The sequence below is a fragment of the Equus caballus genome, chromosome 11 (assembly GCF_041296265.1).
Source record: "Equus caballus isolate H_3958 breed thoroughbred chromosome 11, TB-T2T, whole genome shotgun sequence".
Classification (NCBI taxonomy): Eukaryota; Metazoa; Chordata; class Mammalia; order Perissodactyla; family Equidae; genus Equus; species Equus caballus.
The window spans coordinates 50,279,173-50,815,486 of NC_091694.1; the positions used below are offsets into that span (position 1 = coordinate 50,279,173).

Genomic DNA, 536,314 nt, shown 5'->3' on the forward strand with positions numbered 1-536,314 from the left:
GATGTAAATTAGACGTTCTGGAGATCTAACGTGTGTCAGGCAGAGTTTTCAGGGCCTGTTCTATTTCCCCAAGGAAGAAATCCCTGTGTGGATACTGGGAGGAGTGGAGTGGGGACTGACCCAGCCCGGGGAAAGTCTCAAAGCCCAGGGGGGTCTGTGAATTGAAGAGGCTGTGATTGGCTGCCGCTGGCTGCCCCTGACACCACGCAAACCTCTTGTTATCCGCGCACAGGGTGGGTCTTTTCCCTTTCATTGCCCTCACTTCTGAACAGAGCTCCTCTTGTCTGCCACAGATCTCCTTTGCCCGTGCCCGTACTTCAATGTCATTTCCTCGGCAAAGCCTTCTCCTGCCTCTCCCCTACTTTCAAAGCGTTTCATGTCCTGGGCAGCTCTCTTCCTAAGGTTCCTTCTCCATCCCATTCAGACAAATAGCTTCACCCAGCTTTATCTACCTCTGTCTCAAGCTCTGGTCATCTCTCTCTTTCTTTTTGTTTTTTTTTTTTTCCCTTCTTCTTCTTCTCCCCAAAGCCCTCCCAGCCCAGTACATAGCTGTATATTTTAGCTGTGGATCCTTCCAGTTGTGGCATGTGGGACACCTCCTCAGCATGGCTTGATGTGCAGTGCTAGGTCTGCACCCAGGATCCGAACCTGTGAAACCCTGGGCCACTGAAGCAGAGCACAGGAACTTAACCACTCAGCCACGGAGCCAGCCCTCATCTCTCTCTTTCTCGATTCACAACCAGAAGTCTCTTTCAGTGGGACTGATCCAGTTTAGAGCACATGTGTGAGTCTGATACCTCCTGCCCAACTTGAAGGGTGTGGCGGCAGGTCCTGGCCTGGAGGGAGGTCACATCTGGGTAGACCTACAGAGAGGTGAGGGCAAGGCCTTGGGCATCTAGTCGATCAGCTGCCTAGGAGGCACATCCTGATTTATGGGTTGTGAGCTTACCCCTCCTGGACCCAGGGATCTGGGAGGTGGAGTTGGTGCCAAAGGCTCAAGTGCAGGTGTTTCATGACAGTGGCCAATGAGAGCTGAGAGCAGTAAGCAGCAGGGTCAGGTCAAATTGGAGCCCAAGCTCCGTGATACACAAAGCCAGGCTGTTCTTAGGTTGCTTGTGGTTTCTCGGTTGTTTCTCAGTTGTCCTTGAAGAGAGTTGATTTATCCCCTGAGTATGCAGGGCGTAGGGCTAAAAGTTTTCCAAGTGCTTACAGAAATGTTACAGACCTGAAAAAGTTTATTGCCTCCAAAATACAAAAAGAAAACTAAAAATCTAAAATAATGAATGTGTAAATAAATATCTGCAAAACATAATATTAGTCAATCAACTTCTTGGTTAAATTTCATATTCCTAAAATTTCATTACATTGGAAAACAATTGTACATTAATTTTCCTCACTTCCAAGAATTTCCTAAATATTCATGATGATTGCTGAGAAATCAGAGCTAATCGTAGATTCAATTAGTTCCTCATAGTCAAATAATTCTAAAAAAAATCTTCTCAAAAATCTGAACAGCAAACATTGTATTTAGTGTGGAATATGAGCATATTTTAATACATTCAATATTGAGAGATAATACAGCATGATGATAGGAACACAGACTGTGGAACCAGACCGCCTGGATTTGAATTCTGGCTTTGCCACTTACCAGCTATGTGACCTAGAACAAATCATTTAGCCTACCTGTGCAATGGTTCCCTCATCCATAAAACATATGGTGATAAAATAGCACCTACTTCTGAGGAAAAAAAGATGATGATAATAGCACCTTGTTACTATTAGCACAACTTCTTAGGTGGTGTCGCGAGGAATAAGTTAATATTTGTAAAGTGTTTAGAACAATTCCTAGAAAGAAGTAAGCACTATTTAAATGTTCGTTCGCCTAAATAGATAAGTAAATGTAGGAGAGATTTTGATCACTGAGTGTTGGCTTACATCTTTAAGGAAGTTCCATCCCCAGTTCACCTGGGCTCATGAACCTAAGGTGAGGGTTGTGTGCAGCCTTAGGCCACAGCCGTGAGAGAAACCATATACACTTGGGCCTTCAGGATGGAGACAGAGCGAAAAGGACCCCAAGGAGAAGCGAAAGCTCAGACCAGAGAGTTGCTGCCCAGTTTTCATGCTTCTCCTACCTGGGCTAACCCCTGGAGTTTCCAGTTTGGTTTTATTAAGGAAGCTGTCTTCCTAACTCCTCCTCAATCTAATCATCCATTTTGGCACTGACCTGCTGGACTCTTGGGCAGCCTTTGTCTCTGCTGACCACCCCTACCCTACGCAACATGTACACTTCCTTGACTCTACAGGTTACCCCTCCAGTCTCTGATGGTCTCTCTCACTTTCCCTTTTGTCTTTATCTCCAATTACGGGTCCAACTTCCCATAATGCCGTCCTGTATTGGGGATGGTGATGAGAAGTGGGAGTGCCCAGAAAGCTCAGTGAATGGCAGTTCCCAGTTATATCAGTCCCAGAAGCAAGGGAAGATCGTGTTGGCTGAGTCGTGAGCCCTTCAGGAGAGCATCAGCAATGTGTTCATTGGCACCACAAACCATCTCTATTAGTTATGATGTTTCTGGCCATAAGAAACAAAAGAACCCAACTCAACTTGGCTTAAACAGTAAGAACATATATTATTTCATCTATCAATAAAACTAGAGTTAGGAGTATCCAAGGCCAGCTAATCATGGCTCAACAATATCATCAAGGAATCAGGCTCTCCCCATATTTTCAGTCTGTTGCCTTCAGTGTTTTAGCTTTTTCCTCTTTAGGTTGCAACATTGCTGCAGCAGATTCAGATATGGCATCCGGGCATACAATGTGCAGAGGACAATGAGCACATCTCTTTCAGTGTGTCCCCCTTAGCAGTAAGGAAATCTTTTCCTACAACCCCCAGAAGACAGCCCTTCATCCGTGGCCGGAATTGTATCCTATGTCCATGATTAAACCAGCCACTGACAAGGGGGATGGGACCACCATGATTGACTACCTTTGGGAATGGGCTGGAGCCAGACACGCCTGAAACACGTGACTGTATGGCGTAGGGTGGATTCCTAAACACCACTCAGGGTCAATTAGGAAGGAGGAAAAAGTTAGAATCAATGTTGGGTACGAAACCAAGAGAGTTGGCTAAACCATCTACAAACTTTCCCTTCGTGCCCGAAGGGATTTGAGGAGGTTAGAAAACCAAAGATTACTCTGGAAGGGTCCATTTCTGGGACTCTGGTGTCTTTTCACTTGTTAGTTACCATTAATGTGATTTGTTCCCTCTGATTTTTACCACAAACTCTTCTCTCCTTCACCACATATGCACACAAGGAGCAGGACGAAACACCTACACTATTTGTAAAGAACCTGACATGTTGTTTGGTGTGAAATGGACACCAATATAGCAGCAATAAATAAATGCATGTCTCTCCTCCCCCAGGCTAGATGACAGCACCCATGTCCTAATTGGTCTCCCTCCCTCCAGTTGGCCCCAGCAATTAATTTACTGCACTGCAGCACAGTGATTTTTTTTCAAAATTCAAATCTCATCTACCCACAAAGGCTCCCCACTGCCCTCAGGACAAAGCCCAGACTCCTTAGACGGGAGCAGAAGGCCCTTTATCATTTGAACCCAGTCTGAAAACCACATCCCCAGTAGCCTCAGCTTCAGCATGAATAGGCCTAGCATGGTTAAAAACTGACGCAGCATCACACCAGTAAATTCTGAGGAGGCATTGGGTGAGCTTCAGCAGCTGTTTTCTAATTTTAAAAAATTCTAAGTAAAATAGGAATATAAGAAAACTTCTTAATAAACGTGATTTCTCAAAAAAGGCAAATATTCTAAACAGAAAATCATTAAATCTATTTCATTAAAAAGAGTAACCAAGCAGAAAAAGACAAATACTGTATGATTTCACTTATATGTGGAATCTAAAAAAAACCAAACTCATAAATAAGATGGTGATTATTAGAGGCAGCAGATAGCGGGGGATTAAAATGGGTGAAGGTGGTCAAAAGGTACAAACTTCCAAGTAAAAGATAAATAAGTCCTGGGGATGTAATGTTCAGCATGGTGACTATAATTAACAATACTGTATTGTATATTTGAAACTTGCTAAGAGAATACATCTTTTTTTTTTAAAGATTGGCACCTGAGCTAACAACTGTTGCCAATCTTTTTTTTCCTGCTTTTTCTCCCCAAATCCCCCCCAGTACATAATTGTACATTTTAGTTGTGTGTACGTAGTTGTAGTTGTATGTACATAGTTGTGGGTCCTTCTAGTTGTGGCATGGATGCCACCTCAGCATAGCCTGATGAGTGGTGCCATGTCCGTGCCCAGGATCTGAACCAGCGAAACGCTGGGCCACAAAGCAGAGCGCGCGAACTCAACCACTCGGCCACAGGACTGGCCCCGAGAATACATCGTGAAAGAAAATAGTTCTCATCACAAGAAAAAAAATTTGTAACTGTGTGGTGATGGACGTTAACTAAACTTGTGGTAAGCGGTTCACAATATGTACACCTGAAACTAATACAGTGTTAATGTGTCAATTATATCTCAATTTATAAAAAAAAGTAAGCAGGGATACCCATTGTCACTGTTACTCAAAAATGCCCAGAGGTTCTAGCAAGTGCAAAAAACAAAGTACATATTGATAAGACTGAATACTTAAAAAGACTCAAGAGGCTCTAGCATAAAAATTATCAGAATTAATAAGAAAATTTGGCAAGGTGGATGGATACAAAATATATAAATGTAAAATGATAGCTTTAAGTTCTTTTTCTAGCAATAGGGCAGTTAAACATCCTGAAACCCTCTCGCTATAAGACACCTAAACAGGCTGGCTAAAAAAGAAAAATTTCCTTTTAAGTAATGGCTTAGCAAGAAGGAAAATAAGGGAGATTCTTAGAGCTGAAGAGGTAAGCAAGGGCTAAAGCAGAGAGCAACCTGAAGTGCTGAAGAGAGTAATAGGGAGCTTCAAACTGAAGGCCCACGTGGGTGGCAGGCAACGAAGCCTTGGCCCACGTGAGGTGGGGAGTCAGATAATAACAGCAGCCTCAGGAAGAACCACAAAAAACACAAGAAGGAAGCTGGTCTGTCTTGGCCTCGGCTCTGGGTTGAGAAGAAAAGACGACTCCCATAGAACTTAATAATCACAAGCTTGCCCTCAAGCAGGATCAGGGCACAAATACACACCGCATTTGAGGTTCCAGAAATGCCCAGCTGAGCATTTTCTTTAAATCAGTCCCACATGGGAAGGCCCTCAGGCACCTGGCAGAAGCAAACACAAATCTTCTCTGGAGGAATATACCATCGACCAGACCTGAAAGAATTTTGGGAGACAAAGTTCCAAAAACTAAGAGTTCATCATTTCAAAAAAAAATCACAAAACACAAAAGAAAATGGGGCTTCAGGAATGAAAGTCCACAGAAACAAAACAGCAGAATTAGACCTGTGTGGAGTTTAGATGTTGGAATTATTGGGAAAATACAAAATAAATACAATATGTTTAAATAAATAGAAGCGAGTTCAAAAATATGAATAAGAAAAAAGAAACTATCAAAGTCACTAGAGAGATTTCCAGTGAGGGGGTGGTCACAGCTGTTGCTGCCATTTCAGGCACAATAGTGAGGCTGAGACCTGAGCTGGTCCACTGCACGGTGGCTGGTGGGGCTGCGCATGGTCGTGGCGTCTCAGCACGTTGGTGCAGAGATGGCCAAGGTGCTACTTCCACTCAGAGAAGCAGAGTAGCTGGATTGAGTCCCCTCAGATTCCAAACAGAAGATCAGGAGTTGATTCACTGCCCTCTTTACTGGAGTTCTAAGAAATGTACTTTTGGATGCTATAGTGTTGATAGAACCAGCTTCCAGGGCCAGGCAGGAAAGTGCAATGGTTCTCAGGCAGGACGAGCCAGAGGATGTGTGACCAAGCCTCTCTTTGACTTTAATGAGTGCGATGGCAACCCCTTGGCAGAGTGGTTAAGTTCACTGGGCTCTGCTTTGGTGGCCCTGGATCACCAGTTCGGATCCTGGGCATGGACCTACACACCACTCATCAAGCCTTACTGTGGCAGCATCCCACATAGAGGAACTAGAATAACCTACAACTAGGATATAGGCTTTGGGGAGGGGAAAAAAAAAGAGGATGATTGGCAACAGATGTTAGCTCCGGGCCAAGCTTAAAAAAAGAAGAAGAAAGAAGAAACGACACACCCTGAGAATCCAGGAAAAGCCTGAAAAGAAGTGGTGAAATGAGGACAGCAAAGGCAAGAGGGGGTTAATCTCCATCCCCTATGTTGAGAAACATAAACCTGCCTCCATCTCAGGATTGGCTCCAATTGGTGGTCAGTGAACTGCTAAGGTCTCAGGATTAACGTGTGTGGTCAGATGACAGAGGCGTGTAATGAAAACGAGTCCACTTCCCATTCAGTCTTGTGCTTCTGCTGGATCAACAGAACCCAGTGAGGATTCAGAGTACAGCTCAACCAATAGTTTTGCTGACAGAAGGGAACAACCTTTTGTAGTTTTTTGCGACTGCCATCTAGACAATTTCTTACAGATGTCAAAGGCAGTCTATATAAGCATTCTGTTCCTTGTGACCTTCTGAGACAGAGTTACTCCATTCCTAGTTGAAGTTCACCATGCTTAAGTTATGAAACTGGAGAGTTTCTGTGTTAGCTTCTGGACTGGCTAATTTTAGGTGGTGGTGGCTGTGCCCTTATTCTCAGGCAGTGCAAATCAACCTGTGGGCAACTGATGGAGTTAGGAGGGTTGTGCACTGCTTATCCTGATTTATTTGATGGTTTCCTTTTCTCATTCTGAAACCATTCTATCAAACGGCAATAGACTGTCCCATCCACCCCCATGAAGGAATCATGCACGACGTGATAATACACAATGGGGTTGCTTTTTCACTTTACAACATGACCGGTTATGACTCATTCTGACATTTTAAATCCTAATAATTCTGGGGGCATGGCTAGAGGCATTCATCTTCCTTTCTAGCCAATGATTCATATATTTTCTTCAGGTTCTTGTCTTTCTTTTTTCCCAAAGCTACAAGTAGGTTAACTCTAAGAGGAGTGTGTATTTTCATTCCAGATGAGAAGCGGGATGTGCAGAGTATGAAGGTGGTACTGGACCCAGCTCTCTGTCTTCCTCCAAGGTGTCATAGTAGGTTTATACTGCCATGGCGGTTAAAAGGCCAGTTACTCTTGGCTTTCCCTTCATAGTCATGAGGCAGCTGCCACTGCACCAAACATCATGTCCTCAACAGGGAAACATCCAAAGCAGGAAGTAGCAAGCAGGGTTCCTCCCTTAGACATCTTTCTTTTTTCATCAGGGAAGAAAATTTTTTACAGAAGCTTCAGCAGGTTTCCAGATCCTCAAGTGTCATTGGTCAGAACTGAGTCACATGTCTACCCCTAAACCAATCACCTACAAAAGAGAGTGGGTGTACCCTAATAGGCTCAAACCAATCATAATTCAGCCCTTGGTAGTGAAGGGTGGAAGGATCTACCCTGGACCCGTTGCTGCCCAGGACCTGCTATCTAACAAAGGAAGGAGGGGAAATGCCCACAGGGAGTGTTTGCCAAAGAGGCAGAGAATGATGGTCTGCAGAGAGAAAGAGGAATAAAGCAGATGGCGAAGGAAGACCAGAGACCCTCAGAGTTCCACTTCCCCTTTCCAATCCATCTCAGAGCTTCAGCCACTTCCCTGCCCTTGGGGTTGCTTCTTCATTTCCTAGGACTGCCTTAACAGAGTACCACAAAAACTACAGAAATGTATTGTCTCACAGTTCTGGAGGCTAGAAGTCTGAGATCAAGGAGTAGGCAGGACCACACTCCCTCTGAACCCTGCAGGGGAGAGCCCTTCCTTGCGTCTTCCTAGCTTCTGGTGGTTGCAGGCAATCCTTGACATTTCTTGGCTTGGAGTTGCAGCACTTCAATCTCTGCCTTGCTGGTCACATGGCTTTCTCCTCTGTGTCTGTGTCTCTTCTCTCCTAATGTACACACCACTCATATTGGGTTAAAGGCCCACCTTACTCTAATATGACCTCATCTTAACTGATAACGTCTGTAATCGTTCTATTTCCACATAAGGTCACGGTCACAGGTACTGGGGGTTCAACAGAGCAGAGAGGATCTGAGCTTTGCTTCTCAGATGAAGGGCTGGCCAAAGACCTCAGGGAGAAGCCCTCACACCAGCAGGCCCTGCTCAGAAGGTAGAAATGGCAGCTGGTGTGTGTGGGCAAAGGGAGCCAGAGACAAACACTGAATCTCCATCAAGAGAGTTATCCAAAGATTCCTTGGAGGAATGTGCCAGAAGCCAAGAGTGAGCCAGCAGACCCAGAAGCGGGGAGATTCAGGGCAGGGAAAATATGGCGTAGTCCCTGTGGGTTAGGACCCTGAAGAACAGAGAGGAGTGTGTACGCCTCCACAGAGGAAGAAGGAGAAGGAGAAGCAGACGGCTGTGAGGGAAATGGAAAGCCCGACTCCAACAAGAGAGGTCAACCCTGGGACAAATAGAAGAAGAGGGAAGGGAGAGAATCCAGAATTGACCAAGTCTGAAACGGACGGACAATCCAGAAGTGACTGAGTTATTCAGAATTGGCAAGGTGGTGTTCAGTCATTAGCGAGAATGTGTCCTCCAGCACATTGCTAGGATCGGTTAGAGAGAACTAAGTAAAATTCCATTTTAGACATCTGATTCCTGTGACTGTCAAATATCATGTCTACTCCTTGGGAAACCTCCTTCCTCTTCCCTCCATCCTGTCCCAGTTTCTGAGACTACACCACTGAGGGGCAGGTGTGCACCCTCCCTGCTGGGGCTCTGCCCATGAGGTGGGACAGCCATTTGAACTAGTAATTACAGGAACGCAGAGTCATAGAAGGATTTAAACTGGGGGAGAGGGGGATTCCTTATTCTACAGGGGATGGGGCAACCTACCCTGAAGACGTGATGTTTAAACTGAGATGGGGGATGAGTAGATTTTAAACAAGGGAAGGAGGAGGATGACAAAGATGGCTAGAAAGGCCAGTGGAGCAGAATTCAGGTCTGGGATAAAGAACTGAATGTCAGACCATGAGGGGCAAAGCTAAGCAGAGAGAGCAAGCCACAGGAGCACAGGGCTCACTCACTTCAAGTTTGTCTTACAGTCTGATCCATCCACTCGTGTTCACTGAGGCCCATCCAGGCATATATGCTGCCTTTGAAGTTCTGGACAAATATCTGGGGACACTATGGGTAGTCTTGACTCCTCTCCACCCCACCCATCCCCCTAGACTCAGGTGCTCTTGGACTGGGGCTCCCACCTGCTCATCCCCAGAGTTTATGGAGACCAGGTGGGCACTCTTCAGCTGGCAGTAATTCTCAGCCTCAAGCCAAGATGTCTCAAAGTGGGACAACCAGTAGCAGCGGCTTTGTTTCCACCCAGCTTGTGGGCAGCAGGTCCTTTCAGAGCCCGATGGACAGAGGCAGCATGGAAGAGCTGAGGTGCCTCTGTGGAGGAGGATGACATGATAGGAAGCAGCAGCCCTCCCTCCCCATGGCTCTTGAGAGCAGCCACAAGTAGGAAGTGCAGATCACTCAACAGCTGCTGGACTTGGAGAAACATAGTCATCCATCCTGTGACACACACTGATGGGCAGTGGAGGTCAGTGAGGATCCTGGGAGGTCAGATATCCCTCATCCCACGCCCTTGCCTTGCCCTGGGAGCACTTATGTCCTCCCACACACAGTATCCAAGGGTAGTTTCTGACCTGCTTTGAGTTTCTGATCCTATTTCTCCAGCTCGTTCTCTACTGCCAGCATCATCTGGCTCATCATATAACTTACATGCTGCTCCCACTACCACTTTTGTCCTGGGGTCCCCACCAGACACTGCCACACACACTCCTGCGAGGTCCCTCACCTTCTTGCAGTTCTTGATCATTGCCCCAGACCTTGGTTTTCAGAGCAGTTATCTTTCCTTGCAAGCTTCCACCTGGGAGACAGGAGAACTCAGTCCCCAAAAGTCAGTTCCTGTCTACTCCTCAACCCAACCTCACCCAAACCAAGAGCTCAGCACCACCCAAGCCAGGCTCACCCTGGGAATTCAGTGCCTGGGCCTCAGCCATATTGCTTGATGTGACATTGCTGAAGACTCTTCAGGGCCAACAGGTCCCTCTGATGTGGGGCACCTGAGCAGGTAGGGAATGTGTTTGGGACAATCAGAGCTAAGACTTAATCAGGTCCTCTCTCTGTGCCAGTGCTGAGGAGGGCACTTGACATGCATTGTCTCATTTAGTCCTCACAGGGACCCAACATGGGGGGTACTATTATGGTTCTAATGGTACAGAGGATGAAACGAAGGCTTAGAGAGGTGAAATAATTTGTCCACATTACACAACTAGTAACTAAAAGAATCAGGATTCAAGACCCTAGTGTGTCCAGAACACTCCAGTGGTCTTTATCATGATCGAACACTGTCCCCATCGCTGCCCTTGTGATGGCCCAACTACTCCTTTGTCACTGCCAAATACTGCCCTCATGTCTGTCCCATAAGTACCACACAACTCACCCAAAACTGCCCTCATCACTGTCCCCAGCACTCTGCCATTGCCCCAAAACTTTTCCAAGATTTCTTCCTTATCTCAACACTTTTCTTCTAAACCATCCATCATTAACCTCATGACTCCACCATCACTGCCCTGTCACTGTATCTCACTATTGCCCCCATCCATGCCCACCCTGTGACCCTCACTTTGGGATCCGATCACACAGACACTGACCAGCAGTATGAGGCTGAGGCCCAGGAAGAGCAGGAGGAGGCAGGAGCTGGAGCAGAGTGGCTGCCGGAAGGGCTAGAGGGGAGGCAGCCCTGTAAGAGGAGAGAGGGTGTCAAGACAAGGAGGGTCCAGGACATGAGAGAGACAGGGGAGGAGGAGAGGGCCTCAGGGCCTGTCAGGAATCAAGACTGGTGCATGTAATGCTGGGGGAAGGCTACACAAGGAGGATTGTGGGATGAGGGGTGCCCAGGCCTCTGACCTCTCATGGACCAGCACAAGTCCCCAGCCACACAGGCCCCTCATACCCCTGGGGACACATGTACACAAGGACACACAGGTGGGGGGTGATGGCAATATGTAAGGCCATATCATCAGAGCTGGAGGAAGTGGCAGGAGGACCCAGGGAGTTTGGGACAGCCAGGCCCTCAGCAGGTTCACACTCTTCAGTGAAAGCAGGGTATCAAATGGGTTTCCCTTCCAAGACTATCCTAAAGAACCTGGACAACTTTTCCTGTCCCTGTGTTGCAGAAGACCCCAACTCCCCTTCAGACCCCCTCAGAGAGGGGACCCCCTACAAGCACAATCAGAGTCACAGAAATGGGCAAAACCAGGACTCCTGGGGATACAGCCCAGTGGAGACACAACACCAGAAACCCTTCATGCACCTAGGGAGAGACGTTGTGTTGAGAGCAGGATGGTCCTCAGACTCCCGCAGTCAGAACCCTTGGGCTTCACATGTTAGAGGGCCCTTGCCGGCCCTCCTCCAACTCCATCCCTTCCCATGGAAGAAGAAATCTGAAGGACCGAGGGGATGAGCCTGCCCTTCTAGAAGACCCTCCGATGCCTGGGAGCCTGATCACTCATCCGAGATGCCTTCAGCTTGTTTCAGGGGCCTGTGTGAATCTGCTTCCTGGGCCCATTCTCTGGGGCCAACCACACTGCTGGTATGCGCACCCTGAGCCCCTGTGGGGCAGCAGTCAGGTGGTGAGTGGGGGGTGGCCTGTGCGCTGGGAGTGTCCTCACGTGTGCCACCAGGCCCCTTGAGGGGCAAGACTGAGCCAGGGCAGGGGAGCGAAAGGGGGTAACCTCAAGGAGAAGTAGCTTAGACTCTGTAAACTTCGGGGATGGGCCTATCTCCACTTGTCTTCCAACCTTTCTAAACCCCTGTTCATTCTCACTGTCTGAGCACTGAGGTCTTCACTTCATTGACATCCTTGGGCCACAGTGGTCTCTGAGGCAGTTGGGGCTGAGATGGAAGCAGAAAGGGGCTGGCTGGGGCTGGCTGGGGCAGGCGTTGGGGCCCCTTTGGGAAGAGGCTGGGATGAGTGCTGCAGGTGGGTCTAGGGCTACTGTGGAGGTAGAAAATGAGGTCAGGTGGACACTGAGCCTGGCCTTGGGACTAGGAGTGGGGCTGGAGCTGGGTTCACAGCTGAGGTTGAAACAGGGATCAGGATGGGGGTTGGATTGGGGTTGAGATGAGGTTGGGGTTGAAGTTAGAATTAAGATGAGGTTAGGATTAGGTCTGGTGTTCAAAGGTAAAAGTGAAATTGGGTGTCTGGCTAAAATTGCACAGAAAGCTCATGTTGGGTCTGGGACTGAGTTTGGAGCTGAGTTTGGAGATGGGGCCAGGCTGGAGCTGCATTTGGGACTGAGCTTGACTTTAGTGATGAATTTAGAGCCAAGGTTGTGACTGAAATTGGGCCTAGGCTGCTGAGCCTGAAGCTGGAGTTGGAGAAGTGATGGTGCTGATTCAGGAAGGTCTAACCCAGTCTAGAAGTCAGTGGAGAGATGGACTCAATCTCCTCCAGTTAGTGGTTCAATCTGTGATCTATACTCCTATTTATTTCCACCTAAAACACAAAGTCACACTCCTCTACCTTCCCTCTTAGCCTCTCTGCCTCCCTAATGCACTTACCTGCAGGAAGTTGGAGAACGTGATTCCTGGTCTCCTCAGGCAGCCCAGGTACCAGGGTCAGGACATTCTGCATGGAGAGCCGTAAGGTTGAGAGAGTCCACACAGGTGGTGGGATTCTTCCAGTCTGTGTGTGTGATTCTTCCTGTCCTGCCCAGCATCCTGTACCCTGAGATCTCCTAGCCCCCGACTTTGGACAGTAAATCAGAAGGGGGTTGGAACACAGGCAAAGGGTCTACGTAGGTGGCAGTGGGGACTGAGCACCACTTGGCACCCCTCCTCCAGGATATTTCCTCTCCTTTCCCCTTCTTTCCATCTCCCTGACTTCCTCGTTTTTACCATTTGGGAGGGGGAGCACAATCAGGAGGGATCAGGGGTGCAGTTTGTTGTTTCTCCTCTGCCACATCCTTTTTCACTTCCTGCCTCAGAATTCCCCAGAACTGTTGCTGCCTCCAGATATTTTTGACTTGGTTCTAGAGAAATCCTTTTCTCTTCTCTTGCCCAGTGCAGACCTGGCCTCCTAGAATCTGAGCCCCTGACCCAGCTTCGTCAGGCAGCTCAGCCATCAGACTCTCCCAGCTCTGGCCTTCCTCCATCCAGAAGTAAAAGTCAACCAAGGACTCAGACAATGGGAGAAGGGAGTGGGTGTTGGAGAATAAGACTTCCTGCCTGGAAGAGGACAGGAGGAGATGGGGACAGGAGCAAACTTCGACTGAGCATCAAATCTGTGATGGGGATTGTGTCAGACACTTGCCTTACATTAACCATTCAATTCCCACAAGAACCTTGGGAGGCAGTTTGGGTGATGGACTGAGGCTCATTGTGTGATATGCTCAAACTCTCATAAGGGGGAGAGCCAGGACTTATGCCCAGTGCTGCCCAATACCCTGCCCTGGGCTCTCTGCACACACACTGTCTTCACAAAAGGGATTTAACTTCCACCAATGAGCCCTGTAAATCCCCCTAAGAGGGCAGCTCTGGGTCCATGCACACATGCCTTTCAATGGGAAGGAACTTTAGTGTCTGGAGAGGTGGAGGAAAGCAAATACATTGTAGCTCATGTATTACGTGTCAAGAGGATCATCTTCTGCAGCTTCCCTCTGTAAAATCAACGATACAGCATAAACTTCCCTCTATATCAGAAATAAAGATCTATTCCACTCATTTTAGCATCTGTATATTGCCTTATTTATTCTCCGTCAGGCAGAGAGATGACTGTTGTGTTCAGGGACCTCGAGGAGGTGAGTGTGGCTGGGTGCAGTGAGCACGGGGAAAGGAGCAGCAGATGAGTTTGCAGGGCCAAGGAGTGTGAAGTAACTGGGCCTTAGAGGCTCCTGTAAAGGACTTGTCTTTACTCTCAGTCCGACAGGAAGACTTTGGGAAGTTTTGACAGGATGTCCGGGATATCAAGGCTCACATGATTAGGCTCAAGTTTTAACAGGATCGTTCTGCCTGTGGAGTTGAGTCAGGGGAAGGGCAGCAAGGACAGCAGCAGGAAGACCAGGTGGGGCCATTGCCGTATTCCAGGTGATAGGCAATGATGGCTTGACCAAGGTGGTAGGAGTGGAGTGGGGAAAAGCATTCACATCCTGGATGTATTTTAAAGGTAGAGCTTTCAGGATTTGCTAATGGGTTGGACGAGGGGTTTGAAAGAGCGAGAGAGTCAAGGATAATTCCAGGCTTGGGGTTTGAGAAACTAGAAGACTGGAGTTCCAGTTAATTACGATGGGGAAGATTGTGAGAGAAGCCGGTTCCGTGGGTGGGGTGGGAGATAAGATTTGGACATGTTGAATTTGAGAAGCCTCTTGACTTCCAAATGGAGACTTCTTCTTTTTTTTCTGTGTCTTTTGGTAAACATTCACAATTTCTTCTAAATGCTTTGTCAGTCCCAGCAAGATGCCGATGGCAACACAAAAAGATTTCACTGAAAAGAGGTTAATGAAGGAACATTTACAGAGTTTGGGCAGGAATGAGAACAAAGGTGAGTGAAGCCTTCAGGAGTGGTGGGGAGCCATTACCACCCCTAGGAGGAAAGCAGAAGAGGAAGGAACATGATACGAGAGCCCTGAGACGATTCAGAGCAGGGACAAGGGCCACCTGGCAGGAACACTGGAGCGCAGTTCCACCAGAGCCATAGCAACCAGGGGGGAGCAGGAAAACCAACCCACAACAGTTCTCTCTTACTGCCGAGTTCCGACCAGTGCCTCCAGCTGGAAGGATCAAAAAAGGAGGTCATATGGCAGAGGATTCACCATGATGCAGTCCACAGCCATCGGCTTCCTGGAGCACAACAGGGCAGAGACGAGTGGAGAATGTTTCTGGAGGGAGACTCAAAGAATAACCAGTACAGTCCCCTACTTTCATCCCTCAGCGTTCATTCTTGTCCTTCGCTTGGATGAAGACATTCACACCCCTAATGACAGAGGCTAAACACAAATGATTTGTGTACCATCAAGGGGTGATGATTATTCAGTCATACTTTCAGCTGGAACGTCAATGCAATGTTAGCCTTGATGAGCACATTTCGTATAAGTTGGCAGGGGAAAGGGGAAATTAATTAACATGAAATACAGTTCTACTGTGTCTTTCAGTAGCTGGTCACGAGGTATAAAATGGTGCAGAGAACTTCTTTCTTCCATTGTCTTTTCCGTGATCTGTTTATTTTCTGCTAGAACCTCAGTTTATTGGATTGTTTTTCACCTGGTGGGCTGGCCAAACTTTCATTCTTGCACAATGTGAGCCCTTAGAGTTTCTGTCTTGCCTCGGTTGCCACTGACCATTATTACAGGTCATAGAAATACTAAAGCCACTCCAGTATCTCCTCTGGGTTTCAGACATAGTCCTCCTTGCCCCCATGATGTAACAGCCTCCCATTTTCCCCTTGCTCATTGGGATCAATCCCTTTGATCAGAATAAGAACTCTTTTCTCTGCCTGTTGGTTCAGTGACATCAGGAGCCCAAAACGAACAGGAGTTGTTCTTAAGTGTGAATTTAATGGAACAATGACTACTTTCCTCATGGGAACATTCTTTCTTTGGGCACTAAGATCTCCAAACCCACTGAGACCCAGATTGTGAGATAGGAAGGGAAAAATTCCATTAAGTGGAGTATTAGGTATGTTAGTGAGAGGCCACACTCCCCCCTCCGTACCTTGGTTCGCAGATTTGTACACTGTCTCTGTGAGGGATATGGCGTCATATACCACGTAAGGCATATACCATATACTATAGGAAAGCCTCATAAGGTATTGTCTCCCAACTGATGCTGTAACTGAACCTTTGAAAAACTATCCCCCCACTCAATCCAGTTATCTACATCTGAGTGCTAGACGCAAGGTAATACCATGAGTATCAGTCTACTGCTGCACTGCCTTCATTATAAACTGAGTTCCTCAGCTGGAGGTGATAGCGTGAGGGATAATATGGTCCAATTTAAGTCCATGAATGGAGGTGCTGGCAGAAGCATTGTGGAAAGGATGTCATCCGTATTCAGAATATGTGCTTATTCCTCCAAGGACCATATTGCTGCTCCCATCATGTTGCAAGGGGTCCAATGAAATTAACCTGCCATAAGGTAAATGGGTAGTCCCCCTGAGTAATGACATCATATCAGGGCTCAGTGTTGGTCTCTGTGTTGGGCAGGTTGGGCACTCAGCAGTAGCAATAGCCATGTCACCCTTGGAAAAGAACATCTGTGTTGTTGAGCTACTGCATAGCCTTCGTCCCTGCTGCTATGGTAACTTTCTCCATGGGCCAACTGAGTAAGCTCCAGGGTGGCTGGATAAAGTTGACTGGCATTCAGAAAACAGGTCATCTTATCCACCTGATTACTGAGAGCCTTTTCCTCTGTGGCTGTCCTTTCGTGGGCATTTACATGGGATACAAAAATCTTCACCCTCTATGCCCATTCTGAGATGTTCAGCCACATATCTCTCCCCCGAAACAACTTGTTAACAATTTTCCAATCTTATTCTTCTCAAGGCACTGACCAGCTATTGAACTCATTAAACCACCACCTATAATCAGTGTAGATCCGTACTCAGGCCGTATCTCCTTCTACCTAAAATGGACAACCAGATGTACTGCCCAAAGATCTGCCTATTGACAGGAATTCTCTTCACCCTTGCCTTTCAGGGCACCCCCTAAGTAAGGCTATACCACAGCAGCATACACTTGTGCATAGTTACTAGCACAACTTGAAAAGCCATCTTCAAATCAGGGCTATGGTTTTACTCTTCTGTTAACTGATTATATGGAATTCCCTTGAGATCCTAGGTATGAACTAAAGAAGCAGCAGCAAAGCTCTAGGAACAGGTACCACGGGGATATGAGCCACCTACCAATGCAATAGTGCTCTCTGGACTCCTCTTGTATGAAACCTTTCTATTTGACAATTCATTGCAACCCATGTCTAAATTCTATGGTTTTGATTACCAAATAAAATCTACATCATGATGGGCATTTTGGGTTGTATAGTTACTTAAAGTCTAGTAGCTAGATATTGAATCTCTACCAAGCCCTCGGAACAAGCCCAGGAACTGCTTTTCAAACAGAGAATAGTGGTCAACAAAAGAGGGAGTAATCTTATTCCAAAATCCTAGGGGTCTACACTGTGATTCTCATGCTGGGATTTGTCAGAGGCTCAATACAGTACCCCTACTTGCCCTAGACATTTCCAATACCATTGGGTGTGCTCAATTATGAGGCCTAAATAGTAGAAAATCTAACCTTGCAGCCTGGATCTGACACAAAGCCTTCTCTTGCCCTGGGCCTATTGTAAAACTGGTAGCCTTATAGGTTACTCAGTAAATGGGTCAGAGCAACAACCCATGTGTGCTATATATTTTCTCCCAAATTCAGAAACGTTCAAAGCATTTTGCCTCTTTCCTCTTGATAGGCAGTGCAAGGTGTGGCACCTTGGCTCTAACTTTTGAAGGGCCGCCTGACATACCTCAACTCACTGAAGTGTCAGCAGAGTTATCCCACTCCTCCAGCATGCATGTGCCTTGCAAAGACATCGAAAGTGCTTGCTACTTCCTCCTCATCTGGTCAAATTAGTATAATATTATCATAAAAATATTACTATGATATTTTGTACAACAGTAAGTTGACAAAAGTCCCAGATGCCCTCCAGACTGTATCGTGATGGAGAACAGTAGAGTTGGCATAGAGTTGACAGTGGAGTTGACGTAGCCGGTATGTTATAATACAGAACAGTAGTCTTGACATAGATAAGACAATGAATGTGCACTGCTGTCCTTGTCACATAAAGGCAAATTGTTTCTGATTATCTTTGTGGATAGAAATTTAAAAGAAAGCATTTCCTCCGTGAATAACTGCATATTAGGTGCCAGTGAATGTGCTGAACTGCTTCAGTAATGATAATTCATCTTGGACCTTATCTACAATTGTGTCACAACTTAAGTTTTATAGTGCTCACAGTCATTCTCAAAGACCTGTCTGAATTTTGCAGTGGCCAAATAGGCAACTTAATTGGAGATGGGGCAGGAATCACCATTCCTGCATTTTCCCAAGTCTTTTTTTTTTTGAGCTTTGGTTTTTATTTTTCAATGAGATGTAATTGACGTCTAACACTGTGTTAATTTTAGGTGTACAACATAATGATTTGACATACGTATGTACTGTGAAATTATTACCACAATAAGTTTAGCTAATATCTATCATTACATGGTTGTAATTTTTTCCTTGTGATGAGAAAACTTTTAAGATCTACTCTTTTAGCAACTTTCAAATGTACAGTACAGTATTGTTAACTATAATCATCATGCTGAACATCACATCCCCAGGACTTATTTCTCTTATAACTGGAAGTGTGTACCTTTTGGCCACCTTCACCCACTTCACCCACCCACCACCCCTTGCCTCTGGCAACCATCAATGGGTTCTCTGTATCTATGAGTTCAGGTGTTTTTCAGATTCCACGTGGAAGTGAGATCATATAGTATTTGCTTTCTCTGACTTATTTCACTTAGCATAATAATATTGAGGTCCACCCATGTCACAATGGCAGGATTTCCTTCTTTCTCACAGCTGAGTAATAGTCCATTGTATATATGTATATACCACATCTTCTTTATCCATCATGTCCATCCATTGATGGACACTTAGGTTGTTTCCATGTCTTGGCTATTCCATAATGCTGCTATGAACATGGGGGTGCAGAAATAACTTCAAGATAGAGATTTTATTTCCTTCAGATATATGCCCAGAAATAGAATTGCTGGGCCATATGGTAGTTCTATTTTTAATTTTCTGAGGAATCTCTATATTGCTTTCCAGAGTGGCTGCACCAATTTACATTCCCACCAACAGCGCATAAGTGTTCCCTTTTCTCCACATCCTCACCAACACTTGTTATTTCTTGTCTGTTTCATAATAGCCATTCTAACAGGTGTGAGGTGATATCTCATTGTGGTTTTGATTTGCAGTTCCCTAATGATTAGTGATACTGAGCACCTTTTCATGTTCTTGTTGGCCATTTGTATGTCTTCCTTGGAAAACTGCTTATTCAGATCCTCTGCCCATTTTTTAATTGAATTTTTTCTATTGAGTTATGTGAGTTCTTTATATATTTTGGATAGTAACACCTTATCAAAGACAGGACTTGCAAATATTTTCTCCCATTCATAGATTGCCTTTTCATTTTGTTGATGGTTTCCTTTGCTGTGCACCTTTTTTAATTTTTTTTGAGGAAGGTTAGCCCTGAGCTAACATCTGCTGCCAATCCCCCTATTTTAGCTAAGGAACATTGGCCCTGAGCTAACGTCTGTGCCCATCTTCCTCTGTTTTATATGTGGGACGCCTGCCACAGCATGGCTTGATAAGTAATGCCTGGGTCCACACCCAGGATCCGAACCAGCAAACCCCGGGCCACCAAAGCGGAATGTGCACACTTAAGCACTGCGCCCCCGGGCTGGCCCTCCTTTGCTGTGCAGAAGCTTTAGTTTGGTGTAGTCCCACTTGCTTACTTTTTGCTTTTGTTGCCTTTGTTTTTGGTGTCAAACCTAAAAACTCATCACCAAGACTGACGTTAAGGAGCTTACCCCCTATGTTCTCTTCTGGGAGTTTTATGGTTTCGGGTCTTACATTTAAGTCTTTAACCCATTTTGAGTTTATTTTTGTGTATGGCATTAGATAGTGGTCCAATTTCGTTCTTTTGCATATGGCTGTCAAGTTCTCCCAACACTATTTACTGAAGAGGTTGTTCTTTCCCCACTGTATATTCTCAGCTCCTTTGTCATAAATTAATTGACCATATGCGCATGGGTTTATTTCTGGGATCTCTCTTCTGTCCCATTGATCGATGTGTCTGTTTTTATGCCAATACCATACTGTTTTGATTACTTTAGCTTTGTAGTATAGTTTGAAATCAGAGAGTGTGATGCTTCCAGCTTTGTTCTTCTTTTTCAAGATTGCTTTAGCTACTTGGGGTCTTTTGTGGTTCCTAAGGCTTTTAATATTATTACGTCCTTCAGGGGTGTGGTATTGCTTTGGTCTAATATCTTGGTACTTCCAAGGCCTCCCACTTGACTCTTCTTCCCACAATGTGAAGTAGACTTAACCAAGTAGTGGCTGTCATTTCAGCTGCTGTGCTGGATGTGCATCATTGCCACAGCAGATTCATAAGCCCTCGGCTGCATGGTGTGTGGCCACTGATTTGGTGAATGCATTCTTTTCCATTCCAATTAGAAAAGAGGATCAAAAATAGTTCGTATTCATGAGACAGACAATATTCGCTTATAGTTTTGCCTCAGGGCTATTTAACTCTCCCACCCTCTATCTTAATCTAGTCCAAAAAGATCTGGATCTCCTGGACATTCCGCAGACATCACGCTGATCCGTTACATGGATGACATCATGCTGATTAGAGCAAAAGGTAGCCAGTACGTTGGAGGCCTCAGTAAGGCACATGCCCTCTACAGGGTATAGGGAGATACACTCTATAAAAATTCAGGGATTAACCGCTTCAATGAAGTTGTTAGGGTTCTTGCAGTTAGGGGATTTCTGGGATATCCCCTCCAGAATAAAAGATAAATGCTGCTGTTTGCATTCCCTCCACCAGCACAAAAAAGAAAGCACAGTGCCTGGTGGGCCTCTTTGGGTTCTGGAGGCAGCACATTCTGCACCTAGGAATATCATTCTGGCCCATATACCAGGTGACACAGGAGACTGCCAGCTTTGAATGGGATCCAGCGCAGGAACAGGCACTGCAGCAGGTCAAGGTTGCAATGCAGTCAGCCCTGCTGTTTGGGCCGTATAACCCACAGACTCTAGGTTGTGGAGGTGGCAGATGCAGAACAGAGCTTACGGAAAGCTCCAGGAGGAGAATCACAGCAGAAGCCTCTGGGATTCTGGAGTAAGACCACGCCATGGGCAGCAGAGAATTAGATGCCCCTTGAGAAATAGTTCTTCACATGTTACTGGACCCTGGAAGAGATGGACAATGGATAGCAACAGTCCATTATCAGATGGAAATTGAATCAAGCCTAAGCAGGACCAGATCAAAGGGTACCAGTGGGCTATATGAGCAAGTGGCCCACACCCACATATCACCCATCAAGTTTGCGTCAGTCCCCTTCCCTACTTTTCATTTGAAGGAAGAGAAAAGGCCCAAGCTTGGTTTATGGATGCATCAGCTTGATGCTTAGGTACAAGCTGAAAATGGACAGTGGCTGTGTTACAGCTGCATTGAGGGGTGGTTCTAAGAGACAGTTGAGAAGGAAAATCTTCCCAATGGACATAGCTATAAGCAGTGCAACTGGTCATTCACTTCGTGTGTAAAGGCCTGAGGTAAGAAAATTTACAGATCCTTGGGCAGTAGCCAATGGCCTGACTATCTGGTTGGAGGTCTGGATGGAAAAGACTTGAAGATCAGAGACAAGGAGATATGGGGTAGAGGCATGTGGATGAACATACTGGAATGAGCACAAAGTATATCACATCCTAATGCCTACTAAAAAGCATCATCAGGGAAGAGGTACTGGACAACCAAGTAGACAAAATGCCTCATCCAGTTGCCTTTAGCCAGCCTTCATCATTGGCCACCCCAGAATTGGCAAGATAGGCACAGGAACAGAGTGGCTACATAAGGGTCAAACATAATGACTCCCATTTCCCAAGGCTGATCTAGCTACTGGTACATCTGAAAATCCGACTTGTCAGAAACAGAAACCAATATTCAGCCCCCAATATGGTCCAATATCTCAAGAAAAACAACTAGAAATCAAAGGATAAAATCTTTATGACCTTAGATTCAGCAAAGATTTCTTAGATATGACACCAAAAGCATAATCTATGAAAGAAAAAGACATAAATTGGACTTTATCAAAATAAAAACTTTCATTCTGGATAAATCAATTGTGTAATCAAGATCAAGCATGGAACGTCATATTTGAGAGAGTGATTCTTATTTGATCAGATATGATAAACCCACTGTGAAGGGTCAAGAGTGGGGCTTCCTATGTGGACCCAATGCCCACAAAGTTTTCCCAGACCTTGGTAGTTGCTTAACACCACGTGGATCTAGACTCACTGACCACACTGCAGGAGGTTTAATATGTGTTTATTACCACTTTGTGCTGCACCTAGATAAATGAATCAGGACAAATGCCAGCCTTTTTTAGTGGTCAAGAAAAACGTTTCAAGTTATTTATGATCACAACAAGGGACTTTTTAGAAAAAAATATCCAAAACTTAAAGATAGGCAAAACAGCAAATGCATGTCTTTAATTGTTATACTAAAATATTGTCTAGGAGACTTACTGGAGAATTATCTTTTTTCTTTCTTTTCTTTTCTTTTTTTTGTTTTTGGTGAGGAAGAGTGGCCCTGAGCTAACATCCATGGTAATCGTCCTCTATTTTGTATGTGGGATGCTGCCACAACATGGCTTGATGAGCAGTGCATAGATTTGCAGTGGGGATCCAAACCCGCAAACCCCGGGCCTCCAAAGCAGAGCACATGAACTTAACCACTACACCACTGGGCCGGCCCCAAGAATTATCTAACTGTTGAGGGAAGTATATCTTTGTTTGATTTACTATGTAATGTTGGGTAGTATATTTTAAAACTCTGTAGAAAAGCTGATAGCAAGGAAATGATTCTTCTCCAATAGCAATACAAATGAATTCTGTCTGGTAGAAGAAAATACCCAAAGATTTCTGTTTTATTGTCCTGTAGGGCAAATAAGTTTTGCGTATAATTTAGCAATCTTATCCCAGCAATCTTTCTTCCCGTTACTATCAATATTTCTGTCTCCTTATACTCCTCTTAACTAGCTTTGCCATCCTATTGACTCCCTCATTAATGAGTTAAATAATTAACTAATTAAATAATTTTAAGTGACTTCAATTAGAAAATTGAATATTTGCAGGAAAATACAAAATAAAATGTGGAGAAGAAAAGACATAATTTTCTCTAATTGTTGATGTTATGGTTGACACCTTAAAAATCCAAGAAGCATTTCACCATAAGAATCTAAGTCCCCATGATCAAATTGGTTTAATTGTTTTGGCTTAAATGCTGCCATATGTCTTTTCTCTAATTTGATCAATGTGGAATATAATATAAGCGTTTAAGATTTGAAAAAAATTATTCAACTAAATTGGATTATAATTATGAAAAAACTTTTTTATGTCGAAAGTGATTCAATTTTTATGGTGTGTCAACATAACCATAATTTTCAAGATCCCTAGTTAACATTAAGACCTTAATCAAACTAATTAGTAGACAATATTTGGATACCTGGATAATTTCTAAATAAGATAAAATATAAAAACATTGATCACCAAACATTGTTTATATATATATATATATATATATATATATATATATATATATATAAACAGTACATATATATATATATACTTTTTTTTGTTATTTGTATCAGTTGTACAGGAATTGTATCTTTAGGCTCTTAGAAGAAAATTCTCCATGGGTCTCCCGCGTTTGTGCACATCTTGTGTGCAGAGACGCTGTCTGTGTTCAAGACTGTCTTTTCAAGAGTATTTGTATAGCAAACAGCCTTGGAAAATAGAAATAGTGTCTGCCTCCAGAGCAAAGAGTGAATTTGTTTACTGTCTAGTATAATAAAAATAAGATCTCCCTCCAGGGCAAAGGACAGGCAAGCTAACTGCCTAGGATAACAGATTCAAGTTCCCTAGCCATGAGCTTTGTTGGATTTCTAGATCCTGGTGTGTGACAAACAGTCCTCAATTACCTACCTCCAAGACTCGTGTGTGAAAGAGGAATTTATTACCTTGATTAACAGCTACAATTAATCAAAGTGCTTGAGTCTATGCTGAAAGAATGTTGGCAAAGAAATAAGAATATCTACGCAAGGAAGTATGTGATATTTTTATTTACTGAGGAAAAAGAAAGCAGTTTTTTCCCTAATGTGTTCTGTTGTTCTAAATTTTGAAGGCTGAGGGTGAATGACAAAGCCTGGATGGATATAGAAAGCTGTAGAAGGTTTGCAGAAATGAAATGTGTTTTCCTTGGACTATATATAATACCTGTGAAAAAAAGAAGGAATGAAATGTATTAAAACTCTGGCAACATTGCTCTAATTTTGATGAGTTTATTAACATTTTTTTTAAAGCTTGAGAATCCTTTCCTGCCAATTATTACGTTAATGCAAGACTAAAATTGTGTTCTCTCTGTTAAAATAATAAATTGGTTTTGGAGTGTTCAGTCTGCTCTAAACCAGAAATATTAAAAGTTATTCTTTATCACTTATAAAGTCTGCCCAGAGAGAATAGATTCTGTATCTTATCATAATAACTTTTTGTGCTTTATTCTGAATTTGTTACATCCTTGATTATTGCAACAAACTAGCAAAAGTTCCTCACTGCTGACAGTGTTAAGATTTCTTACAATTGTGTTACTTTCTACTGTTTTTATTTTTTAAATATTGTACTGTCACTCTTATACAAGCTACAATGCTTCTTTCTGGCATTCATGCTACTGTCCTAATCAAATGATCAATTTCTCTGATAACTTTTAGTTTTGCCTTTTCAAGATCAGACCCTAAATTCAGAAAAATAAAATTTTGAAGATGTCTCTTACCCTAAACTAGTTTTAGGGGTTCCCAGAAGACCATTGGACAACAACAAAGATTTTTTTTCTTTTACTTTAGAGGAAAAGGAATGCTAAAAAAAAAAAAAAAAAAAAAAAAAGAGGCCTATTTTGTGTACTCCATATTCTTAATTATCTCAACACTATTTTGAGAGCTGTCCAATCAAAAGAGGAATTCAGCTTCCCTAGGTTAATTACGTATTGACAAGATGCTAATAATATAAACACGTTTCAGAGATGGTACACTCTACACAATAGATTGGAAAGTGCTGGAGATGTGTCAATGCCCTCCTTGTCCATAAAATGTTCTTACTTTTTGGGAAACATCCCTCAAATCCTCACAAAATAGTTCTGTACTACTCTTCAATAGATAACATTACCCTTCTCCATTATGATATTGCTGGTTATCAAAATAAATGAGCTGTACCATTCAACCTTATCAATATGTAAGGTTTCTCTTTCTTTCCATGCTTGCCTACAGCCCCTGTTATAAGCTATGTGAAAAAAAAACATTATCTTCAACAAAGCCTGGTGAAAGGCATATACCAAGTATTTTTAAATACTATTATTTCAAGAAACAGACTTATGAATATGAGCTTCTGAGCAGATATTGCTTAGACAACTGTCAGTTCTATCATCAGACTGAGTCAGGATTTCCAGCACTATTCTAGTCCAGATGCAGAGAACTTCATGAAACCTGAGTGTTGACCCGACATCCAGCAACAAGAATTCTGTAGGACCGCACACGCTGATGAGGGAATAAACTTGCAGTGACTGGTTTGCAATATTATTGGTATTGTTTTAATATTCTATTTTTGACAGTTTTATAATAAAGCCCTTTTTCTTTTCACCGTGCTCTCTAATTTAGTAAAATCTTTAAACATTTATGTTCTCACTGATCTGTCAGTGTTCAGGGGAAAATACTCTTACTAAATCTCTTTACTTTTAACGGCAATGTAATTATTTGCGTAGATTCAATGAGATTATGCCCTGCTTTTTACCAGGATATAGTTTGAAAATTCACTCGTGCCACAAAATTCTTTGAGTTTTCTGGAGTATCACATTTGAAAATGTATGTTATTTAATCAGATATTTTAAGTCCATCATTAAGGATCAAGGTGTTTACAAAGCCCACCTAGGAAGTCAATCTGGTACCTGTTCCACGAAAAGAAGACCATTTCCTGATGGACCAGGAACCTTAGCAGATTTGGAGGACCTTGGGAAAGTAGAATTCCCCCACATTTATAGGTACAACAGGCAAAGCTGATGGAAATAAATTTCTTTGTTTTGGTTTCATAACCTTAGAATAGAAGAGCAGTAATTTGTTTTGAATCTCTGAACTGATAGAGGCTATTGAAATTAAATAAAATTTAATTTAAATTAAATATATGTAAGTAGAATATACATGAATGAATCAGAGCAAAACACAAGGAGACAAGGATGGGTTGATTGGTTGGTTAGTTGGTTGGTTTTGGTGATGAAGAACAATCACTGTAAATTCTTTATCCTCACAAAGTGGGGCTGATAAGAAAACCTTGGAGAAGACCAGAAAGATGGCTGCATATCCTTTTCAGTTGTCCTGCTGGACATTGTCTCACAGGCCCACCCAAGGATTATCTAATTCTGTAAGGACGTGTACCTTCATTTGACTTACTATTTATTCTTGAATGGGATATTTTTTTTTAATTCTAAAGGAAAACATTTAGCCAAGCAAATGATTCTTGTCTGACAGCAAATGCAAGTGGATTTTGTCCAATAGACAACAAGTGATTTCTACATAATAGAACAGAGAACCATAAATGTTCGATTTTGTTGGCTGTAGGACATTGACTGGTTTTGCCTCTAATTTAGCGCTCTTGTTCCTGCATCCTTTATTTTGATAACTAAAAATACTTGTGTCTCAGGGGCCGGCTGAGTGTTACAGTGGTTAAGTTCGCGTGCTCTGCTTCAGTGCCCTGGGGTTTTCAGGTTCGGATCCCAGGTGCAGACTGAGCACTGCTTGTCAAGCCACACTGTGTTGGTGTCCCACATAAAGTAGAAGAAGGTCAGCATGGATGTTAGCTAAGCGACAATCTTCCTCAAGCAAAAAGAGAAGGATTGGCAACAGATGTTAGCTCAAGCCGAATCTAAAAAAAAAAAAAAAAAAAAATCCTTGTGTCTCTCCTATACACCTCTGAACAAGCTTTACTGTTCTACTGGTTCCCTCATCAATGAGTTACATAAATCTTAAACTCACTGTGAAAAGCACAGTGCATAAGGTAGAAAATTAAAGGAGAAAGATACGAAATAATAATACCCAGGAGATAATATTTGGAGCACTAAATTGAGGTATCTTTTCCCCCATCATCAAATCTCTGAGTACCTACTACCCTTCCCCACCTTGCAGGCAGCAGTGATGGTCTCTCTGATGGTGGGCCCCATGCTATGCTCACTAGCGCCCACTGCCCACTTTAAACAGCCAACGAGAGCACCTGTACCCTGAGGGGCACAGCCTAAGCAGTGGCATCTACTCCTGGTGTGTTGGCTCCCCATCACTTGACGACATCACGTGTCCAGGCTGGAAAGCTTCCCTGATATTCTTCCTTCTCTTTACAAACCCTCAGCCCAACTCTAACCACAGATAACTGACTGGATTCTGTCATGGTGCCAGTGACAGACCTGGGGCCACCTGAGGACTCGTGGACATGTGCACTCGGCTGCACTGGGTTCCAATATTTGGTGCCCACAGAACCAGCCACATGTCACTGCTCTCTTCTGGGATCTCTTGCACATGGGGCAGTGCCCTCCTGACCCCATCAGTTTTGGGTCCCCTCTGAGCACTTCCACCCAAGACCTTTCTCTGCTCCAGCCTGATGATTTTCATGTGATGCTGGTGGACAGGGAGAAGTAAAAGGGTGCTGCCTCCTGGGGGCTAAATTTTGTCCTTCTCATACCTTCCTTCTGACACTGTCCTCTTTATTTTTGATTAGCACTAATTGATTCCCTCCTATATGCCAGGCAGTGGTCTGGATGCAAATAATGCAGCAATGAACAGGTCCTGCCCTCTATTAATAAGCACTCTCAGCTATGGGCTGCTTCCTTATAACTGAGATGCTTCCCCTGGTATGCTCGATTGATTGAAAAAATAGCAATCTCCACCACTCCCTATATCCATCCTCTACACAATGGGACTTTTTAGTTCCTCCCATCCAAAGGTGGATTTTATTTCCCCACTCCTCGAATCTCGGATGCCTTCTGACCTACTTGAGCCAATAGGATGCAGCAGAAATGGTGCTTCAGTTCCAAAACTAAGACTCCAGAGTCCTTGCATGTTTCCAGTTACTCTCTTGGAACCCTGCCCTGACACCATGGGAACAAGCCCAGGCTAGCCTAGTATGGCCCAGTCATCCCCGTTGTCCCAGCCCATAGCCAGCCATGGGAGGGAGACCATCCTAGACCAGCCAGCTCCCAGCCAACACCCCCAGCTGACCACAAATGCATGAATGAGCCCAGCTAAGATGAACCAGGCCCGGCCAGACCAAAAAAGCACCCAGCTGACTTAGAGACTCATGAGCTACAATCAATACTTATTGTTTTAAGCCTCTAAACTTTGGGATGGTTTGTTACACAGCAATAGCTAACAAATACATTTGTGGATCTTATCTACTTTTCCCAATGACTCTGGGAGCTTCAAAGAAATTAAGGAGTTGCCTTTCCTTATCACACTAAGTTTATAAGCTTCTAAGAGACAGAAAAGGGTCCCAACCTACGTCATAGTGGTTAAGTTCAGCAAACTCTGCTTCAACAGCCTGGCTTCAGGGGTTTGGATCCTAGGTGTGGACCTACACCACTCGTGGCAGCAACTCACATATAAAAAGTGGAGTAAGTTTGACACAGATGTTAGCTCAGGGTTAATCTTCCTCAAGCAAAAAAGAAAAAAAGAAAAGAGGAAGATTGGCAACAGAGGTTGAGAGCTAATCTTCCTCAGGAAAAAAAAAGACAGAAAAGATTTGAACTCAAATCTATATGAAAAGAAAATGCTCTTTTCACAATAACATAGCACTTTCCAAGGCCTCACCTACCTTCATCATTCTGCCATTTCAAGGTTGCTAAAAATCAGGCAACACAAAATACATAAGCTTTCACAAAAGAGTACATACTGTGTGATTTCATTTATGTGAAATTCTAGAATAGGCAAAACTAATTTGTCATGAAAGAAAGCAGATAATTAGCTACCTGGGGGCCAAGGGCAGGGACCACAGAGGGGCAAAGGGAAGCTTTGGGGTGATGAAAGTGTCCTGTGTCTTGATTGTAGAGGTACGTGCCTCGATATTCATGTTTGTCAAAAGTCATCTCTACTCTAAATGGGCACATTTTATTGTGAAAGAATTATACCCAAATAAAGTTGATTTTTAAGGTTAAAAAACCTTAGAACATGGAGAAAAGCGAACCCATGTGCACTGTTGGTGGGAATGTAATTGGTGAGGCCACAATGGAAAACAGTATGGAAGTTCCTCAGAAAATTAAAAATAGAACTACCATGTGATCCAGCAATCCCACTTCTGGGTTTATACTCATCGGAAATGAAAAGAGGAGATTCAAGAGATATCTGCAACCCCAGGTTCCCTGCAGCCTTGTTCAGAACAGCCAAGATATTGAGACCACCTGTGTCCATCAACAGATGACTGGGTGAAGGAGATGTGGGGCACATACGTACAATGGAATGCTATTCAGCCGTGAGAAAGAAGGAAATCTTGCCTGTTGCAACAACATGATGGAGCTTGAGGGCATTAAGGTAAGTGAGATGAGCCAGAGAGACAAAAACAATAGTGCATGGTATCCCTTATACATGGAATCGAAAATAAATTAATAAATAAGGCAAAGTGGGTGAAACAGAGAGTAGAAAAGTGGTGGCCAGGGGCTGGGGGGAGGGGAAATGGGGAGAGGTTGGTCAAAGGGCACAAACTTTCAGCAATGAGATGAACAAGGTCTGAGGATCGAACGTATCACATGGTGACTACAGTTGATAACACTGTATTGAATAACTGAAATTTACGAAGAGAGTAGAACTTAAATGTCCTCACCAAAAAGAAAACAAAGATAACTAGGTGAGGTGATGGCTGTGTTAACTACCGAGATGGGGGGAGTCTTTTCACAATGTATCTATCAATGTGTGTATCAATGTATATGTCAAATCACCACAAAGTAAGCCTTAAACATCTTACGATTTTCTATGTCAATAATGCCTCAACGAAGCTGAAATTTTTAAAAAAAAACCTTAGGACCTTTATATAGTCTTTTGACAGTTGAGGAGAATACAATTCAGGCTGAGGGCAGTGCTCCCATCTCACAGGGCTTGTTCCTCTCCCACAGAGGTCTCGTTAGGCATCTCTGGAGAAGGGCCCCTCTCCCCTGATCCCATTTCTAAATGCAGCTGGGTGGTGTACAGGAAGCAGCTCTGAGACTCAACTAGCTGGCCCTGTCCATCTTGGTCTCACAGACCCACTGGAGGGGCGCCTGGCAGACAATGTCATTCCATTGGCCATTGGAGTGGAAGTGGGCACAGTCCTCGCCTCCGCCCAGCCCATGTCCGTCCCAGTCATCTGGCTGGCCTGGACTCCAGTTCCTGAGGGGAGAGGACAACAGCAACTAGAAAGGTCAGGTGGCACAGAATCTAAGTCTGAGAAGGGGGTGTGGGTCAGATCTGAGGAGCAGAGCTGAAGGAGGAGGTAGGACACGGAAAGCCAGGGTGTACTCACTGGAAGTTGGTCTTGTAGTCTGTCCCATCCACCCATTTCCAGACTCCTTCAGGATCACTGAGCCCCATCCAGGTGAATGAGGAGCCTGTATGTTCCTGGACAAAATCCTGGGACAATGAAGGGCAATGGTGACTTCTCCCCATCTCCTTGGACTAGCAGTTCTAACCTTTACCTGTTCGTTAAAGCAGTTGAGGAGATTTGGGACGTTTATGAAAGTGCCCAGGCCCATTGGGTCTCTGAGGGTGGGGCTCAGAGGGCAGTGGTTTTAAAGTTCCCCAGGTGACTGCAAGGTGGGGCCAAGTGTGGGAACCATTTCCTTAAAGGGGACACGTGTTGGGAGCTGAGCACCAGGGGCCCTCACCTGCTCCTCTCTGGAGTTGATGACCACGAGGTGGGCGTTCTGCAGCTGGCACTGCTTCTCAGCCTCGGGCCAGGGCTTCTTCGAGCGAGAGAACCAGTAGCAGCTGCCTTCATGCTCCAGCCAGTTAAGGGGGCAGCAGGCCCTGGCAGAGCCTAGGGGGCCGGGAGAGGTGGGGGGTGCTGAGTTGCTGCCCAGTGGGACTGTGGCAGCAAAGGAGTCAGGCACACCCCCAACACCCCTCACCATTGCTCTTGAGGGCAGCCGCCTGGCAAGTCAGGGCTGTCAGGTCTTTGGCCAGCTGCTGGACTAGGAGGCGTATTTCAGCATAATCTGGGACACACACAGGGGGGCAGTGGGGACAGTGCCCTGGGTGTGGACTCTGCTCCCTGAGTCCAGGAGGCCAGATTTCACTGCACGGGCCCCGCCTCGGAACCTCCCTGCCCTCCCCACGCGGCATGCCCAGGTGATGGGAGCAGGGGCCTGACCTGCTTTGAGTGTCTGCTGCTCCTCCTCCAGCTTCTTCTCCAGGGAAAACACCTTGTCGTTCATGCTACGGGCTGGACGGGAGGGCGCTCAGCACCTCGAGGGGCTCCCCCACCTTGTCCTGGGGCCAGCCCTGCCCTCCCACACACTCCTGCAGAGTCTCACCTGCTTGCAGTTCCTGCCTGAGATTCCCCACCCCTGCTTTCAGAGGTGTTATCGTCTTTTGCAAACTGTCGCCTGGAGGACATGGGGACTCAGTGCTGCAGAGTCAGCTCGCACCCCCTCCTCCACCACACCCCACCCCAGTCCAGAGCCCCTTCCACACCAGCCTCACCCTGGGATATCAGGGCCTTGACCTGAAGCTCAGTTTGTGATGTGGAGTTGTTCAGGGTCACCAGGTCCCTCTGAAACGTGGAATCTGACGAGGCGAATGGGACAATCAGGGTGAAGATTATCAGGCCCCCTCTGTGCAACACTGAGCAGGCACTTGACACACACTGTCTCCTTGGTTCCTCACAACAAGCCCCACAAAGGGACAGATACTGTTGTTCTCCAGTATTGCCGATGGGCAAACCAAGGACTAGAGAGGTTCCGTAATCTGACCACATCACCCAGCTAATAAGTGACAGAGCCAGCAGCCAGCCTTATCCATCTCTAACTCCGTCCCTGCCCCCACCAATGCAGCCCTTATTTCTCTCTTCCCTGCCCACCCTGTGACCCTCACTTTGGAATCCGATCACACAGACGCCGACCAGCAGCATGAGGCTGAGGCCCAGGGAGAGCAGCAGGAGGCGGGAGCTGGAACAGAGTGTCTGCAGGAAGGGAGGAAGGAGGGGAGGCAGCCCTGCAAGAGGAGAGAGGGCGTCAGGACAAGGAGGGTCCCAGAGAGACCCAGAGAGACAGGGGAGGAGGAGAGGGCCTCAGAGCCTGTCAGGGATCAAGACTGGCACCTTAATGCTCAGCCTGAAAGGGGGCTGCACAAGGAGGATTGTGGGATGGGGTATGCCCAGGCATCTGACCCAGCATGGACCAGCACAAGTACCCAGCCACACAGGCCCCTCATACCACTGGGGACAAATGTACACAAGGAAACATGGTCTCAAGATAATGGTGATGTGTAAAGTCCTATCATCAGAGCTGGCAGAGGTGGCAGGAGGACCCAGCAAGTTTGGGGCTGCCAGGCCCACAGCACCTCACGCTCATCTCTACTACCTGGGTAGCAAATGGCCTTCCCTTCCAAACCCAATCACTCATTCCCACACCAGGGCCAACCCAGAGCACAGAAGCCAGGCCCGCTGTGGTCTTCCCTGTGCTTGTCTTGCTGAGGACCCTGAATCCTCTTCATACTGTGGCTTCCGGTGGCTGGGGCCCCACCACCTCAGATTTGGGGACCCAACAGTGCACATGGTAGAGGCACAGACATCACATCACAGCAGAAATCCTTCTAAACGTATTAAGGAGGTATTTTAGGAGAGACCATTTCTCCTTTCCTCTTACCAATTCTAAGCCCCGGGCTTTGGTTCTCACTCTCCGAGTGCTGAAAGTTTTCATAATTCACTGGCATGCTGGCACCAACACGACCACCGAGGCTGTCAGAGCTGAAATGGAGGCAGGGCCAGTGGCCAGGCTGGGGCAGGAGCTGGGGCAAAGGGGCAGGCTGGGACTACGTTGGAGCTGAGGTCAGGGCCAGAGCTGAGGTAAGAGATGGGCTTGGGCTTGAGAAGGAGTCCAGGGTCAGGGCCTGCAATGGGAAGGGGCCTGGCCTTGCAGCTGAGGTTGAAGGTGGGGTCAGGAGCAGGCCTTGGGCTGGGGTTGGGTTGATCTTGGGATTAAGGCGGAGGGAAGGTTGGAGCTAAATATATCGCTAGGACAGGGCCTAACAGCGGGGCTGCAGGGCAGGTTGTGTGTCTTCCTAGGATTGGGGTCAGTACTCCTGTGGGAGCCACGGATGGAGCTGGGCCTAAGCTTGGTGCTGAAGTTGGGAATACAATGTGACTGAAAGTAAACCTTGTGTTGAGGCTGGAGTTAAAATTGAAATTTACTCTGGGGTTGAAGCTGTGGTTGGGTTTAAAGAAGGGGCTAGGATTTGCATGGGGGTGGGGCTGCGTCTGGGGCTATTGCTGAGGACAGGGCTGGAACTGGGCTAGACATGGGGCTGAGTTTGAGTCTCAGTTTGTGACTGAGGTTTGGCTGCCATACTTGATTCTGAATCCAGGGGAGGGAAGAGAATAAGATCCTCGCTTGGTCATTATCCGCATGCTGCCCCTTTCTATTTTTCCCATTCAGTCCCACCTAGGACCCACAGTCCCCCTCCTGGCTTTCTCTAACATCCTCCCTGTCCCCTTGGTCTCAACTGTGTCCCCAGCCCCGTTACCTGTGGAAAGCCTGCAGGCTGGGATCCTTGGGTTCTTGGTTCAATGATGACCAGAGCTGGAAAAAACTAAATCCTGGAGAGTTGGGGGTAGAGGTGGCCAAAGGATGAGTCACATATGTGAGCAGAGTCCTGCTGGTCTTCGTGTCTGAAAGCCCAGGGGTCTATGAGCTGGGATCTTCTGTTTCCTCGACTTGGGGAAGTCAATAATAAGGAGAAGGAATTAAAATCGGAACACGGGCAGCGATTGTGTGTGTGGAGGAGTTGGACGTGCGGCCAGCTTGGCTCTCCTCCTCCAGAGTGTGTCTACTCCTTTCTGCTTCTTTTAAGTTCCCCTGACTTCCTCAATTTTACCATTTGGGAGAGGGGAGTCAGACCAGAAGGGACCAGAAGGAAACCCAATGTGTTGTTTCTCCTTTGGCCCTCACTCCCTTTCACTTCCTGCCTCAGGATTTCCCAGAATTTTTGGTGTCAAATCATTGCACACTGAAATCCAGAGCAGCCCATTTCTCTGGTCTTGCTCCATCTTGACCCAAGTTCCTGGCATCTGAGCTTCCTCTGGGTCTCAGCCATTAAGCTTCCCAGCTTGGCCGAGCTCCCTCACCCAACCCAGGAGGGAAGAGGATGATGGAGAGTAGGATTCCCGGTCTGAACGGAAGAGGAGGAGCCATGCAAAGGAGGAAAATTTGTGGAGCATCGAATCTGTGACGGAGACTGCACAGATATTGACCACACTCTAACCATTCACTCCCATGAGAAACTCAGGAGGCATTTTGGGTGATGGACTCAGGCTCAGGGCCACTGTGTCACTTGCCCAAGATCACACACCTGGTAAGAGAAAGAGCCCGAATTCCAGCCCAGTGCTGCCCACCACCCTAGCCTGGCCTGACTCTCTCCCCGTGCACTGTCTTCACGAAAGGGATTCGATTCAATCCAGTAAACCCTGGAAATCCCCCTAAGGGGGCTGCCCTGAATTCCTACACACATCCTTTTTCTAGGAGGAAACTTTGTGTCTTAAAGGGGGAAGAAGGAGAGCAAACACGTTTTAGATTACATTTTCTAATTAAATGGGATTGTCTTCTGCTACTTACTTTTTTCATTCAGTTAATGCATCAGGAACATTTCTTCACATCAGTTCATAAAATGTCCTTTATTCGTTTCCTATCTTTATCTCATTCCATGCGTGCCATAATTTACCTAAGTATTTCCCTATTGATAGACATTTAGGTTGTTTCCAGTTTTGTTTTGCTTGCTGTCATTTATGTTGATTAGCATTTGTCACAGGCTGGGTTTTTGGAAGCCAACACTTAGACTGTATTTTGGGGGCAAGCTATGTATGAGGGACCAGCCCCTGCTAAGGAAGGGGGAAGAAGGAGGAGAGGGCAGAGGGAGAAGTTAAACAGCGGTGGAGACCTCACAGAGCTTCAGCCAGTCCACCAGGGGGTTCTGGGAGTTCAAACAGCATAGCCTGTGGGAGCTGTCCAGCACGAGGCTGAACCAGGCCTTTATCACCCACCGTGGCTCAGTCACCAGATGCCGGCCACCCCAGCAGGGGCAGAACCTCAGGGGACGTGGCTGTCTGCACAGGTCACATTCCCCACAGCGGGGCACCAAGTCCTTCCTGAAAAGGGGATTCTGGGTAGCTCATCACTGCGTCTACCTCAGTATTGCATCGGATTGATACATTAATTTCGGAATAATCAACACTTTTGCATGTTAAATCTTTCCCACAGAGAACATGGTGTGCATCTCCATTTACCCAGCAGAACAAAATTAAAAGCAAAAGTTACGTAGGACCACATAAACTGATGGGGGAAATAAACCTGCTGTAACGGGTTTGCAATATTATTGGTGTTGCTTTAATATTCTATTTTTGACAGTTTTATAATAAATCCCTTTCTCGTTCCTCTCCAGTCTTTAATCCAGTAAAATATCCTTTCAATATTTATGTTCTCACTGATCCTTAAATATTCAGGGGAAAATACACTTACTAAATCTTTTTACTTTTAACGGCAATGGGATTCTTTGCATACACTCGATGAGATTATGCCCTGCTTTTTACCAGAATGTAGTTTGAAAATTCAATCGTGCCATAAAATTCTTTGAGTTTGCTGAAGTCTCACATCACAAAATACATGTTATTCAGTCACGAATTTTAAGTCCATCATTAAGGACAAAGGTGCCTACAAAGCACACCTAGGAAGGCAGTCTGGTACCTGTTCCCTGGAAAAGAGACCATTTCCTGATGGACCAGAAACTTTAGCAGATTTGGAGGACCTTGGGAAAGTAGACTTCACCCACATTTACAGGTACCACAGGCAAAAGCTGCTGGAAATAAATTCCTCGGTGTGCTTTTATAGCCTTAGTATAGAAGACCTGTAATCTTTCTTAAATCTCTGAAGTGATAGAGTCCTTGAAATAAAATACATGTAAATAGAATACACATGAATGAATCAGAGCAAAACACAAGGAGACAAGGATGGGTGGGTTGGTTGGTTTGTTGGTTAGTTGGTTGGTTTTGGTGATGAAGAACAATCGTTGTAAGTTCTTTATCCTCACAAAGTGGGGCTGATAAGAAAACCTTGGAGAAGAACAAAAAGATTGATACCAACCCTCATATCAGTTTCCCACATTAAACCCAGCATATATGGGGTGAAAACCAAAACACTCATTCCCTGCTTAATCTCTGCCTTCCTGGCTCCACAATCCACTATCCCGCATGGAGACAGACACCATCAAGGACAAGCACCTGGGTTCATTATCTCCTCCCCGCAAAGAGATACAGGCTGGTGGGAAAGTTGCTGACCAGCAAGGTCACAGGCTCCCTCCTCTCTGCACATAGTCTCAAGGCCAAAGACAGGCTGGTGGGAAAGCTCCGACCAGCAAGGCCATATTCTCCCCCTCCGCTACCTAAAACCCGAAATAAAACCCTTCCTTTTAGCTTTTCCGGGAGTTTGGGATTTCAGTGTTAGCTGCCCTCTCTCCTTGCTCAGCGCTGTGTGATAATAAAATTCCTACTTTCTTCCACTACCGCCGGTGTCTGAGATTGGCTTGCTGAGCAATGAGTGAGTGAACTCACTTCTGGTTCGATATCAATTTGGCCACCCAGATGGGACAATGTCCCAAGTGGACGTCTCGCCTGTGGCACACTGGCCTCTGGCTAAAGGCCTCTCTTGGAAGCTGTCCTGCAGCTGCCTGAGCCCCTTGTCTCAGGGACAGCCCCAAGAAACTGGCTGCCAACCAGATGTCGTGGCACACGGCACTTTTGCTTTGGTGGTGGAAGAAACTAGGTTTAGGACTTAGGAAGACATCTCTTGTAAGTAGCTGGTAGTTTTTGTTTTTGTCTTTGTGTTAACCTTTTCCAAAAGGACCGGCCGGAAAGAATGGGTACCTTGGCAGCCCTCTGGGCTCCGTTTGTTTTGAAGCAGCGACGCCCTGGCCAAATTTTGTTAAGTCCCCCAGGTGTGCACAACCGAGGTCCCTTGTCCTTGCTCATTTGGGAAGATCTCCTTAGCGGATCTTCATTTTTTGGGCAACTGCCGAGTGTAGGACACGGACTAAGCTGGGACTGGAAGCACTTTGGTTTTTGGTTTTGGTCTTTGTTTTGGCCTCTGTTTGTGGCCGAGGGTTTTTGGGAAAGCACGCTTGTTTGGTATTTGCTGTTGTTTGTCTGTTCGTCTTTCCTTTTAAAAGTGTTAACATGGGAGGTGCTCCATCTATTCCACCTAAGAGCCCCTTGGGAAAAACTTTGGCTGATGGTCGACCTATAACTATAAGCCAATGTCTAAAGACGGAAGATTTTCTTTTGTAACACCATGTGGCCACAATATTCTTTAGACTGCGGAGAAAAAAAAAATGTCCAAATAATGGATCCTTAAGTTGAGAAACTTTTTAAAGAGCTGCAATTTTTCTTAAATCTCTGAAGTGATAGAGACCTTGAAATAAAATATATATAAATAGAATACACATGAATGAATCAGAACAAAACACAAGGAGACAAGGATGGGTTGGTTGGTTGGTTGGATAGTTGGTTGGTTTTGGTGATGATAAACAGCTGTTTAATTGGTACCTATGAAAAGACCAAATTAAAAGAAAACTATAATGACTAGTCTTAAGAAGTTAATCAAACTTGGGGTCTCAGCTTCTCCTAGTCTTACAGATGCTAATGCAAATATTAAGTTAACATAATGAAATCAGAAAGGGAAGAGTCATAGAACTCATCCCAATGGGATAAAAATCTTTAGCTAGTTCTTGAAAGAAAACTGGGATAAATGGAACAGATATAAATGAAGTTAAAACAAAGGTTTTAATAAAACACTGCCTAAGGTTGGATGGGCTAAAGGGACCTCCATATTGGCTCCCCAACGTTAACGGACATCACACAAACCTGTTCCATTTACCCCAGTTTGAAAAATTTAAAAGGTCAGGAGGCAAAAATCAGAGTGAAAAACCTGACCAACAATTGTTTGGGGCAACAGTTAGGCTACTAAGGTTAATAAGACTATAAAGATTAAAGTGTTTAAGCTAACGTTATATGAAGAAGTTATGTCAACTTTGCCTGGATATTTGCTTTGGAAATAAATGTTATGTCTAACTGAGAATGCTTCCCCTACACTATGTTGTAATACCAAAAACTTGTTAATGGAATTCTAATATAAGTTCTAACTAAAAGTATAAGGGTTAGTAAAACTAAGATAAAGTTTTGTAAAAACTGATATACTTAAATGGGCCAATTTCAGTTCACCCAAACTGATGTATGCCATTGGAAAAGCCAGCTGCAACAACGGGGAGCCAGTTTTAATCTTTTGAGGCTTCTAAATAAAATTAGAAATACTTTACTGCTTCTTTAATAAAAGATAATTAAATAATTAAACTTGCCAGCATCTGAACCCAAATCTGCTGCTCTTGTCTCCTCTGTCGCTAAGCTTCCCAGCGAGCTTCGCTTCGCTTCAACTCCCCCAAAATTCCTGATCTAAAATTGAAGGAGTGAAAATAAGTAAACTTTTGAGATAATTTGGAATTGTAATAGCTATTCTGGGAAACCTGTTTCAGAAGAGGATTCAAAATCTCTCATAATGGAATGCAATCTTTAATTAATATGCAAAAACTTCTAAGAGACAAAGTTATTTAACCTATCAAATGATCTTTGATGAATGAAAGCCTGTTTAAGTTTTCTGGTTTGATTTAAAATAAACATGTTCTCAAAATTATCAGCATTGGCTATGATGCAGACATACAGCCTGGGTTTACTGGTCAAATGAGCTCATGTCATCTCTGCTACAAAATTTATCAGCAAAACTCATAACTCAGTAGAATAGCTGATTTTGTTTAATGTCTCATGAGGTTTTTGTAGATGATCTAAATATAATTGCTAATAACAGGTAAACTAAATCAATGTAAAAAATAAAAGTTTTTGGAAAAACTTTTTAACAATAATTATATGTATATAATTATAATGTGTGTAGTTAAAACAACTAAAGATGATAGTTAACTGCTGTAATGTCACATGAAGTTTTTAAGAGTGATTGTTAAAACTGGATAAGAGTTTTAAGTTCAATAATTATGTTTTATAGTCTGCATACTTAAAAAACAGCTTCCAAAATCTTTTTGGAAACTTAAACTTTATAGTTTTACTAAGTTAAGTTAAATAGTAACAGTTTATTGGGTATCTAGGTCATTTCCACACAAGATACAATATTAAAGGTTAACTATTAAGCATATATTTGTCTGCCTTTGGTTTCTTATATCAAAGAAACTGAAAAGTGCTTAGCTTTATTGATAAACATGTTTTGTGTATGCTCGGAAATTTTCTATGAGAAAATACATATTTCTAAAAGGTCTGTATACAAGGAAAATAAAATATATGTTTTCAATAAAAAGCTATAAAGAATAAAAATATTTTTATTTCTTGAGTTGAAGATAAATTGATCCTAAAGTACTGGGACAAATTCTGAATGTAAAAAAAAAACTAAAGTTTTGTAAAAATAAAGCCCTAAAGAGTTTTATGTACAGTCAAGTTGGCTAAGATTAAAGTAAATCCAATTAAGTAAAGAAGTTTTGATGTCAAAAGTAAACTGGTATAAAATTATAACTTGGTCTCCTCTTTCTTTTTTTTTTATTGAGTTAATGATAGGTTACAATCTTGTGACATTTCAGTTGTACATTATTGTTTGCCAGTCGTGTTGTAGGTGCACCACTTCACCCTTTGTGCCCACCCCCCACCCCACCTTTCCCCTGGTAACCACTAATCTGTTCTCTTTGTCTACATTTTTAAATTCCTCATGTGAGTGGAGTCATACAGAGATTGTCCTTCTCTAACTGCCTTATTTCAGTTAACATAATTCCCTCAAGATACATCCATCTTGTTGCAAATGGGACGGTTTTGTTCTGTTTTACAGCTGAGTAGTATTCCATTGTATATATGTACCACATCGTCTTTATCCAATCGTCTGTTGATGGGCACTTAGGTTGCTTCCATGTCTTGGCTATTGTAAACAATGCTGCAATAAACATTGGGGTGCATAGAACTTTTGGAATTGCTGACTTCAAGCTCTTTGGGTAGATACCCAGTAGTGGGATAGCTGGATCGTATGGTAGTTCTATTTTTAATTTTTTGAGGAATCTCCATACTGTTTTCCATAGTGGCTGCACCAGTTTGCATTCCCACCAGCAGTGTATGAGGGTTCCTTTTTCTCCGCAACCTCTCCAACATTTGTTACTATTAGTTTTAGATATTTTTGTCATTCTAGTGGGTGTAAGGTGATATCTTAGTGTAGTTTTGATTTGCATTTCCCTGATGATCAGTGATGATGAACATCTTTTCATGTGCCTGTTGGCCATCTGTATATCTTCTTTGGACAAATGTCTTTTCATGTCTCCAGCCCATTTTTTGATCGGGTTGTTTGATTTTTTGTTGTTGAGTTCTGTGAGTTCTTTATATATTATGGATATTAAGCCTTTGTCAGATATATGACTTGCAAATATTTTTTCCCAGTTAGTGGGTTGTTTTTTTGTTTCAATTCTGTTTTCAGTTGCCTTGAAGAAGCTCTTTAGTCTGATGAAGTCCCATTTGTTTATTCTTTCTATTGTTTCCCTTCTCTGAGAAGACACGGTGTCCAAAAAGATCCTTTTAATACTGATGCCAAAGAGTGTACTGCCTACGTTTTCTTCCAGAAGCCTTATGGTTTCAGGTCTCACCTTTAGGTCTTTGCTCCATTTTGAGTTTCTTTTGGTGAATGGTGAGAAAGAATGGTCAATTTTCATTGTTTTACATATGGGTTTCCAGTTTTCCCAGCAACATTTGTTGAAAAGACTTTCTTTTCTCCATTGTATGCCCTCAGCTCCTTTGTGGAGGATAAGCTGTCCATAGATGTGTGATTTTATTTCTGGGCTTTCAATTCTGTTCCATTGATCTGTGCACCTGTTTTTGTGCCAGTACCATGCTGTTTTGATTACTGTAGCTTTGTAGTATGTTTTGAAGTCAGGGATTGTGATGCCTCCTGTTTTGTTCTTTTTCCTCAGGATTGCATCAGCAATTCAGGGTCTTTTGTTGCCCCATATGAATTTTAGGATTTTTTGTTCTAATGCTGTAAAGAATGTCATTGGGATTCTGATTGGGATAGCATTGAATCTGTAGATTGCTTTAAGCAGAACGGATCCTCTTTCTTAAATGGATAATTTTCCTAAACTTTTAATCTGCTCTTGATAAAAAGATTGTAAAAAGGTTTTTTGACTATTTTAACTCTGTTTGCCCTTGACTGTTTCTGTTGTCAGTTTGAATAGATACCTGAACATGGTTTCGCCATGAGCTTTGTTTCCTATCTGAACATATGTTTTAAAGCTTGTAATATTTTTGACAAGCTTTCCCCCACACACAAATATTCAAGTCCTGCATAAAAGCTTTCTTTTGACCTGGAAGAGGAGGGAGAGTTTCTCCGGGGATTTTCAGAGGGCTCCTGGGACTTCTCAGAGAGATTTGCTCTCTTCCTCTAAAAAAAAAATGCTAAAGTAATCAGGTTTGTTTGGTATGTTAAATTACATGAGAAGGGTTGTCAAATAAATAATGATAAACTTTCTTAAATGATATTATGTGAGTTGATGTTATTGATATAAACATTTAAAAAATTATCCAAAATTCTGATCTGTTCTGATTGTCAGCCATAATTCTGATTATTATCTCAAAATACTATATGTCACAAGGATGATCAAGTGTCTCTGTCAATTACCATTTTTGAATGTTTTATTATTTACAGACAGTTGCTGTTATACTTTGGTGTTCTTGCAAATATGTTTCATCTTCAGAGATATTCATGGAAAGCACTCTGGTGCTTACTCTAGAGTACAGGTTCTGATAAACATTCAGATTATAAAACTAAACTGGGTAAAAATTACAGAACTCTAACAGAGAAACTGATGACCTCACAAACTGCTGACAGAAGATTAAGATCAAGAACCAATTACACAAAACAGAATAAACTGATAGGGATAATTATAACTTTTATGGCTTTTTACTTAAGATATTACTGAGTTTTGAGGTTTTCTTTTTTTCATATTTAAGAAAACCTTTTTCTCTATTCTCTTAAGGAACTATCATTTATAGTAAATGTAAACAAAATTGAAACATTCATTTTTTTCTCCCTATCTGAGCCCTCCAAAACGTAAAAACTCCTAATGAGTAAGTATTCTTATTCTCATGGCAATATGGTTGTTTGAATAAGTCCAATAAGGATCTGTTCTTCTTATAACAGGACACAATTGGAAACACTGGTTATATTACCGAGGCTTTGACTGGAACATCATATTTGAAAAAGCATACGGGCTTGGATATAACAAGATGGCTTTTGAAGAACGGAGGTGGACATTCTGGAATAAAGCCACTTTGAAATATTGGCCTGGTACCTTACTTATGGGTTCAGTGACCTGGTAAGGTTGAGAAGAGAATGTTGCTCCCTGTGGCAGACGCAAGAAACCTGGATATTTTCGGGAACCTCACAAAGAGAGGGATTCATCCAAATCTGTAGGTACTGTAGGCAGAATCTGATGACAGGTCCTTTGCTTGGCTTTCCTTGAGAGGCCTTTAAAGTTCAACCTGAGATTTCTTATAAGGTTCCAGCAAAGCAGATTTAAAAGAGCCTATATAATCAATTACTATTCTTGCTGTACTTCTGTAAATAATTATGCCAAATGTATTAAAACTAGACTTATTTTGCAAACCAGTTAGTCTTAATTTAACTAGGCCTAGTGAAATTGAGGGCGATTTTAGAGAAAAAGATTATGTTTCAATAGAAACTATAATACACATTTGTGGATACTAGATTTTGGTTCTGTCAATTGTCTTTAAGATTTTTATTACATCTGTTAACTAGACTGGATCCTGAATTCTTTTAGTCTCCTGAAATATCTGGCTACAAACCTCCAAATTAACATTTTCATGGTTTTTCTCCCCATCATTTTCATTTTGAGGCACTGAAAACTAAATCTGCCCTTTTTCTTGAAGCCTTGCAAACTGAAGCTGGAAGACCTAATATAAAATTAAGAGAGATTCGTGTCTACTGTTGTGTAAGCCACTCAAGAAGTTACCTGAGTGCCCAATGACACCATCAGAAACCTTTCAAACTGCAAAAGATGCTTTGACCCTGACTTCTAGGAATCTTGATTGGCTGCCCCCTGGGCTCAGAAACTGGTTTATAATTTGCTCCAACCATTAACCTTGTTTTTCTCTTTTTGTTTCTCTAGAAAAACTTTTTATTAAATACCTGGTTACTTACTTACCTGATACAGGCCTAACTTCAGGAGCCCACCTGCCTCACCACCTTATTAAAAAATTGGTTCAATGAGATGAAACAATCTACGCCTCATTTCAGCAGGACGTAGCTAGATCAGTCGCCGCACCAAGTCCCTCAAGATTGAGGGATGAACATAAGAAAGGGGGGAGTTGATACTGACCCTGATATCAGTTTCCCCACATTAAACCCAGCATATATGGGCTTAAAACCAAAACACTCATTCCCTGCTTAATCTCTGTCTTCCTGGCTCCAGAATCCACTATCCCCCATGGAGACAGACACCATCAAGGACAAGCACCTGGGTTCATTATCTCCTCCCCGCAAAGAGATACAGGCTGGTGGGAGAGCTGCTGACCAGCAAGGTCACAGGCTCCCTCCTCTCTGCACGTAGTCTCAAAACCAAAGACAGGCTGGTGGGAAAGCTCTGACCAGCAAGGCCATATTCTCCCCCTCCCCTACCTAAAACCCCAAATAAAAACCCTTCCTTTTAGCATTTCAGGGAGTTTAGGATTTCAGCGCTAGCTGCCCTCTCTCCTTGCTCAGCGCTGTGCAATAATAAAGTTCCTACTTTCTTCCACTACCCCTGATGTCAGAGATTGGCTTGCTGTGCAACGGGTCAGCAAACTCACTTCAGGTTCGATATCAAGATGGCTGCATATCCTTTTCAGTTGTCCTGCTGGACGTTGTCTCATAGGCCCACCCAAGGATTATCTAATTCTGTAGGCACACGTACCTTCATTTAATGTACTATTTATTCTAAATAAGATAATTTTTTTAATTCTAAAGGAACACATTTAGCCAAGCAAATGATTCTTGTCTGACAGCAAGTGCAAATGGATTTTGTCCAATAGACATCAAGTTATTTCTATGCAGTAGAAAAGAACCGCAAATGTTCAATTTTATTGGCTGTACAACATTGACCGGTTTGCTTCTAAGATAGCACTCTGATCCCTGCCTCCTTTATTTCGATAACTAAAAATCCTTGTGTCTCTCTTACACTCCTCTGAACACGCTTTACTGTTCTACTGGTTCCCTAGTTAATGAGTTACATAAATCTTAACCTCACTTTGAAAAGCACAGGGCATGAGGTAGAAAATTAAAGGAGAAAGATGCAAAATAATAATACCCAGGAGATAATATGTGGAGGACTAAATTGAGGTATCTCTTCTCCCATCATCAAATCTCTGGGTACCCACTACCCTTCCCCACCTCATGGGCAGCAGTGATGGTCTCTCTGTTGGCGGACCCCATGCTATGCTCACTAGTGCCCACTACCCACTTTAAAGAGCCAACGAGAGCACCTGTACCCTTAGGGGCACAGCCTAAGCAGCAGCATCTGCTCCTGGAGTATTGGCTCCCCATGGTCACCAGATGACCTCAGGTCTTCAGGCTGGGAACTTTTCATAACATTCTTCCTTCTCTTTACAAACCCTCGGCCAAACTCAGAGCACAGATAACTGACTGGATTCTGTTGAGGTGCCAGTGACAGAACTTGGGCCACCTGAGGACTTGTGGATGTGTGCACTCGGCTGCACTGGGTTCCAATATTTGGTGCCCACAGAACCAGCCACATGCCACTGCTCTCTTATGGGATCTCTTGCACATGGGGCAGTGCCCTCCTGATCCCATCAGTCTCGGATCCGCTCTGAGCACTTCCACCCAAGACCTTTCTCTGCTCCAGCCTGATGATTTTCATGTGATGCTGGTGGGGGAAGAGAAGTAAAAGGGTGCCTCCTCCTGGGGGCTAGATGTTGTCCTTCTCATACCTTCCCTCTGACATGTTTTATTTTTAATTAGCACTAATTGATTCCCTCCTATATGCCAGGCAGTGGTCTGGATGCAAGTAATGCAGCAATGAACGGTTCCTTCCCTCTCTTAATAAGCACTCAGATCTATTGGCTGTTTCCTTAAAACTGAGATGCTTCCCCTAGTAAGCTCGATTGATTGAAAAAATAGCAATCTCCACCCCTCCCTATATCCATCCTCTACACAAAGGGACTTTCTAGTTCCTCCCATCCAAAGGTGGATTTTATTTCCCCACTCCTTGAATCTCGGATGCCTTCTGACCTACTTGGGCCAATAGGATGCAGCAGAAATGGTGCTTCAGTTCCAAAACTAAGACTCCAGAGTCTTTGCTCACTTCCAATTACTGTCTTGAAACCCTGCCCTGACACTACGGGAACAAGCCCAGGCTAGCCTAGTATGGCCCAGTCATCCCCATTGTCCCAGCTCATAGCCAGCCCAATGTCAGCCATGGGAGGGACACGATCCTAGACCCAGTGGCTCCCACTCAACACCCCCAGCTGACCACAAATGCATGAATGAGCCCAGCTAAGATGAACCGAGGCTGGCCAGATCAAAAAACCACCCAGCTGACTTAGAGACTCATGAGCTACAATCGATACTTATTGTTTCAAGCCCCTGATCCTTGAGGTGGTTTCTTACAGAGCAATAGCTAACCAGTCCACTTGAGATCTTATCTACTTTTCCTAACGACCCTGGGATCTTCAAAGAAATTAAATAATTGACCAGTTTTGCCTCTAATTTAGCACTCTTATTCCTGCATCCTTTATTGGTTTGGGTGATGAAGAACAATCGTTGTAAATTCTTTATCATCACAAAGTGGGGCTGATAAGAAAACCTTGGAGAACAGAAAGATGGCTGTCACCCTAAGTTTACAAAGCTTTTAAGAGACAGAAAAGATTTGAACTCAAATCTCTATGAAAAGAAAATGCTCTTTTCCTAGTAACATAGGATTTTCCAAGACCTCGCCTACCTGCTTCATTCTGCCATTTTAAGGTTGCTAAAAATCAGGCAACACAAAATGCGTAAGGTTTCACAAGAGTATATACTGTGTGATTTCATTTACGTGAAATTCTAGAAAGGCAGAACTAATCAATCATGGAAGAAAGTGGATCATTAGCTGCCAGGGTCCAAGCAAGGGGTCTGGACCACAAATGGGCATAAGCGAAGCTTTGGGGTGATGGGAATGTCCTATTTCTTGATTGTAGTGGTAGTGGACCAGATATTCATGTTTGACAAAAGTCATCTCTACTCGAAATGGCTGAATTTCTTGTGTAGGAATTATACCCAAATAAAGTTGCTTTTTATGGTTAACACAACTCAGGATGTGGAGAAAAGGGAACCCGTCTGCATTGTTGGTGGGAATGTAATTGCTGTGGCCACTATGGAAAACAGTATGGAGGCTTCTCAAAAAATTACAGATAGAACTACCATGTGATCCAGCAAGCTCAATTCTGGGTTTATGCTCATAGGAAATGGAAACAGGAGATTCAAGATATAGCTGCACCCCCAAAGTCCCTGCAGCCTTGTTCAGAACAGCCAAGATATTGAGACCACCTGTGTCCATCAACAGATGACTGGGTGAAGGAGATGTGGGGCATATACATACAATGGAATGCTATTCAGCCGTGAAAAAGAAGGAAATCTTGCCTGTTGCAAAACACGATGGAGCTTGAGGGCATTATGGTAAGTGAGATGAGCCAGAGAGACAAAAACAATAGTGCATGGTATCCCTTATACATGGAATCGAAAATAAATTAATAAATAAGGCAAAGTGGGTGAAACAGAGAGTAGAAAAGTGGTGGCCAGGGGCTGGGGGGAGGGGAAATGGGGAGAGGTTGGTCAAAGGGCACAAACTTTCAGCAATGAGATGAACAAGGTCTGAGGATCGAACGTATCACATGGTGACTACAGTTGATAACACTGTATTGAATAATTGAAATTTACGAAGAGAGTAGAACTTAAATGTCCTCACCAAAATGAAAACAAAGATAACTAGGTGAGGTGATGGCTGTGTTAACTACCAAGATGGGGGGAGTCTTTTCACAATGTATCTATCAATGTGTGTATCAACGTATATGTCAAATCACCAGAAAGTAAGCCTTAAACATCTTACGATTTTCTATGTCAATAATGCCTCAACGAAGCTGAAATTTTTAAAAAAAAACCTTAGGACCTTTATATAGTCTTTTGACAGTTGAGAGGAACACAATTCAGGCTGAGGGCAGTGCTCCCATCTCACAGGGCTTGTTCCTCTCCCACAGAGGTCTCGTTAGGCGTCTCTGGAGAAGGGCCCCTCTCCCCTGATCCCATTTCTGCAGCTGGGTGGTCTACAGGGAGCCCCTCTGACACTCTGCTAGCTGGCCTTGTCCATCTTGGTCTCACAGACCCAGTGGAATGGCCTCTGGCAGGCATTGTCATTCCACGTGCCATCCGGGTTGAAGTGGACACAGTCCTCACCTGGGCCCAGCCCATGTCCGTCCCAGTCATCTGGCTGGCCTGGACTCCAGTTCCTGAGGGGAGAGGACAACAGCAACTAGAAAGGTCAGGTGGCACAGAATCTAAGTCTGAGAAGGGGGTGTGGGTCAGATCTGAGGAGCAGAGCTGAAGGAGGAGGTAGTACACAGAAAGCCAGGATGTACTCACTGGAAGTTGGTCTTGTAGTCTGTCCCATCCACCCATTTCCAGACTCCTGTAGGATCACTGAGCCCCATCCAGGTGTCTGAGGAGCCTATATGTTCCTGGACAAAATCCTGGGACAATGAAGGGCAATGGTGACTTCTCCCCATCTCCTTGGACTAGCAGTTCTAACCTTTAGCTGTTCGTTAAAGCAGTTGAGATTTGGGACGTTTATGACAGTGCCCAGGCCCATTGGGTCTCTGAGAGTGGGGCTCAGAGGGCAGTGGTTTTAAAGCTCCCCAGGTGACTGCAATGTGCAGCCAAGTGTGGTAACCATTTTCTTACAGGGGACACGTCCTGGGGGCTGAGCACCAGGGGCCCTCACCTGCTCCTCTCTGGAGTTGATGACCACGAGGTGGGCGTTCTGCAGCTGGCACTGCTTCTCAGCCTCGGGCCAGGGCTTCTTCGAGCGAGAGAACCAGTAGCAGCTGCCTTCATGCTCCAGCCAGTTAAGGGGGCAGCAGGCCCTGGCAGAGCCTAGGGGGCCGGGAGAGGTGGGGGGGGGGCTGAGATGCTGCCCAGTGGGACTCTGGCAGCAAAGGAGTCAGGCACACCCCCAACACCCCTCACCATTGCTCTTGAGGGCAGCCGCCTGGCAAGTCAGGGCTGTCAGGTCTTTGGCCAGCTGCTGGACTAGGAGGCGTATTTCAGCATAATCTGGGACACACACAGGGGGGCAGTGGGGACAGTGCCCTGGGTGTGGACTCTGCTCCCTGAGTCCAGGAGGCCAGATTTCACTGCACGGGCCCCGCCTCGGAACCTCCCTGCCCTCCCCACGCGGCATGCCCAGGTGATGGGAGCAGGGGCCTGACCTGCTTTGAGTGTCTGCTGCTCCTCCTCCAGCTTCTTCTCCAGGGAAAACACCTTGTCGTTCATGCTACGGGCTGGACGGGAGGGCGCTCAGCACCTCGAGGGGCTCCCCCACCTTGTCCTGGGGCCAGCCCTGCCCTCCCACACACTCCTGCAGAGTCTCACCTGCTTGCAGTTCCTGCCTGAGATTCCCCACCCCTGCTTTCAGAGGTGTTATCGTCTTTTGCAAACTGTCGCCTGGAGGACATGGGGACTCAGTGCTGCAGAGTCAGCTCGCACCCCCTCCTCCACCGCACCCCACCCCAGTCCAGAGCCCCTTCCACGCCAGCCTCACCCTGGGATATCAGGGACTTGACCTGAAGCTCAGTTTGTGATGTGGAGTTGTTCAGGGTCACCAGGTCCCTCTGAAACGTGGAATCTGACGAGGTGGATGGGACAATCAGGGCGAAGATTATCAGGCCTGCTCTGTGCCACACTGAGCAGGCACTTGACACACTTTGTCTCCTTGGTTCCTCGCGACAAGCCCCACAAAGGGACAGACACTGTTGTTCTCCAGTATTGCCGATGGGCAAACCAAGGACTAGAGAGGTTCCGTAATCTGACCACATCACCCAGCTAATAAGTGACAGAGCCAGCAGCCAGCCTTATCCATCTCTAACTCCGTCCCTGCCCCCACCAATGCAGCCCTTATTTCTCTCTTCCCTGCCCACCCTGTGACCCTCACTTTGGAATCCGATCACACAGACGCCGACCAGCAGCATGAGGCTGAGGCCCAGGGAGAGCAGCAGGAGGCGGGAGCTGGAACAGACTGGCTGCAGGAAGGGCTGGAGGGGAGGCAGCCCTGCAAGAGGAGAGAGGGCGTCAGGACAAGGAGGGTCCCAGAGAGACCCAGAGAGACAGGGGAGGAGGAGAGGGCCTCAGGGCCTGTCAGGGATCAAGGCTGGAGCCTTAATGCTCAGCCTGAAAGGGGGCTGCACAAGGAGGATTGTGGGATGGGGTATGCCCAGGCATCTGACCCAGCATGGACCAGCACAAGTACCCAGCCACACAGGCCCCTCATACCACTGGGGACAAATGTACACAAGGACACAGGGTCTCAAGATGATGGTGATGTGTAAAGTCCTAGCATCAGAGCTGGCAGAGGTGGCAGGAGGACCCAGGGAGTTTGGGGCTGCCAGGCCCACAGCACCTCACGCTCATCTCTACTACCCAAGTAGCAAATGGCCTTCCCTTCCAAACCCAATCACTCATTCCCACACCAGGGCCAACCCAGAGCACAGAAGCCAGGCCCGCTGTGGTCTTCCCTGTGCTTGTCTTGCTGAGGACCCTGAATCCTCTTCATACTGTGGCTTCCGGTGGCTGGGGCCCCACCACCTCAGATTTGGGGACCCAACAGTGCACATGGTAGAGGCACAGACATCACATCACAGCAGAAATCCTTCTAAACGTATTAAGGAGGTATTTTAGGAGAGACCATTTCTCCTTTCCTCTTACCAATTCTAAGCCCCGGGCTTTGGTTCTCACTCTCCGAGTGCTGAAAGTTTTCATAATTCACTGGCATGCTGGCGCCAACACGACCACTGAGGCTGTCAGAGCTGAAATGGAGGCAGGGCCAGTGGCCAGGCTGGGGCAGGAGCTGGGGCAAAGGGGCAGGCTGGGACTACGTTGGAGCTGAGGTCAGGGCCAGAGCTGAGGTAAGAGATGAGCTTGGGCTTGAGAAGGAGTCCAGGGTCAGGGCCTGCAATGGGAAGGGGCCTGGCCTTGCAGCTGAGGTTGAAGGTGGGGTCAGGAGCAGGCCTTGGGCTGGGGTTGGGTTGAATTTGGGATTAAGGCGGAGGGAAGGTTGGAGCTAAATATATCGCTAGGACAGGGCCTAACAGCGGGGCTGCAGGGCAGGTTGTGTGTCTTCCTAGGATTGGGGTCAGTACTCCTGTGGGAGCCACGGATGGAGCTGGGCCTAAGCTTGGTGCTGAAGTTGGGAATACAATGTGACTGAAAGTAAACCTTGTGTTGAGGCTGGAGTTAAAATTGAAATTTACTCTGGGGTTGAAGCTGTGGTTGGGTTTAAAGAAGGGGCTAGGATTTGCATGGGGGTGGGGCTGCGTCTGGGGCTATTGCTGAGGACAGGGCTGGAACTGGGCTAGACATGGGGCTGAGTTTGAGTCTCAGTTTGTGACTGAGGTTTGGCTGCCATACTTGATTCTGAATCCAGGGGAGGGAAGAGAATAAGATCCTCGCTTGGTCATTATCCGCATGCTGCCCCTTTCTATTTTTCCCATTCAGTCCCACCTAGGACCCACAGTCCCCCTCCTGGCTTTCTCTAACATCCTCCCTGTCCCCTTGGTCTCAACTGTGTCCCCAGCCCCGTTACCTGTGGAAAGCCTGCAGGCTGGGATCCTTGGGTTCTTGGTTCAATGATGACCAGAGCTGGAAAAAACTAAATCCTGGAGAGTTGGGGGTAGAGGTGGCCAAAGGATGAGTCACATATGTGAGCAGAGTCCTGCTGGTCTTCGTGTCTGAAAGCCCAGGGGTCTATGAGCTGGGATCTTCTGTTTCCTCGACTTGGGGAAGTCAATAATAAGGAGAAGGAATTAAAATCGGAACACGGGCAGCGATTGTGTGTGTGGAGGAGTTGGACGTGCGGCCAGCTTGGCTCTCCTCCTCCAGAGTGTGTCTACTCCTTTCTGCTTCTTTTAAGTTCCCCTGACTTCCTCAATTTTACCATTTGGGAGAGGGGAGTCAGACCAGAAGGGACCAGAAGGAAACCCAATGTGTTGTTTCTCCTTTGGCCCTCACTCCCTTTCACTTCCTGCCTCAGGATTTCCCAGAATTTTTGGTGTCAAATCATTGCACACTGAAATCCAGAGCAGCCCATTTCTCTGGTCTTGCTCCATCTTGACCCAAGTTCCTGGCATCTGAGCTTCCTCTGGGTCTCAGCCATTAAGCTTCCCAGCTTGGCCGAGCTCCCTCACCCAACCCAGGAGGGAAGAGGATGATGGAGAGTAGGATTCCCGGTCTGAACGGAAGAGGAGGAGCCATGCAAAGGAGGAAAATTTGTGGAGCATCGAATCTGTGACGGAGACTGCACAGATACTGACCACACTCTAACCATTCACTCCCATGAGAAACTCAGGAGGCATTTTGGGTGATGGACTCAGGCTCAGGGCCATTGTGTGACTTGCCCAAGATCACACACCTGGTAAGAGAAAGAGCCCGAATTCCAGCCCAGTGCTGCCCACCACCCTAGCCTGGCCTGACTCTCTCCCCGTGCACTGTCTTCACGAAAGGGATTCGATTCAATCCAGTAAACCCTGGAAATCCCCCTAAGGGGGCTGCCCTGAATTCCTACACACATCCTTTTTCTAGGAGGAAACTTTGTGTCTTAAAGGGGGAAGAAGGAGAGCAAACACGTTTTAGATTACATTTTCTAATTAAATGGGATTGTCTTCTGCTACTTACTTTTTTCATTCAGTTAATGCATCAGGAACATTTCTTCACATCAGTTCATAAAATGTCCTTTATTCGTTTCCTATCTTTATCTCATTCCATGCGTGCCATAATTTACCTAAGTATTTCCCTATTGATAGACATTTAGGTTGTTTCCAGTTTTGTTTTGCTTGCTGTCATTTATGTTGATTAGCATTTGTCACAGGCTGGGTTTTTGGAAGCCAACACTTAGACTGTATTTTGGGGGCAAGCTATGTATGAGGGACCAGCCCCTGCTAAGGAAGGGGGAAGAAGGAGGAGAGGGCAGAGGGAGAAGTTAAACAGCGGTGGAGACCTCACAGAGCTTCAGCCAGTCCACCAGGGGGTTCTGGGAGTTCAAACAGCATAGCCTGCGGGAGCTGTCCAGCACGGGACCGAACCAGGCCTTTATAAGCCCCCATGGCTCAGTCACCAGATGCCGGTCTCACCAGCAGGGGCAGAACCTCAGGTGGGGTGGCTGTCCACACAGGTCACACTCCCCACAGCGGGGCACCAAGTTCTTCCCGGAAAGGCGGGTCTGAGTAGCTTATCTCTGTGTTTATCTCAGTATTGCATTGGATTCATGCATCAATTTGGGGATGATCAACATTTTTGCATTGTTGAATCTTTTTCACAAAGAACATGGCATGTTTCTCCATTCCTTCATACATGCATTTATTCATCCACACAACAAGTACTTATTGGATGTCTACAATATGCCAGGCCCTCTCCTTCAGCAGAGGCACACTTCAGAAGCGAACCAACAGAGAAAAAAGGCCCTGCCCTCATAGAGCTTACATTCCAATGGATACAGATAAACAAAATAAATGAGTAAAATACATATAACGTCACACGGCGACAAGTTCTATGGAGAAAAATATAGCAGGGAACTGAGATAGGGTCAATTTTTAGTAGGCCATCAAGAAAGGCCTAACTGGGAGGGTTAGATCTGAGCAGAAGTCTGAAGGAGGTGAGAGAGCAAGTCACAAGGAGCTCTGGGAGAAAGAGTGTTCCAGACAGCATACAGCAAGTGCAAAGGCCCTGGGTTGGGAGAATGTCTAGTGTGTACAAGGGTCATTTTCCAGAGATGCCAGAGAGTTTATAAAGAAGTGAGATAGAGAGAAGAGGAATAGATGAGTCACGGAGGGAAAACATCAAGTGCCAGTTCGTCAGGGCCTTGTAGGCTATTGTTAAGGATTTGAGAGGCAGACTTTGGAGGGGTTGGAGCAGAGGAGTGACTAACCCAACTTATATGTGAACTGTAACAATGTGATTATTGTGTTGTGAATTCCAAGAAAAGGGACAAGGGTGGAAACTGAGGGTCCAGGTAAGGAGACATTGTAATACGTGAGAGGTGATGTTGGGATATGCACGGAGATGGTGAGAAGCGTTCCGATTCTGGATCTATTATGAAGGTAGAGTCAACAGGATTTTGCTGATAAATTGCATGTGGGTTTCACAAAAAAATAGTTCTCCTTCTAGTCCCCAAAATAATTGAACTTTGAGCATTTCCCATAAATTGCTGACTTCCGGGGAAAAACAGCTATATCCCTGACTTTTGTAACTCTGGTAGCTAAAGATATATCATGACCTTGTGTGAATACAGTAACCATGTGAGAGAAGTGCTGTTTGCCATCATGAGCAGACTGATTAACAACTCGTTGACGCTGGTAATCTTGCAAAATTTTCTGTTGACTACCTGTTGTGGTTTTCTTTAGTGAGCTTGTTCTCCAAAGTCTGATTCCCTTGCAACTTCTTTGCAAGTAAACTTATTCTTTCCTTTCCTAAATGCTTTTGTCTCTGAGACGTCTTTAACGGTTGACAATCATTGCTTCCTTCTTCCACCGTCTTTTCCATGATCCCTTACCCTCTCCCAGTACCTCAGCTGGTCAGGATTCTTCTACCTGGTGGGGTGACCCAAAACTTTATTTCCACAGCATCCAAGTCCTTAGTGGTCCTGTCTTTACTGGGTCACCACAATTCGCCACTGACCACTGTATGCTTGGACATAGGAGTGCTATGTGGCACGCCAGAGAGTCTCCTGGATTGCAGGCTCAGTCCTTTCCCTCATTGTGAAGCAGCAGACCCATTTCCTTTCTTAATCAGAATCAATCACCCCCAAAAGTACAATTATTCCCATCCCCTACCTAGTGGTATTATGAGGAGCCCAAACCAGCCAGGACTCAGTCTCATCTTCAAATTTAAACAGAACCAAGGCTGTCTTCCCTGGTGGGTGGGTCCTTTCACCAGGCACTAGAACTTCCAAAATCCAACAATCCCAGATGGTGCAGATGAAGAGCAACAATTCCCTGTGAGAGGAGATGCCACCCTCCCCTGTCCCTTGATTGCACATGTGGCTGTGGGGGAGATGGCACCATATTGGCCAGTGATTTGGGATGTATACCCACCGATAGCTTGGGCATGAGAAGTGAGGGAAAGGGAGTAAAATAAGAAATTTACCCCCTCTCCAGTCCCCAAGCCCAGATATAGCAATTTGATGTGTATCTTTTCAGATATATTTCTGTGCATAGTTATATACCTGTAAGCATATACACACGTATGTAATGGGTGTGTTTTTACACAAATTTTTCTCTGTAACGTGCTTCTGCCTAAAAACAAGTCTTGAGGGTTTTCCCATGTCGCTGCCCACCTCCTCTTGAAAGGCTGCATTCTGTCTCAGAGCATAGAATGCCAGACTTCCTTCATGATGTATTTTTGAGATGCTTGCTTCTTTTGCTTTTATAAATAATGCTGAAGTGAATAGGCTCCTATATGCCTGTCTGTGCTAAGAAGCAAGGATTTCGCTCGGTTAGATATCTAGAAGTAGAATTGCTCAGTAGAAACAAATTGTTTAGACACTGCTAAATTGCTCTGAAAAGACGTTAGCAATTTACCTTCCCTCCAATTATGTATAAGGATACTCATTGATCCACAATGTCACCTACAAACCTGTAAATGCTCGCCAATATGATGTTCGAGAAACATCTTCCATCTCATTATTTCAATCACTACTTAACTGATTACTGGATTGGAAAAAAAAGTTTTGCATTATGTTTTAGGTCTAGAAACTGTCAGAAGCTCTTTTACTTAATTAAAGTTGATTATGAACAACCGCTGCTGGAAGACAGAGATGTATACCAGCTATTTCAAAACAGCAGACATCCCTCAGCCACTGAACTGAGCTTTCAGAGTGTGTGAAGCCAGGGATTGCACTTCAAGTGCTTAAAGGAAAGTTTTTTCAAAGTGAATTCATTTATAAATTCAGTTATATGCACAGGGATTAACAATAAGTACGCTTTAACAAAATTACTGCTTCCCACATTAGCAACATTATCACTTCCCATCATTATCTAAATATTACTCGCAAACCTTGATGTTCATACAAACGGGAAGGTTTACATTTCATACGGGAAAAGGCAGGCTCCCGAGTGAGATGATTTGACGAGAGAATCTTTCTCTCTTTACATCAAATGGCTGAAAAATGGCAAAGAAATCTATCACTTACAGTAGAATGCAAGGTAGAGTTGAATTTGATAGCACTTGGCAACTTTGGCCCTGACCTGAATTTTCACAAATGATTGGTTTGTTTGTTTGTCTGTTTGTTTGCTTAGCTCACGAGGTGGTAAATATCCGGGTTCTCGGAGTAAAGCCCCTGGAGAATAGCATTGGTGGTTTAAGTCCCAGTGATTCGCTTTCTAGTTCACCTTTAATTCAAGTGATTCTCTTCGTAAAGGAAGACCTCTATTTCTGGTTTCAGATTCTCCTTTCTCAAAGATGGGGCTTATGTCATTCTGTTTCCATTAAGAGGTGAGTTCCTCTTAACGAATTGTGACTTTGTCAATTTCTCGGTATAGTTCCATAAACTTTTGTTCTGTATAAGTTAGATCCACTCCTTTAAACACACAATTATCCATGACTCATTTTAGGTGCATTTTACCTTTTATCCATATGTGTACCCACCTTGGCCCCTTTTAATGCTTTTCTGAAAGTCTCTTTTGTCAGAGAATGTTTCACTTGCTCTAATTTTTATTAGCATTTGTCTTGGATATATTTTCCTTCCTTTAGTGTTTCTGAAGCTTTGTTTTTTAAATATATAACCATAGCTTATAAGCAGCATATAACTGGATTTTTTTTCTTACTCGATCTAAGAGTTTCTGTTATTTATTAGTATAATTAAACCTATTCACATTTATTATCATTATTGATATGTTTGGATTTATTCCTGCCATATAATTTCATGTTTTCAACCTACCATATTTTCTTGCCTTTTTTTCTTTCCTGGCTTTTCACAGATTTATTGTTGTTTTCTTTCTTCTAACGATTTAGAAGTTATGCATCTTGTTTCTGTTTTTTCAGTGATTACCGTCAAATTTTTCTCTCTGGAAATCTTTTATTATGTTGTTTCCCTACATAATGCTCTGAAATTCATAGAATGAGACTAGGTATGGGCCTTTTTTGATCCACTCTGCAGAGAATTTGCTGGGCTTTTTCCATTTGAGATCTATGTCATTCAGCTCTGGGGAATTCTCTTCTGTTATTTCTTTTTTGTTTTTTTTAATTATCAAAGCATATACACATAAAAACATAAAGGGAAAATAAAAAATATTATAACCAAAATGAATGACTTCGTAGAAGAACTGGAAGATAAAATTTGAAGAAATTTCCCAGAAGTAGAGTAAAAAGAAGCATTTCCTTAAAGCTAGGAACAAGATAACAGATGTCGTGGTTGCCAATTCTTTGTGAGGCTGTACTAGACAGTGCAGAAAGACAAGAGAAATAAACAAAACATAGGAAGATTGAAAGAAAAAGAAAGCTGTCACTATAGGTAGATGATAGGACTGTCTACTTAAAAAATCCCAGAGAATCAGCATGCAAACGATTAAATCTTTAAAATGCTAAGGTTTATTTTCAAATCTCCACTTTACAAAGTTTATGTCAAATGTTTGAAAACCTTTCGAGTGTGGATGTTGCTGGAGTAACTCTGGCTGTTTGTAATGGTGGTGACTTTGTTCATTTCATCGAGCTCTAGAAAAGAGAGGTTGAGGCGTTGTGCCTCACTTTGCCTTATGCCCCAGGAAGTCCCAGCGGGATATTATGAGCATGATGTCTTTTGGTAGGCATCCCCCTCACCCCATTTTTATGTAATCACAAAAGATTGCCATTTCTATCATGTCTTCTGGATTTCCAGTCTTGCTTAGAAAAAGCTCCTCATCCCAATTTTATACATTCTACTAAATTTCTTTCCAATGTTTTTTAATGATTAATGCTTACATTTAAATAATTAATCCATTTGGAGTTTATTATTTCTGTATAGGGTATAACAGTCTGGATTTGTTTTATTCTAAATGAATAACTGATCTACAAAATATATTGTGTTCTATGTTTTCTTCCAATGAATTGAAATAAGGCTTTTGTCACATATTAACTTCATAACTATATTTGTATCTATTTCTGGACTTGTAGTCTGTCCCACTGATTTAATTTCTTTTCTTGGGCTAATGTCATACTGATTTGATTTCAAATTTCTTGGCCATAAAATTATATATGTACTTAGACTTTTATCCTTCTATCTGAACATTAAAGTTATTTTACCCTGTTCCAAAAAAAGTTTGTTGGCATTCAGATCAAAATTGCATTATCTTTACATATAATTGGTAGAAAGATTGACATATTTGTTATATCTTCCTAACCAGAAAGACAATGTGACTTACCACATCATCAGATCTAACTGATGTTTCCAAAGGTCTGACAGATAGTAATCTTCGAGATTCAGGAGCAAGAAATCAGAATTCCAGGAAATCTCAGGAATTACTAAAATCACGTTACTTTGAATTTTTCATAATGCTTTGTGTACATGATTGAAGTGATAATGAGTAACTCTGCTAATACACAGAGAATCTTCTTTGTTGCTAGAGTAATGCTAAACATTTCAGAAGTTTAATAAAACAAAAATACACAATAACAGATACATGGTCTGTTATTATCATGAACCAATATATTATGACAAGATTATACATTTCAAAAACATATAAAAGTTCTCCAAAAACTCTACTGTTGAAAATAAAAGACAAAGAAAAGATCTTGAAAGCACCCCCTATAGGGGAAGAATGATTCAAATACCAGCTGATTTCTCATCAGAAACCGTGAGGCCAAGGAAGTGGCTCATTTTCAAGTGATGGAAGATAAGAACTGTCAACCAGAATTCTATGTCCAGTGAAAATATCCTTCAGGAAATAAGGTGAAATAAAGACATTCTCAGAGGAAGGAAAGCTAAGAAAATGTGATGCCAGCAGCTCTTCTCTAAAAGAACGACTAAAGAAAGTGACTCAGCGTGGAGGGAAATGACACCAGGAAAAAACATGGAGCACCAGGAACCAAGAGCAACAGAAATGGTAAATGTCTGGGGAAAACAAGGGACTTCTGATCTCTTTGTGAGATATTGAAAATATTTTTGACGATTAAAATTTTTAAAAAGTAACCTTGCCTACTGGCATTTTCAATTTATGTAGGTGTAAAATATGACAACATAATATATATTATATATAGTTACATATATGTTACATATAATATATTATATATATAGCTATTATATGTAATATATAACTATATATATTTTTTTTTAAGCTTGGCACCTGTGCTAACATCTGTTGCCAATCTTTTTTTTCTTCTCCCCAAAGCCCTCCAGTACATGGTTGTACATTCTAGTTGTACATTCTAGTTCTGCTGTGTGGGATGCTGCCTCAGCATAGCTTGATGAGTGGTGCTAGGTCCGCACCCAGGATCCGAATCAATAAAACCCTGGGCCACCAAAGCAGAGCACACGAACTTAACCACTCAGCCACAGGCCAGCCCCCCAGAGCAATTATTTTTAAAAACTACGCAAAGAGATGTGGTCAAACTCACAATAGAGAAATTAAAGTGGAGTGCTAAAAAATATTTAAATAACCCAAAAGTAGGCAGGAAATGGGAAACAGAGGAATTAAAAACACAAGGAAGAAACAGAAAACAAATAATGTTAGACCTAAATCCAAACATATCAACAATGACATTAAATGTAAATGGTAAAAACACATCAATTTAAACACAGAGACTCTCAGAATAGACTTTAAAAATGACCCAAATATATGCTGTCTACAAGAAACTCACTTCAAAATATAATAATATAAATAGATTAAAAGTAAAAATTTGGGAAAAGATAAGTAGGCAAACACTAATCAAAAGAAAGCTGGAATGGCTATCTTAAGATCAAAGTAAAATTCAGAACAAATACAGTTACTGGGGATAAAGATGGACATTACATAATGATAAAAGGGTTAATCCACCAATAAGACATAATAATCCTAAATGTCTATGCACTTAATAGCTGTATTTCAAAATTCATGATGCAAAAACTGACAGAAGTGAAAGAAGAAATAGACAAATTCACCATTATGGTTGAAATCTCCAACACTCCTTTCTTAGTAATAGAACATGTAGACATAAAAATGCAGAACTTAAACATGCCATCAACAAACTAGATCTAATGGACGTCTCCAGACCAGTCCTCCCAACAACAGCGGAGTACACATGATTTTCAAGTGCACATTGAGGTATACCATATCATGGATCACAAAACAAACTTAAACAAATCAAAATTTTACAACGTATGTCCTCAAATCAAAATGGAATTTAACTGGAAATCAATAACAAAAAGATAATCTAAAAACTCCAAAATCCAAAAATTAAACATCACATTTCTAAACAATGCATGGGTCAAAGAGGAAGTCTCAAGAGAAATTAGAACCTGTTTTGAACTGAACTATAATTAAAATACAACATACCAGGGCCCACCCCATGTCCAAGTGGTTAAGTTTGTGTGCTCTGCTTCGGCAGCCCAGGGTTTTGCCGGTTTGGATCCTGGGCACAGGCATGGCAACGCTTGCCAGGCCACGCTGAGGTGACGTCCCACGTGCCACAACTAGAAGCACCTACAACTAAAATATACGACTATGTGCTGGGGGGACTTGGGGAGAAAAAAGCAGGAAAAAAATACAACATATCAAAATTTGTGGGATGCAGCTAAATAAATGCTTAGAGAGAAATTTATAACATTAAAGGTTTATATTAAATAGAAGAAAGGTCTTAGGTCAACAATCTAAGCTCCCACCTTAAGAAATTATAAAAAGAACAAAACAAACACAAAGCAAGCAGAAGAAAGGAAATGAAGATAAGAGCATAAATCAATACAATTGAAAACAGAAAAAAAAATAGAGAAAATCAGTGAAACCAAAAGTTTGTTCTTTGCAAAGATCAACACAATTGATAAACCTCCAGCAAGACTGACAAAGAGAAAAACGGAAAAAATACAAATTACTAATATCAGGAATAAAAGAGGATGTCACAACAGACTCTGAAGAAATTAAAAGGGTAACAAAGAAACATTAAGAATAATTCTATGCACAAAATTTTAACAGCTTACATAAAATGGAACAATTCTCCCCAAACCACAAATTATAGAAACTTAAGATAAAACAAACAAACTGGATAATTCTATTACTATTAAAGAAATTGAATTCATGGTTTAAAACCTTCCAAAAAAGAAATCTCCAGGCCTAGATGGGTTAACTAGAGAATTCTACCAAATATTTAAAGAAGAAATAACATGAATTCTACATAATCTCTTCCAGGAAAATAGAAGAAGAGGAAACATTTCCAACTCATTTTATTAGGCTTGCATTTTCCCTGTTACTGGAACTAGACAACGATCATACAAGAAAGCTACGGGTCAATATCTCTCAGGGCCATAGATATAAAAATCCTCAACAAAATGTTAGCAATTTGAATCTAGCAAAACAATACACTATGACCAAGTGAGGTCTGTCCCAGGACTGCAAGTTTGGCTCAATACTCAGGAATCAATCAATGTAATCTACCATATTAACAATTTTAGAAGAAAATTCATATAATTGTATCAATTCACTGAGAATAGGCACAAGACAAAAATTCAATACCCATTCATGATTTAAAAAAAAAAAACTCTCAGCAAACTAGGAATAGAAGGGAACGGCCTCAACCTGATAAAGGGCATCATATGCTAATATGTCATTCCATCATTATTAAATAGATTTCCTTGGATTTTTCTTCACCATATATAGGAAAGGCTATAAAGTCAGTCTTAACTTCAGGTCTCAAAAGTCCAGTCTAGGCTAAAGTAAAACTTTACTCTCATGTCCAATCAAAGCTTTACGCAACACCACCTCAGGGTCTGCAATGGACTGGGCTGTAGCAGACGCGGTCAGGGCTTCGCTCAGATCCCCTCCCTCTTTTCATGCACGCTAGTTCCTAGTGTGAGTTTATTCTTAACAACCAGCACCTGTGTCTCTTTGTCAGCGGACTGCCCTCAAGCTGCTGAACTTGCTTTATGTGGACACACAGTAAGCAGGAAGTATCTTAGAATTTATGTTCTTGCCAACCACAGGCAGCCCTTAAGCAATGACTGTGGGTGCAAGGATATAAATACTCCAGATCCCTTGTTCCTGATTGGGGCATCTCTGAGATGTGACCTTTTTGTCTCCATTGCTCCCATATGGGATTGAGCTAGATACACCACCACCACCGCAGGACTTTGCTTTATATTGCCTAAAAACACTTCCTCATGAAGCACTTTCATAAAAATCCTCATCTCATGGTCAATTTCTATTGCTCTCTTGCTTGATCTCCTTCCCTTCCTCATCCTGCTTCCCCATTTCTCGACCAATTTTCCCTAGGGAAATGAATCACTTCCACAAGTATCCACATCCCGGGGTCTGCTTCTGAAGAATCTAGGGCAGCAGTCATGAACTCTTCTGTTCTTTCTTTTCTCTTCTCCTCTTTGATCCTCAATGGTTGGGGCAAAAAAGAGGAGGATTCAAGGAAAATAGGTCCATCATCTGATGCTATTGTGGCACCAAGATGCTCTTCACAGCAGGAACACACACTGGCCTTTTATGGAGTCTATTGGTGGTGCCTCAGAGACCCCCATGGGATCCTCTGCACCATATCTGTCCCTCACAAGGATGAGGAACTCTCTGGCTATCCTCTGTGATGATCACCATCAGTTCCCGCCCCAGACTGCAGCTGTACACCCACAGCCTCTTTCAGCCTCATTCTGCCACGTAGTCCTCTTGGGCAGGGTCTTTCTTAGATGGTTCAAGCCTGATACCCATGGAGTCCACTAGGCTCACAGATTCTCTGACAGACAACCAAGTGCAGAATGAGCAACTGATAAATGGGTTAGCTCCAGCTCAGGTTTTTGCCTTCAGACTTCTCCTGTCAAGGATGAGTCTATTTCTTCACGATTGCCCCCAAACTCCTGAAGACACATCCACAGCCTCCCCTAACATTCTTCTTGCCCCTCTCAAATACCACTCCACAGTGGGTCCAACAGTATCTGCAGCTCAACTACCATCTGTCCTGTTAGTGAGATGCCTGTCTTACACCCTTGAAGACAACCTTAGTTTCTACAGTGGTTCCCTTCGGACTCCATCATCTGGTTCATGGGATGTGGAGAAGGATTCCCCCTTCACCACGTGAAGAGAAAAAGAGTTGACTCTCCCTACGTCTAAGAATTCCCTTGAACTAATCTCCTTAACTACCTACTCTTCTCTTACAGAGGCTGAGAAGAGTGGTGGTTGTTTGTTTTGCCACCTCTAAATCCTAACTAGATGTGTCCAGCACCTCTGGGATTTCTTCGAGCTTTATTGAGATATAATTGACACATAACATTGCATAAATATAGGGTGTACAATGTGTTGATTTGACACATTTATATATTGCAGCATGATTGTTGTCATAGTATTAGCTATCACCTCCATCCCGTCACATAGTTACCATTTCTTTTTTGTGGTGAGAACATTTAAGATCTACTCTCCTTAGCCACATTCAAGTATGTGATACAGTATCGTTAGCTAAAATCCCCAAGCTCTACATTGGACCCCCAAACTTGTTAATCTTCTAACTGGAAGTTTGTACCCTTTGACCAACATCTCCCAATTTCCCCCACCCCTCAGCTCCTCTCTGTTTTAAATGTATAGGTACCTATCAACAATCATTCTCAGTTTTGGGAATCCATCCAAATTTCTACGGAAATAGGAAGTGTCATTTAACCTATTTTATGTGGTCACGTCACTTTTCTCAGTTCCTTAATTGGGCTTGCCCCAAATAGTATTTTTGGAAATGGGCTTTTGTTAACAGGATAGAAAGACAAGCTGCAGATTTGGAGAAAATATTTGCAAACTGCATATCCAGCCAAAGCCTAGCACTAGAAAATATAAAAAATTCCCAAAACTCGACAGTAAAAAAATATCCAGTTAGAAAATTGGCAAAAGACATGAAGAAACATTTTGTCAAAAGGATATACACCAAAGAACATGAAAACACGAATGCATAAAGATACATGCACCCCTGTGTTCATCACAGCATTGTTCACAATAACCAAGACTTGGAAACAACCTACATGCCCATCAAGGGACGAATGCATAAAGAAGATGTGGTATATATACACAATGGACTACTACTCAGCCATAAGAAATGATGAAATCCGGCCATTTGTGACAACATGGATGGACCTTGACGGTATTATGCTGAGTGAAATAAGTCAGAGGGAGAAAGTCAAATACCATCTCACTCGTAAGTAGAAGATAAAAATGACAAACAAATACATAGCAACAGAGATTGGATTGGTGGTTACCAGAGGGGAACGAGGGAGGGAGGAGGGAGAAAGGGGTAATTAGGCACATGTGTGTAGGGATGGATGGTAATTAGTCTTTGGGTGATGAACATAATGTAATCTACAACGAAATTGAAATATATAACGATGTACACCTGAAACTTATGTAATTTTATAAACCACTGTTACTGCAATAAAAAATTAATTTTTTTTAAAAAGGGTATACAGATGGAAAATGAGCACATGAAAAGATGCCAACATCATTATCCATCAGGGAAATGCAAACTAAAGCCACAGTAATATATCACTACACACCTACATGGTTAAAACAACTTTTAAAAAAATGGTGACAGCAACCAAATGCAGGTGAGGATGTGGACAACACTGGGCCATTCATACATTGCTGGTGGGACTATAAAATGATAAAACTATTCTGGAAAACAGCATGGCAGTTTCTTGTAAAAGTAACCATGCAATCACTACGTGACCCAGCAACCGTACTCGTGGGCATTTATCCCAGAGAAAAGAAAATCTATGTTCACAGAAAAACTTACACATGAAAGTTCATAGCAGCTTTATTTGTAATAGCCAAAAACTGGAAACAATTGTGCTGCCCTCCTATAGCCACAGCCACCTCCATCCCCTGTCCTACCCCACATCCAGTTCCTAAGCCTTGACAACCACTAATCTGTCCTCTAATTCTGTAATTTGTGGTGATGGAAATGTTCTGTAACTGGACTGGATCAATGTCAATATTGATAGTGATACTGGTTGTGATATTATACAATAGTTGTCCAAGATGTTACTATTGGGGGAAACTGCATAAATGCTACATGAGATCTCTCTGTATTATTTCATACAACTGCATTTGAGTCTCCAATTACCTAAAAATAGAAAGTTTAATTTTTTAAATGGGTTTTACTTTTACTCATTCTACCAATTTTTGGAATCTTCTAATATTCTATCTTTATTAATTCTCTCTTGCTGCTACACTTTGGGTGATTTTGTAGGTGATTTTTCTTAATTTTAAGTTAAACACTGGCTTATTTGTTTTCAGTCTTCAGTTTTAAGTTATAAAAACATGAGGCTGTACATTTTCCTCTGAGTCCAGCTTTAGCTGTATCCCACGGGTTTTGATATATTTCGTTCTTTTCTAGATAGTTTTCACTGTGAATCGTGGTGAGATGGAAGAGTATTTCTTCATTTACAAATAGCTAAGACATTTTGGTTCCTCTTTTTATTACTTATATATGACTTTAATTGTATATAATAAGAGAATGAGACCTTAAAAATCTCTCCTTTCTGGCATTTATTAAGGTCTTTCTTTGATAGCTTGCTGAGGAAACATTACTCCTAAAAGCACTGTACAAAGAGCTTTTGTTTTTATTTATTATTATTATAGGAAGCTATCGGCTCCCACAATTTGTTCATCTTCCAAAGGCAATTTTACTTTATCAGATGTTCTGTTTCCAACCACAGAATGTGCTTAAGTTTAGTCCCTCCTACAGTGAGTCATTCCAATAACTCAAAAGAACAGAAAATTATATTTATTGTAATTTTCATTTTATTCTTCCCTTGCTTTTTTTCTCTTCTTGCATTAGTGGCACATTCACTACAACTGATGAGCCAATATTGGCACATTATCAGTAACCAACGTCCGTAGTTTACATTGGTTCACTCTTGGTGTTGTGCGTTCTATGGATTTTGACAAATGTGTAATGACATGGATGCCCTTTTACAGTATCATACAGAGCAGTGTCACTGTCCTGAAAATCCCCGGTGACCCACCTGTTCATCCATCCCTTTCTCCCCCTGAGCCCTTGACAACCACTGACCTTTTTACTGTCTCCATAGTTTTACCTTTACCAGAATGTCATACACTTGGAATCGTATAGAATGTAGCCTTTTCAGATTGACTTCTTTTACTTAGCCATGCCCAGAACTTACTTTTAATGTAATAATTTAAAAGTTGTATTTTCAGGGCTGGCCCTGTTTGCGTGCTCCGCTGCATGCGGCCCAGTGTTTTGTCAGTTCGAATCCTGGATGCGGACATGGCACTGCTCATCAAACCATGCTGAGGCGGCGTCCCACATCCCACAACTAGAAGGACCCACAACTAAGAACATACAACTATGTACCAGGGGGCTTTGGGGAGAAAAAGGAAAAAAACAAAATCTTTAAAAAAAATTTGTATTTTCAATTCAGAATATGGATCAGTAGTTGAAAGAGTAAGTTTGGAGCAAAAAGCCTAACATCTAAGATTTGGAGGAAAATACTGAACAACAGTGTGATGTCACTGTTTCGTGTCACACGGGAGTCTCCTGGGGTTTTCCCTAAGAACCCAGGATACTGAACAGGGGCGAAGATGGCACCCGACACAGCCAGCAGATTTCGAGCAAGTAGCAGCAGAATCCTCACTGTGGCCCAAAGACCAACCACCTGGGTCTCAGCTGCTTCTCCTCCATCATCTCCATCCCAGATTTAAAAAGCCTGGTGAGAGCTGGTATAACTACTGAGAGGCCCCCGCCAGGGGACATCGGTGGTAATTTTCAGACACCCATTATGGGGAACATCCTAAAGAGAGGGAAATGTTCACCTACAAAGGGTCAGGCCTAGAGGAGGGTCAGACCTCTCAACAAGATGTTGAAAGCTAGAAACATAGAGTGAGGCCTACGAAACAGTGAAGGGAGGTTATTTTCACTCTAGAATTCTACATTCCCACAAATGATCAATCTATCGAAAAATGTCTCTCCCCTACACACTTTTTCAGAAAGCTACTGGAGGACATGCTTCAACAAAACAAAGAAATAAACCAAGAAAGAAGAAGACAGGGATCCAGGGAAGAGAGGATCCAACCCAGGGGAAAGAGAAAGGTCAGATTTTCTAGGATGCCACAGGCTGAGAGAGCAACCTCAGCCAGTGGGAGCTGAGAGCACAAGACTGGCAGGTGTCGGGGGGGGGGGGGAAGGGTAGGGGGGTACTTGAGTAGATTGGGAGCCAAAGGGAACTTGAGCTCAAGGGCCCTACATGGGTCCCTTACAGGCCCCCAAGGGCCCTAGCAACATCTTCACATGATTATAAGTTTTCATAAATTGTGAAAAGAAGTTATTTTAACTATAATCAGTTAAGATGACCCCTGTCACTTACTTTCCACACCTACGGTCCCGTTCCACACTTCCCTCGGTGTCAGGTGGCTTTTTTCATCCAACTAAGAAGTTAGGTTGGAAATACGTTTGGCTTGAGTCAAGAGGGACATGGATACGTGGTTTGTAGTCACACTGTGGATCCATGCGGTTGGCCCACCAGCGCGGGAATGGCCTTCAGGTACTTCTGCCACCCACTGTGCAGACTCACTCGGGAGGTGATGTGAAGGTGGGACATGAGCACCCTGAAGCACTTGGCCTCAGTAACAAAGAAGAAACGTGCAAGGGGAGACTCTCAATTATCTTTTTCTTCTCTATGGAAAGTCACTTTACAATGTTTTTGTCATATGCAGAAGTCAGCGATGAGTATGCAGCAAAAAAGTATAGGGAAGTGGACTTTCAAGGTGTGTTGGAAGATTATTAAAAATATATTATTTTTCTGGATTTTGTGATGTTTATGGTCGCTTTCAGTTTCTTAATTTGTGGGGGTTTTCTAACTTAAGTAAATATTACCTTTTATGTTTAATTTTGCATTTTTTCCTAAGTAGGGCTCCCCAAAATTGTGTACACTTCAGGTCCCATAAAACTTGGATTCGCTTCTGTGGCTCTAGGAAAAAAGTTGAACTGAAATGCTGGTTATGTGACCAGTTTGCATGTGTGGAAAATTATACTGTTAGGGGTTTTTACAGTTAAGGAAGATTTCACAATAGGTTCAAAGAATCTGAAGCAAATTTTTAAATGAAATAATTATTAACTTCAGAAGAAACAAAAGTTGTGCAAGAAAGGAAATGTAATCAGATTATACTACGTGGCTCAGCAGTTAACAATACTGACACAGACTTAACTGATCCAGATTCTGAACTAGGATTTAAATAAAAATTGTGGTAGACTAAATTGGAAGATTGTACCCATCTACTTGACAAAGAGTGATGGAATAATGTCAACAATTGATAAATAAAGAGATACTCGCTTACGTGTATTATTTAGAAGTTCAGATGTCAATACCAGAAGAAACAGCCAAAATACTGAAGATGATTTCTCTGAAAAGCAGGAGTGGCTGCTTCTAGCCCTACAAGACTTTAAATTGCGTGTATTATTACCTTCATAATTTTTTAATTTAATGCCAATCATATACATTTTGAAGGAGAAATCCTAGAAAACGTTACAACTAAGAATCGGAAAGTCATGACCTAGTACAAGCTTAGAAGCAAAAATTGCTTGCAATATCGTGCATGAAAACAAACAAAAATGACCACCGCCTGTCCACCACAGAGAATGAATACATAAGATACGGCATATCCATACTTGGAACTCTCTACCTCTGCTAAATTCAATGAGGTCAAACCCGTCAGGGAATAGCATAGTGTGGATCAATGTCCACGGCACACTGTAAAGTGAAAAAGGCAAGCCGCATAATGATGTCGTGTTGCATTTATGCACGTCTGCAGGAGACATCCTGACAGGAAACCTGTAATGGTTAATTTCATGTGTCAACTTGACTGGGTCACAGGGCGCCCAAATATTTGGTCAAACGTTATGCTGGGTGTGTCTGCACAGGTGCTTTCGGATGAGATGACCACTTGAATCGGTAAAGCAGACCATCCTCCCTAGTGTGAGTGGGCCTCATCCAACCAGGTGAAGCCCTGAGGAGAACAAGAAGGCTGACCCTCCAGTGAGTAAGAGAGTTCCTCCTGCCCAACCCTTTTCAAACTGGGACATCAGCTTTTTTCCTGCTTTTGGACTTGAACAGAAGCATCGGCTCTTCCTGGGTCTTGAGCCTGCTGCCTTCATATGAAACGATACCATCAGCTCTCCCCGTTCTCAGACCTTTGGATTGAGACTGGAACGTGCATCATCAGCCGTCCTGGGTCTCTGGCTCGCCGACTCGCCTGCAGAACCTGGGACGTGTCAGCCTCCATCATTACATGAGCCGATTCCTTATAACAAATATCTTTCGATAGACAATAGATAGATAGGTAGATAGATAGATAGATAGATGCTTTCTATTGATTTCTTTGGAAAACTATGACTAATATAATATCCATGAAATTGTTAGCTCCGGGGAGCAGTGGGAGGGATGAGGGAAGGACACTCCCTGTGTGTATGAGATGTGTGTGTATATTTGAAACATTTTTTCCTAATAATATATTTTACTTTTGTAATAAGAGTAAAACGAAAAATCAAATGCTTTAAGACCCTTTTAAGGTCGGATTCAGAATGATCTTGGCAGGTGAACTTTACCCACTGCGGAAATTGTTGGTGACCCCATGTACTGGAGCTATGTCTAGATCTGTTTGGGATCAAAAAGAGACGGCCACGTGGAAACCCTCCCTCTCTTGGCAAACCCTCCCCACTGGCCTTCGCCAGCCCAGTCCACAGCTCCCAGGCTGCGAGTGGAGCAGGGGTGCTCCCTGCAGCTCTCCAGGAGGAGATCCCACCTGCAGGGAGAGCTCTTCCTTTGGGAACCCCTCAGGATGCAGGCAGGCCCTCCCTCCCTCCAACCCCCAGTGCCTGCCACTGACCTGTGTCCCTCGGGATTGCGTGTCCAGGGCAGCTGTCTAGGACTTAAACTTTCTCTCTTCGAGACCCTCTCCCCTCCCTCTTCTTCGCACCCTACATTTCCCAGTTCCAAATAACCAGTCCACGCAGAGTTTCAAGTATTTGGTTCTTCTTTTCCTACTCCATTGAGGAGGCTGAAAATTATAATAATTACTGTGACTTGCAGGATGTGGGATCTCAGTCTTCCCAGGGTCTGAGAGTCTTAAACCACCTCCTTCTCTCTTTCCTCAACCCCTCCCCATGGCTCTCTTTTCTTCTTCCTTTCTTCAAAATCCCCAATAGAGAGGCTGGGGGCAGCAGGGGTCGGGGACAGGCTAGAGATCTGCGGGGCTCGGGGCTCCTAGGTGGTGATGTTCTGCTTCATCTCACACACCCAGCGATACACCTGCTGGCAGAAGTCGTCGTTCCAGCGGCCATCAGGCCGGACTTCGGCACAGTCTTCGCCTCCACCCTGCTCGTGCCCATGCCAGTTATCTGGCTGAGTGACAGCCCAGTTCCTAGGAAGGCAGGACAGAGATCCAGCTCTGAGCCCCTCCTCCATCCCAGCAACTCTCACCCCCACCTCAGAAAAGCTCAGCCTTAGAGGGGTTCAGGGAGCAGAAGCTACAGCTTTGGAGGTTGGGAGTCTGGGGAATTTGGTCCCTGAGGGCTGGGTGGGAGTGTATTGGGGCAAAAGACCAAGACCAGAACGGGAGGCAGACGCAGCACTTACTTGTAACTATACCTATAGTCTGTGCCATCCACCCATCTCCAGAAGCCATCACTGTCAGTGAGACCTATCCAGATATGAAAGGGGCTCGTGTGCTGTACAATGAATTTCTGGAAAACAGACAGGAGGGAAGTTTCTAGTCCCTGTGCCTCCATGAAGGCATGAGCTGGGCTTCCCTCAGCCTTCCCCAGTCTGATCTGGCCCCAGGCAGACCCATCAGCCCCACACAACTAGCTCCTTGCCTTTTCTTCTGTAAAGGTGCTGGGCTAGATCTCATCCTAAGTGCTTTACAAGGATTACCTTATTTAATTCTCTTAAAGCCCTCTAATTTGGGCACCCAGATGATTCACACTTCACGCATGGGCTTAAGGAGCTCGAGGTAGTTGGTAGAGCCCAGAAAGTCAGTCCAGTGCCTGAGTTTGTGAACACCGCCCCATGACCTGGCCTCCCACTTCATTCCCAACTCGTGGCTGCTACCCTACTCTAGTCCTCTGCTTGTCTTCTGCCCACAACCTCAAACTCTTGGAATCCTGACTCTCACCCCTGCCCCTGGCATCCCCATGGACCCCAGCACCCAATAAGGATCTCAGTTTCACTCGTCTCTCAGGCACATCTGCCTCTGCTCCTGCTTCTATGTGTAGCTGTCATTTCTGGAGGTTTGCCAAGCCCTGGAGCTTCCAAGCTTGGACCCGCTGCCCAGAGCCCCATTTTGACTTGCCTACATGAGGTCTGGCAGTCTGTGCTGAAAATAGGAGGCTGCCCTGGGTGTGAGGGGAAGCCCCGTCACCCAGTTGGCAGGGGTTAGGGTGAAACTGGTCTCTGAGATAGTTCCCCAGGACTCATGCACACCCCCTAAGACAACAGACCCTCAAGTGACCTTCTCATGTATATGGCTCTTCCTGGGGGACTTAAGTCCCATGGTTTAGGAGGGTAGCAGGGGAGGGGGAAGGATGGGGTGACCAACATGCACACCTAGCAGTTCCCTTTGACAGCATGCGAAGGGTCTCCAACTGCGATTGGAGGAAAACTTCCTGATTCCCCTCTCACTTCTTAGAGACACAACTAAGCTTGCAGTTAGTCTCCTCATCTGAGGGCAGATACTACAGCATCTTTGACTTCTAGAATCCTGCAAATAGGACACTGTCCTGTGCATGAAGGGGCAGCCCTCAGAGGCTGGTAGGGCTGCTCCCCAAATTCACAGGAGTCAACAGAGCTGGAAGGAAAGCGCCTGGAGGACAAGATATTCTATTTACTGCTGTCTGCTGCCGCAGTCCCTTCTTCCTGTCACCACAAGAAGCTGAATAACCGAACAAAGAATACAAATCGTCAATATCCAGGCCTCTGTGTTGAAGATGGAGGGGAGGAATCAAGGAGTGCCAGATGATGAGAGAACCTGGCCCAGGAGCACTGATCTCCCCTATTCGCGGGTAAACAACAGGCAAGAAAGAAGTGTGCCCATTCATAAAAGCAGCAGAAGGGGAACATTATGGCGGAAATTACGCAAAAATAGTGAGGATCAAGAGGAAGAGAGGAGGAAGAAACAACTGTGACATCAAAAAGAGAGGTGAAAGCAAACTTTGAAAACAAGGCATGTTTCAGAACATAAGGGGATGTTGGGGAACAGCTTCTTTACACCCTCAAAAAAAATTAAAGAGGAGATGAATGACATAAAATATGAAAGAAGATGTCAAAGAAGAAAGATAACACAGTGATAAGTAAAGAAATTGAAGAGAAAAATTTTGAGCTATCTCAAAAACGAGCAACTCAGCAGAAAACTAAGTCTGAGATATGAAAGATGAGCCTGAGAAAAGGACCCAGAATGCAGAGGAAAGGAGAGAAAGAGGGAAGTAAATAGCAAGAAGGTGTCGGCTGTGGGGCGCAGACAATGGAGATATTTCTGGATGACAGGCTCCAGAGGAAAAGAGAACAAATAGACAAGAAAAAAAATTCAAACATAATATGACTTAAAAAAATCTTCCCAAATGTTAGAAAACCTGACTTTATGTATTAAAAGGACTCTCCTGGCCTCAGAGCAAAAATACAGTGAGAATGAGCAACACCGAGATATATCTGAATGAGGTTAACGAAATTCAAAGATAGAAAAGATTCCAACTATTCACGCAAAACACTTAAGGAATCTAGGAGAGAAAAAAATGAGGCATTATAAACTTCAAAGTTGCTAAAAGACTAGGTCTTAATTGTTCTCAACACAGAAAAGAAATGATAATTAGTTGACATAATAAAGGTGTTAGCTAACACTACTGCAATCATCATATTACAATACATCGAAGTATCAAACCAACACGTCATGCACCTTAAACTTACACAATGCTATATGTCAATTAAATCCCAATTTAAAAAAATTAAAGAATGAGGCATGTGAAGAAGAATAAGTGTGCTGGGTTACTCTTCTTTCATATGGAAGGTTATATAAACTCTTATTTTTTGAAGCCAATAAGTTTCAGCCCATCATTCAAAGCCATGAAACTGACCACTAGTATAACTAAAAATATGCTACATGCTGTCCAAAATACCCTAGAGGAGAAAACAAAAAGAATACAGCTCACATAGCAAATGTGAGAAAACAAAAGAAGTACATAAAACAGGAAAAAAGACAGGATTAAAATTAAAGATATCTAGTTAAAAATAAATGTAAATGAGATATGTTCACCTATTTTATAAAAAAAAAAGCTTTGAGCCAGCCCTGATGGCCTAGTGGTTAAAGTTCAGCACACTCCACTTCGGGGGCCTAGATTCAGTTCTCGGGTGTGAAACCACACCACTTGCCTGTCCGTAGCCATGCTGTGGCAGTGGCTGGCAGAGAAGAACTAGAAGGGCTTACAACTGAAATACGCAACTACGTACTGGGCTTTGAGGAGGAAAAAAAGAGAGAAAGATTAGCAACAGATGTTAGCTCAGACTGAATCTTTCCCAGAAAAAAAAAAAAAGAGAGAGAGAGAGAAAGAAAGAAAAAAATTTTATTTCAATTTCTTTTTGATTGAATTCAATTTCAATTGAAAAATTTCCATTTTTAAAAATCAAAAATAAAACTTACACACAACCTATAGGAGAAATACCTTAAGTTTGGCTGCACCGTAGCATCACTTGGGGGAACTTTTAAAAATCTCAATGCCCAGGATGAATCCAAGATTAATTAAATCAGAATCTTTGAGTGTGAGACCAGGTGTCAATAATTTTTTAACTCAAGAGCTTACAATATACAGCCAAGGCTAAGAATCACTACGAGATTCAAAAACATTGGAAATGAGAGGATGGATAGAGAGACATTAAGCAAATGCAAGAGAAAAGAAATCAAGGACCATCCTATAAAGATGAATTCAGGGCCAGCCCGGTGGCACAAGCAGTTAAGTGTCCACTTTCCATTTCAGTGGCCCGGGCTTCGCCAGTTTGGATCCCAGGTGCAGACATGGCACCGCTTGGCACGCCATGCTGTGGTAGGCATCCCACATATAAAGTAGAGGAAGATGGGCACAGATGCTAGCTCAGGGCCAGTCTTCCTCAGCAAAAAGAGGAGGATTGGCAGCAGATGTTAGCTCAGGGCTAATCTTCCTCAGAAAAAAAAAAGATGAATTCAAGGCAAAAAGCACTGAACGGATGAAGGTACAATCCGATCCACCATGAAGTCGTAGCTGTCATGAACGTGTGGCCAAATCACGAAGCACTGAGGTCTTAGGTCGACCCACATGAAACTGATATTTTTATAGGTCAAAATTGATTAAGTATTGGCAATTTCAACCTGGTCAATAAAGCAAAAATACGTTTGTGACCATTCCACCATTTATAATTATAAATATTTATATTTGATATAAGTATATTATTAAATAAATTATATATAAACATATAAATTAAATATATTACATAAATATATATGTATTCGATTGTTCTGGCAGCATGCAGTAGTTGAAAACACTGGCAAAGGAGGCACAGTGGCTCTGAATTCCAGCTCCGTTCTGACTTGCTGGCTGTGCGGTAAGTTACTTGGTTCCCCATCTCTCCCTCCCTCCAAGTGGGGATAATGAGTGCCCGCCCCATAGGCTGTGAGGATTAGAGAAGTGAATAAATGAAAGTGCCTGGTAGGAAGTAAGGACTTGGCAAATGTTACGTTAATTTCCTCCTTTTCCAAAAAATGCCCCACCTCTTCTAACGGGTAGGTTCTTCCCTGTGAACTTCAGTGTTCGGGGTTGTGGTCTGGTGGCAACCGTGGGCAGGGGGCCCTGGGGTGCTTTGGAGAGACGCAGTAACCCATGGCAGGTGTGTCACTGGGAATCCTGCCCGCTCTGCTCCTTTCACCCAAGTGACCACACAGCCTACGGCCAGCACACAGCAAGTGGGGACTCATGCCTCCACTGTCTTCTCCATCCGAGTCCTGGCCCCGTTCATCCTGCCTCGCATTCTGTCTCCTGACCTGCTCCTCATCACCTGGTCACCCATGCCCCTTCGCCCAGGATCCTGGCTGTGATCTCCCACCTCTAAGAATCAACAGCTACTCCACTGTGAACCTCTCAGAGCTCTGCCAGAGACGTCTGCTTCTGGACTCTTCCTTAGGTTAAAAAATAATAATAAAGCAAGCCTGATCCAGCCTCTCCGAGTTTGCCTCCCCGAGGTTTCCTCCTGCCTTTGGGAAGGGTATGGGCTCACCTGCTCCTCTCTGGAGTTGATGACCACCAGGTGGGCGTTCTCCAGCTGGCAGTACTTCTCAGCCTCGGACCATGTCTTCCCAGAGTGAGAGAACCAGTAGCAGCTGCCTTCATGCTCCACCCAGTTAACGGGGCAGCATTCTGTGCCTGAGGGGATTAGGGGGCAGAGGGAGATGAGATTCAGCGGCGGTGGGGGGACAGGCGCAGAGGGACTGGAGACGCCCCTTGTGCCTACCGTTGCTCTGGAGGAATGCCAGCTGACAAGCTAGGATGCGCAGATCCACTGGGAAGTGCTTCAGATGAAGGAGCAAGGTGGCATGATCTAGGGGGACAGAGCGATGGACGATGGTATAGGCAGTGGGGGTGTCCCACCCACTAGGACCCAGCACAGGACTCCAGCCCTTGGCTGGAGAAACACAACACCCACAACACCCTACACACATGCACACTCACACACACACACTCAAGGGAGGGTCTCTGACCTGCTTTCAGCTCCTGCTGCTGTTTCGCCAGCTTGGCTTCCAGAGATGTCACCTTGTCACCAGCGTTGCCTCCTGAAAAAGAGGAAAGCTAAACCGTTTTCCCTCTGTTCTGCCTCCTTAACATCCATCCATCCTCACATCACTGGGGCACCAGTCCAGGCCACCATCACCTTGACCTGGGACATGGTACCCTCTGCCCCGTGGCCTGTCTGACTCCGCCCAGGCTCCCTCGCTGCCACAGAGGCTTTCTGAGGCACAGAGCTGCTCAGTTCTCACTCCTGCTTAAACCCCTTCAATAGGTCCCACTTTCGCAGAACTAGGGTTCACCAGCTCACTGCTCTAGCACGGCCTGGCCCCAACTCACCTAGCTCCCGCCACACCAGAAGTGTTTATGGTCCCCAGATGTGCAATGGTCTTCCTCACCCCCGGCCCTCGCAGATTCTGTTCTCTCTACCTGGCACTAACCCCATCCTCTTCACCTGTCTAATCCCTATTCATCCTTCAGGGTCCCTCAGTTCAGGGGTCAGCGCCCCCTGGGAGCCTTGCCCAGCTTCTCGGGCTACGTTATCTGCCCCAGTCTGCACCCCCACAGCACCCCAAACACTCCCTATTGCAGACTCAGCACTGGGGCCCAGCAAGGAGCCCAGCAAATCCCTGCTGACAAACAGGGGCCTCCACCAGCCGGCCACCCCGGCCCCTCCCCTCAGGGGAGCACCTGCTCACCGTGGGAGCTGAGAGCCTGGATCTCCATCAGGGTGCTTGAGGAGAAATTGCTGAAAGTTTCTTTTAGGGTCCACAGTTCCACTTGCAGCTGTGTTCCTTGTCAGGAGACAATAGGGACAGAACTAAGAGGAGGGCCTGTGTCCCATATGACAGCGCCCATCACCGTCCATGTGACTGCCTCCTCACCACCCCAGCACTGCCCCGATGCCTCCATCCCTTCCCCTATCAGAGCTCTCGTTGCCCCCAGTACTGCCCCTGTCTCCGCTCCCATCATCACCCCATGCCTGCTGGCCCCAGCAACCCTCACTTTGGGACCCAATCACACAGATGGCCACCAGCAGCAGGACATTGATGCCCAGGATGAGCAGGCTGAGGCGGAGCCTGGAGCAGAGACGCTGCAGCAGCACGGGTTGCGGAGGAGGTGTCCCTGCAAGAGAAGGGGTGTCAGGACCCAGGCGTCAGGGAGGGGAGCCAGAGACTGAAGGTAAGGGGGAGCATCCAAGGCAACAGTATCTGGGGGGTGTTGGAGGGGTCAGGCGGCTTTAACCCCAGTGTCCAGACATTGCTCGCACGCCCATTTGCACACTCGCACCTACATGAACACGTGCAAACATGCACACACCTACACAGATTCACACAACACACATGCACATGGCACATGTTATCACATTGTCTTTGTGGAAGCCCCATCTTGGACCCGGGCGACAGGGAGACACAGAAGGGGTATGGGACAGACCTGGCCTTATTAGGCACACATCCTGAGAAATGAGATCCATGAGTGGGTTTCCCCTTCTGCGCAACCACTAGCAGAGGGCTCGCGTCACCTCTGGCTTCTGAGCCTCAGCTCCTCTAAGTCCCTTGTTCCCTCAGCCTGGGGTCCCCTGTGCTGAGGCCGAGCCCTGTGCTCTTCCCAAAACCCCAGCCCAGGCCCCTGAGACAAACCCAAAACTGGAACAGCTGCCCCATGACCCCAAATTCCACTGGGATCCTTAAGTCCAGGTCCTTCCACTACAGACCACTCCCCAAGGGCCGCCCTCCAGGCCCCATGCTCCCTCCTCATCTCCCATTTCCCTCTGCCCTCGCTGCCCCAGAAGCCCTTGTTCTGCTGTAAACCCCCTGCCCTCGGCCCTCAGTCATCTCACAGACACCTCTCCCTCCCCTTGATCAGGCTGAACTCTGACCACAAAAACTCTCACACACGCATTTTTCATTTCACTCACAAACACACTCATTAACATACACTCACACTCACACACACATTAACATGCACACTCTCATATACACCCTCTCATATGCTGTAGCACACATTCACATACATATATACCCTGACACACACCTTCTCACGCACGCGCACCCGCGTCTTCACACGCGCTGAGCTGGCCTCGCCCCTCCTGCTGGCTCTCCGCGCCTGGAGCTCTGGCTCTCCTCCCAGCCCTGAGCTCCTGCTTTCTTTCCACCTTCTGTGCCTCAGACCCTCACCTTCCCTCTCTCCTTGTTGCTGTCACACCCAGGAACCCCACAGCCTGGGAGGCTCAGTCAGGACCCAGGATCTTCCTCCCAGTTCATCTCCTGCCACTATCCTGAGTTGGACACTGTGCCTGAGAGTGACCACCTCGAACTCTTGACCTCCTCACACCAATGACTGTCACCTTCCTCCACGTCAGCCACACTCAGGGCCTCATCTTGACCCAGAGAGGCCATGTCTCCAACACCTCCCTCTCAGCACAGCCTCCCCCTTGCCTCTCACTCTCCCCCACATGTCTTCCCTGATCCCCTGCATTTCTCTCCATCCAGAAGCTCTCCCTAGTGGCATTGGTGAGCATAGCTGCCTTCCAGAAGCTCTCCCTGAACACAGCCTCTCCAACCCAGGTGGGACTCCATTGCCAAGCTCCTGACTGCTCTCTCCAGTACTGTCCACTGAGCAGGCCCTTGTCCTGTTTCCCAATCTGACCTATGACTATAAACCCCCAACTCTGGGTCAGCTCAGCAATGTGTCTCTGCACCTCTACCCTGAAACCGCCCGCAGTGGAATCCAGCTATGCCACCAAGTAGCTCTGAGATCGTGGCTGAGTCCCTCAGCCTCTCGGTGCCTCAGTTTTCTCATGTCCACTCATAAAGGGAATCTGGAAGAGTCATGTTCACGGAAGCAGAGTACAACGGTGGTTGCCACGGGCTGAGGAGGGGAAATGGGGAGTTGCTTTTCAATGGGTATAAAGTTTCAGTCACGCAAGATGAATACGTTCTAGAGATCTGCTGAACAACATTGCTCCTATAGTTAACAATGAGCTATTGTGCATTTAAACACCTGGTAAGAGGGGAGATCCCCTATCAAGTGTTCTCACCACAATAAAAAAAAAATGGGGGAAAGAACAGTGGCCATCTGATTGGGTTGTTCTGAGAACGAAATGAGTTAAAACATGAAAAGTGCTGCTTACGCAAGTTTGAAAGTGAAAGAAAGGGTCTGCACACCATGGAATAGTAGGGACAAGATTTACCCTCCTCCCAGAGACAACCACAACAAAAAACAGGCAACGCTAAGAAACAACCATTTTCAAAGCATTGGGCATCTGGCAGCAAAGCGCAATGATCCCTGAGAGACAAGAAGCAAACAAGATGAGCGCCACAATCGCCCTAGCCTGGTGCTGGGAGAAAGTTTCCAGGCCACGGGGCAGGGAGGGGAAATCCAGGCGGAACCCAGCAGACTCCCCGAGTTGAGGAGATGGAGCTGAGTGTCGGAGGAGACCACGGTGGTTAGACTTCACAGGACAGAGAATGAGAGGAGAGGGCTGCATGCAGAGTCCCGGCGGCCCACAAGGGTTCCCTTGAGCCGTCAGCTGAGTACCCGTCAGCACATGTGTGTAAGGAGAAGTCCCCAAGGGCAGGAGAAAAGCAATCTGACACGATTAGGGAACAGTGCCTGGCACTCACACCTGGCCAGGAATAGTGCCTATTCTCACAGACAGACTGGAAAACTCATAACCCACAGGGCAGTGGGTAGAAGACCCAAGAAAGTCTTGCCTCTCTGGTGCTCCAGACCTACCTAAAAAGTCATAAATGCATGAGCCAAAAGGATCAAGTTGACTTCAAGTTACTTAACTGCATCCCAGAGCAAGGCTCAAGAATCTTTAGAAGAATACAAACGTATGCAGCTCCCAGCAAGGTAAAAGGCACAATGTCTGGCAGCCAATCAAAGATTACCAGGTATCGAAAGAAGCAGGAAAACACAGCTCAAAATAAGGAGACTAATAAATCTATCAAAATGGACCCAGAACTGACACAGATGTTAGAATTAACAGACAAGGACATTAAAACAGATATTATGACTCTATTCCATATGTTCCAAAAATTAAGTAAAATATCAAGGAAGATATATCAAGTCCCAGGTTGAACTTCTGGAGATAAAAACTATGACTGAAGTGAAAAATATACTGGGTAGAATTAATGGAAGATTAGACATGCATAAGAAAAGATTAGTGAGCTTAGCGACACAGCAACAACAACTATATAAACAGAAACACCAAGAGAAAAGAATTTTTAAAAACCTAGAAAGAGCATCAATGAGCTGTGAGACACTAATATGTGCATAATTGTAGTCCTCGAAGGAAAGGGGGGGCAGCAGAAAAAATATTTGAGGAAACAATAGCCAAAACATTTCCAGATTTGCTAAGAACTGTAGGCATATCAAGTGCCAGGAAGAATGGAAGATGGTCCCCGGTAAGCAGGTGATTGGCGTCAGCTCACATGAAGGCAGCAGGGGCTGCTGGAGAGAAACACACTGATGGTTGCATTGCCTCAGACTTGCCCTGCCGTGTTGTTCATCAGCCCTTTTGGGTGAACACTCTCTGCCATGAAATCCAAACCCTCTGGACTCTTTCCAAGCCTCCTGCTTAAACTCTGAATCTTCTCACCCTCAGAAGATTCCACAATATCCAAAGTCATTTTTGAGTCTCGCTAAGTACCAGGCATCACGTGGGCACTGAGGATGCAGAGGGAGGGATGCAGAGGTCTGGCCTGCCTACGGCCTGCCAGCCCACTACCCCCGGAAGGGAGAGCTGTGGCTGAGAATGCCTGTCCTTCCCGCTGTTCCTGCCCTGCCCAGCACCCACCCTCATCTGCAACAGCACCAGCTCTCCCTCCATCTGCCAGCCTCAGGAATGAGGGGTCCCTCCTCCCAGCCCAGGCTAACCAGTCTGCCTTCCTGAGCTCCGAGCCCCAAGCCCTCCTGTTTCCAGAGAGCCTCGCTCCATCACCAGCACCCACACGCCTGATACCCAACCCCCACCCCTGGCTTCTGCCCTTCAGCCTTAAACCACTCAGATCTCTCTCGCCTTAAACCTTTTCCCAGACACTTGAGGGCTTCAGTCAAGATTTGCTAGACAAGGATCCAGGCAGGAGGGTTGGGAGGAGCAAGAATCTTCCAGGATCCCTCTGTGCCAGTTCCCCTACCTATCCATCCCCACACCCCCCACTTGCACACATACACACTCTCCTGGCTGAACGTGCTTCCCATGCATACACACATGCACACACTGCTCAGGTCTGAAGGAAGAAGGGAGGAAGTCGTCTCCAGCTTCCAGTTATTGCCTCACTTCTGGGCACACACAACTTCCTGGGGTCCTGGGGGTGGAGAGGAAGGTGAGGTCAGGGGGCAAGCAGAGGTGTCAGGCACCTCATACCTGGAGGGGCCCCACCCCTAGTCACAGAGTGAATGTGACAGACCTTAGAGAGACAGAGAGTGATCAGAAGCTAGACAGACTTGGGGCCAAGCCCCAGACGCTGGACACTTGCCTTTCCAGAATGGATCTTCTGTCCTGGAATGGCGCCCCTGAGAGCCTGGCCCCTCTCCTCTACCGAGCTGGTGGTCATTTTCCTCAGAGTCCAACTGCTGGATGTCTTGAAAGTCCTTTGCCATTCTGGGTCCAGGGCTGGAGCTGGATCTGGGGTTAGGTTGAGGCTGCTCTTGGGGCTGGGGCTGAGTTCAGGCTGATGCTTGTGCTCCGATGCTAATTCAGGTGGAGGATGAGGTTGAATGTAGGGTCTGAGCAGGTCGGAGCGACGGCTTGGGTTGGGTCTGAGGTTGGAGGTGAGTTTGGGGCTGAAATACAGTTGGGTCCCATCCCTTCTCAGGAGATTGCTTGGACCTTGACATGGCCAGGAGCCTTCCCACCACGCTCTCATGGACCAAACCACCCCACATCTTCCCATCCAGCCCCCTCTGTCCCTGAACTAGGGTCGCCTTAATCCCAAACATCCCCAATTCCACCTGCCTCCCCAACCTTGGTTACCTGTTGGAGGTATGGAGGGCGGACTGCTGGGTCCCTCAGGCAGCCTAGGCCCCAGGTCAAAGGAGGGGCTGGAGACAGGAGAACGGGGGCAGGTGGTACTAGATGAGAAGAAGAGAGGAACGGAGTGGGTCATCCAGGCCAGGGCCCTGAGCCCGTGTGTCTGAGTGTCCCAGTGATTCTAAGCTGGCATCTCCTGCCCCAGGGACTTTGGACAGTAAATAGAAGTGAAAACAGAGTTGGAACTCAGGCAAAGCGTAGTGGGGGTGGGGGACAGGACTGGCTCTGTTCTTCCCAGAGAAGGGGGTGTCTTGGTCTGTCCCTCTCCCTCCCCGCATGCCAGTCACCTCACTCATCGCGCAGTTCGTGAGGGGGCCAGGCCAGGAAGGGCAGGGGTGCAGTTCACTGTTTCCCCTCTGCCCCTCCCGCTTTCACTTCCTGCCTCTAAATTGCCCAGAATTGTTGGTGTCTCCAAATATCCCTGATTGAGATCAGAGGGGCCGGTTCTCTGCTCTTGCCCAATGTGGCATCTGAGTCTAGGCCCCAGCTCCCTGCGGGCTCCACCACTCAGCTTCCCAGCTCTGGGCCAACTGGCTTCATTCTCCTCAGAGGAAAGTCCCTCAAGAACTGGAAGCATAGGGAGAGGAGGGAAAGGCGGCCCTCACAGGCAGGAGGGATTCGACCTCAATAAGCCCCTTCCATGGCCCTGGCCACACACACCTTTGTCCTCGTGCCCAGACACTCTTCCCCATGGTCTACCGACATTTTCTCATGTAACCCTCGCAACACAACACCCCTGGACAGGGGTACTTTGGTTGCTCCACAGGGGAGGAAAACAGAGCCTCAGGGAGATGAAGTGACTTGCCCCTGGTGGAGGGGCCGGAGGGTAGGGAAATTGCCCCTCAGAGAGGGGTCTTCACAGTCCTATGAGGAAGGCGGGGCTCCCTGAACAGAGGACTGTGGTGAGCTAACCACCTACACCCACTGACAACTTGGGAAAGAAAACACAGTTTTCTTCCCTGATTTTCTGACCCTCCAAACTTGGGCTGCTGGCTATGGGCGGAGTTTCTCTTATGAAGCTGCCTATGTCTGCCCCGGTGCCAAAAAGGGATTGGAACAGAGGCCGTGCTTTGCTTGTGGTAACTTTCCAACACACACAGGAGGCAGCCACAAACTCCCGGATCCTGACATTCGTAAGAAGCCGCTATTGCTAAGGCAGTGGTGGCTGCTTTGTGTTTTGACCGTAACCCAGTGTAAGAGTGTTACAATGTGATCCTGAACGCCCACGCATGCACCTGCACCCAAACACTCACATTTGTACGTTTTACTTTCTTCTGAATTTCCAGTGCCTGGCCCACAGTAGAAGCTCAACAAGTATTTATTGAATGAAGGAGTGATGGAATGAATGAATGAATTTGTAGATAGATTATTGACATGAAAGGGTCATGAAACAATGTTTACCTTACTACTTGGATTCTATTTCATGACCAACTCAGTTGAGGTTCCCAATCCACTAATGGGTCACAATTCAAAGTTGGAAAACACTGCCAGGAAGCCCCAGTCTTGCGGGGTATGTGGGTTTAGTTCCAAGATACAGGCAAGAGCTTAACAAATGGATTATCTGCTGCCTGTCAAGGTTTACCAACTGCCATCCGGGTCATGGGGATTCTCACCGGCCGCCGACCTCGACTGAACTGACTGCATGTTTCAGGGTACAGCCCTGCTCCTGGCGCTGGTAAGAAAGCCGGAGAAAATGAGACACATCCTCTGCATCTTTCCCTTTCTCCCTCTTTGAAAGTCATCACTTTAACCTACCGAAAGTTGGCATATACTTGGACTATTTCTGAAGTTTTCATATTGTCTTGTTACTTTTTTGGTGGGCTTTTCCTGATTTTGATTATGGAATCCTGTTTTATTTGGTTGATTTTGGGTTTTGGGTTTTTTGTACCTCAGGCACGGAAGGTAAGTTAGCTGTATTCCGAGTTTGTGACACCCAGTCTTCCTCAGGGGTCTGAGCAAGACCTTTCTCTTGTCTTACTACTTTCCCTCCTCCACCCTGTTCCCCCACACCAATTCCTCTACTCTCCACAGGCAGCCAAAATGGCGTGTTTGCTACATGTGATAGTCTCCAAAGATGGCCGCCACCAACTTCCCTCGTTGTACGGACAAGTCACACCACACGTCCAGAATTAGAGTCCGTTTCCCCTCCCTTTGAATCTGGCTGACCGTGTGACCTGCCTTGCCCAATAGAAAGTGCTAGAAGTGACACTGTCAGTTCTGGGTCTAGCCTTCAAGAGACCCGGAAGCTTCAGTTTTGCTATAAGGAAGTCCAGCTATCCTGCTAGAAAGAGAGACCTTGTGGGGAGCCTGGGGCGGGGGGTTAAGACACAATATGGAGACAGACAGACAGACAGAAACAGAGAGAGATCACAGAAAGGAGCTCTGAGAACGCCAGCATGTGAACAAAGCCTTCTAGGAGCTTTCAGCCCAGCCCAGCCAACAGCTGAATGCATCTGAGTGTGTAACGCTGGCTGATACCACATGGCCCACCTGGCCTAGCCCTGCCCAAATTTCGGACCCAGAGAATCTTGAGAAACAATAAATAGTTGTTTGTTTTAAGCCACTGAAGTTTTGTGTTGGTATGTTATGGATCTGGAGGTAACTGGAACAATATATGCTCTTAAATACGTATCCTTATAAAATATATGGTGTAGTTTGTGTGTCTGTTTTTTACATCCATAAATGGAACTTTTATAAATTGTATTTGTTCCTGACCTTTTTCACCCGAAAATAAATGTTTAGGATCTATCCTTGCTGCTATTTGTACGTCTGGTTTGTTGCTATGAACCGCTACAAGTATTCAGTGGCGTGTTATCCATCAGCTCTTATTTATCCAGTTCCCTAATAATGAACCCTAGGTTGTTGCCAACACCCAACTGCCTCCATCAACACCGTGATTAATGTTCTCCTCATACTCCCACATGGACTGAGGTGAGAATTTCTCTTGGAACTATATCCAAGAATGAAATTGCTAGGTCATAGAATATTCTACTACTTAATTTCGTGCGCGCACACATTTTTACGCTGCTGAGATCATATCCACAATACTCTTTTTCAGTACAGTTTTTGCTCCCTTTCTCTTTTTGTTTGCCTCATCCTCCCCCACCTTCTCTATCTCCTCACCACATCTTCCATCTCTGCCCCTTCTATGAAAATATTAATAACCTAGAAATTATCTTCCTGTTTTATCTCTGCTGTTAATGCTTCATCATGTTCCCAGGCGGATCTAGGCAAGAATTTCCCCGTGAAATCCATGCAGGAGCGAAATTGAGAGGTCGCAAAGTATTCTCGTGCTTGATTTCACTGAGTCCTGCCAGACTGTGCGTCTTCCCGAATGGCTGTGCCAGTTGACCCTCCCACCACCAGCGTTTGAGGGCACCCTCTTTTGGCTCATCCTTCCCAACACTCGATATTATTCAACTTCCAAAATGCTTCCAGTCTGAGGCTACCGCACTGTTCTCTTTATTTTGCATTTCCAGTTAACAGTGGGTTTGAACATTTCTTCATCCATTTGCTAGAGTTTCCCTTGTACGAACTGCCTTTCCATATCCTTTATCCACTTTTCTACTGGGTTTCCAGAATTCTGTTTGTTGATTAGCCAGAATTTCTTGCATATTCTAGATACTTGTTCAGAAAACAAGAAAGATCTATTGAAAATAAAAAAAGTTACTATTTAAAGCCAAAAAAATTTAATAGAAACTTTGGAAGATAAATTTAGGAAATCTTCCAGGAAAAAAAAAAAAGAACAAAAAGGCAAACAGATTTTTCAAAATTTTTCTAATAAGAAAACAGATAGCTAAATAAGGGGTATTTTTGCCCTGGCATCATGTTCCATGTATATTTCCCACTAGGAAAATTCTCTTGGCCTTTCTCCAGACCCCCCCCCCCCACTCCTCCCCAGGGGAGGAAGATTGACTCACTGAGCCTGCCTGGCTCAGCCCCGGGGAGCTCTCTCTTGTGTCTCCATGCCTATCTTGTAATCTACTTTCTGCCAGGCAGTGTTGAGCCCGTCCCTGCAGGGAAGGCCTACTTTTCCCAGCTCTGCCTGTGGCTAGGTAGATATGTCTGCCTAATTCTTGGATGAAATATTAACAAGTCATGTTGCTCTAAGGTTTTAAGCCAAATCTCCTTTTTCTGCTTATCAGCAATAAAGCTAACGTCTTGATATCCATTTATCTGTCTACTGTGTCTTAGTTCTCACTTGGTTTCAAATTTAAGAAGAGAAGAAAAGGCTCTTTCTTATTAGCCTCATAAAACCACCACAAGCAACTTAAAAGATCAACTTGGAGAACCAACATCCAACTAACAGGAGTTCTAAACGACAAAGCACACCATCGTGAAATTTCAGAATCCCAGCGATAAAGAGAAGATTCTAAAAGCTACTGGAGAGGAGAAAAAAAATCACCTATAAAGAAACAAGAATGAGAATGGATTCCACTTCTCAACCACTACATTGAACATGAGGAGACAACAGGATGATGCCTTCAAACTCAATGAATCCTGCTTCTATAAAACAAGAGCAGGAAGTCACAAATAAAGAACAACTGATAACAGAAAAACAATTTTGGAGGAGTAACATGATGATTGATAATTTCAAAACACAATGGAAGATGTGAAGAACCAATTGGTAATAGCAGGAAACTGAATCAGTGATTTACAAGACAGAAATGGTAAATTTTCCCAAAACTTAGAACCAAAGCAAAGAGATTTATGCACCCATGTTCACAGCAGCAGGATTCACAAAAGCCAGAGGCAGAAGTAACCCAAGTGTCCGTCGACAGGTGAATGGATAGACAAAATGTGGTGCGTGTGTGTGTATATCTGTATACAGATGGGGATATTATTCAGCCTTAAAAAGAAGGAAATTCTGATACATGCTACAACACGGATGAAGCTTGGGGACATTATGCTAAGTGAAATAAGCCAGCCACAGAAAGACAGGTACCATACGATTCCACTTCCTTTAGGTCCCTAGAGTGGTCAAATTCAGAGACGGAAAGTAGAATGGTGGTTGCCAGGCACTGGGGGGAGGTGGGTATGGCGAGTTATTATTTAATCGGTACAAAGTTTCAGGTTTGCAAGATGAAATAGTTCTGGAGATGGATGATGGTGATGATTACACAACAATATGTACTTAATGCCATCAAACTATACACTTAAAAATGGTTAAAATGGTAAAGTTAATGTTGTGTGTATTTTACAACAAAAGAGGGGGAGAAACGGAGAAAAGAACATCTTTTCTAAATTATCTAGAGTAATTTAAATCTTACTCTATCTCATCAAATATAAGATGCCATCAATTGTAAGATACTTCATTATTCATGTGCCACTCAGGAAAAACAATGAAAAAATAATGTCACTTAGAATTACCATGGTATACTTACTAGAAGGGCTTTTTTAGACTTAGTTTAACATATATTTTATCTTATATCACTCATGTGCGTACATAAACATAAGTAAAATAAATTAAACTATTCCTAAAACTTCTTTGTCTTCAGAGTCCAATTCTTCTGAATCACTGTAGACTCAGAATTGTCAGTGTCCATGTTTTCCCACAGAATGTTGTCCTCTCTGCCATCAACCATGTAGCTGATGCAGCCTTTCTTAAAAGAGTTCTCCATTATTATAGCCGGGATTTTCTTCCAAGCAGCTGACAGCCATTGCGCAAGCTTTCTTTTTCTTTCCAGAAGATGTCGATGGACGGTTCCCAGACAGGACTCAGGACTCACATTCTTTTCATAAATGATCCTGAAGTGGTTAATTGCCTGAACCATCGAGGCATTGCAGTGATCGCTCAAGCCTTCAGGAAGAACACCCAAGTTTGGACATGCATAGGCAATGACATCTGGGTCACAATTATCACCTGGGTGGAGGCAATTGTGAGATGCCATCAATTTTAAGACATCCTGATTTCAGAGATGTTTCAGAGATGTTAATGTGAAAAAATATACGTCATAGAAATGATGAAAATATAGTACAAGAGACATGTAAGGTAAAACCACTACATCCAAAATCCATTTAGGAATTACAGAAAAAGAGTAGAAAATATGGAGAAGAAATAACCTAAGAAATAAGAGAAAACATCTCCCCAAGTTGTACAAAGCCTTAGTCTCCTGTTCCAATGTATTCATCTAGAAACTGGTCCCTAGCTAGTTTCAGAAGCAAATGAATATTAATTTGCTTGTGTATTTAACCAGCAAGTATTAGGAGCTTACTGTGCTCCAAGAATTATAATAACTCAAAACACTTACTGTCCATATTCTGTCAGTGCCCCAAATAAAGCCAGTATACTTCTTTCTCTCTGATAATAAGATTTATGTAACTGCCTTTCCCTTTTCACTTTAGCTTCCAGGAATCTCAGCGTGAAACCAGAGACTAAATATCAACTGCTTTGTAGGTCCCTGTGGCCTGCATTCTTTCTGTTTGTCTTTTCCTCCATATCTTGACTTTCTATTTTTATTTCCTCTTCCCCGGTCCATATTCTTTATTTTCAGACATATTTTGACATCTTTTTATTCGGTATTTTTATTGAAAATCCTTCAAATGCTTCTGGAATGTATGCACGCCTCCCACCACCTGCAGCCAACCTGCTCCTCCGTGTGCTCTCCATGGAAAGCCCTGGACCAGTCTTGCCTCCTCTCTCCTGCCACATGCATGAATTACACATCCTGCCCATCCATCCTCCTCAATGTCTCTGCAACCCTTACTACAGCAGTCACAGCCCGAAGTTCAAAAACATCACTTTATTTTCCCATAAGCTGAATTTAAAGAGTATCTCAAGCCTTCTTTCTGCTTCACAGCAGGAATTTTCTTAGAACAGGATAAGGATGTAGTATTTACTTCTAACAATAACTTGAGATATGGAAAAAGAATTCTATTCACTTCCCCTTTGTGCCACTTCCCTCCTACCACACCACACCCACCCACCCACACACACACACACACACATACACACAAACACACAGAAGCAACAGCAAAGGACTAGATTACAAACTACCAGGTTCAATGAAGGCTGAGTGCAAATGGAAACAAGTGGGTTTTGTGAGTCAGAAAAAGTGGATATTCTTCTTTATAACAGAGAATGAGGTTTCAATACAAATGCAAACAAATGAAGAGTGGGCTGGAAGGAAGAAGGGAGTGCATGTAGAGAACACAGTTTCTGCAGGAGGGCGGCGCCTTATCCTCCCCTCTTCCCCACCCAGGAGGGAGAAGGAGCCCACTACTCAGTGATGTGGGGCTTCTAGGCAATCTCCCTCAGAAGCTTAGGGATGGATCCACAAATATGGTAACAGGGATGCGCTTCTGAGGACCAGAGACCACAGAGTTACTTTGCTCAAACAAAGTTTGAAAGAACCGCCCCCCAGCTAGGGTGAGGGGAGTCCCCCCTCAGCAACCCCACAGCTTTTGGAAGACTGGACAAGGCCTTCAAGAGTTCCTGTAACCCCGCAAGTGAAAGCGAACCATGGATGATGCTGGGGGACAAGTCAGTGGGCTACCACAGAAGTCATCTGGCTGAGCAAAAGGAACTTGCCCAGAAGGGAATGCAGTACAGACCGCCATGGGGACTAAGGAGAGATCGTGTCCCCTCATGGTGTCAGCATCATGACAAGTCAGACATCACATGGATGCCTAGCAGAGTTGGATGTTGCTCCGACTGAATAAATGGTAAAGAATTCTGCATTCACCCAACAAGTAAAGTGAAGGAAGGCAGTTGTAATCTTAGTGGTTGTGCACAATTTTATCTATTCAAATCTCATCCCCCAAAACTACGGGATATATTAAATGGAACCCAGGAAACTCAGGGAACCTCAGAACTCTGACCAACAAGAAGCATCAACCCAGTGACAGGGGATGGTAACACTTTTCCTTCAGGAAAGTGTGTTCCAAACCCAGGAAGATTTGAAACTAAATATATAAATGACAAAGTCAATCAAACTCATGGTATTAATACTTTTGCTTTAAATTTAAGAGCAATCTATATTATTGTAATGTGTACAGAAATTTAGCATACTAAAGAATTTGAAACTAGCCTTGTGATATCAAGTTAAAATATAAAATCAAGTACTTGATCTTAGACTTGTGGTTTCAGTCAAAAGGTACAAAATAATTTGGTGATATTTCTAAACAGCATTGGAATGTTTAAGAGACCTTGAGATTCGTTATGAATAATAAATTAACTTACTTGCTTAGTTTTTGCTTGCTAGGTCAGGCATTTTTAAATGCTTAGAAGAAAATACACTAAATGTATAAATTCAATTTACAATGTCTCTGAGCCTTTAACTGCATTGTGAAACGGATGGATTATTTAAGTTTTGGATCTTCAACTTGTGTTATGCAATAACTAATGAGAAAGTAAAATTAGTGGCTCTGGTTTTGCTCAATTTATAAAAAAAATAATCACACTGATAAACTGAACTTATAGGAAGCTTAAAGAAAATGAGTCTTAAAATGTATTTTAGGGGCTGGCCCCGTGGCCGAGTGGTTAAGTTCGCGCGCTCCGCTGCAGGCGGCCCAGTGTTCCATTGGTTCGAATCCTGGGCGCGGACATGGCACTGCTCATCGAATCACACTGAGGCAGCGTCCCACATGCCACAACTAGAAGGACCCACAACGAAGAATATACAACTATGTACCAGGGGGCTTTGGGGAGAAAAAGGAAAAAATTAAATCTTTTTAAAAAAATGTATTTTAACAAATTGACTATTAATTTTTTAAAAGCAAAATAACAGTAAATAGTCCTTTCTGTACACAAATACAACCACAAACATCAAAAGTTCACCTTGAGGGGCCAGCCCGGTGGCGCAGCGGTTAAGTGCACACGTTCCGCTTCTTGGCGGCCTGGGGTTTGCTGGTTCGGATCCCGGGTGCAGACATGGCACCGCTTGGCAAGCCATGCTGTGGTAGGCATCCCACATATAAAGTAGAGGAAGATGGGCACGATGTTAGCTCAGGGCCAGGCTTCCTCAGCAAAAAGAGGAGGACTGGCAGTAGTTAGCTCAGGGCTAATCTTCCTCAAAAAAAAAGAAAAGAAAAAGAAAAAGTTCACCTTGACATTAGGGTCCACGTGCCAAGGGGTTGGGGTCCAGGAAAAGCTGTCTAAGAGGATGCAGCATCCATGCCAAGAACACCACAGTGGAGCCCACCCTGACTCCACTCTTGCTGAGCAAATAGACTGGATGGAACATCCACAGCTCCACCAGTACCCGTCTCAGAGGCTGAGAAGGTGGGCATCCTGCCCTGGCCACCATGTTCCCACTGTTTCCATTGCCATCAACCTTCCCCTCCCCTCTTCCCTGCTCTCTTTTTCTCCATAACGCTTGTCACCATTTGACACATTATACATTTGGGGTATTTAGGTTACTATCCTTCTACACATGCTGGAACCCAGGCACAGTGAGAGCAGGGACTTCATCTCATTCAGTCCAAAATCCCCAAGTCTAGAACTGTACCTGCACATGGTCTGCTCCCAGTAAGCATGTGTTGCGTAAGAGAACGGATGGCCTTTGTTTCTCACTGCCTGTTTACATGTCTCTCTTCCTGTCTGGACTCCAGCTCTTTGAGCTCAGGAACCACTTTACTCCCTCCTCCATCTCCATGCTCAGCACCATGCTCAGAAAAAAGGCAAGGCTCCAACATATGTAAAAGTGACCTCCCCACCACCACCACCCCCCCGCCCCCGCTCCCGTCTGAAGGCAGTGTGGAGAAGACCATGGCCCTTGGAGTCAAACACAAGTTTGAATTCTGGTTCTGCCACTTGCCAGCCCTAAGAGAACCTTGAACAAGCTACTTAAGATCTCTGAAGTTCAGTTTCCTCAACTGGAAATGGGTATAATAATACCTGCCTTGTGTTGTTCTTATGGGAAAGAAATGGGTTAATGGAAGGAAAAGTGTCTAACACTGAACCTTTACACAAAGCCCATCTCACAGTGGGTGCTCAATAAAAATCTATTCCCTTACTCCTTATTGCCTCCTCGTATTGCTGCAGAGAAAGCTCTCCTCCTCCCCCTGAGCTTCAGGTGCTCCGTCTGCCTTTACTCCACTGGGGTAAATGCCATCACAAGAGTTAGGGAGCCTGGGCCCAGCTTCCTCTGGCTCAGATGGGAAGATGGGAGCAGAAAATGGGTCCCTGGCTGCGGATTTGGAGATGTCAATAATTTGGGGAACTTCAAGGGCAGGAAGTGAAAGAAGGCGTGGAGCAGAGGGGAAACAGCAACCTTCACCCCGACCCCTTCTAGAAAGATCCCCCAACACACACACTCCTATGTCACCAGAATGAGAAACCCAGGGGAGCCACAGGAAGGGACAAGGGGAGAATACTCGGCTCAGAGGAGGAGAGTCAACATGGCTCCATCCCTGACTCCCACCCCAGGCCAACCTCTGGCCCCATGCCAACCTCAGTCCCAGACCTGATCCTAAGCCCAATTCCAACGTGAAGAGCTGGGGCCCCGTGGGAATCGCGTGCACCCAAATCATGCCTGTCTCTCCCACGTGGGATCCCTTTCTGCCCCTCTGGCTTGTTCACTCATGTATTTTACAGAGATATTCGTTAAGCATCGATTTGGGGGGAGGTCCTGAGCCCCTTGGGGAGACCTCTTGGGGGAGACCAGAGATGTGAGTCATAGAATCATACAATATCCCAGACGGCGGGGACCTTAGGCTCAGCTGCCTCCATCCAAGGAGGGGAAACTGAGGCCCAAAGAGGAGAGGGTGTGTCCAGGGTCCAGCAGCCTGCAGTCCCACAGCCCATCCAGGATGATGAATCTGGACAAGATACTGAAGACAAGTGTGTGTGTTTGTTCACTAGGGCTGCCATAACAGTACTACAGACTGGCTTAAACCACAGAAATCTATTTCCTCATAGTCTAGGGGCTGGAAGTCCCAGACCAAGATGTTGGCAATTTCTCCCAAGGCCTCTCTCCTGCCAGACAGCTGGCAGCTTGCCGTCTCCTTGCTATGTCCTCACATGGCCTCTCCTGTGTGTGTCTGTGCCCTAATCTCTAAGGAAACCAGTCCTGTTGGAATAGGGCCCACCCCAGTGACCTCGTTTTGACGTAATTACCCCTTCAAACACCCTCTTTCCAAACTCGGTCACATTCCGAGGGACTGGGGGGTGAGGCTTCAGCATACGAATTTGGGGAAGACATCATTCAGCCAATGGCAGCGTGGAACAGAGAAATCTTGTCTGGGAGTGCACGTGTGTGTGTGTTCACATGTGTGTGTCACCTGCACCAGAGAAGGAGGGGTCAGAGGAGAGTTACTGTCTCCAAGTCCAGCTCGGCCTCCGGCCCAGGGGGCAGGGGCTAGGACAACTCTCCCAGCCACGCAGTTACTTTATGCAAAAACGTTCCGTCAGTGCCTTCTCTCTGCCAGACAGTGCTGTGGGCAGCTCTGCCCTCAGCCCCAGGCCATCGAGCCCACTCTTCAGGAGACCCCTCTGCGACCCTCCTCAAGCAACACTCCACCACAAAGGAGTCCATCAGGTCAGGGGCCATGCCCACCTGGGCCTTCTAGACTAGCCCTGGGAGCCCAGAACTCCCTGCCCACATACGGGGCCTGCGCAATTCTCTTTGCCAGATGGGTCTCCCCAAGGGCAGAATTCACCTCCGAGGGGCTCTGCTTGGAGGTAGCCAGAGGGCCTGTTTTTGGTGTGTGAGGATGCAGTGTGGTGGCACAGGCTGCCCTTTTGTCTACACCTCTGTGCTTGAGGTCCCTCAGTGAGGAGGAGTTGGGGGTGGGATAGGAAGGGAGAACGGGCCAAGGACTTCCATCTGGACTCCTGTCCTGGGCTCCATATTGGTGTGGACCCGGATTTAAGTGCTGGGAATAGTGATGAACAAAACAGACATGGCTCCTGTCCCCAGAGAACTTCCTCTCTAAAAGGGAGACAAATAATAGACAAGCATTAAATGGAAAATAAGTTTATTTCAGGGAGTAATTGAGAGCTTGAAGAAAAGAGTGATGGAGGGGGTATCTTCTTCAGAGGTGCAGCCAGACAATGAGCTGGAGGAAACAGCATGTGCAAAAGCCCTGGGGCAACAAAGAGCTGTGTGTGCTTGAGAAAGAGTGGAAGGCTCAAGTGAGAAAGGAAGAGGGCCAGAGGAACAGAAGTTAGAGAGGAAGGCAGGCGTTAGATTATGTGGGGACCTCAGGGACTTGAAAGGAGTTTGAGTTTTATCCTCCTCCTTGAAGTGGGAAGTTATTGATGAGGTTAAAGAAGGAAGGGACATAGTCTGATTTCCATTTTTAAAGGTCCCTCATGCTGCTATATGAGGACGGACCTTTAGGGGCCAGAGCAGAGGTTGGGGGATGGGGATTGGTCCACAAGTCCCAGGAGAGAGATGATGGTAGGTGGGACTAGGAGGTGGCAGTGACGACAGGGAGAAGAGGTCAGATTAAAAGGAGATCTTGGAGGAAGCAGCAGCGGCTCTGCCCTGGTCGGGGAGCGACCATGCGAAGGGTAGCGAGGCCTCAGGGACAATCCCTCGGCTGTAACAAAAAAGCATCCAACGTGGGACATGACCAGTGCGAGGTGCCCGTTAGACCCGAGGTGTAGATGTCAGGTGGGAAGTTGAATACACAATCCGGGCAGGGACACACGCACATACACACACTCACTCCAATCCCATGAGCCTATCTTCCTGAAGAGATACCGCTGCCCCTGCCCGGCTAGTCCCCACCCACTATCCGCGCAGGCCTCTCTTCCCGTCTCCTTCCCAAGCCAGGATCCCTTGGGGGCTGTGGGGGGACGCCGACGTCCCTGCATGGAGCACTGGGAAAGGGAGTCCGGGGACAGGAAACCCCATTAAAATCTCCAAAACAGCAGCTCAAACGCCAGAAAGTCCCCCAGTTGTTTGGTCTGTTGTTTCCTGTGAGTAACGACATCCCTGCCTGACCCACGGAGCCCACCAGAGGGAGCTGTGCAGAGGGGCCAGCCGGGTGTTAAACTCTGCACTGCTCCTTCTTTTGCTGTAAAGTCTTGTGCTCTCGCTCCTGGAAACCCCTGCTGATAGCCTGCCTCCCTTAACCTCTGGGTCTGCTCTTATCTGCATCCGCCTGTCTGCGGCCTGTTGATGGAGGCTTCCTTCTCCCTGCCTGGATTACAAAATTCACGTCACCTGGGACTTTTTGTGGGCGAACCACTAGGTTGAGGACACACGTGCTCCTAAAATGCCACAAGCTGCCCTGGGCGGCGGAATGGTTGGGATTGTCAACCACGTTTGGCGTATTAGAGACGTGAAATGTCAAAGAGGATGTGAGAAAGGCCCTCATCAGGAACCTTCCGCAGATTCTTTGAGCCACATTGCCTTCTGTCTCCTCAACATGATCACAAGACGTTATGAGGCCAATACAAGAAGAGGGTCCTGCTGGTGGGATCAGATGCCCGCGGTGTGCAGCTCAGGGCTGAGGCCACATCTGCAGGAATGGACAGGGACCCGTCCTCAAGCAGACCACAAACGAGAGGGAAACACGGATTCATAAGTGCACCAGCCCGGAGTGAAGGAGGGTGCTCAGGGAGGGGTTCAACTGCCCTCGGGGAACCTCCGCCCAGAGCCTCGCTCTCCAAACTGTCCCACCTCTGCTCACCTCATGTGGGAGGAGAGTGAACTCCGAGAGACCCACTGCTACACCAAACAGTCTTGATTTTAATATATTTGTGTTTGTTTTAATATAAAAATCATTCTAAATTAAAGATTATTGAGTCAAAATGGACTCTCCAGGGGGAAACAGAGCACTGACACATCGCCAACTGATGATACAGCAACACTAGTTTACCATTTACTGAGAACTTATGTGCCAGGCATCTGATGATGTGGGCTACCTCCATCATCTCAGGGAAGCCCACTAATAACAGCCTGTGGAGAAGGTGCCACTATCATCCCCATTTTACAGACGTAACTTCCCTAAAGTCACTCACAAGTAAGTGGCTGAGTCAGGATGCAGAGCCACGTCCATTTGACTGCAGAGCCAATACTCTCGCTACCAGGCCCCCCTGGGGAATCCCTTGCCTCACAGACACATCAGTTTGAGAAGCACAAGAATAAGAAAGGTCCAAACTCCTTGCCCCACCTTCGAGCTCCACCTGTCGTCATCTCTAGCCTCCAGACACTCTGACCTCTTATAAGCTGCAGGAAGCCATTTGGAGCCACCAGAACATGACAAGCTGTTTCATTTCTCTCTTTCTTTTCACAAGCTCCTTGCTTTCCTGGAATCCCAGCCCAGCCATCTGGCAACCTTCAGTTCATCCTCCAGGATATGACTTAAGAGTCTCCTCCACCAGGAGGCCTTCCCTGACTCACCAAGGGGAGCTCGCTAACACGCCCTCCTCGGCGGCCTCTCCGTGCCAGGCATATTCCGCTCCCATCGCTTTGGGTCACCGTCTGTCTCCCCTGCTGCACCAATACCCTCTGCGCCAGCCACCGCTTTTTCACCTCTGTGTCCCTACCACCCTGCAAAGAACCTGCCTACACTCCCCTCCTCCATTTTGCTGTGAGAGTCGAGATAGAGGAAAGCTAGTGTTTTGGTGCAAACACTGAAGAAGTCTGAGGAAACAGTTCATCAGAAAGTATGGAACAATGGGGTTCGTCTACCAGCTTTACAATCGTTTGCATTTTGTAACTCACTCAGCCCTGCTGGGACTGTGGAAGTTGCTGGTGGAGAAAGGGGAGGCTGACTGTCAGCCAGAGGCCCCCAAGAGACCGCTCGAACCTCATCTTGCCCTCAGCGCCTGCCGAACATGTTCCATTTACTGGATGACCCCACAGGATCCTTGAGATCCCAGGCTACAGAGAAGCAGGACCTTTGACAGTCTTGCTCAGTACTGTGTCCTTACCACTTAGAAAAGCACTTGACACATAGAAGGCCCTCAAGAAATGTTAGTTGATCTAACAACTTTTGTTTGAAGAAATGACGTTTTAGAATTATTGTGGTAGGAAAAATGTTGGTGAGGATATGGAGCAACCGGAACCCTCACAGAGGGCTCGTGGAAGCACACGATGGTACAACCATGTTGGAAACCTGTTTGCAGGCCTCTACTAAACCTGGGCACGTGACCAAGGAATTCCGATCCTAGGGGCGTACCCAACAGAAATACATCCATATTTTCACCAAAACGCATGTATGATGTTCATAGCAGCATGCTTCATAATAGCCAAAAATGAGAAACTACCCAAATGCCCATCAGAAGTAGAGTAATAAACAAATTGGGATCTATTCACACAATGGGGCGCCATAACGGGGAGTGAGCCGTCTACAACAACGGGCGACAATGCACATGGAGCTCACAGTCGACGATGAGTCAAAGAAGCCTGACTCAAATGAGTACATTCGGCGTGGCTCCTTCTACCGAAGTGCAAAAACAGGCGAGACTAACCTATTCTGTTAGAAGTCAGAGAGGGGCGCCAAGACTGGAAGGGGTCACGACGGGGCTCTGGGGGCTGATAATGTTTGTTCTGATTGCTCGTGCGTGTTCAGTTTGTGACGTTTGACCTACGCATGTGTGAGATCATAGAAAATATCTATATTGGTCTCTGCTCTGGTTCCTAGCACAGAGCTCCTAAAACCCTTGTAAATTCCTAACTGACAGAGCACTGGGAGCATCTTTTGCTCTAATGAAGCAACTCTGGGTGGGTCCTGGATGGGGCCTGGTCACCAGAAAGACCAAGCCATGATTAGAAACTTAGAACTTTCAGCCTCATTCCCCATCGCCCAGAGAGGAGAGAGGGACCAGAAATGGAGTTAGTAATTGATCATGCCTACATGAGGAAACCCCCAAAAAATCCCAATAGTGTGGGGTTCAGAGAGCTTCCGGGTTGGTGACCACATCCAGGCCAGGAGGGTGACACACCCCAACTGCACAGGGACCGAGGCTGCTGCGCTCAGGACCCTCCCAGACCTCGCTCTATGTATCTCTTCGTCTGGCTGCTCATCTCTCTCATATTCTTTAATAAACTAGTAAATGTAAGTGTTCCTCTGAGTTCTGTGAGCTGCCCTAGCAAATTAACGGAACCCAAGGTAGGGGTCTCTGGAACCTCCGATCCATAGCCACTGGTCAGAAGCACAAGCGATAACCTAGGTTTGTGACTGGTGTCTGAAGTGTATGTGTGTGGGAGTTGAGGGCAGTCTTGATTTTTTTGTTTTTTGTTTTTTGTTTTTTTGAGGAAGATTAGCTCTGAGCTAACTGCTGCCAATCCTCTTCTTTTTGCTGAGGAAGACTGGCCCTGAGCTAACATCCGTGCCCATCTTCCTCTATTTTATACGTGGGACGCCTACCACAGCATGGCTTACCAAGAGGTGCCATGTCTGCACCCGGGATCTGCGTGGCAGACACGAGGCCGCCGAGAAGCAAAATGTGCGAACTTAACCGCTGCGCCACTGGGTAGGCCCCTGGGGGGGCAGTCTTGTAGGGCTGAGCCCATCACCTGTGGGATCTGACACTGTCTCCAGGTAGACAGTGAATTGCTTGTTGTGGGGAAAAAACCTCCAGGCATTTGGTGACCAGAAGAGTCACACTGAAGTTTTTCTTATAAAAGTGAAGGGGACTCACAGGAAAGAAACACAGTAGGGAAGAACTGGGGTTTTCCCTACATAGGAAGGAAAAAACTGAGTTTTTCCATTTTAGCGTGTTTCTGTAATACTTTCAATTACTGCACTAGGCATTAAAAGTCACCTCAGGTTTAGGGGTTTACTCTTTCACCATTTGAGAAGCTGGCTTTTTCTTTTCTTTTGCGCTTCTGTTCCCAACATTCAGGAGGGCAGCGCCACCGTGTGGTCGCACCTGCACCATGCTCCAGTCTGCGAGGACGGAGACCCGGCTGCCCGCCATTCGAACACCGTGCCTCTCTCCAAATAGCCGAAGTCAAACATGAAATAGTAAAGAGATCATTTCATAGCTAAAAGTTTTCAACAAATCAACTCCTGAGAGCAATTTGGTAACTTTCGCCTCTGATCAATTTTTTTTTTAAGATTGTATTTTTTTCTTTTTCTCCCCAAATTCCCCGGGTACATAGTTGTGTGTTTTCAGTTGTGGGTCCTTCTAGTTGTGGCATGTCGGACGCCGCCTCAGCGTGGCCTGACGAGCAGTGCCATGTCGGGGCCCAGGACCCGAACCGGCGAAACCCTGGGCCGCAGAAGCGGAGAGCAGGAAACTAACCACTCGGTCACGGGGCCAGCCCCCTCATTTTTCTTTTATTAACTTTTATTAACTTATTCTAGCTCGAATCCCGTACTCTTTCTGGTTATCTGGTACTGATCTGTGAGTCAAAAAGGTTTGCAAAGCCCTTGAAGGGGTCAAGGCAGCATAGCATCAGAAGGTGGTCGTTTCCGTGTGATCCTCAGATACATGGAACTCAGGTTCAGAAACCAGGACGGGTGAGTTTATAAGTCCCAGGTTTACAAGAGCTCAGTCAAAGGGAACCTCTTGAGTTTTACTTTCCACCAAAGTACTTCATGCACTGACAGCTTCTACCACACCTTTGCCCCTTCTCTCTCTCGGTCAAATTAGGAAATGGCAGGTGGGGAGGGGGGCGGGGACGGGGGGGGGGGGGCGGGACTGGAGCCGGGGGTTACGGGTTGCACCTCCACTCTCACCCCATCTGGTTCTCCCGCACAGGAGAGAGAGTCCCCGTGGCTCCTGCTGGGGAAGACAGCCCCCACCCCTACCTCGAGGCAGGACCACCGGCAGCAGCTGCCCGGTGTCCCAGCCTCATCCTGCCGGCGCCCTGGCAGCCCCCGCACCTGCTGCACGAGCTGCCTCAGGGACCCCTGGGAACAGTTTCTATAAAGGTTAGGTGCAAGCATCCATCATACTTTTACAGCCTCACTTAGCAAATTTCTGAGGCGGAAGCTGGAACTGGTTTTATTGTATGCAAACCGACCTGAGGGTGGTGGGAGAGCCCGGCTGAGAAGGCCCTCGCGGTGGGCGGAAAGCAGGACCGGACGGCTTCGCCCACGTCGGGCCGCCAGCCCAGCGTCTACTCCCGGAGGTGGGCGATGCCCTTCCTGCTCGCTGCGCCCAGGAGTGGTGCAGGGCAGGGTAAGGACTGAGAGAGTGTTTATAAAATACCAGGCACCTAACGGACCCTCAGTGAATGAGTTTCCTCCTTCCTTTAAGACAGGCACCCTATCGTGTTTTAGAATCTCAATAGGGCCCAACATATAATTTAGCAGAGAGTACGTCCTCGTTGAAGGCTTATTGATTTGAGACCTGGATTCCCCTGTAAAGCAGCCCCTCAGGCTGGAACCAGATACCCCATAGACTTGAGGCCCAAAAGTAGTTGAGCATTAACAGAGTATGAGGTATTTTCGCTTGACTTTGCCCTTTTCTTGCCTGGAGGCCACACCCACATACTGGCTGTCCTGGACAACCTGGCTTCCTGCTTCGCCTGCCCAGTGTTGGCTGTGTGGCCACCAACCAGGCTGTTCTGTTGCTTCCTGCTACATCTTTGCTGCTTCTCATTAACACCTGTGCCAGGTGGAGGTCCGTGCACCCTCAGTCTCAGCACCTTACACCCACCCCATGGCACCCTGTTCCACCCTCAGGTCCTCCCTGGGCATGCCCAGTCTGCTTGCCGTCCTTGGCCTGGTCTTCTTCCCCAACAGCTGAACTGTCCAGAGTCTTTCAAAAGCCTTTTTTTTTCTAAGCTTCAAAATAAACTTGTTTAAATTTAAGATGCATGACTGTACTTGAATTCCTTCTATAAACCTCCGTAACATTTTCTCTCTCCTGTGAAATTTATGACATTCCGCCTCGGATTGGTTATCTGTGCATTTGTCTTAACCTTTTTGTTTTTTACTGAGGTACAATTGACATATAACATATTAGTTTCAGACATACAACACAATGATATGATATTTGTATATCTTGCAAAATGATCACCACACTGTCTGGTTAACATCTGTCACTGTACGTGGTTACAAATTTTTTTCTTGTGATGAGAACCTTTAAACCTACTCTCTTAGTAAGTTTCAAGTTGCAATCCAGGATTGTTGACTATAGTCACCATGCTGTACATTACATCCTCGTCACTTTTTTAGAAGTTTGTCCCTTTTGACTCCCTTCATTCATTTACCCCAACCCCCACCTCCCACCTCTGGCAACCACCAATCTGTTCTCTGCATCTATGAGCTTGGTTTTTTGGTTTTGTTTCTGTGTTTTTTGGATTCCACGTATAAGTAAAATCATACTGGATTTGTCTTTCTCTGTCTGACTTATTTCACTTAGGATAATGCCCTCAAGGTCCATCTATGTTGTCACCAATGGTAATATCAAAAGCCTTGATTTATTTGAGGAAATGACTTTTTCTTAAACGCACAGCTATGTACTTAATGAAAAACACAAACTTTCGCATTGGAAACCAACAGCTGTCTGTGTAGGTTGTACTTCTGATGCGGAATTACGTTTTAAGTGTTTATAACAGGTTAATTTGTTTTTAAATGTGCTTCCCAAACCCCCAAACTCAGAAACTGCTGATACTGAAGAGTTCATTTGTTCCTAAAACAAACCTAAGTTTTTATTCCACCAGTGGGAAACTGACCCTCTGTTTTATGATGTCCTTAAATGTTTGCAATAAAAATACAGTTAATCAGAGTACATAAATGACCTGTTTGTTTAAGGATTTAGCGCCTCCCTTGAACAACAAACCATATTGCTCAGTTGAGAAACACCCTCTTGTTAAGGGACATTGGAATATGTGTCTATGTGTCTAAACGGTATCCAAGGACAAGATCTCCAGTGTTAGATCAAAAAATGTTATTGTAAATTGCACTGAATTTTAAAGAACTGATTTTGTGTTTTAGGCTTGTGAGTTGTTCTCTTTTCCTCCAAAAAAGCAGAAAGCACAGCCCTGCTGTGGAGCCTGGCGGCAGGACAGCACGGTCACCCTGGCAATAAAGCCTTCAACCGCAGCACAGCGGGGAGGAGGGCCACGGCTCCAAACCAAAGTTAAAAGCTGCCTGTTGAACTTCTGCTCCTTTCACCCCAGGAATTTCTCTATAGCAAAACAAACCACTAAAAATACAAGGCAAGCTTGTTTGATGGCAAAGGGCCTCCTCCGCCTTCTGGCTGATGGAATGCGGATCGCTGTGAGGATGGGAGCTTAGATTGGAGGAAAGAAGGAATTTCCTCTGCTGTGTGGCCTAGAAACTGCAGGGGTGGGCCGGGGACAGTCCTGAAAGGAGTCCCGGGCTGACTTCATTGTTAACACTCTGAATGGTGTCGCTGTTCAGAGCACTGGTATCATCTAATACTGGCCTTCCTTGCTGGTGCTGACATATTGCAAATGAGGAATTTAATCGGTCAGATTGGAATCCCGAAGTGGCAACGCGTTAGTCCAAATCTTGCTGGATGCTTTCCTCACACTTGGGATTTTATTTCTTAATAATCCTCATTTGTATGGAGAGAAATTTTTATTGGTGGATTGGTTATTTTATGGCTTTACAGATCTTCAGCGGTGACCGTGTATTTGATTGACATGCATCCACGCAGGAAGCGAGCTGTCTTCCTTTGCTCAGGCTGCCGTAACAGCGCCGTAGACTGGAGAGGTTAAACAACAGAAATTTATTTTCTCACAGTCCTGGGGGCTAGAAGTCTGAGATCAATGTGTCATTGACAGGGCTGATTCCTTCGGAGGGCCGTGAGGGGAGGATGGGTTCCAGGCCTCTCGTTGACTTGTGGGTGGCCGTCTTCTCCCTGTGTCTTCACATTTCCCTTTCTCAGTCACACTGGATTAGGGCCTGCCCTAATAACCTCACTTTAACTTAACTATCTCTTTGGAGACCCTAACCCCAGATCCAGTCTCGTTCTGAGGTACTGGGGGTTAGGACTTCAACACGTAGATTTGGGGCGACACAAATCAGCCCATGACAAGAGTGTAATACAAAGTTCATGAACATAGGCTCTAATGGCCAACTTAAAGATTTGCTTTTTGGATAAGCAAAGCCTGCCATGTGGGGACTGTCTTTGCATTTGTACACAGGTGTAGGCTGGCCTCTACAAATAAATTGTCCTTTCTGTGCCTTTATTCCCCAAAGAACCTCCCTCCAAAAAACAGTGATTATACTCTCACTGATGGTTGTAATATTGACATTTGGTCTCTTGGGCCCAGGGAAGACAATCTCAATGTCTCCGGTCACAAATGTCCAGAGTGGGCCAAGAGAACACTGCAGTCCATGATAGTTGTCCCCACTCTCCCTGAGAGATGCATACCTGGCTGTCCTCCACCTGTCCAGGCCTCTCTTGGCATCCATGGTACACTCCTCCCACTGTGGAGGTCTGCCTATGGCTACCTTGAGGCGCTCTGGGGTGACCCACAGCCAAAGCAGCTCTGTGAAGCTGTCCCTGGTCTGATCAAGTTCGATTCCATGCTCACGATCTGATTAGGTTGCCCTTGACAATGTATATGAGACGTTAACCACTGTCCATTTCGAGCCACTGGGTTAGAGAGATAGACCTGCGTGCCACTTAGTTACTTTATTGATATGGGTGCACTTCCTAGAGATTCTGGATTCACTGGGTCAGTCAAAGTAAATGAATGCAGCTCTTGGTTGCTTGATTGAAATCTGGCCTCAATAGTGGTCTGTACTGGTTGACATTGAGGTGACACCAAAACTTCCCTGGTATAATGTAGAGTAAAGAATACAAAGGCTGGACCTTGAGGATGGGTATGGGAGAAGACCAATCAGGCACCCACCCAGTAGCAGTTCAGCAGGTTAATGGCATTGACATCATGGAGGGGGCAGCATATATATTCAGTCATTATTCAGCATAGAGATTTGCCTTCACTCCCTGCAGTGCCTCTGCCAGCAAGACCATCCATGCTTGGACTTTCAGAAAGCCTTATTCACTGTCATGGTATACACAACATACTGTACTCCTAAGCGAGCAACACGTTTTACAGCAAAGGAAGTATAGCACTGGCGTCAAACCCCTGGAATTCATTGATCTTTCTATGTGCCTCGTCGCCCGGAAACAGCCTGCCTGATATAACGGTGCAGTGACTTAGTCAACACTGCATAACTGTGCCAGCTGGGAGACAACACCCTGTAAGATTGGGATGCTATCCTACAGGATGCTTTATGGATTTTGAACAGTTCCTCCCATAGACAGAATTCACAGCTCCAGAAATCAAAAGGTTCCCCTCTCTATTACTTTTAACAACTTACTTGTGTTTGGCTTCTGTTCTACCACCTTTAGAGGCCTGATACCCAAGGGTGAAACCCTTCCATGAGGAAGCACGATTGGTTCTACTGAACTGGAAATTGAGACTTCCCCGCAGCCATTTTGGGCCCCTCCAGCTCCTGAGAGACAGACAAAGAGAGGTTACTATACTGTCTGGGAAGATTGATCCTGGTTGTCAAGGTGAAATAGGGTCACTCCTACACAATGGGGGCAGGGAGGAGCATATCTAGAACTCAGGGGCTTCATGGACACCCCTTCGTGCATCCATACCTTGTAGTTAAATTTAATGGAAGACTACAACAACCTAATATAGGCAGAAAAATCAGGGAATCAGACTCTATGGGAATGAAGGTCTTTTTGTTTCCCACCAGAAAAAGGCCTCTTCTCTGCTAAGGTGCTGGCTGAGGGCAGAGGAGATGTGGAACAGGTAGGGAAGAAGGAAGTTATGAATACAAACACAGCTCTGTAAATATGACAGAAATAAAGACTGTAACAGATATGCATGTCCTCTTCCTTACTTGTTACGGCTTTGTATACATTATCCAATTATTTCCTTTTCCCCTTTCCTTTTCCCCTCCTATTTCATATAAAGAATGTTGGTGGTGGTTAACTTTAAATTTTACTCTTCGGGTCACACAATATCCAGGTGCAGTTGTGACTGAGCTAGAGGAGAAATTAACATCACTCAGAGACAGATAAGGGGAATGATAGGACTTTTTGTCTCCTCTTTTTTGGGCATCTTCATTGGAATGAAAAATGGTTGTACTATGTGTGTACAAGTGTATACCACAAGTGTGTGTACAAGTTATATCAAGTGTTATATTGTTATTATTGTATGGAAATTAAGCATGGGTGGAATGGTGATAGTGATATTGAACCATCCTTGCATTTCCTAAATAAAATCCATTTGGTCATAATGGTCCCGATTCTTTTAATGTGCTGCTGGACTCCATGTGCTAATATATTGTTTAGGATTTTTGCATCAATATTTATAACTAAAATAAGTAATATTTGTATAATTTTTATTAAGCTTTGGAATTAATGATGTATTACCTTAGTTAAAATAATTTGGAGATTTCCCCTCTTTTTCTGTTCCCTGGAACCATATCCGAATAATCTCCGTAAAGATTTGTTAGAATTTTTTGTGAAACCATCTAAGTCTGATCCTTTGAGGGAAGCTAGTAGCTCTTTGAAAACTTTCTGAATTTCTTTTTTAGAAATATCTGTTCATATTTTCTCTCTTCTAGGACCCTCTTGATAAATAACATTTTCCTAGAAAATTACCCAGCTTTTCAAATCTGTTTTTTATGAACGATGAGTAGATTACATCCTCATCTTTCCTCCTTCCTTCTCTCAACTCTGCCACCAAATTTTTGTTTTATTCTTGGTTCTATGTTAAATATATTCAACATTCACTACGTTTCTTTTACTAAGATTCACTCAGTTATCCCTGGTTGACTCAAGTTCATCCTCTAGCAATTTCTTCAAGAAGAGCTCATGAGAACAGTATTTCCTCATATCACGCATGTTCAAAATTGTCTATGGTTTAGAGAATGAAAAGATAAGCCACAGACTTTGGAAGAAATATTTGCAAAACATGTGTCTGATAAAAGAATTTTATCCAAAAGTACAAAGAACTCTTAAAACTCAACAGTAAGGAAACAAATGACCCAATTAGAAAATGGGCAAAAGATCTGAACAGCCACTTCATGAAAGAAGACATACAGTGGCAAATAAGTGTACGAAAAGATGCTCGACATCATATGTCATTAGGGAATTTAAAATTAAAACAGTGGGATACCATTACACACTTATTAGATAGCTAAAAATCCAAAACACTGGCAAAAAATACTGGCAAAGATGTGGAACTACAGGAACTTTCACTCACTGCTGGTGAGAACACAAAATGGTACACCCATGTTGGAAAACAATTTGGCGGTTTCTTACAAAACTAGACGTAGGCTTACCATACAATCCAGCGGTTTCACTCCTAGGTATTTACATACCCAAGTGAGTTGAAAACTCATGTTCAGACAAAAACCTGCACATGAATGTCCATAGCAGCTTTATTCACAATTGCCAAAAATTAGAAGCAACCAAGACGTCCTTCAAAAAGTGAATGGATAAGCAAAATGTGGTGCTTCCACGCAATGGAATATTATTCAGGAATAAAAAGAAATGAGCTGTCAAGCCACGAAAAGACATGGAGGAAACTTAAACGCATATTGCTAAGTGAAAGAAGTCAGTCTGAAAAGGCTACATACTGTATGATTCCAACTATATGATATTTTGGAAACATAAAAACTATTGAGACAGTAAAAAGATCAGTGGTTGCCAGGAGGAGGGGGGAAGAAGGTGGGAAAACTGTCCGTGGCCTTTTTATAAAATCCTGACTCATGTTTCTGTTCCTTGAGTACCTCGCACCCTCTCTTCTGGCATTTGAAGTGGGTCTGTAGACATCCAAGATTAGCCTGATCTTTACCCCCTTGTAGGTGACTTGACCTTTTTCTTGGCTGCTCAAAAAATTCTTTTTATTTTTTTCAAGTGAAAGCTGGATTTATTAGACACAAAACAGGATTGCTCTAACAATGGTTTTGTTGCATCCTGACCTCTCTGATATCAGAGGTCATGTGCATATGTTGCATTTTACCTGCTAACACTTCTTTATTTGGGGCTGGGTTCCCAAGAATTCTCCAGTAGGCTTGATGGGATTATTATTAACACTAGGAGACCTATAGAAGGATCCTCTAACAGTATCACAAGAAAAATCTTTTGAAAATTCCCTAAAACTACCCTTATTGGGAATGTCAATTAGATAAACAGAGCCACTTGTGTGCTTTGGGGGGTATACAGCCAGGGCAAGAATCAAGGCTGGCTCTTTCTTTTCGATCAATTCGTTGCACACTAAAGTTCAAATTTCTCTCAAAGTTGCACAGAAGATCTCCCTTTGGGAAAAAAAAAAAAGGCTCCATAAAGTGTCCCTGAAAATATTTTTTTATTGTAAAACTAGTCCAATTTAAATGTGGTTCTCTGATTTAGATGTGGTTCTCAAACCTAAATTTGCCTCAGAATGACCCAGTAAATTTACAACAGTAAATCCTTTCTTTTTTTGTTGTTTTTGTGTTGTCTTGTTTTGTTTTTTGGGGGTGTTTTCTAAGCAATTTTATTGGGATTATAATAGTTTACAACATTATATAATTTTGGGTGTACATGATTGTTTATCAATTCCTGAATACATCAAAAAATTCTTTATTTTTAAAATTCAATAACTTGATCAGGTTTCCCTGGCATATAGCTTTCCAATATATAGATTCAAGTCTCTTTTATCTCAGGAAAACTTCCCTGAATTACATATTTAAATATATGTCCTATGAATTGTTTTGGGTCTCTTCCTCAGAGATTCTAACTATGTGTATATGGGATCTCCTTTGCATGTCATATATTATATATACATATATTATATATATTATATATATATAGTTTCTCTCCTATTCTTTTTAGCTCTACCTTCATTTCCACTTCATATATTCACTTTCTCATTTCTATCCTTTATGTCCTTTACAGTGTTTTTCACAGTGTCTCTTCTCCTTGATGCTCCTTCCAATTTCATTTTCATTTCTCTAAAGTTTGTGATGTTTTTCTTCCATTTCTCTCTGAAATTCAGCCACTCTCCTTTCGTCTGCTCCTGTTGTCCCAAGATCTCTTTTCTCAGCTCTTGCATTTCTGCCTTATTATCTTTCTTCATCAGGATGATTGCTTAATTAATTTTTTAATTCATAGCAAAGTGTTTAGTCACAGTTTTCAACTGGTCCATGGCAAATTTTTTTCTGGTGTGTATTCTTCATCTCTTAGTGGATTTTACTGCCGTTTTCCACATTTTTTTCTTTCGGTATATCTTAGTGCTGCACTAGTTACTTTTTTAGACTCATCATTGAGTGGGTTGGATTTTCCTGGGCCAACTGTCTGCACAGTTTTCTTCCCAGCAGCACAACCCAAAGGCTCTCTCCTCGGCTGCTTCTTCTAAATAAGGCTCAACCGTGAGATTCTTTGTGGAACCCCAACCCTTCTCCCTCCATGAACAGACAGTGAATAGAATAATGCCCCCAGCCCTGCTCCCTCCAGTTCCTGCTTCTTGTTATACCCCAAGGATATGCCAGGATGGTCCTATTGTTACTGCCTACAAACATAGATTCTTTACCAACCACACAAGAGGAGCCAGATAAAAACTGGAACACCCTGTGGCCAAGTGGTTAAGCTCACGCGCTCTGCTTCGGCAGCCCAGGGTTTCACCAGTTCTGATCCTGGGCGCAGACATGGCACCGCTCGTCAGGCCATGCTGAGACAGCATCCCACATGCCACAACTAGAAGGACACACAGCTAAAATATACAACTATGTACTGGGGAGATTTGGGGAGAAAAAGCAAAAAAAAAAAAATTTTTTTAATCAAACAGCTGTTTATGACGAGAGCTCCCTAAAAACTTTCCAACGTAAAGATCCATTGTTTGGCCATTTTTCTCTCTGGAGTTTAAAGAATATTGTGGCTATGCAGTATTACAAAAGAAAATTCTCTCTTTTTTTTTTTTCTGCTTTATCTCCCCAAACCCCCCATACGTAGTTGTATATCTTAGTTGTGGGTCCTTCTAGTTGTGGCATGTGGGAAGCTGCCTCAACGTGACCTGACGAGCAGCGCCATGTCCGCGCCCAGGATCCGAACCCTGGGCTGCCAGAGCAGAGCACGCAAACTTAACCTCTCAGCCACAGGGCCGGCCCCGAAAATTATCTCTTTTAAGCATTGGCTTATAACTATAATTAGACCATCTACTCAGAATCAACTCCACTGGGCTCTGCTTGGGGACAGACAGCATGTTTCCCATTCCAATACACAGAGACAGACAGACACGCAGATCCAGACTCAGGAAAGCCAGACATCAGTGAATCGATTCCAAGATTGAGGGTAGAAAGTCCTACAACTATTCCCACTCTGAATCTGCTCCCCAATGGCCCCTCTACGAATAGAAAGGACCCCAGATGGCCGCTCCATGAAGGAAAAGGACCCCAGATGGCCCTTCCGTGAAGGAAAAGGACCCCAGATAGCCCCTTGAGAAGGAAAAGGACCCCAGATGGCCCCTCCATGAAGGAAAAGGACCCCAGATGGCCCCTCCACGAAGGAAAAGGACCCCGTATGGCCCCCCCGTGAATGGAAAGGACCCCAGATGGCCCCTCCATGAAGGAAAGAGACCATAGATGGCCCCTCCGTGAATGGAAAGGACCCCAGATGGCCCCTCCGTGAATGGAAGGGACCCCAGAGGAAGGGAAGGAAGTTCATGGGGGTCCCCAAGGCGATTTACCCTATTTCAGAGTCCATTGACTCCTCAGAACGAACAACAAAGAAACAAACAAATCTAGAGCCTATTTCTTTGCCATAAGAAAATGTACCTATGGTCACGGTTCTGGGCCAGACAGAAACTACTGGGGACAGTCTCTAGGGCAAATCACCCAGGCAGCTGCTGGACTGCTTCCTGGGAAATTCCAGTGGGCCCAGGGCTGCGCAGCCACAGGCGAGAGCCTCCTGGCTGGCTCGCCAGATTGTTATCACCTACAGACATAGGTTCTTCACCTGCCACACAAGATGGGCCAGATAAAAACTGGAACGCCAGGCTTATTGCAATGAAAGGGTTTTTATTTTAGATGACATCAGCCGGGAGATGAGAGTGAGCCTTCAAACTTGTCTTGTTTCACCTCATCTCCCCAAAAGAGGGGAGGTGAGGGGTTTTAAAGGTTTGTGAGGAATGTGACTGCTTGTAGATGGGGGGGGAATCAGTGGCCTTGCTGGTTGGAGCTTTCCTACCAGCCTGCGTTGGGCCTTGGGAGGCTGTTTGCAGGAACGAGGAGGAGATGACAAGGAACCCAGGTGCTTGTCCTTGGCTGTGTCTGTCTCCGTGGTGGAAGTGGATTCTGGAACCAGGGAACCAGGGAGTGAGCAGGGAAACAGTGCTTTGGTTTTAACCCCACGTATGCTGGGTTTGATGTAGGGGAACTGATATCAGGGCCATTGTCACTATCACCTCCAGGAAGTGTTTCAGACTTTCAGAGGGCTGCAGCCCCATCACCCTCCTGCCATGTTTCCTACTTCCTTTCTTCTAATCACAGTTTCTACCTATTCACAGCTGGGATTTTGACGTTTCTTTGAACAGGGATTTTCCATGGTTTTTTCATTCTCTTTATTTCTTTTATGTGATTTTCAAGCAAAGAGTTTGAAACTGACTTATGCAGACATGTTTGCATTGGAAGTCCCTTTTGGAGATTTGAGGATGTTAAAACAGAATTGCCAGCAGCTGTGGTTATGTCCTCAGGGAGAAGTGGGTCTGAGAGAATGATGCCCACACGTAGAGAAAGACAGAGAGAGTCCTAACAGCATTTGCGTTGCTTCCAGGAGTCTCAAAGATCATCTCCACCCTTGTCCTTCACAAGGTTTTGGTTTTATGAGTCAATAAATTCTCCTTTTTGTTTCTGTCACTCCGAACAGGGAGTTCTGACTAGTACAGGAGGTGGCCATGCGCTCGGTAATCATCTCCTTGTGTGCTTGGTCTCTCCCGGTCCCACTGCCCCAGTCTGACACCTAATACAAAGTGGCTGTTGTCCCCCAGTAGGAGCAGAAAATAGGTCACCTACTATGGACTGGCATCACACATGCCAGGAGGTGAGAAACTGTCGGCATTTGAAGCCTCACATCCTTCATCTCACCCAGCACATCAAGTCCAACCTGCACACCACGTCCCCTTTTTCCCACCACGTTCTCTCTGCCCTGCATTCCTGTTCCACCTGGACCTCATTGCCAGGCCTGGCTGCTGCTCCCAAGCCTGCATCGAAGCTCTCAGAGCGGTCATTGGTCAGTGGTGCTGAACCCACAGAAAAAGCATTTTAGGGCTAGAAGGGCTTATTATGAAATGACAAGATTCAATCTCCTGGAAAATATAAAGATTGTAAAATTATATATATATATATTTTATATATATATAATATATTGACATATATAAAACCCTGCTCCTAGTAATTAAATTTCACACAGTCTACTCAAGCGTACCTGGAACATATACTAAATTGACCAAGTAACAGGCTGTAAGGCAAGTCTCAACAAATTTCAAGGAAGGAATATCATACAGATTGACTAAAATGCAGTTAGTAAGGTGCCATCAACAAGCAGAGAAATTTAAACATTCCTGTACATTTGGAAATTTAAATCCCAGATCTAACGTCTTACAGATCAAAGAAAAAAATCATAACAAAAATTTAAAATATGTAGAATTGAAGAATATTGCAAATATTACACATCAAAAATTACAGGATGCAGCAAAAGTAGAACATAAGAGAAAATTTATATTCTGACATCTTTATATTAGAAAAGCATAAAGACTAAAGTGCCTTCTTTAAAGGTTAGGAAAAAAACAGAATAACCAAAAAAAAGTGGAAAGTAGATAGGAAAGCTGAGAACTAAGATTAATTAAATAGAAAGCAAAGACACTATAGAGACTACCAACAAAGCCAAGAGTTGTATCTTTGAAATTGATGTTATCTGAAAACACTGATCAAGAAAAAAAATGGAGATAAAAACATAACGGAACTCCAGATACAGCAGAGATTAAAAAGTAAATAAAATACTGTAAACAACATTGGGCCAATATATTTGAAAATGTAAACAGAATGGACAAATTTCTAGAAAAAATATAACTTTCCAGAAGTTACTAAATAAGAAATAGAAATCCTGAATAATTTGTAACAGCAAAATTTTGAAAGCAACCTAAATGAGCGTCAGAAGGAAAACTGAGGCGCAGAGTTGGGGCCGGGGGTATGGTGGAGCCAAAGAACGGAGCACTGTTGTGGTTTTATTTGGAAGTGAAGATATATCTACACACATCAACATGGATAAATCTCACAAACAAAATGTTGGTGAATAAAAGCAATTTGTAGAATGATTTATAAGGAGGATATTATTTATTTTAAGTTCAGAGACACACAAAGTAATGCTAGCCATTGGTAATGGGCAACTACGTAAAAAATTAAAATACAAAAACTAGAGAACCACATTCATTAACTTCAGGGTGGTTGTTACCTAGGGAGAGAAAGGGACAGGGTGCAACTGGAGAGGGGTACAAGGGTGTCGTTAAGTATGTGTGTCTCTCTTTAAAAATACATACGGGGGCCAGCCCCATGGCCGAGTAGTTAAGTTCACACGCTCTGCTTCAGTGGCCCGGGGTTTCACCGGTTCAGATCCTGGGCACAAACATGGCACCGCTCATCAAGCCACGCTGAGGCGGCGTCCCACATGCCACAACTAGAAGGACCCACAACTAAAATACACAACTATGTACTGGGGGGCTTTGGGGAGAAGAAGGAAAAAGAATAGAGGAAGATTGGCACAGATGTTAGCTCAGGGCTAATCTTCAGAAAAAAAAGCAAACATATGGTCAAATAGTAAGATCTATGAAAGCTAGATGCTGGGTATAGAGGTCGTGAATTGTTGGGTTTTTAAAATCTTTTTCTCTACATTTTTCGGTAGATTTGAAATATCTCATAATATTAATTTTTTAATTAAACAAAAAAAAACAGGATATGAAGTCAGGAAGTGAAGACAATGCAAAGGGCATCTCTTAAAGAGTTTTGCTCTGAAAGGAGGCAGAGAAGCCAGGACGTCACAGAAGTCGTGCATGTCGGACAGAGTGGGCATCTAAGATGGTTCAGAAGGGACAGAGAACTCGTGTGTGCAGAGGAGAGGTAAGTGGGAATAAGTGCATGGGTGTAGGCTCCACGGCCTGTGACAGGAGCAGAGAGCAGGCCCCTGTAGCAGGATGGAAGGCGAGGTGTACGGGTGTAGATGGAAGCACGGTGGTTTGGTGTATCTGAAGGTGGGACAGTGAATGAGTCTACTTAGCTGCTGTGACACCAAATCTTTTTTTTTTTTTAAGATTGGCACCTGGGCTAACAACTGTTGCCAATCTTTTTTTGGTTTTTTTGGTGTTTTTTTTTTTCTGCTTTATCGCCCCAAGCCCCCCCTGTATGCAGTTGTATATCTTAGTTGCAGGTCCTTCTAGTTGTGGGATGACACCAAATCTTGGTGGTTTAACACCACAAAGTGTATTTCTCACTCACATCACAGTCCAATGCAGGACAAGTTTCTTCATGGAGTCACACAGGAGTCCAGGCTCCCTCCATCCCCAGCTCTGCTGTCCATCAGGGCCTCCTCAGAGACTTCCTCAGCATCCCTCCCACCTGGCTAGCTGAGGAGCAGAGAGAAAGAATGAGAAGGACCAGGTATGACACGTGATGGCCAGGCCGAGATGCACACTGCTTCAGAAGCAATGCAGGACAGACCCCAGTCCATTGCCCAACCCACCTGCAAAGGAGGCTGGGAAGTGAAGTCCCCACTTGTCCTCAGAGGAGATAGGGTTCGTGAACATCCAGGCGGCCTCCACCACGGAGCAAGAGGAGAGCTCTCATCAGATTGCTGCCATTTTCTCAGTGAAATGGGAAGGGAGGTCATGGGCTGAAAGTGAGGCACGATCAAGAGAGGAGAAGGTAAGGATTTCGGAGAGACGGGGAGAGGATTGATGACTAGAATCTGTAGGAATGCCGGGCAGTGCTGGGGCTTCCCTTGAAACTGGTCACAATTTTAAAGTCAGACAGACCATCATGTGGTGGCGTTTTGTTGTAACTGGTGTTGTTTCCTATGGCGTGGCCATCCTCAGCTGCTGACATACAGGAGTAGAGTAAGAGGGAAAAAGAATCTAACCAGGGTTGACGTTTTGCCTGGCGAGAAAGACAGGGAAACAGGGGCAAGGGAATTCATGGTATAAAAGTATTATAATTATAATTTTAATTATAATTACCTCGATTTTGCTGAGAAGGGCAGTGAGAACATGGCACTCACTGTCACGAAAGAGTGAAAGGGCCACAGGAGCCCCTGTGATGTCCTCGAGAGATGAGCTCGCCCAAATGGCAGTGTCCAGTCAAGGAAACCTTGAGGAAACTTTTGAACCACTGGACCTTGTAGAATTTGCTAGAAAGCAGTCATGTTCATGCAGGAAGCTGGGCCCTCTGCAGAAGAGTCCAGCGTGGCGGTCCCACCATTGGTGGGAGGTGTCCATGGTTGGCATGCGGGTTTCATTTTCCAGGAGGTTGGAGAGTTGGCTGCAATAGCTGTGGGAAGTAGATTATTTTTCTCCTTTAGTTTGTAAAGGAGAACATGCTGGGTGCATCAAAGGTTACTGGCAGTGAGTAGAGAAGGATCTGAAGGAAGCCGAGGAAAAGCTGAAAATCCCTGAGAGCAGCCAGATATCTACTGAAGTCAAAAGAAAAACTGAGCAGGTGGCATCATTCGTGCAGAAGAATGTTCCAGCGACCGGGGGGTTTTTCAGAGGCTTTCTGCTTGGTATGGCATCCTAAGGAGGACACTTCTACTTCCATTGTTCCCGAGTGGGTTTTTTCTCAACCCGTCTTTCATCAGAACATGTGGGTTGTTCCTTCTGACCAGGAGCCTCTCTGCTCCGTCATGAGACGTTGAGTGTCTCCCCCTCCTCTTCTCCCGAGCCTTCCTCCCCACAGTGGCGAAGCCGAATGGCTTTCCATAGGCACCTGTCGGTACGGGTTAGCTCACATGGCCCTGACGTGAGCTTGATGGTGATGGAAGAGACGACAGACGTTCAGTTCTTCTCCCAGGTTGCTCCTCACTTGGCTAATCTCCCCCTACATAAAATACTGAGCAAAACTGCTGCAAGACGGCTCACCGGGGGAGGCTGAGCAGATCCTGAAAGGCTGTCCCAAACTGCTGATTTGGAAAAGAAATAGCAAGTGCATAGACACCTGGTTGTTGCGTGCTGCATGGAGAGGAACAGAATGCATTTATTTGCCTTGAAGTATGAAATATTTTGGTATCTTGAGGTCTACTTTCCTTTTCAGGTGGTTTTAGATTATAGAAGGGGAGCTATTTATACCTGTTATTATTATCCTGACCAAAATGGCAACATAAGCACTATACTGAAAAGTCTGAATATAGCGTGCATTTATGCTACAGGTGTGTGCTGCTCTGAAGATCTTGTCTTTGGTGGAAGGTTTTTAGGGAAACCAACTGACAGCAATATACCATCTGATCGTCAGACTTAGTGAATCATTTAGGGGCATTAAGATGTTATCCACGGGGTGTTTTCCCCCAGACAGGTGGAATGCATTCCACGGTTATTCCAAAAGAGTTTATTTATGGTAAAACATGTGACTTCAGGGGAGGGAAGAAGCTCTTGGGTTTTTATTCCATAGAAAATGTTTTAAGCTTCGAAATTTGAAGTTTTTTTCACCTCTCTTCAAAACATTAGGGGCAGCCATAGCTCTTCTGTACCAATTCTACTATTTTTCATCCCGTTAGTATGAAATGTAACACTTGAACCCATTTTTGAGAAGTAGCATTCCAGGCATTCAGAATCGAGACGGATAGCACATAAGAAATAAACTATTCCATCGTCAAATTTTTTTTTAAGTGATGACGTCAGTGAACTGGATGGCAACAGTCCCACCACCATTTACTGCATCTTTTCTCCTCTGATTTGAAACTCCTCCTTAGTTGTTAAAAGAAAACTCCTTTCCTCTATTCACAACACTTCTGACACAGAACGTGTGGAGTTTTTTCCCATACCAACCAATTCTCCAACTTTGCACACACCAACAGGGTGTCCTACAATTCAATTAGGACACTAGTTACCTGGCGTTAGTGCAGACCCCACAGATTAAGGGCTCAGTGCCACAAAATTACCCCCCATTTCAGATGCCATTTCAAGTCCCAGATTGTCACCTGCACTTCTGACCAACCAGCTATAAACCTTGGGTTCCCACAACCCCTTCTCAAATTCAATAATTTGTCATAACGGCTCACAGAACTCGGGGAAATACTTAATTCATTTACTGGTTTATCATAAAGGATATGATAAGGGATACAGACAAACAGCCAGATGAAGAGATACATAAGGTGAGGTCTAGAAAGTTCCCAAGTGCAGGAGCTTCTGTCCCTGTGGAGTTGGGGTGACCACTCTCCTGCATGTGGATGTGTTTACCAACCCAGAAGCTCCCCGAATCCTGTAGTTTAGGGATTTTTATGGGGGCTTCACTATGTAGGCATGATCGATTATTAACTTAATCTCCACCCCCTCTCCCATCCATGGAAGATGGGGGGCGGGGCTGAAAGTTCCAAGCTTCTCATCAAGGCGTGGTCTCTCTGGTGACCAGCCCCGATCCTGAAGCTATCCAGAGCCCACCAAGAGTCACCTCATTAGAACAAAAGATGCTCTTCTCACAAGGAAATGCCAAAGGATTTAGGAGCTCTGTGTAAGACGCTCCTATGACCCCCATCACTCAGGAAATTACAAGGGTTTTAGGAGCTCTGTGTCAGGAACTGGGGACAGGGACCAATACATATATTTCTTATTATGTCACAACTATCTACCAAATTCCTATATGTACTTGGGTGCAATAGATATCTGTTGTTCCTATTGTATGGTTTGCCCACCCTCACCTCCAACCTCCAATCACCACACTTCTGTGAACTCTCTCCCTCCTTTCTATGTGGTCACCACAGCAGCCACCATGACATGACTCTGCCCTTGGCTCCAGTTTATTGGCACAGTGTTAGTCAGCTGACCCAAAGAAAGCCAATCAGTGTCTTCCCTGGGAGTCTAGGGGGAAAGAAATAAGGGGGATTAAGAACGTAAGCTATAAAATTCAGGAGTGTTGTAAGGATGTCAACTGAAGAGCAGAGAAGCCAGTCTGAGTAAGAAAGAAGAATGAGGCAGACGCTCTGAAAGAAGCAGAGGTGATACAGAGAGAACTTCCTGGGTCCCCTACAGAGTGCTAGTCGCCATTTTGATTCACGAGGCCCAGCCGCACCCCGGCCCAGAGATCCCACAAGATAGTCCACATCCCTTCTGATAAACTCCCTTCTTCGCTTAAGCTGGCTCCCATCGGATTTCTGTCACTTACAACCAAAACAGCCCCAACTAATTCCCTGGATCTGTTTCTGGAGTCTATTCTATGTCATTGATTCATCTGTCCATTCCTATGCCAGTGCCAAGTGTGTTTTACTTATTTGCTTTATAGTATATTTTAATATCTGAAAGGACAAGTTCCCTGATAGTCGTTGTTTTAAAATTTTTCTACTGGTTATTCTCACACTTATTCTTCCAAATCAATTTAGACTCATGTTGCCAAATTCAAAAAAAAAAAAACATTGCATAGAAATTTTGATTTGGATAACCTTGAATTTACGTTAATCTGGGAAAAACTGAAATCATTGCACTATTGGGGCTTGTTATTGAATCCAAACACACGTTTGTCTGCCCGCTGCATAGTAGGGCCAATAAAGAGAAAAACTGAAACAGCAGGATGTAGCAAGGAAAGAGGTTTACCATTATCGAATGGCAGCCAGACGACGAGATGGGAGTTGGAACTCAGACCCACCTCACTGAAGGGAAAAAAGTAGGGATTTTTATCTTGGGTTTCAGGTAAGGAAGGGGGACCATGTGCTGGGGTTTCAGGTAGGGGACGGGGAGCATGTGGCCTTGCTGGTTGGCACCTTCCCACCAGCCCGCGTTTGGCCTTGAAGACTGAATTTCTTTTCCTTTGACTGTCTGGACTTTTCTGGTTAGTTTTCACATGCAGCCTGCGTTTGGCCTTGTGAGGCTGAATCTTGACGCCCGGACCTCGACTTCCTGGAAACGACAGCTCACTCCTATGCTAAGGAGGGAGTGACAGACCTGGTCAGTTTTAAACAACAGTTGATTCTGCTGAATATGCACAGCTGCAGTTAACAAAGCTTATCTTGAAGTTTTTGTTCTCTTCCTCCAGCCCAGGGAAGACTTCTTAACCTCTTCATCCTCGGTTTCAGACTCCCTAGCCAAGAATGAGTTGGCTATGTTCAAGCCTTTGTATGAGCTTCATTAGAGTTTTACAGCTGTTTTCATACACATCTTGCACATTTCCTAAGTTCATGCCTAAGTGTTTTATGTATTGGTCGCTATTGTGCGTCTTCACTCTTCCTTGTGGAGTTTAGATTTGGGGCTTGTAGCAGACGTCTCTGGGGCCCCACATCACATGCCCTTGACCACCTCCAATTTCAGCCACAACAGAGGTGGACAGTGCTATGCGAGCTCAGACAGCTCCTCCTGCTGACAGCGTCCCACCTCAAGCACGAGCCATACCTTCTTCTCCAGCGTCTTCTCTAGCACCACTAGGAGCCAGCCCAGCCAGCACAAGTCCAGCCCGTAGGTACTGGGGAGTTAACTCCCACGGGGTATGAGAGCTATGGAGAAATGCTGCAGCCAGCCCTTTAGGTGACCTCCTTTAGAATGACCATTCTGTACACTTAGGAGATGCTGGCAAGCCCCCAAAGTGTGTGGCAACCTTGGCAATACATCCCTGCTGGTCTTTCCCTTTCCCCATCTCACTCCCGACTCCTTCACTCCGGCTTCCTAGAATCAGGTCTGGAGAAAACTCCCTCCCTCTCAAGCCTTTCTCTCAGGTGCTGCTTTTGGGAAATAAACTAAGACAGGCCTCCTGTGGGATTCTGACTCAGAGACCGCCGATTTTTATAGGAGAATCACTTGAGCCAATTGGTTTCCCTCCTGCCAAGAAACATCACACCCCCGCCACACGCCTGTCGAACAGAGCTGAGGCCAATCTGGCCTGTAGTCAAGAGCCATGCCCTGTGTCGCCTCACGGAGGCACACCCACACACACGTGTCAGGCTGTAACCCAAATATTCCTGAATTCTCCAGCCTTTGGCACCCTGCCCCTCCCTTAATACCTCTGACAAGCTTGTAACTCCTCCACCATACCACAGCCCTCCCGGGTCTGCCTCCCCCCAAATCCGGGCCATGGTCCCTCCTCTTATTGCCCAAAGCACAGTTAACTTGAGGCAATAAGGGAGAGAGGACAGTGGCTGGAGAGGTGCCAGGGGGTCAACTGGGGAATTTTGCTACAAAAGTCTTTAAACACGGAGAGAACTCATGGAGGGAGACAGGATGCATATACGAGAGAAAAGCAACATCACTGGTGTGAGTTAAGGAAACATGTAGCAATTGCGGGGGTGGGGCGCTACACGGATGGGACTGTATTGTATATATTAGTTTGCATCCTGAATTTTTTACTTAATTTCTTAAAGACCTTAAGCATGATACCCCCCCCCCCAACTATTTCCACAAATTTGCATCACACACTCCAGACTCAACATTCTGGGAGGGAGGGTCCAGTGGGCAACACCCCACCTCCAGGTGCACCAGGGAGGCAAGAGGACAACATAGTCCCTTTGGCTGCCTGTGGCCCAGGTATGCACATAGTGAGGGATTCCCTAAAACAGAGATGACAAATGTTTACTATCATCTCCTGTTTCTCCGTTGGATTGCTTCTTTTCTTGTTGTTTTATATATGTTCTTTGTATTCTGGGTATTAATTACTTGTTATAAATGTTGCAAATATTTCATCCAAGCCCGTTGCTTGTTTCTAATGTCTATGAAGTCAAATCTGTCAATCCCTCCTGTAGACACAAAATATCATTTCCCCATGTTGCACTTGTAAAAAATCTATTGTCTCCTGTATTTCCATTAAGTCATACCTTTAGGCCCTGCATTTTCTGGTTCAGCTCTAGCAAATAAAACATGTACAAAAGTTGAGAGAATAGTATGCCGAACGCCCACGTACCCTTCACTCGCTTCAACAACTATCAACACGTGACCAGGTTTTTTTCTTCTACTCCGTCCCACCTCCCCCACCACCCAGCTGGATTATCTCAGAGCAAATCTCAGACATAATTTTACCCGTAAATATTTCAGCAAGTATCTCTAAAATAGAGAGTCTTTTGTTTTTGACTTAACCACAATACTATTATCATACCAAAAATAATTGACAATAATGCCTTATCCGGTTAGTACTCAAATTTACCTGATTTTCCTATAATGTCTCTTTTTTTTTTTTTTTTGAGGAAGGTTGACTCTGAGCTAACATCCATGCCCATTTTCCTCTACTTTATATGTGGTACGCCTGCCACAGCGTGGCCAAGACAAGTGGTGCATAGGTCCGCACCGGCGAACCCTGGGCCGCCAAAGCTAAACATGCGAACTGAACCGCTGTGCCACTGGGCTGGCCCCTCCCATAATGTCTCTTCAGAACTGGTTTGTTCAAACCAGGATCCAAGGTCCCCACATTGAATGCACTAGAGGTGTCTCTTAAGATTCTTTTAATCCTTAGCAATTCCACCCCCATTTTTTTTTCATGTCATTTATTTGTTGAATAAACCAGAAATTGGCTCTGTAAAATCTTCCACCTTCTGGATTTGATGGAATGCACGCCTGTGTGCGTGGTCCCCGCTCCCCCTCCCCCACTGAATTTCCTATAAACTGGCTGTTAGCACAAGAAGCTTAAGCAGATTGAGGTTCAAGGTTCTCCGAGAAAACCCTTTCACAGATGATGCTGTGCAACCCCAATTGCATCAAAATAGGAGACACCTAAAGTCTGCACATTTTTAAAAAATTGACCTCCTCCTTTCTAATAATTTTATTCTTATTTCTCACTCTGGATCAACCTCCACACTAGTCCAGGGGATGATCCCCCTCCTTGCCTGGGCCCTGTCTCAGCGGCGCTGTGCCTCGTCTCTCCCCAGAAGGATCCTGGCAGTGTGGAGGTGGAGACGTACATGCACATTTTCCTGCTGGACCAGAGGTGAGGCTGGAGCCCCTCCCACTCCTCAGTTCAAGGCAGTCAAGGTTCTTCTCTCCTTTCGATGTTTCTCCTTCATCCTGATTGCACCTCCCATTCTCCCTTCCTTAAGCAGCCAGTTGAATGGGTGTGACACGTCCTTGAAAATGTAAGGATCCTTGAAATTTATGTAGTACTATTGTGTATGTAGGCTATTGATTTTTGTCAATGTTATTGTGTTCTAGTCTGCACTGTTTTGTGTGTGTGTGTGTAAGGAAGATTGGCCCTGAACTAACATCTGTGCCAATCTTCCTCTATTTTATACGGGACACCACCACAGTATGGCTTGACGAGCAGTGCTAGGTTCATGCCCCAGATCCAAACCCACAACCCCAGGCTGCCAAAGCAGAGCCCATGAACTTAACCACTATGCCCCCAGGCCAGCCCCATAGACTGCATTCTCTTTTCTACTTTTTCATTCAGTCTGACTTTAGGTCTCTCCATATTGCTGTGTGTACAAGTAGTCACTGATTTTTTTTCTGTGCAATACACTTTTTTTCCAACTTTACTGAGGCGTGATTGACAACTAAAACTTGTATATATTTAGGTTGTACAATACGATTTTTTTAAGGTCTACCACACGGTGATTTAATATATATATACACATTGTGAAATGATTCCAACGATCAAATCAATTAAGACATCCATCACCTCACACGGTTACCATTTTGTGCGTGTGGTGAGAACACTTAAGTTCTACTCTCTTTGGGGCCGGCCCTGTGGCCCAGTGGTTAAGTTCGCGCGCTCTGCTTTGGCCACCCAGGGTTTCGTCAGTTCGAATCCTGGGCGAGGACATGGCACAACTAGAAGGACCCACAACTAAAAATACACAACTATGTACCAGAGGCCTTTGGGAGAAAAAGGAAAAATAAAATCTTTAAAAAAAAGAAAAAAGATCTACTCTCTCAGCAAATTTCAAGTATATCATACAGTATTATCAACTATAATCACCATGCTGTTCCTTAGATCCCCAGAAATTACTCATCTTATAACTGAAACTTTGTACCCTTTGAGCAATATGTCCCACCCCCCAGCCCCTGGCAACCACCACTTTACTGTCTGGTTCTATGAGGCCAACTTTTTTAGATTCCACGTGTAAGTGAGATAAGGCAGTATTTGTCTTTCTCTGTTTGGCTTATTTCACTTAGCATAAAGGCCTCCCGGTTCATCCATGTTGTCGCAAATGGCAGGATTTCCTTCTTTCTCATGGCATTATACGTCTCCTGTATTACTCCATACAATGGAATAATATTCCGTTGTATATATGTACATACCACATTTTCTTTATCCATTCATTCATCAACGAACACTTAGGTTGTTTCCGTACCTTGGCCATTGTGAATAATGCTGCAATGAGCATGAGGGTGCAGCTCACTCTTCGAGATCCTGATTTTGTTTCCTTTGGATATACATCCAGAAGTGGGATTGCTGGATCATATGTTTTCATTTCTGAGGATCCTCCACACTGTTTTCTGTAGTGGCTGCACCATAGTCACTGCTTCTAAATGCTGGACAGTAGTCTATGAGGCACGTCCACTACATAAAGTTATCAGCAGGCACCTAGGTCGCCTCCAGTTCCCACTACCCAAACAGCACTGCCGTGAACATCTTTGAAGTGTCCCATAATGTGCCAGTGAAAGAATTTCCCCGGTATTTATTCCCAGAAGTGGGCGTGCAGGGATCATGGCATATATGCAGTCTTAACTCCACTAAATACCTTGCAGAATGGCTATCCCAATTTATACTCCCCTCAGCAGTGCATAAGGTTCTCAATCCCCCTACATCCTTGCCAGCACTGGACTTCTTGTCTAATTTTTGTCATTCGTATGGGTGTAAAGAGATGACTCAGTGATGTTTTAAATTGCTTTTGCCTCGTTACTAGTAATTAGAAGCATGTCTTCATACGCACATTAGACCCCAGGAGTTCCTCTTCAGGGAACTGTCTGTCTGTATCCTTTGCTTCTTCTCTAACAGATTTCCTGTCTGTTTCTTCATCTCTAGTCTCCTTCTGAGCTGGATGTCTTCCATTTTTCCCTCCACATCCAGTGGCCTTGGAGGCAGAGCTAGACGGCCATCAAATTGCTCCCTTGCCATCTGGCTTCCAGCACTAGCAGAAAATCAGAGGGAGGAAGAGCAGGGAGGCGAGGCTATCTACTCCCCCAGTCTCTCCCTGCAGGGTAGCTGTGGGACAGCTGCCTCCTGCAACAAAAGTCACAACAGACTGACAAAGTCACAGCTCTTAGAGGGGCCTCTCCACACAGCTTTCTCTCTCCTTGTGTTCCTGGAGGAGCTAGCAACTCCCCACTGCCGGGACACCTGTGCTCCTGCCCTGTTACTTCTGGCTTCCCTAATCCTGCTCACATCTTTGTAAACTGTCCCTTTATTAAAACATCCTCCAGAGCCAGCCCTGATGACCTAGTGGTTCAGCTTTGGCGCTCATCAATTTGGCAGCCGAGGTTCCCTTCCCCGTCACGGTTGTGAAACCACACCACCCATCTGTCAGTTGCCACGCCATGGCGGCAGCTCACATGAGGAACTAGAACAACTTAAAACTAGGATATGCCACTATGCCCTGGGGTTTTTTGGAAGGGAAAGAGTCATCCACCAATTACCCATTTCACGTATGCCATCTGTTTCTTGCTGGGAGCCTAACTAATACATTGTCATTGAGCTGAAATTTTTAATTTTCATGCAGTCAATTTCACTAAATGTTTTGGCTCTTTGGTATTTGCTTTGGAAGCTTTATTTATGAAATTCTTCTGCGCCCTTTGGTAGAAAGATTCTCTTTCCTTTTTTTTTTTCTATTACTTCTGTAATTTTACCTTTTGTATTTAGGTCTTAAATCGACTCAGTATCCACCTTTGGATGTGATGTTAGATATGGAATTTTTTCTTCCTATGGAAAGCCAGTTTTCCCAATAGTGTCTTTCCTCCACCAATTTGAGGCGACCCCTTTATTGTATATTAAGTTCCCATTTGCACATAGTTCTGGCTCTGAGTTCCCCATTCTATACCATTGGTCTACTTGTCTGTTCTTGTATCATCACCATTCTGTTTTTATGAATATGGGTTTGTAATATATTCTAATAAGTCCAGTTTCCTTTTCTTTCAATGTTTGTCCTTTTTTCCCCCAAATTGTCTTTTATCTTTCTATATAATTTTTTGGCAAAGATTGCTGAGCTGCTTTTTAAAAGCCAGCTGAAATTTTTACCTTTATTGCATTGAATTTATATATTAATTTGAAAAGAATTTTAATTTTTTTCTTGTATATTCTTTATACATTATCACGGTGATAGCTGACATATACCTGCAGAACCCTCTTAGTAGATGTAGCTGTTAACGGTGTCGATTTTCCACGTAGATGATCATATTGTTTTATCTCTTCCTTTCCAATCCTTACAACTCTGATGGCTTTTCCTGTCTTGTGCAGTTTGGCAAGGATGCCTAGGATGACGTTAAACAGAAGCGCAACAGCAGTATGGCAGAGACTTCTAATTGACCCCAATATCCATTCTCCCCTTTTCTCTATACAAGGGGTGGGCAAAAATTTTCTGTAAAAGACCAAATGGCAAATATTATAGGCTTTGCAGGCTTCATTGTAACTACCCAACTGTGCTTATAGCATGAAAGCAGTCGTAAACAATATGTAGACAAACGAGCATGGCTGTGTTCCAATAAAACTTTATTTACAAAAACAGGCGAGAGTCATAATTTGCTGGCTCCTGCTCTACATTAATAGAATCTACCGGTTTTTAGCTAAAATTGGACCGTCTAAAATAAAGAGCATACTTGTCAGCCACATTTGCAGCTAACTGTGGCCCTGAGCCTAGTTCTGATCAAAGAGATATAAACTAAAGTGCATACAGCTTCCAGAAGTGTCCTCACACAGAGAGAGAACACACCATTCTCCTCTCTTCTCTCCTTTCTGTTGCCTGGAATGTGTCTTGGCTGGAGTGGGGCTGACATCTTGGAACATGTGACAGACTCCACAAGTTGAGAATAGTAGAGCAACAAAATAGAAACAGTCAAGGTCCTAAAATATTTTATCATAAGTAGGTGTTGAACTTTGCCAAGTGCTTTTCCTGTATTTTGTAATTTTTTCTTTTGTATTCCATTAATTTAGTCTTCTGTACTCCCTAAGTCTATTTTATTAATAAATTTTTCTGATGTTAAACCACCTTTGAATTCCTGGTGTATATGCTGGTTGAACATATTATCTCTCCTAATACACCACTCGATTGGGTTAGCTAATATTTTATAAAGGAATTTTACATTTCTGGTCATTATAGTGAAAATTCTCTATTTGAAATTAGTTAAAACTTGTTCTATGGCTCAGTATTTGCTCAGTTTTTTAAAAACGTCACAGTGTGCTTGAAAAGAATAGGTATTGTCTAGTAGACGAGTGTAGCGTAGTAAATATGTCACTTGGATCATGATAGTTCAATCTGGGTTTCAAAACATTGTTTCCTTAGTGACTTTTTGTCTGCTTGACCCATCGTTTACTGAGAGAGATGTATTACAATCTACTATGAGTCTAGATTTGTCTCTTGTTCTTACATCTAAAATTTTTGTTTCATGTATTTTATGGCTATGTGATTCAATGCACATATATTTAACACTGGTGTATCTTCCTGTTTAATTAAGCCTTTCATCATTTGGAAGTGACCCTCTTTATCTCGAATAATACTTTTTGTTACAAAGTGTACTTTATATGATAATTATTTTGATTATAATTTGCCTAATATATCTTTTTAATACTTTTGCTTTCAACCACTCTGTTTTAGATGTGTCTCTTGGCGTATCGTGGTATTTTACTTTTTATTCTGTCTGGAAGCTCTTGTCTTTCAGCAAGATAATTTAGTCTTTTGCATTTAATCAGCAACATATTTGGATTCATAACTAACCTTTTATTTTGTGCTTTTTCTCATCTACCTGTTTTGTTTCTTTTTCTCTCCTTTCCTGCTGTCCTTAAAATTAGTATTTTTTTCTTCAATTTTCCCCCTCATAACTTTGGAATTACAAGCTCTAAGGGATTAACCTAAAAAATAATGGTAGGGAAAAAACTGTCTTTGCTGTCTCAAATCTGGAAGTGTTACATAATTATATCTTATATATCTGTATTTCTGGAACTTCTCTCCTTTCTAAAGTCAGATGTCTGTCTTTCCTTTTATTCTCCTTCATATTTGTTTATTTTATTCACCTTTTCCGAGAATCAGATTTTTCTTTTATGGATCTTATCTATGCTTTATATTCTAGTTTATTAATTTTGGCTTTTTTAAAAATAAATTCCTTCCTTCTATTCTGGGGGATTTATTTTGTTATTCTTTTTCAAGTTTCTTGAGTTAGCTTATTTCAATTCAGCCTTTCCTGCTTTTTAATAAATGCACTTAAGGCTATATACATTTCCTCCTGGGAATTGCTTTGAACCTTCCCACAATCTCAGGATGTAGCACTCTCCTTGTTCATTTCTAAATCACTTGACTTTATTTCGATTTTCTCTTAAACTCAAAGTTATCAGAAAGATGGTAAGAAATTTACATGACGTAGATCTTTTTCGGCTATACTTTTGTGCTCATTTCTGACTTGACTTTATTATGACCAGACCATTGCTCCTTTTTAGAATTAGATGTGGTCTTATTTGTGGAGTAATACATTGTTGATTTTTGTTGATTATCCCAAAAGTGTCTGTAAAGTCTTAATCTGTTTGTCCTGTTAACTCACATCCTGGCTTGTGGATTCTATTTATTTGGGGTCCTCTCTTCCGTGATACCGGTTTTCCTCAGTGGTTTGGTGATTCTTGATTGTGGACTTGGTTGTGGGAAAAGTTCCATCACTGTATTCGTTACCCATCTGTCACGCAGCAGACGCCAATGAGTTTCAGTCAAAGCTTTCGAAGCACTCAACACGTTGGGGTGATTCTGTTTCCAGGGGGATTGCTGGAGGCAGGACGGTCCCGGTAAAAATCCGATTTTATAGCTGAGACTTAGAGAGCAGAATAACTGCCTTCACTCCCCAGCCTGTAAAGAACGGAGCCAGGCCACCTGGCCCAAAGCCCATGCGGTGCCCCCTCGGCCCTGCTGCCTGCCCAGAGCCTCCTAGTGCCACCAGCCCAGTCCTGATCCCTTGTCCCCAATAACCAGACAACTCAGAATGTTTCATATATTTCTCTTCTTTTTACTCTAAAAAAGTTGACAATAATAACCAGCAAACTGCAGAAAGTGACATGGGTTCCAATCTCCCCGCCCCTCCAAACATCATTCTACATTCCTCAGACACTGCCCTTCCCCCTTCCCTTCAAATCCTAGAGGAAGATACTGGAGGAAGTGGAGGAGGCCCCCAGATAGGATGGTCCCCAACCCCAGCCCCTTTGGCAGGTAAAGGCACTGAGGAAATAAGTTAGGGGAGGGACGCTCCTAGCTGTCCCTGTTCAGCTCCGTCTCGCAGACCCAGCGGTAGGGCCTCTGGCAGACGTCGTCGTTCCAGCGGCCGTCCTCCGTGAAGTGGGCACAGTCCTCGCCTCCCCCAAGCCCGTGTCCATACCAGTCGTCCGGCTGCTCCGGCCTCCAGTTTCTGAAGGGACAAGCGGGATGTGGCCCAGGAGCCCCAGACCCCCAGGCAGGGAGGGCGGGGTGAGGTGCACACTCACTTGAAACCCGTCTCGTAGTCGGTTCCATCCACCCATTTCCAAGGCCCATTCTGGTCAGTGAGGCCCATCCAGGTGTGCACAGGGCCCATGTGGTGCTGGACAAATTTCTGGAGAGAGAGGAGGCAGGTGGTGACCTCTCCTTAGAACAGCCAGCCTCCCAGATGAGCCCTCTTGGGCCCTCACCTGCTCATCCCAGGAGCCCACCACCACCAGGTGGGCGTTCTCCAGCTGGCAGTACTTGTCGGCTTCGGGCCAGGGCTTCCCAGAGCGAGAGAACCAGTAGCAGCTGCCTTCATGCTCCAGCCAGTTAACCGGGCAGCAGGTCCTTTCAGAGCCTGGGGGTCAGGGGAGGGTAGAGGAGCTGAGATGCTGCCTGGAGGGAAATGGGCAGGAAAGCAGGGCTGGGTGCCTGCCTCCTCACCATTGCCCTGGAGGATGGCCATCTGACAGCTCAGGCTTCGAAGGTCAGACACAAACTGCTTCACGTGGAGCAGCAAGCTGGAGTGATCTGGGGAGACAGAGGGCGGGGCAGGGAGATGAGAGGGAAAGGAAAAGGAGGTCAGGATGAGCTCTGGGGGTTGGGAGGAGTCTGTCATCTGCATGCTGGGGCCCCAAGATCAATCACAGAGGCCCCTGCCGCAAGACCCCTAGGTTTGGCCTGAAGGACCCTCTGTATCCTACACACACACACACACACACAGATGCACACATGCGCATACTCCCTCTCTGACCTTCACTCAGCTCCTGCTGCTGTTTCTCCAGCTGGGACTCCAGGGACTTCATCTTTCTGCCCACACCTCCTCCTGGGGGAGAGACCTGCTCAGTGTCCCAACGTTGCCAGCCTTCCGCAGCCTCCGAACCCCAGCCCCAGCCCTCCTCACCCTGGATGCTCAGGGCCTTGACCTCAGCCTCCGTGCTCACTGTGAAGTTGCTGAACGTCTTTCTCAGAGCCTGCAGCTCCTCCTGCAACTTGGAGTCTGGGCAGGAGCCAGTGGGGATAGAACCAAATGAGGGGGCTGCATTCACCATCACAGCAACCAGCTCTCCTTCCACCACTGTCCCCCGCAACATTGCTCCCTTCCCAGCCCACCCCCGGGGCACCCACTCTGGGATCCGATCACACAGACAACCACCAGCAGCAGGAGGCTGAGGCCCAGGGAGAGCAGGAGGAGGCGGGTTCCAGAGCAGAGGCGTTGAAAGAGTGGCTGGGGAGGAGGTGGCCCTGCAAGAGGAGCAGGTGTCAGGGTCTCAAGGACAGACGGGAGACTGGAGCAGCTCTGGGATCCTAGGAGGAGAGCAGACTAAGGCTCTTCTAGTAGCCTAGGAGGAACCATATAGATTAAGAAATCTGGACAGTGGGTGACCCTGAGGGGCCAGAGGCAACTGGAGGCGGGAAAGGGAAGAGGGGTGGAAAGGGGTGCTATGCGTAGAGCTGCCCTAGCCCTACCCAGGCCCTGAGTCTTTGCTGACACCTAGTGGCCTAACTGTGTCACTGCAGCTGGCGAACCTCCTCAGAGCCTTGAGGACCCAGTCTGTGAACTGGAGGAGACTCATGGAGTGGGCGGCCAGCTGGGGAGTCAGCTCCCCCCTCAAAGGGGCAAGAGAAGGGGTTTTCTTTCTCTCCCCATGAATCCCACTCCTCTTTGGCTGGATGCAGAGAGAGAAGGCAGAGTAGCCAGACTTCAGGCCCCTCAAGTTGCTCCCACTCGGGGAGATGCATCCCTGTGAGCTAGGATGTGGGGGCGTCCCCTTCATTCTCTCCTCCCTTGTAGCCCCTTCCTCCATCAAAGGGCACTGCCCACTCCCATCACCCAGGAGCTTCATCCTTGCTCACATGAGAAAGAAGCGGGGCTTGTTTTTCTGTTTTGTTTTCTTTTTAAAGATTGGCACCTGAGCTAATATCTGTTGCCAATCTTCTTCTTCTTCTCCCCAAAGCCTCCCAACACACAGTTGTATATTCTAGTTGTAGGTCCTTCTGGTTGTGCTATGTGGGACACCATCTCAGCATGGCCTGATGAGCAGAACCACGTCTGTGCCCAGGATCCAAACCCGCCAAAGCCTGGGCCTCCGAAGCAGAGCGTGCAAACTTAACCGCTCGGCCACAGGGCTGGCCCGGCTTGTTTTTTGATGGACAGCCTCATCCCCCCTCGGATTGGAGATCGCTCAGCCTCTTCACAGAAACCTTACCCGCTTGACCAAACTGATTCCAGACACCCCATACACTCACACTCACACTCACACTCACACACATGACCAAGGCTCGCAGGCTGTTGGAAGAGGAAAGCAGGAGGGGGCCTAACTTCTTCCAGTTACTCCCACTGCCTGGGTCACCCCCTCCCCATGGTCCTGAGAAGTGAGCGACAAGGTGATTGTCAGGAGGGTCATGCAGAAGCCTTGGGCACCTGTCAGCAAGAAGGAGACTGCAGCTTCACACCCTGTACCTGCCCTGAGAGGGGCGGCTGAGACACCACGTTCTTGTGAGTGGGGCAGACCCAGAGAGAGAGTCAAGGGTCACAGAAAGAAGCTGAGGGTGAGGGGGCGATAGCCACCTAAGGCTGACCTTTCAGAAATGGGGGGCAGTGTCCCCTCACCTTTTCTGAGCTGATGGTCATTCTCCTCGTTGTCCAAATGCTGAAGATCTTGATACTCCCTTGTCATGGTAAGGCAGGCTGAACCTGGGACTAGGTCAAGGCCAGGGTTAGGGCTGAGGTTGGAGGTGAATGGAGTTGGGATGTGGGGTCTAGCCCCTTTCTAAGTGATCGGTGGCTACATGGAGACCTTTCTTCTTTCCCCTATTCCCTCCCTGGCCTAACATGCAAAACCCATCCTCTGAAGTTTTCCCACCCAGCCCCCAACCCTCATGACAGCATGTCCCCCCCTCCCCTCCCCCACCTCCCACAGTCAGTCCTCCTGCCTTTCTTCCCCTTTTACTTGCTGAAGGTCTCAAGGTTGACTCCTGGGTCCCTCAATGCTGTGCAGATCCCCGGCTAAGAAGGGAGCTGAAGCCTGGAGAATCGGGGTGCGCAGACAGCCCTGGATGGTGCAAGGGGAGGCGCAGGGTCCATACGAGGCCCCGAGCCCTGCGCCTCTGCGTGTCTGGGTGTCTGTGTACCTGCGCACACGAACTGGCATCCCCAGTGCCTGGGACTTTGGACGTAAACAGAAGTGGAAATGGACTGGGAACCCAGGGGACGTTTGGGGGTGGGAGCGGAGGATGGGTTGCTTCTGCTTTCCTTCCCAGAAAGGGGGAGTCTCCTGGTCTGTCCCCACACCCCCACATGCCGGTCACCGCTCTCATTGCGCCATTTGGGGTGGGGGGGCCAGGCCAGGAGGGGCTGGGATGCAGTTCACTGTTTCCCCTCTGCCCCTCCCCCTTTCACTTCCTGCCTCTAAATTTCCCAGAATTGTCGGTGTCTCCAAATTTCCCTGACCAGGATCAAAGGGACCGGTTCTCTGCTCTTGCCCAATCTGGTCCTATGACCCTGGCATCTGAGCCTAGGCCCCAGCTTCCTTGGGGGGTTCAGCCGCCAGGCTCCCCAGCTTGGAGCTAACTGGCTTCACTCTCACAGGGAGTGAACTCCTCCAAGCAGGAGGGGGTGTGGTGGGGGGAGAGGCACAGAGCAGGCTTTTCCCACCTCCACGGTGATTGGCGCCAGCAAACCTCCCTGGGCTCCCATCACGTGCCTGTGGCTGTTCATTCACCAATTCCTCTCATTTCCCCAGATTCACAGATGAGGAAACTGAGGCCCTGGAAGGGAAGAGCTTCCCCAGGGTCATGCTGCAAGGAAGCAGCTGAGTGAGCACTGGCATTTGGGCAGCCCGATTCCAAGACCCGTGCGCTGGCCCCAGAACCATACCCAGCCCCAGGGTCCCAGAGATGCTAAAACTTGGTCCCTCACAGCTCCATGGGCATTCAGAGAGGGTTGTGTTCAGAGAGGAGTGTGTGAATTTGAATTATGCTGTTAGAAATTGGGCAACATTAAAGATATTAACAAGTCTTGCTTTAGGCCTCACATGTGAAGTCACACAAAGCCCACGTTAGTTATTTCAGTGAGGAAACTAGTCTTGAGTTGGGACAGTTTTCCCACACGTGAGATATTCAGGAACGCATCCCTTGGGTAAAATGTGAAAGCCCTGGGTGCGCCCGTTTGTCTGTGTCTTGAAAACCCGCCTGTTGTTTGCATGCACTGGGACCATGGCCAGTAATTTTGGTGATTATTGGGCTGTTAATTTAGTATTCTCAGATATTCTCACTCACAATCTGGTTTATTCAGGCAAACAAACCTACGCTGTTTTGGTCAGAATAGTAGTTAGCCTTGCAGAAGCGGTGACTGGAAGGAAGCACGGGGGGCCCCTGAGGTGAGGGCAATGTCCAGCGTTTTGATCTGGACACTGGTTGCACAGGAGCCTTCGGTTTGCAAAACTGCAGAAAGCCGTGCATTTACGATCTGTGCATTCTTGCGTTTGCACGTTCTACTGGAACGAGATTGTTTTTGTTGTTGTTTTTGCTTGTTTGTTTCACTTTTTAAATTAATTTATTCCATTGCCCTCTTTTAGGAAGATTCACATTAGAAAGACAGGTGAATTATCAGCCACCTAGTCCACATCAATGAGAAATAGCTGTTTGCAGAGTATTGACAATATTAAGACCAGGAACTCCTTACACGTGTTTCCCAGGCCACCTGTGCCTGCCCCCTCTGTGAATGACAGCTCCTCCAGAGCGGGCTCGCCAGGAAGAAGCCGCTCTCACTGGGGACCCTTCTAACTCGAGAGAGGATGAAGCAGTGAGCTGGGGCTTTGGAAAATGCCTTGTCTGGTATTAAGGACCTTTTCCTCAACTGTTTTAGAGAAATGCTGCAACCTTGCCATGTGCCCATTGGGTAAAGAAGTATCTTCAACTGACCTCAAAGCAAGACATCAGCTCGAGACATGAGCCCTGCTCCGCGCCACCCCGCCATTCACACTCCAGTCATGGCAAGAACACTAGCACACGTCAAGTCCCGAGGCAGGGCCTGCGGTTTGACACCACCAGTTCTCCGTCTGTGAGCTTGAAGGTTACAAAATGCCGGGACAGGCGAGGGGCCACCTTCACACACACAGCACTTCCAGAGGCTCGGCAGGGAGGTGATTCCATATGATCCGCTCTGGAGCAAAGGGAGGCTGCTGTTATACCGCAGACCTGACGGGTACAAGGATGGTCACAGACGTGTAGATGTCAAAGCGAGCTAATACAGAGTATTCGGAACACAGAAAGGCACACTATAAATTCGGATTATTACACAAATAAAATTTAAAATAGTATCCTTAATTCTTTGTCCAGTCACAATGGACCTAGGATCGCATTCACGAATCGAATCTCAAGCTCGACAGCCACTAGTCAACGTGAAGCCCAGACATGTCGCTGTGGAAGAGGTCTACCCACGGGAGCAAATTCCTCACCCTGGCGAGTCCAGGAGTCAACAGAGCAAAAACCGCCGGAAAAAAGAGAGAACCAGTCACTGGACTCAGTAGCATCAGCTGTACAATGAAGTAACCCCTGGGACCACTCTCAAGAAACAACGAAAATATGGTTTAAATATTCTAATTTCAAAATATTGACATTCTCCTGTCCTAAGGCACTGTTAAGGGGCCCCACAGAAAAGTCGGTAACATTGGGGAATGTGCTTGGAAATTATGTCCGCCACTGGGGGACCCGTGAATGTGGGGAGGCGTCACTCCAAGGCAGCCAGCTGCTCAATGGCATAATGAACCTTCTTTGCAGTTTCTTCAAATTCTTTCTGGTTACTGTTGGTTTCCTTTGCAACTTTGTTCTTGGCTCTTTCTTTGTCCAGTTTCAAAAATTCACTGAGGGTTAATTCTTCAAACCGCTTCTTGACAGACAGGAAAGCACAGCCGGATGAATGCTTTTCATGCTCCTCTACGGGGTCCTCGTCTGGCTCCCAGCCTTGCAGCTCCTTAAAGCAGAAGAAACCCTGCGCGAAGTTGGGCTCATTCTCAGTGGGACAGTGGATGGAGCCGGCCACCGCCATCCACTCCGGGGTACAGGCGCAGCCCTCCAAGAAGGGCCAGTTCTTGAAGGTAGAGACGCGGTGGTCCTTGAGGGAGAGCTGCCAGGCCGGGGGCAACAACGGGGCACCCATCCCGCAGCCGCCAAGCGCTGCTGCCTGGAACAAGATGTGTTTGAAGTCTGGTTTCTACCTATACCCACGTTCCCAGACTCATTGCTGAGGGAGCAGTGCTTGGACCAGTGCTGAAGAACACCCTCCAAAGGCGGTCGCTTTAGAATGGGAGTCAGAGGTGACGAAACACTGTGAAGAAAGCCAGACACACCACATGACACACTGGGCCACCAGTTTCCAAGGAGGCCATCTGCAAAATACCAGCGATAATCCCAAGAAACTAAAAAGTAGCTAAAAACGAAACTATACCACAGGGTAGTAGATTTACGCACTCTGAGAACTCGTCCACCTTTTTATGTTTGTTCTTCTGAGAACCTATGCCTTGAATCATGCGAGGTCTTCAGGGACAAAGGCTCACGGATTCATCTTCTACTGCTGAGTACCACAAACCTAGTGGCTGAAAACAGCACCCGTTTACTAGCTCACAGTCCTGTAGCGCAGAAGGCCAACTGGGCTCTGTGCTCAGGGTCTCACAAAGCTGAGATCAAGGGGCTGGCAGGACGGTATTCATTTCCGGAGGCAAAGGAGGAAAGGAATCTGCTTCCACGCCGGTTCAGGTTGTTGACAGAATCCAGTTCCTTGCAGCTATAGGCCTGAGGTCCCCATTTCCTTGCTGGCTGTCAGCCAGGGGCTGTCCTCTGCTCCTACAGGCCACCTGCATTCCTCGTCACGTGGCTCCTCCATCCTCAAAGTCCGCAAAGTGCACGGAATCTTTCTCATGCTTCCAGTCTCTGACTTCTCTGCTTTTAAAGGGGCTCGTGTGATTAAATGTGGCCCACCTGGAAAATCTTCCTGTCCTGAGGTCAACTGTGTGTATAACACACATACATGGTCATCTATAAGGTCAACTATGTATAACAATGTAATTGTGAAAGTGGTAGCTCATCATAGTCACCGGTCCCAGGGACGACAGGGTGGAATCTTGGGGCCACTTTGAGGACTCTGCCAACATACTTCACGAACAACGCCCCCCTGCTCCGCCCACCGCCCACCCTCCACCCCCCGCACCCCCAGTACACTTCGCTGTGGGATGTGGAGCACATGCAGAGAGCAGTTCAGAGAGGCTGGGCTCCGAAGCTGGGGATCCCACCTTCAGGGCAATCGAGAAAGGCTCCCGAGAGGAGGTCAATAATGCTGGCCAGAAGAACAGGTAGGATTTTATCAGTGGTAATGAGCAAGTGACTCTTGGAAGAGGAAACCAGAAAGGTAGCTTGGACTACCCTGAAGAGGGCCTTGAATCTCAGGGTGAGGCGTTCTGAAGGTCATTCAGAAGCACAACGGTCTCCAAAGAGGGGACAGGCACCCCAGAGGGGTACAAGATCATCCATTAGGAGTATGGTAAGAAGACATCAGAACTTTATTTATGTACATTTTTATCCCATTTCTTTCTTTCTTTCTTTCTTTTTTTTTTTTTGGTGAGGAAGATTAGCCCTGAGCTAACATCTGCCACCAATCCTCCTCTTTTTGTTGAGGAAGATTGGCCCTGAGCTAATATCTGTGTCCATCTTTCTCTATTTTTTATATATGGGACGCCTGCCACAGCATGGCTGGATAAGTGGTGCGTAGCTGCACCCGGGATCCAAACCTGTGAATCCCGGGCCACCGAAGCGGAGCATGCAAACTTAACCACTACGCCACTGGGCTGGCAGCTATCCCGTTTCTTTAGATTTCTACTTGGGGATATGTTTTGTAACGTACATAATAGACTTGTACAGTGGTACATGTGTATTAGTGATCAATTACTGCAAAATGATCATCCCAACACTTAGCAACTTAAAACAAGGAGTATTGATCATCTCACTCAGTTTGAGGTCTCGCTCTGGCTCAGGGTCTCCCACGAGGTTGCCGTCAGCATGCCAGTCAGGGCTACCTGCATTTGAAGACTTGACCGAGGCTAGAGGACAAGCTTCCAAAGTGACTCACTTGCACGCCTGGCAGGTTAGTGCTGACCGTGGGCAGGAGGCCTCTCTCTCTCCACAGGGCTGCTTGAGTGTCCTCACAACATGGCAGCTGGTTTCCTTCAGAGGAAGTGATCCAAGAGCACAAGACGGACCTGGCCTCAGAAGTAATGCTCCATCATCTCCACAATATCCTCGCGGTTACACGGGTCAGCCCTACTCAGTGTGGAAGGAACCACACAAGGGGGTGAGTACTGGGGGGAAATAATCAGGGGCCATCTGGAAGGCTGGCTACCACAACACGTAGAGAATTATTAGATGAGAGAATATATATCGGGGGACACACAACCAAAGATATTTTACGATGGGGCTCTGAACAACAAAGTTAAAGATTGTGACTACATACTATGGAGCCCAGGAAGAGCTGCAGGCAGGGCAGTGGTGAGGTCAGATGTGTAAGTTGAACGCTGGCCTGACCTTGGGCTGAGTGATGGGGCAGAGGTGGGTTACTGAGAGGCAGGCAGCTCAGTTAGGCTGCTGGGTTGGTCCCGGTGAGAAACTGAAGGTTGAGACCAGAGAAGGAAGGTCACATGGGCAGAATTTTAGCAGAGGAATGGAGTGGAGTTGGAGGCTGCTGAACATGCAGTGAGGGAGGCGGTGGGGCCGGGGTGGGACGACAGCAGTGCGCCTGACCAGGATCCAGAAGGCTGCAAGAAATGGGTCTGGAGTCTGCAGAAATTTCTAGGCTGGAGACACTGAAGCAGAATCCTGGGTGTGGCCCAGGTGTGGCAGCGCCCTGTGATGAACCCCAGCCAGTGAGAAGGCACAGCGGAAACAAAGCAGCCCAGGACAGAGCCTGTGCTAACGGGAGAAGCAGAAGAAAAGTCCCAGGACCACCAGCTATCCAAGTGGGAAATGGGGGTGACCTTCAGGGCCAGATCTGGGGACCCCAAGTGCCAGGTTAAAGACAGCCAAGGAGAGAGGGGGATGGGCCTCCTATCAAGGTGAGTCAGGAAGAGGGAAGTGCTTTTCAGCCAGGGAGCCTGAGCAGTTGGTGAAGAGAAGGGGGCCTGGTAGGGAGAGAGCCTGCAGATGCTAGAAGTCCCCAGGATGTTCAGGGGGTGAAAAGGCCAGTGCGGCAGACAAAGCCTGAAGGCCACCATGAGACTGGTCTGAGTTCACCTCTCCCACCTCTGGAAAGTGGGTCTAAGGCCCATCTCAGAGAGTTAGGGTCAAGGTTAAATGAGATAATGAGGGGAAAGCATTTAGCACAGTGCCTGGCAAATACTGACTGCTCAGCACATACCAGCTGTTTCATTCTTCTTATCATCACTAGCAGCACAGCCAACAGTTGAGTTAGAATCCTAGGGCCTCTGAATGTGGAGCAAGAGGCGAAGGTTGGGGTCAGGATAGCAGAGGATGTCTCTCCCCACATCCCCGAGGATGGTTAGCAACTTCTCTGGGACAGAACTGGGGCCCTGGAGTGTCTCTTCTATGGAGAAGGAGACCTGGGTTCCAAGCTGCCTGTGCCCCTGCCCAGCCCTCTCTGAGCGCTATCAACCTCTCGTTGGGGATGGGCCTGCCTCGCTGTTCCCCAGACCCAGAGGGTGGGGCTGCACCTCATGCCTCTCGACACCCGGCAGACCTCAAGATGAGCTATCTGGACAAACAGGCAAAGGGGTGAAGACGAGGCTCAGGGGAGACTTTCCAGAGGGTGACCTATGGCACCCCAAATCTAGGAGAGGCTGAGCGGGGCTTGAGTGGAGTTGAAGCAGGAGAGGTTAAAGGAATGTGCTCGGGTGGAGGGCTCAGCACCAGGAGAAACAGGCCAAGGGCAGGGGGGCTCCCCGGGCCTGGAAGGGGGAAACGGCCACGGCCCACAAGTTTAGAATGTGGACGATAAAACCCACCCAAGCGCTTCAGCGTGCCCTCCCGCGGCTGGGCGAGCGCAGTCTCTGTAGGATCTTTCTCCATCCTGGTCTCTCCTCCCCAACTCCACTCTCCACCCCAGGCACACCCCAACTTTTCATTGTTGGGACAGCCAAGATTCTGTGACCCAGGACGCTCTCTACTCCTCCTTCCTACCTTTATTTAGAGGATGAACATTTTAGAGAATTTTAAAACTCCAAATGTTTCCAGGTTTTATTTAACTTCCAAGTTCACCCAGTAACTGAGAATAGACGAAGAGGCCAATAGCAATTATCGTTACCATTTTCTAGCCAGGCAGCGTGCCGAGGGCTTTCCGTGTATCATCTTCTTTGTTCCTCACAAGAATCCAGCAAGGTAGGGAGTTATTATTCCCATTTTACAGCTGAGGAAAACTGAGGCTCAGAGAAGTTAAGCTCTTGGCCCAGTTAAAGTGACGCCACAACCTGTCTCATCTTAACCTCACAACCACCTCCCAGCTGGCTCTCTACTGACCCCACACTTTCTCCATCAGCACTGGGGTACCCTGCCACTCCCTTCTTGCAGCTCTCCAACAGCTCTTTATGGCACTTTGAAAAAAGTCCATGCAAAGTCCTAGCATCAGGCTGTGCTCACCTCTCTGACCCCATCTCCTCTTTCCCTCTCTCCCTCCACCCCACTCCACCCTAGTCACCTCCTTCTGTCCTCCGACATTCCAAACTTCTTGCTACCTTGCCGTTCCTCTGTACCCGGGACACTCCCCTGCCCCAGGCTTCATCATCCTTCAGGTCTCAACCCAAAAGCTGCTCCAAGGAGAGGCCTCCCTGAGCGCCCCACCTCAACCAGCAAGGACACCTACCCAGCGGTCACTGTCTTTACAGCACCATCAGTATTTTAATCCTCTGCATTCCTGTACTTCCTCCTGCCTGTTGTTCCCACTGGATGGACCCAAGTTCCCTGAGGGCAGGATATTGCATTCCAGCATTCCAAACACTGCCCAGCACCAAGGAGGATCTTGATAAGTATTTGTTGAAAGAAACAGAGGGAGGTAAGAGGAGTCAGGATCGGAACCCCAACAGTTGGGAACCTGGGTGCGTGTATCCACTCAAGCACCTGGTCTCCTTAAGGACCAGGGAAGAGCTCCTTATAGATTTGGAAGGAAACATCCCAAATTGCTCCCGTGCTTCCCTCTGAGGAGGATGTGGAATGAGATGAGAACGGAACTTTTCTTTAAACGACATGTATTTCTACACTTATTTGAATTTTTGTAAGGTACATGTATTACCTTTGTAATCTAAAACATAACGCATGCAGAATTAGGTGATTCTACCCCTTCTCGGTGACCTTTCCTCAACCCCTTAGATCCAGACACATCACCTGCACGCACCTTCCTCCTCTCAGCTCTCTCCCTTCAGCCCATGGCAGATAACATCAGCACAGCCTCAAGCCATCTGCTCCTCCACAGAACAAGCTGAAGAACGGCTATCCGAAGAACATCCTGGGAAGCAGAGCTTCTCCACCAGCGAGATCTCAGCATCCCCTGGGAGGTCTCCTGAAATGCAGACCCCTGGGCCCCACCCCCATGATTCAGTGGGCTGGGTCTGTTAGATAAAATACTGTTAGATAAAACTGGAAAATTGTGCAGGGCAATCCACAGAGAGGACCACTGGTTTACGTGACACACCTCCAGGATCTCTGCCTGCATCCTTGGGTCAGTTTAGGTTGGGGCAGTCACACCCCTAACCCCCCCCACACACACCCCCAGAATCACTACCCCTGGGGTGGTCTTTTGCATCCAACGCTCCACTTCTGCCAGGGGTAGCAACAAAAACCGCCCTTTTGCACCGTTTCGTACTTAACCATCACACCTCTTCGTTTCGTACTTAACCATCACAACTCTTCATACCCTCCACCTCAGCCTTCCCCCCGGAGCACCGGAGTCAGAGGGAGAAAGGGGTAGTATCCTAGCTGGTGTCACCAATAGCTCATCCACACTGCAGCTGAGGCCCTCAAGGTGGGAACCTGTCAGGCACATGAACACTGGCGGAAGGAAAGCTGAGAACCACGACTCTACACAGAGCATCTGAGGAGCAGCAGTTAGGACTTAGGGCCAGGAAAATCTGAGAACTAGAATTCTTTCTCCTTTATAATAAAGAACTAGGTAAGGGACCTGTCTAGTAGGAAGCTCAGAGATCATATTTACCCTCATAGCAATGCGTCTGTTTCTCCTAGTTTTATCTTTCGTATCGAGGTTCTATTTTCCTACCTTTATTATTTGCAAAGCTGCTTCAAATCTTTCCTATAGAGATGGGGCATAAAGAAACCCAAAGAATAAATATTTACACAGCACTTCTTATCAGCAAACCTCTGTACAGGTCATCACCAGAGCTCAGCTCTGTCCACAACTCCATGAACACCAACGGAGAAAGTTTCCTCTCTATTTTCCTTTAGACAGTGTTGTGCTGCCCAGCGGATGGAGACAGCCCAGAGGAGTGGTCAGGGCTGGGCTAAGTTTGCAGGGACCTCTGCAAGGCCGGCCTCCTCTTTCTGAGTCTGTCAGTGACTTTGGAAAGAGCATCCAGCCCTTCCCAGGTCCATTCTTCACCACCAACTCTGCATCTTTGATTTCAGGTTCCCTCCAGAGCCCCTTTCAAGCCACTCTATCCTCTCTGGGTTGGGTTGAAGAAGGATCTGACTTTCCCAGACCCATCCCTAGGCTCCCACCCTGTCTCCCTCCTCACCCAGGTCCCAAATAATCAGGCCACACACTAGGTTTCAAGTATCTGTCTCTTCCTTTCACTCTCTCAAAAGAAAAAATAAATAAATTGCAGAAGGCGGCAGCATTTCCAGTCTTCCCCTGGCTCCCAGACACCCGACCCCCAACCCGTGCCCCCCCACCCTCCCTCCCACAATCCCACTCCCTAGACCCATCCCTCCCTTTTCCCAAAAAGAAAAAAAAAATCCCAGGAAAAAGAAAAAGCCACAGTTAGACCTTCCACTCATGCAAACCAGCAAAGAAAAAAGGTGGGGGCATGTGGAAGGCAGGGGGCCCATAGTGGAGTCCCCCCACTTATCCCCCCAAAAAACCACCTTTGAGAAGAAAAAAAATGGAAAAAATAAATGAGAAATCAAGGGACATGGGGAGTTATGATGGGGGCAGGGGTGACCCCAGACTCTGCCTCAGGAGAGGGTGGAGGCCTGTGGCCCTGCATCCCTGCAGCGGGGTGCTCCTTGAGGGGGGTCCTGACTTCTGGAATGTGTGTGGGAGAAGATGGGGAGGGCAGGTGGCCCCCGGTGGGTTTGTGTGTGCGTTGGGGGCGGGCAGGGGTCAGGGGTCCTAAGGAGCAAGGGCTCAGGACCAGGAGCCTGGCTCCCCCCCAGACCCCAGGTTCCTGGGGTTCAGGAGCCCAGGTCTGGGGTGTGGGGATACATGCAGAGGAGTGTCCCCGCTCCAATGGGCTGGATCCAGTTAGAAAGGAAATAAATAAGAAGGGGTGGGAGGGAGGCTGGGGGCGCGAAGGGCTTGGGCAATTCAGTCCAGACCAAGGGCCCGGGCGATGGAGGCAGGGCGAGTCCAGGCCAAGCCAGGGCAGGAATCAGAGTCTCTCTCGGGCTGGGACCCAGATGTAGGGGCCTGAGAGGTCCTCGATGACACGCTTCACTTTGTGGTAGATCTCCTCAAAGCTGTCGCCCTCCACGATGGCTGGGGGTGGGGTGGAGCAGGGAGTGAGGCAGGCTGTCCAGCCAAGGGGGTAGCACCAGCCCAGACTCAGAGACACCTTTTTCTAATTCTCTAAGCCATGAGCCATGGGGTTGCACCCACCCAAAGTGGGTACCTCTTTCTAAACCGGCCACCCAGTGGGGGTAGCTGTTCTGAATCTGAGCAAAAGTGCCTTGTGTGCTGGCAACGGGCTCGCTGCAGCCTCACCTGAGAAGCACTCTGTGAACTCCTGCTCCAGCTTGGTGGCTCTGTCGAAGGCTTTGCGGGCTTGCTCCTCTGTGATCCGCTTGTTAATCTCTCTGTGGAGAGTGAGAGACGCAGACCTGAGGGTGGGTCCTGCCTTTACCTCCTCCATCCAGGGATGTTAAATTGCAATCAGTATTTTCTTCTTTGGACCACGTAGCAAAAAATACAATTCCCGACATCCTCCAGGGTCACAGATGACCCTCCTCCACCCCCCAGCGCATCCCAACCGGGTGAGGTCACTCCAGGGACCTCTCCAGAGCCTCATCGTTCCAGCCTTCAGCCCCAGTGAAGGGATTCAGACTCTAACTCCCAACAGCCCCAGAGGCCTTTGCTTGCCCCAGCAGGTGTATGCCCCAGGGGCTGCTGGGAGTTGTAGTCCTGCCTAGCCCAAGGCAGGAGAGGAGGGCAGAGGCCTGGGATTCCCTGCATCCTCTGGGTTCCAGCTCTCTGTGCAGATCCCCATCAAGGGCTGCTGGAGCCGCTGTCCAGGGTTCTGAGGGGAAGTTCAACACAGAGGCCCTCTAAGGCCAGGACCACAGGTGCGGGGAACAGAGGGGAGGCCCCTAGGACCATACTCACAGCACATTCTCCAGGGAGCGGGGGCGGATGAAGATGGCGATAGGGTGCAGGTGGGCCGCCTGCAGCCGCCGCACGGCATTGGCCGAGACATCGAGGATGCAGTGCTTCCCCTGGGGGCAGGCAGGGTGGGCGGAGGGGGACAAGCAGGTGGCAGGAAAGGACAGACAGGTGCCAGGATAGGACACAGTACAAAGAAAGGTGGGGAACGGGAGGTTGGCCAAAAGGGAAGTGACATGGATGTCAAAAGACACGTGGGCAGAGAGAGTCAAGACAGGAAGTGGGTATGGACAGAGTGAAAGACAGAGAGAAAAAGGAAAAGGCAGATGGACAGCAAGGGAAGAGGCCAGCACAGGAGGAGGGAAATGGAGGGAAATGGAGGGAAATGGAGGGAATGGAGGGAGGGGTGAGGAACAGCCAAGGAGGGGACCCAACAGACGGGGCAGACCAAGGCAAGAGGGGCCGAGTGGGGTGGGGGTGTGGATGGCGGGAACGGGACAGGTGGAGTGAGAAAGCAAAGGAAAAGAAGGAAGGAAGTAGGATGGAGGGAGGAGGGAGGGGGGGACGGACAGAGGACAGACAGATGGAAGGAACAAGGAGAGACAGATGGGAGGGAGGAGAGGCAGATGGAGAAGGGAGCCGTGGAGGGAGAGAGGGCAGGGTGGGGGGCAGCAGGGCAAAGGAGGTGGCAGAGGAGTGGGAGATGGGAGTGGAGACCCCAGGAGCAGGCAAGGGGGAAGGAGAGCAGGGAGAGGGCGAAAGGGGAGCCAGGCAGAAGGGAGTGACCGAGTTAGGGGAGGCAAAGCCACCAACAGCAAAGCCACAGGAAGAGAGGAGAAATGGGGCAAGGAGGAGGGCAGCAGAGGAGAGAAGGGACAGATGGTGGTGAGAAGTTTGGGGTCAGGAAGTAAGGGAGGGAGGAGCAGGGAGCAGGGTACAAGAATGCAGGCATCAGACAGAGTTGCCCAAGAGGAGGAGAAGGGGGTGGAGGAGCGGAGTGGAGACCCAGCAGGGAAAGAGACAGAGAGAAAGAGAGTTAGAGAGAGCTGGAGAAAAGCCATGGGGTGGGGAGAGGGGAGGAGGAAGAGGACCAGGGTGCCCGCCGGGTCCTACCTGCTCTGCCACCTCTCGCACGGACTGGACGCTGGTTCCATATAGGTGGCTGTTGTACTGGCCGGCCTCAATAAACTTGTGCGCCTGAATGTCCTTCTCCATTTTCTCCCGGGACGACACAAAGTGGTAATCCCGACCATCTATCTCATACTCCCGCTTGGGCCGTGTCGTATCTGCCAGGAAGTCACCCCACCCCCTAAAGATCTAACCACCATCCCTCTAGCTTAAAACCTGCCTACAGCATCAAACCCCCAGAGTGCCCAGCTGGTCCTTCAGTGGAAGGGGGCTACTGAGGAGACCAAGACTGAGGAGGGACAGAACCACCTCTCCCAGCATCCTCTGGGTCCTCCAAGTCTCTGGCCTGGAATGGCTACCACGAAACAGGAGAGTGGCTGAGAAGCACCCCTGCTCTGAGAATCCCTGTGTCCTCCTGTACCCCAAAGCCCGAAAGTGGCTCTGCCTATAGCACATAGGAGCCCTGCCCCCACCTCCCACCTCCATCCAAGGCCCTGGCACTCACGGGGAACACAGGATCCAAATTTGTCGGGGAACTCAGAGAGAAGATCATCGTTGGCACGGTCCTTGGTGGGCCCAAGGATGATGATGGGGCGAGCATAGTGCACTAAGGAGAGAGAGCCGGTTCAGCAGAGAACAGAGCCAGGGAATAGGAGGGGCTGGGGCCAAGGCAGGCGCTGGGGCTCACCTTCCATCTGCGTCACCGTCTCATAGCTCAGAACTGAGTCTTCTCGACCTAGTGAGAGGCAAGGTGTCTGTGAGGGGCTCTGGGATAGGGGACTCCAGGCCCATGTCACCTTCCTGAGGACGTCAAGAGGAACTCAGGGTTCTTCTCACCCCAAACTCACCCTACCTACCCTGTGATCCTGAGCTGGAGCCCCAGTCCTAGGAAGAAAGAGCAGGCCATGTGGGTAGTCAGGAGTTTGGCCCCATGAGACCCCCACTCTCCCACCCAAGCTCAACCCCTCCTCTACCTACCTTGGCCTTTAACCTTGACCACTCCCGTCGCTCAACCCTGTGGGAAACATGGAAGGATGGGGGGTAGGGAAACGCCCAGCAAGGGGCCCTATGGCCCCCATCCCCTAGGCCAGCTGATAACCCCATCTCCCAGCAGCCCCTGGGCTCCTGTGCTCCTAAATGAGATGTCTGCCCCAAAGGCTCATGGGAATCATGGTGCCCAAGAGGGCGCGGGAGACAGACACCCAAGAAGTCAGAGTGCCCTACTGACCACCCATCCTTGGGACCTTGGGAACTTCAGTGCCCGTGGCAGGAAGGCCACAGGCCCTGGGAGCCTCACCGCCGTTTGCTGGGGATAAAGCCGATGTCATCGGTCTCGCTGTCAGAGTGGACCCGCCGTGCCTGCCACCACTCCTCATCACTGGCATCGATTACATGCAGCACATCCCCAAAGCGGAAGCTCAGGGCCTGGCTCAGGAAGCCGCAGTCCTTGGTCTTGTCGTAATCAAACAGGGCCCTAGAGGGCAAGGGGATCATTGGTCAGAGCCTGGCTGAGGACTCCGGACACACTGAGACCCAGCCCAAAGGTTCTGGACAAAGGGTCTACAGCAAAGCACGGGTTGCTGATGGCTTCCCACAGGTGCCACGGATTCTGAGGAACCCAAAAACTGTGTGGGGACCAAAAGCTCTACAATAACTCATCATCGCCACACTATTAACCATCATTCAGTCCATGCCATGTCAGGGATCAGACAGGCTATGGATTCAGTGCAATTTCTAGAGCAAGAGCTAGAACTCCACCCTCCTGAGAAAGCAGTCTGCTATACACGTGCACAACACAGTCACAGAGGGGCCTGGGATCTGCTGAAACTCATAAGAAAAAAAAAAATCACTCTGCAAACTCTGGTTACCCTTATCAGTATCAAGCTCCTGTCAATAAGTCACCACCCCTGGGGTCAGGACAAGGGAAGGAATGACCACTGAGACAGCAAGGATGCAGAGCAGAGCAATGGGACTGGAAAGGCGGAAAGAGACTCCGGGACCATCCAGCCTCATCTGGGGGTCAGCAGCAAACAGCTCTGGGAGCCAACTAGACCCCAACAGGGAGGGAAGGGCCAAGCGAGGCTCTGGTTTGAACCAGGTGTCTGGGTGTACAGTGGTGCCATTCAGTGGGAGAGGAAACACTGATTTGGCAAGACAGAGAGCACGAGACACACGAGAAAGAGAGGAGCTCAGTTTGGGATGTGGCGAGTGGAGAGAGATGCCTGGGGGACACCCTAGTGGACATGTCCAGAAAGCAGATGGCCAGAGCTGCAGCTCCGGACCTCCAGGAGGAGGTCAGGCCCGAGCTGACAGCTCTAAGAGACATCTGCAGGGCAGGGTAGGAAATGAGGCCGTGTGAGTGGACAGAAGCCCAGAGGGAAGGAAGAAAAGAAGGGGGAGGCAGACGCAGAAGACACAGTGCCTGGGAGCAAGAGAGCTGTGGTCCACTATGCCGGAAGGCCCACAGGGACATGCAGGCTGGGGCAATATTCCAAACAGCCGAGAGGCCCCCTGCTCTGCCAGGCATTAACCTCTTAGTTACCAAGCTGTGGGGCAGGCTGCAGAGCCTAGGGGAAGTGCAAGGGTAACCAGGGGCTAGAAGGTGGTAAGGACATGTGAGGCAGAGGCTATTTTCCAATCAACACGGGGAATTTCAAAATGCGAAGCCATACAGCCGAGCCCATGAACACCAGCCGAGTGTCAGGCCTGGGTGGGTTCAGGGGTAGGTTTAGCGGGGTCGGGGCAGGGCACAGAATGAAGAGGAGCCCAGCACGGGAAGCGTCCAACCTGATGTAGAAACCCCTTTTGGGGTTGCTCCGGAGGGAGGCAGTCCCTGAGCCCAGGCTGCTGTTCATGAGCTGTTCCCGAAGATCATGGATCTTGGCCTCGAATCGGCTGTACTCTGAGCAAGGACAAGAAGGTTCCTGAGTTCTAGCCCCATCCTACTGCCACCCTCCCTTGCCCCCGCTGAAGTGAGAGGGCAGAGTTCTCAGGACCACCTTAGCCCACGAGAGGGGGAGCTTCAGGCTGCTACCTTCTGGTTTATACTGAGCGATGATCGTGACTGTCTGACCCGCGTTCTTCAGGGCAATGGCAGCCTGCTCATGGCTGGCGTTGCGGAGGTCAACACCGTTAACCTAGAGAGAGGAGGAGAGGCTGAGTCGCTGGAGGTGGGGACCAGGCTCCAGCCCACCCAAGCCCCTGCCCAAGAGCTCTGGGCTCTGCCTTGAGGGGAGACAGTGGTGTGGGCAGGGGCTGGCCTTCCCTCACCGAGAGGATCTGGTCCCCCTTCCGCAGCTCCCCACTGAGGTCCGCAGGGCCCCCGGCCAGGATAAAGGAGATGAAGATGCCTTCACCGTCCTCGCCACCCACGATGTTGAAGCCGAGGCCTGTGGAGCCCCGATGGATCACAATCCGCCTCGGTTCTCGGGGAATGTCTTCCTCCCCAAGCAGGTCCTTGGCCACTGGGGAGTAGCGCCGAGGGGAAGTGGGGGTCATGGCTGTGGGGTAGTCGGTGCCCAGGTAGCTGCTGTGACTGATCTCATTGTCCAAGTGCTGGGAATAAGCTGAGGAAAGATGTGGGAGAAAGGACGCATGGAGGGAGACAGCACCCACCACCCACCCACCCCCCTTCTCCCTAGGAAACCAAAGAACCAGACTCAGGTGAAGGGGAAGTTATTCTGCCAGAGATACTGGGGTGGGGTGAGGGGGCATCACATCACAGCAACGTCAGGGGCAGGAATTCAAAGGTGCTATCAGGGGTGGGTTCTTCCAGAGGATAACTGATTTAAAGGTTACAGGTCCAAGGTCTGTCAGGACTGTGAAATCAAGGGGAATATTAATATCAGGCTTTTGGGGGTTTTCTTTTGGTTGCTGTGTCTCTCAAATCTCTTAATTTATAAAATTCCTCTTTTTTTTCCTCTCGGCCATTCGTTTGTTGAAAAAACTAGGTCATTTGTCTAACAAGATTTCCCACATCCTATTAGGGAACTTCGAACAGGGAGATCACTGCCTGCATCTGTGTGTGTGAGCAGGGGCCTCTGCCATGTTCCTCCCATAAACTGGTACTTCATCCTAGAGACTTAGTCAGACTCAAGTTCAGTTTTTCGGCACAAATACTTCATAGGTGGAGCTGTGTGCTTCCTACTGTGTCACAACAGGCTGCAGGAACGTCTGTTTGTCTTTGGTAAGATTAGTCAGTAGGTTCAGGTGTGAGCCTGATGCATCCAGCGCACAGCTCCCCAGCAGCCCTGGGCCGAGGAGTTCTAGCCACTGATGATCACCGCCTGGTTCCCATAGCTCACTGGGGACTGGAAAATGGCGATATCCTACTTTTTTTTTTGTTTTTAGGAAGGAGGAGCACTTACTAGTGGGACTTATTATTTTTTTTTAAAGATTGGCACCTGAGCTGACATCTCTTGCCAATCTTTTCAGTTTTTTTCTTCTTCTCCTCAAAGCCCCCCAGTACATAGCTGTATATTCTAGTTGTAGGTCCTTCCATCTCTGCTATGTGGGACGCCGCCTCAGCATGGCTCGATGAGTGGTGCTAGGTCCGCGCCCAAGATCCGAACGGGCAAAACCCCAGGCCACCGAAGCAGAGTGCGCAAACAACCACTTGGCTACCAAGCCAGCCCCGGGACTTCTTCTATAAAAAAGAACTTTCCCATATCAACCATTTGGTTACTCTGAGGTGCAGTCTGTAGAGGAAAGAGATCAAATGCTTCACTCTTTCCCTTTACTTGCCAGTTTTCAGAATGAATGGGTTCCCTAGCAAACTCCAAAGGTACCCAGTTATTCTTAAATATCACCATGATCTCACAGATTTTACTGTATTTTGTTTTGATTGAGCGGCCAGTAGGAGCCCCTCCTGTATCTCTAACATGACCCTAACAGTCTGGGACATCTTCCTTGCCTTCTAGTATGAAAGACGTTACAAGCTCATCTTGTACATTTGTTGCCCAAGATTCGGAATCAGCCCTTTCTACAAGGAGCCAAGGTTCCTTTTGGTAAGTTATGGTATTTAGAAATATTACCATGTGATTTTAACATGTTTTTAGAGTATGATTTCATATTTGGTAGAGACAGTCACACCTCATTATTCTTTTCCAAAAATTTCTTAGCTATTCTCCCAAATGTATTTTTCCAGTTGAACTTTAGAATCAACCTGCCAAGTTCCCAGTGGGGGGGAAAAAAACCTTAAAATTCCAATTAGGATTATATAAAATGTCTAGATTAATTTGGAGAAGGTTGAAATCTTTAGCATATTAAGTTTTTCCATCCAGAAACACAGTGTGACTCTCCATTTCTTCAAGTCTTTTATGTCCTTCAGTAAAGTGTTATCATTTTCTTCACATAAATTTTACAGACTTCTAGTCAAGCTTATATTTCTAAGAATTTTACAGAATACCACAAAAGGGATCTTTTTACCCACTACATTTTCTTATTGTTGGGAAGCTACTAATTCTTGTTATTTATCTTACATATGGCTACATTCTTAACCTTCCATACTATTTCTAAGTTTTTCAGTTAACTCAGATTTTAACCTAGACAGACAATAGTACAATTTACAAATAAGGATAAGTTTGTTTCTCACTTTTCAAATGTAACATCTATTTATTCTTCTTATCTGACTAACACTGCCTGAAATCTCTAAAGCAGTGATTCTCAAGCAGGAGACATATGGCAATGTCTAAAGACATTTCCGGTTGTTCTGACCGGTGGGGAGCAGTACCATTGTCATCTGATAGATAGAGGCAAGGGATGCTGTTAAATATCCTAGAATGCGGGGGCGGCCCGGTGGCGCAGCGGTTAAGTGCCCACGTTCCACTTTGGCGGCCTGGGGTCCACCAGTTCGGATCCTGGGTGCGGACATGGCACCGCTTGGCAAGCCATGCTGTGGTAGGCGTCCCACATATAAAGTGGAGGAAGATGGGCACAGATGTTAGTTCAGGGCCAGGCTTCCTCAGCAAAAAAAAGAGGAGGACGGGCAGTAGTTAGCTCAGGGCTAATCTTTCTCAAAAAAAAAAAAAAAAAAAATCCTAGAATGCACAGAACCCCCCACGACAAAGAATTCTCAGGTCCAAAAATGTCAATAGTACCAATGTTGAGAAACCCTGCTTTAAAGCAATGTAGAAGAACAGAGCAATCAGAGGCATCCTTGCCTGGTTCCTAACTTAATGGACACACACCTAGGATTTTATCGTTATGAAATGTCTGTCATTGGTTTCTGATAACTACTCTTCACCATGTTAAGGAAAAGTCTGTTCCTAGTTCTTTTCATCTGAAAATACATATTGAATTTCCTCAGATGCATTTTCCACATCTGTTTGAAATGATTTTATTTTTCTCCCTTAACTTTTAATACAGTGAATCATATTAAGAGGTTTCCTAACATTGAACCATCTTTAGTTTCCCGAAACAAATCCTACTTTGTGACAGTGTTAGTCCCTTAATACGCTGCTGGCTTTGGTTTGCTGCTACATTATTGCCAACTTCTGTACCTCCATTCAAAAGCAAAATTGGTCTATACTCTCCTTCTTTTACATTATCTTTGTGACCATTTGAATTGGCCTTATAAAATGAAACGTGAAACTTTTTATCTTTTCCTATACTCAGAAAGAGCATAAGAATTATCTATTCCTTGAGGATTTGATAAAATTAGCCATAAAACCACCTGGGCCTTGCGCCTTCTCGGGGAGAGACTGTTGACAATTTTTCCTAGTTCTTCTATTGTGACCGATTTCCATCTATTCTCAAACCACCGAAGTGACAGAGGTTGTGGCTGTTTCATGGGGAGTGTCTGAAGAGGAACAGTCCCCGGGGATGTCAGGAGGGTAACTGGGACGGGTCATGGGGAGCTTTGGGGTTTGGAGGACTCTCACAGGTTGTGATGTCTGGGGGAGCATAGCTGTCACTCAGGTAGGCATTGCTGGGCTTGGCCACCTTTAGGTATACAACATCATACGTGTTCTTCAGGGCTGCCACAGCGTCCTCATGCATGACATCCTCCAGCCCCACACTGTTGACCTGGCGTCAAGGGAAGCAGAAGTCAGACGGAGCCAGAAACAGCCTCAAGACAGATGACTGGGAGGGAGCTGATAAGGAAGCCTAGGCCTGCTCAGGGCCAGTAGGCAAGACCCAAGTGTGGGCTAGAAAAGTGATGGGGGTCCTCACCGCCAGGATCTTGTCTCCAATCTGCAACCTCCCGTCCTTGTGGGCAGCACCCCCTTCAATAATCTTGGTTACATAGATGCTATTATCTCCAGGGATGTGCTGGTTCCCTACACCCCCTGCGATGCTGAAGCCAAGACCTAGATGGAAGGCAGGACAGAGGTGGGTACCCAGGTACCTGGGAAGCAGGCCTTGGAGCAGATGATAGTTGGAATGGAGGTGGCAACATAACGGGATACTACCTTTAGGTCCCTTGATGAGCTTGATCTCCATGAGCTTCTCAGCCGGCGGCTTTCGGCGCATGACGTAGAGGCGGACGATGGAGCCTGCCTCTTTGAGGGCCTCCACCGCAGCTGAGTGGGTCACCTCCCGCACGTCCACTTCATTTACAAACAAGATGCTATCGTTGACCCTGAGGGCAGCAAGGTGGGCCTGAGCCAGGAGCTTCCTGCTGCCCTGGCCCTCCCTTTCGAGGGAACTGGCGTCCTAACCCCTGTCCCCTCTCCCCACCTGAGGCGGCCATCCTGGGCTGCAGCCCCACCGGGAATGATCTTGGTAATGAAAATGGATGGGTCGTCACCGATGTGTGGGTTGTCAGTGCCACCTGCGATGCTGAAGCCCAGACCTGAGTTACCCTGGGCAGAAGGAGAAGAGGGTCAATTCCCCTCACTGCCCACTCTTGGCAAAGTGACTGGGGAGGGGAACTGTGACCAGAGGAGGAAGGGACAGGGTTAAGAGGCTGGCCACCTAGAAAACATAAGCACAGAGAGAAGCACAGACAGGGAGCTTGGGAACCTCAGATGAAGGAGCCTGCTCACCCTTTCCAATGTGATCTCCTCGTATTCCATTTCCCCCTCGGTCCCGTTCACCTGCAACTCCAGCACGGGCCAGAAACACAACAACAGTGAGACAGACACTCCTACCTGAGAACCCACCCCTGCCCTGCTGCTGGGACCCAGCCCAGGCCCCCTTTCCTTCTGCAAAGGCCCCAAAATCTAAACAACTCACATATCCCGGGGCTTCTAGGGTGTCTGTGTTGACAATCACAGGGGGAGAATTGGCCTGTGAGGGGAAAAAGAAGATGAAAAGCTGCCTGAGTCTTGGCTCAAGAGGGAGCCCATAACCAAGAGTCCCTCAGCCTGGCTATCCTTTCAGCCTCTTAACCAAGCCCACTCTGCTACCCTTAGAGTCCCTCAAGGACCCAGCCTCAATCCATATTACATACACACACATGCACATGTGCGTGGACCTAACTCTGCCCAGCCCAGGTCCCCTGCATGTGGAGGGAGGTGTCTGAGAAGCAGGAAGGGAGAGACAGCCAGACGAGGGAGCAGCAGATGGTAAAGAGTGGGGAGGGGGAGGAGGCTGGGGGGGGGGGGGGGGGTAGCTTCTCACCGGATATAACACCACAGAGTGTTACATGCCTTATGTGCTACACATATTCACCCCAGGGCTTGTGTCCACGGGGTCCTGCCCCACTTCCTGCCCAACGCCTGCCCCTATCCGCCCACATACATCCAGATACCTTCATAACCCTCCCTCAGATGTGCCCCTCATCTTCACACACATTTGCCCTAAACGCTGGGCCCTGGGAATCTGGGGTTCCCCCAGATGCAGGGCCCTCCCTCCCTCTCGCCCACTCACCATCCAATCCACCCCTTCCTCTAGGGACCCTGTTGCCTAGCAACGGTATAAGCCCAGGCAAGGCCTGGGGAGACCCACCTCCTGGAGGCCCTGTCGTCAGGACAACGGGAGGGGGAGACGGGGAGTGGCCTAGGCCCGACCAGACACCGAACGCAGACGAGATCCACTAGACCCGCCTCTCCTGCCCTGGGCCCCGCCCCCCGTTAGCCAGGCCGAGAGAAGTCCAGGCTGGAGATGTTTGTGGGCGCAGCGCATCCTGAATAATCTCCCTTCCCCCACCCCTACGCCCCTCACCCTATGCAGTGCAAAGCACGTCAGGAAGGAGGAGTGGTGAAAAACATCCGGGTCCTATCCTCTCATCTACTACTCCCTCCCCACCACTTCATTCGGGAAAGGGTTAAAGTGGGGCGTGCCCAGGTCCCTGACGTCAGTCGCCTAGATGCAGCAGGGTCTCTAGACTCTGGGGTGGGGCCAGCTTTAGGCCGGTCCTAGGGGCTTCCCCAGTTGCCAAGGCAACTGAAGCCACGTCTCCATGGCAATGGAGGGAGGTGGCCAAGAGCCTCCTTCCAGGGTCCCAACGTATCTCCTCCTTAAACAAATACTTATTTGGAGCCTACCAAGCACGAGGCACTCATCACAGAATCCCCAGGCTCCTCATTCTTCCCCTCAAAGGGGTCCCTCCTCTCTCCTACTGCCATTTCTCAATACTGCACATTTCCATTTTCAAGCTCTATAATAGATTTCATACCCATAAATCTATTAACACCATCCTCCGATCCTTCAAATCTCAGCAAATGCTGTTGTCCAACCAATCGCCACTGACTGCCAAAATCTGATCTACATGTCCATCCCCCATCCCAAAGTCTATCCTCAATCCCCATCTCCATCATTGTCTTAGACCCTCCTTCTCCAGGCCCCATCCTTCATCCACTACCTTCATAACATTCCCATCTCTCTCTCGATCCCATCCCACATCCTCTACATCCCTGTCCCACTGTTCAATTTCCATCTTCCACCCCCAGCCTCCATTTTCCATCCACTGCCCTGTCCCTATCCCACCCTCCAGCCCCATCCCTATCAGTCTCCTGCTCTTATCCTCCATCCTAATTTCTGATTCCCCAGAGAGATCAGCACCACTCTCCCTCTTCTCATCCTCAGGCCCTCAAGATTCTATTGCCAAATCACACTCCTTCATTCTCAACCCACTCCCCATCTTCTCTGAAACTTGGGGCTTCTCCTGCCCCCTCAACTCAGGCCTTGTCCTGAGACTTTCCTCCCTCAAGTACAGCCTCCAGCACTCTCTCCTTCCACTTCCTTCTGCTCTTGAGCTCTGGTTCCAAAACTCCCTAGCACTGTACTAACTATGACCTCTCCAGCCTCCCTTCTCTCATCTTCGCCCTCCCCAGTGACTTAATTGCCCCATCTCCCAAAAAGCATCTCGAGTCTTCTTTCCTTCACTCCTTGCAGCCTTGAGTTTCACAGGAATACTCTGCACCATCTCCCCAGCTCCAGGGCCTTACTTTCCTTCTCTCAATCAGTTCAACCTGCTGCCCTGCTTTCACAGTCTCATCCCTGTCAGTCCCTGCCCCGGGACCTTTTACCCTTCTGCTGTCTCTTCATTTTGCTACATGCCAGAGAATGGTCTTTCTCTCCCTCTCCAACTCCTTTCCTGCCACCTCCTTCTCACCCCAGAACCTGCAGCTGCCCCTCCCTGCGTCCTCACCCCTAGGCTCAGAAACCTCATCCCCATCTTCTTGGTGAAATGTCAGCAACCTCCTTCCCCCTTCCCAGGGCATCCTACAAGATCCTGGGATCCCACCCCTAACCCCACAGTGTTCCCCTCAATCTCACAGCTTGCCTAGTGCTCTCTATTCCTCCCCATCCTGTGGGGAAGCGGAATAGAGAGGAAACTGAAAGGGAAGAAGACGGAAAGTGGCCTGGAGAATGGAAGGTCTTAGAAACAAGGTCTCCCCAGGACTGGAGAAGGGAAAACACACTGTGAGCACAGAGAAGAAGGAGAAGGGGAAACAGGTGGTGGTGAATAATAATGGGGGGTGGCAGATAGGGTGCAGAAAGATCTGGGTGGAAGTGAGAGCCCAAGAGTGTGAGAGACGGGAGGCATGAGAAGAAAAGAGAGAAGTGATGAGTAGGGAATGGGGTCACTAGGAGAGGGGGAGCTGGCTGACCAAGGAAAAGGACTGATCAGGTCCAGGAGGGCCTGAGCCAGGGATCAGGGAGAGGAGAAGGAGAGTGCGTGGGAGGAAGACAGAGACAGCATCAAGAACAGCCAGCCAGCAGGAAGGGTAAGGCAGCGAGGAGGGGAGGAAACACAGAAGGGGAGCAAAGGCTAGGCAGGGGATGGAGGCAGAAAGGCCCATGACTGGAAGTCTCAGGCCAGACAGATGGAAAGGGCTGGAGACTCGGGGAATAGAGAGAGCCAGGCCCAGAGGCCGGAAGTGGGGGAGGAGGCGGGGAAGGAACAAGAGCAAATGAGGGCAGCGGGAGCTCTGAACAGAGCTCTGGACACAGAAAACAGAAAAACGGAGGTGGGGGGTGTGAAGGAATGAAGAGGGCTGGGGGTGGGGAGGTACATATCCCAACACACCTGCTCACAGACAGGCAGATGCAGACGCAGACACACACAGACACACATCCTAGCTTTAAGTCCTACACCCACTCCCACTTGCCTGGCCTCCGTTTCTCCTCTGTGGGAACAAGGTGTTTCCACATTCCCAGACGTCCCCTCCCCCCTGGCCTCAAGAGCCCAAGCCCCAGTCCCCCAGTCCCAGCCGCCCTCCACCTACAGCTCTCGCCCTACCGGCCCTTTGAGGGTTGTAGCTCCGAGGCGAGGCTCCGAGGCCGCACTGGGAAGGGGGCCGCCTGAGTCTCCTACCTTGATGGGGGAGAAGTGGGTGTGGCCCACGACCCCATGGACGGCCTCGAGGTGGGACAAGTTCCTCTCCGCCACGTGCACCAGTTCGGGGGCGTTTACCTGGTTGGGGAGGTGGGCCGGGCTGTGCTCCAGAGGGGGCGTGTCTTCATCTTGGTAGCGGTATTTCTGGGGATGGGGACGCAGGCGTCACTGGGGCTGGCCCAGTGCCTCAGGCTCCAGGCTGCCCGCCTGGCGCCTCCTCTTTCCCCAAGCCAGTGCAGTGCGGAAGGCCCTGGGGCCTGACCAGCTCCTCCCCCTCCCTCTCCTCCAGCCCATTGGTTCCCCTCTCTCCAGCCTCCCCACAGCCCCCTCTCCCGCCAAGGGCTCAGCACCTCTCCTCTCTTACCAAATCCCAGCCCCATCCCCCAAGTCCTCCTCCTCCTCACATCCTAGGACCCCTGCGCCCCTCCCAGCACACTCCTTTTTGCAGCGTCCATTTCTTCACCCCTTTTCCAAGCCTTCATCTCCAAGTCCCTCTATCCTTTCAGAGCTCCAGCCCCTCTGACACATGTCCCTCCATTCGCTACATCCATCCCCAACTTCTTTGCTTCCCTCATCATCTCCGTCCCACTTCCCTCATTCCCTTAATCCCACTCCCCATGTTGTAACCTCCCTCTCCATACTGCGGTTGGTGCTTCCACTCTGCATTCCATCCCACCCACACCCCACTTCACTGCCTCAGTCTCCCCACTACTTAAGTGGCTCGCTCTCCAGCACCTTGTATGCCAAGGCAGGGAGCGCAGTCAGGCCCTTCCACTAGCAGGAGCTTAGGATCATCCCCCTAGGCAGGACAAAGCTAAACCCAGCCGGCTCTTCCTCCACTGTCCCTAACAGTTCCCAAGTGGTCAGCAAAGGGGCCACAGGAGTTTAGCCCCACCTCTACAAATGCCCACAGCTAATCGGATATACTAGAAGGGGATGGGGGAGGAAGGGGGAGGAACAGAGGCAGTGGGGCTCGGGAGAGGGGCAGGAATGGGTGCCAGGTTCCAGGTCCCCTGACTGGGGAAGGGATACATGGCTGAGACTTAGAGTGAATTCCTGGTCTCCCTCTGGCCTTTTGGAGCGAAAGACCCAACATGACCCCTGACTCTCTTCCAAACTGATCCCCTACCATCTCAAGGGCCTCCCGTGCTAGCTTAATAGGGACATCAGTAAATGAGATTAACTGGGGGCCAAAGAGAGAGGAAAAGGGCAGCTTGAGACAGCAGTGAAGGGCAGAAACCCTGCCTGGGTCCCCCCACATCTGCCTCTGCCCTCACGCCATTTCCCTCCTCAGGAGCCGTCCCCCACAAAAGCACACCTTCCCCAGCTCCAGGCTCAGCAGAGGAGGAAGTGGGTACCATACGCAGGGCTCCCTCAGGGACTGGAGAAGACAGAATACACTCCCCAGTACACATGTGTAAAAAGAGAAAGCAGGATTTCCCTCTCAAGAAAGTGTCTGAGAAGCTGAGACTACCCCAACATCTGGAGGGCAACAGTTGCAAAACCCAACTGAAGAAAGCTTATCAAGGTCAAGGCCTGATACTACAGTATGATTCTGAAAATTCTGAGAATGGTGAACCAAGGCTGAGGATATAACCCAACTTTGGCTGTGGCTAAGGGTCCAGAAGGAGACTGGGAGGAGGGAAATGGTAGCGGCAACATGAAGACTCTCAAAGCCAGGACACAGAGACAACCAGGATCAAGAGGCACCTTGACACATTTGAAGAGCCTTAAAAGAAGGAAACATAGGGGCTCATCAAGACACACTCTGTTTCCTGCCCCACAGTCTTTGTGAGAGAAACCTGAGCTCCAAGTTTCAATACCACGGGCACAAAAGTCGAAAAGAAGAAAGAGTAGGGGGTACGAGCTAAACAGCCCTCCTCAGACGCTGAGCTGTCTTGGATAAGGAGACTGTTCATTCCACGTCCTGAAAAGGTGGTCTTCAGCCTGGACAGTGCAAGTGCTGAGGGAGGGACAGGGCCCCAGAACTGGGGGGTCCAGGGAGAAGGCGAGGTCTCTCACTTCACAAGGACCCCAATCCCCTGTGTGATAAATGAGGCAGGGCCAAGGGTGGCAGCTGCAAATGTGGAAGTCTGGGGGAGGGTTTGAGCCCAATAGCTCTCCAACTTCACCTCACTTCACAGAGAAAATTCCTGAATCCAATGAAGAAATGTCAGGGTGCATATAAAGAAAATGAAAGCATGGAAAGGGATATTGCATTGTTTATTCTAGAGAGGAAATAAAGGTAAATTTTTATCACAGTGAGACTGCAGAGACCTCTCCCTGCCCCACCCCCATGAGGGGGGGCATCTAGGACTGAGGAAAAGGCTCTCACGGGATGGGAGACCAGGTGAGGGAAATGGGTAACAAGGAAAGGGTACCAAACCTCCCAGAGAGCTGAAGGAGATTAGGGCCTATGTTCAGTCCTTGGCAATTTTTAAAGTACATGTAGTAAGGGAAAAAAAGGAAAAATGTCTGGAGGGGTGGGGGTGGCAGAGTATTTCTGAAACTGCAAACCGGAAGGTGTGGGTCGGGGTCAGCACCTGGCAGTCCCTGATTACATGACAACTAAAGCAGGGCAGGCAGGAAAGGAGGATCCCCTCTTGTAACCTACTGGGACTCTGGGCCCGGACACGCGACAGCTCGCATGCTATTGGGACCAACTCTGACCCCCAATGCATTAGGGCATAAGACAAGTAAAAGGCCTGGGGGGTCGCTGTAGTTCCTTTTCCCTTGGTCCCCTCATCACCGGAGCCCCAGTTACACAGAATGACCTGGAACCGGGAGTTGCACCCCGAAAATAGAGGGGTGTGAGTGAAAGTGGATGATAAGAGGGGCGACCCACTGCACCTGTCCGCGAGACACTGCAACCCAGAGACCCCGCGCCAAGCAGAAGAGCGACAGCACTTGAAGCTTGCACCCCGAGATTTGGGGGGTGTGGGAAGAGGGGAGCGGGGCCGGAGCCCGTACCGCGGCACGTACCACGCAGAGACACATGGAGGCGAATCTGTTCCGAGCCGACATGGAGAAGGGGAGGGGGACTGAGGGGGGGGGGTGGGAGAGCAAGGGTCCCGGGGTTGGGGGAGGGGGAGGGGCAGAGGGGCGGGGGCTGCGGCGGCCGCGGCGAGTGGAGGGAGGCTGCGGCCGGAGGGGGGGGGGGGACGGCGCCTGCGCAGTGCGGGAGAGCGTCACGATAGGACAGAAGGGGTGAGGGGAGACCCTCTTAGCCACCAACTTCCCAGGTTCCAGCTGTTTCTCTGTGGACTTCACCGTCCACAGGATACTCCTATTCCGACTCCTCTACAAATAAGGACACTCCTAATATTTACCAATTTATCTCTCTGGTTCTCAAGGATCCCTTATTCCACCCACTATCCCTCTCCTAAAATCAACAGGCCCCTATTCCAAAACCTCACTGGACCGGTCATCACAACTGGACCCCCAGGGTGCAGGGAAGGAAGCAGCACTTCTCTCTCACTTCTGCAGGACGCCCGAGGGATCTAAATTACCTCCCACAAGCCCCTCCCCCAAGATTGTTAATGTGGATAGCATACCCTCAGATGCCAAGACATCTCGTATTCTAACCAGTAGTCCGGTCCCACCTGATAGCCAGAAAATGCTTTTCAAGAATTTAAGGACCACAGATCCTTGTTGTGCCCTCAAATTAATCTACCCTTTAAATCCTCCCTTTTAAAATCATATCTATCCCTCAATACCCTAACAGAGACCTTGAAATTAGTGCAAATATTACCCTTGTTCTAATGTAAACATCCAAATAAGCAGTCCTCAAATTCGTTTGGGGTCCCCTGTCCAAAGCCCTGAATCTACCCATGACTTTCTAACATACCAGTCCTCAATACCACCAGACCCCAATTTCAGGGAGTATATAATGTACCTTAAAGCTGACCCAATTCGATAGCAACCTCTACAATTTATTCCCAAACCCTTAAATTAAAGCATATTTCCCTATTCCTTTTCTTTATCCCTCAAGTTCACACATTACTCCCTTTTCTGACTTCCAACTTTGTTGGAAGATCGCTCCCAAATATATCCATCTCCCCCACACCCAAGTCTCAAAAAATATTCTCAAAGTCAGATCTGGCCTGCAATTTGCAGTAACCCACAAATCTTCCAGAACATCCCAAAATGACTGTCTCAGCGCTCTTCATGGGCTTCCATTTTCTCTCAAACAACTGAACCTGAAAGCATCTCTTCCAAATATTCTCCCATTGAACGCCCACCCTTCCAACTCTTAAAGCCCAGTGAGCAGTCTCCTCAAATCTGCTTCTCTGGCTTCTCTAAAATGTCCACACAAGGCAGAGGAACAGACTTCCCCAGAATCTCGCCTATGCCCCCTCTCTTCCCGTTGATCGGAATCTGTTAGATACGCCCCCAAAATGACCCTCAGTGACCTAGTTTCATATCTACAGAGAATGCTTGGATCCTCAGAGGGAGCCAGTGTGGAAGAGGCTGGACTCGAAATTCCTTCTAGAATAGAAAATGCACAGGCCCTAGTTCTCCACCAGCAGGCGCTATAGCCCACTAAGACCCTCCTCCATCCCCCATTTCCTTTTCCCTCCATTTTCCGTTTCCCCGTTGCCTGGCAACGCAGCAATCAAGGACTTTGCTGTCGCCTAGCAACCGTCTCCCTGGAACATAGAGCTGAGGTAGGAGGTTGTGCTCTGATGAAATCTGAACAGTCCTCCATCTTAGGAAAATTGAGACGTCAGATCGCCCAACCCCCGGATTCTCCTTTCCAAAGACCCTCGCGCCCCGCAGTGACTTAGACAACAGCCCCGCGAACCCTGTCTCCTTTGGGCACATGGGACCACGCCACGCCCCTGCCGAGTCAGCCCCACCCTCATTTCAGTCAGGTTACCAAGCCCTAAGGCCCCGCCCCTTTTCGAAGATTGTCGCCCGCCTCCCTCGATAGAGTAAGCCAGACCCCGCCCACTTGCCTTCAGGAGACCACGCCTCCGTCCACTTCCCGCCCATTCGCTCCCCCGGCCTCGCCCACACTGTCCCTTCGCCACGCCCCTGTCGGCCAATGAATGAGGCTGCTGGCCACACTGCCCCGCCCCCAGCATCTTAGCTTTGCCCAATGAGGACCACCCGGAGGGTTTAACCGCTTCGCCTCCGGGGCTCTGGCCAAACACCCCTGGTCTTTCCCCACTTTTCCCCCCTCCCCCACTTGTTCTGCTCCGCCCTCCGCCACCCGCGCCCGGCCCTCAAGTTCGCCACGCAACTTCAGTCGTCGCCGGTTACCATGGCAACGGCGGCAGCAGCGCGGGGAGAAGGGGGAGGGACGGGGGCGGAGTGGGAGCAAGATGCTCAGAGAGAGAGACACAGGTAGAGACAGGCACAGAGTAAGACTAAGTGATAGCTATAAAGGCAGAGTTAGCGCCAAGCACAGGGCCTGGCACATGGTAGGCATTCAATAAATGTTCCTTAAATCACTGCGGCAGGAGTCTAAATATAGGCAATGAAAGATGGAGGACTCGCAGACGGAGCTGGGAAGCTCAACGACCGCAAAGCCTGTGCACCCCCTTCGCCACCCAGCATTTTTGGGGGAACAAGTGCCATGTGCCCCCTGCTGGATCCTCCTGGGCTACCCTTTGCTGCCCTGAATAGAGATGAACCACAACTCCCAACAGCCCCACGGCCAGCAGCCCTCTAACACTGAGGCATCTTGTGCCTCAAGGCCTTGTGGGAGTTGGAGTCCCCCCTCATCCGAGACCGACAAGTTTTCTGGCCAAGGAATGTGGTAAGCCTGGGTCTCCATGCCTCTGTAAAACCCTAAATGCATGATCCTCTCTGCACAAGGCTTCTTCCTTCAGGGATGCTCAACACTGGGCTCCATCAAAGAAGTAGGAGTCTGGAAAGGAGATGCATAAGCCCCCCTCCCAGAATAGCTGCCAGTGCAGGCAAGCCCCTCACCCTCACTCTCATGTGTTGGAAGCAGAGCCCACACATTCCAACTGGCTCTCTGTGTACAGCTGTACACAGGGGACCACAGCCAGGAAGCCTAAGGTCAAGGGGTAGGTTAAGGGCAGGAGAAAGGTGGAGCAGAGGATCAGACAGACATTAAAGGAGACCAGGCCAGAGAAACCGAGGCACAAAAATCCACTGAAACTACAGGGGCTGAGGGCAAGAAGCAGCATGGGAGAAAACCCAAAGCCCACAGAACAGGGACAAGCAAGCAGCCCTGGAGACAGGGTGGGGGCTCCAAACCAAAAGGTCCTCAGCCCCCAATCTCTTCCATCCATGCTCACATGTGCACAACGCATGTGTACACACATGTGTGAGGTTGTGGCAGGAAACATGTGTGTCCTCAGCTCCCTCCCCTGAGAAGCTGCAGCTCCCACTAAATATAACCCCCTCCCCAGCCTGTGACTCACCCGGACCCCGCCTCCCCGGCCCCCACTTCCTGTCCCACCCCCCAGCCCCCAGCTGCCTGCCACCCGCCCAAGCCTCCCTCCACACACCAGGCATCCAGCTTTCCAGTCCCAGAGTCTCACAGCCAAGATCTAGGTATTCTGCATCCCACCAGGAGCTTGCTTTCGCTCTCCATCCAAGCTCTTCTGCCCTTTCCAGGCTGCAACCACAAGGCCACCCTTGTACAGATCCCCACTGCTGCCAGCCCTGCCTTCCTCCTACTCCTTTTCACCCCAGTAACCTTAATTCCAGGTGTCCCCCCTACCTTGATCCCAAGTGTCAGGGGTAGTAACAGGAACATTCCCCTGCATCTGCTTTTCTCCCTCTTTCTCACCAGGGGTAGATGCAGTGTAGGAGGGGATGGGGATACAAGGTACCTGCCTGGGCCACCCCCAAATTTTGCACCACCCACCTGGTTCCCCTCCTTGAATCCCCTCTCTCAAAACGTCTCATCTTCCTCCTCAGAAGCTGGCAACCTCAGCTGCTGCAACCTTCTACCTCCCATGGGAGTACCCCAAATCCTAACCTCACCTGGTCCATTCCCTCAGGTGATCCTATGTCAGGTTCCAGCCCTCTGACAACTCCCAACTAGCCCCATTCCACATGATCAAAGCCTAAATTAACAGTTCCCACAAATTGAGAGAGGATCCCCAAATGTATCTACCATGAGACGCTTGTTCCATAGCCTCAAGGCCCACCCCTTCCCTGCCAGCTGACACCCCCAGGCCAGTCAGGCACTCCCAACCAATAACCTTTACCCGAAAGCCAGGAGCCCCCTGACATTAGACAAGCCACCTGGAAGCCACCTTGTCTCCCAGGGGGAAAGAGGACCCCCACCCCATGTAGTCCACCTAACATACAGGAGCAGGACTCCCATGTGAGCCAGGCTTCTTCTTAAATAAGTCTCCCTCAAACATCATTGGTGAACCCCCAAAACCACCAGACCTCCCTAAGCCACAGAATACACCAAATTTTCCATTTCTCTACAGGTACAAAGGGATCACTCCAGGGGCACCTGTGGCCAAACCCAGCGTTTTCTCAGAATGTGAACCCCAAAACTAAATTATGACCCCCCCAGATACATCTTCTGATGCTCTCACTCCAGGGCGCCTGGGCCCAGGTTAGGCCTGCCTAACCCCTCCCCACAAACTCATACCCTCCCCGCAGTTTACAGCCCCCCATCATGCTTACCTTGGTTGTCACTATACAGAGACAGTCCATGTTGGGGGGCCTGGCCGCGGCGGCGGGTAAGGGGCTCTGACTTCATCGGAGTTTCCTTCCTCCCCTCCGTGGGTTCTCACCCCTCCCCCCTCCGCACCCCACTTTTGCAGGGGGAGCCAGGATGGGGGGAGGGGTGAGAGGGGAAAGAGGGGGTTGGAGAAGGGAAGGGTAGGAGAGCGTGGGAGGGAGAGGAAGGGGGCCCTAAAGGGGGTCCCCAGAGGAGGGGAGGGGGCTCGGGGAGCACACCCCGATTCTCAGGAGGGGCGGGGGCACCGGGGGCTGGCAGCCCCGGAGTTCGGGGGCTGGGGCATGAGCTGAGGTGGGGGAGGGGAACTGGATTTCGGGGAGCCCCGGGGTAGGGGGGGGTCTTGCCTAAGGGCCAGGGGCTAGGGGCCGTGGCGGGGGGAGTGGGGTGGGGGGGTCGGAGGCGGCAGCGGCCGAGGGAGCCGTGGAGCCGAGGAGGGAAGGGGAGAGAGGAGGAGAGAGGAAGCAGGGGGAGGGAGGGAGGGAGCGAGGAGCGAGAATGGGGGGGTGCCTTGGCAGAGTTAACTCCTTCAGTGCTGGCTGGAACCCGGATAATGGGAGAGGAGCTAGAAGCAGGAGCCGAGAGGCCCTGAGGCAAACATGGAACCCTGGCCAGCCACCAGCAACACAGCAGAGAGATGAGGATGGTTTCATTTCTTAGAGGAAGCACCCAGAGTTGGGCTGGGAACACCCATGGTTGTTTAAACACTGGAGAGAGCCAATGGTAGGGGGCAGGGGATGAGGGAGGGGCTGGCAGGAGGGAATCCCTGGGGACCTAGTTCTCCCTTGGGATTCACAGGAGGGAGCCTGAAAAGTAATTATGTCCTGGACTCTTATTGCCTGAAATTGGGGCAGGCAAAGAAAAGGGGGAAGCAAGAGGGAGAAAGGGCTACAGGACTGGAGAGAGTGCATTCTGCATGCCCCTGACTCAGGATTTCATCCCCAGGGCCCCCACGTCTCAGTTAAATATTAGCAGTACTTCTCTCAGTACTTTGCTCCAGCCCTGCCTGCTCCCTCAGGAAGTTAGCACTCCCCCCCGCCCCCCCACTCACCCGCTTACCTGACTCTCTGAGATGGAAGCCTCATAATAGTCCAGGATATCTGTCACAGGAACAAAACTGAGTTGCCCTCCCCCAACCCCTGCCGCCCTGGCCACCCCTGCCATCATTTGCCTCCGTCTGTCTGCTAAGGGCTCCTCTAGATGATGAACACTGTTGGGATGACCCCTGCATGGGGTGCCTGCTTGGACCAAATGATCTCCAGGCTCTCAACCAGCCCCCAAGTTGGATAATTGCCCTCACAGGTCCAGGTCAGTCCTTTCCACCACTGCCCCTCAGAAAATTGGGGCTACTCACCCAGCAAGGCCTGGAAGAGGTCACTGTGCAGCACTGTGAGGAGAGGGGGTGCCCATCGCAATAGCGGGGGGGCCAGGAGCCAGAGGGCTGACCTGGGAGCTGGTGAAATGGAAATGAGGGAGGATTGGGACAAGGAAGAGTCAAATAAACCAGCACACTCACCTCATCTTTCCCCAGCCTTTGCCCTTTCACCTCAGACTCTATGGAAAGGTTTGGGGAGAAGGAGTCCCAGCTGCCCACTCTGCCCCCAGGCCTCTCCTCTGCAAGGACTCCTGTTTTTCACCTCTTGGTCTCTCGGACATCTCTCTCTTCTCTCACTTTAATCTCCCTAATCCGCCAGGATTGGAGCTGAGCTGACTTCTCCTCACCCAATTCCAGCTGTTCAGTAAAGTAGGCAGTCTCTGAACCCATCCGCTGTCCCATTCTTCCCCAGGCACCCCCACCCCGACCTTGCTCCACACACCCTGACCCCTCTCCCCACAGCCGGGTATGACTTAGCTACACTTTCCCGAGGGAATGGGGAAGAGGGTCAGTACCAAGGAGGCTCCTGCTGCAAAAAGAAAGGAAGCTGAGCCCGGCTCTCTCCTCCTGGGCCTGTCCCCAGTAGGAATGACAGAAAGAGGGGTAGAAATGACCTAGGACTTCTTGAGCCAGGGCTACAGAAGTGTAGGGGAGGAGAGAACATGAGAATTCCTACACTTCCCCTCAGGCCTGGGAAGAATGTCTGTTCAGAGGTCTAGCCTGAGTACATGGTCTCAGGAAAGAACAGAGGGCAGAGAAAGACAGATGTTCAGGAAGACCTCAGAGGCCCTAACAGGGAGGCAGTGAACCCCGAGGGTTCTTCCTACTGTGAAAATGTAGGCGTTTCCAGAGTTAGTGACACCTCCTAAGTCTCAGAATACGCCACCTCACCAGTTCCTTTCCTTTTGTGTTGATGGAGACAGATTTCACGAAAGACCCCGAAGAATCGTCTTTCCATGCCTGTGCCTCCGGCATCTATCTTACACTTCTCTCTTCCCACTTGTCCCTTCTAACTCCACCTTGGAAGTCCTCCCTTCAGTCTACCCTCCATCCCTCTGGCTGCAGCTGCCTAAGCTCCTCCCTCTTCCATCCCAGCCTATCTTAACACCCCTTCCAAAGGCTGCACTCTAGTTCCGACAGGCGGAATGAAGAAGTTTGGGGGAGACAAGGGACGTTTGGAGATCATCCTAGGTAAACCAGAATGAAGGGACTGGGGGGGGGGGGGGGGGGGGGACGCGCTACGGAACTACAGCTCCCAGCATGCCCCGGCGACCGGAAGCCCCGCCCGCCCGCCTCCCGGTGCATTGTGGAGAGTGAGTCACGGATGGGGAACCTAGACTTGGGGACCGGGCGAGAGCTCCAGGTCAGCCTTCGAGGCAGCGGCTGCCGGAGATGCAGGCGGCAAGGATGGCCCCTAGCGTGGGGCGGCAGCTGCTGAGGTTGGGTGGCGGAAGGTGCGTATATGACAGGAGGAACGGGGGGCAGGGGGCGTGGGGACCGTGCCAGAACCGAGCCCCCTCCTCCCCATAGCTCGCGGCCCAGCGCGCTCCTGGGGCAGCCCCGGCCCGGCCCTGCCCAGCGATCCTATGCCAGTGGGGCCACTCAGGTAAGTGACGGCAGCCTTGGGAGCGGGGCGTAGTAGGAGGAGTCTGCCCCAGCTCCCACCTAGCCGCCGCCGGCAGGGGTCTCCCTCTTCGTCCCGGTCGTCCCGGTCGTCTGCTGACTGGCCTGGCGCCGAATGTAGGGGAAAGGGCAGATCAGGGTGACCCGGGATGAAACTAGGGGAAAAGTGGCCGGATCCATCCTCCCCGGGACCCAGCTCTTCCCCTGGGCTCTCCTTGGCACTTCGGAACCCTCTTCTCTGGCCTAACTACCCCTTTGCCCAGGCTGTTCTGGACAAGTCAGATTCCGTCTCCTCTGAGACTTCGACCAGTGGAAAACAGGCCAAGGCGGTATGTGACCTCCAGGCCCGGAGGAGCTAAGCAGGGGAGCCCACCCGACAGCTCCCTGAAACCCCCATTCTCCCTTCGCAGGAATCTAAGTCGTTTGCTGCGGGGATGTTCAAGGGCCAGCTCACCACAGACCAGGTGTTTCCATACCCATCCGGTAAGGGAAGGGATAGCCAGAGGTGGATGAAACAGAGCAGTTTCTCCCGACACTCTGGTCTGACCTGCTCATCTGTCTTCTCCACCCACCCACAGTGCTCAATGAAGAGCAGACCCAGTTTCTCAAAGAGCTGGTGGGACCTGTGTCCCGTTTCTTTGAGGTGAGGAATGACTGACTGGGGACTACAGGGTTGGTCCCTGACAGGGTAGGAGATGTTAAGGAGCTTGTGGAATCCCATGCCTCCCTAGGAGGTGAACGATCCTGCCAAGAATGACATGCTGAAGCAGGTGGAGGAGACCACTATGCAGGGCCTCAAGGACCTGGGGGCCTTTGGTCTGCAAGTGCCCAGTGAGCTGGGCGGCGTGGGCCTCTGCAACACCCAGGTGAGGAAGCCACATCAGTCACTTCCCAGTGTCCAGGTCTACTGGAGCTTGGCAGATTCAGCTGCTTCCTTATCCCTGGGCTTAAGGTGTCTACCAAGCAACTGCCCTGGGGGCCTGTGAGATGTTGACTCTCCCTGATGTGTACACACCCCCTCCATATATAACACCAAATTACATGCAGTCTCCTAGGAACGTGGACCCTACCCAGGTTCCCACGTCTTAATGAATCTCTGAGGTGGGGAATGCCTGACAACAGGGTGGAAGCCTCCTTCCCACTAAGACCTGGACTGACTCGAGTGTCTTTTTCTGCCATGGTCCCACTTCCTCTCTCCACTCACTTTCTGGGGATGCCCAGGTCAAGCCTTGCTGTGTTGCTCACACTTTTCTGCTAAGGGCAGGTCCCCATGCAGCCAGTTACGACCTCAGATGCCCGCTTCCCCTCCAGTACGCCCGCTTGGTGGAGATCGTGGGTATGCACGACCTTGGCGTGGGCATCACTCTGGGGGCCCATCAGAGCATCGGTTTCAAAGGCATCCTGCTCTTTGGCACGAAGGCTCAGAAAGAAAAATACCTCCCCAAACTGGCATCTGGTGAGGCAGCCCTAGGAGACCCAGGGGTTGGGGGTGTCCTGGGCTTGACAGAAATTAGGCCGGTGGTACTTATCACCGTATAGCTGGCAGTGTCGGCTGGGGGAGATTCTGGGAAGGCATCAGTGTGCTGGTGGGGAAATGTGAAGAGACTGAATGTTGCCTGTGGGCAGGGGGGACACTGAAGGGCCTTTAATGGCCATCAGGACCCGGTGTAAAGGAGCTCTCTCTCAAACAGGGGAGACTATAGCTGCTTTCTGTCTAACCGAGCCCTCGAGTGGGTCTGATGCAGCCTCCATCCGAAGCTCAGCTGTGCCCAGCCCCTGTGGAAAATATTATACCCTCAATGGAAGCAAGATTTGGATCAGGCAATCTTCTTCCCATCTTCCGCCTCCTCTCCACCTCTGCCCAATTCCAGGCCCCACTGCTCTCAGTCCGCCACCGGCAGTCCTTGACTGCTCCTCATTTTTCCACAGTAATGGGGGCCTGGCAGATATCTTCACAGTCTTTGCCAAGACACCAGTTACAGATGCAGCCACAGGAGCCGTGAAGGAGAAGATCACAGCTTTTGTGGTGGAGAAGAGCTTTGGAGGTGTTACCCAGTGAGTGGGCTTGGGAAGGAAGGTCGAGCCAGGGAGGGGGCAGCACTGAGCTCCAGGGCAGACAGCTGTTAAAGGTCACCCTGGGGATGTGTGCAAAAGCCAGACCAGCTGAACAGTGTGTTCCCTTTGGGACTAACATGTATGGAACTGATCTAAAGCTTTGGCTCCAGCAACCAGTGAGCCCAACACATGACAGCAGGATAGAGCCAGGCTTCCTGAGCCCTGTGGGCACAGGAACTGTTGCCTGCACCCTCTTACAGGCTGGGAGTTGTAGTTCCTCCCTGGTTCATAAGGAATGAAGTGGCAGTCCCCCCCCAGCAGCAACTTGTTGAACACAGCTCTGTTTCTCCACCCTGCCCTGTCACAGCGGACCCCCTGAGGAGAAGATGGGCATCAAGGCCTCGAACACTGCAGAGGTGTACTTTGATGGAGTACGGATGCCGTCAGACAACGTGCTGGGTGAAGTGGGGGGCGGCTTCAAGGTCGCCATGCACATTCTTAATAATGGAAGGTTTGGCATGGCTGCGGCCCTTGCAGGCACCATGAAGGGCATCATTGCTAAAGCGGTGAGTACTCTGCCTGAGTCCCTAGCTAGCCTGAATCTAAATCCCACTGTCCCCCTTTCCAGGTATCCCTCTTCCCTTGCAGGCACTCCCTCCATGAGAGACCCCTCGTCCACCAGCAGCTCCAGACCAGATAGCTTACGTTTCCCTCCAGCGTGGACTGAACTCTTGGCTGTGGCCATAGTCCCTCCCTCCAAGCCCAGCCCCACCCCTTCCTGGGGAGAGGAGACTAGAGAACCACAGTGGGATACACGTGTCCTCTTCCAGGTGGATCATGCTGCTAATCGTACCCAGTTTGGGGAGAAAATTCACAACTTTGGGATAATCCAGGAGAAGCTGGCCCGGATGGCTATGCTACAGTATGTGACTGAGGTGAGGGCTGCCCCACCACTCTCTCCCCAGAGCCCTGTGCCTTCTTCCAGGTCGGTTTAGACTACAACCCCCAGCAGCACCTGGGGCAGTGGGTCTCCAGCTTTACACCAATGCCCTAGGGGATGCGGGGAGGCATAGTCAGCTCAGCTTCTGCAGAATAGGGAGAGCCATGCTGTTCTGCTGAGGTGCTTCCAGAGGTACCTGAGGTTTATTCTGCCCCCTCCCCCACCCTTACCTCTTCACCCCTTTCAAGAAATCAAATCCTAGAAGGCCCTTATGAAGTGACTCAGGACCAAATAATTTGATGTGCCTGACACGTGGAGTTAGAAGGTGAAGGCAAGGGCCACAGGGAGCTAGGGCAGACCTGGTCTAGGAGAGTTGGGGCATCAGTCCAGTCTGATGCAGCCCTTTTCCATTTTCCTTCCCATATCAACCATGCAACCTCAGTCCATGGCTTACATGGTGAGTGCCAACATGGACCAAGGATCCACGGACTTCCAGATAGAGGCTGCCATCAGCAAAATCTTTGGCTCGGTGAGGTCCCAGGCCCACAGGGAGGCAGAGGCCAGTTCAGGAGCTGGCTCCAAAACCAATCTTATGTGGTTCTTTGTCCCTAGGAGGCAGCCTGGCAGGTGACGGATGAATGCATCCAAATCATGGGAGGCATGGGCTTCATGAAGGTACAAGATGGTTCTCTGTTTGGGGTAGCCACAGTTGGGCCTGGAGGAGTAGACAGGCACATCTCAGCAGGGGCAGGTGATGTGTCTTCCCCTATGGTAGGAGGCTGGGGTAGAGCGCGTGCTCCGAGATCTTCGCATCTTCCGGATCTTTGAGGGGACGAACGACATTCTCCGGCTGTTTGTGGCTCTGCAGGGCTGTATGGTAAGAGGGAGAAGAATGAGGGGGGAGATGTAGGGAGGACAGCAAGTCCTGACTGTTGGACCATCCTTCCCCACAGAATAAAGGAAAGGAACTCTCTAAGCTTGGCAGTGCTCTAAAGAATCCTTTTGGGAATGCCGGCCTCCTGCTAGGAGAGGCAGGCAAACAGCTGAAGCGGTAAGCTTAGGGGCCAGGCCAGGGCAGGGCTGGGCCGAGCAGTGTATGGCAACTAACCAGTCACTCTTCCTCTTCCTTTAAGGCGGGCAGGGATGGGCAGTGGTCTGAGTCTCAGTGGAATCGTCCATCCGGATTTGAGTCGGAGCGGTGAGCTGGTAAGTAGTCAAGGGAGGAGGGACAGCCTGCATCATAGGGCTGATGGCGCTTCCCCCTTCTGAGCCCTAAATGCGTTCCCCATCTCTACAGGCAGTGCAGGCTCTGGAGCAGTTTGCCACCGTGGTGGAGGCTAAACTGATAAAACACAAGAAGGAGATTGTCAGTGAGTGAGCTCTACCCCATCCCCTCCCCTCCTTTTCCTCTCCCTCCAACTGATGCCCTCCCCACCCCGTCCCATCTACCTGACAGATGAACAGTTTCTGCTGCAGCGTCTGGCAGACAGTGCCATTGACCTCTATGCCATGGTGGTGGTTCTGTCCAGGTGAGGCGGCAGTGTAGGAGGCCTGAGCCACAGGGGGGTCCTGGGCCAGGGTCACAGCCTAGATTTGTTTTCTCCTGCTTCCCACCAGGGCCTCAAGATCCCTGAGTGAGGGCCACCCCACAGCCCAGCATGAGAAAATGCTGTGTGACAGCTGGTGTATTGAGGTGAGATTCAGGGTTACCAAGTACAGGTGGGGGGCTCAAGGCACAGGCCCGAACCCCTCCTTCCCTCTCCCCAGGCTGCAGCCCGGATCCGGGAGACCATGGCTGCTCTGCAGTCTGACCCCCAGCAGCAGGAGCTCTTCCGTAACTTCAAAAGTATCTCCAAGGCCTTGGTGGAGCGGGGTGGCGTGGTCACCAGCAACCCCCTTGGCTTCTGAACACTCGCAGCCAGGGCCTGGCCCGGAATGTGCCTTCTCTCAAGCCAAAGCCCAGGCCCCTTTCTTGCAGGCCTTGGTTCTGCCTTGAAGGGGCCCTTGCCCCCAGACCGTGCCTGCTCTCACAGGGAGCAGTTACTGCCTCACAAATAAAGTTCGTAAGGAGTCATGCTTTGCTACAGTGTCTCAGTCCTCTCCCTCTCTGCCTGCCTCCCTCCCAAAGAAAGGAGCCAGAGGCGTGGGGAGTTTGCCCCTATTGCTTTATTTGGTGTTTTATACAAGTAACTAAAATAAATAGAATAACAGAAGCAGCTACACGGCCCCCAGATACCAAATACCGGAGCTCCTTTGACTGCTGTCTAGGGTAGCCAACCCCTTCCTCCTCCCAGGTACCACTGACCATCCTCCGCCCTGTGCAGGACAGAGTCGACTGGACAAATGGAGGAGGTGGTCACATTTTGGGGTGAGAAGAAGGGGCCCAGGAGACGGGGAATTCTTCATATAAAAGAGGAAAGGTCCACTAAAAAAATAGTTCAAAAAACGTAAGTCTATTTTAACCCCAAAAAGGCTTACAAAAAACAATAAAGCTAAAAATCACCAAAGGTCCCTTGTACACCCCTGAGGAAAGGGGGGCAACCAGGCACTGCTGGTAAAAGTCACAGTGGCAACAACCTCCTAGCAGGCAGCAGCCCACAGGACAGGCTGAGCCCAGGCACCAGAGAGGAGTAATGAGCGCATGACAAGACACCCAATCACAGGACAGGAGCACCAAACAATGACTGGGCAGGCCAAGAGTGGAAATCCAACATGGCCCCACTGTGGGCTCTACATGACATCCACAAAGAACTCACTGGGGTTGCCCATGGCCATGTGGAAACTTTGGCGGCTGGCTGTTAGCTCTGGGGGTACCGAACCCAGGTCTCTGACTGGAGGGGCCCCTGGGGGCTGCACTGCTGGAGGGACAGGGGGTGGGGGTGGGGGCATCATGACCACCATCATGGGGTTATAGGGAAGGGTCATGCCAGGGGGTGGTCCATAGGGATGGAGACCTGCGTGGGCTCGAAGATTGGGAGCACCCCCTGGCGAGCCCCTAGATGGGGGAGGGCCCCCATCGCCAGTCCCGCCAGATTCCCCGCCCCGCCGAAGGCTTCCCCCGCGGCTGGAAGGCTCAGACTCACTGCCACTGCCGGACTTGGACTCGGGGGCCCGCTCCTCAGGCCTCCCTGTGCGCCCTGCCCCCCCATCGCTTCGTGTTGACCCACTGCTCCGGCTCCCTGTTGGGGGAGAGGGGATGGGGGCAACTGAGCCCTAGCCCAGAGTCCCTCAGCCTCCCCAGCCCTTGCTCCAGCCTCTCTTCCTTGGTTTCCCCTCGCCCCTCCCCAGACCCTGGCTGCATGGGTATCTGGTGGCGACTTACCCTCACTGTGCTGGCTGCTGGCACTGCCTCCACCATAGGTATAGGATGAGAGCTCATGGTAGGGTGGGGGCTGGGGGCTGTATGGGTGTGGGGCTGGGTACTGGTAGGAGAAGGTGGGCAGCAGGGGCCAGGGGGTAGCCCCAGGGAGAGGAGCCAAGGTGTCCTGGTCCGAAGCCCCACTGGAGCCATCGTTGTCATTTAGAGACAAGTTAACTAGGTCTGGAAAGTAAAAGAACAGACAAAGACTCACTGCTTCGAGAGGTCAGGACCCCAAGACACTGAACGAAGAGGAACTGGGAATCGTTTCTCCAGAACCATCCATGATGGGAATTAAAATGGGGGATGACAGGGGCCTCTGACAGGAAATTCCCCACCTGCCACTGCCATCAGGGCAGGAACACAGCCAGGGCCACCACAAGTCCCATATGCTTACGAGACTCAGGAAGAAGTACCCCTCCCCCCAACAGACACAGCCTAGCCCACAAGGCATGGCTTGTCCAACCTATCGATTGTGGGTGGATGTCAGCCCCCACGTGCCCCATCGGCCATACTGCTCAACCATCTATGGTGGCCCTGGCTGGTTTCTGGGCAAGGTCTGGGGTTGGAGAGGCAGCCAGAAATGCTCTCCCAGGGCCAGGACAGGGGGACTCACAACTCTCACAGCCGCCGCTGAGGTCTCCAAAGACATAATAGCACTGCTCAGAGAAGGTGATCTTGTTTACGGTGTGTCGGATGAGGCCTGCCTTGAGGAGCCCACTGGCATACTTGCGGGCCTCCCGCCGCTCAGGAAAGCCCTCCACGTGATGGTAGAGCCAGTCAACCACATCCGAGCCTGGGATCGCCCAGAGCAGAAAAAGGCCTCAGGTTCTCCTCCCCAGCTCTTGCTTCACCCCTGCCTGGGCGAGTCCCAGCTTTGGTCTCCTCCACCTACCCTCCTTCCCAGGCCATATGCCGAGGGCCCAACCATACCCAGAAAGGCATTAGGGATGGTGATCTTGAGCCACATGCGGTCCCGAACTTCCAGCCCAGACTCTGGAGCTGCCATGGCTTTGGTCACAGATGCCATGTCTGTGTGGATGGAGAGACCCCGGCCCTCACAGCCTGACAGAGGAGACAATGAGAAATCAGAGGTAGGGCCCACCTCCAAGGAGTAGCAGAGTCACACCATTGTAGGGAGGAGTTCTCCAGGGAGGGTGGGATAAGACAGGCCCGGGGCTCACCATCAGGCAGAGAGGACCCAGATGTAATGGTGCTCATGGACGAGGATCCTGGATAGGCTGGGAAGGTGCCTGTCAGCGCAGCAGAGTGTGAAACCCAAGCAGCAGGGTCAATTGGCTGGATGGGCTCATCTGGAACAGAGAAGGCCACCAAAATGATCATTTCCCAGTCCCAAAGGGCCAGCCCTGTCCCTCCTTGACTCAGACCCCATCTCACCTCCACCTTGACCCTCCTCCACCCATTCCCCAGGACACAGCCCCAGCTCCCAGCTCTCCCGTCCTCAGCTGTAGGCCTTCCCGGGCATCACTCACTTCGGGGAAGAGTGAAATAGGCCTGGGGAGAGGGATCCCAGCACTTGGCCACAGTCAGCACGATGGGGCTGTGGGGAAGAGGAGGCTGCTCAAGCAGGGGTAGGGGGAGAGGCCTCAGGAGGGCGGAGGCCTGGAGCGAGAATGGGGTGAGGGACAGAGAGAGGGAGAGAAGAAAAGAGCACAGACAAGGCTGGGCCAGAGAAAGTGAGGGTGGAAGGCTCCACAATGTGGGTGAGTCACCAACATGGATAACTCTTAAAAACATATTACTGAGTGAGACAAGAGAAGACAGGCCGTACAGTTCCATTGAGAGAAAATCCCAAAACAGGTAAAACTAAACCATGTCGTTAAGGACACATGCATGGGCAGTAAAACAACCAAGTGAAGAGCAGATTTTCTGCCTCAAGGTGATGACCAAACAAGTCAGGAGAGTGGTTATCACCTCTGGGGGGAGCGAGGAGGGTGGGAGCAGGAAGGGACACTGGGGGGGGACTTCTGGGATATCAGTAACCTTCTATTTCATGACCTAGGTGGTGGTGACATGGGCACTCATTCACTGTACAAGTTACGCATTTTTGTTTTGTGTGCTTTTTAGATACGTGTTATGTTTCACCACTTTTTAAAATCATAAAACAAAAGGTGGAAAGGAAAGACAAGAGGACAGAGGACCTGAGACCAGCTCAGAGGCTTACCCCGGCTTATGCACGATGTCCCTCAGCACCCGCACCGCATCATCATTGCTCATGTTCTCAAAGTTCATGTCATTGACCTGGAAATGAGGCGAAGTGGATCAGAGGGAGGGTGGGAGAGGCTGAGAGCCCCTGCCCGAGTCAGCGCCGGTGGCCCTACCCCAGCACACCTGCAAAAGCATGTCCCCAGGCTCGATGCGCCCGTCAGCCGCCACGGCCCCACCCTTCATGATGGAGCCAATGTAGATGCCACCGTCTCCCCGCTCATTGCTTTGGCCCACAATGGAGATGCCCAGGAAATTGTACTTCTCTGTGGAGGGAGTCCATGTGACAAGGGAAGCTCCAGCCACAAAACCTCCAGGAGCCCTGGAGATCGGGTCCTCCCCAGCCCCTCAGCCCCAGGTTCCCTCCATACCCATGTTGAGTGTGACTGTGATGATGTTGAGAGACATAGTGGAATCGGTGACACTGCTGAAGGATGAGGTCTGTGGTGGGAAAAGGGGAAGGAGCTGGACCGCCTTCAACAACCCAGGGATAAGCCCTAGGATTCTCACAGTCTGTGCCCTGTACGCCCTAAACCAAGGCCCACGCCCCTACCTTCTCCAAGGCCCACTGTCCCATGAGAAGCCTCTCACCCTCTCCAGGCGGGGTGGCCGCTGTTTCCTCCGCCGCCGGTGGCGCTTGAGGAGGCGGGAGGCACTGCTCTGCTCTGTGGAGCTGCTGAACCTGTCAGGAGGTTGGGAAGGGGAGCAGTCGCAGGCAGTGGTGGTCATGGGGCCAAGAGAAAGGACAGGCAGATTGGCTAGAAGGAGGGAAGAGAGAGGGCTCGTGCCCTGGGGAGACATGTGTGGAGCCATACCTGCTCATGGTGTCGTCCTCGTCCGAGTCCCCCAGGCTAGTGCTTTCCAGCTCACTGGTCATGAGGGTTGAGGAGCTCTCGTACCCAGCCAGGTGGCGCTCCAGCCTCGAGGGGCCGCTGGGCCTGTGGCCCCCAGCTAAGCATGAACAGGAACCTCAGGAACCAGACCTCATGTTCCTTACCTTCATCAAGGTTGGGGTCTGACCCAACCCCTTCTCCCCAGCCTCAGGGCCGGCCCCCCTCACCGCCATGCTCACTGCTGTCTCTCCTGCGAGGTCGCTCCCGCCTCAGAGACACTACTGACTCTGTTTCCGTCTCGGGCTCCAGATTTTCCCGGCTGCTGGACACATTAGGGCTAGATGGGCAGAGATGGTTTCCAACCCACATCAGTGGGACAAGGCTCCAAATAGTCAGCTTCCCCTCCCAGGGGCTTGGATTCCCTCCTCACCTCCCCCCCGGGGCTCAAGAATCCAAGAACTCACTGGAAGGACGGAGGCCTAGAATCCCCAATGCCACTGGTCCTCTCCGGTGGCAAAGGGGGTAATGGTGGGGGTGGAGGTGCCAGTTCCATCCGAGGCTCATGGGTCGGGGGGGGAGTCATCTCGGGTTGGGGGTTATCTGATGACACTAGCTAGAAGAGTGCAAGTGATAAAAAATGGCTCAGTGGGGAAGGGGCTGTATGAGATGGAAGCAAGGGAAAGGACTAGAAAAGGGGACAGGGTCTGAGAGAGCCTGAGGAAAAATACAAAAAAGCTGTAGGGCAAGCAGTAGAGGCTTCAGAAGAAGGCTGAGGGACTCCAGCTGGCCCTCCAGAGAAGCACGGAAGCAAAGAGCCAGGACCTCCAACAACTGAGCAGGGGGAGAGCTACAGAACAGACTGAGGCTTGGAGGAGCCTGGCAACAAAAGCAGGGACTGGGCCCTCAGAGCCAGAGCCCCTTACCCAGGACACCACCCTTCCGTTGAAGCAGGGAAGGCGGGCATTGTCATCAGAAATTTCTTCCTTCACCACCCTGCCAAGAGATGGGATAAAAGTCAATGAGACTTGGGGCCAGCCCAGTGACATACTGGTTAAGTTCGTGCACTCTGCTTCAGCGGCCCAGGGTTTGTAGGCGTGGACCTACACACCACTCGTCAAGGCATGCTGTGGCGGTGTCCCACATACAAAATAGAGGAAGACTGGCACAGATGTCAGCTCAGCAACAATCCTCCTCAAGCAAGAGAAGAAGACTGGCAACAGATGTTAGTTCAGGGTCAATCTTCCTTACCAAGGAAAAAAAAAGTCAGTGAGACTAGACTAGCTCACCCGACTCCCGTCCCCATTCAAAGTTTCTCCCAATCTTCATCCAGCTCAAGGACGTGGACTTTCTCTCACCCTGTCCAAGTCCTCTTCTGTTACATTGAAACACCTTGCTTTTACACCTAGGAAATCACTAAGCGATTCCTTTTCCTTATTTCTCCTTCTCTCCCCAGCTCATCCTCAGAGGATCAATGCTGCTCCAAAGATTTCCTTGAGTCTGACTCAAATCTCTCAGTCCAGTTTCAAAAGTCATCTCCTGATGTTACCCCAGCTGCCCAGTATATCTGTCTAACCTCAGGAGCCTTGCTGGCAGCCTCCCCCATAGCCTCTACCCTGTTCCTCACACACCTTCCTAAAATAGGCTTTGGTCCTCATCTAAGTCTCCACTCTTATGCTTTCCTTACTCTACCTCACTTCCAGAGAACAATCCAAATGTGCTGTCTCTGCCTAGGTAAAAACATCCAATAGACCAAAGAATAGTACTTCCTCACCAGGCTGAAAGCTCCCGAGGAGAGGGGAAGCTGCTTCCCACTCCCCTGTGCTTCGCCTGGCACAAAACTCTGCACTAAGCAATCAGCTCCACCTGACAGACCCCAAAGCCCAACGCTGGGGACCATCACTCCCATGGGTTCCTTGTGATGGACTGGACTTGCCCCTTCTTCCCAACCACCACCTGAAATCACTAAGGCCTATTCTGTTCAACACCACGTGCTGGCCTCACAGCAAAGTACCTGACACATGGTAAGCATTAGCAAATACTTGTCGGCTAAAGGAATCAACATATGAACTATGAGACTCTCTGCCCTGAACAGACTCTCTCATACGTACACATCCTCACTCCCAAATTAAGACTGAACAACCCTTTAACCTAAAATGGTTCTAGGAGCCTGAATACATGCCAACTTAATCCCATTTGCTATCAATGTGACAACATAGCCCAGTCACTACCAATCTGTCTCAGCACAAAGTAGTACTCTTCACAACATAATCCAGTCTCAGCACAGTCCAGCCTGCCAAGTTGTTCTATACTATATCACCATAACCTGGTTGATGGACTAGTCAGACTCAATACTGATAATGACAATTACCATTTGCCATGCACCTGTGCTAGACATTTTACTCTGATCTTTATTTCACAGATGAGATCGAGGCACAAAAGTTTAACTATGCAAGATTACACTGCTGACAAACAGAAGAACCTTGATTTAAATCCAAGGTAGGGGCCAGCACGGTGGCATAGCGGTTAAGTTTGCATGTTATGCTTTGGCGGCAAAGGGTTTGCCGGTTCACGTCCTGGGGGACCTACATACCACTTATCAAGTCATGCTGTGGCAGGTGTCCCACATATAAAGTAGATGAAGATGGGCATGGATGTTTGCTGAGAACCAGTCTTCCTCAGCAAAAAAAAAAAAGAGGATTGGCAGCAGATGTTAGCTCAGGGCTAATCTTCCCCAATAAAATAAAGTAAATCCAAGGTAACTCCCAAGACAGACCACTTTCCCAAAGTCCAACAATCGTTCTACATAGAGCCCAGTCTGTTCAGCTCTCCTAGAACCAAGGTGATCCCAGCCTAAACCAGCCTGAGCAGAGGTTGTGGACCTAGAGGACTCAATCACAAATGCTATAAACACAAAAGGGCTTACTCTGCATTATTTAAAGTCCCAGTCTAGCCCAGAATGTCCCAAACTACCCCAGGATAGCCTAATCTATTCTAGCACCGCCTAGAATGTCTCCACATGCAGCTGTCTGTACCAATATAGACTAGAATATCCCAATACAGCTGTCTGTACCAGGAGAGACCCCAACAGCCTGTCTGCCCCTGTACTGTGTCCAATAAAAACTAGGTCCCAACAAAAACTAAGGTCAACCAACACAACCCAGCAGAGATCAGAATGGTCCAAGTTTCTCCACGATAGCCTAATCTACTCCAGGGCAGCCTAAAACATCCCAATACAGCACTCTAACCAATCCCGTATGCTGTAGTACGGGCCAAAATGTCCCAAGTGGCCCCAGTATAGCCCAATCCACATCTGGAGATTCCACAATATCCTACACAGCCTGGGCGCCACAGGACTGCTCAGAATGTACTAAATTGCCAAAGGATAGATGAATCCACCTCAGCACAGTCCAGAATATCCCAAAACAAACCAGTGAGCCCTACTCTAGTCCAGTATAGCCTAATCTTCTCTAATCTGGTTTAGTATAGCCCAGTCTGTCCTCCTACAGCTCCGTGCGCCTCAATCTGTCCAAGCATAACCTTGTTCGCCCTGGGACATCCAATCTACACCAGCATAGCACAATCTACTCCACTACAGCCCACAAAATCCAAGCATGGCCCAGAGCAGACTTGTGCCCCTCGATATTGACCAATCCTCTCCAGCACAGCCCCCATCGGTCCCAGTCTAGGCCTCGCGCTCACCCGAAATCCTGATCCATAGACTTGAAAAAGTACTTAGCGCCCGCGGGCCGCTGCAGGACGCTCTTGAAATCGCCGAGGGTGATGCGCTCGGCAGGTACAGGGATCTTCACCAGGTAGGGAGTCTCTTCTTCATCCAGGTGGTAAATCACCTTCGTCTCCCCGACACCACCGCCCCCCGCGCCACTGCCCGCCATGGTCTCGCCCGCGCGCTCCCGGGCTCCACCGCCCACCCAACCGGGCTAATCGCCCCCGCCGCGCCTGCGCACACCCGCAAACCGACACGCGAGCGCGGACAGGACCGACCCGGTGCAAGAGAGGCGCGAGGGAGGAGACGGCAGGGGGCAAGGGGGGTGAAGGGGGCAGCCAGGGGCTGCGACCCAAAGCCTCGGGCTAAGCCGTCGCCGCGCGCCACCGCCGCCGACGTCGCGAGCGCTCTCCCGTGCCCCGCCCATCTCTCCCCATGTCACGTGACCTAAGCCGGCCCACCTCGCGCCTTTCCTAACGCCCCTCCGCCACGTGACCTCCTCCTGGTCACGTGACAGGTCGGCTCCGCCTAGCGCCCCCGCCACGTGACCACTGCTTTCAGCAACGGTCTCCCAGCCCGCACCGGCCCCGCCCCCAAATATGTCCCCACCCGCGTCCTCCCAGTCCCGTGGCTAAGCTGGTCTCTGTCTTCAGGGGGCAGGCAACCGACTTCCACCCCGCTTTACCCGACTCAGGCGGGGAGCTCCCAGCAAGTGTGATCCGCTGCCGCGAGCGTGTGGGGGGAGGGGTAGGGACTGTGGGGGTCCTAGACTGGAGCTGAGGTGGGGCCAAACCAACGGAGGCCAGTCAGTGGGAAAGGTGCAGAGCCGGTTGTTTTCAGACCCGACTTTAAAGAGGGTTAGCTTCACCTCCAGCCAGTCTTCGGCCAGCTCTTCCAAAGCCTCCCTCCCAAGCAGGACAGTCAGTGAGGGCTATAAAGACAAAAGAGCCCACTCTGCTTTATTTACAACACGCAGGCTGTCTGTACAAACAGCTGGCCAATATTATTAAAAACAAAAGAGGTGAGTGAGAGAATCGTCACCTGTTTTCCTTCCTGCCTCGGCCAGGCTCTGGTTGGTACTCCGCCTCTGAGCTGCCATGCCCAAAAGGGGAAGTCCAAAATTAAAAATACAACCGGTATAGAATAAATGGGGAGTGAGAAGAAAAGATGAGGGACGGGAGTGCTATATTTACACTAGAGTTTTATAGACAACTGTCCCATTCCATCCCAATTCCAACCCTGGCCCAGAAAGTGAGAGGTGGCAGGTCCAAGGGACAGAAATTAAGTGTCTAGGGACCCAGACAGCTTCCCACCCCCAAATGTAATGGGTCCGAGTTCAAGTCCACAAGGCGGCAAGGAAGGGTAGGGTAGGAACGTGAGACACTCATTTCCAAACCAGTCTCCCTTAGGAATTCCTGCCTTGAAGTGGGACAATATCCAAGCTCCAGGGGATAGGCTTGAGGACCCTGAGGCTCAGTTCCCAAGTCATGTCATTTGGAAGTTCCAGCCTAGAGATGGCGGTGTCAGGGCTCTCCAGATTTGGGAGGCCCCCCTAACCGCCTGGCCTCTGGCCGCAGTTCTTTGCATTTCTGGCAGTAAAAGAAGTCAGGGACATTGGTCTTCTTAATCTTAGCACAGGAGAGGTGGATCCACGTCCCACACAAGCTGCACTCAATCATGGGCCGCCCTGCAAAGGGCTTTCGGCAGTAACACGTGATCAGATCCCATGAGTCATCACCTGGGGAAAAGAAGGTTTGGCGTTCTACCTGAGCTCTTGGATCCACAACACCCCTAAACCCATCCTCCCAGCGGCCCCTGGGCGGCCCCAAACTTCTCACCTGATTCTACCATGATGTCCTCATCCATGACCCGCATCTCGCCTTCACTGGAGCTGGCATCTCCATCTTGGCTTGTTTCAGTGCTGCCCACCTCCTTGCTTTCACTGTCAGTGGGAGGGGCTCCTTCAGGGTGCACTGTGGCAGGGGGCCTAGGAGCCTCAGGGGGTGTTGGCAGCACAGGGGCTGGGGCTTCACCCCCTACCATTGCTGCCATCTCTTCCTCCTCCTCCTCCTCCTCTTCCTCCTCCTCCTCTTCAGAGTCTGTATCACTGGGAGGTGCCCGGGGAGGACCAGGAGGTGGGAGTCTATCCCCCCGCTCTGCTTTTTTCAACTTCCGCTTCTTGCTCTTCTTGATTCGAGACCTCTTTTCCCCATCCCCAGGAGCTGGGCGAGGCCTCCGAAGCACCCCAAAGCCAGCCCCCCCTCCTGGCCCCAATTTTCGGTTCTTTCGGTCCTTCTTTCGAGGAGGCTGGGAGAGGTCCCCCTGGGAAAGGGGCACTGGGGTGAGAGGAGCAGGGGGCCGGGAGGCATGTGTCAGGGATGTGGGGGACAGTGGAGATGCCATTTTGGGCCCATCTAGATCAAAGAGAGAGTCCTTGAGCTTCATCTTCTCAAGCAGGGTGGCACTGTCAGGGGCCTGCAGACGAGAGAAAGTGGACCTTGGGGGTCCTGGCTGGGTGGGACCTGCTTGAGCCGCCCTTCTCTTGGATGACTTTGCTTTCTTAACAAAGGTTTGGATGGTTCGGAGATCTGAGGGGGCCGAGTCCCAGCCATCACTGTCTGCTGCACTCTCACCTCGTAATGGAGAGCTGGAGCCAGAAGCTGGCCAGTCACTTTCCTTAAAAGGGGGAACAGACCAGGGTCAGCAGACAGCCCAGTGTCATCTCAGCCCCCCTAGAAACACAGCTTAAAAAACAAACTGCATCTACCCCAAAATATTCTGTCAAAACCACAAAATCTCACAGTACTCAGAAAACTTATTCTCATCCCAATTCCCATCAGCATCTCCTCTTGAACATTTCCATGTTACGTGTGCCTTCAAATTCTAGCCATCTCCCCAATGCCCACTGCCTTCGCAGCATTTCATCCCCCAGACCAGAGCCATGTTTCTTCAGTTCTGTTTCTATACAGCCTCATTTGTTACCATTTTCAGCTTCCTAAAATTTATCCAAAAGCATCTTCCTGTTAATACAGTACCCCAAAGCAATTAACTGCTGCTCAAGCCACTATCTTCACTAATCCCATCCCCACCCCAGATACTAGTTTTCCCACCAGAATTTCCAATTTTCTTAGTCTTAAATATAACGTCTGGTAGGCTTCTCCTCTAAAGGAATACAGTCCCCTTTGCTCGACAGCCACTCTATAGTCTTAGGACACCACCTTTAAGTCACTTGTCCTTCTGGCCCTACCTCTTTGCTAGGGGGGATGTAACCGGCATAGGCCAAGACAAAACTGCAGAATTTATTGAAATCCTCAATTGTTCTCCGCCGTTTCTCTGGTGGCTGAAAGGAAGGAAACATGTATCACATGGAGTGTAAGGGGGCATTCCCAAAGGCATAGTCCCTGGAGTGAGGAACCGGGAAAAGGTAGGAAGCAAAGAGAGGGAGAAGAGGGGGAGGGGGTCTGGCAGCAACACTAGGATACAAGGGTAAGGGAAACCTCACCTGAGTCTCTGGCTTAAGGGTCGGAGGTGGATCTGTGAAAGCAATAAAAGCTGAGTCAAGGCACTAGGAAAGAGTCTGTAAAACCCCACCTCTAAACCTTGGCGGTCCCAAGTGAACCCCCTCCTCTCCCAGGTACCTCAGCCAGGCCAGCAGGCCCCCAGCTGTGCTGGACCCGCCCCTGCTCCCCCTTCCGCCCCGCGAGGGGCGGAGCCTGGGCGCGGCGCCCTCTCAGGCCTCGCTATAGCGCTCCCCTTCCCCCCACCGGAGCCTGGCGCCCCGCCCCCCCCACAACTCACGGTTTCTCTAGACTCCAGACTACTCGGATCTTGCGCCCCACCCCGCCATACCGCTCCCCGGACCGAGCCCGGGCTGCCTCCCGCCCCTGTCCTTCACACGCGCCCAGAGCCCCGAGTTCCTACGCGGCCGCGCTCTACAGCCCCGGGTCCTCCGAGACCGCGCACGCCGCCCGCCAGCCCTCAGGGTTCAGGATGACCACGCTGAACCGCTCCCCGCCCTCCGGCCCCTTCTACTGGAGCACGAGGCCCGGCGCGCCCCTCACCCCCACCTAAACACACACAGGCACACACAGCCAACGCCACTTCGCGTCCGGGACAGACCAGAGAGCTCTAACCCGGACGCAGCCCCACCTGCCCCCCCATACCGCGCTCCCCACAATTTCGCCGTCCCTCCGCCCCCATCCGGGGCTTTGGCCCCTCCCCGTCTCGAGCTCCTCGGGCTCCCCGCCGGGCCCCCGGGCCCTGTTCCGAGCTCTCTCCGGACGCCGCCCCCCCTCCGCCCCCGTACCCACCACCAAGTCACCAGGCTACGGACCCCTAAACTCTAACCCCCCCCCCAACCAGCTACTCTCTCCCTCCACAGCAACCGCCGCTGCTGCCGCCGCTGCCTCCCTCACCCTCCGCAACTCCTAGGCTCTAACCCTCGCCGACCAAACCTCCCCCCCCCCCGCCGCAACTCGCCGGTCTTAACCCCCCCACCCCACCCCGCCCCACCGCCCCTACAACTACCCAGCTCTCCTCGCTTCTCCGCTCTCTCTCCCAACAACTACCCCCGGTACAAGTCCCTCTACCGCAGACAATACCCAGACCCCCTCGTCTCCCCACAACTATCTGCCCACCCCTCCAACAATCACCGGGCTATCTCCGGCGGCAACTACCGGGAGCTCCGGCACCGCCGCCACAAACTCCCCCACCTCGGCGAACTACCGGGCTCCTCACTCACTCCTCTTCTACATCCTCCCTCCTCAACAACTCCCCAGCCCCCGATTCTTCCAACCTCACAGGTTCAGGGCCCCAACCTGCCGGAGGCCCTTTCGGCCCCTAACCCCCGAAGCTCCAGATTTCCAGTTCCCAGTCCCCCCCGCCCCAACACACACTGTCTGATCTCCAACTACCCCAGCCCGGTCTCCCACTCCTCTTTCTCCAAGGTCTCTCAACTCATCGCTCTGCCACCTCCAGGGGCAGGCCTCGACCCCCTCCCCGTGTTCCCTCGCCGGGCCCCGGGGCTCGACCTCCAAGTTTGCCAATTGATTCCTCGCCTGCCTCCCGCTGGCTCAGCGCTCCGTGTTGGTCGAGAGCTCACCTTCGGGACTGGGCTCCGCCATGGCTTCCAGCATCGCCCCCTCCCCTCCTCCCGGTCCGGCACCCCCCTCCCCTGAGCCGGGAATCCCGGTGCCGCCTCCGGTGCTCGGTGCTCCTACTGCCTCGCTCCACAGAGGTGTCTCCCTCGGCCCGGTTGTGACTCGAGTCCGCTAGCCGCTGCCGCCACCTCCCTCTACCACTGCCTCCCGCACTCCCGGACCGGGCCCCCTCCCCCCGCGCCGCCGGCCGCCTGCTCCCTCCTCCTCCTCCTCCCTCCTCCCTCCCTCCTCTTCTCTTCCCCCCTCCCTTCGCGGGCGCCGACGCGCAGTGCATCAAGGGGCTTGTAGTCCGTCCAGGGGCAGCGGAAAGGGGACTGCATAAGTCCCTGGAACTTCAGTTCCCAGCAAGCCAGGGATTCGCGCAGGCGCACTAAACCGCTCCCCTCCCCCGGGGAGTGGCGGGGAGATTGGGAGCAGAGGGTAGAGCGGAAGAACGCGCGGAGACTCCTGGGAAATGTAGGCTGGGCGGAACTAAGAAAGAAGGGGAAGAAGGGATTAAAACTCTCGGCCACCATACTGCCTCGTTCTGCAGTTTCTTTCTTCCTCGGGGGACCGCCCCACTTCCGGCCAGAAGGAGAAGCGGTTGCTGGGAAATGAAGTTCTCCTGGTGGTGATGGCTTACCTCCTCCCAGTCCTCTCTCCCTCCCTTAGATTCCACTCCACTCGATCCCACAGGCCGGCACAAAGTCTGGCCAAGTGACATGCGACTGAGGACAGAGTCCTTTTACCATCTCCCACACACGAAAATCTCTGCCTTAATCCAAAAGGTTATTAAAAACTTGGATGTGTTTATCTAAAGCAGGTACTTTTACCACACAAACCCACAGTAAAAAACTTTTTTTTTTTACCAAGACCCAATACACACGTATGTAAAACTGAAGTTTCATGAAAGAATACTCAAGAGTATTCCATCCATCACAACAAAAGCACCGTATTTATACACAAAAAAAAGACCATCATCAACAGAATAAACCAAAATTATGACCATCCCTCCAATCTCTTTCCCCACCACTGAGAACTAAAAAACAAAAGGGGAGGGGAGCAACACAAAGCAAAATCCAGTTCAGCTTGGTGGTTTCCTCTTTATTGATGTGCCTCCTACCTTCCCCCCACAATTCAGTCCCTTCCATCTACCCACAAAAAAGAAGGTAGTGAAAGGAAGGGATTGTTGGGGTTCTGAGCCCCTTGGGCAGTTAGAAAGGGAACAGAAACCAAAACAATCACTGGATGTGATAGAGATTGACAATCAAGAAGTTTAAAGCAGAGTGGAAAAGGTGGTAGAGAAAGGGGAAGAAAGGAGAAAGGAGAGGTACTAGAGGCCATCTCCCCCATCAACCCTCCTGCTAAGACGGGCTGGAGGAGAGCCTCAAACATTAGGAAGTGCAGGTCCTGAGGAAGGGAGGTGGTGTTTGAGCCTGGAGGAGGAAAAGTAGTTCAAGGAAGGGAGGCCACCTCTCTCTTTGTAGAATGGGACCCCCCAGCTCAGGGGCAGCAGCTTCACAGACCGTAGACACTTTCATCACTGTAGGCAATGTATAGAAAGAAGTCTTCTTCATGGTGTTCCTGGGGTAAAAGCAGAAAATTATGGTGCTCAGGCAGCTCAGCTTTACTTGAACCACCCACCGCCCAGACACATTCTTCAAAACCACTCTTTTTGAAGACTCCAAAAACCAGTGCCTTGACTCTTTCCCTCACTCCAGACCCTAGGGGCGACCAGTATTATCTCTAGCAGGAGTCCTGGGCAAAAAGATCTCAACCTGTTCTCTGCCGCCTTGGAATGAGAAAGGGACTGGGAAGAGTCCAGATCAGAACAGGTGCTCCAGCTCACTATTCTCTCCCTTCTCTCCCACTGCCCTGTCCGAACCCACACCCAGGACTATCTGGAAGTTTTAAGGCCAAAGATAAAATTGAGAGCTAATAAGCAAAACAGCTAATCCAAAAATTGCTGACCTAAAACTTTCTTCCCCTCAAGATCTTCCAACTCCTCTCCAAAGCCTCCACTACTTCCCAACCACCATACCTGGTATAGCTGACCCATCGTGGCACTGGTGGGTGGAATGACATTGTTAACAAAGAAGAACAAGGCATCCTCAGCTCGGAGATGAATTCGCTTCCGGATCAAGAAGTAGAACTGACCAACTGACAAAGATACAAAGTTACAGAGATCACAAATGCCCTCAAAGAACAGCTGCTATATATGGAGCTTCCTCCCACAGAGACTGCGCTCCCACCCACAGGAAGCAAACCTGAGTATTGGGTCAGGTTCCCACCTGTGAGATCAGAAGGCACCAGGTATTTCTTTTTGTCCAGGTCCCCTATCCGAGCTTTGGGAGCCTTTTCTACTATCACCTGATAAAGAGAAGAGACAAATTAGGAAACACGAGGTATACAGCCCCACAGCTCCACCCGTCAAGAACTCAAGCAACAACATTCCCAACACCCTAACCTACCCTAGACTCATTTCTCTTTGTCTGTGAACACGCGGTGCAGCCCTGAGTAGAGAGCCTCACCTCACTGACTGGAACTCACCTAAACATCCAGGATCCCTGAAGAGGGCGTCATAATAAACAACTATCTTAATCAGATGAGGATGACGAGTCTGGGCCCACTAGAGCTTCAATCTCAAAGACCCAGCTAACTAGGGGCAATGACCATGTGAAGCTCAGCCTGTCAAACTCCCTAAAGCCTCCCACAAGGTTGGTCTCTCCACCTACATCCCCTCGCCCCCAGCTCTACTGCTACCCTACTCCTTTCACCTGTAGTCCCAGAGACAGCAGTTTCGGGCTCGTTCCCAACCCAGAAACAGCCGTCAGCCTGATGCCCGCGCTGCTCGTCGCGGACCCAAGCCCAGGCTGTGGCTGTGGCGTCAGCGCCAGCGCCCCGCGCCCTCGGCCCTGGCTACTGTCCTCACCGGGACCCGGTCTGGATATTTCTTTCGGATCTTCTCGCCCTCAGAGCGGCGCTTCTCGAACGGATGCTCCTCTTTATACACGAACTTCATCCTCCCGGGAACCGGGCTGAACCGGGCTGGGCTGAGGGAACCCGGGGGGGCCGGGACAGGGGGCGGCGGCGACAGCGGCAGCGACGCGCGGGCGGATTCCGCGGAGCGATCCCGGGACTTGCGCCACTTCCCTATTCACCAACCCCGCCCCCGACCATCAGGTGCCGCCCTGCCTGCTATGTTACGCCACCAGCGCAGCGGCCCTAACGGCGATAGCGTAGCACCACCTATTGACCGCCCCCCTCACGCCATCAGCGTAATCGCTTTGGAATCAACTTGCGGGCTACGCAGGCGACGTAGCAAAGGTGGTCGGTTTTTGCTGTCGTCGAAAGTAACTGAAAACCCATCTCCCGACCTTCCCCCCACGAAGTCGGGGAGGAAACAGGCTAAGAGGTGGTAATCATAATCTGAGGCCAGGTTCTCCAAAAGTTCTTTTCGGAAAAAAAGAGCAGAGATAATTACAAGGATAGCTATTCACGAAACGTGTTGGTACGCTGAAGGCGGCCGTTGACACCAAAACAAAGTAGTACCCAAGTAGAGGAGATGGTCTCCGGAAATTAAGGAGGACAGAAACGGAATATATGTTAGGAGAGACGCACAGAACGCTTAGGGCCCAAGAACGAGCGGACCAATAGGGACCGGAGAGGAGGTCCAAAATGTAGGGACTACGTCAGCGCGGAAGAACACTTCAGTATTTGTAACAAATCATGTGATCTCAGAGAAGGGCGGAGCGTCACGTGGCGGGTGCGAGGAAGAAGAGCCGGCTTCGGCAGGAGGGCGCTGGTGGGTGGAGCCGGCGGGACAGGAGCAGGGAGAGCGGAGGGACTGGGCGCTCGCCGCCTGGGGGCAGTGCCCACTTGGCTGGCCCACGTCAGTCCCCCAGGCGAAGCCCGGCCTCGCTCCAGCTACATGCCATTTCTGGCGACCAGGTTTCTCCTCTTTTCACGCCTCTGTGTCCTACTGCTCTAAAGCTCAAGTTCCCTCAGGACACACAGCTGTCCCTTCACTCCCCGCCAGGCCACCCATCCTGTCTGTCACTAAGACCTTTCCCGCCAAAGCACCGATATTGATGTTAACTCTTCCATCCCCGCAAAGCCAGCACCACCTTTCCTCCTACCCCTCTTGGGCCCAACAGCAATCTCTTTCCCCTCTGCCTACGGGACAGGGTGGATGTGAACAAAGACTCCTCCCCTCGTTTCCCAAAACCCCAGAGAAGGACCTAGGGCAGCTTTGGTTTCAAAGTTATAATGCATGGTTTAAAAGAGAGGAAAGAAAAAAAGAGAAAGCTGGTTACAGATCTGAGGGAATCTAGGAAGAAGGGAAAATAGAGGGAAAGTAAGGGGGGAACAAGTTTGGGGAAAATTCAGTGGCCCAAAATCCCAGTTTCCCACCCACAACCCAGCCCTTGGAGTGAAGAATTAGATCACTTTTGTACAAGAGTTTTTAAAAAATCAAATCACAACAAAGCTGGCTTGGCTTCTCTTTGAGCCTCCTGGATTACCGAATGTCTGTCTCTCATTCTGGCCAGTCCTGTCTCTCCACCACAGACACTGTTTCGGCTCTCCTAGGCCTCCGCTTATGTTCCCAGTCTGGGGTTTCCAGGGAGTGCGAACACGAAGTTAGAGTGAGGCTGCTTCAGAGTCTGGCCCATGTGTCCATCCAAACTCCATAGGGAGTGCAGGGCTCCCAGGGCAGAGAGGGGTGGGAGGGGCAGACCTTGCCCAGGCAGTCCTCACCATTGGACAGGGCATGAGACGGCATCCCGAGGGCTCACCCTCCCTTTCCCCCCCACCCCAACTCAGGTGGAGGGGGAGCAGCTGTCACCAGAGCCTATGTTGGTGAAGGTTTCGGCTCAGCACAGAACGAACATCAGCGGTGAACCTGGGATGACAATAACTTGCATTGGTAGAGTCCTTATAGTTGACATCCTCACAACACTAGTGTAAGGCAGCCTCATTGGAGACGTGGGGCAGAAAGCATCATTTTCACATGAGACTGAGGTTCAGTTTGCCCAAAATTCAGTGGCTAAAAGTGATAAGCTTTAGTGTAAGAAGACCTGGGTTCAAATGCTAAGTTTTTAAGGGAAGAGAGATAAGTAAGTAAAACAGGACAAACTTTTATTCCCTCTTGGGATCTCCCACCTCCTCCTTTCTTCCGAAATCTAAATGTCTAGCTTCCCTTACCTGAGGGCATCCAGCATCGGAAGCAGGTTGAGAAGGGCGGTGTCACTGGGGTCACTGAACCAGGATTTGATGGGGATGGCATTGTCTAGGTTGGGTGAAAATACACATGAGAAGAAACAAAGGATTCAAGACAGACAGGGTATTTTTTATTTTATTTGGGGATAGGGATCATTACTTTAAAATACATACCTCATCACACCCCCACCCCCCACCCAAACTCAATAACCTAAGTAAACTTTCCTGATTTAACCTCCAAAATCACCATATCTTATACTAGTGTGAGGCTTCTAGCAAAACTTATTGCCATTGTGTCTCACTGGAAGCAAGTTTGTTGTAAGAAAACTGATGTAGGAAATGGACATCAGGGGGGTGGGAAGAGTCTTATTTAACAGAGAAATAACTTACATCCTGACCTACAGTAAACCAGGGAATCCCAGCTCTATGCATTCAAATACCTCCTCAGAATCATTTTCTGGTCCTGCCAGACTCACCACCTTCCCCCATACCTGGATGGCTCCTGTAAGCCCCTGGAGAGTTATCTAGGATCACAATGCTGGAGAGGTCACTGTGGACCACAGAGAGGTCCTTGATGTAGCTGCCCAATTCCAAAGTGCAGTGCTGGAAGGCAGGGTGAGCTGGGCATCAGAAAGAGACTTGCCCTTTCTGATTGCTCCCCCAATCCCAACAACGCCCGTGGGCAGCCAACTCCCACAAAAGGGATCATACAGTACACCTCCCCCTCACCCCCAGAAGGTCTCATTCCAGGGCAATTGCCTCAAACTTGGATCCCACCCTGGTGGCCTGCCTCCCAAGCCTTACTCTTAGACCAGGATTCGAGCCCCTTACCTGTCTGTAGTATCTCCTCTTGAGAATGCTTCTGCTATTGTCCAGTTTATCTGCCACAGCAGAGCCATAAATCTCCATGCTTGCTGTGAACACCACCAGCTCATACCACTGGCTCACCTGAAATGGATCACAGGAGAGGTGTCAGAAGAGGTGATCATTCATTTAGACATACAGTTTCCTTTCACTAGGACTCCAGTCTAGTCCTTTAGGCCTCTCAGCAACATCAAATGTCTCTGGGGACATAAAATTCTGAACGCCCCCAAACTCAGAATCTTAGGTACCATACACCCTTAAGATTCAGAGATGCGAGAACAAAAAGGCAGGAAGCTTGTGGAAGAAAAGAATTACATCAACACAACAAATGAACCCAAACTATTAAAAGCCGTTCTCTAATCATCCCACAACCTCCCCTCTCCAAAACTGCCTTTACTCATTTCTCCTCACCCCTTTCTTCCTCCAAATCCTCTAAATTCCCAGAGTCCTAAAACCATTCCTTCATCACAGAGCTCCCTTTAGCTTCCGCAAACTCACCACTTCTAAGAAGAAATCCACATGGGGCCTCTTATGTACAAAAAACCGGACTGGATGTTTGTCTATTACCACCTGTAGAGGAACAGGGACGGGCTGGAACAAGTCCTGAGCACCACAACACAGGCACCTCCCCCAAAAGACACTCCCCCCCCCCCCCTTTAGGCTCATGCTAGTGCCGGGGGATGGGGACAGGGACAAGACTCTCTGGGACTGGAAAAGGGAGTCCAGGTCTGAGCAGAATAATCATTCCATCACTTCCCATACCCACACACCTTGAGGATGAAGTCAGGAGGCGTTCCAGGCCGGACTGTGGGCCTCAGGACCCCATCATGATGGGAGTGAATAAGTGTCTCATCCAGATCCAGCACAAGGATCTTCCTCTTCACCTGGCCTGAACCACAACGGGAAAGGATAATACCAACCAACCTCTAGCCCACACTTTGAACTCTATTACCCTACCTTAAAGCAGTCTTCCCAGCCAGCATACTCACCTAGCCGATTCCGGGACACAGGAGATAAGGGAAGGATATCATATCGAACAGTTTGGTACTGAATTACCTAAGAGTAACAAGAGAGGATTAGAACTCTTGACAAGGAAATCTTCCCCAGTAACAATAATAGGTAGCACGTATTGAACGTTTACCATATGCCCGGCACCATGTAAGTGATTTAAGATTATTTCATTTAATCCTCAAAATAACCCCAACACTAATAATAATAATAATACTTGTTTTAAGAATAAAGAGGGGCCGGCCCCGTGGCCGAGTGGTTAAGTTCGTGCGCTCTGCTTCGGGGGCCCAGGGTTTTGCCGGTTCAGATCCTGGGTGCAGACATGGCACCACTCATCCAGCCATGCTGAGGCGGCATCCCACATGCCACAGCTAGAAGAACCCACAACTAAAAATATACCACTGTGTACTGGGGGGCTTTGGGGAGAAAAAGGAAAAATAAAATCTTTAAAAACAAAAAAAGAATGAAGAAACCAAGACTTGGAGAGATTAAATACCTTGCCTAAGGCCTCAGAGCTAGGAATTACCTTATTTAGTTGTTTGTTCCCCCCCCCCCCTTAGAATAAAAATTCCATGAGAACATGGATTTTGTCTCCATCATGGCTGTATTCTTAGAACACTGTAGCAGAGATGGTCAGTTAACATTAGAATTGATGGAGGATGGTGGAGCCAGGATTGGACCCATGCAGTACGACCCAAGAACTTCCCTCTTAACCATAGTATTAATTATCCTGCTACCCTGAACAAAGAAGTGTATGGCCCTCCCCACTTCCACCCCAAGGATCCTTTGTGCCAACTCCCATCACTTCCCCTTGGGAACTGAGAGCCTGAGATTCCTTAGTGGACAAGGAGTAGGAGTCAGGAGGGGAGGTCCTTGGCTCCCTAAGAGGAATAGAGGATGAGGGAATCCAGAGGTTGTCAAGTCAGCTAAGTTCCTTTGGCTGGGGGCCACCAGGCCTATTTTAACCAGCCACCTGTCCATTTCTGTCTCTACTAGCCAAGTCACAAGTTGCAGAGAACCTCAGCCCTCTGAACAGCCTCCTTATCCTGGAACCCAGGGCAAGGCAGAGAACACTGGAAAGCCCCGCCCACCAGGCAGATTGATAGGGTATCAAGAAGGCCAGATTGAAGGGCTGAGTGAGAGGTAAGAAAGGGACAAGGATGTCACCACCTCAGCCTTCCAGTTTCTCCAAGCCTTCTCTAGAGGCTCCTATTTCTAACACTCGGACCTCCCCCATGCAAAAGATGACAATTCATTCCTCTGCTCATCTAAGGCACAGACAAAGGCTCTTCAGTCCATCCCTAGACCCCAAGCCTCACCTAAACCAGACTCCTTGCAAACCAAACGGCCCTCTCCCCCGAATCCCAAGGCATCTGCCCTTCTTTTCTCCCTGGGCCATGATGAGAGCTGCAACAGCTCGGGTGTCCTGCCCTGCTATCTCGGGTTGCACATGCTGGGCATGTAGGGAATGCTCCAAGCAACTGCCAGAAAGGGGGTGGGAGGAGAAACCAGATTGGAAGGGAAGGGAAGACAAAAGGCTGTGGGGTCTAGTGCTGCCCAGAGGAGAGCAATTTTGCAAGTAACTAGCCTCTGGATGGACTGGAGCACTAGTCCCTGCACCCAGAATAGAAAACATGTTAGGGGGAGAAGAGGGGATGCTCGGAGCAAGACCAGGCAGAGAGGGTGGCAGCTAACATGTAAAGAAAACCCCAGGAGCTAACCGCACACACATCTCAGCACCTCTGACCCCCAATTCTTCTTGGCTCCTAACTCCTGTCTTAGGGAAATAGCCCTGCCCACAATAATGACCACCCAGAATAATCCTCACCCTAAATCAGGAAGTGGAAGGAGCAGACTGGTAAAGGAGAGACTGAATCCAAGTCCAAGCCCATTCCTCCAAATCAACAAGTCAACCACCACTACCACCCAGGGCTTTCTGGAAATTCCATGACCTAGGCAGCCCCGACCTGGTTTTATTCTTTCAAGTTTTACTGAGGTATGTCAAAGACTACAGACCACAGAACCTCTGCACCCCAACTCACTGAATTCTCCCCAAACTCCTTTGGAGTATTCTCCCCAGTGGGGATGAGAACATAAAAGCACATTTGTTAAATGATGTTAGCCTAAGGAGCTTTGACCTTGGAGAAAAGCTATGAGGGAGGGAACCCGCAGATATTTGGGTACAACCACACAGTCTCCACTCCCCATAGTATCCTTCACAATGCTAGGGTCTCCTGGAGAAACAAGCGTGCCCTCAGATCCAAGCCCTACAATGACAAGCACCGTCTTCTCATGGGGACATCCAAACTTTAATGTGCTCCCTTCCACAACTAAAGCAGCCCATATCATAAATGCATCTTTTTTAGTCCGGGGTCTCAATAAATCCAGATACTAACACTATGAAATAAGTTTTCAGGGATTTTTTGGAGTAGTTCCCTTAATGCCAACCGCAGGGGTTTCTTCTTCACAGAGCTTTTCCCAAGTTCCCATCCTTGTTTGCCACATATGCCCTCCCACCCGCCCCCACCCTTGACACATAAGCCGGTCTCTCCCTTGTTATAAGACCAAACACACACGGAGGTTCCGAATACCAGGAGGGTCTTTCATAAACCCACATCAACAGATTTGCTGCCATCAAACAGGTGTTCCCCGCCTCTCGGTTTCTTTAGCAACAACTCTAGCTTTCTTACAGAGCGCCCCACCCACCACCTTAGCCCCCAAGAGTTGCCAAATCCTGTCCCCGGCTAGCCACCCCCATCTCGGTTCTACTACAAGGGTCTTTTTCCACCCCATGTCCAGCTAACCGTGTCCTAATTCTCTAATAGGAGAAGCTGCCGGCAGGACTCCGTTCCTAGGCCCAAACAGAGGCCCGACACTTTCCGAAAACCCGTGAGCACCGCTCGCAGAGGTCCCCACCACCACAAGCGCCCACTCAGGCTCACCGTGCGGATCTGCCTCCGCAAAAGGTAAATGAAGAAGCTCCAGAGCTTGGCGGCGAAGGCCACGAACGTGCGCAGCCCCAGCAGACACTGCGTCCGCATCATCCCGATGACCCCGGCACCGCCGGCCCCGGGGCCCCCGCGGCCCAGCTCCGCCAGCCCCCCGGGGGCAGCCCCCCGCCGCCGGGAGGGGGAATGGGGGCCCCGAGTGGCAAGAGAGGCTGCAGAGAGGGGCACGGAGCGGGCAGCTCAGAAAGCCACCCCGGGCGAGGGGAAAGCCCAGCAGAACCGGGAGCTGGGGGACAGGCGTGGGCAGCCCGCGGGAGCCCACATGGGCGGGGAGTGGCACCGACGGCTTCGCGGAGGCTGCGGGCCGAGACAGGTCGGGCTAGGATGGGGTCCTCCGAGACCAAGCGAGAAGGGGATGGAGAATTGGGGGAGGGGGTAGTGGGGGAGGGGGCTAGGGAGAAGGGAGGGAGGGAGAAGGAAGGGGGAGGGGAAGGGGGAAGCGGAGGGTGGCCCGCTGCGCAGGCGCGCTGGGGGGCTGCCCGCGGGAAAGGGGCGGGCGGGGGCAGCGGCGCGCGAAGGGCCTCGGAGGCGATGAACAGGCCGGCTGAGCGAAACAGCGGGGAAGGAGGGGGAGGGGGAGCCGAAGGACGCGGACGGCTGGACAGGAGCGGCCTCCCCCTCCCCGAGGTCGGGGGTGCCTTAGCCGCTGGGGAGCGGGGCTGCAGCCTCTACAGCTGGATTTCCCACTCTGACAGACGCCATTTTACCGCCCAAAGAGCTCCCTCCTCCTTTCTTCCCCCCTCCTCTTCCCCTCTGACACTACTTCCGGTGGTGACGTGTATTCGCTTCACCCAGACTAATGTTCCCCTTGCTCGGCCTATGGGGGCGGGGACAAGGAAAGTGGACTGTACCCCCAACAAGGCCGCAGTACCGCGCACGCGCGGAAGGTGGCAGTGGGGCGGGGCCAGGGGCGACGCAGACCCCGCCTTGAACGGCATGGGCGAGGCGGGGTGACATCACTTGCCACCCCGCCCAAGGCTCGGACCCGTCGGACGGGCTCGAGCGGCTTCCTCCCCCTCCCGCCGACAACTGCCCCAACGGCTCTTCCCGCCTAGTCGGGGTAAAAATGCAGAGAGGGGCGTCGTCCCTACGTGTGTGCGCCAGGGCTCAGGAGGGGCCCCTCCGCTTGAACACCCCTGGGATATTGCACATAATCACCTCTCATTCCAGACTCCGGCAGGTCTTAGCGGTGGGAGGAATCATGGATGCCCCGCCCCTTTCACCTGGAGGGGGCGGAGCAGCTGTCCGTGACGCCATCAGAGAGCGTCCGAAGAGGGGCCGAGCGCGAGTTGGAGATGTTGGAGTCGCTGTTGGCTCTTGGCGGCCTGGTTTTGCTGCGGGGTGAGAGCCACGGGCACAGGGGCTTCGGAGCCGGGCTGAGGGAGCGCAAGTGGAGAGGAAGGGCCATGGGTCACAGGCCAGGGGTGGAGGTCGCGACAGGTTCGTGAAGGCGGAAACATCAGTGTTCTCACGCTGTTCATCCCTCGCTCGCTCTCCCCAGACTCCGTGGAGTGGGAGGGGCGCAGTCTCTTGAAGGCGCTTATCAAGAAGTCTGCAGCCTGGTGAGTATCCTGCAGCGTCTCCTTGTCCTCCCCGGGAAGGGAGCCTGGGCTCCGCTCTGACACTCCCCCTCATCTCTGCCTCAGTGGAGAGCAAGTCCACATCCTGGGCTGTGAAGTGAGCGAGGAAGAGTTTCGTGAAGGTTTTGACTCACATGTCAACAGCCGGTAAGTACGAACTGGAAGAGATTTAATTAGATGGGGGACCTCTGTTGCTAAACAACTTCCCTTACAGCAATAGGCACAGAACCTCGTATGTATTAGCAACTACTTAAATATTCGTAGAATGAATGGATATGGATCTTTCAGGAGGCGAGAATTAGTAAGAGGAATGATGAGTGGTATCTGGAGAATCCGAAGCGGAGACCTTAGAAGTTGAGAGAAAAAGAGAGAGTAATAAAAGGCCGACAGTACAGGTTAGCACGAGAGGCTGAACTGAAGGGTAAGAATAAACATCTTCTGCCTTTTGAGTTATTCAAAATCTAGCGATGCTTAATCCAGACGTGAATTCCAAACTTGCATCAACACCAGCTGTAAGCTACTGAGAGACTTGTCCTATGGGCAGAGGGAACAGCTTATGCAAAATTAGGGAGGTGTGGAAGGCATACTTGTTCATGGGAGGTGGAAAAGCTCTCTGAGGTCAAACAGATAAAGAGGTACCTGATAGTAAAAGGTCTTACAGAACATGAAAAAGAGTTTAGATGTTATCCTAAAGGCAGGGGAGACACATCTTCAATTTGGGGAGGAGAGTGATAACATCATACCTGTTAGATTAGTCCAGGGTGGACCACGTGTGGAGAATGTGTTGGAAGGGGCAGCCTGGAGATAGGAAGACTAAGTGGGAAGGCTATTGCAGTAATCCAGGTTCACTCAGATGTATATGTACTGAGCACTAGTATATGTACGAACCAGGTGCTGTGCTGGGTACTGGAGATACAGCGGTGAATGAGGCAGACATGGCCCCTGCCCTAATGAATTTTAGAGAATAATGAAAGGAGATGACAGAGGGCTGCCTTAAGGCAGTGGCAGTAGAGATGAAAAGTTTAGGACAAACGTAAAAGGACTTTATCAGGTAGAATTTCCAGGACTTACAGACTGATGTGGTGTAGAGGAAAACATCCAGATCAGGAGGTCCCTGAACCCATCTAAGTTGCCTGGTTAAGAGAGATTACTTCCCAGTCTGGGTAGCTCAGTGGATAATAATAATAGTTTACATCTGTCTGTTGAGCCCTCATTTTGTGTCAGCCATTGTGATAGAGGTGGTGGTGTGTGTTCAGATGGCATTCACAAGAGAAGCAGAACATAGTTGTGTGGGAACAAGTTCTGCCACCATGAAGCTTTTCCAGGACTCCTAGCCCATGCCAGACTCCTTGTCCTGAAGTGGTATTTTACTTGTAGTTACTACCGCATGACTTAGTTCTTGACTTTCTCTAAGCTATTCTACAGGCAGGAACCATGTCTCATGTCCTCTCCTTTCTCTTTATCCATCCAAAGAATGATACACTTTCGGCACCACTCAGGAAATATTTGATAGTGATGATAGCTAACATTTGTCAAGTATTTAGTATCAAGTACTGTGCTAAATGTCAAGAAGTTGATATCCCTATTTTACAAATGAAGAAACTGAGTCTTAGATTAAGTGCTTTATGAGTTAGGTGACCTTGGGCAAGTAGCAAAGCCAAGCTTGGAGCTCAGTTGTCTGACACCAAACTCCGTGCTCTCAATCACTATATTCTACTTCTCAGTTATTACCTTTCACTAAAATTTAGAATATTAAATCAAGAAAACGGAGCCACATAGATCAGAGGATGAAGTTCAAGATTAGGGGGAGGGGGCAGTATTATGTTGTCTCCTGTTTTTCCTTATGCAGGCTGGTTTACCATGACCTCTTCAGAGACCCTCTCAACTGGTCAAAGACTGGGGAAGCCCTTCCTGAGGGGCCCCTGGGAGCCTTGAGAGCCATGTGCAGGAGGACAAATCCTGGTCCTGTCACCATTGCTCTGGATTCACTCAGCTGGCTGCTGCTTCACCTTCCCTGCACCACACTCTGCCAGACCCTGCATGCTCTGAGCCATCAGGACTCCTGCCCTGGTGAGACCCCTCCTTTGTTACTCCCCTCATACAGCTTCCCCTGCTGAGGCAAGTGCCCCTTTCCACCCTAAGAAAAGACATATCAGGGATCTCCAATTGGACCTTCTTTCATCTCTTCAACCTTTATTCTAGTTCTTGACTTCTCCATAATGCCATCCACCACTTTTTTTTCTTTTCCAAGTTCTTCCTTACTCATCCATTTTATTCATTCATTCAACAAACATTAAATATATACAATATGTCGGGTACAATTCTAGATAACGGAAAAATAAAGACTAACCATAGTCAGGTCCTTGCCTTCCACGAGCTCAAAGTCCCATTAAGGATACAGAAAGTAAAGAAGCAGTTACAAGATAGTCTGATAAGGGCTGTCATGATAAAGGAACATGCATAGAGTACCTTAAGGAAGGAACTGTCTTGAAGAGCAAGGGGTTAGTCAGGCAGATTTGGCCAGGCCAGGGGCACTGGGACTAGCCCTGAAGTACACTGTAGGTTCTAGAACGGGCTTTGGAGTCAGACACTCAGCTTTATATTAAGGTGCGTGATCTCTCAGTGTTTTAGTTTCCTCTGTAAAAGGGGGGGAGTTTGTAGTATTAGGATTAACCACTTGGAATTGCTGTTTTTGTAGGTCAGATATGGTCTTTTTTGTAGGTCACATGTCAAATGTCAGCAATTTCATATGATTCAACCTAAAAATTCTGACTTTTGTAAGGATTGAAACATTAAAGTGTTTAGTGCAGTGCCTGACGCTCTGTAAATGCTCCCGAAAAGGGAGGGAATCAAAGGCACTGACTGGGATCTTGGCAAGTTCCCATAACTGCAAGTAGTTCAGTGTGTAAGAATTGAGGCTGGAAAGTAAGCAGAGACCAGGTGATGAAAGCATTTATTCCATCCTGAAGGCCATGAGGGGGTCCTGAGGACTGAAATCAGAGTGGTGCCTTGATCAGATTTACATTGGAACCAGAAAGTGTGTTAAAGGTGAGAGCTGACAGAGGCTCAAAGCAGGGCAATGAAACTAGTGAGGTAAGTCACGATTGTGGCAGAGCTGTGATGGAATGTGGGCCTCTCCTTATTTTTTCCCTCTTCACTTTGATCCCAGTCCTCCTGCTGTCTTTTGTGCCCTACATTTCCTGTCCTTCTCTAGGTAACAGCACCCCAGTGGAGCCGGTGCATGTGCTGGGCTTGCTACATGAAGAGCTTCATGGCCCAGGCCCCGTGGGAGCATTGAGCAGCCTTGCTCAGGCTGAGGTGACCCTGAGTGGTGCAATGGGTCAGGCCTCTGCCCACATCCTCTATCGGAGGCCCCGACAGCGCCCGACCCATCAGGTCAGGAGAAGCATGAGATGACTGGAGGTTGGGGTCAGACAGAGGGTAGTCTTAATGGGAAAAGCAATAAAAAAAGGTGTGATTGAGCACTTCCCTGTGCTTTCATTGTTTCATCTTTTCCCTCATTTAATCTTCACAGCTACCCTGTGAGATAGATTGTTTTATTATCCTCATTTTACATCTGGGAAATGAAGTCCAGGAAGGTTTAAATTTAAGTCACTTACCCAAGGTTACAGAGAGTAAGTGGTAGAGCTGGGATTTGAACTCAGGATTACCTGACTCAGATCTTGTGAGTTTAACCAATGAAAGATACTGCCTTCCGGGAAATGGAAAAAGAGGAAAGACTGAGAGTAGTTACTGCAGGGAGAAGGAACAAGTCTATATGGAGAGGTTTGAAGGAGGGGTGAGATGTGGAGAACAGGAGCTGAAAGCAGCCAGTTGCATAGGTGACTGGGGGCTGAGGGTCAGTCCCGAGTTGTTCTCTCTGGTTTGTTCAGTAAGATGGAAAAAATCTTTTTGATACTCTTCTTTCTTCTCCCCAGACTCAATGGTTCTCCATCCTGCCTGACTTCAGCCTGGATCTCCGAAGGGGGCCCCCCCTAGAGTTGCAGCGCCACCCAGATCCTCACACCCCCCCGGTATCTAAAAGTGCCAGGGCCAGAACAAGGGAATGGAGTTTGGGGTCTGGCAAAAGGAGAGAGGAGAATAAAAACTGGAGAGGTTATGGGTGGGATCAGGGATGCCAGTGATGGGGCAGAGTGGCAGCATCCTTTGTACCCACAGGTGGACCCCACGACTCAACTGACATTTAATCTTCACCTATCCAAGGAAGAGAAAGAAGCCAAAGACAGCCTGACCCTGCCCTTCCAGTTCAGCTCTGAAAAGTAAGGTTGGGGCCTAGGTGCTCAGATCCCTGAGTAGAGCTGAGCATCCAGGCCTGAGAGGTGGGGCGACATCAGGTTATTGATTAATCTCTCTGACTTTATAGGGGCTGAAGTCCACTCCAGAGACAAGTCTGGGGAGTGGTTCTCTACCCACCCATATCCCATCAGTGGCAAAGGGCTTTTATGTCTCTTCTCTCCATTAGAGCCTTGGGTCCCAGCTCCACAGTTGTCCAGAGTAATCTGGGCCTCGGCTGAGCCAAACCAGACCCTGGGGAAGTGGCCCTGTCTCCAGGCAGTGGTGCTAGGACAGGAAACTGGATGGGTATGGCAAAAGCAGGTTAATAGGGCTTAGCAGATGCCTGTTGTTCTGTGCCCAGTGTGTGGGTGGGTGAAGCAAGACTACAGCAGGATCCTTGCCCTCAAGCTGCTAAAAACTTAGGGTATTATTAGGAGAGCGGTATAAGAGTATCTATCACAGTACTGAATGGTGCTTCAGTCCTAACTAAACAAGGAGGTCAGAGAAAGGGGCTTGGACCAAGAAAACATAGAGGCCAAAGAGGGAGTCATAGGTGCCGGCCCAGTGGCACAGTGGTTAAGTTCGCACATTCTGCTTCGGTGGCCCAGGGTTTGCCAGTTCAGATCCCGAGTGCAGACATGGCACCACTTGGCAAGCCATGGTGTGGCAGGCGTCCCACATATAAAGTAGAGGAAGATGGGCACAGATGTTAGCTCAGGGCCAGTCTTCCTCAGCAAAAAAAAAAAAAAAAGGCCTGGCAACAGATGTTAGTTCAGGGCTAATCTTACTCAACAAAACAAATAAATAAATAAAAATAAAAAGAGGGAGTTATAGTCACCAGGAAGAGGATATCCAGATATGACCTCTATTACCTACCCTTACCCTCACCAACTCTCCCCTTCTCTCTCCTCAGACAGCAGGCTCTACTGCGCCCTGGGCCAAGCCAGGCTACCAGCCGCATCTTCTATGAGCCAGATGCTTATGATGACCTGGACCAAGAAGACCCAGATGATGACCTAGATGTTTGACTGGACTCTAATTGGAAGGGGAGGAGGAAGACCTCCGGCTCATAACCATCCTTCCATTGGTCTTACCCTGTCCCTGCCCCACCTTTGTCAGCGTGTCTATGAAAGCCTTGCCCCGTGAGCCAGGGAGCAGCATCCAAGTAGACCAAAAGTGAGATGGGGGTGTAGGGGAAGGTGAGAGAATAGGAACTCCCCCCCAAAGCCTAATAAAATATTTTTTTATTAAAAAAGAAACTTTGGTAGCTATTTAAGCAAGAATTGGGAATGGAAGGGACTGGAGGATGGGAAGGGATGAGGGGAGCCAAGCACCTGAGTCTTCTATAGTCAAAAGTCAAAGTATTATATTAGGGCTTGAATATCAATGAAATTTGGGGGCAGAGATGACCTTGCACACTATTGGTGCTCAATAAGTGTCTTTAACTGAATTAAGTGTACTTTAGTTTCCAGGCTCCCTGCAAGGATCTGGACTGGAAGAAAGCAAAGGCCCTGAAGGGGGAAATAAAAGAAGCCTACTTTCCAAAACATACTGTTTATTACTGTACAAAAAGCACACCCTCCCCTCTTTTTGGCTCCCCCATCCAACCCCCCAGGGAACTGTACATGGTGTGCAGGGCTGGAGTGACCAGAGGCTTCTGCTCCGCACCCTGTCCAAGGGCTGAGTTGTCTACCCCAGGTCCTTTCAGGTGTCTGGGCACACCCATAGGCTGCCAGGCTGGGGCGAGGGGGTCCTAGATCACACGTACTCCTTGGCAGAGTTGGGCTTAGGGTAGGAGCGGGGTGCACGGTACCCAGCTTTGCTCTCACTTCCAGGACAGGAGCAAGAGAGCAGGGCACCTCCCAGGAGGACCAGAGCGGACCCTGCCCAGCCAATGAAGATGGCAGGACCAAACTCATACCTGTAGAGAGAGGAGAGTGGGGTCAGAAACCCTGGCCTGCCTCTCCTGACCCCAGAACTCCAGACCTGTCCTCTTCGTCAGGGCTCTCATACTTACTTAGTATTCATGGGGACCAAGGGGTTATAAAAGTCTGTGACGATCTGGTGGCCATACCAGGAGCAAGCTATCAAGGCAGCAAGACCTGGAGAGAAAATGAGGATTCACATATTCTGGCCCTCAAACCAGCACCTTGCCCACCCTGGCTCCTACAAGATGCAAGAGAGGAGAGCTCTTAGACTCGCCTTGGACCTGTGGCTCACCTGCCACGATGAAAATGATGCCTCCGGCCATGGCTATACGGGCCTTCTTCACTTTGTCGTCTCCCCCGCAGTTTGTACACTTCATGCCCATCGTGGCCACGAACATGGCCAGGAAGCCCAGCACCAAGGATACCACCATTAGGGCTCGGGTGGCTTGCATGGACGCTGCGGGGAAGCATGAGGGATGAAGGATGCCGTCGTTGCTGGAAATGCAGGCGGCACTCCAACGGCTCCAGCCTTCGAGCCGCCCACCAAACACAATAACTAGGCCCACTAAGTAGCCCGGCGCTGGATCCCGCCGCCGGCCTGCCCCCTCCCGCCCCGCGCGCCCCCACCACCCCGCACACAGATCTGCAACCAAATCCTGTGCCAGAGCTGGGTGGATCCTGCCCCCTCTCGACTCTGCAGCCTTCCTGCTCCGGCACGCCCTCTCTGCTCTAGGACCCGCCCGGGGCGCCAGGGTTTCGATGAAACTGCCCCAGGCAGGGGGAAGGGTGAAAGGGAACAGCAACAAGAAGCGGAGGCGCCCGCCGAAGCCCCCGCGCGGGCCGCAGGTTCCGGCCCGCGTCCCACCTCTGACCCCACTATCGGAGCCAGCGGGTTTGTGGCTTCGGCTAATCGGCCGATAAGATTAGAGGCCGCAGGCGGCGGCCCAAGTCTTACAGAGCGCACGGCTCCTCGGCCCTCGGCCCGACCCGGCGGCCTCCGCCCCGCGAGGCCTTTTGTCGGAGAGAAAAGGGCGGGAGATGGCGAGGCCCCTGCCTGCCCAGGGCGGTGGGGGAGGGGAGACCCCGGCCTAGGACTGGGCTACCCGCGGAGGGGCTTGGGCCGCCGGACACCAAGCCGAGGAGGAGGCCCGGCTGGGGGCGGAAGAGGGACGCAGCCTGCCGGCCTGCAGGCCCACATGCAGCCGCCGGAACCCCGGCCCGCTCCGGCCCAGCCCCACGGCCCCGGCCCGACCGCTTCCGCTTCCTCCTCCCCCGCCTGCTCCCCGGCAACCCAGGGCGTCGGGCCGTGGGGCCTTGGGCCCTGCCCCGCACCCCACCCCGCGACCTCGGCCCTGGGCGCGTCCGCCCCGTCGGTCCGCGGCCTTACCCGGCAGGGAGAGCACCGAGTCGTACATTTTGCAGCTCATCAGGCCCGTGCTCTGCGTGACGCAGTCCATCCACAGCCCCTTGTACATGGCCTGGGCCGTAATGATGTTGTCGCCCGCGTACGAGCTCATCTGCCACTGCGGGATGGCGGTGGCGGCCACCAGGCCCACCCAGCCCAGCACAGCCATGGCAAAGCCCAGCAGCTGCAGGCCCGAATTGGCCATTTCCGCCCTCGGAAAAGACTCGGGGCGCCGGGCGGGCGACCCTGCAGTAAAACAAACAAACCTTGAGGAGCAACCCCACAAAAGACAACTTGAGGTGGAGTTTTAAGTCACCCAAAGAGTCAAAAAAGTTTCTGGTCGAGTGACTGCAAGTCTTCTTGACACCCGAAGTAAACACAAACCGACCCCGCCGGCGGGGCGAGGGTCTCACAGCAGAGGGAACAGGCTACGCCCGGAGGACTGGTGGCCGACAGAAGCGATCCGCGAAGGCCAGGCGGTTCCCTCCCGCGCTCTCGGCGACCCTACCTAAACAAAAGGTGGAGGGGCTGTATGGGCGCGGTCCCGGGTGCTGGAAGTCCCCCAAAGTACCCTGGCTGCGCCCGAGGCTGCGGTGCGAGGGAGAGGCTGGTCAGCGGTCAGCAGGCAGGTGCGGGCGGACAGGTGCGGCGCGCCTGAGTATATGTAGGGCGTCGGGGGCGCGTCCCCGCGGGCACCGGGAGCGCGAGAGGGGGGGCGGTACTGGAGGGGCGGCCGAGGGTGACCTGACGTCACCGAAGGGACACTCACCTGAGCCGGAAGTCCTGGCCCCCACCCCTCCTTGCCCAGGTGAAGAGGAAGAAACCTGAGCACCAGGGTCACGCCCCTTCACTTGCCGGGCTTTGACCGCAGGTGGGGAGGTGGCGGAGGCTTCTCAGGAGTCCCCAGCTCGGAGTCAGCCGCTCTGGACTCGACTTCCCTCGGGCACCAAGATGCCCCTTCCCCTTTCCCCAACAGGTGCGCCCGGGACGCAGCAGAGCCAGAACGGGAGGGGGGGCGGGGGGCGGGAGGGGCGGAGGGGACGCCTCCGGCCAGCCTTGGCTCCGCCTTTCACCCCGCTAGGACTCTTGGTTTCTACTCTAGGCGCTCTTTGCCCCGCCCTACTTTCGCCCCCACCCTCTGCTCTCCTGCTGCTTCAGTCTCCTGTCCTAGCCGATCCCACCTTCAGGAGCCCTGGCTCCAATCCCTCACAACTCCCCACTTCAGTAGCCCTTTTGGAGTCTCCACTCCCAGAGCCACTGTCCCAGCACCCACCCGCCCCGGGCCCCTCTCCGTCGCCTTCCTGCCTCGCCCTCCAACAGACACCGGCTTCCAGACATGGGGCCCCAACACCCCAAATCTTCTTGACCCCCCATTCCGATCCCTGACATGATTTAACGCCTGGGCCCTTCACACCCCATCTCCCGGCGGTCACTATCCCCTCCCGCATCAAGGGTCCTTGTAGCAGAAGGAAAAAAACGCTGAGGCCAGAAGCCAGCAGAGGGTGGGGAGCAGGGTAAGGGCTAGGTCAGAGTCTTGGCCACACCCATCATTCCCCTCCCTTGGAGCCTTTCCAAACCTGCCGTCCACCTTTCCGTCTTCCCCCCTCCCCCTAGCCGTACACACATTTCTTGTTCCTTCATTCTGAGCCTGGACCTGCCTACTTGTGTGAGCTCTCCCTTCCTCTCCCGGTTCTGTCTACTCTAACGTCTGGCTCTAATGTGACCTGAGACACCCACCTCACCCTAAGGTTTCTTCTCTCCCTCTCCCCGAGCTATTGCCTATCTTTCCTCCAGACAGCTCTTCCAAGCATCTCCCATTTACTCATTCCTCCCTCATCTTTAATCACCTCCCCTTTCCTGGCTTTCCCGCTTCCAATTTCACTCCCCTCTTTTAGTCTACCTTGGCTCCCTATCTCCAGCTCCTTGGGAGGACGAGTATCGCCAAGTAGTCTTTCTCTGCATCTTCCTACGTGCACATCGCTGGCCCACCTCTTGCCCAGTTTCCTCCCAATCTATTCTTCTCCAACCTCCTCACACCTCTTGGACTCACACACCTTTCTTACTGTCTCTCTCATTTCATTTTCCTCTCTCCTTTTTTTACCTCAACTCTCTCACATTTACCTTCTTTGTTCCTCCTTCTCATTCTCTGTAAGTCTTTCCTTCTTTTATTCAATAAACTTATTAAAGGGCCCCTCATGCTAAGCTAATTAGCCTGCTTTTCTGTAAAATGCAGTCTTTAATGAACTCTTTATTATTAATTTTTATTGTTCTACTTTTTGATTAATGGTGAGGTTTTTTTAAAGTGCTTTCCAGCTCTCAAATTCCATGTTTTTCATTACTTGAGTAGATCCAACTTCTCTCCAAGCTCACTGCCACCACCTCAGGCCCAGCCACCATCACCCCTTGTCCAGACACTGGGACTGCCCCCACACCAATCTCCCTGCTTCCCCACTATTCTCCGGAGGGACCTTTTTTTTTACAAACTTTGATCTTGTCACTTCCTGTTTAAAATTTTTTTTCATCTTCCAATGACACTCCTTTGTTCCTATTGCCTCACTGAATTTGGCAAATAAATGTCATACCGTGGCATACCAGACTCTGTGCTTCAGCCACCCTGGCCTTCTCTGTTCCTGAACGGTAACTAGCCTCCTTCCCACCAAAGCGCCTTGCACACTCTCTACTCTATGGCTGGATGCTCTTCTCCATCTTCCCCACCCACCTTCCTCCACCCAGCTAACCAACTCTTCCTTCAGCTATTAGCTCCACTATCACTTCTCCCAGGAAGCCTAGCCTGACTCCCCACCCCAGACTGAGTCAGATCACCTGCTGAATGCTCTCACCGCTACCTGTACTTATCTTTCAAAGTCCTTATCATAGACTGAAACTGTTTACTTCGTGTGGTTCTTTATTCAGTGCCAGTCTCCCCACTGCACTATAAGTTCCAAGAGCAGAGAGATGTGTCTGCATTTTATCACTAATAAATATTTGATAAACGAATGAATAAATTTCAAGTTAACAATATTTCCATCCACTAGTTCAACAAATATATTCTGAGTGCCTATATAATGTCCCAGGCACCATGCTTGACACTGGGGATAGAGCTGTAAACAAGACAGATACAGAGACTGCACTCATGTCACTTGGATTCTAGAGGGAGGACGCAGGCAATAAAGACATGAAGAAAAATGGCGCATGTTTTGAAAGCAATAAAACAGAGCAATGTGAAGAGGTCTTCTCTAGAGTGAGGTCAGGGAGCACTTTCTGAGGAAGTGACTGTTAAATAATGAGCCAGTCATGAGAGAAACATGCTAAAGGCAGAGGAGACGACAAGTGCTATACCCTGTGTTGATTGCCTCTTTGAGACTTGTAATATTAATTAATAGCAGGATCTCTCAACGTCGGCACTATTGACATTTGGGGCCAGATAGTTCTTTGTTGTGGGTGACTATCCTGTGCATTGTAGGATATCTAGCAGCATCCTTGACTTCTACTGATTAGATGTCAGTGGAACCCTCCCCCGAACCCCAGAGTGACAATCAAAAATGTTTCCAGACTGCTAAATGTCCCATTGGGGGGGGTGCAAAATCAGTCCCAGTTAAGATCTATCGATTTAAAGTGTGACCAGTCAGCATCGTTGTGGATTTTTCTTTCTCTAGAAGCATTCAAGTAAATAGTTGGGTGCAAAAGAGCAAGCAGATGGATGGTTGGAATTAGCCAGGGGTGGGGTTTTGCTAAAAAGAGAGAAAAAAGATTTTAAAGTATTTGCATGAGAGTGATTATGTGTTAGATCATGGATATAAATTGGGTAAGAAGGAGAGTAAGCATAAAAAGGTGTTGGTGGATAGTGAAAAACTGAGAGAGTCAATGGTTTAGAGATCTCCATGAAGTGAGAGGAATGGGGATACATGTGAACTGGAAGGTTAGGAGGCAATCATCAAGGGTAGGGGGCTTGAATTCAATAAATTGAAAGAGGTTGTTTTTGGAGATGACAAAGCCCAGGGTGTGAGTGTGAGGGTGGGCTAAAGAGAAAGATCATTGGAGATGAAACTGAGGACCGAGAGGCTGTGATTAGATGGAGTACCCTGATGGATTTTGAAGTCAACAACAATGATGATAGGAACATAGGTTAAAAAGGATGACTATGAGCCGGGTGTTAAAGTTATCACTGAATGCGGGTGAATGACCAGGCTGGAAGACCCCAGCAACAATTAGATGTGGTAGTTGATATACTTCCAGACGTGAACTTCAAAGGCACAGAGGATTTTGAAGGAAGAAGAATGGTCTAGAAGTAGCATTCGGGAGCAACACTCCTGGCTCTCGACCCTCAGGTACGTGAAGTGAAACCAAAACACAAGCCTCTATTAAGAGGGCTGCTGGGGAAGTGTGTCCTCCAAGAAAACCAGGCTTCAGTAAGGTCTAGGAAAGGAACATTCAGAGAAGACCCCGGGCATATAAGGATGATGACAGACGCTGAGTCCAGAGGTCACACTGGAAGAGTTTGAAAGATCAAGTCTGGTTGGAAAATTGGGTTAGATTAGGGGATATACACCACAGCAGGGCATGACAGGTCATATTATGAGGTAAGCAACCCGGTCTGGGAACCAAACCAACTTCTTTGCCTCTATGGGAAAATGTGTTCTGAGTTCTGAAAAACTTAACCAAATATAGAAGTACATTTAAAGAGTAATACATCACAAACAAGGACAGTTTATCCCAGGAATGCAAGTGTTTCAATATTAGAAAATCCATCAATGTAATTCATGACATTAATAGACTAAAGGAAAAAAAAAATTACAGTTACCTCAATCAATAATTTTAAAAAGCATTTTTAAGTTTCAACACCTGCTTAAGATAAAAACCCATAGCAAACAAAGATTAGAAAAAAAATTCTCATACTTAATGAAGAAATTTTAGACTCATCTCTTTTATGATTGAGAAAGGCACAAAGATGCCCACTGTTAGCACTTTTGTTTGACAAAGTCCTGGTGGTCTTGATCAATACTGCAAGGAAAGAGAAGAAATAAGTAGTGCAAAGACTGAAAGGGACAAAATAAAACTGATTTTCAGGTGATATAGTCATTTACTTAGAAAAGCAAATAACGTCAATAGGGAGACTATTAGAACCAGCAAGGGTGTTCAGCAAGGTTGCTGTAAATAAGATCAACCTACAGGAAAAAACCACTAGTATTTTACCACACCAGCAATAATCATCAGAAAATGTAATAAAAAATAACATTTCAATTTGCATCAGTGACAAAAATTATAAAGCATCTAGGAATTAACCAAGACCTCAGTGGAAAAAAACTTTTAATTCAAGTAAGGCACATAAAAGATGACCTGAATAAATAGAGAAATAATCCATGCTCTTAAAATGGGATCATTCAACAGTATAAAGATATCAGTTGTCTCCAAAATAACTTATAATTTGATATATTACCAATAAAAATCCACCTTTCTTTTTATTAAAGGTCTTGATAAGTTTACCCCCAGAATTGTATGGAGCAATGAAAGACCACAGATAGTTACGTCAACTTTGAAAGGAAAGAGCAACAAGAAGGGTCTTGCCCTTCCAGAAATTTAAACTTGCTACAAAGCATCCTGAAAGACAGCAACAATAACAGTATGATATTAGTGCAAGAACAGACAGATACACCAATGGAACAGAATACAAACTCAGAGACAGACACTGTATATATCAGAATTTGATATGTGACTCAATAAGAGAAAAATAAATTGCATCCCTAACACCCAAAATAAGTGTGCTCTAGATGGATTAAAAAGACATAAACGTGGGGCTGCCTGGTGGCACAAAGCGGTTAAGTTTTCGCACTCAACTTCAGAGGCCAGGGGTTCGCTGGCCGGATCCCAGGCTCGGACCTAGCACTGCTTGTCAAGCCGTACTGTGGCAGGCATCCATATAAAATAGAAGAAGATGGGCACAGATATTAGTTCAGGGCTAATCTTCCTTACTAAAAAAAGAAAAAGAAAAAGAAATAAAAGATATAAATTCAACAGTAAAACTCTAAAGTTATTGGGGAAAAAAATGGAAAAGAATACCTTTGAATGGTGCAGAGATGGAAAAGAACATATGTACATTTTCAAAATCACAAACCACAAGGGGAACAAAAGATCATTTTGATTATATCAAAATTAAAGATTTCTATTCAATGAAGTTCACCAGGGAAAAATTAATAGGCAGACATAGAATGAGAGAAAATATTTGCACTGTCCAAATCTGACAAAGAACTGATTTTCTTTTTAATGTCTTGCCAATCAACAAGAAAAATGCTACCAGAGAAAGCAGGCAGACTATAAGAAGGGAATTTACAAAAGAAAGCCAAGGTGCTAACAAGTGTTTAAAGGGATGCTCCAAACCGTAAGTAATCAAAGAAAACTGGTAAGATATCACTGTTCATCTACCGAACTGACAAATAGAAATCCAAACAATTTCTCATGTATTTGATTAAAATCTTGTATAGTCCATTCTGGATTTAAAAAGACCCTCGTCAACACTGGTGAGGGAACAGAGCAACTGGAACCCTCATACGTCGCTGGTGAGAATGTAAAATGGTACAACCACTGTGGAAAACAGTTTGGCAGTTTCATGAAAAGTTACATATACACCTATCATATAATCCAGCCATTCTACTCTTAGATATTTTGCCAGAGAAATGAAAGCATGTGTCCATACAAAAACTTGTACATGAACGTTCCTAGCAGCTTTATTTACAAAAGCCTAAAACTGAAATAACCCACATGGTCATCAACAGATGAATGGATAATCAAACTGATTATTACTGATAATCAAATCAATAATTTCAGCAACAAAAAGGAATGAACTCTTGATCCACCAAACAGCATAGATGAAGGTCAGTAATTATGTTAAGTGAAAGAAGCCAGACAAAGAGTACGTTCTGTATGATTTTGTTTATATGAAATTCTGGAAAATGCAAACTAGTCTATAATGACAGAAAGCAGATCAGTGGTTGCCTGGGGGTGGGGTAAAAGGCTGAAGGGAGGGATTACAAAGAAGTACAAGGAAACTTTGGGGGATAATGCATATGTTCATTGTCTTGACTGTGGGGCGGTTTCACGGGTGTTTACATATCAAGACTTATCAAATTGTACATTTTAAATATGTGCACTTTATTGGTTGTCAATTATACTTCCATAAAGCTGTTTAAAAAAATAAAAAACCTTATTCAATTCAATCTACTCTAAGCACTATATGGGTATTACATTATTCACCTTTATTAAAACCCTAAAATGCAGATACTATTATTATCTCCCTTCTCATCTTACAGATGAGGTAAATTAGGCACAAAGAGCTTAGGTAACTTTCTCAAGGGCACAAAGTTAGTAAGTAGCAGAGCTGGGGCTCAAACTCAGGCAATTTGGACCCAGCATCCTTAACTCTGCTGCCTCTGGGCGGACACTGACTGAGAGGGTGAGGTGGTGGCAGACCCCTCCCACACTGCTGATGGGAGTGGAGACTGGGACAGCCATGTGACCAGCGAGCTGGCAGTTCTTAGTCAAATTAGGTATAAGTATACCCTGTGACTCAGCAATTCTGCTCATGGAGATGGATATAAACAAAGACATGGACATGGGCATAGGCAGAGATATATCTCCCAAAGAAGTTCTCATAGGACTCCATAGGGAACCTTGTATGAAAATGTTCTTTGCCACATTATTTGTTGCGGTTGGGAACTGGAGGTCACATGGGTGCTCATCAGTGACTTTGTGAGCAAGTAAAATGTGGTGTGACTGATACTATGGGGTATTATGCAACAATAAATTTGATAACCACAGAACATGAACGGATTTTTTTTTTTGAGGAAGATTAGCCCTGAGCTAACGTCTGCTGACAATTCTCCTCTTTTTGCTGAGGAAGATTGGCCCTGAGCTAACCCTGAGTTAACATCCGTGCCCATTGTCCTCTGCTTTCTATGTGGGACGCCTGCCACAGCATGGCTCGATAAGCGCTGCCACCGTCTGCACCCGGGACCCAGAACATGCAAAGGTAACCTCTGGGCCACTGGGCTGGCCCCTGAATGGATTTTTAAAACGTAGCGCTTGCTGAAAATAAGTAAGATCAGGATGAAATTCATAACAAGATACTATTTATATAAATTAAAAATGTTTGCACAGGGGCCACCCCCATGGCCGAGTGGTTGAGTCCGCGGGCTCTGCTTCGGTGGCCCAGAGTTTCGCAGGTTTGGCTCCTGGGCGCAGACATGGCAACGCTCATCAGGCCACACTCAGTCGGTGTCCCATGTGCAACAACTAGAAGGACCCACAACTAAAAATACACAACTATGTACCGGGGGAGCTTTGGGGAGAAAAAGGAAAAATAAAAATCTTAACTAAAAAAATATTTGCACATAAAACAATTCATATTTTGCAAGCGCAGAAAGAAAAAAATGAGCATATTGAATACTTGGAATGGTTGCCTTTTGAGTGAAGACAAATGAGAAATGGGTATGGAAATAAAAGAATAGTTTTAAAAATAAAAACAGAATAAGACATAGATCAATGAAGACAATGTACCAAGAACTGTGTCATTAATTCAATGCTCTGCACCTGAGACCCTAACACACAGACAAAATGCAGCGAAGGGACGGAAGGGAGGAGACAGCATTGCTGGAGCTCAGGAGTCAAGGTTTCCCTCCAGAAGCTGGAAGTAAAGTGGGTCTGTAGAGTTGGAGCTGGAAGCAGAGAGAGGGACGGAGAAATATCCTGGCTTTCTCTTGCCCTCTGATCACTCACCTACCGTGGGCTGAACCCAGTCAGAAGGCACTGAACACACGAGCTTAGAAAACAAAAGCCTGCACGAATTAGCTCCCTATGAAATAGGGCAGAATTTAGGAAGGGCGACAATTGGTTCCGAGATCAAATGGGCCAAGGATTGCTATGCGAGAACACACACACACACACACACACACACACTCACTCCAATGCAAAGTTCCCACTTGTGTCATGTGTCTCTCCTTCCTTTCCAATCCTCTATCAATCAACCTCTTTCCCCCACCTTCCATGACTTTTCTTCCTCCCTGCCAACTCTCTCCTTATTCCTCTCTTGTCTCCTCTTCTACTTCCCCATCACTTTCCCCACACTCTTTAAACTACTCCAACTCCTATACCCAGCTCTGACTGGCTTTCCTTGAGTCCACGTTCCCTGGAGTTTAAACACCTAAAAGGGACCCTGAGAGACATCTAAATGAAAGCAGGGATGTGCCTGGCCCCAAGGGGCAAGACAGACCCCAGGGTGCTGGACCCCAGCCCTGCACTCCACCTACTACACTGACTGATCATCTGCCCCCAACTTCTGCCTCCCTCCTAGTCCCTTTTTCCTCTGGGCACCTTTCTAGGCTTTTCCCCTCTCCCTTTGTGGTATTTCAGAATCCCTGGTTCTCCTTTTACCTTCCTGATCCGTCCCTCTTTGCTCCCATCAATCGCTTCTGCTCCTTTCTACTCGTAAATGATCCTCAATATTCAGACCTTAGTTCTGCGTCTATATCCCCTTGGTCAGACAGTTAGAGCCATTCACCAAATCACAAAGCCATTCTCCTTTGCGATTGCTCCCCAGTCTGCATTCTTGGCCATCAGGAGCAGACCCTCATTTCATTCATCCGGCAAACATTTACTGAGTGCCCGTCCCTAGGCTGGGTGCTGGAGATACAGAGGTAAACAGGGTGACTTTCTGTCCTCAGGGTTGAAGTACAGAAAAGAAATGATGACAACATACTACACTGGGGACACATGGCTTTCTGGAGGAAAGCCAAGGGAGGTTTCAGAGAGGAGTTGAGGGTTTTTTGAGGGATGAATAGGAGTTTCCTGGTATTCCAGACTGGGGAATTAGTATGACAAAGGCACCAAGGAGTGGAATGACGCTGTGTGTTCTGGGTGCAAGAAGGAGTTAGGTATTGACTAAAACTTGGAGAGGATAGAAGGTGAGGCAGAGATAGGAAAGGAAGGAGGTTTTGTTCACTCTGAAAAGGGGTTTGAACTTGACAGAGGGGGCAACAAAGAGCCAATGATTTGGGGGGCAGGAGTGATGAGGCTGAACTTTTGGTACTATTGTACTCTGCCCTCCATTGTAAGGAAGAGGAGGAGCAGGAAGACCAGTCAATCAGGTGATGGTCTGGACCAAAGAGGCAGCAGCGCAGGTGGAGAAAATGAGATGAATTGTGACTTTAGGAGGTCAAAACACCAATGTTGGTAACTAAATGAATGGGGGGGGGGGAGCTGTGCAGGAGCGGAGGAATCAAGCATGACTTCCAGGATTCTGATAGGAGTGATAGGGTGGCTAATGGGACCATTCACTGGGATGAGAAAGGAGGAGCAGGTTTGGACCTGCTGATCGTGTGAGCTGCCCCATCCAGGCGGTAGTTGAACACTTAGCTCTGGAGCTCCAGAATGAGGAGTGGGTAGGATGTAACTGAAGCCTTAGAGAGGCAGAATGGCGAGGGACACTGGGCCAGAGACTACCCTGGCCGATGTGCTGCGGAGCCTCGCTCTCCCTCCTGGTGGCACTACAGCTCCGCGCTTCGGAGCCGCGCGCCCTGGGTATTCAGAGTGTTCCGCTTCTCTCAGGACACGCCGACTCTAGGTCGCGCCCTCCTGGCTGTGCAGGATTTAGCCGGGAATTCAAACCCCGAGCAGCCTCCAGAGAGTGTGTCCAAGTTGTCCACGCGGCCAGCACATGAGTGACGACTCAGAGACCTCAGGGCTGGTGGCGTGGTTGATGTGACCAACTGTCCCTCGGGCCTCCACCAGAAAAAGTGGGGAACAGGTGTGGGGGAAGGGCCAAATGGACAGGGCCGGGAGCTGGGATGCATGGAAAGAGGACCACCAAGCCCAGACACCCGACCCACTAGGAACGGAATTTCCTGTCCCCCAAGGCCACCCCCGCGTAGAAAGCGTGTCGCGGACCCTTTAAGGCTCCATCTCCCTGCCCTCCCCTGCCCGGGACAAGCCAGGACACCCGGGACCTGACATTTGACGTCTCCCGACGTGTGAGCTAAAAATAACCGCTCTGGGTTACTTCAGGCCATTGCTCCTCACCCACCCCGCGCGCCGCCGCGCGCGCCGGGTCTCAGGCCTCCAAGTATACCTGGCCCATCCCCTCCTCTCAGACCTCGCCGTCCCGAGCCCAGGAGCAGCACTTTTAAGTCGCTTCTTCAGCCCAGAACTTTGGCTGGTGGGCGGAGTCTTCACACGAGGAGGGGCGGGGCCGTCTGAGCTCCCGGGACCCTTTTCCCAAACCTTCCCAGCCGGCTGCTGGCGGGAACCTGAGGGGTGTGTCCCGCCGGCACGCTGAGGGGGCGTGGCCTCACTGGCAGACGCGAAGACTCTGCCAAACTCCAAACCCAGGGCTCGGGGAGGAGGCGTGGCCTTCTGGGGTGTGCGGGCTCCTGGCCAATGAGTGTTGTGAAGGGCGTGGCCGGGGGGCTGCGGGGGCGCCTCGGGTCTTTTCCCCCGGCCCGGCTGGGCCAGATCTCCCGGAGCTGCTCTCCGGCTCCTTGGCTTGTGGCTGTGGATCCCGCCAGGCCCGCCCTCCACACATCACTCCAGGACCCCAGTCGTCCCCGCGTCCTCTGCCCGTCAGGCCGGAACCGCAGACCCCCTGTCGCCTCGCTCTCATCTACTGCAGCTCCTGCGCCTCCAGCTCCTAAGACGAGATGCCGTCAGGTTTTCAACAGATCGGCTCAGAAGTAGGGTTCAGCATGCGAGGGCGGGACGGGGACATGGGTCCGGCTTTTTTGGGGCTGGGGTCGCGATTGGGGTCAACTAGGGGGCGGTCCCTGCGCAGGCGCAGGGGGTGAGGATGGAAACCTGGCTGTTTAGACCCGGGCTGGCCAACCCGTGACAGTCGGATTCCAGTCCCTCCAAGAGGCAGGGTGGGTTTGGGGTACCGTCCAGGGCCACAAGCCGCAAGTGGATTCTGCGAGTCTGGGGTTCGGGCCATTCTCTAGTGTGTGGCGCGTTGCGCCGGGATTGGGAACACCCTGCCCTCGATCCAGCTTGAGAAAGCAGGTCCAGACAGGTCTTGCCCTCCAGGAGCTGTCCGTCTGTCCCGGCTCGCGGGTAGTTTTTCGAGGACCGGAGGATCTCCGTGGGTCCCCACCCCCACTCCTGGCTGTCCTCCCAGACGCTGAACTTTCCCTTGGCCCCATGGTTGGTGGAGGGACCGGGGGTAGTGTCAGCCCCCCTTCCCCGAGCTCAGGTTTCCGCTTGGAGACAATCTGTGCCGCCAGAGGCCACCACCGCCACCGCCCCTCACACCACCTTCCCGCCCCCATCCCCTGAGCGTGATTCTCCCAGGCAAAAGCCGGGCATGGCCCCCTGCCTTTCATTGGAGCTTAGAGGGGGAGGGGAGGCCCAGGGCGGAGACAGAGAAGGCCACCCCAAGGGCCATAGGCTGGAAGGAATGACCGCGATGTCCTTTTTGGAATTGCCCTTCTTGAGCTTGTTGGGGGCTTCCAGGAGCCGCTGAGAGAACCCCCGGAGGGGAGGGAAGAGGACAGAGGCTGATGATGATAAGGCTTGGGTCAGTTTATGAAACCAGCGCTGTCGGGGATACTGTTAACACTTAATTTTGATTTTCACACTTTCTCTGACAGGTAGGCAAAGCAGGCGACATTAGCCCTGTGTCCCCTAAGCTAGAGGAAGCCTAGGTTCAGAGTGGGGACGGGACTTGCCCAAAGTCACACAAATCTGAACTCAGGGCTCTTAAGGCCAAGCCTGTCCCAAGGTCACAGAGGAATTGTGAGTCCTAGGTCCCAAACATTTCTCTGCCTGCTGATCTCAAACATCCAGTTTCTCCCCCATGCCCTGGTTACTGTCTGGTTCTTCCTGCTCCTGTTTACACTGAGCTCTTCTGGCGATTCCTAATATGGCCCAGTTTCCCTCACCCAGCATGTTGGATGGAACCCAGCATCTTAAGGCTCCGGCTCGGCCTGGGCCCCTGGAAGAAGGCAAGGAACCACTATTCAGTGTGATGTGCCTCCTCTCTGCTTCTGCCTGCCCAGGATGGGGAACCGCCTCAGCAGCGAGTAACTGGGACCCTGGTCCTCGCAGTATTTTCTGCTGTGCTTGGCTCCCTGCAGTTTGGCTACAACATTGGGGTCATCAATGCCCCACAGAAGGTGAGGCCTCTGCAGCTGGCAGAGTAGGGGTGCCCAAACAAGGAGGCAGGGGATGTCAGGGGTGAGCAGAGAGGGAAGGGTCTCCACCGAATCACTCCTATGCTGTGCCCCCAGGTGATTGAACAGAGCTACAATGAGACATGGCTGGGGAGGCAGGGGCCTGAGGGGCCCAGCTCCATCCCACCAGGCACCCTCACCACCCTCTGGGCTCTCTCCGTGGCCATCTTTTCTGTGGGCGGCATGATCTCCTCCTTCCTCATTGGCATCATCTCTCAGTGGCTGGGAAGGTATGGGGCTGAAGGACAAGGGTGGGAGACAGGAACGTAGTCACAGCACGGGTGCCCTGACTCTTACGTCTCCACTCTTTGCCTGCCAGGAAAAGGGCAATGCTGGTCAACAATGCCCTGGCAGTGCTGGGGGGCAGCCTCATGGGCCTGGCTGACACTGCTGCCTCCTATGAGATGCTCATTCTTGGACGGTTCCTCATTGGCGCCTACTCAGGTACCCACAGGCACCATGGCCTGCCTAGTGCCTTGCTCTCCTTCACTATCCCTGGGTTTGGGGGTGGGAGTGGGCAGCTGCCCTCAGCCTTCTCTTCTTCCCTTTGTCCAGGGCTGACGTCAGGGCTGGTGCCCATGTATGTGGGGGAGATCGCCCCCACTCACCTGCGGGGTGCCTTGGGGACACTCAACCAACTGGCCATCGTCATTGGCATTCTGATCGCCCAGGTGACTGGGCCTGGCCTCGTGTGGGGCTAGGCAGGGGTTTGGGATGGGGCTCTGGGGAATGGGCTGAATGGCCTGCCCTCCTTCCCATCCTTCTCCCACAGGTGCTGGGCTTGGAGTCTATGCTGGGCACTGCCACCCTATGGCCACTGCTCCTGGGCATCACAGTGCTGCCTGCCCTTCTGCAGTTGGTCCTACTGCCCTTCTGCCCAGAAAGCCCTCGCTACCTCTACATCAGCCGGAACCTGGAGGGGCCCGCCAGAAAGAGTGAGCTTCTACCCTGTCTTGCTAGCACCTGTCCTCCCAGGCCCCCTCCCTGCCCTCTCAGGCTGACCCTCCTCACCTTCAGGTCTGAAGCGCCTGACAGGCTGGGCTGACGTGTCTGGAGTGCTGGCTGAGCTAAAGGAAGAGAAGCGGAAGCTGGAGCGTGAGCGGCCACTGTCCCTGCTCCAGCTCCTGGGCAGCCGTGTCCACCGGCAGCCCCTAGTCATTGCAGTTGTGCTGCAGCTCAGCCAGCAGCTATCGGGCATCAACGCTGTATGTATGCGGCACCTCTGGGAGGGGCAAGGGTTAGGGAACAGCCCAAGAGGAGGGGAGAAGGGAGCCAGCCCCCTCCATTAAAACTCAGGGTCAGTCCAGCTTGGTGTGGCTGCAGGGGAGGAAGGGACATCCCTGCCATCTCCTTTTCTTCTCCCCCACCTCTAGGTTTTCTATTATTCAACCAGCATCTTCGAGAAGGCAGGAGTAGGGCAGCCAGCCTATGCCACCATAGGAGCTGGTGTGGTCAACACAGTCTTCACCTTGGTCTCGGTAACTGCTGGACTCTGGAAGGGCCCCCACCATTGGCTTCACATCCCTGGGTGTCCTGGAGGTCTACTCTTGGTGGCCCCCACACACCCAACCCCTTCTACTTCCTGTGCACTGAAGGCCCCCTGCCAAGCCCATTTCTCTGCCCACAGGTGTTTTTGGTAGAACGAGCTGGGCGCCGGACACTCCATCTCCTGGGCCTGGCGGGAATGTGTGGCTGTGCCATCTTGATGACTGTGGCCCTGCTTCTGCTGGTGAGGCCTAGGGAGATGGAAGGGGACCGGAGGCCCAACTCATGGGAAGTGCCCCAAGAGGCTCTGTGAACAGCCAAAGCCCCTCCTCAACATACATGCCTTCCATCCTGGGGCCAGCCCGTGTGCCAGGACTGTGGTCTATGCTCCTGAGGGACCCAGGCTGTATTTTCTCCCACTCTGGGAGGAAGCTGTAGCACAATTCTGGCAGCCGAGAAGGAGAGCCACTCTCAAACCTCAGGAACAATTCCTAAGGACCCAGCTGTAGAACCAAGGGGGAATCAGCCATCATAAGAGCTGAGAGACATGACATCCCCTCTGCCCTGAATTGGCATAGGGCAGTCAGCTGAATGTCAGCGTTCAGAAATGCTCAATCTCCTGTTCTAACCAAGGGTGGCAGACCCCCTAATCCCCCCCGCCCCCACCACCATGAGCTACTAGGAGGAATAGATTTCAGTTCTCTGGATGGAGGGCAAAGGAAGATCCAGAAAGACCTGACCTGAGTTCCCCACCCTTCCTGCCTGGTCCCCCACTAGGAGCGAGTTCCAGCCATGAGCTATGTCTCCATCGTGGCCATCTTTGGCTTTGTGGCATTCTTTGAGATTGGCCCTGGCCCCATCCCCTGGTTCATCGTGGCTGAGCTCTTCAGCCAGGGACCCCGCCCGGCAGCCATGGCTGTGGCTGGCTTCTCCAACTGGACGTGCAACTTCATCATTGGCATGGGCTTCCAGTATGTCGCGGTAGGTCTCCTGCCCCTGTCCCATTCTCCCACACCGTAAGCCAGAGGAGGGCAACTCACAGCTAGCCCGCTTGCTTTCCAGTCAGGGACTCCCCTGGCCCATAGACTGCTGGTCTGGGGATCACTTTGGTAGATCACAAAGGGCCCTGAAGACCACCTGCTCCACCAGAATCAAAGGAAAGAAGGGAGCTGGAGAGCAACAGAGGTGTCTTCAAAACAAACTAGTGGCATAACATATGTACGCTAGGAATAAAATTATAAACTTCATATTAATACTGCAAATGTCTGGGAATCCACCCTGAGTTCAGTAACTCAGGATAGTAAAGAGAGAGAAACTATAGGAGAGTTGGGGTCCAGAGAATCCTTTTTTCACTAAATTCTCATTCCTGGTAATTTCCATTGTCCTGCAAAGGAGCCACTTGCTTTCTGCAGTATCCCAGCTCCCTATGAGGGTCTTTAGTTCCTGACTTGCCTGAGACCATCCCTCGCTCCCCCCAGTCAACACTTCTTTTTCCACCTGTCCCAGGATGCTATGGGTCCCTACGTCTTCCTTCTATTTGCGGTCCTCCTGCTTGGCTTCTTCATCTTCACCTTCTTAAGAGTGCCTGAAACCCGAGGCCGGACGTTTGACCAGATCTCAGCCGCTTTCCACCGGACACCCTCTCTTTTAGAGCAGGAGGTGAAGCCCAGCACGGAACTTGAGTATTTAGGGCCAGATGAGAATGACTGAGGGCAGGCAGGGGTGGGAGAGCCGGTGCTCTCTACCCGCCTCAGAGCCCCCTCCTTCTCTGCAGCACTTTAACCCTCTCTTCCCCATTACTTCCAGGGTGGAGGAAACCCTGCAGCCTGGTGGAATTGGGAAGCTGGAGGGAAGGGTGGTCTGAGCACCCCCTCAATCCCCTCGTGTGACTCTTGGATTATTTATGTGTTGTGGTTAGGCAGTGGTCATCAGGGTGGGCCATTCTCCCCTCTCGTCCCCTCCGTCCTCCATAGCCCACCCCCACCCCTTCCAGCCTCAGCTCCAGAATATTTTCATCCCCCTGCTAGAGAAGGGGGATTGGAGGGGGGAGGCGTTAGGACTGACTGTTTAGTGGAGGGGCAAGTGAAGCCAAGAGCAGGACTGGAGAAGAGAAACTGAGTGTCCTGCCACCCTGGACTCCTCCCACTCTCTGGCACTTTCTCTGAATTCTTGCCACATAGACTCTGGGTGAAGGGGTGGTCTGTTTTGACCCCTCCAGGGCAAAGGATGCACCCTCCCAAGGTCTAACCTCACCTCTGTCACTGCAGGCTCAGTTCTCTCGCTCCACTTTCCACGGCGAGAGGGAACACATGCCCTTATGTGGCGAGAGGAAGGGACAGCAGGCTCCCACCTCTAGACTTAGGGCTCTGGGTCCTACCCCCACTGCTCCCCAAGGCTGCCAGGTGGGGGTCCCAGCTCTTTCCTCCTCTCTCATCCTAGAAGGGTGTTGCACCCACAGGCTTTTGACCAGCTAAAGGAAACAAGAATTTGAAAGGCTGCCTGTAAACCCTGGGCTTGGAGGAGCCTTCAGATATTTTTGTATATGTCTGAAAAAGAAGGGAGAAGAAACTGAAGGTCTGTTGTACTAAATGTATATATATAGATACGTATATAAAGTCACTGTATGAGACGCGCGTCCTGTCGTGTGGAGGCACTCAAGGATGGCTGAGACAGGGACTGTGACTTCCCTTCCCCACTCTGCCTCCTCTCTATCCTGCCTTAGCCCGAGGCTGCAGAATCCTCTGGATGCTATCACTCGTGCTTCCAGTTATACTTCTGGTCATTGCTTTTATTAACAGTAGTAAATGCTCCATAAGTTGTAGCTGCAAGTGCCAGACACTGCTCTTGGCACTTTACAAAACACTCATTCTACAAGGGAGGAATCCCCATTTTACAGATGGGGAAAGTGAACGTCACGGGGTGAAGGCACTCCCTCAGAGCTGCACAGCTAGAAACAGGGGCACACGGATTCCAGAGCAGGCCCTGCCCACTGCCCCACATCCTCCTCCCACCTTCAACAGGGAGCGATCAGCGAGTATCCAAACAGAAAAGAGGCAGAGACCAAGACGACAGGAAAGCCTGTTTTTGTTTTTACTGGAGGCTCAGGTGGCACATGACAGTTCATAAAATGGCTTCAGAGGTCGGGGGTAGGGGTAGAGAGGAAACAAAAAATAAACTGGGGTGGGAAAGAAAAACAACCAGGAGGAGGTAAGAGCTGGCTGGTTCCTTCTCAGCCTGATTTAGGGGAGGGAGGTGGTGCCTCTGAACAATAAAGATGGATCCCTTCCTTCAACCCTTGGTAGGGGAGAGAAAAAAAAAAAGCAAAAGGCTGTTGCTTTGGCCCTCCTGAGTCTCAAGGAAAAGGGGGAAAAGCCGATGTTTTGATGTCATGAATTATGGGAAAGGGGCGAGGGGTTCCTGGATAGGGTACGGGTCAGTTGGAAAAACTGGCAGATACCTGAGAGAGAAAAAGAAATGGACAGTCACAACAGCCGCTTATCACGACCCAGTGCCCTGCCCTCATGGCTACCTGCCCTGGGCCTCCCCAAGAGCAGCCACTCACCAGATGGTAGCTCTGGGTATCCTTTGAGTTGGAATCACTCCAGTATGGTGGTGGTGGGGTCCCCACTGTTGATGGGGGCTGAGGTCTAGAGAACAGGACTGTTCTACTGAGATTCTCCTGTTCTTTAGAACCCCAGCTTCAACCTTCTCCCACCTTGTCTCTTCCATGCCCATTGCCCCTTCCCACTCCTCCCCAGTTCTCACATCCACAAGCTGGTGCTGTGGCTCCAAGTGGAGCTGAGAGGGAAGTCTGCAGGGGGTGACACGGGCTCGACTGCCTCTGCTAGGGTTTCTTGGTAGGTGGGGTGCCTGCCAGGAGTGCGCCCAGCAGTACTGGCTCTTGGGTGTCAGGGTGCACAGAAGCAGGTGGGATGGGGGTGGGGGCAGGGCCAGGATGCAGGGGAGCAAAGGAATAGAGTGAGAAGGGAAAAGAAGAGTATAGAAGGAAGGAAGGGAAGAAGGGAAGTCGGCCCCAGCTTTTTCTTTCATCCCCTTGCACCCTGGGTAGACAATCCAAGGTCTCACCTCTGGGGCTGTGGGCTGCCTGGGTCCAGGGGGCTGCTGCCGTCGCCGCTGGAAGTAGGGGCGGTTTCGTGGGCGCTGAGGCTCAGGCCGGGAACCATCAGTGGGGCCTTGGCTGGGCTTGGTCTCGCCATCCCCACCTTCTGTGGTAGGCTGCTGGGGTGGCCTGGGGCGGAAGGGCCTGGGGAGAGAAGTGGGGACCCTGAAGGGAGCAGGGAGCCCAGTTCAGACCACCTCTCTCCCTCCCTCCCAGCACTCCTCCAGCAGAGGAGGACTAGCTGCTTCCCCATCCTCACCCGGACCCCACCCCCAGGAGCCAGGCATGCAGCCCCTAGAGCCTGCTGCTCCCTGGGAACCTCAACAGTAATTGCTCAGCTACCCAGCCCTCCTCACCACTAGCTTCAGGCTCTTCTTAGAACTTAGCTCTTCCCCCTCCCATCCTCCTGTCCCCTTCCCCCTGGGGACCAATACTGGATGTGAAGGGGAAGATAGAGCTCCGGAGAGGGAGTCTTACCTTCGGTACCTGGGCCGGAATCTAGGTGGGGGGACCCGCTCATCTCCCTGCTGCTGGTCCCCCTCCAATGGGGCTGTCTCTTTGGGTTCTACCCCATCAGTGCCCTGGGGACATACAAAGGCCTCGGTGAGCAGGTGGGACACCAGGTGCCCAGGACGCAGGTCTCCACAGCTCTTCCCAGGCCTCAGTTCCGCTTCCTCTGGGGACTCTGTGTCTCTATCCTCACCAACTCCCACTCCCTTCCCAGGACTTGGGTAGCTGCTTCCCTCGTTCCCAGTTCCCCTCACCTCCATAGGCTGCTGCTGGTTGGGGGGCCGAGGGCCTCGCACAAAGCGCCTTCGGTAGAAGAAGGGTGGTGGGCGCCGTCGTCTGGGCCGCTGCCCAGAGTCTTCAGCTCGCTCCCCTTCGCTGCCTGGTTCTGTCCCGCCTGATGGAGCCTCTGCCACCATGGGTGGCGGGGCAGCTGGGCGAGGCCGGGGAATGAATCGGCGGAACCGACGTCGATTGGGGGCATAGCGGCTGCCTTTCACTGGCACCCCCCCAGGCCCAGTTACATTAGCAGCTTCTGCACCCTGGGAAGAAGGTGGGGAGGAAACACAACTTGCTCCAACGACAAATGCACAGCATTCCAACACTTGCTTGAATTAGTCCTCCCCTTCTTCCAGCTAAACTCCCCTCTCCGGCTTTCTCTAGTCTCTAACTTCTGCTTCTTTCCACCCTCCCCAGGGGGGCAATGACATGTGTTTGGACAAGTACAACTTGTCCTTTGGACTAGCTGCTACTGGACCCTTTGGAGTTTAAGACTGGAGTTGGGGATGGAGAAGAGGTCTGGCAGCAACCGTCCATCTTGCTGCAGAGGGCTGCCTCTGAGACCTGGGGACAGGGCCCTGTGTGGAGGGCAAACATGGGAGTGCTTGGTGAACTACAACCAAACCCAGCTATTACTGACTGATGACAGGGACATGTTCTTTAGGACATCCCTTAGAGCAGCTAGAGTGTTAATGACAACTTCGTGGGAACACGTTCCTGCTCCCACAGCCTGGGCTAACCAGCCAGAGGAAGAGCTGGCCTCCAAAGCCTGAAGCCCAAAGCCTGAGATGCCCTCCAGGCTATCCTCCCACAAGCTTGGTCGACTCTATATCCCAGAGCAGCCCCCAAACCTTCTCTCCTTCCACGACATCAAACTCCACAGTCTCCCCATCTCCAACGCTGCGCAGAAACTTCCTGGGGTTGTTTCTTTTAATAGCTGTCTGGTTAGGGGAAAGGCCATGAGAAAGGTGAGGACAGCAAGCCGGGAGCCTCTCTCTCCCCTGCTGGGTCCACCACCCAATTTCATCCTTTTCATCATTTCACTTGTGGGCTGGGGCTGGAGGGCGGAGCAAGAAGGTAGTCAGAGTTTAGTAGGGGAAAAGCCATAAGCTAGGGGCCTCAGGACTGATTGTGCAGTTACCACTGTCCCCAGGATACACTCCCTCCTCCCCTTACCCCTTGGGGATTTCAAAAAGGGAGGCAAGAAACATGAACTCAAACGCAAAACCAAAAGCAGAGAAAGTCTAAAGTTGCAAAGCGGGCAAAATGGACTGTGCTGCTTACCTCAGTCCCACTGAGCGCTCTTTCCACCAAAGCGGTGGTTCTCAAACTGTGGTGAGCATCAGCATCACCTGGAGGGCTTGTTAACAGACTGCTGGGCCCCTCCCCCAAGTCTGACTGATTCAGGAGGTCTGAGGTGGGGCCTGAGAATTTGGATGTCAGGTGATGCTGCTGGTGCAGGGACCACACTTGGAGAACCACTGCACCCAAGTACTTCTAGCCTGTGTCCTTTCCCTCTGAACACTGCCTATGATTCATTCCTGTAGTGTTAACAGGTCCCAGTAGGTAGTGAGCGTGCTGTGCCTGGAGGGCAACAAGTACATTTCTTACAGAGACAACCCAACACAAGTGGGGCCAATGGCAGTTAATACAGGCACCTGAAGCAGATGGGGAGCAGAACTACTTCCCGGTGGGCATGCTGTTGTGAGAGAAAAGCTGGAAAAAGATGATCTGTGCTGTGAAGGATTATGGCAAAGGCCATCAAAGAAAGGGCGGGTTCCTGCCCTCAGAATGCCAACCTAGTCTTACCTGGTGAACAAAGACGTCCTCTTTGGTGTCATTCCTGCAGAACAGGATGGGTCGTTAGGGGGTATGTGGTGAGGCGCTCACCTCCACTGAAGCCTCCCTAGCTGCCCATTCCTAAGATAGTGGGCCCACTCTCTCCAGCCTTCCATGGCTGCTTGGGGGCAGACAGGGCCCAGGGAGCAAGACAAGAGCCAGCAGGGCCCCTGGAAGCTGGTACAAAGAGAATGTACCTAAAACCTCAGTGAAAAACTTGGGCTTCATGAGAAGGGCGGAGGGGGAAGGCAAAGGCACCTTGAAGGAGCTGGGTCAGCTCTTTACCTGCTCAGCACTCCACCTTCTACCCCAGGGGCACCTTAGAACCTGGTAGTGCTGGGTGTAGGTGTTCCTAGCCAACCGCCCCACTTCCCCAACCCCCATCATGGCTGGAAAATTCCGCTCTGTCTCCTTCCTTCTACAGTCAAGGAGGGAGAAAGTGGGGACAGGGGTAGAGGTGCAGAACAAGTTTAAGGGGACAATGTGTCAAGAACTTGCTCCAAACAGCCACAAAACTTTATTCTCATGCTCAGCCTGGCGGTGAAGCCCAGGGTCAGCCTCCCTCTCAACACACCAAGGGATCAAGGATGAGAGAAAAGATATTGGTTCATTCTCTATAAGTCGTCTGCCTATCACCCCAGTTTATCCTCGCACCCCAAGGAGGGCAGTGAAGAGGTTTTCCTTTAGAACCTCCCAGGGATCTTCAGTTTCCAGAATTAGAGAGGGACCCTTCCCTAGAACAAATGTTCTAGCTTTGAAACACTTGGATCTGCACAAAGGTCAGCCTGCTTAGAGGCAATTGGGGCCTCCCAGGAGGGCTGGGCTGGGCAGGGTGCCCAAGCTGGGGAAGGGCCCACTGGGGGAGACCTGGCTCTGCTCAGATCTACCACTGAGGCCCCGCTCAGTGCTGAGAGGGCGTGGGGCTGCTGAACCAAGAAAGCAGGAGCTCTGGCTGGGCTGGCCCCTTCCTCCCCCACCCCCACCAGCCTCAGTCCCATCAGGTGGGGTATTCAAATGAGCCAACAGCTCTCTAAGGGAGATGAGTTATGAGAGTGCTATGTGTACTGCCTGAAACAGGAAATGAGGAGTCCAGCCTGGAGCCCTGAGGCACAGAGAGCAGGGACATTCTGCCCCAAAGGGGGGCAAACTAAACCAAAAGATGAGACAGACAAGCTGGGAGGATCAGAGCCAGCTTTGCCAACTTCCTAGATCATTAACCCTCTGCTGCCCTTGAAGAATGTAGAGGAGGTTTCATCTTGCCCACATTTGTGCTGTGGTTAAAGACTTTCAATCAGCGTCAGCTGGACATTGCAACCATGTGCCTTGGCAGGATAGAGATGAGGCTGGGAAGGTGTCCAGTCCCACAAGCCAGTTTGGAAGACACCCGTTCCACCCCCTCCCTGAGTTCCTCGGATACCTGTTGATGAATCCGTAACCATTCCGGACGTTGAACCATTTGACAGTGCCCAGGACTTGGATTGCTGCCAGGCAGAGATGCAGTGGGGACAGTAAGATGGGGGGAAGAGATGGAGTTGGACTCAGTTTTGAGACACTCCAAAATCTAACCTACCTCCCTATTATCTATTAAGCTTAACTGCAAGCCAACCAGGTTTCACCTAGCAGTTTCAAGGCATTCTCATCCCAGATCCATCAAACAGAAGCCCCCACGCAGCGGCGCTCAGGCTTTCAAAATCCTTCCAACTCTAAGGCAAGTTCCTCATATGCTACAAATCCAGGCCCCTCACCTACAACCGGGTACTCACCTGGTCCACGAAGTCCCGCCCTCAGGTCACAACTGAGGGCTTTTCCAGCCCTCCCAATGTAAGGGTCCCCAGTGCACCTGCTTCCTGGGCTGAGATATTTGCCCAGTACTAACCTGAGTCAGCTAGGCCAAGTCAACCGCCCCGGGGGCGTGGCCAGACCCTGAGGTTTTATCCTCCACCCCAAGGCCCTAGCTGAACCTGTCGACCACGCCCTCCAGCCCAGGAAGGCAAGGCAGGATTTCCCACAAGGGGAACTCACTTTGGTCGGCTGCCCCCAGCCCAGCCAGACCTTTGAGCCTCCAGGCCAGGCCCGCTCAGCTTTCCGACCCCATCGGGCTCCACGTTGCCCCTCCCCCAGCCCGCCGACCCTTAAGAGCCGCCCTGGCACGCGCCCCCCCCTCACCCAGCACCGGCTTGTCCGCCTGACTCCGGGCGGGGGGTGCGGGGGTCCCCAAGGCCGCCGTCGCCGGGTTGCCAGGGGTGCGGGGGCCCGGCGCCGAGGGCGTCCCAGCAGCAGGGCCCGAGGCTGCTCCGACCCCGCCGCTGCCCGCCCCGCCGCCTGCTTTCTGTGGCTCCCCGGCGGGCACCGGTACCACCACCGCTACCACCCCTGCCGCCGTCGCGGGCACCGTCGCCGCGGGGGCCGCTGTAGCCACCGCTGCCGCCTCCGCCTCGCTCATCCCGCCGGGTCCAGTACCGGCCCCCGCCGCCACCTCCTCCTCCGCCGCCGCCGCCGCCTCCGCCACCGCCCCGGCCCCTCCCCCCGGCTCGCGAACCCGCCGCCCCGCTCGGTCCTCGCGCCCCGAGCCTCGCCCGCACGCCGGCAGCGGGCCCTGAGCCGAGGCCAATCGCAGCCCGCAGCCGCGGCGCGCGCAGGCCCCGCCTCCGGGCCACAGGCCAATCCTAGCGGAGCAGCCCCCCGACCCGCACGCCGGCCCCGCCTCCCGGACTTCGCGCCGCGGCCGAGGCCCCCGCCCGGAGCCCCGTAAGTACACCTGGGCCCCGCCCCGAGGCTGTCACGTGACCATTCCCAACCCAGCCCATTGGCCGGCGGGCCCTTTCCCCTCCCCCCTCCGCCCCTTTCCACCGGCCGCGGGAAATCAAACGGGCTAGTTGCGCCCCAACCGCCACCTGGCGTCTGCGCGAAGGGCGGGGCGGCGGGCGCATCGCCAAGGTTGCCCCTGACGACAGAGGCGGGGGCTGGAGCCGGCAGCCTAGGTTCTGGCTGTGAGCGCAGCACTCACCTCCACCCTCGGGACCGCCCTTACCCGTACTGCCGGGTGTGGACGCCTCCTTCCCAGTACCCCGCCATCCCTCTCCCTGCAGGATGCACCGCACGCCCGGGGCTGCGGTGTGCGTCTGCGGAGCAAGCTGGAAGGCGCGGCAGAACGACTTTCCCAGCTCACGGTTGCTCTCACAAGCTGGGCCTCTCACTTTTGTTTTTGAGCTGAACTACATATAGCAATATGCACCACTCTTTGCTGAGTTTTGATAAATGTGTCCATCCATGTAGTCAACATCCTAATCAGGGTATTTTTCCCTCGCCCGAGAAATTTCTCTGGAGCCCCTTCCAGGCAATCCCAGCCTCCCCGAGACCACCGCTGTTCTGATGTCTACCACGGTGGATTAATTTCAGGGTCCACCGTGGGCTCGGCCTGGCGGGGGCCTCCCTCTCCGGCTTTCTGCCCTCTCCCTGGCCACTGCCCTCCGCCGCCTTTCATTTCTCCAACTGGCTAGGCTCTGCGGACTCAAGGCCTTCCCCCAGGCAGTTTCCACTGCCTCGAACGTGTCCTCCGTGTCTCTCAGGGTGAATTCTTCTAGTACCAGCTTACATATCACTCCTCAGTATCACATCATCTTTTATTTTTCTCATGGCATTTTTGAAAATATGGACGTATCCTGTTCATTTGCTTCTTTATTCTATTCCTCCTCCCGCCCCGTCCCCTGGACAACGCTAGACCGTGAACTCCACAGCAATAAGAGCCTGGTAGTTGTGCCTGACACCTGGAGCAGTGCCTGGCGCAACATGGGCGCTCAATATTTCTTGAATAAATGAATGGTCCCCATTCCACAGATGAGAAGACTGTGGTCCGGTGCGAGGCTTGCGCCAGATTTCGCGGGAACCCGGAAGGTCCGGCCCTGGAGCAGCAATCTCCCTTCCAAAGTAATGAGGCTCCAGAAGTCGCTCCTTCCGAGAGGCGCCTCCCCGACCCAGGGAGGACGCGGCCGGCGCTAGGCAGCGCGTATTTTTAGCCGGGACAGCGCGCTCCGGGGCAGCACTCGTGCCTTCACGCGCTGCTCTGCCCCACGTGCGCTTCCCGAGTCCTGGTGTCCCGGCCAGGCCCTGCGTCGGCTCCCCAACTGCGGCCGCCGCCAATCCAGGTCCCGGCGCGCCCTCTGCCGGCCACTCTCGGAGGCCGCCGGCACCGGTTTGCTCGCGGTCCTTCCACCAGCTACCCCGCCCGCCCCACCCCTCCTTGCTCTTTCGGAGTTGAGGATTCTGTTTCCCTGGGTATCCGACACAGTGGACTGAAAAAGAGAAAAGATGAAAAAACAACTAAATCACAAGGCGAAGCCGTGAAGGACACAGACAGTACTACCCTCCCTTAGGACCAATTTACCTGTGCCCAGCCCTGAACTCAAGGAATGCGAGCAGCACAAGACCAAGGCTGGAGGAAAGCAAGCAAGAATCCTCTCAGTGACCCCGGCCACAGAAGAATCTCATGGAAGGTACAGAGGGAGTTCAGGTGTGGACTGGTTAACAATAAGGTCTGATGGTGAGCTGAGGGGAATCTCTTAGGAAGGGGAGCCCTGTTTGTAGTAAGATTAAAAATGTGTCAGGAGACCAGGGGTGGGGGCGCTGCAGGGAAAGGTACTCCCGGCCAACGACACGGAGCCGAGAAACACACATGCAACAGTTACTTGCTCTCTATCCCCATGGATAAGAACTCGCAGATGCCACAGAGAGATGCAATTAATTTCCCTATTCAGGTGAAGGGTTTGTGCCGGTAATTTTCTGGTTATTTAAATATTTCTAAGTGCCGTAGTTAACAAGGGCTCCAGGCAGTCTAGTGAAAAGGCTTTCTCCTTTTTGTCACTCTCTTCCCATTTGCTCCTGCCCACCTGAAGTTGTCTTGCTTACCTTGTTCACTGTTTACAAAAGTAAAAACAGAGCCCTTGCCTCCATAGCTATTGTCCTATACATCTCCAGTAATTGAACACCAGACTTCCAGAGAGCAGTCTTTACTGTCTCTACTTCATCTTTTTCACACCACCAATCCAAATCTGGTTTCTGCCTCATCGTTCCACTGAGATGGGGTCCACAATCCCTTCCTTTTTTTTTCTTTTGCAGGGGAAGATTTGCCCTAAGCTAACATCTGTTGTGAATCTTCCTCCTTTTTGCTTCCTCCCCCCACCCCAAAGTCTCAGTACATAGTTGTGTATACTTGTAAGTTCTTCTGGTTCTTCTCTGTGAGCCACCACCACAGCATGGCTGCTGACAGACAAGTGGTGTGGTTCTGCTCCCAGAACGAACCCGGGCTGCTGAAGTGGAGTGTGCCGAACTTTAATGGCTAGGCCATCAAGGCTGGCTCTTCAATCCCTTCCTAAATGTGGTTGGTTTTGGGTTCTCTTTTGACTCCATCTGGAGAAATGTTCCTGCCACACCTTCCACGGCCCGATCTTCTGCCATGCCCTCATACCTCTCCTTTTGTGGCTTGTTCTCCTCCACCAACCTCAATCTTTCCTGGACTGTCTTCTCCTGCCACCTGCCTTCTGGCAGTCATTTTACCCGTGCTCCAGGTTTGGGTGACCACCTGCTATTGCTGGCTCTTAAGCGTGTCTCAGGCCTGAGTCCTTCCCACCATCCAGCAGACTCCGAGCCAGGCCCTCTCTAGCCACTTGCTCCTCAGGCTTCCGAAACTTGACAAGCCCATGTCTGAGCTCCTCTTTTTTTGACCCTTCCACCCCCTCCTCGCTGAGTTATGTCACCACTTACAAACAATCATTCTTTAGTGCCCGTCCCTTGTTTGTAGACCAGTTTTCCCTGGACGCTCAGGCTTAGCACAGCAAAGGGAAGAGCTGTGGTATCAAATTGAGATAATCTTTGAAAGATTTAACAGATGGTGTCACCTCTGTCCCCTAGTACCAACTACTCTCAGAACTTTCCCCTCCAACTGTCTCGTTGCAGCCTAAATCAGAGTTCACTTCTTCTCTCTTCTAACGCCTGTGCCACAGAGTGTTCCCCACCTACAGCCTCCATCTTGTCTTCTCTCACTTACTCTTCAGCTGCAGTTACTTTGTCCTTCCCTCTTTCCAGCTTCTCCTGGCTCTCTGCCAAGTCCTTGACCTTCTCTCCACCTTCTACCTCCTTGTCCTACCTGCTATATCTGATATTACTTGCCACCTCCTTCTTGAAACCTCTTCCTTATCTTGTTTCTTTTTGACCTAATAGCAGTAAGGGTTAGTATTTATCGAGCAATTACTATGTGCCGCACGCTGTGCTGAACACTTTCGATGCCTTCAGTCATTTAGTCCTTCCAACAGCCCTGGGAAGTGGATACTATTATAATTACCCCCGTTTTGCAGGTGAGGAAACTGAGGTATAGTGAAGTTAAGCAACCAGCCTAAAGTCATGCAGCTGCGGAGCAAGCCAAACTGGGATTCAAATGCTGATCAGCCTAAGTGCAGAGCCCATCGTCTAAGTCGCCAGCCTCCTTCTGCTGCGCTGGGACTACACTTTTCCATCTTCTTCAACAATCCCTTAGCCCCAATTCCCCTCTAGTTCTTTCCATATGTCAGACTTTTCCTCCCAAATTAAACTTCTTGAAAGACTGTCTGCATTACCCAGATTCGGCTTCTCCCCTTGGCCTGATATTCAGGAAAGACTCTGGCATCTGCCATGTTACCTAGTTCAATGGATCCGTCTTTTGCCCTCCACCTCTGTCTCTCTGACAGATGCAGCTTCTTCAGGGGCTCCTCAGTCTTTTACTTGCCCCTTCCTAGAGGTCGGAGACCCCGGCTCTTCGTGTTCTTTCGACACTACCACTTCTCCTGTGGAGAGCTCATCCAGTCCCCCTGCTTCAGATAAGACCCATCATGGGTAGAATTGTGTCCCCTAAAAATATACATTCAAGTCCTAACCTCTGGTACCTGTGAATGTGACTTTATTTGGAAATAGGGTCTTTGCAGGTGTGATCGAGTTTAGATGAGGTCACCATTGGTCAGATGAGTCCAATAGGACTGGTGTCCTTAAAGACAGATGCATGGGGAGAATGCCATGCGATGAGAGAGGCAGAGACTGAAGAGCGGGGGCTGCCTGAAGCCGGAAGAGGTGGGAATGAGCCTCTTTTCAAGGCTTTGGAGAGAGGAGAGCCCTGCCAACATCTTGATTTCAGACTTCTATCCTACAGAGCCATGAGAAGAAATTTCTGTTGTTTTAAGCACCAAGTTTGTGGTACTTTCCTACGGCAGCCCTAGGAAACCAATAAACCCAAACACAGATGAATCCCCAGTCTATGCCTCCAGCCCAGACCACGTGAGCTCCAGACCCGCGATAGCCAACCGCCAACTGGAAATTTCCAGGGTCCGCTCTCTTGGTAAAGGGCTCCACCATATCCGGATGTGGAGATATGCACCCCACTGCCCCTACCTGGTTCACACTGTCAGCGTCTCTCACCTGCATCACTGCAATGGCCTCCTGCCTACTTGGTTTCCTCGTCTCCAGAACTGCCCCCGCCCAATCTATTTTTCACAAAGTACCTCACAAGCAAAATAGCCTCCCGGTCATTCTGTTCTACCATCCTGCTTTATTTTCACTGCAGTATTTACTAGTACCTATTTTGTTTATTTGTTATAATAGTTTGTTCCTATTTTCTTGTTTATCATTTGTGAGCTTAGACTCTCATCTGTCTTGCTTGCTGCTGTATTCTCAGCATCTAAAACTGTACCTGGCATCTAGTAAGTGACCAGTAAATATTTGGCTGAGTGAATGAAGGCAGCCAGAAACACCTCTCTCAAATGCCTTTTTTTCTGGCAATACTTAGGCATGTTAAACATATACACTCCCTATGACCCAGCAATTCATCTTCTGGGCACGTGACCCACAGAGATTCTTTTTCAGGTCTATAAGGAGAAATGCATGAGAATGTGAAGGTGGGAAGTTAGAGGCAGCCAGGGCCTCCATCACTGGGAGCGTGACGGAGGAAATGTGGTAGGTATGCACCATGGCATATCATGCAGCAGTTAGAAGCAACAGGTTCAGTGTACTTACGGCAACGTGGATGGATCTTAATAACACGGTGCTTAGAGAAAAAGGGAAGGAACACAATGAGATTTACAGCAATCTCACTTATTTAAAAAGACACATTCCCACAAACAACAAATCACATCCCATCAGAATATACAAAAATGAAAAGATAGACTTTGGCATAATTGCCTGTAGAAGGAAAGGGATAGAAATGGGAGAAGAGGTTAAAAATAAAATAAAATAATTAGGCAAATTTGTGAATGAATGAATGAAATAGTCTATTCTGCTTAAAACTCTTCAGCAGCTTCCCATTGAAGATTCATAGGTAAAGTTCAAACCTCTTAGATTAGCTCTAAAGCCCCAAGATCCAGCCTTCTGTCTCGCCATGGCCACTGAGTCCCTACCCATCCAGGCCCCAACCCTCCGCCCTCACTAGTCTTTTTGACGCTGGTCTGAATTGTCCAACTCAGTAGCCACTAGGTACATGTGGCTATTTAAGTTTAATTGAAATTAAATGAAACAACAAATCCAGTTCCTCAGTCTCACCAGCCACATTTCAAAAGCTCAGGAGCCACATACGGCTGGTGGATACTGTATTACCACAGATATGGAACATTTCTTCATCCCAGAAAGTTCTAGTAGACGGCACTGCTACACAACCATCTCTTTATATCTCCACTTCTGTGATACTAAATCTTGTTCTCAGGGATTCCTTATTTGAATTCCAGGCATTTATTGAGAACCTTCCTCTGACCATGTAGTGAGGAAGACAGAGGCACCACTAACTGTAATGATAATCGCAGTGCTTGTTAGCAACTCTGTGAGTCTTCTAGAAATATTTCAGGTAGTTTAGAAGAAAATGTGCATATTTATTTCTTCAACAAGCATTTATTGAGCATGTACTGTGTGTGCCAGCTACCATAAAAGGTGCTGGGGATAGAGTTGTGAACAAGACATGCAAGATCCCTGCCCTTATGTAACTCATGTCTAGCAAAGGAGGCAGTGAAATATGATACACATGATAATTACAGTTATAATCAGACCCCTGAGGAAATGCTCAGATTGATGTGATCCAGAACAAGAGGATGTAGGCGGTTATTCTGGAATTGGGCTGTCAGGAAAACACTGCCAGGAGGTGTGTCACTGTTTATGCTCTGACCTGACGGATGAGAAGAAGACAGCCGAATGAAGGGAGGAGGGACGTGAAACAGCTAGTGCAAAGGCTCTGAGGCAGAAAAGACTTGAGCCTATTGGAGGAAAAAGTTTAGTGAACGAGGAGGAGGGTGAGGGAGGCAGGACCAGATTTATTCCAAGAGTGATGGGAGGTCTTTGAAGAGTTTTAAAAAGGGCAGTGAGTCATATGGCCTGATTTATTTTTTTAAATAAATTTTATTTTTAAAAGCAGTTTTAAGTTCACAGCACAATTGAGCAAAAGATACGGAGATTTCTCATAAACCCCTATCCCCATACATGCACAACTTCCCTTACTTGATTTATGGTTGTTTTTCTTTTTGGTTTTTCCCTGAGGAAGATTGGCCCTGAGCTAACATCTGTGGCAACATTGCTCCATTTTGTATGTGGGACGCTGCCACAGCATGGCTTGATGAGCATGACTTGATGAGCCCAGGATCTGAACCTGCAAACCCGGGGCCACTGATGCGGAACATGCAACCTTAATCACTATGCCACTTGGCCAGCCCCTGATTTATGTTTTTAAAATATCACTTGGCTGCTCTGTGGAAAATAAACTGGAGGGAGGCAGAGGTGATGGGGGCATGGATTAGTGTGGGGGTGGTGAGGATGGAGAGAAGGGGACAAGTTTGAAGTCTGTTTTGGAAATAGTGTCTGCAGGACTTGGTGGTGGACTGGATGTGAGGGTGAGGGAAAAGGAATCAAGGAACCCAGGTTTTTAGCTTGAGCCAACTTGGGTGGATGATGATGAGAAACGCTGGAGGAGGAACATAGTCGGGAGCTTGGTTGGAGCTTGTTTGAAACATCCCAGAAGAGAGCTCAAGCCGGCAGTTGGAGGGAAGCATCTGCAGCTCAGGAGAAAGTCCAGGCTAGACTCACGCGTTTGGAGTCCTGAGCACAGATGGGATTTCTAGCCCAAGGGTTGGGTGAGCTCTCTGCGAAATAAGTGTTGATCTCTATTCTCATAGATGAGGAAATGTCCCAGAGAGGCTAAGTGATTGGGCCAAAGTGAAACAAACAGTGCGTGGCCCAGGGCAGGAACAGCACGACCGTGTCTGGGAGGCACAGGAGGCCTGTGGGGGCTCTTCGGAGGGACAGCAGGGGTAGCTGGTTGGAGCCTAATTCTGTCAGGCCTCGAATCCAGGTGGAACCTTGTTCTGAATGAGTGGCCCCTGAATGATTATATAAAGCCCTTTACTGGGTTGTTCTTGGTTGAACTGAGTCATCTCAGAAGACTGGACGTCATTGGTGGGGATGCAGGCTTCCCTGGCAGGCTCCAGAGGGCAGTGAGGGTGGAGGGATGTTTTTCTGGACAGGCAGGTCTTTGCAGTCTCTCAGATCAAACTCTCACATTACAGCTCAGTCTGGGGAGCCAAGGTAGCGCCTGAGATGGACTGCCCAGAGGAAGTACCGGGCTGACTTGGAGGACTCCTTCTCCCTTCAGGGGTGGCAGGAGGGGAGACGCCCTCCTCTCCACACAGGTCTCAGGTGAGAGGAATGCTCTGTCGTGTCTAAGCTCCACCTTTAAGGCTGTTTCCACTTTGTAGAGACAAGCATTTAGTGATTCTCACTCACCTCTGAGCTGTCCAGCCCCCTTTTCCTTCACAGAAATTGGGGGTGCCAATGGCCAGAAAAGTCTGATATTCTAAGTTGGACCAAGTATCCTGAGGAGGTGAGCACAGGAGAGAGAAGCGCACGCAGGTCTCAGGCCTGTTCCCTGGGCAGTCAGGACAAGGTGACCTGAAGTGTGCCCAGAGAGTATTCTTTAATCTCTAACTTCAAACTCGCGTCTCACTGGCTTACAACACTCTTCCTTCCTGATTCCCTCCGAGCATTGGGCAGTTTCTCCTGCTCGGATTGTCCCCCTTCCCCATTCGTTTATTCTATAAACATTCAGAGCCAGCCACAGACCACGCTCTGTGGTGGGTGCTGGGGATGCAAAGACCCTGTTCTCACTGAGCTCATGGTCTGGTGGTGTAGACTTATGCATTGTCTGTAAGACAAGTGCTAGGTAGGGGTGAGCACAGAGGTGGTGAGGCAGAGAAGATGCCAACCAAGTCAGCCTGGGAGTGTCCAGGGCGGCATCGGCGGGAGGCGGAGCCAAATCCCAGTTCTGACAGGCACGCAAGAGTTGGCCAGGAGGAGACAGGAATGGGATTAGGGTTGTGACTGTAGCCAGGCGCACAGGCCCGGGACCGAAGATGCAGCAAGGGTATCCCTGTCAGAGTTGAGGCCCCAACCTGCCCTTTGGATCTTTCTGGTCTTAACACAGATGTCATCTGCACCTCACCTCCTCTCTTACATCTTGAGGTATTATTTTTTTAAAAATTTTTTTCTGTTGATTTGTTGAAGAATTTTATTTTATTATTATTATTTTTTTTTTGGTGAGGAAGATTGGCCCTGAGCTAACATCTATTGCCAATCCTCCCCTTTTTGCTTGAGGAAGATTGGCCCTGAGCTAACATCTATGGCCAATCCTCCTCTTTGCTTGAGGTCGATTGTCTCTGAGCAAACGTCTGTGCCAATCTTCCTCTATTTTGTATGTGGGATGCCACCACAGCATGGCTTGATGAGTGGTGTGTAGGTCTGTGCCTGGGATCCGAACCTGTGAACCCCAGGCCACCAAAGTGGAGCATGCAAACTTAACCACTACACCACCAGGCTGGCCCTTGAGGTATTCTTTTTATTGGCCTAGACAAGCCAAGAAGGATTGACACCCAGCTAATGTTTCTTTATGCCTCACTCACAGAACTCCCAGGCCCTCCCTTACCCTGTTGAGGGCCAGTCCTTCTTCAGGTTCCCCTGCTGTGGTGTCTCTCCTGCCAAAAGACCTGCCAGGCTTCTAGGCTGGGTTTGGCCCTGTCTTGGCGCTCACTCAGCCTCCAAATTCCTTGCAGTGTGCCGCATCACTCTCCTCTGTAGTTGCCTGACTACCTCTTAATTCCCGCCACTGGCTGCAGGGCCTGGCACAGAGCAAGGGATCTGTCAACACCTGGAGAGTGAATGAATGAATGATCATGATGAACACTCTATAGCCATTTGTGATTGGCTCATTGAGCTCCCTTCCTCTATGAGCTGGGTCTATGTTCTGTCCCCAGCCCTATTCCCTACTCACTTGTTCTTGTTTCTAAGACACTTTCGTTTCTTTTTTTTTTAATTAAAAAAGATGAGCTAACACCTGTTGCCAATCTTCTTTTTTTTCTTCTTCTCCCCAAAGCCCCCCAGTACATAGTTGAGGATTCTAGTTGTGAGTGCCTCTGGTTGTGCTATGTGGGACGCTGCCTCGGCATGGCCTGATGAGCAGTGCCATGTCCGCGCCCAGGATCCGAACCAGCGAAACCCTGGGCTGCTGAAGTGGAGCGTGCAAACTTAACCACTCAGTCATGGGGCCGGCCCCTCTAAGAAACTTTCTGACTTCTCTCTCTAGCCAGGTTCAGCAAGGCCTCTGGCAATAATGCGTGGGGAGAACTCTGGGGTAGGGCTTTTCCACCAGGCCCAGAAGCACTGTGGTCTCCTACTCCACCTCCACCCTCTTTTTCTTAGCTTTCAAAGAAGCAAGGTCAAAATCACTCAAGGTCAAGCATCCCTCAGGCATCTGCTCAGGGTGCTCCTCTTGCTCTCATACCAAGTGCCATTCATGAACCCATCACTGACTGGCGGTAGCCAGGTGCTGGCCTGAGCACACAGACCAACGTTATATATTTTTTTATTATCTGATAAGCTCCCCTGATCCCAGTATGGCAGGGACCATACTGCTAAGCCCGCCACTCTTGCATCCCAAGTATCTCGTGCTTCATGGACTCAGTAAGTATTAACTTAATGAGTGGATGAGTGAGTGAAGGCAGTCAAGGTTTCTGCTATCATCCCAGCAGCTGGGTGCTGGGAGAGCAAGTCCAAGAACCCACCGCCATGACCACCAAAGGGTTACCTATTTGCCCTCCCTCAAAGTTCATTTGGTGTGTATGACTTTTATGCAAGCCCATGATGGTGGAAGGGAGACTAGTCCCTGCCCAGGCCCCCTGATAATGATAAATTCTCACTGTGCAATATTTGTACCACAGAGAAGCCCCCCACCCTGACCTTAACCCCTGCCTGTTTTCCTTGTACTTATATCTGGAAATTCCTTCCATCAGCTGACTTAATTTACCTTCATATGCAACATAGAATCTGTTCACTGTGATCTCGGATGCATTTTTTTTCCTGCTTTTTCTCCCCCAAGTCCCCCCAGTACATAGTTGTATACTTTTTTTTAGTTGTGGATCCTTCTAGTTGTGGCACGTGGGACACCGATGATGAGCTGTGCCATGTCTGCACGCAGGATCCCAACCGGTGAAACCCTGGGCCGCCGAAGCAGAGTGTGCGAGCTTAACCACTGGGCCATGGGTCCGGCCCCTTGGATGCATTTTTAAAAAGGCATAGAAAAAAAGTTGGAGGAAAATATGGTAAAACATTAATAGTTGTCTCTGGGTGTTGGGTTTATGGCTAATTTTTTTCTTATTATTCTCTACATTTTCCAAAACTTTTTCTACACTGGAATCATATTTTTATAACAAAGAAAATTTGACAGAATCTTTTTAATTATGTAAAATCATTCCTCTTGATACAAATGGAACCCTGTCTCTTCCAGGTAAGGGACAAGTGGCGCAGACAACAACTGGTTTGTCCTCAACTCCAGTCTTACCTACCTTCCCAAGCCCAGCTCTGCCGTGAGACTAGTGTGCACAGCCCATCCAACTCTGAGCAGACTCCACAAGAATCTCAGAATCCCAGAACCTTAAGAGGATTGCCTAATTCCTGTATTACTGCATTTATCTTCAGGAGTGACTTGGTTAATACATGTCCGCCAGCCACACAAACTGAAGGCACCTTTGACCTACCCTTTGACTTCATCTTCCTCATTCAATTAATCACCAAGTTTCATCAATTAAATCTCCAAAATGTCTCTGGTGCTTGTCTTTTCCTCCCTGCCTCATCACCACTGCCTTGATCCAAACCTTCATTCTTGCTCACTTGGGCTACCGTCAAAGGCTCTTTACTGGTCTCTTGCTTCTAGTTCAGCTCCATTTGTTTCTTCCCAAATATAACAGCTTTGTTTTTTTTAAGCAGTTTTAGGTTCACAACAAAATTGAGTGGGGGGTCGGCCCTGTGGCCGACTGCTTGAGTTCGCGCACTCCGCTTGGGCGGCTCCGGGTTTCACCGGTTCAGATCCTGGGCACGAACGGGGCACTGTTCATCAGGCCACACTGAGGCGGCATCCCACATAGCACAACCAGAGGCATTCACAACTAGAAACAACAACTATGTACTGGGGGGGCTTTGGGGGGAAGAATAAAAAAAAAAATATTTGCAACAGTTGTTAGCTCAGGTGCCAGTCTTTAAAAAAAAGAAAATTTAGAGAGTTCCCATATACCTCTCCCTCACCCCCATGCACAGCATCCCCCACGCACAGCATCCCCCACCAGAGTGCTACATTTGTTATGACTGATGGACCTATAGTAACACATCATTATCACTCAGAGTTCATTGTTTACATTAGGGTTCACTCTTGGTGTTGTATATTCTACGGGTTTGGACAAGTTTATAAAGACGTGTATGCCCCATTGTGGTATCATACAGGATAGTTTCACAGCCCTGAAAATCCCCTGTGTTCCACCTATGCATTTTGATCCTGTGTCACCCATGGCTGGAATGAGCTTCCTAGAACCCAGCCACATCAGTGACTGGCATTGCCTCTCTGTTACCTACTGAAGAAAGACCCTGCTCCTTCGCACAGACTCGAGACTCCACGATCTGGTCCAGGCCTCCCTTCCTCCTCTACCTTTCATTTGCAATCTCTGCCCTCCACCCCAACCACTGGCATGGCTCCTCTTTTCACTCTGCACTTCTTCCTCCACACCTTTGCTCTCACTGGTCCCATTGTTTGGAATGCTCTTTACTCTTATTTCTACCTTTTTCCCCAAATTCCACCCATTTTTCAAGGTCCAGTTATTAAAATTCTGCTTTCCTCAGGAACCCTTAGTCCAAACCCCCATTGTTTGCTATCTGAACCACATGATAGTTTTCTAACCTCCGGTTTCTCACTCCTTCAACCCCTCTCTCACACTATTGTTGGACTATCCTGATCTAACCTTACTTTATATGCATCAGAACCATCTTTCCTATTAGTGGTCTCTATCAGTGGTGTGCTGCTAAAGGTTTAACAACTGGCTCTGGAGAGGGGGCCCTGATTTGCAGCTTCTGCCAATTTCCATGGTGTAAATACTTCCATCGTGGCCAATTTCAAGTTACCAATAAGACATTATTGAACATGGAGTTGGTAAGAGATGTACACAATTGGTTCTTATAAGGCTGTAGTGCAACCAGCCTCCACTACACCATTGATTCCCATTCAAAACTTTTCATTGGCGTTCCTTAAAGTACCCTTTGTACTATTGTTGCAACTCTCTGTAAATCTAAAGTTATTTCAAAATAGAAGGTTTAAAAAGTCTACCAGAAAAGATATAGAGTCATTTGACAAACTTCTTTCTCAGTTGAATATGGCTGCCCCTAAACTGTTACCCTTTGAAAAAGAAATGAGGAAATAATAATTGAGATTAATTGTCAGGGTATCATCCAAAGCCATTGAAAATCTATAGAAGGGTAGCTGGAGAGTTTTTCAAGAATATCTGAATTCTAATTTTATGAGTGAGTGTAACCACAAGAAGGTGGGAAAGGAATGTGAATGTCATTAAAACAAGATTTAATCTGAGCAATTGTATTTGAATCAGTTCTCAAGAAAGAAACTTGCCAGGCTGGCCTGGTGGTGTCGTGGTTAAGCTAGTGCGCTCCGCTTTGGCAGCTCCAGGTTTGTGGGTTCAGATCCCAGGCACGGACCTACACACTGCTCATCAGGCCATGCTGTGGTGGCATCTCACATACAAAATAGAAGAAGATTGGCACAGATGTTAGCTCAGTGACAATCTTCCTCAAGCAAAAAGAGGAAAATTGACAACAGATGTTAGCTCAAGGCCAATCTCCCTCACTAAAAAGAAAAAAAAAAAGAAACTTCTATGTGAACTGAAGGGGAATGCTTGGTATGTAAATCAGAAAAAAAAAGCAGAGAGATTCTCCAATAATTTTCAAGTGAGTCCCGATCCAGGGTTATTACTATTCCAGGATTCTTTTTGAAGGGAAAACAGACAGGCCTTTTATACACTGAAGACAAACACATTATGTTCTTAGAGCTGTATGGTACTTGTCATGAAGGAAGTGTAGCTAATTCCCTTGCCTTGATTTCAAGGATCCTTGACTGGATTTTATCTTTCCACTTATTTTCTTACAGAAAGAATGGACAGATGGACCACCCAACAAAGATGTTCTATTGCCCTTGGCTATTTCAATTCATTTATAAGTAAGTTGATATTGCCATTTCTTCATCAATCTATTGTGAGTCTGGTTAGCTTGAGTCACGTATACCTTCGCTTGACATTAAATTGATACTTACAGTGTACCAAATATATGCCAGGCACAGTTCCAGGAGCTGGGGACACAATGGTAAACAAAACAGACAGGTTCTTGTCCTTATACAGGGTATATTCTAATGGGGAAGACCAGACATTAGTAAAGCAATTACACAGATAAATAAATATCAACAATCTGTGATAATACTGAGATCTGTTTGCTATGAGAACACAGAACATGAGAAGCTGACTTAGTCTAGTAGTTCAGGAAAAGTTTCCTTAAAGAAGGGACTTGATTGCCAAAATAACATGTTGGGGCTTACAAAGCTGAGGACTCTACCCTGGACTCTGGCGACTGCATAGATGCAATGCCCCTGTGGTCCCCCCAGGTGCTATCTCATCTCTCTACAATACTATGCAAGATTTGGCCCTTCTCTTTCTCAGAGTGTGCATGCTTTAGTCTCCTATCACGATTGTTGGTGCCTCTTCTATTTTGATTGGAAGCTCCTGGGGGCTGTTGTCGCTCAGCCACCTTTAATTATCATGTAGCTGTGCCTTTGCTCAGCTCGGACACTTCCCCAATGTCTCAGAGAAATGAGCCAATTAAGACTGTCACATTATGCACACTATGTCCTGTCATACAAAGACGGCAATATAGATATATATTTTTTCTTTTTCTCCCCAAATCCCCGCAGTACACAGTTGTATAGTTTAGTTGTGGGTCCTTCTAGTTGTGGCATGTGGGACGCCACCTCAGCGTGGCCTGATGAGTGGTGCCATGTCCGCGCCCAGGATCCGAACCAGTGAAAGCTGGGCCGCCAAAGCGGAGTGCATGAACTTAACCACTCAGCTACGGGGTCAGCCCCAGCAATATATTTTTTAAGTAACAGCTTTATTGAGATATAATTCACATATCATACAATGTAATTATTTAAACTGTAAGGTTCAATGTTTTTTAATATCTGAAGAATGCAACCATCACTCCAATCAATTTTAGAACATTTCCATCACCCCAAAAGACACCCTCTCCCCCTTCCCCTCTACCCATTAGCAGTCACTCCTCTTTCCCCTAACCCCTCAGCACTAGGCAACTACTAATCTACTCTGTCTCTATAGATTTGCCTATTCTGGACATTTCATATAAATAGAATCATCTACTATGTGGTCTTTTGTGACTGACTTTCATTTAGCATAATGTTTCAAGGTTTATCCATGTCGTAACATGTACCCAGTCCTTCGTTCCTTTTTATTGCTGAATAATATTTCATTGTATAGATATACCATATTTTATTTACATCTTCATCAATTGAGGGACATTTGGGTAGTTTCCATTTTTTGGCTATTATGAATAATGCTGTTTTGAACATTCGTTGTACGACAGATTTTTATTTATTTTATTATTATTTTTTTTTTTGAGGAAGATTAGCCCTGAGTTAACTACTGCCAATCCTCCTCTTTTTGCTGAGGAAGACTGGCCCTGAGCTCACATCTGTTCCCATCTTCCTCTACTTTATATGTGGGACGCCTACCACTGCATGGCTTGCCAAGCGGTGCCATGTCCGCACCCGGGATCCAAATGGGCGAACCCTAGGCCGAGGAAGCGGAACGTGCCCACTTAACCGCTGCGCCACCAGGCCAGCCCCACCATTTTTAAATGAACAATTCAATGGCATTTAGTGCATTTACAGCATTGTCCAACCACCACTTCTACCTAATTGCAAAACATTTCATCACTCTAAAATAAAACCCCAGCCCTGTAAGCAGTTACCCCTCCTCTGGCTGCCCCACAGTACCCGGCAACTACCAATCTGCTTTCTGTTTCTACGGATTTACCTATTCTGAATATTTCACAATAGAATCATAGAATAGGTGACCTTTGGCATCTGGCTTCTTTCACTTAGCATGTTTTTGAAATTCACCTGCTTGTAGCGTGTATTAGTACTTCATTCCTTTTCGTGTTTGAATAATATTCCATTACATCTGCATACCATAATTTATTTATCAATTCATCTGTTGATGGATATGTGGGTTGTTTCCACCTTTTGGCTTCTGTGAATAACGCTGCTGTAAATATTCTCATACAAGGCTTTTTTGGCATACCCATTTTTATTTTGGGTATACCTAGGAAAGGAATTGTTGGATCATATGGACAACACATCATTAAGAGCAGGAATTGAATTTTTAAACAATGCACCCTAGAATTTTTTTTTTAACAAAGACAAGGGCAGAAATTTCAAAAAATTGAATGGAAGGAGCTAGGGGTGATAGCATAAATGTAGTAACTCAAGATAGTGCTTGCTGTTCAGATCTACCGTATCACAGGATTCTTGGACAAAACAAGAACCAGATTCAGGGTTTTGGATTCCAAGACCAGATATTTAGTTGCTCGTCTTGTTCCACAGTACTGTTGTCCGCCTAGCTTACCGACACAAACAAGGCAGCCGTGAAGGTAGTGATGGAAACCTGGGAACTGGAGAGAAAAGACTATAAAGTTTCAGGAAAAGAAGCCGCTTTCTTCCCAAGAGCGAGGGCCAGGGAAACACATTCCGAGAGGTAGCTTGTTTCCAGCTTCACGGTTATCTCCTATGCTATAGAGAACGTCAGTGGAATTGAACATACCACTCTTCTTCATGGAGAATTTTTTCTAAGGGTGTTCGCTATTGTTTTGGAGACCGCAGAGAACAGTTGGGAAAAAGAGAAATGTCACGTAAGTCTCTTTATTTAGAAATCAGAGGTAAAAAGGCCTCTATGGAAGCCATAAGGACCAATAAGGACCGAAGGTTTAAACAAGATGGTGGCTGGGACAGGACCGCTCTATCTTTCCGGGTGAAACTCTATGGCAGAGCAGAGGCGTACAGTTTAGAGAAGTGAAGCCGAGATGGGTGGTAACCCGACCACACTAGCGCGCTAGGACTGGGGAGCGGAAAGAGCTCTCTTGCGCATGTGTGGACCGGGGGGATGGGTTTCGAGACAAGGGGTCCACCCACAGTGCAAGTTTTCTGAAACGTGTGAGTCGTTTACGTCCAGTTAAAGCCGAGGTGGGGCATTTCCTAAGACGCATGCGTTCTGGACAAGACAAGCGTACCGTGGCGTGGTCTTTTCAACGCCGGGCGTACACACGACGTTTGAGGTGGAAGGGGCGTTCAGGATTCCCAGCACGCATGCGCTTTGAGGCCGAGGCGTTTCCTTCAGAGGGTGTGGAGTGCAGGGCTCCTTACTGCGCAGGCGCAAGGACTGTCCGGTAGGGCTAGCGGTCTATCACCGGGAGAGAAGAGGTGGTTCAAGGGCTTAAAAAACCGGGTGCGCCTGCGCGTTGCCTACTGGTGGGAAGAGCTCAGGATTTGTGAGGGGCGGGGTCACGTATGAGCGTCATTGGATGGGTAGGTGGGAGGGAGGGTGGAGCTCGGGGAGGATCTGTGCGCTTGCGCAGTGCGGGGGTGGAGGGCCGAGGAGATAGATAGCACGCTTGCGCGGCTGTCACAGGGCTGCTTGGTTGGTCAGTGGGGAGTCGGCGCCTGCGTACTAAGACCCGTGTGCAGCAGCGGCGGCGGCGGTAGAGGCGGCGGCGGCGGCGGCAGCGGCTCGGAGGCAGCGGTTGGACTCGCGGCGAGCGGACGGAGTCGAGTCACTGCGTTCGCGCGAGGTGAGAGCTGGCAGGGCGCGCGTGCGCGGAATCTTGGGTTTGGCCTGGGCACACAGATGGGACTGCGCGGGGGTCGGGGAGGGGGCAGAGGGGAGCGGCGGCCGCCGCCGCACGGGGTTCGGTCGGCGAGCGGCGCGAGTTGCGGAGAGGCGCGGGCGCGCGTCCCGGTTGGCGCGCAGGGTGACGGTTGGGGCCGGCCGGGTGACGTTGGAGCGACGCAGGGCGGGGGACGGTGAGCCGCGAGGCCGCCACGCGGGAGAGGCCGCCGGGCGGCCACGCCAGGACGAGGGCCGGGGGCCAGATCGGCCCGCTGGGACAAGGGTACCTGGGCCGTTGAGAACCGGGCGCCGCGCGGCCACGTGAGGTGGGGGAGGGGGCTGTTCGGTGAGAGGGCATGTGGGGGGGGTTGGCGGCCGGCGGGGGGGAGGGGAGGCGGCGTGGCTCCGGCTTTTGAGGAGGGGGCGGCCGCGGCACCGGAAGTGCGCCCCACGGGAGGCTGCCCTCGGGGTCGGAGGCCGCATGGCCGAACGTGGACCGGGGCCGCATGGCAGCGTGGGGACCCCTCCCCCCAGATCCCGGCCACCGGAAGCCCCCGGCGGCCACATGGTGGGGGGGAGCCGGCAACCCCCGGCGCGGGCAGAGCTGGTCCTCGCGGGCGCCTAAGGGAGTGTGGAATTTTGAGGAGTGGGAGAAGCCCGAGGCCCAGATCCTGATCACTCTGGAGAGCCTGCTGCGGGCATATGTTAGCGCGCCCCCACCTCATGGGCCCCTGAAACTTTCCCCCAATCCTCACGTGAAGTGAGGCTGCCAGCCAGGTGTAAGTGGCACTCTTCTGCGCTGGGAGATCAGAGAAATGGGGAAACCGAGGACGATTGGACGCGAGCCCAACTCTTCTTGGTTGTACCGACAGCGTCTTAAAGTCCAGGGCAGATGAGTTCCGCGCTGTGATGGGTGCTCTTCACCTTGTCACTGTGTTCCTCGCTGTGTCTGATTTGGGAGTTCTTGATTTTAGAGTCCTTAACTCTACTATCCTAGTATAATTTATACTACTCACTACTACCAGCCTTTTGCTTTCATTTTATTGTCATTCACCACTCCCCACTCCCCCACTTTCTACTGACTGTACAGGCCCGGCCTGAAAAGCCGACAGGACCGATGCATCCTGGGAAAAGTGGGAGGGCCTTCAAGGAGAGGCTGGGTTCCTGGGTTCCCTTTGGGAAACAAGACCGAGGTGTTTGGCAGGGGGATCAGTTTGAAAACAACTTTACTTTCTCCCCCTCCACTGCATCTGTAAACGCGTGTTGGAGAGGCGGGAATCCCCCAAAGAGGCCTTGTGGTTTCCTGTACCAGTGACTGGCTTGTGTGTGGATACGGTGGGGGGGGGGGGGGGGGTGTAACAGAGACGGGTGGGGCCCTGTCCTCCGGTTTCCACCCTCCCTTCTCCTCCCCCCCATTAGCCCCGCCCTTTTGCTGGCTCATAGCTGCTCACCTAATTATAGCCCTGGTTATATGTGGGGAAGAGGGGTGGTTGGTTTCAGTGGCAAGTAACACCTGAGTCCTCCCCCTCCCAGGAATTAGGCCTTTGCCCATCTCAGAGATTTGGCATCCTAACTTCCTGGAGCCTTCTTTTCCCGAGCCACCTCTCACTTTCATTTGGGGGTGGGGATGCAGCTTATTCCTCCTCCCACCCGCACCTCATATATACACCAGTTCTGAAGTATTTTGTGATTCCAAACAATATTTAATCTAGGGACTTCGACTTTATGTTAGGTGGGTAATGGAATAAGAGGCTGGGGGGGAAATGAAGTAATGTTTCCAGAGAGTGGAATAGGTTGGAGCCCCTGTTAATCTCTGTCTTTGCTGACCCTAGTTCTCTTCTTGACTCTAGTTGGAATCGAAGCCTCTTAAAATGGCAGATGATTTGGACTTCGAGACAGGAGATGCAGGGGCCTCAGCCACCTTCCCGATGCAGTGCTCAGCATTACGTAAGAATGGCTTTGTGGTGCTCAAAGGCCGGCCATGTAAGATCGTGGAGATGTCTACCTCCAAGACTGGCAAACACGGCCACGCCAAGGTTAGAATTTCACCTCTTCACATCTTGCCTTCCCTGCACCTCCCATATCCATGGGGTTCCTGGCAGCAAGCTGTCATCAGTCCTAGCCCTCTACCTTCCTTTCCTTCTTTTCTTACCATCCAGTTCCTTGTGTTCAGCACTCAGCCCTGGATGCCTACTATACCTGCTCCCCAGCCTTCAGCCTTTTCCTTGGTTATCCTCCTGTGCCCCACCATTCTCTGGTAATCGCTTCCTTTCTCCATCTTTGTGTAAGTCTCTAACTTCTCTTGGTGGTCCTTTATGCTCAGGCTGTTCAGCTGGTCCTTCCTTATTCCTGACTTTTACTTTTCTCCTTTGTCTCTCTGTCCTTGAGTCTTTGTAGGTGCTCTTGGTTTCCTTCACTTTGCCCACAGTTTCTACAATCCTAACACAGAATGCAGCCTTCCCTGCAGGAACTCCAGGTGTACCTCTGAGCTTCCAGATCACCCTGCTGCCCCACTCTGCAGTGCCAGCTTTCCCTTTGGACCTCTGACGCAGTGTCAAACTGCCTCTGCTTGCCCTCCTCCTTGAGTTCTCTGAGCCTCCTCCTTGGTTTCTTGGGTCCTGACCTTCTTGCTAGTGCTTTCATCACTTCAGACTTTTCTTTTCCATCAAAAGCTCAATCTCGTTCATCCTTGTTGGATTTTTGTAGTTTTGTTCCCTAATCAGTTTTTCTATCTTCTATTGACTTGGCATTTGTCCTGGGTTACCCCTAACGTCTAGATCCTTTTCTGTGTTCTTTCTGGTTTCCGTATTTCCTAATTGCATAGTCCTTTCTCATGCCGTCCTATTTTCTCAGCTCTTTCCCTTCTACCTTTCTTATTTCCCAAGTTCTCAGCCTGTTATGCTGATGTCCAGGAAACTCTTCCAGACTTTTACCTAGACTCCTCCCATCCCCTAGGCTCTTCGCCTCTTGTCTGTCCGTGTTTTGATGGGTCAGGGTAACTGACTGCTCCAGGCCTGCCCTACAGTTTCCCTGGTGCTGTCAACCCCAGTCTCAATGGTGGTCTTATCACCTCAGGTTGTTTTTGGAGGCTTCAGTGTTTCTTTCTCAAGTTGATTGGTTCAATTCCACCTCCCCTAATCTTTGCCCTAACAGCATAGTTTGACTTCCCTCACCAGCTAGGAACAACATGGGCCTTTATCTCCTCCATCCTAGAGCTTGGTTGGGTTTCTCTTTGATGTGATGCATACACACAGGTCCACCTGGTTGGTATCGACATCTTTACTGGGAAGAAATATGAAGATATCTGCCCGTCAACTCATAATATGGATGTCCCCAACATCAAAAGGAATGATTTCCAGGTATGTAGATGGTCTGAGTGTAGGTGGATTAGTGGTTTGTGGGGGAAATACAGATTGACAGGAAGAGCTTGTGCTGGGAGAGAGGAGGGAAATAGCAGGAGGAGAGGGTATTTAGTATTGGCAGTTTGCTGCCCCAGTTTGTCCATCAGACCATGTATCCTCAACCTACCTGGGCCTCATTCAGCTTCCTTCCCTATCTGCCCCCAGCTGATTGGCATCCAGGATGGGTATCTATCACTGCTCCAGGACAGTGGGGAGGTGCGAGAGGACCTTCGTCTGCCTGAGGGAGACCTCGGCAAAGAGATTGAGCAGAAATATGACTGTGGAGAAGAGATCCTGGTATGATGTCCCCCCTTTCTTTTGTGCCCAGCTTTGTTCTTTGTGCTGCTTCCTCTGAGCTCAGACTTCTGACTATCCCTCTTGCTCCTCCAGATCACGGTGCTGTCCGCCATGACAGAGGAGGCAGCTGTTGCAATCAAGGCCATGGCAAAATAACTGGCTCCTAGGTGAGTGTGACAAACTCTCCTCCAGCCCTCTTCACACACTGGATTGTCCCAGCAAAGAGTTGCTTTAGTCTTAATTGTTCTGGGCTTACTCTCCACCCCCAACATGGTCCTGTCCACCTCACTCTTTGTCCTATTGAAGGTATTATGCTGTCTTACCTGGTTTCTCTTTCCTACCCAGGGTGGCGGTGGTGGCAGCAGTGATCTTCGAGCCTACAGAGGCCCCCTCCCCCAGCCTGGCCCAGCTCTGGCCCGGCCCTTGGCTGGACGACTCCTACACAATTTATTTGACGTTTTATTTTGGTTTCCCCCACCCCCTCAATCTGTCGGGGAGCCCCTGCCCTTCACCCTGCTCCCTTGGCCAGGAGTGAGTGAGCCATGGCCTTGGTGAAGCTGCCCTCTTCTTCTCCCCTCGCACTACAGCCCTGGTGGGGGAGAGGGGGTGGGTGCTGCTTGTGGTTTAGTTCTTTTTTTTTTTTTTTTTTTTTTTTAATTCAATCTGGAATCAGAAAGCTGTGGATTCTAGCAAATGGTCCTTGTGCCCTTCCCCGACGCATCCTTGGTCTGGTCTCTTGTTCCCCATGGCCCTTAACCCCAAGTACCACCCCCACAGACTGGGGACCAGCCCCCTCCCCTGCCTATGTCTCTCCCCAGATCCCTATTGATGGGGAGGGAAGAGGAGGAGAGGGGAGGGGACCTGCCCCCTCCTCAGGCATCTGGGAGGGCCCTGCCCCCATGGGCTTCACCCTTTCCTGCGGGCTCTCTCCCCGACACATTTGTTAAAATCAAACCTGAATAAAACTACAAGTTTAATATGAAGCCCCCAACTCAGCCGCTGCTTTGGATTAAATGGGTATTTGTTGACTGGAAGGTAAATTTGGAGACCAGAATATAAGATTGAATTCTGCCACTGAGTTCATTACAATCAATCAACCCACTGTCCCACTGTGACTTACCGTGGACCTGCCTGCCACCCCCCACCCTCCAAGCAGTCTGGGCCTAGTCCTGGCCTAGTCCAGGTGGGAGGCAACACAGACAGTAGCAGCCAGGGGCAGTGGCAGATAGATTTTATTGGCCTAGGACTGGGACACACCAGGGCCCCTCACCCATGCAGGGAGTGGGGGTGAGGCTGAAGATAAAATCTCGTGGTCACTTGTGGTAGAAGCGCGGATTCTGGCTGTGCTGGATGAAGGGGAGCCGAGGGCCAGGTTGGCTGGTAGCTGCAAAGCCCGACTGGTGGTGATGAAAGGATTGCTTTGTCAGCGTGCATAGTCTCCCTTCTTCACACCCTCACAACTACCCCCAGGAGGAGGGGAAAAGGGAGGTGTGGGCCACCTGTCCTACCCAATCCTATTTTCCTTGGTTAGTGTACAGGTTCTGACAGGTGTGGTTAGCATCCTTACCTTTCCTGCTGGTTGCATCTGCACAGGGAGCTGGGGGGAGGCAAGGAGTCCTGGAGCTGGATGCAGAGCTTGGGGGTGCATGGGACGCAGGGAGGACTGCAGAGAACAGAGTCAGAACCTGAGGCAGCCTAGGGCTCCCCTTAGTCTAACCCTTTCCCTGACTTCCCAAGGCTCCATACTTACTGAGTCAGAGAAGCCAGTCTGCTGGTTAGCATGTTCCATCTGCTTTTGCAAGGACAAGGCACCACCAGGCTGGAGGAACCCTGGGTGGGGAAGAGCAGTGTATGAAATGAGTGAAGAAGAGGAAGGGAGGACTCGGAACTAGGGCCCGTTCGTGGGGTGTTACCACCTGTCTGGGTGGGCTGAAAGTGGCTGTGCACGGCATAGGGCTGTGGCTGTGGCTGAGACAGGTACTGCACTGCAGGAAACGCTGAAGGTGCTGAGAAAGGCAGGAAGCACAGCCATTAGAACCTTCTTTTAGCCTGTTTCTAACACTCCTCCCTCTGGGCCTTAAGAAAAGCCCTCTCCCTCTTTTCCCACCACTCACCCCTGAGCTGCTGACTAGGACTGTAGGCGGGCTGTGTGGGTCCATAGTGAGGTGGGGGCTGAGCAGTCCCATAGGCACCACCTGGGCTGCCTTGGAATTGCCCGTGCTCTGGGGTCCCTGCAAAAGCAGCTGCTGAGCCCACGTAGTGCCGGGTCTAAAAAGGGAGGATGAGAACTCATTGCGTGTAAACTCCTTGAAAGCAGAAACTCAAGTAACTTGTGCATGCCCCGTTTTTACTGATACAGATAAGTGTTACATTCATGCACCGCATAACAATGTTTCAGTCAACAGTGAACCACACATACACCGATAATGATCCCATAAGATTAGCACCATATAGCCTAGATGTGTAGTAGGCTATACAAACTATCTAGGTTTGTATAAGTACACCCTATGGTGTTTCTCAGAACGTCTCTCCATCATTAAGCAACGCATGACTGTAATGGTCAACTGAGGATGCCTAGGTCTGGGTGGAAGTAGGGAAAAACAGTGGGTTAGACACCCAATCCTCTTACCGTAAGCACTTGGGGTCCAAACATCTGTTTGGCTCTGTCAGCTGCCATGAGGGTGCCTGGGCGATTGTGTCCTCCAGGGCTCCCTATGGAGGGAGAGGGGCTTCACTGATGCTGAAATGGGAGGCTGCAACCCCCCAGGAAGGCCCATTCTAACAAGTGGTTTCTATAAAGCTCACCCTGCATGCTGAGGAGGTGAGTTCCTGTGTGAACAGTCAGGCCCTGCTGGTATGCAGCTGATGTCAGAGTGGTCAGGTCACTGGAGTGAAAGGCAGGTCAAAATCAAGGACAAGTACTCCCTCTTTTGCCATTAAACACTGACCTTTTGTTACCTGATCCCCAGTTACACTTTGTCCCCAATCTTATTTCTAGCTCTCCAATCCCACCTCTGCTCCTTTCGCCTTCGTTTTTCTTCCTCATGTAAAACTTTCTTGAGCTGCAGGAAAAGCTGGTGCTTCTCTTCCTGTAGGGCCAAAAGCTTCTCCTGCAACTTCAGGATCTGGGAACGGAAGAGAGAGAAGATAAAGGCAGGAGAGCCAAGGGAAAAAAGAGTTGGGAGAGATCAAGGGACTGCTTACTTGTTCCTTGGTCTCCTCTAGCGACATTCTCTCTTCCATCTCCTTTTTCTTCCTTCTCTCCTGCTCTTCCTTCATTTTCTGTTCCATCATCTTGTCCACCTCTTCTTCCTCTGGAGGAAGAGTCAGGGAGAATGGCAAAGTTGCAGGGTGGTTAAAATATTAGAACGTTAGAGACTGAGGAACAGCAAAAACTAGTTATCCCAGTGCTCCTTTATGCTCTTGGTAATGGCTCTCTCCCTCTTGAGGGGACAGGCTTCCCCATCACTGCAATAGGGGATAGGGAGAGGGAGGGTTTTTTAGGTGCTCTCCAAGGTCCTTCCCAGCTCAGGGGTTCTAAAGTTTAGACCTGGCCTCCAACTCCCACCACAACGGGGCTGTTCCATGCCCCCTCCAGCTTCGGCGGCCAGCGTACTGGTCGGCCCATGGGTGGGAGTCAGCCCTGGGATAGCAGTGCCGCCCTGGGCCGTGTGTCCGCCCGCTTCTGCCCCGGCTCACCCTGTCGCTTGCGCTCCCGCTCCATCATGATGTGCCGGTGCAACGCCCTGGCCATGGCGTTGGAAAGCTTGGGGCGCTCCAAGAGCGCAGGCATGGTGCCGCCGGGGGCGCTCGGGCCGTGTGTGCCCGGCTCTGTCACTGACTGCCAGACCTCGGACCGGGCCTGAGGGCAGACGGGCGCTTAGAGGGGACCCTGCCCGGCCCAGGCGGAAGCCCGCCCGCCGCCCCGGTCACGTGTCCGGCGCCCGCCGCCCTGCCCGGCCCGGCCGACAGCCGCGGCTCCACCGCGTGCGCGGGCGGCGCCGGAGTCTCCGGCGCGGCGCTCCCCGCCCCCTGCCCGGCCAACCCCGGGCGCCGGCCCCTCCCTACCCGCCTTCTCTTCGCTTTCTCCGCGGCCTCCTGCGCGCCTTGGCCGCTGCGTCACATCCGGCACCTGAGCTGAGTCCTTCCAGGGCAGCAGCCAGCCTCGCGGCTGGGCGGAAAGGAAGAGGCGGAAGCGCATGCGACGGATGCCCGCGTTGTCCAAACCCCGCCGGGGCGCCCGGGCCCGCGCCGCGCCTGACCGCGCGACAGTTGCGGAGCGCCCCGCGGGCAGAGCCCCTCATTTTGCGGGGCCGGGCACACCGGGGACAGCCCCGGCAGGCCGGGGCTCCCCTGAGGGGCGCGCGCGAGAGAGGCCGAGGCGAGTGTTCTGAGACGGTGTTTATTGGCTCCTTAGAAATCAGAGTCAGTAACAACTGTACAGAGGGCCCCCACCTTGCCTTGCACCCGCCCTTCCCCACTCCCGCCCGGTGGCCCCGGGAAAAAGCAGCTTCATGTGGGGCACAGGGAGACTCCTCTGGGATTCACAGTAATCAGGAACAAAAACGGAAATAAATTAAGTGATATGGGGGAGGGAGTCATAGGGAGTCGTGTTCCCCAAATCAGTGCATGAAGGGGGGTTACCCAGGGCCTGGAGCTGGGCTCCCCACAAGCTCCCTCACCTCAGAGGGAGTGTTTTGGGCCCTGGACATGGAGATGTGCTCCATTCCCATCTACATCTGAGAGCCTGCCTACGTGCTCCCGTGCTTTTGCCAGACTGAGCACCTGTGCATGCCATGGGTCACTGGAATGAGTTGGAGGCAGTCGTCACTCAGAGTCCACAGGCCCAAGGCCCAACTGTGCTTGTAGTTGTGAGGTCTCACCCCTCATTCCACCCGTACCAGCAAGGCATAGAGGAGCGTGGCCCCTTTCTCCTTGGTTACCCACTCAAGTTCGGCTGGGCTGAAGTGAGGGTCAGGAGGTTCTCTGAGGGCAGCAGAAGGGGGACCAGGAGTGTAGGAGCCAGGGCGCACACACACCTGGAACGCCACCTGGGCCTGATGCGTCCGCTGGGATTTGGGGTCCCGGAATCTGTCAAGCAAGAAGCAGAAATAGGGTGGTGAGGCCCCTGGTCCCCATCTCCCTCCCCCTTGCTAATGGCAACCACTGCACTGGCCCTGCTCTTCCTAGGGGACACTCCCACCTTTCAGAGACCTGGGTCTAGCCATTCTCTCTACTTGAACTGGTCTTCCTCCCAAAGCCTGCTTAGCTAACTCCCTCACTTCCTTCTCCAAGCCTTGGCTCAAATCTCACCTTAACAATTTCTACCCCGGCTACCCCATTTAATATGCACACTCCGACCACACTTCTGATCCACTTTACCCCACTCCACTTTTTGTTTCCATAACACTTACTTTTCACTTTTAAAAATACTAAATACTTATGCATAAACATTCTAGAGTGAGAGAGAACCTAAGTTCCACAAGAGCAAGGTTCCCTTTTTTGTTCATTGTTCATTGAAATAGCACAAAATAAGTGGTATTTGTTCAGTGAACGTGTGAAGAAAGGGCTAGGGTGGAGACTGAGGAACTAGCAAGACAAGGTGGGAATGGCAGGGCAAATCATGGAGACCCGAGTCTCCCTGTCCCCCACCGCCCCCCACCCCCATGTACTCACTGCACTTTGGATGCCAGGGTCTCGGCCCCAGCATATTGGAGGGAGGGGGAAAGCAGCACTGGCGGCGGCTGCTCCTCCCGAGGAGGTGCACAGTTCTCGCCAGGCTCCTCAAACCCTACCCCGGGCTCTCCCTTCAAGGGCCGGCAGCTTAGGATGGAGGCAGTGCCTGTGAAGAGAGCTGGGTCAGGGCAGCCTCTGCATGGCCCACAGGCCCAGCCTGCCCTGCCTCTGCCGGTGCCACGGTACCTGCTCCCAGCTCCCCTCGGTCCAGCACCCTCCGGACAGCTGCCGCATTGCTCCCGTGATACGCCATGTGCCACTTCTTGGTTAGTGTCCCAGCCTCCAGGCGGGGATTCACCCTAGGGGGTGGACAGATAGGGCACATTGGACAAAGGTCACTGGCTCCCCAAGGTTATCCCCTAAACAAGAAGCTTGTCACTTCTTCCCATACACCCTCTTGGGACCCCCCTTTCTCAAGGGGGCAAAGAACAGTAAAGGAGACACATCACCCTGCTCCACACGTACCTGAGGTTGAACCTGCACCAGCCAAAAGGCAGAGCGTATTCCCGGGGAGGCTCCCCACGGCGCCTATGGGCCTCATCCCCTCGCAGCTTCCGGCAAGACTCACAGTAGCACAGGCTACGCTTCGGTGGAGGCATGAAATAATCCTCTGCGGAGAGTGAGTGGCAGACTTGGTGCTGTGGCTCCCACCCTGGGTCTCAAACATGTGGCCTCCTTCCGACTGACCTCCAGAGAATGAGGCAGGTTCTGGGGGGACTAGGGACTCACCAGGAAGCAGCAGCAGTTCTTGGAAACGGGAGCAAAGGGCATGGTACTCGCAGCTCTTGAGAGGGCTAGCAGCAGGCGGCGGACCCCAGCACACACTCTCCTTGATACCTGATGGGGTAGAGAGGGCACAGCTCATGGGAGCTGGGGCTAGAAGTATGGGGTGGGGGTGAGGTAGGATCCTCCCTTCAGGCTGGCTCACCATCCACCATGTCAGCTTTTTCCATGTCCCCTTGGGTTCCAGCAGTCTTCCCACTGGCAGCCCCTGGTTCAGGACTCACAATTGTCACCTGCAGAGGAGTGGTCAGCCAGAGTGTGACCAGCCCCCAGGGCCTGCTGATCCCTTCCCTGGACCAGACTTCCCCTTTCCTCAGACAGCCAGTCTCCCAGGCACTCCCTCCTCCCTTGCCACTCACCTGCTCACACTGCCCATAGAGGTCCACAAGCGCATGGCAGGGCTGGGAGACATCCGGCACAGCTACCCCCTGGTCCATCCCATTGACATGGAGATGCAGCCCCCCAGAGCTGTCTAGCCGCAGTCCCAGGATGGTGCCTTCAGGACATGTGTCCAGATTTGGCCCAAACTTCTCACAGATCTGGGAGGAGAGACACACTGTCTTCCCAGAGATCAGACTCCCACCTGCAGCGGCCACCCCTGCCCTTCACTTTTCTTCAGGTGGCCGGTCCCTGGGCTTTGCCTCTACATCTACCCACTGCCTGGGCTCTACTGCCTCCCCTACAGTTACCTAGACTCACCCCGACTTTCCCCACTGCAACATTCTCCACAGCAGAGAAACAGGAGGCAGCGGCAAGCCCGAGAGTGTCCAGGTAACGACACTCGTGCCTTTGCCCACTCACCACAGCGTAACCCAACTACAGTTCCCCTTTCTACCTGCGGTCCTACCTGCAGAGCCAGGGGCCCGCTTCTCCCTTTTGGCCAGCCCCTCCACACTCAGAGACTTGGCCCTCTCCCTTCTCTCTGCTCCCTACCCACCTTGAGACCGTTGTGGAAGACCCCATGGCCTCGCAGCAGCCAGGCTGCCCGTTTGAGGGCACAGGCAGAAGCAGGGAAGTTGAGCCTCTCTGGTGGGCAGGTGATGACTCCCAGGACAAGGGAAGATGTCCACTGCCGGTTCAGGCAGTCTATCCGCACCTGGGGGAGAAGGCAACTATTCCCCAGCCAGCAGAACCAGGCTCCTCACCCCAGCCAGGGAGAGAAGATAGCATCTCCCAGAGTGTGGCCTCGGATGCTGCCCCTTCTGATGCTTGGAGGGACGAGAAACTGCAAACTCAGTTGTTTCCTTCCCTCTCTCAGCCTTGGTCTTGCTGTGGCCTCTATAAGGATTCTTGTGCCTAGGGGTTTCCTTCAGCTAGCTAACTTTGACATCTTTTAGTTTGCAGCAGAAAGCCCTCCCTGTTCCCACATACAGGATCAGGCATCTCCCGTGGACTCCCCGAGCCCCTCCCTACTGCTTCCCTCACCGGTCACCAGGTGAGCACTTCCTGGTAACTGATCTACAACCCCCACCAGAGGGTATGAACAAAAACCCAGGAAGCTCATCTGAGGAGCCTGCTTTCCACTTCGTCCTCAACCTGGAAAGGCCTTTCTCCAGGAGAGCTGGTCCTTAGTCACCCTGAACAAAAGGAACTGGGGATAAGGAGGCAAGGCCCACCTGGACCAGCATCTGAGGCACCAGAGGCTGGTTGATGACAACGATGCCCTGATTGTAGCTGGCCACTCGCGTAGCTGTACGATTCCCATTGGACAGGAGGATATTCTTCCCATGGTTCTCTAGGAACTCCAGGACTGTGGGCATAATGGCCACTTGATTCTGGCCCTGGTATGGAAGAGAAACTGAGCTGCTGGGGTTGCCGATGCGAGGCCCAAGCTACCCTCTGGAGTTTACACAGAGCTTGCATATAAGCCTCTCCCTGTCCAGGGCTGGATCAGAGAATCCCAAAACAAGCTGGTGGCCAATGGCCCACTAAATGCCCATCCATTTGCCCAGCAGGCCCTGCTGTAGCCGCTTACTCCCAGGCCATGCTCCTCGCCCTCGTCGTCATCCTCCTCGCCCTCACTCCCAGTGTCTGAGCTTGGGGAAGGAGGCTGGGTGCCTTCTGGCTCTTCCAGCCTCGTGGAGCTGACAATAGACACACTCCGCACTGGCCCGTAAAGATCCAACACAGCCCAAACGTTCTGGGGGCACACAAGACCTAGAAAGTCAGAGATCAGTGGAAGACCTCAATCCCACCCCCAGAACCCAAGGAAGGGTACTGGGTCTACCTTGGCAATGCCAGTGGCTGCAGGCCCCATATCCTCTCCATCTACCAGGATGTGCATCGTGTCATCTGCCCCCCGCCGAACGCCCACACGGCTCCCCACCTAGGACCAAGGTGAGACAAGACAAGGACAGATGCTCAGCCCACCTCTCCCTGCCAGCCTTATGCCCAACCCCACCCCTATCCCTGGAGCCAGCTGCTTCACCCCCAGCCTCTCTAGGTTCCGGCCATAGTTCATCCTCTGGAGCTGCCCGTCACGCCTCACTTCACAGCTGGACACCATCCAGGTGGTCTTAGTCCGTAGCTCTGGCAGGGAGGGAGGCAGCCCCGGACCACCACCTGCTCCAGGGCCCATCTCCCCTGGCGCTAGTGTGGTCAGCCCTAGCCGGAGGGAACCTGCCCATTTCTCATCCAGCTCTTCCACTTTCACCTGTGAGAGAGAAAAGACTGGCTGGCACTAGGTAGGGGCAGGAGGGTAGGAAGCAGTCTGGCCCTGTTGTGAAGGGCCTGGCAGCCTCCTTTGTCACATCTCCGCAGCCTACCTCAAAGACTTCCTCAGTTTTGAGTTCCTTGGTGCTGAAGACAAGGCCATGAGCATAGCCAGCCACACGCACTGCCCTTGTGCCGTCCTCCTCCAGAGTGACATTCTTGCCACAAGTACTATGGAATCGGTGAGCCACGCCAGTCACTGCGGAAAGATGGCACCGGAGGAAGGGTAGGATTGGGGCAGCAAGCTTCAGACAGGACACAGAGCAAAGCTTTTAGGTGAAACAGGAAAGTGACATAAAGGTCCCATCTGCCAAGCCCTGTGTACCAGGCATAACCTCGTCCCCTCTTCTTGGCTGCTTCCCACCAGGGGTAGTTCCCTCCCCTTAGCCTGCAGCTGCTGCAGCCAGCCTGTCTTTGAACAGCTTCCCCGCCCTGGAAGCTGTATCCCTCAGGCCCATAGCAGGCAAGGAGAGCCTGCCCTCCCTTCCTCCCTCCCTGCCGACTGAACCTGGGGAGTGCAGGGGGAATGACTTCTCAGTGGCAGTGTTGCTAGTCGCCAGGCTGTTGTCCATGGGACCGGTGGCATTGGTGATGGACACTTGGACACACTGGCCATACAGATCCACTACCGCATATACCTCTGGGAAGGGAAAGACCAGGTCAGAAACCTGATAGCCCAGGGTGAGCCAGGCTGAGGGTGGCAGGCTGAAAGCCACAGAGCAGTCACCTTTACCCGGAGGCAAGCCTGAGCAGGCAGCGCCTTGGTCCTGGCCATTGATGAAGTAGTGCAGATCGCCCTTGGCAGTTCGCATCATGCCAATGCGTGCACCTGTGCCCAGTGCATCAAGGTCACACCCGTAGTTGTTGCGCATCGTGTTACCATCTTGCATGATGGCTGTGCCGCTGGGGGGATGGCAGAAGGGACAAGTCAGCTACCTAGCTTCCTGCCCACACGGGTCCCTGCCCAGTCTCTGCCTGTCAGAACCTTCCAGTGCCTTGGATTGGGGTCTTGATCTGGAGTCTGAGGCCTAATCTTATCTCCTACATCCCTGGGAGGCCATCAGGGAAAAGCAGAAACTACCGTAAGAGAAAGGAGGGTTGAGCCCCTGCAGTAGGGGAGAGGGCTCCCTAAATCAAAGGGAAGGGGCACCCATATCCCTTAGGTATGTCATTGTCCATGGCCACCAGAGGCCTCAAACCCTGCTTCCCTCCTCCCAGCCAGTTCCACCCAGCCCCACCTAGCTGATCCCTAGATCAGGCAGCCCGACCTCAGCATCCACGTGTCGTAGTCAATGTCTGTCATAGTGTTGGGGAATTCAAGGTCCTCTGGCCGAATAGCAGTCACTCCTGGGAAGAGACAGGGGTAGGTCAGAGCCAAGCCCCCAGCCACAGGCAGCCAGCACCTCCCCCCAGCGCACATACACACAGGTGCCCCTCACCAGCCTCAATAGAGCCTGACCAGCGATCCACCATCTTCTGAATGACAATTTCAAACAGCTCGCCATCCCGCAGAGCCCTGCCAGGGAGAGTGGCAATCAGACAGGCCCTATTTGGGTAGCTGAGGCTGGGGTAGCTGAGGCTGGGGTAACTGAGGCTGAGCAGTAGGAGAGTGGGGACATGAAACTTTAGGCACTGACCGGTTGGAGATGACGATGGCGTCGTTGAACTCGCTGCGGCAGTTGTGGCGGAGCGCAGTGCGGCCCCCGTTAGTGATGACTGCGTTACTGCCATGCAGCTGGTGGAATCGCAGGTCAGAGCCCCCAGCCCCTGACGACGGGGAGCTTGGAGACGCCTGGTTGTTCGCCTCAGGGAGTGGCTCAGGGACAGGGGGCACCTCTGCAAGAGTGGACATCACCCATCAGGCCTACAGTTGTCTCTGAGGCCTCCCAAGGCCACCCCACCCCCTGTCCCTACCCAGCCCGGCCCTCACCCACGTCGTCCACGATGGTGGCCTGCGCTGCCTGGCCATAGAGATCGACGACAGCATAGACACCGGGGGGCACATTCCAGGCGGCAGGGCCCTGAGTCATGCCATTGACAAAGAAGTGGAGAGTCCCGTCCTCCCGCCGCACCACTCCCACCGTGTCCCCTGCCTTGGAAGAAGGGGGGCTGGAGTGAGGAGTCAGGCAGAGTTCCTGCCTGGGCTGGTCCTGCAGCAGCCCCACCTTGCCTACCTCCCCACTGCTGAGTCCTGGCGGTCCCCCCACTCTCCCACCTTGAGGCGGTCCAGATTGTGCCCATATTCATCCAAGATGGTTGTCCCATTGTGCATCACCCCATTTCCGGTCATCATCCAGGTCCCTGGGGGACAAGGAGTGGCAGAGGACATGAGGGAAAGCAGGGCTGCTCTCCTTTATACATCAGTCCCCATATTACTCCCCAAAGCCATCAGCCCAGTCTGCCTTTCCTTTGACAGTTGGCTTTCTTCCCAGGGCAGGGCAAGAGACCTCTGCAGTTCCCAAGCCAGCTGCAGGCCCTGTCCACGTGGCACTCCTCAGCCACTGAATGAGTCGTCACAAGAGTGACAAAAAACGGGCTGAGAACAAGTGTCAGGGCTTCGGGGACAGCTTCCTCTCTAGGACCCTATCCTGGCCCTGCCCTTCTTGGGAGCTCACCAGAGCGCAAGTTGGTCATGGTGGAGGGCAACTGGAGGTAGGCAGGGTTGTGGGTGGTGACACCAATCTCAATGGAGCCAGCCCATTTGTCCACCATCTTGTCAATGCGCACCTGGAACACCTCTCCATCCCGCAGGGCTCTGCTGCTCAGCACCACGCCATGATTGAAGTCATCGGTGGCACTGAGGGCACAGCAAGTGGGGACTCAGACCTCAAAACACACTCTGAGCATGCCAAAGCTTAGCCTAGTGATGCCTGCCCGACACCCACTGCCCCACGTCAACCAGCTAAACTTCACACTCCAGGAGGCTCCCTTCCTTTCTGTCTAGAATGCCCCAGGCCAGAACTCTCTCTGCCTCCCACTTCCCTCCCCGTCCCCCAATCCTATTAGAGCCCCTTCGGCACGCTTCTCCCCACCCCATGGACCTTACTGGGGCCTCAGTGCTGTGCGTCCCTCGTGGGTGATGGCTGCCTTCTGCCCACAGTTGGGGTGGAAGAGCAGGCGCTCAGGTTCTGCCTGGGCAGCAGGAGCAGCACGGCGGAGAGCACCCTCAGGGGACAGTGCCCGCAGGATGGCATTGTTCCGGCGGAGACGGTCGCTGTGGTTGTTATTGTGGACGATGGTTACCTTCACTGCCATCCCATACAAGTCCACCACACCGTACACCACTGGGGGCGTCAGTGGGGTAGCTACACCTGTGGGGGTGGAAGGCACAGGGAATGGGTGAGTGAAGGGAGAAGAGTCAAATATAGGGAGACTGAGCATCAAAGAGAGGCAGGAGGATGAGGCACAGATCCCCCCCCCAAAAGCCCTGGCTCAATGGCCCTCTCTTAGCTTCCCCTTACCCTGATCGATGCCATTAATGAAGAAGTGTAGGGCAGAGTTGGACTTCCTCGTGAGACCAATGTGGTCGCCCTCCTATTCAAAGCAGAAAAATAACAGTCTAGAATCCATCCACAAATAGGCTCCACACTTGTCCTGGGGGCTGTGAGAAGAGAGCGATCCTAAAACCTTCCCACCATCCTATGGCACAGAGGAACAGCTCTAAAAGGTTCCCATGAGTCTCAGACCACCCTGGGTGCTCAATGCAAGTCAGGCACTGTGTTCCATGTTATAAACATCAACTTTTTTAACCCCCATGACAACCTATAAAATACTACTAACAGGCTCATTTTAGAAATTAGGGAGGAAAAAAAAAAAAAGCTACCAAAGAGGATAAGGTTCTTGCCTCAGGTCACTACCACAAATGGCCAAACAGTAAAAGGAATTAAACCCACGTGACTCCAAAATCTGAGTGCCTAACTGTTGGGCAACCCTGCCTTTTCAGAAGAAACCTTCTGGCAAAAGATAGAAGGCCTTGCCCTAGGTCCCAGAGGGGACTATGGTGCCCAGGCAGGGATGCAGAGTACGGGGGCTCGCTGGAGAGTGGCCCAGGCTCCATGCCCCTCACCTGCAGCTCATCCAGACTGAATTCACAGTACTCTCGGCGGGTCCCCTTGCCATTGGTCAGGATCCCGCAGCCGCTCATCATGATGGTGCCTAGTGAAAAGGAGACACCCTGGTTAGGGTTTGGGCTTCCTTCACCTCACCGACCCCAGGCCCATACCCCGACCCTGCCAGGGGCTGGTACCTGACTGCAGGTTGGTCATGGTCGCTGGGTACTCTAAATTGTTGGGGTTGTGGGTGGTGACACCAATCTCAATGGAGCCCGACCACTTATCTACGAGCTTGTCGATGCGGATCTTGGGTAGAGTGATAGCAGAAGGGAGAGGCAGGGAATGTAAATGCAGAGAAAGGACCCTCAGCCCTTGGTTCTTCCCCAGGCCCTACCCTTCCAGCGTCAGGAATCAAGCCCCATCTTTAGCTCCCAGCAGGTGAGGTGCCAGCCAGACCCCAGGATCCTGCACACCTCAAACATCTCATTGTCCCGGAGCGGGCGGTTGGTCATGACAACCCCATTGTTGAATTCATCCAGGGGCCGGCGGCGCTCAGCTGTCTTATTATTGTTGCTGAGTTTGATGAGGGTTCCACACTTCTCATGAAAGAGCAGCGCGTCGTTGGAAGTGAGGATGGGAGAGGTGGCAGCACTGCTAGACCCCAGCCCTTCCCCTGCCGGTGGGGAGCTCAGGTTCACATTTAGGAGTCCCCCATTGTAGGCAGACAGGATGGCGTTGCTCACCACCTCAGAGAGCTCCATGCTGGCAAAGTCTACAGCAGCAGGATGGAGAAAAGAAGCTGAAATAAGCCTCTACATCCGCAGGCTTGCCCCTCTTTCCCTACCCCTCTCCTGAGACCCCTCCCTTGTCCACCTCATATCCCGCTCCCCTTCCCAGGGCCTACCCATAGCCCTCACCATTATGCGACTCAAGGCTGTTAGGAAACGTCTCTGGCCGGGCCTGCGCTGGGGACACCATGAAGGCTGGGGACCAGGTAGGATGGGAGGGGAATAAGGGTTCAGCCCCTGCTGCAGGGCCCACAGCCAGGAGACCCCCTCCTCTAGCCCCTGCTCTCCCCTTCAACAGACTCTGGGGTCTGAGTGCCCCTGCCCACACCCAGCCTCACTTGTCACTACATTTCCCCCATTCCTTCAGCCATTCCCTCCACCCCACTCCTCCACTACTGCTGTAGCTGTGTTCTCACCTTCATCTCCAGAGGTCCCTTGTTCAGCCAAGGCAGAATCTTCCGGGGGGGCAGAGGGCTCGAGGGGAGGTGTGGAGATGGGAGTAGGGGGGCTGAAGCCTGGCTCAGGGGGTAGCACGGTGATCTGAGTGCACTTGCCATAAAGGTCCACAACAGCCCAGACACGAGTGGGCAGGCCCGTGGCAGCCACACCACAATCCCGCCCATTCACCCAGAGCCGCAGCTCCCCAGCTACTGTGCGCTCCACGCCCACACGGTCCCCTTCGCCAAGCTGGTCTAGGTCCTGACCATACTCCTCCAGCACAGAACGTCCATCCCTCAGCACCGAGCAGCCCGACACTACCCATGAGCCCCCCTTTAGTCCCGTAGCGCTGCTTGGGAAGTCCAGCACACTGGGATCCAGTGCCGTCACCCCAATCTCAATGGAGCCACTCCAGGAGTTGACCTGTGATGAGAGTGGTGAACAGAGACTCAGGATGGGCCACGAATGGGTCTCCCACCACTAGGAAACATTTCAGAGGCCGTTGCATCTCCCTGTTCCCACCTCTCAGACAGCTGAGTGGCTTTTCTGTCTTGAGACATGAGACACTAATCCAGAAATGCAGTCCCATAAGTAACTTTCTCGACTCTGGCTCAGGGATTGTTGGGCCCGCTCTCCCTTAGCAACTCTGCTCTGTACTCTGGGCGCTCAGTGTCTACAACACCACTACTTTCCCCACCATGCTGGCTAAATTCCCTGGTTCCAACCCCCTGCCCTAACTTCCCTGGTCTCTGTGGCTCCTCAACCACTCAAATTCACAGCTCTCCATGCCCATATATATCCCTGGTTCTTATATATCATTCTCTTCCCCCAGTCTAATTCTCTTCTAGGCTCTGGCTCCACTCACACTCACTGCCTTCCCAAATTCCCCCTCTGGGCGCCAGCCCTCTTCAATAAGTCGCACACAAGTATACACAACTCCCTCTCTCTGACTTTCTCTTCTCACCCATCCTTCCAGTCCAACCCATGAGTTTGTCCTTTAACGGTTTGTTCTTTCCTTGGTTCTCTCTCTTCTCCTCCCATCACTCTCTGCCATCTCTCCATCCTCCATCTCCCAGAAATTGTTCGAAGAGGTCTGTTCCCTAGTCATTCTAGCGGGTGAGGCCCTGCGTCCCTTCCCTGCTCCTGGGTCTTGAAGAAATTCAAGCTCTCCTTGTGTCCTTCGCCTTCAGGCTGAATGTTTCTACTTCAGGCTCCTTTCCTGCCCGTCACCTGGTGTCCTAAGGTCTGTCGGTTCCCTCTCCGCACCCAGAGATATGGGCTACCCTGGCTGTCCGACCCCGTCTCCCTCTCGTCCCCTCCCACCACCCTCCACATCTCGGTTCCGCGGCCCCAGCTTCGCACCTTGCGGTCGATGCGGACGGTGAAGACGCGTCCATCACGCAAGGGTTCTCTGCTCAACACGAGCCCGTGGTTAAACTCCTGGCCCGGCTGCTGCCGCCGCGCTATACGCCCACAGGCCGACAGGCTCACCAAGCGCCCAGTGCGCGGGTGCAGTTCCCCGCCGCTGCCTAGACCCCCGCCGGACCCCGGTCCTGGGCCACTCCCGCCGGGGCCCCCACCCCCACCCGGCCCCGGCCCGGGGCCTCCCCCAGAGCCCCCACTCCCACCCGACCCCGCCGCCATCGCCGCTGACACCGGGGCCGCGCGACAGCCGCACTTGGCGGCACCGTGGCAACCGCGGTGCACAGACACCCTGAGGGACTAGGACCAGGGGCTGGGGCCAGATATGCTTTACGGCACTGCCGGGCAATGAAGCATCCCGGGCTAGGGAGCTAAGTCTACCACGGTGGGAACAGAAGGACGACGGGGTCGGAAGGTTTGCTTTACGACACGCAGAGGTGACGGAGTGACTCCGAGAAGGGTGAAGATTTGGGCAGGGAGCTTTTGCGACAGTGGAAGAAGCAACTGCCGCAGACATCTTTACGACGGAGGAGGCGCTGGAGCCCCAACACTTTCGGCTTTGCGACAGCGGCACCGACGACCCCGCCCTCGTCAAGGCAGGCGACACCTTGCAGTGTTCGCTTTACGGCAAGAGGAGGAGGTGTCTTCCTTTCGCGCTATCCTCTTGAAAGTGGTGTGAGCCGGGTCTGGAGGACCCAGAGGAGGGAACTGGTTGTTTTATAAATGAAAATCTCTGCCCTCCACACCGCTGAGACCGAATATGTCTTACGACAGTGTCGCAATCACTCCATTTTGTATCACCTCTCGTGATAGGCAAAGCGGGCCGACTTTTGGAGGAAAAAAGGTTCGCGATGTTTCTATTCAAGTCCACCTTGAACTCCAATCCAACCAAACTCTTAGATTTTAAAGCCACGAATAAAGAGTCCAAAGAAACCCCGGAAGGCAGCTTCACGCAACGACGCTGACGGTCCCAAAAGACCCCCCACAGCTAATAGTAAAGCCCCAGCCCAGCCCTCCGATGCTCGCGCTAAGGCTGGAGGACTGTGACGTCACAATTAAGTCTTCTCTACCCTGGACCAGGACCCCTGACTATGATTGGATAATTCCGATAAGGGCGGTGATGGGGGAGAAGGGCGGGAATAAATCCCACAGACAAAGAAAAGTCTTTGGGTGGGACAGAAAGGGAGGGGCTCCCAGCCTGAGGTCCCTATATAGATAGAGTCTTGATTCCGCCCTCCGCGGCGCCAGAGAACAGAGGGGGAGGGGACCAGGTCCTCAGCCCAAGCTGCCCCGCCCGCCGCGGTGGGGGCGGGGCCCCAGGGGGCGGGGCTATGCGGAGTAGGGAGGCAGGGCGGGGTAGCTGAGAGTGGCCCCCTGGTGGGGCCATGGAGAAGCAGAACTCTCTGGGGGCTGCTGGCTACCTCAACGGGGAATCCCCTGGAGGTGCAACCAGGGGAGTGCGAGGAGGCATCAGAGGAGTAGAGGCAGGCGCCAGGCCGCCCTCCGGAGTAGTCTTGTGTCACGGTTCTGGGCACCCCCCTCACTCCGGGGGAGTCGTAATTCACAGTCCTGGTTCTAGCCGGTCCTCCGGGGGGGCAGCGATCCTCGGTTCTGGGCCCAACCAGTACCCTGGGGAGGTTGCGGGCCACAGCCATGTGTCTGGCACATACGCTGGTGGATTTAATCCCCCCTTTCCTGGAACCACAGTATCCGGGACGTCCAGCCTTGGGTCCGGTGGGTCTGGGGTGTGCCACTCGGGAAGCAGTTCGCGCCCTGGGTCAACTTTCTTGCACCCCCACAAACCTTGTGAGGACCGGCCCCGGGGCATCCTAAAAAACTGCAGCTCCATCTTGATGCAGAAATCCCCCAGTGTGGAGAAGTAAGAAGCCCAGCTCAGTGGGCACGCTGCTCGGAGCCGGGAGGGAGGGGTTCCAGACACTGGAGGGGGCGGAGCCAGAAGGGAATGGGCAGTGTCCTGAGAACTTGAGAGTAGGTGAGGGTGATTGGGTGGGAAATTTGTTTCCCGGCCTTTGGGGGAGAGCAGTAGGTACCCGACAGACCCTGGCCACGTAGTAACTGATTATCATTAGGTGTGATCCTATCCCCAGCCTCCTACTCCTCTGGAACTACAAAGAGGGTACAAGAAAAAGGTTTTGAATGAAAAAATGAGGGAGGTCTGTAAGGAAGAGGTCACCAGGTTTCCTTCCGTTTTTTGTGTGTCCTTCCCCCACCCCAGGAAAAAGTCTCAGCGCTGGGATGAAATGAATATCCTGGCCACCTACCACCCTGCTGACAAGGACTACGGATTTATGAAGGTGGATGAGCCCAGCACTCCCTACCACAGGTGCTGAGCCCTCAGTCTGGGCCCTTCAGCCCAGACTCTTCCCTATTCAAAGGAAGAGACGTGGGGAGGAGGCAGAGAGGCCTCAGGGACTGGATATTGCCTGATGCCTCCCTCTCAGCACTGCTTCCTCCTTCCTCTGCAGGCTGCAGGACAACAATGAGGACCTGCTTGAGGGTTCCTCCCACACAGTGACTCCAGAGGAGCTAGCAGAGAGGTGAGAGTCCTGCCAGAGCTCAGTAGGGGTGTGGGACCTCTTCCTCCCTCCACCTCTGGACTCTGGGGTCTGAGCCAGCTCTGCTTTTTGGCCCCTAAAATGGGAGGTACTACAATTCCCATCAGAACTGACCAAGGCCAAGGTGGGGGAGTCAGCCAGCTTCGCCCTATCTACCACCTGCCCCCATTGTTGTTCTCGCCCTTCAGTGCCCCCAACTAGTCTCCCTCCCCTTCAGGTTTGCAACAATGGACAATTTCTGCCCCAAGGTCCTCCAGTACAGTGATAATAGAAGCTTAGGGTCCTCAGACAACTTTTCCAAGACATGTGAGATGAGGGTCGGGGATTGAATGAAAAGGGGAGGTGGAGTGAACTTTCAGCGAGAGCTTGGAGGGAAAACCAAGCTCTTACACTGGCCCACAGACTCCAGTGATTTTGAGAAGCGCCGCAAGACACACTACAATGAAGGAAAGTTCCTCAAGACTCAGAAAAACCTACCCTTGGATAATAAGAAGAACAGCAATGGGGGTAGTGTCAGTATGGGCAGTGGCAGTCGAGGTGTGATGCTGAACCCAGAGCCCAGGCCTGTGGAGAGAAGCTGGGCAGGAGGACTGGCCAGAGGAGTCAAAGTTGAGACTGACCTGGTGACCCGGAACCACATCCTAGAAGCCAAGGGTTAGCTATGGCGGGGCCCCAGGGACACGGGGGAATTGTTGTTCAGAGCCTTCTCCACTATAGCCTGTTTTCCTCAGTGGGCGTCTGCCTAGGGTCCTGCCTAAGAGGGAGGTAATGCTGGATGGTGACCCCAGGGAAGACAGAGTCCCGCTGGGGTGGGATCCCCATCAGGATAGTCCCCAAGGAAGGCTGGCTGGTAAGGAGGAACAGAAAGCCCAAGAGAACGGTGGGGTATGGAGAGGTTACTGAGGTTTTCTAAAATGGAAGGAGGTAATAGAAGTGAGATGAGAACCTGGGGCTTCAGCTTCTCCCCTGTGGTGGGGGGCCACAATGGATACCTGAGGGGCCTGAGACTGAGATTGACTTGGGTGACTCCTCAGATCCCCCTACCTTAAGAAATCAGTTCCCAGCTCCCGTCACCATCATGTTGGAGCAGGAAATTGATCTGCAACGCAAGGAGTATTATAGCAAAGGAAGATACCTGAGGCGCTCTCCCCACCCAGAGCTTGAGGAGGACCCAGAAGTTGAGCAGGAGGATGGTGAGAGCTGGGCTGGGTCAGCCTAGGGGCAGGAGAGCTGAGAACCAACAGACTGATGGGTGCCCCAAACTGTGATGCTTCCAGGTTCCACAAGCTTGAACTGGATGATTGAGAATCCCATAAGCACTGAAGTCCGTCTGCTGGACCACATAGGAAGCCCCTTTCAGGATCCCAAGGCTACCGAGAACTCCCTGACAGTGACACCATCACAACCTGGTGAGGGCACCAGGCCACCATTTCACTGGACCTGGCTCTTGGCAAGCTCCTTTCCCCCCAACCCTGACCCTTTTCAGGCCAATAGATTGGCAACAGGTGCTAAGGGAGGCCCTAAACATCCTGGCATGCAAGGCCCTTGTTGTGCAGGAGGAACCAGGGAGGCTCAGAAGGGGTTAGGACCCCCTCCAGCTTAATACCACCTGCTGGCCCCATGCCTCCTTCTTGACTCCTCTCTGCCACCCACCCTACTCCAGGTACTGCCCTATCCAAAGACCGTAGTTCCCAAGCGGTGTCCAGCTGGTGTCAGTTGCTGGTATCCAAAGGGCTGAACTGGCGAAGCCCAGAAAGCTCGGAGAGGGTACCTGGAAGCAACCCAAACTCCCCACACCTAAACCAGCACAGACATGAGCCTGAGCCCGGGTTGAGGCAAGGGGCTACCTGCACTACCCAGGGAGGGAGAGGAGCTGAGTGGGTAGGTTCTACGGAATCCGGGGGGGTCACATGGGCCAATCTCATGCCTGCTGCACAAAAGCCACTAACCCAACCCCTTCTCTCTCCAGATGCAACTCTGCAGCTTCAGTGGACTCAAGAGGAAGAAGCCAGACAATGGAAAATGTAGCCAGCTGGGCATGGGGTGGGGACCAACCTTCCCCTGCCGTCACCACCTTAGGGGTGGACAATAAAGAGAAGAAGAGCAGGCATCTTGGGGCTGTGAATTGGGGACCCAGGCTGGGCCTGCTCCATCCTTGAGGAGAGGGGAGGAGGGGGGGAAGTCCACACCCAGGAAACCACTGGCAGGGCAAGCTGAGCAGAGAAAAAAGCTTGGAGTAGTCTGGAGAACTGAACTCAACAAGAAACTAGAAGTCTGGGAATGCCCAACTGCAGCAGGATGGCAATGATTGGTGTGATTCAGTCAACCATAAATCGTCTTTAATTCTTACAACCCTTGAGGTAGGGGTTATCATCTCCATCTTCCAGATGAGAAAACTGAGGAATCAGAGAGCTTGCCCAGGGTCACACAGCCTCTAAGTGAACAGAATCAGGATTTGAACCTATGTCTGCCAGCCCCTCAAATTCAACCACTAAAGGAGAAAGACGCAAAGAGAGACCAGGGCCTCCAGTAGGAAGGTGACAGTAGATAGTCCCTGAGGGCGGGGCTGTGGCTTCTCTGATCTCAGGCCCCTCTCCTCCGCCCAAGCGCCGCCTCTGCCCCTCCCAGCGCTGCCTGGAAGTGTGGGGTGAGAGCTCCTCCTAGGACACCCCTTCCCCTTGGGGAAAAAATTCCGCCCCCCCAGGCTCTACCCAGGAGAGGACCCTCTGGTTCTTCCTCATCAACACCCGCCCTGAGGCAGAGAGTGCCTCTACCTGCGTCTCCACCTGCCTGGCCCCAGGGCCCACTGGCCCCCCCCCCCCGGAGCGGTCAAGCTGAGATGACGGTCAAGCTGGATTTCGAGGAGTGTCTTAAGGACTCACCTCGCTTCCGGTAAGTGCATGCAGGTCTGGAGGGCGAAGCGGGAGGAGGGTCTAACACCCCCCAACATACACAGACACACACACGGCCTTCTCCAGGCCAGATGTCCTTTCAGGGAGTAAGTCTCAAAGGGACAAGATAGAGGTTGGGGCCAAAGTAGGACCTCTGCTATCAAACTGGGTGCTCTGATGCTCTTCACTCCCTGCGCATTGTGGAGGGGGCCTCTCCAGCCTCTCGCACCCCCAGAGTGGCATTCCCTCCTCCCTCTCACTGAGACCCCTGCCCCTCCCCCAGCACCTGCTCTGGGCGGTTAGCAATTTCCTGCCCTCACCACATCCACCCTCCCTTCTACCCTTCCTGCTCTGGCCTGGGCCGGTAGCTCCCACACTGCACAGTGAGCTGAGCAAAAGAGGGCAGATGGGCGAGTCTTCTTAACCCCTCAGTTTTTCCTGTCTGTACCCTCGACTCCCTAACTTCGATCTCTGACCCTGCTGAGTCGGACAGACCACATGGACCCAAGCTCTGTTCCTGTGACCCCATCCCTCCTTTCCCAGAGCGTCTATAGAGTTGGTGGAAGCGGAAGTGTCAGAACTGGAGACCCGGCTGGAAAAGGTGATCCTGACACGGAGAGGTGACCCAGGGTCGGATTAAGAGGAGAGGGACAGGGCCAGGGAGAAAGTTGGAGACTAAGAATGAGTTCAGGGATTACTGAATGCTATCCATGTGGGGTAAATATCTGGGGGGCTCTAGAGAAGGAGAAAAGTGGTTCTTTGCTTTCAAGGAGCTTGGGATCTTGAAAAACCAGACTCCCCTGTGGACTTACTCTTGAGCTCTGCATTATGCTGGGCCCTGGGCGTTTGGGGAGAGCAAGACTATTTCTGCCCCCAGGGAGCCCACAGATGGCCTGTGGCAGACAAACCAGTGAAACACAAACACAAGACAGTAAGGCCTTCCCTGGCCACTCTATAAAACACGCCTGCACACGCACACGGACACACACACTCCCATCTACCTTACTCGGCCTTATTTTTCTCTATAGCATTTACCTCAATCTGACATGTTATATATTTATTTGCTGTATTAGTTTTCTATTGCTGTGCAACAAATTATTATAAATTTAGTGACTGAGAACAATACACATTTGTTATCAGAGTTTCCGTGGGTCAGAAACCACCCACAGCTTAGCTGGTCCTCTGCTCAGGGTCTCAGGCTGCAGTCTCCTCTGAGGCTCAGAGTTTTCTTCCAGGTTCTTGTGATTTTTGGCAGAGTTCAGTTCCCTGCTGTTGCGAGACAGTCCCCTGCCATGTGGCCCTGTCTGTAGGCAACTTACATCACAGCAGATTGCTTCTTCAAGGCCAGCAGGACGCTCTCTCTTGTGGGTGCTGGCAAGATGGCATCAATTTATATCAGACGTAATCACAGGAGAAGCATCCATCACCTTTGCCAATGGTGTAACTGAATCATGGGAGTGCCATCCCATTCTCTTTGCCATATTCTATTGGTTAGAAGCAAGTCACAGGTCTTGCTCACATTCAAGGGATGCTGATTATGCGAGAGTGGGAATCATCACCTTAGCGTGTATCTATAACACTTGCCAAGTTTAGTCTTGTCTGTGTTTCCCCACTAGAATGTAAGTGCCATGAGGGACTTCTATGTTTTGTTTTTGCTCCATCCCCAGTGCCTTTGCTGGAGCCTGAAAGTTAACAGATGACCAGTTAATATATACATATATTTTTTTAATTCAATTTTTTGAGTTAATTATAGACTCACAAGAAGTTGCAAAAATAGTACAGAGAGGTCCCACATACCATCACCCAGCTTCCCCCAATGGCAGCGTCTGATATAGCTATAGTACATTACCCAAACCCGGAAATTGATATTGGCAGGATGCGAGGAACTGTCTACAGACCTTACTTGGATTTTACCTATTTTGCATATACTCTTTTTTAAAAAGAAATCTTTGTGTATACTTCAGTGGCACTTTGCTACATGTATAGATTCTTATAACCAGCATCACATTCAAGATACAAAGCTCCTGTCACCACAAAGGAACTCTTTTGTGCTACTTTTTATAATGATGCCCTCCCCTCCCCCTTCTCAAATCCATGACAACCACTCCTCTGTTCTCCATCTCTAGACTTTTGTCATTTCTAGAATGTTACATAAGTGAATTCATACAATATGTGACCTTTCAAGATTGGCTCTTTTTTTTTCACTCAGAATAATGCCCTTGAAGTTTATTCAAGTTGTTGCGTATCAATAGTATCAGTAGCCCGTGTGTGAATAGTTCATTCCTTTGCATTGCTGAGTACTATTCTCCTGTATGGATGTACCAGTTTCTCACTAGTTCACTCTTATGAAAGTTCCTTATTCAGATATATGGGGAGGGAGTGGTGGATGAGGGAAGAACTGGACACTCGGTCCCCCAGCCCCACACAGTGGAGTTATGAGCATCAGGGTCCTTGTCCCTGGTCATAGACACCCCATAGTGACATCTCATAAGGCTTGGTCGTGGTCAGTTTTCTGACGATTACTGACCCTGCCGGCCACCCTCAAGCTCTATTTCCCTGAAGCCTTCACTTGCCCTAGTAAGCATTTTTCATTTCAACAAAAGTTCGCTGAACACCTGAGTGGCCTGAGCTTTCTGAGGCCCTACTGCCTAGGATTTCCTCACAGAACCTCCCTTGTGGTCTCTTGTCCCCTGGACTGAGCTGAAGGGCTCCAAAGACATTTGCTCCATCCTAGATGCAGTGACTGAGGCCAGAACCAAGTGTTGTCACCTCAGGAGCAATGCAGTTCCTGCAGATAACAAGAGCCAGGGGTCAGGAGACCTCTCTTTGGCTTCTGACACAGCCACGTGGCTCTCCCAGAGACACCCTCCTTGGGCCAGTCATTTGTCCCCTTGTTTATTAAACATCCTTGTTTGTCAGTTGGGGGGGGGGGCGGGGCTAGACAGAATGGGCCCTAGGAGCACCCTAGCATGCTGTCTTTGCCCTTCCCTGTGGCCTTGGTAACTAATTAATATTTAGGAGGGAACTTTCAATTAGCTGAGAATGGGAAAACTTGAGACCGTAAATACTGTAGAATTTAATACCAACCAGGTAGAGCGTTCATCCTGTGAGCCAGACAGTGCATGAGGATGGAGTTTCTGGAGAGCTGGGATCCAAGTAATTGGGGCAGGGCAGGGAGAGATGTGTGGGAGTGGACAGAGAAAGATGTTTGGAGGTGAAGCTGACACTGGCTTTAGTGACAGGCTGGGAGCAATTTTGTTCTAGGCACAGAGCAGTGGGAGCAAAGAAGCAGAGATGAGCAAGCACCAGGTGTGTATTAGAAAGTGGGAGAGCTGGACTGGGCTGCAGGGAAGTGTAGGTGAGGTTGGGTAGGAGGGCACGGCCCTGGGAAAGGGGAGACGAAGAGGGCAGGAGTGGGGGTGCCACTGGGTCTGGTGGCACATGGCATAACTCTCTATTGCCCTGTTGCTTCCTAGCTCCTCAAACTGGGTAATGGCCTCCTGGAGAGTGGGCGCCATTACCTTGCTGCTGGCCACGCCTTCATTGTTGGCATTTGTGATCTGGCCCGCCTGGGTCCACCAGAGCCCATGATGGCGGTATGTGGAGGGCCTGAACGAGGTGGGATGGGGCCTGGGATGTGGAGAGATCCTGTGGAAGGGGAGGGTTGGCCTGGGGTCTGCAGATCCCAGGCCAGAGCGGGGCTGGGGCTGCCATCTGAGACAGCCATTGCTGACTGGGCCAGAGATGGGAGGGCCCTACTGCCCCATGCCTGGTACTCCCTCTCTGCTCTTCCTGCCTAGGAGTGTCTGGACAAATTCACTGAGAGCCTCAGACACAAGCTGGACAGCCATGCGGTGAGTGGGCATAGGTAGGGCTGGTGGGGGAAGCAAGGTTGTCTGTGGTCCTGACCCCCACCTGCCAATTTCTGCTTCCCCTCAGGATCTTCTAGATGCCACCCAGCACACACTGCAGCAGCAAATTCAAACCCTGGTCAAGGAGTGAGTTGGGAGGGAAAACAATCTTCCAGCCCTCTTCCCATTACCCAAGGGGCCTCCCTCAATGAAGGAGTTGTGAGACTGGGGCGGGGGGGGGGGGGGGGGTGGTGGTGCAGTTCTGGTGGCCTGACTGCTATCAGTCAGGATCCCCTTGGAGTTCTGACTACACAGGCCAACCGAAAGGCTGAGAGGGACTTCTCTGCAGGGGGCAGGTGGGTCCACCTGTGATTCTGTGTTATCCTCCCACCCCCAGAGGTCTCCGGGGTTTCCGAGAGGCTCGCCGGGATTTCTGGCGGGGGGCTGAGAGCCTGGAGGCTGCTCTAACCCACAACGCAGAGGTCCCCAGGCGCCGGACCCAGGAGGCAGAAGAGGCAGGAGCTGCTTTGAAGACTGCTCGAGCTGGGTACCGGGGACGGGCACTGGATTATGCCCTGCAGGTGCCTGCCCCAACCTGCCCTCCTGGGGTACCAGGGCCTCAGTCACCTCAAGGCCGGAGAGTCACCAGTGTGCAGTGGGAGGGGACACTATGTTTTCAAGACTGACCTGAGGTCTTTCTGGTCTCTCAGATCAATGTGATTGAGGACAAGAGGAAGTTTGACATCATGGAGTTTGTGAGTTGCAGTGGTGATGAGGGCAAGGTGGGGAGGAGCCTGCTAATGGAGAGCAGGCAGGAAGAGGGAAAGAGGGGTCCTTCCTCAGCTCTGCCCCATGCCTACCTTGTCCCCCAGGTGCTGCGTTTGGTGGAGGCCCAAGCTACCCATTTCCAGCAGGGCCATGAGGAGCTGAGCCGGCTGGCCCAGTATCGCAAGGATCTAGGTGGCCAGGTAGAGCCCCAGGGAGCAGGCAGATGGTGGAGGGTGGGAGGGTAGGAGGTTCTGAGATGACTCTCCTGGCTTAGTTGGGGGAGGCCAGGGACATCTGAGATGCCCCTCCTATGCCCAGTTGCACCAGCTGGTCTTGAATTCAGCTCGAGAGAAGAGGGACATGGAACAGAGACATGTGCTGCTGAAACAGAAGGTAAGGGCTGGGACGGCAGGCAGGAGGCAGATGGGTGTGGGGCCCTGGTCTCTGCCCACCTTACCCTTTGACCCTCTTCTGCCCCCAGGAGCTGGGTGGGGAGGAGCCAGAACCAAGCCTAAAGGAGGGGCCTGGTGGCCTGGTGATGGAAGGACATCTCTTCAAAAGGGCCAGCAATGCATTTAAGACCTGGAGCAGGTGAGGAGAGGACACCCCATTCAGCCAAACTCATCCAATTAAAAATTTTTTTGAGTGGTTATAGTGTGTTAAGAACAGCAGGAAAAACAGACAAAACCCCCTGCCTTCAGACAGTTTACCTGCCATCAGCAAAGACAGACAATGAACATAATAATTAAGTAAGTTATATGTTATCTTAGAAGGTAAAAGTGCCATAGAAGAAAAATAATAGTAAAGCAAGGGATGTAGAGGGCTGGGGAGGGGTAGTAATTTGAAATAGGGTGGTCAGCATGGGCCTGATGAGAAGGCAACTTCTGAGTGAAGACTTGAAGGATATCTGGGGGGAAAATGTTCTGGACAGAAGCAGGAGCCAGCACCAAGGCCCTGAAAAACTTGATGTGTTGGAGGAACAGAGAGGAGACGATGGGTGTGGACCAAGGGAGGGAGGAGGAAGTGGCGGGAGATGAAGGGGGAGCTAATGGAGATGTGAATCGTGATAGGGCCTTGTCCACTTTCGTAGGGACCGAGGCTCTACTCTGAGGGAAATGGGGAGCCATTGCAGGGTCCAGAGCAGGGTGGTGATCTGCCCTGACTCAACTCCTTCCCCTGCCAAGGCCACTGCCCATACGAGATCTTTGTGCACGTTAGAAAATGGAGCCCCTTCCCAAAAATACTTCCATCTGTCAAAAAATTGTAGCAATAGACATTTTATTAGAAAAAGCATTTTACAGCCATCTGCTGGAAAGTTGTCTCCATAAATATATCAACTCTGGGTTGCCCAAGATGTGAATAGCACCCCTTAGATGTCCCGGTCTGCACAACTGCCCTCCCTCCTCTGGAGCATCGCATGAGACAGTCAGCCCACGCCTCCTCTCAGCAAGATCCTTATGGGGGAAAGGGCACAGCCTCTCTGCTGCCCCTGGCCCGAGCCTCATCCCAGTGCTGCCCGTGTCCATAATCTACCTCCACCTCCTCCAGACGCTGGTTCACTATCCAGAGCAACCAACTGGTTTATCAGAAGAAATACAAGGTGGGTAGGCCTGGGTCCTGGATGCCTGGGCCCAGGGAGACTCAGCCCGTGCTGTGGCTGGCTGGACATCTGGCCCCTTATCACCTTCCCTGCCAGGACCCTGTGACTGTGGTGGTAGATGACCTCCGTCTCTGCACGGTGAAGCTCTGCCCGGACTCTGAGAGGCGGTTTTGCTTTGAGGTGGTGTCCCCCAGCAAGTGAGTGCCATCCAGCCCCACGGGTGATACTCTAATATATCTCATTCTTTACCAACTAGAAAGGCAGGCCAATCACACAGGCCTCCTGGAGCAGGGTCTTGGAGGCCCCCAGGCAGCCCCAGGCATTAACCCATTGGTGGCTGGATTGTAAGGCAGTCTGGGTGTGGTTCTGAGGGGAGGATATAGGGTGATTGGGGATATTTAGAAGGATATGACCAATTGGTACAGAAGTATTTCAATATGACTGGTGCAGTTGAATACTAGCTGAATGTCAATCTGCCCATCCTGCCCCATGGCTTCCCAGGCCTCAGACCCCTCCCCACTCTCTGTCCTCCTTCCTGCTCAGGTCCTGCCTCCTACAGGCTGACTCAGAGCGCCTCCTGCAGCTGTGGATTAATGCTGTGCAGAGCAGCATCGCCACAGCCTTCAGCCAGGCACACCTTGATGACAGCCCCCGGGGTTCAGTCCAGGTACCTTAACATGGGGGTGCAGGGCCAGGCTGCCCAGGGAGATGAGGCATCCCTTCCACTAGGCCCCATGGCCTCTCTTTCTTCCCTTGTCTCCCAAGGGCTCGGGACACCTGGCCATTGGCTCTGCTGCCACCATGGGCTGTGGCGGGACAACCAGGGGAAGGGAGCCTGGTGGAGTTGGGCATGTGGCAGCCCAGGTGCAGAGTGTGGACGGCAATGCCCAGTGCTGCGACTGCCGGGAGCCAGCTCCTGAATGGGCCAGCATCAACCTTGGTGTCACCCTGTGCATTCAGTGCTCTGGCATCCACAGGTCATTCCCTAAGGCCCCAAGCGTGGGCCCCACTCCTTCTGGTTGCAGTGTCGGGGGGGCAAGATAGAGCCCATCACACCGGCTCCACCCTTCCTACCCTGCTGTAGCTTCCTCTCTTAGACCCTGGCTGTGACCCTGGCCGGGCCTGTGGGGCACAATGTGGACCCTAGTGGGCCTAGCCACTCTGTGTCCTGGTTTGGCCAAGGTTGGGGGACACCAAGAGAAGCTTATTGCCTTGACTTGAGGAGATGTGGGGTCAGGGCTGCTGAGGGTGGCGGAGAGAACAAAGAGCAGAGAGAGGTCATGAGGCCTTAGCAAGACTACACAGCCCTCACCCTGAGGCAGTCAGGTGGAAGCGGGGAAGGGGAGTGACATGGAAAGAGTTGTCCAGGCCAGAGTGCCATGAGAGAAGGGAAATGGCTGAGAGGCCTTTGCAATGAAATGTAGGGGAAGAAGGAAAAGAGGGAAGGGTGAACAGGCAGGATCCTGCCCAACGTGGGCCTCCTTGCCCCGTGCCTCTGCATGGCCCCCATGCATGGCCTTGCCTCCAAGTCTTTTCAGGAGCAGTGGCAGCTGCCCCAGCTGCTGCCCCACAGAGGACCTGACTCCCACTTCGGCCCTCTAGGAGCCTTGGAGTTCATTTCTCTAAAGTCCGGTCTTTGACCCTCGACTCGTGGGAGCCAGAACTAGTGAAGGTGACTTGGGATATCTTGAAGAGGGTGGGGGGTGGGGGCGGGGTGAGGACAGGGCTGCAGAGCCCTGAGGGCTCAGACGCTCAGCCCCACCCTACCTGTCTGTCTCTGCCTCTGCCTGGGCCACCGGAAGCTTATGTGCGAGCTGGGAAATGTAGTCATCAACCAGATCTATGAGGCCCGTGTGGAGGCCATGGCAGTGAAGAAGCCAGGGCCCAGCTGCTCCCGGTGAGGTTGGGGCTGCCCTCCTTTTGGGGAGGGAGGAAGGCCTAGGATGGGAGGGAAGACTGTCCCCTTCCTTCCCCCGACCCCCCTAGGCAGGAGAAGGAGGCCTGGATTCATGCCAAATACGTGGAGAAGAAATTCCTAACCAAGCTTCCTGAGATTCGAGGGCGAAGAGGAGGCCGGGGCCCCCCCAGGGGGCAGCCTCCTGTGCCCCCAAAGCCTTCCATCAGGCCCCAGCCAGGGAGCTTCAGATCCAAGCCAGGTATGGGGTTGGGTGGGCATTCACTGAGTGCCTGCTGTGTGCTCAGCACTGTGCCAGGCCTGGTGGAGAGGCACAGAGTAGAAGGCCCAGGCCTTCCCCTTGAGAATGCTGGAGGCGCCAGCTGACACTGGCACTGGTTTTACAAGCCAAGAGTTTCGGGGGTTACAGTGAAGAATGAGAAGGAACATGGGGCTGGGAGTAGACAGGGAGGGCTACATAAGGGTGTCAAGAGCCTGAGAAAAGTCAAGAGTGAGAATGAGCTAGGGTCCCCAAAGGCCTGTGAAGGAGAGTGTGAGTTTGGCTGGAGCAGAGAGAGCCAAGAGAGGCGGGACTGAGCATCAGTGAGTCAGCTCACCTGTGACGTCCTAGCGGGTCAGGATGGTTGGACAGGAAGAAGTGAATGATGTTGTCTATCCCCACACCCCAGGGGCCACACACAAACACACACACACCCCTCCACCTCCCACCACAGTCCCCAGAGTCCTGAAGGCCTCCCCACAATTGAGAAGTGACCTGTCTCATTACAGCATCAGTGCTGAGGGTTTCTTCCCAGACTCACAACTGGTTCCCTCTAACAGAACCCCCCTCGGATGACCTGGGCAGCCTGCACCCTGGGGCCCTGCTGTTTCGAGCTGCTGGGCATCCTCCGTCTCTTCCCACCATGGCTGATGCCCTTGCCCATGGAGCTGATGTCAACTGGGTCAATGGGGGTCAGGAGAATGCCACGCCGCTGATCCAGGCCACAGCTGCTGTGAGAGTCTTGTTGACCTCCCCAACCCACCCTAACGCTCCTTCTCTTTGACCCCTGCTCTGACTCTGGGCCCACCTCTTACCTCTCCTTCCACCCCCACCTACTCCCTGAGAACCCTACCCCATAGGGAGTGATAACCGATAGAGATAGGTTGCTAAGAGTGTGCAATTTGGAGGCAGACAACCCAGGTTTGAATCCAGGCACTCATCACTTAAAGGAGATTTTGAACAAGTTATGAACCTCTCTTTGCCTCAGTTTCTTCATCGGTAAAACAGGAATAACATATGTCATCAGGTTGTGCTATGGAGTTTAATGTATGAATACATGTAAAGAGCTAGAGCAAAGCCTGACACTTAACTGTGCCCGTACACTCCTGATGTCCATGCCCCACCCTCTGAACTGACCCCACTCTAAAACATCTTTAAATCTTCCACTAAAGATGCCGCCCTCTCTCCCCATTCTCGACCTCTCTATGTAGAATTCTCTTCTGGCATGTGAGTTTCTCCTCCAGAACGGGGCGAATGTGAATCAAGCGGACAACCACGGCCGGGGCCCGCTTCACCATGCAACCATTCTTGGCCACACCGGGTAGGGGCGGCAGGGATGGTGGCCTTGGGGAGGGAGGCTCCGCACAGGGTGAGAGGCTGGCTGAACCTGGCTATCCTCTCCAGGCTGGCCTGCTTGTTCCTGAAACGGGGGGCCGATCTGGGAGCTCGGGACTCTGAAGGCAGGGACCCTCTGACCATCGCCATGGAAGCAGCCAACGCTGACATCGTCACCCTGTGAGAATGCCTGAAGGGGCGGGGTTAGCGCTTGCTCTGTCCACTTAGGCCGGGCTGAGCTGAGGCCCGAGCGTGCCAGGCGGAGCGTCGGAAGGGGCGCGGCCACCTTCTGGACCGGGAGAGGGAAAGAATGCTCCCAGTGTTGTTCGGGGCGTGGAGTAAGAAGGGGGGCGGGGAGGGTCCGCGGATGGTGAGTTCGTGCAGCTCAGTGAGAGGCATCATTGTTGTAGAGCATCTTTTGAGCTCTAGACCCTGGGGAAACAGATGAATAAAACAACCCACTCAAAGTTTGGGAACTTAGGATGGGGGGAGCGGGGAAAATGTCATTCATTCCTTAATTCCTTCCCCTTCAGGCTACGATTGGCAAAGATGAGAGAGGCCGAAGTGGCCCAGGGCCAGGCAGGTAAAGTACCCCCCCCCCACCCCGTCCCTGGCCCAACATTGTAATTCTGGGCTTCTGGCCCCTGACGACCTGCCCGCCTCGTGCCCAGCTTTATCGATTAATCCCGTTGTTTATTCAACAAATATGTCTTTGGACGCATCCGACAAGGATCCCGGAACGAAGCAAAGAATAGGCGAGGGCGCTGCCCTGACAGCGCAGATGTCCCCTCCACCCACGCTGGAAGCGCGCGCTCTTAGCAGGCCAGCCCCGCAGTCCCCACCAGGCTCTTCTGCACCAGGGCCCGGCCTTCCGGCCTCCCAGCCCTTCCTCCCTCCCCTCAGGGGACGAGACGTATCTCGACATCTTCCGCGACTTCTCCCTCATGGCGTCGGACGACCCGGAGAAGCTGAGCCGGCGTAGTTACGACCTCCACACGCTGTGATCCCAGGCATTCGCGGGCCCGCACCCCCGCCCCTGCCTCCCCGCCGTCGGCCCCTTCGCCATTAAAGCCTTCGTGCTGTGCTCCCCGCTTCAGAGTTCATTTATTGGGCGCCACCTTCGGGCCGGCAAGGTGTGGGCGCCGCGGCTCCCGGGGTGCGAGAGCGCTTGAGAGTTGGCGACTCCCGGGGAGTGAAGTGGCAGCTTCGGCCTCAGCCCCAGCACCGGACGGCCCTGGGGCGGGGCTCCCGGCTCAGGCGACGTGGCCAGACGCGGCCGGCCGCCGAGAGGCCGCTGGCGTGGGCTGGGGGCCGGCCTTCCCTGCGGGGGGCTGGCGTCGGGCCGGAATGGCGAGGCTGGCTTTGGCCACCCCGGCCCCGAGGCATCCCCGGAATGCGGCGGCTCAGCACCCACCCCCTCGGGAATTTCCTAAGGGAGCGACTGGGAGGGAACTGGTCCCCAAGTCCGGACGGCCGGGCCTCTGTTTTTGAGCGGAGAAAACTCCGCTCTGGGAGAGGGTGGAGACTGGGCCCTCGCCGAGTTGCAGACGTGAGATGGGGCACACTTGGGGGCCGGCGGCGCTGCCGCGGCTGCTTCCGGAGCGACGCGCCTGAGTCACCCTCCGGCCCCCACCCCCGCCCGCGTCCGCCAGTCCAGCCCGTCCGCCCCGTCTCTCCGGTTCGCCGCGCTCGGCTCCCCCCCTCCGCCCGAGCGGCGCGAGCCCCGCGGGGGCGGGGGGCGGGGCGCCAAGGGGGTGGGGCTCTCTCTTAAAGGGACCCCAGCCACTGCCCTGAGGCCACTTCCTGGGGGCGGAGAGGACTTCAGCGGCTGCGACGGCACCGGGAAGGCGGCGACGCCCGAGTCCCGAGACTCCTGGCTGCTTCCAGCAGAGTCCTCAGACACTCCCAGCTCGGACTGAGCGTGCATCGTCATTCCCCAGCCGATACAGAGGCACCTCCGCAGTCAGCTCCAGTCAGCCCCGCCTCCATCTCTTGGGACCCGCGCCGGAGCCAGGCCAGGCCTCTGACTGGCCCCCGCCCCGGAGCCCTGTGTGGACTTGCCCCCGGCCACAGCGATCTGCCCGGGAACTCGGAAGCTGGACCCTTCCAAGAGTCGGTCTTGTGCTCGCCACCGTCACCTGCTGGTTGGATTCCGGAAGCCCACTGTCTGAAGACCACAGAAAGGAATCGCTGACCACCCAGAATCGGATGCGTCTGGACCGAAATTTCCCTTCCCTCCCTTCTGGCTTCCCTCTGCTCTTTTCATCGGTTCTCAAAACCTTCCGGGAGTTTCTGTGCCCGGAAACCATCCCCCACTACCAAGGTAGCTGGGGTGAGCCCCAAATCTTGCTGCCTTGTGCTACAACCTGTGCCTCCAACCCAGAGAATCTGAACCTTACGACCCAATTCTGCACGTACTCAGGAAGTTCTGCCTTTTCTTCTCTTTCCGTGTCTCCAGTACCTCCCAAAATTTCCCCTCCTCCTGTGCCTTCTTCGCCCCCCTCCTTTGGGGGCCCCGTGACCCTGAATGTGGGGGGCACGCTGTATTCCACCACTTTGGAGACCCTGACTCGTTTCCCAGACTCCATGCTGGGGGCCATGTTTAGGGCGGGCACCCCCATACCCCCCAACCTCAATACCCAGGAAGGCGGCCACTACTTCATCGACCGAGATGGCAAGGCCTTCCGGCACATCCTCAATTTCCTGCGGCTGGGCCGCCTGGACCTGCCCCGTGGGTATGGGGAGACAGCGCTTCTCAGGGCAGAGGCCGACTTCTACCAGATCCGGCCCCTCCTGGATGCCCTGCGGGAACTGGAGGCCTCTCGGGGGACCCCTGCACCCACAGCTGCCCTCCTCCACGCAGATGTAGATGCCAGCCCCCGCCAGGTGCACTTCTCTGCTCGCCGGGGTCCACACCACTATGAGCTGAGCTCTGTCCAGGTGGACACCTTCCGAGCCAACATCTTCTGCACTGACCCTGAATGCTTGGGTGCCATGCGAGCCCGATTTGGTGTGGCCAGTGAGGACAGGGCAGAGGGAGGCCCACACTTTCATCTGGAGTGGGCCCCCCGCCCCGCGGAACTCCCCGAAGTGGAGTACAGGAGACTGGGGCTGCAGCCACTGTGGACTGGGGGGCCAGGAGAACGACGAGAGGTGGTGGGCACGCCGGCCTTCCTGGAGGAGGTGCTACGAGTGGCTCTGGAGCATGGCTTCCGTCTAGACTCCGTCTTCCCTGACCCTGAAGACCTGCTCAACTCCCGGTCTCTGCGCTTTGTCCGGCACTGAGAACTGAGAACGCTGCCCTCAGTTTGACTTGGGGGGGAGGGGATGGGCAGCGAGGGATGAAGGCTCCCCTGAAGCCTCTTCCTAGTTCTGCTTTGGCAGCTGTGAGAGTCAGGGCTCCCACTGCACCTGACTGGAGCCCAGATGTGGGCAGAAATTCCCAAGCCCACGTCCACCAGAGGCTCATAAGTGGTCCAGAGAGCCTGGACTGTGGCTCTTCCTGGGAGGGCGGGAAGGCTTCTGTGATTGTTGTGTCCGAGGCTGGGGACGGCCAGTGTTTTTTTGGTTGGAGCTCATTATTCAGGGGTCTGGGAAGGTAGCAGAACCCTGGAAGGACACTGAGGTCTGGGAGAAAGAGGGACTTTGGATTGCTCTAATGTGGCCTCCTGGACTGTGGCTTCCTCTCCTGGAGCTGGGTGGCCTGGTCTGGACTGACCAATGAGAGGCCAGAACACTCTGGAATGTGGGAAGAGATTCTTTGCTGTGTCCCAAGCCACCTACCGAGGGAGACAGAAAGGCTACACCCCACCCTAGGTTGGCATAAGGGAGCTAGGAGAATCCCTGTTAACTATGGGGCTGGAGCATCCCTCTGGAGGGCCAGGTGTTTTAAAGGATCCCGTATTGATGGTGGGGCTGGCCATGGGAAAAAGGGTGGCACCTTCCTGGGTCCTGACCGTACTTCCTTCGTGTGTGTGTGTGTGTGTGTGAGCGAGCCAGTGTATCTGAGTGATGTGTGGGTCCCTGACATCTGGGCTCCCATCTGTGTTGCTGGAGACAGCATCTATGTGCTGGTCCTTCTGTGGTCTCTGCGTGTCCAGGCCTGTTTGGGGTTGCTCAGCAACTGTTTGGCACCGGGTGTGTCTGTGGTATGGCTGTGAGTAGATTGAGAATTAGTAGTTTAATCACAAGGGGCGTGTGTTTGTGCATGAATGTGCGTTCACATCACCACGTAGGCAGGAGGTGCCTGTTGGGGTTTGAGTCATTAGGATCTTTCTGGTGAAAGGTAAAAGAAGTCACTGGCCTTAGCTGGGCATTGGGAGGCCTGTATAGAACTCTTGGTTGCTAAGGCAACCATGGGCCTGTTGCTAGGAGATAGCTGAGGAAGGCCCAAGGCTGCTTAGGGCAGAGAGGAGATGAACGGAATAGTTTGGGGAGTTTGGGGGAGGCTATGGGAAGAGCTGGGATTTCTGGGTCCCTGAGGGGATGGGATACTCACACGTAACTTCTTCACTGGGGGAGTCACTCATGATTTATCACTGGTCGTGATTTACAAGAAGAAAAATAAAAGTGCTTATGGAACCACAAACTTGTAAAGGCTGCTGAGGGCCAGGTTGGGGGTGCCATCCTCCTTGCAGCAGAAGCTCTGCTTTCTCTGCCCATCTCCTACTAGAGATGTCCTCTTCTAATCTCTACTTCCCTGGGCCCCATGTTTACCCCAGCTGGGGATGGAGCAATGGCACTGTTCTGGAACACTCTAGAAGCTCCAGGCAAAGGGCTAGAACCAGGATCACAGAGCATTCCAAGGCCTTCCCAGCCTAGATGGGGCCCGCCCCCCTCCACTACCCCCCAGTGGGCCTCATGTGGATGCTGGCACTAGGTGGGGTTTTCCTGGCAGCCGCCCAGGCCTGTGTCTTCTGCCGCCTCCCGGACCGAGATTTGTCAGGCCGCCTGGCTTGGCTCTGCAGCCAGATGGAGGCCCAGTGGAGGGACTGTAAGGCTTCCTGGAACTTCTCGGCCTTTGCCTTAGGTAAGATCAGACATCCAAGGACTGGTCCAGCCCCAGTCACTCCTGTGTCCCAAGAAGAGCAGTATGTGGTTTCCCAGCTGTGCCTCTGAGCTGTCACCTCAGTCCACAGCCCTCTCTGGACACACTAGCCTTTCCCTCTGGGAGAGCTTCTTTGGTCCCCCAGGAAATTCAGGAAAGACCCCAGAATCTCCTTCTGGGCTGATGAGAGAATCGCTGGTCCTTGCTCATCTCCACAGATGAGGTGTCCATGAACAAAGTCACAGAGAAGACTCACAGAGTCCTGAAGGTCATGGGTGAGGTCAAGGGGGAAGGCACGACCTAGGGGCTTGGATGGGCACCAAGGAGGGAGATGGGAGGAAGGGGCCGGGGAGGCAGGAAGGGGTGAAGGGCAGGTAGAGACACAAGGGCGTGACCGGGGAGGTGCTGGGTGAAGGGGTGCAGATGATTTGGCCCTGTTGGGGCCCTGGGCAATATAGCAGCTCTCTGCCTCCCCAGAGATCAAAGGCTCTCTCTCCTCACTCCCTTCATATTGGCAATGGCTTCAAAAGACCAAGCTCCCGGAGTACACCAGGGAAGGTACTGATGTGGTTAGGGATAAGGGGTGCCTATGATCACAGGCAGAGGGCTGTGTGGCTGAGTGGCTCATCTACCCCCACCCCTCCTTGTCTCATTTCAGCTCTCTGTGCTCCTGCCTGCCGTGAGTAGAAAAGGAGAGGGGTAGTGAAGACAAGGGGCCTCGGGGTACCTGAAAAGAGCTTGGCAGTTAGCAGGGAGGAAGTGGGGTCCTCTGGAAGGGTGGAGCTGGTGCTTCCCCTCCCCAGCTCCGCTCCTGCTGTCTCCTGCAGAGGGCAGCACCACCCTGTACAACTGCTCCACCTGCGAGAGCATGGAGGTGTACTGTTGGCCCCGAAAGCGCTGTTTGCCAGGTCCTTACTCCCAACCCCGCCTCACCCTACTCAGACCTCTGAGCTCTTAGGCTCCCCCAGCGCCAACGGGTGTGGTCCCCAGGATCATCCACTGCCTCCTGGGTTCCCTGCAGGAAGACATGATCTTTGGGAAGCCAGGATTCTGCTCCTCTGTGTCTTCGGAGCTGTCCTGCTCCTGGGTGTTCTGAGCCTCATGGTGGAGTGAGTTGGGGGATAAGGGCAGGAAACAGCCTCATCTCCTCTGCCTCTGACCAGCCCAGTGCCTTCCACCACCCATCCTTCCTCCTTCCCTCCCAGCTCCCTTCCCTTCCTCCCCCTTTCCTTCCCCTCCCTTCCCAGACCTCCCATCCTGTCTTCCCTCAGGTCCAGCCACCTCAAAGCAAAAAGTAACTTGTGAAGACGCTGACAGCCTCCCAGCCTCCAGTTCTAAGGAACATGTACCCACAACTTCCACTTCCCTTGGGCAGGGGAACCCGTCAGCCCCTTAGTTCCAGCCCCAGAGGTTTAGTCTTCCAGACCCTGAAACCCAGCTATCCCCATGATCCCAGTGTCAGATAGCCTCCAGGGACCCAGGCACCCACAGCTGGAAAGTTCCTCCCCTCCAAGTCCTCAACCAATCAGATCGGGGCAGTCCGATGCCAGGAAAATATCTACAGAAGGAAAGAATCCCCTTCATGCACATCACCACTCCCACACCCCCTTCTACCTGTTCCCGGAAAACGGGGGGCTGTGTGCCCCAGAAGCTACTCTTGGCTCATCTGTGACTGGTTGGGAATCCGGGAATGAGTGTTCTGGAAAACTCCCTCCCTCTAGAGTGAGACCACATCACTCAGTCTGCTGGCATGCTATCCCCCCATTGTGAAACCTTGGCTTCCCACAGAGGCCTCCCTCCTGCCAGGCCCAACTAAACCTGCTGTCAAATGGCCTCTACCCATGCCTGGCCTCTGTCTGCAGCTGGGAAGGGCAGAGGGAGGACAGGAGACTGAGTGTAGCATGGTGGTTCTCAACTGGTGTCAGGGGTGGTTGCACCCCAGGAGACATTTGGCAACATCTGGAGACTTTTTTTATTTTTTTGAGGAAGATTAGCCTGAGCTAACAGCCATGCTTATCTTCCTCTACTTTATATGTGGGACGCCTGCCACAGTATGGCTTGCCAAGCAGTGCTAAGTCTGTGCCCCGGATCCGAACCGGCAAACCCCGGGCGACCGAAGTGGAGCACAGCATCTTAACCGCTGCACCACCTGGCTGGCCCCTGGAAACATTTTTTATTGCTTTGACTAGGGGGATATGCTACTGGCATCTAGTGGGTAGAAACCAGGGATGCTGCTCAACATCCTAAAATGCGCAGGAGAGTCCTCTACAGCAAAGAACTAGCCTGTCCAAAATGTCAATAGGTGTGGTTGAGAAGCCTCGGTGTTTGGTCCTCTGGCTTTCAGGAGTTTTTGGTTTGGGGGGATGGGAGATGGGACATGAAAAGAGAGGCCTGTCACCAACCACAAGTCTCAGTCCAAGGGCCTGGGCCTGGAAGGGATTCTAGCCCTCACCTAGCCCAGTGGTTTTCAAACTGGGCACCTGGAGGCTCCCAGGCAAGGCTTCTCAACCAGCCACACATCGGAGTCACCTGGGCAGCTTTGAAACTACCCATGCCTGGCCTCATCTACAGAGATTCTGAATTCAATTGTCTCATATGGGACCTCAGTTAACCTTACAGACAGGGTTAGAACCATGGTTTTGGGTTACTCATAAAGGTTCTGGGGATGGGGAGAGGAATGCCAGCCACTCCAGGAGAGTTCCTTCTATTTTGTTTTACACATTCTAGTCCAGTCCCTTCATTTTACACACAAAAAAATGAGACCCAGGGATCATACAGCAAGATCACACAACTTGCCCGAGATCATACAACTCATTCACCCATTCATTTGACAAATACTTAGTGAGTGCCCACCAGGTGCCTGGCAGTGTTACTGCCCAAGCTGGGATGAGAAGCCACACTCCTGCCCACCCAGGCACCCCAGCTCTCCTCTGGTCTGCAATAGCTGCTTGTACCTTCCTGTGCTGTGCCCTCTTTCTAGACTCAACATTTTGGAGTCGTCCTTGTTTTCACACCCAACAGGCTGTAGGTTGACCAGCTCTCCCCATTCTGGAAGGACTTCTATCCTATCTGTCCCCTGCTCCTGCCCTATGGCCCCTAGCCCACTCTGAAACCCTCTCACTGTGGACCCCAGTCTCCCAGATGTGCCACCTGACTCTGCCCACTCCCCTCAAATCCATCTCACCCTCAGCGGCCACACTGCTCTTCTCAAACCTCCATGTTGCTCACGCCTCCTCTCGGGCATTAAATGATGGTTAAGAAGCTGGGCTGTGGAGTTGGGCTTCCTGATTTCAAATCTGGCTCTGTCTCTTACTGGACTTTGCGCAAATTATTCTCTGTGCCTGTTGCCTCATCTTTTAAATGCAGATCATGTATTTCATGGATTCTATGGGCTCTTTTTTTTTTCTGTTTACATTTTAACATCTCTGAAGAATCCATCTTAAATTGAAGCTATGTCATGGCATAATGGTACATATTAGAACTGATGATATCTTCAATCAATGAAGTGCAGCAGTACTTACCCTACAGGATTACTGGGAGATCCAAATAAGTTCATATAAAATGCTTGGGACTGTGCCCCACATGTAATGGGCCCTCATTAAGTGTTAGCCATTATAGTCTCTGACTAAACCCTTCCCTAGCTCTTCCTTGCCTACAGAATATAGACCTGGCCCTTACCCTGACACTCAAGGCTCTCTATCGGCAGCTCCACCCTGCCTTATTTTGTCCTCAGGCCAGAGCTGTCCAAATATGGAGATATCTAGAATCTCTGCTTGAATGCCCACAGGCATCTCAGACTCCACATGTCCAAACCCACCTTCCCCCCAACCCCACCCACCTCATGTAATCTCTCTCACGCTTAATGGCAGTGCCAACAGGGTCACGGACCTCTTTCTCTCATGCCACATGCCCACTTCTCATCAATACGTAATCTACCTTTGTAATACTTCTTGGAATCTGGCCCCCACATGTCCCTGGAGCATTCTCTCGAAGCACTGCCCATCCCACAGCCACACTGAATCACTTGTGGTTGCCCAAACACTCTGTCCTCGTGTCTCCTTCCCTTTGCCCAGGCTTGTTCCTGGGATACCCTTCTCCTTTGGCTCCGACATTGCCTCTTCTGAGAAGCCTTCCCTGAACCCCTGCGACAGGGTAGAGTGCCCCTTCTCCAGGCATCTCTCATGAGGCCCATATTACATCTGGTGGTGGGGTTCTTTATACATCTTCCCTCTACACTATGCTCTGCCCTATAAAGCCACCACCTAAGGTTTTGTGTCTTTGTTTCCTCAGTGCCCTGCACAGAGTAGACACCAGGAAGTGTCCTGACAACTCCAGCCCCTTCCCTGAACCCTTGGGATATGCCCTCACCATGTAAGCTCTTCGTGAGCACCTTGCACAGGAGGCTGGTGGAGTTTATGTTTCTTTTCTGTGTACATAGGGCCAAGCCACCAGAGTGTGGTCTGTCACGGCAGGGCTGGTTTTTCTGAGCCTCTCACCAAACAGGGGAGGCTGCTGCAGGTGTAGCAGTTTGAAACAATGGCCCCACATTTTTTGACACTCCTCCCATTGAGAGGTTGGGTCTATGTATCCTCCCCTTGAACCTGGGCTCCCTGACTGTCTGACCAATGAATGCGGCAAAAGTAACACTGGGCCACTTTCTGAGCCCAGGTGCTGGTACCTTCTGCCCTCTGCTTGTGGAAACCAGTCACCATGCTATGAGCGAACCCAGCCTACACGAAGAATCCACATGAAGGGGTTCGGCCAAAGCCAGCATCTACTGTCAGACACATGAGTGATAATACAGCCTCCAGCTGTCAAGTCACCCTCAGAGTTTCAGTCTTTCCAACTAAGGCCCTAGACATAGTGGAGCAGCGAGAAACCATCCCCACAGTGTCCTGTTGCAATTCCAGATTCTCAAAGTCCAGGAGCATAATAAAATGGTTGTTTTATGCCACTAGGTATTATTACTTAACAACAGATAACTGGATCAGTGGGGCAGAAAAAGAAGCTGAGGACTTGGCACGGGTGCCTGACATGGTTGGTCCTGACACTTCTTACCTATGTGCACGAGGAACATCACTTCACCAGCCTGAGCCTCAGTCTTCCTACCTGTAAAATGGAGTTAATGATGGCTTACACGTATGGAGACTGTGTCCCACACCATTCTAAGCATTTTATGGATTGTATTATCTATAGCTGTTTAACAAATTATTCCAAAACTCAATTGTCTGAAACATTTATTATCTCATAGTTTCTGTGGATCAGAAATTCAGGAGCAGCTTCACTAGGTGGCTCTGGCTTGGAGTTTCATATGAGGGTGCAGTCAAGATGTCAGTCAGGGCTGCAGGAATCTGCAGGATTTGGTTTGACTGGGGCTGGAGGATCAGCTTCCAAGAGGGCTCCCTCACATGCCTGGCCAGTTAGTGTTGGCTGTTGTCAAGAGGCCTCGGTTCCTTGACATGTGGAGGTTCTCCACAGAGCTCCTTGAGTGTCTTCACGTCATAGTGGCTGGCTTCCCCCAGAGCGAGGATTCCAAGAGAGGAGGGCAGAAAGTCACACAGTCTTATATGACCTAGCTCAGAAGTCACACACCATCCTTCCGGCAATATCCCATTGATTACACAGATCAGCTCTATTTATTGTGAGAAGGAACTATAGAACAGTGTGAACACAGGGAGGAGAGTTTCACTGGCAGCCATTCTGGAGACTGGCTACCACATACGTAGACACAGTTAATTCTCCAATAACTCATATGGTAGATACTTGTAATAGGCTCATCTTGAAGATGAAAAAACAGAGGCACAGAAACATGAAGTAACCTGCTCAGATTCACAGGATGGTATGAGGTAAAGCTGAGATTCAAACTCAGGCAGGCGGGCTCCAGAGGTAAGGTCTAAGCTACCATGCTGTAAAAGCCCTCAGCTCCACTGGGAGGTTAAAAGAATATTGTGGATCTAAGAGTGCTTCCCCTTTGGAAAGCAAACTAACAGATGCATACAAGTCCTGAGATCACTGGGAGAGCCCAGTGATCTCAGGGGTCAGAGCAGGAAAGGAGGAGCTAAGGGGGCATCAATGTGGTTCCCAATGGAAATGGAGAGGTTTCTGCACAGGGACGGGCCCCACTCCCAACCCAAACCCAAGGCCAGGAGGTGGCGGGGGGAGAACCTGGGTGCCCTCTCTGCTTATCCTTCTGGTTCCCTGCTCTGTGAGGAAAGACTTGGCCCTGGTAGTGTGAATGTGCTCATCCTTCTCGGATGCAGAGCCTGCAGGGCAGGGCAGAAGTTGGGGAAATGCAGATGGAGGGGGGCGGTGCCAGATCTGGGCCTCCAGGTTTAAATGCTATTAGCAGGATGCTCCATCTCAGCCTAAGGGATCTGCTCCCTGAGGGTGGTTAGGATGGTCTGGTTGTGCTCCCCCTCATCCCATCCTTCTTTATGGGCAAAGGTGGGTAAGATAGTAGCTTAACTCCAAAAGTAAGAAATGAACAAGAAGGGAAGGAATAAGAGGTCTCTGATTCCCTGGGTTTATTCCAAGCCAAAGACAAAGGTGGGGCTGAGCCACTGCCTCTGGTTTCCTGCTGGAGCACAGAGGACCTAGGCCAGGAGTCCAGTCAGTAGCACCCTCTATCCTCAGCCTCCTCTCCATCCCATAGACAAGGCCTAGGCAGGGCCAGCCTCTCTCCCCTGAACCAATGGTAAGAGCCTCTTCCCTGAGCTCCCTGCTTCTTCTCTCTCCCCTTTTCCCAGCCTCTGACTACAGCAGGCTGGTTCTGTCACTCCCCTGTATAAAACCTTTCAGTGGTTACCAGAGCCTTTAGGTAAGGCCCAAACTCCCAACCGTGTTCTGCCAGGCCCTGTAGAATGAATCCAATCAGGGCAGGGATCGGCGTCTGCTTCTTCACCTGGGTCCCCAGAACCTGGCACAGTGAAAACTTGCTGGAAGGATGAATTGATGCCTAGTTTGGCTTCTGCCAACCTCTCCGGCTGCATCTGCCTTCATATCTCTCCATATGTTCTACACTCATGTAGACTCCCAGATGACCTCCAGTGCACTCAGATATGTAAGAACACTGGACATTCAGAGGAAAATCAGGTTTCACATGCTCTTCTCTGAAGAAGCTCATGGAGCCATTGTGTTTCCCACCAACAACCTGGACGACAGCAAGATGAATCTCAAAAATATGTTGAGTGATAGAGGCCAAATGCAAATAATAAACACTGTGTGACTCCATTGACAAGAAGGTTAAGAGCAGGCAAAACTGATCTATGGGTTTTAGAAATCAGAATAGTAGTTGCCTCCGGGGAATTGGGATTGACTGAAAATGGGCACAAGGCAACTTTCGAGATGGTGGAAATGTTCTAGATCTTCATTTGCATTCATGGATGTGTAGATTTATTGAAATGCATTGAGCTGTACAGTTAAATCAGTGCATGTTACTGAATGTAAGTTATACCTCAATAAAGTACTATCAGCATAGAAAAATACAGTAACATTCATATGAATATAACAATGCCAGAAAACCCCTCTGTATGGATTAAACAGCACATCAGACATAACCAAAGAGAGAACTGGTGAACCGGAAGATAGAGCTGAAGAGATTACCTGGATTGCAACACAGAGACACAAAGAATGGAAAATATGGAAGAGATTAAAAGACGTGGAGGACAGAGTGAAAAGACCTAGCACACTTTTTTTTTTTAACGATTTTATTTTTTTTCCTTTTTCTCCCAAAGCCCCCCACTACACAATTGTGTAGTTTTTATTTGTCGGTCCTTCTAGTTGTGACATGTGGTATGCCACCTCAGTATGGCTTGATGAGCAGTGCCATGTCCACACCCAGGATTCGAACTGGCAAAACCCTGGGCTGCCAAAGCAGAGCATGCAAACTTAACCACTCAGCCACGGGGCCAGCCCCTCTAGCACACTTCTAATCAGAGTCCTCAAAGGAAAGGACACAAAGAATGAGGGAAAAAGAATCTTTGAAGTAGGGCTGGCCCTGTGGCCAAGTTGTTAAGTTGGTGGGCTCTGCTTTAATGGCCCAGGGTTTCACCAGTTTGGATCCTGGGCATGGACATGGCACCACTCATCAAGCCATGTTGAGGTGGCGTCCCACATAGCAGAACTAGAAGGACCTCCAACTAGAATATACAACTATGTACTGGGGGGCTTTGGAGAGAAGAAGAAGAAAAAAGATTGGCAACAGATGTTAGCTCAGGTGCCAATCTTTAAAAAAAAAAAAAAAAAAGAATGTTTGAAGAGATACTGGCTGAGAATTTTCCAAAACTGATAAAGATGCGAATTCATAGATATATGAAATAAAACATACTGTGCAGAATAAACAGAAAGTAATCTATGCTTAGATACTTTGTAATAGGACTACAAAATACCAATGGTATCTCAAAAGCAGAGAGAAAAGACATCACCTACAAAAGAATGGCAATCAGATGGAGCAGACTTCTTCACAATCAGGATGCATCAGACCCATTGTATGTCCACGCTGTCCCAGCTACTAAGAACATAGGATTAACAACACAGATCCAGCCCCTGCTGGGTGGAGTCCATAGTATATCAAGGAAGACAGATGTGGAGGGAGCAATTATAGGGTTATGAGCTGGCCAGGCTGGAGGGCAAAAGACCTGGCAAGGAAACCATACAGGAATAACTGTGAACTATGACGATTTTCCCATCAATGCTGGCATTCCCCGTGTGTTTACCCTTTTCCCTCCAAGGGACTCTGGGGATAGCAGCTGCTATGCTCACACATCCTTCCCTGGGCAGAAGGACACAGGCCAGATGTCCTAAGACTGGTGGCTTCCTCCCTGGGACTCTTGGTAGAAAAAGAGAGGGCTTGCTCCTCCTCAGAGCCTTCTTCAAGGTTTTGGACTGTGTCCCTGCCCTAGGGTCAGCAGAGGCTACATGGTGGAGAGGGGTTATGCCTCGAATGAAGCCAGGAAGTGGCAGTGCTGGGGAAGAGTGCCCTGAGGCACAAGTGCTGCCTTTGATACCAAGACCATGTACCAAGCTGGGATGTGGCTGAGGAGCCACTCAGAAGCTGTGTCCCCATCCCTCTAACACACACACACACACAAGACCTCCCACATGTTCCACCCTGGGGAGCTCCCCTAAAGGTCTTTTTCAGGTGCAGCACATTGGACTGAAGTTCAGAGCTGGGAAAAAGACAACGGCTTCAATCTGAGACTCTGTTCTAGGCTGGGGGCTGACTGCCTGCACCACGGTCAACACCTGTCTGCCCTGGCTCCCTCCCGAAGCACCCTGCACTGCGGGCCTTCCTCCACTGGAGTGCTAGGAAGCTCTCTCCCCTACGAGGAGACAGGGACCTGTCCTGTTTGGCCTATATTCCCAGTGCCTGGGCAGGATATCGCTATCAGGATATCGCTTATTCATTTAAGGGTGGCGTTCTCGTTGAGAGAGGGGAAGGCTTTGGCGAGAGGAGGCATGGGGGAGGACATCGAGGAGGAAGTCTGGAGAGGGATGAAAAGTTCTTTGGAAAAAGGGTGTGAAGGAAGGCGAGCAAAGGACAGGGGAAGGGAGGTTTCTCAGGGTCCGGCCTGGCGGAGGGAGGGGCCCGCCAGCCGCCCTCGCAGCCCTTACCTGTCCTGCCAGGGGACTGGGGGCGCGGCGCAGCCCGAGTCCCGCCCTCCGCGGCCTGGTCCCGCCCCTCTCGGGATTTAGTGCTGGCAGCCCGGGCGGCTCCCAGCCGCCGCTTCCGCCTTCGCCAGGTGAGGTCTGGATAAGCGGGGCGCCCGGAGCTGGGGTTGGCGGAGCAGCCGTCGCTTGGGTAGGTCCGCGGGTGCGGAATCTGCCCGTCTCCGCTCCGCTCCGCTCCCCGGGTCCTTCCCTCCCGCGGCCGCGTTTCCTCCTGTCCCCTCTCCCGTGCTTTCACCTTCTCACCTTGCAAGCGGTGCCAACTCTCCCTGGTCCCGGGCGTTCTCCTCCCGGCCCCTGCTCGCGCCCGGTTCCTCAGCCTACGGACGGGTTTCCATCTGGGCCCAGCCTCGGGTCCTCCGCTACCTCCTGGCTGAACGACCGTGCGGAGGGAGGGGTCCCGGTGTGTGTAAGGGAGAGTGTGTTTGCGCAGGCAGCCATCACCCGGCGCACCTAGAGCCTTATTTAATACAGACTGGTGGAGGTGCCTTGAAGCCAAGTTAGATTGAGCGACTCAGGTGTGCGAGCAGGGCTCTCTACCAGGAGCTGAGCTCAGGTGGGTGTGGAAAGGTGGGTGTGGAAAGGACTGTGCACCTGGCAGCCTGGGTGGCTCTGAAGGCCGCCGTACTGGAGTCTAGTGTGGCCTGCCCCTAACCCCCCATCCGGAACCACCGATTTGATTTCAAATGTTGCTGCCCTGGGCGTCTCTGGGCTGATGGGGCAGTGTGCCTGCCTAACTCAGATATGTGTGGACGCTGTACTGTGATGTCTTATGTGTTGTGTGTGTTTATGTGGACCTTGATGTCGCAGACGTGTGGGGCGGTGTGTCTTGGAGGCAGTGAACTGGCGCGTCTCAAGTATGTGTATATGAGGGGGTATGTGGCAGTAAGCCTGGGTGTTTTATGGCAGCAGACTGGAAAGTCTCAGATTTGAGAGGACAGGCATCTGGGTGTCTCAGGCATCTCTTGCAGCTTATCTGTAGGTCTGTGTGTGTGTGTGTGTGTGTGTGTGTGTGTCTGTCTGTCTGTCTGTCTGCGTGTGTAGCAGTGTACCTGGGTGTGGGAGACAATGTATGTTCATGTGTATATCTGTGTATGTGTGTACCTGCATGTCTGAGATTGGGTGTGGTTAGCGTATCTGGGCATCTCTGGTGTGCATAAGGGGTCTCAGGTGTATTTGGGTGAGTGTGTGCAATGGTATACCTCAGGATTAAAAGGGCAGTGCATGTGGGTGTCCTAGAGATGTAGAGGCAGTGTGCCATAATATCTCAAGAGTGAGCAGGCCAACACATCTGAAGACTGCACAGTGCTAAAATCTCAGGTGTAAGGAGGGCAGGTTGCTCAGTGGTGAGGGAATAGAGTAGCTAGGTCTCAAGTATGGGGAGCATTCTTCCTGGGGTGTGTGTGAGAGGCAGGTTTCCTGGCTGTCTCTGATGTGTCCCTCCCTCTGTAGCTGAGTGTTTCTGACGGGTTGAGGGTGGAGGTGGTGACCACATCTCTGGTGTCTGAGTGTCTCAGGTGCCTACCCTGGGCTGTGTGTCTGGAGGAGAGTGTGTCATCCTTAGGGGTTCCTTCTCTAGACATGCTCCCCGAGGTGGGCTCCGTGTGGCTGCTGCGGCTGCTCCGGGACATCCAGCTGGCTCAGTTTTACCAACCCATCCTTGAGGAGCTTAATGTTACTCGGCCAGAACACTTCGACTTTGTGAGACCTGAGGACCTCGATGGCATTGGCATGGGCCGGCCTGGTGAGGGACCCCTGCCCCGAGGCCCTGGTCTCTCTTTTCCAGCCTGTTAGTTGCTAACACCACACCCCCACACCCCCACCCCCCCGTGCACACACACACCAGCCCTCTTCTTGCCAGTACATCCCTTGCATCCTGCCCCGACCCCCCACCACTCCAGCCTCTGATTCTCGCTTCCCCCAGCTCAGCGCAGACTGGCTGAAGCTCTGAAGAAGCACCGTTCAGGGCTCAAGTCTAAGAACTGGGTCTACAAGGTGTGTGTTCTAGGGCAGAGGTGAGAGGCTTAAAGGGCCAGCTCAGCCCCAGAAATGGGGTCGGCTGAGTGGCAAGGAAGGGTATGCGGGGTTCTGCACATTTGATTCCCACCCCTGTTTCAGATCCTTGGGGGTTTTGCCCCTGAGCAGAAGGAGACCACCCCACCCTCGGACAACACTCAGTCCCTCCCTGAGCCAGAGGGAGGACTCAAGTGTCTGATCCCAGACAGTGCTGTGTGCAGAGGGGAGCTGCTGGGCTCCGGCTGCTTTGGTGTGGTGCACCGAGGGCTGTGGACACTGCCCAGCGGCCAGAGTGTGAGTGTCCAGGGAGCCTACTTCATTCTGGGTACCCAGGCCAGCTGCCCCCTCTATTCTGTGTGCCCTCTCTGCTCTGGCCCTGGCAGAGCTGCTCCCTAGGGTGCATGATGATGCTCTCCCCACCCCCAGGTCCCAGTGGCTGTCAAGTCCCTGCGAGTGGGTCCAGAAGGCCCTATGGGCACAGAGCTGGGGGATTTCCTGCGAGAAGTGTCCATCATGATGAACTTGGAGCACCCACACGTGCTGCGACTGCATGGCCTCGTACTGGGCCAGCCTCTGCAGATGGTGAGCAGTGCCTGACACTGGCTCCTGGAGCAGCCCCAGGGTTGGTGTGCGACAGGAGGGTGGGCGGCCCGAATCCCGTGGGGCTGGACCACTGCTCAGGCGGTGCTATGCTCCCGCAGGTGATGGAGCTGGCACCACTGGGCTCCCTGCACGCACGTCTGACCGCTCCGCCCCCTACACCTCCGCTGCCAGTGGCCCTGCTCTGCCTCTTCCTGCGGCAGTTGGCGGGGGCAATGGCGTACCTGGGGGCCCGCGGGCTGGTGCACCGAGACCTCGCTACGCGCAACCTGTTGCTGGCTTCGCCACGAATAATCAAGGTGGCCGACTTCGGGCTGGTGCGGCCGCTGGGCGGTGCCCGGGGCCGCTATGTCATGGGCGGACCCCGGCCCATCCCGTTTGCCTGGTGAGGGGCGGGGCCCGGGGGGTGGTCTGGCTTCGAGCCCGGAAGAGAGGGGGCGGATCTGGAGGGCACTAGCTAAGGGGGAGTGATGAGGGGGCTGGTCCTCCGAGGGAGGCTGGACAGGAGGAGTCGTCGGGTCTAGAAGGGGGTGCAAAGGAGGACTTAAGAGGACGGCGGGAGCGTCAAGGGAGCGTGTTCGGTGGAAGGTGGGAGCTCCGAGGGGCACATATCCGGCCCCCTTCAGCTCTACTTCCGCAGGTGTGCTCCAGAGAGCCTGCGCCACGGGCTCTTCTCTTCTGCCTCGGACGTGTGGATGTTTGGGGTGACGCTGTGGGAGATGTTCTCCGGGGGTGAGGAGCCCTGGGCTGGGGTCCCACCGTACCTCATCCTGCAGAGGCTGGAGAAGGACCGAGCCAGGCTGCCTAGGCCTCCCCTCTGCTCCAGGGCCCTCTACGCCCTCGCCTTGCGCTGCTGGGCCCCCCATCCTGCTGACCGGCCTAGCTTTTCCCACCTGGAGGGGCTGCTCCAAGAGGTGGGAACCCCTGCCTCCCAGATACACTCAGTCTCTCTTCCCTCCATTCTCTCTCCCAGGGACAAGACCAATAAATATTGACTCCTGGGCTGGGATCTGGGACCTGGCTGTGAACAAAACAGGTTCAGTCCCTATCTGCAGGGAGCCCAGAGCCCTGGGGAGGCAGCTTGGGGCTACACAGATGCAGGCTGAAGGACCTGGGGCTGGGGCTGGGCCAGAGAAGGGGAGCACAGAGCAGAGAGCAGTAGGTTACAGTGGGTGTCTGACAGGCAGAGGAAAAGAAGTTCAGAATGGGAGGAGGAATAAAAGTAACTAAAGCGGTAGAGGTGCCAGGGGCTGTGCCATGGGGGAGGTTTGTAAGGCACGATAAATAGCTAGAGCTAACACACAGAGCCCTTGGCCCGTGTAAGATACTGCACTACATGCTTTACATGCATCCTTATGCCTGTTCACTCACTGAATCCTCACCACCCACCGAGGTCATTATTATCTCGATGTTACAGATTTGGTGGTAAGGCACTGACAGTTTAAGTGACTTGCCTAAAGTCACACAGTAGGTGGAAGAGTTGGGATTTGAACCAGCAAATCTGACTTGAGGTGTTCCCTAAATCACTATACTCTACTGTTAAAGGAGTTTATGTATGTATGTATGTATGTATGTATTTATTTGCTGAGGAAGATTGGCCCTGAGCTAACATCTGTTGCCAATCTTCCTCTTTTTGCTTGAGGAAGATTGTCCCTGTGCTAACATCCATGCCAGTCTTCCTCCACTTTGTATGTGGGACGCCACCACAGAATGGTCTGATGAGCAGTGTGTAGGTCCACTCCAGGGATCCGAACCCATGAACCCCAGGCCACCAAAGCCGAGCGTGTGAACTTAACCACTACACCACTGGGCTGGCTCTAAAGGGGTTTATTTAGTCTTTACTCTGAGGGCACCTGGGAGCCCTGGAAGGGTTTTGAGCAAGGGAGTTACAAGCCATCTTTATATGTTGTATCACTCTGGCTTGGTGCAAGAATGGATTAGAGAGGTGATACTGAAGATGGGCAGACTAGGTAGGTGACAATGACTGTGAAGCAGAAGCGATATGAAGATGTCTGGGTGAGAGTCAAGGCATGGGACTGGAAAGAAATGGAAAATTTCCAGAGGTGCTTGGGAGGCAGATCTGATGGGCCTGGGTGTGGAGGAAAAGCAGTATACAGGATGACTCCCCACTTGGTCCCCCTAGGTAGAGACAGGGCCCCCCTTTGTTGCTCCCTGACCCCTGGGCTGTGTCCAGTTTGGCATGGCATCCAGTCTGTCTCCCCCACTGGATTACAACTGGGGGACAGGGACAGTTCCACCCTGGGCGAGGACAAGGACATACCTGGTATGGGTTTGATTGGTGGGTGCATAAATTAGAGTCTCCTTTCTTCTCTGCTCCCATGATGTTACCCCTCTGACTCAAGCCACAAGCCCAGCCACCCTTTCCTCCTGTCTCTACAGGCCTGGCCTCCTGAGGGACGTTGTGTGAGGGATGTCACAGAGCTAGGTGCCCTGAAAATGGAGTCTGGGGACCCCATCACTATCATCGAGGGCAGGTGAGGGCCCCATGCCTCCCACCCATCCCCAGGAGGACGACTCCCTCTCAACCTTCCTGACTTTGGTCCCATCTCTGCTTCTTCCCAGCTCCTTGAACCCTGATCCTCTGCCTCATCTCCTCCTCTCCCCACTGGGCCCCGAGAGCTCCACCACAGTGCTGGCCTCCCCGCTGGAGCCACCACAGGCCCATAGAGCCCTTTTGTGTTAGGAAGAAAAAGGCTTCCCTTCCTCCAGGCAGATGTGGCTCCATGGCCCACAGCTTGTGAGCTGAATGTGGGCCAGAGCCCAGTCCGCGTGCCACCCCCGCCCCCATCCCCTTCACCAGTGCCTCTTCCCACAGCCCCGACTCTGCAACCTGGAAGGGCCAGAATGGTCGCACATTCAAAGTGGGCAGCTTCCCAGCCTCGGCAGTGACGCTGGCAGACTTGGGGGGCTTGCCAGCCACCCGTCCAGTCCACAGAGGCTCTCCTGCCCGGGGAGAATGTCGCCAGGGAAGCATAGATGGGTGAGGACTTGAAAGAGTTGGGGGCAGAGCTAGACTGGGGGAGTTAACCAAGTTCAGCAACTTCTCTGGAAGGGAAGCTTGGGGAGGGGGCCAGGGCGAAGCTGGTGGGGAGGCTGGACTTGCCTCCCAGCTGGAGCTTCCACTCTGGGTGGGAGCCCCAGAGAGTTTCTTTGGGAGGGGACATTGATCTGTGGGGTGTGTGTGGAGAATGAATGGATCACTCTCCAACAGGGACAGAGTGAAGGCAAAGCTTCGGGATCCCCCTCCAGCCCGGGGCCAGAGAAGGGGTGAGCCCCTGCAGAAGATGAAAGGTGGGCGTGGAGGTGGGGACAGGGCCTCCAGGGTCTCTGAGGATCAAGAACCACCCTCTAGTTCTGCCCCCTGCTCTGAATCCATGCTTTGCATATGCTTTCCTTCCCCCACATTCTGCCTATTGACATCCTAGGTGTACTCTAAGGTCTGCCCTCCTCACTGAACAGCATTTCCCCTCTGTAGCCCCTGCACTCTCAGTTCTTTGGGTCCTCAGCTGCCTGGGCCTGGGTGTCTGTTCTGTATACCTGTCTTACTATCCCACCTAACCCAAGGACCACCCTGAGGGCAGCATAGACATAGAACAGGAGGGCAGGGCCTGGCATCCGGGCTTCCTTTCAGGTCATTTCTTTCTCAACTGTGCAGGCATTTCCAAGAGTCTGGAATCGGTTCTGTCCCTGGGTCCCCGCCCCACAGGAGGTGGTTCCAGCCCACCGGAACTTCGACATGCCAGAGCTGTGCCCCAGGGACCTCCAGGCCTGCCACCCCGCCCTCCCTTTGCCTCAGGCTCTTCTCAGCCCAGTCAGACCCCCAGGGAGCAGCCTCCCTGGCCCAAAAGAGAACCCCCCCACAGTCACCCCATGGGCGCGCCAGGAGCCAGCAAAGCCACCGTCCCCTCTGGAGGCCTCTCACCCGACTCCGAGTTTCAGAGGAGGATTATGGAGGTGAGGTCTCCCTGAAGTGGCCTGGTGTCCGGAAGAGGCTACAGGCTGGGGTGTGGGCCTAAGCGAGGCTTTGTTTCCTGCAGGTGGAGCTGAGCGTGCATGGAGTCACCCACCAGGAATGCCAGGCAGCACTGAGGGCTACTGGGGGAGATGTGGTTTCTGCCATCCGGAACCTCAAGGTAAAGCCAGACCCTTCTCAGGTTCCTGCCTCTCCTGCCCCTGCCCTCTAGCAGTCAGCTGCCCTCCCTCCTGCCTCCACAGGTAGACCAGCTCTTCCACCTAAGTAGCCGATCCAGAGCTGACTGCCGGCGCATCCTGGAGCATTACCAGTGGGACCTCTCAGCTGCCAGTCGCTATGTCCTGGCCCGGCCCTGAGCTCTACTCCCTTGGGCACAGACACCAGCCTGACCAAGGGCCTGGCCACATGGGACCAAGCAGAAGCAGAATAAGGTCCTATCAGAGCAGACTTTCCCACCTGGAGAGATCTTGCTGTAGCTGACACAGGAGGAGCCCAGGGTCGGGCACTGACAAGTGTCTCCTACCCTGCCCCTTGGCCTCTTGAGGGCTCAAGCTCCTTTGGCTGGGTCATAGAAGGATCTAATTTACTCTGCCCACCACATTCCCAACCAAAAGGAGGTCTTGGAGGAACACAGCTGCTATACATCATACCCACAGGAAGCTTCTACTCACTACAAAGAATGATCAAGTGGCCATACTGGACCAGGGGAATAGCCATCCTGAACTGCCATCAGCTACCATACTGGACTTTGGGGGCAGCCATCTTGGATGATGGAAGCCAAACTGCCTTGGCTTCGTCTGGGGTCATCATGGATGATGAAAGTTGCTCTCTTAGACTCAAAGACACTTGATCCTGGCAGCATGGATAATGAGACAGGCCAGCCCCTCCCCAGCCCAGCTGTCATATTTCCTTTTGTTTCTTCCTACACCAAATCTTTTTTCTACCCTCTCCCGTTACATACATTTTCCAATGTCCAAAAAGTTACAAAGTTTATATGAATATAACATACAAAGATGCAGTTTCCTTCCTAGGGCAAGGGAAGGAAGAGGTGGTTAAGTAAGGCACAGGAAGTTGCAGCAAGCACCAGGTGTGGGCAGGGCCCAAGGGGGAGAGGAGGTTGGCACTGGGGTCTAGGCCCTACAGCTGCTGGTGGGCAGGTGGGGATCCCCTCAGAGTGCCATGGTCTGAGGCTGAACTGATTGGCCAAGCTGATGCAGGGGAAGGATGGCCATGTCTGCCATCTTTGGTGCTGCTTACCCTTCCCCACCCGAGCCCTGTTGTAAAACCCCAGAGCCCTGGATTCCAAAGGCCTCATCTGCAGCAGAGGCCCTAGAAGGGGGTGGGAGAAAGTGGGTAGGAAAAGTTTGAAAGCTGACATGCCTGTGTGCTGAGGGACTGCCGGAGACAGTGGTGGGAGGTAGCAGGGGAAGGGCTCTCATACATACCCTTCTGTGGGGGTCATAGGTGAGAGAAGCCAGGGGAGGAGGGTGGGGAATGGGGTGCCACGGCCCCCCGCGCCTCTCAGGCATCCCTGTCTCTCCCCTGTAGTGTATGTACATGGAGGAAAGGTGCTGCCTCTGAGGAGGGGCCAGGCCAGGTGACCATCTTGAATTCTGGTTGAGGTGATGGTCTCCTCACCCTGAGGCAGCCTCTAACTGGTGATGGCAGAGGGCCCAGCGCCTCCTCGCTTCTCGAAGAACATGTAGTCCTGAGGGGAGGGCACTGTCAACAGGAGATCTGGCTGGGCCAGCCTGGCTCAGCTATCACAACCAGGTCTAGAACCACAGCCCCCCATAAAGTCTGTCCCTAACCCTCTCCTAGCGGGAGGCCAGGAAGTAAACGAAGGCTCGAGTGGGAGCAAAGGAGAAGTAGGAGGGCAGGGGCGGAGGCAGCCAACTCACAATGAGGAACGTGGCTCCCAGCAGCACAGCCTTCACCCTCACGTCCAGATCCAGCGGGAACTGTAGGCCAAAGTCATCTGCATCCGTGAGGGCTTCTCGGAGCAGCCCCCCCCACTGCTTGCTGATGCGGCCCACACTTCGGGATTCATCTGGAGTCTTCACCTGTCAGCAGAGAGGAAGGAGGAAGGAAGGACCCAACTGGGGAGGATGCAATTGATCTCACCTGCCTCCAGCCTCACTCCCACAGTCGCCATGTATGAAATGTGTAGGCTCTACACTTAGTGAATCCAACAGCCATGTGACATCTGGGAAAACTGAGGCACCCTAAGTCACACTGTGAGTATAGAGCAAAAATCAGGATTCACACTCAGATCTGTTGCTCTTGAAAGGCCATACATGACAAGTGAACATCTTTGCTGGGAGAAATGGAAGCACAATATAGTCTCATCTCCTTAGTGTGTGGCTGGTTGCTAGGTTTGTTTGGTTACCAAGTCCCTGCCACCCACAGATGGTGCAGTTTGTGCCCTGCACAAAGTAGCTTGGCCAAGAGGGCAAGGGAGGCTGCCAACTCCTGGCCACAGTCCACCAGCCAACCAGGCTCCTAGAAGGCTGTGTCTGCCAAAAGGGGTGGCTTTCCTCTGATCTGTAAAGTAGGGAGGGCCCTGTCCAGAACTGCATGCAAGCCTCATCTAGAGGGGATCCAAGCTCATCTATTAGGGGGAGGGGGCAGCAGTAAGTGGCCCCTGAGGACCATGATTTCCACTGGCCTCTCTGGGCCCAGCAGCAATAGGCCATGCCGACATGGGTGTTGGTAATTCATAGTGACTCCTTCGTCCTTTTTCATATGTTCATTCTCCAGTGGCTAGAACTAGAATGATATCCTTCTGTGTCCTGCCCCACCCCTTCCCCCAGTCCTGCAGCTCTGGGCACTTCCTGCACACCAGTCTCAGGCTGGGCAGGGCTCTCCCAGCCAGCCCTTCGGTCCCAAGAGTACAGCCCCAAATATGGCCCGTTCATAATTATGATCCTATGAGAACCCCACAGTCTACATATTCCCATCCAGAGGTCACCCAGTTATCTCTTTTCCAGCCAGCTCTCATCACAGAAACTTTCCACAGCTACCAAGGTGACTCAGTTTTTAAAAGTAACCTTAGATAGGGCACCTCATCAGCAGCCTTGGGAAGTCTACAGGATTATACCTGTTGTTTCTCCTTTATCTGCACAGGTAATTATCCCTCAAGAGACTTGGTTTTCTAGAAAGGAAGGTGCTTCCCAGGCCTCACTCGAAACGGTCACCACTTGGGTTCTCCAGGCCCTAGGCTGGTGATTGGAATGCATGGTCCGAAGGATATCACCTGGATTCCGGGTTGGAGGGGCCATTTGGACTTCTGGGTTGGCAGGGCAAGCGACAGGATGTTAACAAGTTAAATGAGTACTTGCTCCAGGGCCTGGACTCACAGACTCGTGCACAGCAGCCACATGGGCTCAGTCCATGACAGACTCAATAACCATCCTCTACTCTAAATCCAGCCTGGCCTTAGAGTTTTCCTCCCTCAACACAGGGCTGCAGGTAACAATCAGCACTGGTCCTTAAGATGAAACCATCTTTGCCATGTTTTCGTAAGACCACGGGGCCATCCTCTTTTTGAATGGAGGAAAACTGGAAATGTGGTAGGAGTCACAGTGGATCTGGGTTGATGAGCTCAGGGTCTTGACCTTAGAGTTGGCCATCCTGCCTCATGCATCATCTTGGTTTATGAAGTTCCCAGGAATCTCCCCTTATTCCTGGTACGTACCTCAAAGTTGGTGTCTGTGCCACAGCCACAGGTCCAGCAGGGCCCCACCACTCTCAGGATGGTCTTGCGATTGGCATCCTGGATGGAGAACTTGGGGAGGAAGGGATGCCAGGTCTGTAGCACGTGGCCAATGGTGGTGCCAGGTGGAGCCTGTACTTCCATCTGGAGTGGGAGGCAGTCAGGATCACTGCTGAGCCAGGGCACCCTGGCCCAAGCTCTCATCAGTCCAGCTCTGTCACCTATCTCCCCTCACGAGGCCTCCCATCCCCTTCACTAGACCACCTGTCATCCCCCTCACTAGACCTCCCATCCCACCTGCCCACTCCCACCTGAAGCACGCCTCCTCCCAGGCCTTCTCCCAGATCCTGCCCCACAATTGGCCGGCCCCATTAAGACCGAAGTCTCTCCCAGTCCCCATCCCTCCCCGCCCACCTCCTGGAGGCCACAAGGGCAGCAGCTGCAGCCACAGTGGAGGGGGCGGAGCAGGCGCAGCACCTCTCGGTCCCCGGGGTCCACCATGCGGACACGCAGGGGCCGGCGGGCACCACAGCACAGACGCGCGCAGCAGTTGCTCTCCTCAGCCGCCTGACCCAGGGGCTGTCCGGTCCCCGAGCGCAGTTCATACCGGTTACTTGTCTCCCAGCCTAGAAGCGCTGCCAAGGGGTGACACGCTGAGGCTCAGGCACCGGCGCCTGCCCAACAGCCCACTATCACTGTCCCCATCACGAGGCCTAAACTACTCCTCCTTCCACTCACTTTCCACTCGCTCAGCCTTCTGGTGAATCAAGATCTGATCAATCTGGAAAGAGAGTAGGGGCCACGCCGCCGTCAGTTGGCGGGCCTGCACGTCCGGTCCCCTCCCCGTCACTCCTCTCTCCCTCCCACTCACCTGCACCAGGAATTCCAGGCCAGAAGGCACCCCTGGCAGTGGCAAAAAGGGGACAACAGGCCCTGGGGCCCCGGGGCCAGGCGAGGGGAAGAGAGCGAAGCCGGGCGCAGGGGCAGGCGCGTGGGAGGGCACTGGCGCCTGCGCGGGCCCAGGATGCAGCACTGGCTCCGGGTACCCGGCGGTCACAGGGTAGGGAGGTGGGGGCGAAGGGGCGTAGTCTTTGGGGGCCAAGTGGCCTGTGAGGGGACAGGAGTAGATTAGAAAGGGACCCGCGGCCTCATCCCCATGCCCCTTAGCCCACGGGCCGCGAGGCCACGGGGGAAATGCGGTCAGGAGAGACTGAGAAAGATGGGGCGGGGGAGCAGGGCGGCGGCTCCCTGGGAGGAAGGGAGGAGCCCTACTCAGCCAGTCCGAGCACATTCCCGGAGGATGTGTTCGACACCCGGTTCCCAAGTCCGTGGGGGGATAACGGAGACCCTCAGCCTTGCGCCCACTTACCAGCCATGGGGAAGGGGCGAGGGCTGGCGGGATGTCGGTGTCCGAGGAGCTTAGTTCTAGAAGTGGAGGCAAGCTCGGAGACAGCCAGACAGACACAGAGACAGACACAAAGACGGACAGGCAAACGCCGAAAGGCAGCTGCGCCCGGCGCCGGCCCAGGGTCTCTTGGGCGGCGCCTCTGACTCGGAGAGAAACCGAAAGTGTCAGCGGGCGGGGCGGGGTACCTGGGACCCCGGATTCCCTCAGGGGCCCCAGAACCGCCCCCTCCCTTTGTTCTCCCATTCTCCGCGGAGGCGGCTGTAGGCAGACGGCAGGACAGAAGGACCTGCGGTCAGACCGACGACCGGACCTCGAGGGAGGTCTCCTGACCCCTCTGTGCCCCCCGCTCACCTGAAGCCCCTAGAATAGCCGGGGTGCCCAGCGCACCAGGGCTCTCAGGAGCTACTGGAGGCGGGCCCAGGATCTGACTCCGCCCCTCGACCTGTCCGGGCCCCACCCCTCCCGGCCTGGGTGGCGCGCCTGCGCAGAGAGGATGCCGGCTCTCCCGCGGGGCCGCGGACCCTGGACCACCGGCTCCTTCTCGTTGTCTGCGTTCCCGCCCCTTCCGCTCCGATGCAGAGTGCCAGAAAGGAAGCTCGCCTGGGGAGGGCAGCAGGCTGAGACCTAGCCAAGCGACCCCCGCCAGGTCTACGGGCGCGAAGTCCTCAGTGCCCCTTGGTGGGAACGAGGGCCGCTTGCGCGGCGCTAGACCCCAGGCTCCTCCTCCCAAGGGCGGTTCGGGCCTCGCTGACGCAGCGGAACACCCTGCACACTCACCCATTGGCTTCTAAGACTGGCTCCTGGCTCTCTTTCCACCTCCCTGGGGCTGCCTCGCCGTCCCCTCTCCCTCGCGCAGCAGCACCCACACAGACACCTTGCAATTACTTCAGGCGCCCCCAGCCACGCCGGTGACAGGCCGCCAAACAGTGTCAGTAATGAGTGTGCGTGAGGTGAGGCTCGGGGCCAGAGGAGGCAATGCGGTCAGCAGGAAAGGCTTCTCCCAAGAAGAGTCGCTTCGGCTGGGTCCTGAGCCGGGGCCTGCAGGCGTGAGGAGGTCCTGCCCTTTGGGGGCCTATAGGCTGAGGGGCGAGCGGTGAGTTTAGAGAGGGAGTCCCACCCGCGTGCACAGAGGGCCTTGTGGGAGCTGGGACTTGGCCCCAAGGGCAGCAGGTAGCCCACTGAAAGATTTTAAGACCGGCGGAGGTCAAATGTTTTAGAAAAACCATTAAAACTGCAGTGTGGAGAACAATGGAGGCACTCAGGCTGGGCTGTTGGCAGCAGTCGGGGGGAGAGGATGGCTGTGGTAGTGCAGACAGACGGAAGTGGCGGGTTTTGGAGATATTTAGATAATACAGAACTTGTTTGAGGGGTGAGATGTGGAGGGGAGGAGTCCAGGATGACCCCAGGTGCCCGCCTGGTCACCAGGCAGGTGGAGGTGTCACTCATCAAGATGAATACAGGGAGATGCAAGTTTGGGGAGTTCCTTTGCCTCTATGTCCATGTTCCTCTGGGCTGGTCAGGTGCTCCCACAGCTTCAGTCATCATCTGCTTCAGACCCAAGTGCTTGGTACCCCTTAGTGCCACAGATTCTACATGGCCCAAACCATGGACCAGCCTCCACCACAACACGTAAACATACAGAAATTCAGTTATGCAACAAAGATTTAGTGAGCACTTACTATATGTCAGACAGCATTTAAAGTGATAAGAATACACAGCGGTCAAAAAAAGTTTACAAAAATTCCTGATCTCCTGGGGTTTACATTCTAGTGGAAAAGAGACAGATAATGTAAATAAAATACATTGTTAAGTCAGATGATGATAAACGCTATGAAGAAAAATAGAGCAGGATAAAGAGGACAGAGAGGGGTGGGCAGGAGGTGCAATTTTGAAGAGGGTGGACTAGGAAGGCGTCATCAGTAAGGTGATAGTTGAGCAAAGACCTAAGGGAAAGTCAAGGATGGCGCCCTGCAGACCTCTAGGTGAAGAGTGTTTCAGGCGGAGGGAACAAGGGCAAAGGCCTCAAGGCAGAAGCCTGCCTTACTTGTTCAATCAAGAAAAAGGAGACTGGAGTGGCTAGAATGGAATGGAATGAACCAGGGGGAGGTAAGAGAGGTCACAGGAGGCCAGATCACATACGGCCTTTTAAACCATTGGATTATACTCTGAGTGAAATGGGCAGTGCTGGAGGGTTTGGACAGAGAAGAGACATGACACTTACATACTGAAATTGTGGTCTGCAACTGTGGCCACAAGTTAGAATTATCTGGGGTGCCTTAAAAATCCCTCTGCCTGGGCCCCACTTCATAGCAATTTAACTAGAATATGTGGGGTGAGGTGCAGACCTAAGAACTTTTTGAAAATTCCCCAGCAGATTTTAAAATGCAACCAAGGCTGAGGACTACTGTGTTAGAAGGCTCGCTTGCTCCCTCCCTCTCTCTCTCTCTCTCAGGCTGCTCTGTCCAGAGCAGGCTGTAGGTAGGCAAGGGCAGAAGGAAGTTCTTGCAAAAAGCCTGGTGAGATATGAGGATGACTCAGACCAGGTGCTGGAGTGGTAGCAATGGAGGTGGTGAGAAATGGGCAGATTCCGGTTATGTATTTGAGCCATGATGACGGCGTGGATATATGATGTGAGGCAAAGGGAAGTCAAGGTTGACTCAGGCTTGACCCAGGAGACCTTTCAGTGTGAACTCCACCCTGCCTCTGTTTGGTCATTTCCCGCCTGCTCACTCTGTCCTGAGCTCCAAGCACTCCTGTTCTCTCTCTTGACTTGTTACCAGTGTGATCTTGTCCCTTTTTCCTGGTGAACTATTCATGCTGAAACCCAGCAGATGGACGGAAGTCTTACCAGTCCCCAAAGGCAAAACAAACCCACCTCTGTATCTACTTGTAACACTCAGTATTATTACTGTACAGTATTATTACTGTAATAATTGTATCAAATTATTTTTTAAAAGGTCTGTCTTGGGGCTGGCTCCGTGGCTGAGTGATTAAGTTCGCACACTCTGCTTTGGCGGCCAAGGTTTTCGCCGGTTTGGATGGTGGGCGTGGACATGGTACCACTCGTCAGGCCATGTCGAGGTGGCGTCCCATGTGCCACAACTAGAGGGAGCCACAACTAGAATATGCAACTATGTACTGTGGGGATTGGGGAAGAAAAAGCAGAAAAAAAAAAAAACATTGGCAACAGTTGTTAGCTCAGGTATGTACAAGAAGGAAAAAACTTAGCTCTGGGAATTGGATAGAAGAGAGACTGAATCCAGCTTACCCAGGTCCTAGCTGTATGACATAGAATAAGTTACTTTGGGCTGGCCCCATGGCGGAGTGGTTAAGTTCTCGTGCTCCGCTGCGGCGACCCAGTGCTTCGTTGGTTCGAATCCTGGGCACGGACATGGCACTGCTCATCAAGCCACGCTAAGGCGGCATCCCACATGCCACAACTAGTAGGACCCACAACTAAGAATATACAACTATGTACCAGGGGGCTTTGGGGAGAAAAAGAAAAAAAAAATCTTTAAAAATAAAAAAATAAAAATAAAAAAAAGAATAAGTTACTTCATCTCTCTTATCCTCACTTCCCACTAACTTGCAGGACTCTTGAGAAGACCGGATACAATGTACAGTAATAATAGGGACCAATTATCAAGCAGGCCTTATTTATCTTAGTTCCCCAAGAGTCTGGCCCAAAGCAAAGGCATTAGGGATCGTATTACAGGGAGGGTGGCTGTTCCGGATGCCGGAGTCTCCTCCACTTGGAGGTTCCATGTGCCCCAGACACTACCTGAGATGTAGGATGGAAATGCAGCAAGAGCGCTGGACTGGGAGGTGGGAGCCTGGGGATCCACTGTGGGCTCTGCCACTGGCGCTCTGGGCCATTCTGAGGTCCCCTCTGAGGCCTTATTTTTTTCATTTTTAAATGAAGAAATACTGTGATCCTCTACTAATACACCTCCAATCATGCCTCCTCCCTGATCTATTTCAGTGGCTCTCCATTCCCCTCAAGAGGGTCCAAGCTCTCAGCATAAGGCCCTCCACCATTTGGGCCCTACCATCCGCACTGTTCACTACTGGCCTTCTCATGCTCTTCAAGCCAGCCACCAGAAATTCTTTCAGGTCTTCAACACACTGGGCTCTCTCCTGCTTCAGGGCTGCCTCAAAAGCTCCTGCCTTGTTCTGGAACATGCCCCCCTCTCTCCTCATCACTTAACTCCTTCAGGTCTCCACTCTTCCACACGGCAGCTGCTCCAGGAATCCGGAGCTCAGTCGGGGCTGGGGTGGAAGACAGAAATTCCGGGTTGAAAAGTATGCAGATTGTAACAAAAGATATGGGGCTGAATGAGATTACCTAAAGAAATGGTCTGTACTTTTCTGAATGTACACCTTCAGAAAAGTTAAGTATACATCTCCAATATACTTTACAGATATGCACTTTATAAAACATATACAAAAATAGAAATTAAAAAGGATGAAATTACAATATGTATACATAAGAGTTCTATTTTTTTTTCATTAAAATTTGGAAACTGTTGATTTAAACTAGGTAGAGAAGCTGGCAAAGCAGCCACAAAGACAGAGAAAACCAGAAGAGTGGTATCATAGAAGGAACATGATGTGTTTCAAGGACAGTGTGGCCAACTGTGTCAAATGCTACAGAAAGGCTGAGGAAGACGAGATTGAAAATCACCCACTGGATCTGGCCACCAGGAGGTCACAGTGATTCACAGGATTCTTCCAATGGCATTTATGGGGAAGAAACAGGATGGAAGACTGACCAGAGTGGGCTGCATAGTAAACTTGAGTCCAAATCTCTCTCTTGAGTTCAGACACCTTCCTGAGCTCCCCAACTACCTGCTTGGGCCCTCCACTTGGATGTCTCCTAAGCAACATGTCCAAACTAACCTTCTGATCAGCCTCCCCCTAATCTGCCCCGCCTTTAGTTTTTTTCATCTGTGTAACTGCACCTCCACTCAACCAAGTGTGTAAACCAGAAATCTCCCTCTCATCCACCCCTTATGTCCAATCCATCAGCAAGTCCCATCAGCACTATCTTCAAAATATATTCTGAATTGGACCCTTTCATCATCCTTCCATCCTTAAGCAAGCAACCATCATCATCCCACACCTGGACCTCTTCAGTGGCCTCCCGACTGATCTCCCTGTTGCATGCTTATCTTCCTCCAATTGGTTCTCCAGATCTTTTAAACATATAAGTCACATCCTAGCATTCTCTCACTTTAAACCTTTCAATGACTTACTGTTGCACTACAAATAATTTCCAAGTGCTTAACACCGCCTGCAAGGCCTGCACTGACCATCCGGGACCCCTGACTCACTACGTCAGCCACACTGGTTTTGCTCTTTCTCCAACTCACCCAATTTTCTCCTGCTTCAAGGATTTTGAACTGCTCCTTTTCAACATGTTTTGCCAGCTATTCTTTCTGCCTAGAATACACTTCCCCTTCACTTTGCGCATGGTTAGTTCCAGCTGCAGTGGAGGCCTTCTCATCTAAAGGGGCACCGCCTTCCACTGCCCCATTGTTTCACTGCCTCCCTGTGCTTTTCCTTCGAGCACACAATCCAACTCACAATGACATATTCGTGCGTTTTGTTGTTTAAGGTTCATTTCCACTACTAGATGGGAAACTCCACAAGGGAAAGGATGACGTCTGTCTTGTTCACAGTTGAATCTTCTTGTAATGTCTGACTTATGATCAACACTTGATGACTTAAACACGGCCCCCTAAATATCTTCTAGTTCTCTACATGCTGTTGGTGCTACTCTAGCCTGCCCCACCACCTTTCTTCACTCCTTTTCTAACTCAGAAACTTGGCTCACATTGAAGACTCATGTGGCTCCATATTCCTCCCCTGCCCACCTCCATCTCTGTTCAGTTTCCTCCACACAAGAGTTCTCTTAAGGATCATTTCAAGCACTGTGAAGCATTTTCTGCCCCCAATACATGATGTTCTGTCCCTGTTTTGAACTCCAAAGTAGTTTGTAACTAATGGCACTCCTCCTGTCCTGCCTTGCCTTAACCCTGACTTTTAGAGTGAGTGCTCAATAAATTTGTGGAATGACAGGGCTGAAAACCACTGCCCTATAGTAATCTTCAAATTTAACGAGCATCAGAACCACACGATACAGCTTCTCACGCCCCAAAGAAGATTTCAATTAGAACCTGCATTTCAAGCATTCTTTATGACTCTTATGCCCACCAGTTTAAGAACTTCATAACAAGTTAACTTGAAGTGAACAGAATCCCCAGACCCAAGGCTCAGTGATTTAGTCTCAGGAAAAGGAGGGAGTTCAGAGGGTGACAATCTCTATCCCTCCTCCTCCAAGAGGTTAGATGAACAAATACTCCAAAGTTCTTTACTTGCCTTTCTCTTTTAATCGCCTCCCTGCTCCAACTCTCAAAAAAGTACCCAGAAATTAAATACAAGGAAGCTCAAAGAGCCAAGGCAAGCCAGCCCAAGAGTAGCAGGCTCCCTCCCACAGGGGCCAAAGTCTGGATGCTGGGGTCTCCACTCAGAGCCTGGTAGTAAAAGCTGGTGCAGAATAAGGTGGTTCCAGAGGCCAGCAGTAACCCAGCCTGGAGGAGAAACAAGGAAGAATACGGGCTAGTAAAAACAGAGCAGGAGGAGAAGTGGGTGGGGCTTGATCAGGGTTAGACCAGTGGGGAAGATTACCCAGAGGGGCTTTCTGCAGTGCGGCACCCCTAACAGGGCCAGGCTGTGTAAGAAGTGGTGTTTGTTGACTCTGTCAAAGAGCTGTAAGAGAAAGAGAAATGGGGGGACTTCCTAAGCAACGCAGGAGCCTGGATCCCGTGGGGACACAACGGACAAAAGTCCGTCTCCCAACTGAAGTCCCAGCTTGCCTCTAGAGAGTCCCCCGCCTCAGGCTTACAGCCCTGATGGCTGCAGACCCGCGCTCCGCCCCTCTCCTACTTCCCTCAGGGACCCCAGACATTGTGCCCTCATAGACCCGGAAGTCGGAGAGCCCCAGCGCAGTTACTTCACCTCCTTCCCGTAGGCATCCGGGAACTGGGCGCCTGTGAAAAGAAGAGGCAAAGGTTACCAGTTCTAGAACCAGCCCTGACTACTCCGACTCCCGGGGGTACCCAAATGGACACTGGCGAGAAAGGGGCTCCCAGGAGGCTTCTGATTGTTGGATACACGCATGGCAGTTGTGGGAACCAACTGGACCGGGCTGAGGGACTTGAAAAGGTCTAGGGCTCCCCGGGCTGTCTGGTCGATTGGAGCCTCGGCACCTCCTATAGACTCCGCCCCTGCACCAGACCCCAAAGGTCGCCCCTAGCACGATCCCAGCTGCATCCCCAGTCTCCTGACCGTGCGCCCCGTAGGTGGCCAAGCCCAAGGCTCCGGCTCCGGACAAGGCGCCCAAGCGGCGGAAAGTAGCCCCAAGCCCAGCCATCGCTGTGATGGTCACGCGCCGGATGAACACCGCCCAGGCCACCCAGAAGGCCAGCCAACCCTGATCTTCCATGCAAATAAGGCCCACAGGTGCCCAATCCGGGCCGTGTTCATTTCAGCGTCCAGGTCCTCACCCGGGTACTTGCGCCTTTGTAAAGCCTCTGGTGAGTGGCGAAGACGTCTGGCGGGCGGAGAAACCAGAACCAATTAGAAGCGGAGAAGCGGAGCACTAGGGGGGCGGAGTTGGGGGGGGTGGGACTAGAGGATTTGCGTCACGGATTGGCCCACTTTCCAAGTTGATCGTCCCTTCTAACACCGCCCCCCTCCACCTCCGGCCAATTTCCAAAGATCCCGGTCCCCACGCAAAGTTCCGCCCCTTTCTCCACAGGCTCCTCCTTTTCAGCTTTAAGCCGGACCAGCTCCCCAAAAGAGGCGGCCCCACAGATACCCAAGCTCCACCCATAGCCATTAACCCCTGCCCACTGTCCAGATGGCTCCTCCTCCAGGTCCGAAGGCTCCTCCTTCTTCATATGATGCACCGCCCCCTATGTTCACCCACCCCACCCCCCCCGCCTCCCCCACCCCCCATCAACCACTAGAACCCCGAGGATGGGAGATCTGGGGGATGTCTCCACCCTGCCCCGGCCCGTTTCGTCCATCCGTCGGTCTGTCCACTCCCGCCCCCTTCCACCGTTTCCAGTCCCCCCACACTCTGGCGGGCGGGCGGGCAGGCGGGTGGGAGCGAGGGGTGTGCGCTGCTCTCTCGGCAGGGGGCGGGGGAGGCGGCCGCGCGGTGACGCGCGGGGCTGCTGCGGCTGCTCCGCCGACGGATCATCACTCTCGGGCTGGGATGGACGCGGGGCGGGCGGGCCCTGGCGCGCGGAACCAGGAGTCTGGGCCTCCTGGCTGCTAAGCATCCCCTGAAGCCTCCCCCTTACCCTTGCTTTCCCTCCTAGGAGCGGTGCCGACCCCCGCCCCGGGGCTCCAGACTCGGCTCCCGCCCTCCTCTGACTCCCCGGACCTCCCCCTCCCGCCCGCCCTCGGGATCGACTAGATCCCTCCCCCTCCCCGAGGATTCCGGCTGGATCCCTGCCCCTGCACCGCGGATCCTGCGCTCCTGGGCTCCGGGCCCCTGGGGATTGCCGTGGACTCCTCCTCCCGCACCCGATCCCTTAGGATCCTCCGCCTGTACCGCCTTCTGGTCCCTTGAAACCGGCCCACGGAGCCAGTGGATACCCAATCCAGTGCTGTCCCGTCGCCTCCTCCTCGCCCCGCTGTCCCCACTGCGGGGTTCCCTGTTCTCGGGTTCCTCCTAACCCGATCCCCTACCTCTCTTTTCCCCGGGGATCGACTGGATCCCGGCCCCGCCCCCCGGGGCTGGGGCGATCCCCTTCCCCCGCCGGGTGAGGCGCTGCGGGCGGGGGCTGGGCCTGCAGGGCCGCGGGGGCTCAGAGGCCGCCGCCCCCCTCCCGAAGCCCGTCTGTCCCCTACTCGGAGCCCTGGATGGAGGCACCACGGCCTCAGAGCTGAGCCAGGTAGGAGCTAAGCCGGGCTGGGTGGAAGGGGCTGCGTGGCGGTCCACTGGGGTCTCCTTCTTCCCATCTCTTTCCCTGCGCCTGGTTTCCCCCAGCCTGCTCTGTCTGCGTGTCTCCGCCTAGGGATGCTCTCGCCGTGTCTCTGCGTCTCGGTCTCTTTGTCTCTGCCTCTCTCCAGCCCATGAATGATCCTTTGAATGGGCCCACAGACCCCGTGTGTTCCCATCTCCCCCTCCCCCTCCTTCTCCCCTTCCCGGCCAAGCCATTTTCCCCACTGCAGGAAGAGGGGGGGGGGCCTGCGGCCTGAGCCCCCGTCCCTCAACTCTCCCCGGCTGGGGGAGTCAGGCCTGGGCAGGAATGGAGAGAGCAAGGCAGAGGGATAGGGAGAAGGAGGGGGGAGCAAGATGTGGCAGACAGAGATGAGAGCAGAGGAGAGAAAATGGGGGAGACAGAGATAGGGAAAGGGGAAAGAAAGAAATAGAAGGGGCTTGAGAGAGAAATTTGGGGAAGGGATTTGAGAGAGAAGGATGAGAAACACCAGGGAGGGAGATACAGAAGAGAGAGATGAAAAAAAGACTGAGGGGTAAGAGACTGAAGGCAAGAGCCAGAGCAAGCTGGAAGAGGCCGAGGAAAGATGCTCTGAGGGAGTGCTATGGAGAGGAGAGAGATGGCGGGGGGAGGGCTCCAGGGGGAGGGAAGAAGGGGGAAAAGCTGGCTGGGAGGCGGCCAGGGGCCTAAAGTACCTTAAGGGAGGAGGGGTGATAGAGGCAGACTGTGTTAATGGGAGGGGGAGGGGGCGGCAAGGCCATGGAAGCAGAGCCCAGCCTGGCATGGGCAGGGGAGATCCTGAGGGAGTCAGCCCTAAGCCCCCTCCAGGTGCTGGGGGAACAGGAGCTTAAGAGGACCTGAAGAGCGGGAGGGCATGACTGGGTGTGTGTGGTAAGGATTCCTGTGTCCTCATCTCTGGAATAAATTGACACCTGCAGAGAGCCACCCGCGGGCTGGCGCCTGGCTCTGAAAACCCCGCGTCAGCAAACAGCTCTGGCGGCTGGGGGGGGGGGGGGGGGGACCGGGGGTGCTTGCTGAAATGACCTGGGTGTCTGCCCCTTTGGTCTGATCTCTTCCCTTGTCCTACTCCTGGTGCCCTGAGCACCCAAGCATCAGAGTAGCAACTGTGGGGGGCTGGCAAGGGGAAGGGGAGATGAATAGCTGGGATGGGACGGAGAGAAAACTGAGGTTTGCCCCCAGGACATAGGTCAAAATGCTGTGCATGGAGGAGGAGGTATCTGTGGCCCAAGGCCATTCAAGACTTGGGGGACAGTTGGTGGGCACATCTGATGCCCTCCAAACCCACCTCAGCACCCCTTCTGCCCAGCCAGAGGCCTGGTCACTAGAGCTAGGCTCTGATTGGCCAACAAGGGGCAAGAGGCGGGTCTTTTAGGGTTCTCTAAGTCCCCAATCTCCTGCACCACCCCCAACATACATACTTCTTCCTCTATGCTAAGGTTGGGGGAAACTGTAGCATTCTGACTCATGCCTCTGCTTTCCCCCTCATGCCCTGAATGGACCCCATAACCAAGCCAGCCCCTTCCCCTCTTCCTCCAGACCCCTCCTCCAGGGTTAAAGCTGCAGCCCGTTGCTGAGGTAACATTGCGGGGCAGCATCCTGTCGCCCAGCAACCAGCTGCAGGATCACGCATCTGTCCCTGGATTTGCCCCTCCAGCATCCCCTCCCTACTCTAGCCCCTGCCTCAAGGCACCTTAACTTCTAAGGGAAGAAATGGAGAGGGCCTGGGTGAAAAGGGTCCCCTGCTGCACAAATCCTTAGAGAATGGGATGTTGAAGGGAGGAGAAGGTGCTGGGCTTGTGCAGTCCCAAAAAAGATCTGAGTTTGGCCTGGGGTTGGGGTTCAGTACCATGAAATTACAGCTCAGAAGTAATTAACACGTATAAACAAACCTGCCACTTCCTGCTAATTAATGACTTGGTATTTTTATTTTCTCTTCCTTGTCTATCTCATCCCTCCCAGGGAGGTGGGAACTGGCACTCCTGAGTCCCCTGAGGAGAACCTGCCTGGGAGGGATAAAGCAGTTGGAAGGGGGTGTCCTGGGTCTAGGGAGCTGACCCTCCTCTGACTCTGTCCTGGACAGTTACCACATCTTGACTCCACCCCAAGCCTCAGACTTTTCTATCTGGGTTCCTGCTGATGGGAAGGGGTTGCTGGGATGGGGGAGGGGTCAGGGGGCCTGGGGGTAAAAGAAGGGGGCAACTTGGTCTGAATTCCAAGTCACTAACCACTTGTCTCTTCTGTCTCCCCATTCCTTTCTGTCTGCCCCGTCCAATTTCCCTTCCCTTCTTCCACCTCTCCTCTGTATTTTTCTGTCCGTCCGTCTGTATCTTGCATACCCTGTCCCTCCTCCCCGCAGGTCGGGCCTGCCTTCACCTTCTCCCACTTCCTTTCCCTTCCCCACCCCTTGCCCCCTCCATGGAGAGGAATAGACCTCTTCTCTGTCCAGTCTAACCCAGGTCCCTCCCCACCCCCCTCCTCCCTCCTTTCCCCGGCCCCCTCCTCCCTCCTGGGGCGAGGGGGGCCTCCCTCCCTCTCCCCCCCCTTCTCTCTCTCTCCGAGGGGGGGGGTCCCGGGGAGGGAGGGGGGGTCCCCCGATCAGCATGTGGCTCCTGGCGCTGTGTCTGGTGGGGCTGGCGGGGGCTCAACGGGGGGGAGGGGGTCCTGGCGGCGGCGCCCCGGGCGGCCCGAGCCTGGGCCTCGGCAGCCTCGGGGAGGAGCGCTTCCCAGTGGTGAACACAGCCTACGGGCGAGTGCGCGGTGTGCGGCGTGAGCTCAACAACGAGATCCTGGGCCCAGTCGTGCAGTTCTTGGGCGTGCCCTACGCCACGCCACCCCTGGGCGCCCGCCGCTTCCAGCCGCCCGAGGCCCCCGCCTCGTGGCCCGGCGTTCGCAACGCCACCACCCTGCCGCCCGCCTGCCCGCAGAACCTGCACGGGGCGCTGCCCGCCATCATGCTGCCTGTGTGGTTCACCGACAACTTGGAGGCGGCCGCCACCTACGTGCAGAACCAGAGCGAGGACTGCCTATACCTCAACCTCTACGTGCCCACCGAGGACGGTAAGGGCACGGGCACCAGGCCGGGCACCCCGTGGACACAGCCCACAAACGCACATGCAGACCCTCAGGCACTGGCATGGCCTGAGCCCGGTGCTGGGCCTTTGTGGGGGCTGTGAGGAGCAGTCTGTCCCTGCAGGCTCCGCACGCCCTCCCAGGGTGGTACAGCGTGCCTGCCAGGCAGTCCTAGGAAGGAATCCCACAGACAGCCACCCCAGAAGTTCTTTGTGCCCACGAGAGAGTCCATGACTAGGCTGGGCTTACCCACCCCTCCCGACAGAGGCACACACAGAGTGGCTGCTGAGGGTGATCAGGTGATGGAGGCATCCATCTTCTGCCTAGACAGACAGTCACTCTCTCCAGCTCTGCCCCACCTCCCACCTCCAGGCCTGGGCTTGTCCCTGGCTGAATATCCACTTTAGCTACATCTACATTTAAAGAACAACATAGACTCCTCCTTTCCGCCAGGCCGGAAGGGCAGACTTGCATCTGTCACATTAGATCCAGAGCTTCTGGCCTGAGCTGAGTGTCGCTTCTCCAGGATGTTCTGTCCCCTGACCCCCATATGCCCTAAAAGGATCAGGGAAGCTCCTTGGCAAAGGCTCCTCCACTCGTGGCACAGCCCACCCATCCCCATCAGCACACTAGGGCTCTTCAGCTGGCTGTTCTTGTCAATGAACTCTGTAGTTCACTACAGCAGTGCTCCTGGCCTCCAGCACACTCCCCCTGGACAGTTCTCCATCTGCCAGCCTTCAGCACGCCAAGATTAATCAGAGTACCTTCTAGGGGTCTACAACACAAGAGTGGTCTCCAGCCACCCCAACACACCACATAAACATCCCCCATGTGATCCTACTTACACCCCATGTCGCTACTCCAAAGCACCTCAACACCTCTACAGAGACGATTCACCTTGCAAGACTCCCACAGGCCGTTTTCCAACAACTTTACACATAGGCCTAGTACCCAGGAAACCCCGTATGTACACCCTACACACCTCTTACTGCAACATCCTGTCCTCAAGTCCCACCGCCAGGAATCTCAACTACTCAAAACTCAGGTCATGTACCCAACCAACCTACACATTGACCATGTGCTCCAACACCACACATATCACAGTTCCCAGCAACTTCACACAGCGCACATCCCAACACTTCTCTGAAATTGTCTACCCATCACCTACACAGGCATGTGCCCCCAGTATCCCTGGATATAGATCACATGCCTTGGTAACACCCATACATAGGCCTTTACCCCAATCACTGCACCTACTGCCTGCTCCAACAGGCCACTCACACCACAGCTCCCAATACCCTCAACACTCCTCAAACATTGCTTACCCTACTTCCTACCTAGAGATCATCTGTATCATACCTCAGGCTGTGACAACATGACCAGCAACCCTACACTCTACCCACAGATCTAGTATTCCAACACCTTGCTCCCTGCACTCAGAGTCCTCTCGTGCCAATCACAGAACACCTCATGCACCTCAGCCAGTGTCCTTAGCACCTCCCATTTGGACCATCCATCCTATATTCTTCATACCAGTCACGTACCCTAACACCCTACCTACCCCTCCCCATATAAACCATGCCTCCTAGGAACCTGAACACACAATGCACAGAAGTATCACCTACTCCAGTCCTATCCAGATTCCAAGCACCCTAATAGGCCATTTAGCCCAATATACTCCACACATCCTCCCCAATTCCTCAATACTCTCCATATGAGAACCATCCACTTCGCATTTCCCTGCCTTCTCATGGACAACTTAACCCACCACCCTCCTGCCTCTGAATCACTCTCCCCAGTGCCTCCACACAGACTGACTATCTCAATGCTCTCGGCTCATGGACTCTCCACCCCCACATCTTCACGTAGGTTGTCCTACGTGAAGCCCAGTGTCCCCCTCAGTGGGCTATCTGTCTCATGACCCCCCATGTGAAACATCCACCCAGTACTTCCCACCAATTGTCTGTCCACCCCAACACTTCCAAATAAGTTGTCCACTCTGCCCCCACACCACTTAGGCCCACACCTTCTATATTTTTAACCAGCACTTATTGCAGACCTGCTAGGGGCCTGACACATTCAGGTGATCTCACTGAAGCTTCACACCAGCTTTGGGAGGAAGAAGTTGACTCAGGCTCATGCGCGCGCGCGCACACACACACACACACACACACACACGCATACACACACACACACTCTTAATATTCTCATGTGCACACATGCCCTGCTGACTTCTTTCCCATCCCTATCCTGTTATGGAGAAGAACAGGCCCTGATCCTAATGGGTCCCCGTGGGTCATCATTGCCAGTTGGGAGAAACCTTCCAGAGGCTGGCCTGAGCCTTGCTGACCCATCCCTCCTCAGTCTGTTGAGGAGAAGCCAATCAGCCTGGGGGAACCCCTCAGGCCTCTGGGTTCCAGCTCTCCCCTGACCAAGCCCACAATCAGAAAGGAGCCTGGAGCCAAACTCTGAGCCCAGTCTGAGGCCTTTCCCTGACAGTGGGCACACTTTGTGCCTCCCAGCACCTCCTGGCACCTTATGTGTCAGGCTAGCTCAGGGCACTGTGTTTCCTCTTCCCTCTTTGTGGACTGAACCCCCAATTGGGGAGGGGGGCTTTTGGCATTAGAGCAGGGGTTGGTGGGGGGCTGGTGCCCCTGGTGGGAAGTTTACCATTTTGGGGGAGGAGAGCAGGTCTGGGTAAGGGATGAGGTTGGGGGTGTGCAGAGGGAAGAGTTGGAGTGGAGGGCAAGACCTGATGACCCCTTTCCCTGCTTCGCCCCACCTTAGGGAGATGGGGCGAGAAGCCAGGCCTGTGAGTACAGATGGAAGAGCAATGCTGGCGGGTGAGAGGCTGGGTAGGTGGGCAGGCAGCCTTAGCTGACCTACCCACAGCTCTCCAGTGGGGAGCTGAGGGCTTCCAGGGGCTTCAAGCTGCGGGGGCAGGCTGCCCCTAACCCCGTCCTACCCTCTGCCCTCCAGAGGGAAGCAGAGTCCTTTCTGCTGCAGCCCCTCCTCTCTACAGCCTGAGGGAGCAGGCAGGTGCTTGGCTGGCCCTGAAGAGGGCCTGCGTGAGTGGTGGCTTGGGTGGCACAGCTGGCCTTGGGCTCCCAGGCTCCCTGGGGGGCTTCCCCTCCCCACCCCCCACACCTCTAACACTGTTTCATTTCCAGCAATTAGCAAACACATCGACAAGCCAAATCCTGTCCAGCCAAGTCAATATGTCTTAAGACAGACCTCAGCCCACTCAGGCACCCCACCCCCCCAAAACCAGCCTTTTCTTTGGGGCATGACTTTTTCCGGGGAGGGGAAAAAAATTGGGTTGTAGAAACGTTTTTCTCTTTTCTTGGTTTCTTTTTCTTGCAAACAATTTTGCTTTTTTTGGCTTATTTTTTCTGCCCCCCCACCCTCCCCTTTTCTGCTTTCTCTCCTCCCCTCCCCATCCACCACCTCCCCCGACCCCCATCTTTCCCCACAAAATTGTCCTTTTTTCTCTGTTTTGTGTTCCCGGTCTTAGGTCCGCTCACAAAAAAACGTGACGAGGCGACGCTCAATCCGCCAGACACAGGTAGATTTAAAAATCCCGCTGCTGCATGTGGTTGCTGATAAGAGGACGCTCACAGCCCTGCCCCTAACTAAATGCCCCACAGCCCTCAAGGCCCCTCAGTTCTCCCAACTAAAAAAACGAAAAAGAAAAGAAAAGAAAAATTTGTAATAATTGGAAAAAAGAATTATGAAAACTTCAAACAAAATTTGAAAAATGTTGGACCCACTAGAAAACCTGCAAGAAAAGCTAAACATGGTGAAAATTAAGTGAAAAAAGAAATTGGAATGTCAGAAAAAAAAAAAAAACAAAGAATTGGATAGAATGTTTAGAGTTTGACAGAAATTTGGACTGTTTTGAAACTTGTGAAATGTAACAATTTGAAAAAACAATTTTAATTTGGAGCGAAACAACATTTGAAAAAAAATTTTAAGTTGGCAAATTGATGACACAATTGAAACCTCAGAAACCTGCTACAATTTCCAAAAGCCTGTCAGACGCAGAAAATGCAAACATTGGAAGCAAATGAAAGAATTTGGAAATTTTTGAAAACAGGGCCCAATATCTTGAAGTTTCACCACAAAATTTTGAAAAAAAAATGCAAAGAACTTTTTTCTTTTTTTCTTTTTTTCCAAAAATGGATCTTTTTGGTTTTTTCCTTTTCTTGTTGAATCTGCCCCGAGAGCTTCTTGCTTTTTGGTTGTTGTTTTTTCTTTCTTTCTTCTTTCTTGATCCGGTTTTTTGTTGTTGGTTTTGAATTCTTGTTGCCCCAGCCCCCCTTCCTGCTCCTTCCCTTTCTGACTCCCCCTCCCCCCACACTGGGAGTGGAGGTGCTGGGTGGGGAGGAGAGGGGAGAACTCAGGACATTTAGGACAGGACCTTGGAGGAAAGGAGACTCTAGCCTGAACTGCTGGAAGCCCACTGGAAGTTCAGGGAAGAACAGGATTTGGGGAGGACACAGAGGGGGCACTGCCCACCTAGGAGCTCCTGGCCAAAGTCAGGCTGAGGGAGGTGGCAGAGAAGGTCCTAGGAGACAGGAGGCAGGAAGCTGTCTGTGGAGGGTGGAGGGGAGTGTCTTAGTGACTTGTTGGTTGACCTTCTGGCAGGAGTAAAGTTTCTAGCAGGATGAAGGAGGGTGGCAGAGGTGCTGGGGACCAGCTGTGGAGACCCAGGCCTGGCTCTTGTTTGCTGAGTGCTAGTCAGAGATTGCAGGTGTCAAGAAAGAGGAGGGCCTGAGGGACAGTGGTGACCCCAGCTTTGGCACTGTGGCTGAATCATGGAGGGGCTGCAGGGGAGGGTACTTAGTATAACCTTGGGGACCCTGGCAAGCCCTCTCAGACTCCCACCCTCTTCTGGAATTAGTCACTCCTCAGTCCCCTCTGGAGTGCCTCAAGGGCCTACTACATGTGGTAGTGATTATGGGATCTTTTGGGGACGTGGCAAGAGGGGGGTCCAGTGCAGAACCCAGGGCTCAGGCCAGTTTGGGGCGGGTCCGAGACTAGAAGTTGTACCTTGGCTTCATTAAGCAGGCTCTTTCCCACCCTGCCTCCTCTTGCCACAGTAATTAGGCTGGGGGTTGCCATGGTAACTGGGGAGGTGACCTAGAAAGGAATTAGGGCGGGGAGGAGACCAAGCCCCCAGGGACCCTAGGGCCTGGCACCCCCTCACCCACAGACCAGGCTACCATGTGGAGCTGAGGCCCAAGGCCTGAGTCTGAGGAGATGCCAGGACCCTCCCAGCATCTCTAGCTCTAGTACCAGCCTTGGGAGCTCGCTCTTCCTCGGAGCAGGAAGGAGATTTACTGTGTGTGTTTGGGGAGGGGGTTCCCTGGATCCAGCAGATGCCCTGAGGAGGGCCACCCCCCACCCCCACCTCTGTTAGGCTTCTTGGAAGGTCTGCCCAGCATTTGGAGAAGTGCTGTGGGGCAGGCTGGCAGGAGGTGGGGAGGGACCTTCTGCCAGGGATAGCTGGGGAGGGAGGGAGGGGTATCCGGTCTTGCCCCCCAGGGATGGGAGTGACATGTCCCCTGAGCTCTGGGCTGGTCCTCGGCAGGCCTGGGAGCTGAGTGGTGCTGCTTCTGGTCTGACTGTATTCTTGTCCCCCACATCTTGGCCCACCCTCCCGCCCCCTCCCCACGCAGATATCCGGGACTCTGGGAAGAAGCCTGTGATGCTCTTTCTGCACGGCGGCTCCTACATGGAGGGCACCGGGAACATGTTCGATGGCTCCGTCCTGGCTGCCTATGGCAACGTCATTGTAGCCACACTCAACTACCGGCTTGGGGTGCTCGGTGAGGGTGGGCAGCCAACTCTAGGGACTGGAGTCTGGGAGGGAGTCTTGGTGGGCAGGGTTCCTCTAAACCCAGCAGAAGCAGAATGGCTTCCAGGCTGGACTGAGCTACCCAGAAGGGGTCAAGGGCACTGTTACACCCCCAGGAAGCCCCTTTCTTCCTCTGTCTCCAGGTTTTCTCAGCACTGGGGACCAGGCTGCAAAAGGCAACTATGGGCTCCTGGACCAGATCCAGGCCCTGCGCTGGCTCAGTGAAAACATTGCTCACTTTGGGGGTGACCCCGAGCGCATCACCATCTTTGGGTCCGGGGCAGGGGCCTCCTGTGTCAACCTTCTGATCCTCTCCCATCATTCAGAAGGTACAAGCAACCTCCTCAGTCTGCCCCTCCCTTCTCCTTTCCCACACCCCTGACCCTACCAGCTCCCCCTTCTCTCTTGGGCTGATACCACCCAGCCTGAAGCCGGTCCGTCTTGCCAGGGCTGTTCCAGAAGGCCATCGCCCAGAGTGGCACTGCCATTTCCAGCTGGTCTGTCAACTACCAGCCGCTCAAGTACACGCGGCTGCTGGCAGCCAAGGTGGGCTGCGACCGGGAGGACAGCGCTGAAGCTGTGGAGTGTCTGCGCCGGAAGCCTTCCCGGGAGCTGGTGGACCAAGATGTGCAGCCTGCCCGGTATGGGTATGAGGGTGGGAGGGGGCCAGGTCCTTGCTGCTTCCAAGGAGGTTGAGGCTGAGAGGTGCCTGCAGGCATTCCATTTGGCAAGGAGAAGCGGGCTTCAGGCCCTCTAGCAGCTCTGCCTTCTTCTTTCTCAGACACCTTCCCTAAGTGGAGGTGCCTAAACAGAGCAGGTGTGCACAGGATACCATGCAGGGCTTCAGGGAAGATTTGCTGAGAGGCCAGGTGCCCTGAAGGACTCAGGAGATTTTAACACGCGGAAAAGGGTTTTCTGGGCAGAGGCCCAGCAGGCTGTGAGCAAAGAGGAAGCCATGAGCAGGTAATGAGACCGTGACCCCTTCTCCCCAGCTACCACATCGCCTTTGGGCCCGTGGTGGACGGTGACGTTGTTCCTGATGATCCTGAGATCCTCATGCAGCAGGGAGAATTCCTCAACTATGACATGCTCATTGGCGTCAATCAAGGAGAGGGCCTCAAGTTCGTGGAGGACTCCGCAGAGAGCGAGGACGGTGTGTCCGCCAGCGCCTTCGACTTCACAGTCTCCAACTTTGTGGACAACCTGTATGGCTACCCGGAGGGCAAGGATGTGCTGCGGGAGACCATCAAGTTTATGTACACAGACTGGGCCGACCGGGACAATGGCGAGATGCGGCGCAAGACCCTGCTGGCACTCTTTACTGACCACCAGTGGGTGGCACCAGCTGTGGCCACCGCCAAGCTGCACGCCGACTACCAGTCCCCTGTCTACTTTTACACCTTCTACCACCACTGCCAGGCTGAAGGCCGGCCCGAGTGGGCAGACGCAGCGCACGGGGACGAGCTACCCTACGTCTTTGGTGTGCCCATGGTGGGTGCCACTGACCTCTTCCCCTGCAACTTCTCCAAGAATGACGTCATGCTCAGCGCTGTGGTCATGACCTACTGGACCAACTTTGCCAAGACTGGGTGAGGGCCAGAGGGGCTGGGTGGGGCACCTTTGCAGGCCAAGGCGCACACACCCTCCATCCTCAGTTCCTTCTCTCCTTCACACGGCCATCATTCCTCCATTAGGGTGCTCTTGCCTTCTCCACTCAGACACCTGCTGGACACCTTGTCTGTGCCAGGCACTGAGTTGCATGCTGCAGATTCAGCAGAGTTAGACAGAGAGGTCCCTGTCCTTTCTGGGGGTGGGCTCACTTGGTGGCTTTGGCTCCATGTCTGTCTGTCCTTCCTTCCCTTGCCTACCCACCCTCTCTCTGTCTCCTCCCTGTGCTCTGCCCCTCTGTCTGACTGCTCCAGTCTGTGTCTGAGTATGTGTAAGGGTTTGTGTCTGTTTCTTTATTGCTGTCTCTACATCTGTCTTAAAATTTATCATATCTCTCCGCTCTCTCTGCTCTTTGATCTGTTTCCTTTTTGCTTGCTGGTTTCGCCCTGGCTGTCTCTCCTGTGTCTTTGTCTCTGTTTCTATGTGTGTCTATCTTGCTCAGTCTCAGCTTCTGCCTCTCCCACGGGCTATCTCTGTCTCTGCCTATCTCTGGCCCTCTGTCTTCATCTCTGGCAGTCTGTCTCCATCCCTATTTGTCTCTCTGTCCCTGTCTCTGGCAGTTTCTCTGTCTCTTCTTGTCTATCTCTCTGCCTCCCTCTTTTTCTCTGACTTTCTTTCTGTCTCCCTGGCTTTCTGCATCTCTTATCTCCCTCCCCTTTCCTCTCACACCTCCGTCGGAGCCTCACCCTCACTCCTTCTTTCCCTGCCCTCCTGTGCCCACAGTGACCCCAACCAGCCGGTGCCGCAGGACACCAAGTTCATCCACACCAAGCCCAACCGCTTTGAGGAGGTGGTGTGGAGCAAGTTCAACAGCAAGGAGAAGCAGTACCTGCACATCGGCTTGAAACCACGTGTGCGTGACAACTACCGCGCCAACAAGGTGGCCTTCTGGCTGGAGCTCGTGCCTCACCTGCACAACCTGCACACAGAGCTTTTTACCACCACCACGCGCCTGCCTCCCTATGCCACACGCTGGCCGCCTCGCCCACCACCCGGTGCCCCAGGCACACGCCGGCCCCCACCACCTGCCACCCTGCCGCCTGAGCCTGAGCCTGAGCCTGGCCCCAGGGCCTATGACCGCTTCCCCGGGGACTCACGAGACTACTCCACGGAGCTAAGTGTCACTGTGGCTGTGGGCGCCTCCCTCCTCTTCCTCAACATCCTCGCCTTTGCCGCCCTGTACTACAAGCGGGACCGGCGGCAGGAGCTGCGGTGCAGGCGGCTCAGCCCACCAGGCGGCTCAGGCTCCGGTGTGCCCGGTGGGGGCCCCCTGCTCCCGGCCACCGGCCGCGAGCTGCCACCAGAGGAAGAGCTGGTGTCACTGCAGCTGAAGCGGGGTGGTGGCGTTGGGGCGGACCCTGCTGAAGCCCTACGCCCCGCCTGCCCACCCGACTACACCCTGGCCCTGCGCCGGGCACCGGACGATGTGCCTCTCTTGGCCCCCGGGGCCCTGACCCTGCTGCCCAGTGGCCTGGGGCCCCCGCCGCCCCCGCCACCCCCATCTCTCCATCCCTTTGGGCCCTTCCCTCCGCCTCCCTCCTCCGCTCCCAGCCACAACAACACGCTACCCCACCCCCACTCCACTACTCGGGTATAGGGGGCGGCCTGGGGAGGCCCTCCTCCCCAGCCCTCCCGGCCTGGGGAAGTGCCACTCAGAAGGCAGGGAGGAGGACTTGGCAACAGGCTTTTCTCGTGTGGAGCTGTCACACGTTGAGGAGCATTAGGTGGACGTGGATTTCCTCACCGGGATGCGTGTTTTGCCCATGCAGAGAGGCCCACTCTCTTCTCTGGACCTGGGCCTTTGTACAACTGGAGGGCGTTTTTTGCCCTCCGCTGGGACACCAGTCTTCGGTGTGTGGAAGCGTGGGAGCATTTTCCCACGCAGAGGTGTGCTTTCTCATGAGGGGGTGTGTTTTCCCATGTGCAGGGTAAGGTTTTTTTTGCCGCCCTGGACACATGTTGGCCCCCTCAAAGAATTTCTGCGGGGATTTGTACCCCAGAATCCTGTTCCCTCATGCCTTCTCCCACCTCCTCCCCCTTCCCCATCCCATGGAGACCCTGGAAGTGGTGTGTTCACGGACAGTGACCCTTGGCCACCAGACAACCCACGGTGGTGCCTGGGAAGTAGTGAGGAAATCACAGCCCCCCCTCCCTGTCCCCCCACTCCCACCCCAGCGAAGCATGTTTAACCCCCGTGGCACAAGTCAGATGGAGCACGTTCTCCCCGATTGGCTTCGCCTTCCACAGATGACAGACACAGATTCCCTGCTAGGGGGATGGGAGGAGATCCGTGCATCCCTGTGCTGCCTGGGAACTTGTTTTCCCATGGGTCTGGGACACATTTCTCTGAGTGGAAATATGTTCCTGCATGTGGATGTGTGTTTTCCCATGCAGACGGTTGGTTCCTTTCTAGCACCTCCCTGCATCCCCCAGGCCTCAGGCCCAGCACTTAATTCCTCCTCACACAGCAGGTGGGAACAGACTTCAGCGGACCTGAGGGGAGAGCTCTGGCTCTCCCTCCCCTAGAGATGCTGAGTTAGGGGGCGGGGGTGTGGCACCTGTCACCCACAGAGGCCATGCATGTTTAACCAAAGCCCTCATCGGGGTCTGGGACAGCCTTTCCCTCAGTCTTCAGACCGTTGCTCATCGTGCCAAACTGGGTAGGTGAGTTTAAGAGGAGAAGACCCCCAAAGTGTGCCAAGGATTCCCCAGTCCTGGGCCAGGGCAGGTAAATGTAGGGGCAGGTGGATACAGGGGAGGGAAAGTGGCAGCAAAAGGGGTCCTGCCTGTCTGTTTCCTCTCCTTATTATGTCTCATCCCTCCCTCTGTGCCTCAGTTCCCCGTTCCCCCATCTCTGTCTCTCTCTTTGAAGCTATCTCCATCTCAGCGTCAGACCAGCTTCTCCCTCGGCTGCCCACTCTCTTCTTTGACCTGCCTCCTCTTCCCTTGGCCACCAGGGCTAAAGGAAAGGAGTGGTGGAGGATGGAGGGGAGGAGAGCAGGAGAGAAAGGCTTCACAGGACAGGCTGGGGAGAGAATGAGGTCAGCTGTGCTGAGGAACAGATGGAGGGGGCAGTGGGAGACGGGGCTTGGGCTGATACCAGCAGGAAGAATTTGAAAGGACATGTGTGAGGTGACTACCCGGAGGGGACCAGAGGAGAAAGGGTTTGAGCCTCTGGGGAAAAGAACGAAGTTAGGAAGGGTTTTAAAAGACACCAGTGGAGAAGGAGAGAATCCTCATCTGCTGGCATTTTGTGGGTTTGTTAGTGCCAAACTTGAGTAGGGGGTGGGGTGCTGTCTTCCACTGACACCTAAATCCAGAATCCCTCGTCTTGGCTCCCGGGAACTTTGCCTCCTGACTGTCCCTTCTCCTCCCGCCTCCACCCATGGAAACTTAGTTCTTTTCCCACCCCTCCCTGCCTGGTCCGGCTCCTCTCCAAACAGCCATGCCCTCTAAATGCTAGGGACCTGGGCCCTGAACCCTGTAGACAGATGCCCCACAAACTGGGGTATGGGAGGGGGGCTGGGGGACCCCATGATTCAGCCACGGACTCCAATACCCGGCCCCTCTCCCCAGAACAATTCCCTGACAATCCCATATCCCCACCCCAACCCTTCGCGGCTCTGTACACATTTTTAAACCTGGCAAAAGATGAAGAGAATATTGTAAATATAAAAGTTTAACTGTTGGTTGTGCCTGCCATTATGGGGGTGGTGTGGGGCGGGGCCTGTGAAAAAATAAGCCTTGGGGAAGTGACTGCCAATGAGGGAGCAGGAGGGCCTCTGAGCCCACAGCCCTTTTCAGTGAACAGCTCCTAGCTCTGAGGTCTGAGAGAAAGGGGGAGTGGGTGCTGGAGTAAGGTCACCATGGTAATAGAGCTGTTTGGGGGAGTTCAGATCAGGAGCCGCGTCTGTGCAGAAGTCAGAGACTGGTGTGAAGTACCAGGCAGGTGCTGATAGGGGCAGACACCAGACAGGCCAGAGGGCCCATGTGCTGGTCCAGATGGCTAGCTACAGGAGAGGCATGGAAGGTGAAGGGTTTGGCTCCTGCCAAGGCCTGGGCCCAGGCTGGAGGGTCAACCATGGGCCCCAGACTCTCCCTCTTGGCACATTGTGAGGGAGAGCCCCAGCATCATTGTGACCCGTTTACCCCCAGCAGCCTCTGGGACAAGCAGGAGGGCAGGTGGATACTGGGGGCACAGTGGGCTGGGGGCCTAGGGGCCCCGGTGGCCCTAGGGACCCCCATGGCTATGGCTGAGTGGCCACCACCTGAGTGGGCCTCGTATCACAGCCCCAACACCAACAACTGCCAGGATCTGGGCAATTCCTTCCTGTTGCTGCTGGGCCTTATCGTCTGCATTAACATTGGCATCAATATGGTGACACTGGTCAGGGTGGGGCCGGGCAGGAGGGTGCTGGTAGGATGGCGGGGTCGGGGGACGGGCCTGGTGGCCAGGGCCTGCCTGGGGTCACTGTGTCCTCCCCCACCTAGCTCTGGCACAGACTCCGTGGCTTCTTACACCAAGTGTTCCATATTGTTTGTGAGAAAGGTAAGCAGGGGCTGGGGTTTGGGGTGTAGGAGGGGCAGAAACCAGGCTTTCTAGCCCTGACCCTAAGCTGGCTCCTTCCCCTCCTGCTGTCTCCTCTCAGACACCATAGCTGTGCAGCTTCTCTCCCCGCACCCTGCCTCTCCCTCCCTGTAGGAGCCAGCCTCCTCACCAGCCTCTCACCTCCCCCCGATCCACAGAAGCTTGTAAGTCATCTTCGCTTGGGAAGCAGACCCAGCCCCGGAAGCAGAGCTTCCCGGCAGTCCACCTTCGATGCACCCTGGACCCTGTGAAAATGACTGTGACCCCTCCACCCACTCGCCGCCATCGCCATCGAGGTTCTTCAGCATGCCGTGCCCACCGCCCGGTAGCCTGGGCCCCAGACACTGACAATGACGAGAAGCTCCTACATCAGCACCCAGTAATCTGTTCCCACAACTGGGATCGCCCCAAGGACTGGGAAGGCTTCCAATCTCCCCAGGGGTTCTGGGCTCCCTGGGCCCAGGACACCGTGGAGCTGCCTTCCCAGACCATCCGCTTCCAGCAGACTGTAGAGGAAAGACCCCTGAAAAGAGAGATGAGGTCAGAGCTGGGCCTAGAGGCCTACGTGTACCCTGTGAACCCTCCACCCCCCAGCCCTCAGGCCCTGAGCCACAAGAACAGTGGGGGCAGGGCAGGGGCAGGGGCCAAGGCGGAGCAGGAGCAGTGCTCACCAGCCCCGCCAACCCCGCCACCCATCCGGGGCCCAGCAATCGTCCCTGATATCCCCCAGCGCCGCTCCTCAGGCCGCATAGCGTATGATGCCCGCGATGTGAGGCGGCGGCTTCGGGAGCTGACCCGGGAGATAGAGGCCCTGTCCCACTGTTATCCCTTGGCCTCCAGATCCAGCACTGCTGAGGGGATGGGCAAGGACTGGGTATACCGTTCCCTGACAGAGAGGTGACTGGGAAAAGAATAAAAAGGAGAGAGGAGGTGGTTTGTGGTGGTGTGGGGGGTGCCAGAGCCCACACCGCACCCAGAAGCCCTAGTTGCTAAGGGAATGATCTCCCTGGCGACAGGGCTAGCGAGCCCTGAGGACCCTCGTCAAACTCTTGGCCTCCCCAGCCCTTGTCCTCAGCCTTTCCCAGGCCCTTCTTGCTGGTAAGACTCCCACCTGACTCTACCCTGTTTTATTTAGTGCCCAGAGAAGCCCCCCAAATCCCAACCCAGATCCCCAGGCACTCTTGCACTAGAAGAGAAACCCTCATCCCCATGGCCCTAGCCCCTCAGAGATGTGGTTCCTGCCAGAGCCCAGGTTTAGGCTGCAGCTATGGGTGAGGTGTCGTTCCCTCTTAAGCCCTGGTTTCTTCGGGGAGGGATCCTGAGAGTGACAGTATCCAGGCCCTCACAGTTCCCCAGTCAGAATCTGAAGCCCCTGTACCCTGGAGCAGGCTTGGAGCAGAGGAAGAGATATTGGGGACACTCTCAAGGGCTGCCTCATCATAACATCACAGCCCTCTGTGACCTCACTCTTCTGATTAGCACCTCCATGTCACAAATGCGACTGAGGCTCAGAAAGACCAAGTGACTTATTCATGGTCACAAGGGCACCAAGGATCAACTTCACGGCCTCAGGTGCTCCATCCCCCTCCTCTCACAGGTAGATCCCCATTGCCACTGAGTCAGCCTGGCCCATCACAGTCTCCCACCTGCAGTCCACCATGGAACTCATCAGAATATCCCATCCACTGGACAGCAGGGAAACCCTACTCCTAGACAGTTGGGATCACACATGCATGCACACATGTACAAGTGTGTGCACATACACAACCCGAGAACAAGGAGCCATGTGAGTGTGCCCAGGCTGAAGGAGCTGGACCTCATCTTCCATACCAGATGGGTTCCTGGAATGTACTCAGGATAGGTACAGGCCTTTTGTGAATCGCCCTGCTTCTCTGATGATTTTCATTCAACTATCATAATTGAACATTTTAAGCTGATTCCATTCAGTGAGTATGCATCGAGCACCTCCTATGTGTTTGGAGGCTTGATGGGAAATGCCCACTGGCTGTTTCTCTATTTTTTTTTTCTTTATTGAAGTAACATTGGTTTACGACATTATATAGATTTTAGGTGTTATCACCTGAATTATAATTCGACTTCTGTATAAAGTACATCATGTTCACCACCAAAAGCTGTTCCTCTGTTCTGCTGAATTGTTCACTGTGCAAACAAATGACTTGAGGTCCCCAGGGCACCACTTTCACAGACCCCAGTAATGAACCTAGTTTAAATCGAAGACTCTTTTTGTCATACCAACAATTACATCTATTTTGTGCTTTGTGAATTTCATGTGGTTTTCTTAAGGTGGCAGCTAGCAGTTTTTCAATTTAGAAGGGTGGCTCAGTGGGATGGCATTTGGTTAGCAAGGAGAGGAACCATGGTTGGGAGTGGTCCCTGGCAGAAGCAGCAACCCCAGCAAGGCAGAAGTCAGTCTTGCTCTGAAGCAAAAGGGCCAATAGGCTCATCGAGCACCAGCACGGAAGGCTGCAATCCCTGGCCAGGAGGGGGTGGGTATGGTGGGTGCTAGAGGGATTATGACAGGGAAATGGGCAGGACAGGGAGGGAATGGTACCGTGGGGTGATCCCAGAAGGGACTCTTGCTGTCATTCATCCATCTAGTCACCCTAGCTGCTGGACCCAAGTAAGCATGGGTGGAAGTACCAACAGGCTACATAAGCTGCCATAATGTCTCAAAAGAACAAAATGGAGGAAATCTTTATGCATGATTCAGTTCCTGTGAAGATCGTCTCACAACTGTAGCTACCATATTTTCAAATCAAGAATCAGGTGTTGAGTTAAGCAAGCCACCATGGAGACAGAGGGACAGACTGAACTCTGGGATATCTAGGGATTGGGCTTCGCTGACTGGGAGCCAAGGGCAGAGATGGCTATCTATAGGGCCAGCCAAGTGGATAAAAGAGCTGCCACCTCTGCATTGTGACTCCCCCCAAAGTGCCTAATTATGACCCGGCTGCCTCACCAGCTGGTAAGTGTCCCCAGGTCCTGGCATGAGTGCAGTGTGGGTCGGGGCTGGTGGGGGGGCGTGGCCCAGGTGGCCCTAGGACCCCCCCACCATGGAAAACCAGCTCTGGTATAACACCCTGGGGTGCTGCAATCAATACCAAGAAGGTCCCCAGGAAGCTGAGGACTTCCTACTCCTGCTCCTGGGCCTCATCATTCTTGTCAACATTGGGATCAACATGGCAACTGTGGTCAGTGATGATTGTGAACCACCCCTAGGGATAAAGACGGCTGAGGATAGAAGCCAGCTGCAGCCTGCACCTCTACCTGCAGGAGTGGTCTTGGCTGGGATAGGGGTGGAGGGTGGGAGTGGAAAGCCTGGCCTTCACTCTCACCCCGCTACCCTACCGCCCCCACCCCCCAGATGTGGCATGGGCTCCAGAATGTCTTAGACAAGACGATCTGCTGGATTAATCAAAAAAGTAAGTATGATAGCTAGAGAGGTAGGGACTGCCCGCCACCATGCGACCACAGCCCTAGAAACCCAGGCCCTGGTGTTCTCAACCCTGAACTCTTATGACAATTGCCCTGCGCTCATGGACTCTTGCTTCCCTCAGATGAAATCTTGCAAGCTTGTGAAAGTTCTCCCAAAGATTCACCACCCAAGGCCCAAGACGTCCACATCTACTGCACCCTGGACCCTGTACAAGTGAAGATGGCCCGGCCCACTTGCTACTCCTCTTCTTCCTATCACCACATCCGCAACCACTGCTCACGCTGCCGCCACCGCCGCTGCTACCGCCGAAGCCGCAGCCACCAGCAGAGGCTGAAGAACCCCACACAGTGTCCCCACAACCGCTCAGTCTTCCGTAGCCAACATTGCAGCCGCAAAATGTCACAGCTGCGGCCGATGCCCTGCTTTGATGGGGAGGGTCTGGATTCCTACCTGGAAGAGGAGGATGACCTGTCTTTCCCATATCCCAAGTACCCACGGCGGGGCTGGGGAGGGCTCTACCAGCGAATGGGCCTGCCCTCCCCCATGAGGCTGTGGGGCCGCCAGGGTGGGATTCTGGCCAGCCTGCCACCACCCTCTCTCTACCTGTCACCTGAGCTGCGCTGCATGCCAAAGCGTGTGGAGGCCAAGTCAGAGCTGAGGCTGCAGTCCTACAGGCCCCACTGCTCACAGTCCCGCATCTGGGGCAATATGGAGACTGAGCAGTGGACCTCATCCCCACCACCTCCCCGCCAGCTGCTCCGTAACCCCTCCTGGGTCCCCGGGGGGCACAGCCCTTACTCCTCAGGGGGCCAGCTACTGTATGACTCCTGGGATCAGCGGCGGCGTGCTCTGGAGGGCTCTGAGCCTCCCTGTGTCCTGGTGCGCCGGGTCTCCCGGGCGGAGGCTCGAGAGCCCTACTCCCCTCAGTCCCACCGGCGGAGCCTCCCCAGCCACGCTTACAGCCAGCCCAACCGCAGCCCCCACCCATCCACGGGACACTTGAGCTACAGCTCCCGAGATCCTCAGGAGGTCCGGCGCCGGGCGGCCGAATGGGCTGAGGCTCTGCCCGCTCGGCACCCTCTGACTACCTCCACCTCCCTCACGGTGTTGGGTGAGGCCTCATACCAACGGGCCCCGGCTCCCAGCCCAGCCCTGCTCTCCCGCTCCTCCCAGCGCCTGCCCGAAGTCCAGGCTGCTGAGCTCTCCCCACCTCCGCCCACCTTTGTGCCACTCAGACGGAATCCGGGGGGCAATACCAACCACCAGGTGTACGACAGCCTGGAACTGAAGCGGCAGGTGCAGGAGAGCAGAGCGCGAGCCAACTCACTGCCGCCACCTTCCACCTCGGCCTCGAGGCCCTCGGTGCACAGGAGCCGGATGGGGAAATTTAACTGACCAGCGGCGACAGCAGGCAGTGGGGCAGGGCATGGAGAGAGGAATAAAGAGCAACAGAGTCCAGGAAACACTGTGGTGGTCTGTGGCTTGGAAGCACCACTCCTTCTGCCAACCTGGGTCCCTGGCCTTGGCTTCCTGAAATGAGAAGCCAGTGTCTCCTTCTTGGCATAAATTTCCCCTTGACCACAGTCCTCCCAGCAGGATCCCCCTGGTCCTGCACCATGCACTAAGCAGATCTTGCAGCTGCAGACTCCAAACTACTGGTCTCTGGGCACCAACTCTGTGTCTCTGCTCTCCCTGTCCCCAAAGGAGTTTCAGCCCCATGTAAGAAGCTGAGGTCAGATTCCAGACATGGGGGTTCCACATCTGAGCAGATGTAGGCCTTGGCCCAGTGAGTGGCAGGAAGGCCGCCAGGGCTCTGGATTCCAGCCAGGCCTTCCCCAGGGCCCTGAGGCCAAGGTCTTCCCAGTCTCGGGAGTGGTCAAGGGGATGGAACTCGTGAGTGTTTGAATGAGTGAGTCAGCAGGCAGAGAGGGAACAAATGAGGGTGGGAGGGGAGGTGTGCTGTCTTCCCAGCCCTGTTTGACTGCCCAGGCTCGGGTTACCTGAACCCAGTTACCATGGAATGCCACCCTATGCCCTCCTTTTCCTCCCCCTCCTTCATTGTGACCCCAACCACCTGCCCCATTATGATCCAGTCCTTCTCCCCCTCCCCCACCAGAGGACTCTGGATCCTAGTGAGTATATGGGGGCCAGGGGGCCCAGGTAGTCCTGGGACCCCCGGCCATGGGTGAGCGAGCCCACCACAGAGCCCAAGTGTGCTCTGGCACCAACCTCAGGAAGTGCCAGGACCTAGGAGACTCAATTCTTCTGATTCTGGGCAGTTTCATCTTGCTCAATGTGGGAATCAATGTGGTGATTCTGGTCAGTGCGGGGTCTGGGCACCAGGGTTGGGGGAGCTCTGGGGTCTTGAAGGAGCTGAGGTGAGAGGGCTGTTGGAATGTGGCCAGGGTGGGACTTCAGGGCTCACCTACTTCTGGACTCTCCCCTCTCCTGCTCCCCTCAGCTCTGGAAGCATCTGAAGAGCTCCTTGCGGATTCTTTTCCATCGTTTTTTCCCCAAAGGTGAGTGGGCCCCAGCATGGGCTCAAGAGGATGTGGGTCTGTCTCCTTTCTTCTATCCCTCTCCCCATTCTCAGCCTCTCAGGAACCCAGCCTTGTCCATCCCACCTTTCCCTGCAGACAAGCAACCCAGCTGTATAGGCAGCCATCCCATGTGTATGCACTGCTCCGTGGATCCCAAGAACCTGTTCTCAAGAGTCTCTTCCCGCTTCCATCGTCACCCAAGCCTCCTGCTCGGGCACCCTAAACACCTTGACTCCTGGATACCAGACACGAATGATGAGAAAGCTTCTAGGTGCTGCTGCATGCCACCTCAGTATGGACAGGCCAGGGCTCCCGTGGAGGCTCCATGGGGACTATGGAAGGAAGGGATGATGGGAGTTGGGGAGGCCTCTCAGGTCCCAGCCTTAAAGACCCAAGCCACCTTTATCTCCAAGCAAGAGACATCTTCCCAGTTCCCCAGGATGAGCAAGTTGGACACGGTTCCACTCCACTTGCCCCAGAAGAGCAAGACTAAGACCCCAGACTATGATCCAATCCATGCCCCGACCCAGGCCCCAACCCACTCCCCAGTCCACCCCCCGGAGCACACCCACCCCCAGGTTCAGATCCGCTCCCTAGTCCACCACCCTGAGCACACTCCCACCCAGGCCCAGACCCACTCCCCAGGCCACCCGTCTGAGCACACCCCTGCCCAGGCCCAGACCCGCTCCTCAGGCCACCCCACTGAGCACACCCCTACCCAGGCCCAGACCCGCTGCCCAGGCCACCCGCCTGAGCACACCCACCCCAAAGTTCAGATCTGCTTCCCAGGCCACTCCCCTGAGCACACCCCTGCCCAGGCCCAGACCCACTGCCCAGGCCACCCCCCTGAGCGCACCCACCCCAAGGTTCAGATCTGCTCTCCCAGCCATCCCCCTGAGCACACCCCCGCCAAGGCCCAGGGCCCTGAGCACACCTCAGTCCACACCCTGGGCCACAGTCCTGAGCACATAACAGTCCACTCTCCAGCCCGCACCCTGGCCCAGGCTCATCTAAACTATACCCACGCCCACACCCTGATCCCTGCCCCAACCTCTGTCCCAGCCCCTCCTCCAACTTCTGCCCCTGCCACTACTCCTGCCCCAGCCCCTACACCAGCCCCTGTCCCAATCTCTGCCCCAACCCCTGCCCCAGCATTGGTCATGGCCATGACTACCACTCCAGTCCCTGCTCCTGTCCCTGCCACCACCCCTACTCACATCCTAACTCCTATTCCCTCTCCCCCGGCTGCCTTCAGCCAAGGCCTCTCCACTGGCCATGTGGTCTACAATGCCCGCAGGGTTAGGCAGAACTTATTCCATGTGTGCCCCCCGCCAAACTCTGAATATTCCAGAAAGTACTTGGGCACCCTTTCCAGGCCCCAAGAGGGACAGGGCCCAGTGAGCTCTGGTACAGCTAAGCAAACAGTGAACCAACGTAGTGAGGACAGTGCCAAGCCCTCCACAGGATCCATACTGGGTTACCTGGAGTTGGGGAATATGGAATGGAAGGTCTCAAATGATGCCAAAGACAAGTTCTTACAGCCCAAGACCTTCCCTTACTGCAGCTTCCATCCTTGCAGTTCTGAGAGGAGAAACACAGACTCCCAAGCTCCAGTCTACCCCAAATTCCTGGTCTACTCCAAGGATGCTACACCTTCTCAACCTTGCTTTCATTCTCCAACCAATGCCCGGAGCTCACCATGCACCATTCCTCCACCATGCACTCTTTCTCTGCCTCTTGTTTCTCCCAGATCCTTTGTCCTTCATCAAGCTGCCAACAACCAGAAGCCCTCCACCATAATACAAACTCCTACCTCTCCCGCAACCTCCAAGTCTACTCAGTCTGTCCCCTCTTCCCAGTTTCCCATCCCTCTGCAGTTCTCCACCATTTCCCAACCCCCAATCCAACCCCAATCTCCTGAATTTCATGAGAGTCTAGGCCTCACCCAAGACTCTGGCCTCCAAAGGACCCCAAGCCCTTCAAAAGACTCTAAAGTTCCCAGGAACCCAGGTCTTACCCAAAATCCAGGCCTGCACAAGAACCCAGGCCTTACCCAAAATCCAGGCCTCTACAAGAACCCAGGCCTTGTTCAAGATCCAGGCCTACGTAAGCGCCCAGGCCCTACCCAAGACTCTAGCCTTCACAAGAATCCAGTCATTACGCAAGATTGTGGCCCGCAAAAGAGCCTAGATCCTACCCAAGATGCAGGTATCTTTAGGAGCACATGTCTCACCCAACACTCTGGCCTCCACAAGAACACACCATTTCCCCAAACTTCTGACATTCAGAGGACCTCAGGCTTTATGCAAGAGACTGGAGTTTCTAGGAATCTAGAAGGAAACCAAGAGACTGTACTCTACGAAAGTCAAGATCTCTCCCAAAAAACTGGTCTCCAAAACATCCCAGGCCCTTCTAAAGAATGTGGAGGTTACAAGAGTGCAGGAAATGACCAAGATCCAGGAGTCTATGGGAGTCTAGGCCTTACCCAAGATTCTGACCCCCAGAAGAACCCATACTTTCCCCAAGACTCTGGAGTCAACAAGAGCTCAGGCCTTTCCCAGGAATCTGGTCTCCACAAGAGCCCAGGCCTTGTCCAAACCTCTGGCCTCCATAAGGGCTCAGGCCTTACCCAAGACTCAGGAGACTACAAGAATCCAGAGACTACAAGAGACAATAAGAATACTCAAGGTTCTGGAGTCTACAGGAGCCTGGGCCCTACTCAAGATTCTGACCTCCATAAGAATCTACATCCTACCCAAGTCACTGAAGTTGAAAGGAAATGTGGTCTTACCCAAGATGTTGGAACTCAGAGGAGCCCAGAACATACCCAAGACCCCAAATGCCACAAGAACCCAGGAATTAATCAAGATCCTGGCCCCCATAAGGGCCCAGCCCTTACCCGAGACTCTGGCCTCCCCAAGACTCAAGGCCATACCAAGGAATCAGGCCTCCACAAGGACACATGCCTTATCCCAAATCCTGACCTCCACAAGAACCCACACCTTGCTCCAGGTACTGAGTCTGTCCAAGTCTTGGGCCCACCTCAGACCGCAAAGTCAACACTGTCCCCGATGAAGTCATCTGTATCTGCGGAGACTCCTCAGAAGGAGGATGCAGAGCAGCACATACTATGGACTTCTGTCCCACTCAGCCCGAACTCCTGCTCTTCCAAGGCGCAGGTGATCTACAATGACCTGCAAACCTTCTCAGAGGTACCTGTACTAATTGAGCTGCAACCATTGTCTCGGCGAGCAGGTAGCCAAGACTGGATGTACCACCCTGTGGATACTATTCCTCCAGCCTGCCAGAACTATCGCCAGATGTCTATGCCTCCCCAAATCAACTGGAAGCCCCACTGTCCCGGGCAAGGCACCCGGGTAGGACAGGTGGTCTTTGATGCCCGCCAGAGACAGTTTGGAGTGGGCAGGGACAAGTGTGAAGCTCCATCTCCCAGGCGCCTTCGCCAAGAGGTACCCAGCAAATCACCAGAGACCATCAAGGAGTGGGGATATCAGTGTGTGATGAGAACCTCGGAAAAAGAGGGGACAAATGTGCATCAGGAATAAAGAGGCAAGAGAAGTGTTCTGTGCTTGTTTGAGGGCACCCATCCTATCCCCATTCCTGACACTGGCTCCCCACAAGGCCTATGAGGACTGGGGCTATCCTTGCCCCTGCCTCTCCTTCATAGTAGCGGAGCCAAACTCGTTATCCCCAAGGCCCTAGAGTTGCATTGTCCAATACAGTAGCTACTAGCCATATATGGTTATTAAAATATAAAATTAATTAAAATTAAATAAAATTTAAAATTCTGTTCCTCAGTTTCATTATCTACATTTCAAGTGCTCAATAGCCATGTGCGGCTAGTGGTTACTGTACTGGACAGCACAGATTTAGAACTTTTCCACCATCACAGAAAATCCTAATGGATAGCAATGCTTTAGAGTTTAGAGGAACCTTCCTTTCCCTTGTCACTCATCCTCAGCATCTTCAAAGGTTCCGCAGAGCCCAGAGAGCTTGGTTCTTTTTAGGGTGGCTCAGAAGTCACCCTCTGGGGAGGAAGTAAGACATCAGGATGCCTGATGCCTGATTACCCCAGACTGGAAGAAAGAGCCCAGTCTTCAGTTTTCCTGATCTAGTCTCTCAGGTCACAATCAGATGTATGGAAACCTGCCTCCCCAGTCCTGGGCTATGTTTTGGGGCTCTCTGTTACTGAGGAAGAAGAGGTCTCTTTGTTAGTGACTAGGAATCCCTGAGATCTGTGCTCCCCAAATTGAGCTCTGGATTCTGACAGTCCCCTCCTTTACAGGCCTCTAATTTTCCTCAGTCTCTTGCCCATGGACTTAGGCCCATCTCATTCTGGAGACAGTCCCCAGGGAAATGAAAATGTAAGAAGTCCTGGTCCAGTGATGGGTTGGTCTGATCTGTGAGCTTGTCCCTGGTTTCCTATCTTTCTGTCCTATTATTCTGTCTCCTAGTTTCATCTTGGACTTAAGCTGTGTCCCTGATAGCACTGGTTACTGACAGCAATTTCCTTTCCTTGATAATTTTCCATTGCCCTGCCCCAGTCCAGCTGGGAGTTTCTTCTGGTCTTGGTTTTCAGCCTGGATAACTCTTCTGTGTACACACAAGAGCTGCGAGATTCCAAAGTGTTTTCCCTGCCACCACTCGTGTGTGTCTGAGGTGGGCATCGCTAATACGTATGTCCCTTCCCCAAGTCAGATGTCCATTTCTGGGTTACCACCTGTGTGTTCTTGCTTAATACCACAACCACTGATTCCAAGGAGATGCCTGCCTCCCCACCCAGCCTGGGAACCCATTTCCAACACCTCTCTGGCTCAGCTCTGACCCTGCACAAGTCATGTGCAACCTTTCTAGGGTGCAATCTCATTTGCAAAATGAAGTTACAATTGCATGGAGGAAACCTCCTAAATCCATGTGACCAGGGCTCCTCTATTCACACATGGAAAGTAGAGGCCCCTATTTCTCCAAGGCCCTAGGATATGTCCCCCATTATTGTTTGCTATTCAGATCCATCCTATTACTCCTCTGCTGCAACCCCAAGGAATGTTTGTATGGGGTTGACTTGGGATTGGAAAGACAAGGAACAGTTTGTCTCCAAAGAAACTACAACTTCCATCAGGCACTACTTCAGCGGAACAAGAAAGAACGTGAGGGCGTGGCCCCAACGCCCTGATAGCACGGAAGACAAACTACAACTCCTAGGATAGCGCGAGATCTCCGCAAAGAGAAAAGAGTGACTGAACTCTGACTGGAGGAGGGGCTCTCACGGAACCACCCCGACAAGCTCCAGAAAGGGGCGTGGTCATATTTGGGGCGTGGCCTTATGGGCAGCAGGAAGAAGTTACCTGTTGAATCGTTCTATCCATTCTCTTTCCAACCCTTGTAGCTACCCCTAAGAGGGAAGCCGCAGACCATAAGCCTTTTCCGAAAAAGAGGTAAGGGGAGGTAGACAAGGGGCAGCGGAGGAGACTGGCTATCGCATTCCGTAGGATGGGTCCAAGGGCTACTTTTTACCTGCTGAGTCAGGTGAACTGGTCCATGGGGGCGGGGACTAGCATATGAGAAAAGGGCAAGGACGGGGGAGGTATTTGTTCGTTTTCAAGACTAAATTTAGAGCCCTTCATCTTCAGACCCGTTGGCAGACTGTGTCTGGGGCACTCTCTCGGCCTCGGGAAGAGAAAAGAACGGGGGCGACTTTTCGGCAGCAAAGGAACGGCCTGTGTAGGCTTTCTCACGTCCGTGTTTTCCCTAACCCAAAACGATAGAGCCACATGGCTTCCACGGTCTGGGGGAGCGCTCCCTGGTGGGGCCCGCCTCCCCCAGCCCCAGCCCGGCCCCTCACGGACATCGACTTCTGCTCTGGGGCGCAGCTGCAGGAACTAACCCAGTTGATCCAGGAGCTGGGTGTGCAGGAGAGCTGGAGTGAAGGGCCCAAGCCGGGACCAGACCTCCTCCGGGCCAAGGACTTTGTCTTCTCTTTGCTGGGTAAGTAACCCTCCCTGCCTTCGGGAACTCGCAGCTCTCAGCCCCGTCCCGGCTTTGGGTCACGCCCTCACAATGCCTTCTTTCCCTTAGGTCTTGTTCACCGCAGGGACCCCCGCTTTCCTCCTCAGGCAGAGCTCTTGCTGCTTCGTGGCGGGATTCGCGAGGGCTCCCTGGATCTGGGGCCTGCACCCCTAGGTCCCTACGCCCGGGGACCTCACTACGACGCCGGCTTCACGCTGCTGGTGCCGGTGTTTTCGCTAGACGGCACTGGGCAGGAGCTGCAACTGGATTTGGAATCCTGTTACGCCTGGCTCTGTCTCCCAGAGCAGATAGGCGGAACCTCGGTCCGGGAGGCGTGGCAGGATTGCCTAGGACCCCCAGTCCCAGGAGGACGTGATTCGGCCCACCGAATCGAAAGCGAAGGAAGTCCCAATGACTGGCAAAGCTCGGTGGACCAGCCGCATGGTTACATCAGTGAGTCTGAGCCGCACGTGTCTTTGGAAAAATCACCTAGTAACGTTTCAGGGCCCGAGTCACCTCTGCAAGACGTAACCGATCTTGGCTTTGCCGTACCATCGAAAAAACTGAATGGTGACGTCACCAAAGCAGCCGTCGTTAGCCCAGTCCCACAACCAGCGGAGGCTCCGGAGGCGTGGCCCACATTGTGCCCCGCACAGGTGGCTGCGTGGTTCTTTGCTTCTCTGGTCGCGGTCGCTGAGTCCCTGTTCCCGGTCTCGGGTGCCCCGCGCTTGGTCCACGCAGCCCGACACGCGGGGTTCACCACTGTCCTCCTGGCTACGCCAGGACCCCCGCGCCACCTCCTGCTCTTCGACCTGATCCCCGTGGTGTCCGTGGCCGGCTGGCCCGAGGGGGCTCGGAGCCACTCGTGGGCCGGCCCGCTGGCCTCTGAGTCGTCCTTCTACCTGGTGCCCGGCAGCGGCACAGAGCGGCCAGGCGCTTCGGGCTGGCAGCTCTGCTTCGCCCGCCAGGAGCTGGCGCTCAAGGCGCGCATCCCCGCTCCGCTGCTGCAAGCGCACGCGGCGGCCCAGGCCCTGCTGCGCCCGCTGGTGGCCGGGACCCGGGCCGCGGCGCCCTACCTCCTGCGGACGTTGCTCTACTGGGCGTGCGAGCGGCTGCCTGCGCTCTATCTGGCGCGCCCGGAGAATGCGGGCGCCTGCTGCCTCGGGCTGCTGGATGAGCTGGGCCGTGTGCTCGAGGCCGGGATGCTGCCCCACTATTTTCTGAGTGGCCGAAAGCTGCTCGCGGGGGACGGCGCCGCTGCGCTGCGCGGGGCGTTGGCCCGGCTCCGCGGGGACCCTACCCGGGCCCTGCGCGCAGCGGTGGAGGAGGCAAAGGCTGCACGCAAGGGGGGCGGCTTAGCTGGCGTGGGAGGCGGGGCCCATTAAAGACGCTGCTCCTACCGGCGTGGAAAGTGCTTCTTGTTGGCCAGCGGAATGTGGAGGGTGACTGCTCGCCCCTCGCCTGGGAGACACAACTAGCGCCCTGCCCAAAGATCCCGTTCTAGAAGGCCTCCTCGCCGGTTCCTCCCCATCCTCCCACCCCATTCTTGGCATAGGTCGTTCCATTCCGGCCTCTCTACATTCCAAATCTGTGCCCAGCAATTTTCCCACTCCGGTCCAGCCTCCGGCAACCATCTCCCCCTAGTTCTTATGGTCTTTTCTCTTAGTAGTCAATAGGATGGGGGGAATGTATTTGCTGACAAAAGTGGAAAAGAGAGCGGTATGGAGACCAGCGACTGACCAATTTGGCTCACACAAAAGCAGAGATATTAAGGAGGCCGGATTTCGCCCCAGGCTAGATCTCACCACTACCTCTATCTCTTCAGTTATTGTCCCCATTTCCCTCATCCAGTTGTGAGCTCCCATCCCGGGCTGTAGGGTCCCTTTCTCTATTCTCGGGGCGTCCGCCATTCCATCTGTCTTAAGCCCAACCTCTCCCCCCACCCAGGGTTCCGTTCAGTGGAGTCGCCTCCTTGTCCCTCCTCCTCTGAAGCCCGAGACATGCGGCCTTGCCTCGGCTCCGCCTGCCCCTAGGACCGTCCCCACTCCCTGCCTCCAAGGAACCCCGGGGTTCCGCCCGCCCAGCTTCACCCCCCTCTTCCCCAGCGTCTCCGCCCCCTGCCCCGCCCCCGGGCCCGCTCTCCGAGGAGGGGGAGCTGCTGTCGCCGCCGCCTCCTCAGCTTCCCAACAGCCGCTGCCGCTGCCGCCGCTGCGCTTGGTCCAGCCGCCAGGCCCAGTGCTCCGACTTCGCTGTACCAGGGCGCTCTGCGGAGACACCCTCACTCCTTCCTGGGGTCCTGGGCGCCTAGCCAGGCGTGGGGGGAAGCTCCGCTTGCTGGGGGCAGGGAGGGAGGAGCCTGGAACCGGAGCCAGCGCCACCCGTCGCCGGATCAACAAGACAGGACAGGTTGAGGGGCGTCGGGGAAGGAAGAGGGGGTGCTATAGGCAGTCTTGGGGAGGACAGGAAGCTCTGATGCGCTCTGACTTGTAGGGGGCCTGTGCACATTTGGGGACTAGTGACAACGTGGGTGCACTCCTCTCGGGGGGCTGCCTGGATTGGAGGGCGTGGGATCTAAACAGCACCAGCTGTTCCCCAGGAAATTAAGGGGCAGCCAGAAAAAAAAAAACACCCCGATGTTCCTTATTTCGAGGTAACAGGGACCTCCAGACAACCACCCGGTGTATCCACTAGGAAGGGCGGCTTTGGAGGTGACTTCAAAAGGAGTGGAGGGTAACAAGGTGAAGAAAGGGGCTCAGCCGCTTGGAGCCCAGCACCACTAGAAATGGGAGTGACTTGGTGAAAAAAAGGCATTGTCCAGAGACAGGGTCTGGGATCCCCTTCTCTCTGACCAGGAACAGCCTGGATATTCCCAGACATAGTGTTTGGGGATTTCAGTAAAAAAAGTGGGGGATCTTCTCCACTTAGAGGATGAAGAAGACACCAAGGTTGGGTTCCTTCCTGACATTGGCAGCGCCCTAGTAGGGGTGGGGTGGGGTGAGCTAATATATCCCCAAAGCTAAGGACCCACACCTTTTAGATTACAAGAGTGGATTTGGCAGGCGAGCAGGGCCCCAAAATAGGGTGGAAAGGTGCCTGGGGATATTGGAGCCACATCTTGGGAATTTTGAGGGTCTTGGCTTTGGGATAAGGGAAGTGGGAACAGGGACACTGGAGAGCAGGGAAGGGGTAGTTTTCAGTAGGGGGCAAAAGTCGAGGGTGGGGTCAACTGAGAGGCACCTAGGCTGCTGGGTCCGGTGGGGCTAGGACGGAGCCCAAGGGTGGGAGCCGGGGGCTTGGGGGTGAGGGGAGGGGTCTATGGTTTAGCCTCAGGTCCTGTGGGTGGGGCGCTGAGTCGGGACTGTAGTGTCGAGCATGCCCTGGTGAGCGGGCTTCTTTGGGGGAGCCCAGCGCGCTCCGGACGCTTGCTGGTTTGGGGGTGTCTCTTCCCGGGGCGCCATGGCGGCGCTGGCCAGTAGCCTGATCCGGCAGAAGCGGGAGGTCCGCGAGCCCGGGGGCAGCCGGCCCGTGTCGGCGCAGCGGCGCGTGTGTCCCCGCGGCACCAAGTCCCTTTGCCAGAAGCAGCTCCTCATCCTGCTGTCCAAGGTGCGACTGTGCGGGGGGCGGCCCGCGCGGCCAGATCGCGGCCTGGGTGAGTGGCTGGGACGGGGTCTCCCGGCCTTGGGTCTCTCTGCCTGGGAGGTTGAGGCCAGGGACTCCGAAGAATGGGGCCGGATGGAGGGGGCTCCCCGAAAGTGAAAGGGGGTGGGCGAGAACAACGAAGTCTCTCCCGGACTATGCCTCAGTTTCCCTTCTCTTTTGTCCGTAACGCCGACTCTCCTTGCTTTCGAGGGCAAGGGGAAGGCTTGAGGGGCTAAGCCGGGCGCCCCGAAGCCTCGCAGCTCCTGCTTGCCGCCCCCAACACAGGAGTCCCCACCCCCACCGTTCTCCGCCTACGTGCCGGCTCTCGCGATTCTTTCAATCCCGAGTGGAGGGGCCTGGGGGTTCCGGACGCCTGGGTGACCCCGAGGGTTCCTGCGGCTCCGGCAGCCCCGCCCCCGCCCCGGTTCTCCCGCTCCTCCCCGCCTCGGCTGGGTTCCTCCTGGCCGAGCATGCCTGGCTCGGCGCCAAGCTCCCCAGCTCTCCCCCGGGTGTCCTTGCAGCTACCTCGCCAGCCCGCCCCTCTGTGCGCCCTCCTCCCGCGACCTGCGCTTCAAGAAGGGAACTGGGCACCCTCCATTACCCCCTACTCGACTCCAAAATCGGGTCCCACAGACTCAGGGGACCCTCTGCCTCGAGGAACTCAGACACAGTACGTGGCTGGAGACTCACGCCGAGACTAGGGGGTCGTACCACCTCCAAGGAGGTACAGGGAAGTCGGCCTAGAGCAAGCGACGGGGAAGGAGAGTTGTGAGGGTTAGCGTGTGGTCCCCGTCCAGGTACGACAGGCAAGCAGTCCCTCTGGCCTCACTCCCGCCCGCTCCCAGCTCCCTTAGGGGTGGCCCTTCGCGCTCTCCTCCCCCCGCCGCCGGCCGTCCACAGTGGTACGGTCCGCAGCCCACCCTTTGAGTGGGACACGGCCCCACGTGACTCAGGCTGCCTCGCCAGCTCCCCGGCCCCCTCCTCCCATTTCCTCGATTTGGTACCGAATGTCCCCCACCCCAGGCGATTTACCTGGCTGAGTCTCAGGGAGAGCTGGGCCCCCGCGAGCCAGCAGACTGACAGACAGACAGACAGACAACAGATAGATGGGTCAGTGTCAGACAGACCGGCGCTGGGCCAAGGCAAGGCCCGCGCCCAGCGAGCGGCAGCCGCAGCAGCAGGTGCTGAGTCAGCGTCAGGCCCAGTCCCACCCCCACTCCTGAGGCGGCGCCCCTACCCTGTGGTCACCTTGCTGCCCCCTACGTTAGCCAACATACTGCCCCTTCAGCCACCCTGCCTGTCTCCCTCTGTCTTCTGCCTTTTGCTGTAGCTCTCCCCTTCCTCTTCCCTCTTCTCCCCTCCCCCCACTTCTGGTTGAGCTGTAGAGTAGGAATTAAGCAATTTCAATAAATTTCAATAAATTAAACTGAAAGCTGGTGGTTAGAAGAACCAGAAGGGACCCACACCCCAGCTTTCTCAGGAGTCAAGGAGAGGTGGGAGACAGCTTGCTTGGAGGATCAGAGAGCTGGGTCCCTGGGACCCTCTTCCTTCCCTCCATTCTCCTTTCTTTTCTTTCTTCTGGTCCTGCCAAGTGTAGAAATGTTTCTGGGAACAGAGCTGTCATTTTCAAAGATGAATGTCTCTCTCTCCAGAGCCTCAGCTCAAAGGCATCGTCACCAAACTGTTCTGCCGCCAGGGTTTCTACCTCCAGGCGAATCCCGACGGGAGCATCCAGGGCACCCCAGAGGACACCAGCTCTTTCAGTGAGACGGGAAGCCAGCGGCTGGGTGGGAAGGGGGAGATGGGGCTAGGAGATGACAATCCTATTCCCTTTCAGGTTCTGTTGTTTTCATTCTGACTCTTTGACCCCCAAGGGAGGAGGTGGAGCTGAGATGGGGGCAGCTCAGATGAGGGTTCGAGGCCTGGGGTACTGACACCCTCTCTCTCCACCCCCAGCCCACTTCAACCTGATCCCAGTGGGGCTCCGCGTGGTCACCATCCAGAGTGCCAAGCTGGGTCACTACATGGCTATGAACGCTGAGGGACTGCTCTACAGCTCGGTGAGACAGTGAGGCTGAGTGGCCTGGGGTTTGGGGACTCCCCTAGCTACAACCTTCTCAACTACAAATATTTTGTAGTTCAGGACTCCCTCTCCCTCTAGCTCTTGCTGATGTCCTGTCATCACTGCTCACTTCAGAGCACCTCCTCTAGGGTCCCTCCAATCCATACTCCTTACACAGCCCCCCAAGTACTCCCAGGCTCTTTGAATGTCGAACTCTTTCAGCCTTTGAGGGCTCCCATTTCTCATCCTAACTCCTCTAGACTCATTATTACTCACTTCCCCAGATTCATTCAGGATAGGGGATGGTGGAGGTTGGGAGTAAGTGGAGAGAAGGCATCTTCTTATTCCAGGGCTCCCAAAAGACTAGTTCCTGACCCTCAGAGGCCTGCCTCATCCTCTCTTTCTCCCAGTTTCTGCATGGGCTCAGAAGTTGGCCCTCTCAACCTGAAATATATGGATTATACCCTGGCTTGTTCTTCCTAGGGCTCCCTTCTGTCCAGTGATGTGTCTTTTTGTCTCTCTGTCTGTGTGTGCCTTCCTGGGTCTTTGTCTCCTCAGCCACATTTCACAGCTGAGTGTCGCTTTAAGGAGTGCGTCTTTGAGAATTACTATGTCCTGTACGCCTCTGCTCTCTATCGCCAGCGTTCTGGCCGGGCCTGGTACCTGGGCCTGGACAAGGAGGGTCGAGTCATGAAGGGAAATCGAGTCAAGAAGACCAAGGCAGCTGCCCACTTTGTGCCCAAGCTGCTGGAGGGTGAGTATGGACTCAAGAAAAGGTGGGCCGCATGGGAGGGTATTGACCTTGACATGGATATTTAGCTCAGGGGCTACAAGTGTTAAGAGGACACCTGCTATGACAGGTCAAGCCAGGAAGCTTTGGCATTTGGGGGTTTGGGGAGCTCTCCTCTTGTGGGCTGGGGTTCCCAGAGGATAAGTGTAGGAGAGGGGAGCCCTTTCAGAGCTCTAATCCTACCTAGCTCTCTCTGTGCCTAACTCTCCTTCCTGCTCCTCTCTCTCCCCTTCACAGTGGCCATGTACCGGGAGCCTTCTCTCCACAGTGTCCCTGAGACCTCCCCTTCCAGTCCCCCTGCCCTTTGAAATGTAGTCCCTGGACTGGAGGCTCCCTGCACTTGCACTGAGCCAGCCACCACCACCTGCTCCTGGCCCTGCTCTCGCCTCTGCTGCCACACTTATGCCCTGAGCAGCCAGGTCCCACCAGGTGCTCTAACCTGAGGGAGCCTAGGGGCTGACTGTGACTTCCAGGGCTGCTGAGGCCTAGATCTTTGGGCCCAGGAGGGGGTCAGAGAGGGAGATGTCTGAAAATGGTCCTGGCTGATCACTTCTTTCCTTCCACAATCACATACCCCCAAAGCCTTTTCCCCAGAGGGCACTGGGGGTTACAAAACTGACAGAACCAGGGCATAAATACTCCTCTCCCCAGGCTCAGCCAGTTCCTAGAGCCCTATGCCCTTTTCATTGCCACTGAGCCGTAGATTTATAGGTCCACTGGAGATCAGGATTAGTTTCCTTCTTTCCTTACTCCACCTTCTGCCTTGTTCTGGACAGGTTCTGGAACACCAGGCATCCCAGCCAGGGCCATTCCTGCACTAAGGCTCTGTGCTGGAACGCAGGCATGCTGCCAGGCTCTGTTCTGGATCCATCAGTCTTCTGTCCTTGACCCAGATGGATCCATAGTTTCCAAGTAGAAAGAGGCTGGAGTTGAGCCCTGTCCAGCTGCTGGCCTTGGCCTGACTGGGACCAGTCTCAGATCACCACAGTTTTAACTTTCTTATCCCAGAGACACCCAATTCTAGAGCATGGAGTTCTAGACACACATGGAGCCATATTTCCTTTTGAATCTCAGCTCTAGGACATAGACCACGACTCTCAGCCCTTCCCCTCAGGATGGAACTGGGGCCTATATAGCCATATTATTGCTCTAGAGTAAGTTCTAGACCCACCCTCCCACCTTCTCTAGTGATACCTGTTAAGGATGAGCTCTGGAAAGGACCCAGCTATGATTTATAAAGAACTAAGTAAAGGATGGAACAAAAATCACTTCTTGTTTTTCCTAGATGATTTTCTGAAAATTGTAGTCTTCCTGTAGAATGCTAACCTTATTTTTACATGTAGTTTCTAGCTCCTGCAACTCAGCTGGGGTCCTGCCAGGGAAACAGAGTCTGAGGAAGGGCAGAGGAGTTTTGGAAGGAATCTCTGGCTCATAGTCTGGAAGCTAGGATGGGAAAGGGGCCAAAACCATGGCATGACTGGACCTGTGCTTGGGTTGGGGGCACGTGAACACTTAGCTACCTCAGCAGGAATTCCTCCAGGTCCCCTTTAAAGCTGAGGTCTTTAGGATAACGGGTCTAGACTAAAAAGTACAATGGGACATAGCCTTGACCCCCCCCCCCAGTGAAGAGACCCCAATTCAGCAATAAGTCCCACCCTTCTTGTGCTCTAGACCTCATACACCCCAAGAGCTTCTAACTGAATAGAACCTGCTTTACCTTACAGCTTATAACCTCAGCTGGGTTTTAGGTACCCAAAAAGGGCCTGACTAGATTTTTCTGAAAAACGCAGAGAGCTAGGGGCAGGCCCGAAAAAGACCTGGAAGACACCAGTGAACTATGAGGGAGACTGAGTGGCCTCATCCTGGACAGGGTAGACTGAGGGGGCCCCAAAGGGAGGGGCTAGGGTTCCGAGGCAGGTCACTTTTCCTCAGGCTCCTTCTACTTCCGGCTTGTTGCAAGAGGGGTTGATGCTCCCCTCACTCACACAGACCCCGCTCTGGCTCCATTCATCTCCTGGCTCTGCTCCCAGGGGACCGGGTCTCCACTCCATGCTTTCTCAATTAAAAACGATTTATACAACTGAAGTGTTGTCTGTCATCTGTAGGTCTCAGGCGTTGGCAGTTGCTCTGGGCGGGACTAAGTCCCAGGGGCGGGGCGGGTGGGCTGGCTGCTGCCCCCCAGCAACAGGTGCACATTCTTGGGCGCCTCGTCACTTCCCCTGAGCTGGCGGTCTCTGCGGCTCACCGAGCGAACTCACTGAGCTACGCGGCTGGGCTATGACCCCAGGGGTGCTGCTGCTGCTGCTGGGGGCGCTGGGGGCGCCGCTCGTCCCGGGTAAGTCTGGGCCTCAAAGGGGCAGTGACAGAGCCAGAGGTCGTGGCCGGGCACCATGGCTTCACTTAGCGCTCTCCTCCTCCAGGCGCCCGCGGATCGGAGGCAGAGGGCCGACTCCGCGAGAAACTTTTCTCGGGCTATGATAGCTCGGTGCGGCCAGCGCGGGAGGTGGGAGACCGCGTCGGGGTCAGCATTGGTCTCAGCCTGGCGCAACTCATCAGCCTGGTGAGGGTGCAAGCCTGGGGCTGAGGTCCCGCCCACTGACCGGCTGGGGGCGTGGCCCTAGGCGAGGCAGGGCCCAGGGACGGCTGGGGGCGGGCCCTGGGACGAGGCCAGGCCGAGAGACAGACGGGCTGTTAGCAGAGATTGTAGCGAACTTGGACCAATTGCCCAGCTGTGAGGGTGACGCTGGACAGGCCACGGGTAGAGCAAGGTAGGGTGAGGAACGGGCCTGTGGGCGGATCTTGAAGTGGAACTGGGGATGGACAGGCGGGGGAGCGGACATTGAGGCGGGGTCACAGGCTGGGGCGGAGCCTGTGCCGGACAGCGTCAATGAACAACAGCCGGCGGACCTTCAAAGTTGGGTGAATTACGAGCTGTAGGTGGGGCCCGGGACCTAGCCAAGCGGAGGGCCGGCGAGGATGCTAGACGAATTGGCTGGCAGTAGAGACCGCAGGATGTTTCTGAGATAGAGGCGGAGCTTAAACTAACGCAGCTTCCAGGAGGTAGGGCCTGGACCCAGGAGAGGAGGACTCGGAAAAAGGGAGGAGTTTCCAGGGAGCGCTTGACCCGCAGAGCCTCTCCTTTCTCTACACTTACATCACCTCTACCCTTTAAACTTTTCCCTTCTAGAACGAGAAGGATGAGGAGATGAGCACAAAGGTGTACTTAGACCTGGTACGGTGACCCCCGCGGGTGGGAAAGGGCGTCCCGCTGTCTTTACAATTTCCTCAAATGTCTCGCCCAGTGAATATTTTTTTGCATCCCGACCTCAGAAACGTTTATAACTGAAACAGAAGCTTCAGGACACAATACTTAACTACGGGAGTTCCACTACAAACATTTTTTATTCTAATTTTTTTTACACTGGTTTGGGGCCACTAATTTGATTCTCGCCTCACTAAAGGGTCGCGAACTGTAGTTTGAAAACCACTGTTTTAGAGGCCAGCTAGTGCAACCTCCTCATTTTACAGACTGAAAAACTGGGGACCGGTGTGAGGGAAGGGGAAATTAGCTGATGGGGTCCCAGCGAGTGCAGGTGAAGCCAGAATCAGAACCCCGGCCTTGAGAACCACAGCCCCCGCCTGCGCAGCTCTCCCTGCCCGGGCTTCCATCGGCTATCCCAAGTCCCCTCTCAGCCTCCACCCCGGGACAGCCCCTCAGCCTCTGCTTCTCTAGGAGTGGACTGACTACAGGCTGAGCTGGGACCCTGCAGAGCACGAGGGCATCGATTCACTCCGCATCACTGCAGAATCCGTATGGCTACCAGATGTGGTGCTCCTAAACAAGTAGGATCTTCCCAAAGACAGGGAGGTGGGCGGGGGCCTCCGGAGGGGCGGGGCCTCCGGAGGGCGGGGCCTGATCCTAGACGATAAGCTTCCTTCCCTGCAGCAACGACGGAAATTTTGACGTTGCTCTGGACATAAACGTCGTGGTGTCCTCCGATGGCTCCGTGCGCTGGCAACCCCCGGGCATCTATCGAAGCAGCTGCAGCATCCAGGTCTTTAAGCTCAGCCCACGAGGCTCAAGGGGCTCTCAGAAAACCGCCCTTTCCTCAGACATCCTTACTCCCCAGAGTCTCCCATCCCTCCTCCATTATCCCCCATGACCCTCACACCTCCCTCGCCCTCCTGATCAGTTGTTTCATCTTCTCTGTCCGCTTTCCTTGGCTTCCAGTCTTCCTCAGTGACCCTCCTCCATTCCCCATGGCCTCCCCTAATAACCTTCCCATTCCTCTGTGACCCCACTTCCCTGTGACCTCCCCTGGTGGTCCCTATGTCCCTGATGCCCCATCTCCTCTAACCCCTATCTGCCCTGTGACCTCCCCAACTCCCCCAGCCCCGACTAGTTCTCTGGCAGCTCGAGTGATTCCCCACTCCATCCAGGTCACCTACTTCCCCTTTGACTGGCAGAACTGTACCATGGTGTTCAGTTCCTATAGCTATGACAGCTCAGAGGTCAGCCTGCAGACTGGCTCGGGTCCCAATGCGCAGGAGCAGCAGGAAGTGCACATTCACGAAGGTACCTTCATTGGTGAGTGGGCATGGCTCCCACGGCCATGGGCTTTATGATTTCCAGTTTCTAATAGGCTGATAAATATACTCCATCAGTCATGCCCAAAACAACACCGTGGGGTCAACAAGATAGGTATGACTATCTACATTTTTCAGATATGGAAATTGAGACATTCAATATTATTAGAGATAGGCTGCCCAGCTCAGGGTCCACAGCTAGCCCCTTATCACATCAGCCCCCTCTGCTCTAGGATATGGCAGAGAACGCCATATCTGGCACCGACAAGGACAGGTCCACATCTGTATCTCCTTCTTCTGCTCTTCTTCCTTTTCCCCACCAAGAGAATGGCCAATGGGAGATAATCCACAAACCTTCTCGGCTAATCCAGCATCCGGTGGATCCTCGGGGAGGGGGGGAAGGACAGCGTGAAGAAGTCACCTTCTACCTCATCATTCGCCGGAAGCCTCTCTTCTACCTGGTCAACGTCATTGCCCCATGTATCCTCATCACTCTCCTGGCCATCTTCGTTTTCTACCTGCCACCAGATGCAGGTAAGTGGGCAAGGGGCCCCTGCCCTCCTTCTTGCCTCTTCCTCTTCACCCACAATCCAGGCAAGGTTTTCCTGCCAACTCAAGCCAACATGGATTGTGCTTCAGCTATCTCAGCCAGGTTTTCCCTTCAACCAGAGCTTAGGGTCTGGATCCAGGTTTTCCCTCCAGCCTCAGGCTCTGCCTCCCCTCTGCAGCCCACTTCTCGACACCCAGTAACTTCTGAATTCTTCCCTTCAGAATCCTAGGATCTCATCCTTGGAACTGCCATTCATTTTACAAAGAAATTCCCGGGCTTAGACTTTTCTTTTCCTCCTTCCTGGCTTCTTCCCTCTTCGACTTTTCAGACACCAACTAGTCCCTTAATCTCCTATCTCTCTTGGAAATAATAGCCAACATTTCTCTAGGAGATAGCATAATGTAGTAACAGTGTAACCCTGGGTAAATTTCTTAATCTCTATGTCCTCAGTTTCCTGATCTGGAAAGCTCTACTGCATAGGATTGTCCCTACTGCATAGGATTATTTTGAGGATTAACTGAGTTAATAAAACTATGCCTAGTACTCAGTAAATTCTATGTAAGTGTTGCTATTGTCTTTGCTATTTTTGAGCACTTGCTATAAGGTAATACAATTAACATGTTACATATATGAACTCAATTCTAACCTTTATGACAACTCTGTGAGGTAAATACTGAATTGTCTTTCCGTTTTACAGAGGAGGATAAAAAGGCTGAGAGCGTTTAAGTCGTTTGTCTGACATTACACAGTTAGAGAGAGGCAGTGTTGCTATTCCAACCCTGGTTAGTGCCAGTCTGATTCAGAGACCAATATGATATCCTTAACTCTGGTATTCAAAACATGTTTTCCTTCTCTCTGGACTCAAGTCCTCTCTCCGTCTAGGGAAGGAGAGGGATGCAGCTCTAGAACACACTTCCAAATGTAGCTTCTACTTTCTCCTGGAGCAAGGCAAATCTTGGAACCCAATGTTATGGGACTAAAGAAGAGCAGACTATAAAAGTTATTTATTTCAATCCTTTCCATGAAGTTTGATGGGCCTGTTGTATGCCACAGGAATAATCAGCCACTTGGCATATGCTTATATATTTTCTTTCATTTTTACATCGCTCAAATTGCTATGTAGTTCCTGGAAACGCTACAGTGGTTGGTCCATTCATTCATGCAGCTATATTTGTTGAACATCTATAATGTGCAAAGCACTGGGAATACATTGGTGAATAAAAGAGACAAAAAATCCCTGCTTTCATGGAATTTACATCCTAGTAGGGGAGACAGTCAATAAACATAATAAATAAATCCATTAGATAGTATATTAGAAGAGGACAAGTCCTAAGGAGGAAAATAAAGTAGGAAAAGGGGTTGAGGAGGATGAGAATGGGGGTAGAGGTTGCACTTTAAAAATAGAATGGCCAGTGAGTATCTCAATAAAAAGGGAATATTTGCTCAATTTTTAAACAAGACTTGAAGGAGGTGAGAGAATGACCCTGACAGATATCTGGGGGGAGAATGTACCAAGAGTTAACAGTGAATGCAAAGGCCCTGAGATGAGAGTGAGTGTGCCTTGCATATTTCAAGAAATAGCCAATGTAACTGAATGAAGCAAGAGAGAAAACAGTAGGAGATGAAGTTGGAGAGCTAATGGGAAGGCCTCATAGACCATAATAAGGACTTTGGCTTTTATGTTAAAGGAGATGGGAAGCCACTGGAAGGTTTTAGAAGAGGAGTGTTATGATCTGATTTACATTGTAACAGGATCAATCTGGCTGCTCTGTTGAGAACAGTCAGCAGCAAGGCAAAGGATGAAGCAAAGAGGAGGCCTTTATAATAAGTCAGACCTGAGGTAACGGTGGTTTGTACCATGTGGTAGTGGTAGATGTGATAAGTCATCAGTTTCAGGATATATTTTGAAGGTAGAGCCAATAGGGTTTCCTATGGATTGCATACGGAATGAGAGAGAGAGGAGAGTTGAGAATGACTCAAAAGATTTGGCCTGAGCCACAGGAAAGATGGAATTGTCATATCTGAAATGGGGAAGACTATGGGAGGAGTTGGTGGTGAGGGAATTAGGTTTCAGACATGTTAAGTTTGAGAAGTCTATTGGACATCGAAGTGGAGAGGTTAACTGGGCAGTTGGATATAAGTCTAGAGTTTAGGGGAGTAAGTTCATGCTTGAGGTATAAATGTAGGAGTCATTTGCATGCAGTTGGCCCTTCCAAAAGCCTGTCCTTGAACAAACTGGAAACATGGTCAATGATTATGCCATGGAGATTGCTTTCTGGCAAAGCCTAATCCTTCCACCTTCCCTTCTGCCTCCTAAGGAGAGAAGATGGGGCTCTCGATCTTTGCCCTGCTGACCCTTACCGTGTTCCTGCTGCTGCTGGCAGACAAAGTACCTGAGACCTCCCTGTCTGTCCCCATCATTATCAAGTACCTCATGTTTACCATGGTCCTCGTCACCTTCTCAGTCATCCTTAGTGTCGTGGTCCTCAACCTGCACCATCGCTCACCCCACACCCACCAAATGCCCCCTTGGGTCCATCAGGTAAGAAGATCTCCTCCTCCAACCTGTGTTAAATTTCAGTCCTAGTATTTGGCTTTATGTTCAGGTATGACTTCTCCCTCCCACCAGCTTCAACCTTCCCTTTCACAGACCTGAGGGAGGACTACAACTCCTGGTAGAGTGTTGAAGTGCAAAGGCCTGCTGGGTATTGAAACCTTGCACAATTAATTTTACCCTCCCATCATTATCATTTCATAGATCTCACACTCTCTTCATCAATACGGCCCATCCTGGGTCCCAGGGAAACATTCTCAGGATTAGGTATTATCAGGGTGGAAGTCCTCTGACTTTTCTTTCCAGTCAAGATGCTTCCCAACCCACTTAGCTCTTAAGGCTGTGCGGTTGCATTTTCTCGTCTCTGTAGCGCTGTGGAATGTGTATGCACGCAAGTGCAGGAATGGGCATGTGGCGTGGGGGTGGTTAGCTGCTTCCCTTCTGGTCTGAAGTCATGAGAGCCCCCTCCAATACGACAATTCTTCTCTTCTGAAGATCTTCATCCAAAAACTCCCTCTGTACCTGGGATTGAAAAGGCCCAAACCTGAGAGAGACCAGATGCGGAAGCTGCCACCTGTAGCCCCCAGGGATTCTCCAGGAAGTGGCTGGGGTCGGGGAACAGACGAATATTTCATCCGGAAGCCACCGAGTGACTTTCTCTTCCCCAAACCCAACAGGTAGTACCTACTCTTCATCACCCACATAGAAGGGAGAGCGAGAACCTCAGTTTCCAGAAGACTGTGCGGAGGCAGGCGGCCTAAGCTCCGGAAAGATGCTGTGGTCGAGCATCATGGGAGTTGTAGTATCCCTTCTGTTGCCCACTTTAGCGTAAAGGAGAGCACTAAAGCTTAGAGGGCTGGGAGGAATTGCGGTAGGCTCGAGTGGTCGCCTCACTGGCGGGGAGAGCCTGAAGGGCCCTCTCAGGTTTGAAAACTGGCAGCGTGTTGGAGGAGGGAGTTAGGGCGGGGCCAAGAGCGCTGGCGCTGGGTATGAGTCTTTGCGCCCGGGGCGTGGCCAAACAGTACCGCCTCTTTCAGGTTCCAGCCTGATCTGCCCGCCCCAGACCTGCGGCGATTTACTGATGGTCCAAGCCGGGCTGTGGGCCTGCCCCCTGAGCTACGGGAGGTCGTTTCCTCCATCAGCTACATCGCTCGACAGCTGCAGGAACAGGAGGACCACGACGCGGTAAGCTCACTTGGGGTGGAGCAGGGCGAGGCCTCGATTCCACCCGCGAACTCAAGCTCCGCCCCTAGCACTCGGTTTTATTTCTGACTGGAAGTTTGCCTCACTTGGTCCCGCCCCCTGCTTTCCGATTGGTTCCTTACTCCCATCCATCCTCTGCCGCTCTGCGCTCCTCTGTTCCGCAGCCTGCCCTCATCTCGGAGATGTGGTAGCAGGACGAGGGCGGGGTGTGGGTCTTTGGGGGTGGCCTTTCTGGGAGTCTGGGGCTCAGGAACAGTTTATTCTGCTGCCCCCAGCTGAAGGAAGACTGGCAGTTTGTGGCTATGGTAGTGGACCGTCTCTTCCTCTGGACCTTCATCATCTTCACCAGCGTCGGGACCCTCGTCATCTTCCTGGACGCCACGTACCACTTGCCGCCTCCTGACCCATTTCCTTGAGAACGGAGGGTCAAGACTCAGGTCCTGGGCAAACTGAATCCAGAGTTCGGTAGTAGTCTCAAACCTTATCCCTTTTTGCTTCTTCACTCCTTCACTAGGAATCTAATCCTCTCATCATTTCGTTTCTGGGGAGAGAGCCGAAGTGGGACTGGGCAGGAGGACGCCTGGGGCCCACCAGAACGCACTATCAGGTTATTTACTCTTTGGCTTCTTGAAGAAGCTCCTTTGGACATCAACACCTAGGCTCGCAGTAAAATGGAACAAAGAACAAGAACTAGACTGTAAGCCTTATGAGGGCAGGAACTATATCTTGTTCACTGTAATGTCTCCAGCACCTAGCACAGGTCCTGACCTATAATAGATGCTTAACATTTGTCGAATGAATAGAGAAAATTTTTTTCTGGAAGGAAATACACCAATTAGTAGTGCTTATGTTTGCATGTTGGGACTAGTGGTCATTTTTCCTTTATTTTTACCTTTCTTTAACTTATGTTTTGTAATAAGTAGTATCTTTAGGATTAAAAAAAGGTTATTTATAAAAGGATGCATTTGTAATGAGAAAAAAAAAGTGCACTTTAAAAACATTCAAGTTCCAGCTTTGGTGGCTCAAACGTCAGACAAGCTACTAAACTGCTCTGTGCCTAAGTTTTCATATCTGAAAAATGAAGTTAATAATAGTATCTTCCCCCTAGTCTGAGGATCATGAGAAGAGGGGAATAAAAGCACTATACAGTATATATCAGAGGTTGCAAACTGGCGTGTTGTTTGGCTCATGTTGTTGGCTTGCACAATTTTAAAGTTGAATTAGTTCGCTACTTTTAAAATTTTGGTATTTCACAGAGAAATTGGGATTTCTAGCTTCTCTTGAAAAATTTTAAAAACCACAGTAAAACCAGGCCTGATTCCCCTGTTGGCAGCAACCTGCTAGAGCTGACTAGTGGCTGCCTACTTTGGTCCAGGTATTTGTACCAGAATTCCTCAAAGCCCCCACCCACCTGAGCAGCTTCCCTCATTTTACTTGCCCATCCCTCCATAATACTACACGAAATACAGGGGAGGGGGAACAAGGAGTTGAAGCCAATGGGAGGCTAGGAGTCAAAAAAGAAAAGTTGTTGTGTCTCTTAAGGCTATCACACATTTTGTGTCTGTTTCCTTTCAATTTGGAGAAAAGATTGCACCTGGTTTAAGGCCGGGCTTTTCTGGGACATGAAGATCTTGTGCCCAGCAGGCTGTGCAAACTGGACTGAGTTAATGTTTCTGCCTGGGGGTCAGACCAAAGTCAGCTTGAACCTAGTGGCTGCAGCAATTTCAGTGAAGTACCTAGGGTCAACAAGCCCTCACACCTACTCAATTGCTGGAAGTTGTTGTCCTAAGAGGGAGAATAGGGCTGCAACTCCCAGGGATCCCTATGGGACAAGGTTAGCATGTCTCTGTCCAGCCAGACCCAACAGCCACGCAAATAATTGCACCTGGCATCCCACTGCGGAGCACAGTTTGTTTGTCTTGTTGGTTTATTGGCCTAGAGAGTTGGACACACACACAAATGCGGAGATAAATATTGGTCAGTTTCTCTAAATCTGGGTCCTCACTACGTATAGAGCTAGAGTCTGTAGAATTCTAAATCTTGCGTGCTGTAGCACAGAACCAGTGGCCTTCCCACTCCATCACCCTTCTTCCCAGGGAACATGGGGAAAGAGGGCACAAACTGACAAGACTTGATAATTTTCAAAAGACAAAATTGCAAAATCCCAAATTTCCAACATCTGAAATGCACAATATTCAAGTCCCCCAGCTCAGATACATATATTTTTAATCTCCATTTCGCCACAATCTCACTTGTTGCCCAGAACCACCAAATTCTGGAAACTATTTTCCTAAATCATATATTCAGAAAAATAAATGTCTACAATCTCAGTTCTCCCAAAATGTCCATGGTTTTGGAATTTTGACCTGTTCTGAAATTCAGATTCCCCAGTCCATCCTCAACCCCTTCCATCTCCTGTGCCTTTTTGCCTCAGAGGAGTACAGGTTAAGGATATGGGGGGACTGTCATCGCATCTGCCCCCTGCCTCCAAGGCCTTCCTCAGTCTCTCTGTGGTTCCGCTGTGTGTGTGTGTGTGTGTGTGTATATATATATATAATTTGTGTGTAGATATATATATATGTATTCTTTATTATGTACTTTTTTCGCAGTTTTTCTAAAGTGCCAGAAACAAGATCTGTGGGAATTTTTTAGTGATATTTTTTGCATTTTTCCCTGTTTTAAACTTTTTTCCCCCCTTAAAAATTCGAACTTGGTACATTCAGTAGGAAACTCTTCACTCGGACTGTGGCCAAGACCAAGAAAAGTGCAAAGAGACAGAGGAGGAGTGAAGGAGCGACACTCCTCCATGGTTAACATTCAGGGAGCCTGTCGAAAACCTTCCCCGTCCTGTATGCTGGGAGGGTAAGGGGTAGCAGGAAGATGCTCCTGTCCCTCCCCCAAACTCACCTCCCTCCAAAAGCCATGATCTTGCCCTTTCAGCATCTGTTGAGAGGGCAGCCATCTTGGCCCCAGAAAACAGTAGCTGGGAAAAAGGCTGCCATTTTGATGACAGCAACTTTTCCCCTTTTAAAACTGCACTCCTCTAGTTCCCATTTGTCAAATTTGCTCCCCCAAACTTGCTCTCCCCTGTGAGCTGTTTTGTTTTGTTTTTTTGTGTGGGTTTTTTTGAGGCAGGGGTGGGTGGGATGGGAAACGTTCATCCAATCACAGAGAGGGGAGGCCCAGTTATCAAAGAGAATTAGGAGCAAACATTTCTTCAACTCCCCCACTGGAAGGAAACATAGGGACCCCTGACCAGGGTTAACTAGTGCAAATTAGGGATTAGGGACTACTTAAGGTCCCTGCACCCCATCCCTAGGCTGGGATCTTTGGGTGTGGGGAACTGAGTCAAAAATGGGGTGTAAGGTGCTATTTTGGAGGGAAAGTTGGTGGGGATACCCCAAAGCCCACCAAGGGAGTAGGATGGTTTCCCAAAAACCATCTGGAGTGATTGGTGAGGAGAGCGACACTGGGGAAGATGGGGGTAAGGGTAAGGATGGGAGGTCATGTGCAAATCCTGGGCTTACCCACCCATCCAACTCCCATCATTTTTCTGGCTATTTGGTCTAGTCTGGGAGAAACCATCAGGAAAAAACAGGGAGAAAGTAGATTCCCTTCCCCATCCCATATGGAGCTCCTCCCTCCTGGCCCCCAAATCTGGTTTATCCCAGAAGAGGCCATATGCAGAGGCAGGAAGAGGTGTGCTCTACTCACCTCTTTTGCCTTGGAAGAATCTGGGGCTCACTAGATTTGGGGGTCAAGATAGGGCTAAGATTGATGCTGCCCTGGGCTGGGAAAGTACTCAGCCATGGAACAGACAGGTAGGTTCACCCTCCCCCCAACACCTCCTTGACCTGGATTGGGAGAGGCCATCTCCAGAGTCTAGGAGTATGAGGAAGAATATGGAAGATCCAAAGGCATGGAAGCCAAGGAAGGCATGGCATCTTAACGTGAAGGAAACGGACATAGAAACCCACGCTTGGGAAGAATGGAATCCAAAGCCATGTTCCCAGGTGGGGGGTGTCAGGTATCACAATGGTCTGGTCCAGGCCCTGGGCCATGAAGAATGGAATGTGCTAGGAAGCATCTGGGGAAGGGCTTAGAGAAAGCTTCAGAATGAGAGGGGATCATTATGGGAGAGAGATGGTTTCCCCCTAGGTTTACGAATTAGGGGGTCGGGTTAGACATTCAGAGCTGGTGGGGGCCATGAGTAGAGATTCTTATAAGTATATTGCTCAGTTGCCCCAAGGGCTGGAGAAGGGATGGGAGCTGGCCCTGCCCCTCATGGAGGCCATTCCCTGGAGGAGAACTGAGAGGGGAACCACCAAAGATCCCTTCCCAGGAGATGGGAAAACTACAATCTCACACAAAGCAGCCTGACCCCTGAGCTCCAGGGGCCCCCAAGTCCCTGCACAAGAGTGTAGAGGGACTCCCAAGGGGCAGGGAGGCCAGGGAGCTGGTAGTGGCGGGGGGTTCAGGGAGGGTGGCATCTGGTGAAAGGGGGGATCTGGGCCAAGAGCTCACCCCACATCTCCCTTCTGGGTTCTCTCGACCCCTGCCCTTTCCCCTTCTCCCTTAGGGGGCACTGGTGGAGGAAGAGTTGGGGGGGGTGGCGTTGGGGGGGTAGGGGGTGCTGCTTGAGGATTGACTGTGTAGCCAAAGACCCCTGGGAGGAAGGGAAGGGCCCCCCCTCCCTTCTCATCAGGTAGGACCATGTTAAGAGCAACCGGGAGAGCAGCCAAGTTGCTGAAGTTGTAAGGGTAGGCGGCAAGGAGCTGGGGGCCATAGACTAGTGGGTAGGGCTCAGGGTAGAAGGTGACTTTGGCAGCCCCCATTGCCTCCATGCGGTCCCCCTCCCCAGCCCCCACTGGCCCCTCACTCCCAGGTTTTCCCCTGCCACCGCCAGGTTCCCGGCCACCCCCAATTAGAGCCAGTGGAAATTCCTGCACAGGTGGGTAGGCATAGGTGCCCCCTCCTCCCACCACTGGGGGCTCCTCACCCCCCGAGATGACAGGGTCCTGGAGTGAGGCGGTCTTGGAAGCTTCCTCAGCAGCAGCACTCCCGCCACCTGCCTCCCCACTGGATGAGGAGACTTGCATCTCTTGGGGGGCTTCTTCCTTGACATCCCCAGGTCTGGTGCCGGTGCTGCCCTTGGAGTAGGCAATGACAGGTGTGGGGGTGCCCCCGGGCCGCTCGGCAGCATGCCTCTGCCCGTGGCGGCTCAGGGCGGCTGCCGTCTTGCACACCTTGGCGCAGTGAGGGCAGGCAAAGCGGGTGGAAGGCCTACGTCCAGCCCGGGAGCCATGGGAACCTCCACTGTGGGCCTCCTGGTGCTTTCGCAGCTTCCTCAGGGTGGCAAATGTCTGGGCACAGTCCCCACAGCGGTGCCTCCGCTCGCCACGGGCACGCCCTGTGGGGCCTTCAGCCGCGGGGGTCTCCTCCCAGCTCCTGCGTTCCAGCTTCTGTCTCCAGCGTGGTGGCCGGCGGCCTCTGGGCATCCCGCTGCCCCCACTGCTGCCTGCACCTGTAGCTCCAGCCTTGCGCTTGGGCTTGTATGAGTAGTAGGGCCTCCAGAGCTGGTCCTCCCCACCAGCCTTTGATTCCTCCTCCTCCTCCTCGTCCTCATCATCGTCGTCCTCTTCATCATCCTCCTCACTCTCCTCCATGTCCTCTCCGCTCAGCTCCCCAGGACGCAGGTCAGTTTCTGAGATGCGGCGCTTGACAATGGCCTCCTCACCGATTCGCACAGTGATCTGACACAGTGGAGGTGGAGCCTGTAGCTGAGAGGGGCCTCGGCCAGGCCCTGCAGGGGGACCCCCGCCCCCACCAATCCCTCCAGCTGGCTTGGCTGTGTAGGTCAGAGTCCTTCCGGCCCGTGGGTTCCGGCCCTTGGCCTCCTCCGTGGCTGTGGCGGGCCCTGCGGCTGTTGCTGGGCTGCCCGCTGTGGCTACGCTGGCTGGTGTGGCTGCAGGCTCGGGAGGAGGAGGGGGGTACTCACGTTTTTTGGGAGGCCTCGGGGGAGCAGTGTAAGTGATGACCGAGGCGGCTTGGGCCCCCCCTGTGCTGGCTGGCCCACCCCCTGTTCCACCACTGCTACTGCCCCCATGAACAATGACAGATGGAGCTGGGTGGGCAAAAGTGATGACAGAGGGTGGCGGGCCAGGCTCTGGGGCAGGCGGGGGTCCAGGTGGTGGGCTGGCTGGCATTGCTGCAGGGGCCGGTGTGTTGAGGCTTGGAGAAAGGGGGGCCTCGGGGGCTCCCTGGCTGTAGGTCTTGTAGGGCCTCTTGGCTGCCCGCATGGGGAGCAGGCGGTACAGCTTGAGGGTGTTGAGCTTGGGCTTATAACCTCCATTGGGTGTCTTCTCACTGGCCAGGAGGCCAGGGCTAATGCCGTGGAAGGCTCGCTGGTGGGTCTTCAGGTTATAATAAGTGACAAAGGTCTCCCAGCAGAAGATGCACTGGTACCTGGGCCAGGACAGCAGGGAACAGGGCAGGGACAGAGCCATTTGAGTCAGGGGCCCTGAAGTCTGGGCCTCAGCTTCCCATGTCCTCTACTGCCCTCCACTCAGACTTCTAACTGCCCCAGCCATTTGCTCACTCTCCTTTTATGCTGCTGTCTCACTCGGCCAGCCTCAGGAGGGACCCTAATCCTAGCTCAGCTGTGAGATACTAGGCCTCAGCCATTCCATCTGTGAACCAGGAAGAATCACACACCTTGCCTAACTCACAAACTTTTTTTTTTGAAGCTCAAATGACAGGATGGGGAAATGTCTTATGAACAGGGACACATTCTGGAATACATATTAAAACTATTGGTGGACATGCTTGCACTCTCCATAGTCCTTTCCTAGGAGGGCAACTTTCTCTTTCCTCCTCGGCCTTCTCCACACCACCAAGCCAGGACATGGCACCTAGAGGTGCTAATAAACATCAACAGAAAGAAGTCGGGCTGGAGGGAGGATGACAGGTGAGTGATGGAGTAGGCCAGTCTCAGGATGATTGTCTAGGTCCCACCCTCTGCCCATTCCCTCCCTTGTCCATGTGGTCCCTGAGTGCTGACCCTTGACCCCTCCCCCTCCACCCACCCCATCCAGGCCCTCAAGGCCACTCACCTGCGTTCCCCGGTGTGCCACACCTCATGCTTGGTGCGGTACTCAGCCAGGGCGAACACCTTCTCACAATAGCGGCAGGGGTACTTCCTCCGCCACGAGTGTACATTACTGTGCCGCTTCAGGCTGGACAGGGTCACGTAGGAACGCTCGCAGGCCGCGCACACATACAGCACGTGGCCACCCACCACCTTCACCACGTGCTCCGGGCCACCGCGGAAGCCCACTGGTGGGGGCAGGGCTGAGGCGTCCACTCCTGCAGGACCACTGGGGCCTGAGCCCCCGGCTGTCAGCCCTGCAGACCCCTGAGTGCTGGCCCCCCGTCTGCACTGTGCCTCATGGGTCTGTAGCCGCTTGGGATGGATGAAGCTTTTCCCACATCGGGGGCAGGGGAGGGGCTGCCGGGGCAGGGTGGGCTGCGAGTCAGAAGCCTGGGCCTCAGCCCTGTCACTCTCCCATTCCCCAGCTGGCCTAGGCCCAGGCCCGAAGCTGTCCTCTTCAGGCTGCGAGGTGGCCATGGGGGCTGGGGCAGGAGGTACCCAGGCATCACCTCCCTCCCCGAGGCCCTGCAGGCGGGAGATGCCCAGACGCCGCCCCAGAGCTCCGATCTCTGCCACAGCTGCCCCGTCCCCTCCACCGCCAGGTAGTGCAAGCCGGGCACTGTAGATGAAATTGAGGACATCAGAGAAGGCAGCTGCTGGGACCCCTGGCAGCTCCAGGACCCGGGGAGGGGATGATGCAGGGGGTGAGGCTGGAGGGGGAGAGGAGGAGGAAGAGGAGGAGGAGGAGGAGGAAGAGGAAGAGGAGGAGGAGGAAGAAGAGGAAGAGGAGGAGGAGGAAGAGGAGGAGGAGGAGGAGGCAGCTGTGGTGGTGGCAGGGTTGGGGGCCGAGCCCCCAGTAACTGGTGGGAGGGGCAGTGGGGCTGAAGCCAGCAGGGCCTCTCTGAAGAAGGGACTAGAAGCAGCCAGGACGCTGCGGTGAGCAGGGAACTTGGTGTCTCCGGCTATGAGGGTGACGTCACAGAAGAGGCCACGGAGCCGCTGCTCATTGAGCTGGCGCAGGACGGCGGGGGCATGGGACGGATCCGTCACCTCTGCAGGGGGGGGCATGGCGCCAGCCTAGATGGAGGAGAAGAGGCCAGGGGAGGGTCTCAGAGGCCAGGCAGAGGGCAGGGGCCTCTAAAACCAGGGAGATGAGCTGCGAGGGGGTTGGAGGTTGTTGGTCAGAGACTAGAGGAAGGCTTACTTCTGGTCACAGAAGTCAGGGGTTAACTTTAGTCACCTACGTCTGGCCAGTGGGGCTGGAAGAGGCCAGGGATACCTCAGGTCATGATGAAGGTCAAGGGGTCAAAACCTCCAAAGTCACAGACTAGAGAGGTAAGCAATGGACACTTCTGTCTCATTGGAAGGAGGAAAGAGCCCCCACAACTACTGATGACCATTTCACAGGACTTCCCAGCTTAGACAAAATGGCTGCCCTTGCTGGCCTGCGGCCTTAGATCCAGTTTCTCCTAGATGCAGACCTCTTGCACCGTCTCACCTGAGAGCACAGCCAACATGGAGTGGAGTGGGGGTGGCTCAGCGAGTCCCTTCTGCAGGGCCTCTTCCTTCTGTGGAGAAACAGAAACCATGTCCTCAGGAAGGGAACTGGGAAGGAAAGGACCCCAGGAGGTGGGGGGTGGTACAGCACTTGGGGTCAGAGAGGATGCCTGGGCTGCTCTGCAGACCCTGACCCTCCGTCAGGCTATTTGTTTAGCTGCATCCAATGAGACCTAGGAGGTCACACAGATTATTGCAAAGCCTTGTTCTGCTGGCCCCAAGAAGTACAGGAACAAGATAATTTGCATATTCCCAATGTACCTCAAAATGATACAGCAACATAGTTCAATCCCATAGGTCCAGGGAAGCCTGTTGGATCACTCTCAAGTCCCTTTGGCCCAATCTTTGGGCTCAAAGGAAATCAGAGATTTGCATGTTTTCTTTTATTATAATAGTCTCATTTACATATCAAAATAGATTTGCTAGAGCTTTTTTATTGGATCAAGCTGCTAGATATTCAGAGTAGGAGAGGACCTCTTCTCACACACACCAGACTCACAAATCTCAGAGGGGGTTTCTGATCCAGGTGTCATGCGACTACCAAAGACCATGGATTCATACATACGTGCCAGCTTGCTCCAGTCTCTGGAGGGCACTGGAAAGGCCACCAGACTCAGAGTGAGGAGGCTCATGTCCCACTCCTTACTCTGAGAGCTTGCAGCCTTGGGACTTTGGCTTAAAAAGGGGGGAGGTGGGCCGGCCCAGTGGTGCAGTGGTTAAGTTCACCCGTTCCACTTCGGTGGCCCAGGGTTCGCCCGTTCAGATTCTGGGTGCAGACATGGCACCGCTTGGCAAGCCATGCTGTGGTAGGCATCCCACATATAAAGTTAGAGGAAGATGGGCACAGATGTTAGCTCAGGGCCAGTCTTCCTCAGCAAAAAGAGGAGGATTGGCAATAGATGTTAGCTCAGGGCTAATCTTCCTTAAAAAAAAAAAGTGGGGGGAGGGAACATAACCCCTACCTCACCTCTTTCTGGGAGGCTCACCCAAAGGAATACCAGATGACCCAAACATGAGCTGTGGCAGTCACCGCACAGAAAGCACCTCACAGCTGTTTCTCTTGTGTGGGCACAGACAGCGCTTTGGGGTCCCATTTTTCAGTTGAAGATTTGAGTTTCAGAGTCAGAGAGTGACTTGGCCAAAGTCACATAGAGCTGGTAATAACAGGTGGGGCCTGTTCACAGAGCCAGGCCTGCTGATCTGAGAGCAGAGGTCTCAGCCCATCGTCCACCCTCCACGAAGCGTGGGAGCTCTCTCCTTCTGAATGCCCTGGGTCACACATGTCCTCTGAGGAGTCCTGCATCAGGAGTACCTCATACAATTCCCACGCCCCCCAAAATGCTCTTTTCCCATGTATTACGCATACTATCTGGACTGAAAGACCTTCCTTCCACAGCCCGATTCATGTTCCCAAAAGACTGCTCTGACTCCTCTCCTGGAGGAGGAGGAAGGTGGTAAAGAGGAGTGATATCCCAAAGTTCTGAGAGCCCCAACTGCCAGGCACATGCCAGCACTGTGTCAAGTGTTACCTTGTCAGTTGCTGGATTGCAGATGGGTCAGGAATCCTGGGGAAGCCCCCCTCGCCCCTACTGCTCCACTTGTGGGCTGGTGTTCAGTTCTGGTCATAAACTGAGGAAAAACAGCAAGGACTCCCACTCCCTTCCGTGATAGCCCCTGGCCCACTGGGACCCCCAAGAATCAGTGCTTTTCTTGCACCACCTCATCTGCTCCTCAGCACTTCTCCATTTTAAATTGACAGACTGAGGCTGAGAGATGCCGGGTAGCTCGCCCAAGGATATACAACCAGTTAGTAGCAGGGCTGGATCCTGATCCCAGGAAGTTTGGCTCCAAAGGCTGTGTTCTTGACTGTACCACATCAGGAAGAATGACGTTTACAGCTGTGATATTGTGATATAATAAGAAGTATATATATTTGCTCTTCATCCCTGTTCCTGACACGCAGCTCCTAAAACTCTTGTAATTTCCCAAGTGATGGGGTGCTAGCAGCATCTTCTGTTCTAACATTTGGTCTTTGACCCTGGTTCCTAACACCAAGCTCCTAAATCCCTTGGTGTTTCCTGGGTGACAGGAGCATCTTTGGTTCTAATGAGGTGACTCTTGGTGGGCTCCTGGATGGCTTCAGAATAGGGGCTGGTCACTAGAAAGACCAAGCCATGATTAGAAGCTTGGAACTTTCAGCCCCGGCCCCCAACCTCTGGGGAGGAGAGAGGGCCCGGAGACTGAGTTAATAATTGATCACGCCTACGTGATGAAGCCTCCATAAAAATCCCTAAACCATGGGGTTCAGAGAGCTTTCGAGTTGGTAAACACATCCACATGTCGTGAGGGTGGTGCGCCCCAACTTCATGAAAACAGAAGCTCCTATACTCAGGACCCTTCTAGACCTCACCCTATGTACCTCTTCATCTGGCTATTCATCTGTGTTATCACATCCTTTTATACAAGAAACCAGTAAACGTAAGTGTTTCCCTCAGTTCTATGAGCCATACTAGCAATTATCGAATCTGAGGAGGGGGCCATGGGAAATTTCAATTTATAGCTGGTCAGTCAGAAGGACAGGAGGCCCAGACCTGCAACTGGCATCTGAAGTTGGGGCAGTCTTGTGGGACTGAGTCCTTAACTTGTAGGATCTGATGCTGTCTCTGAGTAGAGTGTCAGAATTCAGTGGAATTGTGGGACACCCAGCTGGTGTCAGAGAATTGGTCAGTGTGGGAAAACCCCACACATTTGGTATCAGAAGTGTTGTGAGTAGAATGTATAGAAAAACTGTTGTGTTTTTCTCTCAACAGCACTCACTAGGGCCCCCACTAGCCCATCTAGCATCTTTCTGAAAATTAGAGGAAGCGAGAAAAAATTAGATGGGCTCCTTCCTCCAGGAGGCAGCGGCCCTGCACAGGTGAGCAAAGCAGAGGTTTGAGTCCAGCCCCCGTTACCCTCTTGGCCGGGCCTGCCTACCTGCACAACCTGTGCAGCGGGCTCGGTGCCTACTGAGGCGTGGCTGTGTGCTCCCAAGGTGCGTGGAGCAGGCCTGTCAGGGCTTCTTCGAACCACAGAGGTCAAAGCTGGTCTGGCCCTTAGAGATCACCTAGAATCAACATCATCATGGTACTTATAGCTGCCATTTATGAAATGCTTATTACATGCCACAGTGCAAGCATTTTATCTGCATCCTCTCATTTCAACACTCAAAAGGCCCACAGGGAGGCAGGGACTATCATCACCCCATTGCAGAGGTGAGGAAACTGAGGCTTTAAATGCTCTAAACTCCTCACTTTCAGGTAGAATGTAGTGGTAGGGTGATGTACCCCTGGTTTCACGACTAAGCAAGTCAGGGTTTGGACCTAGCTCTCCTGAGTTCATCTGCCCCATCACTAGCCACTGTCCTGCAAGGGCTTATGGGAGATGGAGAAGACACTAGCTATATGACCCTGGGCAAGCTGCTTAACCTCTCTGGATCTCAGTTTCCTTGTCAACAAGGTGGGATAATGAACAGCTCTCATCGTAGGGTTGTCGGCAGTATCTAGAAGAGTGTGTGGCACACGGTAAATGCTCAGTAAGTGCTAGCTCTCCTTATCATTTTGGAACTCAGACCCGGAAAATGGTGGGGGGAAGTGGTGAAGAAAAAGAGGCAGAAATCAGGCTTCACGGTAGGTTTGGTGGCTCTGTGGTTTTTAGTTTTTTATTTGTTTTTACCATTTCTCTACTCTTGACTGGCTGTGTGATCTTAGAAGTGTGACTGAGGGGGGCATCTGAGCACTGCCACCAGACACACTCTACTTCTTGCTGTTCCTTTTGCCTGGAATGTTCTTTCCTCAGATAGCCTCCTGCCTTGCTGCCCCGCCTCCTTGAAGCCTTGAATCAAAAGTCACATTCTCCTGGAGGCCTACCCTGGTCACACCCTACCTCCCCAAACTTCCTATCCCTCTCCCCGACTTTTTCTTCTTGGCACTTAGTAAACACGTTGTTCATTTATCTCTAGAATGTACCCTCCAAGGGAAGGGAGATTTTTGTCTGGTTTGTTTACTGCAACTTCCAGTGCTTAGAACAGCGCCTGAGACATAATGGGGGATTAAAAAAAATTTAGTGAATGAATGGAACTGCCTTCTTCAAAGTCTGCTGGAGTCTGTCCCCCCTCAGGAAGGAAGTCATCCTCAGGGCCAGACGGAGGTGGCCAGGAGCCGGGGATAATAAGCATAACCTGACCACTTCTGAGGCTTCATGCTTTGCCTGATATACTTCCAGGGCTTGACATGTGTTGCCTCATTTAAGGATGTCCTCAAAGTGGCCATCCAAAGTCGCTGTTTATTTTATCCCAGTTTTACAGATGAGGAAACTGAGGCTCACAGAGGGATATACCTTGCTCAAGGTCACACAGCTTGTGAGCAGTAGAGTCAAAATTCAAATCCAGGCCTGCGTGAACTCAGACGCCGAGTCTTTTCCTCTCCATACTGCCAGATCGTCCCCTGAAGGGGCCTACGGCTGGCCAGGTTACAGAAATCACCACACAAGGTCTCTGCACTAGGTGCAAACTGTGTCATGTCCGACTCTGCCCTTTCCCTCGCTCCCCACATCCAGAGGTCACCAAGTCTGGTCGAATCTGCAGCCCAGTTTGGGAATAGCTCTGGAAGCCTTCCCTTCAACCCATCTCTGGCCCCACACTAGCTCAGGGCCTTGGTAACACTCACATGGTCCAAGGCCATGGCCTCAGCCATTCCCCTGCCTCCAGGCTTACCTTCCACCGTCCAGCCTTCCTCTCCCTGAGGGCCAGCTTCCCCAACGCAGCTCAGGTGGTATCACTTCTGGGCCCAGAAACCTTCGCGGGTCCCCATTCACTCCAGAATAAAGCTCAAATTCCTCAGCCAGCCAGTCAAGGGTCTAGCTCCAATCTTCCTTTCTAGTCTTGCTTGTGTCAGCCCCCCTCAAGCACGCAGTGTGCTCTCCAACCTCAGTATGTCTCACACTCCCATGCTTTTGCCCACGCTGGTTCTCCTACCAGAAATGCAACCTTTCCCCAGCCTCTTCCCCAAATCCCTCCGAAATGTGAAAATCAAATTCAAACGACACCTCCCTCATGGCCCTCCCTGACCCACAGGACAAAGACAAGCTCTCCTTCACCTGGCTCATCAACATTTTGTGCCCCAGTGGCCAGCTCTCAGCAGCAGACATTAGGTTCTCACTCCCCAGGCTGGCCCTCCCTGAGTCACCGTCTGAGCACACCACTGAAATGAAGTGGCGCAGGTGCTAAGTTCTGCAGAGACTGCGGAGAAGTGTGTGTGTGTGCATCTGTGTGTAGTGGAGGTGCACAGAAAGGCCCAGAGAAAGTTTCAGGAGGGTAGCAGAGGACAGCATACAAGAGCACAGGATTTGGAACCTGACTGCCTGGGTTCAAATCCAGCTTCACCTCTTCCCAGCTAAGTGGCTTTGGGCAAATTACTTGTCTGGGCCTCAGCTATCTCATCTGAAAAAAAGAAGTAATTAGAACACCTATTTCCACAGAGCATTGCAAAGACGAAATAAGTGATCGTATGTAAAAGCACTGAGAATAGTGCCTGGTACACAGTAAGTGCTAAATAACTGTTTACAGCTATTATTATTAGCCAAGGCCCGAGAAGAGGCTCCATGCTGGCAGAGGGCTAACAGTGGCTGGCACAGGCATAGCCCCCACTTGTAGCTACTTTCCAGGTACATTTCCCACGTGGTACGTACTTACCACTCTGTAGGAAGACAGGCAAGGCAGGTAACTAGCCCCATTTTACAGATGAGGAACTGAGGCTCACTCAGGGTAAGTGCCAGTGAGGAAGTGGTAGGGCCAGAACTCCTCAGTTCTAGTCTAGGCCTCCTTCCCCTCCACCAGGCTGTCGTGCACCTGTTGTGCAGGCCTCACACAGCAGCCAGCACCCCCCACGCAGGAGGGCCCTGCCATAGTGCCCTCTGCAGCCCCCATGCATATCCACCTTTCCAGCCTGGCCAGGCGCAGTCCACAGTGGTGTGCACACTTGGAGCACACCACTCACCCTTACACACACACACACATCTACAGAACAGCCCAGGCCCCAAAGGTGAGGAAAACCTGTTCTGAGGAATCTGCCTAGTGAGCGAATTCCGTTCCCAGACCCTTCCACAGTCGCAGGAGCGGCCCAGTGTGCGTCACAGAAGAGACGGAAAAGCAGAGATACCCGTAAGGGGGGCAGAGAGAGGGTGAAGCAGGAGGAGGAGACTGAAAACTTCGTGTTTCTTTTTTCCATTTCAGTGACAAGAGTCACACCCGGCCTTTACGTAAACATGGCCAAGGAGCCACTCTGTCCAAGCTCAGTTTCCTTGCAGCCACCAGGCCTCTCCTCCCGGTGACCCTGACATGCTGGGCGGGCCGGTGAGGGGCAAGCACACAGACCCTGCACAAAGACTAGCTGGGCCACCACGACAACACCCAGGCCTCCCGCCGGCTGCCCTTGCTCTGCCCCATATTTATCTCCCTGCCTTCTTCATAACATATCCCCACAGCAGCCCCACACGGCCACTTAAACACACAGAAGGCAGGCACGCACACAGCTTGTGCTGATCTCCAGTCTGAGGCCCACATTGCCCTTGTCACGCCACCTCCCTCCCCACAAGTGTTTTCTGACCAGCTCGCCTCCCAGCCCAACAGCACAGACAGGCTCCCGCAAACAACGTCACAAAAGAATCCTGTAGAGAATGTTGCAAACACACAACCTTTCCCTTGCTCGGCTGCCCATGATCCCATAAACACAACCTGCACATTCCACCCAAAGCCCCTCACACCAGTGCCAGCTGCCCCACAAGTATCTGAGACACACCTTGGGGTTTCTCACTTCCCACATGATCCCAGAGACCTGAGTTCTAGAGGCGCACCCCCCATGTGACTTGCTCCTCACAAAGACACACAAACCCATCCAGCGGGCCATCCTCACCAGGACTGGACCACACCTCAGCAGCACCACAGAAACTGGACCCAGACGTGACATCTTCCGACTCAAAGGTACACAACCACCGCCTCCACACAAGCACACACACCCTGCACTCTGGTACCCTCCAGAGCACTTACACCAGGCCAGCTATGCAGAAAACAACAGTTCATAAACAGTTCATATGTGCAGCACAAGACATACGTGCAAGAAAACACATGCCGGTATAAAACATACATAAAACCCTACATCTAACAAACTCCACATGTATTATGCTCTGCTTGGACTGCAGACCTGTCACCCAAAGCCACAGGGCCACGTCTTGTAATTCTGCCCCACAACACTGGACACCCCTCCATCTGGCTTGCTGTCCCCATGGCCCTGGTAGGGCCCTACCCGGACCCCTGGCTGCCAGACCAGCAAACAGTGGTGCCCAGGAGAGATTTACCTTGCCCCACAACACAGCAGGAGACACACAATCTGCAGGACTCACAGCCACAACCCTGCCCCGACGGCGCGGCGGCTCCGGGGCCCCCGCTCGCCCTGCGCACCCCGCACACCCCAACTCTGGGGCGCTCCGCGGCCCACCCCTCCCCCTCTCCGCCTGGCTCCTACGCCATCGCCCTCCCAGCAGCTTGCAGCGCCGGCCCGGGCTCACACCCGCCCCACCCCACCCCCAACCTGCCCTACAAGGGGAGGGGGACACTAGGCTGCAGAATTAACCCTTCAAATGAGGAGTGAGCACGGCCCCTTCCACGGCCACAGGCCATCGCGCCCCCAGGCCACCGCTCGGTCTGATGCCGTACCGGGGCCCCCTTAGTCGCCCCCCAGCGCCGTGCGCGCCTGGGGGCGGGGCCAGGCTCAGCCCCCGACCCCTGAGCCCCCAGGTCAACCCCAAAGGGGAGCGGTCTGGCGCGGGGCGCGGCTAGGGCCCCCGCGGCGCCGGGCAGCGGGGAGGGGGCCCGGCTGTTGGCTCCGGTCCGCCCTGGCCCTGCCCGGTTCGCGCCGGGGCCCACCTGACTGCGATGGCGCCGCGTCCGCCAGGCCCGGCTCATCACCGTGGCCGCCCCCGGCCGCTCCGGCTTCGCCCGCCTCCAGCTCCGGCTCCGGCTCCGGCTCCGGCTCCGGCCCCGGCCCCGGCCCCCCCAGCGCCCGGCCCCGGCCCGGCCCCGCCGCCGCCGCCGCCGCTGACATCATCGGCTCCCCCCGCCCCGGTCCTACCCCCACCCCCACCCCCGGAAACAGTCCCCCCCCAGCGCCGCCGCCGCCGCCGAGAGGAGGCCGGCGCAGCGCAGCCGACACCGACACCAGCCTCGGGGCTTGGGCTTGGGACAAGCGCGCCCGACGGCCTTTGCTCGGACCGATCCCAGGAAGGGAACGGCGCCGCGCAGGGCCGCCGGACGGGTGGGCACCGAGTGGGGCGCGGGCCTGGCTGCAGCACCCCTGCAGGGCCGCACGACCACCCACTCCCTAGGAAGGGACTCCCCACCCCCACCCCCGCCCCCTGCACGCCCTTCACTCAGCGGTGCACACCGCCCAGACCCAGAGCACGCACACCCTCTCCGGGCGCAGACACACAACATGGCAGGCTTACAGTCAGGCCCAGTGGGACCGGCAGATCGAGGCTCAGCACACTTACTAGGCAGCCCTGGACACACACAAACAGAAACACACACCCTCCCCAGAAGTGCACAGGGACCCCCACCGGGCCACAGGCCAGGAAGGCCCCAGCCCCGCTGACACGCACAAATAATGACTACCAGCGCAGATGAATACGCAGCTTGGTATTTTGTCCCCACGGCAGAAATATCCACGTCTATATACTTGTGGGTAAATGCACAGGCCTTGGTGTGGGCCTCCTGGGACAGCACCAACAAAACACCAGGTGGAAGCACACAGAAGAAACACATTCCTGAAACTCCAGAGGGACAGTCTCAGAGACTCCTCCCCGGTGTTCAAAAATTCGAAACTCAGGAGACAGAGTAGCCGGCCCTCAGAGCTCCATTCCATAAAACCTTTCTGAAACAAGGCGAGACACAGATAAATTAACTTAAAACCAAAGGAGTCTCATCACACAGAACTCGTGAAGAGAAAAAAGAATCAGACAAACTGTGGAGTCGAAGACATAGATATAAAGCAAGCAGAGTTGGAAACAATAAGAAAACAGGCCCACCCCCACTCAGGAAGGTTCCAGGGAAGAACCCCACCCCCACTCCAACCAGGTCACAATGGTTGGAGCTCTCATGGGTCCAGGCCCCCTGACCCAGGAGAAGAGGAGGAAGTCCAAGGAAAGATGGTGAGTGTGGAGGCCAGCGGGGCATAGACCCCCTCCCTGTAGCTTCTGGCTGTTCCCTTTCCCATCCTCCCCTAAAACTTCCCAGCTGTCCTAGAGACACCCACAAATGAAATTCATAATGGTGTACCCAGATGTCTCTGGAACCTGTGACATCATACAGACACATAGCATCTGAGGCCGCCTCCCCTTCCTCAAACCAACAGAGCATCCCTGGGTCCTCTTTTTCTCCTCCCCAGGAACAATTTACCCAGAGAAACTCAGTGCTCCAGGACCGCTCACTCTCAACTTCCTGCTTTAGAGGCTCAAGGCCCACATTGCACCACCTCATCCATCTTTCAGGCCCTTTCTAGCTCCCAAGAGTTCCTCAGCAACACAGCCTGCTCCTCTACTATCCCACAGGGTCCCAGCCCCCAGCCTGGCATTTGCCTTGCCCCAGGTCCTCTGGGCTATGGCTGCCCTAATGCCCGAGCTCCTTTCTCCCTAACAGGCTGGCAGTCACCCCTACTTCAACCTGTCCGACTTCACCCAGCCATCGCCGCCCTCCACTCCGCCCAGCCTCCCCTCGCATCAGCGCTGCCGGCCCTCCAATGCCACCAAGGGCCTGCTCATGGCCCTGCTGGGTGGGGGCCTGCCCGCTGGCTTCGTGGGCCCCTTCTCCCGTATGGCTTACCAGGCCTCCCACTTACCCTCGCTGGAGCTGCTCATCTGTCGATGCCTCTTCCACCTCCCCATTGCCTTGCTACTTAAACTGCGTGGCGACCCACTGTTGGGACCTCCCGATGTCCGGGGCCGGGCCTGCCTCCACGCCCTGCTCAACGTCCTCAGCATTGGATGCGCCTACAGTGCGGTTCAGGTGGTGCCCCCTGGCAACGCTGCCACTGTCCGCAAAGGTTCTTCCACCGTGTGCTCTGCCCTCCTCGCCCTCTGCCTTGAGAGCCAGGGTCTCAGCGGCTACGATTGGTGTGGCCTGTTGGGCAGCACCCTGGGACTAATCATCATTGTGGGACCTGGACTAGGGACGCTGCAGGAGGGGACCACGGGCCTCTACACCGCCCTGGGCTATGTGCTCGCTTTCCTGAGTGGCCTGGCACTGTCCCTGGGGCTTCTAGTGTATCGCTCCCTGAACTTCCCCTCCTGCCTACCAACAGTGGCCTTCCTGTTTGGCTTGGTGGGGCTAGCAGTCTCCGTGCCAGCCCTCTTTGTGCTGCAGACCCCCATACTGCCCAATGATCTTCTGAGTTGGACCTGTGTGGGGGCAGTGGGGATCCTTGCCCTGGTCTCCTTTGTGTGTGTGAGCTATGCGGTCACCAAGGCCCACCCTGCCCTAGTGTGTGCCGTCCTGCACTCCGAGGTGGTGGTGGCCCTGATGCTGCAGTATTATGTGCTCTATGAGAATGTGGCACCTTCTGACATCATGGGGGCAGGGGTGGTGTTGGGTAGCATTGCCATCATCACTGCCCAGAACCTCAGCTGTGAGAGGGAAGGGCAGGTGGAGGAGTGAGATGGAACTTGAGAGCCTGGGGGTTGGGGGGGCAGGGGTAAATAGAAGGAGAGACTGGAATACAAACATAGGAGAACAAGTGACTGCAAAAGAACTGGTGTGGGAGAGGGAAACCCCTTGGAGTCAAGGGTGACTTGGGGACCTTGGGGATGTGGTAGAGAGGGACTGCCTGGAAGACCTAGGGACCAAGAGATGTGGAGTCTAGGCTGGGGCTTGGAGATCAGGGCATAACTAAGGGATAAGGTCTGAGCAGCACATCAGTGGGGCTGAGGCAGGCAGGCCATGAACCATGGGGAGGATTTTCCCCTCAGAAGCAGAGAAGAGCATTGGGGCTGGAGTGTTTGGGGCTTTCAGACAAACAGAGCAAGCAGCTGTGCTGGGGGAAGGGAGTGTGCATTTTTTCCCTGAGCGTCGGTTTCCCTTCCTCGTGGTTGTGCCCCCCTCCCCCTTGGGGTGGTGACGTGACATTGACATCAAACGAGGATCACTCTGAATGTGGCTGTGCAGTTGGTGTCATCTCTGCTTCGGAAGAAGAGTGCAAGTCCTACCCTGTTCTTATTGGAGAATCCCTTGGGATCCCCGCCCCCCATCTTATTTCTGAAATATTCTAGAAGGGGGAGGATTTCCTAATGTTCAGACGCCTTGACCTCGAATCCCCCAGGACTTCTGTGTCCCGCCCCACGGCTAATCTGCTTTTCCCGGATTGTCGCGGTCCCGTGATCGCTCCCGGACAGCGGCCAGCCTCCTTCTGGAGCAGGTCTCCGAGCTGAGGCCTCTTCGACCGGTTCAGGCCGGGGATCCAGGACCAGAGCTCCGTACAGCGCTCCATTAGAGGCCAGGAGATGCCCACCCCTACCAGGAGGCCGCTCAATAAATATCAGCTACTTCCGGACAAGCAATTGGCCTCGCCATCTTGATCTGTTCATGCATATTCAGCAGGTCACTGCATATTCATGACCAAGGACGGCCCCAGCACTCCCCTCTCCGGGAACCCACTTGGGAGGACCCGACTGGCCCCGCCTCCTTCAATACCGATTCGCAGAACAGACCATTTTCCAGGGCGTGCGGGGGGTGTGTGTGTTAATGAGAGACTTTTGCGGGAGACGAAACCACACTCCAAACTAGGATAAAAGCGGCCTGTATTTATCCTGGCTCCTTCAAACCTTAAATCTCAGTGCGAGAGGGAGCAGCGAGGGGAGGCGGCGGGATAAAAAATTCCCTTCCCCGTTGTCATTTCAAAAGGTCGCCCAACGAGGGAGCGGGGGAAGAGAGGATCAACGACTCGGGCGCGCGCCCCGTGCAGGCCGGCGTAGGCAGCCCCGTAGCGCAAGGGAGGGCGGGAAAGGAAGGGGCGGGGATGCAGGGGCGAATCTATAAAGGGCGTCATTCGGTCAGTTCTCTCCTCAGAAGCGCCGAGAGCGCGGCCGGGACGGTTGGAGAAGAAGGCGGCTCCCGGAAGGGGGAGAGACAAACTGCCGTAACCTCTGCCGTTCAGGAGCCCGGTTACTTATTTATTCGTTACCCTTTTTCTTCTTCTTCCCCTCAGGACCTTTTCCTTTCCCCCCCTCTTTTTTTTTTTCTTTTTGGGAGACGAAAAATCTCCGGAAAGGGGGAGGAGAGCTGCTTTCGCTCTTTTTCGTTTCCCCGCCTCCTTCCCTCCCCCACCTTTCCCTCTTCGGGCTTTTTCTTCCCCACTCGGGGAGGTCCTTCCCGGTGGCCGCCCCGACGGGGTCTGAGCACCTAGGCGGAGGCGGCGCAGGCTTTTTGTAGTGAGGTTTGCGCCTGCGCAGCGCGCCTGCCTCCGCGATGCACGGCGGCGGCCCCCCCTCCGGGGACAGCGCATGCCCGCTGCGCACCATCAAGAGAGTGCAGTTTGGAGTCCTCAGTCCGGATGAACTGGTAAGCGGCTCTGCCCTCCGGCTCCTCCTCCGTCCCGCGCCGCGGGAGGGGCGTGCCTGTGGCCGTGGCAACTTTGCGCTTCTTGCCGAAGAGTGACGGGCAGGGAGGGTGCGTTATCGGCGCCGAGACAGGACCGGGGTCCAGCCTCGCGTCCTCCCACAGTCAAATTTTGCCAGGAGATGAGCAGGCTGAGCTGAGCGCTGTGTCTCGGATGGGGGCCTGGTCGCAGGAGGGGCGGGTGAGGCGGGTGACTGGCTCCACACCTCAGAGTTGGCGACGTTAAAGGAGATCGGACGAATCCAAGGGGACCTTTGCAACTTTGGATAAGAGGCCAAGCACCAGATATTTTCCCTCCCCCTTCTACAAATATTAATTGAGCACCTGCTACGTGATAGACCAGACGCTGGGGATCCAGAGCTGGACAAGACAAGGACCTGCCTTCTGAGGGAAGGGGCGGGGGAGACAGACAGTAAATATATGAATAAGTGAATGAACAACATAATGTAGTTAATAGCAAGAGCCCTCAATAAAGTGAAACGGTGTAATGCGATGGACAGTCACTGAGGTGAGGCTTCGTTAGATGGGGTGGTGGTAGGGTCTGGGAAAGCCTGTCTGAGGAGGTGACATTACTTGAAAGATGAAAAGCATCTAGGCCATAGATTCTAGGGCAAGAGCTTTTCAGGCGGAGAAGCAGCAAGTGCAAAGGGCCTGAGGAAGGAAGGAACTTGGCATGTTCCTGGGGCTGAAAGAAGGGCACTGTGGCTGGGGGCGGGGGGCGGGGGGGGCGGGTTTAGTAGCTAAGGAGAATCTTACCAAAATGGACTGAAGAAGCATGAGGTGAGGCAGGCCAGGTGGGATATTGTAAATCATGATAAGGAATAAAGAATAGAATATTCTATTTTCAATAGGAAGCCATTGGAGAATTATAAGCAGGAGAGTGACATCAAGTTTACATTAAAAAAAGGAAAACAGCCTACTGCTTTGGTTGCCCTGTGAAGATCTGATTGGGGGGGGTGGGGCTGAGAATGGAAGCAGGAGAGACCAGGGAGGAGGGTAGGCCTAGGGGAGAGCCAGGGGTGACCTGGACTCCTTCCTTTGTGGAGCGAACTGGTTGAAGAGAATAGAGTTGGATGGCCATGTTTGTGGATGGAGACAGTCGCTGGCAGGGAAGGCTCAGCTGTGTGAAACTTGGGTCAGGAGTGAGAACTTGCTGAACTCACACCATACCACAGAATAAATTCCAAATGGAGTTAAGATTTAAACCTAAAAAACAAAACTAAAGCACTAGAAAACTATAGAAGGCTTTTGGGGGCTGATACCAGGGGCAGAACCCTTAATAGTAATGAGTTAATTGTAGGTAAATTTTATTGAGTCGCTGTTATGTGATAGGCACTGAGCTAAGCATTTTAAACACAAGGAAGAGCAGGGCAGATTTCAATACTTAAAAATAAGAGCGCTTCTGTTTATCAGAGACACCAAGGACAGCTGAAAACAGATTGGGAAACCGTGTTTGCAATGTGATGGACAAGGTTAGATTTCTTAATATACAAAGAGCACTTACAAGTCGGTAGGAAAAGCACACATCTACTAGACAAACAGATGAAAGATCCAAATAGGCAGTTCACAGAAGTAGTACAAATGGCCAATAAAAAATATTCAGCTTGCTAACAAAAACGTGCTAATTAAATACAATTTTTCCCTTATCTGATTTTTCCCTGCTGGCAAAAATATTGGGAAATAGGCATGTTGTATGTTGTTGTAGGAGGATAAATTGGTATAACCTTTTTGGAAGACAGTCTGACCATTTTATCAGTCATTTGCTGTGCATATTCCTTGGGCCAGCATTACCACTTCTAAAAATTTAGCCTTAGATAAAAAACTCTTGGGGTCAGCCCGGTGGCACAGTGGTAAAGTGCACATGTTCTGCTTTGGCGACCAAGGTTCACTGGTTCGGATCCCGGGTGCGGACATGGCACCGCTTGGCAGTCCATGCTGTGGTAGGCATCCCACATATAAAGTAGAGGAAGATGGGCATGGATGTTAACTCAGGGCCAGTCTTCCTTAGCAAAAAGAGGAGGATTGGTGGCAGATGTTAGTTCAGGGCTAATCTTCCTTAAAAAAAATGAAAAACTTTAATTTCTTCTTTTGAAGTTGCCTGACCTCCACTCTTGCCTGGTTCAGCCAGCAAGCAACAGCTCCACCATTCATCCAGTTGCTCAGGCCAAAAACTTAAAAGCCATCTTTTTTTTTTTTTTAACAATTCAGAAAACATTTATTAAGTGCCTGCTATTCACAATTTTTTGAATCCCTCCATCTATCCTACATTCACTGCTCATTGCTAGGGCCAGGCACTGTGCTTGACCCCTGGAAATTGAGACACACTAAAATAGACAAGCTGGCAGGTGACGTGGATAAATAAACCCGTTACAGTAAGCTTCCTGCCAGAGCCATGTTCAAAGTACAGTTACAACTTGGAGAAAAGTGTGTCAGCTGCTCCCAGGGATACTGGGCAGGTATCGTGGAAAAGATAAGCTCTAGCTGTTTGTTCGTTTTTCACGTATGGCATTTTAAAACATACACAAAAATATAGAGACTAGGACAGTGAATCTCCACATACCCTTAACCCTGCTTTAATGATTAGGAACTCATAGCCACTTTGATTCATCTTTACCCTCACCTGCTTCCCTCTATCCCTTCGTTTTTGTTTTTGTTTTGAGGAAGATTCGCCCTGAGCTAACATCTGCTGCCAAGCCTCCTCTTTTTGCTGAGGAAGACTGGCCCTGAGTTAACATCCGTGCCCATCTTCCTTTGCTTTATATGTGGGACGCCTACCACAGCATGGCCTGCCAAGCGGTGCCATGTCCACACCTGGGATCTGAACTGGCGAACCCCCAGCCGCTGAAGCGAAACGTGCGAGCTTAACCACTGTGCTACCGGGCTGGCACCCCCCTTCATTTTGTTTTGAAGCCAATCTTAGACATTTTTACCATGTCACCCATAAATACTGAGCTGTGTTTGAAGAAGGAACTGGAAATGTCTTGACCTTCCACTAGTTTATGCTTCTCCCCATCTATTCTTCTGCCAGCAGCTCCAAAGCCTTGGCTGGTTCAGGGTAAAGACCAAAGACATTATTGGAGCCTTTGAGTTGGATGAAGGAAGACTGAGCTGATCCAGTGAAAACCCCATCCTGCCTTATCTGTAATGCTGCCTATGTTCTTCTGGTTCTTGGTCCTCATAAAATTGCTAACTCTTTAGAAGTTTATTAAGCACTTAATGTTTGTACAAAATGGTAGTTACATCCCACATTCCCATGTGCCCTTAGCAGTCTCCTGGGAGATCTCAGACAGCATGCGTCTTGCCCTGCAGGCCAAGGTGACTTGGAGTAGCTTCCTGTCAACCTTGATCTTTACTGGATTGGGAGCATGGTCACATCTGAACAGCTGGCCTCTCTGCCTTCCACCCCATCAGCATTTCCTCTCTCTCCATGGTCACACAGCTAGAGAGTGGAAGAGCCAAGGCCATGAGCTTAACCACAGAGTCCTAGCCTTCCCGCACACCCCTCCATTGCTGCAGCAATCCCTCAGCTGTGTGCGTCTGCCCGCTCTGCCTGGACGGGGACCACCTAAAAACCATCTTTGATTCCTCTCTTTCTCACAGCCTCCACTCAGGCTATCTGCCAGTGTCAGTTCTCCCTTTCAAAATATGTTGAATCCAGTCATTTATGACCATCTCCATCTCCATCACCCTGTTCCTCCCCACCGTCATCTTTCCTCTGGAGTTCTGCAGTAGTCCTAGGGCCCAGCTGCTCCTCCTGTGGGTTGTAGAGCAGCTAGAGAGAGCTTTTCATTATGTCTCTTCCCTGCATGGAGTCCCTTCCAAAGGTCCAAACTCTACTCTGACCTACGAGGTCCTGTCTTATCCGGCCCCTGCTTGCCTCTCCATCTGTTACCAATGTCCTCTTTGCTCTTCTTTAGCCACAGTGCCCTACTCGATCTTCCAACACTGCAAGCTCCTTCCTCCCTCACGCACTTTATCGTTCACTCTTCCTGCTGCTTAGAACAACAGTGCTTGGGGCTGTTCCTTTAAGTCAGTATGTTCTCTGCTCCAGTGTCGTGTCGTCAGGAGCGCTTCCCTGACCACCCTATGAAGTGGCATCCTCCTGCATTCTCTAAGCCTTGGTCTGGACTTGACTTCATAGCCTGTCATGATCTGAAAGGATTAGTTTTTGTTTACCTCAATAGAATGTAAATTGCATGAGAGACTGTATTCACCTCTTTTCCTTCAGTCTCTCAGCTAGTGCCTGGCACATATTAGGCATGTAATGAAAGTTGAATAAATGAGTGAATAAAATAATTGGGGAAGGATTTTTATTGCAACGTTGTTTGAAAATGATAGTTATAAATCACCTGAATATTTACTAGTGGTTACTTTTGGATAATCCAGTGTCGTGTCTTGTCTTAGAATAGAACAAGACCTTCCCCGAGGATTAAGTCAGCTGCGTCCAACTGCTGAGGCACCGCAGCAAACCGCAGGGGCCCGGGGAGAGGAGTTAAATTTTCAAGAGAAGCACAGCCACCGGGCAACGTTTGTCTGCTGCCCTGGGTAGTTCCCCTTTCAGCACTAGATGGCGCCAAAACCCTTTCCATGACGTCATGTCTTTGTGAAGCTGCGTTTTTAGCAGTTGCTAAATACTGCTAAAAATCAGTGTAGAGCCGGAAATAAGGGTGGTGCTGTCCAATCTGATTCCAAGATTTGAGAAGTTGTGCAGTGCCCAAGTCATAAGGAAGTGTGGTTATTTGGGAAATAAATACAAATATTTTTATTTTAATATATTAAAATGGTTTTCTCAGTTTATATGTATTATTTTTTCCAAATGGCTATTAAGTTGCTAGGACATAAATACTTACTAAGTTGTCAGGGTCTAGGTACTTAATAAAGGTGGACCTCTTCTGCCCTAGAGAGGACTGTGAAAGTTACTAAGACACTAAGGGTATTGGGTACTGGTAAAGTTTAGAAATCTGTGTAAATCAAAAAGTTACTGAACAGTATGCAGAATGAGGCCTAATTTATATAAAAATGGGAACATAATTGCATTTTTTGAAAAGTATCGAAGGCTGTTTCACAAAACTTTACAGGGGTCATCTCTGGGATGCGGGATTATGGGAGAGTTTGATTTTGCTCTGCATTGCTTGCGGTTTATATGGTGCTCCAGTATTTAGAGGGAATGACAGTTACACTATGGGTAGGAGGGTGGGTGAGTCATGGGCCTCTTGTGGAACAAGTAGTATTTAAAGGTAGAAGTCTTGCGTGGAGGGTGTGTATAAGGTACACAGGGCTCTGAGAATTGACTGCAAGGTAGAGCTGTTGTCTTTGCTGTTAGAAGATGGGTTTGGGGGCCAGCGTGGTGGCGCAGCGGTTGAGTTTGCACATTCCGCTTCGTTCGCCCGGGATTTGCTGGTTCGGATCCTGGGTGCGGACGTGGCACCGCTTGGCACGCCGTGCTGTGGTAGGCGTCCCACGTATAAAGTAGAGAAAGATGGGCACAGATGTTAGCTCAGGGCCAGTCTTCCTCAGCAAAAAGAGGGGGATTGGCAGCAGATGTTAGGTCAGGACTAATCTTCCTCAAAAAACAACAACAACAAAAAAGAAGATGGGTTTGGATGTTGCCAAGTGAGGGTACGGAAGCAGGGACGATTGGTGCTAGGGCTTTATATAAAGCTTGTACAAGTCAGGAGAAGTGGGTGTTTGATTACATTAGAAGGAGTTGACCCCTGTTCATTAAAAGCAACTGTCAGGGCCGGCCTGGTGGCGCAGCGGTTAAGTGCGCACGTTCCACTTCGGCGGCCCGGGGTTCACCGGGTGAGATCCCGGGTGCGGACATGGCACCGCTTGGCAAGCCATGCTGTGGTAGGCGTCCCACATATAAAGTAGAGGAAGTTGGGCACCGATGTTAGCTCAGGGCCAGTCTTCCTCAGCAAAAAGAGGAGGACTGGCAGCAGATGTTAACTCAGGGCTAATCTTCCTCAAAAAAAAAAAACCAACCAAACTGTCTACCGTGGAAAGCATTATTTATACCCCAACTTATTTCAACAAGGATTTAAAACAGTAATGTACTTTTAGGCAGTGTGGGTTACATTGTTGAATCAGAAGATTATCCTTGTCTTCAAATTACTTATAATCTAATGAGGGATTTCCCATACATTCAGCAAGTATTTACTGAGCCCTTTCCATGTGCTGTTTGCTTTGTTGGGGCTGAGGATATAAAGATCAGTGAAACATGATCCTTGCCCTCAAGGATTGCAGTCCACTGGGAGAGAGAAACGTGTAAACAAGAAATTAAAGTTGGACTGAGAACCTTGCTGGGGTGTGGACAAGTCTGTGAAGAGTTAGAGAAGACTTTACAGAGAGGTGACGTTGGAAGTGGGTCTTAAAGAATGAAAAAAAATTTGCTGGAAAGGAGCATGTGAAGAAAAGCAATTTTGAGAAATCTATTGCAATCGGAGCATAACTGTCGGGGGACGATGAAATGGGGTAACAAATAAAGCTGTAAGCGTGGGTTGAAGCCAAGTTGTAAGGACCTTGTATACTTTACTAAAGTGAGGAAAGAGTGGAAGTATTTTCTGAGAATTATGGCAGGTCTTTTGTTTTCTCACCTCAGGGGCATGCCCCTGGGACTGGCTGCCTTCTCAGGGGTCTAACCATTATCATGGATGTGGTGAGAACCAGTGTTTGGATGAAGGGTGGGGGCTAAAGTAGTTTGTATATAATCCAGAACATTCCAGGACAGCCCCTGGCCCAGTCTCCATGCCTGGAAGCAGAATTAGTCCTTAGAAGCTGGTTGGCTTGGTTCGCATGGACTTGGCGGAGAGGGAGCTGAAAAGTTTTGAGCGTGATTTCCCTTAGGCACCCCTCTGGTGACTCTGGCAGCCAGCTTTTTTGTGTTTCGTTGAAGGGGAGCAAACTCCTTTGTGTTTCTCGTAAGACATAATGCAGCTGATGGGCTTCCGGCTTTGTGAATTTGTGAACCAGGCCTGTCTGCCTGAGACTTCACCAGGTCATCTGAATGAGCATTGTGGGTATTCAAAACCTCCTCAGCCTTGCATCTGTAGACCATGTTGGTTTCTTACCAGCAGTGGCTGATCAGATCCATTATGAGGGGATTACCGGTTTGACTGGCAGGGGATAACCTCTTGTTTTTCCAAGTTCTTCAAGGGCACTTCCCTGCAGTGGAGGGTCCTAAGCAGTTTAGTTCAGTTTAACAAACATGTATTGTGAGCTGTGGGATCCAGGATGATAGAGAAATGCTGCCTGCCTCGAGAGATCCTTATAATCTGTGGGGAAGCCAGGCCCAAATAGGTCATTTCATTGCACATGAGATGTGCAGTGATAGAGGGCTTACGGAAGCACGGAGTAGGCATGCCAGTCTGCCTTCGGGAGGCTGTGGAAAGGCTTTCTGGAAGAAGCAGTGCCTGAGCCGAGTCTTTAAATAGTAGTTTGTCTTGTGGGGAAGGGCATTCCAAGCAGAGATAACAGCATGTGCAAAGACCCAGAGGAGTACGCCACCTGTATATGCTGGGTGATAGGGGAACCATAGGGGACTCTGTTATTGTGGGAAAAGAAAGGAAGGCGGAAACGTCATAAAACCCTTTTGTAAGCTATCCTGCTGACTTTGGACATCATTCTGAGGATGAGAGGGTGTGAAGATTAGGTTTCCATCTTAGAAGGAACTCTGCGGTTGTACGGATGGATTGGAGAGAGACAGGCTGATGACCTGTGGAATGCTCTGATGTAGACCACAAAGGGAGGACCTAACCTAGGACAGTGATTGGAGGGATGGAGAAGAGGGGCAAGATTTGAGAAATATTCAGGAGGTAAAAATGACGAGTGCTTGGTGAATGATCGGATAATGATAGCTGTCGTTTATTGAACACCTATTGCATCCTGGGTTTGGGGGCTAATTGAGTCCTTAATGGTTACATAGTTATAAGTAATAGAGCCAGAATTCCGAACCAGCGGCCTCTGACTCCAGCCCCGTGCCCTTTCAACCGCTTTCTGCCTGAGGGAAGGAAGAGTAAGTGTTGTTTCTGACTTAAGTGCCACCATCTTAGATGAGGACTATAGGAAAAGCAAGAGATTTTTATAGAGAAGGGAGTTTGCTTTTAGACATTTTGAATTTGATTTATCAGTGGGATATCTGCAGGTGTTCAGAGGATCATTTACTAAGTGAACCGTCCAGGAGAAAGGTGAGGCCTGGAGGTAGAGATTTGGGTGTGATCAGTATATAGTGAAAATCATGGGACAGCATATAGGGTGCGATGAGCAGTGTGGATGAGCTAAAACCTTGGGGAGTAGCAGTGTTTAACGAGCAGTCCAAGGCAGAGGAGCCTAGGAGGCAGACTGAGAAGCCGAAGCCAGGAGGTTGGAAGGGAGAGTCACCTTCAAGGAAGTGGCCTGTCTGCAGTGTGTCACAGGCCAACAAGCTAAGATGGGGACGGGTCTGTTGGATTTGGCAGAGTAGAGCTCATTGGTCCATCAAGAGTGGTTTCAGGGATGTGGTGGTGGCAGAAAAAGATGTACTATTTAGGAAGATACCTCTGTATACGTGCTCATAATCACTTCAGTTTGCACTTTGAACTCAGCTGTCGTCTGTTTGTCCAGCATGACGGAATGGAAGGAATGCACAGCAAACCCTAGCTCTGCCTCTTTCTAATTGTATAACCTTGGGCCTCTCAGTTTTATAATCTGTAAAATGGTGACAGTGATGCATATTTTGTAATAAGTTAGTTGTGCAGATAAGAATGAATCAGCTAGCATTGCACTTGGCATCAAGAAGATGTCTCCTGGAGTTTAAATAATTATTTATGTGGCAGTATTGTCAAGTGGGATGACCATGTGTTTGGGAGCAGAGAGGGTTGGGTTTGACTTCTGCTGGCTCCTTGAGATTGAGGCCTTGGGCAAGTCACTCCACACAGCCTCAGGGTTCACATGTCTAAGAGATAGGAATTCATTCCTAGGAGGTTAGTGATGAGGATTAGAGAAACAAGGTGTGTAAGTAGTTTGGGGGCTGGCATAAAATTGACACTCAGATCGAAGCTTTTATTAAATTCATCTAAGTTCTTCCCTCTATAAGTTTAGTGGACCACAGCCTAAGTAATTTAAAAGTCCTTGGTTTTCAGTGTGTGACAACTAAAGTTTGCCTTAGCTAACCTCTAGCCCAGAGCAAAAACCTCTTCTCCAACTGATAGTTACTTCTGAGCTCTTCCATCTCTCCCTTTCCTCCACTGACTTAGTCCCATTAAGTCCTGGCTCCACCTTTCTCAGCATTCTGGTCCTTCGCTCTGCCTGCATCTCATGAGGCGCCTGGGTTCACTTCTGCTCCAAATAATTTTCACCACCCTGCTGCTCCAGCACCCGTCTCTCCTAGGTGTCTGAACATGGACAGGTTCAGGCTGGCCAGGCCCTTAAGGAGGAGGAGGTGACAGGGATGGGGGCAAAGAGTGCCTAACTTCAGGAGCTGACGTTAGAGTTGGCAGAGCATGTCTTGGGGCAGGATACCTGGGCTGTCATGGCAGACGTGGTACTGAGAAGTTCCTGCCACATACTCAGATTCTGGGCTTGATTTCAGCTTCGGGTAAGAAACAAGGCATTGATATTTCTGCCCCTTGAAACAACTTTTCTTTCTTTTTGTGGCTAAATCCTATGGATGTTAGTGACCTAGAATTCAACCCAGAGGGATATCTGGGATTCGAATCCTAGAGATAGGCCATCTGTAAGGAGCCCAGGGTCGACCACACTCTATTCTGAGCACCCCCCTCCCACTCAGACAGTGACTGGAGCAAACTTGTGACTTGTGATATTCAACTCTGACATTTCCAGAGGTATACACACTGACCACCCCCCCAATCCCTCACCCTAGGCTAAACCTGGTTAGTTCTTCTGTAAGTGGTTTAAGGTTCCTGGAGGCCATAGTATAGGAAAACTAGAAACTAGGAATTCTATTTAATTGTTATTGGCGTTTTTTTCCCTCAGAAACGAATGTCTGTGACAGAGGGTGGTATCAAATACCCAGAGACGACTGAGGGAGGCCGCCCCAAGCTTGGGGGGCTGATGGATCCGAGGCAGGGGGTGATTGAGCGAACTGGCCGCTGCCAGACATGTGCAGGTGAGTGCTGGGGGGCTGGCATGGAAACCTGGAGGGGAAGGAGAGGCTTGGGTCCTTAAAGAAAACCTGGCCTGAGGGTGGACACCTGGAGACCTAATCTCTGAGGTGAGAGTGGGAGGAAAATGCAGTATGTGTTCTCACAGGAAACATGACAGAGTGTCCTGGCCACTTTGGCCACATTGAGCTGGCCAAACCTGTGTTTCATGTGGGCTTCCTGGTGAAGACCATGAAAGTTTTGCGCTGTGTCTGCTTCTTCTGCTCCAAATTGCTTGTGGACTCTGTGAGTAGGGGATGCGCCCTGGCCTCGGGGAGGGGATGCTTGGTGGGGGGCAGGGGAGCAGGCCAAACTGACCCTGCTTTGCCCTGCCCCTAGAATAACCCAAAGATCAAGGACATTCTGGCCAAGTCCAAGGGGCAGCCCAAGAAGCGGCTCACGCATGTCTATGACCTCTGCAAAGGCAAAAACATCTGCGAGGGTGGGGAGGAGATGGACAACAAGTTCGGCGTGGAGCAGCCTGAGGGCGATGAGGATTTGACCAAAGAAAAGGTAGCTGGGGCTGGCAGAGACTGCTGGGAGGCAGGGGTCAGGAGGTGGTTCTAGAGGCCTGGAGAGAAGAGTGGGAGGGCTGGCGTGGTGTGGTCAGAGATGGCCTGACCTCTAGCCTCTCGTGACCCGCCTCTCTCCTTGGAAGGGCCATGGTGGCTGTGGGCGGTACCAGCCCAGGATCCGGCGCTCTGGCCTGGAGCTGTATGCAGAGTGGAAGCACGTCAACGAGGACTCTCAGGAGAAGAAAATCCTGCTGAGTCCTGAGCGAGTGCATGAGATCTTCAAACGCATCTCAGATGAGGAATGTTTTGTGCTGGGCATGGAGCCGCGCTATGCCCGGCCTGAGTGGATGATTGTCACCGTGCTACCTGTGCCCCCCCTCTCTGTGCGGCCTGCTGTTGTGATGCAGGGGTCTGCCCGCAACCAGGTTAGCGGCTTCAGGACCCTGCCTCTCAGCTGGATAGCTGGGGAGGGAGCTCTGTTGGTAGGGGTGAAGGTGTGCAGGAGCCAGTGGTGGAATGCAATGTGCATGAGTGAATGGACAGATCATCTGGGTCTGAAAATACCCTGCCGCTTGCTAGCTGTGAGGCCTTTAATGAGGCCCTTAACATGGTTAAAGGTCATGATGGTGCTTCTGTATCTATGAAATGAGGGACCAGACTTGCCTCCCAGAGTGGTGTGAGAATGAGAGAGATGCTGTGTGCTGTCACATGCATGCTGAGTGCTCAGTGATGGCTAGATTGTAATGATGCTGACTTCTACCTCAGGATGACCTGACTCACAAACTGGCGGACATTGTTAAGATCAACAATCAGCTTCGACGCAATGAACAGAATGGCGCAGCAGCCCATGTCATTGCAGAGGACGTGAAGCTCCTGCAGTTCCATGTAGCCACCATGGTGGATAATGAGCTGCCTGGCTTGCCCCGTGTGAGTCAGCACTCTCCCCACACCCTGTGGCTGAGTGGGGGGGCCAGCATGAAGCCTCTAAGCTCTGGAGAAGGGCCCAGTGCTGACTACTAGGGTGCCCCCCGACCCTGTGTTTCTTCACAGGCCATGCAGAAGTCTGGGCGTCCCCTCAAGTCCCTAAAGCAGCGGTTGAAGGGCAAGGAAGGCCGAGTGCGAGGGAACCTGATGGGCAAGCGAGTGGACTTCTCAGCCCGCACTGTCATCACCCCTGACCCCAACCTCTCCATTGACCAAGTTGGTGTGCCTCGCTCCATTGCTGCTAACATGACCTTTGCAGAGATTGTCACCCCCTTCAATATTGACAGGTGTGTCTCAGTTCAGAAGCCCTGCCTGGAGTGGCCAGGGGAGAGATGAGAAGAGTGGGCTTGGAGTAAGCAAGAGGGAACATTGAGGTTTAGAAGTTTGAGCTTCCACTTGGGGCTTTGGTGTGAGGGTGATGGCAAGGGCTTTTTTGGAAGCATTTTGTTCATTGCACCTCTTTTCTTTTCTAGACTTCAGGAACTAGTGCGCAGAGGGAACAGCCAGTACCCGGGGGCCAAGTACATCATCCGAGACAATGGCGATCGCATTGACCTGCGTTTCCACCCCAAGCCCAGTGACCTTCACCTACAGACTGGCTATAAGGCATGTAATAGACCAGGGCCTTTCTTACCTGAGCAGGAAGCTCTCTGGAGTGAGGGCTGGCTGGAGTGGGCCATCAGAGGCTGGCTGGTTCGTTAGGATCCAGGCTTATTGACTCTTTATAAAAGACTGCTGTTGTCCTAGGCTAGCTTGTAGCTGCCAACCACTGGAATTCTGGGTGGGGATCGCATATATCTAAGGGTAGCAAGAGGGACGTATATGACAAGGAAGAGAGATCCAGGGAGGAAGAGAACAGAAGCTTTCGTGTTCAGAGTCTCTTTCGGTTTTCTCCCCCGACTGAGTTCCTTGAGGTGGAGGGTATTATGTCTTAACCATCTCTGATAACCTGATATCTAGCCTGGGCCTGGCTCAAAGTGGGTGGCTGATAAGTGTTTCAAGTGAAATAGCACCACACTGTCATCCGTTTCCATGAACAAAGGATTTTAAGTCCATTGGCATTTCATTCTTAGCATACCCCTTTCACTGAGACTAATGTGCACTTCTCCTCGATAGGTGGAACGACACATGTGCGATGGGGACATTGTTATCTTCAACCGGCAGCCAACTCTGCACAAAATGTCCATGATGGGACATCGGGTCCGCATCCTCCCCTGGTCTACTTTTCGCTTGAATCTCAGGTCAGTCCCGTTGTTCAGGGAAGCTGGCTGGTCCTGGGCTGCTCCTGAGGTTTCACTACAGTCGTCTTCCCAACTCTAACTTCTCTCTTCCACTGCAGTGTGACAACACCATACAATGCTGACTTTGATGGGGATGAGATGAACTTGCACCTGCCACAGTCTCTGGAGACTCGGGCGGAGATCCAGGAGCTTGCCATGGTGCCACGCATGATTGTCACCCCCCAGAGCAATCGCCCTGTCATGGGCATTGTGCAGGACACACTCACTGCAGTGCGCAAATTCACGAAGAGAGACGTCTTCCTGGAGCGGGTGTGTGGTACTAGAGGGGAAACCTGTCTGGTCAGGTGCAGCGCCCCCAGGGCAGCGAGGCGGAGGACGGAAGGAAGGGCTGTGATTTTTACCCTGACTTGCTCTGCACTGACCTGTATATGAGACTGTCTTTTCTATGAGGCGGAAGGAAGGGGTTAGGAAAGATCAGAGGCCAAAAAAGGTGCATGGCTGTAGCTCCCCATTTAATTCCTTAAAATATCATGTAATTTCAGGTGTTGTGTGGAAAGTTAAAGGTGAAGGCAATAATAAGTACCACCCTGTTAAAATTTTTATCTATTTATTTTTACCTTTGCTTATTTCCTAATTATTAAAAGTAATTTGTACTTGTTAAAAAAAAAACTAAACAAACAGAAGTCTATCACAATGAATTTTAATTTTTTATTAAAAGTTTGGAAAACACTTTTCCTGGCATCTCTTTGCCTCTAAAATCTGGCTTCCCCCCTTGGACATGGTGACCTTGCCTGACATTCCCAAGAGGTGAGGCCTGCAGTTCTGACTTTGTATCTTTCTTGCTCTTTATCTCACAGGGCGAAGTGATGAACCTCCTCATGTTCCTGTCCACGTGGGACGGGAAGGTCCCTCAGCCAGCCATCCTGAAGCCCCGGCCCCTGTGGACGGGCAAACAGATCTTCTCCCTCATCATACCAGGCCACATCAACTGCATCCGCACCCACAGCACCCATCCTGATGATGAGGACAGCGGCCCTTACAAGCACATCTCTCCTGGGGACACCAAAGTAGGGCTTAGCCTCTGGATGTGTGGGGACAAGATCTGGACATTGGAGCCGGAACAGGGGCCCTGAGTGGGTGCTTTGTCCACAGGTGGTGGTGGAGAATGGGGAGCTGATCATGGGCATCCTGTGTAAGAAGTCTTTGGGCACATCAGCCGGCTCCCTGGTCCACATCTCTTACCTGGAGATGGGTCATGACATCACTCGCCTCTTCTACTCCAACATTCAGACCGTCATCAACAACTGGCTCCTCATCGAGGGTGAGGATAAGGGCTCTACCAAGCCCTCTAGGAATCCTCTCTCTCCCGTTTCTTACTGCTCTTCTTCCATCCCTTTCTCTTTCCCACTTGGATTTGATGTCTCTCCATCAACTCTTGGCTACGCTTCCATTCCCTGTTTCTTGGATATCTAAAGAGGGTGTTGCTGATGCCTGTCCTTGTCTCTAGGTCATACCATTGGCATTGGGGACTCCATCGCAGATTCTAAGACTTACCAGGACATTCAGAATACTATTAAGAAGGCCAAGCAGGATGTAATAGAGGTGAGAGAGGAGGCTGGGCAAGGACTGAGTAAGAGGCTCTCAGGGACTTTGAACCTAACGTCAGCTCTAGCAAAGGGGGTGTCGGGGTTAGAGGGAAGGGGAGTAGTTACAGAGATTGATGTTTCCTTGAGAATTCTGCCTCCTCCTTTGCACCCAGGTCATTGAGAAGGCTCATAACAATGAGCTGGAGCCCACCCCAGGGAACACTCTGCGGCAGACGTTTGAGAACCAGGTGAACCGCATTCTCAACGATGCCCGAGACAAGACTGGCTCCTCTGCCCAGAAATCCCTGTCTGAATACAACAACTTTAAGTCCATGGTTGTGTCCGGGGCTAAAGGTTCCAAGATCAATATCTCCCAGGTGGGGAGCCTTGTCTTTCCAGATATGGGGTCACACTGATGGTTGGGAGGAGGACGGAAGATGTGTGTTGTGGACAGGTTGGGGGATTTGTAGAAAAATACTGGCAATTCTTTTTTTTTTTTTTTTCCTGAGGAAGATTTGCCCTGAGCTAACATCCATGCTAGGAACAATCTTCCTCTATTTTTTAGTATGTGGGCCTCCAGCACAGCATGGCCACTAACAGCAGTGTAGGCTTGGGCCTGGGAACCAAACCCAGGCTGCTGAAGCAGAGCACACTGAACTTAACCTTCAGGCCACTGGGGATGGCCCTGGGAACTCTTTATTTTTAAGGCAAAAGGGGAGATAGATGCACCCCACCGTTTTTGTTTCCCAGGTCATTGCTGTCGTCGGGCAGCAGAACGTGGAGGGCAAGCGGATCCCATTTGGATTCAAGCACCGGACTCTGCCTCACTTCATCAAGGATGACTATGGGCCTGAGAGCCGTGGCTTTGTGGAGAACTCCTACCTGGCTGGCCTCACCCCCACCGAGTTCTTTTTCCATGCTATGGGGGGTCGTGAGGGGCTCATCGACACAGCTGTCAAGACTGCTGAGACTGGTGAGGCTTTCAGATCGGGGGCCCTTCCATGGGCTGGTACCAGGGAGTAGCACAGGCTGAGAATCCCCTGGTGGGTGGGGAGTGGCAGTTCTCAGGCTAAAGGCTTCTATTCCTGGTGATGTAACTTGGGCCTTTGTGGAAAGAATAGAGACAAAAGTTAGGCAGATGCCAAGGGCAGAAATGCCCTTGTTCTGATTGCCCTATAGCGTTCCATGCTGCTGGGAGAGAGGCTCAGGGTCTCTGCTCCTGACCTGACACCTGGTGGGTGATTCCTCCCAGCCTTTACTGAGCCCTGGCTCCATCTGCTGGTGGGCGTGGCTTTCACTGAGAGACCTTGGGGTTGAGGGGGCTCCCAGCTGGCTCATCTGAGGATCATGTAGGTTAAGGATCCAGAGTGGCCAGCGTGGCTTGTCCTAAGATAGGAAGGGCTCTTTGGGCTTTGTCAACCTCTTCTTTCCTTGGGTCCCACAAGTGATTACCTCCCCCCAGGATACATCCAGCGGCGGCTCATCAAGTCCATGGAGTCAGTGATGGTGAAGTATGATGCAACCGTGCGGAACTCCATCAACCAGGTGGTGCAGCTGCGCTATGGCGAGGATGGCCTGGCGGGCGAGAGCGTTGAGTTCCAGAACCTGGCTACCCTCAAGCCTTCCAACAAGGCTTTTGAGAAGAAGTGAGGAAAGGGCAGGCGGGTGGTTCTTACTCCCTGGGGCTCAGGGAGTGTTGTAGGATTCCCTTCCCCACACACAGAGCCTGGAATGTCTCCTTCAGTGGACCTTACCTTTTAAAGCCCTTTCCCCACCCCTCTGAAAGCAACTACGTGATGGGAGAGGGTGGGTCCAGAGCCAAGTTAAGACCCATCCCTGCTTTGTCCCTGGTGATAGTGCAAAGCAGGCCCAGAGGGGCTGGAGCAAGCTCAGGTCCCATTGGCAGCTCTCAAGCCTTGATCTTATATTTCCATGCCCAGGATTCTTGCCTCCAAAGCCTTGTTCCTGTAGGTTGCGCACCTTTGGGAGCCTCATAGTGCCCCTTGTGGGCATCAGGCCCCAGGGCCCACCTGCCCCTTGACTCCACTCCCTGCCACCTGTAGGTTCCGCTTTGATTATACCAATGAGAGGGCTCTGCGGCGCACTCTGCAGGAGGATCTGGTGAAGGACGTGCTGAGCAATGCACACATTCAGAACGAGCTGGAGCGAGAATTTGAGCGGATGCGGGAGGATCGAGAAGTGCTCAGGGTCATCTTCCCAACTGGCGACAGCAAGGTGTGTGTGGGCAGGAAGGGCTGGGTTGGAGAAGTACTGCCGCTGCATGGCTCTCCCTATTCATGATCTTCCTTCCCGTCCCTCCTGCCTCAGGTTGTCCTGCCCTGTAACCTACTGCGCATGATCTGGAATGCTCAGAAAATCTTCCACATCAACCCTCGCCTTCCCTCCGACCTGCACCCCATCAAGGTGGTAGAGGGTGAGTTCCTGCTTCAGGACCTCTGTGCCAGGCTGGGGACAGGAGTTAGCTGGGCTCTGTTCTATAATCTCTTCACCCCTCATCTGGCCCCCAGGAGTCAAGGAATTGAGCAAGAAGCTGGTGATTGTGAATGGGGATGACCCGCTGAGCCGGCAGGCTCAGGAGAACGCCACACTTCTCTTCAATATCCACCTGCGATCCACACTGTGCTCCCGCCGGATGGCTGAGGAGTTTCGGCTCAGTGGAGAGGCCTTCGACTGGCTGCTCGGTGAGATCGAGTCCAAGTTCAACCAAGCCATTGTGAGTATTGTTCTCCTCACCTCAGCTTTGTTTATCTCCTTTGACCTATTGACTTCTCTGGGCTCCAAGAACAGCCCACTTCTGCCCACAATCACCTAATAATAGTTCTCATTTGTTGAGAGACTGTTGTGTACCAAGTCCTGTGTTGGGGACTTTATACCTTTACACTTTAGCAGTATTAAGACGACACTAGTTGGGGGTGTGAGGGTTAGTCCCATGTAGCAAAGATTAAAACTGAGCCTTGGAGAGGTGGTGTGTATATATCATACTGTGTTGTATGATACATATAGGAAATAATTGGCATGGCTGGGATGTGAAATGGGAATGTTGGCCTTTATTTTCTTAAAATGCCTGCTGTGTGCAGAATTCTCATTTAGGTGGAGGTAGGGAATTTGAGAGAGTAAGCAGGAAAGGGATTCATTGATATTGGAATATACTATCACTGTGTTTATAGGATAATGGAAGGAAAGAAACATAATTACTAGCATGCCTCTGAGTCCATTTGATGTAAATCCAGTTTTATAAATTAAATAATTAAAATGAATTAGGGAATACTACAAAAATGGTTGAAAGAAATTAAAGAAGACTTAAATGGAAAGACGTGTGTGTTCATGGATTAGAGGACTTACTATTGTTAAATGGCAGTAATCCCCAGAGAGATCCACAGATTCAGCACAATCTGTCAAATTCCAGCTGCCATTTTTGCAGAAATTTATAAGCTGATCTTAAGATTCATATGGAAATACAAAGGACACAGAAGAGCCAAAACAATCTTGAGAAAGAACAAAGTTGAAAGACGCCCACTTCCTGATTTTCAAACTTACTACAGAGCTACAGTAATCAAGATTGTGGACTACTGACATAAAGATACGTATATAGATTAATGGAATAGAATTGAGTCTAGGAATAAACCCTCACATTTACACTTACTTCATTTTTGATAAGGGTGCCAAGGGATTTAAATGGGGAAAGAATAGTCATTTCAACAAATGGTGCTGCACCAACTGGATATCCACATGTAAAAGAATGAATTTGGATCCCTACCGCACCCCTATACACAAATTATCTCAGAAAACATCAAAGAGCTAAATACAAGTGCTAAAACTCTGTAAAACTCTTAGAAGAAAACACGGGGTAAATCTTTACAACCTCAGGTTTGCCAGTGGATTCTTAGGTGTGACACCACAAGCATGAGCAGTGGCAACAAAAATTGGACTTCAGATTGGACTTCATCAAAATTTAAAACTTGTATTGGGGATGGCCCTGTGCCCAAGTGGTTAAGTTCACACGCTCCTCTTCAGCGGTCCAGGGTTTCATCGGTTCAGATCCTGGGCGTGGACCTAGCACCACTCATCAGGCCATGCTGAGGTGGCGTCCCACATAGCACAACCAGAAGGACCTATAACTAGAATATACAACTGTACTGGGGGACTTTGGAGAAAAAAATGTAAAACTTTTATGATTTAGAGGACACCACGAAAGTAAAAAGACAGCACACAGAATGGGAGGAAATATTTGCAAGTCACGTATCTGATAAGGGCTATTCATAAAGGATATGTAAAGGATTATTATAAGTCAACAATAAAAAGAAAAAATGTCAAAGGATTTGAATGGATGTTTTCCCCCAAAGAAGTATATAAACCACAAGTAAACACATGAGAAGGTGCTCAACATCATTAGTTATCAGGGAAATGCAAATCAAACCACAGCGAGATACCACTTTATGCCCACTAGGATGGCTAAAAAAAGATTTGACAACTATTGGTGGGGATGTGGAGAAACTGGAACTTGAACACACTGATGGTGGGAACGGTGCAGCTGCTTCGGAAAACAGTCTGGCAGTTCCTCAAAAGGTTAAACCTAGAGTTACCACGTGACCTAGCAACTCCACGCCTACAAGTATTCCCAGGAGAATTGAAAGTGTATGTCCACATAAAACCCTTTATGCATGTAGCATTGTTAGAACAGCCAAGCAGTGGAAACAACCTAAATGTTCACCCATTCATGGATGGATAAACAAAATTGATGTATCCAATCAAGGGAGTGTTATTGAGTGATAAAAAGGAAGGAGCTATCAAGTCATAAAAAGACAGCAATGAACCTTAAATACATATTACTAAGTGAAAGAAGCCAGTCTGAAAAGGCCACGTACTGTATGATTCCAATTAAAAGATGAAATTTTATGGTATATGATTATATCAATTAAAATAATGCATTGGAGAGCTTCCCATTTAGAAGACTTGTAAAATGAATATCTACCCTGTAACTGTAGCTTAGTTTTAGGAATCTGGACTTTGGGTCGTATGTACCTTTTTCTGAGTGTGCAGCACATCAGGTGCTGAATGGCGTTTGTAAATTGAAGCGCTGTCTGAGGAAGGGGACGATCAAATAAGACGGATTTTTTTAAGTCTCCCTGTCCTTTCCAAATGTCTCTGCCCCACGTCCCTTCAGAGCAGAGGGTGGTCCCAGCCCTGTTGCAGCTCACTCTGCCTCACCAGAAGGGAGGAGTTTGCTGCTTCTGACGCCAGCTGTCCTTCCTCTGTAGGCCCATCCTGGGGAAATGGTGGGAGCTCTGGCAGCACAGTCCCTTGGAGAACCTGCCACCCAGATGACCTTGAACACTTTCCACTACGCTGGTGTGTCTGCCAAGAATGTGACACTGGGTGTGCCCAGACTTAAGGAGCTCATCAACATTTCCAAGAAGCCAAAGACCCCCTCACTTACTGTCTTCCTGCTGGGCCAGTCTGCTCGAGATGCTGAGAGAGCCAAGGTAGGGGTTAGGGAGATGGGCTTCCTGGCGGGAGGAAAAGGAGGGGAACTCTTTCCCTTGAATAAAGGGTTTGGAATTCCCTCTACAGGAGGGTTTGAAGAGGCCTTTGGAGCCACCCATAGGCCTATGTCATGAATCACTCTTCTTCCCAGGACATTCTGTGCCGCCTGGAACATACAACATTGAGGAAGGTGACTGCCAACACAGCTATCTACTATGACCCCAACCCCCAGAGCACGGTGGTGGCAGAGGATCAGGAATGGGTGAATGTCTACTATGAGATGCCTGACTTTGACGTGGCCCGAATCTCCCCCTGGCTTTTGCGGGTGGAGCTGGACCGGAAGCACATGACTGACCGGAAGCTGACCATGGAGCAGATTGCTGAAAAGATCAATGCTGGTAAGGTTGGGAGGGCAGGCCCAGCTCAGGAGTCCTGCCTGAGCTCCCACTCTGTCATGTCACTGCACTCCAGTCCCAAACAAGCCACCCACCCTCGCCACCTTCTGTGCGCCAATTCTGCTCCTCCAGTGCATCTCCTCTCCAGGATCACTGCTCCCTAGTCTTCAGTATCTCCAGCTCCCCTCTGCATTTCCTTTTCCTTCTCAGTGTTTCCCTTCCCTCTTTCTATGTGAAAGAGGGGAAGCCAAATGAGAAGCCTGTGTGGGGAGAGCTGCAGATGCACAGTGACTAGGAGGCAAGTCCTGTAGATGCCATCTTCCTCATGGCTCCTTCTCTCCACCAGGTTTTGGCGATGACTTGAATTGCATCTTTAATGATGATAACGCAGAGAAGTTGGTGCTCCGTATCCGCATCATGAACAGTGATGAAAACAAGATGCAAGAGGTAAATGGGACCCAAGAGGAAATCGATATGTTAAACATAGAAAATTGTTAGATCATGTTCATGACTAAAGAAGTTAAAATGAAAGCTACATTGAGGTGCCAGTCACACCACCTCATGTAGGAATGGAGAATGGTGGTTAGCAATGATTTTCAAAACTATTAGCAGCAAAAATCTTTGAAATCTGAAGTAGCAGCCACATAGATAAAACAGATGGCATTGAAGTGGGGGGACCCCATAGCCATATCACTTGGCTCTCCCACCAGGCTCCCATGAGGGTCAGGGGCAGGTTGGACAGTAGGAATTGCTGTGTCCTAGGGAAAGTGATGTGACAGCAGGTGTAACAAGACCCAAGAAAATGTTTGACAAGTGACTTCACTCTTGGGCATGGCTTCTAAAAAATTGCTCAGCAGATGTGGGTGCCTGGTGCTTTAATAATAATAATTCAGAACTTACTAACTGTTGAACTGTCAAGAGACTAGATAAGGAAATTGTGATGTGCCATGATGGGATACAGTATGGCTCTGTTAAACCAGATCCCTTGTCAAGGCAATAGCAGCCTGGCAACCACTCTGAGCGCCAGAGCGTGAGTGGAAACTGCTGGACGCCTTGCTGCAGCCCTTCGAGTGCGCACAGACACAAGTGGGAATTGATAGGATGGTGGGACGTAGCTGCCTTTTCTTAGGCTTCTTTTATTTTTAAATTTTTTTAAAGCTTTTTTATTTTTATTTTATTTTTTAAAGATTGGCACCTGAGCTAACAACCGTTGCCAATCTTTTTTTTTTTTTTTTCCTCCCCAAAGCTCCCCAGTACATAATTGTATATTCTGGTTGTGAGTGCCACTGGTTGTGCTATGTGGGACGCCACCTCAGCATGGCCTGATGAGCAGTGCCATGTCCGTGCCCAGGATCCAAACCAGTGAAACCCTGGGCTGCTGAAGCAGAGCACTGGAACTTAACCACTTGGCCACCAGGCCTGCCCCTCTTAGGCGTCTTTTAGTATGATCATACAAACATGATCAAAAGTAATCTCACTGGAACAGAAGAGGGCGGAGTCTGGGGCCTAACTTGGCTCTTAGGTCCTTGAGGAGGCTGTGGTTTGAGGTGAGCCTGGGAAAAGACCAGAGGATTCCATGACTGCTGACCTCACTCTTGTTGCAGGAGGAAGAGGTAGTGGACAAGATGGATGATGACGTTTTCCTGCGCTGCATCGAGTCCAACATGCTGACAGATATGACCCTGCAGGGTATCGAGCAGATCAGCAAGGTCAGCCATTCCCTCCCCCATAGCCCTTGCCCCTCCCACTTCTTTCCTTCCCACCTTCCTCCGCCCAACCTGAGCTTATTCTGCCCTCCTCCAGGTATACATGCACTTGCCGCAGACAGACAACAAGAAGAAGATCATTATCACAGAGGACGGGGAGTTCAAGGCCCTGCAGGAGTGGATCCTGGAGACAGATGGTGTGAGCTTGATGCGGGTGCTCAGTGAGAAGGACGTGGACCCCGTGCGCACCACATCCAACGACATTGTGGAGATCTTCACGGTGAGCCCTTCAGAGGCCTGCTGCCCAGCTGTCTTTCCTGGGTCTCTCTGGCTGTAGGCCTCTCTCCCTGGTTGCATTTCTTGCTCTCCACTCACAGGATTTCCTTGGTCAGATTTTTTTATGCCTGAATTACTTTTGATCTTGGACTTCACAGACTCCTTGGGCTCCACACTCCTCGGGAGCGCTGTGGATCTTAGTGGGAGTAGGAGCCAGGAGGAGAGCAGAGTGACTCAGTCTTGACCCTTCACCCCCAACTCTCATGCTAGGTGCTGGGCATAGAAGCCGTGCGGAAGGCCCTGGAGCGGGAGCTGTATCATGTCATCTCCTTTGATGGTTCCTACGTCAATTACCGGCACTTGGCTCTCTTGTGTGATACCATGACCTGTCGCGGCCACTTGATGGCCATCACGCGACATGGAGTCAACCGCCAGGATACTGGACCTCTCATGAAATGCTCCTTTGAAGAAACGGTAATGGCAGAACTTCTGACCAGGGTGGAAGAAGAGAGAAGGGAAGGAGGGAGTGCCGTGGGAAGAAGGGCATCCACCAGAGTGAATGCACGGCGGGCACTCAGGCACTGGAGCTGTTCCTCCCTCTTTTGAGCGAGCAGGCTGTCACAGTGGGAACAGCCCTGGGGCGCTGTGTGGAGGGTCTAATGGGGCCTGCCCCCTCTTCCTGTGGTTCAGGTGGATGTGCTTATGGAAGCAGCCGCACACGGAGAGAGCGACCCCATGAAGGGGGTGTCCGAGAATATCATGCTGGGCCAGCTGGCTCCAGCTGGCACTGGCTGTTTTGACCTCCTGCTCGATGCAGAGAAGTGCAAGTATGGCATGGAGATCCCCACCAATATCCCCGGCTTGGGGGCTGCCGGACGTGAGTATGAGGGCCTCAGCTGCTTGGAACCTGGCTGGGCCTGCCAGGGGGAGGCAGGCCCTGGATGGGAGGGTGGCCCCTCCCTAGGTGCTGTTCCTGATATGTCACTCTGTGCCTCTTTGCAGCCACTGGCATGTTCTTCGGCTCAGCACCCAGTCCCATGGGAGGAATTTCTCCAGCCATGACACCCTGGAATGTGGGTGCCACCCCAGCCTATGGCGCCTGGTCCCCCAGTGTTGGTGAGTGACCCAGCCCAGAAAGAGAGCAGCTCAGAGGGTGGGTGAGCTGGGCTTGTGGAGAGTCAGCACATTGGGACACTGGAGGCCTTGGAGCTCTGTGGAGAATGTCAGCTGAGAGGGGTTGCTTGGGCTCCAGCTCTGGTTTTAACTTAACCTTTCTCGCACTTCATAGGGAGTGGAATGACTCCAGGAGCAGCCGGCTTCTCTCCCAGTGCTGCTTCTGATGCCAGTGGCTTCAGCCCGGGTTACTCCCCTGCCTGGTCTCCCACACCAGGCTCGCCGGGCTCCCCAGGCCCTTCAAGCCCATACATCCCCTCACCAGGTGAGTCATTCCTGTCTGTCAGGGCCAAGTTGTTTTCTCCCTGATCTTTCTTTGTGGGCAAGTTTCTCCCATTGTTAAACTCCTTTCGGCTTCTTTCCCACAGGTGGTGCCATGTCTCCCAGCTACTCGCCCACGTCACCTGCCTACGAGCCCCGCTCCCCTGGGGGCTACACACCCCAGAGTCCCTCTTACTCCCCCACTTCACCCTCCTACTCGCCTACCTCTCCATCCTATTCTCCAACCAGTCCCAACTACAGTCCGACCTCTCCCAGCTACTCCCCGACCTCTCCCAGCTACTCCCCGACCTCTCCCAGCTACTCCCCGACCTCTCCCAGTTATTCTCCCACTTCTCCCAGCTACTCTCCCACTTCCCCAAGCTACTCGCCCACATCACCTAGCTACTCACCAACCTCTCCCAGCTACTCGCCAACATCCCCCAGCTACTCACCAACCTCTCCCAGTTACTCGCCAACTTCACCCAGCTATTCTCCCACCTCTCCCAGCTACTCGCCGACATCTCCAAGTTATTCACCAACGTCACCGAGCTACTCACCAACTTCCCCAAGTTATTCACCCACCAGCCCTAACTATTCTCCAACCAGTCCCAATTACACCCCGACGTCACCCAGCTATAGCCCAACATCACCAAGCTACTCACCTACTAGTCCCAACTACACGCCAACAAGCCCTAACTACAGCCCAACCTCTCCAAGCTACTCTCCAACCTCACCCAGCTACTCCCCGACCTCCCCAAGCTACTCTCCTTCAAGCCCACGATACACACCACAGTCTCCAACCTATACCCCGAGCTCTCCTAGCTACAGCCCCAGTTCTCCCAGCTACAGCCCTACCTCGCCGAAGTACACCCCAACCAGTCCTTCCTACAGTCCCAGTTCACCAGAGTACACCCCAACCTCTCCCAAGTACTCACCCACCAGCCCAAAATATTCACCCACCTCTCCCAAGTACTCTCCTACCAGCCCCACCTATTCGCCCACCACCCCGAAATACTCACCAACGTCTCCTACTTATTCACCAACCTCTCCAGTCTATACCCCAACCTCCCCCAAGTATTCACCTACTAGCCCCACTTACTCACCCACCTCCCCCAAGTACTCTCCCACCAGCCCCACCTACTCACCCACCTCCCCCAAAGGCTCCACCTACTCGCCCACTTCCCCTGGCTACTCGCCCACCAGCCCCACCTATAGTCTCACCAGCCCAGCCATCAGCCCGGACGACAGTGATGAGGAGAACTGAGGGAGAGCAGGATGCGGCAGCAGCTGGCTAGGGTCAAGGGCAGCCTCGGTGATGCCCTGCAGCCTTCTTACCTCCCTCGTGGGGTGTAGGTCCCCAGCCCAGCTCCTTTGTACATAGTTCCTTGTGACACAGTTCCCCATTGAAGTTCTAGTCCCATTTCTAGTGGGCCTTTTTGTCTCGTTTTCTACTTGTGCTGTGTCAGAACCCGCTCACCCGGCTGTGGTGTTCTCCTTTCTGCCCCACTCACCCCAGGCCTGTCCCCAAATTGAGGATCTCTCCTTGCCTGTGGCTTGATTTGGGGGTAAAGGGTATTTTAACTTCTTAGAGGTAGTTCCTGCTCTGGGTCGTTACGTCTGATCCTTGGGAAGAACAAAGCTAAAAGCTAAAGCTGCCTTTTCTCTGTTATTTTATTTTTTGAAGGTTAAATAAAGTTTACTAATTTTGACCAAAAGTGTGTACGTCGAGTGCTTGCTTTGGAGGCAAGAATACCCAGGCCCGTTCCCCTGCCTGGCTGCTGTTCCATTTAGTGTTTGAGCTGATCCCTGGGGGGCGGGCATGACAATGAGAGCAGACAGTCCCTTCGTCCACTGAAGAAATACCCACTGTGTGCCCAGCGTCGCTCCATACCCGGCTCGTGGTGGTCAGACAGATAGGGCCCTTGTCCTGCATTAGAGCAATAGTAAACAACAGCTTTGCAGCCTGTTTCACTGATGATCATAATATGTAACTTGGAAAAGCATAGAAAGATGTAGAAGCTGAAAACACCCTTCACGCTACCACCAGGAGGCACGTTTTCTTTTGGTATTTTTTCTACATGGTTCTCAAGTTACTTGTAAGTAGCTTTTGTTCTGGCCTCAAACCAACCATGAGATTATGAATACTGTAATATATTTTAAAGCCCAAGTTAAAGGATTTGGGGGTAATTTTCTATTTTTAGCTGACCATGTTTTCTTTTATTGGCAGCTTCTTATTAATGTGGATATCAACTTTCCATATCCTCTGCAAGTTATTTCTCCTTTGCTTTAGCTATTTCTAAATAATTTTCTTAAACTCTGAAATATTTCATAGTATAGAGAGTGATATGGCCAACATCTGTTAATTTATCACTAAGATTTTAGATGATAGATACCATTTTGCCATATTTAATTCAGATCTTAAATTGTTTTGAAAGAAGTGAATTCTTTTTATAAAAAGTATATATACATAGTTATAAAAGATCTGAGCACTGTGGAAAGAAAAACGTAAATCTCCCCAAATCTCATCACCTAGAAAGTGTTGGCAGTTGGTGAACACAATTTTATCAGACATTTCTTTCATTCTATAGAATGATGATAAAAGGTTAGATAGAAATTGTTTAATAAGAATGAGATGATTGGGGCCAGCCCCATGGCCTAGTGGTTAAGTTCTCGAGCTCTGCTGCTGCGGCCCAGTGTTTCATCGGTTCAAATCCTGGGCGTGGACATGGCACTGCTCATCAAGCCATGCTGAGGCGGCATCCCACATGGCACAACTAGAAGGACCCACAACTGAAAAAAAATATACAACTATGTACCGGGGGGCTTTGGGGAGAAAAAGGAAAAAAAATCTTAAAAAAAAAAGAATGGGATTATTTACATACTGTCTCGATTTCAGGCTGCTATACCATAAACTGGCTTATAAACAACAGGAATTTATTTCTCACAGTTCTGGAGGCTGGGAAGTCCAAGATTAAGACAGTGGCAGATTCAGTGCCTGGTGAGGGCCTGCTTCCTGGTTCATAAATGGCCATCTTCTCACTGTGTCCTCATATGGCAGAAGGGGTGAGGGAGCTCTCTGGGGTGGCTTTTATAAAGGCATTAACCTGGCTCATGAGAGCTCCACCCTCATGACCTAAGCACCTTCCCAAAGCCCCACTCCTTAATACCATCACAGTGGGCATTAGATTTCAACACAGGAATTTTTGGGAGACAAACATTCAGTCAGCACATACTATGTAATAAATACAATGATTTTTAAGAAGAAAAAAGTGAAACTGATAAATTTGCTGGATGTCATATCACCAATTTTTCTCCTTAAGAAATATTCCTAGGGGCCGGCCCCGTGGCACAGCGGTTAAGTGCGCACATTCTGCTTCGGCTGCCTGGGGTTCACCGGTTCGGATCCTAGGAGTGGACATGGCACCGCTTGGCATGCCAGGCTGTGGTAGGCATCCCACATATAAAGTAGGGGAAGATGGGCATGGATGTTAGCTCAGGGCCAGCCTTCCTCAGCAAAAAGAGGAAGATTGGCAGCAGTTAGCTCAGGGCTAATCTTCCTCAAAAAAAAAAAAAAGAAATATTCCTAGAGCCAGCCCTGATGGCCTAGTGGTTAAAGTTCAGCATGCTCTGCTTTGGCCACCTGGGTTCAGCTCTCAGGCATGGAAACACACCACTCGTCTGTCAGTAGCCATGCTGTGGCAGTGCCTCACATAGAAGAACTAGGATTTACAACTAGAATATATAACTATGTACTGTGACTTCAGGGAAGGGCAAAAAAAAGATTGGCAACAGATGTTAGCTCAGGGCAAATCTTTCCCAGAAAAAAAAAAAATCCTAAATGATCCCTCTAATATTAAAAATATACCTTATGATTCCTCAAAAAATTAAAAATAGAAATACCGTGTAATCCAGCTATTCCACTACTGGATATTCATCCAAAGAACATGAAATCAATAATTCAAAAAGATTTATGCACCCTTATGTTCAGCGCAGCATTATTCACAATAGCCAAGACATGGAAGCAACCCAAGTGCCAGTCAACGGATGAATGGATGGAGAAGATGTGGTATATACATACAATGGAGTAAATACTACTCAGCAATAAAAAAAGACAAAATTGTGCTATTTGCGAAGACATGAATGGACCTTGCGGGTATTATGCTAAGTGAAATAAGTCAGATGGAGAAAGACAAATACTGTGCGATTTCCCTCATAAGTGGAAGGTAAACACATGGATGAGGAGAACAGATAGGTGGTTACTAGAGGGCAAGGGGTGGGCGATGAAAGGGGTGAAGGGGCACATATGCAGGGTGATGGACAAAAACTGGATTATTGGGCACGAACACGATGCAGTCTATACAAAAACTGAAATATAATAATGTACACCTGAAATTTATACAATGTTATAAGCCAATTATGACCTCACTAAAATAATTTTTGTAAAAAATACAATTATGAAAACTATTGAGAAATTGGTGATATGCTGTTTTTAAAAACATTTGAAGTTCAGATGGCATGGGTTGATTTCCTACAGTATTCTTGTGCTCTTTCCTATGTTTTCTACAGTGTTTAAGTTTTATTTTATGGGCTCTAACAGAAAATAAAATGGAACACCTGTATACCCCTACCCAGTTTAAGAAATTGAATCTTGGTGTCCCTTACATGCTCCTGCCATAGCATGGCCTTCTCTCTTACCCAGAGGTAACCACTACCTTGAATGTTGTGTTAATTGTTCTTAAGGATGTTATTAAACATGTGTGTGAACTGCGTATAAATGAAATCACACTGTATATATCCTTTGTGACATACTTCTTTTAGTCAACATTGTTTTAGAGATTCGTCCATGTTGAGATTTGTAGCTATTCAGTAATTTTTCTACAGAATAGACTTTATACCATTGTTTAAATACATACTTTATCCATGCTGCTGTTGATGGATATTTCCTTATTAGGACATTGCCACATGAAGATTCCTGTACCTGTCCAACGTGCACATATGCAAGGGTTTCTCCAGGGGACATCCTGGAAATAGAATTGCAGGACTGGATCTCTGGCTGTGTTCTAGGTAACACCAAACTTTTCCAAAATGGCCCTACTAGTTTACAATCCACCAGCAGTGGGTGAGAATTCCCTCGCTCCACCACCTCTTCAACATGTGGTATTGCCCAAATTAAAAAATTTTGCCTATTTAGTGTGAAATAGTATTTTATTATGCTTTTAATTTGCAATCCCTGAGTTTCTAAAGAGACTGCGCACTTTGATTAAGGGACAACTGTTTCCTCTTCTGTGAAGTGCATGTTGGTCTTTTTTCCCACTTTTTCCGTTTCATTGTTTGTCTTTTGTGATCGATTTGTAGGAGACATTTATATATTTTGGATACTAACCTTTTGCCAGTTACCTATGTTGCAAACAACCTTCCAGTTTAATGGCTTGGCTTGTCACTGTATATAGTGTCTTGAGTTCTTAACTTACTGTAGTTGAATTTACCAATCTTTAAAATGGTTTGTTTTTTTTACATGTTGTTTAAGAAATCCATCCTTACTCTATACAATATTCTCCTATATTGTCCTCCAAAAGTTTTATAGTTTTGTCTTTTGCATCTAGGTCTTTAATCCACCTAAAGTTGATCTTTATTTGGTGGGAAAAAGGAATCCAATTTCATCGTTCCACATAGGTAACTAATTGTCCCAGCATAATTGGTTAAAGGACCCATCTTGTTTAAATCATCTATCTTCTCTGTCTAAATTGTCTCAATGTGTACTTTAGTCTGTTTCTGGGTTCTTTAGTCTGTTTCTGGGTTTTTGTTTCTGTTCCTTTGGTCTATTTTCTCTTCCTCTGCTAAGCATACCACATTATTTTAATTGCTATACTTTTTTATCATATTTTGAGTATCTGGTAAAGTACCTCTCTCTTACCTGTTCTTCAACAATGTTTTGGCTATTTTTAGCCCTTTGTTCTTTCATAAAATATTTAGATCTAGCCCATTAAATACTCAGCAAGGATTTTTTTTTTTAAGATTTTATTTTTCCTTTTTCTTCCCAAGGTCTCTCGGCACATAGTTGCATATTTTTAGTTGTGGGTCCTTCTAGTTGTGGCATGTGGGACGCCGCATCAGCGTGGCCTGATGAGCGGTGCCATGTGCGAGCCCAGGATCTGAACCCGTGAAACCCTGGGCTGCAGAAGCAGAGCACGTGAACTTAACCATTTGGCCACGGGGCCGGCCCCCCAGCAAGGATTTTTGTTAAAGTTTCATTAAATCTATAACTTAGTGTGGGGAGGACCTCATTTTCTAACATTTTGATGTACAGAAATGAAATCATTTCTTCATATCAACTTTAAAGATTTTATTATTTTTTTTCTTTTTCTCCCCAAAGCCCCACGGTACATAGTTGTATATTCTGAGTTGTGGGTCCTTCTAGTTGTGGCGTGTGGGACGCCTCCTCAGCGTGGCTCGATGAGTGGTGCCATGTCCACACCCAGGACTGGAACCAACGAGACCCTGAGCCGCCTGCAGCTGAGTGCGCTAACTTAACCACTTGGCCACGGGTTGACGCCTCATATCAATTTTAGATCCAGCAAACTTTGTAATGTTTCTTCATAATCTGTTAATTTATGCGCAGGGATTTTTGTTTTACATATAGACAGTCATATCATTTACACATAATGCCAAATTTGTTTCTTCCTTTTCAATTATTGAAGCTTTTATTTCTGGGCCGGCCGGTGGTGCAGCAGTTGGGTTGGCATGTTCCTCTTTGGGGCCCAGGTTCACCGGTTGGGATCTCGGTGTCGACATGGCACCGCTTGTCGGGCTGTGCTGTGGTGGGCGTCCCACGTATGAGGGGGATGGGCGCGGATGTTGGCTCAGGGCTAATCTTCCTAAAAAAAAAAAATCAACTTTTATTTCTGTGTTACTATACTCTAAGGAATTTGACTAAGTTGCTGACTAGGAGAATAACTCATCCTTGTCTGCTCTTGATCTTAAAAAAGAATGCTTTCACGTTCACATGAAGTTTGACATGTGTTATAGTTTTTTTAGCTAAACTTTTATCAAGTTAAGGAAGTATCCTTCTATATCTAGTTTGCTAAAAGATCTTATTATGAAGGGATATGAATAACAATAATTGGGATTTATTCTTCCATTTTCTGTTCTTTCAGAGTATGGGATTATCTGTTCTACAAATAGTTGGTAACACTCATCTGAGCTGTGGTCAGGGCCAGATGCTAGGTGTTTCTATGTGGGAACATAGTTATGTCCTGATTCAATTTCCTCAATTATAGGACTAGCCATGTGTTCTATTTTTTTCTTGACTTAGTTTTGGTAAATTGTATTTTCCTAGGAACTTATTTTCAAATAAGGTTATTAATAATATCTTATTTTTATTATCTGTTTAATTTCTGCTGTTCCTGGAGTATGTTACCATTTTGTCTTCTGTATTGTTTATTTATTCTCTATCTCGCTAGTCATCTTGTCATAGAGTTGTCTCTTTTTTACTGGTAAATGATGAACTTTTTGGGTCTGGCCTGTGGCCAAGTGGTTAAGTTCACATGCTCTGCTTTGGCTGCCCGGGGTTTCAGTGGTCTGGATGCTGGGCTCAGACATGGCACTCGCTCATCAGGCCATGCTGAGGCAGCATCCCAAATGTCACAACCAGAGGCACTCACAACTAGAATACTAGAATATACAACTATGCACTGGGGGGCTTTGGGGAGAAGAAGGAAAAAAAAGAAGATTGGCAACAGACGTTAGCTCAGGTGCCAATCTTAAATAAAATAAAGAACTTTTGTCTTTGTTGATTCCATTACATGTTTGATTTCTAATGAATTAATTTCTGTTCTTAGCTATATTGTTTCCACCTTTCTACTTTCTTTGGGTTTATTCTGCCATTCTTTTAGTGGCTTCATTAGCTTTTTAGCTGCAAACAGTTATACTTTATTTTACAGAAATTAAGAGGAAAACAACAGTCTTTTATATTTACCTGGATATTCAGCATTTCCTATGCTCTCATTCCTTCCTGAAAGTCTGAATTTCCCTCTGGTATCCTTTCTTTTCAGCCTACAGAACTTCCCTAGTCTTTCTTATAGAGCACGGCTGCTGGTGACAAATGATCTTAGTTTTCTTTTATCTGAAAATGTCTGTTTCGCCTTCATGCCTAAAGGATATCTCGACTGGATATAAGATTCTGGTGTGACAGGGTTATTTTTAGTTTTAGCACTTGCAAGATCTTCTGGCCTTCATAGTTTCTGATAAATTTGCAGTCTTTGAATCATTATTTCCCTGTATTATTTTTTTCTGGATGCTTTCCAGATTTTTTTTTTTTACCTTTTATTTTCAACAGTTTGACTTTCATGTGCATAGGCATATTTTTCTTATTTATTATGTTTGGGTTTCTCTGAGATTTTCGATTTTCTAAATTTATATCTTTCACCACATTTGGGAAGTTTTCAGACATTATTCTTTCAAATATTGTTTTCTGCCCCATTCTTTCCTCTCCTTCTGGTAATCCAATAATATGCACTTTTGATTTGCCCCACATGTCCATGAGATGCTTATTCATTTAAAAAAAAAATTTCTGGGGGCTGGCCCCGTAGCCGAGTGGTTGTTTGCGAGCTCCACTTTGGCAGCCCAGGGTTTCGCCAGTTCAAATCCTGGGTGCGGACATGGCACTGCTCATCAGGCCATGCTGAGGCGGCATCCCACATGCCACCACTAGAAGGACCCACAACTAAAAAATATACAACTGTATACCGGGGGACTTTGGGGAGAAAAAGGAAAAATAAAAATGAAAAAACATTTTTTCTCTCTTCTTTGCAAAACTTTTATCTATCATCAAGTTTACTGACTTTCTTCTGTCATCAACTTTCTTTATTAAGCCTACACAGTGAATTTTTCATATCAAATGTTATATTTTTCAGTTCTAGAATTTTCAGTGGCATATACAGTAAATTCTTGTGATTTGTGACAGTTATGTTCTATAAAGTCACCATGAACACTGAGTTAGTGAATATCGAACCATTGCTCCTGGAAGAAATACAGGGTTAGGTTCTTGCAAGCTTCTGATCACATTTTCAACAACTGATTGATACGTAATCTTGGTTTATGTGTGTTTCTGTTAAAGACACCTTATTTAATATATGTTGTCGATTCATATAATTTGATGAGGATTTTTAGGCTGCTTAATTTTAAAACGGTTTATGATGAGGATTTTAGGCTGATTAATTTTAAAAACTGCAGATGAGAAGCAAGCTCCGAGGACTGGAATTTGCTTGCTCTTTGAGAGATATTTGCATTTGTGAAGGAAGGGGGGATGACCTTGTAGGGACCTGAAATTGGCCACCCCAAGATATGTCTCTTTGGCATCGGGATTGTTTGGGGCTGATTGCTTTCGATACAATGGGACAGGGAAGGAGGCTCTGGGGAATGGAACTTGCCCTTTTTGGGACACATTTACATTTGTAATGTAAATCTCTATCTGTAAAAGGTGCCTCCCTCTCTGTACCAGGAAGAAGAAGAGAGATGACCTTATCCCTAGAAACTCTTAATGGGGAAGGCAAGAACTTAAATTGGTTGCTGTCTGGCAATCTCATGTAACTGATTTAGGGTGGTGGCTTCTGACCTTTACTTAATCCGATTTGATTCTTGTCTAAAAGTCATGGGATCACCCAATGACCAGACCCCACCTGCACTGATACCATTTTAACTTTTTTTCATGTTCTTTCCTTTGTCTTCGTAAAGAGATGACTCACATACCTATGCCTTAAATTTAGCCCTAACCCTCAACTCGGGGCAGCAGCAGGAGCTCTGACTGCCCATGGGTCCTGTCCCCATGCTACACTATTCTCTAAATAAAAGAGCACTACTGCCAGATCTTAAGAGTCTAAGAAATCTTTCTTTCGACTCCTCGGCTCACCGACCCCGCATCATCATTGACTTCATGGCCAAAAGCTTTACAACTTAGGCCCAAACAAACCTTATGTAACACATGTTTTCTCTGTAAGGTACGTTGCAACCTTCTTGTACTTAATAATACCAGACAGCAATTCAGCACTAAGTTTGGGCACCATTTTAAATAGCAAAATCATCAACAAAAAGCAAAAAAAAGTGAAAAACATGTCACTAAATATTCCTCAAAAAGGACACTTGTTTATAGTATGAGAGCTGAAACAAGACGGCAGAGTGTTGCTTTGTTCATCCTCAGCTGAGAAACTGCGTGTTGGGTGACAAATTTTCACCCGTCTGTATGTGTCTGCAAATGACCATGAAAGCACCATGAATATTGATTTTGGAATTACAAATAAAGTTTAACAAGTAGGTGAATTTGCAAATATGGAAGCCTCAAGCAATAAGGATCAACTGTGTGTATGTGTGTGTATCTTTCCTCTTTCTCTCTGTGTCGAAATTTCTTATCTTTTAACTCATTGTAAGAGTATATTTATTCACCTCGTTGAGCATAGTTACAATGCTGTTTCAATTCCTTGTCTAATAACTCCAGCCCTCATCTCAAGGTTGGCCTTGTTGATTTTCCTTTTTCCTATGAATCAGTCACATTAGCCCGGTTCTTTGTGTGTAAAGTAATTTTGGATTGTATCTGCATATTGTCAATATTACATCATGGTGACTCTGGATTCTGTAACATTACTCCAAAGACTGTGTGCTTTTGTTTTATTAGGCGATTAACCTGGTTAGACTCAAACTGCACACATGGTCTCCTCTGAGACGGAGGGCAGGGGTAGTTTTTGAGGCCAGTATTTCAGCTTGTTTGGACGGCAAGAGAGCTCTTATCTGTCTGTCCCTGCCCCAACCTTTCTCTCTGGTGAACTAGCTGGCCTGTGGTTTAACTTGTTCTTAATTAAGACGAACTACCAGCCTCCTCTTACTTGCTTACTGTGAACCTCTGCTTTGTTTTAGAGCGTGCACTTAGAAGTGAACTTCCTACATTCTTTCAAATAAAATCAGTTCCTTTGGAGGGAGTGTCAGATCTCTGTGTTTTCATGAAACCGCCCTGTCCCCTCCCCCTGTCCCCTCCGGCAAAATCTCTGAGCCACTACTCTGGGCGCTGGATGGGGGTGGTAGCCTCCGATCTTCTTAGCCTGCCTCTCCCCAGCAAGGAGCCACTGCCCTGTGAGTGAGCTGGGGCAAGAACATTTGGGGTACCGGGATTCTTGGCCTGCCATCCTTGGGGTAACGCCTCTCTCCACTGTACCCCTTGTTTAGGAGCTGAGAGGAGACAAAATCTTGTCTTCTTGGTCACACTTGCCCAGAGTGGAGCTGCCATTAACGTGAGCTGGGGTGGAGGGCAGATACAGAGACAGAGCAGGTCATGGTGCAAGAGCCGTAGACGCTCACTCTTCTAAGTATTAGGAGATTTTCTGGAATAATTGTTTCTTCATCTGTGGCATCCTCAGGACAATTACCAGACTTTAAATGCTGTTTAAAACATTTTTCACCAGTTCTGTTTATTTCACTGGGAGGTGCTCCACGGAACGCCTCATGCTGTTCCGTGGAGGTGAAACTCCACCTGCATTGTTCTTCTTTTCTGCTCTCTCTTTTTAAAAATTAATAATAACTTTATTGAGATATAATTTACATACCATACAATTCACCCATTTCAGCTGTACAATTCAATGTGGTTTTTTTTCATTCACAGATATATGCAACTATCACCACAATCAATTTTAGAACATTTTCATCACTTGAAAAAGAAACCCTTGGGCCGGCCTGGTGGCGCAGTGGTTAAGTGCGCACGTTCCGCTTCGGCGGCCTGGGGTTTGCCAGTTCAGAACCCGGGTGCAGCCACGGCATGGCTTGGCATGCCATGCTGTAGTTGGCGTCCCACATATAAAGTAGAGGAAGACGGGCATGGATGTTAGCTCAGGGCCAGTCTTCCTCAGCAAAGAGAGGAGGATTGGCAGCAGTTAGCTCAGGGCTAATCTTCCTCAAAAAAAAAAAGAAAAAAAGAAACCCCATATCCTTTAGCTATCACTCCCCTAACCCCCACTCCCCGGCTCTAAGCAACCGTTTATCTACTTTCTGTCTGAATAGAATTGTTTATTTTGAACACTTCATATAGACGGAATCATAGGATGTGGTCTTTTGTGAGTGGTTACTTTTCACCTTTGTTCTTGAAAGATAGTGTTGCTGGTTATTGAATTCTAGGTTTACTGTTATTTTCTCTCAGAACATTGAAGGTTATTCCTTTGTCTCCTGGCTTCACTTGTCACTGTTGAGAAGTCAGTCATCAGTTGAATTGCTTTTCCCTTGTAGGAAATCTGTCTTTTCTCTTTGGCTGTTTGTAAAGTCTCCTTTTCCTTGGTGTTCCCCAAGTTCACTATCACATGTCCTAATGTGGCTTCCATTATCTTTATCACAGCCCTCTTGTGATACTGTGGGCTTTCCAGATATGAAGATTGATGTCTTTCAATAATTCTGGAAAATATTACCGTATTTCCATTGTCTCTATTATATCCTTCTGGAATTCTGATTAGATATATATTAAGCCTTCTGACTCTGTCCACGTCTTTTAATCTCTCTTTTGTTTTCTGTCACTTTGTCTCTCTTGCAAGCATTCTGGACAATTTCTTCAGATCTATACTTTGATTCACTATTTTCTTTAGATAAGTCTATTCTATTTATTTTATCCATTGAGTTAATTTCAATTTTTATGTATTTTTCTTTCTAGAAGTTCTCTTTAGTCCTTTTTTCAAATTTGCTTGGTCACTCTTTATGGACTCATCTCTCGCTCCTATTTTCAGGCATCTGTTTGATTCCTTTAAAGGTATCAGTCAGGCCAGTTTGGGTTATGCTGTGGTAACAAACAACCTGAACTTCTCAGTGGCTTAAAGCAACACGGATTTTTTTCCCACTGCAAGTTGCCTGAGCCTGTGTTCTCTGTTGTTGTCCTCCCTCTGGGGCCTAGGCTGATGGGGCAGCCCTGTCTGGAACTTTCTTGGTTGTGGTGGTAGAGGGAGAAAGCACCTGGTGAAGCTCACGCTGGTTTTAAAAGCTTCTGTTGATGTAGTCCCATTTGTTAATTTTTTCTTTTGTTTCCCTTACCTGCGTAGACATGGTATTCGAAAAGATGTGGCTAAGACCAATGTCAAAGAGTGTACTGCCTATATTTTCTTCTAGGATTTTGATGGTTTCAGTTCTTACATGCAAATCTTTAATCCATTTGGAGTTACTTTTTGTGTATGGTGCAAGATAATGGTCTGTTTTCATTCTTTTGCACGTAGCTGTCCAGTTGTCCCAACACCATTTTTTAAAGATTTTATTTTTCCTTTTTCTCCCCAAAGCCCCCCAGTACATAGTTGTATATTTTTAGTTGTGTGTCCTTCTAGCTGTGGCATGTGGGATGCCGCCCCAGCATGGCTTGATGAGTGGTGCCATGTCCACACCCAGGATCTGAACCGATGAAACTCTGGGCCACTGAAGCAGAGCATGCAAACTTAACCACCCAGCCACGGGGCCAGCCCCCAAGACCATTTATTGAAGATACTTTCCTTTCTCCATGTATGTTCTTGCTTCCTTTGTCAAAGATTAACTGTCCATAGCTGTGTGCTTTTATTTCTGGGCTTTCAATTCTGATTCATTGATCTGTTTGTCTGTTTTTGTGCCAGTGCCATGCTGTTTTGATTACTGTAGCTTTGTAGTATGTTTTGAAGCCAGGGATTGTGATGCCTCCAGCTTTGTTCATTTTTCTCAGGATTGCTTTGGCTATTCGGGGTCTTTTCTTGTTCCATAGAAATTTTTAGATTCTTTGTTTGTTCCTGAGAAGAATGTCATTACATCAGACTAAAAAGCTTCTGCAAAGCAAAGGAAACCATCGACGAAATGGAAAGACAACCCACCAACTGGGAGAAAATATGTGCAAATCATTTATCAGACAAGGGGTTGATATCCAAAGTATATAAAGAACTCACGCAACTCAACAAAAAACCCCCCAAAAAAACGATCAAAAAGTGGGCAGAGGATATGAACAGACATTTTTCAAAGGAAGATATACAGATGGCCAACAGGCACATGAAAAGATGCTCAACATCACTAATCATTAGGGAAATGCAAATGAAAACTACAGTGAGATATCACCTTATACCAGTCAGAATGGCTGTAATTACCAAGACCAAAAACAACAAATGTTGGAGAGGGTGTGGAGAAAAGGGAATCCTCATGCACTGCTGGTGGGAATGCAAACTGGTGCAGCCACTATGGAAAACAGTATGGAGATTCTTCAAAGCACTAAAAATAGAAATACCATATGACCCAGCTATCCCACTACTGGGCATCTACCCAAACAACTTGAAATCAACAATCCAAAGTAACGTATGCACCGCTATGTTCATTGCAGCACTATTCACAATAGCCCAGACATGGAAACAATCCAAGTGCCCATCGACTGATGATTGGATAAAGATGTGGTATATACATACAATGGAATACTACTCAGCCATAAGAAAAGACGAAATCCTCCCATTTGCAACAACATGGATGAATATTACGCTAAGCGAAATAAGCCAGACAGAGAAAGACAAACACCAGATGATCTCTCTCATATGTGGAATATAAACAAACTCATGAACAAAGAAAACAGTTCAGTAGTTACCAAGGGAAGGGGGGTGGAGGGTGGACACAGGAGGTGAAGAGGAACACCTATGTGGTGACAGACAAGTAATAATGTACAACTGAAATCTCAAAATGATGGAAACTATTGTGACTCTCAATTAAAAAATAAATAAATAAATAGGGGCCGGCCCCATGGCTGAGTGGTTAAATTTTCGCACTCTGCTTCAGTGGCCCGGGGTTTTGCCGGTTCAAATCCTGGGCACAGACATGGCACCACTCATCGAGCCATGCTGCCTCAGCATGCCCACATGCCACAACTAGAAGGACCCACAACTAAAAATACACAGCTATGTACTGGGGAGCTTTGGGAGAAAAAGGAAAATTAAAAATCTTAAATAAATAAATAAATAAAAGCTTCTGTTGAAATGTGACACCTCTCACTTCCAATCACGTTTTATTGTAAATCAAGCCTGACTTACAGAGGGTGGCAAAGTGTAATTCCCTTGCAGAGAGAGGAACAGATATCATTGAAGAGTAAAAATACCACTCATTGTAGACAGTGCCAACTGATCTTTTGTTTCTGGCAATTACACTAAGTGAGGTCTTTGCCAAGGCCAGGCCCAGGGTGAGGCGAGCAGGCACGCACCCTCACAGCACAAAACTTAAGAGGGCAACAAAAACCTCAGAATCAAGATAAATACGATATTAAAGCAATATTTTTAAAAATTGAAATAAAGGTAAAAATCCATTATGAATGAAAGATCAACCTTTTAAATTTAAAAAGAATCAATGTTAGTGATTTTTCCTCTTTTGCCTCCGGCCCCAGTAAGGCTTCCACAGCGCTGGCCTTTGCAGGTGTAATCCTGCCGTCTCTTGTCTCTGCTGACTCTTTTGCGGTGCCTCATTTGCATGTGTGTTTTATAGCTTCAGGTTGTGAGAACTTTGAGTCCTCGACTGAAGGGGCATACCTCTAGAGAAAATTTGTGTTTGCTTTGCCTGGCACCTGGGTGCAGTACCAACCTAGGAACGCTGTGCGTTCTGTTAAGGTTTTCTTGGGCTACTAAGTCAGTGGGAATTTGAGCACAAACCATGGAAGGCCTGGACTGTGGTTTCAGGTTCTTAGGAGGCGATTATTTGCTTTCTTCTATTCAAGGTCGAGCCAGGCCAGTTCCCCCGGCTCCTCCATCCCTGACATGGGTTTTGGGTTTTGTTTTCTATGCCTTTGTGCTGAGGTTGGAGGAGGTCCCAACCACATGCAGCAATCTCCCGCTATCTTCACAGAGCCCTGGGCTTTATCTTCTGTCCCCTGCATCCTGGAAAACAGTCTGGGCAAGAGTCAAGGTCTCCTGTGTTTCACAGGAACACTGGGGGAGAAAAGCCACCCTCGGCACTCACTCCTCTCCTAAGCTTCCTGATTTTACTTCATTTTGGCCTCTGTAGGAATACATCTATTTGTGCCGGCTCAGCAGTGATTTTTAAAAAGTTTTTTTTTAACAAAATATTTCATCCATGAGTTTAGCCTCTTCTATTAGGTGAGCTATTGAGGATGTCGAGTCTGCTGTACGGCCCCTGATAGCCCACCTCCTGCTTCTGGCTTTTATTCTTTTTATTTTGTCAGGTTTATTTACTTTCTGTTCTGCAAATGTAATCCCTCCAGTTATGTAGTCTTATTCATGTGTTTCAATGGCTCATCTCTAGTCTTACCACTGCTTCTCCACTGTCATCTTTGCATGTGTGTGTGTGTGAGGGTTGGCCCTGAGCTAATGTCCGTTGCCAATCCTCTTCTTTTTACTTGATTTCTGTATTAGTCAGGGTTCTCCAGAGAAACAGAACCAGTAGGATATATATATATATAAATTTAAAAGGAGATTGACTATGAGGAATTGGCTCACGGGATTATGGAGGTTGAGAAGTCCCACAGTCTGCTGTCTGCAAGCTGGAGACCCAAGAAAGCCAGTGGTATAATTTAGCCCAAGTCCGAAGAACTAAGAACCAGGGGAGCTGATGGTGTAAATCCCAGTTTGAAGGCCAAAGAAGATGAGATGAGATGTCCCAGCTCATGCAAGTGTGGCAGGAGAAAAGGGGCAAATCCCTCCTTCCTCCATCTTTTGTTCTATTCATGCTCTCAGTGGGTTGGATGACGCCCACCCACATGGGAGAGAGCCATCTCCTTTACTGAGTCCGCCAGTTCAAATACTAATCTCATCCAGAAACACCCTCGCAGAAACACTCAGAAATAGTGCTTAATCTGGGCACCCCACGGCCGGTCAAGTTGACAGATAAAATTAACCATGACAAATGCACCCCTTGTCAACTTGGCACCCATATGCATCTCCTTAAACCAAGCTTCATCTCCAAATAAAAATAATAACAAGGTCGTAATTTTGCCAAATATGATACAACTGTCCCACATACAACCGAAATGTACTAACACATTCCTCAGAAGAGGAAGTGAAGCCCCTGACTGATGTTGACTCTTCTCCTTGATATCCCGTTACTTAAATACTATGATGTAAAGTAAGCAATACTCAAATACTATAATATAAAGTCAGTGCATCTTATGTTCCATCATAAGGGAATAAGAGGAAAGAAAACAGAAAGTGGGTAGATATATACACACACACCAATGTATTCATAACAAAATAAGGAGGAAATATTCATAACAATTACAGTCCTCATTTCTGAAACTGGCCACGTGGTCCTAGCTCGTATTTATAACTAGCTTCTTCTACTAGCCATCCTGTATTCTCTTTGCCCTCAGCAAGCATCTCAGCTGGTTGTGGTTCTTTACCAACCAAGTGACCCAAACCTTCATTCCTGAAAGGTCTAGGCCGTTACTCATCCTTCCTGGATGAGATTGTAGTTTTCCATTGATTTTAATCACAGAGCATCGTAAAACTAAGAGATGCCCTGTATTCCAGATATACTCTTTCTTACCTCCATCGTGGATAATAGTTCAATTTCCCTTTGGTATTCAAGACCAGTCACCCCACCCAGCCAACACCATAACTCCCTTCTTTGCCTATTGATTCAGAGGCATGAGGAGCCCAAAGTGGCTGGGTAGCAGTCTTAACTTCCAGTTCAGTGGAATCATTGTTGTGTCTCCTAGTGGACGTATCCTTCCCTCTGGAACTAAGACCGTTAAGCTAGTAGTCATAAAGTCACGGGAACAGGAAGCAAAAATTTTGCTAGTGGGTCGCTAGGGGTAATAATGAGTGGTGGCCACTCCCATTTCCACCCCTTGACTCTTTGACCCAGGAATCTGGCTGCCGGAGAAACAGCACCATATATTAAACGCTGATTCAGAGCATAGTCAGCCTCCTGGAGAGCCTTGCCCCTCCCTGTAAGGTATTGCCACCTAGCTGGCATTCTGAGTCTTCAGAAGGCGTTTCTATCAGTTTTTCAAACAAGCTGCTTCAGGATGGTGGGGAATCTGGTAAGACCAGTGAATTCCGTGAGCATGGGTCTAAAGCCACACTTCTTTCGCAGTGAAGTGAGTTCTTTGATCAGAAGCAGTATGAGATGGAATACCGTGACGTATGGATGTCATTCTGTAAGTTCACAGATGGCGGTTTTGGCAGAAGCACTGCATGCAGGGAAGGCAAATCCAGATCCAGAGTGTCTATTCCAGTAAAAACAAAATACCGCCCCTTCCCCAATGGAAACTGCTCAATGTAGTCAACCTGCCAGCATCTCTATCCCTGACACTTCAAGCGCCATCCGATCTGCTGGATGACGTGGCCCAAGCAGCAGAGCAGCTGGCACAGCAGCCTAGACCTGTTGCAGAGCCTTCTGCTGTTCTGGGTCCCACTGAAAAATAGCAACTTTTTGGGTCACTTGGTAAATGGGCCAAAGTAACACACCCAAGTGAGGAATATCTTACCTCCAAAATCCAAAGAGGCCCACTAGGCATTATGCCTCTTTCTTGGTTGTAGGAGGGACCAAATACAACCACTTGTCCTTCACCTTAAAAGGGATATCTCGGGGGCTGGCCCCGTGGCCGAGTGGTTAAGTTTGTGCGCTCCGCTGCAGGCGGCCCAGTGTTTCGTTGGTTCGAATCCTGGGCGCGGACATGGCACTGCTCATCAGACCACGCTGAGGCAGCATCCCACATGCCACAACTAGAAGGACCCACAACGAAGAATATACAACTATGTACCAGGGGGCTTTGGGGAGAAAAAAAAAGGAAAAAGAATAAAATCTTTAAAAAAAAAAAAAAGGGATATCTCAAAGCACTCCACACTGTTGGATCCCCGGAAATTTCACCCAAGAAGACCTCTGAATTTTAGTCAGATTTGTTTCCCACCATCTGACATACAAATGTCTTACCAATAAGTCTAGACTTGCTACTTCTCACTCACTAGGTCCAGTTGTCATCATGGCATCAATGTAACGGACAAGGTGACATCTTGTGGGAGGCAAAGGTGATCAAGAGGGCTGCAAAGTAAACTATGACACAGGGCTGCAGAGGTGATACACCCCTGAGGGAGGACAGTGGACGTATTGCTGGCCTTGCCAGCTGAAAGCAAACTGCTTGTGGTGGACCTTATGGACAGGAAGGGAGAAAAAGGCATTTGCTAGATCAACTCTGCCTATCAGAGTCCAGGGCATGTGTTAATTTGCTCAAGCAACGAACCCACATCTGGTACAGCAGCTGCAGTTGGCGTCACCACCTGATTAAGCTGATGATAATCCACTGTCGTCATTGCTTGATTTTTGTATTAGTCAGGGTTCTCCAGAAAAACAGACCAGTAGGAGATATATATTTATTAATATCTATATTAGTAAATCTCCATGTATCTATAGTTATATATATTAAAAAGCAGATTTATTATGAGGAATTGGCCCACGTGATTATGGAGCCTGAGAAGTCCCACGATCTGCTGTCTGTAAGCTAGAGACTCAAGAAAGCCAAGGGTGGAGTTCAGTCCAAGTCAGAAGGCCTGTGAACCAGGGGAGCTGATGATGCAAATCTTAGTCCGAGGGCCACTGAAGATGAGATGAGATGGCCCAGCTCAAGCAGGTGAGGCAGGAGTAAAGGGGGGAATTTCTCCTTCCCCCGCTTTTTGTTCTGTTCAGGCCCTCCATGGACTGGATGATGCCCATCCACGTGGGGGAGGGCCATCTGCTTGACTGAGTCCAGCAGTCCAAATGCTAGTCTTATCCAGAAACACCCTTATGACACACTCAGAAATAATGCTTCATCTGGGCACCCCATGGCCGGCCAAGTTGACACAGAAATTAACCATCACAATATCTCTGGCACTGAATGCTGCTTTGAAGAAATCTGAGGCCATCCTGACATTTTTTCTCTTTAATTTTCCCTTCTGAATACTTGAGGAATTATTTCTGTATCTCTAAAGTCCAATAATGTAACCAGAGTATGTTTTATTATCTATCGCTATGTAACAAATTACCCCCAAATGTAGAGACTTACAACTTTTATTATATCACAGTTTCTGTGGATCAGGAATCTAAGTGTTTTTTTTTTTTAAATTGAGGTGAAATTCACAAGCATAAAATTAACCACTTTAACGTGTACAAGTCAGTGGCGTTTAGTATATTCATAAGGTTGTGCAACTACTACCCCTCTCTAGTTCCAAACTTTTTACCATCCCAAAAGAAAAGCCTGTCCCCATCAGCAGTCACTCCCTGTTCTCCTTTCTTCCAACCCCTGACAACCACCAATTTCCTTTCTGCGTCTATAATCTGGGTGTTTTTGCAAGGACCATGACATGCTAATTCTGAAATGTGTACTGAAGAGTAGAGGGCCAAGAATAGGCAAGACACCTGTGAATGGAGGAAGAAGAAGGGGAGCACCCACCCCAACAAATAGCAAGATTTATTTTCAAACTACTGTAATTAACACGGTTTAGTACTTCCCGAGAGTTAGACATGCTGAGCGATGGAATAGAATAGAGAGCCCGGATATTGACCTGTGCGTATGTGGACGTATGCTATATTATAGTGATGGAATGGCAGGTCCATAGGCAGAGGAGGAACCATTCAATCAGTGAGGGAAAAAAAGATGAAATTGGGGGCCGGCCTGGTGGCGCAGCGGTTAAGTTCTCACATTCTGCTTCGGCGGCCAGGTGCGGACACGGCACCGCTCAGCAAGCCATGCTGTGGCAGGCGTCCCACAGATAAAGTGCAGGAAGGTGGGCACGGATGTTAGCTCAGCGCCAGTCTTCCTCAGCAAAAAGAGGAGGATTGGCAGCAGATGTTAGCTCAGGGCTAATCTCCCTCAAAAAAAAAAAAAAAAAGAAAGAATGGAAAAAACATTCTTTTTAAGATCTGGAATGAGACAAGTATGACCTCTGTCACCACTTTTATTCATCTTTGTCCAGGAAAGGAAGTCTGATCATACTCCTTAATGACTCTTACTTTGGACTGTATAACACAGACAGTGGAACACAAGATGCACACAAACTTTATTTATTTATTTATTTTTGAGGAAGATTCGCCCTATAGCCCTGAGCCCTCAGCATGGCTTGCTGAGCGATGCCACGTCCTCACCCGGGATCCAAACCGGGGAACCCTGGGCCGCCGAAGCAGAAGGTGCGAACTTAAGCGCTGCACCACCGTGTCGGTCCCACACACAAACTTTAAATGTCTCAGCTACTTGAAAGTTCTAAAAAATATCTGATTTCTGAACCACATGAAACACGACTTGGAACTTGAGAAGCAGAGGAAAGCGATACCCGCTGCCAGCATGGCCACTGATAGGTTCTTGTACTCCGCCACATCACACTGACAGTCACATGTCACCCATGGACTCTCCAAGGTTTGTCAATTCTGAATTACCGTTTGAAACAGATCAGGCTCTGGTATCACACAGGACAATAATTAGCCTAGTGAAATACCCTGCGTTTCACAGGTTTACAGATACAGACCATCAGCCTGTCCTAGCGGAGACACACTTTTGAGAACACATTGTGAAGGCACTGAAGACTTGACTTTATCTATTTTGCCTCAAAATTTCCAAAATTGTAATACCACACACGAATCCTCATAGGAAGTAGAAAAAGAGAGTCTTTTCAGTGTTCCAAGTGTCAGCCACAGTTTCTAACTTTCACATCTGCCATATCCGAGTCTGGTTCTGATGCTTGCTCTGTCTTTTCAAACTGTGTTTTGACTTTTAGTAAGACTTCTTTGTGGACAGCCAGACACGATGCTCTGAGTAAAAGGAACTGCAGTAATAGGCCTTTGGTGACGTGGCCATGAGGTGTGGGGGGAAGGGAAGCCTTCTGTGGTCCTGTGAGTAGGTCTCAGCCTTTTCCTGAGCCTGTGCCCCTGGACTGTGAACCTCACAGGAGCTTCTCTGTTTTTCCTCCCTTTATGGGGGACAGGATTGTTAGACAGGGCTGGAGTGGGGAATTTCCCTTCTTCCAGGGTTAGGCTCTGGTAAAATGGCATCTCTTGAGGACGGGCCTTGTTAAGAACAACAGAGCGCTCTGGGTGAATTTCAGAATAGCACTGTCCCCCTTCTCCTGCCTGAAGCAAAAGACTTTTCTGTCATCTTCACTGTAAGAACCTTGTGGAACTCCTGGAGGTGAAACTCAAAAAGAATAGACCACTCTCTCCAAGACTGGAGCCCCTGGAGTTCTCAACTCTCATGCTTGTCCACACTGAGCCTCCCGCAATTTGTCAATTACTGCTTCAATTTTCCTATCCTGATAGTGGTTCTACTAGAGGTTTCTGGGTTTCCGCCCTGGTGAGTTGTAATTCTTTGTGTCTGGCTGTCTGTCTCTCCAATTGGAGGGGCCGTAGTTTACCCTGTGACCTCAGGTCTCTCCCTAATGGATCTAACAAAAGTTGTTGGTTTCCGCTTTGTTCAGCTTTCTGCTCATTGCGATGGAGTGACAACTTCCAAGCTGCTTACGTGCCAGACAGGAAACTGGAAGTCTCTCTCTCTCTTTTAATAACAGCTTTATTGAGATGTAATTCATATACTACAAAATTCACCCTTTTAAGAGTGTAAAATTCAGTGGTTTTTGGGATATTCACAAAGTTGTGCAACCATCACTACTATCTAATTTTAGGACGTTTCATCACTCCAAAAAGAAGCCCCATTAGCAATCACTCCCCCTCCCCCATCCACCAGCCCTAAGCAACCACTACTTTTTGTCTCTGTGGATTCACCCATTCTGGACATTTCATATAAGTGGAATCACAATGTGTAGCCTTTTTTTTTTTCTGCTTTTTCTCCCCAAAGCTCCCCAATACATAGTTGTATATTTTAGTTGTGGGTCCTTCTAGTTGTGGCATGTGGGATGCCACCGCAGCATGGCCTGATGAGCAGTGCCATGTCTGTGCCCAGGATCTGAACCAGCAAAACCCTGGGCCACCAAAGTGGAGTGCGTGAACTTTAACCACTAGGCCCTGGGGCTGGCCCCACTTTTTTTCCCCCCAATATGTGGCCTTTTGTGTCTGGCGTTTTTCACTTAGAATAGTGTTGTCAAGGCTCATCCATGTTGTAGCATGTGTCGAAACTTCATTCCTTTTTATGGTTGAATAATATTCCCTTATGTGGCTATACCACATTTTATGTATCCATTCATCACTTGAGGGACATTTTGGTTGTTTCCACTTTTTGGTTACTATGAATAACACTGCTATGAACATTCATGTACTGATTTTCGTGTGAACATGTTTTCAATTTTCTTGGTTATATATCTGGGAATGGAATTGCTGGGTCATGTGGAACTCTAACATTTTGAGGAACTGTGCTTATTGGCCATTTGTACCTCTTATTTAGAGAAATGTCTATTCAGATCCTCTGCCCATTTTTAAATTGGGTTATTTGTCTTTTTGTGGTTGAATTGTAAGAGTTCTTTATATATTGTGCATACAAGTCCCTTATCATATACATGATTTGCAAATATTTTCTCCTATTCTAGGAGTTGTCTTTTCACTTTCTTTTTTTTTGGGTGAGAAAGATTGGCCCTGAGCTAACATCTGTTGCCAATCTTCCTCTTTTTTTTTTCCTCCCCAAAGCCCCAGTACATAGTTGTATATCCTAGTTGTAAGTCATTCTAGTTCTTCTATGTGGGATGCCACCACAGCATGGCTTGATGAGCGGTGTGCAGGTCCGCGCTGGGGATCCACCAGTGAACCCCGGGCCGCCAGAGTGGAGTGCACAAACTTAACCACTCAGCCATGGGTCTGGCCTCCTCTTTTCACTTTCTTGGTGGTGTCCTTTGAAGCAAAAAAGTGCTTAATTTTCATAAAGTTTTTCAATTTATATTTTTCTTTGATTTCTTGTACTTTTGGTATCATACCTAAGAAATCATTGCCTAATCCAAGGTCACAAAGATTTAGGCCTATGTTTTCTTCTATGAGTTTTATAGTTTTAGCTCTTACATTTAGATCTGTGATCTATTTTGAGATAATTTTTGTATATGGTGTGAAGTAGGGATTCAAATTAATTCTTTTACAAGTGGCTATCCAGTTGTCCCAGCACCATTTATTGAAAACACTATTCTTTCCCCATTTGATTGACGTGGCACCCTTATCAAAAATTGGTTGGCCAGAAATGTAAGCATTTACTCCTTGCTAATTCTTACTAATCCTTCACATATCAATCAGAATTCCCTTCCCCGATGGTCCCTTCCCTGACCATCCCCAGCTCCTAGCACCCAATTAGACAGGGCTTTTGTAAGTGGTCCCAAACCCCCACTCGCAGCCCTCTGCATACACATGTAATTCTTTACCTACTCGCTTGCTCCACGTCTGTCCCTGCAGACTCAAACTCCCTGCAGCCACTGCAGGATTTGAGTGCCTGCGCCTCATCCCCCATTGCTGGGCTCCCTGGAGCCCTTTTGAAGGAGGTTTCCTTCATGGCATTGGTTTTGCCGGAAGGAGCCCCTTTCTAGGGTGACCAGCTCATCTCTGTCTGCCTTGCACAGAGAGTCCAGGGTCCCATGAAATATGCCAATCGCAGTTGATCTGGAGGGCCGGTCACCCTGCTGTAAGTGTTCCAGGACGGGCTTGGGGCCTGAGGCTCTTCTGCCTAGGCCTGAGTCCTTGTCATGCTCCTCAGCTTTCCCCAAAGCCTGTGAATCTGTCTCCTTCCACATGTGTATAGGAAGCAGAGTCTGTGCTCCACCAACCATGGGAGCTTCCCAGTGCCCCTATCGCCACCTCACTGCCACTCGTCAGGCTCCAGCTCTGCAAGAGAAACGAAGTCATGGAGGCAGGACTCCTTGAGCAGCCTCTCTGATGACTCGCTCTCCCAAGACATAGTCCGGGCCAAGCTGCAGAAGCAAAGCGCTCCGTCAGAGGTCGGGGCTCATCACCAACCTCCTTCCCGGGCTGCTTTCACTGAGGGGGCCTCCCTGTGATGCTGCGGCCTGCATGGAAGGAGGGGCTTTGCAGAAATGCCAGTGACTCTTGTTCTCAAAGCGTCGTGAGGAGGCCATTCTCTATCCCGCCCTTTTAGGAGGATCTCAGGAGAAACTCCTCCATGATCCTAACACCAAGAACAGGTGGAATTTTCCTGAACAAGTGGCTTGTTGTTAATCTCAGTGTCTCTTGGAACCGTTATTGACCAAGTCCCCCTTTCTATATTGGCTACTGGGACGTCCAGAGCAGATTTGTGGCCCCCACCACCACATAAAGCAATTATGGCATTGAGGCCCTAATTTTGTACTTGTCCCTGGGTTGTGATGGCTCCTCCTTGATTTTTCATTCTTCTTTTACCTTCTGTTCTTTATCGAGGCAAAATTACATCCAGTGAAATGTGCAAATCTTAAGTATACAATTAGATGAGTTTTGACACCCATGTACTCAACACCCAAAGTAAGAGAAAGAGCATTTCTATCACCCGGAACATCCCCTCGTACTCCTTTATGGACAACAGTCCTCATGCCAAAACCACCCTTCCCCCTACTTTTAATGTATTCTCTTGTTGTTTTTCATGTATTCTTTTAAATACCTTAAATCATCTCTTGGAATGAGAAAGGGTAGGAATAATCAGGATATTAAAATACTAGAAAAGTCCCAGCCCTGGCTCATTCCCTTACAGAGCTTACTTCCCAGTTGGAAGAAGGACCCCCACAGAGCACGGAATGCTGAGAAGCTCTGAGCAGCAGATCCCACCATCTGATGCCCTCCTCCCCTCCTCCTGTCAGGCCATTCGTCCACATCTCACTGCCAGCCTGCGGGTGCCTCCCAGTTCTCTCACTCGTGGGTGATCCTTGCCTTTGGTCCATCTGTCCCTTTCCGTCTCTGATTGTTGTGGACCCTCTACGTCCAGCAACCCCGCCCCAGACTCAGTCTTCACAGTTCATCCACTAAACTGCTTTTGCTATGTGCCTGTCACTGCGCTGGGTGAGAGGGACACAAAGACGAAGCCGAGGTGGTTCTGGCCTCTGGTGAGTAAGGTCCTCGCTTACCCACTTTTGTAAAAGTCATTTCTCAAAACAAGGCAGTATCTGACCCTAGAAGACGACCATCATGCTAAAGTCACGTGCACCACGCTCACCAAGCCCTCCATAGCGCCCAGCAAGCCAAGGTCTCTAGTTCATGAAGCCATTCAAAAACATTTATTTTATGTTTACAAGGTGCCAGGCACAGTTCTAGACACTTGGGATACATCAGTAAACAAACCTGTAAGGTCCCTGCCCTGGGAGCTTACATTTTAATGGAAGAAGACACATAATAAATGTAACAAAGAAGTAAATCGCGTAATGTGTGAGAAAGTGACAGTTGCTATGGCAAAAAGAAAAAGGACAGGATCGGGGGATGGAGAATCCGGAGCTGAGGGCCAGACGTAGGATTAAATGAGGTGGTCAGGGCAGCCTCACTGAGCGGGTGAGAGTTGAGAAAAAACTTGAAGGAGGTGAGGGAGGCCAGTGGGTGTCTGGGGAGAGCTCATTCAGGGTCAGTGGTTCTCAGTCAGTGGTGATTCCTCCCTCTTACCCGGGGCACTTTTGCCAATGTCTGGAGACATTTTTGCTTGTCACAGCTGTGTGTGTTGGGGCATGCGACTGGTATCTGGTAGGGAGAGGCTGGAAACATCCTACAATGCACAGGACAGCCCCCATGACAAAGAATTATCGGCCCCAACAGTCAATAGTGCTGAAGTTGAGGACCTGGTCTAGCGGAGGGAACAGCCAGTTGAAGGGACGTGAGGCAGATGTGTTCCTGGTGCTCACAGAACTGCTTGGAGCCCCCACGGCTGGAGGGAGAGGGACAATAGGAGCCGAGGTTGGAGGGGGAGCCGGCCAGCAGCCGTAGGGCGGGGAGGCACTGTGAGGATTTTGGCTTCACTCCGAGTGACAGACTTGAGCAGCCACTGCAGGATTTGACGCAGAGGAGTGATGTCATCGCACCGAATGGTTTAGAGGCTCCTTCTGGCTGCCATGTTGGAACAGGCTGGGGGCCGGGGTTGTTAGAGTAGAAGTAGGACCGAGAAGCCCAGGGCAGTGACCCTGGGAGCTAGCCTGGCCTCCTGTTCAGACTTTCTTCTCTTTCCTCAAAGTTCTGACTCCTGTCCCTCCGCTTCGCTTTCAGCTGAGGACCTCACCTCAGACTTCAGAGCAAAAACAGCAGCTGTGAGGTGGGACTCCCATGTCTGTCCCACCACCTCACCTAGAACCCTCCTTTCCTGGCGCAGGCCAAGCCCGTGGCGAGGGCCCAGCACGCGGCTTGCTCTGCTGTCTCCCATGTGAGAACCAAATGGACAAAGCTGTCCTTCTACACAGGAAACTCTGGCTGGGGGTCCCCATCATGTGCCAACCTTTTGAACGGTTGAATTCCTTTATTATGAAAGATCCTAGGGGTTCCCACCACTTCGCTGTGTGGATTCTTCTTACTATGAGCATGCATTCTTTTTTCGGATAAAACAGGGGGGAGAATTTAAAATATTTGACAAAAACGATCAAATCTACTAAAAAATACCTTCCCATTGGCCCTGTGGCCCCCCTTCAGCTACCACCTCCAGCCCGCCCCTCCCCCCATCCCTTCACAGTCAAACTTCACCTTCAGCCACTGCAGTCCGGTTTCTGCCTCCCCGTCTCCGCCCAGACTGTTCTGACCTCCTTGCTCTTAAGTCAGCACAGCTCCCGCTCCCTGCTCCCTGTCACCCTCTCCCTCCTTCTCCCCAGCTGGCTGCTCCTCTTCCCAGCTTCTGGAGTTCCTCATGGTTCAGCCTGACTCCACTTCTCCTCTCTCTCTCTCTCTCTCTCTCTCTCTCTCTCTCTCTCTCTCTCTCTCTCTCTCTCTCGGTAATCTTCTCCCAGAGCTTTAAATATCATTTATTTAAAATGTCATTTCTACCTTCAGCCTGAAATGCCCAAGTGCTAGGCTGGCTTCTCTGCTTGGACATCTCGCAGGCACTTCAAACCTAACACCATCAGAAAGGAGCTCTGCCTCAAACCTCTTCCTTTCTGGAGGTCCCCGTCTCAATATATGGCACCCACAGGTACCCAGAGGCTAGAGCCTCCGAGCTGCCCTTGCTTCCTCCTCCCCTTTGGGACCATTTCCAAGTTGTGTTGCTATTCTGTTTTATGACCATGTCTCAAGGCCCTCCACCTCTCTCCATTTCCATTGCCTCCTCCTTAGCCTAAATCGCCGTCACCCCTCACTTGGCCGGCCACAGGGGCCTCTAGCCAGGCTCCCTGCTTCGTCTGTTATTCCCTCCACTCTGTTCTGCTGATCTCTCTAAAATGTCTCCTCCCTTCCTGGCTTGAATCACATTTAATGGCTTCCCTCTGCCTTTGTGATAAACTCCAGAATGTTGAGCAAAGCCCCGTCTCGGGCCGCAGCCCCTCCCTCCTCCTGTGCCGCCAGGGCATTTATCTGCCTTCCGGGGTCTGTTCTTTCCCCACAAAAATATATTGTTTGTGTTAACATTTTTTTTTTATTGGCTTTAAACTTTTTTAATTGTGGTGAAATATACATAACATAAAATTTATCATCTTAACCATTTTTAAGTGCACAGGTCAACAGTGCTAAGTAAACTCACGTGGTTGTGCAACCACAACCGTTATGCATCTCCAGAACTGTTTTCATCTTGCAAAACTGAAACTCTGTACACATTAGACAACAATTCCCCATTCCTCCTTCCTCCCAGCGCTTGGCAGTCGCCATTCTACTTTCCGTCTCTACGATTTTGACCACTCTAGATACTTCGTATAAAGAGAAGGATGCAGTATTTGTCTTTTTGTCACTGATTTATTTCACGTAACATAATGTCATTGAGGTGCATCCATGCTGTAGCATGTGTCAGAATCTCCTTCCTTTTTAAGGCTGAATAGTAATCCATTGTATGTATACACCACATTTTGCTTATATATTCCTCTATCCGTGGACGTTTGGGCTGCTTTTGCCTTTCGGCTATCATGAACAATGCTGCTATGAACAAGAATGTACAAATATCTCTTTGAGATCCTGCTTTCAATTCTTTGGGGTATATACCCAGAGGCGGAATTGCTGGATCATATGATAATTCTATTTTTAATTTTTTGAGGAACTGCCATGCTGTTTTCCACAGCGGCTGCGCCATTTTACATTCCCACCGGCAGTGCACAAGGGTTCTGGTTTCTCTACGTCCTCGCCAACACTCGTTATTTTGTGGGCTTTTTAATATTAGCCATCCTAATGGGTGTGAGGTGACATCTCATCGTGGTTTTGATTTGCATTTCCCTAATAACTAGTGATGTGGAGCCTCTTTATACGTGCTTATTGGTCATTTGTTTATCTTCTTGGGAGAAATGTCCGTTCAAATCCTTTGTCTATTTTTTAATCAGATTTGTTTTTGTTTTTGTTTTTGAGTTGTAAGAGTTCTTTATATAACCCCTTATCAGATATATGATTTGCAAATATTTCCTCTCATTCGGTGGGACTGCCTTTTCACTCTGTTGATTGTGTCTTTTGATACACAGAAGTTTTTAATTTTGATATAGTTCAATTTACTTATCTTTAGTTTCGTTACCCGTGCTTTTGGTGTCATATGCAAGAAATCATTGCCAAATCCAATGTCATGAAGCTTTTCCCCTATGTTTTCTTCTGAGAGTTTTATGGTTGTAGCTGGGAATACTCATAAACTCCTCTTCCTTGCTAACTCCTACTCAAGTTTTGCTGCATAGATGGCCCTTCCCCAGGAGGCCTTATCCAATCCAGGCCACATTCACATTGCCCTGTGACATCCTCTTGTAGCCCACACAATGCAACTTCCCCTTCGTGGCCCTTTCCACAAGTGTAGTGAAGTTTTCACTTGGTGGGCATCTGGCACCTTGAAGGTAGGAGTCTCTTGTTCTCCATGTAGCACCAACACCCAGTACAGCATTTGGCATCTGGTGGCCCTCCATACATTTCTATGGAATGAATGAGTGATCAAGTGTCCAGTGAATGGGATAGACAGTGAGAACAGGAGGAGGTTAAAGTCTGGATGGTCAGAAAGAGGTGAGATCTGTGCCAAGCCTTGAAGGCCAGGAAAGATTTGGAGAGAAAAGAAGTTTGGGAAGGGCTTCTAGCTGCCGGGAACAGCACATACTTGGAGGTGAGAATGAGCGAGGCTGTCTGACATCAGTAGGTGGCCAGCCTATCTGGATCAGGGGCCAAGAGGGCCGGGTGGGCCCGGCCTACACAGAGCACGAGTCCAACCAGAAGGATGAGGGGAGCCAGTGAGGAGTTGGAACCATGCTGTGACATAATAAAATGTTATTTCTGGAAAATTCTTTGGCAGCAGGGTACAAAATGGTTATGAATGGGGAAGATACTACAGGTAGAGGCCAACATGGAAACCTCTGCTGGTGTTAATCCTCTTCCGCACTGTCTGAGAACTGACTCAGTACTTAAGTGCTGCGGCCTTGCAATCTCTTGCTAAGCTCTTCGCTAAGAACCTCCTGGGCAGAACCACCTGGCTGCTGCTCAGCTTCCTGGCATGAACCTGTTTACTGAGCTGGTTGTGCACGTGAGTTTGGTTGTGCACCCACATTGGTTTTGTCCTCGTCATCTGCCAGCCCCACACCACACAGTGGGACACACAGCAGGCCCTGAACTGACAGGCCAGGGGGATGAATGCTTTCATACAGGCATTCTTTCTGCTCCCTGAATAATGGGGGCTGCCCTTCTATTGCAGTTTAAGGGAGACGCCCGATACGTTTTCTCAGAATAATTCCTGGTCAGACAGAATACAGAGTACATTCCTTGTATCCAACTGCAATTTCCTCTTTGTATAACAAAAACTGCCTTGCACAGTTCCTTGCATGCAAGCGAGGGCTAATAAATAATTGTCAGCAGGAACAGAGAGCGGCATCTCAAGAATTGTTGACTGACCACCCCAGACATGACTTAAGAACAGATAGAATGTAAACAAGCCTAAGCATTCACCAAAAGCCCAAAGATAAAACTGATGCGGGCTCGGCGAGCCCGGGAGTCAAAAGAAAGATTTCCTGGACTCTCAAGGTCTGGTAGTAGTACTGTTTTATTCAGAGAATGGCACAGAGTAGCATGGGGACAGGACCCGTGGCAGGGAAGAGCTTCAACGTATTGAGGGTTAGGGCTAAATTTATAAGGCATAAGTATGTGAGTTATTTTTTACTTGACAAAGGAAAGATCATGTTAAAAAAGTCGACAAAATGGTATCAGTGCAGGTGGGGTCTGGTTATTGGGTGGTCGTATAACTTTGGATGCGAATCAGGTCAGGACATCCTATATTTCCCGGAAGATGATATAGATCGTATGTAGGCCGGGATGCCTTGGGCTTCTCTCCCTAGGGCAGCCTTGATCCTCATCAAAAACTGCCACCAGTGTGGACGTTTGGTGTCACTTGGCTGCCCAGGATCTGATCATTGCATCTGGGGAATTTCCTACCATATGCATGTTGGTAGGAGGTAGAGGCTTTCACACCGTAGAGGCCTCAAAGCCAGAAGCTCACTTTCCCAGCATCCCTTGCAGCTGATAAGGGGTACATGACCCAGGCTGAGCCAGGTGGACCACTGCTCCTGCAGACTTTGGTTTGAGGGCTAGTGAGGCAAAGCAGGAAGAAGACCATCCATCTCAGGGCAGCAGCAGCCTGCAGCCTCTGTGTGTTTGTCCTGCAGGGCCTGCGGTGGGCATGTCCTCACCAGACCAGATCTGCTCTGGCCCTGTCTATGCTGCAGTTTCCTTGAGACAGCTTGTTTCCTGAGCCTGAACCTTCCTGGTGATTCTGGGAGCTACCTATGGCCTTCCAATAAACTCCTTTTCTGCTTGTAAACACCAGGGGTGGGTTTTTTTAAGATTTTATTTTTCCTTTTTCTCCCCAAAGCCGCCCAGTACATAGTTGTATATTTTTAGTTGTGGGTCCTTCTAGTTGTGGCATGTGGGATGCCGCCTCAGCATAGTGTGATGAGCGGTGCCATGTCCGCACCCAGGATTCGAACGGGCGAAACCCTAGGCCACCGAAGCGGAGTGGGCAAACTTAATCACTCAGCCACGGGGCCAGCCCCCTCCAGGGGTGGTTTTTTGTTGCTTTCAACTAAAAACAAATGGCTCAGCCACAGACAAGAGCTTGAGGCAGAGGTGGAGGCCTTACGTCCTGCTGGGCTGGGGGCCATGCATCAGCTTTACGCCCAGGCTCTGCCCAGGAACTCCTCCAGCAGGGCCTGAGCAGGACTCTGAGGTGGTGAGGGCAGAGGCTGAGAATGCCCCTCCTAGACAGCAGCAGCGCCATCACCTGAAATGCAAACTCACACTCCCAGACCTATAGAATCAGAAACTGGGGACGGGGCTCAGCAACTGGTGTTTTAACGCACCCTCTAACTAATTCAGATGCACCCCAAAGTTTGTCCCAGCGCTTCAAGGAGGAGCCACATGCAGCAGAAAAAGCAACAGACCGAAGTCAGAGACCCATTTCCAGCCCTTGACTAACCGGTTTTGTACATGTTTGCCTTACTTCTCAGAGTCTTAAGTTTTTTCATCTATAAAATGGGGATCATAATATCACTATAGAGGTTTGCTGTGAGGCTTAAATTAAATAACCCTGTAGACATTCAGTGCAAAGCCTGTGCCTGGCACACAGTAGGGCCCAATAAATGGCAGCCACTGCTGTTCAGACTGGTTGTAATTAGTCCTCTGAGGCGGCATCCCATATGCCACAACTGGAAGGACCCGCAACTAAAAATACACAACTATGTACTGGGGAGCTTTGGGGAGAAAAAGCAAAAAAAAAAAAAAAAGATTGGCAACAGTTGTTAGCTCAGGTACCAATCTTTAAAAGAAAAAATTTGTTGATAATTCCTTTCCTCTTTGCAAAACAGTTAACTTTTAATTTATTTAGACTGGACGAGACGAGCATGTGTGAATAAGAGTGGAGGGTGAAAACTCTCTCTCACACCATAGACCCCCGGATACTCAGTTCCCCTTCTGCAAAGGAAACTGCTGGTACCAGTTTCTTATGTCTCCTTCCAGAAACATGGGCTTTGCATATACAAGATATATGTGTGTGTGTATGTACACATGTTTTACATTTTTACTTTTTTCACTTAATATATCTTAGAGCTTATTCCATAAATGGCCACATGTATGCATTAGGTTTTGCCCACTGTTTTTCTATCACAAACAATTCTACAATGAAAAACTGCACTGCTTTAAAGATTTTTTTTTCCCTTTTTCTCCCCAAAGCCCCCCAGTACATAGTTGTATATCCTTCGTTGTGGGTCCTTCTAGTTGTGGCATGTGGGACGCTGCCTCAGCGTGGTTTGATGAGCAGTGTCATGTCCGTGCCCAGGATTCGAACCAACGAAACACTGGGCTGTCTGCAGGGGAGCACGCGAACTTAACCACTTGGCCACGGGGCCAGCCCCTGCACTGCTTTAAAGTGTGCCATTATGTGACCACAACTCTCTATTCCAGCAGAGTCCCCCCACCCAGGCCTGATTTCTTTTCAGCCCATTTTCCTGTTTGAGACCCAGAGAGCTGGTGGCCCACCCAAAGACTTACCAAAGGCCTGAAGCCAGTGGAGACAAGAATTCAGGTTTCCCGTTTCCCAACCCACCTGTGGATAAGGGGTTAACAGCTGTTGGCAGACACGATGTATTTTTTTGATTGATTTGCGCATTTACGGTTGATTTCCCCAAAGAGTTCAAGGGCTGCCATTGAAGTATCAGACTTGTGTTTGCTTTTACCACATTTTCTCCTGCTTGGAGGGAGGCCAGATGGTCTGACCCATCATAGCCAACCTAGGACCGAGACAAGCTGCAGCTCAGGGCAAGACTGAGGCAGGCGCCAAGGGCCAGGGGCCAACCTAGATCGATCACATTAACATCAGGCCAAACACGGCACCACCAACACAACCAAGTCCGAGCTTCAGGCCAGAGAGCCTGGCCAAGTAGGGGGCCCAGTGCGCATACCACCCAGAAATCTGGCCCTCCGCCCCGACCCTCAGTATCTCTCTGGGCTGAGTCTTACCTTCAGGCAGATATGAAACAGTTGGACAGGTGGGGATAAAAGTAAAAACCTTGCGACCTAGGAAACTCTGAAATAGTCAGAGAAAGTACGAAGGCAAAGAAGCAGATGAAAGTCAGGCTAATGTTGCCCACTGAACCTCGGAATGCTGACCACCCTTCTCCGCTCACCAAATCCCACCCAGTCTTCCAGGCGAGACCCACTTTCCCTCCCCTGGGGAATAACAGAATATGTGAGGAGACAGGAGGTCACTTTGGAGACCCAGGTTTGAATTCTGGTTCCTCCACTTCCTGGCTGTGGCATTTGAGCAAAATCTGTCATTCTTTCATACAGCAAATATTTATGGAGTGCCAACTATGTAGAAGGCATTAGCCTGGTTCTGGGGAACAAGCATAAATAATCACACTGTCCCTGCACCCAAGAAGCTGACAAGAGGAGAGTCAGGTGAGTGAACAGATGGTAACTGACGGGATAGTGATGCGATCGGGTCGAACACAGGCAGCTGGAACACAGAGGGAGGCCCTAACCAGGGAGCGCATGTGCAGAGACCCTGAAAGCTCCGGGTAGAATTCTTTGGGGAATTCCTTGGGACCAATGAAGCAAAAGTAGCCATTCATTCAACAAATATATAAAGTGCCTACTGTGTGCCTGGCACCAAGCAAGGCGCTGGAGACACAATGGTCCACAAGACAGATTCAGCCCCACACTCATGGAACTTCACATTCAGTAAGGGAGACAGACAATAAATATAAAGTGTGGTAAGTGCAATGATGGAAACACATGGTGCTGTGATCAAGAATAACATGAGGGGAGGCCGGCCCACTGGCACAAGGGTTAAGTTTGCGTGCTCTGCTCTGGTGGCCCAGGGTTTGCAAGTTTGGATCCTGGGTGTGGACCTACACACCACTCATCAAGCTACACTGGGACAATGTCCCACATACAAAATAGAGGAAGATTGGCACAGATGTTAGCTCACGGACAATCTTCCTCAGGCAAAAAAAAAAAAAGAGAGAATAATACGAGGGGGAAAGATGAGGAAGAACCTTGTGATGTTGGACCAGAATTAGAGGCATCGTTATGCACTTATGATATAATATTTGTATATCCTATTTCTGTCTGATAAAGAGTCTAGTAGCAGTGACACTCCCAGTAGTACGAGTTTACCTTGTGCTTAGATCTTGGTTTCTATATACCCTTCTCTGTGACAGGAAACAGGCCCTTGAGGAAATGGGGGCTGATCCCAGGACTGGTTCTGAGGAAGTCCAAGATGTGCCAGGAACATCTTATTGCACCAGAAGAAAGAGAGAGAAAGAGAGAGAGAGAAGAAGAAGGAGGAGAAGGAGATGAGAAGGAAAAGGAGAACTAGACGGGAAAATCTCCCACTGGATGAATCTGAAACAATTTAAGTATTAAAATGAATAATAACTTAATGGATTATAATACATTAAAAAATACATGAATGGGCCAGCCCCAGTGCCCTAGTGGTTAAGTTCAGTACACTTTGATTCGGCAGCCTAGGCTCAGTTCCCTGGTGCCAACCTACACCACTCGTCTGTCAGTGGCCATGCTGTGGTAGTGGCTCACCTGCAAAAAGAGGAAGATTGGCAGTGGATGTTAGCTTAGGGTGAATCTTCCTCAGCAAAAAAAAAGCAAAAAAAACATGAGTAATGAGTGCACGGTTATACTAAAAATAAAAACAAACAATAAAGGGGAGAGAAGAGAAATTACAGTAGAATGTAATTAATAAGTGTAGAGGGAAAATCAGGAAATCTGTGTTTTGAAAGCAACATAGTAATAATGGATTCAGGCAAGAATCATGAATAAATGCTAAAATCTTTAGGTGAATGTTTGTTGGAGAACAGGATATTTACAGAGTCTCAAATGTCTTTCCACAGACTATTTATTCATTACAAAGAGGATAAAGGTAATTTTAGAGTACAGGAGGCTGGCACACATGCCCTTAACCAAGGGATCAAAGTTAACATCACCAGTAGCAGGATGAATTGGTGTCCTGTTCCTCCCGATGTGAGGCACCAGGAAGGATACAACAGCATGTCTATGGCTTTCCTGCCAAGAAATGTGCAACCTGAATTTAATCATAAGAAAAAACTAGGGGACATTCTGTGATATTATGATTTATAATAAGAAATATATGGGCCTGGCCCCAAGGCTGAGTGGTTAACGTTCTGTGTGCTCCGCTTCAGTGGCCTGGGTTCGTGGGTTCAGATGCTGGGTGCAGATGTACTCTGCTCATCGGCCATGCTGTGTGGTGTCTCACACACAAAATAGAGGAAGATTGGCACAGATGTTAGCTCAGGACTAATCTTCCTCATGCGAAAAAGGAGGAGGATTGGCAATGGATGTTAGCTCAGGGAGAATCTGCCTCACCAAAAGAAAAGAAAAGAAAAGAAATATGTGCTTCGTCTTTGTCCTCCATTTCTGGTACAGAGTTCCTAAAACCCTCAGAATTTCCCAAGCCATAAGAGCAATGCGAGCATCTTGTTATATGATTTGGTATTTTGTCCTCAGTTTCTGAAATAGCTCCAGAGCCATAAAGGTGAAAGGAGTGTCTTGTGTCATAACAAGTGTCATAACAAGCCCCTTTCAACCACACCTAAGTCTATGTTAATGAGGTGACTTTTAGAAAGCCCCTGAGGATGAGGGCTGGTTGCCAGGGAAACCAACCATGTGATTAGAGGGTTGGATCTTTAAGCCCTACTCCTTGACCTTCAGGGAGGGGAGTGGGATTAGAGATTGAGTTCAGTCACCAATGGCCAAGGATTTAAGAATCATGCATATGTAATGAAGCCGCCATAAAACCCCCAAAAATGAACAGGTTCAGAGAGCCTCTGTGTTGGTGAATACGGGCAGGCGCTGAGAGGATGGTGTGCCCGAAGAGGGTATGGAAGCTCCATGACGCTTCCCACATATCTTGCCCTGTGCATCTCTTCCATCTGGCTGTTCCTGAGTTGGATCCTTTTGTAATAGACCATTAATCCAGTTAGTAAACTGTCCTTGGGTTCTGTGAGCCACTCTTAATCAAACCTGAGGAGGGGGTCGTAAGAACCTCTGATTAATAGCCAGTCGGTGGAAGTACAGACAAGGACTTGGACTTGCAGTTGGTGTCTGAAGAGGAGGGGAGGGGACAGTCTTGTAGGTCTGAGCCCTTAACCCGTGGGATCTGACCTACAGATGGATGGTGTCAGGACTGAGTTAAATTGTAGGACACTCAGTTGGTGTCACACAATTGCTTCATGTGTGGAGAATCCCACAACCCTGGTGTCAGAAGTGAAGTAGTGATACTGTCTCAACACAAGGTTGACATAGGGAAGCCATATTGCAGAAAAGAAATCATATTGTAACTTTGAATCACCTCTGATTAATCAGCCCAGACATGCTCTGTAGATTTTGTGGCCCCTCTCAGCTGCTATAAGATGATAACTTTGTTCTTTCGAGTTCCTTAGGAATGTGATGACCCCCCAGGCAGAGTCTATGCTGATAGCCATCATCAATGACAACTGAAAGATCAGGGCGTAGGGCATTGCTCCATTCTCTGATGCAGATCCAGTAAAACAAAGGACTCTCAGGAACTGGGACCAGATGTCTGCCCCACCTGGAGATCAGATGGAGGCCCCTGCCTCCCCAAACCAGATGCTTCACCCACCTGGAGACCAGCCCTCTATATAAGTGGCCTGTAGTCTTTGTTCTGTAAGATGGTCCTGGGGCCGGCTCAGTGCTGCAGTGGTTAAGTTCGCATGTTCCATTTCAGCGGCCTGGGGTTCACCGGTTGGGATCCAGGTGCAGACCTATTTACTGCTTACCAAGCCATGCTGTGGCAGGCATCCCACGTATATAGTAGAGGAGGATGGGCACGAATGTTAGCTCAAGGCCAGTCTTCCTCAGCAAAAAAGAGGAGGATTGATGGCAGATGTTAGCTCAGGGCTAATCTTCCTCAAAAAAACATATATATACATTAAAAAAAAATGTAAGATCGTCCTTTCTGACGTTAGTTGGCCATCTTCCCCCTTGCTAGCAAACTGTGATAAAACCCTTTCTCCTACCACCTTGCCTCTCAACTATTGGCATTTTTTTTTAAAGATTTTATTATTTTTTTCCTTTTTTCTCCCCAAAGCTGCCAGGTACACAGTTGTGTATTCCTAGTTGTGGGTCCTTCTAGTTGTGGTATGTGGGACGCCACCTCAGCGTGGCTCGATGAGCAGTGCCATGTCCACGTATTGGCATGTTTTGAGGCGGGCAGATGACCCCCCTTAGGCGGTTACAGTAGTGTCATAGAGTATTGAGAGTAGAGGAGACACACAACAGGAAGTGAGTTTTTCCTTTACATAGTCTGTAAAACAGCTGGCCTGTACTCAGAAATATCAACGTCACGAAAGACAAAGAAAGGCCAAGGAACTGTTCTCCATTAAAAGGGCCTAAAAAGACATGACTATGCAACATGTGATCCTCAATTGGAAGAAACAATTGCTATAAAGAATATTATTGGGACAATTAGGAAAATTTGAATATAGATATATATGCTAGATAATTGTATTGTATAGATATTAAATATCCAGAATTTGATAGTTATAGTTATGTAAGAGAAAATCCTTGTTCTTCGGAGATCCATGCTGAAGTAGGTAGGGTAAAAGGTCACAATGTCTGCCACTTACTTTCACATATTTCAATAATAATAATAATATGTATATCCATGTATATATATGTGTGTGTGTGTGTGTGAAAAGAAAGATAAAGCAAATATGGAAAAGTGTTACCCACTGGTGACTACAGGAGAAAGGTCTAAGTGTGTTCATTGTACTAGCAACTTTTCTGCAAGTTTAAAATTGTTCAAAATAAAATTTCAAAATAAACTAAAAACATTCCCAAATTAAAATACTTTGGAGTAAATTCAATGATCAATTATGGAATTTCCACATAAACTCCACTTGTGATATCAAGTTTGGTAAAACCAAATGAGCCAACTTAAAGACAGCACATTTCTCTCCCTAAAATAATGAGTGAAAGAACCTAGAAGCCGGACGGGTAGGAGGCCAAGGAAGGAGGGATTCGAAAGGAGAGTGGGAAGTAATCAGAGATGCTGCAGAGAAGTAAGATGAGGCCCCAGGTGTACCCACTGGGTTGAGCATGCGGACGAAAATAATCCATAACCAATCTATAAATGAAAATTTAGGTGAGTTTATTCTGAGCTTAAATCTGAGGATTATAACCCGGGGCCTTTCTTCCCTGAAGGAAGAAAGGGCATCAAAGAAGTGGGGTGCACAGAGTGGTTATATACTCCCAGAGAGGATGTTTCACATAGGATTGAAATGTCTCTTTTACAATAGTCACGAGACTGCTCTGTCGGCACAGGGATTGATGGAAACAGCAGGTAGGTCTTCTGTGTCAGTGAACACAGCAGGGTGGCAGTCTGTTGTTTCCAGCTGAGCGGTCACAGGTGAGCTGGGTGGTTAAAGGTGAGTGCAGCAATCAGTTCCTAGCCTAAGGAGAGATGCTTATCCCTAAGGAAATGCCAATGTGGGGGGAAGTTGCACCTTTATCTCAAGGGCCTTTGTTCTGGCCACTGGAAATGTCTAAGCCGATATACAATGCGTGCTCAACAGCCACAGTCAGGCCCTTTTGGAAAAAACAAAGTCAGGCCGAATTAAGTTTATACCAAATGGCTTCCTCGTATACTCCAATATATCCTATTGCTTGCCATTTTTATTTGTCAAGTAAAAGCAAGGCCTTTGGTGGAGTGCCCGAACATTGAGCATGGGAGCAGAACAGGACAGGAGTCCTCCATGAATGGCTGGATGGTTGTGAAAGCCTGGAGGAGGATGGTGAAGTGTCCAGATCACCATTCCAATTTAGGGGGACAGGGTTCCCCCACAACACCGACCATTACTCAGACTCCACCAGGGGCTCCGAAAATTCAATTCAACTCTGACGCTATCTACCCAGAGAGAATCAGATCCCACAGGTAAAGGGCTCAGTCCCGAAAGACCGCCCTCCACTTCAGAGGCCAGTGCAAGCCCAGGTTGTTAACTGCTTCTGGCCGACTAGTTATAAATCAGAGGTCCCCACAATCCCCTCCTTAGGTAGGATCAATTTGCTAGAATGGCTCATAGAACTCAGGAAGACTTGTTTGCTCGCTAGATTACCCATTTATTACAAAGGATACTAAAGCATGTGGATCAACAGCCAGATGAGGAGATACAGAGTGTGAGGTCTCGAACAAAGGAGCCTCTGTCTTTGTGGAGCTTGGGGCCCAGCATGGTAGCACACGGAAGCATTCTGGCTGCCCAGCGTGGAAGCTCTCTGATCCCCCTCCTTTTTTGGCGTTTACTGAGGCTTCCTTACATAGGTGTGATTGATTAAATCATCGGCCATTGTGATTAATTCAACTTCCAGACTCTCCTCCCCGGAAATCAGGGGGTGGGACTGAAAGTTCCATCCCTCTATTCAAGTTGGTTCCCTTGGCAACCAGCTCCCCATCCTTAGTGGCTTTGCCAAAGTTACCTTTATTAACATAGACCTAGTTGTGGTGGAAAGGGCTTGTCATGAATAACAAGACACTCATTTCACCTTTATGGCTCGGAAGCATTTTCAGGAACTGAGGACAGGAGACCAAATGTTATAACAAAAAGATGCTCCCATTGCTCATCACTCAGGAAATTCCAAGGGTCTTAGGAGCTGTGAGCCAAGCTGTGGATAAAGACCAAATATATCTGAGAAATATATTTCGGTCATTTGAACGACCAAATATATATATTTCTTATAAACCACAATATTGCAGATGGGGACAGTGGGTAGGGATGGAGAGAAAGGGGCCTAGAAGCAGGCCTTGAGGAATTCAGTTGTTTGATTAACTGAAGTTTAAGGCAAACTTGCAAATTTTTTTTTTTTTTTTGAGGAAGATCAGCCCTGAGCTAACTACTGCCAATCCTCCTCTTTTTGCTGAGGAAGACTAGCCCTGAGCTAACATCCATGCCCATCTTCCTCTATTTTATACGTGGGACGCCTACCACAGCATGGCTTGCCAAATGGTGCCATGTCTGCACCCAGTATCTGAACCGGCGAACCCTGGGCCACTGAAGCGGAACATGCACACTTAACCGCTGCGCCACCGGGCCAGCCCCGTGAGCTTGCAAATTTTGACCAAAAGTGTGTGTGGTGGTGGTTTGGGAGGGTGGTGATGAATATCTAGTCCTCCCCTAGACTCATCTCGGTTGGTACAACTCATCTCTGTTTGCCTGGAGCTGTCCCAGTTTTAGCATTGACAGTCTGTTGTCCTGGGAACTTCCTCAGTCCCAGGCAAACTGGTCACTGTCCGCTCCCAGGCTGCTCCCACCATTAAATATTCACTGGCCACTGCCAGCCTGGGAGGTTAAGTTATATTTATTCATTCAACAAACTTTTGCTGCCACTGGAAATCTAATGGTAGCAAAACATACACAGTCCCCACCCTTACCAACCACGTGACAATCTTTCTTTGCATGTAAGTGATATTAATTAAACTGAGCCTCTAAAAAAGATTCCAAAAAACCCTTATTTTCCCTCATTATAATGGCAAAAACCTTGAGAAGAAAAGTGTAAAAAGGCCGAGAAAAAAAAATCATACTGGCAGAATTCCTTTCAGTATTTTTCCTACACATTTCCCAAGTCACTTCCGATCAGCGTCCCAAAAAAATGCAAGTTAATTTTAATTTTGGCCGCAAACCAAGAACAAAAAGGTTAAGTGTATTGAATTAATTTTTCAAGCCAAAGTTAGATGCTCTGAGGATGATTAGCTGCCTCCGAGGGTCCCATTCCTGTTTTTTTCCATCAGCAGGTGTGATCACACGCCTGGCAGAGGCGGTAACGACTTTCCCTCTCAGCAAGCCTTCCTGCTTTACAGTTTTTTCCTTTCTACAAGTTGAAATGCTGCATTCACTTGATAACAAATCAAGTGGAACAGAGGAGGTTACCACGAACAACAGCAGCGCCTCACCCCTTCCCATCCTGTTCCACCCTCCCCACTCCCATGACCCAGAGGCAACCCCTTTTAACGGTTTCTGTTTTTAGTTCTTCTGGAAGTTATTTCCAAAATCCTAGCTAAAATGCTCCTTCTTCGATTTCTTTATATATCAGCTTTAGTGAATATTGACTTTCCAACAGAAGACAAGAGGGACTTAACTCACGCTCCCTCTTCTTCTCCTCTTCCTGATGATGACTATTTATATAATTAGTTTTGCTTTTATATTAATTATTTTGGTTATAGTATAATTAAACCTCAATTGTCTACTTTCGTCAGTGTCTCTGGTGAGAGAGGCCAGCTTGTAACGCCTCTTTCTCTCCTCACTTCCACACGCAACCTTCCTCAGCCTCACGTTTACAAAGTCAAGATCTTGAGTATTTATCATCTTTCCTGCAACCACAACCAAGTCTTCCGGAGTTTTCTATGGGTTGACTCTAAAAGTTGAAATCCAGTGAACAGTACTTACATTATTTCGGTCATATGAATATTGGGCATACTCAGGCCAACCATGGGCAGGGTTATACATTCTTCTCACTCCCACGATCCAGGAGAATTTTCCAAGCATAAAGGTCATTGACTGACACCGTATCAATTAAATACAATCATGTCATAATCTACCCCGATTTTCATGTAAGTCAAGAGTTTCTTCAGTTTTCAAATTTTCCTAGAGGTTCTAATTGCTTTTCTCTCTTCTTGTATTCTTTACTTGTATCATATCTTTATTTTTTCAAGTTATCATTCATACCATTTAGTCAATCCAAGTGCCATTTTGCCTCCTCCTCCAATTAGAACTCATTATCACTAAGCTCGTTCCACATTTGTCATCCTGGCACCTCGTACGTTCACTGATCTTCTGAGTTAGTGCCACTATTTTTATATATTATTTTGTCTTCTTTCCGGTTTGCTCCCATATTTTCTGGAATACACCCTCAATTTTCTAGGAAAGGGTGTGTGGAGGCCAACTTTGCATGGCAGAACAGGTCTTTATCCTGCCCTTACACTTTGGGGTAGTTTGCCTAGATATAGAATTCTAAGTAGAAATTCTTTTCTCTCAAAACTATGCAGGCATTTCTCCATTCAATCTTCTGGGATTCAGTGTTATTGATAAAAGGTCTGTAGTTATTTTGATCCTTGTTCCTTTGGAGATTGTTTTTTCTCTCTAGAAACTTTTAGCATCTTCCCTTTATTCTTGATGCTCTGAAATTTCATGAGGAAGTATCTAGAGATAGAGGATTTTTTATTCATTATCTTGAGCACACAATGAACCCTTTCAGAATAAAGATATGCCTTTCAGAAGGAGGAATTATCTCTTATTTTTTTATAAGATGTTTTCCTTTCCTCCATTTTATTCAAATTCATTTTCTGGGAATCCTAATAACCGTATAGTCCCTCTGGATTGGTCCTCTGTGTTGGTTATCTTTTCCCCTGATTTCCATCTTTTTGCTCTATATTTTTAGAGATTTTTTTTCTCAATTCTATGTTTTAAGGTTTCTATTGAACATTTTATTTTGCAACCACATTTTTAGTCTTTGAGAAATATTTCCTGTTCTCTGATTATTCCTTCTTCATACATAATCCAACTCTTGTTTTGTGGATGTTTCGTCTTCTTGAATTTCTTGAAGTATATTAGGTAATTCTCTTCATATTCTGAATGATTGGTTTCCTCCAGCGTCAGTTCTTTTGCTTATTTATCTTGGCCATCTTTGCATGCTGCTGGTTCTCCTCACATGCATGGTGATCACTGGCAATATTTAATAAAGAACTACCTAGGTATCCCGATTTCCTCTGCTGCTATGTAAATTATACTATTTTCCCTCTAGGTTTCTCTCTGCCTAGAAGTTTTTTGTGGATCAAGATAGGACATGTCAACAAAGAGGCTTCCAAATTGGGGTAGGGAGGGCTGATGGTCACCTGCCAGACTGTGGGCGCTCCAAATACCAGAATAGGAACATTTATTCCGGACCACCAACATTCATACTAGAAGCCTTAACTTCCCTCAGATAATGGATTCAATTTCTTTGGAGACAAGATGTCTGACACGACATCAAGTTCAGTTGAAATCGAAGAACTATTTGCTGAATATCAGGGTCATGTCTCAAAGACAGGGCTGGCATGTTTATCTCAGAGCTCTGGCTTCAGGGGACCCTGGCCTCAGAGCTGAGGAGAGAGCTGGTAAACTGAGGAAGGAGACTGAGGAGCTTTCAGAAAGCACAGTGTTGCCTTTGTGTGGGTCAGGCTTCTCCAGCTGGGGATTTCTTTGGTCCCCTGAAGGAAGGGGGTTCATGGCAGGGACAGACCTCTGTGGCTGAAAAAATTAAGACGTTCCTCAGCTCTAGGTCTGATGAGGAGGGTCAGCTTCCCTCAGCACTGCAAACAAACTCTCCTCAGATTTTCTTCAGCTCTTCACCCGGCTCAGAAAAGAGTCTCTGGGACCAATTTGCATCTCATTCTTCTTTCCTTGATTGTTTCTAACTCTGGCTCAAAAACCTCAGAAAATCCCTTTCCACTGCATCATCTCTTTCTTCATCTCATTTGTACGCACCCAAGGAACCCTACCTATATGTATTAGAACAATGCCAGAGAAACCCTGTATCAAGGGAAAAAGGAAAGTCACAAGTTTGAAGTAAAACTAAATTTAAATCAGTGTCATTAAGTTATTGAGATCCTGAAAATGACCAGAATTTCTTCTGGGCTTTCCACCAAAGTCTCTTGTGCTTCTTCTTTCTCCCTACGTCAAATGTCAACCACTAGAATCCACTGGTCCATTCATTCAACAATATTTATTGAGTGCTCCCTGTTTGCCGGACACTGCACTAGGCACCGAGTATAAACAGAGGAGAAGATGACACATGTGGTCCCTGTCCCCTTGGAGCTTTCAGTTTAATTAACTAACAAATGTTTATTAAGAATCCAGGGGCCGGCCCTGTGGCCAAGTGGTTAAGTTCACGCACTCTGCTTTGGCAGCCCAGGGTTTCACTGGTTCGAATCCTGGGCACAGACACGGCACCGCTCATCAAGCCATGCTGAGGCGGCATCCCACATGCCACAACTAGAAGGACCCACAACTATGTAATGGAGGACTTTGGGGAGAAAAAGGAAAAATAAAATCTTTAAAACAAAAAAAGAATCCATTATGTGCAAGGCACTGCAGTAGGTTGAGAACAGAAACCATGTACCCTCACACAACTCACATCTATATTCACATGACTATTCCACTGTCTTCACTGGCATAACTAGTATTCCAAGAGACTTTTACATTTATGATGAATGTTGCAAATCAACTTTATTGCTTATTCCAGGAACTTCCTGGAAGACCCATCAGCTCTCCAACAGAAAGCATCAATTGACAGTTTGCACCCTAAGACTCAAAATCCTCATTTTTCTGCGATCCTTCTAAAGGATCACATTCACCCAACCCTAATCAACCTTGTTCCTACCCCAGCATAGAAAGACGAGCCTTAAACCAGACTGTAGGGGCTGGCCCCATGGCATAGTAGTTAAGTTCGGTGTGCTCTGCTTCAGCAGCCTGGGTTCGCAGGCTCAGATCCTAGGTGCAGACCTACACCACTCATCAGCCACGTGGTGTGGTGGCATCCCACATATAAAGTGGAGGAAGATTGGTACAGATGTTAGCTCAGGGCTAATCTTCCTCAGCAAAAAAAAAAAGAGAGAGAGAGAGAAGACTTCAAAGCCTCAATAAATGTTGAGGTCTTGCCCACTCCATCTCCCTACGAGGCACTGTCAGACTGCCAAGGGGTAAGCAATGAACTTTGTCTTATCAACAGACTGTTGTAGTGGTATTTGGGGAGCCAACATTCGACAAGGTGCCAGGAATGTAGTAATGAATAATGTTATCATAGGGTTTACATTCTAGAGACAGACAATAAACACATAAACCAGGAAATACGTAACTTTATATTTTACAAGGTAGTTGGGGAGATAGTAGGCAAATATGTTACAAGTTGTGATAACTAAGAAAGAAAGACAGGGTACCACAATAGAGAATAAGGGCAGTTGGGAGATAATCTGGAAAACTCTCTTCAGAGTGACTTAATGCTGGGGTTGAAGGTGGTCTGAGTGTTCCAAGTAAGAGCAATAACAGGTGTTGAGATCATGAAGCAGAAAAGCAGTTCAGTAGGTTCCAGAACAGAAAGGAAACCAGCAAGACAGGAGTGTAGTAGGGGAGAGGGCAGGACAGTGCAGAGTCATAAGATGGAGGCTTCCACCGACTTACCTTATTCAGACCACTGCTTTACCCTATTGTTTATTACATTTTGCAACAGAATTCTTTTCTAATACTTTTCACTGCAAATGTGCAGAAGCGAACATTACAGTTTAAGTGAACTTTCAAGGGTTTTAACTGTTTACAACAGTGTTTTCATGGCAAAAAGAGCCCAGCTTTTACCAAATTCATTTACAGAGCTCTTGTAGCTGCACCCTGAGCTCACATAAGCCCTATTATCAGCTGAAGTGGCCCGTGTGCTTCCAGAGAAGTGCATTTGGGGAACACACTGATGGGGGAGGAGGGGAGTCTGGCACAGGGCCCAGCGAAGCTTGCTCTCTCTAGTTGCAGGATGCTAAAGTTTAAATCAACTATCAATTGATTTGCAGAAAAAAGTGAAAACACGACCCACGTTAATGATGTTCTCAGGCTTTTTCTCCGTTACTTGCAGGAGAGTACTGTCTTTTAGGTGCAGCCGATAAAAATCCAAATGGGCCTTGGCCCTAACCATGTTGACTGAGAGAATGAGAAGTCCAGCCACACACTGCCTCGTCACCTTGGTCTGGGGCCCTAAGTTAGTGATCCCGCGGGGCCAGCAGTGGACCTGCAGGAGTTCAGTGGTCTTGCAGCCTCACCACCAGCGCACAGGCCTGGGTGGAGCTGCTGCTCATTTCTACTTTCGCCGCCGCCTGTCTCCTGCCGTCCGCATGGAGAGCCCTCGGCCACACACCCCATGTCGGCCGGTTGCACACTCACACAAACATCGCCCCTGCTTTTACACGCCCAGGCGGTGTGTGCCTCTTCGCCGGGACTCGCTCTGCGCTCTGAACTCGGCGCGGCGCGCACACCGCTCTGCGCAGAGAGCTCGGCCGGGCTCGCAGTTTAATCACACAGTGTCCGGCTTCCTGTCCTCATCCCCCCCTCCCGCCCCGTTTCCCTTGCCCCTCCCTCTCCCCAGCCCGATCCGCCCGCCGGCTCCCCCTCCCCCGATCCCTCGGGTCCCGGGATGGGGGGGCGGTGAGGCAGGCACAGCCCCCCGCCCCCATGGCCGCCCGTCGGAGCCAGAGGCGGAGGGGGCGCCGGGGGGAGCCGGGCACCGCCCTGCTGGCCCCGCTCGTGCTGGGCCTGGGCCTGGCGCTGGCCTGCCTTGGCCTCCTGCTGGTCGTGGTCAGCCTGGGAAGCCGGGCATCGCTGTCTGCCCAGGTGAGGCCCTGCTGCACACCCCTCCCTGGGCAGATTAGGAGCGGAGTCTGCAGAGCAGCTGATGGGGCCGGGTGGGCTGAGGGCAAGGGGCCAGAAAGATGGGTGGAGGGTGAGATGTCAGGTGGAGAAGGACACGGTGACGCTGCCTCCTTCCCAGCAGGAGCCTTCCCAAGGGGAGCTGGTGGCAGAGGAGGACCAGGACCCACTGGTGAGTGGGTGTGGATGCTGTCCGGCAGGCTGCCAGGCAAGGGAAGTGTGTGCAAGCTGAGGGTGCAGAGTGTGCCCTGGCTGTGCCAGCTGTGTGTGGGGAGTGTGTGTGCACCAGCCATGCGTGGGTATGTGAGAGAGAGAGAGGGTGACAACTGTGTGTAAGGGGTTTGTCCTGGGTTTGTGTCACCTGAGTAGGAAGGTGCTTATTGGCTGTGAGTGAAGTGGGAGTATGAGACATGTGAGCCGGCCGTGGAAGAGGGATGTGGGTTGTGTGTGCAGGGTGCGTGCGTACCCACTCTGCACGCTGATGGTGTAGGTGTGTGTGTAACGTGCCAATTGCTCGCAGGGTCTATGCTGGTTCTGTGGGGGTTGGGGGTAAGAAAGATGCGGCTGGTCTTGGGAAGGGGAGGCGGGCTGGGGCCTGACCCTAGGAATGTGCCTTCCCTTGGCCCCAGCCACAATTGGCTGAGGGGCTCCCTCCCTCCCTAACACTTCTGTGCCTGTTGCTCACTGCTGCCTCTCCTGACAGGCTCCCTGTCAGTCTCAGTTTATGTCTCTGGGAGTCCCTGGCAAAACCCTGGTTTAGGTCTACCCTTAATTCCCCTAGGAACTGAATCCCCAGACAGAGGAAAGCCAGGATCTCGTGCCTTTACTGAAACGACTGGTTCGGCCTCGCAGAAGTGGTGAGCATCCCTTTATCCCAGCCTCAGGATAAAGGCTGCTCTGTGGTGGCTTCTGGACTCAGTATTGCTTTTGTTCATCATGACAGCCCCGTAAAGCAGGCAGAGCAGAAACCATTATCTTCACTTATGGATGAAGAAACTGGGGCACAGAGAGTAAGCGGGGGTTCAGAGTCATGCAGCTAACCAGTTGAGACTCGAACCTAGAATTCTGACCCTCACTCTGAATCTTCTTCCATCACATGGACCTGCTTCTCACTTCAGACCCTGCCCCAAATATGCAGGAGGGATGGTCAGGAGTTGGGAGAACTGCTGGCGTTCTGATGTTGAACAGGTGGAGGAGTCAGAGGCGTAGGCCCCAATAAGCAAAGAGACTTACGAATGGGAGGACCATATGACCATATATCCAGGTTTGAACTGGACTGTGCTGGCTTACACCTGTTATTTCAGTGTGATTATTTTTTTATTTTTTTTTAAGAAACTGCAAGCCATTTTCCAGTGTGGTTATGCCATTTCACATTTTTACCAACAGTGTATGAGAGTTCTAGTTGCTCCACATCCTCGCCTACTTGGTATGATAGGTCTTTTTTTTTTTTTTTTTTTTTCCTGAGGAGGATTGTCCCTGAGCTAACATCTGTGCCAATCTTCCTCTATTTTTTGTATGTGGGATGCCACCATAGCATGGCTTGATGAGTGGTGTGTAGGACTGCGCCTGGGATCCAAACTCACAAACCCGGGCCACCAAAGCAGAGCGTGCAAACTTAACCACTATGCCATTGGGCTGGCCCCTCAGTGTGATTATTAATAGCACCTCTTTTGCTCTCAGAAGCATCCCAGTTTGGATGATAAATTATATAGTCACTCTACTTATGGAGGAAGATAAGGCCTGAGGTTCTGATGCCAGGAGTCTGGACAAGAATAAGGGTGCCAGGGTTCTGAGAGGGGACGGGGCTGGGGGAGTGGCAGGAACCCTCCAGGTGTGGGGGCACTGCTTTGCCCATCTGTCTTTCCTTGATTTGCAGCAGCTAAAGGCCGGAAAACACGGGCTCGCAGAGCGATTGCAGCTCACTATGAAGGTGGGTGCTGGGTGAGCCATGCCCAGGGCGGAGGGGTGGCAGAGGGATAGGGCAGGTCTCCCCAACCCTGTCTTATATCTTACAGTTCGCTCACGACCGGGACAGGACGGAGCGCAGGCGGGTGAGACCCCATGCCCACCTCTGAGCTCTTCCCTGACTCCCACAGCACTGGCCTCCTGGGAAAGGGGCCCCTCAAAACCTTGACTTCCCACCCCTCTCCCTGCCTTCAGCCTCAGAACCCCAGAAGCCAGTTCATGAAAGTTCTCAGGGCTCAGTTCTCTCAGCTCTCAAACGTGGACTTTCTCTGTGACCCAGGCATGGGACCCCAGCAAGACCCCTTCCCCTCTTGGAATCCAGGCAGATTCCCCCACCAAACCCCCAGCCCAGTTCCTCCTTCAGTCCTCACTCTACTCCAAGAAGCATCATTGACTTTTTCCCTCTTCTTTCCCCTCCATAGTCCGTGAATCTTCATGTTCTGATCATTTTCCCCAAAATGTTTCTAGTCTCTGCTCTTCTTTTCTATCCTCATCCCAGCCCCTACCTCAGCACTGCGACCTCAAAACCTCAAGCCCAGTCTCTAGCCCCTCCCTCATTCCAGACACTCTCCATTCCCAATTCTGTCCCACCTGTGTTGCCAAGTTAAGCCCCCCTAAACTTCACTTTCATTATTCCATTGCTTCTCTGCTTGGCTTCCAGCGTCTCCATAGTCTGGTCTCAGTCTCTTTTCCCTGCACACCCTTATGCCTCCTCCACAGTCGTGGGGCTGACCTCCCCCCCGCCACCACCAGTCTGCCTCTTCTGGACTTTGCACATACAATGCCCTCACCTGGAATGCCTTTCCATGTGACAGGTCAGGAAGCAAGACATGAGGGTGGCTTGGTCTAGGGCATTGGCAACTGAGATGGAGAGAAGTAGAAGGATTCAGCACGTGGCTTGAAGATAGGGCTTGTTTGTGGATTGGATGTACAGGATGAGGGCAAGGGAGGAATCAGGAATGACTTCTAGATTTTTAACTTGAGCATCTTTGGGAATAATGATGCCATTTACTAAGATGGGGTTAACCAGGAAAGAAATAGGTTGGGAGGTGTGTAAATTAATAATTAAATTTGAGATCTAATAATAAACAAGTGGATAAACAATAATAAACAAGTGAGTTCCACTAACAGATGGCTGGACATAGTAGACTAGCTCAGGCCAGGCCAGGCCAGGCCATTTCAAGTCAGGAGCCATGGCCATAGGGACAGTATTTAAAGCTATAGGACTGGATGAGACACCAAGGGAAAAAAGGGCCCCAAGAGCAAAGCCCTGAGGCTCTTGACATCTGGAAGTGGAGCAAAGGAGGAGAACCCAGCAGAGACTGAGAAGCAGCCAGAGTGAGGGGAAGAAACCCAGGAAGGGTAGCGTCTTGGAATCTACGAGAAGACACAGTTTCTAGCAGAAGGATGTGGCTGTGTGTGTTGAATGCAGCTGAGAGATCACATGAGATGAGGTCAGAGAAATGACTGGTGGGTTTGGTCATATTAAAGTCAACTGGTGACCTTGACAAGGGCAGTTTCAGTGGCATAGTTGGGATGGAAGCCAGCATGGATTGGGTTAAGAGAAAATGGGAAAGAGGAATCGGAGACAGTAATAAACCCTTCCAGAAGTTTCTCTGACAGGAATAGAGAAATGGGCCAGTAGGTGGAGGGGGATGTGGATCAAGGAAAAGTTCAGTCCTTTGAGTGATAAGCAATACTACATGAGCCTCAGCTAACATCTGTCGAGTGTTTGATCTCATCTAATCCTCACAACAGTCCTAAAAGGAAGCTATTCTGATCATCTCCATTTTACAGATGGAGGTTATTTAACTGTCTGAGGTCATGATGATACTAAGTGGTGGAGCCGGGATTTGATCCCAGCTAGAGTGCCCTTGTGTACTGGCCATGGTCTGTGTGAGAGACGATTGCTGGTGTAGGGGTAGGGGGAACCTGCAAGGCCACACCCAGGAAGGCCACACCCAGAATGAAGAGAGGAACACATCGTCCCATCATAACAAGAGCATCAAAGGAGAGGTGGGAACAGGTCGGTTTGTAGTTTTGGTGGGGGGACATGAGGGAGCCCTTGTCTAATGACTTCTAGGTCCTCCAGAGAACGAGGGAGACAGGGGCAGGAGGTTTGAGGAGATGGTACAAAATCTTTATCTTGGAGAGTGCAAAAGCAAGCTTAGTGGGGGAAAGTAGGAAGATTACCACACAGTAAGGAATATCGATTTGAGGTTTGTGGTTGTGAAACTGAGTGACACCACGGTCCCAGGTACATCCTGCCCTTTGGCCACAACCAGCCTTGGCTCAAGCTGGTTCCATAGCCAGGAATGCCTTCCCTCTTCCTCTCCTCTCCTCTTCATGCCCCAGACCAGCCTTCCTCCCCTCTGTATGGACCACTTATTTTAGCAGTCACCCAGACATTCATTCATGCATTGACTCAACACACATGCACTGAGAACCTGTTATTTGTAAGGACTGGGCTGAGTGCCCACAGCGAATAATACTCAGACCTACTCTCAAGAAATTACTGTCTAGGAGAGGAGACAAGCATATAAATTTGTAAATTACATTATGCTATGACAAGAACAATAATAGAAATAGCCAGAGGTACACAGTGGCATAGAGGAAGACAACTTTACAATGGAGTTGGGGACTCCTTTCCCCCGAAGGTGTGCGCCTTGAAGCATGAGTGTAAGATGGACAAGGGGTCAAGGACGTTCTAGGTAGAAGGAGCCACTTTTGCAAAAGCCCCGAGTTTGCCAAGAGTATGATGAGGCTGGGCGACCATGAGAGGCTCAGTGTGGCTGAAGGCGGAAGTGCTGGAGGAGCAGGATGGGGCATGAGGCTGGAGAAGAATGTGGAAGCCAGGTCACAAATGGACTCTGGAAGTTACTCTGAGGCTCACATCTGCATTTTAGAAACATCTCTGTGGCCGTGTGTAGGGAATAGACTGGAGCAGATACGACTGGAAACAGGACGTCCAACGGGGAGGGAGGCCAAGAAGAGTCCCAGTGAGAAGGGGCCGAGGCCAGACTGGGGAGGGAGACAAGGCAGAGCTATTTAGGTAGCACAATTTGCAGGAACTGGTGATTGGTGAATAAAGTTGGTAAAGAAGAGGGAGACTTGGCTACGTGGTGGGAGGTGGAACCAGGAGCCAAATGTGGAATACAGACAGCAAAGCAAGTTTGGGGTTGGAGGGGCCAAGCTCAGTTTTAGTCAAGATGAGTTTGAGGTGCCCAAGGCTATTCCAGTGGCAGCAGTTAGCAGGGAGAGGAGGGTCAGGAAACCTCAGAGCTGGAGGCTCAGATCTGAGTCTGCAGGGTAAAGGCGGAGGGAACTCATAGGTGGGAATGAAAATGCTCAGCAAGCCTTATGTTTTCCTTGAGAAAGTAACAAGAACAGAGCCTTGGGGCTGGTGGAGGGTGAGGGACTGGGTAAGGCAGCTGCCCAGGCCACTGAGAAGAAGCCAGTGAGGCCCCAGGCCGGGGATGGGGATGGGGGTGGGGAGGCCTATGGACCCAAACAAAGAGAGCTGTCAGCCATGTTCGCCTCATTCCCTTCATCTTCCCACCAGTGTTTGCTGGGCACCCGCTCAGAGCAGGCCCAGTCCCAGGCTCTAGGATACAGTGGTAAATACGAGCACTGTCGCTGCCCTCTTAGGGGAGTCAGACCCCAAACTATCACAAACATAAATGAACAAGATGATTTCCTATGTTGGTGGCAGCTATGAAAGAAACAGGGTGACTTGAAGAGCTTAATGGAGGCAGGGCTGGGACTGGCTATTTTAAACTGGGTGGCCTGGGAAGGTGTCTCAGAGGAGTTGCGACCTGACTGACAGAAGGTGCAAGTGTTCTGGGAAGAGGGAAGCGGGAAGAGCAGTCACACGCTCTGCAGGGACAAGGAGCTTGGTACACGGCAGGAAGAGATAGAAGGCCAGGGCGCTGGAGTCTTGTGAATGAGAGGCGTGGAGGAGAGTAAATTGGAGAGGTAGACCCAAGTGGCCCACGGAGGGCCTGGGAAACCACTTGATACCCTGCTCTGTCATTTTACTATTTATCTTCTTTACAATCCGCAGCTAACCTAGCCCAGATTTTTTTTTTTTTGGTAATGACTTTATTGAGATATACTTCATATACCATATAATTCACCCATTTAAAGTCCAATTAAATGGTTTTTAGTATATTCACAGAGTTGTGCAGCCACAGTAATTTTAGAGCATTTTCATCATCTCAAAAAGAAACCCTATACCCTTTAGCCATCACCCCCATTTCCTCTATCCCCCCAGCCCTAAGCAACCACCGATTTACTCTCTGTCTCTCTCTATTTGCTTATTTGGACATTTCATAGAAATCATATAATATGTGGTCCTTTGTAACTGGTTTCTTTCACTTAGCATAATGTTTTCAAGGTTTATCCACACCATAGCATTTCTTTTTATGGCTGAATAATATCCCACTGTATGGGTATACCATAGTTTTCCTTATCCATTCATCAGTTGATGGACATTTGGGTACCATTTTACTATTTTTAATTTAAATAATTCAAGAGGTGTATGATTCAAGCACTGTATATATACATTCTTAAAGTAAAAGAGGCAAACAATATAGACCCAAAATATAAAAGCCCCCACACTTCTTCAAACCTACTCTTCTCCCCAGAAGTAACTGGTGACAGCTTGCTCTGTATTGTTCTGGTCATATATGCTGGATTCCTTCACGCAACTTCCTGTTACACTATGGGCTCCATAGGCAGTGGCTCCTCCTTTCCCCTGAGCCATCTATCTATCTTCTGGGCAAAGTGGGCCCCAAAGGTTTATAAACTCAGTGGATCCCTGGAGAGTGTAAGGAAGTCCTGTAAATGGACTTTCCCCTATCTCTGAACATTCACATTCAGGTGTAGACGGGACCGTGAGTGGCTGGGAGGAGGCCAAAATCAACAGCTCCAACCCACTGCGCTATGACCGCCAGAGCGGGGAATTCATAGTCATCCGGGCTGGGCTCTACTACCTGTACTGTCAGGTAAGCCCCACCTGGCTCCATGGGTAAAGCAGGAACTGAGGGAGAAGGGTTTGGTTTAGGGCATGGGGGCAAGCTAAAGGTGGGGAGGGGGAAGCTTGGGATTTGGGCTGGAGAGCATACCTGAGTCTCCAAGGAGATGTGAAATTGACAACGAGGGCAAGCAGAGCCCTGGACTCTGCCCTCCCTCCCCCGCCCCCCCAGGTGCACTTTGATGAGGGGAAGGCTGTCTACCTGAAGCTGGACTTGCTGGTGGATGACACGCTGGCCCTGCGCTGCCTGGAAGAGTTCTCAGCCACGGCAGCTAGTTCCCTCGGGCCCCAGCTCCGTCTCTGCCAGGTGTCTGGGCTGTTGCCCCTGCGGCCAGGGTCCTCCCTGCGGATCCGCACGCTCCCCTGGGCCCATCTCAAGGCCGCCCCCTTCCTCACCTACTTTGGACTCTTCCAAGTTCACTGAGGGGCCCTGGTCTCATGGTGGTTTTCCCAGGCTGCCAGTTCCCCACAACAGCTCTCTGAGCACCCCAGTCCCCTCTGCCCCACCCTAAGCTGCTCCTCCCCCCAGACCTGCCCCTCCCTCTGTAGGCTGCCAGGGCTTCACGTGTTCTCCACACCACATAAATACTCCCGTTCGACTCTGACAGCTCCCCCACTTCTGGGTCTCCACCTCTCTAGCTCTCAAACCCCTGATCTTTTGATGCCCCCATTTATCTCCTGGCTCCCCACCCTGGCCACAGCCCCCCAGGACACTGTGTATACTGTACTCTGGGTGAGGATGGGTCCTGAATACCCCTCTTCAGGCACAAAGAGGGGCTGGATGCCAGAGAGACTGGGACTAGGCCAGGAGTTCCCGAGCGTGAGGGGTCAGAGACCAAGACAAGCTCCTCCCCTAATTCCCTGTGGATTTTTAAAACAGATATTATTTTTATTATTATTGTGACAAAATGTTGATAAGTGGATATTAAAGAGAATAAGTCATGGCCTCTCTCTTTATTGGGGCTTAGGGGACATTCTCAGTGTAGCCGAGGGCCATGGGAAGGGGATCTGGGCATTGGGGAGTGGGGGGCAGGACACTTGGAATTCCAGGGTGATGTACAGGCTTGGGAGTGGGGACCGACATGCTTCCAACCCCCGAGGCATGAGCAGAGAGTGGAAAGGCAAACTGCCAGGAAAAAAATCAATCCTCTGCACAAGGTCCAGCAGAGCAACCTCATTTACCTAGGAGGCGGGCTTCCTCCTGCGGGGAATCCCTGGCTGGGAGGATCAGGGGCCCTTCCTCTTGGCAGCCTCGGGACATTCAGCAGGTGCTGGCACAAGCCCTGGCTGGGATGTGGGGTGGGAGCAGGCCTGGAAGGGGGCTCAGGGTCCATATGCAGGACGCTGGGGCCCAGGAACACTGGACTCTGGGCCCCTGGGTCCAGGGGAGGAATCCTACAGTGGTAGGGTGCTTGGGGCTGTCTCTTTCTCTCTTTGTCCAGAGCCTTATGTAAGAGCTTTTCTCGGGAAACAGGAAGTCCTGCTTGCCAAGTTCAGCACAGGGAGTAGTGCAGGCCTTATTCCAACACACCCGGCCTGGCCTTAACCCCAGAACTCAGCCAGTTTCTTGCTTCCGCGACCCTGGTTCTCCTCCCACCGACCCCCTCCCTCCTTCCCCACTTTCAGTCATTCCTAGCAAACTTCCCCAGAGATCTCTCCCATGCCTGAGCCAGAGGGTCTTCCACCCTCACCACTTGACCCTCAAAGCTGCCCAGCTTGTCCCTCCATCCCTGCTCCTGGCACCATGCCCCACAGCCAGCCAACCTTCCCTCCCCCACTTCTGGGGCCGCCCCAGGGTTCCTGTGCTCTGGCCGCTCCTCCTGGGTGTCACTGGCAGCCCCGTCCTTCCTAGAGAGACTGACACCAAATTCTCCTGAGGCTGGAGGAGGGTGAGGGGTCTCAAGACAACACTGGCCCCACAGCGGGGTGCCAGGAGCACCAACAGTGCCCCGAGCTTGCTTTCCTCCTCCCTCCTTTTTATTCTCAAGTTCCTTTTTATTTCTCCCTTGCGTAACGCCCTTCTTCCCTTCTGCACCACCGCCTGCACCCCCACCCTCTCCGCCACCTCCTTGCCACCCCACTCCTGAGACCACAGCTGTTGGCAGGGTCCCCAGCTCATGCCAGCTTCATCTCCTTCCTTGCTAGCCCCCAAAGGGCCCCGGGGAGACATGGGGGGCCCGGTCCGAGAGCCGGCACTCTCAGTTGCCCTCTGGTTGAGTTGGGGGGCAGCTCTGGGGGCTGTGGCTTGTGCCATGGCTCTGCTGACCCAACAAACAGAGCTGCAAACCCTAAGGAGAGAGGTGACCCGGCTGCAGAGGACTGGAGGGCCCTCCGAGAAGGGGGAAGGGTATCCATGGCTGAGCCTCCGGGAGCAGGTGAGTGAGGGGAGAAGGGTGCCTGGGAGAGAAAGATGGGTGGCAGGGCCATCTGTGGGCCTCAGTTCCAGCCTCCTGATCTGTAAAGTTTCGACTGGGTGCAAGAGAGGGTCCCAGGTTTGGAGGTCAAGGGAGCAGCCATTCCAGGAAAGGAAACTGTTAAAGATTAATGCTTCTTGTACCTAACAGATCCTGGAGGACAGCCAGCACCAAGACTCAGCTTGCTGGGGAAAGGTGCATGAGATGTGAGGCATTCCTGGGGCGGGGGAGGGCTGGGGAGAAAGGCTGTCTGGGACCCTTGCATCTTAGTCTAACCCTGACCTTCTTTCCCTGAGCAGAGCCCTGAGGCCCTGGAAGCCCGGGAGAATGGGGAGAGATCCCGGAGAAGGAGAGCAGTGCTCACCCATAAACAGAAGAGTGAGGCCTCTGGGGTGCCGCAGGGGTGGGAGGTGATCAAGATGCATGGGGATTTGGAGATTGATACCCAGAGTCAGGGTGGGGGTGGAGGGCTGGCAACAGGGCAACTGGAGTAGTGGGCACTGCTGAGATTTTCTCCTTCTCTCCTCAGAAAAGCACTCAGTTCTGCACCTTGTTCCCATTAACATCACCTCCAAAGGTGAGCACTATTTTATATAATGGCTTTTTGGGCGGGGCAAGATCCGGGAACTGTGGGGCTGGCACCTGGGCCCAAGAGAATCTTAGAGGTGAAAAGTGTCTTGAGAGTGCACAGAAATCCTGACTACCATACTCCTCACCTCCAGAGGACTCTGATGTGACAGAGGTGATGTGGCAACCAGCTCTAAGGCGTGGGAGAGGCCTGGAGGCCCAAGGATATGTTGTTCGAGTCTGGGATGCTGGAGTTTATCTGCTGTACAGCCAGGTAACCCCAAACACACCTTGAGCCTCACCTGGGGGCCTGGAGTCTTGTTCTCCCAGAGCCTGTATGCCCCAGTACTGAGGGTTCCCAACCCCTGAGCACACTGAACTTAGAAGACCCTTCTTCATTCCTTGGCTCCCTCGACAGGGCTCCTGAGGCCATCCAGAACTGAGCCATGCCATCCTATTTTCTTCAACATCTCCTCCCTTCCCTGCCAGGTCCTGTTTCATGATGTGACTTTCACCATGGGTCAGGTGGTGTCTCGGGAGGGCCAGGGAAGGCAAGAGACTCTATTCCGATGTATAAGAAGTATGCCCTCCAACCCGGACTGGGCCTACAATAGCTGCTACAGTGCAGGTGAGAGCCGTGTGGGCAGTGGAGGGCGGCCGTGAGAAGACCAGGACATCTCTGACCTGGGGGCAGTGGTGAGGGAGCTACAACAGGGGGTTGGAAGCCTGGGTGTTGAGGCAGAGCTGAGGAATGAAGGACAGAATATCTAAGTCCCTATAGGAAGCAGAAAAGAAGGTTGAGCTGGAGAAGGGAGGGTGTAACATCAGAGTATCTGCATGACTGTTCTTCACTGAGCAGAGTTTCTTCCTTTCCTCAGGTGTCTTCCATTTACACCAAGGAGATATTCTGAGTGTCTTAATCCCCCGGGCAAGGGCGAAACTTAGCCTCTCTCCACATGGAACCTTCCTGGGGTTTGTGAAACTGTGATTGTGTTACAAAAGATGGTTCTGAGCTTGGAAAACCAGGGTGGGTACATATTGGAGACAGCCAAGAGCTGACTAGACAAAGGACAGGAAATGGGCAGGAACAGAAGCCTCTTCTGAGTTTGACTGGAACTTTGGGTTGGACAGCTCATGACTTTCCTCCTTTCCCTTTCCACCCACACCCCCTAGCCTTTGATTTTATGGATGTTAAAGTAGTAGAATATTTTGCTTTTATCGCCCATCCAGCCTCAAATTCTTAAGGGGAATGGAGGGGGGAGGGAATGCCAAGCATTGTCTAGACCTGCTCTGGGTCCCACTGGAATGCTTCCAGAACAGCACCACCATCTAGCGGCAGTTTGAGAGAATCATCCCGCCTGTTGGCAGAAGTCCATGAAGCCTCCCTCCACTCAGGAAAACGTTCCCTATGCCAAACCTCTCCAGGTACCCTCTGCGTCATCGCCCCACAGGAAGCCTCATCCTCACTTCCTTCTCTCCATCTACTGGGCCTCAGTTTCCATCACTATCTCCAGAGGTGTATTTATTATGCGCCCATCTGATCGGGGTGCCCGACGACGACGGCCCCTTTGCAGCCACATTACTCTTCGGGTCCCAAGTTTTGCCTTTCATGCTCTCCATTGCCCTGGAGTGGCAGGCCACTCCAAGCCCTTCTGGGCTGGGACGGGTAACCGGGGAGCTTTGGATGAATCGAACGCCCTGATGCTGGTCTTGCCTCACTCCTCTGAGCTCTTCTTTCTGCTCAAGCCCTGCTTAAAGTTAAATAAAAGAAAATAAATGATACCTCGCATCCATTTCCCCCACTGCCTTGCCTCAGCCCCATCCCTGTACCGAGAATCTCCCTGCCCTCCCGGCTCTCCTTTGGTGGGCCCCGCCTGACCAAGGTATCGGGCCCCGGTCTCCGGCCCCTAGACGGCGAAGAAGGCAGGGCTACGCAGTGAGGCGTGAAGCGGCCCGGGACACGCAGGCGCAAAAGGGCAAAAGGCGCGGCCACAGCGCGCAGCCGAGGTCAGCTGGTGTGCGCAGGCGCAGCTCTGCGCGGGCTCGGGGGCGGGACGGTCCCGCGGCATCTACGTTTGCGGGTAGGCGGGTCTAGGCGCGTGGTGGCCGCGCCGGCGCTGTTCGCCGGGTGTGACGTACTAATCGTGCGCCGCCGCCGCCGGTGGGCCTGGGGCTCGCGGGAGGGGAAGGAGGAGGAGAAGGGGGAGGTGGTGGAGGTGGAGGCTGAAGCCGAGCGAGAGGCGGCCCGGCGGGGCGGCTCGGCGGCGCGCGGCCCAGAAGCGTTGGAATCCTGAATTGAGACGGCTGCGCCTGAAGACAGCAGGACTGGCGGGGCCGCCGCCGTCGCCAGAGAGATGAGCCGGGAAGCCTGAGGCCGGAGACGCCCGCCCTCGGGCCCGTCCGCCCGGCTTCCCCGCTCCCGGTGAGGACGCCCCTTCCCCCCTCCCCCCAACCCTGTCGCTGCCTCTTCCGTTCCTGGACCTCATTCCCCCCTAACCGGGGCCCGGGAGGCCCTCGAAGGGGCTTCTTAAGGCCCTTGTGCGCAGAGCCGTCCGAGCCTGTAGGACCGTACCGGTGCTGGGACGCATTCCGGTCCCCGGGGACAGAGCAGGAGAAGGGGTGGGCCAGCCTGGCTCGCGCGGCTCATTTCTGTCTCAACACCTTGATTCGGCTGCCTAAGCACCGATTCGGTTCTTTCAGTTTCCTTTAAAATCTTTCCTTTTCATAAGATCCTACTGTCTGAGCCATAGTTCTGCCATCCGCATTCCCTCTTGAGACAAGCCGAGCATGCCCACACCCCCCATTCATTCCAGGCTGATAGAGAACTCTCTTGCCGCTCTAGACCACGGTTTCCCTGTGGAAGTGGTGTTCTCTTCAGGTATCTCTACCATGTCATGATTCCCGTGCTGAGCTATCTCCCTTATTAGGGTTTCAGGACACTCTGGTGGTGTTAAAATAGAGAAAGAGAGGCTGAAAATACCGGGTTTGACTTGGAGATCTGAGAAATAAGATCCTCCAGGCCTGCTGCTTAGCCACTCTGCCTTGCCTCTGTCTGGCGGGGCAGAGATGATAGCAGACTCTAAAGGGCTCCTTGTGGACCATGTTAAGTGGGAAGATCTAAAGTTAGGAATTTTGCATTTTTCCCTCTTTCCTTAGTTTATTTGCCACTGATTCCACAGGAGGATGCTGAGGAAGAGAGGCAGGATCTGGAGTACAGGATGTTTGGGTTCTGACACTCTTAACCTTTGTTTTACAGCTTACTGGAAGATGAAAGAGACTATACAAGGGACCGGGTCTTGGGGGCCTGAGCCTCCTGGACCCGGCATAGCCCAAGCTTACTCAAGTCCCAGGCGGGAGCGTCTTCGTTGGCCCGCACCCCCCAAACCCCGACTCAAATCAGGTGGAGGGTTTGGGCCAGATCCTGGGTCAGGGACCACAGTGCCAGCCAGACGCCTCTCTGTCCCTCGGCCCTCTTTTGATGCCTCAGCTAGTGAAGAGGAGGAAGAAGAAGAGGATGAAGATGAAGATGAGGAAGAGGAAGTGGCAGCTTGGAGGCTGCCCCCCAGATGGGGTCAGCTGGGAGCCTCCCAGCGGCCTCGTCCTCCCCGCCCCACTCATCGAAAAACCTGCTCACAGCGCCGCCGCAGAGCTATGAGAGCCTTCCGGATGCTGCTCTACTCTAAAAGCACCTCGCTGACATTCCACTGGAAGCTTTGGGGGCGCCACCGGGGCCGGCGGCGGAGCCTCACACAGCCCAAGAACCATCTTTCACCCCAGGAAGGTGGTGCGACACCACAGGTGCCATCCCCCTGCTGTCGTTTTGACTCCCCCCGGGGCCCACCTCCACCCCGGCTGGGTCTGCTAGGTGCTCTCATGGCTGAAGATGGGGTGAGAAGGTCTCCACCAGTGCCCTCTGGGCCCACTATGGAGGAAGATGGATTAAGGTGGACTCCAAAGTCTCCTCTGGACTCTGACTCAGGTAAGGTTGGAATGGGGCAGAGGAAGGAGTAGGGAGGTCTAAGATCCTGTTGCTGTGGTGAGACCTGGGCCTGAGGAAAGTAGAATGGCAGAATGAGAGCGTCCAGAATAGCTGTGAAATGTCTTAAGCCCCACTTTGAGCAGGAACTAAGTTTGGGGACGTAGTTGATGCTGGAATACAGAATCCCTAACTAGGTGTCCTGTGCATGGGTGAGAAAGGTGGACATGGTTTAGGAAAGTCAGACAGTCTTGTCCACTTGAAATCTCTCTTCCTTGGGCCTCTCAGGATAAGGACCCCTGCATGTACATCTGCAGAGGGTGCTATTTTCATAATGGTGGGAGGGACGCTCTCTGAATAGTAGAGTACATCACCTGTACAGTTGTGTGTGACATTCACGCTCAGAATATTTTTCTTTTGAAGAACCCCAACCAAACAATTTCAGCCTTTCTCTGTCTTTATGAATTATTTAAGTATTTGTTGAGTCTTTGCTATGTGCTGGGTGCTATGCTAGGTGCCGGGCAGATAGTAGTGTCAAATATCTCTGAAGTTCAAATCTCTCTGAATCCTAATCTTTTCTTGCTTTCTTCCTGTCTGTGAGTAGCAACTCTCCCTCTCTGTCCCTTTATAACTTCTTGGACATGCCTGTCTCATGCTTTAGGGTCTCCATTCCTTAGAGTTTATATTGGTAGATTTTGCTTCAATTCACTCTTCTTGTGGTCTTATAATTTGTGTACATCGTTTAATCTTCCTATTCTCCTTTGGGCCAATATCTCATCCCCATCCTTTTTCCTCTGCCTGAAACAGGCCTCCTCTCCTGTGCTCTGCCCAATGGTTTTGGGGGACCACCTGGGCCAGAAGGGGAGCGAAGTCTGGCACCCCCTGATGCCAGCATCCTCATCAGCAATGTGTGCAGCATCGGGGACCATGTGGCCCAGGAGCTTTTTCAGGGCTCAGATTTGGGCACTGCAGAAGAGGCAGAGCGGCCCGGGGAGAAAGCTGGCCAGCACAGCCCTCTTCGGGAGGAGCATGTGACCTGCGTGCAGAGTAAGGAACCCTAGAGGACCTAGTCTCTTTCTCTCAGCCAACTCCTAGATCAGAGTCTAGAGGCCTCACCCAACTCCTGTCTCCCTCCTCCACTCAGGCATCTTGGATGAATTCCTTCAAACTTATGGCAGCCTCATCCCCCTCAGTACTGATGAGGTAGTAGAGAAACTGGAGGACATTTTCCAGCAGGAGTTTTCTACACCTTCCAGGTAAGGCATGAAAGAGATGCCCTTCAGAAGAGGGCTGGGACCTGGGGGATGGGGAGAGAATGCTGCTGCCTTTTCTTCCATGGGGATCTACTTGGGGAGAAGTAGAAAGCTAGAGCTGAAGAGGAGGAATCTGTAGGCACAGTGCCAAACCCCTGTAAGCTGGCTGGGAGTGTCTTTACTTGGGGCCCTGAAAGACTACGTATACCTGAGTATTCAGGTGTCTCTTTCAGGGGAGTAGGCCCTTGGCAGGTTCTCAGAAGGATCCATGAACAAAAAAACGGGGGAGGGTGGGGTCAGTTTATAGACTCTTATTCTAGGCAGTAGAAGGTACTTCTGTGTGCCCTAGCCCCCTCGTCTCTTGTGTGACTCCACCCTTGGCCTACTCAGGAAGGGCCTGGTGCTGCAGCTGATCCAGTCATACCAGCGGATGCCAGGCAATGCCATGGTGAGGGGCTTCCGAGTGGCCTATAAGCGGCACGTGCTGACCATGGATGACTTGGGGACCTTGTATGGACAGAACTGGCTCAATGACCAGGTAAAGAGGAGGAGAGAAACAGGCCCAAGAGGGGATTCAGGGAGCTGGGTGTCTGGGGCCCTCTGCATGGGGGAGCCCTGTACCCATGCTGCACCCTCCATGGCAAGTTGCCTCCCATCTCCCACCCAGGTAATGAACATGTATGGAGACCTGGTCATGGACACAGTCCCTGAAAAGGTAGGCCTAATCAGTTACTTCAGTCCCCAGAAGAACTTCCACAGTTCCAAGCAGCTTTTTCAGTCCCTTTCATCTCCATTTTACATAAAAGAGGGTCTCTGTTCTTGGGGGAGAGGTGGTGGAAGGTAATCTTGTTAAATTTAAATCTGTAATTTTAGTCCTGAACTTATCAGTTCTATTCCTTTCCCCCAGTCTTTAATGTTTTTCCCCTATGGCTAATTCCACAAATTGGGATGGGAAGCTGTAAGATAAGATTAAAAACAATTTGGTTTTTTACCCTTAGTCAATTGGAGTAGAGATTGTTGAAACCAGTCCTTAGAGCCGTAATAAAATGGAGTGGACTGGGAAGGGCAGACTTAGGAAGAGGGCCTGAGGTCTTTTAATTCCATCCAGCTCTTTTGTATCATTGCACAGGTGCATTTCTTCAACAGTTTCTTCTATGATAAACTCCGTACCAAGGGTTATGATGGGGTGAAAAGGTGGACCAAAAACGTGAGTTATGAATTCACATCTACTTGTGCAATACCTTATCCCGAAAGAATTAGAGTTCTGTTTTCTATGAGCCCTTTTCCCAACCCTGTTTATTCAGTCTTTCAAATATTTATTAAATGTCTTTTGTGTGCTAGGTACCGTTGTAGGCATTAAAGCTACAGTATTAAGTAAGGAAAACTTCAGGGCTGGCCTAGTGGCGTAGCAGTTAAGTTTGCATGCTCTGCTTTGGCAGCCTGGGGTTCATGGGTTCGGATCTCTGGTGCAGACCTACACACTGCTTGTCAAACCATGCTGTGGCAGCGTCCCACGTACAAAATAGAGGAAGATTGATGACAGATGTTGGCTCAGGGCCAGTCTTCCTCACCCCTCCTCCCCTAAAAAGGGGAAAAGTTCTTGCCTTTATAGGGTGAGAAGAAATAAAGCAAGGTAAATTTCAGCTAGTGATAAGTGCTGTGAACAAATTAAAACAGAGCAATGTAGTAGCATAAGTGAGTACTTTGGGTGATCTGGGAAGGCCTCTGAGCTGAGACTTGAATGATGAGGAGCCAGCCATATGCAGATCTGGGGGAAGAGTATTCTAGGTGAAGGAAACAGAAAGTTGGTGGGATGAAAAGGGAGAAAGAACATGTTTAAGTAACAGAGGGCCCGTGTGGATGGCTTTTGTGGTTAGAGCAGAGTGAGTAAAGGGAAAATGATAGAAAATTTGGTTAGAGAGGAGTCTTGTAGGAATAGAGGATAGGCTAAAGAAGGTAGATCTTATTCTACATGTACTGAGAAGCCATTGAAGAGTTTTAAGCAGGCTGGGAAGTGCCTCATGTTTTAAACTCCTGTTTCAGTGAGAGATTGGAAGGGGGGCAAGAGTAGAAGCAGGCAGACTAACTGGGAGTATAGCACAGAAGTCCACATGAGAAATGTGGACCAGAGTAGTAAAGGCAGAAATAGAAGTAGTTTTACCTAGGATAAGTTTTGCAGGTAGAACCAATAGGACTTTCCTGACAGATTGGATGTGGGAAGTGTAGGAAAGGTAGGAATCAGGGATGATATCTAGGTTTTTGGCCTAAGTTACTGGGAAAAATGGGGTGGGGAGGCAAGGAGATGCAGACCTGGTAAGGAAAAACAGAGATCTTTTCATCTCTAGTTTCCCTGCCTTCCAATTCAAAGGCCAGGAAATTTCTACAGTGGGGTAGGACCATTGGCTCCAGCATTTTTTTCTCTCTTTCTTTCTTTCTTTTTTTTTGGTGAGGAAGATTGGCCCTAAGCTAACATCTGTTGCCAATTTCCCTCTTTTGATATACATAGTTGTATATCATAGTTGTAAGTCCTTCTATATGGGATGCCACCACAGCATGGCTTGAGCAGTGTGTAGGTCTGCGCCCAAGTTCCTAACTGGCAAACCCTGGCCCTCCGAAGCAGAGTGCATGAACTTAATCACTATGCAACCAGGCTGGCCCCAGCTCCAGCATTTCTTAATTTCCGTTCCCAGATTCAAGAGCTTACACCCTCAGGGACCTGGCAGGCCTGCTTCTCCAAGTAGAGGTGGGGTGACACACAGTGAAAAGAATTTGGCCTTCCATATACCTGTGTTCAAATCCCATCTCTGCCGTTTTTAACTTCTATGACCTCGGGCAAGTTACTTTACTTTTCCAAGCTGCATTTTCCTCCTCATTAGGTTGAACAGGAAAACTTCCCCATATGTTTGTTGTGAGCATTAACTGATAGAGCATTTACCAGGTGCCATGCGTTGTTCTAAGTGTATTATGGATATTAACTAGTGTAATCCTTATAAAGCAAATGGATGACGGTAGGTACTGTTTTTACTCTCTTACAGATAAGGAAACTGAGGTATAGAAAGTCATTAAGTAGCTTGCCCATGGTTATAAGTTAGTAAATGGAGGAGCCGGATTGAACCCTGGCATTCTGGCCTCAGAAATCCTGAGCCTGGGTTTTAGCTACTAAGTGCTTCTACCTTTAATGTGTGAAAACTGTATGGTCCATCCTGGGCTCTCAAGTGTTTGTTCTGACACCACTTCCTCTGTCCTGCCTGCCTTCCTTACCCTGAGAATCTAGACATCCAGACGCCAAGCCTTGCCTCACAATCTAAGGCCCAGGTCTTGTGTTCTCCCACTTGGCTCCTTGCCTGCTCTTCCATTCCTTTTTAGAACCCTCATGGCACTAGGCAGGACTCCTGTGCTATCTTACCTTACCTCTGGCACTGCCTCCTCAGGTGGACATCTTCAATAAGGAGCTACTGCTAATCCCCATCCACCTGGAGGTGCACTGGTCCCTCATCTCTGTTGATGTGAGGCGACGCACCATCACCTATTTTGACTCGCAGCGCACCCTAAACCGCCGCTGCCCTAAGGTTTGAGAGGGAAGGGGAAAAACAGGCAGAATGTGGGGAGGAGGGGCAAGGCATTCCAGGCAGGAAGAGGGTGGATTTTGGGTCTCTGAGGAGCAACCTGGTCATAGTGCCTGTGACCACCACACCCTGGGTTCTGTTAAGCATCACTTCTTCTTTTCCTCCACCCACATAGCATATAGCCAAGTATCTACAGGCAGAGGCAGTGAAGAAAGACAGGCTAGATTTCCACCACGGCTGGAAAGGTTACTTCAAAATGGTGAGTTTCCAGAGGGAGGGGTAGGGGGTGGGGGGAGGTGGTAGGAGGCAGAAGTTGAAGCCACATCCTTAGGAGTCTCCAGGTGAAGGGCCTACCTTTTTATTCTCTAGAATGTGGCCAGGCAGAATAATGACAGTGACTGTGGCGCCTTTGTGTTGCAGGTAAGATGTCAGTTGGGTTAAAAGGGTTGTGAGGGAGGCCGGAGGCTGTTCTGCCTTCCTCATTTGGTTCACAGCCACTTATGGAGTGGGAGTAACCTTGTGTGAAAAAGCAGAAACTCTGATTTCATTGGTCCTCTCCTGGCTTCCCCATCCCACACTGGCACTGGGTCTTTGGTCCTTGGTCTCTGGCCCTGATATAGTTGCCTGATCGCCGCCCCCCCCAACCCAAAGTATTTGCTCCCTCTTAACCAAGTATTTCATGTACCTAATAAGATTACTGGCTTTAGAGTCAGACTATTTTGGAGCCCCAGGCTATGGGACCTTGGCTCCCTTTGTTTGTGAAGTGGGGGTGTTCTCTGAAAGATCCAGTGAGACATATCTCATGAAATGGGTAGCACAGGTTTTGACTCAGGGGGATGCTCAGTAGGTGGTTCTCATGGCTTGCTTTGTTAACACCTAGTACTGCAAGCACCTGGCCCTGTCTCAGCCATTCAGCTTCACCCAGCAGGACATGCCCAAACTTCGTCGACAGATCTACAAGGAGCTGTGTCACTGCAAACTCACTGTGTGAGCCTCGTATCCCAGACCTCAAGCCCATTAATGAATGGGCAGGGGGACATGGGAGACCCTTCCTTCCCAAGAAACTCCAGTTCCTTTCCTCTCTTGCCTCTTCCCACCCAGTTCCCTTTGGTTTTTCATATTTAAATGTTTTAATTGATTTCTGTAATTTTTTTTTCTTTGAGAGAATACTTGTTGATTTCTGATGTTCAGGGGGTGGCCATGGAAAAGCCCCTTTTTCCCTCAGTCTGCAGGGGAGTAAGGCCTTGTGGCCTGGGTGGGGCAGTCATCCTCCTTCCATGTGCAGAGGGGGACAGGAAAATCTGTGCTGGGGGTGGTGGGCGGGCAAAGGGATTACTGCCTGCCAGATCTTCAAACTTTTTTTTATATATATATATATAAATGCCACGGTCCTGCTCTGGTCAATAAAGGATCCTTTGGAGATACATAGTGGTGGTCTTCCTTAAGGGGCCTCATACTAGTGGATATGCTCTTTCTCAGGCTTTCCTCTAGCCAGTGCTGGTAGAGACCCTTTTTTGGGTCTCATGATTTCAGAGGCCACGTTTCCATCCCTGCCTCAGATGGTGCCAACACTATGTCTTCATCACCCAAAAGAATCCCCCGGCCTGGGGAGCAGGGCTGGAAGAGGGGAGAGTTTTGGTAAGCCTCAAAAATACGGGAGATTGAGAGATGCTAAAACTGGGGAATAGGGATACTTAAGGAATTCGGCCAGGATTCATAACAGCAACCTCAAATGCCCTTAAGCCCAGAAATCGGTTATCCATCCCTCCTCCCTCCAGTCAGGGGCACTCCCCCAGCCACTAGGATATGGCTCCTGATTCCATCGTCCTTGGTATACTTGGAGCACGGCGGGGTGGCGTCTGAGCTATCTTTGAAGCAGAAGAGAACAAAATAAAACGTGTGTCCAGTGGAAACGAGCAGATGTAAAGGGAAGTGGTAGTCCCGGGAGCCCGGAAGTCCCTGGAGGCTAAAACCTCGCCCCCCTTACGCGATAGGGCCTACTAGGCCACATGACTAAGGCCCTATCGCCTCCGCACGTGTAGAGGTGCAGGGCCCCAAGATGGCTGCCAGGCCTCGAGGCCTGACTCCTGTATGTCACTTCCGTACCGGCGAGAAAGGCGGGCCCTTTAGCCAATGAGGCCGCGGGGCGGGCCTTCACCTTGATAGGTGTTCAAGTTATCCAATGGTGGCTGCGTGCCGGAGCGTCTACGAACGGACGTCACTCAGAGTTGCTGAGCGCGAGCAGGCGGGGCCGAAGCGACCGGGCCAATGCGATGGCTGGGGCGGGGTCGGGCGCTCTATAAGTCGTCGATAGGCGGGCACTCCGCCCTAGTTTCTAAGGATCATGTCTGCGAGTCAGGATTCCCGGTAAGAAAGGCATTTGCAAGAGATTGTGGCTACTTACCCTTGCCGCTCCCTTCCGAGGGCCCCGCCGGGGGGAGCTGAGGCCCACCAGGGATGCGGGGAGGCCAAGCGGGAGGACCCGTACTGGGGGAGTGAGGGGCAGATCCACGGCCGGCGCTGCCACTGGGGCTTGGGCAGGGGGCCAGGACAGCCCGCCTTTCGGGCCCTAGCGTACGAGGATCACTAGGAACCCTCGACCCGACGCGCTGCCGTGCGCGGAGCCCTGGCGCTGAGTGGCAAGACGCGGTCGCAGCCTAGCGTGGGAAAGGTAGAGCCGGCCGCCACCGCGCGTGGCCCCGAACCGGCAGGTCCGGCTGCCTCACTGCCGGAGGGAGGGCTCGCGCGCGCTCGGGTGCCGGAGGATTCTGACAGTACCACTCGCTACAGGCGGGGGTGTCTGGGTCCTCAAATCCAGTCGCCTCGTTGCGTTGAGGTGTGGGTCGGGGAGAAGAAGCCGGCCGTTCAGTGTGCTGGTTTTCTTGACGGCCAGGACTGAGCCTAACCCCGAGGAGCGGCCGCGTGAGGCACCAGGAGCCCACCCGGCGCCGGGCGGGCGGGTCCATTTTGCCGCACAAGCCGGGCAATTGGCAAACTGCGGATGGGCAGGTCCACTTTCCTTCGGGGGTGAGCGGCCTGAGGTACGGGAGGGCGACGCCATTTCGCGACGGGGGCGGGCGGGATGTGGATTGTTCCAAGCCGGGGGGGAGATGCCGCTGGGTGGTCGAGGGAGCGAGCACATGGCGGCCCGAGGTGTTCCCCTCCCCCAGTCCGCTTCGCTTCTAAGTGTTGTGCAATCTCCCCCTTTGCTAGCTCGGCTGGGGCTCATTGTGCGCGAGGCCGCCACCGCCCGCGGCCTCCCACATCCGGGCACCGCGAGGGGGGGAGATGGGCTGGAGGGAGTGGGGGAGGGCGCGGGAGAAATGACGTGGGGGGGAAGGGGATGTCCTGCCCTCGGATCTGGGAGGTGAAGGGCGGGACTTCCGGCGCGCTGGGGCCGCGATGGGAGGTGCACGCGCTTGGGCTTGGGGCAGCCAGGCCCGGGACACGTGGGTCCGGCGGCGGGCACCACCTCCGGGCCCCGTAAGCAGAGAGCCGCTCCTTCTGGCCTCCGGGTCGTCTAGGAGGGTTACCCCATCATGTCCGGGGCGGCCTGGCCTGAGCCGCTCCTAGGATGGGGCAAAGGACTGACTCAATTGTAAGGTAACTACTGTGTTTACTGGGAATTGACGGGGGTTGGGTCAGGGAGTGAAAAGGCTGATGGCATCAGGAAAGGCCGGTTGCTAGTAGACAGAACCTGGCTGTCAGGATTTCTAACGTGCCTTAGTCGGCGTACTCATACTTTAAACCAACAGATCCAGAGACAATGGCCCCGACGGGATGGAGCCCGAAGGCGTCATCGAGGTGAGATTGGACTCTTATCACCAGTGCCCTTCATCTCTGGGAAAGGCAGTGTCACTAGCAGTGTTTCCTGGTTTGTGGAGTGGTGGTTCAGTGAGTTAAGATTTGATTAAAACCGGCACCCAGGATTCATCTTTAATACATAGCCTAACTCCCAAGTGGTTAAGTTCTCCTCCACAGGAAGTCTTAACTACAGTGATTTGTTAAAAACATATCCCTGAGAAGATCTATGAAACATGGCATTCAAATTGAGTCCAGTCGTCCCTTCTACAACTTCCAGCCTCACAGTTTACAAGTGGACTGGCTCCTTAGAGTGCTTTCTCAGACCATGTAGAACCAGCTGGCTTCCCTGGAGGGAGGAAAGGTGGGCTCTGAAGCTTTGGTGCTGCAGGCAGGCATCCTGTTTGCTCCAGCACTAGAGCATACCCTCCCCTCTTCTACTACGTGAATTTGTTTGCATCCTTCAGAGTAACTGGAATGAGATTGTTGACAGCTTTGATGACATGAACCTCTCGGAGTCCCTCCTCCGTGGCATCTACGCCTATGGTTTCGAGAAGCCCTCTGCCATCCAGCAGCGAGCCATTCTTCCTTGTATCAAGGGTAAGATTCCTCTGCTCCAGAACAAGTTCTGGACTGTCCCTGACCTGGGTAGAGTGGCACCTGGTTGGTGGTGCCTGTCTCATATCAGCCAGGGACAAAGCAGCTCCTTGTTCATCCCAGCTTGGCTTTTGGTCTGTGCCCATGCCTGGTTCATGCCCTGGACACATGGATTGCTGGTTGAATTTCAATAAGGTAGTGTTTCAGCCATCTCATACTTCCTTTTTATAGCTATTTCTAGCTTAGTTTTATGCTGTACTAAAAGAGTTAATAACTGGACCTGGCTTCCAGATCTGTTCCCACTTGGGTACTTTGTGATAAGGTGTCTGTGAAGCTCTTTATGTTTAGCACATAGCTCTATTGGTTGCTTCTTGACCAGGGCCTTGATGTTTCATGATCGCAAAGTGTATGCTCTTTGCCATATCAAATTTCTGTCCTAATTTCTCTGTTTAGGTTACGATGTGATCGCTCAAGCCCAATCTGGGACTGGGAAAACGGCCACTTTTGCCATATCAATTCTGCAACAGATTGAATTGGATCTCAAGGCCACCCAGGCCTTGGTTCTGGCTCCCACTAGAGAGTTGGCTCAGCAGGTGAGAGCGTAGCTTCTTTTTCCTCGGCTGAAGAACCAATTTAGAAATGGTTAGCACAATAAAAAACTAGAGTTATGCTTCCCAACCATCTTGGAAGAACTGAAGTATGGGGTAGGTGGGGGGGGGGAAAAGATGATCTGAAGTAAAGAAAGGAAATTGGTAGCTGACTTTCAGGTTTCTCAAGACTTCTTAGGTTAATTATAAGCTTTTTTCTACCCAAACACAATTAGCATCACTTCCTCCACCCATTTCCTGAGTCAAATGGGAAGGCTGCTGGGTGGAGCCTGGCTGGCTGGGCAAGTTTGGTGGCTCTTTTATGAACAAACTCCCTGGCAATGGGCAAAGAGACACCTGATTGGTGGTGTTGCTCTTATATCAGTCAGGGGCAAAATAGTTGTACAGTCCTTTGTTCATCCTAGCTTGATGCCTGGGTTGGTGGCCAGAGCTGTTTCATGCCTAGGGCACAGAAGATCCTCATGCTGGACTGTTCCTGGGTCTTGGAGGGGAAAGGATCAGAAATACTGGTCTCATAAGTAGATTATTGAGACTCGAGGAATGTATTTTTTTAAACATCCTGTGCTAAACTTTTGGACAAAGATAATTTAAGCAAGTGGTCTTAGTAGAAGTCTATCTTAGGGCTCTGCTGTCTAAAACATGCTTTTAAGAGTGAACACATGAGCTACAGTTGGCTTTCAGAAATTAGGAGGTGTACTATGGAAAGAAGCTATATTATATTAAAGTTGTTTTAGAGGGCTGTTACTGTGTATCTGTATACTCAGGAGACAAACAGAATTCAAATCGTGAGTCTTTGCCACTTTTACTGGCCATGTTATCTCAAATGGATTATTTAACCTGCCTTTGTTTCTTGCCTTAAAAGCATATTTATTAATGGTGAATGTCTCAGTTGTTAGAAAGCATAAATAGATAAGAAACATTCAAAATGGGGCCTGGCACAGTTGTAGCTAATATGTGAGTACTTGTGTTTTTCTGGGTTCAGATACAAAAAGTAGTTATGGCATTAGGAGACTACATGGGTGCTTCCTGCCACGCCTGCATTGGGGGTACCAACGTGCGTGCCGAGGTGCAGAAACTGCAGATGGAAGCTCCCCATATCATCGTGGGTACCCCAGGCCGTGTGTTTGATATGCTTAACCGGAGATACCTGTGTAAGTATCAATTTTCTCGTCTTCTGGGCCATTTCCCTCTTCTTTGTGCTTTCCCAGTCTTTGAACTTGGCCACACTCTCATTCCCAATGATGCTAGTTTTCCTCTCTGAAAGAGTTGCTCTGTGATGAACCCCATGCGTGTCATCTGAGCCTGGCTTCCCTGTCTTCTCAGCCCAGGTAGTGTTCTACTTCCCAGGGCTGTTGTCTGGCCTGGCAGGGGGCTCCTGGGCAAAGGATCAGTCTTTGTATTCTGAGAGCAGACCACCTGTCCCTCCCCTTTTCTTTATAGGGAAAGTTAAGTGTCTTTTACATTTCCCTAGTTGCTACCTGTTGGTATTTTTTCTCTCCTGTAGCTCCCAAATACATAAAGATGTTTGTACTGGATGAAGCTGATGAAATGCTCAGCCGTGGATTCAAGGACCAGATCTATGACATATTCCAAAAGCTCAACAGCAACACCCAGGTGGGAAAAACAGACATGTATAGTCTTGCTTGTATAGTTGATGATCTCTTTATAGATTGTGGTGTGATTGAGGTAAGGGAACAGCAATATCAGGTGCCAGAGGAACCAAAAAAGAATTCTGGAGTCTCGGGGCCGGCCCCGTGGCTGAGCGGTTCAGTTCACGCACTCCACTTCATCAGCCCAGGGTTTTGCTGGTTCAGATCCTTGGGCCCTGACGTGGCACCACTCATTGGGCCATGGTGAGGCAGCGCCCACATGCCACAACTACAGGGACCCACAACTAAAAATACAGAACTATGTATAGGGGAGCTTTGGGGAGAAAAAGGAAAAATAAAATCTTAAAAAACAAAAAAAAGAATTCTGGAGTCTCACATCAAGCCTTTTTATGCATTGGCTTCTGTTTTAGGTGGTACTAGGGAAGGGGACAGGCATTGTGGACTATCCCCTGCTCTAAGGCTGCTCTTTTTTTCTGTTAGGTGGTTCTGCTGTCGGCAACAATGCCTTCTGATGTGCTTGAGGTGACCAAGAAGTTCATGAGGGACCCCATTCGGATTCTTGTTAAGAAGGAAGAGTTGACCCTGGAGGGTATCCGCCAATTCTACATCAATGTGGAACGAGAGGTGGGGCCTAGTGCAGGAGGCGGGCCTGGTATTAAGTTGTTGGGTATAGCCCCTGACTGATTTTTTTTTCTCCCCCCACCCCCACTCCCCATCCCCAGGAATGGAAGCTGGACACATTGTGTGACTTGTATGAAACCCTGACCATCACCCAGGCAGTCATCTTCATCAACACCCGAAGGAAGGTTGATTGGCTCACTGAGAAGATGCATGCCCGAGACTTCACTGTCTCTGCCATGGTGAGTTTGCCCTACCTTGTTATCAGCAGTGTGTATCAGTGTCCCACTTAGAGCCAGTTCTCTCAGAACCGAAGTGCCTACCTCTTCACACCCTTCTATCTCCTGTTCTAGCATGGAGATATGGACCAAAAGGAACGAGATGTAATCATGAGGGAGTTCCGCTCTGGCTCTAGCAGAGTATTAATTACCACTGACCTGCTGGTGAGTAGAGGGGAATTTGGAGGAGATTGGGAAGGAAGAAAGGAGAATCCAAGGTGATTCCCTCTTCCAAGGGGCCTACTAATGCCCTTTTTCAGGAAAGTAGCAACTTGGAATAAAATCTGGCATGCCTCAGGTTTTCGGGGGAGAGGGGATGTTTATTTCCTTTGCCTTCCTTTGGCTGCCTACATATATACATGTCTCTTCTGGATATATTGTGTTCTCTTCTCGTTCACATGCTGAAGTTGTCGTCTTTTTTGACGTAGGCCAGAGGCATTGATGTGCAGCAGGTTTCTTTAGTCATCAACTATGACCTTCCCACCAACAGGGAAAACTATATCCATAGGTAAGTGTTGATCTGGAATACTCACCCACCTCATGCCCAGGCCTCCCTAGGCTGAAGCTTCTGACTTTCCCCATTCTCCTTATCCTCACTTTCCTTGCTTTCCAGAATTGGTCGTGGTGGACGTTTTGGCCGTAAGGGTGTGGCTATTAACATGGTAACAGAAGAAGACAAGAGGACTCTTCGAGACATCGAGACCTTCTACAACACCTCCATTGAGGAGATGCCCCTCAATGTTGCTGACCTCATTTGAGAGGGGCTGTCCTGTTACCTAGCCCCAGCCAGGGTTCAATCCTTGGGGGGCTGAGGAGGAGCAGAAGGGGGGAGGGAAGGGAGCCAAGGGATGGACATCTTGTCATTTTTTTTCTTTTTTTTTTTTCTTTGAATAAATGTCACTTTTTGAGGCAAAAGAAGGAACCGTGAACATTTTAGACACCCTTTTCTTTGGGGTAGGCTCTTGCCCCAGGCGTCGTCTCTTCTCCCAAAAACACTAATCCATTTCCCTAACCTAGTCAACCTCCAAACCCCAGAGGCTCTCCCCACCCCAGCTGAATTCCTCTGAAAACAATTCAAGGGGCTATAATGTCACAACCTCATTTGCTGGACCAAATCTGGAGGGAGAACCCCTGAGTTAGGTGGCCCAGGGGATTGTCCCAGGTGGGGGGAGCAGGGGAGAGAAAATGGTAGCCATTTTTACATTGTTTTGTATAGTATTTATTGATTCAGGAAACAAACACAAAATTCTGAATAAAATGACTTGCAAACTGCCTGTTTTGGGCTTTTCATTTCTTACCTCCCCTTCCCTCCCACCTGCTATTGGGTACATCTCTGCTCCCCTTTTCAGCTAATACTTAGTTTTGTGTTGGGTTGCTTTTTTTGTTACCACCTAAGAGTTGACCAGAAGATGGTCATGTTGACTGGATAACGTGACCCTTCTGCAAGGGATTGGGCAAGCACCATCATAAGTGCTTCACGTGTCTCAGCGAAGAGGAAGTGATATATGGGGAGGGGAAAAGGGAGTGGAAAGAAGTTCTAATTTTACATCCTATGGAACTTTTCTCTGGAGACCACTAAGGGAGGGCCTCCTGTTTCTCAATTTGTTCTGTAATCTCTTGCCACAACTGTAAGCGTATTTTGCTAAGGTAGACAAGTGGGTCCCCAAGGGTCAACTGCCTTAAGACCCCATCTCATTCTGCCCACGTGACATTCTTGACCCTGACGGCTCCCATTTTGAGAAGCCAGGGCCAATCATCTAACTTAAAAATTTAATGACTAAGAGATTGGTGGCTGGGGGTGAGGTGCATGAGTCAGGTTGGGGGTGGGATTATCTCAAGTCGAAGACTTTCATTTCCTCCTTTCCCAAAGGGGGAGAGTAGGGTTGACTGAGCGAGCAGCTGGTACTGAGACGAGCCTAGCTGAACTTTGGGTGAGGCTGGTCTGTCATGAGGCTGGCTGTGCTTTTCTCAGGGGCCTTGCTGGGGCTACTAGCAGGTAAGGAGAAAGGGGACTGGAGGGGAGGGAGCCCCTGGGAAGGAGCCTAACCCTAGGTTGCTAACCAGTCTTTCCTCCGCTGAAAGCCCAGGAGACAGGGAATGACTGTCCTCATAAAAAATCAGCCACTCTGCTGCCATCCTTCACGGTGACCCCTACAGCTACAGAAAGCACAGCAAGCCCTGGAACAACGAGCCACCAAACTACCCAGAGCCACAGAACCACCACCACAGGCACCACCAGCGACCACCCCACAACAGCCACTCACAATCCTACCACCACCAGTCATGGAAACACCACAGTTCATCCAACGACAAGCAACAGTACTGTCACCAGCCCAGGATCAGCCAGCAGTTCCCCCCACCCAAGACCACCTCCGCCCTCTCCAAGTCCTAGTCCAGGCTCCAAGGAGGCTATAGGAGATTACATTTGGACTAATGGTTCCCAGCCCTGCGTCCGGCTCCAAGCCCAGATTCAGATTCGAGTTCTGTACCCAACCCTGGGTGGAGGAAAGGTAAAGCCAAGACTGGAGGTCATGAGGGGAAGGGGGTGAGGCCTTCTGCTGTGGTTTAGAAGGGAAAAAAGAAGAAGGGTGGACATGAAGGAAACAGGGAACCTTGGGCGGCATGGCTGGGTAGTCTTGTGACTGTCTCATCTTTAACCTCTGCAGGCCTGGGGCATCTCTGTACTGAACCCCAACAAAACCAAGGCCCAGGGGGGCTGTGCCCATCCCCACTTACTTCTCTCATTCCCCTACGGACAGCTCAGCTTTGGATTCAAGCAGGTACTTCACCCTCATCCCTCATTCTTGGCCTCCAAGCGCCCTATCCCAACCAATCCCTTGCTGCACTCCTTACTCTGTGTACATGGATGCCACTCTCCCCTGCTGCCCTGAGCCTTCCTGGTCACCTCCCCAGGAGCCACTGCAGAGCACTGTCTACCTGAACTATATCGCTGTGGAGTACAACGTGTCCTTCCCACAGGCAGCGCGTGAGTGACCTTCCGTTTCTCATCACTTGCACTAGATGTCCGGGCGTCCAAAGGGATCTAAGCTAGGGGGATGGGACATGGATATGGAGCTGACCCTTCCTCTCTCTTTTAGAGTGGACATTCTTGGTTCAGAATTCATCCCTTCGAGATCTCCAAGCCCCCCTAGGCCAGAGATTCAGTTGCAGAAACGCAAGCATCGCTCTTTCACCAGCTTTCCACCTTGACCTGCTCTCCCTGAAGCTACAAGCTGCTCAGCTGACCCCCACAGGAGCCTTTGGGCCAAGTAAGACCTATTCCTTCCTAGAACTCTCCCACTGCACTGAAAGCCCCTCGCCCCAGGTCTAGAATCTCCCTTCTTATACCCCAAAATTTCCTCCCTCTCTCAGGCTGTTATGACCATAGGGCACTGTCCTCTCCCCCTCTACAAGACTGCCTATACTCTCCCCTTTTATTTATTGCTGAGTCATCCTAGGCAAGATCCTCACCAATCTCCTACTTCCCAATGTCCCCCACATTCCTTCCTCCCTCCTCCCACCTTTATCCCAGCCACCACCACTGTAATGCCTACTTGCCCTATCTTTCTGCCAGGTTTCTCTTGTCCCAGTGACCAGTCCATCTTGCTGCCTCTCATCATCGGCCTGATCCTCCTCGGCCTCTTCGCCCTGGTCCTCATTACCTTCTGTGTCATCCGGAGACGCCCACCCACCTACCAGCCACTCTGAGCGTTTATCCCAACTCCCAGGGCACCAGGGGGTGCCCTCATTTCTCACTACTCGGCCGACTCAGAGACCAAATTATCTTCCTTCCCTCTCTGTCCTGAAGAACAAAAGTAGAGAGAATGCAATCAGCAGGGATGAGGGGAGAGATGTTTATTAAATGCAGCACGTTGCCCCCTCCCCCATCCCCAGTAGGAGAATGGTAAAACCTATTCAAATCTTTGTCCCTGATTTCCCTTGTCCTTCCTGCCAGAATTAAAAGCCGTGAGTTTTTTGTCACATGTCTTCCTGTGCTTTTCATGGTTGTGTCTCAGGGAGCCCGAAACAGCTGGTGAGGAGGGATGAAAATGCCCATGTGTGACCAAATGCCTTCATGGGTTCATCTCCCAAAGCCTGGCACAACTGGTGTTGAATCTGCCTCCCCTCCCTTTCTCCTCTTCTCTGGGGCCCCTGGCTGCTCCAGATCCCCCTCCCCTCCAATCTGGTGGAGCCCAACAGTCTTCTTCCCGACCCTCATAGACAGGTGATGGAAGCAGCACTAGCAATGAGTGAGTGGGGAAAAGTCAAGTCTGTGTCATTTTGTCTCCAAAGGCTGCGCCTGTGGCTCTTTAGCACAAGAATTCCCTGCCCACCGTGTCCAGGGCTAGCTGAACAGCCTGATTAAACCCTCAGTGCATCTGGGATGCTCCTGTCTCATTTGCAAAGGGTTTCATCAACCATGGAAGCAGTAGGTACTCTGACCTTCACGTACAGTTACCCTCGGTGCTCCTAGGAAAACATGGCTCCAGCCTGGGCCACCGTACAGCCAACCCTTAAGTCCCCAGTGGTGGTGTAGCTAGTGGTGGTGGGTGGCAGCCAATGTTCAGATTCTAGAAAGGGCCTCCCAGCCAGCCACAGCCTGCACTACCACTGAGTGCCAGTCCCCCCTTTACAGTAGGCCTTGGTGCAATGGCTGGGGGCCAGAATGGGGCCTTTCCAGTTGTAGGAACCCTGTAAGGTGACAGAAAGCAGCCACCAGGACCTGAAGACCCACCCCACTGAGGGCAGCCCGCAAGTAGCAGGGCCCCAGCAGCCCAACTACCGCGTCACGGACATCCTGTATGACCTTGCAGACGGTGGTGAGAGTCACTGAGGAGCTGCTCAAAAATGTGGTACTCGCAGCAGACGCCTGGCCAACACAGCGTGATGGCCAGGCCCCCCTCCACTGGGATGGCCGAGAGTTCGTGTCCCAGCAGCAGGTGGCTAAGGGCATCGCTCCCGCCTGGTAGTCCAAGCTGCCCTTTCCCAAGCCGAGGTGCTGCGCCCACTCGGCCTTGCTTAAGTCCTTGCTCAGCACATGGTCACGGAAGGCGGAGGAACGGGACTTGGCCTAGAGGTGGTGCCCTGGGGGCAGCGGGGTGGGAGGAAACGCCGGGGCCCTGTGCTTCACGGAGGCTGCCAGGCCTGGGCCTGCGGTGGTGGCTTAGGCGCTGGGGCCCGCAGGGGGCTGGAGTTCTCTCCTGGAACTGGGCTCGCCCTCCCCTCCTCCTCCTCTTCTGCTTCACTGTCCCGGCCGGGCAGCCGCCGGCACACCCATCCGCCAAGGCCTGGGCGAACCAGAGGAGGGGGAAGCGTGGGTCCTGCGCGAGCCGGTGCCCATGGAGAGCTGCCCCGTGCAGACTGTCCCGCTCCCGCTGGCGCCCTTCCCTCCGAAGACGCTAGGAGAACAGAAGATACAGAGCTACAGCGCCCCCACCCAACGCCATTTTGGAGACTCACGCTCCTTCTCTCTCAACTTCGAACAACGTAAAGTCAGCTGGGAGAAGACAAGATGGCGCCGAGCCGAAGCAGCTGAGAAAGGCAGGAGGATAAATCTTGCTTCCGAAGTGGAAGCGTAAATAAAGGCGCGAAAGACCGAACTGCGCAGGCGTACAGCCTTGGCACGCTGTAAAATTCGAACAGCAGGGAGGGCGCGCCCAAAATGTGGTCTCTGGACGAGACCCATCTTACGCTACTGAAGGTGGGGTGGCGTAAGAAAAGGCGGAACACAGGGCACTGTCCCGCGGAGTCGCGGGAAGAAAGAGAAAGCGTACCCAGAGCGCGCATGCGCATTGTCAGTCAGTGGACGTTTGGAGAGACTGGCGGAAGTAAGCTTTGCAATATGGCGGCCGAGGCAGACGGGGCGCTTAAGCGGCTGTTGGTGCCGCTTCTTTTACCTGAGAAATGCTACGACCAAATTTTTGTCCAGTGGGACTTGCTTCACGGTAAGTTGTACTCGGCATCCGTGCAAGGTTCTGCTCGAGTGCCCTTGGGCTGTCAGTGGGGCATGACCGAGGATTAAGTGACGACGGCGACTGCTGCCACTCTGTGCTGTGCGGAAGTCACATCTGAGAGGGAGGAGAGTGTCTTGGTTTCCATAGAGGGAGGACGCCATATTTGGGCAAGAGGGGGAGTTGCCGGTTGGAAGTACTTTCTTTGGGAAGTTTAAGCTTTAGCGATAGTGAAAGACGAAAAGACTCAAATTTTACAAAACAAAGTTAAAATCTGATCAAATCGTTCCAACCTTTAATAGGCCGCCGTACCTTTAGGAACAAGGTAACACTTGATTAAAAGCCTCTGACGAATCCAGGCCTTCAGCCCAGAGGCTTCTGCCGTCTTGTTGACGTTCCTTCCAGCCTACATATTTGCTCACAGTCTAATTTTGGAATAACTTAACTTCCTTCCTCTGTCTGTCTACGAGGCAACTCCACAGCAAAGCCCACCTCAGACATCAGATCCTTTGGGAAGCCTTCCCAGTCTGCCCCTGTCAGTTCATGGTATCCCACCGGGCCAAGCTCCTTGTGGGGAGGGCTTCGAGGCTAGCGTAGCTATGGATGGCCAGGGCAGAAGAGCAAGCCCTAGGATAGGGTTAAGTTCCTGAGTGGGGCCAGGGACAGAGGGTCCAGGAATGAGTGAGACCTGTCCTTGGGAAGAGAAGACAGGTGAAGTGGATCGCCTAGTTGCTCAGTGGAGGGGAATAAAGCATCCAAGGGCTTTTGGGCATTGCTCAGCTTTATACAGGGATGCAATAGAGAGCCTTGGAAGTCCGACCAAGCTGTTTTAGATGTAATCTACAGGGAATTAAGAATGGCTCAGAGGAAAGGAATGGTCAGAGCTGTTTGGGAAAGTCACCTGGTTTGAATGTGGTAGGATTTGGAGCGGGAAGGATCAGGACTTTTTCACCTGCTTCCAGACAACCCAAGGCTTCCTTGTGTGGTCTCAAGGTCTTAACAGCAGCGGCCACCCACAGGAGCACTTAAAGCCTTTAGGCCTGTGCTGCTCCTGAAAGCCCTGGCCTGGATTCCGGAGTTCTCATCTCTGCTTACCCCTTTTTCTCTTCTCAGTCCCCTGCCTCAAGATTCTCCTCAGCAAAGTCCTGGGGCTGAGCCTTGTGGCTGGATCACTTCTGGGTGTGTATCTTATCTTCCTTTCCTGCTGTTGCCATGGGGGTGGAGTGCTAAGATGCCATAAACTGGGTGGGTCCCTTAACCAGAAGTGGGGTTAACATGCTCCCCAGTCTGCTGTGTAGTTGTTGTGTTGCACTGCCATGGAATGTCAGCTCCTCAACCCTGCCCCTCTCATCCTTTCTCCAGTAAAACTGCCCCAGGTGTTTAAAATCCTGGGAGCCAAGAGCGCAGAAGGATTGAGTCTCCAGTCAGTAATGCTGGAGCTAGTGGCATTGACTGGGACCATGGTCTACAGCATCACCAACAACTTCCCTTTCAGGTGAGGGGCCTGCCCTTTATCTCCAATGGTAAATGCTCACAGCTCTAGTGGAGGTTGGGGTGAGGGAGGTAAAAGGGCAGGAAGGCTTAAGCTCTTGTGGAAATTTAGTCATCATCTGTGGAGATGAGAGGAGGTGAGCATCCCAAGAATGCCCAGGATCCAGACTGAGTCAGTCAGGTGGGGGCTGCTGGGATGCAGGAGGTGAGGAACCCGTAGGGCTGTGGAAGACAGGGAATAATCAGGGAATTGTGTCCCAGATGGACGGGCCATGGAGGCTTTCCTTGCCTCTTTCCAGGCCCGCCTTTCTTCCTCCCAACTCTTGACTCTGCAGCTCTTGGGGTGAAGCCCTGTTCCTGATGCTCCAGACCATCACCATCTGCTTCCTGATCCTGCACTACAGAGGACAAACTGTGAAAGGTGCTGGGGACTTACCTAAGAGCAGGCTGCGGCTCTTGGGAGCCCTGCTGGGAACTCAGGCCTGGGGAAGCCAGAGGACTTGAGAGGTTGAGGAGGACTCCTTGCTTCCCTGACTCCTAGGTGTTGCTTTCCTGGCCTGCTACGCCCTGGTCCTGCTGGTGCTGCTTTCACCACTGACTCCCCTGGCTGTAGTCACCCTGCTCCAGGCCTCCAATGTGCCTGCTGTGGTGGTGGGAAAGGTGAGTACTGGGAACAAGGGGAAGGATGTTAGGAGGGGGGCTGGGTGAGGGGCAGAGTAGAAGCTCAAAGTGTGGGGGTGTCGTACTGAAAGGAATGGGGAAATCTGTGATGGGAACATGGGAAGACTTCAGATGACAGAACAAAGGGTCTCAACTCCTCCCCTAGCTGCTCCAGGCAGTCACCAACTACCGCAACGGGCACACAGGCCAGCTCTCAGCTGTCACAGTCTTTCTGCTCTTTGGGGGCTCCCTGGCCAGAATCTTCACCTCCATTCAGGTGAGTGCACCTTCTCCCCTCTAGAGGGCACTAAAACCTCGTCTTATCTTTCCCAGCTGAGACTTTAAAGCTGTCCCTTCTCTGGAACCTTTTTTTTTTTTCTTTTTTAAGAGTGACCCTAGCTCTGTCTCTCACATCCAGGAAACTGGAGATCCTCTCATGGCTGGAACCTTTGTTGTCGCTGCCCTCTTCAACGGCCTCATTGTTGCCCAGCTCCTCTTCTACTGGAATGCAAAGGCTCCCCACACGAAAAAGGAATAGGGCTGAGCTGGCTACGAGAGTCCATTCCATGTTTCTATTCATCCATCCAACCTCAGGGTCCTCCCATCTGAACCAGTGTGCTGGTGTGACTTTTAATCATCTGCCATTCTTCTGCCAATTGCAACCTCTTGGATCAGGGTTTGTTCATTAGGAAGGATGGGGGTAGAGATTTTCAGGGTAATATTTTGATTTATTTTGTGCTGTCCTGTGCATGTACTATTAATTCACCTAATCATTTGGCTGAGATTTTTCCTTTAGCAGCAATTTTCAGCTACTTACCTATTCTGGGCAAGTCTTGCCCTGTTCTCCTGTCTTCTCACTTTCCTTCTGGCCCTACAGGACAGACCCTGGACAGTGGAAGAGACTAAGGGGCTTGTGGCTTCTCCCTCCCTCAGCCTGGCTGGGACTGACTCCTGGACCCCAGTGCTGGGTGGGGGAAGGGGGACGGAGAATGACTCAGGCAGGGCCCCGGGGTGGGGTGGAGGTTCCTGCTCTGGCAGGTCCAGGCGGAAGGGAGTGGAGAGCGCGCTGGTTCCTGCTGCAGTGAGGGGAACAGAAATGGGGCAATAAAGACACAGAGACATGGTCCAATCGTACAAAACTGTGTTTGTCCTACAAAAAAATATAAGTGTAGTGTTGCTTCCCCTGGCTTTCGTGGTGGGGGGACTGCAGGCCTTCTCTGAACTGTGGTCCATCACAGTTCTAAAGAAGAGTTTACAGCCTGGGAATGGGGGGTGGGGGGTGTTTCTGGGTGAAAAAGGAGGCTGGAACCCTTCCTGGCAGGTCCATGTCCATGAGGGTTAGAGGTGGGTTAAGGGCATGGGGGCCCCTGAAAGGGGAGGGTTGTACGAAGTGGGAGAGCCTGGGGGTAGGTAGGGGCTATAGGGGGGGAGCAGCTCCCCTTGGATCCTGGGGTTATTCGGAGGGAGGGAGCATGGCGAGGGGGCCTCTGGTTTACAGTGGGAAGAGCTGCAAAGAGAAAACACAGGGGTTAGCACTTCCCTGGGTTGGAGGTGTCAAGCAGAGTTCCTAACTCGCATGTCGGGGTGGGTCTGACCAGTTCTGGTCAGAGGTAGAGCTTGTTACCCACCTACCCATCCCTGCTATCCAGGCCCCCCTGGGTACCGCAGGTCCGGAACCAGACCTCAGGATGGCTTAGAGAGCAGCGCAGCCATGTTGGGGCACGCTCAAGAGCGGGCTTGCGTGCAGTGCCTGTTTTCCTCTTGGGGCGGCAGGCCAGGAAGGGGCAGAGTTGGGCTTGGCCTCTCCTTGCCCCGGGGGCTGGGAGAGGAAGCCGGGTCACAAGAGGGCCAGAAGCAGGGGAAATGGGAAATTCAGGTAACTAGAAGGAACGTAGTCACGTCCAGGGGCCTGTGGTCTGCCCCTGCAGGGCCACCACTGCCACACTGCGATGGAAACGTCCTTTAGGAAAACCCTGGGCCGCTAGAACTCCCACCCCCACCCTCACTGGGCACTGGGGTGGTGCCGCGCAAACCTCAGCAATAGCCCCCAACTACCCCCATCCCGAATGGCCTCTGCTTGGCTGGGCTTAGGGCACCCCCCCCGGCCAGGTCCTCTTGTATCTGCCCCCACCAGGCTCCAGGAAGGGGGCACAAGCGTTTCCTTCCTCACCCCGCTACCCAGGCACTCACCCGTAACTGCCAGGCAGGTAGGCTGTCGAGTAGTTGGGGGGCTGGTACCCAAAGCCTCTGCTCCCCTGGGTAGTCGTGTACACGGACCCCCAGACTGGTGCGCCGCCAGCTACGCTGCTGCTTCCCTGTCCAAAGTGGGGCGGCCTGGCGCCTGAGCTCTTAGTCTTGCGCCGAGGCCGATACTTATAGTCGGGGTAGTCGCGCAAGTGCCGGGCCCGGAGCCGCTTAGCCTCTTCAACGAAGGGCCGCTTCTCGTCCTCGCCCAGCAGCTTCCACTGCGCGCCTAGGCGCTTGGAGATCTCAGAGTTGTGCATCTTTGGGTTCTGCTGCGCCATCTGGCGGCGCTGAGCGGAGCTCCACACCATGAACGCGTTCATGGGCCGCTTCACCTTCTCCAAGGGAAGCCCCCCGGAGACCACTGGGCTGCCAGCGCTCTCCCGCTCCTGGGAGCCCGAGGACGAGGAGCTAGGGGCTGTGGGAGTGGAAGGTTCCAAGCTCCAGGCCTGGTCCTGTGAGGAGCCAGGTAGCGCCATGGCGGTTTGGAGAAAGCCTTAAGAGGGTGTCCCACACGCGCTCCCCTCCAAAGTGAAACGTTGATCCCCAAACCCGGTATCCTTAAAATGGAAGTGTCTTCTTGGTCTGGAATTGTTCCAGAGAAACTCGTGTCCTTAAAAAGTATATATCGTCCCGAAGTTCAGAGTCCTAATGGAGCCCCTGCTCCCAACCAATTTGGCTGGCTTTGGGGAGTGCGAAATCCCGTCTGGTACCTGGTATTGGACAGGTTGTACTCTCCTTTTCTTGTTGCCTGGAGGTACCCGACCCAGTCCCACTCCCCTACCCGCTCCTGGCCTCCGGCCGACCTTTGGTGGAAGCAGTAAACCTTCACTCTGGGTCTCTGCAGTTCCGTAGCTGCCAGGCGGCGCAGCCCAGGTGCCACAGCCCTCTCACCTGGCCTGTGTCTGTGTCTGGTGGCTCAGCCAAACCCAGGAACAGCTTTTAACGACTGACTCCTCCCCATTCCCTCCCAGCAGACCGCGCCTCCTTAAGGGCACCAACATCACCCCTCCCTTAGGCAAACCCAGGTGTCCTGTTCTTCCCAGCCCCCAACACACCTCCTCAGGGCACCACGCCCCCTCCCCACCCAACACCCAGATGTCAGGCCTTCCAGCCCCAGTAGCTGAGAACATCTTCCCCTCCCTTCTTAAGCTTTGGTAATTTAAAGTCAATTCCTTTGCACGATGGGATCAAGCACAGGGTGATCAAAAGCTCTCAGGGTCAGAGCTGTGCTAGGAGGAACTTGGACTCACCCCACCCCCCCACTCGTCACCCCACCACCCTTTTCTTGTGCCTATTGCTCCTCAAACCCCCAACCAGCCCCTGGGGCAAGAAAGTCAGGCAGTCTGAGAGGTAGGCCATTTTTGTTTCCTGAGTCATCCCAGCAGGTGCTTGGGTGGTGATTCAAACTCTCTCTCCAGGTGAGAAAACTGAAACCCTCCCAACTCTAGCCCCTAAACCTAGGTTTCTCCACCACCACTGAACCACTGGATTATGGTACATTTTATCTCCAAACCTCAAGTCAGGAGACAGGGAGCCAGGAACTCCAGAACAACTCCCTGGGGCTGAAAGGTCAGTGATGTGGATGCTGGAGAAAAAGCCTGGATCCAGAGCAGAGAACCAGGAGGTAAAAGGGCTCGACACCTAGGTCCCAGCTGTTGTGAGGGCACCCTGCTCCTCACTCTGCCCAAGGCCCAGCCCAAGCTTCAGGCCTCAGGTAATCCGATTAAGCAGCCTGCCTTGGCTCTCAGGTTTTAGAACAGCTCCAGCTTCGTGAGCAGCCCTACTAGCCCGCTGTGACTCAGGGTATAGGAGTGGCCTAGCTCCCTCTACCAGTGAACCTGGGGGAGGGGAGCAGCAGCAAGACAAGCCACTCCTCTGGACCAGGAGGGTACCTGGGCCTAGGGAACTTAGGAATGTCAGGAATTCCCACAAATAGACCATCTTTGGAACACCAGAGAAGCCAGGTGTGGACAGGAAACAAGGGCCAGGGGCCAGGGCAGAGCAGTCCTAGAGAGACAGATGGGCCAAACTGGGCACAAGGGAGGCACAGGAACCAGAGTGCCATTTGGGTTTTTTTTTATTCTCTTTTTAAATACTGTACAGTGAAAAATAAATACGCCTTCTCATCCACCAGACAAGGTTGGTCCCCCCTCCCCTGGGGGACCTTGTCACCCCCCTTCATATACACCCCTGGTTCTACTCCAAAACCTTCCCCATGCCTCCCACCCACTTATATCCTTACTATCCCCGTCTTCCACAGTGATGAGGCCCCAGAAATGGGGGGTACAGGATGGGAGGAGGGATAGCAGGGGAGCCCCCCTGAACTGTCAAATCTGGGTGGGTCAAGGAGCACCCCGCACCAACAGGTGGAGAATGGGGGTGTTCAGAGAGAGATTGGGGCATTAGAGGATAAAGGCACATCCAGTCTGATGGGGAAGGAGAGAGGCTCCCCTCACCCTGGGGGTAGGGTGGACAAGAGGGAGGGGGGTATGACCCTGTTACACACCCCTCCACTAGCTCCTGGAGGTTGGGGGGGACCCAAGCTGCTGTGCCACCCCCCACCCCCCTAGATAAGAGCAGCTCCAGCGCAGGTCAGTCGGGCCTGTGAGGGCCATGGTGTTGGGCAGCAAGCGAGACGGAGAAGGGAGGGATGCGGGCTGGAGGTTTTATGAAACCCCATTCACCAAACTACCCAACTCCAGGGGGGCAGAGAGCTCCCCATTCTCTGAGGGGCCCTTAGGAAGCTTGCTGACAGAGTCACCCTGAGAGGAAAGTGGGAAAGAAAAGGAAGAGGAAGGAAAAGAAAGCAGTCAGTAGAAATTCAGGTAATGACATTCCCTACCACCCGAGCCCTCCTGGCATGTGGTGACCTTAGGGTTGGTCCCCTGATGTCTCTAGTCACTCTTACTGGGATCCAGAAAATATGAACCAAACTTTCCTCTCTTCTATTTAAACTTTCCACTATTCTAAATACAGTCTAAACTCCATCAGACATAGCCTCCTCTGCAATTTAGTAAGAGATTTCTTTGGGAATTTTCTTGTGCCCCCCCACCCCAGAAGAATAAAAAAGGAGGTGGAGTCAACTACGTCTTGCCTGCCTACCTTCTGTCCTGAAAGAGAATCCTCTGAGGGTTTAGTGCGTTCCAGAGGTGGCCGCTGGCGGCTTTGAGACTCTGCTCGGGAGATATAGTCAGCCACAGTCACTGGGGAAGGCAGAGGATCAAGAGTTTCAGAAGGAACCCAGGTGTCCAGCCCCTAGAAATTCACTGAACCCCAATCCTGGTTTTCACAGGTTAGGAGGCATCCATTCTCTCAGCTGAGGAAGGATGCTGCATCCAGTGTTAGCTGACCTGGCTGACGGTCTCCACTGATAGAACCATCAGTCCGGTTACCACGGTTACGACGGCGGCGGCTCCGATTACGACGCTGGGGTCTTGACTCATCTTCTGTGGGGCAGGGAAAAATGAGAGTCATGCATCCCATGTCCTATCCCTCAATTCCTTGCAATATGTAATATTGCTAAATAGTAGAGCTGAGTCTAATATTTTAGACACCAGGCACACCCCTTACCCAGGCCATTCTCTGTCATGCTGGGCCCATCAGATTCCAGGCCTCCATCCATGACAGTTCTGTCTTCGTCAGTGCGGCGGCGACGAGAGCGACGGCGCCTGGCACTTGCTGGGGGGGGTTCCCCAGGCTCTGAATCAACTGGGGGCTCTGGTTCAGATGTGTCCAGTAGGCTGTAGGGATTACTGTCTGGATCCTTCAGCACTAGTTAGAGAAGAGGAGTTGGGAGTCAGGAGTCCTTCATGTTTCCTTTTGGCCCACATTCATGAGCCCAGCTGTCTGGTACGGGTACCTGAGCTAATAGATGACGAGCTGTATCTCGAGGTGGGCCGGGGGGCAGGTGGGGGTCCCCTACCCCGACCCCCAGTAGGCCTCCTCCGGCTTTCTTCCACCCGGGATGGGGGATCCCGGTCACCAGGCCCAGCTCGGTTGGGCTCCTCTCTCTTCTCTGACTCAGTCTCAGAAGCTGTGGATGGGTCTGAGCTGGGGCCTGAAGAACATAATGGGGTTCAATCAGGGTCACTCACCCCACCCCAGGATCCATCACAGCCCCCAAACTGAAGACTACCCCTTCTCACCCACAGGTCCCCCAGCCATCACTCTTTCCTCAAAGCTTCTACCCAGACCTCTGCCTCTGCCCACAAATCCTATCAGTGCTCGCCTCCCTTTCCCATAGCTGTCTCACCATAGGCAGGACCGCCTGTCCTCCGGCCCCGGCCCCGGCCCCCATAGCTGCCCCCATAGGTTCGTGTGGTGTGGAGGGAGGAGGAGGAGCTCTCATCAGTGGTATATCCAGCCTTGTCACTGCCACCGCTGCCCCGCCCACTCCCAGGAGGGCGAAAGCCCAGCCCAATCTGCCGAAGCTGTTCATCAATTTGCAGCCTCTCCAAGCGAAGCTGCTCCACCTCCTGGTCGGGTAGAAGATGGAGGAAGAAGTATAAGATCAATGAACAGTCTCCTGCTTTCATGCTTCTCCACCCTACATATCTAAATTCTCAGGAATGTAAGGAGACAGACTGGCTAACCAAGGAAAATTCTGAGATCCAACTCCCCAGCCCCAAATTTCCACCCAGGGGCTCTTCTGCTCAGAGACAAACTGGGTACCACAATTCCTAATAAAGTTAGGAGCAGTCTTAATCCCCTTGCTACACCCACATCTCTCCCAGGCTTCCGGCTTGGGTACCTGCAGGTAGGAGAGGTGATATTCCAGCAGAGCCTGAGCATTGCTGATATTCTCTCGGGTGCCAACAAATATAAAGGGAACCATTCCCTGGAGGGCAGAGGGAAGGACAGATGGATCAGGAGAGTCAAATCTAAGTATTAACCCCATCCTGTCTCCTAGGGAAGCCCACCCAAATGGGATCTTTCTGGGCTTTACATCTACTAGGGGGAAACAAAACTTACTGTGCTCCACCCCCTAGAAATCCCAGCCCCCAAAGAATGGCTTTGAGAACAATCCCACAGACTTCTGGAAACCCATCTCTAGGCATAGTTGCCCCATACCTCCTCCCTGGGATTCTTCTTGTCATTATCACCTTCTACTCGAACCCTCACCACACCAGATTTATCCACAATCTCCTGGATCACTTTCCCATTCTTTCCAATCACTTTGCCTGAATGGGTAAAAGAGAAAATTTTTTTTTTTTAAAGAAAAGAAAGAGTAAAAACAGATGAGCAATCTTTCAGCTTCTCTATATGGATTCTGTTTAATTATTCTCCTGCTTCTAGGTTTCTCATGAGTTTTCAAAGGACAAAATATTACAATCCCTAGATATTTGTTCTTCCTACTACAGACTGTTTTGTTCTGTCCTTGTGAAACTGGAAGTCCAGAGGGAGGTGCTGAGTCCAGATCACTTCAGAGAATCTCACATCTGGACCTCAAATGTATTCTCTTTTATACGTATACACCCCCAACTCACCAACCAGGTTCCTGGGCACCTGCACAGAGTCCTCAGAAAACTCAAGGTAGCTTCGGGCCTGTCGGCATGCCTCAGGAGTCTAAGAGAAGATTGGGAAATCGTTACTACAACAGAGGACCTGGATTTCAAACAATGATCTTCCTGCCACTCACGGTCTTTGGGAAAATGTCGCCACCAAAGTCAGGGAGGGAGGTCAAAATGACTCAGGTTTCCTTTTTCTTTCAGCCCCTCTTCCTTCTATCCCCTAAGGGACCTGGATGATAGATATCTTTTGCTGACCTCCCCATAGATGCGGAAAGTGCAGGTCTCTTCACCCAACTCAATGGCAGTCACCCCAGGTACTTTTCGGGCCTGCTGGATGTTGGCACCATGAGTCCCAATTGCCAGTCCCATCAGGTCCTCTCGCACTGTGAACTCCTCTTGGAATGCTGCGGCCAACTGCTTACTTGTCTGAAAGGAAAAGGCACTGTGAGAATCATGTTAGTGGAGTCTCAGAATACCTGTCCCAGGCACCTGACACTTTCCATAGCTTCAATGAGGAAAAAATGTGCAAAAGCAAGCCAGAATGACCTGCTGACCACCAGGACCAGCTGGAGAATTCCGGAACTTTTCATTTGACTCCTACGTTCCAGATACCAATGGCTTGGTGGGGAGAGGAGGTAATATGGGCAGAGTTTGGGCTGGGAGCCACCAAAGATCTGGATTTGGCTCTAACACTATCTGGTTGTGTGATCCTAAACAAAACACATACCCTGTGCCTCTGTTCTGTCACCCACTAAATGATTATATCTGACCCACCTCATTCCCAGACTATCAAAAGGATTAAATAAGGTTGGTGTGAAAGGACTTCTCACAAGGTAAATACAAAGGTAAGGAACAATACCTTACCAAATTAATATCAGCTCTAAAAAGAGAACCCAAAGAGGTGAATAGAAAGCAAAGGATTAAGAAAAGTTATAAAAGGAGCCTATGGAACACCATACTATCACTTCATTTCTCAACCAGTCCTCAGAGGGATCCCTGGGTACAGGGGCAGAAAGACGAGAAAGGTTCTGGAAGAATCAGTCCTAGGTAGGAAGAACCAAATAGGAAATATATCTGAAAGGGGACATTCTCAGATCACAATCCACTACTTCCTACTTCCAAGATAGATGGAGTTGAATTACAGCAAGGATTTAAATTAGACAAGAGGAGAAAGCTGGCAAAAGGAACTAAGTTGGGTGTTCAAAATAACTGAGTTAGGGAGGAAGGGAAGAGGATCTACAATGATTTACAAATGTCTTCTAGAGAACTTTGCCAATGGTCTTATTGCCTAAATTGTCTGCTGGGTACAAGGGTGGTGGTGTATTTATACAGTCAATATTTCAAAATAATTTTTAAAAAAACAAAATAGGAAAGATTTCTCAAAAACAAAGACATGTCCTTATTCTTAAGACCTTGCACCTATGGTCAACTTAGCTATCTGCTACACTATGCCACACAGATCAATACAGCAAAGTCCTAGCAGAGTTGAATATTCTACCTTTTGTCACCAAGAAACTTGCTCATTGGGAACTGCAGCAGATACAGTTCGTATCATTGGGGGTAATAGTGAATTTTTAACTGCAAGTACCCTGAGTAGCATCCTTGGAGAAGTGAAAGATTAACATGATCCAGAATTTGCACAGGCTTAGATAAAAGCCTCCCAAAAATATCAGTTCACTTGATAAATGGAAATGGATGTTCAAACACAAAAACACACACACCCTACTTGTTTAGGATGGCATAATACCTAAGAAAAGGGAACCTGAGCATCATAAGATGTCAAAAAGACCTTGCAGAAATATTTTAGTCTAACTACCTCATTGTCACAGATGAAGCTCAGTGAAATCAAATGATTGATTTCAAACCAATCATTTGACAAAGCAAGACTTACGATTCCAAGTCTAGTGGCATTGCCAGGGTGCAAATGGTTCTCAGAAATATCCTGCAAAGTGAGTTTGTTCCCGGAGGTCACTTGGGGGAGGCTGGTGGAGGTAAGAGCCACACACTCTTCCACTTTGAGACAGAGCTGCTCTGACTGATCTGTTTTATGCATTGTACTTTAAATAAAATAAAATATCACTTGATCAAAAGGTCCCATGGCTAAAAAAAAGTTTGAAAACAACTGTACTATATACTATGATGGAGATCTGCCATCTGGAGGAGTCTGGGATAAAATAGCAGACCCAGGTTTAATGGCCCAGAAAGACCTTAGACTTTTTTTCTGTAAACATAAGAGCATGGGTGGAGGATAGAGCAGGAAGGGAAGAGGACAACAATACCATTCAGCAGTAAGAAGTGGAGCCAAAACTTACCTCTAGGTGCTTGGTAGCTTCTTCATTGCGGGACATGAGTAGCAGTTTGGTGCGCAGGCTTCGGAAATGCATATCACCCAGCAGGGATGCCCGCTTCACAGGGGCTTCTGTGGTTGACTGGGAAGAAATCAATGGAAAAGTCATTAAAACTGACTTTCAATACATACTGGGGGAGAGCCAGGGACTAGGAATTAGGATGCCTGAGTCTCTGGAAAAAGATGGGAAGTTAAGAAATGAAGCTAGGGAAGAGGAAAATCATTGTCAGTCTCACAAGGACCTACTACCTAGGTGCCTAAGGAAAGTGGTTTTAGGTATCAAGAAAGGAGCAAGCACGGGTGAGAACTGTACAGTCTATTTTTCAGAGTCCAAATATGCAAAAGAGGGTCCCCAGCCCAGGCTGAAATATGATGGCCAGGTTAAAAAAAAAATTAAGGTTATACACGAGGAAGACTAAGGGAAGATAGGGCTACCTGGGCCCACAGGAGTCAGGAGCAATAAAGTCCTCTCTAACAAATAAATATAAACATTTTTTGGCTCCTCCCTTTCTGCAAAGGAGTTAAAAGCAGAAAAGGAAAAATTTTTTCCCCCGCTTTTTCTCCCCAAATACCCCCAGTACATAGTTGTATATTTTAGTTACGGGTCCCTCTAGTTGTGGCATGTGGGATGCCGCCTCAGCATGGCCTGAGCAGCGATGCCATGTCCGCGCCCAGGATTCAAACCAGCGAAACCCTGGGCCGCCGAAGCAGAGCGTGCAAACTTAACCACTCAGCAACAGGGCCAGCCTCTTGGAAAAAATTTTGACAGAGTCTATGTGTAATTCAGGCAGAATAAACTCACCAGAATGAAGAGCTCACTATTTGTGATGTTGAGAAAGATGCAATTTGCTCCCAATGCCTTCTTAAACTCTTTATGGACATTTTCATTGGAGCAGCTGCAGAGAAAGAGAAAAGTGCTTAGAGGGCAGAGTGTAGAGGTAGTCAAAGGCTCAGGGAAGAGAGAGATGGCCCAAGAAAAATAAAAGAGGAAAGAGTGCAGTAAAAGAACAGGGATGAGGAAACAGAGGAACTGGGAGCAAGAAGGGCTCTAGAGGGCCAAAGGGAACAAGAGAGAAGACTGAAACTGGGAGAAATAAGGGCAGAAACAAGGACTGTAAAGAGGGCCCCCCACTCCCAATATCCCTAACACTCACGCCTCTCTTAGATCCTCAGGCACAGCCATAGTAACCTTGAAGAAGCTGCCTTTGGTTGCAAGGGGATTGGGATTAACTGGCCGAAGCCGTTCCAGGGTGACAATCTCATTGTAAGTGGCATCACAGGCGGCATATTCAATGACATAGAACTGGAAGAAAGGAGAAGTTGTGGATGACCTGAGCTTCTATCTCCCACCTTTCCATGACTAAAATATTTGTTTCAGCAGTTCTCCAAAGGCCTTCACCATCACTCACATCTCCCTTCATCATCCGCACCCTGGCCAGCCACCAGCCACAAGGTTCTTGCTCATTGGCTCGAGAATAAACCTGAAGAGAAGTTGAAAATAAAAGAGATATTAAGGACCATCCAAAAACATCAAGAATGGAATAAGCATTAAGACACTTGGGAGGCATCCTAAATCAAGATAAAGAAAACTAGAAGGAGCTGCTAATTAAAAATCAGAGGGCGAGACCGGCCCGGTGGAGTAGTGGTTACGTTTGCATGCTCCGCTTCAGCAGCCTGGGGTTCGCGGGTTCGGATCCTAGGCATGGACCCACATACTGCTCACCAAACCATACTGTGGTGACGTCCCACATACAAAATAGAGGAAGACTGGCAGAGATGTTAGCTCAGGGCCAGTCTTACTTACACGCACACGCACACGCACACACACACACACACACAATCAGAGAGCATTGGATTTTAGATGCTGTTATCATAAATGAATAAAAGTGAATCCCCTGAAACTGGGAAGCTCCCCCAGAGTCTGGCTGATCCCCACAGTGATGGACAGGGAACTGTTGCATTTCACTTTTCCATAGGCTACCTGGCTGATGTGGTAGCTTCGCTTGGGGAGGATGGAGAGCAAACCATCCAGTGAGGAGCCTAGGATACTGGTATCACGGTAAGGGAGAGGCAGAAACCTGGAAAAAGTGACATGTAGAAAGGGTGGACTCCATGGCCCTTACCTCCACCTCATCCCCTTCTGTGATCTCCTTATTATAGTCAGCTGGAGGTGGTAGCCGGACATCCCCAAAAGGAATTTGTCTCTCACTCTGCCAGCTGCAAGGGAAACAGTGATACGAAAGCTGTTCAGGTTAATGTGGTTGCCCATTTCTTCAGGAAGGAGTTATTGCCTCTACTGGACAATTTCCAACTTTTCTGGTGATAAAGAGGCTAAACCCCAGGCCCTGCTCCATAGTGGTGTCTTCCACCTCTTGTCAGAATCTAAATACTGGGTCCAATCCCCTCCCCATCCCCATTTAGGCCCTTTCCTCTGCTGGGATCCACGTAAGTTGCCCACCCAAACCCCTGGCTCTCTCCCACCTATTACATGCCTCATGAGACTCAGCCGCCCCCTCTTCTCCACTCTCCATTTAGGACCTAGTATGCTGGATTCTCTATTCCCAAGGTCTTACTTGTTTTCAAAGAAGATGGTGACAGAGTCTTCATGGACATCCTTCACAAAGCCCTAGAATAAATTTTAGAACAAAGTAAAAAAAAAAAAAGACAATTTATCACCACCTCAGCCATCAAGGGAACACAGAGAGACATTTGGAGGCCTTAAACTAGAGTTTTAGACGGGGGCACAAGCTATCTAAAGATAGGGCCAGAAAAAGCTGCCTTGGGGAAAGAATATGAATGAAGTAGAGTGAAAGGAAACGATACTGGCATGGAAAGAGATGTGACAAAATCCGGAAATAAGATGAGACAGAAACTAAGTAGAAGGGGGAAACATCATCTGCATCAGAACAGCCTGGAAACTGGTGGTCTTCTATGGCTCCCACAGGGGCCTCCCTATCTGTCTGCCTAGTGTTGTACTGAGCAGCTTGCCAGAGTTCAATTAAAATACCAACAACATTCAGCTAGGCTAAGAATATCCCATGAGACAGTGTGAGGCTGTCCTGGAACACCTAGAGGACATCAGGATCTGCCAAGAGAGAGAAGGGTCAAGCTCCCCAATACAGCTAGAGACCTGAGCAAACTTGGTGCCTTGATGCCTGGGTCCTTCCTAAAAGAATAATCTGAATAACCAGTTCAAAACAATGAACACAGTTTAGAGAAGGAAAAATTAGGACTTGAGAGGTGAGATTTCTGAATGCTAGACTATGACACTGCTAAGAATTTGAAAAGGATAATAAAATTTGTAGAAGACCCCAATCTTGAGATCATGACAAGGGAGAGGAAAAGGAATGACTGAAATGCTGGTCAGCCTCCTATTTTCTGTGTCTTCACCGAGGAAGCCAAAGATCTATGTTCAATCCTATGCTCCCAATTTTTCTACCTTCTCTCCCTATTTTTCACATACTCAAAACTAGGGATTGCTAATTTTGACAAAGTCTAATTTATCGATTTGTTCTTTTATGATCAAGCTTTTGATTTCATATCTAAGAAACCTTTGCCTAATCCAAGGTCACAAAGGTTTTCTCCTATGTCTTCAAGAAGTTTTAGTTTTTATTTTACACTTAGGTCTATGATCCATTTTGAGTTAAATTTTGTATATGGCGTAAGATATGATCAAAGTTCATTTTTTACCTATGGATATACAGTTGTTTGAGTACCATTTGTTGAAAAGACCATCCTTTCTCTACTGAATTGCCTTTTCACTTCTGTCAAAAAATCAGGAAATGAAAATTAATGGACAACGACAGAAAGTATATCTACCAAGGTGGTTGGTGGAGGACTTTTGGTAGTTAAAGTTCATTATCTTGATTGTGGTGATGGTTTGTTATATATACAAATGTCAAAATTTAAGAAATTGTACGCTTTAAATACGTGTACTTCATTGTAGGTCAATTAAAGCTGTTAGAAAAGAATTAGGGGTTTCAAAGGGCTAATACACAGGAACTATTCCTGAGCTTTGCAGCTAGGGACAAAGCTGAGCTTAGGAGAGAAAACACAAAAAATGCACACGTGTTATTCCCATCTCACAGAATTGGTCAATCATAAACACTTACTATACTGCTGTTTCCTTACGGTGGGAAAATCTAAGCATAAATTTCACTTGATACAAGCCATCTTTCTCTTCTTTCGAGACAGGATCTTGTTATGAAGCCTTACTACTTAGAGCCTTACTACTGTCCAAGGCATTAGTGCTCTGGCTACTGCCTGGCCTCTTCCTTACCCACGCTTTAGCTTTCTCTGCCACTCCTTTCCCCAGAAATGTTTTTTCCACTCTTCATTCAGCACCAACAATACCCACTTCTACTATTCTCTCAAGTCTTCTTCTGAGGCACTTCTACTCTTCACTATTTGCTTGAGTCCCTCTTTCCTTTTGGGCTCTTCCCTTAGCTCCTTAAGTGTCCTCCTCCCACAACCACTAATATTGTATCTCTTTCCTCTTCTTTTCCCCCTTTTTAAGGGTCTGTCTGGATTTCTAGAAACAGTCCAACCAGCCTCTTTAGCTGACTTTATCCAATTCTTTATCCAAAATACCTATCTCCAAGCTTTAGAAATAGTTCATCAAGAGAGAGTCAGCTATTTTCAAAACATTTTAAGGATAAAAGGAAGTAGAAGAGAGAGGAGAAGAAGAGGACAATTACTTGCCTGCTTCTTTTGTGAAGAGATTCCCACTCCTAGATATATTCATTCACAAAGGATATGCCTAAGGCTCTAGTCCAATTCTCCTCCAACAGTTAGGGTTGGCCCTCAGGCGGAGGCAGCAATATTACCGCTTTTTCCAGCTACCATGATCCCCAAGGCAGAAATGCAGAGCTCAGAATGGAGTTTTCCCTCACATTACTCAGCAGTTCAACCAAACGCCATTCATTCTTATACTTCCAGGGTCTTGTTCCTTTAAACATTGTCCAAAACAAGCTTTCTCTTCAACTTCATATTCCAATGCAGTCTCTGCTCCTAAATTCTATCCACATCATCCCAGTTTTTTTCCTCCCAAGATACCAGTGTTACAAAGTGAGCTCCTAGTTCTGCTCAGTCCATGCTCATTGGGAAGATAAGCAGGTGAGGGCAAGAGCAGGTGAGTGATTCTAGAAGGCCAACTAGATGCAAAGGATGACTTAATTCAGTGGCCATGGTATATCATGGCTTTGGTTTATAGGACCTAGGACCAGACAGAGGAAGAGACCCCTAGGTTCCTAGGTACTTCAGTTTCCTCAAATTAGAAGATATGAAATTAGTCCCCATCTTCAACCTATCTTCTAGTCCTGGGCTCCCAAAAAAAGGAGGGAGTTCTAGGAGAAAAGCAGAAAGGGTCTGGGTAAAAACCACGTGTTGAAGTTGAGATGCTGTATTCCTTAAGAAAGGAATGGGAATTAGGATATCCAGGTAAGGTCTGAAAAGTTGATGACTGCACCCTGGAAAGTGAACAGATATTTCATTTGGGAGAGCATAACTTAAAGAATAAAACACATTACTTCTGACAGAAAAGGAAGAGGTGACTGGATAACAACGAGATAACTTAGATTCCAGATCTGCCATTTGTAGTTGTATTGTAGACTATCAACAATAGAACCCAATTCGGAGAGAGGTAAAAGGGACCTTCCCAAATTTATAGTTTCAGGAGCAATGTAAACAAACACTCCTTGACCCACACTGAAATCTGCTGAGTCATGAATATTAAATCAGTAGCAAGGTCAGAATGGTTAAGTATCTAAATGGCACTGAAAGTTGAAGAAAGATCAGTTGAATTTAGAGATTTCTTGTTGTTTTTAACTGAGGCAGGGGGCAGAAAATGCTAAAGTAGCCAAAAGACAAAATCCATGTTATGTAGCTTTCAAGCTCAACTCCAAACTCTACTCTCTGATTCAAAGTATCCTGTCCCCAATTCACTCAAGTCTATCATTGCCACAGCCCAGAGGAGAAAAAGGAAAGATGCAGAGAGGGATTTTCTGTTGGACACTCATATGTGGAAAGGAAAACATCTCCCTTCCCAGTTAATTTCAACTGGATACCAATCTTTCCCAGCTGTGCTTGGCTCCCAGGCTTCCTAGAACAAAAGTAAACATCTATCTTGATATCAGACTCAATTTAAGAATCCCTTTTCTTGGAACCCAGAATTTAGGGGTGGGAAGGACCCAGATGAAGGACAAGATGAACAAAATGGGGCTAAAATCATATGAAGAAAGGTATTTCAACAAAGCTAATGCAAGTTTGGGGGAAAAGGGTATAAGAGACAAATGTACTCTATCAGAATCAGAAAGGAATTAGAGATTGCCAAAGCAAACAGAAATGCTATGGAGGCAAGCTAGAAGAAAAAGTCCTATGAGTTAGGAAAGTATGTAGAAAAAAATGACAGAAGAGGATGGGCTGGGAGCGTCTTTCATACACAGAATAAAGTAGTTCCTGAGGATTACAGTGGAATACAGAAACATTAGGATAAAAAAACAGACTTAAATTGAGGGGATAAGTTAAGATAGATGTGGGTACCCACAAGCACTGAACATAAACCTGGTGAAGGAAGTAAGGCAAAAATGGATATGCATTTAGGGGCTGGCCCCGTGACCGAGTGGTTAAGTTCGCGCGCTCCGCTGCAGGCGGCCCAGTGTTTCGTTAGTTCGAATCCTGGGCGCGGACATGGCGCTGCTCATCAGACCACGCTGAGGCAGCGTCCCACATGCCACAACTAGAAGAACCCACAACGAAGAATACACAACTGTGTACCGGGGGGATTTGGGGAGAAAAAGGAAAAAATCTAATCTTTAAAAAAAAAAAATGGATATGCATTTAGAGTGGGTAAAAAATGTCTACACTGAACTTACCAATTGAAGCTGTGGCAGAAACCTTCCACTACAAGTGCAAATATGAGACCCTTTCCAGTTTAGTTTATGACTTCACAAGGAAGAAGTTGGAGAAAGTCATTTCCAAGGGCATGAAGGTGGAAAGGTATTTTATGGGAGAAAAGGCTTGAAGGGGAAGTGAAGGAAAAGGAGGCTCTTCTCACAGTGATGTTATGAGAAGATATCTCAGCTGTTGCTCCTCAGAGTAAAATGAAAGATTAAGACAGCAATCAAGAAAGTCTCTGCAATAATTTCAGGCATAAAGTCCAAAGAAGTTCAAAATAACAACAGTCACACAAAGAAAAATTCCTGAGAGGCAAGAGGGGTCTCCCTCTGGCTTAATCTAAATGAGAAAAAAGATCCTAGAAAATGGATTCAGAACAGATAAAGAAAGTGGCAGTAAAAGGAATTCCAAGGAACCAAATCCTGGGCGAGGGGGGAGCTGAAGTAAACAAGGATCTTTTAAAGATAGTCCCCTTCTTCAAAAAAAGGCTATCATATTCCCAAATTGGGAGAGGTGGCCAAAAGTCTTCTAGAAGTGGAAATCCTTAAGAAGATAGAGGGACTCCTCATGCAATCCCCTTTTAGAGATCATGAATATGAACGTTACACTCATTTAAAAACTAAATGAATCATCTAAATGTATCTGGGGTCAAAGTGAGATAACAAATATAAACCCATCCCTGGGTAGAATGGTAAACCAGCTAGCCTTGGGATAAAGGGGTGGGGTGAGAGACTTGTGAAAAGATGCCACCCTATGGCTAGGAAGCAACTTGACTGGTACAACCCAGAGCTCCTGAGGTCAAAGATACGAGATGTCATAAATGGATTATGACCGTTTCTCCTTGGGCTGGCAACAGAAATATAAGATGAAAGTGGGGTGAGTCTTCCAGAGCCAGTAGGAAGAGGCCTCTCCCAGGAAGATGAAAGCATCTAATATGGGACGGCCTTCCCAAGGGGGCAATAGGGGAGAATAATGAGAATTCTCCATGTGCTTGGACTGTGGGGAAGACGTGATTAAGGTCTAAGGTATGTCTTACACTAGGAAACAGGAAAAGTCAATAGGAAGCTGGGTAAATAGGGTCTCTCGGGGGTCGGGGGTGGGGGCGCGGTGCATAGATCTAAGCACAATGATGCCCTGATGTTCATTCTCTCTGAGATGGGGGTAAAAGCAGGGAAACACTGGGGCCAAAAACAAGACGAAGGGGGTTAACTTCCAGAGGTCTCCCCAGGAGGGCTGCGGGCGAGAGCCTGGGTCTCAGGTAGCAAGGGTCAGGACTTCGCTCCAGAAGCTCGATCCCGCCCCATTCTTGCCTGCTCTGGCTGGAGGAAGGGGGCTAAAGACGGGTGTCCCCGGTCGGCGCGCCGCCTCACCTTGTAGAAGGCCCCGTTGGAGCCGCGCACCTCGACGGGCAGTCCCGGCTCCACATCCCCCCCAGAGGCCAGGCCGCCCATGGCGCCGCCACCGCCTCCGACTCCCCCGGCGGCGGCTGCAGCAGCGGTCTGACTACGGGCCGGGCCAGGCCCCCGGCGTCTCCCCGGAGGAGGAGCCGGAGGGGGAGCCGCGGGGGGCGGGAGCCGGGCCGGCCCCACGGCGGCCCTGCCACAGCCAACGAGCAGGGCGCCGGGGCCGGGCCGCTCCCCGTCCGCCGCCGCCGCCTTGGTCTCCGCCACCGTGAGGGAAACGGCCGCCGCCGCCGCTGCCTTCGTCACCTCAGCTTCCGCCTGCCACCGCCCCCGCAGCTGCCTCAGTCCCGGGACCCGCTGCTGCCGCTGCCTCTCCACGGCCTCCGCCTCCCCCTGCCGCCGCCGCCTACTGCGCAGGCGCACCGGGCACCCGCCCGCCGCGCGCGAGGCCCCGAGGCTCACGGCGCAGGCGTCTGGGCTGGCGACCCAGCTCGCGCTCGCCAGCGCATCAGGGCTTCCACACTCCAGTTCACTCTCTCACGCCCTCTTCTGGTCGCTTACTTGCGCTTGCGCAGAACGAGATTGGCGCTCTTTCTTCGCCACCCCACCACTCCACCGCCCCCATCTCTTCCTTTCCCCGCCCCACAACACTGAGAGCTAACCAATCATGGGGAGGGAGGAGCCGAGCTCGCTCAGTCGGATTGGATTTCTGCAGCGCCTGGTCAGGCCACACCCACTTCACCACTGGGAGCTCCCCCAGGCTTAGACAAGTTGGGGATGGGCATGCGCCTAAATGACTGCTTGGTCACTTTCCCCACCTTTGTCTTTCTTGGTGCGCACGCTCCAAAGAAAAAAAAGAGGAGGAGTCGAAAGGCAAAAAAAAAAAAAAAAAAGTGCCTAGTGCGCAGGCGCTGAGCTTTACTGTCTGCAGGCGCGTATCGTCTCGAGCATCTGTAACTCCTTGCTGTAGGAAATTTAAGAGTCACGTTTTTGCCTAGAGAAAATTCTGATCATGCATATAATGAAAGGTTAAAAAATAATTTCAAGGCAGTACCGAAAAGCAAATGCAACTTAGATCAGCACAAAGATGTGATATCCAAATGCTGAGGAAATTCAAAACAGGAACAGTTGTTATGGAGTAAGGATAGTAGAGGGCACACTTCGGATTCTTGAACTAAGTAAGAAATTTAGGTAGAAGTGAATAAAATAGCACAGAAATTAGAATCACATGTTTTGCATTTAGTCATTTAGCAAACATTTATTTAGCCCTCACTGTGTTCCAATCACTGTGCTAAGTGCTAGGGATACAAAGACAAGATGTGGTCCCTGATCTCAAGTAATTTATAATGTAGTGGGGAAGGGGCAGGAAATTAAAAAGTTTAAAGAAGTAAATTAACAAATAACTGCATGGAGTTTGATCGAAGATATGATAGAGAGAAGGACTAGGTATAGAGGAAATTTCAAAGAGACAATAGTCACTGAGTGATCAGGGAAGACTACGTAGAGGTGGTGATGGAAATGAGTAGGAGTTTGCTAGAGGAAAAGTGCAGTAAGAATATTCTTTTCAACTGAAGCTTTATTTATTTATTTATTCATTTATTTTTCCTTTTTCTCCCCAAAGCCCCCTGGTACATAGTTGTACATTCTTAGTTGTGGGTCCTTCTAGTTGTGGCATGTGGGATGCTGCCTCAGTGTGGTTTGATGAGCAGTGCCATGTCTGCGCCCAGGATTCAAACCAACAAAACACTGGGCCGCCTGCAGTGGAGCTTGCGAACTTAACCACTTGGCCACGGGGCCAGCCCCGGTAAGAATATTCTTGAGAGAATAAGGATAACCATAGTGCAGAGGAGCAGAAAGAGTATGTCCTTTGAGGGCTAGCCCTAGGTGTAGTGGTTAAGTTCAGTGCACTCTGCTTCGGTGACCTGATTCACAGGTTCAGATCCCAGGTGTGGACCTACACCACTCTTCAGCCATGCTGTGGCAGCGACCCACATACAAAATAGAGGAAGACTGGCACAGATGTTAGCTCAGGGAGAATCTTTCTCAAGCAAAAAGAGGAAGATTAGCAACAGATGTTAGCTCAGGGTGAATCTTCCTCAACAACAATAACAACAAAGTGTAGGTCCTTTTGGGAACTGCAGCTAGTTCAAATAGCATTTGGCTTGAAGTGGGGAGCTGCAGGAAGCTAGACTGTGAAGGACTTGTAATTCAAATTAAAAAGAATGGCTTTTACTTTATCAACAATGGAGAACCATTGAAAGATTTTAAGCAGTAGTATAATGTGATAAGATTTACATTTTACAACTGTGGAGAATAGATTAAAGCCTAACGATGAGACCCGTGAGGAGCCCTTGCAGGTAAGAAAGATGCTGAGGACCTACTTGGGTCAGGGCTATGGGCAAGAGAGGTACAAGCTGATTTGCACATGTTAAATCTGCAGTAGAATCAACAACTAGTGATGAGGGGTGGATCGGGTGGGGTCAGGAGCCAGTGAAGAAGCCAGAGGAACACAGGACAACTCTCGGATTTCTACCTTGGGTTACTGAGTGAATGGTGATGCCAGTCATGGGAGAGAGAACACAAGAGACAAAGGTTTGGAGGAGAAGTTGAGGACTTCAGTGATTGCGGTTTTCCTCTTTGAGTTTGAGCATCCACCATCCAGGTGGACATGATCCTTTGTCTTCAACTTCTCTTCTCTTTCAGGTTCCAAGTTAAATATAATTTCTTTAGCCTTCCGCTATGCCCACACAAGGATAGGTCCCCCACTTCATACTGCCAAAGCATCCTATATTCCTTTGTGGCACTTATCATGGTTATAATATTAATAATTTATCCATCGTCTTTCTTCTACCATTACACTATAAGCTCTGTGAGGTCAGAGACTGGGTCCCATGTCTGCTTGTCCCCACCATTGTACATCCAGTACCTAGCACAGTTCCTGGAATGGTAAATATTAACTGAATGAAGGAATCAATATCCTGCACACCAGTGGACATACAGGCGTGGGGCCCAGGAGAGGTCTGAGCTAGAGAGGTGCATGTGGGAATCATCAGCATGTTAGTCATAGTTAAAGCTGTACAAGAAAATTAAATCTCTAAAGAAAGGTGTAGACTGAAAAATGAATCGGGTCCATGACGGAACTCTCAAGTACACCAGCATATAAAGGGCTCACAAAAGAAGAGGTGCCTTCAAGGTATAGCCTGAGGTGCCTGAGAAGGAATAGCAATAAGTAAGGTAGTAGAATGGTAAAGAGAGCATCAGCAGTGATTCTGATAAGGAGGAGAGAGAGTTAGAGGTATTAAGTGGGGCAGGTTATCAAGAGTGCTGGCTGGGCTGTCAGACTGAAGAGTTTGGGTCTGGATTCTTTTTTTTTTTTTTTTAAGATTTTTTATTTTTTTCCCTTTTCTCCCCAAAGCCCCCCGGTACATAGTTGTATATTCTTAGTTGTGGGTCCTTCTAGTTGTGGCATGTGGGACGCCGCCTCAGCGTGGCTTGATGAGCAGTGCCATGTCCGCATCCAGGATTCGAATCAACGAAACACTGGGCCACCTGCAGTGGAGTGGGCAAACTTAACCACTCAGCCACGGGGCTGGCCCCCTTGGGTCTGGACTCTTAAGCAATAGGAGTGACTGAATTTTCTTTTATTTTTTTAATTTTTAAATTTTTTTAAAGAATTTTTTTCTTTTTTTTGAGAAAGATTAGCCCTGAGCTAACTACTGCCAATCCTCCTCTTTTTGCTGAGGAAGACTGGCCCTGAACTAACATCCATGCCCATCTTCCTCTACTTTATATGTGGGACACCTACCACAGCATGGCTTGCCAAGCGGGGCCATGCCCACACCTGGGATCCGAACCAGCGAACCCCAGGCCGCTGAAGCGGAACGTGTGCACTTAACCGCTGTGCCACCGGGCCAGCCCTGAATTTTCTTTTAGAAATGACACCATCACCAACTTCCGAGCTTCTGGCACCAACAGTCCTCCCAGGCGTGACTTTTCCTCTTCCTCATCTGCTCTAGTCATTGTTCATTCAGGCAAAGGATGGGAGTGGGAAAAGGGAAACAGCATTTCAGACAGGAGAATAGCGTGTGCAGACGGTCCGGAGGGGAGGGTACAGTGCATGTAAGGTACTGATAAAAGTCTAACGTGGTTAGAACCCACTTGGAGAGGAAACATGGTCGGAAGGGTTGGTTTGGGCCAGAGCTTGGAGGGGTTAAAACATATTCAGAACCTTGGACTTTCTGTTGAGAGCAGAGGGAGCCATTACAGGATCTTCAGCAGACTTGCCTTTTAGTAAAATTACTCTAGCTGAGTATAAAGGATGTGTGATAGAATGCCCCAGCTTGCCTTAGTACTTCTAAATAGAGAGAGAGATTGGGAGGAAGATAGAAGGATGGATAGGTGGATGGTTAGATAGATACTGAAAATGAGGATGAAGTGAAAGTTTACGTATTGAATGTTGAGACTTCCCCCAGACTTCTTCAACCAGCTCTGAGAATATCTACAGCGAGGCTTATATCCTCCACGCAGGAGTTTGGAAGGGTTTTCTCTAGGAAATCTGATCAGACCTAACGATACTGAAATCAGAGGCTCCTCACTGAAATAGCTTAGTGGCTCACCCTATAGTACAGTTCACGGTCGACAAGCCTCCCTACCTCCCACAATATACACACACAGTTTCCAATCAGTACTCTAGTGTCCCAAGCTTAAATATAAGTGGACAGCTGAGGATTACTTGACATTTGAGGGAGGCCTCTAAAATGAAAGACAGAACCCAAAACAAATAGAGAAAGAAAAAAAATAGCTTAGAAGAAATAAAGACTATGCAAGGAGAAAAACACTTTTCTTCTTTTTTTTCTTTTTCTTCTCTTTTGAGGAAGATTAGCCCTGAGCTAACTGCTGCCAATCCTCCTCTTTTCGCTGAGGAAGACTGGCCCTGAGCTCACATCCGTGCCCATCTTCCTCTACTTTATATGTGGGGCGCCTACCATGTCATGGCGTGCACTTTAAGTGCTGCGCCACCGGGCCGGCCCCAAGAAAAACATTTTTTTAAAAACTGTCATGAATATCCTCAGAGAAACAAGAAAAGAACCTATATCCATGAAACAAAAATGGAATGTTTAAAAAAATGCAGAGAGCTCTTAGAAATGAAAAACATGAAAGTAGAAATAAAAATTCAATAGAAAGGTTGGAAAATAAAATTAAAGAAATCTCCCAGAGGGGCCGGCCCCGTGGCTGAGTGGTTAAGTTTGTGCATTCTGCTTTGGCGGCCCAGGGTTTCACCGGTTCCAATCCTGGGCACGGACATGGCACTGCTCATCAAGCCATGCTGAGGCAGCATCCCACATGCCACAACTAGAAGGACTCACAAGTAAAAATATACAACTATGTACCAGGGGGTTTTGGGGAGAAAAAGGAAAAATAAAATCTTTTAAAAAACAGAAATCTGGGCCTGGCCCCGTGGCCGAGTGGTTAAGTTCGCGCGCTCTGCTGCAGGCGGCCCAGTGTTTCGTCAGTTCGAATCCTGGGCGCGGACATGGCACCGCTCATCAGACCACGCTGAGGCAGCGTCCCACATGCCACAACTAGAAGGACCCACAACTAAGAATATACAACTATGTACTGGGGGGCTTTGCGTAGAAAAAGGAAAAAAATAAAATCTTAAAAAAAAAAAACAAAACAGAAATCTCCCAGAGGGCCAGCACTCGTGGCCTAGTGATTAAGTTCAGCACATTCCACTTGGGCGGCCTGGGTTCGTTTCCTGGACGTGGACCTACACCATTCTGTTAGTGGCCATGCTGTACTGGCAGCCCACATACTAAAAAAAAAAAAGGAAAAAAATAGAGGAAGATTGGCACAGATGTTACCTCAGGGCAAATCTTTATCAGCAAAAGAACAAAAGAAGAAAAGAAATCTCCCAGAAAGTAAGGCAAAAAATGAAGAAGATAGGAAAAAGGAAAGAGAATTAAATGACTAGTCCATGGAATTCAACATCTGAATAACAAGTGTTCCAGAAAGAGAAAACAGAGATAATGGACGGGAGGAACTCATCCAGAAAATAACAATCCAAAAATGTTTTCCATAACTGAAGAACATGAGTTTCCAGATTGAGAAGACTCACTGAGACAACACTAAGACAGTTCCATGTAAAATATTAGAACGCTAGGATAAAGAAAAGATCCTAAAAGCTGTGGTTGGGGGAAGAGGGAAGGAAAATAACAATAGGCTTCATACAAAGGATCCAGAATAAGAATGGTCTCAGGCTTCTTAAAAGCAACACCAGAAGCTTGAAGACAATGGAGAAATGCCTTCAAAATTCTCACAGTGTGGGCCAGCCCTGTGGCTGAGTGGTTAAGTTCATGCACTCTGCTTCTGCAGCCCAAGGTTTTGAGGGTTCAAATCCTGGGCACGGACAGGGCACCGCTCATCAAGACATGCTGAGGTGGCATCCCATGTGCCACAACTAGAAGGACCCACAACTAAAAATATGCAGCTGTGTACCAGGGGCTTTGGGGAGAAAAATAAAATCTTTAAAAAAAATTTTTTTTCAGAGTAAATTATTTCCAACCTAGTATTTAATACCCAGCCATACTGTCAATTAATACAAGAGTAGAACAAAGACATTTTCAGACTTATAAAATCCCAGCAATTTACCTCCCACGCACCCTTTCTCAAGAAGCTCCATCAAGATAAACTGAGAAAGATGAAAACATAGGTTCTAGGAAACAGGTATCAACACAAGAGAGGCAAAGGGAGTCCCCAGGATGGATTTAAAGGGAGATTCCAACGTAAAGAGCAGCCTCTGTGCTAGAAAAGATCTACGGTTCTGGGAGAAAGTCCTTCAAATGAAATAGATCAAATTCCTTATTTGTTTGGTGTCTGTATATCCTTAGAAGAAATTAACACAACTAAGGAGAATTTGGGGATGAATCAGAGTATACAGAAAACTAAGCAGACCAAGAAGAGGCAAGTATTAGTTCCAGGGGAAACAAAAACTATGCGGGAACTAAAAACAATGGAACTATCTACATGACTCAACTGTGAAGATCATTTGCACAATTATAATAATGTAAACACTGAACACAGATCCAACCAGATTCATGATATAATATTGGAAGGAGGGGAGAATGGAAAGTGGGAATGGGATGGTTGGAAAAGAGAGCTAGCTTCTCATCTCCAGCAGTGGGAAGTCAATAGCTAGTGCCTAAAACAGAAACATCAAGAAGTAGCAACATTTGCATGCTATTTTGAGTTTGACATATGAAGGTGAATACAAAACAAAAAATAACACAATTTAAAAACTCAGTTGAAAGTGATTGTCTTTGAAGAGGGTGGGGAGTTGGAAGACTACTGTTTTTTATATAAGCCTTATAGAATTTTTTGACTCTTTAAATAATATAATGTATACCTATGATAAAAAAAAGAACCACCCCATGAAGAGGGGCAGTTACAGAAGGATGCTGGGAGACCAGTTAGGAGGCCATGGCAATTTTCAAAGAGAGGTGGTAGTGGAAGCAAGGATACAGATGTGGGCAAATTTGAGAGCTACTTTAATTGTTTTCTCTATTCTCCCCTTAAAAAGCCTTCACCCTAAATGCCCTTTCCTCTGTTTTCCCTCCAATGTCCGGAACCTGGGTCCTTATCACCCCACACCAATCAGCCCCAACATCTAACAGAGTCACCTTATAGGAGGCTAATGAAGTGATGAGTGGCAGGAGGCCAGGGGAGGCTGTAAAACGGAGTGATGCTGGAGTGCAAAGACCTCCTGCGAAAACTGGTGAGATGTGGGCCCAAAGTGAGAGACAACACAAAAAGTGTAAACTCTGAAAAGCAAAGACAAATCAAGATAGGGGCACGATAAATTCTGGAAATACTAAGTTTCCTAGTCTATACCTTTCCTTCTGCATTAATGTTTACGTTTTATTTATTTATTTTTTGCTGAGGAAGATTAGCCCTGAGCTAACATTTGCTGCCAATCTTCCTCTTTTTTTTTTTGGTTGAGGAATATTAGCCCTGACCTAACATCTGTGCCAATATTCCTCCACTTTATATGTGAGCTGATGCCACAGCATGGCTGATGAGTAGGGGTAGGCCCATGCCCAAGATCCAAACCTGTCATCCCAGGTTGCCAAAGTGGAGTACGCTGAACTTAACCACTATGCTATGGCCCCTGAAAGTTTCATTTATTCATTTTTTTTTTAAGTAATACATGGGCACGAAACAAAATTCAGCAGGTCCAAACTGGTATGTGGGAAAAGCAGTTTCCTTCCTTCTGTCCCCTGGCCACCCAATTTCTCTCCCCAGGGTCGACTACACTCTTGTTTGTGCATCCTTCCAGAAATAATCTATTCTGCATTAAAATTTAAGTTTGAAAAGCCCCATCACTAGACAAACATCATGTTTAAATGATATTAATCCTTGCCAGACTGAGATGAGCCAAGCATAGGAGACTGCATTCTTCTGGCTCTCATCGGTGGAAGGGGCTGACCATCTTCATTATCTTCTTCATCTTTCTCTCTCTTTTTTTTTTTTTGGTGAGGAAGATTGGCCCTGAGCTAACATCTGTGCCAATCTTCCTCTATTTTGTATGTGGGATGCAAGCACAGCATGGCTTGACAAGCAGTGTGTAGGTCTGTGCCTGGGATTTGAACTCACGAACCCTGGGCTGCCAAAGCAGAGTGCATGAACTTAACCACTACGCCATGGGGCCAGCCCTCTTCATTATCTCTTGATCAAGATTGTCCTAAAGGCCCACCTGCAGTGAGCTGATTTTAAGGGCCAAAAATTGGCACCACTCTGGAAGAATTTGGGCCCCTGAAGTGTTCTGTTTGGCTGAATCATATTTCTTATTTGAATTTTAAAACGGATCTTCAGCTCTCTAGGCTTCCATATATCCTTTTTCTTACAATTTACATATTTATATTACCTGCTCATCCCCTTTTGGTGTCTAAATTATGACCATTTACCCAATGGTTCATCCACAAAAGAATATGCCACCACTGAAAGTGATAGATGTATGTTTAATAGTCTGGGAAGAGATTTCTGATATATAGTTAAATGAAAGAACAGGTTGCAAAAGAGCGTGATCCCATAAATCCCTACTAACTTAACTAATTAGGTGTATGTATGTACACTGAAAACATCTGAAGAATCAATACTAAAGGGCTAATGTTAGGTATGTAAGTAAGGCTACGGATTTTTATTTTATATGTCCATTCCAATTTTTCTAGAACAAACCCACGCTATTTGTGTAATAAAATATTATGAAAGCGGAAAATGAACCTGTTTCCCCTCTCGTCTCCTTGTATCCTAAAAGTCTGCTTTGGTTTTGCTGAACAGAAAATAAAGGCTTTGTGACTTCTGGGAAAGAAAAAGCACTGGCTAGCTGAGCTGATTTTTAAAAGTTGGGGCAAGTGGTCCTTTCCAGTGCACCTGAAATGCCACCACCAGGTGGCAGCCTGCTCCATCTGTTGAGTCGGTGGGCCTGCCTCATTCTTGGGATCCTAAATGCTTAGCGCAGACATTGGAGGCCTTTTTCTGGGTCCCAAATGTGACCAACAAGCCTGATGGGCCAAGCTGGCCCCTTGCTCTTCTTTTCTCTATATTCCACAGGCCAGAGCCAAGACTCTGGCCCAATGAAGGCGAAAGTCATCTTGGGCCCACCTTTGCCCCTAGAAGGAACATCCACTGACCACAAAACCGAGGAAGGATCCTAAAGTGGCTGCAGCTTACCGTGTCATCAACTCCTCTACCCAACACCACATCAGGATATAGTGATTCTCATTTATTTTTCACCCTCAACAAGGAGGTAGAAGGGCCTCTCTAATTTTGCTTTTTTCTTACTTCGGCAATATTCACCCCAACCCTCCTTTCTTCAGGGAGGCCTTGGTCAGTGGAAACAATCTCTGAGGAGTGCTTGAGCTGGTGGGGAAGGAGAAGCTCAAATAGAGAAAGATCCCCAAGGAATGGCGTCACTTTCCTGCCAACTCCCTCATGGCCTCCCTTTCAAAGCGAAAGGAGTGCCAGCCCTCAGCTTCAGTCAGATCTTGGGCTCCTAGGGCCTTGTACAAGTCCATGGCCCTCTTGTTCCAGTCCAGGACTGCCAAGCGGAACTGGGAGCAGCCCTTATCCAGGGCCACCTGTGGAAGACATCACTCATTTTCCAGGGGTCCAAAAGGAAGCAGCTTTCTCATCCTCCATTCAACCTGGGTGAGCCTCCCACATACCATGCCATTGTTTTTCCAGGCCCTAGCTTGTAGTCCCATCCCTCTCCTCACCTCGGCCACCTTTCTGATGATTTTGGAACCAATCCCCTGACCTGTTGTGGGGAGAAAAAGGCCAAAAGAAGAAGTGTTTGAGTTGAAGGGGATCAGAAAAGCCCATAGGCTGGGATTAGGACGCAGGGGATGACAGTCCGGTCTATGTGTTGCTTTTCTCCCACCCCAGCCTCAGCCTCTTCTCAGTACCCCGATACTCCGGCTTCACATAGATGTCTTCCAGATAAACGTTGCGTCCCGTCCACGTGCTGTAGATGAAATAATATAGTCCATAGCCCACCACACAGGGCCCTGAGAGAGAGAGAAAAAAGAGGGGTCAGGCTGCTGGGCACCTGGCGGAGAGACTTCTGAGGCAGAGTGGAGAGGGGACCTCTGAGTCCCAATGTTCTTACCCTGTGGCTGCCCGGGGGCGGGAAGAATTTCTGCTACCAAACAGTGATAGAAAGGATTCTCTCCAAAGCCATCTGCTCTCAGGGCTGCAGAGATCGGAGTTGTGACAAAGAGAGAGAGAAAGAGGGCCTGGGTATGTGCCCAGCCTGGAGCTACTGCCTGGGGTGCCCATCCCTCACTTCCTCCCCAGCCTCCGTCAGGACCCAGGTGCTGGGCCTCACCTTCTTCAGTGATCTTCACCTGATCCGAGAGTTTCTCGTATTCAGCTAGCTCCTACGGCGTTGGGACAGAGGCTAGATCAGGCTAGGAGGGCCCCGCTGCTCCCGGAGCAGGACCCCAGGATGTGCCCCTCCCCCTGCTCCCACCTCTTCCTCTCCCTTCCCCCACCCCCGGACTCGGGCCGCGCCGTTCTGACCCCCTTTGAGACCCTGATTTCCGGCCCGCAGCCTTCACCCGAATCAGCCTCAGGATACTTCCACAGTCTCCCTCCTTGGCCTCTCGGATCCGCACGGAAGCCATCCCGATTCCCCACCGTCTGGGACCGGAGTCCAGAACCCCCACTTCCGTTCCTCAGGACCGGGCGAAGGGCAACTGGGATCCTTTAAAGGGCCTACAAACTCGGATTCCGGAAAGTCGAGGGAGCGGGGTGGTAGGGAAGTCGCCGGCTGGGCAGCGGAACACGCTCTCGGGGTCCGGCTGGGCTGCCCCACCTCCTGGTAGCCCCGAAATTCTGCTCCCGCAGGCGCGCACCCGCCAGCCAATCAGCTTGCAGAGTAGGCCCGTCCCCGCCTCCCCGTCCCCCTGGCCCCCGCCGCCAGCCCTGCCCGGGGACCGCGGGGTCTCGTGACTGAGCGGCTGGGCAAGGGTCAAGGCTGAACTGCTGAGGCTCCCTGGCTGTTATCATCTGGGGTCCTAGCCTCCATCGGAGAAGCCCCACGGCTCAAAAGTCACCTCCTGGTCCTTTAACGGAAGTATGCAGTGATTATCTGCTCTACCCTTCACTCTCACTCACCCATTCAAGCCCGCCCAGACCCTGAGGGAGCCCTAAACCCCCAGCTCTGAGAGCTGTTTCCTACAGCTCTAGAGTGGTTCAAAGTGTTACATCTCTTGGGGCATTTGTATTTTAAAATGGGTCAGGGAGAGGGTGATGAATTTCTATTGGTAAATGGTTAGGCCTTGTAAAATGGATAAGGGAAGATAATTGGGAGTAGGGGACTGGTTTCTTTTTAGTATCCACTAAATCACACTCAGAGACAATACTTCCTTATGAGGCCAGCCTCAGAGGCCTGGGAAAATACTGAGAGGAGCTCAGAGCAGATACCAGGCACTGTGCCTACATTATCTTAATCCTCATTCACAGTAACCCCATAAAGTAGGTATTATTTTTCATATTTTACAGACAAGGACACTGAAGCACAATGGTGGAGTGACTTACCCACAGTCACCCAGCTAGGTATTTGGTATTCCATGTTTCAGTTCTAGTCCTGATGGAGGATGCTACTTGGGGAGCAGGGCAGGACTGTTTCTAGACCTCAGGCCTGTCAAGGCAGCCTTCCCAGGTGGGCAGAAGGCTGGGAGGAGCCAGGTCAGGCTGGAGAGGAGGAAAGGGGAAATGTGGTGCTTTCCCTCAGCTTATAAACTTGCTGGCAGTGGGGGATGATAGGGGAGGAACTCTGTCTCTCACTCTGTTTATCCTCAGAGGGGCCATAGGGTCAGTACTTCTGTCTCCTGCCCCCCTTCTCCCTTCAAGGCAACCTTTAACGCTCCACCAACCATGTGCAAGTCTGCCTGTCCCCATGCATTCTCCTCAGAGTTGTCTGAGCCACACAGAGGACAAGGGCTGATTATGGAGAGCAGAGGCCCACTGGCCACATTGCCTCAGTGGCTGCCGCTGCTGCTGCTGCTGCTGCTACCACTGCCTCACAGCCCCCAGGGACTGGCCCTGAGATATTTCTTCCTACCCAGGTGCAGGAGCTGCAGGAGCGAGATGGGGTACTCAGCCATGTCTGTGCTTAAAGGAACTACTCTTTGCCTCTGCCCTCTTCTTGTCTTTCCTCCTCCGGCCTTGTAGCAGTGCCTCTCCCTCTGTCGGTCTCTACCATATCCTTATTCCAGCTTATTTTCTCTTTCTGATAGAGGACCCAGGACCCTCCTGCTGTGCACCTCAGCAATGACCCAGGACAAAAGCCTGTCACCATCATGACCTATAACCTTTCTGAGATCACATAGTATAGGGTTGACCTAGCTCCTTGACCTAGTCCTCTGACCTTACCCCGTCTCCATCAGCTCTTCTCTTTTCCCTGTCTCCCTGTCCTTCTCTCTCCCTGAACTCCACCTTCCCCCACCCCACATTTATCCTCAAAGGGCACACCCCATGCACAGTCCTTCTTCTGTGTCCTTCCAGAACCTCCTCCTCCTTTGAGTCTCGAACTAGAGATCCAGAAGGAATGATTATCTATGGTGATACCAACCCAAAGGATGACTGGTTTGGGCTGGGACTTCGGGATGGCAGGTCTGAGATCTAAGTGCCCAGTCAGCGAGCCCAGCTTACAGTGGGCGCTGGACCCCGGCAGGACGATGGGAGGTGGTACCAGGAAAGCCAGATCTGGTCCTGAGGGGAGAAATATCTGAAGACGGGGAACAGTACCAAGTTTACTGGGCATCCCTTTGCCATTGTTATCTCATTTAATCTGCACAAAACCCCCAGGAAGCTACTGTTCTTGTCCCTATTTTTTCAGACGGGAATTCTGAGGTTCAGTCAGCAGTATATAAGTGACAAGTCCTGAGTGAGCCAAGGATGCTAGCTGACTCTTCAAATGTGTGTTCTGTCTGCTGTACTTGGCTGCCTCTGAAGAAAGTGGTGGAGGCAGGCCCCAGGGGCCTCTGGTTCTGCCTCTCTCCTCCTTCTACAGGTGGATGTGAAAATCCTTGGGGACTCAGTGCTGCTGGGCGTGGGTGGGGAGGAGGTGCTGTGCTGGACAGGTCTCTGGGCCTCTGGCCAACAAACCCCAGCCCATCATGAGGATTGCGCTGGGGGGCTGCTACTCCCTGCCTCCAACCTCCAGTTGCCGGTAACTGCATCAGAGGGGCAGGAACCATGAGCAAAGCTTGTAAAGCATTGCTGGCTGGGTGACCATGGGGGTCTAAGTCCACGTTTTTGAGGAGAGGGGATGGGATGAGAGCCGCATCGGAGGAGACCATAAGCTTGTGTCTCTCAGAGGGGAATAAACTGAGAGTGGGGAAGTTGGGACTGGGTCAGATGTCCTGATTCTGACATCCCTGCATCTTTCCTTCCCGCCACTGGCTCCACGTGGTCCCTGCCTTGGATGGCTGCCTGTTCTGGGATAACTGGCTGGACTGATAGGCCCAGACCTCAGCGTCTGCCCCCACTAGCCTCAGAACCTGTGCTGTAGAGTCCCATCCTAGATATTCTTCCCTCCAGGGACTTGTGCAGAGTTCAGTTTCCAAGGTAAAGGCTGTTTCCCCCTCCATAGCCAGCTCCGTGTCTGCCTTCATCTGTCTCCCTCCACCACTAGCCCCACCCCCCATGAATCCCAGCCTTGAGGCCTCAGGAGGATCATTTCTGCCCCCAGACATTCCCAAGCCTCATGCAGAGACTTGGGCCTTCTCTCTGGACCTGGGACTCCAGCTGGCAGCAGGCTCCAGCCACTTCCTTGCCCTTGGGAGTCCAGAAAATCCTTCTTGGCTCAGCTTTCACCTCCAAGATCAAGTAAGAGGGGGGCTCTGCCTGTATTCAGTAGAGCCTGGGAGCAGGAGGGAGAAAAGGGGACTCCAAAATGTCAATATTAGGGAGGCTTAAGGGTGGGGGTGGGGGCCAGGGACACATCTTGAAGATGCCCACAGTAAACAAAAGACTTTTATTTAGATGGTATATTTACCTGGAGTGGATGTGGTTTTAGAAGGTCAAGCCAGGAAAACTAAGGCAGCATTTAGGTGGTGGAAACGACCAGTAGACAGAAGTATGGCTAAGAGGCAGAATTGAGGCAGCTAGGAGTGGGGCCACAAGGAGTGATGTGGTTCATTCTTTCCTCCCCAACTTATGTCCCTGGCCCATACACTCTGCAGAAGGTGGTCCTGTCTTCTAGGTTGGGGCCAGGGCTGGATCCGCCCCTGGTCTTGGGACTCCCTCTTCAGCTGAAGCTGGCTGTGTCCAGGGTGGTCTTGAACCAGGGGCCGAAGAAGGAGATCCTTGTTCTGCTCCCCTTGGGCGTTAGCTCCCTACTCAACCTCTGGCTCCAGCTGCAGGGGTGTCTCTTCCTGGGGACTTTTCCAGGTAAGAGAGAGTGATGTTCAAGTTCTTCAGTACACAGTCGGAAAGAACTAAAGAGAGGGAAAAAGATAGGAAGGGGTACATTTTTAGGGGAAGGAAACCTCTGGGAGGGAAGAAGAAAAGACCACAAGAGGAGAGAGGATGGGGGCAGCAGGATGAAGTGCTTTCAAAAACTTAGGTTGGAGAACTGGAAAAGAGGGCGGAGCTTCTGGATCCAAGCCACCCTAATGCCCTAATGCCCCCTCCATGCCACCTCCCTCTAGGAGAGGACTCTTCTGCTTCCTTTTGCTTGGACAGCCTCTGGGCACAAGGCCAGAGGCTGGACATGGACCGGGCCCTGAGCAGAAGCCAAGACATCCGACTCAGAGCCTAGGCAATGGCCCTGACACCACCTATTAAATCCCCACCTAAGAACCCCCTTTGGCCGTCACTCGTTCATTTATTCAACAGATATTTACTATGCGTGTGCGATGTACCAGGCACTGTGCCGAGCACTGGGTTGTATTGATGAGCAGAAACAACCCTGGTTCCTGCCCTCTTGGTGCTCACAGTCCCCTGGGGGGGGCAGGCATTCATCACAGACAAACAAATAAGTGGGTAATTGGAAGCTGATAAGCGCCATAAAGGAGCAGTCAGGGAATTGTGAAAGCTTGGAGACCAGGGGCCTTAACCCAGTCTTGAGGGTCAAGGAAGTCCCCCTGAGAAAGTGGTGACTTCTCAGGCTGAGATTCTAGCAACAGCACCCACAGACACACGTACACACACACACCCACACACACACACACGATACAGGTCACTTTCTGGCTGCCAAGAGGCCACCTCCTTCCCCCAGCATTTACTCCCTTGGGACTTTAGTTTTCTCCCTCTGAGGCTGGGCCCAGGTCAGCAGGGAAGGGAAGAGATGGAATTCTGTTGTGCTTTAGACTGGCCACTGTGGTTCAAGGAAGGAGCAGCAGGGGGCGTAAGAGGGTCATAGAGAGCTGGGGGCAGGGATGCTGGGAAAAGGGGTGGAGGCAGCAGGGAGAAAGAAAAAGGGAGGAGAGCGCAGGAAGAAAGCTGCTTCTCTCTCTTCTAGCCTTGGGCCACTTGCTGCATTCCCAGACAGATCTGTCTAATCTATTAAACAAGAACTGGCTTTTGCTGGTCTCAGCTGGGAAGAACAGACAGATTCAGGAATATCTCTGCCCTCAAAGAATATGGTGACCCAGCCCTCAGCCCCTAGACCTCTGGAGAACCCGGGTGCCCCAGTCCCTTACCCGGGGTACCCTCCTGCGTCAGCCCCCAGTTAACTGGGAAACCTTCAAGCCCAAGCCCCAAGCCCCAAGCCTCTACCTCAAAGCTCCCAGTCTTCAGCCCTCTTGGGAATCCTTATGTCTAGCCCAAAGCTCTTGGCCCCCTAGGGAGCCGTGGGGCTCCAGCCCTAAGTCCCCATGTCTCCATCCTCATCCCTCTCTAGAACCGTTAACCCATGCCCTATCTCCAGATTGCATGGAGATCCCAGTGTCCTCACCTCCTGGCTTCTTACAATGATTTTCCAACCAGTAACCTCCAACAGGGAGAGTTATTCATTGGACATACTGTCCCCTTCTGCAGTGATCAGCCAAGACCTAAATGACCCCAGGGTCAGGAGGCTCCAGGAATCTCTAGGGTAGAAGACACAAATCCTAGGCTCCTCCTTGGCCTCTCCCGGTCTCGAGTTTGCCGGGTCTGTAGCTACATCCACTTACTCAGAATGTTTTGTAGGAGAGTCCTCAGCGTGGCCAAGGAGCCCAAATGCAACTCTGGTTCCTGGGCAATGTTGAGTGTCAGTCTGGGCCCCTTGGATATGTCTATTCAACTGATACTTACTGAACGCCTACTGTGTACCAGGCACTGTTTTAGACACTGAGGATACATTGATGAAAAGGATAGACACATTCTCTGCTCTAATGAAGCTCACAGTATGGAGGGAGGGGTGGCTAGACAGACAGCCCACAGACAAGAAAAATAAGCAAGATCATTTCACATAGTGGTTAGTGCTATAAAGGGAATATAATCCTATAATATGATAGAGGGTGATAGACGAGGGGCAACATTAGCTGAGTGGTCAGGGGAGACCTCTCTGAGGCAGTGTCACTTGAGCAAAGACCTGAATAATGAAAAGAAGCCAGTCCTGTGGGGGCCTCCGGTGTGAACCAATGGGGAGAAAGGTTAAAGGGCTTGGACACACCTGGGTCCCCACCAAGGGGGTTTTTCTGAGTGGCAACTTCCTGACCTTGTTTCCCTGAGGAATCTCCCAGGGGCTGGCTTTTCTCTTCTCCTTCCACCCTACCCTGTCCAGGACACCGTGCACCCAACCTCTCTTTCTCCAGCCTGCCCTAGATTCCAAGATTCCTGATTACCATCCAGAGTTGTCTACACTCTTTCATTAAGACTGACTGCTTTGACACAGACTCTGCCAGGCCCCCACCAAGGGCACCTACAATGCCTGCCCAATGTCCCCTGCCTCTTCCACACCCCTAAAAACCTTTCCGGAGCTTGGCAGCCTACCCTGCAGCCTCCAGGCCTGTTCTACTCGCTCACTCCACCCTATGCACTGCCTCTCTCTTCCCCTCCCTCCTTCCCTCCCTCCCTCCCCTCCTTCTCTCTCTATCCCTCTATTTTTCTTTCTTTCAACTGACACTACTTGGCTGCTGACAGTATGCCAAGCACTGTGTTAGGTAGTCCACAAGGACTCCAAAGATGAAGAAGGCTTGATCCTGGCCCTGGAGAACCAGAGTCTTGAGAGAGGTAGATATGTAAAATGCTTGACTAGAGATCTCTATGAAGTGCTAGGGAATGTGGTTCCAAGTTCTACCAAGGATCATCAAAGAGGTGAGTTATTGGATATGTGAGCTTGAACAAATGGATTTGTTTCCCCATCTACAAAATGGGGAAGTTTCCCTACTCATGGGCTTGCTGTGAGGATTTGATGACATCATTGTAGGTCAAATACCTAGCACAGTGGTTGGCATATAGAAAGTGCTGTATATATGAGAGATATATTGAGCTTTCATTGATATCATTAACCTTGTGCATAGTTTTTGAAGTGTAAGTCTGAGCCTGACGGGTGTAAAAGATGAGGAAGGGTGTGTGATGTGGCCAAACCAGGGGCAAACTGACAAGGAATGAGCGCAGATGGGAGGTTCCTTGGGCCAAATGGCAAGAAGCCTTGTATGTCCTGCTGAGGAGTTGGGGCTTGATCTCATCAGCAGAGGAACAACTATGTTTCTTTTCTTTCTTTCTTTCTTTCTTTCTTTTCTTTCTCTCTTTCTCTCTTTCTCTCTTTCTCTCTTTCTTTCTTTCTTGGCTTGATCTCATCAGCAGAGGAACAACTATGTTTCTTTCTTTCTCTTCCTTCCTTCCTTCCTTCCTTCCTTCCTTCCTTCTTTCTTTCACTGACAAGGAATGAGCGCACATGGGAGGTTCCTTGGGCCAAATGGCAAGAAGCCTTGTATGTCCTGCTGAGGAGTTGGGGCTTGATCTCATCAGCAGAGGAACAACTATCTTTCTTTCTTTCTTTCTTTCTTTCTTTCTTTCTTTCCTTCTTTCCTTCTTTCCTTCCTTCCTTCCTTCCTTCCTTTTCTCTCTCTCTTTCTCTCTCTCTCCCTCCCTCCCTCCCTCCCTCCCTTCCTTCCTTCCTTCCTTCTTTCTTTCTTTCTTTCTTTCTTTCTTTCTCTGACAAGGAATGAGCGCAGATGGGAGGTTCCTTGGGCCAAATGGCAAGAAGCCTTGTATGTCCTGCTGAGGAGTTGGGGCTTGATCTCATCAGCAGAGGAACAACTCTGTTTCTTTCTTTCTTTCTTTCTTTCTTTCTTTCTTTCTTTCTTTCTTTCTTTTCTTTCTTTTCTTTCCTTTCTTTCCTTTCTTTCCTTTCTTTCTTTCTTTCTTTTTCTTCCCTTCCTTCCTTCCTTCCTTTTTCTTTTGAGGAAGATTAGCCCTGAGCTAACATCTGCCACCAACCTTCTCTTTTTGCTGAGGAAGACTGGCCCTGAGCTAATATCCATGCCCATCTTCTTCTACTTTATATGTGGGGCACCTGCCACAGCATGGCTTGCCAAGGGGTGCATAGGTCTGCACCTGGGATCTGAACAGGTGAACCCCTGGGCCGCCGAAGTGATATGTGCCAACTTAACGGCTGTGTCACTGGGCCGGCCCCTCTTTTTTTTTTTTTAATTGTGATAAAATACACATAACATAAAATTTAGCATCTTAACCATTTTTAAGTGCATAGTTCAGTGGCATTAAGTTTCACAGCGCTGTGCAACCGTCACCACCATCCATCTCCAGAACTCTTCATCTTGCAAAACTGAAAGTCTGTGCCCACTAAATGATAACCTCCCATTTCCCCTACCCCCATATGTGTGTTTTGGAGCTCTCTTCTTTCCTTGTTCCTGTCTCTGCCAAGACCTATCTTGTCTGGAACCCAGACGGCTGGGTCCCTAGGATTTGGTGCGGAGGGGTATCAAGGGGCACAGACCTTATGACAGGCTCTGGATATGGGAGAGGGAGTGTGGGGGACTCTTATTCCCTTCCTCCTCCCTGGAGATGCTGGAGGGAGGGCTGGGTTCCAGGAGGAGGTTGGAGGTTTGTGATGTCTCTTTGCCCCCTTCCTTAGCTTATTTCTGCGTGAACCCCAGTGCTGCATTTAGTAGTGTGCTCCCTCTTCCCCAGCCTTCCTCATGCTGATCCTCACCTACAGGAGAAGAAGGCATGGATGGGAGCAACAGGTATCTCAGCCTTACCCCAGAACCCCCAAATGCACAGAAGATCCCAAGTGAGCTGGGGTATAGGGCAGAGACTGAGCCAGCGGTCCGGAGGCCATCCCCAGGCCTGTATTTGCCAAGCTGTGTGTATTGAGGGCAGGGTCCAGGCCTCATCTCTCCAGATCAAGTCTGGCCCATTTTGATCCTCCTTGCCTGATCAACGAAAGGGCAAGTTGCTTCCTGAGATTTCTTGCAGAAGGAGCCATTGCATCTTTAAGCCCAAATCAGCAACAGGCATTGTCTTCAATAGCTCTGTGGATTGCTTGGATATGGAGGATATACAGAAAGTCTAAGACAAGGGCCTGCTCTCAAAATCCTTATAGTCTGGTTGAAAAGATAAATACACACAAGAGTTTTCAGCCTAGTTGCTCAAGACAAAAACCTAGGCATTAGCCTTGATTCTTCTCTTTCTATCATATTCATTGTTCATGTCACTTGACTTCCAAAATAGATCCTGAACCCGTCCTCTAGTCTCCATCTGCAAACCTGCTACTCTCGGCCAAGTCATCCATTTACCTGGACTGCTGCAAAGCCCTCCTCCTGCTCTCCTTGCTTCCCGTGGTCCACTCTCCACACAGCAGCCATGGTGATTTTCATTAAATTTAATCATGTCACTCTCCTGCTTAAAATCCTAGAATTGCTTCCGCGATACTTGGATTAAAATCCAAACTACTCCCTTCGGCCTTCAAGGACCTGTAGGATTTGGCCCCTTCCTGCCTCTCAGGTCTCTTGCTGTATCAATTTGCCTCCCCTCATTGAAGCCCAGCCTCCACACTTGCACTTCCCTCCTAGAAAGCTCTTCTCCTACATCTCCCATGGCTCCTTTGGGGTACTTAGGTCTAACATGAAAAGTCCTCTCCTCAGGAAGGTCATCCCTGACCATCCAGACACTCTCTGGCACATCACCCTGTTTTATTTTTTTCTGCATAATAATACATTATTTTATTTGTTTGCTGGTTTTTATTTTTGATTAGAAAGGGAGTCCCAGGAGCACAGGGACCAGAATAGCACCTGGCTCTAAGTAAATACTCATTAGATAACACATTGAATGAATGAATAGGAGTTGGGGCTGGACTCTGAGGGGTGGGCAGTCTTCCAGGATGAGGAAATGAAATGGACAGAGGTGTGAAGTCAGGAGTAAGCACGGCCTGTCCCAGGAGTGGCCGGCTCAGCTCCAGGGGAAGACTAGTCAGGGCCTAGTGGGAAAGGAGGTTGGGGATCCAGGCTGGGTCTAGATTGTGGAGTACACTGAAGGTTGGACTGAAGAATCAGGACTCCATCCTGTAAGGTGACGGGGAGCCATTGAAGCCCTTTGAGCTGAGGAGTGGCCTAATTAAAACTGTACTTTGAGGAAATTCATCCAGAGTCTGCTGCAGAAGGGAGTGAAGCAGAGCCACCTGCATAACTTGCAGGACTCAGTGCAAAATGAAATTGTAGGATCCTTTGTTCAAAAAGCAGGGAAAGGAGTGCTATTCAAGGTACTACAATACTAAATGTGTTCCTATCTTCCACGGTTCTTCTCTTAACTTGTCATGGTATTTCTTATTTGCTATTTAGTATTGTTCTAAATAAAGAAAAATTAACATTTTTCTACCTTCAGCTTACTGATGAGTACAGAAGGTCTGAAAGGAAGAGAATTATGGGTTGCCTCAGCTTTCCATTTCCTTCTATGTCATCACTGCTAGCAGAAGTGGGTGACTGAATCGGGGAAGTAACATGACTAAGAAAGGATATGGCAGGATGCCTCGATCATCTTGTTTCCTAGAAGGCCATTGCCTCATGTCTATGTTCAAAGCAAGTTCTGCTTCAAATAGCAAGTGTGGCCTCTCAGCTGTCAGCACCCTCACTTATTCAGGTGTAGACATAACACACTTACCTTGTACTCACTTTGAGTCTCACTGAGCTCCCACGCATGGTGGGTCCACTGGAGTTCTGTGCTTGGAGCATCACCAATAGCCTATTGTGTGCATCTTCTCTACTCACATGCATGCTCCATTGTACCATTGGACTTCACTTCAAAGCACAGGTTCAAAGACAAAATTATTAAGAATTTTAAGATGGTGACAGTAGAGCGCCAAACCCAGCACAAGGCCATTCTGAGCACCGGCCTTGTTCAACTGAGCATATCCCAAGTCAATGAAGCTGGCCCTGGACTGGAGGGAGGGAGTTTGAGGGGGAGGGTGAGAGTCAACATGGAAGTTGTTGAGGACTAGAGCCAAAGACTTACCGTGAGAGTTGAAAGGAGAAGAAAAACCTCTCCGAGGAAAAGTGACGAGATTTGGAGGCAGATGAAATGAGATAGATGATTCTTCATATGAGATCTTTAGAGGCTCTGGTACCCCCTCCTAGACTGTGGGTCTCTTGAGAACTGCGACTTTACCTCTCCAGGGCTAGAGCTGCACAAAGTCTCTGGTAGGTGCTCAATAAATGGTTGTCGACCCAAATGGGCAGATGAGGAAGGGAGTTCAGACATGGGGGTGGGAGGGCACAGAGCACCCAAGCTGACCTGGCTCCAGGGCTGAGGTCTCAGTGCAATGCTGGGGGTTGGGAATGTGGTGTGGGATGGCTTCACTGAGGGATGTGGTGGGAAGACCAGGAAGTCCCTAGGCTTGGAGAAAACCAGGTGATGGGAGAAGGGGCTGTGGGACTAAAGAAGGTGCTGGGGGGACTGGTAGCAGCTCCCACAAGTGGAATTTCCCGACTGTGGTGGCCTTTATCCATCTCTATGTGGCCTGTTCTAGCTTCCACCCTGGCTGGTCTCTTTGATCTGTTTTTCTTGGTCCCAAGCTCTTTTTCTATTCCTCTCACATTCTGCCCTGTCTGTCTCCTGGATCTTAGTCTCTTTTTAACTCCCTGCCTGGAGCCCCCATCTCAGCATTTATCTGCTTCCCTCTCCGTCTCAGTGTCTTTCTGGGCTTATCTTTCCCCTTCTTCAGCCCTGACACGCCCTCTATTCCCTCCACGCATCCTGATCCAGTCCAGCACCTGGGGTCGCGGTAGGGGAGAGACCTCCTAGTTCAGAAGAGGCGGTGGGGGGCGGGGCCAATCCCCGTCTCCATATTTGCATATGTATGAGGTCGCCCGGGCCAGCGGCGAGGAGGCGGGGTTTCTGGGGGTGGGAAGGGGGCGGGTACCCCCAGAGCCGCTGAGTATAAAGACTGCGCGCCGCGACCGCCGAACCCGCACTGCTGAGAAGCGGAGCCTCCGCCTCGGGGACCCCCGTCCCTGGCTGTCCCCCAACTGCGCGTCCCCGCCCCACCCCCGCGGCTGAGCCACCACTGGTGGGGCGGTCTCTGGCTTGGCGGAAGGGCCTTAAACGGTCACCCGACCCCTCTCCACAGCCTCTTTGCATCTCGGATTTCGGGGCGACCCCCTCCCCCACCCCTCCCTGCTTCATTGCACCCTAATTTTTCTGCGTTTCGCTTGGGTTTTGCAGCCGTCTATTTTTGCATCCTTTTTTTTTTTTTTTTTTTTTTGCTTTTAGGAGGTTTGGGCGGGGGTGAAGCTGCATTCGCACCCCTTCCTCTTTTTTCCTCTCCTGCTCTGACAGCCTCCCTTTTCCTCGCAGTCGGGGGGGCCTAGGATCAGTGCACCCTACGCCGCGCTGCCAGCACCGCGCAGCGCGTGGCTGTGCTCCCCGGAATTTGCAGCAGCTGCATATCTAAGGGGGGGTTCTCCTTCGCCCCTGCTGCCTTTGCTCCCTTCGCATTCCAGTGCGTGGGGGGGGGGGGGCTTCAGCGCGCCGCACCCCAGCTTCGCCGCAGCCCCCAGCCCTGCGCGGGACTCGCCCCCCGTCGTCAAGATGGTCATCCAGAAAGAGAAGAAGAGCTGTGGGCAGGTGGTTGAGGAGTGGAAGGAGTTCGTGTGGAACCCGAGGACGCACCAGTTCATGGGCCGCACTGGGACCAGCTGGGGTACGCGGGGCCGGCCGCGCGAGGGGCTGGGGGGTCCGCTGGGCGATGCCCCGGGGAGACGAGGTCCCACCAGCTCAGCCTCAGCTCTCTTCCCGGTCCCCGGCGTCCGGCCCCCCTGCCGGGCTCTGGGCTGGGAGGGGGCCGAATCGCCGGTCTAATCTCCCTGGCTGGCCGCTGCGGAGGCGGAGAAAGTAGGTCACTGCCATTTTCCCGCCCCCTGCGGAGCCCCCTCGCGCGGGGGGTCGCGGGCTCTGCGCGCGTGTCCGCGCCGCGGCGCTCGCGCTCCCTGTCGGGACAGGTCCGCTGCACACGGTTGCCCCCCTTCTCCAGAAGAGCGCCCCTTCCCTTCTTCCAGCCCTCACTAGCTAGTCGAGCCCATCTATTTTTAGCTCGCCCCCCCCCGCCCTCCCCCGACCCTGGGAACATTCATGAGGGGGCGGGTCTTGGAGAGGTTGGGGTGTGTGTTGGAGAGGGGGGGTTCTTCACAGCGGAAGTTGTCTGTATCCCGCTGCCCAACGTTTGGAGCCTTCTGTGGCTGCTTTGGGGGCGGGGGGCACTGTTGGGGAGGGGTGACACTGTGAGTTTTTTCCGAGGCTAGATGTTCGGCTCAGATGTCGCAGGCAGAGGGAAGGGTGATCACTAGCGGTGAGATGTGTACATCATTTGGCCCAGTGTGTCTGTGGGGTTGGGGTGGCTTGGGATCTTCCCCACCCACGCTGTGGCAGGATTCATGGGGTGTAGAAGGAGTTGTGTCTGGTCGAGGGTCTGGTGCTGGGCATGGGTGCAGGTGAGGGGTGGAATTCTTCCAAAAGGGATTGTCAGGCTGGGAAGTCGAAGCACAAGGGACTGTGTGACACAATTTACAACTTGTCCACACTGAATGAACACTGTCCCCATCAACTAACCCATCTGGGGACCTTGAGGTGTGTCCAGGGCAGTCCTTGCCCTCAGGGAACTCCAAGTCCAGCCCCTGGGATTGGAGGGGTCTGTGATTGCTCGGGGGAATCTGAAGAGGCTTCATGGGGGAAGTGCCCTGTGAGATGGAAGGACTAGGGGTCCTGGGTGGTGGAACAGCACACACTCAGAGCAGGCTGAGGAGTGATGAAGTGGTGTGTCACATCCACCAAGGACCTGCTGTCTTCCCGGAAGGCTGTGGGAGAGTCCTTTATTCCTCACCTCATGCCCTGGGTGCTGTGTGTAAGTTGGGGGTGGGGTGACTGTTGAAGGTTCTGGACAGCTGTCTCTGAGAGATTTTGTAGGTAGGCAGGAGCTGCATTCAAGGTTTGGCTTCTGTGGGGTCGCCAGGAGAGAGAAGGTTTTGCTATTTGAGCATGAGGATCCAAGCTCTGAGGAATGGGAAGAGAGTTTGGTTGTGAATGGTGGCCAGTGCCAGGTTAAAAAGTCGTGGTGCTGGACAGCTTTAAGCGTGAGTTCCAGTACAGCGGTAACAGATGTTGTGCCTTTTCAGGGCCATGAATGGTTGAGAAGTTGGAAATGTAATCTGAGGCAAAATGACTGCGGCCTATACTTAGGGTTGTCCCAGCAACAGGAGTTTAGGTCTCTTGAGGCCTCCACGAGGTCGGGCTTCACTGTGCCCTAGGACCGGGAGGGGGCTGGGAGTGATGGCTGGAAGCCAGACACAACTGCCTGTCTCTTTTTGCTCCCAGGAGAAGGCTCTAAGATGTCCCCGAGGCTCTGTGACCTGTCCCGGTGCAGAACCTCTGAGTGGGAGAGGGGTGTGTGGGGATAGGTGACATCATCGTGGGAGACTGGGAGCCTGCTGACCCTGTTTCCTCCTCCCTAGCCTTTATCCTCCTCTTCTACCTCGTCTTCTATGGCTTCCTCACGGCCATGTTCACTCTCACCATGTGGGTAATGCTGCAGACTGTCTCTGACCATACCCCCAAGTACCAGGACCGACTGGCCACACCAGGTGAGTGACGAGGCTCCTCTCCCAGCCACTCTGACTGCTCTTGTGCCCGCAAGCCTCCAAAAGGAACCTACAGGCTGAGAACTCAGAGCTTTTTTCAGAGGTGTGCTTCTCTGATCATCCAGGCACCATGTGCTGGGAAGTTCTTCTTGAAGTCTGCTTTCCTTCTCATCTCGCACAGCTGAGAGCTACGTGATCTGGGGAGGTGGCACATGTTCACAGGAGCTTTCCTGCCGTAAAGAGGATCTTAGATCTTCACACCATCCCTCACTGTGGTGTTCCCTGTCTTCTTCCTTCTGTTTGTGATCCCCCATCTTATACATAACCCTGACTCCCGCCCTTGTTGGTTATAGGCTTGATGATTCGCCCCAAGACTGAGAACCTGGATGTCATTGTCAACGTCAGTGACACTGAAAGCTGGGACCAGCATGTTCAGAAGCTCAACAAGTTCTTGGAGCGTGAGTGTGGGGCTGTCGATGTGGCTGTGCAGGACCTTGAGCAGGGGATTGGAACCCTTGGAAGCAGAACATCAGGCCCGTGACTCTCTCTCCCCCACCTCCTTAGCTTACAACGACTCCATCCAAGCCCAAAAGAATGATGTCTGCCGCCCTGGGCGCTATTACGAACAACCAGATAACGGAGTCCTCAACTATCCGAAACGTGCCTGCCAATTCAACCGGACCCAGCTGGGTGACTGCTCCGGCATTGGGGATCCCACCCACTATGGTTACAGCACTGGGCAGCCCTGTGTCTTCATCAAGATGAACCGGGTATCCATGTCCTTGGTCCCCAGGGAGCAGGGAGGAGGGAGCTCAGGCCACCATCTGCTGACAGTTGCTTCCTTTTACTGGGGCTAATGGGCATTAGAGAGATTTTTGGATGTTTGAGTAGCTGAAAGAACAAGAGAGATGGGGCCATTGGAAGTTGAGATCTATGGGTGGAAGGCTGGATACTTGTGTCTTTGACCACTTCTTTTTTTAACTCTCATCACTCTCTCTTTTCACTCCAGGTCATCAACTTCTATGCAGGAGCAAACCAGAGCATGAATGTCACCTGTGTGGGGAAGGTGAGTTTGTTGGACCTTTCTCCTTGCCCACCTGTTTGTCCATCATGGTTTCCGTGTTATTCACTCATCTCTCCCAATCTTCTCTGCTCCCAGAGGCCCCGTCACTATAGGGACCAGGGGGTAAGAGTGGACTCTAACGTGGCTCTGGCTCCAAGGGGCTCCCACTCCTCTTGCTTCTCTCTAGGATGCAGAAGCCTGCTCTTAGGTGGATAGACACCCCCTTCCCTGACTCCACCCCAGCCCTGCCCTCCTGGCTTCTCTCTCTAACCCTACCTTCTCCTCTATTCCCTGATAACCATGTCTTTTGCTCTCCCTCCCATATCTCACTTACCTCTCAGTTCTTCTTAGGTCTCTGGTAGCTGTTGATTGTTAGCACCGTCTGCCACCACTAAGTTGTCCTTGGAACCCTGCTCCCTCCACCTCTGTCCCCTCTAGAAACTTCCTGCCCCTCTTCAATCATCCCCCTCCTTCCTTCCTACTGAGCTCTTACTCATTTATCTGTTCTCTCTTGGCTCTGCTCCAGAAACCGATTCCTGAGGATGGGGTAAGAACTTGGGGTGGGAGTGGAGCAGGAGGCTTCGGGACCATTAGCACCCTTCAGGACTTCCCAGTCTGATGAAAGAGGCAGGACACCCCTCCTGCACATAGGCAAACACACACACAGACTCACAGCTCAAGGGAAACAGATTTGAGACAGAATAATTTGGGGCGAAAGAAGAACAAAGGAAGTCTGGTGAGCTTTTGGGTTCCTGCCATCCCTAACATGCCCTCCTCCCTACCCTCCTGCACCTCCACAGCGAGATGAAGATGCTGAGAATCTCGGCAGCTTTGTCATGTTCCCTGCCAATGGCAACATCGACCTCATGTACTTCCCCTACTACGGCAAAAAGTTCCATGTAAGTCCTGTGGGAGGCCGGGGGTGATGGCTCCTCGAGGGGAGTGGGGTCCTTGGGGAGGAGGCCGAGTTGCCATGGGCCTGGACCCTTGCTCTCCTCCTCTGGCCCAGGTGAACTACACGCAGCCCCTGGTGGCCGTGAAGTTCCTGAATGTGACCCCTAACGTGGAGGTGAACGTGGAATGCCGCATCAACGCGGCCAACATCGCCACAGATGATGAGCGAGACAAGTTTGCCGGCCGAGTGGCCTTCAAACTTCGCATCAACAAAACCTGAGATCCCTTTCTCCTGCCCCCACCTCTTTCCTATGGATGCTTCTGGAATGTCCCTGAACCTGCCTGATCCCTCCCTCACCCACCCCAAAGGTATTTTTTATAACAGAGCTATGACTGGTCTGAGCCTCACATCCTTTCCTTTACTTCTAAACCCAGCCTGGTGTCCATTGTGATTCTCTGCCTACATGTATTTTCCACCATCTTCTCCCGACCCTAGCTCAGTAGAGACAGGGAGATGGAGTCCCAAGATGGTCACAAAGGAGTTAAGAGCTGTTCTGGTTCCAGCTTGGCTGTGAGTGGGATGTTTCCACAGCTACCCACCTCTCCTGCCCTCCTATCCCCTGAGAGCTATGGAAAAAGCCTACCCACCCACCTTCACACTCGCTCACCCTCACACGCACCCATCCACCTTCTCATCCACTCACCTTCACACTCACCCACCTTCATACTCATCCACCCTCACACTCACTCACCTTCACACTCACCCACCTTCACACTCACCCACCCTCACACTCACTCACCTTCACACCCACCCACCTACACACATCTCATTTCACCCCTTAGCTTCCGGACACGAATGTGGCATCCACTCTTCTGATCCCAAGTGCAGCCTCGTCTACAGTTGCTGTCTTGGTGGCTTTTGACTTACCTGGCTCCCCTGGCAGGTCTGTCCCCACCTCCTTTCCATCCCTATTCGCTCGTTCGTAATTGAGGACAAGGTGGCTCTGTGGCCTTTTCCCTATTTCTTGGCACATTCAGCTTCTCACTCTGTGGTGATTGTGTGAGCTGCGAATGAGGGTCTGGAAGAGAAGTCTGTGTCAGTTCTTCAAAATTTTCTTCCTGGTCCCTCCTGTCACCCAAATAAGCACTCCTCAGGGGAGTGGGGTTGACCTAGACTGAGTATCCACTTTGTTTTTGCCGATGGCTCCCTTCCCTTTGTTGGCTTTCCCAGAATATCCTTCAAATTCCACTTCCCAGGAGCCCTGGGGGAGGGGAAGCCATTTTGGCTCGGTCCCCAGTGGCCACCTTAGAAACCTCAGCTGGCTATGGGACTATTCCACCTCCTTCCCCTGCGCCCACATCTGTCCCCACCATCCTCTCTCTGGCTTTTCTTAGCAAGTTATCAACTAATCACTAACTCCTCTTTCCTCCGCATGTCAGCCTGAAAGTTGCAAATACCCCTCAATCTAGCCTCTGAGTTTCTTGGCTCCTTCAGATCCCTTTGCCTTTTTAAACAACCCCATAGTGCCCATAGAATGTTACATGAGTGACCTCCTGGGTTCTTGAGTTATAGAGGCATTTTAACTCTTTCTGCTCCGGTGTCCCTTCTCTTCCTCACTCTTTCATCTCTCCCATCTCTTTTTTGATGCTGCAGCCTCCACACCCCACCCCCCACAGATGGACCCTTCCCTTTTTTCTCTGCTGGATCTGAGTCTCTTCCCTTCAGGTCCCCTGTGTCCCTGCACTCCCCTCACCCCGGTGGTCTCTCTCTGCAGTTATTTAATGCCTGTGTCAGATCTACTGTAAAAAGAGGATAAAGTACAATAAAATGAGAGCAATTATATATATAAATATATATCATAAATGGAGCCCTGCGTGCAGGTTATTCCTTTCTGAGCATTTGGAAGAGCCCTGGGAAGCGGGTGGAGGTGGATTTGGGTGAACCAGGGGTTACCCAGGCCTTGGGGGCCGCTCCCTAGCTTTGACCTCTTCTGTCCAGCACCCAAGCATCTACCCCCTAGACTGTTCCTTCACCCGTACTGTCTTGAGATCACTCACAAGAGAGGCAGGAAGCCTATATTCCTTTCTACAGTGATACTTATAAAGTGCCTATAATGTGCATTCTAGGCACCATGAGGATACTTATGAAAGAGGCACAGTTCCTGCCCCCAAGAAGCTCCCCACTTTAACGGGAGAGGTGAGGAGCACATGAGAAACTCTCATACCAGGTAGACCTAAACGTGCTTCAATGAAGGGGTGAAAGCTGGTGAGGACTAATCAGAGTGGTCAACCACTTTCTGTTGGGGGCTTCCAAAGGGAGCTTTCATAGACGCTTGAAGGATGGGGCAGTTTGGGGAGAGAGAACAGATAGATGAGAAAAGCTGATAAAGAAACATAGATCTCAAAACAATATGAACCTTATGATCCTGATTTTGTGTAAAACAAAATACACACAGAACCATAGAAAAAAAGGACAGATGAGTCTATACAATGTTTATTGTGGTATATGGGGGAGGGGATGGGTTTATAGCTAATTTTTATTTTCTTCTCGAGGTTTATTTGTTTTTGTTTGCAATGAGTTGGTCTTAGTATTTGCCTTGAAAAATAGCTTTATTACATATGCTTACGTATATAGACAATTTTATCATGAATGTGTAGTACACACACATGAATCACTGGGTTTTGGTCATTCTTACACCAAAATTGGATCATACTATACACTTGTGCATCTCCCTTTTTTCATTCAATTTCTTGTATCACTACTTCACCTGGTAGAGCTCTAATTCACTTTTTAAATGGCTGCATAATGTTTTTTCTTTTGGGTCATTCTTCCCTTATGAATTTGTTAGAGCTCCTTGATAGTTGTGGATAGAAACTGTTTTCTGCACTGCAGAATTCCCCTCAATTGATTTCTTGCCTCTGGAGTTTGTGGTTTCTTTTGCTGTTAAAAAATGTTGGGTTTTCAGATAGTCAGCCATACTTAGTTGTTCTTTCGTAGTTTCTAGGTTTCCAGTCCCTAGAGTATGCTTATATTTTCTAGATTTTTTTGGGGGGGCCAGGATTTTAATTTCATTACACTTCATCTGGTTTGTTTTTGTTTCTTTTTGCGTGTGGTGTAAATTAGGAGTCCAGTTTTATTTTATTTTTCCAGTTGTGTCAGCTTCATTTTATTTTTAAAAGATCCGTGATTTATTCCCATTGAATTGAAATGCCAACTTCGGCCTTATAATACATTTTCCTTCATGCTGAGCTCTGCTTCTGGGTTCAGTACTTGCTGGCCTGGCTTGTTTACCATTCCATACACCAAGCTGTTTCAGTCCGACCCCAGTAGTTTTATAGTATGTTTTCTGATATCTAGCAGGGCAGGCAGGTTCCCTCACTGTTCATTTTTTTAAACAAACATTGACTATTCTTGGGTAGTTATTCTCACTTATAAATTTATATAAATTTATCCTCTATTTCAGGAGAATTGACCCTTTTTTAGGCTATTAAGTTTCCCCATCTGAGAACATGTTATCTTTCCTTTTGTTTGGAGCTTGGTTTCTGTCCTTAAATAAGGTTTGGTAGGTTTCTTCATATAAGTTCTGTAGCATCCTTTTATTTATTTATTTTTTTGAGGAAGATTAGCCCTGAGCTAACTGCTGCCAATCCTCCTCTTTTTGCTGAGGAAGACTGGCCCTGAGCTAACATCCATGCCCATCTTCCTCTACTTTATACTTGGGACGCCTACCACAGCATGGCTTGCCAAGGGGTGCCATGTCCGCATCCGGGATCTGAACCGGCAAACCCTGGGCCGCCAAGAAGCGGAACGTGCGGACTTAACTGCTGGGCCACTGGGCCAGCCCCCATCCTTTTATTTTTTTGTGTGCCACTTTTATTAAACTTATTCCTAAATATCTTATTGTTTTTGTTATTATTTTGAATGGAATATTTTTTCATTCTTTTTTTCTCAGTGCTTTTGCTAGAAGATAAAAATATTTACTATTCCTCTACCTTACTAAATTATCTTAATTCCATCAGATCTCTATTATGTCTCTTGAGTTTTTAGGTACATAATTACAGGATCTAAAAGGTAAAGAAATTTTTTTATTTTTATTTTTGCCAGTGCTTTGTTTTCTTCTTCTTCTTCTTCTTTTTTTTTTGGTAAGGAAGATTGGCCCTGAGCTAACATCTGTTGCCAATCTTTCTTTTTCCTTGAGGAAGATTGTTGCTGAGCTAACATCTGTGCCAGTCTTCCTCTATTTTATATGTGAGACACCGCCACAGCATGGCTCGCTGAGTGGTGTGTAGGTCTGTGCCTGGGATCTGAACCCACGAACCCTGGACTGCTGAAGCAGAGTGCATGAACTTAACTACTCCGTCACTGGGCCGGCCCTTTCTTTTTTTTGATCCTCTTTAATGTCCTAAAACCAGTTAGTGAGCATCCCTGTATAGTTTTTTATTTTAATTGAAATTATCTTAGTGTTTAACCATTAGGATACTTACTGGTATTCCATTACTGTTTTAATTAAGATTTTTGTTCTTAAGGAATGTCTGCTGAAATTTAATCAAATTCCTTTCAGCATCTGTTGATATGATCATATTTTCCTTCCTTAATTTGTTAATGTAATGAATTATGTTGATAGAGACTCTGCTATGAAGCCATCTGGAATAAACCCTACTTGGTTTTACTGTTCACATTTTTGATTCATCAATGTATTTGGATACTATTTTGAGATTTTGCATCTATGTAAATTAACTTGGCTTCTAGGTTTTTTTAGTATTTTTACCAGGTTTTTAAGATTAACAAAATTACAATAATCTTACACAAATTGGAAATTTCACTCTTTTCCAATGGCCCAGAATAGTTTAAGTAACATTGGACCATTTGGTTCTTGCTCTTTTTTTCCTCAATCAAGTGCTTGAGTTTTTCTTTTCTCTTTTTTAAATGTACCTTTTTTTTTTTTTTAAGCTCCTGCTTTTGGATTTATCCTTTCAACTAAGTTTGCTTTCTCTTTCAAGAATTTATATCTTTAATTTTTAGTATGCATGCTAGATTGCTTTGTTTTCTTTTTAATATTTCTTTTCTTTTCTGCTTTTTCTCTCCAAATCCCCTCAGTACATAGTTGTATATTTTAGTTGTGGGTCCTTCTAGTTGTGGCTTGTGGGATGCTGCCTCAGCATGACCTGATGAGTGGTGCCATATCCACGCCCAGGATCTGAACCAGCGAAACCCTGGGCCGCCAAGCCGCCAAAGCAGAGTATACGAACTTAACCACTTGGCCACAGGGTCGGCCCCAATAATATTTCTTTAAAATAATGAAAGCACTTATGGCTATACATTTCCCTCAGATTACAACTTTTGCTGGGTCTTAGATCTGGGGACCTTATGTTCCTGAAATCAGGAAGATACGTTTTTAGAATTATTCCAAACCTCAGTGGGGCAAGGCTTGAGTTCTTTGAGCCTGAGGGCAGGAGCCAAGTCTGCCATGGGACCCCAGGGCATAGAACAGTGCTGAGTACAGAGTAAGGCACCAGGGTATACCTGCTGACTGGATGGACAAGTGAATGAACACACTAGAGGGAAGGAAGTAAGCAGGTGGGACCAGAGAGGTTAGGGACTCATTAAAATTACACAGCTCATAACTGAGCTGGCTTGAAAACCCAGGCCTCATAATTCTCAGTCCAGTGATCTATCAGCTCACAGAGAAGGGATCAGCAGAGCCAGAATGGATCTGCTTTCTGAAGTATAGCAGAAAGGAAAACAGAGCTAGGGACACAGTCTAGGGAAATGTGAGAGTAGAGGGCTGCTGGACACTGGTCAGAAAGGGAGCTTCAAGGTGACCCCATCTACAGAACTGAGAAGGAATGAATTTCAAGAGCTCCGGTTTGCCAGTGGCCTGGTGGGTGGGGAGAGAAGGTGAAGTTA

General features: G+C 50.4%; 45 protein-coding genes, 1 long non-coding RNA gene, 5 other non-coding genes and 2 pseudogenes across 158 annotated transcripts; 32 read left to right on the top strand and 21 right to left on the bottom strand.

Moving 5' to 3' along the window:
* Positions 1-18,200: 18,200 nt before the first annotated feature.
* On the bottom strand, positions 18,201-36,562 carry LOC100072933 (C-type lectin domain family 10 member A-like). Of its 6 annotated transcripts, XM_070228096.1 has the most exons (11): positions 33,714-36,562; positions 32,837-32,937; positions 32,064-32,183; positions 31,674-31,757; positions 31,505-31,576; positions 31,342-31,413; positions 31,100-31,186; positions 30,857-31,008; positions 30,496-30,602; positions 30,239-30,362; positions 26,111-26,883 (listed from the first exon to the last, which is right to left on the bottom strand). In XM_070228096.1, exons 2-11 carry the CDS (start codon positions 32,901-32,903, stop codon positions 26,836-26,838), a joined length of 933 nt encoding a protein of 310 aa, XP_070084197.1. In that variant the 5' UTR covers positions 32,904-32,937; positions 33,714-36,562; the 3' UTR covers positions 26,111-26,835. The 6 variants fall into 6 exon arrangements, with proteins under 6 accessions (XP_023509162.2, XP_070084197.1, XP_023509161.2 ...); XM_014737998.3 differs by lacking the exon at positions 26,111-26,883 and having other exon boundaries at positions 29,994-30,362; XM_070228095.1 differs by lacking the exons at positions 32,064-32,183; positions 32,837-32,937; positions 33,714-36,562 and having other exon boundaries at positions 26,433-26,883; positions 31,674-32,013.
* Positions 36,563-36,817: 255 nt separating this feature from the next.
* On the top strand, positions 36,818-43,553 carry LOC138916314 (uncharacterized). The gene is made up of 2 exons (XR_011423474.1): positions 36,818-37,026; positions 42,458-43,553. It is a non-coding gene; the product is annotated as an uncharacterized lncRNA (long non-coding RNA).
* Positions 43,554-46,039: 2,486 nt separating this feature from the next.
* On the bottom strand, positions 46,040-51,473 carry LOC100072936 (C-type lectin domain family 10 member A-like). Its single transcript, XM_005597732.4, has 10 exons — positions 51,159-51,473; positions 50,282-50,382; positions 49,512-49,628; positions 49,122-49,205; positions 48,953-49,024; positions 48,790-48,861; positions 48,548-48,634; positions 48,303-48,454; positions 47,945-48,051; positions 46,040-47,811 (listed from the first exon to the last, which is right to left on the bottom strand). The coding sequence occupies exons 2-10, from the start codon at positions 50,346-50,348 to the stop codon at positions 47,655-47,657; spliced, it is 915 nt and encodes a 304-aa protein (XP_005597789.2). The 5' UTR covers positions 50,349-50,382; positions 51,159-51,473; the 3' UTR covers positions 46,040-47,654.
* An 18,259-nt stretch (positions 51,474-69,732) lies between these two features.
* On the bottom strand, positions 69,733-81,839 carry ASGR2 (asialoglycoprotein receptor 2). Of its 3 annotated transcripts, none has more exons than XM_023653398.2 (9): positions 81,498-81,839; positions 81,001-81,307; positions 76,520-76,639; positions 76,213-76,308; positions 75,490-75,561; positions 75,243-75,329; positions 75,009-75,154; positions 70,353-70,459; positions 69,733-70,137 (listed from the first exon to the last, which is right to left on the bottom strand). In XM_023653398.2, the coding sequence occupies exons 2-9, from the start codon at positions 81,122-81,124 to the stop codon at positions 69,981-69,983; spliced, it is 909 nt and encodes a 302-aa protein (XP_023509166.1). In that variant the 5' UTR covers positions 81,125-81,307; positions 81,498-81,839; the 3' UTR covers positions 69,733-69,980. The 3 variants fall into 3 exon arrangements, with proteins under 3 accessions (XP_023509166.1, XP_070084198.1, XP_014583912.1); XM_070228097.1 differs by having other exon boundaries at positions 81,001-81,283; positions 81,498-81,832; XM_014728426.3 differs by having other exon boundaries at positions 81,001-81,215; positions 81,498-81,710.
* Positions 81,840-113,693: 31,854 nt separating this feature from the next.
* LOC100072945 (FUN14 domain-containing protein 2 pseudogene) lies at positions 113,694-114,170 on the top strand (annotated as a pseudogene).
* Positions 114,171-126,667: 12,497 nt separating this feature from the next.
* Positions 126,668-130,338, bottom strand: ASGR1 (asialoglycoprotein receptor 1). 14 transcript variants are annotated; one of them, XM_001504758.5, is made up of 9 exons: positions 130,092-130,338; positions 129,752-129,841; positions 128,266-128,382; positions 128,042-128,137; positions 127,892-127,963; positions 127,582-127,668; positions 127,344-127,495; positions 127,161-127,267; positions 126,668-127,084 (listed from the first exon to the last, which is right to left on the bottom strand). In XM_001504758.5, the coding sequence occupies exons 2-9, from the start codon at positions 129,816-129,818 to the stop codon at positions 126,928-126,930; spliced, it is 855 nt and encodes a 284-aa protein (XP_001504808.2). In that variant the 5' UTR covers positions 129,819-129,841; positions 130,092-130,338; the 3' UTR covers positions 126,668-126,927. The 14 variants fall into 14 exon arrangements, with proteins under 14 accessions (XP_001504808.2, XP_023509168.2, XP_070082615.1 ...); XM_023653400.2 differs by having other exon boundaries at positions 128,266-128,445; positions 130,092-130,317; XM_070226514.1 differs by having other exon boundaries at positions 129,752-129,864; positions 130,092-130,317.
* Positions 130,339-132,735: 2,397 nt separating this feature from the next.
* Positions 132,736-133,410, bottom strand: LOC138916186 (baculoviral IAP repeat-containing protein 5 pseudogene; annotated as a pseudogene).
* Positions 133,411-140,171: 6,761 nt separating this feature from the next.
* DLG4 (discs large MAGUK scaffold protein 4) lies at positions 140,172-164,847 on the bottom strand. Of its 11 annotated transcripts, none has more exons than XM_070227928.1 (22): positions 164,489-164,847; positions 163,577-163,675; positions 163,282-163,322; positions 154,620-154,685; positions 150,992-151,045; positions 150,802-150,852; positions 150,494-150,618; positions 150,226-150,395; positions 149,987-150,123; positions 149,695-149,839; positions 146,084-146,379; positions 145,848-145,950; positions 145,601-145,715; positions 144,111-144,287; positions 143,792-143,828; positions 143,671-143,698; positions 143,502-143,549; positions 143,319-143,420; positions 142,799-142,971; positions 141,689-141,798; positions 141,071-141,162; positions 140,172-140,845 (listed from the first exon to the last, which is right to left on the bottom strand). In XM_070227928.1, the coding sequence occupies exons 1-22, from the start codon at positions 164,553-164,555 to the stop codon at positions 140,739-140,741; spliced, it is 2,343 nt and encodes a 780-aa protein (XP_070084029.1). In that variant the 5' UTR covers positions 164,556-164,847; the 3' UTR covers positions 140,172-140,738. The 11 variants fall into 11 exon arrangements, with proteins under 11 accessions (XP_070084029.1, XP_070084030.1, XP_023509179.1 ...); XM_070227929.1 differs by lacking the exon at positions 164,489-164,847 and adding an exon at positions 163,860-164,017; XM_023653411.2 differs by lacking the exons at positions 163,282-163,322; positions 163,577-163,675; positions 164,489-164,847 and adding an exon at positions 162,168-162,688.
* Positions 164,848-164,867: 20 nt separating this feature from the next.
* On the top strand, positions 164,868-170,289 carry ACADVL (acyl-CoA dehydrogenase very long chain). 4 transcript variants are annotated; one of them, XM_001504761.6, is made up of 20 exons: positions 164,868-165,051; positions 165,128-165,203; positions 165,484-165,549; positions 165,631-165,703; positions 165,799-165,863; positions 165,952-166,086; positions 166,532-166,676; positions 166,912-167,041; positions 167,150-167,275; positions 167,643-167,841; positions 168,106-168,210; positions 168,658-168,744; positions 168,828-168,890; positions 168,991-169,092; positions 169,169-169,266; positions 169,349-169,421; positions 169,513-169,585; positions 169,672-169,744; positions 169,833-169,908; positions 169,983-170,289. In XM_001504761.6, the coding sequence occupies exons 1-20, from the start codon at positions 164,990-164,992 to the stop codon at positions 170,121-170,123; spliced, it is 1,968 nt and encodes a 655-aa protein (XP_001504811.2). In that variant the 5' UTR covers positions 164,868-164,989; the 3' UTR covers positions 170,124-170,289. The 4 variants fall into 4 exon arrangements, 2 of the variants coding, with proteins under 2 accessions (XP_001504811.2, XP_001504812.2); XM_001504762.6 differs by lacking the exon at positions 165,484-165,549 and having other exon boundaries at positions 164,873-165,051; XR_011423440.1 differs by lacking the exon at positions 169,672-169,744 and having other exon boundaries at positions 164,886-165,051.
* On the bottom strand, positions 168,270-168,352 carry MIR324 (microRNA mir-324). The gene has a single exon (NR_032908.1). It is a non-coding gene; the product is annotated as a microRNA mir-324 (primary transcript).
* Positions 170,290-170,363: 74 nt separating the features above from the next.
* Positions 170,364-179,001, bottom strand: DVL2 (dishevelled segment polarity protein 2). Of its 2 annotated transcripts, none has more exons than XM_001504764.7 (15): positions 178,332-179,001; positions 175,556-175,625; positions 175,097-175,245; positions 174,860-174,969; positions 174,615-174,750; positions 174,391-174,481; positions 174,171-174,240; positions 173,926-174,065; positions 173,759-173,835; positions 173,067-173,134; positions 172,758-172,886; positions 172,507-172,638; positions 172,190-172,369; positions 171,538-171,756; positions 170,364-171,394 (listed from the first exon to the last, which is right to left on the bottom strand). In XM_001504764.7, the coding sequence occupies exons 1-15, from the start codon at positions 178,523-178,525 to the stop codon at positions 170,946-170,948; spliced, it is 2,214 nt and encodes a 737-aa protein (XP_001504814.1). In that variant the 5' UTR covers positions 178,526-179,001; the 3' UTR covers positions 170,364-170,945. The 2 variants fall into 2 exon arrangements, with proteins under 2 accessions (XP_001504814.1, XP_005597792.1); XM_005597735.4 differs by having other exon boundaries at positions 174,872-174,969; positions 178,332-178,879.
* A 287-nt stretch (positions 179,002-179,288) lies between these two features.
* PHF23 (PHD finger protein 23) lies at positions 179,289-183,739 on the bottom strand. Of its 2 annotated transcripts, none has more exons than XM_023653416.2 (5): positions 183,458-183,739; positions 181,859-181,890; positions 181,604-181,696; positions 180,195-181,032; positions 179,289-180,094 (listed from the first exon to the last, which is right to left on the bottom strand). In XM_023653416.2, exons 1-5 carry the CDS (start codon positions 183,489-183,491, stop codon positions 179,880-179,882), a joined length of 1,212 nt encoding a protein of 403 aa, XP_023509184.1. In that variant the 5' UTR covers positions 183,492-183,739; the 3' UTR covers positions 179,289-179,879. The 2 variants fall into 2 exon arrangements, with proteins under 2 accessions (XP_023509184.1, XP_070084037.1); XM_070227936.1 differs by lacking the exon at positions 183,458-183,739 and adding an exon at positions 182,520-182,586.
* Positions 183,740-184,577: 838 nt separating this feature from the next.
* On the bottom strand, positions 184,578-188,225 carry GABARAP (GABA type A receptor-associated protein). The gene is made up of 4 exons (XM_023653422.2): positions 186,427-188,225; positions 185,786-185,864; positions 185,536-185,654; positions 184,578-185,078 (listed from the first exon to the last, which is right to left on the bottom strand). Exons 1-4 carry the CDS (start codon positions 186,514-186,516, stop codon positions 185,013-185,015), a joined length of 354 nt encoding a protein of 117 aa, XP_023509190.1. The 5' UTR covers positions 186,517-188,225; the 3' UTR covers positions 184,578-185,012.
* On the bottom strand, positions 187,746-194,527 carry CTDNEP1 (CTD nuclear envelope phosphatase 1). The gene is made up of 8 exons (XM_001504765.7): positions 193,529-194,527; positions 190,568-190,634; positions 190,349-190,467; positions 190,077-190,148; positions 189,546-189,662; positions 189,206-189,317; positions 188,700-188,784; positions 187,746-188,397 (listed from the first exon to the last, which is right to left on the bottom strand). Exons 1-8 carry the CDS (start codon positions 193,628-193,630, stop codon positions 188,337-188,339), a joined length of 735 nt encoding a protein of 244 aa, XP_001504815.5. The 5' UTR covers positions 193,631-194,527; the 3' UTR covers positions 187,746-188,336.
* Positions 193,113-200,729, top strand: ELP5 (elongator acetyltransferase complex subunit 5). Of its 2 annotated transcripts, XM_070227937.1 has the most exons (10): positions 193,113-193,228; positions 193,412-193,552; positions 194,765-194,935; positions 195,096-195,156; positions 195,241-195,321; positions 197,024-197,244; positions 198,389-198,570; positions 199,113-199,208; positions 199,354-199,454; positions 200,384-200,729. In XM_070227937.1, the coding sequence occupies exons 3-10, from the start codon at positions 194,800-194,802 to the stop codon at positions 200,496-200,498; spliced, it is 993 nt and encodes a 330-aa protein (XP_070084038.1). In that variant the 5' UTR covers positions 193,113-193,228; positions 193,412-193,552; positions 194,765-194,799; the 3' UTR covers positions 200,499-200,729. The 2 variants fall into 2 exon arrangements, with proteins under 2 accessions (XP_070084038.1, XP_005597795.1); XM_005597738.4 differs by lacking the exons at positions 193,113-193,228; positions 193,412-193,552 and adding an exon at positions 194,368-194,654.
* A 279-nt stretch (positions 200,730-201,008) lies between these two features.
* CLDN7 (claudin 7) lies at positions 201,009-203,903 on the bottom strand. Of its 4 annotated transcripts, none has more exons than XM_023653421.2 (5): positions 203,573-203,903; positions 202,786-203,049; positions 201,691-201,855; positions 201,488-201,572; positions 201,009-201,391 (listed from the first exon to the last, which is right to left on the bottom strand). In XM_023653421.2, exons 2-5 carry the CDS (start codon positions 203,006-203,008, stop codon positions 201,229-201,231), a joined length of 636 nt encoding a protein of 211 aa, XP_023509189.1. In that variant the 5' UTR covers positions 203,009-203,049; positions 203,573-203,903; the 3' UTR covers positions 201,009-201,228. The 4 variants fall into 4 exon arrangements, with proteins under 4 accessions (XP_023509189.1, XP_023509186.1, XP_023509188.1 ...); XM_023653418.2 differs by having other exon boundaries at positions 203,312-203,576; XM_023653420.2 differs by lacking the exon at positions 203,573-203,903 and adding an exon at positions 203,375-203,492.
* A 10,335-nt stretch (positions 203,904-214,238) lies between these two features.
* On the top strand, positions 214,239-226,141 carry SLC2A4 (solute carrier family 2 member 4). 3 transcript variants are annotated; one of them, XM_070225637.1, is made up of 11 exons: positions 214,239-214,520; positions 215,838-215,954; positions 216,069-216,241; positions 216,331-216,455; positions 216,567-216,682; positions 216,784-216,946; positions 217,029-217,216; positions 217,385-217,489; positions 217,639-217,740; positions 218,274-218,477; positions 225,831-226,141. In XM_070225637.1, exons 1-11 carry the CDS (start codon positions 214,488-214,490, stop codon positions 226,038-226,040), a joined length of 1,536 nt encoding a protein of 511 aa, XP_070081738.1. In that variant the 5' UTR covers positions 214,239-214,487; the 3' UTR covers positions 226,041-226,141.
* YBX2 (Y-box binding protein 2) lies at positions 220,564-226,684 on the bottom strand. 6 transcript variants are annotated; one of them, XM_023653435.2, is made up of 9 exons: positions 226,408-226,684; positions 225,659-225,722; positions 224,212-224,245; positions 223,254-223,343; positions 222,381-222,665; positions 222,094-222,197; positions 221,583-221,760; positions 221,059-221,143; positions 220,564-220,953 (listed from the first exon to the last, which is right to left on the bottom strand). In XM_023653435.2, the coding sequence occupies exons 1-8, from the start codon at positions 226,682-226,684 to the stop codon at positions 221,093-221,095; spliced, it is 1,083 nt and encodes a 360-aa protein (XP_023509203.1). In that variant the 3' UTR covers positions 220,564-220,953; positions 221,059-221,092. The 6 variants fall into 6 exon arrangements, with proteins under 6 accessions (XP_023509203.1, XP_023509202.1, XP_070084044.1 ...); XM_023653434.2 differs by having other exon boundaries at positions 221,583-221,781; XM_070227943.1 differs by lacking the exon at positions 221,059-221,143 and having other exon boundaries at positions 220,564-220,790.
* On the top strand, positions 226,414-249,243 carry EIF5A (eukaryotic translation initiation factor 5A). Of its 12 annotated transcripts, XM_070227952.1 has the most exons (12): positions 226,414-226,989; positions 227,331-228,734; positions 232,126-232,215; positions 234,801-234,930; positions 240,764-240,832; positions 243,284-243,588; positions 244,365-244,524; positions 246,413-246,598; positions 247,817-247,921; positions 248,129-248,260; positions 248,354-248,427; positions 248,606-249,243. In XM_070227952.1, the coding sequence occupies exons 8-11, from the start codon at positions 246,434-246,436 to the stop codon at positions 248,414-248,416; spliced, it is 465 nt and encodes a 154-aa protein (XP_070084053.1). In that variant the 5' UTR covers positions 226,414-226,989; positions 227,331-228,734; positions 232,126-232,215; positions 234,801-234,930; positions 240,764-240,832; positions 243,284-243,588; positions 244,365-244,524; positions 246,413-246,433; the 3' UTR covers positions 248,417-248,427; positions 248,606-249,243. The 12 variants fall into 12 exon arrangements, with proteins under 12 accessions (XP_070084053.1, XP_070084054.1, XP_023509211.1 ...); XM_070227953.1 differs by lacking the exons at positions 226,414-226,989; positions 243,284-243,588 and having other exon boundaries at positions 228,325-228,734; XM_023653443.2 differs by lacking the exons at positions 226,414-226,989; positions 227,331-228,734; positions 232,126-232,215; ... (1 more) ...; positions 240,764-240,832; positions 243,284-243,588 and adding an exon at positions 243,723-244,122.
* Positions 248,884-252,649, bottom strand: GPS2 (G protein pathway suppressor 2). The gene is made up of 11 exons (XM_023653439.2): positions 252,329-252,649; positions 251,960-252,122; positions 251,465-251,574; positions 251,273-251,385; positions 251,066-251,145; positions 250,890-250,972; positions 250,375-250,528; positions 250,177-250,266; positions 250,011-250,090; positions 249,828-249,923; positions 248,884-249,657 (listed from the first exon to the last, which is right to left on the bottom strand). Exons 2-11 carry the CDS (start codon positions 252,051-252,053, stop codon positions 249,574-249,576), a joined length of 984 nt encoding a protein of 327 aa, XP_023509207.1. The 5' UTR covers positions 252,054-252,122; positions 252,329-252,649; the 3' UTR covers positions 248,884-249,573.
* Positions 252,649-264,538, bottom strand: NEURL4 (neuralized E3 ubiquitin protein ligase 4). 12 transcript variants are annotated; one of them, XR_011423442.1, is made up of 29 exons: positions 264,132-264,538; positions 262,748-263,192; positions 262,461-262,526; positions 262,017-262,315; positions 261,738-261,849; positions 261,558-261,646; positions 260,953-261,025; positions 260,538-260,802; positions 260,107-260,288; positions 259,707-259,792; positions 259,426-259,600; positions 259,129-259,327; positions 258,931-259,007; positions 258,760-258,838; positions 258,225-258,394; positions 258,000-258,131; positions 257,545-257,690; positions 257,208-257,432; positions 257,007-257,105; positions 256,755-256,919; positions 256,396-256,560; positions 255,717-255,875; positions 255,139-255,335; positions 254,925-255,012; positions 254,726-254,833; positions 254,462-254,606; positions 254,183-254,295; positions 253,937-254,102; positions 252,649-253,351 (listed from the first exon to the last, which is right to left on the bottom strand). XR_011423442.1 is itself a non-coding variant. In XM_023653424.2 (29 exons), exons 1-29 carry the CDS (start codon positions 264,411-264,413, stop codon positions 253,147-253,149), a joined length of 4,695 nt encoding a protein of 1,564 aa, XP_023509192.1. In that variant the 5' UTR covers positions 264,414-264,532; the 3' UTR covers positions 252,649-253,146. The 12 variants fall into 12 exon arrangements, 8 of the variants coding, with proteins under 8 accessions (XP_023509192.1, XP_023509191.1, XP_023509194.1 ...); XR_002811687.2 differs by having other exon boundaries at positions 258,219-258,394; XR_011423444.1 differs by having other exon boundaries at positions 259,422-259,584; positions 264,132-264,536.
* LOC102147407 (protein phosphatase inhibitor 2 family member C) lies at positions 264,325-268,877 on the top strand. Of its 3 annotated transcripts, none has more exons than XM_070227947.1 (8): positions 264,325-265,035; positions 266,428-266,535; positions 266,678-266,749; positions 266,985-267,073; positions 267,170-267,421; positions 267,802-267,960; positions 268,045-268,176; positions 268,737-268,877. In XM_070227947.1, exons 2-8 carry the CDS (start codon positions 266,453-266,455, stop codon positions 268,793-268,795), a joined length of 846 nt encoding a protein of 281 aa, XP_070084048.1. In that variant the 5' UTR covers positions 264,325-265,035; positions 266,428-266,452; the 3' UTR covers positions 268,796-268,877. The 3 variants fall into 3 exon arrangements, with proteins under 3 accessions (XP_070084048.1, XP_070084046.1, XP_070084047.1); XM_070227945.1 differs by lacking the exon at positions 264,325-265,035 and adding an exon at positions 265,260-266,070; XM_070227946.1 differs by lacking the exon at positions 264,325-265,035 and adding an exon at positions 265,532-265,634.
* Positions 268,878-269,352: 475 nt separating this feature from the next.
* Positions 269,353-280,471, top strand: ACAP1 (ArfGAP with coiled-coil, ankyrin repeat and PH domains 1). Of its 3 annotated transcripts, none has more exons than XM_023653429.2 (22): positions 269,353-269,659; positions 270,202-270,259; positions 273,135-273,254; positions 273,459-273,512; positions 273,598-273,656; positions 273,907-274,090; positions 274,220-274,264; positions 274,382-274,477; positions 274,596-274,670; positions 274,759-274,868; positions 275,826-275,877; positions 275,974-276,074; positions 276,421-276,544; positions 276,643-276,854; positions 277,480-277,549; positions 277,680-277,774; positions 277,864-278,033; positions 278,612-278,784; positions 279,263-279,372; positions 279,456-279,566; positions 279,920-279,969; positions 280,290-280,471. In XM_023653429.2, exons 1-22 carry the CDS (start codon positions 269,607-269,609, stop codon positions 280,388-280,390), a joined length of 2,223 nt encoding a protein of 740 aa, XP_023509197.1. In that variant the 5' UTR covers positions 269,353-269,606; the 3' UTR covers positions 280,391-280,471. The 3 variants fall into 3 exon arrangements, with proteins under 3 accessions (XP_023509197.1, XP_023509198.1, XP_070084041.1); XM_023653430.2 differs by having other exon boundaries at positions 269,376-269,659; positions 270,091-270,259; XM_070227940.1 differs by having other exon boundaries at positions 269,394-269,659; positions 270,202-270,278.
* A 246-nt stretch (positions 280,472-280,717) lies between these two features.
* On the top strand, positions 280,718-283,974 carry KCTD11 (potassium channel tetramerization domain containing 11). The gene has a single exon (XM_005597740.4). It carries the CDS (start codon positions 281,595-281,597, stop codon positions 282,669-282,671), a length of 1,077 nt encoding a protein of 358 aa, XP_005597797.2. The 5' UTR covers positions 280,718-281,594; the 3' UTR covers positions 282,672-283,974.
* Positions 283,975-284,095: 121 nt separating this feature from the next.
* Positions 284,096-286,271, top strand: TMEM95 (transmembrane protein 95). Of its 3 annotated transcripts, XM_014738005.3 has the most exons (7): positions 284,103-284,415; positions 284,652-284,708; positions 284,911-284,991; positions 285,092-285,112; positions 285,261-285,341; positions 285,455-285,542; positions 285,705-286,271. In XM_014738005.3, the coding sequence occupies exons 1-7, from the start codon at positions 284,208-284,210 to the stop codon at positions 285,736-285,738; spliced, it is 570 nt and encodes a 189-aa protein (XP_014593491.2). In that variant the 5' UTR covers positions 284,103-284,207; the 3' UTR covers positions 285,739-286,271. The 3 variants fall into 3 exon arrangements, with proteins under 3 accessions (XP_070084051.1, XP_014593491.2, XP_023509210.1); XM_070227950.1 differs by lacking the exon at positions 285,092-285,112 and having other exon boundaries at positions 284,096-284,415; positions 285,237-285,341; XM_023653442.2 differs by lacking the exon at positions 285,261-285,341.
* Positions 286,272-294,108: 7,837 nt separating this feature from the next.
* Positions 294,109-301,721, top strand: TNK1 (tyrosine kinase non receptor 1). 3 transcript variants are annotated; one of them, XM_001504769.5, is made up of 13 exons: positions 294,109-294,232; positions 295,679-295,843; positions 296,024-296,094; positions 296,218-296,409; positions 296,542-296,697; positions 296,817-297,100; positions 297,356-297,629; positions 299,116-299,210; positions 299,552-299,716; positions 299,948-300,027; positions 300,392-300,690; positions 300,774-300,869; positions 300,952-301,721. In XM_001504769.5, the coding sequence occupies exons 2-13, from the start codon at positions 295,681-295,683 to the stop codon at positions 301,063-301,065; spliced, it is 1,989 nt and encodes a 662-aa protein (XP_001504819.1). In that variant the 5' UTR covers positions 294,109-294,232; positions 295,679-295,680; the 3' UTR covers positions 301,066-301,721. The 3 variants fall into 3 exon arrangements, with proteins under 3 accessions (XP_001504819.1, XP_005597800.1, XP_070084042.1); XM_005597743.4 differs by having other exon boundaries at positions 294,117-294,232; positions 299,948-300,003; XM_070227941.1 differs by lacking the exon at positions 296,024-296,094 and having other exon boundaries at positions 294,150-294,232.
* PLSCR3 (phospholipid scramblase 3) lies at positions 301,682-306,578 on the bottom strand. Of its 4 annotated transcripts, none has more exons than XM_005597741.4 (8): positions 306,184-306,578; positions 305,794-305,971; positions 305,296-305,531; positions 305,163-305,205; positions 304,839-305,059; positions 304,407-304,568; positions 302,611-302,772; positions 301,682-302,417 (listed from the first exon to the last, which is right to left on the bottom strand). In XM_005597741.4, the coding sequence occupies exons 2-8, from the start codon at positions 305,798-305,800 to the stop codon at positions 302,361-302,363; spliced, it is 888 nt and encodes a 295-aa protein (XP_005597798.1). In that variant the 5' UTR covers positions 305,801-305,971; positions 306,184-306,578; the 3' UTR covers positions 301,682-302,360. The 4 variants fall into 4 exon arrangements, with proteins under 4 accessions (XP_005597798.1, XP_001503118.2, XP_070084049.1 ...); XM_001503068.6 differs by having other exon boundaries at positions 305,794-305,975; positions 306,184-306,566; XM_070227948.1 differs by having other exon boundaries at positions 304,902-305,059; positions 306,184-306,560.
* Positions 306,579-307,476: 898 nt separating this feature from the next.
* TMEM256 (transmembrane protein 256) lies at positions 307,477-313,413 on the bottom strand. 2 transcript variants are annotated; one of them, XR_011423445.1, is made up of 5 exons: positions 313,183-313,413; positions 312,853-312,884; positions 312,523-312,603; positions 312,214-312,425; positions 307,477-310,101 (listed from the first exon to the last, which is right to left on the bottom strand). XR_011423445.1 is itself a non-coding variant. In XM_001504770.6 (4 exons), the coding sequence occupies exons 1-4, from the start codon at positions 313,337-313,339 to the stop codon at positions 312,282-312,284; spliced, it is 414 nt and encodes a 137-aa protein (XP_001504820.4). In that variant the 5' UTR covers positions 313,340-313,413; the 3' UTR covers positions 312,202-312,281. The 2 variants fall into 2 exon arrangements, 1 of the variants encoding a protein (XP_001504820.4); XM_001504770.6 differs by lacking the exon at positions 307,477-310,101 and having other exon boundaries at positions 312,202-312,425.
* Positions 313,414-314,583: 1,170 nt separating this feature from the next.
* On the top strand, positions 314,584-329,155 carry NLGN2 (neuroligin 2). Of its 4 annotated transcripts, none has more exons than XM_023653456.2 (8): positions 314,584-314,801; positions 317,795-317,927; positions 321,454-321,504; positions 323,621-323,770; positions 323,943-324,128; positions 324,248-324,440; positions 324,792-325,388; positions 326,191-329,155. In XM_023653456.2, exons 2-8 carry the CDS (start codon positions 317,822-317,824, stop codon positions 327,062-327,064), a joined length of 2,157 nt encoding a protein of 718 aa, XP_023509224.1. In that variant the 5' UTR covers positions 314,584-314,801; positions 317,795-317,821; the 3' UTR covers positions 327,065-329,155. The 4 variants fall into 4 exon arrangements, with proteins under 4 accessions (XP_023509224.1, XP_023509222.1, XP_070084064.1 ...); XM_023653454.2 differs by having other exon boundaries at positions 314,663-314,801; positions 317,227-317,927; XM_070227963.1 differs by lacking the exon at positions 321,454-321,504 and having other exon boundaries at positions 314,680-314,801.
* Positions 329,156-329,345: 190 nt separating this feature from the next.
* SPEM1 (spermatid maturation 1) lies at positions 329,346-330,984 on the top strand. Of its 2 annotated transcripts, none has more exons than XM_005597745.4 (3): positions 329,346-329,845; positions 329,959-330,016; positions 330,214-330,984. In XM_005597745.4, the coding sequence occupies exons 1-3, from the start codon at positions 329,456-329,458 to the stop codon at positions 330,954-330,956; spliced, it is 1,191 nt and encodes a 396-aa protein (XP_005597802.2). In that variant the 5' UTR covers positions 329,346-329,455; the 3' UTR covers positions 330,957-330,984. The 2 variants fall into 2 exon arrangements, with proteins under 2 accessions (XP_005597802.2, XP_001503127.2); XM_001503077.5 differs by having other exon boundaries at positions 329,348-329,854.
* A 2,029-nt stretch (positions 330,985-333,013) lies between these two features.
* Positions 333,014-334,975, top strand: SPEM2 (SPEM family member 2). Its single transcript, XM_023653447.2, has 3 exons — positions 333,014-333,267; positions 333,441-333,498; positions 333,634-334,975. The coding sequence occupies exons 1-3, from the start codon at positions 333,130-333,132 to the stop codon at positions 334,905-334,907; spliced, it is 1,470 nt and encodes a 489-aa protein (XP_023509215.1). The 5' UTR covers positions 333,014-333,129; the 3' UTR covers positions 334,908-334,975.
* Positions 334,976-335,622: 647 nt separating this feature from the next.
* SPEM3 (SPEM family member 3) lies at positions 335,623-339,631 on the top strand. Its single transcript, XM_005597746.4, is given in 4 exon segments — positions 335,623-335,831; positions 335,974-336,031; positions 336,149-339,531; positions 339,533-339,631. Coding segments are annotated over 4 exon segments (3,621 nt in total). The 5' UTR covers positions 335,623-335,693; the 3' UTR covers positions 339,575-339,631.
* Positions 339,632-341,080: 1,449 nt separating this feature from the next.
* On the top strand, positions 341,081-343,478 carry TMEM102 (transmembrane protein 102). 2 transcript variants are annotated; one of them, XM_070227964.1, is made up of 3 exons: positions 341,081-341,508; positions 341,704-342,058; positions 342,149-343,478. In XM_070227964.1, the coding sequence occupies exons 2-3, from the start codon at positions 341,845-341,847 to the stop codon at positions 343,462-343,464; spliced, it is 1,530 nt and encodes a 509-aa protein (XP_070084065.1). In that variant the 5' UTR covers positions 341,081-341,508; positions 341,704-341,844; the 3' UTR covers positions 343,465-343,478. The 2 variants fall into 2 exon arrangements, with proteins under 2 accessions (XP_070084065.1, XP_001504821.1); XM_001504771.5 differs by having other exon boundaries at positions 341,203-341,508; positions 341,839-342,058.
* A 725-nt stretch (positions 343,479-344,203) lies between these two features.
* On the top strand, positions 344,204-350,655 carry FGF11 (fibroblast growth factor 11). Of its 2 annotated transcripts, none has more exons than XM_001918148.5 (5): positions 344,204-345,728; positions 347,371-347,481; positions 347,675-347,778; positions 348,339-348,534; positions 348,808-350,655. In XM_001918148.5, exons 1-5 carry the CDS (start codon positions 345,536-345,538, stop codon positions 348,876-348,878), a joined length of 675 nt encoding a protein of 224 aa, XP_001918183.1. In that variant the 5' UTR covers positions 344,204-345,535; the 3' UTR covers positions 348,879-350,655. The 2 variants fall into 2 exon arrangements, with proteins under 2 accessions (XP_001918183.1, XP_005597804.1); XM_005597747.4 differs by having other exon boundaries at positions 344,246-345,728; positions 348,423-348,534.
* Positions 350,656-350,722: 67 nt separating this feature from the next.
* On the top strand, positions 350,723-358,617 carry CHRNB1 (cholinergic receptor nicotinic beta 1 subunit). 5 transcript variants are annotated; one of them, XM_001503088.6, is made up of 11 exons: positions 350,723-350,905; positions 350,991-351,130; positions 351,758-351,802; positions 352,304-352,413; positions 352,517-352,625; positions 353,011-353,158; positions 353,482-353,691; positions 356,026-356,249; positions 356,757-356,938; positions 357,299-357,446; positions 357,740-358,617. In XM_001503088.6, exons 1-11 carry the CDS (start codon positions 350,848-350,850, stop codon positions 357,878-357,880), a joined length of 1,515 nt encoding a protein of 504 aa, XP_001503138.2. In that variant the 5' UTR covers positions 350,723-350,847; the 3' UTR covers positions 357,881-358,617. The 5 variants fall into 5 exon arrangements, with proteins under 5 accessions (XP_001503138.2, XP_005597807.1, XP_005597809.1 ...); XM_005597750.4 differs by having other exon boundaries at positions 350,748-350,905; positions 353,038-353,158; XM_005597752.4 differs by lacking the exons at positions 350,723-350,905; positions 350,991-351,130 and adding an exon at positions 351,194-351,338.
* A 756-nt stretch (positions 358,618-359,373) lies between these two features.
* On the bottom strand, positions 359,374-376,232 carry ZBTB4 (zinc finger and BTB domain containing 4). Of its 9 annotated transcripts, XM_023653450.2 has the most exons (5): positions 370,925-371,169; positions 369,148-369,277; positions 366,113-366,182; positions 364,577-365,691; positions 359,374-363,929 (listed from the first exon to the last, which is right to left on the bottom strand). In XM_023653450.2, the coding sequence occupies exons 4-5, from the start codon at positions 365,680-365,682 to the stop codon at positions 361,985-361,987; spliced, it is 3,051 nt and encodes a 1,016-aa protein (XP_023509218.1). In that variant the 5' UTR covers positions 365,683-365,691; positions 366,113-366,182; positions 369,148-369,277; positions 370,925-371,169; the 3' UTR covers positions 359,374-361,984. The 9 variants fall into 9 exon arrangements, with proteins under 9 accessions (XP_023509218.1, XP_023509220.1, XP_070084067.1 ...); XM_023653452.2 differs by lacking the exons at positions 369,148-369,277; positions 370,925-371,169 and adding an exon at positions 376,098-376,232; XM_070227966.1 differs by lacking the exons at positions 369,148-369,277; positions 370,925-371,169 and adding an exon at positions 374,863-375,125.
* Positions 375,266-377,811, top strand: SLC35G6 (solute carrier family 35 member G6). The gene is made up of 2 exons (XM_023653457.2): positions 375,266-375,411; positions 375,899-377,811. Exons 1-2 carry the CDS (start codon positions 375,409-375,411, stop codon positions 376,910-376,912), a joined length of 1,017 nt encoding a protein of 338 aa, XP_023509225.1. The 5' UTR covers positions 375,266-375,408; the 3' UTR covers positions 376,913-377,811.
* Positions 377,812-378,246: 435 nt separating this feature from the next.
* On the top strand, positions 378,247-404,364 carry POLR2A (RNA polymerase II subunit A). Its single transcript, XM_014728559.3, has 29 exons — positions 378,247-378,811; positions 388,841-388,973; positions 389,117-389,253; positions 389,347-389,520; positions 389,666-389,947; positions 390,288-390,449; positions 390,573-390,793; positions 390,980-391,112; positions 391,623-391,747; positions 391,846-392,056; positions 392,605-392,814; positions 392,900-393,068; positions 393,255-393,349; positions 393,507-393,710; positions 394,084-394,306; positions 394,796-394,979; positions 395,397-395,568; positions 395,662-395,767; positions 395,862-396,067; positions 398,613-398,837; positions 398,990-399,236; positions 399,580-399,680; positions 400,838-400,942; positions 401,037-401,219; positions 401,486-401,689; positions 401,906-402,092; positions 402,218-402,331; positions 402,504-402,653; positions 402,757-404,364. Exons 1-29 carry the CDS (start codon positions 378,719-378,721, stop codon positions 403,911-403,913), a joined length of 5,913 nt encoding a protein of 1,970 aa, XP_014584045.2. The 5' UTR covers positions 378,247-378,718; the 3' UTR covers positions 403,914-404,364.
* A 45,393-nt stretch (positions 404,365-449,757) lies between these two features.
* Positions 449,758-458,018, top strand: TNFSF12 (TNF superfamily member 12). 3 transcript variants are annotated; one of them, XM_005597024.4, is made up of 7 exons: positions 449,761-450,039; positions 450,197-450,247; positions 450,857-450,932; positions 451,952-452,005; positions 452,091-452,126; positions 456,922-457,046; positions 457,248-458,017. In XM_005597024.4, the coding sequence occupies exons 1-7, from the start codon at positions 449,881-449,883 to the stop codon at positions 457,497-457,499; spliced, it is 753 nt and encodes a 250-aa protein (XP_005597081.1). In that variant the 5' UTR covers positions 449,761-449,880; the 3' UTR covers positions 457,500-458,017. The 3 variants fall into 3 exon arrangements, with proteins under 3 accessions (XP_070081793.1, XP_005597081.1, NP_001192089.1); NM_001205160.1 differs by having other exon boundaries at positions 449,785-450,039; positions 450,200-450,247; positions 457,248-458,018; XM_070225692.1 differs by lacking the exon at positions 452,091-452,126 and having other exon boundaries at positions 449,758-450,039.
* Positions 458,019-458,315: 297 nt separating this feature from the next.
* Positions 458,316-461,843, top strand: TNFSF13 (TNF superfamily member 13). Of its 4 annotated transcripts, XM_014736158.3 has the most exons (8): positions 458,316-459,450; positions 459,640-459,684; positions 459,789-459,867; positions 460,019-460,066; positions 460,212-460,330; positions 460,546-460,684; positions 460,935-461,028; positions 461,482-461,838. In XM_014736158.3, the coding sequence occupies exons 1-8, from the start codon at positions 459,193-459,195 to the stop codon at positions 461,756-461,758; spliced, it is 1,059 nt and encodes a 352-aa protein (XP_014591644.1). In that variant the 5' UTR covers positions 458,316-459,192; the 3' UTR covers positions 461,759-461,838.
* A 269-nt stretch (positions 461,844-462,112) lies between these two features.
* Positions 462,113-470,275, top strand: SENP3 (SUMO specific peptidase 3). Of its 2 annotated transcripts, XM_005597753.4 has the most exons (11): positions 462,113-462,478; positions 463,313-464,035; positions 464,840-465,079; positions 465,177-465,288; positions 465,676-465,823; positions 465,953-466,000; positions 466,415-466,492; positions 468,717-468,854; positions 469,027-469,110; positions 469,221-469,271; positions 469,732-470,275. In XM_005597753.4, exons 2-11 carry the CDS (start codon positions 463,324-463,326, stop codon positions 469,840-469,842), a joined length of 1,722 nt encoding a protein of 573 aa, XP_005597810.1. In that variant the 5' UTR covers positions 462,113-462,478; positions 463,313-463,323; the 3' UTR covers positions 469,843-470,275. The 2 variants fall into 2 exon arrangements, with proteins under 2 accessions (XP_005597810.1, XP_005597811.1); XM_005597754.4 differs by lacking the exon at positions 469,221-469,271 and having other exon boundaries at positions 462,156-462,478.
* A 610-nt stretch (positions 470,276-470,885) lies between these two features.
* EIF4A1 (eukaryotic translation initiation factor 4A1) lies at positions 470,886-477,637 on the top strand. Of its 2 annotated transcripts, XM_070228099.1 has the most exons (12): positions 471,085-471,218; positions 471,745-471,892; positions 472,607-472,655; positions 473,120-473,252; positions 473,703-473,842; positions 474,840-475,008; positions 475,362-475,471; positions 475,948-476,091; positions 476,190-476,327; positions 476,439-476,528; positions 476,792-476,871; positions 476,977-477,637. In XM_070228099.1, the coding sequence occupies exons 3-12, from the start codon at positions 472,632-472,634 to the stop codon at positions 477,119-477,121; spliced, it is 1,173 nt and encodes a 390-aa protein (XP_070084200.1). In that variant the 5' UTR covers positions 471,085-471,218; positions 471,745-471,892; positions 472,607-472,631; the 3' UTR covers positions 477,122-477,637. The 2 variants fall into 2 exon arrangements, with proteins under 2 accessions (XP_005597812.1, XP_070084200.1); XM_005597755.4 differs by lacking the exon at positions 471,745-471,892 and having other exon boundaries at positions 470,886-471,218.
* LOC111775787 (small nucleolar RNA SNORA48) lies at positions 473,287-473,421 on the top strand. Its single transcript, XR_002811767.1, has one exon. It is a non-coding gene; the product is annotated as a small nucleolar RNA SNORA48 (small nucleolar RNA).
* LOC111775788 (small nucleolar RNA SNORA48) lies at positions 474,167-474,311 on the top strand. The gene has a single exon (XR_002811768.1). It is a non-coding gene; the product is annotated as a small nucleolar RNA SNORA48 (small nucleolar RNA).
* On the top strand, positions 475,126-475,266 carry LOC111775800 (small nucleolar RNA SNORD10). Its single transcript, XR_002811781.1, has one exon. It is a non-coding gene; the product is annotated as a small nucleolar RNA SNORD10 (small nucleolar RNA).
* Positions 476,575-476,718, top strand: LOC111775840 (small nucleolar RNA SNORA67). The gene has a single exon (XR_002811819.1). It is a non-coding gene; the product is annotated as a small nucleolar RNA SNORA67 (small nucleolar RNA).
* Positions 477,638-478,257: 620 nt separating the features above from the next.
* Positions 478,258-480,071, top strand: CD68 (CD68 molecule). The gene is given in 6 exon segments (NM_001099762.1): positions 478,258-478,359; positions 478,446-478,873; positions 479,030-479,143; positions 479,277-479,349; positions 479,462-479,632; positions 479,938-480,071. Coding segments are annotated over 6 exon segments (969 nt in total). The 5' UTR covers positions 478,258-478,310.
* Positions 480,072-480,489: 418 nt separating this feature from the next.
* On the top strand, positions 480,490-485,604 carry MPDU1 (mannose-P-dolichol utilization defect 1). 2 transcript variants are annotated; one of them, XM_001504782.6, is made up of 7 exons: positions 480,490-482,308; positions 483,428-483,493; positions 483,677-483,809; positions 484,141-484,226; positions 484,347-484,465; positions 484,632-484,742; positions 484,884-485,604. In XM_001504782.6, the coding sequence occupies exons 1-7, from the start codon at positions 482,026-482,028 to the stop codon at positions 485,001-485,003; spliced, it is 918 nt and encodes a 305-aa protein (XP_001504832.4). In that variant the 5' UTR covers positions 480,490-482,025; the 3' UTR covers positions 485,004-485,604. The 2 variants fall into 2 exon arrangements, with proteins under 2 accessions (XP_001504832.4, XP_023509229.2); XM_023653461.2 differs by lacking the exon at positions 483,428-483,493.
* Positions 485,590-488,753, bottom strand: SOX15 (SRY-box transcription factor 15). The gene is made up of 2 exons (XM_001504783.5): positions 486,656-488,753; positions 485,590-485,972 (listed from the first exon to the last, which is right to left on the bottom strand). The coding sequence occupies exons 1-2, from the start codon at positions 487,186-487,188 to the stop codon at positions 485,804-485,806; spliced, it is 702 nt and encodes a 233-aa protein (XP_001504833.1). The 5' UTR covers positions 487,189-488,753; the 3' UTR covers positions 485,590-485,803.
* An 18-nt stretch (positions 488,754-488,771) lies between these two features.
* On the bottom strand, positions 488,772-503,281 carry FXR2 (FMR1 autosomal homolog 2). 2 transcript variants are annotated; one of them, XM_023653458.2, is made up of 17 exons: positions 502,834-503,281; positions 497,143-497,195; positions 496,693-496,786; positions 495,979-496,050; positions 495,724-495,872; positions 495,372-495,465; positions 494,535-494,651; positions 492,478-492,648; positions 492,199-492,277; positions 491,783-491,892; positions 491,463-491,549; positions 490,965-491,187; positions 490,572-490,769; positions 490,283-490,483; positions 490,063-490,158; positions 489,815-489,915; positions 488,772-489,474 (listed from the first exon to the last, which is right to left on the bottom strand). In XM_023653458.2, exons 1-17 carry the CDS (start codon positions 502,912-502,914, stop codon positions 489,379-489,381), a joined length of 2,022 nt encoding a protein of 673 aa, XP_023509226.1. In that variant the 5' UTR covers positions 502,915-503,281; the 3' UTR covers positions 488,772-489,378. The 2 variants fall into 2 exon arrangements, with proteins under 2 accessions (XP_023509226.1, XP_070084199.1); XM_070228098.1 differs by lacking the exon at positions 502,834-503,281 and adding an exon at positions 499,271-499,977.
* An 8,582-nt stretch (positions 503,282-511,863) lies between these two features.
* On the bottom strand, positions 511,864-514,491 carry SAT2 (spermidine/spermine N1-acetyltransferase family member 2). Its single transcript, XM_001504785.5, has 6 exons — positions 513,984-514,491; positions 513,752-513,803; positions 513,533-513,616; positions 513,330-513,431; positions 513,141-513,181; positions 511,864-513,002 (listed from the first exon to the last, which is right to left on the bottom strand). The coding sequence occupies exons 1-6, from the start codon at positions 514,047-514,049 to the stop codon at positions 512,835-512,837; spliced, it is 513 nt and encodes a 170-aa protein (XP_001504835.1). The 5' UTR covers positions 514,050-514,491; the 3' UTR covers positions 511,864-512,834.
* Positions 514,492-515,376: 885 nt separating this feature from the next.
* SHBG (sex hormone binding globulin) lies at positions 515,377-518,240 on the top strand. Its single transcript, XM_070228100.1, is given in 12 exon segments — positions 515,377-515,476; positions 515,479-515,495; positions 515,667-515,758; positions 515,935-516,121; positions 516,440-516,501; positions 516,503-516,558; positions 516,561-516,601; positions 516,895-516,952; positions 516,955-516,999; positions 517,124-517,260; positions 517,617-517,824; positions 518,085-518,240. Coding segments are annotated over 12 exon segments (1,113 nt in total). The 3' UTR covers positions 518,195-518,240.
* Positions 518,241-525,716: 7,476 nt separating this feature from the next.
* ATP1B2 (ATPase Na+/K+ transporting subunit beta 2) lies at positions 525,717-532,274 on the top strand. Its single transcript, XM_023653462.2, has 7 exons — positions 525,717-526,519; positions 528,324-528,452; positions 528,803-528,907; positions 529,014-529,219; positions 529,459-529,515; positions 530,313-530,411; positions 530,522-532,274. Exons 1-7 carry the CDS (start codon positions 526,408-526,410, stop codon positions 530,684-530,686), a joined length of 873 nt encoding a protein of 290 aa, XP_023509230.1. The 5' UTR covers positions 525,717-526,407; the 3' UTR covers positions 530,687-532,274.
* The last annotated feature ends 4,040 nt before the right edge of the window (positions 532,275-536,314 follow it).

Coding starts and splice junctions, on each gene's coding strand:
- GABARAP (XM_023653422.2), bottom strand. CDS start 186,516: ATGAAGTTCGTGTATAAAGAGGAGCATCCGTTCGAGAAGCGCCGCTCT. Junction 185,865..186,426: donor AATATCCAGACCGGGTCCCG/GTGAGGACAGTA, acceptor TCTCTTTATCAG/GTGATAGTAGAAAAGGCTCC. Junction 185,079..185,535: donor CGATGGGTCAGCTATACCAG/GTATGGTGGTTG, acceptor CTTTTACCCCAG/GAACACCATGAAGAAGACTT.
- TMEM256 (XM_001504770.6), bottom strand. CDS start 313,339: ATGGAAGATCAGGGTTGGCTGGCCTTCTGGGTGGCCTGGGCGGTGTTC. Junction 312,885..313,182: donor GGCCACCTACGGGGCGCACG/GTCAGGAGACTG, acceptor TTCTTTTCACAG/GCGCCCAGTTCCCGGATGCC. Junction 312,426..312,522: donor ACTGCAGAAAGCCCCTCTGG/GTAATCTTCCCC, acceptor TTTCTCCTCCAG/GCTGGGTTACTGCTGGCCTC.
- TMEM102 (XM_070227964.1), top strand. CDS start 341,845: ATGGCTTCCACGGTCTGGGGGAGCGCTCCCTGGTGGGGCCCGCCTCCC. Junction 342,059..342,148: donor CTTTGTCTTCTCTTTGCTGG/GTAAGTAACCCT, acceptor TCTTTCCCTTAG/GTCTTGTTCACCGCAGGGAC.
- EIF5A (XM_070227952.1), top strand. CDS start 246,434: ATGGCAGATGATTTGGACTTCGAGACAGGAGATGCAGGGGCCTCAGCC. Junction 246,599..247,816: donor GCAAACACGGCCACGCCAAG/GTTAGAATTTCA, acceptor GCATACACACAG/GTCCACCTGGTTGGTATCGA. Junction 248,261..248,353: donor ACTGTGGAGAAGAGATCCTG/GTATGATGTCCC, acceptor TTGCTCCTCCAG/ATCACGGTGCTGTCCGCCAT.
- NLGN2 (XM_023653454.2), top strand. CDS start 317,471: ATGTGGCTCCTGGCGCTGTGTCTGGTGGGGCTGGCGGGGGCTCAACGG. Junction 317,928..321,453: donor CTACGTGCCCACCGAGGACG/GTAAGGGCACGG, acceptor TCCCGGTCTTAG/GTCCGCTCACAAAAAAACGT. Junction 323,771..323,942: donor CTACCGGCTTGGGGTGCTCG/GTGAGGGTGGGC, acceptor CTCTGTCTCCAG/GTTTTCTCAGCACTGGGGAC.
- YBX2 (XM_023653434.2), bottom strand. CDS start 226,684: ATGAGCGAGGCGGAGGCGGCAGCGGTGGCTACAGCGGCCCCCGCGGCG. Junction 224,246..225,658: donor GGTTACGGATTCATCAACAG/GTATCCGAGGAA, acceptor CCTGTTCTGCAG/GAATGACACCAAAGAGGACG. Junction 223,344..224,211: donor AGGACGTCTTTGTTCACCAG/GTAAGACTAGGT, acceptor TCCCCTAACCAG/ACAGCTATTAAAAGAAACAA.
- NEURL4 (XM_023653423.2), bottom strand. CDS start 264,413: ATGGCGGCGGGGTCGGGTGGGAGTGGGGGCTCTGGGGGAGGCCCCGGG. Junction 261,850..262,016: donor GGGACAATGAGATGTTTGAG/GTGTGCAGGATC, acceptor ACTCTACCCAAG/ATCCGCATCGACAAGCTCGT. Junction 256,561..256,754: donor GCGAGGAGCATGGCCTGGGA/GTAAGCGGCTAC, acceptor CTTCCATACCAG/GGCCAGAATCAAGTGGCCAT.
- FGF11 (XM_001918148.5), top strand. CDS start 345,536: ATGGCGGCGCTGGCCAGTAGCCTGATCCGGCAGAAGCGGGAGGTCCGC. Junction 345,729..347,370: donor GCGGCCAGATCGCGGCCTGG/GTGAGTGGCTGG, acceptor CTCTCTCTCCAG/AGCCTCAGCTCAAAGGCATC. Junction 347,779..348,338: donor AGGGACTGCTCTACAGCTCG/GTGAGACAGTGA, acceptor TTGTCTCCTCAG/CCACATTTCACAGCTGAGTG.
- SPEM2 (XM_023653447.2), top strand. CDS start 333,130: ATGGAAAACCAGCTCTGGTATAACACCCTGGGGTGCTGCAATCAATAC. Junction 333,268..333,440: donor GGATCAACATGGCAACTGTG/GTCAGTGATGAT, acceptor CCCACCCCCCAG/ATGTGGCATGGGCTCCAGAA. Junction 333,499..333,633: donor CTGCTGGATTAATCAAAAAA/GTAAGTATGATA, acceptor TGCTTCCCTCAG/ATGAAATCTTGCAAGCTTGT.
- SOX15 (XM_001504783.5), bottom strand. CDS start 487,188: ATGGCGCTACCTGGCTCCTCACAGGACCAGGCCTGGAGCTTGGAACCT. Junction 485,973..486,655: donor TACCTGCCTGGCAGTTACGG/GTGAGTGCCTGG, acceptor TTCTCTTTGCAG/CTCTTCCCACTGTAAACCAG.
- TNFSF12 (XM_005597024.4), top strand. CDS start 449,881: ATGGCCGCCCGTCGGAGCCAGAGGCGGAGGGGGCGCCGGGGGGAGCCG. Junction 452,006..452,090: donor GATTGCAGCTCACTATGAAG/GTGGGTGCTGGG, acceptor TATATCTTACAG/TTCGCTCACGACCGGGACAG. Junction 452,127..456,921: donor ACAGGACGGAGCGCAGGCGG/GTGAGACCCCAT, acceptor ATTCACATTCAG/GTGTAGACGGGACCGTGAGT.
- CHRNB1 (XM_001503088.6), top strand. CDS start 350,848: ATGACCCCAGGGGTGCTGCTGCTGCTGCTGGGGGCGCTGGGGGCGCCG. Junction 350,906..350,990: donor GGGGGCGCCGCTCGTCCCGG/GTAAGTCTGGGC, acceptor CTCCTCCTCCAG/GCGCCCGCGGATCGGAGGCA. Junction 352,626..353,010: donor GAAGCAGCTGCAGCATCCAG/GTCTTTAAGCTC, acceptor CACTCCATCCAG/GTCACCTACTTCCCCTTTGA.
- LOC100072936 (XM_005597732.4), bottom strand. CDS start 50,348: ATGCCAGTGAATTATGAAAACTTTCAGCACTCGGAGAGTGAGAACCAA. Junction 49,025..49,121: donor CAAGTCCCTGATATCCCAGG/GTGAGGCTGGCG, acceptor CATGTCCTCCAG/GCGACAGTTTGCAAAAGACG. Junction 48,052..48,302: donor TCAACTCCAGAGAGGAGCAG/GTGAGGGCCCCT, acceptor TCATTGTCCCAG/GATTTTGTCCAGGAACATAT.
- TNFSF13 (XM_014736158.3), top strand. CDS start 459,193: ATGCCAGCTTCATCTCCTTCCTTGCTAGCCCCCAAAGGGCCCCGGGGA. Junction 459,868..460,018: donor GCTCACCCATAAACAGAAGA/GTGAGGCCTCTG, acceptor TTCTCTCCTCAG/AAAAGCACTCAGTTCTGCAC. Junction 460,067..460,211: donor CATTAACATCACCTCCAAAG/GTGAGCACTATT, acceptor CCTCACCTCCAG/AGGACTCTGATGTGACAGAG.
- ASGR1 (XM_070226507.1), bottom strand. CDS start 129,818: ATGACAAGGGAGTATCAAGATCTTCAGCATTTGGACAACGAGGAGAAT. Junction 128,446..129,751: donor TGACCATCAGCTCAGAAAAG/GTGAGGGGACAC, acceptor CTCTCCTCCTAG/GATCCCAGAGCTGCTCCAGT. Junction 127,496..127,581: donor GGCCATCCTCCAGGGCAATG/GTGAGGAGGCAG, acceptor CCTGACCCCCAG/GCTCTGAAAGGACCTGCTGC.
- SENP3 (XM_005597753.4), top strand. CDS start 463,324: ATGAAAGAGACTATACAAGGGACCGGGTCTTGGGGGCCTGAGCCTCCT. Junction 465,824..465,952: donor AGAACTGGCTCAATGACCAG/GTAAAGAGGAGG, acceptor TCTCCCACCCAG/GTAATGAACATGTATGGAGA. Junction 466,001..466,414: donor TGGACACAGTCCCTGAAAAG/GTAGGCCTAATC, acceptor ATCATTGCACAG/GTGCATTTCTTCAACAGTTT.
- SAT2 (XM_001504785.5), bottom strand. CDS start 514,049: ATGGCTTCCGTGCGGATCCGAGAGGCCAAGGAGGGAGACTGTGGAAGT. Junction 513,617..513,751: donor GGTGAAGATCACTGAAGAAG/GTGAGGCCCAGC, acceptor CGATCTCTGCAG/CCCTGAGAGCAGATGGCTTT. Junction 513,182..513,329: donor TGTGAAGCCGGAGTATCGGG/GTACTGAGAAGA, acceptor TCCCCACAACAG/GTCAGGGGATTGGTTCCAAA.
- DVL2 (XM_001504764.7), bottom strand. CDS start 178,525: ATGGCGGGCAGTGGCGCGGGGGGCGGTGGTGTCGGGGAGACGAAGGTG. Junction 174,066..174,170: donor CACAGTCACACTCAACATGG/GTATGGAGGGAA, acceptor CTCCCTCCACAG/AGAAGTACAATTTCCTGGGC. Junction 172,639..172,757: donor TGGGTCCTCTCTGCCTGATG/GTGAGCCCCGGG, acceptor CTCCTCTGTCAG/GCTGTGAGGGCCGGGGTCTC.
- CTDNEP1 (XM_001504765.7), bottom strand. CDS start 193,630: ATGATGCGGACGCAGTGTCTGCTGGGGCTGCGCACGTTCGTGGCCTTC. Junction 190,468..190,567: donor TGTGTCCCGGAATCGGCTAG/GTGAGTATGCTG, acceptor GTTGTGGTTCAG/GCCAGGTGAAGAGGAAGATC. Junction 189,663..190,076: donor TGGATTTCTTCTTAGAAGTG/GTGAGTTTGCGG, acceptor GATCCATTTCAG/GTGAGCCAGTGGTATGAGCT.
- ASGR2 (XM_023653398.2), bottom strand. CDS start 81,124: ATGGCAAAGGACTTTCAAGACATCCAGCAGTTGGACTCTGAGGAAAAT. Junction 75,330..75,489: donor GCAGCAGGAGCTGAAAGCAG/GTCAGAGACCCT, acceptor CTGTCCCCCTAG/ATCATGCCACCTTGCTCCTT. Junction 70,138..70,352: donor GACTATAGGTATAGTTACAA/GTAAGTGCTGCG, acceptor CTGCCTTCCTAG/GAACTGGGCTGTCACTCAGC.
- ACADVL (XM_001504761.6), top strand. CDS start 164,990: ATGCAGGCGGCAAGGATGGCCCCTAGCGTGGGGCGGCAGCTGCTGAGG. Junction 169,586..169,671: donor ACACAAGAAGGAGATTGTCA/GTGAGTGAGCTC, acceptor TCTACCTGACAG/ATGAACAGTTTCTGCTGCAG. Junction 169,745..169,832: donor ATGGTGGTGGTTCTGTCCAG/GTGAGGCGGCAG, acceptor GCTTCCCACCAG/GGCCTCAAGATCCCTGAGTG.
- SPEM1 (XM_001503077.5), top strand. CDS start 329,456: ATGTGCTGGTCCAGATGGCTAGCTACAGGAGAGGCATGGAAGGTGAAG. Junction 329,855..329,958: donor GCATCAATATGGTGACACTG/GTCAGGGTGGGG, acceptor TCCCCCACCTAG/CTCTGGCACAGACTCCGTGG. Junction 330,017..330,213: donor CCATATTGTTTGTGAGAAAG/GTAAGCAGGGGC, acceptor CCCGATCCACAG/AAGCTTGTAAGTCATCTTCG.
- POLR2A (XM_014728559.3), top strand. CDS start 378,719: ATGCACGGCGGCGGCCCCCCCTCCGGGGACAGCGCATGCCCGCTGCGC. Junction 389,948..390,287: donor AGGGGTCTGCCCGCAACCAG/GTTAGCGGCTTC, acceptor CTTCTACCTCAG/GATGACCTGACTCACAAACT. Junction 390,794..390,979: donor ACCCCCTTCAATATTGACAG/GTGTGTCTCAGT, acceptor TTTCTTTTCTAG/ACTTCAGGAACTAGTGCGCA.
- MPDU1 (XM_001504782.6), top strand. CDS start 482,026: ATGTGGTCTCTGGACGAGACCCATCTTACGCTACTGAAGGTGGGGTGG. Junction 482,309..483,427: donor CCAGTGGGACTTGCTTCACG/GTAAGTTGTACT, acceptor TTCTCTTCTCAG/TCCCCTGCCTCAAGATTCTC. Junction 484,227..484,346: donor CAGAGGACAAACTGTGAAAG/GTGCTGGGGACT, acceptor CCTGACTCCTAG/GTGTTGCTTTCCTGGCCTGC.
- ZBTB4 (XM_070227966.1), bottom strand. CDS start 375,125: ATGGAATGGAGCTCTGAGGGCCGGCTACTCTGTCTCCTGAGTTTCGAA. Junction 366,183..374,862: donor TGCGCTGGTAGTCATTATTT/GTGCGTGTCAGC, acceptor GTTTCTCCACAG/AAGGAAGAGGCCCTGCAGAA. Junction 365,692..366,112: donor CATGTTGGCTGTGCTCTCAG/GTGAGACGGTGC, acceptor TCCTCCATCTAG/GCTGGCGCCATGCCCCCCCC.
- TNK1 (XM_001504769.5), top strand. CDS start 295,681: ATGCTCCCCGAGGTGGGCTCCGTGTGGCTGCTGCGGCTGCTCCGGGAC. Junction 296,410..296,541: donor CACTGCCCAGCGGCCAGAGT/GTGAGTGTCCAG, acceptor CCCCACCCCCAG/GTCCCAGTGGCTGTCAAGTC. Junction 297,630..299,115: donor TGGAGGGGCTGCTCCAAGAG/GTGGGAACCCCT, acceptor CTGTCTCTACAG/GCCTGGCCTCCTGAGGGACG.
- KCTD11 (XM_005597740.4), top strand. CDS start 281,595: ATGCGTCTGGACCGAAATTTCCCTTCCCTCCCTTCTGGCTTCCCTCTG.
- TMEM95 (XM_070227950.1), top strand. CDS start 284,208: ATGGGGCCCGCCCCCCTCCACTACCCCCCAGTGGGCCTCATGTGGATG. Junction 284,709..284,910: donor CAGAGTCCTGAAGGTCATGG/GTGAGGTCAAGG, acceptor CTGCCTCCCCAG/AGATCAAAGGCTCTCTCTCC. Junction 285,342..285,454: donor CCGAAAGCGCTGTTTGCCAG/GTCCTTACTCCC, acceptor GGTTCCCTGCAG/GAAGACATGATCTTTGGGAA.
- LOC100072933 (XM_070228095.1), bottom strand. CDS start 31,947: ATGTGGTCAGATTACGGAACCTCTCTAGTCCTTGGTTTGCCCATCGGC. Junction 31,577..31,673: donor CAAGGCCCTGATATCCCAGG/GTGAGGCTGGTG, acceptor CATGTCCTCCAG/GCGACAGTTTGCAAAAGACG. Junction 31,009..31,099: donor GGCTGCCCTCAAGAGCAATG/GTGAGGGGTGTT, acceptor CCGGCCCCCTAG/GCTCTGCCAGGGCCTGCTGC.
- PHF23 (XM_070227936.1), bottom strand. CDS start 182,556: ATGGGGGCGGAGGGACGGCGAAATTGTGGGGAGCGCG. Junction 181,697..181,858: donor CCCTTAAGCCAGAGACTCAG/GTGAGGTTTCCC, acceptor CCTTCCTTTCAG/CCACCAGAGAAACGGCGGAG. Junction 181,033..181,603: donor ACATCCCCCCTAGCAAAGAG/GTAGGGCCAGAA, acceptor CCCCCTTTTAAG/GAAAGTGACTGGCCAGCTTC.
- ACAP1 (XM_023653429.2), top strand. CDS start 269,607: ATGACGGTCAAGCTGGATTTCGAGGAGTGTCTTAAGGACTCACCTCGC. Junction 270,260..273,134: donor TGGAGACCCGGCTGGAAAAG/GTGATCCTGACA, acceptor GTTGCTTCCTAG/CTCCTCAAACTGGGTAATGG. Junction 279,567..279,919: donor AACGCTGACATCGTCACCCT/GTGAGAATGCCT, acceptor CTTCCCCTTCAG/GCTACGATTGGCAAAGATGA.
- GPS2 (XM_023653439.2), bottom strand. CDS start 252,053: ATGCCTGCGCTCTTGGAGCGCCCCAAGCTTTCCAACGCCATGGCCAGG. Junction 250,973..251,065: donor TCACCTCCTCAGCATGCAGG/GTGAGCTTTATA, acceptor CTCCCTCCATAG/GGAGCCCTGGAGGACACAAT. Junction 249,658..249,827: donor AGATGCAACCAGCAGGAAAG/GTAAGGATGCTA, acceptor CATCACCACCAG/TCGGGCTTTGCAGCTACCAG.
- CLDN7 (XM_023653421.2), bottom strand. CDS start 203,008: ATGGCCAATTCGGGCCTGCAGCTGCTGGGCTTTGCCATGGCTGTGCTG. Junction 201,856..202,785: donor CTCGGTGCTCTCCCTGCCGG/GTAAGGCCGCGG, acceptor GCTTCCCCGCAG/CGTCCATGCAAGCCACCCGA. Junction 201,573..201,690: donor CATCATTTTCATCGTGGCAG/GTGAGCCACAGG, acceptor TTTTCTCTCCAG/GTCTTGCTGCCTTGATAGCT.
- EIF4A1 (XM_005597755.4), top strand. CDS start 471,196: ATGTCTGCGAGTCAGGATTCCCG. Junction 472,656..473,119: donor AGCCCGAAGGCGTCATCGAG/GTGAGATTGGAC, acceptor TGCATCCTTCAG/AGTAACTGGAATGAGATTGT. Junction 475,472..475,947: donor AGCTCAACAGCAACACCCAG/GTGGGAAAAACA, acceptor TTTTTCTGTTAG/GTGGTTCTGCTGTCGGCAAC.
- ELP5 (XM_070227937.1), top strand. CDS start 194,800: ATGCCCCGCCCCTTTCACCTGGAGGGGGCGGAGCAGCTGTCCGTGACG. Junction 198,571..199,112: donor GACAGCGCCCGACCCATCAG/GTCAGGAGAAGC, acceptor TCTTCTCCCCAG/ACTCAATGGTTCTCCATCCT. Junction 199,455..200,383: donor TTCCAGTTCAGCTCTGAAAA/GTAAGGTTGGGG, acceptor CTCTCTCCTCAG/ACAGCAGGCTCTACTGCGCC.
- DLG4 (XM_070227928.1), bottom strand. CDS start 164,555: ATGGAAAGACGATTCTTCGGGGTCTTTCGTGAAATCTGTCTCCATCAA. Junction 163,676..164,488: donor ACACAAAAGGAAAGGAACTG/GTGAGGTGGCGT, acceptor CCATTTCACCAG/CTCCCAGGTCAGCCCTCTGG. Junction 150,124..150,225: donor GCTCATCAAGGGACCTAAAG/GTAGTATCCCGT, acceptor CCTTCCATCTAG/GTCTTGGCTTCAGCATCGCA.
- LOC102147407 (XM_070227945.1), top strand. CDS start 265,577: ATGGAGAAGCAGAACTCTCTGGGGGCTGCTGGCTACCTCAACGGGGAA. Junction 266,536..266,677: donor CCCAGCACTCCCTACCACAG/GTGCTGAGCCCT, acceptor CTTCCTCTGCAG/GCTGCAGGACAACAATGAGG. Junction 267,961..268,044: donor AGAAGTTGAGCAGGAGGATG/GTGAGAGCTGGG, acceptor TGATGCTTCCAG/GTTCCACAAGCTTGAACTGG.
- SLC2A4 (XM_070225637.1), top strand. CDS start 214,488: ATGCCGTCAGGTTTTCAACAGATCGGCTCAGAA. Junction 216,242..216,330: donor ATCTCTCAGTGGCTGGGAAG/GTATGGGGCTGA, acceptor TTTGCCTGCCAG/GAAAAGGGCAATGCTGGTCA. Junction 216,456..216,566: donor CCTCATTGGCGCCTACTCAG/GTACCCACAGGC, acceptor CCCTTTGTCCAG/GGCTGACGTCAGGGCTGGTG.
- PLSCR3 (XM_005597741.4), bottom strand. Junction 305,206..305,295: donor GCCTGGAATTCCTGGTGCAG/GTGAGTGGGAGG, acceptor CTCTCTTTCCAG/ATTGATCAGATCTTGATTCA. Junction 305,060..305,162: donor GAAGGCTGAGCGAGTGGAAA/GTGAGTGGAAGG, acceptor ACCCCTTGGCAG/CGCTTCTAGGCTGGGAGACA.
- ATP1B2 (XM_023653462.2), top strand. CDS start 526,408: ATGGTCATCCAGAAAGAGAAGAAGAGCTGTGGGCAGGTGGTTGAGGAG. Junction 528,453..528,802: donor GGACCGACTGGCCACACCAG/GTGAGTGACGAG, acceptor TGTTGGTTATAG/GCTTGATGATTCGCCCCAAG. Junction 529,516..530,312: donor ATGTCACCTGTGTGGGGAAG/GTGAGTTTGTTG, acceptor GCACCTCCACAG/CGAGATGAAGATGCTGAGAA.
- FXR2 (XM_023653458.2), bottom strand. CDS start 502,914: ATGGGCGGCCTGGCCTCTGGGGGGGATGTGGAGCCGGGACTGCCCGTC. Junction 492,649..494,534: donor AAGCTACCAAGCACCTAGAG/GTAAGTTTTGGC, acceptor TTTTCCTTTCAG/ACAAGTAAGCAGTTGGCCGC. Junction 491,188..491,462: donor ATCACCTCTCCTACCTGCAG/GTACCCAAGCCG, acceptor CTACCCGACCAG/GAGGTGGAGCAGCTTCGCTT.